Below are 446,584 nucleotides of genomic sequence, written 5' to 3'. Positions count from 1 at the left end.
GTTAGCCTTGCCTAGAATGCCAGACAGTTTAGGGCCAGACCTGGGCTTCACTGGGTTGAGCGCTTCTCCATCTGTGAAAAAATAAAAATAAAAATCTTGCATGTGGAAAACTCAAGTTCAGGGAGGAAGAAATCCAGCCTAGCTTGACATTCTGGTTTTCATTTTAATTATTTGCAGAATATGTGTGTATGCACATGAATGCTGATACGGTATATTCTAGGGCAGGGGTGGCCAATGGTAGCGTCCAGATGCTTTTTGACTACAACTCCCTTCAGCTCCAGCCAGCATGGCCAATGGCTGGGGCTGATGGGAGTTGTAGGCAAAAAAAATCTGGAGAGCTACCGTTGGCCACCCCTGGTCTAGGGAGATGGGACCTGGGAAACATTTAATTAGGATATTAGCTGTAATTCAGAGTGGATCTTTTCTGCAGTGCCATTTTCATTGTACCTCCACTCCAGCTGCTATTTGCCCTTCGAGAGGAAAAATAAATATACTACTATCCAACAATTTTCCCTGAAAGCTGAAGAGCAGTTGGATGGCAGTGAACTTCATGGCAAAAACATCACGGTGGTGGTGCGGGGGGAGGATCTCATTCCTCTAGCACCATTCCCAGCAGGTGGAGAAATAAGCCATTTTGAATGCTTTGCTGCACTATGGCAATCCTCAGTCCTCTGAGTATAGCTAACCACCAGAATCTAAATTGCTGCCTGAAATTATGATAGAAGCACATGCAACTGTTTTAAATTGTTTTTATATTTTATATTTTTATTGTTGTTTATTCTATCGGTCACACTAATGTGGTTGTGTCGACCCTTGGTTTGTGAGCCTGCCTTTGGTGGGGAGGGCAGGATATAAATTAATTAAATTAAATTAAATAAATAAATAAATATAAGGCACTTGTGCCTGAAGAAATGCACCAGGAAATGTATTCCCATAGTGAGTGATCTGTCTGTTTAATACTTGCCGGGGAGGGGGTGGTCTCTGAGCAGTTTACAATCTTCTTCCCTTCCTCTGCCCACTATAGACACCCTGTGAGGCAGGTGAGGCTGAGAGAGCTCTGAGAGAACTGGGACTGACCCAAGGTCACCCAGCAGCTGCATGTTGAGGAGGAGTGGGGAATCCAACCTGGTTTTCCAGGTTAGAGTCTGCTGCTGTTAACCACTACACCAAACTTGCTCTCTGAATAGAGCTGCAAAGCTCCTGCAGAGGGCAGGGGATACCCCGGTTTGGGGGGCCTCAACCCGCTGGCAGGGAAGAGGCCACCGAGAGATCCCCACCCCTGAAGAGCCCTGTCGCTGCACAGTGATGTCACCCAGAAGTGACATCATCACACCAGGCACGTTTTGTGGGGGACGCTCTAGGAATCACAGCGATTTCATCGCAATTCCTCGAGTGTCCCCATGTGACGTGCCCAGCGTGATGATGTCACTTCCAGGTGACGTCATCGTGCCGCACATACATTTCCCACAAACAAGAGAAGTCCCCTGCTGCAGCAGCAGAAGGACTTGGCAACCCTATCTCTGAAAGAGACTCCTGTCTGTCAGAGTATTTTTTATTTAACAGAGAAGCTAAGGAATGTTTTAAAATGGGCTGCTTCTATGTCTTAGTGCCAGAAGCTGGAGAACAAGATTTCAGTTCTCACATAAATACATTTCTCACCAATAGTATAACAAATTTAACAGTTTCTTCCCTGCTGTGACATTGGAGAGCAATCACTGGAGTGTGATCCATAATTCGGGGTTGGTTTTCCCCCCTTTGATGTTGATCTTTCTTGTTTTCTATTTTCAGTGTGTGTTTAAAAAAAATGTAAAGACGCATTCAAACCTGGAACCCACTACCCTTTATTCTGAAGTGCGACAGTCTATTCTGCCATCTCAGGCCTTAGCTGCCTCCTTCTCCTTCATGGACAAACCTTAAAGATTAACAGCAGTAAAGGTTCACTGGGCTGTATCAGATGCTGTCATCTTGCAGGGTTGCCAGAGAATCCAGGTGGGGCCTCCAGATCTCCTAGAATTACAACTGACAGGAATCAGTCCCGATGGAGAAAATAGTTGCTTTAGACGGTGGCTTGTATGGCATTATACCCTGCTAAGGTCCCTCCTGCCCCGTGGCACAGAGTGGTAAAGCTGCAGTACTGCAGTCTGAGCTCTCTGCTCATGACCTGAGTTCGATCCCGGCGGAAGCTGGGTTCAAGTAGCCAGCTCAAGGTTGACTCTGCCTTCCATCCTTCTGAGGTCGGTAAAATGAGTACCCAGCTTGCTGGGGCGAAAGTGTAAATGACTGGGGAAGGCAATAGTAAACCACCCTGTAAAAAGTCTGCTGTGAAAACGTCATGATGCGACGTCACCCCAGAGTCGGAAACAACTGGTGCTTGCACAGGGGACTACCTTTTCCCTTTTTACTTCGGGGCCAGGAAGCAATTTTGCTCCAGGCCAGTTTGGCCAGGAATACTGGAGGGGTTTTTGCCATCTTCTGGGCATGGAGCAGGGGGTCATTGGAGGTGTGTGGTGTGTGTGTGGGGGGTATTTGTGAATTTCCTGCGTTGTGCAGGGAGTTGGACTAGATGACCCTGGAGGTCCCTTCTAACTCTAGGATTCTATGAATTCTGCATCTTGGAGCTAGCAATCCTCATCCGTCACTGTCAGTTACCTTTACCTTTATTAAAAAGATCCCTCCCCTCCCTGAACCCTGCTCTCCCCATGCTCCACCCCCAAAATCAGGTCTTTCCCAAACTAGAGTTAGCATCCCTAACTTTTCTGAACATCTCTCTTTTTTAAAGGAGACATACCAGGAGGCTCAGAGTACCTTCAACACTGTTCTATTTCAGATGGGATAGAGGGCGCTGGTAAGGATGCCAGCCTCCAGGTGAGACCTGGGGATCCCGTGGAATAGTTTATCTACAGACTACAGAAATCAGCCTGGAGATAACAGATACTTTATAGGGTGGACTCTCTGGCATTGTACCCCACTGTGGTCCCTGTCTTCCCCAGGCTCCATCCCCACATCTCCAGGAGTTTCCCAACCTGGATCTGCCAACTCTAGGCTCTGGCCTACATAAATGAATCCATCTTCAAGGTGTCAACAAGTTGTGTTGTTTTTATACGACAATAATGCTTTCAGTCTTTAAGATGCCACAATCTATCTTTTGTAGATAGATCCAGGTGGGCAGCTGTGTATGTCTGAAGCACTAGAACAGATTTCAGAGTCCAGTGGCACCTTTAAGACTGGCAAAAGGTTTATTCAAGGTATGAGCTTTTGCATGCACACAGTTTTCCAGATCTGACCTGAAAAAGTGTGCATGCACATGAAAGCTCATACCTTGAATCAGGCCTCAGATTCAGCAGGAGCTCACAAGAGCACAGCTCTTGAACCTTTCTGAAGGTTCCCCCTCCTCCTCCCTTGTCCATTGAATAGTAGGTGCAGCTGCATAACAATCCCTGGATTAGGAGAACTGGCAGCCAGCCAACCACCAGGGGCTTTGTCTCGCCCCCAGCAGCCCTCATTAACCCCTGGAGAAGCCCACACCACCCTTCTCCACTTCTTATGTGATTTTGGGCAGTGGATGGATTGCTAGCCTTTTGATGGGGGGGCGGTGGCCCAGGAGAGCGAGGCCAGCCCAAGCAGGCCTCGCTCACCCGGGGCTCTCCTTTCTTGCATTGGGTTGCTTTTGGCTGGGGGTGGGGAGGTGGTGGCATAGGCTAATGAGCTCTCCCACCTATTTTTCTACAAAACGACCCCAGCCTTGAATAAACATTTGTTGGTCTTAAAGATGCCTCTAGACTCCAAATGCATTCTACAAATCTCTTTTGTGTTGATGTAGACAGGAACGCTAAAGAAGCAAGCCTTATCTTATTCCATGGGGTTAACGCTCGATAAAGCATTCTTCAGACAGTGGTCTTTAATGTGCCAAAAGCTGTGTGGCTTTTTTTTTAGGGGAAATTCCAGGTGTGTCAGTTTTCAGGATGTCCCAAATCTTTAAAGGGCTACATGCAATATGTTTATGTCCTCACAGCAGGAAAAATCCTATGGCAGTCTGTTTCAGAGGTCTCAGGTCTCTTGGGTCTTTAAAGTGCCACAAGTTCTATGCGTTTTTATATAGTTTTTTAAAAAGGAACCCGTGATTGGTTAGTGCATAATTTTAATTTTATTAACTTTATTAAAGTTGAAAGCAATAAAAAGGGAAAAACAGAAGAAACAAGAATCAACTATGACTACGGCAGATTCATTGCACCACTCCTGAGCAGCACACGGTGGGATTTTATCTGAGGGGAAAAGCCATGACAGTTTTACTGCCATACGCTTCTCTGAGGGGAATTTTTTAAGTTCAACAGCGGCCCGCCATTGGCTGAGGAGGCTCGCGCTTGCGCACTCCACCGCAGCTCCGCGCCCTTCCCACCAACCGCCCTTTAATTCGAATCTGCATCTCGTGGGCAGCCCAATGACGGAGTCGTGCGAGCCGCTCGGGCTATACCCGGCCAACCCCTGCTCTTCGGCTCCGCCCACTAGCCAATCACAGACCTGGCTGGGGTTTGAAAATGCAGGCGCGGAGTTGCTAGGCGGGAGTTTTCGGGGGGGTGGGCGGGGTTCCGTCGGGCAGGGCGGGGCGCTCGAAGGCTGGAGGTCTGTCAATGGAACTTGGCTTGAGACCCGAAGGGGCGGGGTTTAACGCGAGGCTCCTCCCACGGGCCGGAGAGGCGCTTACTACGAAGTGGCTGCTTGGCGCCGGAGCAGTTTTTAGTGCATCTTTGAGAGTGCCGGGGCTTCGGACTCGCTGGCTGACCAGCAGAGATGAAAGCGGGCGGTGAGTGCCCATTCCCGTGGCATGAAGCCTGGGTATCCCCCTTTTTAAAAGGGCCCCAAGAACAGGGATGTGGTTCTTTTAAAGATCCCAATGAATAAGTCTGAAAAACAGCCCTAGAGGAAACTGGTCCCATTTCATTCTAAAATATGGATCTTGCTTTTGGGCGAGCTGAGCTGATTCGGTTCAAAGTTTAGGGAGCTCCAGAAGGTATTGGAGAAAGGTTGGGGGGAGGGGTCGTCTCTAGAGTAGTTCAGTCCTCTGCAGAGTTAACTCCAGTGTAAGGCTGCAGTCCTTGGCCTGGAAGTAAGTACGTATAGGGGGACTTCACTTCTGAGAAGGGAAGCGTCGGATTCGGTTGCAAACCAGTAGGGGTTTCTTCTTAAAACTCCGCATTAGGATTGCCCTTTTTAAGGAACTGCCTGGGCGAAGGAGTAAGAACAAAGTGACGAGTCCGGCGGCACCTTTAAGACCGCCCCCAAGTTTCATTCAAGGTGGGAGCTTTCGTGTGCACGCACACTCACCTTGAGTTAAGCTTGGTTGGTCTTAAAGGGGCCGTTGGACACGAACTTTGTGTTGTTGCTTCAGACCGACATGGCTGCCCACCTGTATCTGAGTTAGAGTAAAGTAGGATTCAGCAGCACCTTTAAGGCCAAAGTTTTATTCAGAATGTAAGCTTTGCATGCATGTATACTTCTTCAGACGAGGAATGGGGTGAGTCAAAACTACGGTACCTATAGCTGGTGGGAGTGGTTAAGAATGCAAAATGATACAGTTTTGCCATTGGATTTTAACTTTGTACCACTTTGCATTCTAACCCACTGCCCACCAGCTATATGTAACTCTGCGCACTGTACCCCATTCCTCGTCTGAAGAAGTATACATGCATACAAAGCCTACATTCTGAATAAAACTTTGCTGGTCTTAAAGATGCTACTGGACTCCTACTTTGTTCTATTGCTTCATACTAACACGGCTGCTTACCTGGATCTATCTGCATGGAATGCACTGGGTTAAAGAATGTGTTTTAGAAAGCGTTGTAGGACTTTAAAGGATGTTAAGAGATCAGTTGTGACCCAAAACTCCTGTGGGTTAGTGGCCTCTTCTCCAGTAGGGGTCCTAGCCAGTGTAAACTTATGCAAACCCCTCAATTGGCTCAAAATGAGTCTTACTCAGCGGTGGCCAAACTGTGGCTCTTTCACACATATTGTCTGGCTCTCGAAGCTGGCTTGGAGAAGGCATTTGACTCTTTAAAGCACTTCTCCAAGCCAGCCGGTGACTTAGAGAATGCGTTTTTAAGTTAAAGTTGCTTGCTTTCCGCCTCTCTCCCTCCTCTCCTGCTATGGTTCTTCCTTGGACTCGGCGGGCCTTTTGCAAGTTACTGTCACTGCTGCTACTTTCATTCCGCCGCTGGGGAGTTGTCGCAAACCCAAGTCACGTGAACTAGGGCAAAACTTTCTGCAAAGAAAGCTGAAAATAACTTGGCGAGTTTTGCCCCCAATTCCGCCCCAGGGGGTGGGTGGCCGCGATCTGGCTTCCCGGTTGCAAATCTTGGCCTCCTTTTGGCTCCAGTCTCTCCCCTAAAGTTGCGTTATCTCCAGCTATCGGTGAACTTCGAACGGCTCGGGCTGTTAGTGGAGGGGAAACCGAATTAACCACGGGCGCTTTAAAACCGGAGCCCGCTTCGCATCAGTTTAGGCTGACGGTGCATCTGGTTGTTGTTTTTTTAAAAAAGTTGTTTGCTTTTAGCCTTTATGTATGTGCTGAGAGTTAATAGGGAAAGAAGCGGGGGATAGAGAGCGAATGGCGAAGTTTGTATTTAAAGCTCAAAGCAAGGGCGCTCTTGGATTTTGGGCGGGTGGATTTAAAAAGTAAGCAGAGCCTATAGTGGGATAGGAGCGGCCTCCAAGAGGGTGGGGATTGGGTTGCGGCTTTTTTGCTGGGGCCATGCCTCAAGGGCTTCTTGATACCAGTCGTGCATCTATATTTTCCTCTTCGAGCCCCTGCGGGCTTTTATTGCAAAGATTCGTAGCCCTGGGAGAAATGGTCTATAGGATCCAAAAAAGTTCTAAAGTAGGTCTATTCAGAATCCTACTGAAGTCCATTCAATGGAGCTGAAGTGTTCTTTCCAATGGGTGAAGCAGTCTCTACTTGGACCGGCAGTTTTAAACAAATTATCATGTCTATCAGGGTTGTCCTAGACAAGAGAATGTCTATCAGGGTTGTCCTGTTTATTTGACACAGCATAGGTGTCTTCCAATTTGTATTAATTCAATTAGTTGCAAGGTTTCTTTAAGACAGACTGATTGAAATTTGAGTGGCTTTATAAAACCACCCACAAATTTGCTTCAGATTATTAGGAATCTAATTTCATACTGATTTCAGTTACATTTGCAGTGTTTCCCATTTCTGCTTCTGTAATTACAAACCAGCCTTTGAATCTTAACAGCCCAGTTATGCAATCTTTGCGTGCATGTGTTTGTCACTGGCTTTAATGTAATCCTATGCAAGATTAGTCCAGTACAAACCCATAGATTTCAATGGTTTTTAGACTGGCATAGAATTGCACTATATTATAAAAGAACAAAGTTAGTCCAGTGGCACCTTTAAAGACCAGTGAAGTTTTATTCAAGATATGAACTTTTGTGTGCATGCACACTCCTTCAGATACATAGATGTATCTCCATTGTGCTTCTATGTATCTGAAGAATTGAGCATACACATGAAGCTCATACCTTGGATAAAGGTTCATTGGTCTTACAGGTGCCATGAGACTCAGTGTTCTGTTGCTATGAACCAACACAGCTGCCCACCTGGATCTATTTTTTAAAGGTTATTTCATATGCTGCAGGGTTAACCTTACCAAAATGAAGTGCTCCGTATATATACACTTAATTTTGATCCTTTTTTAATGCATAATGCTCTCTGATCCTTTTCAGCCCTGAAATTCCTTCTTTGCCAGAGAGAACGAAGGAAACGCGTGTTGTGGCCTGTTGTGTGTGGTGGTTGCACACGCATGTAAGTGCACAGGAAGTCATGACCAATTAATGCTTCCTATCATAAGTGCACATATGTATACAGTGTACCTGTTCGATTTTCAGTCTTTTCTCGGTGGTTCTCATGTATGTGTGGGATAACAAATTATCTTATTGAATACCATATTCATTCGTTGGTGTAAGTAATCTATGAGTTAGCGTTTTGGAGGATGTTAAACAAGTGGCCAAATTGTGTCTTGAGAGCCGTGTGTGGCTCTTTCCCACATATTGTGTGGCTCTCAAAGGCCCCATCTCCTGGCTTGGAGAAGGCATTTGTCTCTTTAAATCACTTCTCTAAGCCAAGCCAGCTGATAGTTTGGAAAATGCATTAAAGTTGCTTTCTTTCCACCTCTCCCCCCTCTGTTTGCCTCCCTCCCAGCTTCCAAACATCTGACATCCATGTCTTGCGACTCTCAGACACCTGACATTTACTCTTTGTGGCTCTTACCTTCAACTAGTCTGGCCACTCCTGATGTTAAACTTGCCTGCATAGCTATGTTTGTTGTGGTCTTGAAAGGGTGGTGAAACCCAGTTGGTAAAACTCCCTTATCGGATCACGTGGACGTGATTTTTTACCCTCACTGGGTGCATGTTGCTGTCCACACACTGCAGTGACCATCCTGTGCACATTTACTTGGGAGTACATTGACTAAGTGGGTCTTAATTCCAAATTAAACATGTCTACGAGCACACTTCTGGTTAACATCCTGACTGATGCATGGACTGTCCGATGCTCATTGTTGCTCTGGAACAAGAGGTGGTGTCCAGCCATTCTCAGAACTCAGTTATTTTGTGGGTTATTTGGCATGACCACCTTACCAGGAAGTGACAAAGTGTGGCACAGGAAAGTCCGCCTTCATACATGTGATTTGCAGCAGATAATACCCTTGCTGGAGTCGTGTGTGAAAGGAGTCTTCTGTGGCAGCAAAGATCCGAATGGATGTAGTGATGCTGGTTGTCCTTGTTGATTTCAGTGTTCTGGCTCTGTGATGAGGGTCGGCGTTCATTCCAACATGCTACATTAAATGTGTTTTGTTGTGGGATAACTGCTTGCATTTTGGAATGGCTGCTTCAGGTTCTTGCTGAAATCTCTGGGCTTCTGTTTTAGTGACCCATTGTAGATGTTCCGGGTGCTTCTCTGTCCCTTCGAAGCGAAGGGTGCGGAAGAGACCGAGAGTTCTGACGCTGCTGAGCCTTCCGGAAGATGTTCTCTTTCATGTCCTTAAGGGGCTACCTGCCGAAGACATCCTTTCCCTGCGCACTGTAAGTCCTTTCTTTGATACTACAACTGCTGCGCTAGGTCAGGTGTGGTGGTTTGAGTACTATAGAGAAAAAGGGAGGCTCCCTTTAAGCAAGACTATAAATGAAACACTAGAGTGCACGCAGGCACTTAGACATGACCTCTATTCTCAAACAGTCTGCACCAAAATGAATTCAAAACTGTTTTGAATTCATTTTGGTGCAGACTGTTTGAGAATAGAGGTCATGTCATATTGCAGTCTGTTTAAGGTCGAAGCTTTGGATTATTAAAATACCTTTTGTGCACATTTATACTGTTTATCTTAGATTATTTAGGAGCAGAGTCTACTCAGTAGAGGCCAAAAGGGTTTTCTCTATTACATATATGTTTTGATAGTCTAGTTTCACCCTGACGTTTTTTCATTTATAGTGGTGGTTTGAGTGTCAGACAAGAACTGGGGGGGATCTGGGTTCAAACACTCAACCAGGAAACTGGAGTGGCCTTGGTTCACTTGCACTTTTAGCTTAAATTTATTTATTTTATGAAATTTATATCCTGCCCTCCCTTAACAGGCTCAAGGCGGCTAACAACAGTTAAAAAACCATATAGAATATTAATAACAATATATAATAAAACATTTTAACCCTAGAATCCAAAATGCATGTCGATGTTTCTGAATATCTATATTTGTCCAGTGGGATTATCAGTGCTGTGGGACATTTGCTACCTCCCCTTAACTGTTGAAGGCAAGCTTAAACAGTTCGGTCTTTCAGGCCTGGCAGAACTGTAGCAGGTCCCTTAGGGCCCTGATGTTTTCGGGGAGGGCATTCCACAGAGTGGGGTCTATTGTCGAAAATGCTCTGGCTCTAGTGGTGGACAATCGAACTTCTTTCAGTCCGGGAATCTGAAGGGGATTTTAGGACCCTGAATGTAGTGCTCTCTGGGGCACATATGGGTTCATGGGGTTGTTGAAAGGATGGGGTGTGTGGGGGGGGCATGATTGCTGCCTTGCTGTCCCCAAAGGAAGAAGAGAATTAAAACAAGATTCACTGAGGATTGTCTTTCCCTGTCACAGATGTAAGCGGGTACCAGTTTGGATTGGAGATTTTCAGCTTCTCTGGGTGCCTCCAAAGCAAAGTAAAAACGAACCTGGAAGCTCCCCTTTCCGCTGTGCTTGAGATGGGTTGTGTGCATTATGGGAGCACCATATGCCCAAATCTTTGTACTCACTGACCTTGAGAAGGCTTCTTACAAGTCTACTGGGGACAGTATTAACAGCCTCTTCTCTCTCTCTCTCTCTCTCTTTCCACCCTTTTAGGTCCACTCTCATCTAAAGTACCTTGTAGATAACCATGCTAGTGTTTGGGCATGTGCAAGTTTTCAAGAAGCGTGGCCTTCCCCGAGCAACTTGAACATGTTTGAAAGGTAAACTTGCCAAGACCCTAGAAATTCCAAAGCTAAGCCTTTTAACAAAGACACCAAGGTTACGTGCCAAGTTACAGTGTAGTGGGTGATGATTCTCCTGTGTGCTGTAGGAGAGGCCTGTCCGGTTCGTTTGCGCTTTAAACAAAGAGTATATGAAAGCTTGCATTCTGAATAAAACTTAGTTGATCTTAAAGGTGCCCTTGTCTACTGCTTTGTTCTAACAAAGAGTTTTGTTCGGCTGGGCAGGAATCGTGATCTGTGATTAAGTCTTTGGGAAATGAAAATGCTGCATTTGTAGCTGTAGCTTCTGCTTCAGGGGAGAGCCAGTTTGGTGTAGTGGTTAAGTGTGTGGATTCTTATCTGGGAGAACTGGGTTTGATTCCCCACGCTTCCTCCACGTGCAGCTGCTGGTGTGATCTTGGGTCAGTCACAAGTTCTCTCAAGGCTGTTATGGTCAAGAACAGTTCCGGGAGAGCTCTCGCAGCCCCACCTACCTCACCAGGGGTCTGTTGTGGGAAGGGGAAGGGAAAGGAGATTTGTAAGCCGTTCTGAGACTCCTTTGGTTAGCGAAGGGTGGGGTATAAATCCAATCTCTTCTCTGCATCTAAAATTCTGCAGAGGTTCAGTGAGACTCACAAAATTCATTTGGGCGTAAGCTGCCATGGGTCAGAGCTTACTTCTTTGGAGGCATCAGACTCTGTTCATTCAGCAGATATGTTTGTGCTGAAAGTGTCATCTGCCAGGGGACATCCATTTTGTCAGCTCTTGACGCACGAAAGCTATTGCTGGGGTATGTTTTGTTAGGTGCCAGGAGCCTGCTGTTTCATGTTAACATGGCCGCCCTTATGAAAGCATGTTAATGGTCCTTTTATGGTTTGTTTCACCCATCAGTTAGCTGGCAGAGCTGCTGTGTTTTCTGGGTCATTTGGTAGACAAGCCACTTCTTCTCTGCTGGTGCTGAGAATGAGCATGTAGACGGTCCTTGTTAATTCTCCTATGACTGAAAAAGGCTATAACCCTACTAAATTTCACTTCTTGCCTCTGCCTCTTCTGGACGACATAGAGACTTGCACCGCTGTTTCCAGTTATCCCCTATTGCATTGGGACGGTGTGGCTTTTTCTAGAATGCATTCTATGTACAGAGTGATGGACTACCATACAAAGGGTTAGATCTGCTTGTGAAAATTGCTGGGATTTGCAAAACTCAAGCCCAGTAGCACCTTAAAGATCAAAAGATACGGAAGGAGAAAGAAGAAGACTGCAGATTTATACCCCACTCTTCTCTCTGAATCAGAGTCTCAGAGCAGCTTACATTCTCCTTTATCTTCTTCCCCCACAACAGACACCCTGTGAGGTGGGTGGGGCTGAGAGACCTCTCCCAGAAGCTGCCCTTTCAAGGACAGCTCTGAGAGAGCTATGGCTGACCCAAGGCTATTCCAGCAGGTGCAAGTGGAGGAGTGGCGAATCAAACCGGGTTCTCCCGGATAAGAGTCCTTGCACTTAACCACTACACCAAACTGACTCACTAGAGAGCTTGGACAGACAAAGGGAAGCTGACTGAGGGAAGCTGTTTTTGGTCTTGAAGATGCTTCTGGGCTTGAATGTTGGTCTTCTAATGCAAACCAGTGTGGCTACCTGCCTGATACTAGGACTGACAGAGTTCCAGCTTTTTAAAAAAATAACAGCAACCTTCTGTATTCTCACACAGGGCTGCAGAGAAGGGTAACTTTGAAGCTGCTGTGAAACTGGGAATAGCTTACCTCTACAATGAAGGCTGTAAGTATGGGGGTAAACTTGGAACTGTTTAGTGGTGGGGGTTTGTAACATTCACAGCCTCGGTTAGGGCCAGCAAGGCAGCTACACATTAGACCAGGGATGTCAAGCATGCGGCTCAGGGGCTGAATCAGGTCCCCAGAGGGCTCCTGGCTGTCATCTGCTTCCTTCTCCCTCTCTCTTGCTTCCTTCTGCATCACAGCTTGCTTTGCCAGGTTTGCTCAATCGCACAGGAGCGACAGAGCAAAGCCTCTATTTTCTCCTTTGGCTGAAGCTCCTCCCTTAGGGAGGGGGAGGGAGAGCTTGCTTTGCCAGGCTCTCTCAATCGCACAGCGGTGTTACTGAGCCAAGCCTCTCTTCCTTCTATTGGCTGAGGCTCCTCTCCCTCCTGGTCCCCTGTGGAAGGAAGGAAAGAGCCAGAGCTTGTTTTGCCCAGTTCCCTGGATTGCACGGGAGAGATACAAAGAAAGCACCATTAAGACCAATGATTGCTTAATGTTTTAAGCATGTTTTATTTTACATTTTTTTAAAAAAAAAAAGTCTTTGTGTTTGTCTGTGCCATTTACATCTCCACTGTCTGGCATGACGTTTGATGACACACATGGCCCAGCTCGACAAGGTTTCATTTATGTCAGATCCGGCCCTCATAACAAATGAGTGACACCCCTGCATTAGATGTTGGAATTGCCTTAATCACGATGTGTGTGAAGCTATCACTGCTCAGAGTGAGCTCTGCAAAGAGTCACTGGGGGTTCTTCCTGTGCAGTGTGTATTGTGTGGCATGCTCACTATGCTGATGCTGAAGTATGCTTGTCAGTGGAGGATCCGCCTTTCTCGTGTTTCTCCTGTCTTACATTTCCCCATTCTGCTTCTGTTCGTGCTCGTACATTGAACCATTGACGTGGTCTGTTTCTTCTTCCTCCCCATGCTCTGTGCGGGACGGGGTTACATATTTTCTGTGCCTTGTATGCGACTGTGTCTAGGGACAAAGAAGCCGGACTACCATTTGGTACAGTCTGTTTGATGTACCGCACTGCAGCGTCGACACGCTTCAAATAGTCCCGATAGCACGTGAACATGGGCTGTGCCTTTGTCTCTTGTCTTGCCGCTTCAGTGTCCATCTCCGACGAGGGCCGGGCCGAAGTGAACGGGCTGAAGGCCTCGCGTTTCTTCAGCCTGACGGAGCGCTTGAACGTCTGCACGGCCCCATTCGTCTGGCTTTTCATTCGCCCTCCCTGGTCTCTCAGCGGGAGCTGCTGTAAAGCCGTGGTCTACGAGAGCCTCAAAGCGGAATGCCAGACGCAGCAAGTAAGCCGGCAGCTCTGGGGCTTTTGGACATAAACTGCGCTCGGTTTTTGACACTGGTGTTTCTGAGCCTTCAGTGCTGAGGGAAAGGAATGAGTCAGGTTCTCTGGCCGAAGTGGAGACTTTCTGTACTTGCTGCGATCTTTAATTCAGTATAAAAGAGCAAGAGTCCAGAAGCACCTTCAAGACTAACATTTGTGGTAGGGTTGGAGCTTTCGTGAGGCACTGCTCTCTTCTTCAGATACTACTTCAGTAGTGACTCATGAAAGCTCCTACCCTACCACAAATTTTGTTAGTCTTTAAGGTGCTATGGGACTCATACTCTTTTCTACTGCTACAGACAGACCAACATGGCCGCCGATCTTCACTGAAGAAGAAGAAGAATTGCAGATTTATACCCCACCCTTCTCTCTGAATCAGGGTCTCAGAGCGGCTTACAATCTCCTATATCTTCTCCCCCCACAACAGACACATTGTGAAGTGGGTGGGGCTGAGAGGGCTCTCACAGCAGCTGACCTTTCAAGGACAACCTCTGCCAGAGCTATGGCTGACTCAAGGCCATTCCATCAGCTGCCAGTGGAGGAGTGGGGAATCAAACCCGGTTCTCTCAGATAAGAGTCCGCCTACTTAACCACTACACCAGACTGAATTCAACATGAGTGCAGAATAGCTGTGAAATGTGCCCTGGGCCAAGCATCTTGAAAATCTCTGCTTGAATCATTTTTGAAAAATAAATAGGCAACTCAAGTTGCTAGCCCTTAAAGCTGCAGCAATGTGTAATGTACATTAAAACTTGCAGAAAGCGCCATATGTCTTCTCTGCAGGCAGAAAGGGGCTTGGTAGGAAATGGATATGCCCCCTACTTAAGAGTCCCGCTCAAGGTGATGTACAATGTAAGAAAAACAAAAGCTGCTGGAATGGCCTTGGGTGAGCCATAGTTCTCTCAAAGTTGTCCTTGAAAGGGCAGTTTCTGTCAGAGCCCAGCAGAATTACAGGGGCTGGTCTTACAATGGCTGGTCTCCTTCGAGGTCGGGGACAGAGGGTGGCGCTTGGAGGTGAACTATCCCAGCGGCACCCATGACAATGTGGTGTGCCGCAGGGAGCAATTATTTCCCCAATGTTATTCAACATCTACATGCGCCCCCTTGCCCAGATTGTCTGGAGGCATGGGCTGGGGTGTAATCAGTATGCAGATGACACCCAGCTCTATCTGCTGATGGATGGCTGCCCAGATTCGGCCCCAGAGGAACTGGGTAGGGCATTGCAAGCCGTGGCTGGTTGGTTGCAACAGAGCCGGCTGAAATTGAATCCATCGAAGACGGAGGTCCTGTGCCTAGGTTACAGGGGGCTGGGATCAGAGATGAGGCTCCCATCCTTTGATGGGGCTCCACCGATGCCCACGTCGAGGGTGAAGAGCTTGGGGATGCCTCTTTGGCTATGGGTGAAGAGCTTGGGGATGCCTCTTTGGCTATGGGTGAAGAGCTTGGGGATGCCTCTTTGGCTCCTGGATGCCTCTTTGGCTATGGAGGCCCAGGTTACCACTACTGCCAGATCAGCCTTTTCCCATCTGAGGCGGGTCAGACAGTTTGTCCCATATCTCGCCCCCCCACGACCTGGCCACAGTGACCCATGCAATGGTCACTTCCAGGCTAACTCTCTATGTGGGGCTGCCCTTGACCTTCCTCCGGAAACTGCAGCTGGTGCAGAATGCTACTGCACGGATGTTGACGTTGTGGCCCGTATGGGCACGGATCCATCCTGTGCTGCGTGGACTGCGCTGGCTACCTATTGAGTGCCGGATCCAGTTCAAGATGCGGTACTCACCTTTAAAGCCCTATACCGCCAGGGGCCAGCATACCTTTGGGACCGTCTCTCCCTGTATGAGCCCCGGAGGTCTTTATAATCAGCAACCCAACAACTTTTGGTAATACCCGGCCCCAGAGACATCCATCGGGCCTCGATGAGGGCTAGGGCCTTTTCAGCCTAATGGAATGAGCTCCCCCTGGAGATCCAGGCCCTGCGGGATCTGCTCCAGTTCAGCAGGGCCTGTAAAACAGAGCTCTTTCATCAGGCTTTCAGCTGAGGCAGCGGATGCCACTTGTTACCGGCCTCCCGCTTCATTCCATCCCAGGAATACAAGATCTGCTGGACCTGGACAATCGGCCATGTCTGTGAGGCAGAACCAGGTTTTATTCCCTACTCCTCTACATTCAGCTGCTGGCGTGACCTTGGATCTGTCACAGTTCTCTCAGAGCTCTCCCAGCCCCACATACCTCACAGCATTTCTGTTGTGGGGAGAGGAAGGGAAAGGAGATTGTGAGCTGCTCTGAGGCTCTTAAGTGAAGGATGGGGTATAAATCCAGTCTCTTATCTTCTTACCTTATCTATAGATCAGCTTTAATCTTGTCTGTTGTTTTTTTTAGAATTGATTTAATCTAAATGTAGAACTAATATAACATCAGCCAATAACAATATGCTGTTCCTTTTGCAGGCTCAGCAAGGATCGATTCTGTATTGCCTGGCGAAGGTCCTACATCTCTTCGAGGTAAGCCTTTTATAACAGCCATGCCGTTCTTGCCATCCCTGTAAGCGGGTCTAAAAGTTCAGTCTTTCAGCATAAAATCTGACATGTCAAATGGGCTTTTAATGCACGGGGAAGCTTATGTGGTTTATTAAGTGCTGAGCTAGTAAAGCCCTTGTTCTTGGGGGGTCTTGAAAGCCGGAGCAGTCCTTTAGACCCATTTCCGATGCTTAGATCAGTGGGGATGTTGTTAAGCGCTTGGGCTAGAACAGGAAGGTCTGAAGGCATTCAGGGGGACGACACAAATCATTGGGAGCTTTCAGAGTCAGAGTGCCCAAGGAGAAATGTCTGTTTTGGCTAAAAGTCCGTGTTTGGAAGGAAGCAGATGTCTGCTTGGTTTGGTGTAGCGGTTAAGCACGTGGATTCTTATCTGGGAGAACTAGGTTTGATTCCCCACTCCTCCACTTGCACCTGCTGGAATGGCCTTGGGTCAGCTGTAGCTTGTCCTTGCAGAGTTGTCCTTGAAAGGGCTCCTGCTGTGAGAGCCCTCTCAGCCCCACCCTCCTCATAGGTTGTCTTTTGTAGGGGAGGAAGGTAAAGAGATTGTGAACTGCTCTGAGATTCGGAATGGAGGGTGGGATATAAATCCAACTTCTTCTTCTCCTCCTCCTCCCCCTCCATGAAGTTTGACACATCCACTGTTGCTCACTGTGGTGTTTTTGATCTGTGACTTCCTTTGTTGTCTTGGCAATTAATGAGCACAAAGTTTGCATCTGTAAAGAGGTGCTGCAGCGGATAGGTGTGATTTACTCAATTCTTTCAGTCCATTAAATACACAGTCTGGAAGTTGTTGATCCGGAGCAAATCTGCATCTGGGGTCAAGGATCAAGTGTGTTCTGCAGCTGCTGGAATGGCCTTGGGTCAGCCATAGCTATAGCAGAACTGTCCTTGAAAGGGCAGCTGGTGTCAGAGCTCTCTCAGCCCAACCCACTGCACACAGGATGTCTGTTGGGGCGGGGGGAGGAAGATAAAAGGAGATTATAAGCTGCAGTGAGACTCTGATTCAGAAAGAAGGGCGGGATATAAATCTCTGGTCGTCTTCTGCTTGCTCAGGTGCCTGCGTTTGGAGGCATGGCACATTGGACTCTGAAAACTTCTGGAACTGGGAATGTTCCCCTCACATTCTGCACATGGACAGTTCTGTCATAGTCAGGCAGGGGCATGAGGATATGGCTATCTGTGGCTTCAGTGACAATACAGCTAGAGATCTTGGGGGGGGGGGGCATGTTTGGCTTCAGGCTGATAGACCTATCAAAATACAGGTAGTTTTTCTTCTCGTTGCCGGCCTCTAAACACAAGCTTATGCAAAGCATCTGCTAAGTCCTACTGCCCTTATAGTGGCTTTTAGCCACATAAGGGCAGTAGGAGCACTGAGTAACTTAATGAGGTTTTAACTTGGTGATCTGTACTGGTAATATTTGTTTTGTATTTGGATACTCATTTTTCAACACAAGTTAAAGTTGCGTTTCACATGGAGAGTTCTTTCTTTTTGTTGTGGCTTAGTCTTTCCTCCATGGTCCAAGTCCAATCGTATGGCTTAAGAACATAAGAGAAGCCATGCTGGATCAGGCCCATCCAGTCCAACACTCTTGTGTCACACAGTGGCCCAAAAACCCAGGTGCCATCAGGAGATCCATCAGTGGGGCCAGGACACTTGAAGCCCTCCCACTGCTGCCCCCCAAGAACCAAGAAGACAGAGTTCCATCAATACCCTGTGGCTAATAGCCACTGATGGACCTCTGCTCCGTATGTTTATCCAATCCCCTCTTGAAGCCGTCTATGCTTGCAGCTGCCACCACCTCCTGTGGCAGTGAATTCCATGTGTTAATCACCCGTTGGGTGAAGAAGTACTTCCTTTTATCCATTCTAACCCAACTGCTCAGCAATTTCATTGAGTGCCCACTTCTTGTATTGTGTGAGAGGGAGAAAAGGACTTCTTTTTCTACCTTCTCTATTCCATGCATAATCTTGTAAACCTCTATCATGTCACCCCTCGGTCAAAGTTTCTCTGGGCTAAACAGCCCCAAGTGTTTTAACCTTTCTTCATAGGGAACATGTTCCAACCCTTTAATCATTCTAGTTGCCCTTTTCTGGACTTTTTCTGATGCTATAGTATCTTTTTAGAGGTGTGGTGACCAGAATTGTACACAGTACTCCAAATGAGGCCGCACCGTCAATTTATACAGGAGAACTATGATACTGGCTGATTTGTTTTCAGTTCCCTTCTGGCCTTTCCTTGTGCAGCCAAGAGAACAATTCACACACGAGAACTGCTGCGTAGACTTCTGTGCTGCAGACATATCAGAAGCAGGGCTGTTCAATGAGCACTTGAGCATGGTGGTTTTCTGTGCTTCAGTCCTTGCGCAGTCGGTGTGACAACCTATGTCTTTTCTTTTCCATGTAGGATGAAGAAAAAAAGAAAGAAGCCATTGAAATGTTTGAGACGTCCTCGAAACAAGGCTGCTTGCACAGTGCTTACCTCCTCTGGGAAAACAACAGAAGAGCTGCTGTGAGTGGCCATGATTCATGGATTCCGTTAGAGCAGGCGTCAGACTCATTTGTTAACGAGGGCCGGATCTGACATAAATGAGACCTTGTTGAGCCGGGCCAGGCCATTTGTGTACTTATTTAAGATTAGGTAGCAGAGATAAATTTTATAAAGGACATAAATAAACACGATTAAATATATATATAAAAAGCTTAAAACATAAGCACTGTTTTCTTTGTATTTCTCTCATGGGATCCAGGGAACTGGGCAAAGACAGCTGTGGCTCTTTCCTTCCTTCCCCAGGGGATGGGCGGGAGAAGCCTCAGCCAATAGAAGGAAGAGAGGCTTGGCTCAGTAGCTCTGCTGTGTGATTGAGAGTGCCTGGCAAAGCAAGCTCTGCCTCCCTCCCTTCCCAAGGAAGGAGTCTCAGCCAATGGAGAAAATAGAGGTTTTGCTCTGTAGCTCCTGTGTGATTGAGCAAGCCTTGCGAAGCAAGCTTTGATGCAGAAGGAAGCAAGAGATGGGGAGAAGGAAGCAGATAACAGCCAGTTGCTTGGGGGCCTCATTCAGCCCCCGGACCACATATCTGATATCCCTGCATTAGAGGGTGGAAGAGCCAAGGAACCCAATGAGGCTTCAAGCCTGATCTCCTCAGATCTCAGAAGCTAAGCAGGGTCGACTCTGGCTAAGTACTTGGATGGGAGACTGTCCTTGGAATACCAACAGTCAGGAGGGCAGCGGCAGGCTTTATTCAGCCACCTCTCTGAATATCCTCCAGGCCCCCAGTAGGAGTCAGTCACCAGAGGTCACCATGACTTCCAGGTGCACACAAGCACACACATAAATAAAAATGCAAAAATACTAGGAGAGAGAGGACAAACAAAGTCCACTGCATTCACTTCAGTCTGCTTCATATAAGCAAGATGTGTTTTGTTCACTTCTAAGTAAATGGAATGCCCAGCAGAGCCAGTTTAGTGTAGTAGTTAAGAGCGATGGACTCTAATATGAAGAACTGGGTTTGATTCCCCATCCCTCCTCCTCCCCTCCCCATGCAGCCAACTAGGGGGACCTTGGGCCAGTCCCAGTTCTCTCAGAGCTCTCTCAGCCCCACTTACCTCACAGGGAGTTCTCTTGGGCCTAAGAAGGGGAGGAAGCCGGAAGTGTCTCCATCCTGTGGGCAGGGGGGAGAGGAATGTCACTTGAGCATCTTCAGAACTCATGCCAAGTCATCACTACTGTGTGGGGCTTTTTTTGTAGCAGGATCTCCTTTGCATATTGGGCCACACCCCTCTTATGTAGCCAATCCTTCAAGAGCTTACGGGGCCTGCTGTAAGCTCTTGGAGGATTGGCTACATTATGGGTGTGTGGCCTAATATGCAAAGGAGTTCCTGCTACAAAAGAAGCTCTGTGAATTGGAGGCATGTCTCTGCCATCCCGCCTCCAGTTCTTGAACCTCCTGGTTTTTGTTCACACTCGCTAGTTTACAAAAGAGAGGAAGGAATGTTTCCTCTTGTTAGTATAAAACGGGGGAGGGGCGGCAAACTTATTTAACAGAAGAGCCACATAGAATAAACACCAGATGTTTGAGAGGTGCAAGTCAGGAAAAAAAGGCAGGCAGACAAAAAGACAAGGGGGGAGATGGAAAGAAAGCAACTTTAAATGCATTCTCCAAGCTGCCGGCTGTGTGGTTTGGAGAAGTGATTTAAAGAGAAATGCCTATTCCAAGGCTGCCAATGGGGCAGTAAGGGCTTTGAGAGCCCCACAATATGTGTGAAAGAGCCACAGTTTGGCCACCCCTGGTATAAAATCATGCACTGTTGCCCCAAGCTAGAAAAAAAAAGAGTCTTATGATTGGATTGTATCCCTTCTTTGTAGATGTCAGACCCTGGCAGATACCTCCAGAGTCTCAGGAAACTCAGGGACTATGCAGCAAAGGGGTCTTGGGAAGCCCAGGTAAGATTGTGAATCCGGGTCCCTACAATCTAACTGGCATTTGTTTTACTCTAATGGGCACCTGGATACAAACAAGGTTCACGCCGTTCGCTTCGATCAGCTCCACATAAGCAAGGTCTGCCCCGTTCACGTCTAAGTGTATGCAATGCCCAGCAGAGCTAGTTTGGCATAGTGGTTAAGAAGGGGCGGCCTCTGATCTGGAGAACCAGGTTCGATTCCCCACTCCTCTGCATGCAGCCTGCTGGGGGACCTAGGGCCAGTCCCAGTTCTCTGAGCTCTCTCTGCCCCACCTACCTCACTGTGTGTCTGCTGTGGGGAGAGGAAGGGAAGGAGATTGTAAGCCGCTCCCAGGCTTGTTTGGGTAGCAAAGGGCAGGGTATAAATCCAATCTCTTCTTCCTCTTCATGCACACTCCCTGAATGTGGAAAGAAAAGCTTTGCTTTCAGTGTTTACTGGCGTCTCCACCTCTTTGTGGACTGATTGGCTTGGGGATTAAGCAGCTGTCATCTTCAAAAATAATAATAATAATAATAATAATAACAACTTGCAAATCTAATTGGAAACCTTCCTCAAAATATTGAGGATTGTGTTAGGAAACAGCCACAGGTTCCTGCTATTATTGTACTTAGAGTGCCCCTGGGGCTGGTTTTGCAGTCTTCCACAGTCTTTTGCTCTGTTGCCCTTGAAAGAACAAAAAAGCGAAAGCTCACGACTGATTACTGCAAATACTCGTAAGAGTCTGATTTCATGTTTTCTTGAATATATAAGTATTTGCAGTAATCAGTCGTGAGCTTTTGCTTTTTCGTTCTGTATTTCTCATGGCTTCCTCTTTTGGCTTTTCTGTTGCCCTTTAAAGCAATAAACAAGGCCGGATTCGATGTGATCTCATCTAATTCGATAAATTGTCTAGCTGGAGCCTCTTAAGGGTTTATGTATTAATATTGCATTGTAACTGTTTTTATGACTTGTGTTCAATGTTCCCTCTAAGCTATGGAGTCCTGTGAGCAAAAATTCTACTTCGTGAGCTACTGGCATTAAAGTGGTGAGCGAGCAATTTTGCTGCTGCATAAATCAGTTTGCTCTGGGGTCATTTTTCCTGAGCTAAGACAAAAATGTGTGAGCCGGCGCCTAAAAAGCTGTGCGCTAGCTCACGCTAACTTTGCTTAGAGGGAACGCCGCTTGGATTGTATTTTTAAACCTTCGTACATTTTGAGAATGTTGTAAACTGCCCCGAACCTGCTGCGTAGGGGAGAGAGGGCTGACAGTCCAAAGATAGAAATGAACGATACTGAATAAAACATCCTTGTCTGCTTCCTTTGCTGTCCAGATAGCGCTAGCCAAAGCATGCAGGAATGGAAAGCAGCTGGGGCTGGAAGCCAAATCCTCCAGTGAGTTTGTGTCTCAGCTCTTCCAGGCCTCTGTGCCTCTCGGCAAGCAGAACATCTTCACTGTGCAGAAGGGAATGAATGAGACCATGAGGTAGGAACCCTGGGACATCCCCCTCCTCTCCTGGTCTGCCATAAGGGAAGGCTGTGGACCATTGCTCCCTCTAAGCTAGGGGTGTCGAACTCATTTGTTATGAGGGCCAGAACAGACGTAAATGAGACCTTGTCGGGCCGGGCCATGGGTGTATCTATTTAAGATTAGGTAGCGGAGGTATAAACTTCGTAAAGGACACAGAGGAACACAGTTAAAGAATTTTAAAAAGAAACAAAACATGCTTAAAATGTTAGCGCTCGTTGGTCTTAAAGGTGCTTTCTTTGTACCTCTCCTCTTGGATCAAAGGAACTGAGCAAAGGAAGCTTTGGCTCTTTCCTTCTTTCCCCAGGGGACCAGGAGAGGGAACAGCCTCAGCCAATAGAAGGAAGAGTGGCTTGGCTCAGTAGCTCTGCTGTGCGATTGAGAGAGCCTGGCAAAGCAAGTTCTTCCTCCCCAAGGGGGGAGCCTCAGCCAATGGAGAAAACAGAGGCTTTGCTCTGTAGCTCCTGTGCGATTGAGCAAGCCTGGCAAGGCAAGCTTTGATGCAGAAGGAAGCAAGAGAGAGGGAGAAAGGAGCAGATGACAGCAGCCTGATTCGGCCCCCAGGCTGCATGCTTGACTCCCCTACTCTAAGCTGTGGAGTCTCGTGAGCAAAAATTCTACTTTGTGAGCTACTGACATTAAAGTGGTGAGCGAGCAGTTTGGCTACGACACAAATGAGTTTGCTCTGGGGCCATCCTTCCTGAGCTAAAACAAAAATGTGTGAACTGGAGCCTATAAAAACTGTGAGCTATCAAAGATTTCAGGTTTTCACGGCTGGTAACATCATTAGGGTTTGTAGAGTCTTTCGGGATCAAGTGCCGTGTTCTACTGGAGAAAGTTTTCCTTCCAGACGTTTCGTTCTCAGCTGTGGAGAACATCCTCAGTGGCGTTGCAGCCGGAGCAGGCGCTCAGACCTTCTTGGCTGCTGTGCATTGAGTGATGCACAGCAGCCAAGAAGGTCTGAGCGCCTGCTCCGGCTGCAAAGCCACTGAGGATGTTCTCCGCAGCTGAGAACAAAACGTCTGGAAGGAAAACTTTCTCCAGTAGAACACGGCACTTGATCCCGAAAGACTCTACAAACCCTAACTGTGAGCTAGCTCACACTAACGCAGCTTAGAGGGAACACTGCAGCTGACTGTGACCTGCGGGTGAGCGTCTCTTGCAGGAAGCTGTACCCATCTGTGTTTTCCTCCTTCCTCTCATTAGGTACATTCTGATTGATTGGCTGGTGGAAGTGGCCACCATGAAGGATTTCTCCAGCCTTTGCCTGCACATGACGGTGGGTTGCGTAGACCGGTACTTGAAAATCAGGCCTGTGCCGCGGGCTCGTCTTCAGCTTTTGGGAATTGCATGCATGGTTATTTGTACACGGTAAGGAGCTGGGCCGTTGACTTGGGGCTGGGTCGTGTCTTTCAATAAAAAGACCTGTCCCTGTGAGACCAAACTCTAGGAAAGCCGTGTTGGTGTATATGTTGGTTACAGCTCCAGTAGTAAACTCATGATGTCACCTAATGCCTTTTTCTGGGGCTTGGTGCATGGAGCCCAGTAACTTTAACAAAAAAGGTTGTGTGTTTTTAAAAGTATTTTTGAATTTGTTTGTGTGGAAGTCATGGCAACCTCTGGTGACTGATCACCTACTGGGGGCCTGGAGGATATGCAGGGAGGTGGCTAAATAAACCTTGTCCACCTGACTGTCGGTATTCCAAGGAGGTCTCCCATCCAAGTACTTGCCAGAGAAGAACCTGAGAGTTGTGGTGACCTTTGGTGACTGACCCCCTATTGGGGGGCTTGGAGGATATTCAGGGAGTTGGCTGAATAGAGCCTGCCCCTGCCCTCCCAACTGCTGGTATTCCAAGGAGGTCTCCCATCCAAGGCCAGAATTGACCCTGATTAGGTTCCGAGATCTGGCGAGATTGGGCTTGCCTGGAGTATCCAGGTCAGGGCACAAAAGGGTGTTTGATAGGTGGAAGGCATAAATGCAGATGCGTAATAAATTGTAGGTTTTCTGTTCCACCAGTCAGATGCCATGAGTTCATGGTTGGTAAACAGTGGAGTGTTGGTTTTTGCTGGCACCAGCAGATGTAACTTCTGCTTTCATCAAAGCAGAGAGTAGCAGATGTTGTTTTCTTACAAGTGCATTTTTGTTGGGGGGGGGGGGCTCAGAGGGGACTCCTTCCTTCATTGTACCACTCTTTTGAGGGAGGCTGCAGTGTCAGATCAGGCTCTGGGAGACGCAGGTTCAAATCCTGACTCTGCCATAGAAGATCCTGCCGTTAAAGAGAGATATGCCTTCTCCAAACAGGCCAACAGGACAGTGGGGGGTTCAAGAGCCACACAATATATGTCAAAGAGCCACATGTGGCTCCTGAGCCACAGTTTGGCCACCCCTGTTCTATATGGCTCTTAAGTTAAGCACATTTGGCCACCCCTGATCTAGATGCTTTGATATGCCTGTATTTTATTTGTATCCCACTTTCTCTGCTCATGGGGATCCAAGGTGGCTTACAGCACTCTTCCCTTCTCCACTTAATCCTCACGACAACCCTGTGAAAAGTAGGACAGGCTGGGCCCTGGAAAAGAAACAACCACTTGCCTTATCTGCACAATTCAGTGAGGGTATTTTATCTTGTGTTTGGGCTTCACCGCTAACCGCTCTTTTTTTGTTACAGCTTTATCAGCAAAGAGATTTTGACAATACGGGAAGCGGTTTGGTTGACGGACAACACATATAAGTACGAAGATCTTGTCCGGATGATGGGAGAGATCATCTCTGCCCTGGAAGGCAAGATACGGGTATGGTTTTTGTAAAATTGCTGAGAGATTGGCTCTAGTCTAGCTGGCTGTTGTCAACAGAGTGCCGGCCCTTGGCCTGGTCCATCAAAGACGGTTGTCGCATTTTCTTGCATCCGCGGCCTTTGAAATGGATCTGCTCTCACGGCTAGGAAAAGTCACATTGAAATAACATATAGGATCTACATTCAGCTGCTGCTTCCTGCAATGCAGGAATGAGTGTGTGGCTCATAGCATCTGCTTCCACTGTACATTTATAGCCGACACGCAGCAAGTCTGTTTCCAGGAAGTGTCCCATCCAAGCACTGACGAGCCCTTGAGAGCCAGTTTGGTGTGGTGGTTAAGAGCAGCAGACTCTAATCTGGGAGAACCGGGTTTGATTCCCCACTCCTTCTCCACATGCAGCTGCTGCTGTGATCTTGAGTCACTCACAAGTTCTCTCAGCTGCTCTCTCAAGAGCAGTTTTCTCAGAGCTCTCTCAGCCCCGCCTACCTCACAGGATGTCTGTTGTAGGGAGAGCAAAGGAAGGAGTTTGTAAGCCACTTGAAGTGAAGGGTGGGGTGTAGTTCTAATCTCCTCTTCCTTCTCTCCCTCTTCCCCATCTCCTCCTCCTCCTGATTTCCCCCATCTGCTAACTTTTTGCTTTTGAGCGCAGTTGAGGGGGAGTCAAAATGACCCCGAGCTATCAGAACACACTCAGTAGTTTACTAAAAACTTTTAAAACCCAAAATATGAAGCATCACATTGTAACTGACATGTTATCAGAGTTGAATATGTGGAGCACAAAGCATAGGAGACCGGCGACGCATTCATAACACCCTTTTGCACTCTCGATTTTAAAGATCCCCACGATTGTGGACTACAAAGAAGTGCTACTGAACGTAATCCCACTGGAGAGAAGAACTGAGCACCTGTACAGCTTCATCTGCGAACTCTCGCTCCTCAACACGGGCCTCTGCCACTACTCGCCTGGCTGCCTGTCTGCCGCAGCACTCTTACTAGCCAAAGTACTGCATGGGCAAGGTGAGCGAGTGATGCCTTTTTTGGCTTTTGAAGCATTCAGCCTCTGAAGCCATCTCCCCCACCCACCCTGGGATGCCAGCCTCCAGGTGGCACCTAGAGAGCTGTCCCTGTCCTCCCCACGCTGCACCCCCCAAATCTCCAGGAGTTTCCCAACCTGGATCTGGCAACTCTACCCCCCACCCCACTTTGGTGCTTCAGCATTGGGCTTAAATGCATGGATTGTTCTCTGACCCAGCAGACTGTTTTGGAGGAACCTCCGTCTGTCTGCCTCTCTCTCTCTCTCTCCCATGTGACAGAGTGTTGGGCTGGATGGGCCATTGACCTGATCCAACACAGCTTCTTATAATCAGGGAAATTACTCAACGTAGTATTGTGAATTTTATTATTCTTTCTGTCCTTTCAGCTCATCCTTGGACAAGCCAGTTATCTGAATGCACGGGGTTTTCCCTTGAAGAGCTGAAACTCTGTATGCTGAATCTGCACAAGAAGTGGTAAAATCCTATGGCCTTGTGGTGGTGATGGGGGAGGGGCTGTTTCCCTGGTGACCTGGAGATCACGCTTTCTGCCTGCTACAGCGCTTTTGAACACAGGTTGGCATGGTAGTGTGTAAGCTGTGAGTTGCATGAAGTTTTATGAAGGGCAGTGGTCTTCAGCTTTCCAGGAGCCAGCTTTTGGTGGGTGTTTCTTGTGTGAGCATGTGCATGTACCTGGAAGTCAAGGTGACTTCTGGTGACTGACCGTTATGGGGGGCCTGGAGAATGTTCAGGGAGGCGGCTGAATAAAGCCTGTCCCTGCCCTCCTGTCTGCTGATATTCCTTGGAGGTCTCCCATCCAAGTTCTTGCCAGAGTCAGCCCTGCTCAGCTTCCAGGATCCGAAGAGATTGGGCTTGCCTGGACTATTCAGGTTAGGGCTAGGAGCCCGCTTTTAACCTCTCTCCAAAACTGCAGCATGGGGATCCACTAAGTCAAAAGCATGCTGCAGAAAGTAGTATGACCTCTGAGCTTCATAACAGAAACTGTGCATGTGTTAAAAAGAGATTGCCACTGAGTGAACATTGTAGGCTGTCTTGCTGTTGTCAGACCCAGAGACAAGGAAAAGACACGTATAGTTCAAGATCTTTATTCCAGCATCATAAGCAGATACAGGCCTTGTCGGAACTGGCTGTCTCACCAGTTCCTTACCCTTATAAACCTTTGCCCTGACCGTTATAATTCAAGCCAAGCGCGCCAAGCTAAAGCAGGGAATTTTGCGCGGGTTTTCAGCTACTCTCTCATCACCCCAGGTGTCCGTTATCAGCCCCCTGGTTACATCTCTCCAGCTCTCCTGACGTTAGTTGCATAGTAACTAGCGAGTTCCCAGACATGCCACCCTCCCTTCAGGTAAGCGGCAAGAAGCTTCAAAGCTAGCATAGCAAAGCACAGCATTAGCATTGTATAGTTGGATACATATGGCAAGAGGAACAGACTGGAATAAAACAAAATGGAGTGACTCTTGACAACTGTTTTCTTGCTGGAACCAAAAGCAGGGGAGTTGGACACCCTTTTGCCCTCTACTGATGCAGCCTAATGCTGGAGCCTTCCAAAAAACCTGTTGTTGCTAAGAAGACTCATGAATTTAAAAAAGCGACATGAGCCAGTGGGTCATCCTAATGGTTCTGATGCCCTCGAAAGCACGGGTCTGTAAAGTTTTGCCCAAGTTCAATCATGAGGCGCCTTAAGTTAGTTCAAAAGAAGCCAGGCACAAAGCAAACATGAATGGCAAGCATTGCAAGTCCAGGTCTTGCCAGACTGAAGTGAACTGGCAGGGTACAACATAACAGCTCTCCTTTTCCCGTGCCTGCCAAAAGCCTTTGAATTAAAATAAAGTTCTTTCCCAGGCCCCAGTGTGACCTCCCGACAAGGAGGTCCATACACCTTCCCCATTACCCTTGGTTCCTATCAGCGTTACCCAGGGATTTATACCCCACCCTATACTCTGAATCTCAGAGTGGTCACAATCGCCTTTACCTTCCTCCCTCACAACAGACATCCGGTGAGGTAGGTGGGGCTGAGAGAACTCTTACAGCAGCTGTCCTTTCTCACAATACAAGAACTCGTGGGCATTCGATGAAATTGCTGAGCAGACAGGTTAAAACGGATAAAAGGAAGTACTTCTTCACCCAAAGGGTGATTAACATGTGGAATTCACTGCCACAGTAGGTGGTGGCGGCTGCAAGCATAGAGAGCTTCAAGAGGGGTTTAGATTAAAATATGGAGCAGAGGTCCATCAGTGGCTATTAGCCACAGTGTGTGTATGTATACAATTTTTTGCCACTGTGTGACACAGAGTGTTGGACTGGATGGGCCATTGGCCTGATCCAACATGGCTTCTCTTATGTTCTTATGTTAACTCCTACGAAAGCTATGGCTGACCCAAGGCCATTCCAGCAGCTGCAAGTGGAGGAGTGGGGAATCAAACCCGGTTCTCCCAGATAAGAATCCGCGCACTTCACCACTACACCAAACTGGCTCTCAGGGAGACCTAGATTAGAGTTGTCTCCCCGTGCTACTCTTCCACCTGTAGGCCTGGAACATCCCAAAGCACCCAAATTATAAATAGCTACCAAATCAATGGGGTTAGTATTCATGGATGCAATCCCAGTTATGGAGTTAGTAAATCATAGAAATGCAATGGCAACAACATGACAATAACGAATAATTAATAAGCAAAGCTAATAATACCAGCAAAACCAACAGCAGTGCTGTCTCCAGCAAGAACTAACAGGGGCTTGTTCCTAACAGGGCCCTTATTCAGATTCTGCTGATACAGTCAAGCTGGTAACAGACTGCACCAGCAACTTCCTGTCTAAAGGAAGTTACATGTGCTACTTCTGCTTATCCTTGGTAGGCTTTCAGTTTGGTGTAGTGGTTAAGTGTGCAGACTCTGATCTGGGAGGACCAGGTTTGATTCCCCATGCTTCCACTTGCACCTGCTGGAATGGCCTTGGGTCAGCCGTAGCTCTCACAAGTGTTGTCCTTGAAAGGGCAGCTGCTGTGAAAGCTCCCTAAGCCCCACCCACCTCACAGGGTGTCTGTTGTGGGAAGGAAGGTAAAGGAGATTGTGACCACTCTGAGATTCACTGTAAGGTAGGATATAAATCTAATATCTTAATCGTCGTTGTCTTCTTGGAATCTCTCCCCCCCGCCCCCATTATGATTACTCTGTTAACGTCTCTAGTAAAACTGAAATTTGAAGCTGGAACTGGAACTGGGAATTTAGGAGGGGTGATGACATACAAAGGACTATAGCTCCTGTATAATTCTTAAGAATGTTTGAAAATTACCCAGCGAATAAAAGCTTTTGTATTTGTCTCCCTCAAAAGCTTCCACGATGACGTTCCAAAGGATTATAGGCAGGTGTCTCTCACCGCTGTGAAGCAACGGTTTGAAGACCGGCGCTATGAAGAGATTGGCAAGGAAGAGGTACGTCGAACACCTTGGCTCATTGTCTGTGTTCTGTACTCCAGGGAATGAGCAACGGGGTGAGGGGGACTTCTGGGGATATCAGTAAGGCAAAATAAGGCAGGATTGTTTGGCGGGATTCCTTATACAGAAGGAGAACGTTGATTTTATACCCCACTACTCAAAGGACTCTTGGGGCAGCTTACAGTCATCTTCCCTTCCTCTCCCCGCAACTGAGAGAGCTCTGAGAGAACTGTGACCGACCCAAGGTTGCCGAGCTGGCTTTGTGAGGAGGAAGAGTGGGGAATCAAACCCGGTTCTCCAGATTAGAGTCAGCCGCTCTTGGCCACTCCACTAAACTGCCTTCCTACAGGCAGGCATTAGCATGTGTTTGGTGAGCAGTGCAATGCTGAAAGGAGTGGAAACGGATCTGGTGTGGGGCTTCTGATAAATGATGGTGTACAGAGGGACTTTAGCCGAATTGCTCTCAAAGCTGATGCTAGCATCTGTTATGAGAAAGCACTATGTTGTTTTTGTTGCTTTTTTTACTCCTGCACAACTTTCACACTCAATTCCTAACATGTCTCAGCATTGCTGGAAGCAATGTGGAGCTAAGGCAGATTTTTTTCACACTTGGTGGTCTTGCCCAGTGATTGCCATTTTTTGGAAACAAGTTGTTGGAGAAATTTTTTAAATCGCAGGGGTTTTGGTCTCATTCTTTCCAACTTTGATCCTTCTCAGTCTTTGGGAATCTTAAGTTTATTCAAAAACCGGATAGAGAGCTAATAATGGTATTAACTGCAGCTAAAGCTGTTATTTCACTCAAATGGAAAGATGAGCATTCTCCCTCTATAAGGTCTGGGATCATTTCATATTAGACAAGATAATGGAGGAGATAAACCATGATTCTAATATGTTATCACTTAGATCTATAATGGATAAATAGCCTCCCTTTTTAAAAACTAGGTTCACTATTTATCTTTATCATAAGTTGTTTGAACTGAACTTTTGCATGTATTATCGTATATGAGTGGATTATATTTCCTACCATACCACTTTAATGTTTCACTGTTTTCTGTAAGCTGTTTACATTGCCAATCATCAATTAAAAAATTATTTTAAAAAAGCCCAAAGGAAAGGAGACTGTAAACAGCTCGGAGTGAAGGTTGGGGTATAAATGCAGTCTCTTCTCCAAATGAAATGGGGGAGGTGTGAACTGCCGTCTGCATGCCAGGCATCCTGGCATATTGGACTAGTCAGGTTGATTTGATTATTTATGGCCAGGCTCTGGCCCTGTGCACCAGTTCTGCTCTGGGACCCCTGTCTGGGTTGGGCGCAGGGCTTTTTTTTTTGTAGCAGGAACTCCTTTGCATATTAGGCCACACACCCCTGATGTAGCCAATTCTCCAAGAGCTTACAGGGCTCTTCATATAGGGCCTACTGTATGCTCCAGGAGGATGGACTACATCAGGGGTGTGTGGCCTAATATGCAAAGGAGTGCCTGCTACAAAAAAAGCCCTGGTTAGGTGGCAGTAGCTGGGGTATTTTCACCGGGTTCCTCTAATTGCAGGTGATGAGTTACAGCCAGCTTTGTGCGCTGCTAGGAGCAAAGCAGGAAGATCCAGAGCCCAATGCTTGGCTTGCGAGCACAGTAGAAACCTTCCTTGCTTCTCCATCCGGAAAACGAACTAAAAGGTAAGCGGATCCCTTCCATTGGGACTGTTGCTTACATGCTCGGCAAGCTTGTCTGCCGCATGCCAGTGGTGCCATGCTTCTCCCTCTGAGGTGGAGGACATCTTCTGGGTCATTCCCATCCTGCTTGTGTGGAGGCAGGAACAAATTTCTTCACTTCCTGTTCCTGGTGGGAGTCACCCTCAGACTTCAATTCTTTTCCTTGCCTCTGTAGGGAGAGCAGCTGGGCTAGGTTTTGTCAATACCTATTTTCTAGCAAACCAAAACAAAATACCGTGAATAATAATGAAAAATCACTCATAAGAATATTACAAAATATATTTTATGTGCTATTTTTTATATATACTGAGTGAATAAATTCAAGAAATAACCATAACCAAGGGCAAGTCAGAATGTAATTCACACAGCCATACCTAACGCATTCATTTATATTCTTGATTCATTTATATTCATTTATATTCTTTTCCAGAGTTACAAAGTTAGTAATAACTCATTGTAACTTTGGAAGAGAATATAAATGAATCACTGTTTAGCATGAGTGGTGTGTGTGTTTGAATGTGTTAGGTATGGTTGTGTGAATTATGTTGTGAAATATCGCCCTTCATGTTTACATATGGTTATTTCTTGAATTATTCACTCAGTATATATAAAAAATAGCACATAAAATATATATTGTAATATTCTTATGAGCGATTTTTCGTTGTTATTCACGGTATTTTGTTTTGGTTTGCAATACCTATTTTGTCTGTCTCCTGAGTGTGAGAGAGTGTTTCTTTTTGTCTTCTGTTACCCCTGTCTGCTCTTTTCATTTTCAGCCGTTTCATTTTCAGTATTCTGTGCTGCATTTCCCCTCCTTATTCGAATCTTTCCTAGGGCCTGCTGGTGAGGGCTGTTCTTTCCTGCCCTGTGGCGGCCATTTTCTTTTTGCCTTAGTGAAAGTAAAAAAGCATAGCGACACAAGGGATCAACAACTCCCCTTCTTTCCCTTTTACTGGGTCGCCCAGACAGCGCAGATGAGAGGAGAAGCACGGGGGGAAAGTTGGCCTCTTCTTAACTTGTGTTAAGGCTCATGCCTAGCTGGGCACAAGCCACCGAAGAAAACAGCTGCTTGCTTGTTTTAATTGGGTGTTGCCGTGCGTGCCATAAAACGTAATGCCAGGTACTAGAGATATAAACGTTATAAAGAACACAGGCAAACCTGATTAACAATATTATTTTTATGCAAAGTGCAAATAAAAGCAATTGATTTCTAGCAATGAAAACAACTGATTTACTGGAGAGCCCACAAAAGCCCCCATAAATGTATCTTAATTGTACACAAGACTTGGTTTTTTTCAAGAGATACCATAAATGGGGGAGTACCTTATATTTCCATATATACCAGTTGTGGGTTTAGATAAGAACCCTGGATGGGCTGGTTCTGGCTCCCGGGCCTTATGTTTGACTCCCCTTCTTAGACCTTCACTTGATTCCTTTTGGGTCTTGTTTTCCTGTTCCTTTTTCAAATTATTGATGTTCTGGGTTGGCCTTTTCCAGTGGTGGTGGTTTAAATTTTTGGGTTTTAATAGTTTTTATGGCTGCAGTGCTATCATTATCAACAGGGTGTGTGTATATATAGCATTATGTATTGTAAAGACGCTTTAAGAAACTTCCTGGGGTAATAGTACACACATTAGCAATAGTTCAGCTTCTGATTTATTTGTAAATTGCTTTTGGAGAGTCTGGTAAAAAAAATTTTTTTTGTATTTTTTGTGTGTGCGCACCTTAAAGTCATGTCAGCCTCTGGTGACTGACCTCCTACTGAGGGCCTGGAGGATACTCAGAGAGGTGGCTAAATAGACCCTGTCCACCTGACTGCTGGTATTCCAAGGAAGTCTCTCATCCAAGTACTTGCCAGAATTAACCCTGATTAGCTTCTGAGATCTGAAGAGATTGGGCTTGCCTGGGTCAGGGCTGGGGAATCTGTACTAACGACTGTCTTCTTGGCCCAGGAGAAGAGAAGACAGTATCCAGGAAGACAGAGGCAGCTTCGTCACAACCCCCACCGCTGAGCTGTCCAACCAAGAGGAGAGCCTTCTAGACAACTTCCTAGACTGGAGCTTGGATTCCTGCTCGGGATACGAAGGAGATCAAGAAAGCGAAGGCGAGAAAGAAGGGGACGGTAAGCTTTTTATTGGCTTCCTTTTTTGTGTGTGTTGGTATTGCCCAGGGATGGCCAAACTGCGGCTCGGGGGCCACATGTGGCTCTTGAAGCCCACACTGGCCTGCTTGGAGAAGGCATTTCTCTCTTTAAATCACTTCTCCAAGCCAAGTCAGCCAGCAGTTGGGGAATGTATTTAAAGTTAAAGTTGCTTTCTTTCCACCTCTCCTTCCCTCCCTCTCTTCCCTTCCCTCAAACACCTGACATTTATTCTATGTGGTTCTTATGTTAAGCAAGTTTGGCCACCCCTGGTATTGCTGTAAAGAATATGGAAAAGGGGGTGAATGTCAAATATATGCCATGCAATCAATTGATAAGCAATAATTCTTTGGACTGCATGTTTGAATGTTCCCCTTTCTTCTCACCCCCATAAGAAAAAAAAGCTCTTTTTGTGTGCTGGCATTGCTGTCAAGGGTATGGAAAAAGGGGTATGTATTAAATTTATGCCATGCACTCAAGTGATAAGTAATAATTCTTTGGGCTGTGTGTGTGTGAATGTTCCCCTTTCTGGCACCCCCTCGCCTAATAAGGAAAAAAACCCCTCCCTGTAGAAAATAAAATAATCCTTTTACCTTTCATGCCAATTAGATATGCAAGCAAGGTTTTTGTTTTGGGAAGGGGAGAGCTTTCACAATGTGTTTTTGAATAGGCAGGGGCTGGGACTGAGAAAGTAGCCAACAGCTAACTCCGAAGAAATCTGTTAGAGATTTTGCACGCAGCAGAAGACACTGAAGGAGAGGGACAGGCAAACACAGGAATTAATAGACAAGAGAGATAACTGTATGCAATGGTAGAATATATTTACCAGGACAGTATCCAATATTCAGAGTCGTTGCCAGGCCAAGGTCATACACAGTAATCAGTACACACTTCAGTAGATAACAGTATACACCAGTAAGTATACACAACACGATCCAAGCACTGTAGCATAGGATCAACACAAGCAGTGTTCGCTGCCACCCGGACAGTGAGTCTCACAGTACCCACAATCCTTACAGGCAGACAGAGCAAGCTCACTGAGCTTCCCTAAATACACATATCAATCATGCAAGCTCACCAGAGGTTGCATCAGCTCTGGGAGTCAGCACAAAGCCTAGTTACAGGTGAGGTCATTCCACCTTACCTCAGTAACAGGTAACAGCTGGGCCATGATGCAGCATGACTCAGCATGACATTGCAGAAACAACATTACTGTTACTAAGATGGAGTCAGTCAGCCATTTTAGGACTGAGTTCCAACATTCTGCTCTTAATAGTTCTGTCTGTTTCTCAATCCGAGCCTTTTACAGTGCTCATTATGCTTTTCCATAGTCTGGGGTTTAGTAAACATATCTGCTGTATTATGGCCAGTATCACAATACCTTATGTGTATCAACCCTTCCATTATACATGATCTGACATTCTGGTACCGTATGTCAGTGTACCTATTCCTTGTCTTTACTCCTTCTGCTTTTGTAATCTCAATCACAGCTTGATTGTCTTGCAGAATTTCAACAGGCTTCTCTGCCTCTATTTGCAGGTCCTTTAGTAGCTGTCTAAACCATTCTACTTCAGTACATGTGGTAGAAAGCACGCAGAACTCTGCTTCAGCGGTGGACAATGCAACCACATGCTGCTTTTGTGTCTTCCAGCATACTAATACCTCTCCCAAATAAATGGAAAGACCTGTTGTTGACTTTCTGGTTTCACAGTCACTTGCAAAACTTGCATCTGTATACACTTTCAGTGCTAGCTCCCCCCTAGGTTCGATATAAAGACACCAGTCAGCAGTGTTCTTTAAATATCTCAACACTCGCTTAGCAGCAATCCAGTGATTCTGCTTAGGGTTCTGGGTAGCTCTAGCCAACAGATTACAGGCTACTGATATGTCTGGCCGTGTCCAATTACTGATATAGCTCAGACTACCAATTAACGACCTGTACATTTCAACATTTCATGGTGGGCTATCAGTAGCATCATTTACAAAGCCAGTCATCATAGGGGTTGAAACAGTTTTGCAATCAGTCATCTTGTACTTGTCCAACAAATCTATGATTTTAGGTTTTTGTGACAGTTTAAAACCTTGTGTAGTTTTTGCAATATCTACACCCACATAGGTCTGTACAGTACCAAGATTTCTCAGTTTAAACTTCTTACTTAAGGCTGAAACAATATCATCTGTTTGTTTCTTTGTCTTGGTTAGAATCCCCAAGTCATCTACAAAAGTAAGAACAATACATCTTGTTTCACCACTTCCCTTGGTGAACACACATGGATCAGCAATGCTCTGGGTAAACCCTAGCTGTTTAAGTGTACCCACTAGGCATTTTGACCATTGATGACCACTTTGCTTTAGACCATACAAGCTCTTATTACGTAACCAGTATTCCTTTCCAGTACCAGGAATACCTTCTGGTCTCTTAAAATAAATTCGGTGCTCCAAATTAGCATTTAGGTATGCCACACAGACATCCAAATGGGTAAAATGGAGTTTTTCTCTAGCTGCCACCGTCAAAGCAGTTAGAAGTGAATGCTCTTTAATGTTGGAGCAAACACTTCATCATAAGTCTCATTAGTCTGTCTGCAGCCTTGTGCTACAAGCCTCGCCTTATACTTTTTCCCCCCAGACTGGTCTGTTTTCACCTTGTATACCCATCTAGTGCCTATGGGTTTTACACCAGCAGGTACAGTCTCAGTCTCAACATAAACATTTAAACGTTTCAGGGAAGAAAGTTCATCATCCATAGCAGCCTTCCAGTTACACTGCTCTTCCTTGGACAAAGAGAAAATGTCAGTATATTTCTCAGGCTCATGTATAGCAGACATTACAGGACTAAATCTATCAGGAGCTCTTCTTTCACGTGTAGATCTTCTCAATGCAGGCTCATCAGTTGGCACATTCCTCCCGGATAATTCCTCACTGGTAGGCTTCATATCCATCTCCTCGTCAGGGGTTAACTCAGCCGCCTCTCCCTCCTCTGGGCTGCTAGGCATCGAGCTGACTTGTAACCGGACTCCTTGGTCACCCTCAGGACAGAAAGCTGGCGATTGTGTGCAGCGATCCCAGCCTTCTGATCGCTCCAGAAACGTGGCTGAAGCACTAGTCACCACCTCACGGCTGTCTAGCGTGCCAAAATGATAACAGTTCCTGTTTCTCTCATACCCGAGAAACCTCATACGTCTAGCCTTCAGTTGGCCTTTACGTCTGAGCTGTTGAGGAATATGAACAAAAGCTGTAACACTAAATACATGCAAATTTGCCAAGTTAGTTACCTTGTCATGCCATAGGCTTGCTGGTATTTTGCCAGTAGATGAACACCAAACTCTGTTCAGGTTGTAGTTGGCACAGCACATAGCCTCTGCCCAAAATCTCCAGGGCATATGTGCATCACGTAACATACACTGGCACATGTCTTGCAATGTACGGCCTCTTTCACAAAAAGCATTATGGGTTGGTCTGTATGGAGCAGTCAATCGGTGCTCAATTCCAAGCTCTGCAAATAAACTTTGAAAATGTTTATTAACAAACTCTGAGGCTCTGTCAGAAAGTATGCATGCAGGCACATTTCCATTTTTTCTCCTGACAAACCTTAGCCAATTCTGCACATTTTGAAAGGTTTCTGTTTTAGCTTTCAACAGGTAAACAAAATCATACCTTGAGTAGTGATCTTCTATGCTTAATACATACTTGGCCCCGCCTACCGACTCCTTAAAGGGCCCTATCAGATCTATGAACACTAGGTCAAGAGGTTTTTTACTAGAAAATTTACTTGAAACACGAACAGGAGCTTTACTAGACTTTACCAATTTGCAGATTTCACAGTCAAGAAATTCCTTGCATGGTTTAAGACTAATGCCTTCTGCCTGTTCCACAGTCGTCTTTAGAGCAGGAAAACCAGCGTGCCCTAATTTCCTGTGTAAAAGATGACAGCAATTATCATGTACTGGTTTATTTACACAGACGTTATTACACGTTTGTACCTTGGTATTCAAGAAGTATAAATCTTCCTTCAGCATGGCTTTTACACACACACCGTCTGTGGTCTTCAGCTCACAGCATGAGGTGTCAAATTGCAGTTTGAAACCTTCCCTACACAGAGCAGACACAGACAGCAGATTCATCTTAAGCAAAGGAACAAAACCCATATGTAGCTCCTTCCTTAGGCTTGGCAGGAACACTTTCCCTCTGCCAAAAACAGTTGCTCTAACGCCATCTGCCAAAATAACAGACTGGTTATCAACAGGTGTGTAAGAAGTAAACAAACCCCTCTCTTACAGAGGTTCTCTGACGCACCGCTGTCAATTAAGAAAGGCTGAGTGTGGTTAGTTGACTCACCAGCAGTAACGAGATGCACATTGCTACTCTTATCAGCAGGTGAACTCTTTTCAGACCGTCTCTCTTTTCCTTTCTGGCCTTGACAGTTCCTAAACAAATGTTTAGTTGACCCATACCGGAAACATTTTTTCCTTACAGCCATTACATTACCGGTTTGACAGTCAGGATCCTCCTTAACAGTAAATCCACTGCCCCTCTCTGGCTTACAGACAGGCTTTTTCTCCATACGTAGAGAGGAATTGGACTCTTTTGCCAAATTCATCAAGAAGCCGTCCAGTCATGACGTTCATGGTCAACCCTGTGTCAGGTAAACCCTCCAGGCTCGTTATCACAGCGTCATATGATGCATCTAGGGAACTTAAAAGTATGCATACCTCCTGTGATTCAGAAAACATTTGGTTATGCTCTCTTAGTTCTAGAAGCATTCTACGCATAGCCTCAATATGAGATAACATATCTGCACCAGCTGCCAACCTGGTATGCAGGAGTTTTCTCACCAGACGTATCTGAGAGCCGACCGTGCCTCGGACGTAAATTTTCTTCAAAGCATTCCAACAGCCATTAGCCGTCTCCAGTCCTGCTATATGCACCAGCTGGGAGTCGTCTAGAGAAAGACCTATTAAAGACAAAGCCTTAACATCCTTTTTACGCAAAAGGTCTATAGCTTTTCTGTCCTCAGCAGCTGCCTCCAGACCACATAAAGGAGCAGCCACCACCTCCCACAGCTCTTGGTGCTTTAATAACAGACTGACCTTCTGGGACTACGTGGCATAGTTAGTCCCGTTCAGCTTAGTAATGCTGAGCCCAGAGAAGGAAACAACATTTACAGCTTCCATCTCTGCTACTTATCACTGGACACCTGGGCAACTTGGCAGTCTGCCTCCGTCTCTTCCAAAAAAACTGTCGCCTCCTCTGTCTTCAGAACAGCACCACCACTGGAAACACTGGGAGCTCTGGCCCCATAACCAATGTTAGAGATTTTGCACGCAGCAGAAGACACTGAAGGAGAGGGACAGGCAAACACAGGAATTAATAGACAAGAGAGATAACTGTATGCAATGGTAGAATATATTTACCAGGACAGTATCCAATATTCAGAGTCGTTGCCAGGCCAAGGTCATACACAGTAATCAGTACACACTTCAGTAGATAACAGTATACACCAGTAAGTATACACAGCACGATCCAAGCACAGTAGCATAGGATCAACACAAGCAGTGTTCGCTGCCACCCAGACAGTAAGTCTCACAGTACCCACAATCCTTACAGGCAGGCAGAGCAAGCTCACTGAGCTTCCCTAAATACACATATCAATCGTGCAAGCTCACCAGAAGTTGCATCAGCTCTGAGTCAGCACAAAGCCTAGTTACAGGTGAGGTCATTCCACTTTACCTCAGTAACAGGTAACAGCTGGGCCATGATGCAGCATGACTCAGCATGACATTGCAGAAACAATATTACTATTACTAAGATGGAGTCAGTCAGCCATTTTAGGACTGAGTTCCAACAAAATCTGCAGTCTGCCAACCACTAGGGAAAACCCCCCACCCTCTTATTACTGCACATTAAATAAATTGCTTCGCTGAAGAATGGAGATTTTTAGCGCAGGACTTGTTTTTTTATCACCTGTGTGCTGTGTGCTAATGCCTGCTGAAAGAAGAGGAAATAAACCAGCTGGAACTGGGAAATAAAATAACCTGGCATTAGGTAATTTGTCTTGTGTAATCCATTTGAATTTGGAAAGCTTCACGCAGGCTTTTGTAATTGTGTATTTCTTTCCCCCTCGCTGTGCAGTTACAGCTCCCAGTGGTGTCCTGGATGTAGCTGTCGTCTACGTGGACCCTAAAGATCACTGCTGTCAGGAATCCAGTGATGAAGAGTGCCTTGCTAAGGATGGGTCTGCACACGACCTGAGGAAAAATGACCCGCCAGGTGGGGTGAAGAGGTGGCTGATGTGTCACACCCTGCGAGATTCCACCCTGGAAGCCAGCTCTGGGTATTCCTCTGTCAACAGCACCAGCCCTCCTTCTGCTACGAATTGCAACTTTGGCGCAGTTCTCAAAACTACCTCAGCGCGGCTTCGGGGCCCCGCAAAGAACCAAGGCCTACCTCTGCCTCAGGAAGCGGAACCGTGTTTACCTTCTGTCTGCCCTAGGCCCGACAAGAAGAGCGACCGGAGGCGGGTGAAGAGGAAAAACGTGGCTGAGTACAGTGAAGCAGAAAGGATGAATTTGGGCTTCATAAGCCTCTGACATGCCATCGTTTTTTCTTGAGTCTGGAAAAACAGGATGTTCTCACTGAGCCTTGATTGGGTGCCATAAAATGGCTGCCGGGCCATGTGGCCCCGCTAGCCACTGATGTTTACTTCAGAACTTCCCTTTAGTTTCTGTCCTCCTTCCCTCCTGTTGCATCTGGTGGTGGTATGTTATCATCCAAATCAAGAGCTAGCGAATCTTACCGTATCAAAGTACCTGGGGGGAGGGGGGGGAGAATCCCGACTTCTGCTGCACCCACTCTATGCAAACAGCAACCTCTTTGCGACTTGTGCCAAATTAGTGTTCTACCCGAATCCCTTTTGCATCTGCCAAGGTGCAGCTCGCCCTCCATTAGGGAGCCCGGACTTTGCAGCTTGTTAACCTTTGTGTGACTGTCTTTATGCCTTGCCTCCCTGCTGACTGTGATCCTTCAAAATAGCATCTTCTAGAGTACTGTGCCAATTAGAATATGCAGGGGTGGAATTCTAGCAGGGGTGTGGCTCCTTTGAATTTGAGGGTTTGTGGCTCCTTTGCATACTAGGCCACACATCCCTGATGTAGTCAATCCTCCCAAGAGCTTACAAGGCCCTTTTTTGTAAGCTCTTGGAGGATTGGCTACATTGGGGGGGGGTGGCCTAATATGCAAAGGAGCTCCTGCTAGAATTCCACCCCTGAGAATACCCGATTTACAGATGAGTGTCTCTTAAAAAACGAGGCCAGGTGATCAACTGCTAGCTTTATTTGGGCTAATACAAATGAGTTCTCGCTAATGGTTTGCTTGAAGCCCTTCTGTGCCTGGCTTTTTCTTCGTTTTCTCTTCTTCGTCCTCTTCAATGTTCCTCTTCTCTCTCGACACTTGTTCTGATTTGGTGTGTTCTTGCATTTTTTAAAAAAAACCCCACAGGTTCTTGGTGCCTGACTTGCTCCAATGTAAGGCTGTGCTTCTGTAATGGGACAACACTGCAGGGGGAAGAGAGAAACCGATGATGTGAACCTTGAGCAGGACGGGAGGGTAGAAGTACAAACCCATTTGGGGCAATTTGTTCCCACCCTTGATGTCCCATTGCTCAGTTCCAAGAATCTATGGAATGAATTGTCCTGTGCAAAAGAGTTGATTTACACTAAGGGGGCAGTTGGAATGCCTTATTTTTACACATCCAAGCTTGGGATTTCGTCCACTGGAGTAACCACTTATTTCCCTTCTGTCTGCACATGATTAAAAAAAACAAACTTTGACTGAATGGCGCTCAATAGCCACCTTTGGCTTTTGTGAAGGTGTAAGGCAACTTCTGGAACAGTAGCTTCTGTTGTGTCTTTAGGGGCGCAGAATAAGGCCCCGGTCCCTTCTATAACTTATGCCTCTTCAGACTGCATGCCAAGGTGAAGAAACCTGGGCGATGTTCATGACTACAAGAATTTGAGAAACACTGGACGGTCTCAGTTCTGAAGGTAATGTCAGTGACAGTTCATGTTGGCTAGTGACCATGTTTTTTTTATTAAAAAAAGAAACCATGTTTTTATAAAAACTTCGGACTCCTGCCTCTTTTTGGATGGTAGAGAAAAGGGTTGCCAAGATGTGCTTGAAGGTGTATGTATATCTTTGTACCTTTAAATGGCATGTGTGTACTTCAGTGGACATGGCTGTTTTGCCAGACTGGGGGGGGGAAAGCCCTCGATTGAACTGATGCTGCTGTCTAGATGTAGTATAGCATGCATTTTTTCCAAACATTCACACCCTTTCAGTTGTGCAGTGTAGGGGTGGCCAAACTTGCTTAATATAAGAGCCACACAGAATCAACATCAGATGGTTTGAGACCCACAAGACATGAACGTCAGATGTTGGAAGGAAGGCAAATAGATGGGGGAGGGAGGAGGGATGGGAGAGATGGAAAGAAAGCAACTTTAAATGCCGAATGGCTTGGCTGGGAGAAGTGATAAAAAGATAACTGCCTTTTCCAAGTCAGCCAATGGGGGCTTTGAGAGCCGCACAATATGTGTGAAAGAGCCACATGTGGCTCTTGAGTCGCAGTTTGGCCACCCCTAGTCTAACAATTTCCTGAAACCTGGGGGAGGGGGGGAGACCTGGTCCCCTTACATAGGCAGAATCTACAGATAGCCAGTGTTCCCTCTCCAAGCTGAGTTAGTGTGAGCTAGCTCGCGCTTTTTTAGCCTCCGTCTCACATATTTCTGTCAGTTCAGGAATGATGGCCCCACAGCAAACTAATTCATACAGCCAAATTGCTCGCTCACCACTTTAATGCCAGTAGCTCACAAAGTAGAATTTTTGCTCACAGGACTCCAGAACTTAGAGGAAATATTGCATATAACGTGTATGAGCAGGCTGTAGTCCATGAATAACATTTTGTTAGTCTTTTAAGCTTTCACCAGGCTCATGTTTGTTAAAAGCATAGTGGGTGAATGACTAGAAGGGATAGCCAAGTTAGAATGAAAGCAGTTGTTTTCTAGTCATCTGGCTGGAAGGATTGCATTGGGAAGTGTGGTCAGGGGTAGAACATTTGCTTGGGCAGGCAGTTAGTCCCTGGTCTGATCTCTGGTATTTCCAATGAACTGGGGAAAGAGGGACCCTGAAATACGACCGCCGCTCTGGACTAAGTACAGAGCAGCTTCATGTGTGTTTGTACAAAGCAATCATGCAGTATGGAAATGTAGATGCAATGGGCGTGGAGAGAGGTACCATTGACTTTATGACTGAATTAATTGCAAAATAAGTGCACCCAGAGCTTTTTTTATAGCAGCAACTCCTTGCACATTAGGCTCCACCCCCACCCAATGTAGCCAGTCCTCTGCTGTAAGCTCAAGGAGGATTGGCTACATCAGGGGTGTGTGGTTTAATATGCCAGTGAGATCCTGCTAAAAAACAAAGCCCTGAGCACACCTCTCTGGAAAAGTTTTTCTACATGGAGAGTTGTAAACTATCACATTGGCTATGAAAATGTTGTGTACCTTTGTCAATAGTCCAGAGAGCATCCTGGGTTCGATTGAGCTATTGTGACCCAGACAAAGCAGTGGCATCCAAAGAACACTTCCCTGGGGAGAAAGCCCCATGAGTAGACCAGGATAGGATTCTGTGTTAGGAAAGGTCCCCTGTGCAAGCACCAGTCGTTTCCAACTCTGGGGTGACGTTGCTTTCACAATGTTTTCACGGCAGACTTTTTACAGGGTGGTTTGCCATTGCCTTCCCCAGTCATCTACACTTTCCCCCCAGCAAGCTAGGGACTCATTTTACCGACCTCGGAAGGAAGGCAGAGTCAGCCTCAAGCCAGCTACCTGAAAACCCAGCTTCCACCAGGGATCAAACTCAGGTCGAGTAGAGCTTAGGACTGCAGTACTGCAGCTTTAACACTGCGCCACAGGGCTCTGCTTTTTATTATCTTTATGGCTCACTTAGTATACAGTAGGTATTGGCCTCATCGTTTTGAAGTTTCTCATCCAGAAAATGCTGTAACAGACATTAGCCCTCCTCTCACAACTGTGCCATCGTTTTGAAGTTTTTCATCCAGAAAATGCCTGTAACAGACATTAGCCCTCCTCTCACAACTGTGCCAATTGGGTTGTAATTCTTTTATGTTTTGAATTAAAGCTGGGAGAACGGCTTCCTTAAAATTGATGCAGTGTGATTCCCCCTGCTAGGGATTGTGCTTTTCATTTTGGAAAACATGTATAGGGGTAATGGTTAAAAACCAGCTGCAGCATAGCATCCAAAAACCTGGAATGATTTGCAACGTACTTTCATCTATCACGGTAAATCTTTATTCTCAAAGCCAAGGTGCAAATGTTAAGCATCTGATGATTCTTGAGCAGAGAAACAGCAGTTCTGCCAGAAACCATAGGCATCTGAATTCTACACCGAAACTCCCTGGCAGGGTGGTTACACTTGGCAAAAATTGCTGGGGCATTGTACAAAGCATTCCATCCATTCTGAATGCACAAGTATTTTTATTTATGAGGGCTGAATCTCACATAAATGAGACTTTGTCGGGCCGTGTGTGTCATAAAATGTAATGCCAGGTAGCAGAGAGATTAACTTTATAAAAAACACAAACACAATTAAAGATGTTTTTAAAACTTAAAACATGATGAAAATTATCAGCACTTGGTCTTAAAGGTGCTTTGTATTGGCCATCCAATCCAGGGAACTAGGCAAAGGAAGCTCTGCCTCTTTCCTTCTCCAGGGGACCAGGAGCGGGGAGGAAGAGAGGCTTGGCTCAGTAGCTCTGCTGCGCAATTGAGAGAGCCTGGCAAAGCAAGCAAGGGAGGAGCTTCAGCCAATGGAGAAAATAGAGGCTTTGCTCTCTAGCTTCTGTATGAGCAAGCCTGGCAAAGCAAGCTGTGATGCAGAAGGAAGCAAATGACAGCCAGTTGCTTGGGGGCCTGATTTGGCCCACTGGCCACATGTTTGACACCCCTTTAGCCTTTCCTACTGGGTATAGAGGATGTTCAGAGAAGTGGCTTGGCAGGTCTATCCAAATACCAGGATGGGCCTTGTTTAGCTTTCAGCACCTGATGAGATCAGGCTTGCCTGGGCTATCTAGGTTAGGGCCAGCACAGAACTATATCAAAGGGTTTCCTAATGGGTCCTCTGTAATACTTCTAGAAACTTGCTAGTATGAATGTCTCTGGTTATGACTACTGTTAGGTACAGCATAGAAGGCAAGGACTTTTGCAGTGTTCAAATTGTGGAGCGGCCTCCTTGTGTGATTATTGCCAAGGAAGGCTTTTGTTCTGCATTAGACGTGCGTAGAATTGCGCTGCAATTTTCTGTTATGTGCCCCCAGCAGTTTTAACCTTGGGGTAACGAGAAGGAATACATGACTACCCTTGAAGGTATTTGGAACAACATTTAGGAATTAAAATACAGCAGAGAAGCTAATGTAATTATGTTTAAATGTACTGCTGTACAATTGCCTTTTTAAAACTGCTCCTTTGGTTATCTCCAGTTGGTCAAGTTTATGAACAAAAGAAACAAATGGTTGTAGGTTTTCTGGGCTGTGTGGCCGTGGTCTTGGCATCGTGGGCAACGTTTTGCCAGTAACTGACTGGCATCCTCAGAGGTGTAACCCAGAAAACTCCAGTTCTTTCCCAACTAGAGTTGCCAAGCCCACATCAAGAAATATCTGGGCACTTTGGGGGTGGAGCAAAATTGTGACAAGCATGATTGAACTCCAAAGGGAGTTCTGGCCATGACATTTAAATGGACTGCAAACCTTTCAAATGCATTCCCACCACTGGAAATAATGGAGGATAGGGGCACTTCTTTGGGGGCTCATAGAATTGGACTCCGTGCTCCAACCTTTTTGAAACTTGGGAGGGTATTTTGGGGAGAGGCACCAGATACTATGCTGAAAATCTGGTACCTCTGTCTCAAAAATACAGCACCTCCAGAGCCCCAGATACCCGTGGATCAATTCTCCATTATACTCTATGGGAACTGGTCTCCATAGGGAATAATGGAGTGCCCAGCATTCATTTCCCTCCCGCTCCTTTTCAGATGGCCCTGAAGCGGGGGGGGGGGCTCCAAACCGAGGATTCCCCTGTCCCCACCTGGGGATTGGCAACCCTAGCCTGAGGAAACAACCGAACATTTTCCTCGAGAAACGCTTCTCCCCCCCCCCCCTCGCGGCCTACAAGCGGCGCCTCAGCCGGCGCTCGAGTGAGCGCTGAGGGGAAAGCGAAACCTCCCGACAAAGCCTTCTTCTCTTCGCCCGCGGGGGCAGACCGGGCGAGGAAGGCCGACGGACGGACGGGCAGCGGCTGCGGAAAGGGATGCGCGGCGGGACGCCCTCCCGGCCCCGGCGGGAACCATGAAGCGAAGCACCCGAGGACGCCGCCGCGCGGCCCCGCTGAGGGTCGAGAAGATGGCGAGTCCCGGCGGCGGGTGGGTACGGCGACCTCGGCTAGGCCACGGCCGGGCCGACTTGGCCGCCGCCTCCCCTGAGGGAAAGAGAGGCTGCGGGGCGGCCCTTCCTGAGCAGAGGGGAGGAAGCCCCATGGGGACGAGGACCCGCTGGGGGTTGCCAACGAGGACGGGGGCGGGGGGTGCGGAGCCGCCTGTTTAGACGGGAAGAAGACTTATTCCGCTCTAGACCGTTGATCCTGGTTCAGCCCTGTCCCCAAATTGATTTTCTACCTCAGATCACAGAATCATAAACTCACAGAGTTGGTTTCTATCCTTCCACGATTCAAATGTAGAATGTCAGTTTGGAGACAGGGCTAAACCAGAATTGAAAGTCTGGTGCAGAATTGGCCTGGGGTTTAGTTTAGACCAGCAGCCCCATGGCGCAGAGTGGTAAAGCTGCAGTGCTGTGGTCTGAACTCTCTGCTCAGGACCTGAGTTCGATTCCGGCGGAAGCTGGGTTCAGGTAGCCGGCCCAAGGTTGACTCAGCCTTCCATCCTTCCGAGGTCGGTAAAATGAGCACCCAGCTTGCTGGGGGGGAAGTGTAGATGACTGGGGAAGGCAATGGCATACCACCCTGTAAAAAAGTCTGCTGTGAAAACGTCGTGATGCGACGTCACCCGAGAGTTGGAAACAACTAGTGCTTGCACAGGGGACCTTTCCTTTTCCTCAGTTTTGACCAGGGGTGGCCAAACTTGCTTAACATAAGAACCACATAGAATAAACATAAGAGCCACAAGACATGAACATCAGATGTTTTGAGAGCAGCAAGACAGGAAGGCAGGCAAATAGATGGTGGAGAGAGAGGTAGAAGAAAGAAAACAACTTTAAATGCATTCTCCAAGCCACTGTCTGACTTGGCTTGGAGAAGTGATTTAAAGAGAGAAATGCCTTCTCCAAGCTGGCCTATGGGGTAGTGGGGGCTTGGAGAGCCACACAATATGTGTGAAAGACCCACATATGGCTCTCGAGTGGCTCCCACAGTTTGGCCACCCCTGGTTTAGACCCATAGGAGTGCCTACGATTGCAGGCTCCCCTTTTTATTTTCCGAAGGGTAGTCTACAGCTCAGCACGTATTGTGTGGCATTTGAAGCTCCTACTGTCCCATTGGCTAGCTTGGAGAAGGCATTTTTCTCTTTAAATCACTTCTCCGTTCCAAGCTAGCTGGCAGCTTGGAGAATGCATTTAAAGAAAGTTGCTTTCTTTCCACCTCCTTTTTATTTGCCTTCCTTCCTGCCTGCCTGACTTCCTTGGAGCTCTCAAACATCTGATGTTCATGTCTTGCGGCTCTCAAACGTCTGATGTTTATTCTATGTGGTTCTTACGTTAAGCAAGTTTGGCCACCCCTGCTTCAGACCAGCATGGCTACCCATCTGAAACTATCTGAGAAAGTATGCATGCACGCAAAAGCTTATACCCAGAATTAAGCTTTGTTGGTCTAAAGGGTGCCACTGAACTCAAACATCATTCTGGTGTTTCAGAACAACACGGTTGTCTTGCTGAAACAAGAATAAAATTTTGAGTCCAGTGACACCATTAAAGTTTGGTTCAAGGTATGACCTTCCATGTGCATGCACACTTCCTCAAATACACTGAAGTGGAAGTACAGTGTATCTGAAGAAGTTTGTATGCACATGAAAGCTTATATCCAGAATTAAACCTGGTTGGTCTTAAAGGTGCCACTGGATCCAACTTTGTTCTGTTACTTCAGACCAACATGGCTACCCACCAGTGTTCCCTCTAAGCTGAATTAGTGTGAGCTTGCTCACAGTCTTTTAGCCTCCAGCTCCAGACATTTTTGTCTTAGCTCAGGAAGGATGGCCCCAGAGCAAGCTGATTTATGCAGCAGCCAAATCGCTCGCTCACAGCTTTAATGCCAGTAGCTCAAAAAGTTGAATTTTTGCTCACAAAATTCCACAGCTTAGAGGAAGCACTGCTACCCACCTAAATTTTTTTGTGTGAAGGCAGAATCTTGCATCTTAAGTCTGCAGCGGTGGTAAACAGGACTTGTAGCACTCTGGTGAAATTTTATTCCAGTTTAAATGGCAAGCATTTGAAGAATCATAGAGTTGGAAGGGACCTCCAAGGTCATCTAGTCTAACCCACTGCACAATGCAGGAAACTCACAAATACCTCCCCCTAAAGGGGCTCCAATTCATGAAAAGTGTATGTTGAGATAAATTTGGGGGAGGGGATTAAATATCTGCCACAAATGACGGACAGAAAATAACAGGACAGTGACAATCCGTTCACTGAAGAAGTGAGCTCCAGTAGTGTATGAAAGAGTAAATGTATGGAGGAATCTCCCTCTCCAAACCTACAACATAAAATGGCTGTATTATGAGGATCCACTCACAGCATTTGGCGAAGTGGGCTCCAGTCTGTGAAACCTCAGAAATGTTGGGAGGTCTCTCTGAGTCAAGGTTGACTCAGCCTTCCATCCTTCTGAAGTCGGTAAAATGAGAACCCAGCTTGCTGGGGGGAAAGTATAGATGACTGGGGAAGGCAATGGCAAACCACCCCATAAAAAGTCTGCCATGAAAACATTATGATGCGACGTCATCCCAGAGTCGGAAATGACTGGTGCTTGCACATGAGACTACGTTTACTTTTTAAAAGTAAAATTAATTAATGATTTAGCGTTATACTTCACTTTGGGAGGGGTTTTTTTAATGCTAGGTGCATACAGCCCCATTATGTTATTCTTTCAAAGATAGAAATGCATTATAAAAGGAAATTTCCCTTCAGCTTTCCATGTTTTTTTCCTTTCTGCTGTTTTCTTCCTTTTCCAGGATTGCCAGTTTTTGCCCCCAGTGTGGAAAGAAAGTAGAAGAAACCTTTGTCTTTTGCCCTTCCTGTGGGAACCGGCTGCCTGTGCAGGACGAAGAGGAGGCCATGCAGATCACTCCGGCTCCTTCAGCGCAAGGTGAGAATATTAAGTCAAAATGGGGATATCTGCAAGCAGGAAAACTTCACCTGCCTTAAAGCCTAGCAGGGTGCTTGCTGGTTAAAAGCTATGGGTGGTAGTAAAAAATGCTCTTAAGGAACAGCCAACTTTCTTTAAGATCTCCTATCTGAGTATTCAGGGGTCATTTTGTAGGAAAATAGGTGGTGGAGCTTATCCAGGGATTGTTATGCAGCTGCACCTACTATTCAATGGACAATGTGGGAAGGAGGAGGTGGAACTCTCAGAAAGGTTCAGGAGCTCCCACTGAATCCGAGGCCTGAGACTAACCCTACTTAGTTTTTGAGATCTTTGAAGACCAGGCTAGTCTGGGCCATCCAGGTTAGGATGCAAACTACAGAAACCTGCTGTGTTTTAATATCAAGTGACTTGGAAGACTTGACGGTACACAGATGTGAAGCCGGCACTAGAGTTGCCGACTCTAGGGAATACCTGGAGATTTGGGAAGCAGAGCCTGGGAATGTTGGGGTTTGAGGAAGCGAAGGGCTTCAGCCTGGTATAATGCCATAGAGTATACCCTCCAAAGCTGTCATATTATCCAAGGGAACTGATTTCTGTAGCCTGGGGATCAGATGGAATTCTGGGAGATCTCCAGCCACCACCTGGAGATTACAAATTCAAAGAGAGAAGTCACTAGGAAAATGTATAAGAAACAACTCGAAGGTTATAGTGACATATTTACTAAACCTTGTGCAAAACAATGAAAAATTTATAATATCATATTACAAAAGCACATAATTCATAAATACATAATCAATAGAGTTCCATTGTATAGGAGGCTGGCACCTTATACACCACCTGGAGGTTAGCAACCCTAATTGAATCAAATCTTAGCCCTCGGGATTAATTTAGGTCAGTGTTTCTAAGACTTTTGTATCTTACATCCCACAAGTCACTCTATCAAAGAACCTGGGTCCCACCAAGATAGAATCAAAAAGCCCTCTGGATGTCCATAAGAACATTTGTATGTTTGCAGACATCCTGTTCTTATAGCTATCATTCATAGGGGACTGAGGACAAGTAATAGCTTAGTAAATATTATGAAACAGCTTGTGGTATGCATGCCATTGATTGGGAACCTCTGATCTAGGCCACCTACCATAGCTCTCCCACCCCCACAACTGGAAATAATTATTCTGTTAAAGTTACAGGGTGGCTATGAGGATGAAACTTTAATAGGAATTCTGTTTTAATTGGCAGCATAAATATTTCCCCAGTGGCAGCTTCTGTAGTTTGTATGTGGAAGGGCTTTCTTTGTGGTTTGGCCATTGCTAACGGGTGACCCATTTCCTACTGCTTCCTCCTAGCTGAAGGAATGTGTACGAGAGAGATTATTCAAAGGGCTGGGAAAAAGGAAAAAAAATAAGGGTTGATTTGTTTGCTTTCTTCCAAGGACTATTTCTTTCATTTTCCCCAGTAAAAACAATTGGAAATATTTGAGAACACTGAAAAAAAATCAAGAAAAAAATTGGATTAAGTGCAGAGCACTTTACATCAAGTTTTTCCTCACTCAAAACGTGCAGTGTGAAATCTACAATATTAGCCAATGATAATTCCTGTATATACTGTAGAGTTTTTCGAGAGCATGTTTAAATGTGGCTAATTTTGTTCCAGTTACTTTGCTATAATATATAATATTAATAATGCACTAATATTAACTAATAAAACCAACATTAATAATTGACTACAGTGTTTTCAGTGTTATAAAAGTGAATTCAATATCCAGATTTGCTGCTAGTCCTACTACAATTGTTTGAGACTGTTCCTTACAAACAGTACTCTTTTTTAATTTAATACAAAAAAAAATGTGTTTTCTGCTTTCAGTATTTATTTTATCCCTGTTGGACAAAGCAATGTCACCCTAAGTAAAGATTCAGCCTTCCAAGCTTACCGAAGTCAGTTGAAGGACATAACTATGGAAGCACAGGGCACAAATATTAAAATTGTATATGTTAACTTAGTTATGATAAATGTTATGTCATTAAAATGGTAACATATGTATGGGTTTGATAAGAAAATAACTTGCATATCTATCATTTTATCCCAAAATGTACCCCCCCCCCCCGGGGGAAAGGAACTATTTTTTCCCCAAAATGTCCAGAAATTTGACATCCTTCCTGCTTTCCCTGGGTAACTATAAATTTTCCTGGGCAATTGCATTATGTATGTTGACCAGGGCTTTTTTTGTAGCAGGAACTCCTTTGCATATTAGACCATATACCCTTGGTGTAGCCAATCCTCCTGGAGCTTACGGTAGGCCCTGTTCTAAGAGCCCTGTAAACTCTTGAAGGATTGGCTACATTAGGGGTGTGTGGCCTAATGTGCAAAAGAGTTCCTGCTACAAAAAAGGCCCTGATGTTGACTAAGATGTTCATGTCTCTCTCCTTCCAAAACAAAGCTTCTAAACAATGTAAAAGAGCATAGTGGGTTCAAAGTCCAGCAGGGGTCGCTGTCTCCTAGAGATGAAGCCCAAGATGGGCAGAGACCATGTTCCTCTATAAACTTCTCAATCGTTATTCTGGAGTGAGGATGGGGATGTGCTAATCAGGACTGGAACAGAATTACTGTACTGCTTGGAGTTCAGAGAGGAGTGGATTGAGGAGAATTAGCAGTGTCTTCTGAAATGAAGTTATCCCCTTCCTAAGTCAACGGAAGTCTTAGAAGAGGCTAAGAAGAGTTTAATTCTGTTTAGAAACAAGAATAGTTTTTTGTATCCCACGTTTCTCTACCCTAAGGAGTCTCAAAGTGGTTTATAATGATACCTTGTGAGGTAGGTGGGGCTGAGAGAGTTCTGAGAGAATTGTGACTGGCCCAGGGTCGCCCAGCAGGCTTCATACAGAGGAGTGAGGACTCAAACCTGGTTCTCCAAATTCGAGTCCAGCACTCTTAACCATTATACCACACTGGCTCCGAGAGGGCTGGAACCATTCAGGGACAGGACAGGAGTTTTGACCCTTTAAGCATTTCTGACCAGGTCTGCTTCCATTTTGCTTAGAACTTAATAAGAAAGTTTTGGAGAAGCTTACTGTAGCAGTGAAGTGTCCTGAAAAGAAAAAAGTGGAAATACATTCACCAGACAAAGGAAAAGCTTCGGCTTCGGTTAAGCAAGGCTCCGGACAAATCTTGCTGACTTCCAGGTCCCCAAAGGAAACAACGAAAGGTGAGAGTTTGTGGGTAATGTGAAGGCCTGATACTGCAGATTATTCTGCATAGCAGCCTTCCTAGCTTGCACTTAACACTTGTCCCTGTTTCGCTTTACCCTTGGTCTTGGGGCAAAGCCTAACACATTTTCCTTCCAGCATAAACTGAATGGCATCAGAGTGTGCGCTCGTCAAGCAGTATACAAGAATAAAGTTGTCCGTCTTGAGCAGGGGTGGCCAAACTTGCTTAACATAAGAGCCACATAGAATGAATGTCAGATGTTTGAGAGCCACAAGGCAGGAAGGAAGATGGGGGAAGGGGGGTGTAAAGGAAGCAACTTCAAATGCATTCTCCAAGCCACACAATATGGCTTGGCGAAGTGATTTAAAGGGGCAAATGCTTTCTCCAAACCAGCTGACAGGGTGGTGTGGGCTTCAAGAGCCACACAATATGAGTGAAAGAGCCATTTGGGGCTCCCAAGCCACAGTTTGGCCACCCCTGGTCTTGAGTGTGTTTCACAGCGACAGGCTGGGACGGTTATCATTTGGAAATATGTTTCCAAAGGATGTGAGGAAAAAACCTTTGTGACAAAACCTACAAGTTGGGTTCTGTTAAGAAATAGTGAGCTGGGTGAGTGGGATTTGACGCTGAGTTTCCCGTATTGAAACCTAGTATTTTGGCCTTGACACCACACTCTGGCACTGCTTAAACAAGAAGGAATGCATGCTGTCAGTTGTCATCAGGACAAATGTTTTACCACTTGGCCTGCCGCAGTTCTTGTTTTGCTTTTATCAGGATTAAAAAATAACACTCCTTGTGTATACAGTGTATTCACCTACTGTTCTTTTTTTCTTGATTGTGCATACTGTTTTTTTTCAGCCTTTTCTTACAATCATGGTCATTAACACACAGACACACACAATTCTCACTCCCCACCTCCATTCCCAGAGTTAGCTTTCACTTGTACATTTAGCAGGATAAAGGTAGAGTCCGGTAGCACCTTTAAGACCAACAAATAACAATGAAATGGGAGCAAAACATTCATAGAGACAGGGTTTAAAAAAAACCCAAATTAGCTTATGATGTGGTATAAACATTTTATTTATTTTTTATTTTTCTTTACTTTAAATTTATATGCCGCCCACTCCATGCGGACTCTTGGGCGGCTCACAGTCACAATGCAACAATAGCAATACCTTATAATTATAAAATCAAAACACATATAATTTATAATTTAAACTTTAAAATGGTGCTATAAAGTTTCCTACATAGGTGGTCCAGCTTCATTTTAGTTCTTAATTCTCTGTAATTGCTCTGTTAGGTGTCTTATATGGATGGTAGTATTCAGTGACCCCTTTTAATTAATTTTGAGACGAAGCAGGGACAACAAGCCAAGCGCACAGGATCACAAAAGCTTATACCTTGAATAAAACTTCATTGGTCTCAAAGGTGCTACTGGACTCTATTCTGTTGTTTCAGAACACAGCTACCCACCTGGATATACCTTTAGCAGGGTAAAGGTGCACAGGATAGAGAAGCACAGAGGAGAGGCCTAGGCTGTTCCATTCAATCTGAAACAAAGTTACTTCCAGACCTCACAGTTTGTTGGCGGTCGGCATTCTGAATCAGAGTTCCTGTCACCTGCCAGACACACATCCAGGCTAGGGTTGCTACCGTTTCACACGGTTTGGCACAGTGCAGGTTGCTGAACTTTAACAGCATAAAACAACAGCAAAACACAGTAGAAGCAAAATGCAGTAAAGAGACTGTGTGGCAAATAACTTCCAAACCTTTTAACAACTTTACACATTCAACTTTATAGCTTTTAGAGCAAAGCATTACAATGCAATCTTAAAGAAAAAGAACATTTTTAAAGGCAAACAACCAAAAGTGTGTGGATAAACAGTCAAAAGCACAGACAGTCCCAAAATAAATTCCTCCACATCTTTCTTGGCTCAATGTCACTTAAAGAGCCTGAGTAAGATAGTCTAATTCACCAGAAATAATTCATAAGGATACAAAATTCCTCTGTCTGTGTAGACTGAAGGGACTGCCTCTGTGAATGACAGATGTCTCTGCCCGTTTCTTCAAATGGGAATAAGACTCCGATTACCCGAAGAAAACCACTCCTCTCTTGTGCTCATTGATGCGTTTGTTGACTAGATTTTAAGCACGTTTCAGGGCTGCATACAGCAACCCAAAATTTTTCAAGAGCATGTAATGGTTTAAGTAAACCAATCTTATACTTCTTGCTCACACACCACAAAATTCAATCCGTTTTAGAATTGGACTTTAGAATTTAACTTTAACAGCAGCAGCAGCAGCTCCTCAGTGTTTCCACAACACGAAGGACCCCTTTTAATTAATTTTTGTTTCTTTGGTGGGGTCTGTCATCCTGTGACCATAACTACCAGGGGGATTCTCCCTGGACAGCGGGTGGGTTTCTTAAGGGGCGCACTGGGGTAGCAGCTGTACAGTGGCAGCGCAGCTTGTGCATGAGTGTCGTGCGGAGCACTCCATGAAACTGTGCTTGACCATCTTCAAGGGAGGCCTCGAGTTCACTTCGGACATGGCAGTTTCTGAGGGACACTATTGGTGTGATTCGTAGTTTGTCCAGGATGGTCTGCTCGGAACCCTTGTGGGCCCAGAGGGCTGCCCATCTAAGAAACGGATATGTGTGCTTGATTTTTTGGTAAAGCAAAACCGAGTTCCCGCTCTCCCAAGAAGACCAAGACTGTGTCCGTGACTCCTCTCCCTGAGGGGGAGATCCTGACAGACCAGAGTGATAAGGAGTGGAAGCTTGTGAAACTTCTGAGCCAGTCTGACTTTGGGCTGATGTATGAAGGTATGGAATACAATCGTATTGCTTTGTATTGAGGAGGGATCTTCTAGGCCTGATTCTCTCATTTGTGCTAAGGTTGAAAATGAGGCTCAGTTGCCATAGCATGCTGGTGAATCATATCATTCCTGCATAGACAAACTTAATAATGCCCTACTTTGTCCCAACACACAGCCTGCGTGGCCAGCAGTTGTTCCAGAACTGCACTGACTGTTTCCCAGAACTCATTGCTGTGGTGACGGTGGTCCTAAAGAGATTTTTGTGAATAAAGAATGCTGAGGGAGGGAGGGAGGGTGCCTTTGAGGCTGCTCCTTGCTCAGAACATAAGAACATAAGAGTAGCCATGTTGGATCAGACCAATGGCCCATCCAGTCCAACACTCTGTGTCACACAGTGGCCAAAAAAAAGGCACCATCAGGAGGCCCATCAGTGGGGCCAGGACACTAGAAGCCTTCCCACTGTGTCCCACCCCCCAAGCACCAAGAAGACACAGCATCACTACCCCAGACAGCTCCAACAATATGCTGTGGCTAATAGCCACTGATGGACCTCTGCTCCATATGTTTATCCTATCCCCTCTTGAAGCTGTCTATGCTTGCAACTGCCACCACCTCCTGGGACAGTGAATTCCATATGTTAATCACCCTTTGGGTGAAGAAGTACTTCCTTTTATCTGTTCTAACCTGACTGCTCAGCAATTTCATTGAATGCCCACGAGTTCTTGTATTGTGAGAAAGATACTTCTTTTTCTACCTTCTCTATCTGATGCATATTCTTGTAAACCTCTATCATGTCACCCCCTCAGTCGACTGTTTCTCCCAGCTAAAGAGCCCCAAGCACTTTAACCTTTCTTCATAGGGAAAGTGTTCCAACCCTTTAACCATTCTAGTTGCCCTTTTCTGTATTTTTCCCAATGTTATAATATCCTTTTTGAGGTGCAGTGACCAGAATTGTACACAGTACTCCAAATGAGGTCGCACCATCCATTTATACAGGGGCATGATTCAGGACAAACTGATAAAAGTTTCCCCCATTTTGACATTTTTGGGACTGTTGTTTGCACAATAGGAAAGGAAAAGGAACTTTCTGCCCATCTTTTCACAGCGGATGTATTAATAATGCCTTGCATGTTGCAGCGCTTGAGGAGAATTCACAGTGCTTCACGGTCTTTTATCGTGCACTTCTAATGTGCTGAGGACTAGGCCTGGCTCCATTGGGTAGACACATACCCTAATTCTGTCGAGAACAGAGCAGATTCCCTGGGTCCATCAGGAAAAGGTTTACCTTCTCACTCAGAGACAGCCTTGTGTGCTGTCAGTATCTGTGTCTTTAGCTTATGGCTGCACATGGCTTTCCTCTGTACATGTTTTGCGGAAACTTTTACGATCACCTCTGCTCTGGCCTCTGATGATGACTCATTGTACCTGGAGCGCATTGTGGCAGCTAGGGTCTGCAAACAGAGTCTTGTTTATGTGGTTAAAAAACACAAACAGAAGCCCGGCCATTCTAAAACAAGCTGTGAGGAGGCTTGACATTGCGGCCTGCCCAGGTAAGGGATGGGGAACTCTAGAAGCCCTGGGCCACAATGTATTCTTGTCTGGCCAAGCCCTCAGGACGGCTTACTCTCTCCTGCATTACTGATTCATAACCTTCGTTCGCTTCATCCTCCCACAGCGGAGTCAGCATCTGGAGCCTGCCGTCAGAAGCAGAGGTTCTCCCTCAAACTTGTGAGTTCAGTTCTGGGAGCTGAGTATCATGTAGAACGTTCCATGTACTGCTTTTTTTTTTGTGCTCAAAAGTTGCCATAAGTGAAAGAAGCCCTCTATACTGCTCATCTGAGCTTCAGCCTCTGACAGCCCCCAAAATCCATATTCAAATTGCGTGAATTTGGAGAATATTCTGAGAATGTAATCAGTTTTCATCAGTCTTTTAGCAAAAATGGAGGGTTGGTTTATGTTGTTTTTCTTTCCTGGGCGTTCCTCAGAAATGCAGGGGCTGACCGGGCTACCTTCAGATAACCAAGCAGGGAGGAAAATCAGTCTTGCATGATGGTTGAACTGCATTTATGCAATCTCATCCACCACCACCATCGTCCTGATGCAAGAGCCTTTAAGCTGGTCTTTTGAAGATGTTCCTCCTGTCGCTTTTCTGTGCTTCTGTCCCCTTGCAGTCTGCTTCACCAGTCACATCCAATGCTCCCTCTAAGCTGTGGAGTCTTGTGAGCAGAAATTCTGCTCCATGAGCTACTGCCATTAAAGTTGTGAGCTACTGCATCGATTAGCTGAGACTGTGTTTCCTGAGCTAAGACAAAAATGCATGAGCCAGCTCACACTGACTCAGCTTAGAGGGAGGAGCTGAAAACAAAACCCCTGTTCTGCAAGAGAGGCAAAGATCCCACCCCTTCACCCATCCTAGATCTGGCAGCCTATGAACCCATCACCTGCTTGGGAGACACTCCACTGGCTTAACGTTAATGTGGAAAGAAGTACGGAATTAAGGTTTTGACACTGCTTCCAAGAACGTGGGCCAGAACAGGACCTAGGGCTTGGCAGAACACAAGACACAAGGACTCAGGATTTCTCTTTCCCCAGAGGGTGGTAGTGAGAATCGTTGTCTTGAGGGAGGACTGTCGTCAGGGTGAGATCACGCAGACTGACAAGCAGGACAGGCTAAGTAAGGCCAAGGGAAGAAGCAGTCCCAGTGCTCTCTGAGACACAGTGTGAATCCTAAACAGACTGTTTCATGCCTGCCAATTTGTTTAATTACCTTGCTGTAAGACACTATAGATTGTCAGGGGTTTTTGGGTGTGGTAAAGGGCAAAGTACAGGGAAAGGTGCGACCAGAGTGGTGACTTAGTGGTGACAGAGGCATGGTGCTAGGAATTAAGTATTTAAGAGTGAACGGGAACTGTATGCGACAGATTGTCTTCCGCTGTGACCAACTGAGGAACCTCCCCACCCAGTCCCTCTTTGGTTCTGGAATACCACATCTGCATGTTTTTGTAATCCAATCACAACTATGTAGACTAGAAGCTCTTTTTTAAATTAAGTACAAAAACAGAGAGGGCCCAACTGCTGTAAGCCGAAATGCCCTCAAAACGAGGTTGGGGAATTAGTTAGGTGGGCACCTGGCTCACTAGGAATCTTTTTACCAATTTATACCAGGCTCAACCATCCAGAGGGTAATTGCTTAATAAAAGGACTCTAATTTAATAAAAACCAATTGTAATTTATTTAGAATAATAGTTCTTCCACACAAGATAAAAATACAAAACAATCACACATTCACACAGGCCTAAGAAACACAGATAGATTGATAGGGGAACATATAAGGGTAAACAGACAGGGTAATATTTACCATCGTAGTCTTCGAGGAAGGTTCCAATGGCGACATCAGAGGACAGGGGAAATGGACCCAAAACTGTGGCCAGAATTGGGGATGGATCTATGCAGCGGAATATGGGTTGCTGATAGAAGCACACATGAGTGGAGTTGGGTCAGAGGTTAAATAGACTCCCTTAGGCCCCTTAGGGGATGGGAGGTGACGGGGAGGAGAGATGGGCGGCTCTGTGATGACCATGAAGGCTGGACATTAGCAGAGCCAATGGTGAGTCCTTTGGTGACATCCAATTGGGTGTCAGCTTTAACCAATTAACTTCACCTTAGTCCTGTGAACCTGGAAATTTCCAGGTTGCGACAAGGCCTGGGGCGGCTCCAAGGGTGTCAGTATGGAAATGGCTAGGTACTTGGGATTAAGTGGGCTTATCTGGGAAGGTGACAATAGGGAATCAAATATTGACCTAGGTATCACCCGGGTAAGACAAAAGACTTGGTTGATGGAGGAGACATTCTTCCTCTTTTCTCATCATCTTCTGGGCAGGAGTTATTGTTTAGGGTATTGCCCGGCAATCAGGAACATTAGTTGAGCTATTAATCCATTCATGGGGCAGATGGGTTGCTTGCGAGCCAAGGGTGACACAGGGTGTGTGCGTGAGCCTTCCACTATGAAGGAATGAAGTCCAGTCTGGCAGGAAGATGGCTACGAGTGGTGTTAGCCCTTGGTTCATGGAAAACAGGCTAGAAACTGCTTGCCTGTACAGTTCATGGTGGTGTGGCTTCTGCCACTGCAGTGGCCAAGACTGGGCACATAAGGAGTAGCTGGCAGCTCATTTGTAGAATGCTGCTGCAAAGCTGTGGCTTATAGTATCCACCTAAGCCTTAGAAACTGTAAGCAAAGTCCACTTCTTAGAGCAGATGTGTGAGAGTTAAAACTCCAGGCACCCTGGCAACCATACTGGTGATCACGATGTCCATATGTATGAGAAGTAGGGGGCTTTTTCCTCACACTGCATGACCCTCATGAAGGCAATTAGGATACTGACCTCACTGTATGTTAGTTATGGCCACTGGGAAGGCATCCATAGTTTCATTGAAAAGGTCTTCTCTGCAGAAGACCAGAGTTCCAGTATTAGTGCACCCAGGGCTTTTTTTTATAGCTGAAACTCCTTTGCATATTAGGCCACACACCGCTGATGTAACCAATCCTCCAAGAGCTTACAGGGCTCTTCTTGCAGGGCCTACTGTAAGCTCTTGGAGGATTGGCTATATCAGGGCTGTGTGGCCTAATATGCAAAAGAGTTCCTGCTACAAAAAAAGACCTGAGTGCACCTATTTCACTTTATCCACTGTGCTGTTTTTGATTTCCCCTGTTTGTTGGGATGCATCAGCAAGTTCCTTTTGAGTTCTAAAGAAGCTATATAAGGAACAGTCACTTTCTTTTTACAATTATTTGTTTGTGAGTGTACACACCTGGAAATCATGGTGACTTTTATTATTTGTGTGTGTGTACCTGGAAGTTGTGCTGACCTCTAATGACTGACCCCTACTGGGGTCCTGGAGGATATTCAGGGAGGTGGCTGAATAAAGTCTGCCCCTGCCTTTCTGCCTCCTGGTATTCCAAGGAAGTCTCCCATCCAAATACTTGCCAGAGTTGCCCCTGCTTAGCTTCTGAAATCTGATGAGATCGGGCTTGCCTTTCTTAATGGTCATCTGGGAGAAATTGGAGGGCATGGGACTGTTGGAAGACATATTAATGCCAGCTTCTACGTCCATCCCCCTCTCTTTCTCAGGATACCAAAGATGGACGGCTCTTCAATGAGCAGAACTTTTTGCAGCGAGCAGCAAAGAAAGCCACGGGTAAGACGTTGAGCAATTTACGGGTGACAGAGCTGTGTCTCTTTGCCTTTGGCCTGGTAGCATTTTTGCCCAGTTTACATATTCCAAGGGTGGAAGGAAGAGAGTTGTAGATGCTCAGCCTTTCCAAGATGTATTCTGTTGTTCCCTGGCAGTGAACTCTAATGGGACTCATTCCTGTGTTGCATTGAGCGCTATCCAGCAATTATAAAAGTTTTCCTACATGTGTGAGTCATTTGCTGCTATCTGTGAGGGAGGTCTGTTCCATAAACACACAGCCCAAAAGACAAGGCAAGGCTACGTGGTGATGGCGTGGGGTCCCAAGCATATTACCATGAATGCCCACTTTGGATGTGATTCTCTATACTTGGTTGGGCGCTAAGCATAAATAGTGCAACATGAGCAGGTCATAGTTAAACTGTAGCGCTACCAGACTGGGTGAGGGACAGTGGAGCTTGTCTTACTGCCTCTTCTTTCTCAACAGCCTTTCCCCCCTTGATTTGGTTTTACCAACAAGCTGGATTCTTAAAGCTCTGTTAATGTTATGTCTGATAGGTAAAAATGGGGGATGGGTCTCTGAGTAATTTACACTTGCCTATGCAGACAAGCTATCATGAATGAGATCTGCTTGGGTAACCCCCATTGGTCGCCTTCTGTCTCCCTGCAGTAGAAAAGTGGAAGAAACAGCATTCCGTTCCATTGCTTGGAATCCCCAATTGCGTTGGCTTTGGCCTCCATGGTAGTAACTACAGGTGAGAGAATCTGGTCTAAGGAGTTTCCATGTATCACCTCTCCCATTATTGCCTGTATCCTGCTCTTTGTTCTAAGGCAGGGGTGGCCAACGGTAGCTCTCCAGATGTTTTTTTGCCTACAACTCCCATCAGCCCCAGCCAGCATGACCAATGGCTGGTGCTGATGGGAGTTGTAGGCAAAAAACATCTGGAGAGCTACCGTTGACCACCCCTGTTCTAAGGCATTCCCTCTCTACCACCAGTCTTAAATTTCCTTCACTTGTCCTTTAGGTTCCTTCTATTCTTTTCTTTTTGCCTTTACTTGCCTTTTGCTCTCCTCACTTGCATTTCTTCAGAAGGGATATAGCAGGGTTGGCCAAACTGCAGCTCTGGAGCCACATGCGGCTTTTTCACACATATTGTGTGATTCTTGAAGCCCCCACCTACCCATTGGCTGGCTTTAAATCACTTCCAGAAGCCAAGCCAGCTCATGACTTGGAGAATGCATTTAAAGTTAAAGTTGCTTTCCTTCGACCTCTCTTCCCTTCCCGATCTATTTCCCTCCCTCCCTTCCTCCCTCCCTCCCTTCCTCCCTTCCTCCCTCCCTCCCTCCCTCCCTCCCTCCCTCCCTCCCTCCCTTCCTCCCTCCCTTCCTCCCTCCCTTCCTTCCTTCCTTCCTTCCTTCCTTCCTTCCTTCCTTCCTTCCTTCCTTCCTTCCTTCCTTCCTTCCTTCCTTCCTTCCTTCCTTCCTTCCTTCCTTCCTTCCTTCCTTCCTTCCTTCCTTCCTTCCTTCCTTCCTTCCTTCCTTCCTTCCTTCCTTCCTTCCTTCCTTCCTTCCTTCCCTGCCTCCCTCCCTGCCTCCCTCAAACATCTGACATTTATTCTTTGTGGCTCTTACGTTAACCAAGTTTGGCCACCCCTGGACTATAGCCTCATTGTTTGGTTTATATTGATCTAACTTTTCTTATTATCTAATTTGCCACCGTTTTCATCTTTCTGTCTTTTTTTTTTTTTGCCAGAAGGCAAAATAACCTTTGTTTTATTGGATCTGAATTGCTCCCACAGCTTTTTGAACCTCTAATTACGCTTTCTCTTGCTAATGGGTGACCTTTTCCCCCACCATCTTTGTTTTCTGGTAATACTGAATTTTGTACATTCAGCTCTTGGAGGGAGGACATAGAACTCTGAAAGGCTGTGGCTGCAGCAGGGTCAACTGAATCTGTTATTCCCATATTTGGTCATTACATGTCTGTTTTCAGCTCTAAGATCCAGGGTGGCGTAGTGGTTGGAGAGGTGCCTCACAAGAATCTGAGAGACACAGATTAGACTCCTCCCTCTGACATGAAGATGGCTGGGTGACTTTGGGCCTGTCGTTCTAACAACATAAGAAAGTAAGAGAAGCCATGTTGGATCAGGCCAATGGCCCATCCAGTCCAACACTCTGTCACACAGTGGCCAGAAAAACCAGGTACAATCAGTAGGCCCCACAGTGGGGCCAGGACACTAGAAGCCCTCCCACTGTTGCCCTCCTCTCAGCCTAAGCCACCTCACAGAGCTGCTGTTGTAGGACAGAATGGAGGAAGGAAAAAAGAAGACTGCAGATTTATACCCTGCCCTTCTCTTTGAATCAGAGTCTCAGAGCGGCTTACAATCTCATTTATCTTCTTCCCCACAACAGACACCCTGTGAGGTAGGTGGGGCTGAGAGAGAAGAAGAATTGCAGATTTATACCCCACCCTTCTCTCTGAATCAGAGACTCAGAGCAGCTTACAATCTCCCATATCTTCTCCCCCCACAACAGACACGCTGTGAGGTGGGTGGGGCTGAGAGGGCTCTCCCAGAAGCTGCCCTTTCAAGGATAGCTCTGTGAGAGCTCTGGCTGACCCAAGGCCATTCCAGCAGGTGTAAGTGGAGGAGTGGGGAATCAAACCCGGTTCTCCCAGCTAAGAGTCCACACATTTAACCACCACACTAAACTGGCTCTCAACAACCCTATATGCTGATTTTTACTCCCCACTGGGGAGAAGCAGGATTCGAGAGAGTAAATATAAGGGGACCTGAAGAAGACTTCACTGATGCGTAGGGCTTGAAATTCTGCTGAGTTGGGTGAGATGGGGGATGCTTTGGAGACTTCTTGGCAAAAGCGTGGCCCATCTGCAACACTCCACTCTGACCTGCAGGTTCCTGGTCTTCTCTGATTTGGGTCGGTCCCTCCAGTCGGTCCTGGATGATGTCCCTGGCCAGATGACGGAGAAAGCCACCTTCCAGATTGCAGTCAGGCTGGTATGGGATGCCAGAAAAAGGAGGGGAGGGCATCTCGAAAAGGCCTGTTGCTGAATTCGGCCCAGCTGTAAAACGGAGATGTCTGCTGTTACAGGCCTGTTTCTGGAGCAGAGAATTGTGGGAAATTGCCCTGCTACTGCAGCCACAGGAGTGAATTAGCGGGTCAGGATTCCGTCACTTAGAGCAAGGCTAGGAAAGGGTAGACGTTGCAGCGTTGCCATTTCCCCCCCCCCCCCCTTTGTCTTTAGCTGGACGTGCTGGAGTTCCTTCATGAGAACGAGTACTCCCACGGGGACATCACCGCGGAGAACATATACGTGAATCCATTGGATCTATCTGAGGTAAGAAGCATTCTGGAAAAGTTTGTTGCTTGGAGAGCTTTCCTTGTAGAGTCAGAGACCCTAAAGCTTCCCTTAGTCAAGGGAAAATAGTACCCCAAAGTCAAGTTAACCCCAAGTTTAGGTGCTAAAGACTTAAGCCTGGCCATTGGTTCAGTACTTGACTCTCCAAATAGTTTCTGAGGTGGGAGGGAGCCAATCTGGTGTAGTGGTTAAGTGGTGAAGTGCGTGGACTCTTACCTGGGAGAACCAGGTTTAATTCCCCACTCCTCCACTTGCAGCTGCTGGAATGGCCTTGGGTCAGCCATAGCTTTCACAGAACTGTCCTTGAAAGGGCAGCTTGTGGGAGAGCTCTCTCAGCCCCACCTACCTCACAGGGTTTCTGTTGTGGGGGAAGAAGATAAAGGAGATTGTAAGACACTCTGAGACTTTTGATTCAGAGAGAAGGGCAGGGTATAAATCTATGGTGGTCTTCTTCCCCCTCCACTAGGGAGTGCTGCCTATTGTTGGGTTTGGGGATGATGCTGGTCACAGCAGAGAACCTGAGTGAGGAAGGGGAAGGAGCTGCAGATTCTCACTGTGTTGTGTGGAAGGGGTCTCCATACTTCCTGGTTGAACCTGTTCTGACCATAGCTCTTTCCAGACTATCACAGAGATAGGGACAGGGACTTCAGGGCACAAGTCCGTTGCTAAAAACTAGGGGACTGGAGCAAAGGCAATTTCACCTGCTAGGCGCCCCTCCCCCCCATAGCTCTCCCTTTTGGTTCCTGTTGAGCCGCTGCAGCAAACCTGTTCCGCGCTTCCCTTTTCTTCCTTCCCCAGCTCACCCTGGCTGGCTATTGCTTTGCTTTCCGATACTGCCCAGGGGGGAAGCATGTACCTCAGCGGGAGGGCAGCAGGACTCCACACGAGGGCGCCCTTGAGTTCATCAGCCTGGATAGCCACAAAGGAGCCGGTGAGATTTCAGCGCTTGGGAACAGACCGGTGTGTGTGCGATGTACATGGGTCATTGGCTCAAACCCCTCCTGGCCTGGGGCTTTTTACCCTGTACTTTTGATGATGTTATCTCTCTGAGGATCAGGTCTTCCTCTAGATCAGAGGTGTCGAACTCATTTGTTATGAGTGCTGAATCTTACATAAATGAGACTTTGTTGGACCGGGCCATGTTGGGTTGGGCCATGCCGGGCTATGTGTGTACCTATTTAAGATTAGGTAGCAGAGATATAAACTTTATAAAGAACATAGACAAACCCAAATATATATTTAAAAAAACTTAAAAGATGCTTAAAATGTTAGCACTCATTGGTTTTAAAGATTCTTTCTTTGTATTTCTCCCATGGAATCTAGGGAACTGGGCAAAGGAAGCTCTGACTCTTTCCTTTCTTCCCCAGGGGACTGGGGGGGGGGGTGTTAGCCAATAGAAGGAAGAGAGGCTTGACTCAGTAGCTCTGCTGTGCGATTGAGAGAGCCTGCTAAAGCAAACTATTCCTCCCTCCCCAAAGGAGGAGCCTGAGCCAATGGAGAAAATAGAGGTTTTGCTTTGTAGCTCCTGTGCAATTGAGCAAGCCTTGCAAAGCAAGTTGTGATGCAGAAGGAAGCAAGAGAGAGGGAGAAGGAAACAGATGACAGCCAATTGCTCGGGGGCCTGATAGGAGCCCTCTGGGGGCCCGATTCGGTCCCCGAACTGCATGTTCGACATCCCTGCTCTAGATAGTTTAGAGGAAGGCCTGATCCCTCTGGATAAAGGGCTCAGGTCACCCACTGATGTGAATCGAAACGAGTCTAGTGGGTCGTCTGGGGCAGTTTCCCCTTCATGGTCCCATCCAAGAGATCATCTTTTCCTCTGTGCTCCTGTCCTCCCTCTGGGTGTCCAGCTGCCCTGTTTATTACAGCCACAAACTTTTATTGATAAGATAACACAGGGCTGTTCTTTGCAGAGTAACCGCATAGGGAGCAATGTTCCCTTTAAAATGAGTTAGCGGGAGCAAACTCAGAGTTTTTTGGCTTCCCGCTCACACATTTTTTGTCTTAGCTCAGGAAAAAATAGCCCCAGAGCAAACCAATTTATCCAGCAGCTCACAACTTGAATGCCAGCAGCTTACAAAGTAGAATTTTGAATAGATGGTATATGACTCCTAAGAAATTGGCAAATATGAATAATAAGATGCCAGACAGATGTTGGAAATGTAAAAAATATGAAGGTTCTTTCTACCATATGTGGTGGACTTGTGAAAGAGCAAAAAAGTATTGGCAGATGATTCAACAAGGATCTTGGGATATGAATTTAAGAAAGTTGCAGAGACTTTTCTGTTGGGATTACGAATGGAAAAATTTCCAAAAGAAGATAGAACTATAATTTGCTTTCAGCTGCTAGGACATTATATGCGCAGTTGTGGAAGCAAGAGAAAAATACCAGAAAAATGGGATTGGATTGTAAAAGTTATGACATGGAGTGAAATGGACAAATGAACAAGAATTTTAAGAGACTATGATTTAGAAGTTTTTAAGATGGAGTGGAAAAAGTTCAGAAGATATGTAGAAAAAGAGTGGAAAATAAAAGGACATTGGACAATTTTTGATAATGATTAAGTCTTAGAAAAAAGAAAAATATTAATTTTTGTTTTTATTAGTTAAAGGTACCTTTAAACATCAGTACTTTAAGTAAATAACACCGGCGGGGGTCAAGTAACGGGGGGAGGGGTGGGTAGAAAGTAATATACGGGATAGATAAAAGAAGTTATTAATGATGCAAGAAATATAATTTGTTACCATATGTTACCAAATAAAATTGTTTTAACTAAAAAAAAGAAGTAGAATTTTGGCTCACAAGACTCCAAAGCTTAGAGGGAGCATTGATAGGGGAAAGGAAAGGAAAGGTCCCCTGTGCAAGCACCAGTCATTTCCGACTCTGGGGTGACGTTGCTTTCACAACGTTTTCACGGCAGACTCTTTACGGGGTGGTTTGCCATTGCCTTCCCCAGTCTTTTACACTTCCCCCCCAGCAAGCTGGGGACTCATTTTACCGACCTCGGAAGGATGGAAGGCTGAGTCAGCCTCGAACCGACTACCTGAAAACCCAGCTTCCACCAGGGAATCAAACTCAGGTCGTGAGCAGAGCTTAGGACTGCAGTACTGCAACTTTAGCACTCTGCACCACGGTGCTATTGATAGGGATAGGGGGCTCTTATTAATAGATGAAAGTTTTTGATTAATCAGTGTGGACCAATTTTAATCAGAAGGGTGATGAGCCCAAGGGCATGTTGGTTTATTCTGTTCTGTCACTAAAATAGAGAACGAGTAACAGAATCATAGAGTTGGAAGGGGCCCATACAGGCCATCTAGTCCAACCCTCTGCTCAGTGCAGGATCAGCCTTGAGCATCCCTGACAGGTGTTTGTCCAGCTGCCGCTTAAAGACTGCCAGGGAAGGGGAGCTCCCCACCTCTCGGTAGCTGATTCCATTCTTGAACAACTCTATGACAAAAGTTTTTCCTAATAACCATCTGGTATCTTCCCACCCCTAATTTAAACCCATTCTTGTGAGTCCTCTCCTTTGCTGCCAACAGGAACAGCTCCCCACCCTCCTCTAAGTGACAGCCCTTCAGATACTTAAAGAGAGAAACCATGTTGTCCCCCACCACCACCCTCAAACACCTCTTCCCAAGTCCCTCAGCCTTTACTTATAGGGCTTGGTCTCCAGGAAGAAAATTTTTTTTTCCCCTTTTGGTGGGGAGAGAGTGAGCTCAGAGCTTGAGAACAACAGCTGTGTTACTCTTTTCAATCCCTCAAAAAGGCACCTATATTCATTTCTTGGTAATATATATAATTAATCTGTTGACTAGCCAGCAGCTCTACTTTAAAAAAAAATGAAATCTATAGAACAAAGAGTACTCACAGAGAGATGTTTTCAGCTGTGTCACAGCAGTCGGTCCAAAACTGTCCAAAATTTGAGGCTATGACCTCCTAGAGTAGATCAGAAATAGGAAGCCTGGGTAAACAAGCCCCTCGACAAGGCTCATGCTCAGCCATTGGCTATGCTGCATGAGGGTTGCTGTGACCCATGGATGGCTGCATGCCTCCTTGCCTCTCCTCCATGGGCAGAGCTCCGGAGCTCTGCTCTCCAAGGTTTCACACGTGGACATGTGTTCTCTCCCTACCTTGTCAGCCCCATCCCGTCGGAGTGATCTTGAGTCCCTGGGTTATTGCCTCGTGGAGTGGCTGTGTGGCTTCCTTCCCTGGTCAGAGGAGCTGACAAATCCCTGCGTGGTCATGGAGAAGAAAGAGAGGTAAAGTGCCTTGCATGGGTGTGGTTATTGGGTTTGTTTCTTTGTTGTCTCAAGCAAGGGCCTCTTCTCATTCTAATGAATTAGAGATGGGAACATTGAGTAGATACGGGAAAGAAAATTGCGAAGGGGTAGTCATGTAAGTCTGTTGCAGTCAGATGAGACAAAAGTCTAGCTGGCACCGTGAGCTTTTGTGAGTCACTTCAGATACGTATGGAAATCAAACTGAGAATCCTTATGGGGACGCTTACAAGGGGCAGTGATGCTCTGTATTCTTGGTGCTTTGTGGGGGGGATGGGAGGGCTTCTAATGTCCTGGCCCCACTGGTGAACCTCCTGATGGCACTTGGGGTTTTTGGCCACTGTGTGACACAGTGTTGGTCTGGATGGGCCATTGGCCTGATCCAACATGGCTTCTCTTATGTTCTTAAGGAATGTAGATTCGCTGTGTGTGTTGCGGGGGGAACAGGTGACCTCTCTATATGTCTGAAACTGAATTAGGAATTACAGGTAATGGGTGAGGAGGAAGTTCATCGGTTTGAACAGATAAGCAAGATTATAAATTTTAATGGAAATGTGATGACATTGATGTAATGTTATAGGTTGATAAAGCATGCTAAGGGCAGCCAATTAGAATCTCTCTAAAACAGGCCCTGCAGAGTAAGACGCAAAATATATCCAGGATATTCAAGCAAGTATCCATATGGGTTTTCCACTGTGAGTTCTAATAGTCATCAGTAGAACAAAGCAGGAGTCAAGTGGCACCTTTAAGACCAACAAAGTTTTATTCAGAGTGTAAGCTTTCATGTGCGTGCAGACTTCTTCAAACGAGGGGGTAGGGTACAGTGAGCTGAAATACATATAGCTGGTGGGTTAAGAGTGTAAACTGATACAAAGTTAACTGATTACACTATTTTGCCATTTGATCCTAACCTTGTGTTTTGGATCCTGTTACTGTTAGGTGGATACCGTTACCGTTAGGTGGATCTGTAACTGGTTGACAGATCGCACCCAAAGAGTGCTTGTGAATGGTTCCTCATCCTCTTGGAGAGGAGTGACAAGTAGAGTGCCTCAAGGATCTGTCCTGGGGCCTGTTTTGTTCAACAGCTTTATAAATGATTTGGATGAAGGAATAGAAGGAATGCTTATTAAATTTGCAGATTATACTAAATTGGGAGGGGTTACAAATATCGTAGAAGACAGAAACAGGATGATCTTGACAGGCTGGAAAACTGGGCTAAAACCAATAAAATGAATTTTAACAGGGATAAATGTAAAGTTATGCATTTAGGTAGGAAAAATCCAATGCATGGTTATAGGATGGGGGAAACTTCTCTTAGCAGTAGTATGTGCAAAAAGGATTTAGGGGTCTTAGTGAACCATATGCTGAACATGAGTCAAGAGTGTGATGTGGTGGCTAAAAAGGCCAATGTAATTTTGGGCTGTATCAACAGAAGTATAGTATCCAGATCACGTGAAGACATGGTATTGCTTTACTCTGCTCTGGTAAGACCTCACCTGGAGTATTGTGTTCAGTTTTGGGCACCACATTTTAAGAAGGATATAGGCAAGCTGGAACAGGTCCAGAGGAGGGTGATGAAGATGGTGAGGGGTCTGGAGACCAAGTCCTATGAAGACAGGTTGAAGGAGCTGGGCATGTTTAGCCTGGAGAAGAGGTGACTGAGAGGTGATATGATCACCATCTTCAAGTACTTGAAGGGCTGTTATATAGAGGATGGTGTGAAATAGTTTTCTGTGGCCCCAGAAGGTAGGACCAGAACCAGTGGGTTAAAATTAAATCAAAAGAGTTTCTGGCTCAACATTAGGAAGATCTTCCTGACAGTTAGAGCAGTTCCTCAGTGGAACAGAGTTCCTCAGGATGTGGTGGGCTCTCCTTCCTTGAAGGTTTTTAAACAGAGGCTAGATGGCCTACTGACAGCAATGAAGATCCTGTGAATTTAGGGAAAGGGATTTGTGAGTTTCCTGCATTGTGCAGGGGGTTGGACTAGATGACCCTGGAGGTCCCTTCCAATGATTCTGCACCCTATCCCCTCATCTGAAGAAGTGTGCATGCATATGAAAGCTTACATCTGAATAAAACTTTGTTCGTCTTAAAGGTGCTACTAGACCAACACAGCTGCCCACCTGGATCTAATAGCCGTCAGCGTTGGCTGTTGTTATGTGGGTACCCTGGGTCGCTGTCCTGGATCTGCCTCTTTCTGGACCTCTCCTTTTGGTTCAGATGTGGTTGGGTGGCCCATCTTGTTCCTTGTCTGTTAAGATCTCTGGGCTAGCAGAAAAACCCAATGCGCTCTCGGCCTTGAGGGAGGGATAGTACCGGAGATGAGTGTCCACCCATTACTCAGCATACATCATCAAGGCAGCCACTGGGGCAAATACCACACTTGTCCAGTGAATGTGGCAGGCCTCAGTGTCCTGTTGAACTGAGCCTCTCTGACCTTTGTCACTTTTTTTGGGGGGGGGGGAGGGAAGAGAGAGTAAGCAGGAAGGGAGAGAATTCTCATCTCAGCCTGCTCCCCCCCCCCCGGCCCCACACACCTAGCTGTTCTTTTTTTTTCCTGGCCTTGTAGGTATAAAGCTGATATTATCAAGAATCCAAAACTGCTCTGTTGCTGGAGAGCAATTCCAGGTACGCGTTGTTTGTTTGCTACCTTTGTGTGTCAGTCTTCACTGATAGTTCTTCTTGCTGGGTATGCTGGAGAGGAGGAAGAAGAAGACCATAGATTTATAACCCACCCGTTTCTCTGAATCAGAGTCTCAGAGCGGCTTACAATCTCCTTTATCTCCTTCCCTCCACAACAGACACCCTGTGAGGTAGATGGGGCTGAGAGAGCTCTCCAGGAAGCTGCCCTTTCAAGGATAACCTCTGGGAGAGCTATGGCTGACCCAAGGCCATTCCACTTAACCACTACACCAAACTGTATCTATTTTTATCCTTACGAGTAGGTTAAGTTGAGAAACAGCAGCTTTTCAAAGCAGCCCAGTGACTTTTGGGTCTGAAGGGGGAATTCAAGCTTCATATTCCTGCATCCAGATTCAACAGTTCCCTCAGTATTCCATACTGACCATCTTGTAGGAGGGATCCAGGTCTGGGGGTAGGCGGGGTGTGTGTGTTACAGATGTCTTCATGCATTTATTTTTAGTTGTGATATTAAAAGTCTACCCCACCTTTCTCCCCAATAAGGACCTAAAGTAGCTTCTTCTTCTCTCCTTCATTTTATCCTCACCACAACCCTGGGAGGTAGGATAGACTGAGAGTGTGTGACTGGCCCAAGGTCATCCAGCAAGCTTCCATGGCAGAACGGGGATTTGTACCTGGATCTCTCAGATCCTAGTCAGTACTCGTAACCACTGCGCCACACTGGCGCTGTTCACCAGAGCCGCATGATCAAATCGGGGAGCGATCCAACGAATTGTTCTCCTTAGCCGTTGCATTGAACGGTTCTTCTTCAGCTACGTGCACGTGAACGATTATGGATTAGTATTCACAGACTGCTCCTTGGTGCCTCCACGCTGGCATATATCGTCTCCAGTTATAGTCTAGTATTGATTGTATCTTCCTGACGCATAGCAGACAAGCAGCCCTTCAGAGTTCTTGCAGGGCCAGAGCATTCAGTGCTTTTTCTCAGGAGATGCTGTGTGCTGGAAGGGAACAGTGAGTCAGTGGATCCCAGGGAACGTCAGTCAGCTCTAGCCTCAGAGGAGGCAGCAGCTTGCTTGGCCCCAACAAGAGTGTGGAGAGATTATATCTCCCGGCGTGCAGAAAACTGGTAATGCAATTCGGCACTAGAACTGAAATTTCTTCTGCCTCTGCTACACATCTCCCTGGACTCATTCCTACATCAGTGACTCAGCCATTCTCATTTCTTTGCTTTTATTGTTTGAGAAAGAAAAACGATATCCTGTCTTCTCACCTTCGGGTGGCTTCCTCACAGTCACTTAAAGCATTCATATAAAATAACCAAAAAACTGTTCCTGGGATAGCTCAGGCAAGCCCAATGTTACCAAATCTCAGAAGCTAAGCAGCGTCGACTCTGGCAAGTACTTGGGAGGGAGACCTCCTTGATATACCACAGCTGGGAGGGCAGGGGCAGGTTCTATTCAGCCACCTCCCTGAATATCCTCCAGGCCCCCAGTAGGGGTCAGTCACCAGAGGTCGCCATGACTTCCAGGTTCTTCCTAGCAAGTACTTGGATGGGAGACCTCCTTGGAATACCAGCAGTCAGGAGGGCAGGGGAAGGCTCTATTCAGCCACCTCTCTGAATATCCTCCAGGCCCCCAGTAGGGGGCAGTTACCAGAGGTTGTCATGACTCCCAGGTGTGCGCACACGCACGCACACATAAAAATACAAAAATGCCCCCCCAAAAAACAAAACAAGACCCCATATCACAAACAGCTGGCATCTAAATCTAAGTAAACTGCATACCAGCCCATTGTAACCAGGATAGGGTAGGGATTCCTCATACAGGGTGCCACAGTGGAGAAGGCCCTGTCCCGAAGCCCGAGCAGGCACCTCAGCAGAAGATCTTAACAACCAAGCAAGTTCCAAGTGGCATAGCAGTTTGTGTGGCATCATGTGGGCACATCGTGTGGGTTGGATGGTGTGGATTCTTTCAGCTTTCCTTTCTTGCTGCCAGAATTTCCAATTGCTGCCTGCCCACCATGAAGCTCACTGACCCTGAAACACACGTAACTTCCATCTGGGTCAGCCGCTTTGCAGAGCTCGGAAAACCTTAGCAAGCGCCTGGAAGAAGCCGGCTAATTCTGACTTACCTCCCCTATGCCCTTTTCCCAGGGGCCGTGCAGAGCTACCTGCTGCGGGTGATGGCCTTGGAGTACGAAGAGAGGCCGAACTACGAAGAGCTCCGGACATTTCTGAGGAAGCCGCTTGAGCTGATGCGAGCCTCTGCCTACGACTCGCTGGACCTCAAAGTGGTACCCTAGGTAACATGCCAAGGACCTTTTGCATCCTCTTCTCCTCTCCCACTCAGCTCTAAAGCGGAGGTGGCAATTTAAAGTAGAGGAGCGGGAGAGGGCTGGCCCTTGTCCCCCTTATGGGGCCGTGACTTAATGGAAGCGTCTCTGCTTTGCATGCAGAAGGCTGCAGGTTCAGCCCCCTCCATCTTCATGTAAAAGGACCAGGCGGTAGGTAACATGAGACACCTTTCCCTGGGACCCTGGAGAGCTGCTGCCAAGTCTGAGTAGAATATACTGAACTTTACGGACTGTCTGATTCAGTATGAGGCAGGTTCATGTGTGCGATCGCTTCTAGCCAACTTCCAGCCATTCTGGTTGATGGGACAATCTCAGTTGTTAGCACATGGCAGTCTGGGCACCTAGGCGTGGTGGGCTGCTCTCTACCCACAACAGCTGTCTTCTGCAGTCATGCTGAGTTGGGAGTTTAATCAGTGATGGGGACCGGAACGAGGTCCCGTCGCCTCAGGCAGCAGACACAGATCTCTGTCATCGCCAGCCTTGTTGCTTTTGAGTTCCCAGCAGCATCAGAGCAAAACAACAGAGAGCAGGGAAAATGGAGAGTAACGAACTAACGAGTCACATTCTGCTTTGCAGCTTTGCAGGTCTGAGGAGCTCGGCGGGAGAAGAGGTGATGTGCAGGATCAAAGTGCACTGGGGAGGTCTTCACACTGGAGCAGCTAAGAATTCCGTTCCCCACTGTGCTTCCTTTCTCGCTTTTAGATTGCAGAGGGAGTTGGAGGGAGCCGTGGAGTTTCCGGGTGTTTATTTCTTAGGTCCTTATCGTGTGTGTGTGTGTGTGTGTTTTTAAATATAATTGCTCTCTCCTCTTCAGCTGCCTACTTTTAATGAGCTCTGGCTAATGTGAAGCCTGAATCCCCCCTTTGGCAGGTGTGCTACCTGCAGTTGCCTAGCAACCCCAAGTGTTGCCATGGGTACAAAGGAGGCGACCCTAATTGGAGGGAGAGCGAAGCTTCCCCTCTCCGAGTTGTTGGTTTGGAATGTTTTAACTCATAAATCTTACTTTTGTAATAAACTCTTTTTTTCTGAGGAACTCTTGGAGTGGCTCATAGCGACAAACATAAGCAGGGTGGGGTATTTCTATAGCAAGACTTCTTCTCTTTTTCCCCCTTCCCACCTGCTTTTCATTGTTGCCCTGCAAGGAGAAGGGTTGTATTTGGTGAAGGAGTTTCCTCCGCCGTCCTCTCCTCTGTCTTCTGGAGCAGAAGTGCTTCACCCCATCACTGTGTGCTGGAGAAAAGGAAAGGGAAACTGTTAGCTAAAGATAAGTCCCAGTAGGGTTTGGGGGGGGGGTGGCCATAGCGGCTGGCTTGCCTCACAGTACACTGCTGGCCTTCCCCTTCCATCTATACTTCAAGGCTTTTCCTTTGTTTAAATCTCCACAGGGGCCTTCCTGAAAATGCTTATCCTTCTCCATACTTAACAAACAAACAAAAGAAGACTTCTGCAAAACAGCTGCATAAGAACATAAGAGAGGCCATGTTGGATCAGGCCAATGGCCCATCCAGTCCAACACTCTGTACACACAGTGGCCAAAAAAACCCAGGTGCCATCAGGAGGTCCACCAGTGGGGCCAGGACACTAGAAGCCCTCCCACTGTTGCCCCCCCCAAGCACCAGGAATACAGAGCATCACTGCCCCAGGCAGAGAGTTCCAACAATACTCTGTGGCTAATAGCCACTGATGGACCTCCGCTCCATATGCTTATCCAAAAGATCATAGGAGATGCAGGTTAACGCACACAAAAGTTTAGATTTTGAATAAAGCTTTGTTGGTCTTAAAGGTGCCCCTGGACTCAAACTTTGACCAATTTCTCACTAGGCTTGTTCCGGTCTTGGAACCCTTCCCCCCCCCCCCCCCAGCGCTTCTGTCCGATTTTGCACAAGCTGCCGCAGGGTTGTGACTTGCCCCACCTCTTTCCCACGGCAAGCAAGATCCTCTGAAAACTGGTTTGTGCTTGCTCTGGGAAAGACGTGAAACCAGAGAGCTCACGGGTATGAGTAAGGTATATAGGAGAACACTCCGTGAGAGCTTTAACAAATATATATTGAAAACAATATTTTAAATCACAATATTTCCACATTAATTTGAAATTATTCCATCTGCATTGGTGAATTGGACTTCAGGAAGTCCTACAAACGAAGAAAAACGTTGCATATTGCAAAATGGACTGTGAACATATATGATTCGTTGGATATCAAGATATTAATGGTAGACAATTAGGAAGCAGTGTGTGAACATATGAAGCTGCCTTATACTGAATCAGACCCTTGGTCCATCGAAGTCAGTATTGTCTTCTCCGACTGGCAGCGGCTCTCCAGGGTCTCAAGCTGAGGTTTTTCACCTCTTTGCCTGGACCCTTTTTTGGAGATGCCAGGGATTGAACCTGGGACCTTCTGCTTCCCAAGCAGATGCTCTACCACTGAGCCACTGTCCCTAATTTCAAATTATTGTGGAAATATTGTGATTTAAAATATTGTTTAAAATGTTGTTTTCAATATATATTAGTTAAAGCTCTCACAGAGTGTTCTGCTATATACCTTGCCGTGGGAAAGAGGCAGGGCAAGTCACAATCCACAAGGCAGCTTTGTGCAAAATCGGACAGAAGTGCCGGGGGGGAAGGGCTGTGAGACCAGTAAGAGATCAGTCTTTGTTTTAGTGAAATTACCATTTATTATTATTTAGTGCATGTATACCCAGCTTCCTAGATACATTTATCTTTCACCATATTTTTTTAAAAAACAAGACAACCTCTACAAAGCAGTTGCTGCAAGGATTGTAGGACAGGCGTGTCGATGAAATCACTGTTCTTATTGTTTTTAGTGCATGCATACCTAACTTTTAAATGAATAACATCCCAAGCAGCTACAAGTAAACAAGCAATAAAAGCTTTAGAAATGAAAATTAAAACTGAGACCAGCGAATCTCAAACCCAGAGTAAGGTCAGAGTAACCAGCATTGTAAAACGATTACAAATCCCCACTGAGTGGCAGTAGAAATCAAACGTGTCATAAAGCAACTTGGAGCAAACAAAAGCAGCTGTACATCTACGACCTTCTGGATTCTTAAAAGAAATTCCTGGAGTAAAAGATTGCACAGACTGGTGGGGTGGGAGCACAGCAGGGAACATGCTGTTCTCTGATCTCAAAGCACAGTCAAGCTGATGGGGCAAAAATGGGCTTTGACTGCCTTGGTCAGCGCCGGCTCCCCCACTAGGCAGACTAGGCAGTTGCCTAGGGCACCAGCAGGGCAGGGGCACTGAATTTGGCCTTCCCCCCCCTCCCCCCAGGCAAATGCCTAGTTTGCCTGCTCCCCAGCCTCCTCCTTCCTCCCTTCCCCACCCCAGGTCTATTTCAGTGCCCTGAACAGCAGTCCAGCGCCATGCTCTTGGGCTATCTAAAGCCTCCCCTCCCTGCTGATCAGTTGATCGGCGGGTAAAACCGGGCTTTGTACCCACCACCCGCCAGTGCCGGGGCAGGCCAGCAGCAGCAGGAGACCAGAGTCCTGAAAGGGCAATCGCCGCTGCTGCCTCCTCCCCACTTCCTTTCCATCCAGGAAGTGGGAAGGAGGCAGGCTCAGAGCTACTCGTGAGTAGGCAGCAGGCCTGGCAACTCAGGGGCGGAGCTGTGCTGCCTGGGGCACCAGAAGGGCTAGGGCCAGGTTATAAGCTAATCCGAGCTTTTGAGGTCACATCAGCAGCGATCTAGGAAACGGGCCCGAGGTTTGTGTGGCACAGTATCCCGTGGCAGGCAACACTCAGCCACATTTCGGAAGCCAGTCCCACACAGAGCACATGGAAAATTCACATTGTCTTGCTCTCCATTTGTTCCCAATCTTCCTCTTGTGCCCAGGGCTTTTTGTGCACCAGGAACTCCTTTGAATATTAGGCCACACCCTCCTGATGTAGCCCCCACCCCCAATAAGTTATTAACATCTCCTTTAACTATGAATGTGCGTATGCTTTGCACATCTTCAGCTCTCCTGCAAGAGATGAGCAAATGTTTCCCAAGTATGTCTCCTTTCTCAGCTTTTTGCCACTAGGTTTTGTATGTTTGTTTATATCATACAAGAGCCCCATGGCGCAGAGTGTTAAAACTGCTCATGACCTGAGTTCGATCCCTGGTGGAAGCTGGGTTTTCAGGTAGCCGGCTTGAGGTTGACTCAGCCTTCCATCCTTCTGAGGTTGGTAAAATGAGCACTCAGCTTGCTGGGGGGAAAGTATAGATGACTGGGGAAGACAATGGCAAACCACCCCTTGGAAAAGTCTGCTGTGAGAACGTTGTGAAAGCAACGTCACCACAGAGTCGGAAATGACTGGTGGTTGCACAAGAGACCTTTCCTTTCCTTATATGAACTAGTCGTCTGGTGGCGCAGCCATTTCTTGTCATGGAAAATGATGCACACAAGAAGTTTTCGTGAACTCTGCTGCTACATATGTAGCTTGTATGCTATGTAGCTTAGATGCTACATAGCCACAGGGGGGAACTAGGGTGACAAGGATGTAGGAAGCTTAGGCCAGAGTTAGGATAGCTCAGGACAGTAACCCCAAGTGCTGGGAAATGGGGATTTTCGTACCAAAGAAAAGGACACGGCTTCATACAGGTTTGTTGTAGAGTAGGGCCTGCGTGTATTTGGCAAAAGAGTTTTGGAGAGGGGGAATGAAAGACAATCTGAATTGTCCATTGCAGCAAAAATACCCCCCACAATAGATTCTTGTAGCACCTGAATAACAGATTTGTTGTGGCTTAATCTTTTTGTGGATCAGCACCACCTTTGTCAAGTGCGTGGAAGTGTTATCCTGAGTTGGCAGATGATGCGTATGACATGTACGGACACATACAGAGAGGGAAAATGGCTGAAAGTTGGGTCTAACAACCAGGAATGCAAGGAGCATGCTTTGTTGACATTTCTATGCCAGTCTAAACAGAGCCGGATTAACAATTAGGCACTGACCTATGGGCCCCCCTCACCTTTAGGGGCCCTGGGATGGCTTATCCTCCCGTTTTTTCCCCCCAGCTTGCAGCCCTCCCAGTTTGCACGAGCAGCCAGCAACTGAGCTGCTCTTTGCCCGACTTGCCTGGTGTGGCTGCTGCTGGCATTGTCGCCAAGTTTGCCTCTCTCTGCCTGTCCCCTGCAGTTTAGTAAAAGGGGCTTTTAAGAAGGTTCCTACAGGCTGCAGCTGGGGTGGTGAGTGGTGGGGCGGCCACTCCGAGATAATTTGCAAGGGGCCCCCCAAGATTTCGACTGCCTGGGGGCCTCCACAGGGTCTCATCCGGCACTAAAGCAATATCATAACTGCAGTAATTGGTGATAATGCACGCTTCCTGGCAGTGCTATGCTGATTTCATGCCTGTGAAGGGAATGGAAGGCTCTGGTGCCAGCCAGGTCCTAAATTAATAGAATCAAACTCACTAATTAATTCCGGTTTAGCAATTTCAAGTTGGCATCAATGACACCCTTCGTTGAAGAATTATGACTGTCGGGTCGGCTGAAGAGTTTTGGAAGTTTCTTAGGGTCGCCAATCCCCAGTTGGGAACCTAGAGAAAGCCGTGTCGAATGGACCACATATGACTGAACACTGGTATGAATATAGAATCCGCTAACAGACAAATTAATTATATGCTAGAGTGCCTGAAGGGTAATTGACAAGACGTTTGCGTGTGTAATACAATACTGAGCACGGGTTCCAGGAGCATTTATTTGCGGATCGCATGCGGCTTTTTGCCGCTTGGGAGTACCAGCTGTGCCCTATGAAATTGACCATTGCGTTTGTATGCACATTGAATGAGCGCTGGTTCTAGAATTATTGAATAATGGTCAGACGAAGGACGCCACCGAAACACGCTCTCTACTGGAAGCATGTCACTTTCATTAAACATTCCTTGGTTTGGAGAAGAATACCAGCATCCTACAAGTACCTAAAAAGGTAAAGGTAGTCCCCTGTGCAAGTACCAGTCGTTTCCGACTCTGGGGTGACGTTGCTTCACAACCTTTCCATGGCAGACTTTTTACAGGGTGGTTTGCCATTGCCTTCCCCAGTCATCTACACTTTCCCCCCAGCAAGCTGGGGACTCATTTTACCGACCTTGGAAGGATGGAAGGCTGAGTCAACCTGGAGCTGCCTGTAGTGTACTGTATATAATTAATTTGTCAGTGGATTCTATATTCATACCAGTGATTGTACCCTACGTATGTATCAAATGTACTATAATCTACAAACTATTCTCTATGAAGATGTACATGTGTGTAATTGATGTACATAATAGTTCTCTATAAAACTTACAATTAAGCAGTTCATTATAGCTGCCATTGTTCAGTCGTTTGTGCGCTGTATATAGTCTAGTCGACCCGGCTTTCTCTAGGTTTTCAACCTCACCATGGTTTTTTTTCCTGATTTGTCAATCCCCAGTTGGGGGCAGGGATCCCCTAGTTTGGAGGCCCTCCCACCGCTTCAGGGTTAGCAGAAAGGGGGGGGTGTGAATGCCCAGTGGGCACTCCCATTATAGCCAGTGGAGACTGGTCCCTATAGGGTATAATGGAGAAGCAATCCATGGGTGTCTTGTGGAGGTCGATGCACCAAATTTTCAGCATAGCATCTGGTGTCTCCTCTTTAAAAAACTAACAACCCTAGGTTTCAAAAAGATTGGACCACGGGAGGCTAATTCTATGAGCCCCAAAAGAAAGTGCCCCCAACTATTATTTCCAGTAAAGGGAAGGCATTTAAAAGGAGCACAGTCCCTTTAAATGTGATGGCCAGAACTCCCTTTGGAGTTCAGTCATGCTTGCCACACCTTGCTGCTGGCTCCGCCCCCAAAGTCCCCAAATATTTCCTGAGTCAGACCTGGCAACCCTACTTCTGGTTTCAAAAAGCTGCCAGACATTTTTTTTTTTAACTATCCTGGGTTTGCCAGGTTTAGATTTTGACCAGTCACCTGTATATTTTGCACAGGAAAAAACAAGAACAACTTCAGGTGTTATCCCATCCATGTAGACCAGACCACCAAAAAGGGGGGGCCTAAAAAAGAATTTCGTGTACATTTGATCTAACCAGCTAAACAGTAAAAACTGTGCTTGGTTCTGAAGAAGGTATAAATTGGCACTGGAATTAATGAGGGCCCCTGAAGAATTGTGAAAGAACTGGTGGGCAGTGGAGGGGGGGCCTGATTTGAGCCGTGGAAGGTGTCATTCCCTGCACCATGAAGATAGTTTCAAAGGGGTTTGTTGGGTTATTTTTGCAGTGCAATGGCCAGCTGCAAGTGTGGGGGCAACTTTGAAACTAACAAGATCATCCGGAGTCCGATTAACGGAGCTTTGACTCTTCTTTTTTAAATTAGAAATTTTATTATTAGAAAAATACAACTAGAAGACATTCAGGAAAAAAAACTTTAAAACCATACACCAACATCAACATAAAGGACGAGAACAAAAAAAGGGGGGGGGGGGGGACATGATTTTCTCAACAACAAATATTCTCTACAAAAAAGTATGTTAACATTTTCCTTGCTTATACGTACAAACAAGAACTCTCTTCTTATATCCCCTTAAACGAGTTTCTTAAAAAAACAACAACCCACAAATAGTCGAATCATCCTTAAATTGTTTGCACAAGAAGTCAGTGAGGGGTTTCTAATCCCAAGGAACCTTTGGCTCTTGAAAGTTCCTACCCTGGAAAACCGGTTGGTCCCTTTAAGGCGCTACTTGGACTCCAATCTAGCTGTTCTCTGCACCGAAATAAAACACAAAGTTGCCAGTTCTAGCCCCTGCCTCAGGACACCTTCTCCATCCCATATAAATCGGAGAAATAAATAAATAAATAAATAACCAGTGTGCCAAACATGTTCATTTTACCAGTCTTCATGTTGCCAATTTAATACGTTAACACCCAAAAGTGCAGGAAATGACTGGATAGGACTGTGCTGTTGTAAAGATCATCTAATCTTTACACACGCACACATTGTCTTGCCTATCCTATTTGCATTTTCCTTTTTATAGAAAGAGAGGCAGACGTGGATGGTGCAGGAGACTTCCAGGAGGACTGAAAAAGTCCAGACAACAAAAAGGACAAACTGAATGCGTTGTTTACAATCATCCTTCCCCCCCCCCCCTGGAAATTCATGCCACGTATAGATGCATGACTTCATACTGCCACCTCCTTCCCATTGCTGGCATTGCCTCTGGTAAACTTCCCTTGGCTGGTTTATATATTTATTAAACATGTTCAAACATGTCATCCAAAGTGGTAATGCACTTCACGGCACAACTCCCCAAAGTTCTGCATAGCAGACACCAGATCACTCAAAGAAGTGAGCCAAGCTGGCTTCTTGAGGCTCAGGAATTAGGACACAAAGCAGAGGACAAAGGGCAGGGGAGGTTGTTTAAGCAGAGGAAGGAAGGAGGCCATGCTGGATCACACTGGGGGTTCACTGAGTCCAGCATCCTGTTTCACGTGATGGCCAACTAGGTAGGGTTACCAACCTCCAGATGGTGGCTGGAGATCTTCTGGGATTACAACAGATTTTCATGCAACAGAGATCAGTTTACCTGGAGAAACGGGCCATTTTAGAAGATGGATTCTATGGAAGAAGGAGAAGGAGGAGACTAGATTTATACCCTGCCCTTCACTTGGCTTCTCAGAGTGGCTTACAATCTCCTTTCCCTTCCTCTCCCCACAACAGACACCATGGGAGGTAAGTGGAGCAAAGAGAAGGAGGAAGAAGAAGAAAAGGAGGAGAGTTGGATTTATATCCTGCCCTTCACTTGGCATCTCAGAGCGATTTACAATCTCCTTTCCCTTCCTCTCCCCACAACAGACACCCTGTGAGGTAGGTGGGACTGAGAGAGTTCTGAGAGAGAACTGCTCTTGAGAGAACAGCTCTGAGAGAACTGAACTGACCCACCCACCACCTGGAGATTGGCAACCCTAAAAGTCCTTCCCTTCCCAAACCCCATCCTCTTAAGGCTCCACCACCACCCCAAATTCTCCAGGGATTCCCCAGCCTGGAGCTGGCAATCCTACTTGGCACAGGGGAATGAGTTTGCGGAACTAACACAACTCCATAGAAGGAGCCAAGACAAACATGGCCAAGGGGTGGATTTCCTTCCTTCATACTCCTAAATCTCAGCTAGTAGAGGATAGAATGCAAAAAGGGAGAATTACACTCCCCCCTCCAACCTGCACATTCCTTGTAGGGTTGCCAGGTCCTATTCAAGAAATATCTGGGGACTTTGGGGGTGGAGACAGGAGACTTTGGGGGTGGAGCCAGGAGCAAGGGTGTGACAAGCATAATTGAACTCCAAAGGGAGTTCTGGCCGTCACATTTAAAGAGACCGCATGCCTTTAAATTCCTTCCCTCCACTGGAAATAATGAAGGATAGGGGCACCTTCTTTGGGGGCTCATAGAATTGGACCCCCTGGTCCAATCCTTTTAAAACTTGGAGGGTGTTTTGAGGAGAGGCATTGAATGCTATGCTGCAAATTTGGTGCCTCTACCTCAAACAATAGTCCCCCTAGAGCCCTAGATACCTGCAGATCAATTCTCTGGGAATTGGTCTCCCTAGGGATTAATGGAGTTCCCAGCAGGCATTTCCCTCCCCCCCATCCCGCACTGCCACTTTCTGATGAACCTAAAGCGGGGGGAGGGCCTCACTGGGGATCCCCTGCCCTCACCCGGGGATTGGCAACCTTAATTCTTTTGAGTGTTTTAAACTGCGCTCCCTGCTTTTACAGATGACCCGCCTTTGAAAGCACGGGCCTGCAGCCATTGCCTTTTGGCAGCCAAAACCCAACTTGTCTTCCCTTAGCAGAGAGAATTCAGCAGGGTGTGTCTGAAGCCAGTTCTTCAAGCTGATCATCGACTCCCCCCTCCCCCCTTGCACAAAACCTTTCCCCTTCTCAAGGAGAGGAAACCTGCCTGGAACAGAGCGACCTGCACCGCCCCATGTGGATGAGAAATGTCTCCAGTGTGATTTGGCATTTCGGTCTTAACAGTGGAACTCATTTACATGCTGCAAGCGCAACGGTCTGTGGCGGACAGCAAGGAAACGGGTCTGAACAGAACTGAACGCTGTCTGGGGTGGGGGAGCAGGAACAAGAAGCAGTAAATCTGGAGGGCTGTTGGCTTGCCAAGGGCATCCCTAGGAAGAGTCCAGAAACACCAAAGGGCGAAGGCCTAGGTTGAGATCCAAAGGAACAGGTGAAGACTCTTTCAATGGACCTGCTGGAGACTTCCCGCTTTTGCAACCAATCAGGGATCAGGTCCCCTGGAGAAAATGGCTCCTTTGAAGGGTGGACTGTAGGACATTGGACCCTGCTGAGGCCCTTCCCCTCCCCAAACCCCGCCCTCTCCTGGATCCACTCCCAAAGTCTCCAGGTGTTTTCCAGCACAGATCTGGCAACACTACCCCGGTCAGCAGGGGTGGAATTCTAGCAGGAGCTCCTTTGCATATTAGGCCACACACCCCTGATGTAGCCAATCCTCCAAGAGCTTACAAAAAAGACCCTTGTAAGCTCTTGGAGAATTGGCTACATTAGGGGGTGTGGCCTAATATGAAAAAGAGCTCCTGCTAGAATTCCACCCCTGCTGGTCAGTATTTGGATGGGAGACCAACAAGGACGTTCAGGGTTGCTACGCAGAGGCAGGCAATGGGAAACCAACCACCTCTGAATGTCTCTTGCTTTGAAAACCCTACAGGGTCACTGTAAATTGACTGCAAACTGGTGCAACAAACAATAATAATAATAATAATAAACTTTTATTTGTACCCCGCCCTCCCCGCCGAAGCAGGCTTAAGGCGGCTAACAAGACATGGTATCCCATGGTTTACATAAAACAATTTTAAAATACAGTTGATACATACATTTAAAAACGGTTACATAAAAGTTAAAACTACAATAAATTAAGGCGCTATGTTCAGTGGATATATTTTGACTGCTAGGTATCGTTTTCAGGGCTCCTTATACGCTTGCATAAAGAGAGTGGTTTTGCAAGCCCTGCAGAACTGACTAAAGTCCCGCAGGGCTCGCACTTCCTCCGGTAATTGATTCCACCAGTGGGGGGCCATTACGGAGAAGGCCTGCTCTCTTGTTACTTTCAGTTTGGCCTCCTTTGGTCCAGGGATCCTTAAAAGGCCTTGGGAGCTAGATCTTAGTGCTCTCTGGGGAACATGTGGGGAGAGGCGGTCCCTAAGGTAGACAGGGCCTCGGCCAAAACAGTGCGATTAAGAGACTATCCGGTTCCAGAAGGCAAGGGAGTTGTCTCTCGTCCAATAATGCATATATTAAAATTTGGTGGAAAGAGAGCACAAAGGGCAAGATTAATTTGCATTAATGGGAAAATTAATCCTTGATGTGAGTTCAGCTTGCACTTTGTCTGACTCTTTGCGACCCCCTGGACAAAGTCACGCCAGGCCCTCCTGCCTTCCACCATCCTCCGAAGTCTGCTCAAATCCGTGTTTGTTCCATCAGTAACGCCGTCCAGCCATCTCCTCTTTTGCCGTCCCCTTCTTCTTTTGCCTTCTGTTGATTTTAGGTGACTAGGATGAAACAGACAGACTTTGTGTATGTCCTTAGACAACCTGGAATATTTTTTTTCTTTTCTGGATTTGGCAATGCTAGATAGCAAAACTGGGATCAACCAGTATGTTTCAGGTTGAGATCAGTGCTATCCTTTCAGATCTTTCTAGCAAATTTCAGCAGCTTGGATTTCAAACTCACTCTGATTCAGGGCTTTTTTTGAGCCGGAACACACAGGAACGCAGCTCTGGCTGGCTTGGTGTCAGGAGGTGTGGCCTAATATGCAAATGATTCCTGCCAGGCTTTTTCTACCAAAAAGCCTTGTGCAAAACAATGGTGATGTTAGGGGTCTGGCCTAATATGCAAAAGAGTTCCTGCTGGGCTTTTTCTTCAACAAAAGCCCTACTCTGATTAAACATCTGACATTAGCAACATGGGGCAGAAAGATCTCAGAGCGATGCTGAAGGAAAAGGTAGCCTGGCTACCATAGCCTGAACTTGGATAGAGCGGTTTTCAGGGTTTACCCAGATAATTTTAGAAGCAGGCCTCGTTTGGGTCAGGAGCTCACAGGAGCAGTGCTTCGAAATCTCTAAATTTCTTTCTTTCTTTCTTTCTTTCTTTCTTTCTTTCTTTCTTTCTTTCTTTCTTTCTTTCTTTCTTTCTTTCTTTCTTTCTTTCTTTCTTTCTTTCTTTCTTTCTTTCTCTCCCCCCCCCCCGAAATTCTTGCTTCCATTGTTCAAATCCCCTGTGAAGATTTGACAAACTTATCTAATATTTTGCTGCACAAAAAAGGGGGGAAATAACCAAAACATATAAAGCAGACAGATAGAAATCTTCATCATTGCCACTGTGGCCACATAGGAGAAAGTTATTTAAAAAGTATGATGGGAGTAAGGTTTGATTATGACAATTATAATCCAAGAAGCATTTTAAGGTAGATGCTGAGCTGATCTAATTTAGTACACCTTCCAGTGATGTCAGGGGTGTGTGGCATATGGAAATGAGTTGTGCTAATGAGCTCTGGCACCTCTTTTTTTACCCCTGTTTAGAAGTCCAAGTGAAATTGCTTTGTTTTTAGCATTCAATCCACCTGATAATTTTGCTGAACACATTCCAGGTTTCCCTGATATTCAAGGGATTTAAAATTTGGTTAACCTAGACATGTAGCTTCTTGAGGCTATTGTGTCAATTTGTACACAGTTTGGCACTGCATTTCTGAAACTTGCACCTGAGTGCTACCCTCTTCCCATGGCCCCTGCACAGACACATGGTTATAGAAAACACTCCAGTAAACCGAATATTGCGTAATGTGTAATGAGGTCCCTCAGTTAGTGACCTCCTGTGGCATTCAGTTCTGTTTCCGTCAGGCTATGCCTCGTGTTTAGGGTTACCAAGTCCGGCTCAAGAAATATCTGGGGACTTTGGGGGTGGAGCCAGGAGACTTTAGGGGTGCAGTCACGTTGTGACTAGCATGACTGAATTCCAAAGAGAGTTCTGGCCATCACATTTAAAGGGACTGTGTGCCTCTTAAACGCCTTCCCTCCATTTGGAAATAAGGAAGAGTAGGGGCACCTTCTTTGGGGGCTCATAGAATTTGACCTGCTGGTCCAATCTTTTTGAAACTTGGAGGATGTTTTGAGGAGAGACACCAGATGCTATGCTGAGAATGTGGGGGCTCTATCACAAAAAACAACCCCCCCAGAGATCCAGGGACTGGTTCTCCATTATACCCTATGGGGAACTAGTTGCCACAGAGAATAATGGAGTGCCCAGCAGACATCCCCTAACCCTGAAGGAAGGGGAGGGCCTCCAAACTGGGAGATCCCCTGCCCCCAAGTGGGGATTGGGAACCCTACAAGTTGTGCTTGTAGGGACTGCTCAAGATAGGAATATTTCTGAAATCAGCTTCTGATTTCAGGGTGTCTGTTCTGGGGGAGGAAGGTGAAGGAGATTGTGAGCCGCTCTGAGACTCTTCGGAGTGGAGGGCGGGATATAAATCCAGTATCTTCTTCTTCTTCTTGCCTCCTCCTCCATTTCCGATGCAGAGAGGTTTGTTATAGGAGACTCTCGCCCTAGTTTCGTTACAGAAAGGGTCCGGTTTCCTATGCGATGAAGCCTTGGGATCCCAGATGATAGGAGTCACTTTTCCTCAAGCCAGAACAAGACCAGCACACACACAAAAACATCGAGGTAACCTCCTTTTAAATCAGATCGGATCATGTTATGTGGTGTAGCTTATGTGAAGAACACATGCTTGTGCCATACGTTGCTATTAGGGCGAGCGGAGATGAATATTGCCGTGTCCTCTGTTTTCCAGTATGTTTTGATAGCAATTCATTTCAAATATTGTAGAAATACATTCCTATGAATGTTTTCAGTTTGGGGTCTCCCCTCTTTCCGCCTGTATCCTACAAGGGCATTTTCCCATGACAAATATTCTGAACTCCAATTTCTTTAGCCCCAACATAGGGCTACGGCTACGATGCTGTGCATTCGACACATCAGTGAGTTTGCTGCTTGGATGTGTTATTTGGTGCCAGGGTACCCAAATTCCTCTGCCATCTTTTCAAAAGATGCTTCTACAAGAGCCAGTTTGGCGTAATGGTTAAGAGTGGCGGACTCTAATCTGAAGAACCGGGTATGGATTCCTCACTCCTCCCCCAGGTGCAGCTGCTGGAGTGACCTTGGGTCAGTCACAAGGTCTCTCAGAGCTGTTCTCTCAAGAGCAATTCTCGAAAGAGCTCTCTCAGCTCCGCCCACCTCACAGGGTGTCTGTTGTGGGGAGAGGAAGGGAAGGAATACCACGACTGGAGGCAGAGGTGGGCTGTACGTATCAGGCCACTTTTCTGAACGTGCTCCATGACCCAGTAGGGGTCTCCAGAAGTTGCCATGACCTTCAGGTATGTGCACACACACAAAACACCCATGCCCACATTGAAGACAAGAACTTGGAAAAGTGGGATGTATAAATCTTCCATTGGTTGGGTATGAGGGGCTTTTGCACTGTTCTTTGATTCTCTCGTCTCTGCCGGAGGCAACTGGAGCAGATTCCCACTGAAGCAAAATAACCCCCCAGGAGGGGAAAATTCTGCAAAAATTCATGGCTGCCAATTAGCAAATGAAACCTAGCTATAGCTCAGGTAGCTGGCCATTTCCCAGCTTCAGTCCCACTGCCAATTTCAATGTTTATTGTACATTTTATCCTGCTCTTTACTGCATCCTCCCACTTCCTCATTCCATTTGCTGCATTGTTTAGGACACATCTGATACTTTTTTCTTTTTGCATTGTTTCTCTAACTTTCGCAGTCCTGGTCCTGTTGCATGATTTGTTGGGTGTCTTTGGCCAGTCTAATTTTTCATATCTTGCAATCTGCCTCAAATCTCTGTGGGGGGAAAAAAGATAAAGGTAGTCCCCTGTGCAAGCACCAGTCGTTTCTGATACTGGGGTGACATCGTATCACGTTTTCACAGCAGACTTTTTACGAGGTGGTTTGCCCTTGCCTTCCCCAGTCATCTACTCTTTACCCCCAGCAAGCTGGGTCCTCATTTTACCCACCTTGGAAGGATGGAAGGCTGAGTCAACCTTGAGCCAGCTACCTGAACTCAGCTTCCATCGGGATCAAACTCATGTCGTGAACAGAGCTTGGACTGCAATATTGCAGCCTTACCACTCTGCACCACGGAGCTCCTCTCAGTGAAAAAGGCAGCCTATAAACCACATTAAATGAACAAATAAACCCCAACCTAGAGGGACCAAGGGTCTCACTCAAAATGAGTCATGTTAACGTTGTGAGTAACCTTCGTGTTCTTTGCAAATGCACACACTGACTCTCCAGAGACCTGCAGTACACATAGCAAAAACAATACAATAAAATCCTTAAACACAGCAAAAGAATTCTCACCATAAAAACAAGCCGGGGTGGGGTCGGAGGGCTAAAAACAGCATTGAGCGACATTCAGCAGTTCAAGGGGAATCCATAACTTCAGGATAGAAGCAGGCCATAAAACCAGTCTCAAAAGATGGAACCCTCAACTGAAAGGGGAGGCAAAAAGAAATGTTTTGGCATGTGGGCCTGTCAGTGTTCGGCAGGCTTCCTTTTGAATTGGAATTGCATTTATTCCGGGATACATTTTTTAAAAATATGGCTTTGCAGGAAGAACGTAATAACTCCCAGGACCTCTTAAGTTAACGGTGGGCACCAAACCAGTTCCCATTCTCTTTGTCTCCCACCAACTGCTTCCCTTCCCTCCCTCCCTTCCTTCCTTCCTTCCTTCCTTCCTTCCTTCCTTCCTTCCTTCCTTCCTTCCTTCCTTTCCTATTCCAAAGAGCTAGAAGGGGCCTGAGAGGCCATCAAGCCCACCCTGCTGCTGACTGCAAGATACTCAAAGGCAGAACATCCACAACAGAGGGCTCTCCAGCCTCTGCTTGAGAAATCTCCACCAAGGAAGAGACTCCCGCCCAGGTGAAGGGTTCCTGTTTCGCTCTCACCATTAGGAAGTTCAGTGGAGTGGTTAAAAGCTGCAGATGCTAAACTGTTTGATTCCCCACTCCTTCCCCATGCAGCCAGCTGGCTGACCTTGGAGCATTCATGGTTCTCTCAGAACTGTTCTCTCAAGGGCAGTTCTCAAAAGAGCTCCTTGAGCCCCACTTACCTCACAGAGTGTCTGTTGTGGGGAGAAGAAGGGAAGGAAATTGTAAGCTGCTCTGAGAAGGGCCATGTGAAGAGTGGGGTATAAATCTAACCTCTTCCTCCTCCTCCTCTCTCTCTCTCTCTTTCTTTCTCTCTCTCTCACTTTCTTTCTCTTTCATTCTTTCTTTCTTTCTTTCTCTTTCTCTCTCTCTCTCTCCTTCCTTCCTTCTTTCAAGTTAAGACTAGCCCTGGCCTTTGGAGCAGAGGAGAACGAGCCTTTGCCCAAGATGGCAATCCTGTCCCCTCCAGACAGTCTTATCTTCTCAGGCCAAACACAGCCGTCACAAGACAGGTTTTCTAGACCTTCGACCATCTCCTCTGAACTTGTTGCCCTTTGACAACATCTGGCATCCCTATCCACTTTCTTCTGAAGAGTGCTATTCTAAAGAGAGTTATTGAGAACCAGTTTGGTGTAGCGGTCAAGTGCACAGACTCTCATCTGGGAGAACTGGGTTTGATTCCCCACTCCTCCGTTTGCAGCTGCTGGAATGGCCTTGGTTCAGCCATAGCTTTTGTAGGAGTTGTCCTTGAAAGGGCAACTTCTGGGAAAGCTCTCTTAGCCCCACTCACCTCACAAGGTGTCTGTTGTGTGGGAGGAAGGTAATGGAGATTGTGAGCTGTTCTAAGACTCTGCGATTCTGAGGGAAAAGTGGGATATAAATCTAATTTCTTATTATTATTCCAGCCTAAAACCAATGGAATGAATGGGCTTAAACTGGAGTAACTCTCTTTTGGATTGCACTGCCAGTCACTCAAGTGCATTTCATTTATTTATTATTTTATGTTCTTTTCCCACCCATTCCCTGCAAGCAGAGCTCAGGGCAGTGTACAACTGCACATTAAAACAACATATTGTAAGAATTTACAATAAAATTCAAATAATTCAATTAAACAGGTGGCAGTCCAAAAATGTCTGTGAATGCTGCTGCCTTGTGGGCGGTGGGTGGGAGTGGGGAGTGAGTTAGAGCAGGGGTCCTCAACCCCCGGTCCATGGGGCAGTACTGGTTTGTGGCCTGTTAGCAACCGGGCCGTGAGTTGTATAATTATTTCATTATATATTACAATGTAGTAGTAGTAATAATAATAAGACATTGGATTTATACCCCGCCCTTCTCTCTGAATCAGAGACTCAGAGCAGCTTACAATCTCCTATATCTTCTCCCCCAACAACAGACACCCTGTGAGGTGGGTGGGGGAGCGGAATCAGAGACTCAGAGCGGCTCACAGTCTTCTATATCTTCTCCCCCCACAACAGACACCCTGCCAGGTGGGTGGGGCTGAGAGGGCTCTCACAGCAGCTGCCCTTTCAAGGACAACTCCTGCAAGAGCTCTGGCTGACCCAAGGCCATTCCAGCAGGTGCAAATGGAGGAGTGGGGAATCAAACCCGGTGCTCCCAGATAAGAGTTAACCACTACACTTAACCACTACACCAAAGAGTACAATAAAATTTAGAGGTTTAAAGCTTTCAAGGACAACTCCTGTGAGAGCTATGGCTGACCCAAGGCCATTCCAGCAGCTGCAAGTGGAAGAGTGGGGAATCAAACCTGGTTCCCCCAGACAAGAGTCCACACATTTAACCACCATACTAAAATAAAGTGCACAATCGTATCATCCCGAAACCATCTCCCCCCCGCCCTCCGGTCCATGGAAGAACTGCCACAAAACTGGTCCCTGGTGCCAGAAAGGTTGGGAACCGCTGAGTTAGAGCATTGCTGCCCTCAGCCTGGTGGAATATCTCAGCCTTACAGGCCCTGCAGAACTGTAGGAAGTCCTGCAGAGTAAGATGTTACTCAGCATAAAGTTCCACCAGGTTGGTCCAGGATGCTAAAGCAGGGATGCTTTGAACTCATTTGTTATAAGGGGCGGATCTGACATAAAAGAGACCTTGTTGGGCCAGGCCGTGTCGGGTGACATGTGTATCTATTTAAGATTAGGTAGCAGAGACATAAACTTTATAAAGGACACAAACACAATAAAAGATTTTTTTAAAAACACCTAAAAATAAAACATGCTTAAAACATTCGCACACGTTGGTCTTAAAGGTGCTTCATTTGTATCTCTCCCATGGAATCCAGAAAATGGGGCAAAGGAAGCTCTAGACTCTAGAGGGTCTAGAGGGCTCTTTCCTTCCTTCAGGAGGAAGAGGAGCCTCAATAGAAGGAAGAGAGGCTTGGCTCAGTAGCTCTGCTGTGTGATTGAGAGAACCTGGCAAAGCAAGCTCTGCCTCTCCCCCTTCCTCCCCAAGGGGGGAGCCTCAGCCAATGAAGAAAACAGAGGCAAGCCTTGCAAAGCAAGCTGTTATGCAGAAGGAAGCAAGAGAGAGAGAGAAGGAAGCAGATGACAGCCAGTTGCTCGGAGGCCTGATAGCCCTTCAAGAGCCTGATTCAGCTCCTGGGCTGGACGTTTGACACCCCTGCACTAAATGCTTCCACCCATTCCTTTCCTTCTGTCTGCCCTCTTGCTTTCATGGCACCGTCGGATCTCTCACACTAAAAGTCCCAATTGAGTAATATTTTTCTTTCCTTCTTGCCATTATAGGCTAAGAGGCATTTGATAGGAGGCAAGCATTGTTTGGGTAAAGCTGCAGTACTGCAGTCAGAGCTCTCTGCTCACGACCTGAGTTCATTCCCGACAGAAACAGGTTCAGGTAGCCGGCTCAAGGTTGACTCAGCCTTCCATCCTTCCGAGGTCTGTCAAATGAGTCCCCAGCTTGCTGGGGGGAAAGTGTAGATGACTGGGGAAGGCAAGGGCAAACCACCCCGTAAAAAAGTCTGCTGTGAAAATGTTGTGAAAGCAACGTCACCCCAGAGTTGGAAATGAGTGGTGCTTGCACAGGGGACTACCTTTTTTTTAATTGTTTGGGTGGAGGTCATCCAAGAGAGAATAGCCGACTTCTTCAAGGATGAAATCTCACCGCATCCAGAGAGGAGACGTTGCTTCTCTCATTTGTTGAAAACAGTGACATTATGAGCTTAGTTTATAGCTGTGTACGGAGCAAATCAAATATAAGCCAAGCAGGATAAAGTCCATCTCAGTCTACTTTGGTAGTGTGGAGTTTGAGTACGGTAGTACCTTGACTGGCAAACAAGATATTTGGGGCATGAAGGTTTTGAGAATCAAACCTCCCTTTCTTCAGATAGCTAACAAAAGGAGCTTCGATCCTTGACCTATTTGAAGAGGAGGACATTGGAGTCATCCCCTGTCCTCCACTCAGTCTCAGAGCAGCTTATAACTCCCTTCCCTTCTTCTCCCTGTGAGGTCGGTGGGGCTGAAAGAGCTCTTTTGAGAACTGCTCTTGAGAGAATAGCTCTGTGACAAATGGGACTGACCCAAGATCAGCTAGCTGCATATGGAGGAGTGGGGAATCAAATCCGGTTCTCCAGATTAGAGTCTGCTGCTCTTAACTGGTGTACCTCAAATGCAGAGGCTGTTCTGTCATGTGGCCAAGTGAGGTGGCCATTTCCAAGGCGACTGGTTTGCATGGGGAGGTCTTTAACGTTGCCATGGCATTTCGAGTCCAAAAAACCAGTACTTCTGCGTACCTGCAGGCTGTGTGGTGCCAATCCTGAACACACATTTGATGGTGAACTCTCATTGAACCGAAGGGCCCTTAACGTTTGAGTAGAATTAGGCAATAAGGCGACGCTTAGTGTTCACAAGCCGTCAGGAAATAAGTGGCTGGCCTACATTCCATGCCCCCTTCTCTAGCAGATGCCAGAAAAGCAAAAAGTAAGAACAGCTCCTTCCTTTTCAGCCATTTTAAAATTTTGCAAAAATGTGTACACGGTGAATAGGTAGCTTTTGCAAGTTCCTCCCAGTGCTCCTCCCTGCCCCCACCCCACCCCCCCCCCCCCCCGATCTCCAATAAACTCTGGAACAGGGGTGGCCAAACTCGCTTAACATAAGAGCCACATAGAATAAACGTCAGATGTTTGAGAGTTAGAAGGAAGGAAGGAATGGAGGGAGGGAGAGGAGGAAAGAAAGCAACTTTAACTTCAAAAGCATTCTCCAAGCGGCTGGCTGGCTGGCTGGCTGGGCGAAGTGATTTAAAGAGACAAATGCCTTCTCCAAGCTAGCTAATGGAGTGGTGGAGGCTTCAAGAGCCACACAATATGTGTGAAAGAGCCACATGTGGCTCCCAAGTCACAGTTTGGCCACCCCTACTCTGGAAGAATAGGATTTTCCCCACTCCAGGCCCTTCTCAGGTATCAGGATTTTTTTTTGGGGGGGAGGGGTTGGCACCAATGCTCCCTCTAAGTTGTGGAGTCTTGTGAGCAAAAATTCTAGTTCATGAGCTACTGGCATTAAAGTTGTGAGCTACTGTATAGATTAGCTTGCTCTGGGGCCATTTTTCCTGAGCTGAGACAAAAATGTGTGAGCTGGAGGCTAAAAAAGTGTGAGTTAGCTCACATTAACTCAGCATAGAGGGAACACTGATTGGCACCCATCCTCTAGCCCCATTTCCACAGCAAGGAAATTCCATTTTACCTGCGTGAGTAGGAGCATTTGCCCTCTGCCCTCATTCATGTGGGTTTATTGTTTAACCAAGAAGATACAACCTCATAAAATATCAAATGGGTAAACAGAAGAGAAGGCTGGGTCCAAACACATATGTTTACAGCATGTACCCAGCAAACCAAGAATGTCTCACCTGAGCAGCCCGTAGTGGACTTTTTGAAACAAAACTTTAAAAACATTTCCTTATTTAAAGATACACAGATAAGGAGTACATATGCAATACATCATAAAATGTGCGGTGTAGTGGTTAGAGGGCTAGACTAGGATTTGGAGACCCAGGTTCAAATCCTTGTGCTGCCACAGAAGCTTGCTGAGTAACCTTAAGCCAATCACACAGCCAAGCCTACCTCACAGGGTTGTTGTGGTGATAACATGGAGAAGCAGGGAATGATGTAAGCTGCTCTGGGCCTTCTTGGGGAGAAAAGTGAGATATAAAATTCTGTATGTCTATTATCTATCTGTCTGTCTGTGTCTGTCTGTTATCTATCTATCTATCTATCTATCTATCATCTATCTATCTATCTATCTATCTATCTATCTATCTATCTATCTATCTATCTATCTATCTATCTATCTGTCTGTCTGTCTGTCATCAGTCTGTCTATCTATCTTCTATCTATCAGTCATCTATTTATCTATCTGTCATCTATCTATCATCTGGCTGTCTGTCTACCTATCATCTGTAAGTCATATGTCTATCATCTATCTGTCTGTCTATTTATCATCTATCCATCAATCATCTATCTATGGAGTAGCCATGTTGGTCCGAAGCAGCAGAACACAGACTGAGTCCAGTGGCACCTTAAAGACCAACAAAGTTTTATTCAAGGAATGAGCTTTCACGTGTATCTGAAGACGTGTGCTTGACACACAAAAGCTTATACCTTGGATACAACTTTGTTGGTCTTCAAGGTGCCACTGGACTCAATCTGTGTTCTGTCTGTCTGTCTATCTCACATTGTTTCCAAGTTAAGTTGAATTTGGTAAAATGTTTTTGGAAGGCTGATATAAGACTGGTCAGGGGGAGACCTTCGGGAGCCCCATTCAGTACTGACTTTAAAAATCCCAAGAACAGAGGATTATAAAACCAAAATGCTTTGCGTATTTTTCAAATGTTAAAGGAGAATGACGTTTCCCAAACAGGCTCTCACCTAAACTTATGAGTTATCTTTCAAAATATATATATTTGTCTTCAAGTTCAATGTAGGTTGAATAATAAAGCTGGTAGTGGTAAACATGGATCCGCCCTTCTACTGGAATTTTCCAGGCACGACTTCCAAAGTAGCATGGATGTATCATTTTCAAACCTGAATGCAAACAAAGTTTCACATAAAGGAAAAGAAGGCAGTTCTCTGAAACAGCTTTTCTCAGGTATGGTTCCCTTTGACAAGACATAAAATAGGTCAAGCAGAATGGCCTGTAAAACTTCACAAGAAAGGGAGTCCAAAAATGGTTTTCAGAAGTACAAAGGATTTGACTTGCTACTTAAAAACCGGGTGCCACTCCTGACAAGGCCCTGCTTAGTCTCTGAAAGTGGAAAGATACAAAGCAAGATCTTTTTTTGGGGGGGGGGGGGGGCGGGGGGTGTTGCATTTTTGTGTGTGTGCCCAGGGCTTTTTTTTTAGCAGGAACACACAGGAACGCTGGCTTGGTGTCAGGAGGTGTGGCCTAATATGCAAATGAATTCTTGCTGAACATTTTCTACAAAAAGCCCTATGTGAAACAATGGCGACATCAGGGTGTGTGGCCTAATATGCAAATGAGTTCCTGCCGAACTCGTTCTACCAAAAAAGCCCTGTATGTGGCCATGCCTGGAAGTCATGGCGACCTCTAGCAACTCCTACTGCGGCACAGAGGACATTCAGAGAAATGGTTTGATAGCCTGCCTCTGCCTCCCGCTCCTGGTATTCCAAGGAGGTCTCCCATCCAAATACTTGCCAGGGTCAGCCCTGCTTAGCTTCCGAGATAGTGCTTGCCTGAGGTATCCAGGTCAGGGCCATACAGCAAGATCTTAATAGGTGGAAAGGTTCATTCCCCCAAACCAGGCCCCCAGAGGAGTGTGGTTCACTTGGATCTCTCCCATCTTTATCTTCACAACAACCCAGCAAGGTAGGCTGCTGTTCCCACCTGCTGGCGCATTCTTGACCAACAGGCCGTTTTCTGGCCTCCCTTCCAACATTCCCAGGGCTCACTAGGGTTGCCAATCCCCAGGTGGGGGCAGGGGACCCCCCGGCTTGTAGGCCTTCCCCCCCATTTCAGGGTCATAAGAAAGCGGCAGGGGGGAATGTCTGCTGGGCACTCCATTATTCCCTATGGAGACCAATCCCCATAGGGTATAATGGTGAATTGATCTGCAGGTATCTGAGGCTCTGTTTTTTGAGGTAAAGGCACCAAATTTGCAGCATAGCATCCGGTGCCTCTCTTCAAAACACTCCCCATGTTTCAAAAGGAGTGGACCAGGGGGTCCAATTCTATGAGCCCCAGAAGAAGGTGCCCCTCTCCATTATTTCCAATGGAGGGAAGGCATTTTAAAGGCGTGCGGTGCCTTCCAATGTGATGGCCGGAACTCCCTTTGGAGTTCAGTTGCGCTTGCTCCTGGCTCCACCCCCAAAGTCTCCTGGCTCCACCCCGCAGTCCCCAGCTATTTCTTGAATCAGGGCTGACTTTGCCGAGCCTGCCGGCAGGACCTAACCCAGGCAGTGGCGAAAGGAAAGGGCTGCAGGCCGGCGGGGCGCGCCTCCTTTGCCGCCGCAGCCCAGCCTAGTTGGGCCTCTCCAAGCCGCCTCGCTCGCCTCTCGCAGGCAAGGCAGCCACCGGGCGCTTGGAGGCCGTCCCCGGCCTTCTTCCTCGCCCAGCCCTTCGGCGCGTCACGGGAGGCGGCGCCCGGGCGCATCAGCTGGCAGCCAGAGGCCGCCTCCCCGGCCGGAGCTGAGCCAGGATGGCAACGGCGCTAGGAGCGGCCGGAGGGGCGACGAGGGCTGCTGCTGGGGGGCTCGGAGAGCGCCGTTGACCCGGTAAGAGTCCTTGCCCGCGCCGGGCTCTCTTCTCTACCGTGCGCCCTTCCCAAGCCTCGCCGTGACGCGCCGGCCTCCTCGGGTCCCTCTTCTGCCCCCTCTTGGCGGAATCCCGGCCCCGATCCCACTCCCGTAAAGCCGCCTTGCCTGCCCCACCCTCGGCTTTCTCCCACGGGGCTTGTGGGCCTGGGGGCGAGGAGAAGAGGGGCTGCCTGCCTTGCTCTCCTTTTGTCTCCGGGCGCAATTCCAAGGCGCCTCCAGGCTGGCGCGGCTCCGAAGGGACACGGCCTCCCCAAACCCGACGGGGGCCTGTTCGTGCACACAAAAGGCCACGCTAACGCTTCCTCCCCCGCGATTTGCAGCCGACCTTTTTATTGCTAGCCTCCCAGAGAGCCGTCCCCAAAGCGCCCCTCCTTTCCCCTCCTCTGCTCCAGCGGCCTCCTTCTCCCCCCCCCTGCTCCATTTCTGCGCGCCCCCCTTCCCCCCGCCATCCCCTCCCTAGCAAGAAAGCGCCCCCCCTCCCACGATACAGTTGCCGAGGGAAAAGTCCGCCCTATGCTTAGAAAAAATTCAACACAATGGCTTTTCTAGGCAAATGCATCAGGCTCCCAGTCCGTCATCGGCATGACATCATTCCCTCCTCTGCTTTGGAGAGCCAGCGATGAGGACACTCGCCTTGGCCTTCTTCCCACCGCGAAGCCTCCCTCCCCCTGGAGAAAATGGGCCGAGTCCCTTTGGGAGCACTTTGGTGCCCTGTTCTGACACAGAAGGCAGAGGCAAGTGGGCGGGGGCCTGGCCGGAGGAACGGTGCTCTTCCGGCAGGTGCATCGGGGCCTATTGGTGGCGGTCAGGTGTGTTGGGCAGCGGCCAGAGGCGATCCTTTGGCTGGTGTTGGGAAAAGAGGCTTTCTGCTGTTGGTGTGTGATGCATGCACCTTGGGCCTGGGCCTTGGACTGACTGGCTAGCCCAGAGGTGGCCACACTTGCTTAACCTAAGAGCTGCATAGAATAAACATCAGATGTTCGAGAGCTGCAAGACATGAATGTTAGATGTCTGAGAGCCACAAGGCAGGAAGGAAGGCAGGTAAATGGGAGGGAGGGAGACATGGAAAGAAAGTAAATTTAAATGCATTCTCCAAGCCGGTGGCTGGCTTGGCTTAGATATATGATTTAAAGAGACTTTAAATGCCTTCCCCAAGCTGGCCAGTGGGGTAGAAGGGGCTTCGAGAGCCACACAATATATGTGAAAGAGCCACACGTGGCTCCTGAGCCACAGTTTGGCCACCCCTGGGCTAGGCCAGGCTAGTTCGATCTCATCAGCCCTCAAAAGCTAAGCAGGGTCGGCCCCTGGTTAGGATCTGGACGAGAGACCACCGAGGAAGTGCAGAGGTAGGCAGCGGCAAACCCCCTCTGAACCTCTCTTGCCTGGAAAACCGCACGAGAAGTCTCCATAAATCAGCTGTGACTTTTGGGGGGCATTTTTGTATTTTTTTTTAAATATGCGTGCGAATGAGTGTGTGTGCGTGTGTGCACCTGGAAGTCATGGTGACCTCTGGTGACTGACCCCAACTGGTGGCCTGGAGGATATTTAGGGAGGTGGCTAAATAAAGCCTGCCCCTGCCTTCTAGCTCTGGTATTCCAAGGAGGTCTCCCATCCAAGGAACTTGACAGAGACAACCCTGCTTAGCTTCTGAGATCGGACTCGCCTGGGCTGTCCAGGGCAAGGCAGGTCAGCTGTGCAGTTTCCACTCCTGTATCAAATCACTGACATTACCGATGGCTTTTGATTTCTGTAAGAGGGGACCTTGTCTGTGTCTTCCCCATGACCCCGGGAAGTAGTTGGCCTGCGGAGTGTGCTGAGGAATCTTTCTTGCAAGGGCTTTGTCAGAGCCACACCTTACAAGGACTTGGCTGATGGGCCCATTTTCAAGGGCCAGATAAAAGACCTTGACGGGAAGGCGAGATGGTCGTTTTAAGTGGCGGATTCTATGGAACATTATTGAGGAGGAGGAATTTGGACTCCTGAGTTGACTCACTGTGCCCTACATTCCACCCCCTCCCAGGATCTCTCCAAATGGAACTACACCACACAGAGGATGTGGTTGGAAGAGCACCTGAACTTATTGAAAGCAGATTTCGGTCAATGCACAAATGGGAGAGTCTTTAAGAAATCCCTCTGTGTGTCACTTGGATTGCAGGGGCAGGAGAGGAAGGTTGTAAGTGTGATTAACAAGATACTGGTGAGGTTTCTGGGCGGCCTGGGCCCTCTCTGACTATCCTATTATTGTGTGCTCCTGTCCCAAGTGAATTGTGTCCCATGTCAATGAGGGAGTTGCAAAAGGTGTGTGATTTTGAGGACTGAAGGGTCTTGGGAGTAGTACATGCTTGGGATGTAAGAAATACTAAAGAGTAACTCTGAGCATGGACAAAGTGATTTTCTGCCCTACTGATAAACCACAGTTTGTTTCTGCATGTCTGAGATTAGGGACAGGGGCAATGCTGTTGTTCCAGATAGCCTGTAGGCCCACCACATCTCTTTTCATAAGAGCCAACCTACGCAGGGATTTGGCGGTACTATCCTCTTAACTGGGAATGACAAGGACTGTGTGAATTTGTCTCCAAATGAAGTTTACTTCCTCAGCAGCTCTGTCTGACGTGAAGCTTGTTTGTGCTTCTCTGTCTTTAGAATCATAGAGGTGGAAGGGACCTCCAGGGTCCTCTAGTCCAGTTTGGTGTAGTGGTTAACTGTGCAGACTCTTATCTGGGAGTACAAGGTTTGATTCCCGTCTCCTCCACTTGCAGTTGCTGGAACGGCCTTGGGTCAGCCATAGCTCCCGCGAAGTTGTCGTTGAAAGGATGATGTAACCCACCCTGAGCCTGTTCTACAGGAAGGGTGGGCTAAAAATGGAATAAAATAAAAATAAAAAAGAGCAGCTGCTGTAAGAGCTCTCTCAGGCCCACCCATCTCACAGGGTGCCTGTTGTGGGGTGGGGAAGGTAAAGGAGATTGTAACCGCACTGAGACTCTGAGATTCAGAGCGAAGGGCAGGATATAAATCCAATATCCTCATCTGCTCCTTCTTCTTTCTTCTTCCTCCTCCTCCTTCTTCCTCCTCCCTCTTCTTCCTCTTTTCTTCTTCTTTCTCCTTCTTTTTCTTTCTTCTAAAATTGTATGCAGTAGAACACAGTGCTTTTTAAAAAAAATGTAATCTGAGGTTATAGAATTTTATTATTAATTTTATTATTAAACCTGAAATAAACACCATGCCATCACTAACATCAATAATCGAGATAGCAATAAAATGAGATTATTTTAGATTGATTTTAGACTTTTATATTATGTAAACTTAATGGTAAATTTTAAATGGTATAGAAATGTATAATTGTTTTATTGTTCAACATGGCTTTTGCCACACCCTGTAAGCCGCCCTGAGCCTGCCCCGGCGGGGAGGGCGGGGTATAAATAAAATTTTATTATTATTATTATTTATTATTATTGTTATAGAATGGAAGCCAAGAGATCCCAAATTTTGCTTTCTTTTAAGGTATGAAAAGGTAAAATTGTATTGTTTGCCTTGTATTTTGTTGACTTGGATGCATTCGATCATTTCCCCCTGTTGTTTAATAGAAGAAAGGCTTGCTGCAAGATCCAATCCAGCAGTTTCCTCTCAGCCGTTCACTTTTATTTCTTTGGTCTCTGTGTCCGACTTCTGAACCTTTCTTCCCTTTGTGTGGGCGTTTCTGAGAGGGTTGAGGAAGTCTGCTGTGTGTTGGGTTGCCAGATCTGGGTTGGATCTTTTGCATATTAGGCCACACACCCCTGATGTAGCTAATCCTCCTGGAGCTAACAGTAGGCCCTGTAAGAAGAGCCCTGTAAGCTCTTGGAGGATTGCCTATATCAGGGGTATGTGGCCCAGGCCTCAGATTCAGCAGGAGCTCACATGAGCACAGCTCCTGAACCTTTCTGAGGGTGCCCCCTCTTCCTCCCCACCTACCTTGTCCATTGAGTAGTAGGTGCTGCATAACAATCCCTGGATTAGGAGAGCGGGCAGCCAGCCAGCCACCAGCAGTCCTCATTTTTCCCTGGAGAAGCCCACACCACCCTTTCTCCAATTCTTATGTGATTTTGGGCGGCTGGTGGCTTGTTGACCTTTTGACTGGGGGGACGGCCCATAAGACCCCCAGGTGAGTGAGGCCTGCTTGGGCTGGCTGAATCTCTAGCCAGCCCAAGCAGGCCTTGCTTGTCTGGGGCTCTCCTTTCTTGCATCGGGTTGCATTGGCTGGGCAGGTGGCATATGCTAATGAGTTATGCTAATGAGCTCCGCCACCTATTTTTCTACAAAATGACCCCTGATGTGGCCTAATATGCAAAGGAGTTCCTGCTACCCCAAAAGCCCTGTTAACAAATAAGATAACAGTGACTCACCTCCATGTTTTCCATGACATGAAGGTTCTTTTTCCCATATGTGGTGGACTTGTGAAAGAGCGAAAAAGTATTGGGAGATGATTCAACAAGAAATTTCAAGGATTTTGGGATATGAATTCAAGAAAGTAGCAGAGACTTTTTATTGGGATTGCAAATGGAAAAATTTCCTAAAGAAGATAGAACTTTGATCTGGTACTTGCTTTCAGCGGCTAGGACATTGTATGCGCAGTTATGGAAGCAAGAAAAAATACCAGAAAAATGGGATTGGATTGTAAAAGTTATAACATGGAGTGAGATGGACAAACTAACAAGAATCTTAAGAGACTATGATTTGGAAGTGTATGAAAAGGAGTGGATAAAGTTTAGATGTTATGTAGAAGAAGAATGGAATATAAAAGGATATTGGACAACTTTTTACTAATGATCAAGTACTAGAAAAAAGTAGAATATGAATATAGGTTCTTATGGTTTAAGGGTACCTTTAAATGTTAGTATTTTAAGTATATAACTTCGGCGGGAATCAAGTAATGGGGGGAGGGGGGATTAGAAAATAGCATATGGGATAGATAAAAAGAAGGTATTAATAGATATGGTTACCATATGTTATCAATAAAATCTTGTTTTCACAAAAAAAAAAAAACAGTGACTCACCTCCATGTTTTCCTGACTGGCTGCTTTAGTTGATGACAGCAAGGCTATTTTTCTGGGAGAATGCAGCGGCACGGAGTTCCGGAACCTCTTTGTGGAAACAAAATTCCCAAAAAACATTTAAAAGTTCATGAAGGGCACCCGTGTGTTTCTCGCCTTCATTTCCCTCTTGAGAGTTCTGGCACCTCATATTCTCTGGGTGACAGTACCAAAAAATCAGGCTGCGATCACACGATCAGGCCTCAGATTCAGCAGGAGCTCACAGGAGCACAGCTCCTGAACCTTTCTGAGGGTTCCCCCTCTTCCTCCCCACCTACCTTGTCCATTGAATAGCAGGTGCAGCTGCATAACAATCCCTGCATTAGGAGAGCGGGCAGCCAGCTTTGCCACACCCTCAGCAGCTCTCATTAATCCCTGGAGAAGCCTGCGCCACCTTTTCTCCACTTCTTATGTGATTTTGGGTGGCCGGTGGCTTGCTGGCCTTTTGACTAGGAGGACCGCCCATGAGACCCCCAGGTGAGCGAGGTCTGCTTGGGCTGGATGGATCTCTAGCCAGCCCAAGCAGGCCTCGCTCGCCCGGGCCTCTCCTTTCTTGCATTGGGTTGCATTGGCTGGGCAGGCGGCATATGCTAATGAGTTATGCTGATGAGCTTCGCCACCTATTTTCCCACAAAACCACCCCCGCACACACTAAATAGTGCCCTTTCAATCCACTTTCAGAGCACTTTCCAACTGGATTTTGACAGTTCACAAAGTAAAATCCAGTTGGAAAGTGCATCGGCAGTGAATTGGAAGGGCATTATTTAATGTGTGATTGCAGCCTAACATGTTGGATAATGCTCTTTAGCCATGGTTTGCAAGTAGATTTTCCTGTTTTGCACAGGGAAATCCTTCTGCAAAAACACACCAATCTGTGTGAAAAGAATCTCGGGCCCACCTCCCTTCTTGAAAGTCCCCTGAAACAATGTACCACGCTTATGTAGAAGATTTTGCGGTTTGCCTTTCTTTGCAAAGGAACTGCCAGGAAATATCGTCTGGAGCCTTGCCTGTGGATCACCATCCTCTGTTTAGCAGGGTGCAAGATCTCCGGCCCAGCCGGGGAGGTTCTTGGTATTTCGACACATCTTTATCAGCCTTCAGAAGGTCAGTTCATTTTCCCCTGCCTGCAGTTCAGTCTCTGAAACAGAGCTCAGTCAGCCCTGCCTGGGTGGCGGTGCTGACCAGGCAGTAAAGTGCAGTGAGCAACTGAAGGGAAGTCCCAAACACTGGAGCCCAGGCTGCTGTGTTTGAGGTTGGCAACAAAGAATCCTGGTGTGAGAATCCAGTTGGGGGCAGGGGATCTCCTGGTTCGGAGGCCCCCTTCCCCCACTTCAGGGTTAGCAGAAAGCAGGGTAGGGGAAGGGAAATATCCGCTGTGCGCTCCATTATACCTTATGGCAGGGGTGGCCAAACTTGCTTCATGTAAGAGCCACACAGAATAAATGTCGGGTGTTTGAGAGCCACAAAACATGAACATCAGATGCTTGGGGGAAGGAAGGAAGGAAGGGAAATAGATGGGGAGGGAGAGGTGGAAAGAAAGCAACTTTAAATGCATTATCCAAGCTTCTAGCAGGCTTGGCTTGGAGAAGTGCTTGAAAGAGAGAAATGCCTTCTCCATAGCAGCCAACAGGGCAGAGGGGGCTTCAAAAGCCACGCAGTATGTGTGAAAGAGCTACATGTGGCTCACAAACCACAGGTTGGCCACCCCTGCCCTATGGAGACCAGTCCCAATGGGGTGTAATGGGGAATTGATCTGTGGGTATCTGGGGCTCTGGAGGGGGCTGTTTTTTGAGGTACGGGCACAAATTTTCAGCATAGTATCTGGTGCCTCTCCCCAAAATACCCCCCAAGTTTCAAAAGGATTCGACCAGGGGGTCCAATTCTATGAGCCCCAATAAAGGCGCCCCTATCCTTCATTATTTCCAATGGAGGGAAGGCATTTAAAAGGTGTGCGGTTCCTTTAAATGTGATGGCCAGAACTCCCTTTGGAGTTCAGTCATGCTTGTCACAGTCTTGGTCCTGGCTCCACCCTCCTGGCTCCACCGCCAAAGTCCCCAGATATTTCCTGAGTCGACCCTGGCAGCCCTAGTAGGAAGGAAGGAAGGAAGTGGGTTGCCTTCATGGCACGCTTGGGGTGCCACTTACATTGAGACTTAGTGCCCTGTGATCTGGTGGCACCATTTCTCAACATGCCTGTTTCTTATTTGCACTTTGTGAGAGCCAGTTTGGTGTAGTGGTTAAGTGAGCGGACTCTTATCTGGGAGAACCGGGTTTGATTCCCCACTCCTCCACTTACAGCTGCTGGAATGGCCTTGGGTCAGCCATAGCTCTGGCAGAGGTTGTTCTTGAAAGGGCAGCTGCTGTGAGAGCCCTCTCCAGCCCCACCCACCTCATAGGGTGTCTGTTGTGGGGGGAGAAGATGTAGGAGATTGTAAGCTGCTCTGAGACTCAGGGCGGGGTATAAATCGGCAGTCTTCTTCTTCTTCTTCTTTGGAGTTGCGTAGGTTGAGTTGAGCGTGCCTTACAGGTGCGGGATTTGGCTGAGATGGGACCCAGCCCCTTCCCCCTGTATGAACAACATCCAGTTCATAAGCACATGGGTCACTGCATGCTTAGAATGGAGGGCCACGGCCAGAGAACTCGCACTCCGCCCCTGGGAGCGAAAGATTCACCGTTTCTTGTGCAACAGAGCAAACACTCAAAGAGGGCGCTGACGAAACAATCAATATTTTAACAGCAAGAGAAGAGGGCTTTTAAGAGTGAGATTATTACCCAGGGAATAAAGAGAGGAGTTTTGTTTAGGGGGAAAAAAGATGGGTCATGGTACTTAACCAACCATTGCTGTGGAGCCAGTCTTGGAACCGGTCCAGCGGCCTGGCGTTCCCCCTGAAATTTTGACCACCCACAGTCTTCTAGGCCTGGATCCTTGGCTCGAAAGCACCTGCTCCTCTCATCTTTCCATGCCTTGCTGTTTTGCTGTGTGTTACTGTGGGGCAAGCGATTGCGACGGCTGCAGTGGTACGACTGTGCTGGGGGGGGATGTCGATTTCTGCAGTTGGGCTTCTCAGCATTGCTGCAAAGGCTGCTCTGAGCACTAGCTGGGGAAAGGCCCAGCTTTTGCACAAGAGGCAGGCAGCGAATGCAGACGCTGAAGACCATCGAGGGCAGAAGAAGAGCAGAAGGTTGCTGGGAAGCTAGGAGGAGGTGGCAGGATATTGCATGTTAGGCCAGAGCATTGCTAATGGGAATAATCAGGAAGGGAATGGAGCCGAGGTCCATCAGTGGCTGTTAGCCACAGTGTATTGTTGGAACTCTCTGTCTGGGGCAGTGATGCTCTGTATTCTTGGTGCCTGGGGGGGGGGCGGGCACAGTGGGAGGGCTGCTAGTGTCCTGGCCCCACTGATGGACCTCCGGATGGCACCGGGGTTTTTTGGCCACTGAGTGTTAGACTAGATGGGTCATTGGCCTGATCCAACATGACTTCTCTTATGTTCTCGTGTACTTAATAGCCATGTTGCTGAACCTTCTTGTCCATGTGAATGTGAAAGATGAAGTGGCTGGAAAGAAACCTGGCTGAATAGCAGGACCAGATCTACGGTTTTTTTATGGGGGGGGCAAAATTAAAAAACGGCTCCCCCTTATAGGCTCATAGAATAGAATGGACTCCATACCCAATTTGGTGCCCCTCCTCCAGTGGCACCCGGGCACCCCCCTCTGCCACCCCCCAGATCTGGTCCTGCTGAATAGACCAATTTTTGGGCGTTTCCCCTTTCCTCCTGTCTCCTCAAAGGCTAAAGATGCACCATTAAGAAAGAACTCATTTGAGCTGTACATGTCGTTTCCGAAATGAGCAAATGAGGATCGGGCGCATGCAAGCAGCACCCACAGTCAGCCTTCCTGCAATTTAATATATTGCTTCTATTCAGGGGTCATTTTGTAGAAAAAGAGGTGCCGGAGCTCATTAGCACAACTCATTTGCATATGCCACACGCCCGTGACATTACTGGGAGGTGTATTCAATTATATCTGCTCAGGATCTACCTTGAAAGGCTTCTTGAATTATAATTGTCATAATAAAACCTTACTCCCATCATACTTCTTAAGATTACTTTCTCCTATGTGGCCACAGTGGCATGATGAAGATTTCCATCTGCATTATACGTTTGGGTTATTTGCTTTATATGTTTGGGTTATCTTCCATTTTTTTGTAGGGGAACATATTAGAAAGTTTGTCAAATCTTAGAATTCAGCAAAATTCTTACAGCGGGTTTGAACAACGGAGCCTAGAAGCAAGTATTGGAGGGGTGGGGGGAAGGTTTGTAAGAAAAAGAAGACTGCAGATTTATACCCCGCCCTTCTGCCTGAATCAGACGCTCAGAGCGGCTTACAATCTCCTATATCTTCTCTTCCACAACAGACACCCTGTGAGGTGGGTGGGGCTGAGAGAGCTCTCCCAGAAGCTTCCCTTTCAAGGACAACCTCTGACAGAGCTATGGCTGACTCAAGGCCATTCCAGCAGGTGCAAGTGGAGGAGCGGGGAATCAAACCCGGTTCTCCCAGATAAGAGTCCGCGCACTTCACCACTACACCAAAGAGTACAATAAAATTTAGAGGTTCTAGAGCTTCTCTCCTGTGAGCTCCAGCCCATAATGAGGCCTGCTTCAATTTAGCCAATATTAAAGCAGCCGCTTTTCTCCCTCAGTCATTCCTTAGCAAGATTCCCCCCCCCCCCCCACAATTGCAGTCATTTGCCAATTGTTAATCCCCCTCCCCCCCAAGATAGTATTAAGTTTTGGTCTGGAGTCTTTGTACGGAACATGATTTCAGTTCTGTTTTGATTAGGACTTTAATTAGGCCTGTTGGCAATGCAGATGGATATAGCGAGTCCTCATGTTCCAGTAATGGCTGATACCTGACCTGACCAGAAAACTTAGCTGTGGAACAAATTATTCACAGGGAACAATTTTGCATGTGGCAGTTGGTGTTCTTTTGCTTTAAACAGGGGAACTGTGGAGAAGGAGTGGATGGGCCCCTGGTGTTTGTGCATTTTGGGAAATGGAAGATTAAAATGGAAGTTTTGGATGCGCGTCTTCCAGTCCTATGGTGCCTCTGCAGCAAAAGGGGCAATGCTTTTAAAATTTAAGGGGAGAGACGGTGACTCAGTGGTAGAGCCTCTGCTTGGTAAGCAGAAGGTCCCAGGTTCAATCCCTGGCATCTCCGACTAAAAAGGGTCCAGGCAAGTAGGCGTGAAAAACTTCAGCTCGAGACCCTGGAGAGCTGCTGCCAGTCTGAATAGACAATACTGATGGACCCAGGGTCTCATTCAGTATAAGGCAGCTTCATATTTTCATATGTTCAGTGCCTCCTACGTGAAAGGAGGGTATGTGAAGAGCTTTTGGCTGCCACCTTCACCAGCCAAAGTGATGGGGCAATTTACTGGCAAGAAACTCCATTCATGCATTGGGGCATGCAGAGGGCTCTGGAACTGAGAGGACAGAATATCAGTGTAGGAAGTAGATTGAAGGGCTTGGGTCCATCAGGGCGTTATGCTTGCTTAGAGGAGAATAATCATAGAATCAATAATAGAATCATAGAGTTGGAAGGGACCTCCAGGGTCATCTAGTCTAATGCCCCCTGCACAATGCAGGAAATTCACTACTACCTCCCCCCGCACATCCCCAGTGACGCTGCACCATGACCAGAAGATGGCAGAAACCTCCCGAATCCCTTGCCAAACTGGTCTGGAAAAAATTGCTTTCAGGCCCCAAAGTGGCGATTAGATTTTCCCTGGGCATGTAAGAAAGTGCCACAAGAACTAACCACTGATGCAACCCTTCCTGCCCTCCTCCTCATGATCTGCCCAAGTTCACAGAATCAGCATTGCTGTCAGATGGCCATCTAGCTGTTTAAAAATCTCCGAAGGAGAGCCCACCACCTCCTGAGGAAGCCTGTTCCACTGAGGAACCACTCTCACGGATCTAGAACCTGCCTCTTGGCTGATACATTTCCAGCATTCCTTTCACAGTGACTAAAAATTTGCTTTTCTAAGAAGGATGGTGAAGCTCTAAGGAGCCCAAAAAATTCTGGGCTAGATGCTTTGATGCTTGGTTTTGTGATGCAAATGTCACCTTTCAAATAACCAGACTTCCGTCGGTGCATGGATGTTTTTGCGTGTCCAGTGGTGGTGTGAGGCAACCACTCCACCAAGCTGGTGGCAGACTCTAATCTGGAGAACTGGGTTTGATTCCCCACTCCTCCATGTGCAGTTGCTGGGTGACTTGGGCCAGTCATGGTTCTTTCAGAGGTGTTCTCTCAAGAACAGTTTCTGTCAGAGCTGTTTCAGCCGCACCTACCTCACAGGATGTCTGTTGTGGGGAGGGGAAGGGGAAGGAGATTGTAAGCAGCTTTGAGAGACTCTGAGTGAAGGGCGAGGTATAAATCCTCCTCTTTGTGGCTGAACGGGGGATTTGAATGTTGGCCTGTTCAGTCCTAGTCTGGTTCTCTAATTGTTTCCTCACGCTGTTTCTAGTGGGAGTTAGGAATCAGTTAGCACTCAGTTCAAGTATAGCCACTGACATCTGTTGTATAGTTGGGTTTCTGAAGTGGGAAAGCCCTTGGAAAGGCACTTGGGGCCAATATTTTAGATCGGCTGGCAAGATAATGTGAGGGTGTGCTGCTTTCCAAACCGGTGCTTATTTTTTACAATGTTAATTTAGAATTGTACTGTTAATGGGAGAAAGCGGTTTAGGCGTGCTTTCAAGCTTGGGTATGGATTTCATCATGGGCTGAGATGGCGTATTTTGTTCGGTTACCGTGTGGGGTTATTTTACAGCGTTCTGCTCATACCAAATTATTTTCATCGGCCTTCCTTGTTTCGAACCCCTCACGGAAGCTACTTTTCTCAAAATTGCTACTTCCAGGTCTAGATTTGCTGGTGGGAGGGGGGGCTCTCCCTCTCTCTCCCCCTTGTTAGCACCTCTTCAAGGTTTCTAGCCTCGTAAATTGTACTCTCCTACCTACACTTGGGTGTGGACTGTAGCTCAGTGGCTGTGCACAGGTTTTGAGGGCCCCACCTTCAAGTCCTTCTTATCTCCCGTCAAAAAGATCTCTGTCAGGAGAGCTGCAAAATGACCTTTGCCTGAGATCGCATGTGACTGTGTCAGTCTGAAGAAAATCTGAAAACAAAGCCAGGTGTGATACCTTTCCTCTCCGTCCAGAGAACCCAAAAGCTTGCATAATGTTTGAGGGTGCTTTGACTGTCCCTAATAAAAGCCCTGTGGTGCAGAGTGGTAAAGCTGCAGTACTGCAGTCCATGTTCTCTGCTCACGACCTGAGTTCGATCCCGTTGGAAGCTGGGTTCAGGTAGCTGGCTTGTGGTTGACTCAGCCTTCCATCCTTCTGAGGTCAGCAAAATAAGTCCCCAACTTGCTGGAGTAAAATGTAGAGGACTGGGGAAGGCAGTGGCAAACCAATCCGTAATAAGTCTGCCGTGAAAACGTCGTGATGAGACGTCACCCCAGAGTCGGAAATGACTGGTGCTTGCACAGGGGACTACCTTTTACTTTTAATAAAAGGTACTTGCTTCATGTTCAGTTAGGATCGCCAAGCCTCCAGGTGGGGCCTGGGGATCTCCCACTTTGACAACTGATCTCCCAACTGGCAGAGATCAGCTCCCCTGGACAAAATGGCAGCTTTGAAGGGTGGACTCTGCGACATTGTACCAGGCTGAGGCCCCTCCCCAAACCCCGCCCTCTCCCAGCTTCACCCCCAAAGTCTCCAGGCGTTTTCCAACACAGACCTGGCCACGCTGTGTTCAGTACTTGAGATTCCAAAGAGCCAGGGTCAGTCAGACACTGCGGAAGACAGATGTCTTTGAGTCGATCTAAGGCAGGTTCATCTGTTCACGTGTCTGCTGCTGTCATTTGTGGCAACCTCATTCGGTCGCCTCTCTGGTTGACCTAGCCTTTCTGTGCCTGGTCGCCTGTAGGCAAGTCTGGCTCACCACAGGTGAACGGCTGTTTGTTTAGAAGCCTGGCTTGTAAGTTTCCAGCATCGCCTTGGAGTTTTGCACTGCTTTGCACATTGTAAGGAAGCGTAGCAGGAAGTAATGTGCTTCACGTCCTGTTTTGAACTTGACTGGGAGACTTCTCAGGGTGAAGGTTTTGACTCTGCAAGATTTGTGCCGGGTTGCTGTGTCTGTCAATCACCTGTTTGTTCCACTCTCCCTCACAGGTGGGTGACATACACCACACCACTATTTTTACCCTCACAATAACCCTGTGGTGTAGGTTAGACTGAGCGAAAGCGATCGTCCCCAGCTTCATGGCAGAGTGGAGATGTGAATACAGGTCGCTCAGATTCTGGTTTGAGGATCTCAAGAGTACTAGGCCTCAGCGTAGTAATAACTACTGTGCCTCAGTGGCTTCTTGCTATTTAGGTGGGCGTCTTGGCCTTGAATTAACTCACCTACTTATTCCTTTGTGACTGACAGTCTAATCCCTCTTCCTTCCTTCCTTGCCCTGAGGAGATTTCTCTGCTGTGCTCCAGATACTTGGACTGACGATGCTTTCTTCTCTATTCTCAGCTTTGTATTTTTTTTAAAAAAAAAAAGACATGAGGAATCAAAAAAAGAGCACATTTCTGAGATCTTTTTCTTTCTTCCTTTCTGGATTTATTCACAGTATTCTTCTGCCACGTGGTGCAAAGGCATGAGTCATATCTGAGCCGGTGAACGAGAGGAGAGCTGCGACATCAGTTATTGATTTCCTTGGTGTTGCGTTCTGTGGCTTTTACCGTACCTGAGCGGCTAGTCTGCTCTTCCCTATTGCGCTTCCACCATGATCATCTCAGGTGGCCTCTTGCAACCCTACCGTGGCCTACATTAAAGGGGTCTCATATGAAGCTGCCTTATACTGAATCAGACCTTTGGTCCATCAAAGTCAGTATTGTCTTCTCAGACTGGCAGCGGCTCTCCAGGGTCTCAAGCTGAGGTTTTTCACACCTATTTGCCTGGACCCTTTTTTGGAGATGCCAGGGATTGAACCTGGGAGTGGGACCTTCTGCTTCCCAAGCAGATGCTCTACCACTGAGCCACCGTCCCTCCCCAAAGGGAGGGTTGTCTCATAAGGACAGCCGAGATAGTTGGGGAAACTGTAGGTACAAACAACATTGCATTAGCGTATCAAAGGACTTTGGCTTGCCTGCTGAACTGAGAGCCAGTTTGGTGCAGTTGTTAGGAATGGAGGACTCTAATCTAGAAAACTGGGTTTGATTCCTCAATTCTCCACATGCAGCTGCTGGGTGACCTTGGGTCAATCCCTGTTCTCTCAGAGCTCTCTCAGCCCCACCGACCTCACAGTTTGTCTGCTGTGGGGAGAGGAGGGGAAGGAGCTTGTAAGATGCTCTGAAACTCTGAGTGAAGGGCGGGTTATAAATAGAATAATAGAATCATAGAGTTGGAAGGGACCTCCAGGGTCATCTAGTTCAACCCCCTGCACAATGCAGGAAACCCACAAATACCTTCCCCTAAATTTACAGGATCTTCATTGCTGTCAGATGGCCATCTAGCCTCTGTTTAAAAAACCTCCAAGAAAGGAGAGCCCACCACCTCCTGAGGAAGCCTGTTCCATTGAGGAACCACTCTGTCAGGAAGCTCTTTTTAACGTTGAGCTGGAAACTCTTTTGATTTGAAATCCAACTCTCAGTTTTCAAAAGTTTTTATTAGTTTCAGAAAAGTTTAGAAAATAGGGAACAGAAAAAGAAAGGGATAAAAGCACAATACATTCTGGTCTTATTATTATAAAATACCTTCCAAAATCAAAAGGATAGTTCTACAATATTTTCTTATCGTATGTTATCTCTTATTATTATTTTATTCTAAACATTTTAAAGTTATATAATCTAAATCTTTGATTATATTCTAGTAGTCCATTTTATTCAAACTAAGTTTGAAAATTCGATTCAAGATAAATATTATAATATAAGCACAGGAAAAAAGGAAAAGAAATCAGATCACACCAGAGAATCTTAAGAGTCCAACCAAATATAGAATATCATCCATTTTTTTTTCTCGCTTCTTCTTTAGATTCCTCAGCCATCAATTGAGATAAAAAGTCAAGCTCTGCAGTCTCCAAAACTTTTCCCATGAAATCCATTTTCGAGGGAATTTCCTGAGATTTCCATCTGTGCCAAAAGGATTCTAGCTGCAGTGTTAAAATGTGCCAACATGTTTCTCATTTCTTTAGAATAGTCCTCTGGAAATACGTTCAATAAAAAAAGTTCAGGTTTAAAATGTATCTGAGTTTTCATAATCTTCTGTAACATTTTGTGTACCATTTTCCAGTAGTCCTTCACCATCTCACATGTCCACCACATATGGTAAAAAGTACCAATTTGTTTGGTGCACTTCCAACATTTATTAGACATGTTAGTGTACTTGCACAGTTTCTGTGGGGTCAAGTACCATCTATAAAACATTTTATAGAGGTTTTCTTTAAAAGTCACTGACCTGGTTAGTTTTATATTGAATTTCTACAATCTTTCCCACTGTTCTAGTGTGATGTTGTAGCTGAAATTTTTAGCCCATTGAACCATGCAGTCCTTTACAACTTCATCTTGTGTCTTCATTTGAAGTAGATATGCATATAGTTTGGAAATTAACTTTTCCTGTGGTCCCAAAAGAATTTTATCAAATAAGTATTGTTCACTAGTGAAGCCTATCGCCTTGTCTTTAGCATATCTGGATTCAACTTGCATTCTCATCCACCAGTTTATTTTAATGTCCATGTTTTCTAGCTCTTCTTCAGTTTTCAGTTGATTATCTTTTCCCAACAAATCATCATACCTGTAATTCTGGTTTGCTTTTAAAAAATTTGGGTGAGTAAATGCTTCTACTGGTGAAACCCATCTTGGAACTTTTGAATAGATTTTAGGCTTTAACCATGACCAAGTATGGTATAAAGATTTCCGAAACCAATGATTCTTAAAATAAGAGTGACCTTCAAGTCTTTGATACCACAAGTACGCATGCCATCCCATAGTCAAATCGTGTCCTTCTAACAACAGTTGTCTCTTATCTTTCAACAACATCCAATCTCTTATCCACAAAAGTACAGATGCTTTATAGTACAATTGCAAGTCTGGCAGCCCCATACCTGCTCTTAATTTGGAGTCCTGCAAAGTCTTTAATTTAATTCTGGATTTTTTGCCTTGCCACACATATTTGGCAACCATCTTAATTAGCTCTTGAAAAAAATCTGCTGTTTAGAAATACTGGAATTGTTTGAAAGAAAAACAGTAGTCTTGGTAAAATGTTCATTTTTATCAGAGCTATTCTTCCCATTAAAGATAAGTTCAAGTCATGCCATTTTTCCAGGTCTTTTTGGATTTCGTTAAGTGATTTATCATAGTTGTCTGCTTTTAAATTGCGGCATCTATTTGAAATCACCACACCTAGATATTTAATTCTTTTTTCATGAAGAAATCCTGATTTTTGCTGAAAGTCCTGAATTTGTTCTGCTGTCATGTTCTTGGTCAAAAATTTTGTTTTATAATAATTAATCTTTAATCCTGCCCAACAACCAAATTGTTTGATCTTGTTTATGAGACAGTCTATAGAGTCCATTGGTTGTTCTAATATAAAAACTAAATCGTCAACAAATGCTTTAAGTTTGTATTGTTCGTTTTTTTATCACAGCACCCTTTATGCTTATATCTTCTTATTTGATTGTTCAATACCTCTAAGGATAGAATGAAGAGCAAAGGTGACAGTGGACAGCCTTGTCTTGTACCTTTTTGTATATTAAATGTTTCTGTTAGTTCACCATTCACTGTCACCCTCGCATTTTGTGAGAAGTATATTGCTTCTGCTGTTCTCAAAAAATTTTCCCCACATTCCATACTTTTCAATTGCTGTAACATAAACTGCCAACGAAGATTGTCAAATGTCTTCTCAGCATCTAGGCGAATTAAAGCCAATTGCTTCTCTGGATGACTTTCATAATGTTCTAAGATATTGCAAACTGTTCTGACATTATCTTTCAGGTATCTTTTAGGCAAAAATCCTGCTTGATCGTGATGTATTGTAGATTGCAAAACTTTCTTCAAATGTTGTGCCAATATTGTAGTAAAAATTTTATAATCCGCATTTAAAAGGGAGATTGGACGGTAATCCAACTCTCCTCCTCCTCCTCTTGATAGAAAATTGAATCCACCTTCTTTCCTCTTTTTCAAATCCCTTCTACAATGATTCTGCAAAGTATTTTCTAATCCATCACATCCATGGGTCGTCTGTGCAATACAACAGAGATTTCATACTCTGTTCTCCCTGGATTTTGTACCATTTTTCTGGCTTTTCTCCTCCCTGCAGTCATTTTCTTGATTGGTTGTGTGGCACCTTTCCTATCCCTATAATTCAGAGATACAGGGTATTTCAGCTGTGCAAAGTGTTTGTTTGTTTTCTCTCTTCTTTACACATCTGACTAATATTAAGTCCCCAACAGTTCAAGGATCAACGACAGTCTGTTGCAAGAATAGCTGTTTATTGATACGTGACAGGTCAGAGCAAGATGGTCCTTGCAAAAACTGGTTCTGGAGAGCAAATGCCCTCTATTTACAGATCAGGGGTGGCCAAACTTGCGTAATGTAAGAGCCACATAGAATAGACATCGGATGTTTGAGAGCCGTAAGACATGAACATGATATGTTTGAGAGCCACAAGATATAAATATCAGATGTTTGAGAGCAGGAAGGAAGGACGGCAAAGGGAGGGAGGAAGAGGTGGAAAGAAAGCAACTTTAAACTTTAAATGCATTCTCCAAGCCACCAACTGGCTTGGCTTGGAGAGGTGATCTAAAGAGAGAAATTCCTTCTTCAAGTTGGCAGATGGGGTGGTGGGGGCTTCAAGAACCACACAATATGTGTGAAAGAGCCAAATAAGAACATAAGAGAAGCCATGTTAGATCAGGCCAATGGCCCATCCAGTCCAACACTCTGTGTCACACAGTGGCAAAATTTATATACACACACACACACACACTGTGGCTAATAGCCACTGATGGACCTCTGCTCCATATTTTTATCTAAACCCCTCTTTAAGGTGGCCATGCTTGTGGCCGCCACCACCTCCTGTGGCAGTGAATTCCACATGTTAATCATCCTTTGGGTGAAGAAGTACTTCCTTTTATCCGTTTTAACCTGTCTGCTCAGCAATTTCATCGAATGCCCATGAGTTCTTGTATTGTGAGAAAGGGAGAAAAGTACTTCTTTCTCTACTTTCTCCATCCCATGCATTATTTTGTAAACCTCTATCATGTCACCCCGCTGTCGACGTTTCTCCAAGCTAAAGAGTCCCAAGCGTTTCAACCTTTCTTCATAGGGAAAGTGTTCCAGCCCTTTAATCATTCTAGTTGCCCTTTTCTGGACTGTCTCCAATGCTATGATATCCTTTTTGAGGTGTGGCGACCAGAACTGCACACAGTACTCCAAATGAGACCGCACCATCGATTTATACAGGGGCATTATGATACTGGCTGATTTGTTTTCAATTCCCTTCCTAATAATTCCCAGCATGGCGTTGGCCTTTTTTATTGCAAACGCACACTGTCTTGACATTTTCAGTGAGTTATCTACCGCAACCCCAAGATCTCTCTCATGGTCAGTCTCTGCCAGTTCACACCCCATCAACTTGTATTTGTAGCTGGGATTCTTGGCCCCAATGTGCATTACTTTGCACTTGGCCACATTGAACCGCATCTGCCACGTTGACGCCCACTCACCCAGCCTCAACAGATCTCTTTGGAGTTCCTCACAATCCTCTCTGGTTCTCACCACCCTGAACAATTTAGTGTTATCCGCAAACTTGGCCACTTCACTGCTCACTCCCAACGCTAAATCATTTATGAACAAGTTAAAGAGCATGGGACCCAGTACTGAGCCCTGCGGCACCCCACTGCTTACCGTCCTCCACTGCAAAGACTGCCCATTTATACTCACTCTCGGCTTCCTATTACTCAGCCAGTTTTTGATCCACAAGAGGATCATGACTCCATGACTCTCAAGCTTTCTAAGGAGCCTTTGATGAGGAACTTTATCAAAAGCTTTCTGGAAGTCAAGGTAAACAACATCTATCGGGTCTCCTTTGTCCACATGTTTGTTCACCCCCTCAAAGAAATGTAACAGGTTAGTGAGGCAAGATCTTCCCTTACAGAACCCATGCTGAGTCTTCCTCAATAACCCTTGTTCATCAATGTGCCTACTCATTCTGTCCTTGATAATGGTTTCTACCAACTTTCCCGGGATTGAAGTCAGACTGACTGGCCTGTAATTTCCTGGATCTCCTCTGGAACCCTTTTTAAAGATGCGGGTTGTAACGTACTGGGACAGGAGACGTTGGTAGGGCAACATGCTTTAATGGAGACACGTTACAAGAGAGGGAACACGCGGGCCGGGTCCTGCTTATGTACAACTCCGGGAACCTCCCTCCAGACAGGCCAGTCCAATCCTGGCCTGTTGAACTTCCCGCCACAGCTGGTGATTGGCTGGGAGTTCGTGCCCTGCGCTGAGCAGCCCGGGGACAGCCCGGTCGCTCCGCGCAGGGTCGCGCTGGCTGGTTTTATGTTATTGCGTTATTGCGTTGTATCGTTATCTCGATACACTACACGGGTGACATTTGCTACCTTCCAGTCCTCAGGAACAGAGGCAGATTTCAATGAAAGATTACAGATTTTTGTTAGAAGATCCACAAGTTCAACTCGGATGTATGCTATCCGGGCCTGGTGACATTAGTTTTTAATTTGTCTATCAGTTATAGGACCTCCTCTTTTGTCACCTCAATCTGACTCTGGTCTTTCAACACCCCTTCCAAAATTAGTGGTTCTGGGGCGGGCAAAAAGTTCTCATCTTCCACAGTGAAGACGGAGGCAAAAAATTCATTCAGCTTCTCAGCCATTTCCCTATCCTCCTTCAGTAATCCTTTTACCCCATGGTCATCCAAGGGCCCCACTGCCTCCCTGGTTGGTTTCCTACTTCTAATATATTTGAAGAAATTTTTATTGTTGGTCTTTATGTTTTGCAATATACTCCTCATAGTCCCTTTTTGCCTGCCTGACCACAGTCTTGCATTTGATTTGCCACAGCCTGTGTTCCCTTTTACTAATCTCACTTGGACTGATTTTCCACATGTGGCTCCTGAGCCACAGTTTGGCCACCCCTGTTATAGGTCACACTTAAACCGTTACACATTCAAATCTAAGGCACAAAGCGAGCAGTCCCTCTCCTAGTAGTTCTTTCCCAGGCCCCTTACAGGTGCAAACATAATCAGACAGAGACGACCTTGGCCATCCCCAAGACTAGGCAGAAAGAATGCTTCAATTGTTACATAGAGATAGTAGCAATGCAAAGCAGCGACAGTGGATAGTGACAGTACTCCCGGACAAATGGCAAGAGTGTCTCTTGACAACTAAGAGTGGCTTTGGGACCAGTGAAGGACTTTGCCATTTGACGTGGGTGACTTCTCTCAGTGGCTGCTGGAGAAGCCGATCTCCTTCCCTTCCTACAACGGTCTATCTGTCCCGTACATTTTTATCCTGCCCTTCCTCTGAGAAGCTGAGAGCAGCGTATGGAAAGAAAGGGAGGTGGAAAGAAAGCAACTTTTAACTCCCTTCTCATTTTTATCTTTGCAACAACCTTGCGAGGTAGGTGTTGCCGAGAAAGTGTAGCTGGACCAAGGTTGCTAGTTAGGCTTTGTGGCAGTACATGAATTTGAACGCAGAGCCTGGTCCAGTATTCTAGCCCCAATACCATACAAGTGTGCGCAGCGAGTTGCAAAAGTGGTAGGAAGCAGATTGCAAAGATACTAACCCTCCGCATCTCCCCGTCACCAGAAGTTTTGTGCGTTGCATTGAGGGAGCCGTTCAAAAGGGTATTTGGGGGCTGCCTAAAGGGCAGACAATGATCATTGATGTTATCAGTTTTTAGATCTGTCTTCATGGAGTATGGCATTTTGGATGTCATGCTACAGTATTTTGCTCCGTCTCTTCTTGGCTAGGTAGGATCTCTGACATTTGGCAGGGAGGGGAAGATTTCATGCCCCCCTCCCCCGATCCTTCCATGCATTGCCCCCAAATGTGCTATGCCAGTGGTCCCAGGGACCAGTTTTGTGGAAGACAATTTTTCCGCAGACCAGCCAGGGAGTGGGGTGGTGGTTTTGGGATGATACAATTGTGCACTTTATTTCTATTAGTTTGGTGTGGTGGTTAAGTGTGTGCAGATTCTTATCTGGGAGAACCGGGTTTGATTCCCTACTCCTCCTCTTGTAGCTGCTGGAATGGCCTTGGGTCAGTCATAGTTGTCCTAGAAAGGGCAGCTTCTGGGGAGAGCTCTCTCAGCCCCACCCACCTCACAGGGTGTCTGTTGTGGGGGAGGATGGTGAAGGAGATTGTGAGCTGCTCTAAGACTCTGAAATTCAAAGTGGAGGACAGGATGTAAATCCCATGTTGTCATCGTCTTCTTATGACTACATTGTAATATATAATGAAATAATTATACAACTCAAGGCCCGGTTGCTAACAGGCCACGGATCGGTACTGGTCCACGTCCCGGAGGTTGGGGACCCCTGTGCTATGCAAACAAGCTGTCTGACAGCAATACAGATTCTGTAGATTTTATTTAATTATTTTCTATTTCTATCCTGTCCCTCCCCACAAGGCGTTTCAGGGCGGGTAATGGCCCTTAATGGCCATTAAAAACAGTTATACAAATAAGGGTCACGTGCACCTTTAAGGCATGCATATGTCTTCAGACGAGGAATGAGGTGTACAGTAAGCAGAGCCACATATAGCTGGCGGGGTTTGGAATGCCAAGTGGTACAAAGTTAAAAACCAAGAGCAGAATAGTAAAATTAACAAATTCAGAAAACCTTTGATCTGGGTTGAATTAGCGTGGGAAACCATAGAACAGCAACATGTCAGAATGTGAGAATGCCTGTTAATTACTCTATTGCTAATAAACCTGGGTCAAAAAGAAGGAATTTCTTTCCCAGTTTTTCCTGTCCAACTAATTTACCTTTTAACATGTAACATAAATATATACATAATTCTAGTTTGCCATTAGGAAAAAATACATTAAAATATAGTAGAAGATGGGTTTACTATATATAATGAGATAAACAGCCAATATGCTTTGTTTGAGTATGTCAGTACAAAAGCATTATTCTGATACACTATCCTAAAAGAGAAATACATTGGAATACTGTGGATATATCGCCATACTTGGTGAAAATGGGTTTAGCATATGTAATGAGATAAAAAAACAAAACAACATCTCTGTTCAGTTCTGGGGAGGTGTTTGTTCCAAGTTTCATAATAGTTTGTAATTTAGCAATTCCCTTCTCCATTCTGTTCTAGAAGTTCTGAGAATGGGTTTAGCATCTGTAATGAGATAAAAAACCAATATCCCTGTTCAGTCCTGGGGAGGTGTTCGTTCCAAGTTTCATAATAATTTGTAATTCAGCAATTTCTCTCTCCATTCTGTTCTTGAAGTTCCTTTGCAGTAAAACAGCTACTTTGAGGTCACCCATTGAAGTGTGCATGCACACGAAAGCTTATGTTCTGAATAAAACTAAGTTAGTCTTAAAGGTGCAATTGACTCCTATTCTGTTCTACTACTTCAGACCAACACGGCTGCCTATTTGGATCTAGTTATACAAATAAATTAGTTAGAACAATTAAAAATGGTAGGCAGTACAGTATTAAAATTCATAACGTTCTAGCAATATTAAACGACTGGCAACAACTAGGCCACAAATCAGGCCTTATTAATGTGGGCCAGATAACAACAACAACAACAACAATTTTTATTTGTATCCCGCCCTCCCCGCCGGGGCAGGCTCAGGGCGGCTAACAGCATAGTTTCATACATTAGTCATACAAATATTAAATAAAACTACATTGACAATTTAATTAAAATTCTGATTAAAATTCTAAAATCAATAACATTGATAAATATACTAGTGCTATGATTACGTTTACGATGGCGAGTTCTTTAGCAGTTTCCCTCTTAATCGGTGAAGACCAATCGGAAGAGGGTAGTCTTGCAAGCCCTGCGGAACTGTTCAAGGTCCCGCAGGGCCCGCGTTTCCTCTGGAAGTTGGTTCCATAGATACAGTTGGGAAGTTTTGGGAACCTGCCACCTCAAGCAAAAGCTGGAAAAGAGCTCCGTTTTATAGGCCCTGAGAAATTGTAATAGGTCCCGCAGGGCCCTGATCTCAGATGGGAGCATGTTCCACCAGGCCGGGGCCACAGCAGAAAAAGCCCTGGGCCTTGTCAAGGCAAAGTGGACGTCCTTTGGGCTGGAGACAACCAGTAAATGTTGGTCTGCCAAGCACAAGGCTCTCTGGGGCACGTAGGGGGAGAGACAGGTCTTCAGATATGTCGGTTCCAGACTGCATAGGGCTTTAAAGGTCAATACCGGGGGTGGCCAAATGTGCTTAACATAAGAGCCACATGGAATAAACATGATATGTTTGAGAGCTGCAAGACATGAATGTCAGATAGAAGGAGGAAGGGAGGAAAATAGATGGGGGAGGGAGAGGTGGAAAGAAAGCAACTTTAACTTTAAATGCATTCTCCGCGCTGGCTTGACTTGGAGAAGTGATTTATAGAAACAAATGCCTTCTCCAGGCCAGCCTATGGACAGTGGGGGCTTTGAGAGACACACAATATGTGTGAAAGGGCCACATGTGGCTCCCGAGCCACCGTTTGGCCGCCCTGGTCAATATCAACACCTCGAAATGGATCCGGTACTCAATTGTTGGCCTTAGGGAGATCATGTTAGGGAGGTCAGGAATGGGTGAGCCCTGTAGCTAGGGTCCACTGGGGGAGGGGGCCCTTTAAATTGTGCAGGAGGCTGGTGACTGCTCCTGCCACCCCTCCTGCATAATTTAGACCCCACTGATCGGCTGTTTTTTGGGCCCTATAAATGGCATGGGAGGGGCAGCTGCTGCTCCTGGATGCCCTTCCCATGTAATTTAAATTGCGCAGGAGGGAGGCAGCAGCCTGAAGGTGAGGGGCCACCCAAAACTGTGAGGGGGCCAGGCCCCGTGGGCCCCTGGTTAGCTACGGGCCTGTGGTGCTTGGCTATTGTGGCCGTTTATTAATGCTGGTTGCCCCTTTGGAATCCAGAAGGAATTTTCCTCCAGGCCAAATTGACCCTGGAATCCTGGAGGGGTTTTTTTTTGCCTTCCTCTGGGCATAGAAGCAGGTGTCATAGGTAGAGGTAGCTATGAATTCCCTGCATTGTACAGGTGGTTGGACTAGATGACCCTTGACCCATTCCAGGTCTATTTTTCTCTGTTTCTCTGTTTTATTAATTTGTATGGGAAGCTGCAGAATCCAGTTCTTGGTGCAGAGTTTTTGTGCATGTGGGTGTCTGAGCTGACACAGCTCTTTGTGTAACATGCTGCTCGCTCTTAATAAAGAAGAAGATGACGACTGCAGATTTATACCCCGCCCTTCTCTCTGGAAGAGACTCAGAGCGGCTTGCAGTCTCCTATATCTTCTCCCCCCACACACACAACAGACGCCCTGTGAGGTGGGTGGGGCTGAGAGGGCTCTCACAGCAGCTGCCCTTTCAAGGACAACTCCTGCCATAGCTATGGCTGACCCAAGGCCATCCCAGCAACTGCAAGTGGAGGAGTGGGAAATCAAACCCGGTTCTCCCGGAGAAGAGTCCGTGTGCTTAACCACTGCACCAAACTGGCTCTTAATGAAATAAGCAATGAAATAATAGTAGAGCTGGAAGCAGGTGGTTTGTGGAATTGGGAGCTTTCTGAGAAAAGGAGGAAAAGAGAGAGTTGAAGGTGGCAAGATGAAGGCATTGGTTTTTGCGAAACCTATTGGGGCAGGAAAAATGATTCTCCGACCTCTTTCTTTTAATAACTAGGATCTGTCTACAGCCTAGTGGCAATTGAGAGAGAGAGTGTGTGTGTGTGTGTGTTAGAGTGAGTGTTGTGCTGGTGCCAGGGAAACGAAGACTACTCTGCCAGGCAAAGTTCAGTAGCAAATGGCTAAACATCCCGTTGTTTTGAACCACCAGCCTAGGTGCCAACCTGTTTCTCCCTTCGCCCATCTGCCTCACTCCAGGGCATACGCTGCAATCGGCTTCCAGATCTTGTCTTTCTTTTGCCTGCTGTCGGGTTTTGCAACTGTTTACGCTATGGATGCCACTCTCGCACAAAGGGCCTCACTGTAAGACAGATGGATCCAGTTTTTAGTGTGTTACTTTGACTTGTCAGCTCGGGTTGGGCAAGAGGACTGTGCTTTCCCTAGCGTCAGCTGCCGAGAGGGGAAGTAAGGGCTTGAATCTCGCCTGCTTTTCGCATGCACTGCACAGCTAAGGGCCTTGCTCAAGCCTGGCCAGGAAGCTTGTGGCAGAATCAGAGAAGCTGACACCGCTGTGGAAGTTTACTGTTGTGACCGTGTGCTGTTTGAAGTAGTTTGGGAAAAAACCTAAACCCGAGAACCTAGTGTTCTTTCCCGTTCAAGTGTTCTTACGTGTAACGTGTACCAACTGACTGAAAATTTCCCAGAGAAAAGTGTGTTTCTTTTCCTCACTGTGGGTGTTTGGAAAGGTCTCATTAAAGGGAGAGCTTTCTGCAAGCTGTTGTTTAAGCTGTTCCAGCCCCTGGATTCACTCTTTTACTTTTTCCTTTTGCTTCACCTCTGTAGTTTCTCCACAGTTCAGTTGAAACTGGCGGCTGGTTATCTTAGTGCATCCTTTCGCTTCAGATCAGCTAGAGCAGGAGTGGCCAAACTTGCACATAGAATAGACGTCAGATGTTTGACAGTTGGAAGGAAGGAAGGAAATTGAAGGAAGGAAGGGGAGAAACGGAAAGAAAGCAACTTTAAATGCATTCTCCAAGCTGCCATAGGGTTGTCAATCCCCAAGTGGTGGCAGGGGAGCCCCCCGATGTAGAGACCCTCGCCCCGCTTCAGGATCATCAGAAATCGGGGTGGGGGAGGGAAACGTCTGCTGGGCACTCCATTATTCCCTATGGAGACTGATTTCCATAAGGTATAACGGAGAATTGAACTGTGGGGCTCTGGGAGGGCTGTTTTTTGAGGCAAAGGCACCAAATTTGCAGCATAGCATCCAGTGCTATCTGGAGTTCAATTATGCTTGTCACAACCTTGCTCCTGGCTCCACCCCAAAGCCTCCTGGCTCCACCCCCAAAGTCCCCAGATATTTCTTGAACTGAACTTGGCAACCATAAGCTTCCATTCGGCTTGGCTTGGAGAAGTGATTTTAAAAAGAAATGATTGCCACAGGAGACAGAGCCAGACACAAAATGGCTGCTGAGGCTTACCTTCAGTCATGCAGTGAAGATGTTCGGCTGTGATGGCCAGTGACACCAAAGCACTGTTTTTAAAAATTTGCACAGATAAACAGATCTTCAGTGGCTAATCAGAAGCCCCACCCTACTTCTAAAAACACACGATAGGCAGCAGGAAAGGTGTTGGTGGGCGCCATCTTGGAGAACCGTGCTCTACGGTTGTACTAGGGCCACCAATCCCCAGGAGGGGGCAGGGGATCCCCCAGTTTGGAGGCCCTCCCTCCACTTCAGGGTCATCAGAAAACGGAAGGGGGGAGGGAAATGTCTACTGGGCACTCCATTATTCCCTATGGAGATCAATTCTCATAGGGTATAATGGAAAATTGATCCATGGGTATCTGGGGCTCTGGGAGGGCTGTTTTTTTGAGGTAGAGGCACCAAATTTGCAGCATAGCATCCAGTGACTCTCCTCAACCACTCCCACCCCTCACAAGTTTCAAAAAGATAGGACCAGGGGGTCCAATTCTATGAGCCCCAAAAGAAGGTGCCACTATCCTTCATTATTCCAAATGGAGGGAAGGCATTTAAAAGGAGCATGGTCCCTTTAAATGTGATGGCCAGAACTCCCTTCAGTTGTGTTTGCCATATCCTTGCTCCTGGCTCCACCCCCAAAGTCTCGCAGCTCCACCCCTAGAGTCCCCAGGTATTTCTTGAGTCGGACTTGGCAACCCTTGGTTGTCCTGGTGCGGCTGTTCTGTCTCCGGGTGTGCGTAGGGTTGCCAGGAGGCTTCCTCCTGCTGGCAGGGGAGATTTGAGGGACATTCTAGAGGTGGGTGGAGAATCCATGGCGTGCTGATGGCACTTCCAGAAGTGACATCATGTTGGCAACATCAGGGGGCACTCTACTTTTTGGGCAAAACTCTGTGGTAAATTACCATGGAATTTTGGGCAAAACTCTATGACAGGGGTGGCCAACAGTAGCTCTCCAGATGTTTTTTGCCTACAACTCCCATCAGCCCCAGCCAGCATGGCCAATGGCTGGGGCTGATGGGAGTTGTAGGCAAAAAAACATCTGGAGAGCTACCGTTGGCCACCCCTGCTCTATGATATTGTATTAATTTTAATGTTGTTCACTGCCCTGAGCCCCACCTTGGTGGGGGAGGGCAGTCGTAAAGGAAGTGTATAAGTAAATAAAAACAGCCATAGAGTTTTGCCCCCAAAGTAGAGTGTTTTTCCCGACGTTGCTGAGGTGATGATGTCACTTCCGGAAGTGATGTCAGCACATTGCCAACCTTGCACAGGAATATCTGTTTGGGGACAGGGTTTCCCCCATTGGCTGGCAAAATCCGTTTGGGGGCATAATAGGTGCTGGAGGGTTCCAGACTACACGGATCTACCCCAGATCTAGTGTGCTGTAAAGACTTTGCTCCAGTGGAATCATTCAGATCCAGTAGCTTCTGAACAACTTCAGTGCATGCCAGGTTGTGTTTTATTCCCTGGCTCCTGTAAAAAGTGCACAACAAACCAAAATCCATGGGATACCTTTTTATTTGGGCCAACCAAAATGGCACCCAAAGTTATGTCTCTTTGGGGGCAGGGTATCCCCCACTGGCCGCAAAATCAGGAGATCCCACTGGGCAAATGGCAACTCCCTAGGCTTGCGCAGCTTCCTAATATATTGTAAAAAATGTTGCACTGTCCTCTAGCAATGTGGTTTTAAACCGTGCCAAGCAGGAATGCATACTGAGGATCTCTTAAGACCAAAGACTGAACGAATTGGCGTTTAAGTGAACTCGAGTGGGCACTCTTGTTTAAGAGCGTTATGAGTGCCTGGCTGACGTCTGACCAAACGCCGACTTTTCCGGCTCTTTTTGCCAGAAATTCTCAGGCGCCAAGAACCACTTGGTGGTCAATGGCCCTCAAACAGATGATTTACCTTGTGCATATTGATCTAGAGCAGGGGTTCCCAACCTTTTGAAGCCTACAGGCACAATTGGAATTCTGATAAAGCACGGTGGGCACGGCAACAAAATGGCCGCTGCAAGCCAGCCACAAAATGATTGCCACAGCTTAACTTCAGTAACAGTGTAGGTCCTGGTGCTTAGCCAATCAGAAGCCTTCCTGGCCAAAAGTTCTCCTTGGCCCCGCCAGCTTCCTAAAAACACTTGGCACGTTCCAGTAAAGGTGTCGACGGGCTCCACATTACACTGGGAACCCCGGATCTAGTTTGCTGTAAGGACTTTGCTCCAGGGGGCGGGGGGTATAATTCAGACCCAGTACCTTCTGAACAACTTCAGTGCTTCCCAGGTTGTGTATTATTCCCTGGCTCCTGTAAAAAAAATGCACAACAAACCAAAATCCATGGGATACCTTTTTATTAGCGGCAACAGAAATGGCACCAAAAATTAAGCAATCTTTCGGGCTCACCAGAACTCTTAAACTGGACCAAATATTACAAAATTTTAAAAATATATTCTTTGAGGAGAGTGGGGAAAAACAGATTTTTCAGGTTACAGACCTTGGGACCTGGTCATGCCAGGATTTGGTAATAGAATAGATCCCGTGCCAGTTTATTGTTTTGAATTGCTCTGTTGGATCGCAGCATTTGCATTCTGGGAAGAAAAAAAGGGAGGAGATTATTTTGAATAGTCTTTCCTAAGAAAGAGCTCTGGCGAGGCTGAAAGCTTGCACAATGTCCTGTATTGCTTTTGGTTGGCCCTTGTAAAAAAGCGATTGTATGGATTTTTATTTTGTTTGTTTGTGGGCCAGTACAGCTGGTCGCTACTTTTTCCAGTTTAGCCATTCCATTTTAGACATTCTGGCCTAAGCTTTTCCCTCACATAAAGAGTAGTCCACTGCTAGGTTTCCTGGGAGCGAGGTCACATCTCAGTTGGAAAATACCTGGAGACTTTGGGGGTGGATCCAGAAGAGGGCGGGGTTTGGGGAGGGGTGGGGCCTAATCATGGTCCAAAGCCCTAGAGCCCACCCTTCCAAGCAGCCATTTTCTCCAGGGGAGCTGATCTCTGCCAGCTGGAGATAGGTTGTAAAAGCAGGAGATCTCTACGCCCCACCTGGAGGCTGGCAACCTCCCTGGGCCTGACCCGGCTTTGTTTTGGCCTTGTTCTAGGGTTGCTAGTCCCCAGGTAGAAGGAGGGGATCCCCTGGTTCAGAGATCCTCCCCCGACTTCAGGGTCATCAGAAAGTGGTGGTGGTGGGGAAATGTCTGCTGGGGATTCCATTATTCCCTATGGAGACCAATTCCCATAGGGTATAATGGAGAATTGATCTGTGGGTATCTGGGGGGCTGTTTTTGTGGTAGGGGCACCAAATTTGTAGCATAGCATCCAGTGCCTCTCTCCAAAATACCCTCCAAGTTTCAAAAGGATTGGACCAGGGGGTCCAGTTCTATGAGCCCTAAAAGGTGCCACTATCCTTCATCATTTCCAATCGAGGGAAGGCATTTAAAAGGTGTGTGGTCCCTTGAAATGTGGTGGCCATAAACCCTTTTGGAGTTCAATTATGCTTGTCATACCCTTGCTCCTGGCTCCACCCCCAAACTCTCCTGGCCCCATCCCCAAAATCCCCAGGTATTTATTGAATTGAACTTGGCAACCCTACCATGCTCTCACTTTTCCCTGCCATGCCTTTGGCAGCAGCTTAGGTCTGACATAAAACAGTGAGGACAGGATCTTATCCGTGGGTGTTTGGAGTGTGTGTGTGTGATTGTGCAGTTTGGAATAAATTCCCGGAGTGACTCAGACTTCTGTCCCCACATCCAAACTTACGTGTCTGTTTGGGAGGTGGGGGGAACGGATGTCTCCCCCCACACACCCTGGTTCCTATGGAAGCAGCGCATCAGAAGAGTAAGGTAAGAAGGAAGGGCTTGAAAGGAATCATCAGCTTCTTTTTAACTCTGTGTGTCTTGTTTTGCAATGAGATAGCAGCTAGCTTTGGAGCTGTTAGCAGTTGTCTTTTCAGGAGCCTACTGTGGCCAGGAACAGATCTTTTGTGAACAATACTAAACGGTGGAGCCTTGCGAGCAAAAATTCTACTTTGTGTGCTACTGGCATTAAAGTTGAATCCAAGAAGGCAGCCGTGTTGGTCTGGAGTAGTAGAACAGCTTAGTTTTATTCAGAACGTAAGCTTTTGTGTGCAGGCACACTTCTTCAGACGAGGAATGAGGTTCAGTAAGCAGAGTCACATATAGCTGGTGGGGTTTGGAATGCCAAGAGGGTACAAAGTTAAAATCCAATCGCAGAATAGTAAAATTAACAAATTCAGAAAAACTTTGATCTGGATTGCATTAGCTTGGGAAACCATAAAACAGTAACATGTCAGAAAAGTTGTGAGCTACTGCATACATTAGTCTGCTCTGGGGCCATTTTTCCTGAGCTAAGACAAAAACATGTGCGCAGGAGGCTAAAAAACTGTGAACTGGCTCACACTAACTCAGCTTAGAGGGAACACTGCTCCCAGAGACAGGGACCAGCAAATAGACACTGTCCCTGATCAATAGGGAAGGTTACAACCAATGTTCCCTCTAAGCTGTGGAGTCTTGTGAACAAAAATTCTACTCTGTGTGCCACTGGCATTCAAGTTGTGAGCTACTGCATACATTAGTCTGCACTGGGGCCATTTTTCCTGAGACAAAAATGTGTGAGCGGGAGGCTAAAACACTGTGAGCCTGCTCACACTAACTCAGCTTAGAGGGAGCATTGTTTGTGAGTTATTTCCAGAACAGAGTAACGCTGAGCTTTCTTGAGAGCAAAGATTTGGATTTCTTACTGTTGCATCAGTACACTGGCTTTGCCAAGAGTGTTGGGGTAGCAGTGCACGCCAAGAACAGAGTTTGTGCTCAGAACAGCAGTTACAAAAAGTTAGAGATGTGTCCTAGCTAACTCTCAATTTGTGGAGTCGGCATTTTTCCTCCTCCAGCCTACACTATGCCCTCCTGCCCGTCTCTGTCTCACTGTAAGGTTGCCAATCCCCAGGTGGGGGCAGGGGAGGCCCCTGTTTGGAGGCCCTCCCCCCCACTTCAGGGTCATCAGAAAGCAGGGGAAGGGGAGGGAAATCTCTGCTGGGAACTCTATTATTCCCTATGGAGACTTATTCCCATAGGAAATAATGAATTGATCCGCGGGTATCTGGGGCTCTGGGGGCCCCCTGTTTTTTGAAGTAGAGGCACCATATTTTCAGTATAGCATCCAGTGCTTCTCCCCAAAATGCTTTCCGATTTTCAAAAAGATTGGACCAGGGGGTCCAAGTCTATGAGCCCCCAAAGAAGGTGCCCCTATCCTCCATTATTTCCAATGGTGGGAAGGCATTTAAAAGGTGTGCAGTCCCTTTCAATGTGATGGCCAGAACTCCCTTTGGAGTTCAGTCATGCTTGTCACACCCTTGCTCCTGGCTCCACCCCCAATTTCTCCTGGCTTCACCCCCAAAGCCCCCAGACAATTGGACTTAACTGACCTAACCCACCTTGCAGCACTGTTGGGAGGGTAAAATGGGGAGAGGAGTGACCATCCTGAGCTCCTTAAGATAAAATGTGGCCGGCTGCAGTCTGCGAAATCTCAGCTTGCGGGGGCGGGGAGGGCTGCCTGATCTCTTTGAACTGTACAGTACCGTGCTAGGCATGTATTGTTGTGGTTTTGGGGAGTGTGATGACCGCTGGAACAGAAGGGCACAGCCTGGGTAGGGTTCCAGAAAGGGCACCAGAGGTTTAAATTTTTGGTTTAAAATTTTTGCAATGGGTTATTGTCGATCAAAACAACAAGGTTCCCAAGCCAAGTCCGTTTCTGTCATCAGATGTTGATACTACATAGAAAAAACAATTGTTGAAGCAGGGCCTGAGTTTTTAGTCATTTATTAATTCCTTTATTGCCTGACTTTCTCAGTGAGAAACAATCACCACCGTACAATTCAATCAAACAGCCTACAGCAGGGGTGGCCAATAGTAGCTCTCCAGATTTTTTTTTGCCTACAACTCCCATCAGCCCCAACCAGCATGGCCAATGGCTGGGGCTGATGGGAGTTGTAGGCAAAAAACATCTGGAGAGCTACTGTTGGCCACCCCTAGCCTACAGGGTCCCTCTGAGCTGTGGAGTCTGGTGAGCAAAAATTCTACTTTGTGAGCTACTGGTATTAAAGCTGTGAGCTACTGGTATTAAAGTTGTGAGCTACTGGTTACATTAGTCTGCTCTGAGGCCATTTTTCCTGAGCTGAGACAGGAAAGCATTATTGGACAGCATCCAATAAACTAGGGGTGTCAAACATGTGGCCCAAGGGCCAAATCAGGCCCCCCTGGAGGGCTCCTATCAGGCCCGTGAGTAACTGGCTATCGTCTGCTTCCTTCTCCCTCTCTCTTACTCCCTTCTACATAACAGCTTGCTCAATCGCACAGGAGCTACACAGCAAAGCCTTTATTTTCTCAGAGGCTCTTCCCTTGAGGAGGAAGGAGGGGAGGGAGAACTTGCTTTGCCAGGCTCTCTCAATCACACAGCAGAGCTACTGAGCCAAGTTCATCTTCCTTCTATTGACTGAGGCTCCCCCCCCCCCCAGTCCCCTGGGGAAGGAGACAGGGAGAAGGAAGCAATTGACAGCCAGTTGCTCAGGGGCTTGATCCGGCCCTCGGGCTGCATGTTTGACACCTTGGTGTACAGCTTTACAGGTGAAATCCAGCCTCTTGGATTGGACCTGATGGCTACTAACTGCTGCTCAGAAAGACATAGGAAGTGTCTCCTTGGGCAGAATACCTTGGCTTCTCATCCACCTAAGAGGTGGACTAGAGGAAAGGGCATCCCAATGGTTTATTACATTTATAAAAAGAAAATTGTAACCTGTCATGAGTCTTAATGAGGAAGGCAGACTATAAATTACGTAAATAGGTAAATATTATCAGCCTTGACCTACATAGGCAGGTTGGATTCCCAGTCCCTCTCCCATTTGGAAATGTAAACGTTATCCCAAGAGTTAGAAAACTTTGTAGGAGTTTGGGAGTAGATTTCAAGCAGTAGAAAATGTTGCCTAACCGTATCTCTAGCAAAGATTTGAATCTGGGTTTTAAAAAAAACCTGTCGCTTAAAAAATTAAAACTATTAAAATATACACGGCGCTGAGTAAGTGCTGTTCAAAATCCAAAGCAAATAAACAGATCATTTGAAGGAGTATGTTGAGTAAACGTGAGGTTTTAAAAAAATTGGTTGAAAAAACAACAACAAAGCGCATCTAATGCAATATTGTTCCCAGTCCACTTGTGTGCTTATACTTTGAAATAAATACAGATTTACAGCAAGGTGATTCATTAATCCTTGAATTGAATGTGGGGGAAGGAGAGAAATCTGGCAAGTGATTAGAACATGGAATGGAGGCAGAGCTTCAAAATGAATGTTAGTTGGGAAACCCGGGCATGCACAGATGGCCAAAAATAGTTCATGAAGTTGGACACAAAGGGTGAGAAAGAAGAAAAAGGAGGCTTGGATTTATACCCCGCCCTTCACTCGGAATTTTAGGGCAGCTTACAATCTCCTTTCCCATCCCCTCCCCACAACAGATACCCTGTGAGGCAGGTGGGGCTGACAGAGCTCTGACCCAAGATCACCCAGCTGGCTTCATGTGGAGGAGAAGTGGAGAATCAAACCCCGTTCTCCAGATTAGAGTCTGCCGCTCTTAACTACTACACCACAGTTGACTCTCAAGGAAAGGCAGTATATTAAGCTGAAATGAATTTAACTGTGATTCCAGTCCTTGAGAATGCTAGGTACTGCAGTCCTGTGAAAGGTGCTAGTAATCTATAGGGTTCCCAGCACCTTTTTTTTTTAAAAAGTTCAAGGTAGTCCCCTGTGCAAGCACCGGTCGTTTTCAACTCTGAGATGATGTTGCTTTCACAATGTTTTCACAGCAGACTTTTTATGGGGTGCTTTGCCATTGCCTTTCCCAAGTCATCTACACTTTCCCCCCAGCAAGCTGGGTAACCAGCTTCCGCTGGGATCGAACTCAAGTCGTGAGCAGAGGGCTCCGACTGCAGTACCGCAGCTTTACCGCTCTGCACCACGGGCTCTTTGGAAAACTACAGTTCCCATGATTCTTTGGGGTTGATGGTAGAACTGGGATAGCAGCCTCACTGTAAGCTTGCAATATAGACCTGGCTGGAGGTGGGTCAGGCTGCCAAACTTCTGCCTTTCTCTTGTGTTCCCAGGGTTCACATGGCCAGGTAATCATTTGTGCTTCTAGCAGCATGTGTGAATGGATGATGCATGCTGGTGTGCAAATTGTCGTGCTGACCAAATCACTTTGAGGGGCAGAGGGCTTCAGGGCTTTGCATTCTGTTGCAGTGAAGATCGGAGGAAGTGCTTCATTAAAATTTACGCTCCCCATTGATCGCCTGGTTTTCCCCTTTGTGCGCACCTCAGGTGCTTTGAGGCTAACGATGGGATTGTGGTGGTTTCATCTGGAGAAAACCGCCTCCTTGATGAAGGCATTTTGTTTTGTGGTGAGCCGACCTGACTTTAATGCGGCTTGTCAGTTTGTGGTATCCATTTGGTACTGTTTCAATCAATAAAAGGAAATAGGGATTGGTGCTGCGTGAGATGGATGGTAGTCTGATCGGCCGCATGCGTCGTTGCTGCAATTTCGGAAAGGTTTGCAGTGGGTGATCCATCTCATTTTGCTGGGAGACGAAAATTTCAGTTCTGCACAGCTAAGGAATGTTACCATAGATAGAGGGAGATTAAGGAATCCTCCCTCCTTCTGTGAGCTTCGAATGAGATTGTTTAAGGCTCAGGGGTGTCAAACTGCCTGCTTCGGAAGGGAGGGCAGGATATAAATCAAATACATGAATAAAAATAGTTATGAGGGCTGAATCTGACATAAATGAGACCTTGTCAGGCCGGGCCATATTGGGCTGGGCCGGGCCGGCCCTGTGTGTACCTGTTTAAGATTAGGTAGCAGAGATACAAACTTTATAAAGGACCCAGACAAACACAATTTGAGGCCTGTTTGCTCCAGATTAAATAATTTAGGTTGCGATCATCGCACACACTAAAAAAATGCACTTTCAATGTACTTTCCAGCTGGATTTTGCCAGTTCACGCAGTAAAATCCAGTCGGGAAATGCATTGAAAGTGGATTGGGAAGTGCATTTTTTAGTGCGTGCGATCGCAGCCTTACTTAACCAGCATTGTATTGGAATGGAACAGTGGCAAGATTGTAGGGAACAGAAAGCAAAGCGGGTTTTCTAGCACCTTAGCAGGTCTTCAGGAGGGTTTGTGGAAATAACCCAGGGAGGACTAAGAAGCAAGTGGGTTTTATATCCCAAAACTGCAATGCTGGATCAGTATAGGAACAATGGTAGAAGATGGAGCAAAAGGATGATAAAGACTATGGAACAATATACCTGCTGTGGAAATAGAACAAAGCAGGAGTCCAGTAGCACCTTTAAGACCAAAAAGTTGTATTCAGAATGTAAGCTTTCGTGTGCATGCACACTTCATCAGATGGTTATATTTAGTACAGTGAGCAGAGCTACATATGGCTGGTGGGCAGTGGTTTAGAATGCAAAGTGGTACAAAGTTAAAATCCAGTGGCAAAATAGTGCAATTAACACAATGAAAGAACATTTGGCCTGGATAGCATTTGTGTGGGAAACCAATAAAAGGTAATAAAAGCTGTCTGTTAATTGCCCTATTGCACTTGGTCTTAAAGGTGCTTTCTTTGTATTTCTCCCATGGGACTCAGGGAACTGGGCAAAGGAAGCACTGGCTCTTTTCTTCCTTCCCCAGGGGACCAGGAAGGGGAGGAGCCTCAGACAATAGAAGGAAGAGAGACTTGGCTCAGTAACTCTGCTGTGCCTGGCAAAACAAGCTCTCCCTCCCTCCCTTCCTCCACAAGGGAGGATCCTCAGCCAATGGAGAAGATAGAAGCTTTGCTTTGTAGCTCCTGTGCGATCGAGCAAGCCTGGCAAAGCAAGCTGTGATGCAGAAGGAAGTGAGGGAGTTAGAGAATTAGAGAGAAGGAAGCAGATGACAGCTAGTTGCTTGGGGACCTGATTCAGCCCCCAGGCCGCATGTTTGACACCCCTGGTTTAAACTGTACAGATGTTATCATTTGATGGCAGCAGTTGGGTTTTTTTATGATTGACAGGTAGGGTTGTCAGTCTGGAGCTGGCAGCTGCTTGGGAGCATTTTGGGAGATGCAGATATCACTTCTAGCAAAAACTTGGGGAGAGACTCTATGGTAAAACCATAGAGGACTTTGTTCCAAATCCGATAGTGGTGTATGATATGCAGAAAAATCACAAATATATCCCCTTGCCCCCCTTCTCATGATCTGCCTAAGTTCACAGAATCTGCATTGCTGTCAGAGGCCATCTAGCCTCTGCTTAAAAACCTCCAGAGAGCCCACCACCTCCCGAGGGAAGCCTGTTCCACTGAGGAATTGCTCTGTCAGGAAGTTCTTCCTAATGTTTAGCTGAAAACTCTTTTGATTTCATTTCAATCCGTTGGTTCTGGTCTGACCTTCTGGAGCAACAGGAAACAACTCCACCCCATCTTCTGTAGGACAGCCCTTCAAGTACTTGAAGATGGTGAACATATCACCTCTCAGCCACCTCCTCTCCAGGCTAAACATGCCTAGCTCCTTCAACCTTTCCTCATAGGACTTGGCCTCCAGACCCCTCACCATCTTCATTGCCCTCTTTATCCCTGACCTGTATAGCCCAGGCTAGCTAGATCTCATCAAATATCGGTAGGTAGCTAAGCAGCATTGGCTCTGGTTGGTTCTTCTGTGAAGACCACCGAGGAATACCAGGGTCACGATGTAGAGGCAGGCAATGGCAGGCCACCTCTGAACATCTCCCGTCTTGAAAACCCTATGGGATTGCTATAAGTCAGCTATGACCAGAGTTCCCTCAAAGCTGAGTTGGTGTGAGCTAGCTCACAATTTTTTAGCCTCCAGCTCACACATTTTTGTCTCAGCTCAGGAAAATGGCCCTAGAGCAAACTAATTTATGCAGTAGCTCACAACTTTAATGGCAGTAGCTCACAAAGTAGAATTTTTGCTCACAAGACTCCACAGCTTAGAGGGAACATTGTTTGTGATTTGATGGGGCTTTTCACCGCATTGTCCTTGAAAAATCTTCCCCAGTGAGGCTCGCCTGGAAACCTACTTACTTTGCTACTAGTCTAAAACACGCTTTCTCCTGGGTTTTTAATTTAGGGGGTTTGATCTTTTAAAAATTTGTAATGGTCTACTTCTGGCCCAAGGATCATTTTTTGCATCTGCAGCATTTTAGACTGCCCGATGGGTGTTATACACCGTGAAGCTCTAGCTGTTTTAATGCCGTTGGCTTGGGGGTTTTTAGTGCCATTTTGTCAAAGGCTCATTTTCTTGGTGGCTCAATTTTCATATCTTTAATTCCTTGCTGCTTCAGGCAGGTCATTGGGAGGATTTGCACATATACATAAATACGTCAGTCAAAATGTAAAACCCAGTGTAGGATGAAACAAGATAAGCGGATCCATCCAGCAGGTAGCTAGCTTGAAGTGATGAATTACAGATGAGGCCATTGTGTTGCTGGTCTTAAGGTCACAGATCTCCTAAAGAAAAATTTTCCAAGGGAGAATGCAAATGGAAATCGCTGAATTAACATATGTTGAAAAATTTAGCACCATCTGTCAGTCAGGTCTTCACAGGGACCTATCATGCCTTACTCATTACAGATGCTAATGTTTTGCTTTTGCTTCAAACACCCTTGGTATAATTGCACTGTATTTCTGCAACTTTGTACTGGAAAGATCTGCTTTATCCGGTTGCACCTTGCTCTAAGTTTTACATTTTTGCCTCTCTAACGACAGCTCCGAGCATCTCATGCCCATGCTGAGTAAACTGATTGCTCCTTGAGTTGGATCACTTGTTTTGAGCCAGCCTCCCTTTGAAAGATGCACACGTCACACCTTTCTTTTGTGTATATAGATCAGCTTGGTGGATGTAGCCTTCATGCATCTGAGGAAGGGAGCTCTGAATCACGAAAGGTTATGTTGCAGTAAACTTTGCTAGCCTTTTAAGATGGCTACCTCTCTAGAACAAGGACCCCCAAAAGGGTGCCCATGGGGCCTGCCAATACCTTTCTTTGTGCCCCCCAAATGTCGTTAGAAAGCAGGAGGGGCTTTTGCCTAGCTGCTGATTGGCTGTTAGAGATTTGATTGGCTGTGAAGATTTTTTAAAAACTTGCCTCGGCAGCAGCTGCCACCACAGCACAAGAATGTTCATGTTTTGACTGAAGGTAAGCTGCGGTGGCCATTTTGTGACTGGCTTTGCCTTCTGTGGTGGTCAGTTTGTGGCAGTCATTTTGAGGCTTTGCCCACCATGCTGTATCCAAGGTTGCCAATCCCCAATTGGGGGCAGGGGATACCCTGGTTTGGAGGCCATCCACTTTAGGGTTATCAGAAAGCCGGGTGGTGGGTGGTGTGTGGAGAAATGTCTGCTGGGCTCTATTATAACTTATGGAGACTGGTCCCCATAGGGTATAATGGAGAATCAATTAATGCGTATCTGGGGCCCTGAGGGGGCTGTTTTTTTAGGTAGAGGCACCAGATTTTCAGCATAGCATCTGGTGCCTCTCCTCAGCCCCCCCCCCCCAAGTTTCAAAAAGATTGCACCAGGGGATCCAATTCTATGAACCTCAAAATAAGGAGCTCCCATCCTCCATTATTTCCAATGGAAGGAGTGTGGTCCCTTTAAATGTGATGGTCAGAATTCCCTTCAGAGTTCAGTCATGCTTGTCACACAACTGTGTTCCTGGCTCCACCCCCAAAGTCTCCTGGCTCCACCCCCAAAGTCCCCAGATATTATTTCCTGAGTCAGACCTGGCAACCCTAGCTGTGTCTGAATTCCAAAGGCGCTCCTATGATCAAAAAGGTCGGGGGGGGGGGCCTGCTTTGGAATTATCCATGAGAGGATCTGTGTTCTTATCCTGTGATTTTTTGGCTTGCATAGGAGCCTTTGGAAAGGAGAGTTAGTCAACAGGAAAGATGACACAGGGCAGCATAGTGTTGGTGAACAGGTTTAAACATAGGCAAGGTTCACACTCTGCCTCTCAAAACAGCCCTGGAGGGAGGCTAGGCTGGGAGGGAGTGACTGGCCCATAGCTGTGAGTTGAAGGCTCAAGGCTGTGTAGGATTTTGAACCTGACAGTTCAGTCTATCTAAGCAAGTTACACCCTCCTGAGCCTATTGCCTTGAATGGACTTTGGAGGGGTGCAGGTTGCGATGGTTCTTTGGTACTGGCACCCTCGGTCCATCAAAGCAAGTTTGGCTACCCCTGGTTTAGACGAAAACCACTCAAGACAATAGGTTTAGGATGAACTGCAGTCCGCCTCCCTGGAGTCCAGAACTCTCTTGTAGACTAATTGAGCCGTAATTGAGTGGATTGCAAATGATCTCTGAACATCAGACATCTTCTACCAGATTTCATTCCAGAACCCACCGGCAAGAAAAAAGCATCAACAATCCTTTAGCTTGGAGAGGAGGCAGCTAAGAGGTGATGATCGCACCTGAGAGGTGATATGATCACCATCTTCAGGTACTTGAAGGGCTGTCATCTAGAGAGGATGGTGTGGAATTGTTTTCTGCGGCCCCAGAAGGTAGGACCAGAAGCAGTGGGTTGAAATTAAATTAACAGTTTCCGGCTCAACATTAGGAAGAACTATCTGACCATTGGAGCGGTTCCTCAGTGGAACAGGCTTCCTCAGGAGATGGTGGGCTCTCCTTCTTCGGAGGTTTTTAAACAGAGACTAGATGGCCATCTGACAGCAATGAGCATCCTGTGAATTTAGGGGGAGGTATTTGTGAGTTTCCTGCATTGTGCAGGGGGGGTTGGACTAGATGTCCCTGAAGGTCTCTTCCAACTCTATGATTCTGTGATCCTCCAACCATACCCCGCTGAGCTGGAATAAGATTACCAGGGATTTCACGGCCTCTGTTTCTTCCTGTTGCTGCTAATTCAGTCCCACCCACTTCCTACAAGGACTACCTTTAATAATATGGGCTTTACTGTAACCCTAACTGGGTGTGGCACACTTTGCAGTTTGAAATAAACAGTCACCATGTGCTATATAATTCAAGCTGCCTGCGATTACAGGCTTCAAGACAGGAGTTCTCGATTATAGGCATGCTGCCCAATTTAGGTAACCTCCATGGCTGAATTTTTGCAAGCAGTCGTGGCTTTGCGTGGCTCATGGGGTGCCCAAGGCTTTGGTTTTGAAAGTGTATTATAGAAGAAGAGGAGTTGGGTTTTTATACCCTGCCTTTCACTACCCGAAGGAATCTCAGAGCGGCTTACAATCTCTTTCCCTTCCTCTCCCCATAACAGACAGCCTGTGAGGTAGGTGGGGCTGAGAGAGCTGCTCTTGAAAGAAAAGCTCTAACAGCACTATGACTGACCCAAGGTCACACCAGCAGCTGCATGTAGAGGAGAAGTGGGGAATCAAACCCACATCTTCTACCTGGTCTCTGTGCTTCACACTGATGGGATATAGTGGGCCTGCTGAATCGGTACTTCAAAGCCTAAGACGAGGATTTTCGCGCCCGTCCCACCGGGCATGTGCAGCTCTCCACTGCGCATGCCCACTAGGACGGGCATGAGAATCCTGCCAGTTCCTTTCTGACCGCTGCATGGACAGGATCTTTCTCCCGTCTCTCATTGGTACTCACCTTCGTTGCCTTTTTCTTCGGATTTCTTCGATTACTTTGTTCTTCTTCGCTTTCGCAAACCTACAAGAAAAACAAGGACACTTCAGTGCGTGAGTTTTTCTAGCTTGTCTCCTCCCTGGATGCGGGGGGGACACCCTTCCCTTTCCTCCCGAGCACATGGAAAAGTTGTGGTGATGCTTCAAATGCAGCAAGAAGTGCGGCAGCAAACTACCTCCCCCTGATGGCCACGATCTTTGCCTCCTTTGCCTTGGTGAGGGACACCGCCCGGAGACCTGCATACATTGCGCTAAGTTCTCTCAATAAACGTGGAAGAATCGCGCCGCGTGACTTCAAACAGCGCTTATGGAAGCAGCACACCCCCAGGATGCAGTCCCAAGTCGACTTGGGACGCGCGTCGACGTTGACCTCGTCCACGCCGACTCCTTTCGGTACGGCTCCTTCTGTTGCCGACAGGTGAGTGTGGAAATGCTTGACCCCGGCACCTACCTTGGAACCCTCCACTCCTGCAAAGAAACACAGGGAGGAAAAGGAGCGTAAGAGGGACAAGGACAAGAAACATAAGACTCCCAAGAGCCTTTGAGAAGGATTGAGCCAATCCACCACCCCGGCCGCAGCAATCCATAGAGGAGTCGCCGGTCTCTCCATCTGAAGACCTTCGGGCCTATGGCGATTTCGTCAAGCGTATGGCCCATTCCTTATCGCTACCGATCTCGCAGCCAAAGCCCCTTGTTACCGCCACGGTCTTCGACATCGTCCAGCGTGATGTGTCCACACCAGTAGCCTTGCCCATGACCTCGGTACTTCTTCAGGCAGCAAGGTCTTGTGGCCGAAACCGGCATCTACCCCGGTCTCCACCAGATGCGCAGATCATATGTACAAGACGCAGGAAGCGGCCTTGTTCCTCTTCAGTCCCCCCAGACCTAACTCAGTTGTGGTATCTTCCTCGTCAAAAAGCGAGCGCACACATTCCACTCCTCCTGATAAGGAGGGGAAGAAACTTGACTCTTTCGGCTGCAAGGTATACTCTGCAGGTGCATTGGGGATCAAGACGGCAAGCTACGAGGCCTGCATGGCCAGGTATCAATATGCCCTCTGGAAAAAGCTAGCAGACATATTACCTTCCCTCCCTGAGGACAAGGCTTTAGAGCTGAGACGACTCCAGAAGGAGGGCATGCTCGTTGCGAAACACCAGATCAACGCAGCCAAACGTTCTGTAGATGTCTTTGCCAAGATGCTGACTACGGCAGTTACCATCCGTTGCCATGCATGGCTCTGCATCACGGCCCTGCCCCAGGACACCAGGGCGTGGATTGAGGACCTTCCCTTTGAGGGAGACGGGCTGTTCAGCTCGACTACTGACATGGTCTTCCAGGATCTAGACGAAAGCATCAAGACTTCCAAAATACCTGGGGGTTTCTACTTCCTCTCGTCCTAAGTCTAAGACTTGGTTGAAATCTTGGCCCAAGAAACCCTTCACTATGTCAACTCCTGAACAGACGTTTACCCAGCACTCTCAGTCAGGGCACTCTAGGCCGTCTTACGGTAACAAACAGAAGTTTTCCTCACAACAACAACAACAACACAGGCCTAAGGGGGGGTAAGACGCCCAAACAGGGCCTTTGACTCTCCCAGCACCACCACCCTCTCTCACCCACCTGTCCCCGTACTTACCCGCATGGAGAAACATCACCACCAACAGCTGGGTTCTGTCCATCATAGAACACGGCTATTGAATCGAATTCATCCAGCGACCCCCTACATCAGATCTGATAATGACACCTCCCTCGGAGGTCCTCCTGCAGGAAGTCACAAACCTCATATAAAAACAGGCTATAGAACTGGTTCCCCCTACCTCCCCTGCGGGGTTCTACTTCCGGTATTTTACTGTCCCCAAGCGGGATGGGGGCCTCCAACCCATCTTGGACCTCCGGGCCCTCATTATCTACAAAAAGTTACGTATGACATCCCTTCAGTACATCCTTCCACTGCTGGACAGAGACGCCTGGATGGCTACTCTGGACTTGAAGGATGCGTATTTCCATATTACAATACACCCCCACTTCCGGCAATACCTGCAGTTTGCTATTGGGAACCAACGCTTCCAATACACCTCACTCCCCTTCAGGATCTTGACTGCCTTCCGGGTCTTTATGAAGACTATGATACCGTAGTCATCACCGCTTATCTCTGCCTTCAGGGGATCATAATATTCCCTTATATAGATGACTGGCTGGTAGTGGTCTTGGCAGCGAACACCCTCCAGTCACACCTCAACACCATTTTACTCCTTCTCAGAGACCTGGGACTCCAGGTCAATCTGCTGAAATCTCACCTTGTCCCATCCATGAGAGTATGGTTCATAGGAGCCATTCTGGACACTCACCTTGGCCGCACCTTTCTCCCTCAGGAACGGGCGGATGTGCTGGTCGCCCTTATCACCGAGATCAGGAGTCAGGACGAAGCTTCAGTGCTCCAGATACAAAGGCTTCTGGGACTGATGGCAGCCACCACAGCTGTGCTTCTCCACGACCGCCTCCGTATGCGACCACTGCAGTTGTGGTTTGTGAGAATGCTCCAGCCGACGCATCATCTGCAGTCTCGTCGTCTTGTATTACCAGCTCATGTCCTGATCTCCCTGACATGGTGGGAACAGAGCCTCAACCTCCTCTGGGGCGTTCCATTTCTACTGCCAGCCCCATCTGCGGTGGTGATGACAGATGCTTCTTTTTGGAGCTGGGGAGCACATCTCAATGGCCTGTATGTCGGTGGGCCTTGGGAGCCCCACCTCCGAAGTCATCATATCAATTATCTGGAGCTCCTGGCGATACGGTACACCCTTCACTCTTTCCACCGTCTCCTCCGCGGCCGTGTGGTGTCTTTTCTGATGGACAACACTACCGCCCTATACTATATGAACAAGCAGGGGGGACGGTCTCCAGGACTCTGCCAATTGGCCAGCGGCATTTGGGAAGACTGCCTCCAATGGGACATCCACCCGGTGATGATTCATCTTCCAGGTGTCCAAAACACCACGGGAGACACCCTGAGCGGGGGGGGGGGGGGGCTCCGCCTTCCACGAGTGGGAGCTCAACTGGAAGTACCTCAGTCCCCTCTTCGATGAATGGGGTCGCCTGGACGTAGACGTCTTTGTGACAAAGGCGCAACACAAAGTGCCCGACCTTCTGCTCCAGGGGGGCCATGATCCCCTATCCCTGGGGGGCGGCCTTCTTTATCCGTGGGGAGAGCAGCATCTCTTCCTCTTTCTCCCTCTGCCTTTGATGACCAGAGTAGTCGCCAAGGTCCAAGCACAGAGACCCACAGGGATCTTAATCGCCCCCCTGGTGGCTGCGGCAACCCTGGTTCCCGGTTCTCCTTCAGTTGTCTGCCCAGACCTTTCGTCAGTTTCCGCCAGAACCGGATCTGTTGGTGGCTCACGGGGGTTGCCTCCTACATCGCAGCATTCCACACCTGAAACTCACGGCATGGCAGCTACCATGATGTCTATACGAGAGCATATCGACCACGTTCTCCTAAATAGCAGGCATCCTACAACTCGATGCTCCTATGAGGGCAAGTGGAAAGCCTTGTTTTTGCTCACCCGTCGGTCAAGAAGTTCCTGAGGGGTCTAGCCCGCCTTGTACCAGTGCATAGATGCCCAGCTATCCCCTGGGACCTCCCGGTGGTGCTTTATCGCCTTACTCTGCCTCCCTTCGAACCTATGGCAAATTCTCCTCACCTCCTGGCCTGGAAGACTGCCTCCCTTGTCGCTATCACTTCTTCCAGAAGGGTGGGGGAGTTTAGAGCTCTTTGCTGTGATCCGCCTCATATCGTGTTTTCAGACAGCGGGGTCTGCCTGACTCCCGACTTGAACCCTTCCTAAGGTGGTGTCAGTCTTCCACCTATCCGCAGATATCAATCTGCCCATTTCCCCCCCTAATCCTATGACGGCTGAGGAGCGTCGCCTGCATACCTTAGATGTCCGGCGGGCACTCTTCTTTTACCTCCATCGTACCAAGGGATCCAGGAGATCCACTTCGCTTTTTGTTTCCTAGGCTTCCGGCTTGCTTGGGCAAGGCATTTCCTCCCAGCGCCTATCGAAGTGGATTGTTGAGGCCATACGGACTTGTTACCTGCTAGCTAAACAGCCTCTACCAGGACCTGTGTGGGCACACTCCACCAGGGTGGTGGCGTCCTCTACAGCGTTTCTCCAGGGAGTGCCCTTACAGGAAGTCTGCCAAGCAGCCACGTGGGCTACGCCTCACACCTATGTGCGACACTACTCTCTGGACGTTAGAAGGCGCCAGCGTGCCGCAGTGGGCGTGGCAGCGCTGCAATCAGCGATTTCCTGAGCACCGTTCCAGCACTCACCTCCAGGTTGGTCTTATGGCTTGCTAGTCTCCCATCAGTGTGAAGCACAGAGACCACGAAGAAGATAAACAGATTGCTTACCTGTAACTGATGATTTTCGAGTGGTCATCTGTGCAGTCACACTACCCTCCCTCCTTCCCCTCTGCTGTCGGTTCTCATGAGCTTACAGCGGTCAGAAGGAACTGGCGGGATCCTCGTGCCCATCCTAGTGGGCATGCGTGGTGGAGAGCCACGCATGCCCGGTGGGACGGGCGTGAAACTCCTCTTTTCTTAGACTTTGAAGTACCGATCGGGATCGGCGCAGGCGCACTATATCCCATCAGTGTGAATGCACAGATGACCACTCGAAGATCATCAGTTACAGGTAAGCAACCTGTTTTTCTCCAGATTAGAGCCTGCCGCTCTTAACCACCATACCAAACTGGCTCCCCGATAGATGCCCATGCAAGGGGTAATCTTTGTGAGTGATGACAGTGTTTTAACAGGATGCAGTCCTGTGGTGAGCTGCATACCCCTATGTTTAGGCCAGGCTGTGATTACGCTGTGTGGTATGAAGCTGAGGATACAGGAAAGCAAACGCAGTGTGATGTGTTATTAAGACAAGCGATGCTAACACTCATGACATTTTGCATGGCCACTCAGTGCAGAGTCAACCTTACTGATTCCACCTGGCCACTACTGAAGACTTCTGAAGATCTACAGGAGGAGCTCTGGTGTCCTGGAGGGGCTGTGGCTTAGTGGTAGAGCATCTGCTTGGCATGCAGAAGATTCTAGATTCAATCCCCAGTATCTCCAGTTAAAAGATCTGGCAATAAAAGACTTCTAAGACAGGGGTGGCCAAACTTGCTTAACATAAGAACATAAGAATATAAGAGAAGCCATGTTGGATCAGGCCAGTGGCCCATCCAGTACAACACTCTGTGTCACACAGTTGGCCATAACAACCAAGTGCCATCAGGAGGTCCACCGGTGGGGCCAGGACACTAGAAATCCTCACACTGTTGCCCCTCCCAGGCACCAAGAATACAGAGCATCACTGCCCCAGACAGAGAGTTCCAACAATATGCTGTGGCTAATAGCCACTGATGGACCTCTGCTCCATATGCTTATCCAATCCCTTCTTGAAACTGGCTTTGCTTGTAAGAGCCATATAGAATAAATGTCAGATGTTTGAGAGACGAAAGATATGAATATCAGATGTTTGGAAGCAAGGAAGGAAGATGGGAGAGGTGGAAAGAAAGCAAATTTAACTTTAAATGCATTCTCCAAGCTACCTGATGGGGCTATGGGGGCTTCAAGAGCCACACAATATGTGTGAAACAGCTACATGTGGCTCCCGAGCTGCAGTCTGGCCACCCGTGGCCTAAGTCCTAGGAGAGCCACTGCCAGTCTGAGTAGACAATACTGACTTTGATGGCCCAAGGGTATGATTCAGTTTCATCTGTTTATGTGCCCACATCTGGCTTGCAAACGTTGAGTGCATTGAATTGAGACGTTTTTGATCTGGAGATGTGCAGGTTGCCCCTTACAAATTACTGCTGGCTTGAGTCCCTGTGAATAAGTTGAAACTGGTCAATTCAGTTCAGTGTTGTCTACTCTGGCTGGTGGTGGCTCTCCAGGGTCCCAGGTAGAGAAAGTTCTCTCCCACCACCTGCTACGGCAGATCCTTTAGCCAGAGAATGTGGAATCTTTTCCAAGCAAAGCGCGTGCTACAGCCTCTCCTTTGATCCGATCCAAACCCCACTTCTCTGGTTTATGCTGGTCTTTAGAAATCCCCTGTGTGTGAGATAGAAATAATGTGTCAGCAGGTTCATTCCCCACCAGGGCAGACCAGAACCGATGAATTGAAATCAAAAGAGTTTTTGTCTAAACCTTACGAAGAACTTCCTGGTAGTTCAAGTGGTTTACTCAGTGGAACAGGCTTCCTTGGGAGTGGGGGGCTCTCCTTCTTTTGGAGGCTTTTAAGCAAAGACTTGAGAGCCATCTGATAGCAATTCTGATCCTATGAGTTTTGGAAGATCATGAGAGGGAGAGCAGTGTTTATTGTACACTTTTATTCTATATTGAGGCTAAAATCAGGCTAGGGTTGCCAGGTTCGACTCAGGAAATATCTGGGGACTTTGGGGGTGGAACCAGGAGACTTTGGCGATGGAGCCAAGAGCAAGGTTGTGACAAGTACAATTGAACTCCAAAGGGAGTTCTGGCCATCACATTTAAAAGAACCACATTCCTTTTAAATGCCTTCCTTCCACTGGAAATGATGGAAGATGGGGGCACCTTCTTTGGAGGCTCATAGAATTGGACCTCCTGATCCCATCTTTTTGAAACTTGGGGGGGGGGAGGGTGAGGAGAGGCACCAGCTGCTATGCTGAAAATTTGGTCAAAGAAAATACGTCAAAGAAACAGTGCCCCCCAAACCCCTAGATACCCACGGATTGATTCTCCATTATACCCTATGTGGACCAGTCTCCATAGGGTATAATTGGGTGCTCAGAGGACATTTCCCTCCCCTCCCTACTTTCTGATACCTTGGGGGCAGAGGGCCTCCAAACTAGGGGATCCCCTGCCCCCCGCTGGAGATTGGCAATCCTAAATTGGCCCCGTAGTTATTTTTAACTAATTGAAAATAAATAAATGTATTTTTTTATAATAATTAAGTTATAATTATAGTTTTTAGTCATCGACCCTCTACTTTGTATGTTACTAATCTTTCAAGTACTTGTTGCCATATAAAATGCCCAGGGGGACAAGGTACAAAACACAAATAGATGCCTGTCTTGCTTGGTGCTTTACATGAGGCACAGTTCACAGTTGCGCATCCTTCATTTCATCAGGGTTTGTGCAAGAAGACGACAACGACTGCAAATTTATACTCCACTCTTCTCTCTGAATAAGAGACTCAGAGCGGTTTACAATCTCCTATATCTTCTCCCCCCACAACAGGCACTCTATGAGGTTGGTGGGGCTGAGAGGGCTCCCACAGCAGCTGCTCTTTCAAGGACAACTCCTGCGAGAGCTATGACTAATCCAAGGCCATTCCAGCAGCTGCAAGTGGAGAAGTGGGGAATCAAACCCGGTTCTCCCAGTTTAGAGTCCACACACTTAACCACTACACCAAAAAACATTTCTGTATTCCACCCAGACCTTCCAGATGCTGTACTGATCAGGATCTGAACTCGTATCATGTGTTCCTTCTGCAAAAGGAGTGTTTTTATTGCAGAGCCACTGTGTTCCTTTGACACCACCATGGCTTTTAACCTCAATCTTAATTGGAAATCTTTGTGTGGGCAAAGCAATTGCATGCGAATAAATGTCGTTTGGCTTTGGAAAAGCTGATGAAACAAAGTTTTATAATCTCTTAACCACCTGGCATCTTGTTGACCAGAAACTTGAGGATGATAATTATCTTTTGTGCAATTAGGTCGCAGGTACTAGGATAAGAAGAAGCAGCCACAGAAGCAAAAGTCAGCTGCTGTTTAAAAAAAGAGAGAGCAGCGATTTAGTTCACCACAACAGGAAATTTAGAATTTTTCACACAGATGGTTTGCCTGCTGACAAAAGTATTCAGAGGGGTGAAACCAAGGCTGGCTGTGAAGAATTCTAAGATGACCTCCACAAACTGGGCGAGTGGGCAGCAGTGTGGCAAATTAAGTTCACTGTTGGTGGCAAGTGTAAGGTGAAACAAATGGGGACAAAAAAACCTTAACCTCAAGTGTCGGCTAATGAGATCTGAACTTGCTGACACTGAGAGGGAAGATTTGTACTTATGTATTTATTTTTATTCATTTAGGAAATTTATATTCCACCCTACCCCACAAGTAGGCTCTGGGCGAATTACTAATAAAAACTAATAACAGCAGTGCTTTAAAAAAACAATTAGCCTCTTCATTATAGAGCAAGAGACAAAGTAATTCACAACATTGCAATTTCTAAAAAGGTAAAGGTAGTCCCCTCGGCAAGGACCAAGTCGTTACCGACCCATGGGGTGATGTCACATCATGACTTTTTCTTGGCAGACTTTTTACAGGGTGGTTTGCTATTGCCTTCCCCAGTCAGCTACACTTTATCCCCAGCAAGCTGGGTACTCATTTTACCGACCTCAGAAGGATGGAAGGCTGAGTCAACCTTGAGATGGCTACCTGAAGTCTCTTTAAATCATTTGGCCAAGCCAAGCCAGCTGGCGGCTTGGAGCATGCATTTAAAGTTAAAGTTGCTTGCTTTCTACCTCTTCCTCCCCCATTTATTTGCTTTCCTCCCTCCTTTTCTTCCTTCCTGTCTTAAAGCTCTCAGACATCTGATGTTGATGTCTTGCGGCTCTCAGACATGTGGCGTTTATTCTGTGTGGCTCTTACGTTAAGCAAGTTTGGTTGCTCGTGGACTACAGCATGCTTCGGCAAGGGAGGCCTGGTTGATGTAATTTGGATGCCTGCCGCCTCAACCAAAGTTCATGGGATCTTTCCCCTGTTTTTAAATGGTCGGTTGTTTTATTCAATTGTTTCTGTCCAGTGTGTCCCTAAACTTCAGCTGTGTTATGTCATGAAAAAAAGTCATTGAGAAATCAAAGTCAAAAGAGAAATACAGTCAAATAAAGTTAAAAAAGAGAGAAGAAAGCACACTTTTAAAACGTCTGAGGATATTCTGCTCTTCACTCTCTCCCCCAAACTGTGTCATGTTCCAGACAGTCTTGTGAGGGTCATAGAGACTTCCTCTTTGCGTTGCTTTCTTCAAGAGGAAGCTGCCCTTTGTCCGCTAGGTGTGGTTTTGGAGAAGTTATCAGAAGATGTTTTGGGCGGCTGAAGCAGAAGACATTGTGGGTGCCCCAGATTCAAGAATGGTGTAGTATATAGTGGAATCACTCAGGTGGTCACTTTTGTAAGGAAATAGGATTGTGGTCTACTGTGATATTTGTTGCGTGTATTGCCTTGCTGGTACTCCGTTATCTGGGTTACCTTGTAACCCAGTTGTTGTCTTATACGGGATGTCATACCTGACACAGGTTTTTATTTGCGGCATTTGCTTTAATTGGAAGGTTAGGGCATGGTTTATTCTGACACTGTGTAATGAGTGCTGTCACAAGATGGCTGCTGCCAAAGGAGGTGGAGTCAGCACAAAATGGCCACCATAGCTTATATTCAGTCACACAGAGCTATGGTGGTACAAATCTACAGAGCCAATAATCTCCAGTTGTCCATCAGAAGCACTGCTGGGCAAAATCCCCACTTGGCCCCTCAGACGTTCTAAAAATACTTGGCAGACCCCAGAAAAGGTGTCAGTGGGTCCCGTGGAGTTAGGATTGTCAGCCCCCAGGTCCCGGCAGGGGTTTCCCTTGCTTTTGGGGGCTTTGGCCTGTCACTCATCAGCTGGCCAGTGGGGGGAAACTGCACCCTTAAACAGTGACATTGTCACACAACATCCCTGACGCAATGACATCACTTCTAGGGGACATAGTGCAGTGACAATCTGAGTTTTGGGCAAACTATGGTTTTGAAGCAAAAAAAAAAAAAATGGGTTTTGCCCAAAATCCAGAGGGTCACCTTTGTCATTGCTGACGCAATGGCGTCACTGATCTATCTTCATGGCTAAAGATTGCATGCACACTTCATCACACTTCATGCACACAAAAGTTTATCCCCAGAATTAAACTTCATTGTGTCAAGAATGCCTCTTGCCATTTAGACAGGATGTTACTTTCACTTTCCGCTTTGCCAGCTACTGTCTCTGTAACAAATAAAGCATATTTCAGCCTGATCGTGGGGGCAGCCAAGGCCATCTCCGCCCAATAAGTGTGCACCTGCCAGGGGTCTGGTGGGAAAGACTAAGGGGGGGAGGGACTGCTGCTTCACACCTTAAGTTCGAATATATTACGGTTTAAGCTAAAGGTATAAGTACAAGGCATTGGCCCGCCAAAAGTCAGTTTTCGCAAGACCTCTCTTGCCCTGAAGACCTGTCAGTATTTCAATAAAAGATATTTCTTTGAATGGCCTGATGTTGATTACAAAACTGTTGAGGATTTGACACATTGGTCTAAAATGTGCCACTAGATTCAAACTTTGTTCTATTGCTTCAGACCAACGTGGCTACCCACCTGAATCTATCTTCATGGTTAAAGATGCTTAGTTATAGTTTAGCACAATGTCTGAAAGGACAAACCATGATTTGCAGTCTGCTGTCAAACCGGAATCAGGACCTTTTGTTTGGAAGTGGCATCTTCATCGCGGAGGGGTAAGTTGGACGGTCTGCCAGACATTCAATAATTATTTTCAACAGGGTATCCAGCACAGTTTTTGACCCTGTGCCGGATACCCTGTTGAAAATAATTATTGACGGTTCAACTTACCCCTCCTCGATGAAGCTGCTGTCTCATTGAAACAGGCAGAATACGCTGGCTATCCACATTGAGGACCTCCTGGACATCTGCTCACTACCAGAGAGCCAGTTTGGTGTAGTGGTTAAGTGCGCAGACTCTTATCTGGGAGAACTGGGTTTGATTCCCCACTCCTCCACTTGCACCTGCTGGAATGGCCTTGGGTCAGCTATAGCTCTGGTAGGAGTTGTCCTTGAAAGGACAGCTGCTGGGAGAACCCTCTCCAGCCCCACCCACCTCACAGGGTGTCTGTTGTGGGGCGGGGAAGGGGTTAGAGGAGATTGTGACTGCTCTTTGACTCTGAAATTCAGAGTATAAGGCAGGATATAAATCCAATATCATCTTCTTTTACTTGGAATGTGTCCAGAGGACTTTTCAAACTTTTGCACTAGCACTTTGTCATTGTAAAACTCTTCTTGAAGCTTGCAGCGATTTGTAAAATAGTTGGGATTTGAATGTGGCGGTACTGCAGCCCGAGCTCTCTGCTCACGACCTGAGTTCGATCCCGGCGGAAGCTGGGTTCAGCTAGCCAGCTCAAGATTGACACAGCCTTCCATCCTTCCGAGGTCGGTCAAATGAGGACCCAACTTGCTGGGGGGAAAGTGTAGATGACTGGGGAAGGCAATGGCAAACCACCTCATAAAAAGTCTGTCGTGTAAACGTCGTGATGCGACGTCACCCCAGAGTCGGAAACGACTGGTGCTTGCACCTTTACCTTTACTTTTTTAATATGACTTACATATACTATTTATTCAATATCATGTGAATTGATTATAAATTGTGTGAATGACTTGAATTGTATTAGTAATTTGCCACGGATTGTTTCTTGTTTCGGATTCTCTGTCCGTGATTCTCTCCACCTCTTTGTTTTTCCATTGAGAGGTATTTCAGGCTAGGCGGCTCCATAGCTTCCTGTCCCCCTCCCCTCTTGCCATCCCACAGAACAGAAATGTCATTTCAAATGTCTGATTGACGGCAGGGTGCCTTCTTCCTGCATTTCGTTGACACCTCCCAATATTCTTCTTCCGCAGAGTCTTGCAAAGCTGTGGCTCTCCCGTCGCAAGGGAAAGATGGTTCTTTTACGGCAGTTCAGGCTTCTTCTCTGGAAGAACTACATTTTACAAGTAAGTTCAGCGGTGGGCCGGGGCAGTACTGTGGACAATAGCAAGGGCAGGCCCGTGGGAGTCAGCGAACTAGGCAGCGGCCTAGGGCACCATCTGGCCTGGGGCGCCACAAGGTGCCCCCTTTCCACACGCCCGCTTGGGTCCTGACTTTGCCCAGGCTCCCTGAAGGTCAGGAAGCCTGGGCGAAGTTGGTGAGGGGGTCTGGCAGCCTTCCGGATTCTAAATTCTTAGAACTCCAGAAGCCTGGGCGAAGTGGGGTGGGGGTGGGGGTGGGGTGTGTCATTGACATCATCAATGACGTCATCGGAGCGTGTGCGCAAAAAGGATACCAGGGGTGGAAGAGGGGCGGCAGAGTGAAGTTTGGCCTTGGGTGCAGGAAAGTCTAGTGCCGTGCCAGACAATAGCAGGGGACATCAGAGTGGCTTTCAAAGGATTTGAGTGCCACCTCCCTGCCAGACCAGCAGGGCTCCAAAGTGGTTCATGATAAGAGAAGATAAAAATGCAGTTAACTGAATAATCTTACAAGAACAGAGGTGGTGGTAGTGAGCCAGAAGTATGCTATCCGGGATGTTTGGTTCAGGAAGGGCGGGATGTTTTTGTAGCTAGGGGGTTTATTTGTCACTTTTGATTTTTATCTCGCCCTTTCCTGCCACAGCAGGACTCAGGGCGGGTTGCAACATGACAAAATAGCTAAAATTATAGCTTTACAATTTTAAAAATTGCACATTTAATGTACAGTGGCGCATGATAAAACCAATGCATTACAACTGGTGGCTGTCAGGAAGAGATAGCTGAGAGGGGACTGAAACAGAAACTGTCTCCGGCCATTTGTCTGGTGGGACATCTCTGCCTTGCAGGCCCTGTGAAACTGAAAATTGTTTCAAGTCCCACAGGGCCCTGGTTTCACTAGACCAGGGGTGTCAAATCAGGCCCCCGGAGGGCCCCTATCAAGCCTCCAAGCAACTGGCTGTCATCTGTTTCCTTCTCCCTCTCTCTTGCTTCCTTCTGTGTAACAGCTTGTATTGCAAGGCTTGCTCAATCGCACAGGGGCTGCAGAGCAAAACCTCTATTTTTTCCATTGGCTGAGGCTCCTCCCTTGGTGACAAAGAGCTTGCTTTGCTAGGCTATCACAATCGCACAACAGAGCTATTGAGCCAAGCCTCTTCCTTCTATTGACTGTGGCTCCTTCCCCTACTGGTCCCTGGGAAAGGCAGGAAAGAGCCAGAGCTTCCTTTGCCCAGTTCCCTGGATCCCATGGCAAAAATACAAAGATAGCACCTTTAAGACCAATCAGTGCTTAATATTTTATGCATGGTTTAAGTTTTTTTAAAAAATCTTTAATTGTGTTTGTGTCCTTTATAAAGTTTATATCTGTGCTATCTAATCTTAAATAGATACACATAAGTCCCAGCCCAACGTGACCTGACCCGACAAGGTCTCATTTATGTCAGATCCGGCCCTCATAAAAATGAGTTCGACACCCCTGCACTAGACAGAGTGTTCCACCAGGTGGGTGCCAGGGCTAAAAAGGCCCTGTCTCTAATCGAGGATAGCCCAATCACTTTCAGGCCGAATATCACCAACCAGTTGTCATTGGCTGAGCATAGAGCTCTTTGGGGTGATGTATTGGGGGAGGCAGCCTCACAGATATTCTGGCCCCAGACTGTTTAGGACTGGGGTGTCAGACATGAGGCCCGGGGGTCAGAATCGGCCTGTCCAGGGCTCTTATTCAGCCCACAAGCAACTGGCAGGTATAGAAATGTAAGATACTCCCCCTTTTATGGTATCCCTTGGGGAAAAACCCTTAGTTTTGCATATGATTAAATATATTTATTGGGGATTCTGTGGGCTCTCTAATAAATCAGTTGCTTTCACTGCTAGTAATCAATTGCTTTTGTTTGCGTTTTGAGTAAAAATTAATATTGTTAATTGGGTTTGCCTGTGCCCTTTATAAAGCTTATATCTCCAGTACCTGGCGTTAACATTTTATGGCACGCATGGCCCACCCCGACTAAGTGACACTGATGCCAGATCTGGCCCTCGTAACAATTGGGTTTGATACCTCTGGTTTAGGATGCATTTCTCCTTGCAATTCAGCCTGCAAGTCATAAGAGCATAAGAGAACCCATGCTGGATCAGGCCTATGGCCCATCCAGTCTCACACTCTGTGTCACACAGTGGCCAAAAAAGCCAGGTGCCATCAGGAGGTCCATCAGTGGGGCCAGGACACTAGAAGCCCTTCCACTGTGGCCCCCCCCTCAAGCACTAAGAATACAGAGCATCACTGCCCCAGACAGAGAGTTCCGACAATACGCTGTGGCTAATAGCCACTGATGGATTTCTGCTCCATATATTTATCCGATCCCCTCTTGAAGCTGCCTATGCTTGTCTGGCAGTGATGACTTTGCAGAGCTAGCTGTATTCACCTTGGCACCCCAAGGGTCGGGAGTGCCACACAGGAGGGGGTACACTCCTCCTTTTGCTGTCCGGATCTACACGGGCAGTGGCACTAGTTGAAGGGGTGGAATGTGCCACCCACTGTGCACTTCCTCAGGCTCCCAAGTGGGTCACGGAGGGAGCTGGGCAGCCGTGGAACCGATGGGGAAGGAGAACGCTGCTCCTCCCAGTCTGTAGCCAGATTCCGAAGCCTAGCTCAGAGCTGGTCGAGAGGCCATGACATTACAGCCCCGTGGTATCTCTCCTGCTGCTTGGGTTCTTGAGCAGCGAAGTGTCTAGGACGGGTTGGCCCAACTTGCTTAATGTGACAGCCGCATAGACTAAACATCAGACGTTTGAGGACAGCAGGACATAAATGTAAGATGCTTGAGAGCCAGGAAAGAAGGAAGGAAAAAATGAAGAAGAAGAATTGTAGATTTATACCCCACTCTTCTCTCTGAATCAGTCTCAGAGTGGCTTACAATCTCCTTTATCTTCTTCCCTCACAACAGACACCCTGTGAGGTGGGTGGGGCTGAGAGAGCTCTCCCCAGAAGCTGCCCTTTCAAGGACAACCTCTGCCAGAGCTATGACTGACCCAAGGCCATTCCAGCAGTTGCAAGTGGAGGAGTGGGGAATCAAACCCGATTCTCCCAGATAAGAGTCCGCACACTTAACCACTACACCAAACTGGCTCTCTGGCAGGAAGGAAGGAAAATAGATGGGGAAGGTAGAGGTGGAAAGAAAGCAGCTTCAAATACATTTTTCAAGCTGCTGGCTGGCTTGGCATGATAACTGATTTAAAGAGGCAAATGCCTTCTCAAATACTCAAATAGCAAGTCTTTGTTGGCATAAAACAGATTTAGCAGTAAAATAGCAATATAAATAATATAAAATCCTAGATTATAGAGTACATAGGGAGCTAAAATACATAAAATAAGTAAAATATATATGAGTTGAGTTTAGCCAAATTAAATAATTAAAACAAATAAAATGTGGTCATTCCAGAACCATTCTCTGTCGTATTTCCATGGCCTGTTGGAGAAATCTAGCCACCATTAAAGTTACCTCAGCGCAAGTGTCATTTAAAAGTTTGTGGACTTTGCCTGAATCAGCATAGCCCAACATATCTGCTAAGATATCTTTCAAGTATATACAACGAATATCATCATAAAGAGGACAGTTCAGTAATATATGGGAAATAGTTTCAATACACTTGGAATTACAAAGACAGTGTCTATTAGAGTACTCAATCCTGTTAAATCTACCAAATAGGATAGCAGATGGTAATGCATTACGTCTCGTTAACGAGAACGCACGCCGTTACTGTGGAGCTTGCAGAGAGGAGAAATACGACGCTAATTTCCCTACTGAGAGAGGAAGTTCGAAATTCAGCAGGGAGCAGGACTTGTTGGCCAGGCTATATAACGTTTGCATTTCAATATCTAGAATTCTGAGCTTAAGTTTCAAAAAAAGCTGCTTTTAAGGATAGCATAAGAAGTGAATCTAAATCAATGCCGATCTAATTTTGCAATTGAAATCAGGTAAAGCAGCAGGACCAGATGTTATTCCCTCTGAAATCCTAAAGTTAGATCCAGATTGGTGGGCTACTCCGCTCGCATCTCTTTTTACTAGTATTGACAGAACTGGCATAATTCCAAATGCCTTCTCCAAGCCAGCCGATGGGACAATGGGGGCTTCAAGAGCCACAAAGTATGTGTGAAAGAGCCTCATGTGGCTCCTGAGCTGCCGTTTGGCCACCCCTGGTCTAGGAATAGATAGCATTTGGTCGATGACATGAAACAGCTCAAAGATGGCTGCTTGAGGTTGCACCCGTGTTACAGTTGTACATGTGTTCGCCGCCGGGGTTGTCTGTAATCTGCCTTCTGCAACTGAGCTGCTTCCCGGGCAAGATTTAGCAAACACCGTGGAACATGTGCTGTTTCTTGGCTCTTGATTTAACTTGCCAGGCAGACAGCAGCAGGAAAGGAATTTAATTAGTTTGCCCGGCTTGCGGACGGTGTTGTCGCAGTGTGCATTTCCCCGCCTACAGCAGCAGAGGATGTGGAAGCAAGGGAAAAAAACAGAGTGCTGGGAGAACTCAATACAGGGGTGCCATTTTCAGCTGCATCTTCGCAGTGCCTGTTTCCATCCCAGGCAAAGAGGATAGTTAAGAGGTGAATTAAGCCAAGCCTCTGATAGCCCCATACATAGGGTTGCCAGCCTCCAGGTAGGACCTGGAGATCTCCTGCTTTTACAACTGATCTCGGGCTGGCAGAGATCAGATCCCCTGGAGAAATTGGCTGCTTTGAAGGGTGGACTCTAGGGCATTGGACCCTGCTGAGGCCCCTCCCCAAACCCCACCTTCTCTCGGCTTCACCCCTGAAGTCTCCAGGTGTTTTCCAGCACAGACCTGGCAGCCCTAGGGTGGAGCCTGGCGAGAGCAGGGCTTGGGGAGTGACCTCATCAATGTATGATGTCATCAACTTCTCCCTCCACAGCAGCCATTTTCTTCAGGTATGGTTGCCAGCCTCCAGGTGGGGCCTGGAGATCTCCTGCTTTTACAGCTGGCAGAGATCAGCTCCCCTGGAGAAAATGGCGGCTTTGAAGGGAGGACTCTGTGGCCTTGGACCATGCTGAGACCCCTTCCCTCCCCAAACCCCACCCTCTCCTAGCACCACCCCCAAAGTCTCCAGGTATTTTTCAGCACAGATCTGGCAATGCTACCCATACATGGCTTGGACTGTGTTAAGTTTGATGGGTGGTAAGTCCTAGATACAGACAAGCGTAGTTGTTATTATTATTATTATTATTAAATGTTATTTGTATCCCGCCCTCCCCGCCTAGGCAGGCTCAGGGCGGCTAACAACATTCAGATAAAACATTATACAATATATACAATAATTTAAAACGGCATTAAAAGTTATACAGTAGTTAAATCCATGTCTTAAAAAACCATTCCAGTTTATATAATTTATAATTTAACAGCAACAGGGATGTTCCTGGCGCTATTCTATCCATTTACATAATGGCAGGGATCACTGTATAGAGTCACTTTGATGGATCATCAGTTCGGCCATCCTTTGTCAGCAGTCCGCGAAGGCCTGCCTAAAAAGGATGGTCTTGCAGGCCCTGTGGAATAGTTAGATATTAACCCCTTTGTTTTCAGCAAGAGAAGACATAAACAGATCAGAAAACAGACAGTGGGAACTCCCACGTGAGTCCAGTTCCTCAAGTCGTTCCTGGTGATATAATTTCGGTGTAACAACAAGGGTGTGATAGGTGTGGGAAGAATAGTCCCGAATTCTTCCTTTCATGATCCAACCTGCTTTCCAGTCTTAATGGTTGTCTTTCCAGCCTCTGAAAAAATGGGGAGCGCATAATAGCTCATGAAACACTTTTCCTGTCAGCAGAAGATGGTGTCAGTGGTGCAGCATAATAACTAGCTGAATGAACACAACCTTAGTTTCTTGTCAAAATCCCATTTCGAGCTATCTAGGCCAAGAATAGTTATGTATGTCTGTGAGAGTTGGACCATAAGGAAGGCCGAGCACAGAAGAATCGATGCTTTCGAGCTGTGGTGCTGGATAAGACTCTTGAGAGTCCCTTGGACTGCAAGAAGATCCAATCAGTCAGTCCTAAGGGAAATCAACCCAGACTGTTCCCTGGAAGGTCAGATGCTGAAGCTGAAGCTCAAATGCTTTGGCCACCAAATGAGAAGGGAGCACTCACTGGAGAAGATCTTGATGCTGGGAAAGACAGAAGGCAAAAGAAAAAAGGGGCGGCAAAAGAGGAGATGGCTAGTAACTGATGTAACTAATATGAATTTGAGTGGTCTTCGGAGGATGGTGGAAGACAGGAGGGCCTGGCGTGACTTTGTCCATGGGGTCGCAAAGAGTTGGACTCGACTGTGTGACTGAACAGCAAAGGCCAAGAATACAGACAATGTTACTAAAAAGGAGAAGGAGGATGAATGTGAACGGAGAAGGTTACCAGGGTCTGGCGGCCAAAATGTTTAGCAGGATCATAAGAGCGTTTGCATTGGCACTTGACTGTGCATTTTGCAATGCATTGTGTGCACTGTACAGCACAGTAGCTGCAGTGATGCAGTGGTGGCCATTTTTTGGTGGAAAAGCCCCTTTGGGAAGGGGCAGTTAGGAGCATGATAGTAGCCAGAAAGCGGAAAGGGGTTATGCCATTTTCCAACTCCAGATTACCTTCCCTCTTCCACAGGGGTCATTTTGCAGAAAAATAGGCGGTGGAGTTCATTACATAACTCATTACATAACTCACTAGCATAACTCGCCCCCACCAGCCAAAAGCAACCTAAAGCAAGACAGGAGAGCCCTGGACGAGTGAGGCCTGCTTGCGCTGGCTAGAGATCCAGCCAGCCCAAGCAGACATCACTCACCTGGGGCTCTCTTTGGCCGCCCCCCTCCCAGTCAAAATGCCAGTAAGCCACCTGCCACCCAAAATCACATAAGAATTGGAGGAAGGGTTGCGTGGGTTTCTCCAGGGGCTAATGAGGGCTGCTGGGGGTGTGGCAAAGCCCCTGGTGGCTGGCTGCCCGCCCGCTCTCCTAATCCAGGGATTGTTATGCAGCTGCACCTACTATTCAATGGACAAAGTAGGTGGGAAGGAAGAGGGGGAACCCTCAGAAAGGTTCAGGAGTTGTGCTCCTGTGAGCTCCTGCTGAATTCAAGGCCTTCTCTTCCATGAGATTTCAGGCTTCTGTGCTGTTATAAAAAAAAGTGCTTTTGAAACACGGGGGTGGGGTGGATTTGAAGGATGTGTGATTTGGAGAGGGGCAATGGCTGGCAGGGAGAGGTTCAATGCCACCCCTTCTTTGCTCCAGCTAAACCTCTCGAATTGGCTGCTTTCAGGAAAAGGACCTTCTTTGCCGAGTTTGCCTAAATTTGCATACAAGATGTACATTGGCAAATTCCTCAGGGCATTTTCAATCTGACCCTGTGCGTGTTTTTCCCTGGGAGGATGCCTCACTGTTAGCTTTCGCAGGCTGGTAGCTTTTATTTGTTGTGATTTTGTACCATTGGCAGCAGGGTGGTCCATTTCCCCCTGGACTTGGATGACTTCAAACTGCAAGGAGGGTTGAGGTGTGGGGAGGGGCCATTGCAAGTCGCTTAGTACTTCATAGCACTTCCAGCGTGAAAGTTCTGCTGCATGATATTGTCTGCACCCCTTCTAATCAACCTGCAGCAAAACGACGAACACAGTGGGTCCGTGGAGGGAGAAGGAGAGCTCTCTTTTCAGTAATGAATTCTGACCTGTTAACAGAATGATGTTTGAGTCCAGTGGCACCTTTAAGACCAGCAAAGGTTAATTAATCTTATGAGACACTTATGAGAGCCAGTTTGGTAAAGTGGTTAAGTGTGGGGATTCTTATCTGAAGAAGAAGAATAAGATATTGGATTTATATCCCGCCCTCCACTCCGAAGAGTCTCAGAGCGGCTCACAATCTCCTTTACCTTCCTCCCCCACAACAGACGCCCTGTGAGGCGGGTGGGGCTGGAGAGGGCTCTCACAGCAGCTGCCCTTTCAAGGACAACCTCTGCCAGGGCTATGGCTGACCCAAGGCCATTCCAGCAAGTGCAAGTGGAGGAGTGGGGAATCAAACCCGGTTCTCCCAGATAAGAGTCCGCATACTTAACCACTACACCAAACTGGCTCTCTGGGAGATCCGGGTTTGATTCCCCACTCCTCCACTTGCACCTGCTGAAATGGCCTTGGGTCAGCCATAGCTCTTGCAAAGCTGTCCTCGAAAGGGCAGCTTCTGTCAGAACTCTCTCAATCCCACCTGCCTCACAGAGTGTCTGTGGTAAAGGGGGAAGGTAAAAGGAGATTGCAGACTGTTCTGAGACTCTGATTCAGAGTATAGGACAGGATATAAATCCAATATCATCTTATAATTCCTAGGGTAAGCTTTCCTGTTATTGCGTACTTCTTCAGACAGATTCAGCTGGGCAGCCGCATTGGTCCGAAGCAACAGAACAAAGTCGGACTCTGGCGGCACCTTTAAAATCAACAGTTTAATTCTTAAACCCAGGATTATACTTTGTTGGTCTTAAAGGTGTCACTGGACTCCGACTTTGTTCTGTTGCTTTGGATAAAAGATAAAAGGAGGTACTTCTTCACCCAAAGGGTGATTAATACATGGAATTCACTGCCACAGGAGATGGTGGCGGCTTCAAGCATAGACAGCTTCAAGAGGGGATTGGTTAAACATATGGAGCAGAGGTCTATCAATGGCTATTAGCCCCATGGCAAAGAGTGGTAAAGCTACAGTACTGCAGTCAGAGCCCTCTGCTCATGATCTGAGTTCGATCCCAGCGGATCCCAGCGGAAGCTGGTTTAGGTAGCCAGCTCAAGGTTGACTCAGCCTTCCATCCTTCCGAGGTCGGTAAAATGAGTCCCCAGCTTGCTGGGGGGGAAGTGTAGATGACTGGGGAAGGCAATGGCAAACCACCCCGTAAAAAGTCTGCCGTGAAAACATCGTGATGCGACATCACCCCAGAGTTGAAAATGACTGGTGCTTGCTCCTTTACCTTTTTATTGTTGGAACTCTCTGTTTGGGGCAAGTGATGCTCTATATTCTTGGTGCTTGGGGGAGGGGGCAACAGGGTGAGGGCTTCTGGTGTCCTGGCCCCACTGCTGGACCTCCTGATGCCACCTGGTTTCTTGGCCACTGTGTGACACAGAGTGTTGGTCTGGATGGGTCATTGGCCTGATCCAACATGGCTTCTCTTACGTTCTTATGACCAACCCAGCTGCTCCCATGCAACTCTTTTTACTAACAGTCTTTTGGGGGGGAGGCTATAGTTTTCTTTTCCCTTTTTGCAGAAGTAAATGCATGAACCCTTCTGTCATTGCGAGGGGCAGGGCGGAGAGTGCATTTTGGTTTGAGGGATCTCGCCAATTTTGCTAGCAGCCGCAGCAGAAAATGCAGGGAAAGGGGTTCACAGTCATTTCTCTAGGAACAGGAAATTGTTGTTTCAAATGCGGAGAAAAATGCAGCAAACAGAAGTGTCCCTTTAATGAAATATTGTCTCGATCTCCTTCTCACTTATTGCTCTGTATACCAGAAAGGCTTGGAAAGGCCCTCCAAGGGGCAGCAGTGTTCTTGATCCAGAGATATAGAAGACATAAAGAAAAATGGGTGCGCTACCCATGGATTTGGCAAGAGTTATTACCTTTGACGGGAGATACACTGAGGGAGAAATCCATCACAGATGTATAAGGCTGAACTAGGGAGAATTTGGTGTGATCCAAGAAGACATTCCTTACCTTATAGAGCAGGGCTGTGAAACTCATTTGTTATGAGGGCCGGATCTGACAGAAAAAGAAGAAGAATTGCAAATTTATACCCCGCCCTTCTCTCTGAATCAGAGCCTCAGAGCGGCTCACAATCTCCTTTATCTCCTTCCCCCACAATAGACACCCTGTGAGCTGGGTGGGGCTGAGAGGGCTCTCACAGCAGCTGCCCTTTCAAGGACAACCTCTGCCAGAGCGATGGCTGACCCAAGGCCATTCCAGCAGCTGCAAGTGGAAGAGTGGGGAATCAAACCCGGTGCTCCCAGATAAGAGTCCGCACACGTAACCACTACACCAAACTGGCTCCGAGACCTAAATGAGACCTTGTTGGGCTGGGCCATGTTGGGCCAAGCCTTTTGTGTACCTATTTAAGATTAGGTAGCAGAGATATAAACTTTATAAAGGACACAGGCAAACACAAGTAAAGTTTTTTTTTTTAAACTTAAAACTTCTTTAAAACTTTAGTATTCATTGGTATTAAAGGTGCTCTCTTTATATCCAGGGAACTGGACTAAAGAAGCTCTGGCTCTTTCCTTCCTTCCTCAGGGGACAAGAGGGAGAGGAGCCTCAGTCAATAGAAGGAAGAGAGGCTTGACTCAGTACCTCTGCGATTGAGAGAGCCTAGCAAAGCAACCTCTTCCTCCTCCCCCTTTGTCTCCAAGAGAGCCAGTGGAGAAAATAGAGGGTTTGCTCTGTAGCTCCTGTGAGATTGAGCAAGCCTTGCAAAGCAAGCTGTGATGCAGAAGGAAGCGAGAGAGAGAGAGAAGGAAGCAGATGACAGTGACTGATAGGAGCCCTCTTGGCGGCTTGATTCAGCCCCCAGGACGCATGTTTGACACCCCTATTATAGAGTAAGGGTGGCCAAACTTGCTTAATGTAAGAGCCACACAGAATAAACATCATATGTTTGAGAGCCATAAGACATGAGTGTCAGATGTTTGAGAAGCCACAAGACACAAGTGTCTGATGTTTGAGAGAAGGAAGGAAGGAAGGAAGGAAGGAAGGAAGGAAGGAAGGAAGGAAGGAAGGAAGGAAGGAAGGAAGGAAGGAAGGAAGGAAGGAAGGAAGGAAGGAAGGAAGAATAGATGGGGAGGGAGAGGTGGAAGGAAAGCAATTTTAACTTTGAATGCATTCTCCAAGCTGTGAGGTGGCTTGGTTTGGAGAAGTGATTTAAAGAGAGAAATGCCTTCTCCAAGTGGGCTGATGGGGTAGTGGGAGCCTCGAGAGCCATGCAATCTGTGTGAAAGAGCCACGTGTGGCTCTCGAGCCACAGTTTGGCCACTCCTGCTCCGTGCCATGTTGTTGACCTTCCAAAGTAACTGGTTAACCACTGTGTGAACCAGGATGCTGGACCAGATAGTCTGATCCAGCCGGGCTCTTCCTATGTTCTTAACTTTCTTCCATCCTGTGCATTATAGTTCATTTAATTGCTTCATGTTTTCCTTCTGCAGAAGCGGCAGATTTTGGTCACGATCATAGAGATCTGCCTGCCACTGTTGTTTGCCGCGATCCTAATTGCCCTTCGCCACCGGGTGCACTCCGTCAGCCATCCCAACGCCTCCATCTACAGCAACCAGTCGGTGGATGAGCTGCTGCCTTTCTTCCACTATCGGCATTGGCACAAGCCCTGGGAGCTGGTGTACGTCCCCTCGAACAATACAGCTGTGAAGAGCATTGCTGAAACGGTGGAGGAGACGTTGCAGGGCCAGCATATCAGTATCAAAGGTCAGCTCTGGGCTGGGCTTTTTTTGTGTGCAGAAGTTGGCTGTGGATGTGGATGTGTTACGGTACATGGTCTCAAGCAGGGTGTGCAGAAAACCATGGTATTTTTCATGGTCAGGTATACTGAACCCGAAAATATTGATATTTCCCCATATTCCCGAATCCCAATCTTGGTATGGTATTCGGACTTGGGAAAGAAAGACAATTTTTTATCAGCTCCATTAGCTGAAGAGACTGTCTCTTTAAATGCTTTCTGGGTTCGCTTGCTGAGTTTTGCTGGCATTGTTGCAGCGTGGTTTGAAGAAGGTGTTTAAAGGGACCAAATTTCCCTTTAAACTTCTCCAAGTTGCACCATTGTGGTGAAACTCGGCAAGTGAAAAGCATTTAAAGAGACCGTGGTCTCTGAGCCTGAATAAAAGCTGAATAATATTGACTTTTATTTGGACTCAATTATATCAGAGCCAAAAAGAAACTCATAGCAAAATACAACAACAACAGTAAGGTATTTTTTTCAGAGGTTTTTTTTGAGTAAACTGAAAACACACACCTAGTCTATAGTCTCCTGTTGCTAAAAGTCTTGGTTTAGCAAAACAGCTTTTCAGCTGATCTAGAATAGCCACACAAAAGACACAATGTGTTTTACCTGCAGAATTGCCAGCAAGATCGCTGTCTTGCATCACTGGGGCCCCTGATCATCCTCGTTGCTCTCCTCTGCATCTGCTCCATTCTGTCCACATCTTTCATGAAGGGAGGGCTCCAGAACTGCACACGGTGCTCCAGGTGCGGCCTGATCAATGCGACTAGGACATCTTGTGATTTAGATAGGATGTTTCTGTTGATGCACTGCAAGATCACATTAGCCTTTTTTGTCGCTGCATCACACTGGCTGCTCATATTTAATTTATGGCCCACCCATGCCCCACGATTTTGTTCATATGCCCTCCAACATTTAATAACATGAACACGGAAACAGCAGCTATAAAAATAGTGCCAGTGGATCTAAATCACCAGCAGCAGGGTAGTGATCCTTTGCCCAGGCTCTGGCAGCCCCCACAGCTCTCTGGGTTAACCCTGTTTTGCCAACTTGCTGGAAAACCAGGCGGCTGCTCTTTGTTCTGCATGCCAGTTCATGCCCACTTGAATTTGAAGTTGATATTTAAATGAATTTGGAAAGGTTGGAACATAACGGTGTCTTAAAATGAATGTCTGCATCTATGAATTGGTAGCTATAGAGCGTATGGGAAGTGTTCTGGAATGCTTAAAAGCCCTGAATGCCAAAATCCAAAGCATGTGTTTTTTAAAAAAAGTTATGTAACTTTTGAAAATATGTGCTGAATTCTCCCTGTTGTGGAAGCTTGCTGAGTGACCTTGGGCCACTCACAGGCTCTTAGCATAACCTGCCCCCCTAGGGGGCTGTTGGGAAGATAAAATGGAGAAGTGGAGAATGTTGTGGGCCACTCTGGGTCCCCACTGAGGGAGAAAAAGTGGGAAATAAACAAAGTAAATAAATAAAGACACTTTGACTCTGAAAGATTTTCTTCCCAGCATCTCTGCTGCAGGGAAGGATAGAACAATTTGTGTTTCCAAGGAAAGAGAAAGAAAAGTTTCATAATGGAACTGGCATTTCAGGTCTGGGTGTTCCTGGGACACACTGCTGGGAAGTAACAAACATCCCTATGAAAACATCCTAGAGCTGGAAAAAAAATGTAGTGATTTAAGGGATTGGAGGGAGCACTTTCCCTTTGAGCAGAGGCGAAAGGATTTCTTCTTGTTGTTTTTATTTGTTCATTCTGAAATATAAGGTGGCAGGGGGAGGCATAAAATCAGTTTGTAGCAGTCAGTGTGGTGAGCAGGAAGTGAGCAGAGAAAAATCCCTCTCCTCCTCCTTGGTTTATAAGACTAGAACTTGTGCAGGGAAAGGGGCTGGCCGATTCAGAACAGAGGAAATACTTTGGGACCCAGTGCGTTGCTGTCTTCAGGAATTTGCCACCCCAGCTACCCATGGTGGCACCCACCAGCTTTCAAAGGGAATTAGACAAACTCACAGAGATGAGGTCTACCATTGGCTGATACAGCTTGGAGAAGGACCCCAGTGTAAACACGTTCTCAAAAACCTGAATGTGTAATAATATATAGGGGGAGGCTATCTGTCTCTGGTGCAATCAGGTGACAAAAACTCCGCTGGAGACAGATTTATTGGTGAGAGATATCACCTTTTTTGTGGGCTGGCTGACAACTATATACAGGCCTGTGTTTTTATTTGGAGCCTCCCCGTGTAAGTGAATCATTTCACTCCTGCCTGGCCCTTAAGTGATATTTCATGTTTTATGTGGGGCACTTTCTTTTGGGGGAGCCTCCACATGCAGCCGCTTCAGGGACGGTCAGCCACAGTTCTCTCAGAGCTGTTCTCTCAAGAGCAGTTCTCTCAGCCCCACCTACCTCACAGGGTGTCTGAGGTGGGGAGAGGAAGGGAAGACTATTGTAAGCCGCTCTGAAACACCTCTGTCTGGAGGGCAGGGTATAAATCCAACTCCTCCTCCTCAGTTTTAGGCCACAGAAGAAGGCTCTTGGGGCCGAAACTCATCTGGCCTAGTGTTTTATTTAATGAAACATTCACTTGTGTGACTTTATGATTCTTGGGTGTGCAACTCCGGTAGGCTGCTGTACTTTTATTTCATATGTATGTATAATGTTTGTAATTGTTGATTGATACACTGTGTAATAAATGTTCTGTTATAATTTTTAAGGTTTGTTTCGCTTAACCTTTTGAGTACCCAACATCTTCTCTAGATTGGATTTGGTTCTCTTAGCGTTTCTTTCCACCATCTTAGATAGGCCTCTGGGCTGAATACGGCAGGGCTCTTCTTCTGTTTTTGTTAGGGTTACCAGCTCTGGGTCGGGATTTGGGGAGATTTGGGAGGTGGAGTCAGAGAAAGGCAGGGGTTTGGAAGGGGAGGGACCCCAGCAGGGGGTAATGCTCTAGAGTAGTGGTCCCCAACCAGGAACCGGTTTTGTGGAAGACAATTTTTCCAGGGACCAGGGGTGGGGGTGAGGAATGGTTTTAGGATGATACAATTGTGCACTTTATTTCTGTTAGTTTGGCATGGTGGTTAAGTGTGCAGACTCTTATCTGGGAGAACTGGGTTTGATTTCTTACTCCTCCACTTGCAGCTGCTGGGTCAGTTATAGCTCTCGCAGAGTTGTCCTTGAAAGGGCAGCTTCTCTGAGAGCTCTCTCAGCCCCACCCACCCCACAGGGTGTCTGTTGTGGGAGAGAAAGGTAAAGGAGATTGTGAGCCACTTTAAGACTCTGAAATCTGGAGTGGAGGGCAGGATATAAATCCAATGTCTTACTATTATTACTGCATTGTAATATATAATAAAATAATTATACAGCTCATGGACCAGTTGCTCACAGGCCACGAACCGGTACTGGTCCACGGCCCGGGGGTCAGGGACCCCTACTCTAGAGTCCACCCTTCTGAGAAGCCATTTTCTCCAGGGGACCTGATGTTCGTTGTCTGGGGAGATCTCCAGGTGCCCCCTGAAGATTGGCAACCACTAGGGTTGCCAATCCCCAGGTGGGACAAAGAAGGGAAAAAAACACAAGAGAGACTGGAGACCTGAAGATAACCGTGTTACCAGTATGAGTTAACAACACTCAATACTGATAACTGAAATTTTTTTTATAAACAATTATTAATAATAATAATTATGCATATCACACAAAGTTACCCAATTGCTTGTAATATTAGTAGTCATATAACATAATTAGAAAGAACAAGATTACATTAATAAGGAAAAGTCCACCAACGCCGATGAAATAAATTCACTCCAGCGACACTGAATGTAGAAGAGGTGCTGGCATTCTTTTCAGAATGAAGAATATTTAGAAGTGACACGCTTCCAGTAAACAAATAGGCGTGTTTTGGCTCGTCCTTCGTCCGACAAATTAATCACTTATTCTAGAACTAAACATGAACAGATTCACAATACTCTCATGAACGCACATGTGGGCTCAAAAATTATAATTGCATTTGCTAATTCACCCGCAGCTCAATTCAGATTGAACGTAAAACACAGTAGTCAATTTCACTAAGTGCAGATAGTTATCTTTAGCGGCCCAAGCCGCATTCAGTCAATGATTACTATCTGGAACTGAATATACACAACTTATACTATGATGATCCTACATCCTGTATCCAAATAAGAATTAATGAACACAGACTCATGAAAAGACGCTCACCCAGTGCTCAGCTCTGTTCCATTACTCAAAAGACATAAGCGGTTCTCAAAGGAGGCTAAAGCCACGTTTCGTTATTAAGCAGCTCCTGGGTGTGTCCCTCATTCTTAAAGGTAAATTACAAAAATCACAGAAATAAAAATTAAACAGGATACATAAATTCATTCCTTGAAGAACTGCTTGTGCCTTTTGAATAAAGGCTCTGAACAAATATCCTTCCCATCTCCCCAAGTTCCTTCCACCCCTTCATTGCTTATGTTATGTTTTTAAAATTTGTGCTATCACTTTGCTAGATGTATTGTGCAAAGCGGTTTTATTTTAAATTTGTTTAGGTTTTTTGCCATTTAAAAGATGGACTTTTATTCCTTGCTTGGGTGCATAAGCTCTCTGTCCTGAAACACTTGCTTTCCTCCCATGTGGATTTCATTCATCTTTTTCTCCCTTCCTGTAGCTCGAGGTTTCCCATATGAGAAGGACTTTGAAGATTACATCCGGCTTGATAACCGCTCAGGCAGTGTGTTGGCCGGACTGGTTTTTGAGGACTGTGTCGCACACAGCCAGGAACCCTTGCCACTCCAGGTGAGTAGGTCTGCTCCTCCGTCAGCTTCCCAGGGGGACAAACACAGTGTTGGGGCCAAATGGGGAGCTTGGGTGGCGGGTGTACCGCGGAGAGTCACGTTGTCACATTTAACTCAGCTGAGAGGCTCATGTTGAAAATTCTTTTCATTGAAAGTATTTTTAAAATATTTGGATGAAATTGCATGTTCCTCACCACATCTTTTGCGCAGTCACCTGTCCCAAGCAGGGGACCAAGGAGGGCCTCCTACTGGCTGCCACCACTCTGGTAAGGGTCTGTCTGGGAGGGCCCAGAACACTCACTCGACCCCTGTCTTCCTTCTCAGCAATCACCTTTTATCGGTGACCAAAGAGGCGTGTAACAATAATAAGTTTATTGTAAGTGCTCAAGAACAAGTGGTTTTTAATTATTAATGCAATAGTGAAAAAGAAACAGTAAAGTTGGTGGTACAAAGCAGAATAAAAAGCCATGACGTGACTAGCCACGCGTTCCCGTCCTCTAATTCCAACTGACTCACCACTCTGGATGAGGGAGCTCTGACTGCAGCCTTCCTCCAGTCCAGCCTTTCCAGGGAGAACTCTGACTGCAGCCTCTCCAGAGAGCATACTTCCCCCCTCCCTAGCGGGCCCTTTTATTTTCCTTCCTTCCAGGTCCGACCACTCTGGTCTCCATTGAGCAGATTTCCCCCCAAAAAACTGCTGCTCACCCAATCAGAGGGACAGAAGAGATCCTGGGAAATGTAGTTCCTGTAGCTACTCTGATACAGGCTTCCCTGGAGCCTGTAGACCTCACTAGACCTGGGATCATGACACCACCTGTGGACATTCTTCAGTGCAGGCTCATATCCTTCGCTCCATTCCCGCTGTGAGATCCAGGGATTCTTGTTTGAGGTTCTATTTTATTCTATTCATTTATTTAAATTTATATCCCGCGCTCCCCGCAAGCAGGCTCGGGGACAGCATCGGGGATGGAATCATAAAAGTGTAACAGTCTAAGACGGGGATGGCCAAACTGCAGCTCGGGAGCCACATGTGGTTCTTTCGCACATATTGTGTGGCTTTCAAAGCCCCCACCACCTCAGTGGCTGACTTTGGGAAGTCATTTCTCTCTTTAAATCACTTCTCCAAGCCAAGTCTGCCAGCAGCTTGGAGAATGCATTTAAAGTTAAAGTTGCTTTTTTCCTTCTCTCCTTCCCCATCTATTTTCCTTCCTTCCTTCTTCCCTTCCTTCCCTCCCTCCCTCCCTCCCAACGACGTCCAGGGTCAGGAGTTTGGGGAGGCTGCTGGAGCATTCATTGACAATGGAGGCTCAGATAGCAGCCACTGCCAAACCTGCCTTTTTCCATCTTAGGCAGGTGAGGCAGTTGGTTCCCTTCCTTGAGTGCGGCGACTAGGCAACGGTGATCCATGCAATTGTCACCTTGAGATTGGACTACTGTAATGCCCTCTACATGGGGCTGCCCCGTCTCGAACCCGGAAACTGCAGCTAGTGCAGAATGCGGCAGTCAGGATGTTATTGGAGATCCTCAAATGGGAGCACGCACAGCCGGGGCTGCGGGAACTGCACTGGCTGCCAATAGTATTCCGGATTCGCTACAAGGTGCTGGTTATTACCTTTACATAAGAACATAAGAGAAGCCATGTTGGATCAGGCCAACGGCCCATCCAGTCCAACACTCTGTGTCACACAGTGGCAAAAACATTTATATATACACACACACTGTGGCTAATAGCCACTGATGGACCTGTGCTCCATATTTTTATCTAAACCCCTCTTGAAGGTGGCTATACTTGTGGCCGCCACCACTTCCTGTGGCAGTGAATTCCACATGTTAATCACCCTTTGGGTGAAGAAGTACTTCCTTTTATCCGTTTTAACCTGTCTGCTCAGCAATTTCATTGAATGCCCACGAGTTCTTGTATTGTGAGAAAGGGAGAAAAGTACTTCTTTCTCTACTTTCTCCATCCCATGCATTATCTTGTAAACCTCTATCATGTCACCCCGCTGTCGACGTTTCTCCAAGCTAAAGAGTCCCAAGCGTTTCAACCTTTCTTCATAGGGAAAGTGCTCCAACCCTTTAATCATTCTAGTTGCCCTTCTCTGGACTTTCTCCAATGCTATAATATCCTTTTTGAGGTGTGGCGACCAGAACTGCACACAGTACTCCAAATGAGACTGCACCATCGATTTATACAGGGGGCATTATGATACTGGCTGATTTGTTTTCAATTCCCTTCCTAATAATTCCCAGCATGGCGTTGACCTTTTTTTATTGCAAACGCACACTGTCTTGACATTTTCAGTGAGTTATCTACCACGACCCCAAGATCTCTCTCTTGGTCAGTCTCTGCCAGTTCACACCCCATCAACTTGTATTTGTAGCTGGGATTCTTGGCCCCAATGTGCATTACTTTAAAATCCTATATGGCTGAGGACCTGCTTACCTTAGGGACTGTCTCTCCCCACATATTCCCCAGAGGGTACTTAGATCTGGGATGGAAAATCTATTAGCGATCCCCGAGGGAGGCTAGATTAAAGTCCACCAGAGAGAAGGCCTTCATAATCGCTGCCCCCTATTGGTGGAATCAACTACCAGAAGAAGTTAGGGCCTTGCGGGACCTTGCTCAGTTCCGCAAGGCCTGTAAGACAACTGGCTGGCCTTTAATTGACACGGAAGGACTGATATGGTGTGACTGATATACATCTTATATATACTGAACGCCATCTGAAGCGAGAAAACATGAAATAGGATTAGCACCAAACTGTTTTAATTGCTCTTAACTGTTTAATTTGCTTTAATTGTTTAACTGTTTAATTGTTCAGTTGTTCTGATTTTACCTGTTGTGAGCCACCCTGAGTCTGCTTCGGCGGGGAGGGCGGGATATAAATCCAATAAACCTTAAACCATCCTTCCTTCCTTCCCTCCCCTGTTTTGCACCTCTCAAACATCTGATGTTCATGTCTTGCGGCTCTCGGACATCTGACATTTATTCCACATGGCTCTTGCATTAAGCAAGTTTGGCCACCCCTGGTCTAACATAAAACAATATCAATATAAGACCTGTTGCACAATATTGAAACCATATTACATAAAATATTAACCAGGGACAGCCTGAGAAAACTGAGGGAGGCACTCCCACACACACACCCGGCACTGTTAGTACGGAAAGTACCTCGCACTTTCAGGAGTTTCTGGAACACGGGGAGCAGGCCTTGAATACTTGCAGGCCCAGTGTGTGCCTGTGCAGAAGAATACTTGAGGAATAAGCAGTTAAAAGATTCAGGTTGGTACCTGTGTTGGTCTGAAGCAGCAGAACCAAGTTTGAGTCCAGTGGCACCTTTAAGACCAACCAAGTTTAATTCAAAAGATAAGCTTTGTGGCACTCAGAAGTTTTTACCTTGAATAGAACTTGGTTGGTTTTAAAGGTGCCGCTGGATTCACACTTTAATTAGTTACAGATTAGTGTTACCATGTTTTCTCTTGTCTGATGAAATTTGTTGAGAACGGAGAATCGTCTCTTAAATAACTCTGTGCCACTGTGGGTTTGTGTTTGTGTGGTTTTTTTCCTGGGTTTTGGTGTGCCCTCCTGCAACTGCTGTTGCTAGTATTCTGCTGTTGAATGGTGAAAATGCCTGTGGGAATACCCTAAACCAAGGGTGTCAAACACGAGACCCAGGGACCAAATCAGGCCCTTGGAGGGCTCATATCAGGCCCCCAAGCAACTGGCTGTCATCTGCTTCCTTCTCCTTCGCTCTTGCTTCCTTCTGCATAACAACTTGTTTTGCAAGGCTTGTTCAATCGCACAGGAGCTACAGAGCAAACCCTCTATTTTCTCCATTGGCTGATGCTCCTCCCTTGGGGAGGAAGGAGGGAGAGGGAGGGCTTGCTTTGCCAGGCTCTCTTAATTGCACAGCAGAGCTACTGAGCCAGACCTCTCTTCCTTCTATTGGCTGAGGCTCCTCCCCCTCCTGGCCCCCTAGGGAAGGAAGGAAAGAGCCAGAGCTCCCTTTGTTCAGTTTCCTGGATCCCATGGGAGAGATACCACTGGTTTTTTTTGGCCACTGTGTGACACAGAGTGTTGGACTGGATGGGCCATTGGCCTGATCCAACATGGCTTCTCTTATGTTCTTATACAAAGAAAGCACTTTTAAGACCAATAATTGCTAATGTTTTAAGCATGTTTTAATTTAAAAAAAAATTAATGGTGTCTGTGTCCTTTATAAAGTTTATATCTCTGCTACCTAATCTTAAATAGGTACACACATGATCTGGCCCGACATGGCTCGGCCCAATAAGGTCTCATTTATTTCAGATCCGGCCCTCATCACAAATGAGTTTGACACCCCTGGCCTAAACCAAGATTCTCTAAAGCAGGAGTCCTCAATCCCTGGGCCATGAACTTGTACCAGGCCGCGGCCTGTCCTTAACCAGAGCCAGTTTGGTGTAGTGGTTAAGTGTGCGGACTCTTATCTGGGAGAACCGGGTTTGATTCCCCACTCCTGCACTTGCACCTGCTGGAATGGCCTTGGGTCAGCCATAGCTCTGGCAGAGGTTGTCCTTGAGAGGGCAGCTGCTGTGAGAGCCCTCTCCAGCCCCACCCACCTCACAGGGTGTCTGTTGTGAGGGGAGAAGACATAGGAGATTGTAAGCCGCTCTGAGTCTCTGATTCAGGGAGAAGGGCGGGATATAAATCTGCAATTCTTCTTCTTCTTCTTAACCAGGCTGCCCACGCAGCCTCGCTACCCCCCCGCCCACGGCACCTCTTCCCCCCCGCCCGCGGCATCTCCTCCCCCCTCTGTTTTTACAATGTTAAGGCTAAGGAAGGGGCCGTGAAGCACCTTCCAGGCTCTGTAAAGGCTGACACCCCCCGGTGGGGAAATTGCGCAAAACCACGGCGGCAGCAGCCACTGAAAAAGCCGTGCTGCCTTGCCTCCTTCCCAAGTGGCTGCTGGCCACTGCTGCCACAGTTTCATGCGGTTTCCCCACCTATCAGGTTATCAGCAGGGGGGGTGGTGCGGGTCGGCCTTTACAGGGCCCAAAAGGCATTTCACGGCCCCTTCCCCAGCCTTAATATTGTAAAAACAGAGAGAGGAGGAGGTGGGGGGGCTTTGCGGCGTCGCAGGGGGGGGCGAGGCCAAATTCGGTGCCCCCACCCTGCTGGCTCTGGGGCTGCAGTGCACCGGCCGGCCCTGGGGCCCAAAAGGTTGGGGAACCACTGCTCTAAAGGAACATCTGTGCAGCAACTGTGTTACTGAGATAGTATGCGTGATCTCACTAAATTACTATTCCAATGTAGTACCAGAAGCAGCCACCTGTTGGTTTTAGATGACTGGTGGGTGGTGGCATTTTCTGTTATTCGGAGCAATAGAAATGCCTACCTGTGAAAAACTTGCCTGGTTTTGATTCTGTAAAAACTGAACAATGATAGGTAAAAACGTGCCATGCTTTGGTCCCTACCCAGATGGATCTCGAATGCAAGCACTCATTTGGTAGCCTGGGATTTCACCACGGGGGGGAAACTCCCACAATAAAGTTAATGACCTGTGCAATGGATGCTCATGAGTACCCATTGTAGATGCCTGCAGTTGGCAAGTATCCGTGTTGCTTGGCAAGTATCCATGCAAAAACAAGATCTATGCCGTGTCTTTTTCCCAGACCAAATGTATTGACACAAAACATTGCGCAAGCCCACCAGAAGTTTTCCTCAGACTGGATGTTACAAGATTTTTAAAAGACAGAAAGTTGGAATGCAGATTTTTCAGGCCACGCATCCACGTGGACCTTCCAGTTTCTTCCCAAGATAGGGTCTTCTCTCAATCTGTTTCTCCTGGTTCAGCTCCTGCCTTTTGCCTTTATAGGTTAGTTACCGGCTGAGGTTCAAGTACAGCCCCCGGAACGCCCCTCGGAGTGAGCAGACGGGCCTGAACCCAAACATCGATCGCGACTGGCACACCAGCTACCTCTTCCCACTGTTCCAGTTGCCGGGGCCCAGGGAACCCAAGTATGATGACGGAGGGACACCAGGTAGGTAGAGTCTTGGGGTCACTAGATGCAGGGCCTGCACCGTAGGAGGTGGTGGCAGCTACAAGCATAGAATCATAGAGTTGGAAGGGACCTCCAAGGTCATCTAGTCCAACCCCCTGCACAATGCAGGAAACTCACAAACACCTCCCCCTAAGTTCACAGGATCTTCAGTGATGTCAGATGGCCATCTAGCCTTTGTTTAAAAACCTCCAAGGAAGGAGAGCCCACCACCTCCCGAGGAAGCCTGTTCCACTGAGGAATCGCTCTGTCAGGAAGTTCTTCCTAATGTTGAGCTGGAAACTGTTCTGATTTAATTTCAACCATTGGTACTGGTCCTACCTTCCGGGGCCACAGAAAACTATTCCACCCTATCCTCTATGTGACAGCCCTTCAAGTACTTGAAGATGGTGATCATATCACCTCTCAGAGGCCTCCTCTCCAGGGCTAAACATGCCCAGCTCCTTCAATCTTTCCTCATAGTACTTGGTCTCCAGACCAAGCTAGACGGCTTCAAGAGTGGATTGGATAAACATATGAGCAGCAGGTCCATCAGTAGCTATTAGCCACAGGATATAGATGGAACTCTTTGTCTGGGGCAGTGATGCTCTGTATTCTTGATGCTTGGTGGTGGTGGGGGGGGGGGGTAAACAGTGGGAGGACTTCTAGTGTCCGACCCCACTAGTGGACCTTCTGATGGCACCTGGTGTTTTTTGTCACTATGTGACAGAGTGTTTAACTGGTTGGGCCCTTGGCCTGATCCATCATGGCTTCTCTTATGTTCTTATATGGGGCAGAGGTCCATCAGTAGCTATTGGCCACAGGGTATAGATGGAACTCTTTGTCTGGGGCAAGTGATGCTCTGTATTCTTGGTGCTTGGGGGAGGGGCAGCAGTGAGAGGGCTTCTAGTGTCCTGGCCCCCACTGGTGGATCTCCTGATGGCACCTGGTGGTTTTGGACCACTGTGTTCACACAGAGTGTTGGACTGGATGGGCCACTGGCCTGATCCAGCATGGTTTCTCTTATGTTCTTAAGATGCATGTATACATGAAGCTGCCATATGCTTAATCAGGCCATTGGTCCATCAGGATCAGTATTGTCTGCTCTGACTGGCAGAGACTCTCCAGAGTCTTAGGCAGAGGACTGTCATATCACTTAATACCTGATCTTTAAAAAAAGCCCCAAACCTTTATTTAAAAAAAATCGAATACAACCAAATAAACAAGTAACACGAATGTTTAGAACAATAAAAGCAGAGTCTGCATTGCAGCGTTACAGGATTAGAAATATGAAAAAAAACTATATCACAGCTATTCAGATTGTTGCTACAACTTTTGCCCTAGATGTCCTATGTCATAATTACAAGCCAGTAAACTTTGTGTATAGTCATTCAATTAACCTCATTCAACAGGTTAGCCATTCAATTAACCTTCAACAAGGTAGTTAAACCAATGCTATATTAGAACCTACGTATAGCAATATCATAGGGCTAAAAATACATTAAAATATCATAGTATCAGTTCACTGGTTTAGGGCTCGGTCTCTGATGGTGCGTATTTTAGTAGAAATTAATTTAGAAAAATCATTTACCTTGTTTGTCTCTGCTCTTGAGGTAAGATCATCTAAACATAGCCGCTTTGCTGTTTTGACTCGAGAGCAGAGCTCAGAAGGGATCCTTATCTGTTTTCTTCCTCCCTGTGTCATTTATGACAAGCAAATAACATCCAGGATTTTTGCAGGATTTGCACGTTAGCTCAAGGTCTGTGCAAGCAGCTCCTGTTTGTCTAGTTGATAAAAGAATGTTAATCAGTCTTGGAGCCAATTAGTGGTCAAATGCACAAGTGAGCCAAAGAAAGCAGATAACAGAGATTCACAGCTGCTCTGCTGCCATCTTCCCTGTCTCTCCTGTACTGATCATGAGGGACCCACTGGTTTAAAAAGGTAAAGGTAGTCCCCTGTGCAAGCACCAGTCGTTTCCGACTCTGGGGTGACGTTGCTTTCACAACATTTTCATGGCAGACTTTTTGCGGGGTGGTTTGCCATTGCCTTCCTCAGTCATCTACACTTTCCCCCCAGCAAGCTGGGTGCTCATTTTACCAATCTCGGAAGGATGGAAGGCTGAGTCAATCTTGAGCTGGCTACCTGAGCCCAGCTTCCGCCGGGATTGAACTCAGGTTGTGAGCAGTGCTTAGGACTGCAGTACTGCATCTTACCACTAGGGACACTCTTTATATAATCCATATTTCCATATGGTTACCTGATCTTTGAAACTGGAAACTCCAGGGATTGATCCTGAGACCTCATGCACTCACAGCAGATGCTCTACCACTGAACTACAGCCCCTTCCCATCAGTCCAGCAATGTCTCCAGTGGCAACCAATCAAATGCCAGACAGGAATGAAGGGAGATAGCCATGGAGAGCGCACACAGCCATTGCGGCTAATTGCTGCCGAAGAGCACCAAACATACGCAAACAGGAATAATTGCAGGGGTGGCCAACAGTAGTTCTCCAGATGTTTTTTTTGCCTACAACTCACATCAGCCCCTGCCATTGGCCATGCTGGCTGGGGCTGATGGGAGCTGTAGGCAAAAAACATCTGGAGAGGTACCGTTGGTCACCCCTGATTGATTAGGAGAAATCATGTTACTGTCCCACTGCTGATCAAACAACACATGATTTTGAGAAATCTATTAACACATCTCATATAGGACTTCATAATGGTAAATAGCAGGGGTGGCCAAAATGTGGCTCTTTCACACATAGAAGAAGAAGAAGAATTGCAGATTTATACCCCACCCTTCTCTCTGAATCGGAGACTCAGAGTGGCTTACAATCTCCTATATCTTCTCCCCTCACAACAGACACCCTGTGAGGTGGGTGGGGCTGAGAGGGCTCTCACAGCAGCTGCCCTTTCAAGGACAACTCCTGCGCTAGCTATGGCTGACCTAAGGCCATTCCAGCAGCTGTAAGTGGAGGAGTGGGGAATCAAGCCTGGTTCTTCAGATAAGAGTCCGCACACTTAACCACTACACCAAACTGGCTCTCACATATCATGTGGCTCTCAAAACCCCCACTGCTCTGTTGGCTGGCTTGGAGATGGCTTTTCTCTCTTTAAATCACTTCTCCAAGCCAAGCCTGGAGAATGCATTTAAAGTTAAAGCTGCTTTCTTTCCACCTCTCCTCTCCCTCCTCCTCCCCCATCTATTTTCCTTCCTTCCTTCCCTCCCTTCCTTCTCTCAAACATCTGACGTTTATTCTGTACATTAAGCAAGTTTGGCCAGCCCTGGTAAATAGCATCTGGTGGGATAATGGGTGTGGTGAGTAGGGAAGGGGGTTAACCCTTTCTTTCCATGCCTATGCCTTTTTCCCGATCTCAGCTTCCTTCTCTGAGCTGTATGGAGAATGGTTCCTTTATGTTAACCCCAAGGAGCAAATAGCACGTCTGGAGGGGCCAGTTGCACTAAGATGGCCAAAATGGTATGGGGCTCTGCACCTGGGGCCCACCCTGAATTCTTCCTAATCCCATCCCTGCTAGCAGAAGCCCCTTTTCACCCTGTTCACCCATGGGAGGATCTGTTCCTGGAACTCCCATCTTGTTTGACCCTAAATGGCATCCGTAGTGGGTGCCGTGAGTAGCGATCCAGGGGGCAAACGGGTCTAGCCTTAATAGGGGGTCCAACAGATGAATCAGTCTCCATCGGCATCTTTTCTCATGGGCAGCTGCTTCTCTTCTAGGACTGGTGAAGCTCTTTGAAGAAAGGGTGCCCCCTTTCTACTGTACCCATGGATGCATGTGCCGATCTCTCTTGTTGGAGGCACTGGTGCTGTCACGTTCTCAGGGTGCAGGCAGGCAGGAGTCCAGTGCCAGTCCAAGGTCAGAGTCCAGGAAGTCAAGCAGGAGCCAAGTCACCAATGCAGAATCACAAACTGGAATCAGAAGTCAATGTCCAAAAGCCAAAAGGTCAGGGCGCCAAAGAAATCAAGCACCCTGGCAAGCAGGTCAGGATCAGGAATCAGGAAGGAGCATGGATGCAAGCCAGAGAATAGACTTGTTGTTTCCACAAGGTTACCAGGTCCTGGGTGGGAGCTGTATGGGGGCCTCAATCAGCCTTTTGCCTGGGTGGCAGTGACTCTGCTAGAACTCAGGGCTGAGAGATCTGAAGCATCGGCTTGCCTCATATCTTCGCTCTGAAAGTTCTTTCTGGAGCCTGCTTCGAACTCTTGAGATGAGATGCCGGGAGCTTTGAAGAGATTGATGTCAACAGCTGACACTGGTGCCTGGAGAGTGATTGATGAACCAGCTGCTGTTTGTTCAGCTGAGGAACTGGCTGGCAACTCTTCCAGGTCTGTTAACCCTTCCAGCTCCTCCTCGTCAGGGATCATGACAGGTGCAAATTGAGCGTTCATTGGCCTGGATCAGAAAATCTCCTTTCTGTCCGCCTGCTGATTTTTTATTGTTATTATTTTTTAATTGGGGAGTTTGTATGTGTAAGTGTATATGTGCACCTAGAAGTCATGTCAGCCTCTGGTTATTGACCCATACTGGGGGCCTGGAGGATATTCAGAGAGATGGCTGAATTTTAATTTAATTTTTTTATTTATACCCCACCCTATCCCACAAGCAGGCTCAGAATACAGCCTGCCCCTGCCTCCCGGCTCTGGTATTCCAAGGGGGTCTCCGGTCCAAGTACTTGCCAGAGTCAGCCCTGCTTAGGTCCCAAGATCTGATGAGATCGGGCTTGCCTGGGCTATTCAGGCCAGGGCTTTCTGCCTGCTGATTTTTGTGTATTCGGGCGACATGCCATAGTTGTAGGGCCTGCCTTTCTGAAACCGTTTGTATTGTCTCAGCCCTTACACTAGAGACACTGGCAGCAGAATGCATTTAATTAGCAGTCGAACCAGTAGCTGGAGTTGCAGAACTGAAGCTCCTGCCAGAGTCCAGATTCAGGATGTTTTTTTCCCCCGATCGTCCTCTCTTAATTGAAGCATGCAGGGAGGGAGGGCAGAATTCTTCTGCCTGGTAAGTGCATGTGTCCAGTGATGACATGTTCTGTTTCTCTCTGCGGGTTGCCTAGAGCTGGCTGCAAAGTGTTAAATGGAAAGCTATCGGGTGTCAAAAAGAAAAGAACTGAAAATATGGCCTTGCATGTTGTTAGAATTGGGTTAGCTTCTCCCAAGGTTTGGCTGTCGCAAGGAACGCTGCTGGGCTTCTAGATTTCAGGCTCACCGCCGGCTGCAACATTAAATGTGCCACGAAAGACTGACCTTAATTTTCAGGTTGGCAGGAGGAGCGGAGGCTTGTAATTCTGAAGCGACAAAATCCTTCAGTGCCGTAGCCGGAAAACACCATGATCGGGACGCGTTAAGCAGACTTTGACCCTGTGGATGCATTTGCTTCATTTGCACGCCTTGGTTGGTCGGTAGATGTTTTGGTTGTTTGATTTGGTTACGGTTTATTTGTCCGCATCTGGATAACAAGGTGCGATAATTTTGTAGGGAAGCGTGAAGCAGGGATTGGGAGGAACTGAGGTGCAGCGGGACTTGCAGAAACCCTGCCAGACAACTCCTGACACACACAGACACACACCACATTGCTTCTCTCCGCATCTTCTTTAGCAGAAACTAGCAGGATGTTTTTCTGACTTGTCTCTGTCTGTAACTATGATGCCTTCAGCAGATCTCTAGAGAAGGAGAGGTATACAGTTCCCCGAGTGAATAAATAATTTCTTGTCCTGGAGGGAAGGTGGATATTCTCAAGATGTAGCAGGAACGGAAATCGTCTACAGAAGATGAAGTAGTGAAATCTCAAATGATTAAGTGGGCAATTAATGTAAATAAAGAAATACAGATGGAAACTTGGGAATATCTTTGGAAGAATTCTATAAAGCTTTCAACATGTAATAGTATTAAAGAGAATTGTTTTAAAATGATGTATAGATGGTATATAACTCCTAAAAAGTCGGCAAAGATGAACAATAAGATGCCAGATAGATGTTGGAAATGTAAAAAACATGAAGGTTCTTTTTACCATATGTGGTGGACTGGTGAAAGAGCAAAAAAGTACTGGCAGATGATTCTACAAGAAATATCTAGGATCTTGGGATATGAAATCAAGAAAGTTGCAGAGACTTCTCTGTTGGGATTATATATGGAAAAATTTCCAAAAGAAGATAGAACTATAATTTGGTACTTGCTCTCAGCTGCTAGGACATTGTATGCGCAGTTGTGGAAGCAAGAAAGAATACCAGAGAAATGGGATTGGATTATAAAAGTTATAGAATGGAGTGAAATGGACAAATTGACAAGAATTTTAAGAGACTATGATCTAGAAACTTTTAAGTTGGAGTTTAGAAGTTATATAGAAAAAAGTTATATAGTTTAGAAGTTATATAGAAAAAGAGTGTAAAATAAAAGGACATTGGACAATTTTTGATAATGATTAAGTCTTAAAAGAAAGAAAAATATAAATTTTTGTTTTATTAGTTAAGGGTACCTTTAAATATTAGTATCTTAAGTATATAACACCAGCGGGGGTCAAGTAATGGGGGGAGGAGGAGTTAGAAAAGTAATATATGGGATAGATAAAAAGAAGTAATTAATAATGCAAGAATTGATTGTTACCATAAGTTACTGGAATAAAATTGTTTTAAATACGAAGATGTAGCAGGAGCGGAGAGATTCTGAGGGGGAAATCTCAAAATAACAGGCTCAATGAACAAAGGGAGCTCTGGCTCTCCAATGCTTTATACCAGGCGTTTGAGAGCCGCAAGATGTGAACATCAGATGTTTGAGAGCCACAAAACAGGAAGGAAGGAAGGAAGGAAGGAAGGAAGGAAGGAAGGAAGGAAGGAAGGAAGGAAGGAAGGAAGGAAGGAAGGAAGGAAGGAAGGAAGGAAGGAAGACAGGCAAATTGATGGGAAGGGAAAGCTGGAAGGAAAGCCACTTTAACTTTAAATGCATTCTCCAAGCTGGCAAGTAGGCATGGAAAACCTCAGCTTGAGACCCTGGAGAGCCACTGCCAGTCTGAGTAGACAATACTGACTTTGATGGACCAAGGGTCTGATTCAGTATAAGGCAGCTTCATATGTTCATATGGCAGCTGACTCAGAGAAGTGATTTAAAGAGACAAATGCCTTCGCCAAGCCAGCCAACAGGATGGTGGGGGCTTCAAGAGCCACACGATGTGTGAAAGAGCCACATGGGGTTCCCAAGCCACAATTTGGCCACTCCTGGCTTAGTCCCTGAAGATCGTTCTGGTCTCTGAAGTGCTAGCGAACTCAAATCTAGTTCTTCTGCAGACCAACATGGCTACCTTCAACCCAAAAAACTCAAAAGGTTTTCGTGAAAACACCTCAATAGGAAGGGGTGTTAAGCACCCTTCTCCCAAAATGGGGGAGAAACTTTTGAATCAGATGACAAAACCCCAGAGGGCATTGTAGTTTCTTCAAGATTAGTGAGAGGAGGTATTATACTGACTTACAGTACAATCCTAGGCAGTAGAACAAAGCAGTATCAATTATCAGCATTTTGAACTGTAGGCAGACCAATGTGATTGAATGTGCACCAAACAGCTATTAAAGCACATTAAGTAATCTTTAGCCCACTTTTTACTTTGGGGAGGGACGGTGGCTCAGTGGTAGAGCATCTTCTTGGGAAGCAGAAAGTCCCAGGTTCAATCCCTGGCATCTCCAAAAAAGGGTCCAGGCAAATAGGTGTGAAAAACCTCAGCTTGAGACCCTGGAGAGCCGCTGCCGGTCTGAGAAGACAATACTGACTTTGATGGACCAAAGGTCTGATTTAGTATAAGGCAGCTTCATATGTTCATATGTTCAGTAGACAAGGGTACCTTTAAGACCAACTAAGTTTTATTCAGAATCATGGTCTTAAAGGTCTTAGTTGGTCTTAAAGGTGCACTTGTCTACTGCTTTGTTCTTCTGCTTCAAACCAACACGGCTGCCTACTGGGATCAATCCTAGGCAGTGTTACTCCTAAGACCATAGATTTTAGTGGAGTTAGAAGGGTATAACTCTGTTTAGGATTGCATTGTTAATTAGGCAATTTGTAAAGTGCTAAATTGGGATGAATGAAATGTTTTCTACAATGGGAAGACTCGCTGCCTTGGCAAATTCTGGGAGATTTTGAAGGTGGTGCCCAGGGTGAGTGGGGAGGATGTGATCGTAGAGTCATAGAATCCCAGAGTTGGAAAGGGCCATACAGGCCAACTGTCTGCTCAGTGCAGGATCAGCTAGAGCATCCCTGACAAGTGTTTGTCCAGCCGCTGCTTAATGTGATGCCACATCTAGGTTGATGCTTTAGGAATTTTCTCTAATCTCTGTAGAAAAGACCATAGAGACATGGGGAAAGCCCTAGAGCGTCACTATGGAGGCCATTTTCTGTGAACAAATTTTATTATTTTCCTCTGTTTCTCAAGGTTTACCCACCATGGGCAAGCAAATGACAAGCTTAAAAAATAAAATGGGGAAAGGTTATGAAAAGTTTCTCATTTTATGAGGAGATATAACTTGGATCCTCTTTTGCAAGATTCCGTTCGACCTTTGAGGCGCTTACTGAGAATCTTAAAGCATTACGAAGTCAGCTGGTACCTTGTTAATTACAAATTGGTTTAAGGAAATCATTTTGTGTAGCAGAGATGGATCACTCCTTTTGGGGGATGGAATTGGCTTGTCACGTTGCAGAAAAAGGTTTTGTTCCTCATAGATTGGAGCAGACATTGTCCTTAATCAGAAGTAGTTGAGTTTTTAAATTTTTTATTTTATATGGTAAGAAGCTTTTATTTAAGAAGTCTAAAATTTTAAATGCAGGAAATAATGCAGGAAGGCAAAACCTTAAAATAAGCAGGATCACACATGTGATAAATTGTTGGAATGTTTATTTTAATACCTACTGGAATGGTTTATAGATTAATTGCTCTGATTAACGGCTGCAGACCCAACATGACTGTGTTCTCTTTGCGAGTCCATGAAAGATGTTCTACTCACTGGGATGGACTTCTTCATCAAAAAAGAAAGTACTTCTTCAACCAAAGGGTGATGAACACATGGAATTCACTGCCACAGGAGGTGGTGGCAGCTAAAAGCATAGACGGCTTCAAGAGGGGATTGGATAAACATATGGTGCAGAGGTCCATCAGTGGCTATTAGCCACAGTGTATTGATGGAACTCTCTGTCTGGGGCAGTGATGCTCTGTATTCTTGATGCTTGGGAGGAGGGGACAGTGGGAGAACCTCTAGTGTCTTGGCCCCACTGATGGACCTCTTGATGGCACCTCGGTTTTTTTGTTTGTTCTTTAAGAACATAAGAACAAAAGGGAAACCATGTTGGATTAGGCCAATGGCCCATCCAGTCCAACACTGTGTCACACAGTGGCCCAAAACCCCCCAAGTGCCATCAGGAGGTCCACCAGTGGGACCAGGACACTAGAAGCCCTCCCACTGTTGCCCCTCTCAAGCACCAAGAATACAGAGCATCACTGCCCCAGACAGAGAGTTCCAACGATAAGCTGTGGCTAATAGCCACTGTTGGACCTCTGCTCCATATGCTTATCCAATCCCCTCTTGAAGCTGGCTATGCCACTGTGTGACACAGAGTATTTGACAGAATGGGCCATTGGCCTGATCCAACATGGCTTCTCTTAAGTTCTTATGGACAGACTCTCCCCTCTTTTATGAAAGATTTTCTTTTCCCCCCTCTTCATAGTACTTGAACGTAGGAGTGCCCAGTGAAGTTGTCGTGGAATTAGGTATAGGACAGACAAAAGGAAATATTTCTTTATTGAACAGGTAATTACGTTGTGGAGTCTGTCACCTGTGGAAGCAGCAATAACCTTGGGCATAGATGACTTTAAAAGGATGCTAAATGGATTGATGAAGGAGAGGTTCATCAATGGCTACTAACCATGGGAACTAAAGAGGCAGTCGGCCTCTGAAATACAATGCTAGGAAGCAACGTCAGAGCAGGGCCTTGACCTCTTGGCGTCTTTTGGGAGAGCCAGTGTGGTGTAGCAGTTAAGAGCAGCGGATTCTCATCTGGAGAGCTGGGTTTGATTCTACACGCAGCCAACTGGGTGACCTTGAGTCAGTCTCAGTTCTATCAGCGCTGTCTCAGCCCCACCAATCTCACAGGGTGTCTGTTGTGGGGAGAGGAAAGGAAGGAGATTGTAAGGTGCTCTGAGACCCCCTTGGGTAATGAAGGGCAGAAGAAGAAGTCTGCCCTCGTGGAGCTGGAACCATTGAAACTGTTGAACATGTTCTCCTCTCGTGCCAGTTTTACCAGGAGATACAGGCAGGGTTAATTAGTCCCTTAATAAGTAGATTGCTGGGCCATTCCAGTCTTTCTGATTCTGAGGTCTCTAGAAAGTTTCTTTGGGGTGTGAACCCACAGATTACGGGTCCATGCGCAAAGTTTTCTTCAATTGCACGTAAAGTTCACAAAGATATATTATGTTCTGAAGCTAAATTTTAATTGTTATTTAATTGTTGTTTTTATTCCTCTATTTTTAAAGTGATATTCGAGTTATTTTGTAAGTATTTTAGCTTTTAGCTTTTTGTTAACTTGTTCTGATTTGTACTGGTCACTGACTGTATTAAAATCGATGGACGAACGAATGGGCAGGATATAATTATTCTCATCTTCTCCTTCTCCCCCCTTTCTTCCTTCTCCTCCACCACATTGGCAAGTGTGTAAACAGGATGCTGGACTAGATGGACCACTGATCTAATTCATCAGGGTGCTTCTGATGTTCGTTCTTATGACCCCTCTCTAAGCATTATTCCTTCTGTCTTCCCCTTCTTCCTTTTCTCAGGCTACTACCGGGAAGGCTTCCTCGCTGTGCAGCATGCTGTGGACAAGGCCATCATCCGTTACCACGCCAACAATTCCGTGGCTGACCTTCTCGAGAGGATCACCGTGGTTGTCCGGCGCTTCCCGTACCCGCCCTACGTCAACGACCTCTTCCTCTTGGCCATCCAGAACCAGCTGCCCTTGCTGCTCATGCTGAGCTTCACCTATACCTCGCTCAACATTGTGCGTGCCGTGGTGCATGAGAAGGAGAAGAAGCTGAAGGTAACGGGAGATGCGCTCCAGGCGGGCTTGCCCTAGAAACAAGGGCTGTTGTGCATATTCCATACAGCAGGCATTGTACCAAACAAGCAATGAATTTTAGAATTTACTATCTAGGGCAGGGGCATCGAACGCATTTGCTATGAGGGCTGGATCTTATATAAATGAGACCTTGTTGGGCCGGGCCATTTCAGTCTGGGCTGGGCCATGTCAGGCCAGGCCATCTGTATACCTATTTAAGATTAGATAGCAGAGATATAAACTTTATAAAGGACACAAACACAATTAATTTTTTTTTTTAAACAACAACCTTAAAACGTTAGCACTCATTGGTCTTAAAGGTGCTTTCTTTGTATCTCTCCCATGGGATCCAGAGAACTGGGCAAAGGAAGCTCTGACTCTTTCCTTCCTTCCAGGAGTGGGGGAACCTTTGCCAATAGAAGGAAGAGAGGCTTGGCTCAGTAGCTCTGCTGTGCGATTGAGAGAGACTAGAAAAACAAGCTCTGCCTTCCTCCCCAAGGCTCAGCCAATGGAGAAAACAGAGTTTTTGCTCTGTAGCTCCTGTGTGATTGAGCAAGCCTTCTGTTATACAGAAGGAAGCAAAAGATAAGGAGAAGGAAGGAGGACAGTCAGTTTCTCAGGGGCCTGATAGGAGCCCTCCAGGGGCCTGATTTGGCCCCCGGGCTGCATGTTAGACACCCCTGATCTAGGGCTTCCATTCCAAGAACAAACAGAATGCTGCAATGTTATGGACAATCAGTAAAAGGTGTACAGTGTTCTAGGGGGAGGGAACGTGGCAGGGTATAACCTGTTTTCATCAGATCTCAAAAGCCAAGCAGAGTTGATTTTGGGGTGGGAGACCACCAAGGAAGACTGTGCAGAGGAAGGCAATGGTAAACTGCCTCTGCTTTTCACTTGCCTTGAAAGCCCCTTGCTGGGGGTCACCATAAGGCTTGGATGAGAGCACACCAAGGAAGGCTCTGCAAAGGAAGGCAGTGACAAATTACTTCTGGTTCGCCCTTGCCTTGAAAGCCATCTGCTGGAGTCACCATAAGGCTTGGATGAGAGACCACCAAGGAAGGCTCTGCAGAGGAAGGCAATGGTAAACTACCTCTGCTTCTCATTTGCCTTGAAAGCCCCTTGCTGGAGTAACCATAAGGCTTGGATGAGAGACCACCCAAGAAGGCTCTGCAGAGGAAGGCAGTGACAAACGACCTCTGCTTCTCCCTTGCCTTGGAAGCCCCTTGCTGGTCACCATAAGTCATTTGTAATGTGTTGGCACTTACATATGTATAGAATTCTCTATTGAGCAAGCATTCCTCCTCTTGGCAAATCCAGATTTTATTTTTTTAAAAAAGCAAAACAAAGCACCAAGTTTCTAGCCCTGTGAGTTGTGAAGATACTGTTTGAAGTTCCTGGTGTGATTTCACAAGCCATAGGGGGTTGCTGAATTTTAATTTCTGGCGACCAAGGGTAGAGATTCATAGCGGTGTATCTTTCTTTGCCTGTGACCAATGTTCCCTCTAAGCTGCAAAGTCTTGTGAGCAAAAATTCTGCTTTGTGAGTCACTGGCATTAAAGTTGTGAGCTGCTGCATAAATTATTGTGCTCTGAGGTCATCCTTCCTGAGCTAAGACAAAAATGTGTGAGCCGGAGGCTCAAAAACTGTGAGCCAGTTCACGCTAACTCAGCTTAGAAGGAGCACTGCCTGCGTCATACAAAACCAGAATAAATTATGCAAAGTAGGAGAACTCTGGCCTCTGTGCTTAATTTATGCAGGCCACAGATGCATTTGAATGAATGAATATTTATTTACAGTCAAGGACCATTATTTACACACCACAGGCCATTAACCATAATTCATCCTTATTAAAACCACCGAAAATATTCCAAGTCTATTTGATCGTAAAAACCTTCAAAATTATAAGAATCCAGAAAGTCTGAAATAAGTCTAAAATGTCAAATATCAAATGTCTGTAAAATCATATTAATCATACAATTCAGACAGGTCATACAAATCATACTGAATCATGTTTCTTATAGTCTAAAATAAGTCTGAAATATCAAATGTCTATAAAATTACCAAAAATATTCCAAGAAGTCTATTTGATCATAAAAACGTCAAACCTTATAAGAATCCAGAAAGTCTGAAATAAGCCCAAAATGTCATATTTCAAATGTCTGTAAAATCATATTAATCATACAATTCAGAAAGATCATACAGAATCATGTTTCTTATTGTGGAATTTAACCAAATGGTAACAAAATGTAGCTATTTGTCTGGAGATAAGCGGATTTTCGTCAATTAAAAGTTTCTCCAAACAGGCCTTGTCTGCATCCGCTAAGTTCAGATGCATTCATTTTTTGCTGCCTCAGTGAAGAGTTTTGACATGCCTTTTAGTGGGTTAATAGCTTGGAGAGCAAGTTTATGATTTTAGAGTTCAGTTTGAAAAGTCACGTGGTGCCTGATGATGAAATCTGGGAAACCAAAGGCAGGTTCAGTGGGATCCCCAATGGTCAGGGTGTGGGCCCTCAAAGTTCTGCTCAGGTCCTGATCTCTCCCTTTGGAGATTGGAACCTGGTTCTTCCAGATTCTAGCCCAACACTCTTAACCACAACACCACACTAGCATTCTATCCAGAACAAAAGCCAGAAAGAGTGTGGTAAAGACTTTATACAGCGGGATTGCTGGCAATTGACCAAAGAGCTATCTGATTATCCCGTAGTTAATGAAAAAATATCCACACTCCCAAAACACATGCCAAGTTTTTAGCACTTACAGACAGCCATCACTCATCAGTAGACAGCTAACTAGGATCACATTACTTTTGTACGTGTGGGGAAACGGAAATGATTGTAGAGATGAAGACAAAATTGAATGTTTTCCCTCTGTTTGCCATTCCCTTGGTCGAGAAATGAAATGCTAATGCTTGGGGTTAGAAGGACATGTCCATACATAATTTTCCTGTGTTCCTTTCTTTGCTTGAAATGACAGATAAATCCTGTAAGAACATAAGAGAAACTCTTTTGAATCAGGCCAATGGCCCATCCAGTCCAGCACTCTGTCACACAGTGGCCAAAAAACCCAGGTGCCATCAGGAGGTCCATCAGTAGGGCCAGGACACTAGACGCCCTCCCACTGTTGCCCCGCCCAAGCACTAAGAATACAGAATTTGCCCCAGAGTTCCAACAATACATTGTGGCTAATAGCCACTGATGGACCTCTGCTCCATATGTTTGTCCAATCCCCTCTTGAAGCTGGCTATGCTTGCAGTCGTCACCACCTTCTGTGGCAGTGAATTCCATGTGTTAATCACCGTTTGGGTGAAGAAGGACTTCCTTCTAACCCGACTGCTCAGCAATTTCATTGAATGTCCATGAGTTCTCGTATTGTGAGAAAGGGAGAAAAGTACTTCTTTCTCTACCTTCTCTATCATGTCACCCCTCAGTTGACATTTCTCCAAGCTAAAGAGCCTCAAGCGTTTTAACCTTTCTTCATAGGGAAAGTGTTCCAACCCTTTAATCATTCTAGTTGCCCTTTTCTGCACTTTTTCCAATGCTAAAATATCTTTTTTGAGGTGCAGTGACCAGAATTGTACACAGTACTCTAAATGAGGCCGCACCATCGATATATACAGGGGCATTATGATACTGACTATAACTGCTGGGAAGGGGAGGGAATGTGATTAGGGGATTCCAGGGCTAAGTAATGGTGGAAAGAACAGTCCTAGGAAAGGAACCATGAAGTCTGCCTGCCATCGCGTACCACCATGTTGTATTTTCTCTGTCCCCAGGAGTACATGCGCATGATGGGTCTCAGTAACTGGCTTCACTGGAGCGCCTGGTTCCTCATGTTCTTCCTCTTCCTCTTGGTGTCTGTCTTCTTTGTTACCATGCTCTTCTGCATCCAGGTGAGTCTTTTCCAGCGGACGTTGGCCCATTGGAACACCAAGGTTTGCCAATTGGAGTACAGGACTCAGGCTGTATGGTGAGGCTTCGGGGTGGGAAACAGGGTTACCGCCCTTCGGGCAGAATGACCGTGCCCCCTGAATTCCATTGACCTTGATGAGACCTAAATCCACAAAACAATTTCTGAGTTGCGTTTCTTGAGAGCAAAAGGCCCCTTTCTGCTAGGGCCATCAGCTGGTGAAAGGAATTTTAGTTATTGGGATTTAATAAACCATCTGTTGTCAGAAGAAAGGCTGTTTTTTGTGTTTCTTCTTTCACACCCTGTTTCAATAATAAATCAGAACTAAAACAGCCTCTTTAAAAGAAAGTGTCCCTTAATCTGCAACTCCATGAATAAAATTGTCTTTGCTCTTCCCTGGTTAATCAACTTTAAACTTTAGTTGATTAATCTACCCATTATTCTGCTTTCTATAGATTACTAATCTTAGCCATATGCTGGTATTTGTCTCCACGGCTGATGCCATGGGAGAGAGGGCTGTGTCCTTCATCTCTGTTTTCTGATTGTCTTTATGATTTCTGAGTTATGCATGCATATGATGACCCCAGAGACAAAAGCCGGGCTTAATGCATGGTTTTGGTTTTATAGGTGAGCGAACAAGGGGCGGTGCTCACAAACAGTGATCCGACCCTGGTGTTCGTCTTCCTGACTGTCTTCTCCATCTCCACCATCTCCTTCAGCTTCATGGTCAGCACCTTCTTCTCCAAAGGTAAGATATGTCTCCTCCCTGATTCCCACCAAGACAAACTCTCTGATAACCTGCTTTGGAAGAAATCACTTGTACACAGGGGTGGAATTCTAGCAGGAGCTCCTTTACATATTAAGCCACACACCCCTGATGTACAAGGCTCTTTTTTGTAAGCTCTTGGAGGATTGGCTGCACCAGGGATGTGTTGCCTAATAGGCAAAGGAGCTCCTGCTAGAATCCCACCTCTGCTTGTACAAATGCACACAAAACTGCCTTATAGCAAATGGGACCCTCGGTCCATCACGGTCAGTAATGTCTACTCAGACTGGCTGTAGCTTTCCAGGGTCTCAGGCTGAGGTTGTTCCCATCACCTACGATCTGATCTTTGAATTGGAGATGCTGGGGATTGAACCTGGGACCTTTTGCATGCCAAGACGATGCTTTGCCACTGAGCCCCAGCTATGAGGATTTCCTCTCCCTTCTTGTGGCAAACGGGCCACGAGAGTAATTTTCCGGAGTCATAAGCCACTGAATTTGATAACTCCCTTCTACTTGGCATCTCAAAGTTTATCATATAATTCAGGGCTTTTTTTTCTAGCAGGAGCTCTTACGCATATTAGGCCGCACGCCCCTGATGTAGCCAATCCTCCTGGAGCTTACAGTAGGCCCTATAAGAAGAGCCCTGTACGCTCTTGGAGGACTGGCTACATCAGGGGTGTGTGGCCTCATATGCAAAGGAGTTCCTGCTACAAAAAAACCCTATAATTCCATACTGCGCCTGGGCAGCTCAGACTTCAGGAGGACGTCACTCTGTATGGATTTCTTTGTGGCTCTCCTTATAGTCAGGTGCTTTCCTCTATGGCTACTGAGAGCCAGTTTAGTGTAGCGGTTAAGTGTGTGGACTCTTATCTGGGAGAACCAGGTTTGAGGGAATGTTGTAGCCGAAAAGGCTGGCCCCCAGCGCAGAGGTGCTCTTAGGCTCGACATGGGATGCCTGCCCACAAGCCACAGGGTGACAGGAACGCCTCCTGTTGCCTCAGTATTGCTAGCAGAGCCTTTTTTGTAGTAGGAACTCCTTTGCATATTAGGCCACACCCCCTGATGTAGCCAATCCTTTAAGAGCTTACAGGGCTCTTAGTACAGAGTCTATTGTAAGCTCTTGGAGGATTGGTTACATCAAGGATGTGTGGCCTAATATGCAAAGGAGTTCCTGCTACAAAAAAAGTCCTGGTCACTAGTAACATATATATCTCCCAAGTGTTTACCTGGCCCAACCGCATTCCACAATTTCGTTGCTTCCAGTTCAAAATACAGAGAAGCCTGGAGGCTTTTTATTGTTATTTTTTGGCTGTTAAGTTAGCCCTCTGGCTTTGCGGGGTGAAAGAAGAGTCAGGAAACTGGTATAGCTGAATTGATTTGGGTTTTGGCGTGTGGCATTCCAAATTCGACGAGCCAATTACGGTGTTGCGCATGAGTGGCTGATGAGGACGGATCAGAGAAGCGGGAAATCCCCACCTCGGGATGTTCCCACTCTTCTGAGCCCTGAGTGCCAAACCCCAGGAGCATATCGACGCTGCTGGTTAAAGAAGCATGCTGAAGGGATTGTGCACATGGTTTCTCTTTCTGGGCCTGCCCAGACACTCCTCTCTGCCACCCCTCCCCACACTATATCTTCCTGGATGGGAGGATTGCTCAGTTAATTACATTTTAAAGTTAATTACACTTTCCCTATGAAAAAAGGTTAAAGCGCTTGGGGCTCTTTAGTTTAGAGAAATGTCGACTGAGGGGTGACACGATAGAGGTTTACAAGATCATGCATGGGATGGAGAACGTAGAGAAAGAAGTACTTTTCTCCCTTTCTCACAATTCAAGAACTCCTGGGCACTCAATGAAATTGCTGAGCAGTCGGGTTAGAACGCATAAAAGGAGGTCCTTCTTCACCCAAAGGGTGATTAACACATGGAATTCACTGCCGCAGGAGGCAGTGGCAGCTACATGCATAGGCAGCTTCAAGAGGGGACTGGATCAACATGTGGAGCAGAGGTCCAGCAGTGGCTATTAGCCGCAAGGTATAGATGGAACTCTCTGCCTGGGGCAGTGATGCTCTATATTCTTGATGCTTGGGAGGGGGGGCAACAATGGGAGGGCTTCTAGTGTCCTGACTCCTGGCCCTACTGATCGACCTCCTGATGGCACCTGGGTTTTTTTTTTTACCACTGTGTGACAGAGTGTTGGACTGGATGGGCCACTGGCTGGATCCAACATGGCTTCCCTTATATTCTTATGTCCCTCTCCCTTAACTGCAGTATAATCTTCAGAGACGTAAAACAGCAAGTTTTCTTGTCGACCTGCTGTGAAGACATTTGCCTGCCGATTGCTGCTGATCAAGAGAGTCAGCGTGGCGTAGTGGTTAGAGCTCTGGACTAGGAACCCCCACTCTGTCATGGAAGCTTGCTGGGTGACCTTGGGCCAGTCACGCACACTCTCGGCCTAACCTACCTTGCAGGACTGTTGTGAGGATAAAATGGAGATGGGGAGAGTACAGTAAAGCTCTTCGGGATCCCACTGGGGGAGAAGAACAGGCTATAGATGAAGTAAAGAAATACAATAAGATGATACAGGCTGCAATTGCGCTCCCCACAGCCCCCGGTCAGTTGGGAAGGCAGCTGGTTGGCAGATTGGGAGGCCCAAATATTCCCATCCCCTCTGCTCCCCCTCTCCTTAGGGAAAAGGAAGTGGTTCCTTTGCACAATATTTCCATAAATATATGCTTCTTTCTGCCTACATTGTGGGCTCACATTTCCTTTTCTTCATATAATGTTGACCAGGACTTTTTTGGTAGCAGGAACTTCTTTGCATATTAGGCCACACACCCCTGATGTAGGCAATCCTCCGAGAGCTCACAGGGCTCTTCTAACAGGGCCTATTGTAAGCTCTTGGGGATTGGCTACATCAGGGGTGTGTGGCCTAATATGCAAAGGAGTTCCTGCTACAAAAAAAAAGCCCTGATGTTGACGTTTGTACAGTCCCTTCCAGGGGTGGAATTCTAACAGGAGCTTCTTTGCATTTTAGGCCACACACCCCTGATGTAGCCAATCCTCCAAGAGCTTTCAAGGCTCTTTTTTGTAAGCTCTTGAAGGATTGGCTACATCAGGGTGTGTGGCCTAATATGCAAAGGAGCTCCTTCTAGAATCCACCTCGGATTGTATTATATTGGAAGGTGTGTGCGTGTGCCTTTAATGCTGGGGGGAAAAACCCTTTGAGTCCCCCTCCCACAAAAAAAAGTTGGTTATAACTAAAAAATACAATGCAGTCGGGGGTGGGATTCTAGCAGGAGCTCCTTTGCATATTAAGCCACACCCCCTGATGTAGCCAGTCCTCCAAGAGCTTACCAAAAAGAGCCTTGTAAGCTCTTGTAGGATTGGCTTCATCAGGGGTGTGTGGCCTAATATGCAAAGGAGCTCCTGCTAGAATTCCACCCCTGGTCCCTTCCATCCGCTCAATTCATTCATGGGTGTGGTGCCTGAGAAGACAGACTGATGGGGTTGTGAACTTGGAGAGCAGGCAACGATTGCTGGCTCCCAGGGCTGCCAAAAAGCATGCTTAGCTTCTGCTTAAACAGAAATCAAAGGAAGAGGATGCCGGTACACAGGAGGGGCGGGGCACTGTCAAGGAACTGAGGCTGTTGAAAGACTTTGTTCTTGACTTGGCTCCCGGTGCAGCGGCAGAGCATTTGCTTGGCACCCAGAAGGTAGGCGGTGACATGAAAGACCTCTTGCCTGGCACCCAAGAGAGCTGCTGCCAGTCTGAGTAGACAAGACCCAGCTCGATACGGCCTTGGGCGACTTCCACGTTCTCGTATGATCCAACAATCCGTTCTACATGAACGCAGCATGGCCCAAGCAGGAAGAAGCAGTGGCCCGCCCCAACCAGATTGGTTGTGCGAACTTGCTCTCGGTGCATCAAAAACGCCATCCCGACAGCACCCACTCTGAATGTCGTTTCTTGTCTTTGTCCTCACAGCAAATGGGGCCGCCGCTGCCGGGGGCTTCCTCTATTTCTTCTCCTACATTCCATACTTCTTCATTTCCCCCCGCTACGACCGCATGACCCACAGCCAGAAGCTTTCGTCCTGCCTCGTCTCCAATGTCGGCATGGCCATGGGAGCCCAGCTGATCGGCATGTTTGAAGGGAAAGGTGAGTGGGGTCGCTTCCTGCCGTTTGCAAAGAGCCAGTTTGGTGTAGTGGTTAAGTGTGTGGACTCTCATCTTGGGAGAAACAATCAGGGGTGGAATTCTATCAGGAGCTCCTTTGCATATTAGGCCACACACACCCTGATGTAGCCAATCCTCCAAGAGCTTAAAGTAGGCCCTGTACTAACAGCCCTGTAAGCTCTTGGAGGATTGGCTACATCAGGGGTGTGTGGCTTAATATGCAAAGGAGCTCCTGATAGAATTCCACCCCTGCAATCACTCATTGGGGTAAAGCTGTCTTTCTCCCGGTGTTCCAGGCACGGGTGTTCAGTGGAGGGATCTGATGAAGCCAGTCAGCGTGGACGATAATTTTACCTTGGCTCATGTACTGGGGATGCTGCTGCTGGACTCGGTGCTGTATGGCCTGGTGGCCTGGTACGTGGAGGCCGTCTTCCCCGGAGAGTACGGCATCCCCCAGCCCTGGTACTTCTTCATCATGGTGAGTCAGGCTCCCTCTACCGGACCAGCACGCTGCTCGGCATGTATCCAGAAAGAATGATTGTGGACATGAAATAATCCTGTGATTGGAGGGCTGCATACCACAATTGATCAAGAGTCTGGCAGAAGCTCAGATGCCAGCATTAGGAATGGAAATCATTAGATTCTCTGGTTTCAACATGGTTTTAAAAATACTTAAGACGTTTACATTCCAGCAAGTGTTCCCTCTAAGTTGCAGAGTCTTGTGAGCAAAAATTCTACTTTGTGAGCTACTGGCATTAAAGTTGAGAGCTACTGGAATTAAAGTTGTGAGCTGCTGCATAAATTAGTTTGTTCTGGGGCTATTTTTCCTGAGCTAAGACAAAAATGTTTGAGCTGGAGGCCAAAAATGTGTGAGCTAGCTCACACTGTCTCAGCTTAGAGGGAACACTGATTCCAGCATGCATTTTTATACATGGGTGACCGCTTCTTGAGATGTAAAGGGTAGACCTTTTCTGTGCAATTGTATAAGAGGGGGTACAAACTGCTCTCGACATTGTTTGCTTCCTTCTGGAGCATACTCGAGTCTTTGGGAGAGCGTGCTTTTTTGGGGTCAATATCCCTAGTAATATTTTTCTCTCTGCATGTAAATGTTGGGGGGCAGTTTCCCCAGAGTATGTAGAAGCCCTTACTGTCTCTATGGGTTGCCAGGTTTTCCTGGTTTGGAATTATGACGGCCCCATCAGCTTGATTGATTAGGAGGAGTGATTCTCTCCGCTGTATCCTTCCATCAGAATTTATTTGTGGCCTTCCCTACAGAACTGTTGGGAGCATGAATGAAATCTTTTGCAAATGAAAAAACACCGTAGAAATAATACCACTTTTGGGTTGGTATCTGCAGCCTTCCTATTGGTGCGGCAGCCCCCAGATGGTCTTGGGGAAGGAGAAGGAAGAAGAGGAGGACCCAGAAAAGGCCCTGAAAAGCCAGTACATCGAAGAGGAGCCGTCAGACTTGGTGTCAGGGATCAAAATTAAACACCTCTCCAAGGTGGGTTCATAGAATCATAGAGCTGGGAGGGTCCACAGAGACCGTCTAATCCAACCCCCTGCTCAATGCAGGACCAGCCTACAGCATCCCTCATAAGTGTTCATCCAGCTGCTGCTTAAAGACTGCCAGTGAGGGGGAACTCACATAGAATCATAGAATTCTCTAGGCTGTTGTCCTCCATGTCAGTACTGTGGCCAGAGCTGCTCTTCTTGGAGCGAGCATCTGAATCTCAGCTTTGAGAATCTCGTGTGTGTGTGTGTGTGTTGAGTATTTGCATGTGTGTGCATGCATGCCTGGAAGCCATGGTTGACTTCTGATGACCCCTAGTGGGCCTTGGACATTTCAGAGAGGTGGCTTGCTATTGCATGCCTCTGAGTTCCAGCTCTGGTAAGAGAACCAGTTTGGTGTAGCGGACTCTTATTTGGGAGAACAGGGTTTGATTCCCCACTCCTCCACTTGCAGCTGCTGGAATGGCCTTGGGTCAGCCACAGCCCTCACAGGAGTTGTCCTTGAAAGGGCAGCTTCTGGGAGAGCTCTCTCAGCTCCACCCACCTCGCAGGGTGTCTGTTGTGGGGGAAGAAGATAAAGGAGATTGTAAGCTGCTCGGAGACTTTAAGATTCAGAGAGAAGGGCGGGGTATAAATCTGCAGTCGTCTTCTTCTGAGTTCAGGTTTGCTGGGGCTATCCAGGTCAGGGAAGCCTTGAGAATTTCTGAGAATAGATTATCAGAAGGGGCCAAATTTGCTTAAAGAGCCACACAGAATAAATGTCAAATGTTTGAGAGCCACAAGACATGAACATCAGGTGTTTGAGAGCCGGAAGGGAGGAAGGAAGAAAGGAAGAAAGGAAAATAGCTTGGGGAGGGAGCGGTGGAAAGAAAGCAACTTTAACTTTGAAGGCATTCTCTGACTTAAAAGGAGAGAAGTGCCTTCTCCAGGCCAGTGGATGGGGCAGTGGGGGCTTCAAGAGCCACACCATGTGTGTGAAAGAGCCACATGTGGCTCCCAAGCCACAGTTTGGCCACCCCTGGATTAGATCCTCAGTTTTCAAACTGTTCTTGGGATAGGAGAGCTTCCTTAGAAGCTTATCGTCCAGTGTTTCTCAGTGAGAAGATACATCTTGGCAGGTGGACTGTCTTCACACAGGTTGACTACCTTCCTCCACAATGCTGAGGGCAGGGCTCACTTTCTAGCAGGAGCTCCTCTGCATATTAGGCCACACCCCCTTGATGTAGCCAGTCCTCCAAGAGCTTACAGTAGGCCCTGTAAGAACAGCCCTGTAAGCTCTTGGAGGATTGGCTACATCAGGGGTGCGTGGCCTAATATGCAAAGGAGCTCCTGCTAGGAAGTGAGCCCTTGCTGAGAGACATCGTGAGGCCTTGACACGGAGGCAGGTGATGGTAGACCACCTCTGAACACCTCTGGCCTTGAAAACCTCAAGAATTAGCTGTTGCTATAGATTAGTGGCTTGGCAGCACTTTCTATCGCCACTAGATGGACCACTGGTCCGAGCCGGCAGAGAGTAATGGGTTATGTTTGGCGTGGACTCTGTTTCTGTATAAAACCTGTGAATCCCTAAGCAGCTGTGAAGAAAGAGGAGATGAACACGGTTGTCCCTCTCTCTCGGTTGTCCGCAGGTGTTCAGGGTGGGGAACAAGAGCAAAGAGGCGGTCCGGGACCTGACCCTAAACATGTACGAAGGGCAGATCACGGTTCTTCTGGGGCACAACGGTGCTGGGAAAACGACGACTTTGTCCATGCTGACAGGTGAGGTTTGGCAACCGGTGGACGCCCTTGTGTGAATCGGCCCTCCCTATGAGTAGGAACTGTAGTTTGGTGCGAAAAGCACAAGAGAATTTTGTATTCTGTAGCAGGGTCATGTAAAAAAGGATAAAAGGAAATAAAGCAGCCAATGCACATGTATCAGCTTAAAAGGTAATTACTTTATCTAGGGAGGGAAAGGGTAACTGGGAAATAAAGGATTAATATCCTGTTTGACTTCAGTAACCTACACGTTGGCCAATCTAAAGTCTAAAACTCATGTAGGGAGAGACTAGAAACTCTAGGAACAAAGGGCTATAAAACTGAAACTCAATCCTTGATCTCCAGTCCATCCCCAGTGTATTAATTACCCAATTGAAGCATCCCAATACTGGCTGATTGTGCATATTCTCACCTAGCTCTGGTGGCAAATACCTGCAAGCTGTCCTGTTGGTCTGTAATCTTAAGCTAGCCAAGACATCGGCATGCATAAATGAACAGTTAATTGTCTCATGACCTCACGGAGGGAACTTGCCAAACCCAACCATTTCAGGGTCGCGTGACATGATCATTGCAGTGCAGTTCCAGCTGCTGATAAGCTTATAGCGCAGTTGGGATAGATTCAGGGAGGTGGTCATGTTGGTCTGACAGAGTTTGAGTCCAGGAGCACCTTGAAGACCAGCAGAGTTTAATTCTGGAGATAAGGGTGCACATGGAAGCTTACCCCCAGAATTAAACTTTGTTGATCTTAAAGGTGCCACCGGACTCAAACGTTCTCGCACTTGGGGTAGCATGTGAAACCATCAAGGCTTTAAGTCTGTCTGTGCTTTTCCCCGCTTCTAAAGCAGTGTTCCCTCTAAGCTGAGTTGGTGTGAGCTAACTCAGTTTTTTTTTTGCTTCCCAAAAGTCCAGTGGCTGCTAAGTATCCACTCAAGGAGCCGTAGCCATTCCTGGCTCTCTTATGCCTCTTAACCTTCTGTGGGGGGGGGTTGTTTGATCAGCTGGAAGTTATTTAGCCAGCTTGGCATGGTTAAGAGTGTCAGCCTAGGATTGGGGAGACCCAGGTTCGAATCCCCGCTCGTGCCTTGGAAGCTCTCTGGGTGACCTTGGGCCAGCTGTGTTCTCTCAGGCTAAGCTACCTCACAGGGTTGTTGTGAGAATAAAACGGAGGAAAGAACAATGTCAGCCATTTGGGGTCTTCATTAAATAAGTTGATCACTCACTTGAAGCCTGTTTCTTTTCTTTTTCCCCCACCTGTTGCCCCCCCCCTTCCCCAGGACTGTATCCCCCGACCAGCGGCCAGGCCTACATCAACGGCTATCAGATCTCACAGGACATGGTTCTGATACGGAAGAGCCTCGGCCTTTGCCCCCAGCACGATGTCCTCTTTGATCACATGACTGTGGAAGAGCACCTTTTCTTCTACGCTGGGGTAATCTTGGATCGAGGCCTACAGCATCACTTTGCTTCAGTCTGCTTGTGCCCCTCCTTGCTCTGGTTGCATAATACGATCGATGGTAACAGCTAGGGATGGGTACGAACCAGTTCACAAGCCGTTTCATTGGTTGGCTTCACTTCTGCCCATCAGCTGTGAGGTTTAAATGGCTGCAAGCCATTAAAACCTAGTCTGAAGTGTAGGGGAGCGAAACGGATGGGTTAAATGGCTGCCAGCCATCTAACCCTTCCCAGGCAATCCTCCTGTTTCTCCTGGCTGCAGAGAAAGGGGGATTTGAATTGGCAGGTTTGGTTTGGGGCATTTTTGGCTCAGTTTGGGAGCTACCCTGAACCTTGAACTGGAACTTTGAGGTTTGTGCCCATCTCTAAAAACAGTAGCAGAACTTTGTTTCCCCTTATCCTGTTGTGAAACCTCATTTTGGTGGTTAGAGGACTGGATGAGTCTTGCAGGTTCGAGTCTCCACTTCGCCACTGGATGGACTGGTCACTCATACTCTGCCTGTACTACCTCGCAGGGTCATTGTGAGAGATAAAATGGAGGCACAAACGGAAGCATTCACGCTACTCGGAGGAAGGCTGGAATAAAACTGGGATAGATTTAAATAAAAAACATCAACTTATTTTGCTTTTGAGCAGTTAATTTTTATAGTTTTTCCTGTGATATTTTTGAAAGCTGCATTTTGCCCTGGGCCCTATGTGGAAAGGAAGGGTTCCCAAATGAATGAATGAATGCCTCTTTGGGTTGCATCTCTCCATTGTAGTAGGCTATGAATAAGCTCATGTAGCTTTCAGTTCTAGGCCTCAAGTTGATGCCCACCGTGTATGTGATTTCTGACACTTTTTTCCTTCTGCAACCCTGGGGACTAGAAACTTGCTGTGTATTTTTATTTACATGAAAGCACCCCCTCCCTCCAACACCAAACCTTTCGTTTTAAAAATCAGAAGCTCTCTAGACCTTACCTTTGTGGTGTTATAAGAGGAAATATGCAACCAGCACTTGCAGTGTTCACCTGCAGAGGGTGCTCTTGGTTCACTCAGAGCCTACTTTGGGCCTTTATGAGCTGAGCATGTGCAGTCTGGAATCCTCAAGTGCCCTGTAACAACTGTGCAGAGGTCCCAGTAAAAAAAGTCAACGGGCTCATTCTGTCCTTGTTGATCTGTTTCAGCTGAAAGGTTTCCCTGTGGAGAAGTGCCCGGAGGAGATCAACCGGATCCTGCACATCCTCGCCCTGGAAGAGAAACGCAGCTCTCTGTCGAAGGCGCTTTCTGGGGGGATGAAGCGTAAGCTGTCCATCGGCATTGCACTCATTGGAGATTCAAAGGCAAGTCCTCCCAGGGGGTTTCTTTTTATTTGGTTGTGGGTGGTGGTCATAGCCTGCGCTTCCTTGCAAACTGGGAATTTTCAAATCCTGCGGTTTCTTGGAAAGTTAGCAAGGATTTTTCAATGAGAAGATCACTAACAGCCAGCAAGTTTTATTTGAAGGGCAACTTTTAAAAAAAAAATTTAAAAAAAATTTATTGTAAAAATGTACTTCACACATACATTAAACATTGTAAACATAAACACAAATTTAAACTAGTCTGCTAAATATACACATCTATGTTGTTAATAATAAACAAAGTTTATATATTTCTCTGGAAGCTTACACAAAGTGTTTTGTTGGTTCTGTACAAAACCAAAGGAAGGAAACCATTGTTCCACAAAATCGTTAGCTTCAGAATTAACATTTGACTGTTGTGAGTTGTATGCAATTTTATCCGTTGTAATTATGTCCCAAATCTTTAGGAACCATTGCCGTTTGGATGGCAAAGACGTAGATTTCCAATACTGAGCAATTAACATTTTTGCTGCTAGTAAAAGCATCCTTGTTAATTCAGATTTATGTTTTGGAACTTCCATCAGGCAACCATAGATTTAATAAAATAGATTCAGGAGTAAGAGGAATCTTATAGTTAATAATTTGCTCAATTGTTGGTATAATTAGTTTCCAAAATTTCAAAATCAAAGGGCATTCCCACTGAAGGGCAACTTAACTGCTTTTCCCACTATGTGCTGCTTCCACACTGAGACGATTCTCTGTGTAGCTCTCATTGCATTTGCAGTAGCAACAGAACATCCGCACAGTGATTTTTCCCTATGCTTTCTTGCCTCAGCTCCACAATTTCCTGCTTTTATTTTAAAAATTAGAAGCTCTCTAGGCCTTTCCATTGTGGTGTTATAAGAGGAAATATGCAGCCTGCACTGGCAGTGTTTACCTGCAGGGGGTGCTCTTGGTTGTACTCTAAGTTCACTCAGAGCCTCCATTGGGTCTTTGTGCTGCATGTGTGCTCTAGATTGGAGTGGCCAAACTTGCTTAATGTAAGAGCCACATAGAATAAACATCAGATGTTTGAGAGCCATGAGACATGAATGTTAGATGTTTGAGACCCAAAAGACAGGCAGACAAGTACGAATGAAGGCAAATAAATGGGGGGAAGGAGGAGGGAATGAGAGATTGAAAGAAAGCAACTTTATCTTTAAATGCATTCTCCAAGCTTCTGGCGGGCTTGGCTTAGATATGTGATTTAAAGAGACTTTAAATGCCTTCCCCAAGCTGGCCAGTGGGGTAGAAGGGGCTTTGAGAGCCACACAATATATGTGAAAGAGCCACATGTGGTTCCTGAGCCACAGTTTGGCCACCCCTGGACTAGGTTATGTCCCAGAATCCTCAAGTGCTTTGTAACTGTGCAGAAGTTCCAGTAGAAAAGTCAATGAGGAAAGCAGAAAATAAGAAAAAAACCTACTGATTCTCAGAGGTCCGAGAGTCTGACATGAAACACCCAACACTGATCAGGTGCGCATCAGATTACCTTTGACAATGCTGCCTTTCTGTGTCCCCCAGCCATTTTGTCTGAGACTGCGTAAGTTGTCTGATAGATCCCAGTGAGTGGACTGCTAGACACAATCCCAGAAGAGTCCTCATTGTGTTGCTTGGGACTCAGTTCTTCATCTGAGTAATGAATAATTACGACTGCCTTCCAGGGTGCTAAATGAAGGAAGCGGTTCTCTTGGTGGTATCTTATGCTCATGCAAAGCAGTCAGCCATCTAGCCTGGTTCTTGACTGGTATCAGGCATCCAGGCTCTCTAGTGTGGCCCTGCTATCTCAGAAAAAGGCATGAGAAAAACACAAGGTCCCCAGCCTTTTTGAGCACATGGGCACGTTGTGAATTCTGACACAGGGTGCTGGGCACAAGCACAAAATGGCTGCTGCAGGGAGGTGAAGCCAATCACAGAATCTCAGGAAGGGAGAACTGTCACAGGAACTCTTCCACATTTAAGGCGGAAACTCTTTTTAGCAGGATGCCTTTCAGTCTTCACAGCCACTCAGTAGCACTGCTGGGCATCAGCCCCACCCAGCTGTGCCCACTTTCTATAAAGACACTTGGCAAGTGCCAGGAAAGATGCTGGTGAGTGCTGTGGTGCCCGTGGATGCCACTTTAGGGAACTCTGGACAAAACCATGGGTGTCAAAGGGCAGGCAGAGCCATGCATGATCTTGTGGGTATCAAGAGTCCAAGTTTAAGAATCCAAGTTGAGATTCCAGTTTCAAAGCCAAGAGCTGAAAAAGACATTACTGAGGGTTTGTCCAAAAGGTAGTCCGAGTGTTCCTCATGAGCCAAGAGACAAGGTCAGGACCTAGTTCTAAGTCACAGAAGCAAGGCAGTGGTCACAGAGTCAGCAGCAGAATAATTTGTTGCTTTTATGCCTAACAGCCTCCCTCGGCTGGTTTTTGTAGACATGTGCCTAAGGGTCAGACTTGCAGCCAACTTGCTCAGGAGTAATTCTGCAGCAACTCCAGCAGTTGCCATCGGGCCAGGAGGCGAGCAGTCTGTCATCTCTCCTGTAGTTCTGCTCGCAGCCTCTGTCTACGATGTTCAAAGAGTTTGGGTGATACAGGAGGGCTCGGAATGATCGACTCAGTTTCACCTGTTGACACAAGGCCGGAGACTGTCAGTGGCTCTGCACCAGCTGTTGACTGTGAATCTTGACCAGCCTGCAGTTCATCTTTCCGCTTGCTGGCTTCTGTTGACTCAGAACTGGCGACATGTGGCTCCTTTTCTCCCAAGTCCTCGCTGAGGCCTGACTGACCCATGACACTAGGAAACCTTTCTCCCTAAAAAGTGCTGAGCTGAGAAACCTTTCTCTCTCCTCTGGTGTGGAGCTGTGGTCACTCTCCAAATACAAATACCTGTGCAAAATACACATTCCTCCTATCAGTTGCAAACAGTGCATTTAAATTACCCTTTCCTGAAAGCCAGGAGAGAATCCAGCCAACCCACAACCCACCCCGCTTTTGTGTATTGTGCCACTCACTGCTGAAATCTGACCCGTCCTGCCTGTCATGCAGGTGGTGATGCTGGATGAGCCAACCTCGGGCATGGACCCCGTCTCTCGCCGGGCCACTTGGGACCTCCTGCAGCATCAGCGGAGCGGCCGCACCATTTTGCTTACCACGCACTTCATGGACGAGGCAGATCTGCTGGGGGATCGTATTGCCATCATGGCGAAAGGCGAGCTCCAGTGCTGTGGGTCCTCACTCTTCCTCAAGCATAAATATGGTAAGGGGAGCCCTTGGCCCCAGTTCCAGCTTTGAGCAGGATTTCTTATAAGCAGGGGTGGAATACTAGCAGGAGCTGTTTTGCATATTAGGCCACACCCTGCTGATGTAGCCAATCTTCCAAGAGCTTACAAGGCTCTTTCTTGTAAGCTCTTGGAGGATTGGCTACATCAGCAGGGTGTGGCCTAATATGCAGAAGAGCTCCTGCTAGTATTCCACCCCTGGGTGGGAGCACTACCGCTTTCAACAGGTGCCCTGCTAGAATTCCACCCCTGCTTATAAGCGTAGCCAGCTTCAAGAGGGGATTTGATAAGCATATGGAGCAGAGGTCCATCAGTGGCTATTAGCCACAGTGTATTGTTGGAACTCTCTGTGTAGGGCAGTGATGCTCTGTATTCTTGGTGCCTGGGGGGGCAACATTGGGAGGCCTTCTAGTGTCCTGGCCACATTGATGGATCTTTGAATGGCAACTGTTGGGTTTTTTTGCTACTATGCTACACAGAGTGTTGGACTGACTGGGCCGTTGGTCTGATCCAACATGCCTTCTCTTATGTTCTTATGTCTGGGGCAGTGATGCTCTGTATTCTTGGTGCTTGGGGGGGCACAGTGGGAGGGCTTCTAGTGTTCTGGCTCCACTGGTGGACCTCCTGATGGCACCTGGTTTTTTGGCCACTGTGTGAAACAGTGTTGGACTGGATGGGCCATTGGTCTGATCCAACATGCCTTCTCTTATGTTCTTATGTCTGGGGTAGTGATGCTCTGTATTCTTGGTGCTTGGGGTAGGGGGCAACAGTGGGAGGGCTCCTGAGCCCATCAGGGAAGGGCGGGATATAAATCTGGTAAATAAAATAAATAAAAATTAAAATAAATAAATAGTGTCCTGGCCCCACTGATGGACCTCCTGATGGCACCAGGGTTTTTTGGCCCCTGTGTGACACAGAGTGTTGGACTGGATGGGCCATTGGCCTGATCCAGCATGGCTTCTCTTATGTTCTTAACCAGAGCACAAGGAGGTCACTCACCTCAAGGGGTCTGTCTAGGGTTGCCATTCCACAGGTTCAGGTGGGTTTCCCCCCCGGTTTTCAGGGCTTCTGCCTGCCACTGGCTAGCTGACTGGCAGGGGAAACCCTGCCCCCAAACTACGGCATCACTGCATGATGTCCCCGACACAATGATGTCACCTGGAAGGGGTGTCATCACGTTGGGGACCATGGCAACACTTTAGTTTGAGGGCAAACCCAGATCCTTCTGGATTACTCCTATCGACCTCCTGTGGAATCTTGGTTAACAACAACCCTAGTGTTGGCAGATGTGGACCCTGGAATAACTTGTTCGGTGGCAAAATATCTGTCAATAGTGTTCTCGCAGAGCCAGTTTGGTGTAGTGGTTAAGTGCGCAGACTCTTATCTGGGAGAACCAGGTTTGATTCCTCCACTTGCAGCTGCTGGAAGGGCCTTGGGTGTCTCAGCTCCACCCACCTCACAGGGTGTCTGTTTGGGGGCGGTGGGGAAGGTAGAGGAGATTGTGAGCTGCTCGGAGACTCTGAGATTCATAGCGGAAGACGGGATATAAATCCAATATCATCATCTTTTCTAAAACACCTTTGAAATCTGTAGTTCTGTTATCATATACCAAGATTTTAAAATATATTTTTATAATGTTAAGGGGTTTTATGGTTAAGAATTATTTTATATTAACATTAGAGGGTTTTTTTTACGTTATTTAATTATGTCTTGAGATTATGATTACTGACATTTCTTCCTATTTAGCTACTTTGGTTTCAAATTATTTTTTTGTATTCTGCTTTGTAATTTTGTTTTGTTGTTCTGTTATTCAATGTCTTGTTTTATGTTGAGCTTAAGACCATTGGTCAAGGAAGCTAACAAATAAAAAGAAAGGTTTGAGGGCAAAACTCTGGTTCGAAGCCGGTTTTACCATAGAGTTTTGCCCTCAAACTGGAGCATTGCTGGGTGATGTCCCTGACAGGATGACATCACTTCCAAGGAAGGAGAATAGATAGGGGAAGGCAGAAAGAAAGCAAGTTTAAATTTAAATGCATTCTCCATGCCATCAGCAGACTTGCCTCGGAGAAGTGATTTAAAGAGACAAATGCCTTCTCCAAGCCGGCCATCAGGGCAGCGGGGGCTTCGAGAGCCACACAATATGTGTGAAAAAACCTCAGTTTGGCCACCCCTGCCCTAGAGGCAGCTGGTTGGCCACTGTGAACAGAATGCTGGATGAGATGGGCTTTGGGTCTGCTCCAGCAGGGCTCATGTTCTTATGTTCTTTAGAAGTGTCAATCCAGCGATTGCTGTCAGCCGGCCTGTAATCTTGTTACCTGCCAGCAGCCAGTCTGTTTTCTGAGTCAGCCTGGTGTTATCCACCACCTCAACAGGCAGGGATCCTCTGAAGTGTTCATGGGAAAGGCCTGTAGCGTCTGTTACCCGAGATCCATTTAAGAGAAGATGCTGGGAATTGAACCTGGGACCTTCTGCCCACGAAGCAGATGCTCTACCAGCGAGCCACAGCTTCTGCTTTGTTTATTTACGAAGCTGTCTTATACTGAGTTGTTCCATGCTGTGTAACCCAGTATCATTTACTGTGATATCCCGCAGGGCATTTCTTTTTTTTTTTTTGTAGCAGGAACTCCTTTGCATATTAGGCCATACACCCCTGATGCAGCCAGTCCTCATGGAGCTTACAGTAGGCCCTGTAAGAAGAGCCCTGTAAGCTCTTGGAGGATTGGCTACATCAGGGGTGTGTGGTCTAATACGCAAAGGAGCTCCTGCTACAAAAAGAGCCCTATGTCAGGAGGAGTTCCCCAGGATAACATCTCCAGGACTTCAGGTAGAAGAAGTTCTTTCCTAATTCTTATTACCTTCTAGTTGTTGATGATGATATTGGATTTATATCCTGCCCTCCACTCCAAAGAGTCTCAGAACGGCTCACAATCTCCTTTACCTTCCTCCCCCACAACAGACACCCTGTGAAGTGGGTGGGACTGGAGAGGGCTCTCACAGCAGCTGCCCTTTCAAGAACAGAGTCTCAGAGCGGCCTACAATCTCCTTTACCTTCCTCCCCCACAACAGACACCCTGTGAGGTGGGTGGAGCTGGAGAGGGCTCTCACAGCAGCTGCCCTTTCAAGGACAACCTCTGCCAGAGCTATGGCTGACCCAAAGCCATTCCAGCAGGTGCAAGTGGAGGAGTGGGGAATCAAACCCAGTTCTCCCAGATAAGAGTCTGCACACTTAACCACTACACCAAACTGGCTCTCTAGTTTGGGGATGAACTTGGAGCTGCCTGCCCACAAATAGTATTCACTCTGACAGCACAGTCCCCTGTGACAATGCTGATCATCACATTTGAGTCCGGAAGCAATTTTTCTCCAGTTTGGTCAGGGATCTTAATGGGTTGGGGTTTTTTTTTTTTTGCAATCTTCTGGGGATAGAACAGGGGTCACCGGCAGTGTTCCTTCTATGCTGAATTAGTGTGAGCTAGCTCACAGCTTTTTAGCCTCCAGCTCACACATTTTTGTCTTAGCTCAGGAAAAATGGCCCCAGAGCAAACCAATCTATGCCATAGCTCACAGCTTTAATGCCAGTAGCTCACAAAGTGGAATTTTTGCTTACAAGACTCCACAGCTTAGAGGGAGTATTGGTCACCACTGGCGGTTTCCTCTAAGCTGAGTTAGTGTGAGCTAGCTCACAGTTTTTTAGCTTCTGGCTCACACATTTTTGTCTTGGCTCAGGAAAAATGGCCCCAGAGCAAACTGATTGATGCAGGAGCTCACAAAGTTGCTTACAAAGTAGAATTTTTCCTCACAAGACTCCACAGCTTAGAGGGACTATTGGTCACTGGGGGTTGTGGGGGGGAGGTAGTTGTGAATTTTCTGCATCATACAGGGGGTTGGACTAGATGACCCTGGAGGTTCCTTCCAACTCTGCGATTCTGTTGTTCTAATGTAAGAACATGAACCATATTGTCTCAAGTTCATTGTTCATCTTCCACGGTTATATATACCATCAAATGACAGCAAGGGTCCTTTCATTCTCTACGTCAGACAGTAGAAAAGGGTAAGAGTACAGGTATCTCGAAGAAGTAAGCAGTGGCTCACAAACTCATGCCCTACCACAAATTTGTGTTAGTCTTGAAGGTGCTACTGGTCCCTTGCACTTTTCTACTGCTACAGACAGACTAACATGGCTACCATCTTGATCTACATTGGAGAAACAGGTCGGTCCCTATGCAAAAGAATAAATGGACATAAATCTGACATTAAAAACCACAACACTCAAAATTAATGTAGAAACATTGTGATTTTCCAGGTCATTCCATTGCTAGCCTAAGGGTGGCAGTCCTCAAACAAAAACAAAAAAACCTTCAAGGGTAGATTTCAACAGGAGATTGCTGAATTTGAGTTCATTCACAAGTTCAAAACAATGGACCCACTCCCCCACCCTACTCCACCCCAGGCTGAATATGGATTTAGGACTCTTATCTCTCTACAGATGCTAATTCTCTGCCTCTGGGCATTTCTGCATTTGGTCTAATCAATCTGATTGCAATGCACATTGGACCTTTGCATCCTTTACAAGCATTCTGTGCAGCACCCCCCACCCCCGCCCGCCTTCTGACTAAGATATCAAGACTCAGAGATCTCTATTCTTACTAGTATCTGAAGGAGCTTCAACTCTTGAAAGCTTATACCCTGAACATTAGTCTATGGTAGGTGCTACTGGACTCAGAATGGAATGTTCTAGCACAAACCAACACAGCTACTCTCTGAAACCTTCTGAAATTTAAGAATAGGTGTTCCTAAGGTGTGTTTTTTTAAACAAAAGAATAACTAAGAACATAAGAGAAGAGGCCAGCAGCCCATCCAGTCCAACACTGCGTCACATAGTGGCCAAGAAACCAGGTGCCATCAGGAGGTCCACCAGTGCGGACAGGACACTAGAAGCCCTCCCACTGTTGCCTCCCCCCACAAGCACCAAGAATACAGAGCATCACTTGCCCTAGACAGAGAGTTCCATCTATACCTTGTAGCTAATAGCCACTGATGGACCTCTGCTCCAGATGTTTCTCCAGTCCCCTCTTGAAGCTGTCTATGCTTGTAGCTGCCACCACCTCCTGTGGCAGTGAATTCTACGTGTTAATCACTCTTTGGGTGAAGAAGTACTTCATAGTATCATAGAGTTGGAAGGGACCTCCAGGGTCATCTAGTCCAACCCCCTGCACAATGCAGGAAACCCACAAATACCTACCCCAAATTCACAGGATCTTCATCGCTGTCAGATGGCCATCTAGCCTCTGTTTAAAAATCTCCAAGGAAGGAGAGCCCACCACCTCCTGAGGAAGCCTGTACTTCCTTTTATCCTTTCTAACCTGACTGCTCAGCAACTAAGTGGGGAGGGGGGGGGACATGATAGATCAGCGGTGGCCAAACTGTGGCTCTTTCAGACATATTGTGTGGCTCTTGAAACCCTCACTGCCTCATTGGCCAGCTTGGAGAAGGCATTTCTCTCTTTAAATCACTTCTCCAAGCCAGCCAGCAGCTTGGAGAATGCCTGTAAAGCTAAAGTTGCTTTATTTCCACCTCTCCCTCCTCCATATATTTTCCTCCCTCCCTCCCTGTGGCTCTCAAACCTCTGATGTTCATGTCTTGCGGCTCTCAAACACCTGACATTTATTCTATGTGGCGCTTACGTTAAGCAACCTGTGATAGAGATTTATGAAATTATGCATGGAGTGGAGAGAGCTGACAGAGAAATTTATTTATTTGATTTATATCCCGCCAGTTTCTCTTTCTCTCTCCCAAAAGACTAGAACTCGAGGGCATCCAGTGAAGCTGATGGGGGTCAGTGCAGGATGGAGACTGAATTACACAGAGGCTGATTAAAGTGTGGAATTCGCTGCCAAAGGGTGTAGCGATGATCACAGGAATTAAAAGCTTTTTAAAGGGGGATTAGATAGATTCATGGAGAAGAAGTCTGTCAATGGCTGCTAGCCATGGGGACAGAGCGGAACCTCCACATTCGGAGCCACTAGACCTCTGAATCCCAGAGCCAGAAGGCCCTCTGAACAAACGGGTTGGCCATTGTGTAAGACAGGATGCTGGACTAGATTGACCACTTGTCTGCTCCAGCAGGGCTCTTCTGATGTTCTAATGCAGTATATTTGCTTTAATTTTCGCCTAATGGATTCTACTTCAGCTAATCACGGGAGAGAGCAATGTAGAGTGTTGAATTCCCCAGTTTCATCATACGAACCTAAGAGAAGCCATGTTGGATCAGGCCAATGGCCCATCCAGTCCAAAATTCTGCGTCACGTAAGAACATAAGAGAAGCCATGCTGGATCAGGCCAATGGCCCATCCAGTCCAAAACTCTGTGACAAACAGGGGCCAAAAAACCCAGGCACCATCAGGAGGTCCATCAGTGGGGGCCAGGAAACTAGAAGCCCTCCCACTGTTGCCCCCCCCCCAAGCACCAAGAATACAGAGCATCACTGCCCCAGACAGAGTTCCAACAGTACGCTGTGACTAATAGCCACTGATGGACCTCTGCTCCAGATATTTCTCCAATCCCCTCTTGAAGCTGGCTATGCTTGCAGCAGCCACCACCCTTTGGGTGAAGAAGGGCTTCCTTTTCTCTGTTCTAACCCAACTGCTCAGCATGCATTTTTAACTTAGATTCAGGGGGTAGCTGAAGAAGCAGAACAAAGTCTGAATCCAGTGGAACCAATGACCAATGAAGTTTTATTCAAGGTATGAGCTTTCGTGTGCACGCACACTCAGTGCTGGTCTTAAGGACAAATGTTAGAATGTTGGTCTGAAAGGCACCACTGGACTCATACTTTGTTGTATTTTTAACTTGATTTTTCAGGCATCGGACCTTGCTTTTTAAAAACGAACAAAAGCTGAAACTCTTGGGATTTTAAATGCCGTGCCCAATACCAGATTTAGCATGCGTGGAAAACACAGAACCTTGTGTTCTGATAGCAGCTTCCATATTTTCTATTTGGTATTTCACCGCACTAAACACACTCTTTCTTTTGAACCATCCCAGCCCACATCTTCTAATATACCTAATACGTCTCCTTTCCTCTTCCTTGTGCTACCCAAAACATAATACAGACAAGTCAGGCCCGGTCCATTAGAAAATCTGCTCTTCTTTCGATCCCTTCCAGGTGCCGGATACCACATGGTGATGGTCAAAGAGCCCTGCTGTAACCTGGGGGAAATCTCCTGCCTCATCTACCACTACGTGCCCAAAGCCACCCTGGAAAGCAACGCCGGAGCAGAGCTTTCCTTCATCCTTCCCAAAGAGAGCACGCACAGGTAAATGCTGCCCTCGGCATCCCCTCGAACCTGATCCACACTTGCCACAGTGTCATGGGGATAGGGTTGCCAGTCCCAGTGAGAGTTCCCCCAATTTTTGGGGCTTCTCCCTGCCACCAGGCAGGGGAAACCCCATCCCAAACAGCTGTGTCGCTGCATAACGTCCCCGACATACAAGTGATGCCATCGCATCAGGGACGTGTGCTGGCATTCTGGTTTGAGGGCAAAATTCCATGGTTCGAAGCCAGCTTTACCATAGAGGTTTGCCCCAAAACCAGACCGTCACCATGCAGTGTCGCTGACATGATGACATCACATCCTGGTGACGTCAGTGTATTGGAGTCATCCCAGAACGCACACACCCAAATTCCCCAAATATTTGCCCTGTGTTGTCTTCTCTGAGTACAACCTTTTTCTCTCCCTCTTAAAAGAAAAATACAAATACATTCATCCCTGACCTTACACTTTCCATCCCCACTGTCAAAAAAAGGAAACACAGAACCTTTTTCAGGGGACTGCCAGATGAGATTTGTGGTGGTACAGGTGCTGGCCAATCAGTGCTTGCTACTGTCAGCTTTTTCCTGATTTGCTGAGCTTAACCTAGTGAAAATCTGCAGGGTCAGTTGGATCTTTTTGGAAAAAAAAAGCTCACCAAGAGCTTTGTGAGCAGGAAAGGCTTCCTTGAAACCCACCAGACTGTTAAAATTAGCTTTCTTTACCATAAGTGCAGAGTCGCTGTCTAGAGCAGGCAACATGGCACCCATGAGCATCATGGCACATCATGGTATATCCTAATGCTTCCCTTGGTGCCCACCAATCTTTTCAGAAAGTGGACAAGGCCATTGTAAGGCAGAGCTCGTTACCGGCTGTTTTTGCTCAAAATATAGTATTTCCCAGGACTGCGATAGCAGCTGCAGGCACTGGAGAGAGCCAGCTGTGGTGTAGTGCTTAAGAGCGGCAGACTCTAATCTGGAGAACCGAGTTTGATTCCCCGCTCCTTCTCCATATGCAGCCGGCTGGGTGACCTTGGGCCAGTCACAATTTCTCTCAGAGATCTTTCAGCCCCACCGACCTCACAGGGTGTCTGTTGTGGGGGAGAGGAAGGGAAGGAGATTGTGAGGTGCTCTGAGACTTCTTTGGATAGTGAAAAGCAGGGTATGAAAACCGACTCTTTCTCTGGAGGAACAGGAGGACTGGTAACCACCTGGGCTTATGGTTCCATTCCCCCATCAGTCTTTCCTTCTTATTATTACTCCTTTGCTTACTCCCCCCTGCCTCTGGGATTCCTTCATTTCTTTTTAATTCCTGCTTCTGTAACTCTTTTGTCAAAGTAAAGAAGGTGGTATTGAGTTTGGCTCTCCCTAATGAGGTAGCCATTTGGCTTTGACTCCACCTCCTGCAGAAGCCATTTTGGCTGTGGAAGCCATTTTGGAGTGATTCTTTGCATCCCCTCTCAAAATTCCAGGGGAGGTTGGAAACCGCTGCTCTAAAGGGTAAACAGCATGTCCACTGTGGGCTGCAGAGGAGACTTAAAAACCTGCTTCACATGTGCTTTCCCCCCTTACGCTTCCAATCTGTTCAACTCCTTGTTTTTCTAGGTTTGAAGCTCTGTTCACAGAGTTGGAGTTACGGCGAGACGAGTTAGGCATTGCCAGTTACGGTGCCTCAGTCACCACCATGGAAGAAGTCTTCCTCAGGTATGCCCCGCAGGGGATTTAGTCTTTGGGTGGAGAACCTGGCATTGCTGTTCGCCATTCCTAAGTTTGTCAACTTTTTCTACCAGCTTCTCTCCTGTACCTTTAACTGCACTGGCTGAGGGGATTACTGTGAGGATAAAGCAGGAAGAGAAGGGGGGGGGGAACTGTGTGCTCCTTTGGAAGGAGGGAGGGATAACAATCTAGAGAATAACTCAAGAACGATAGCACTCAAGGAGTATTAGTGAGTCCAAATGTGCTGCAGAGACTCAAGGCTGGGATGGAGGAATCAGAAATAATTCTGCTTGGCAAGTTGTGCCTCCTTATTTTCTGAGTCTTTAGCCCATAAGGCAGGGGTGGGGAACCTCCATCCCGAGGGCCACATAAGGCCCTCGAGGTCACTTGGTGCGGCCCTCGGGGATTGCTGGGCTGAACTGAGCCATGTGGCAGCCTCCCTGGGGCCTGGCTGGCCAGCAAGGATCATGAATCCAGATGCACTGTGCAGCAGCCTCCCCAGGGCCAGGCAGGGATCACAGGGCCCAGACGTACTGTGCAGCAGCCTCCCTGAGGCCTGGCTGGCTGGCCAGAATTGCTGCAGGGCCTGGAAAAGTTACTGTCCCAGTTTAGTTTGCACTTGATTATCCCGGATGGTGTGGCCTAGTATGCTAATGAGTGTGTGACCTAATATGCTAATATGAGTGTGTGACCTAATATGCTAGGGGATGTGGTCTAATATGCTACTGAGTTCCTGCTGGGCTTTTTCTACAAAAAAGCCCTGGACTTATGCATTTGCTTAGGGCGACGGGCCAGGTGTGTGTGTGTGTGCCAGATTAGGCTCTCCCCACATGACTTCAAATAGAAAAACAATTATTTGCATTAATTTTGCTGGCCTGAATCATTCTCCGTTGGCGGAGCATTTTTTTTTTAAGTTGATAATTTTTTATGGCTCGTGAATGATGTTATAAATATCCATATGGCCCTTGGCAGAAAAAAGGTTCCCCACCCCTGCAATAAGGTTTTGATATTTATATTCAAAGCCCTAAATCAGGGGTGTCGAAAGTGTGGCCCATGGACTGGATCAGGCCCCCAGAGGGCTCCTATCAGGCCCACAAGCAAGTCTTCTTTCTTCTCCCTCTCTCTTGCTTCCTTCTGCATCACAGCTTGCTTTGCCAGGCTTGCTCAATCACACAGGAGCTACAGAGCAAAGCCTCTATTTTCTCCGTTGGCTGAGGCTCCTCTCTTGGGGAGGAAGTGGGGGGGAGGGAGACTTTGCTTTGATACCGACCACAAGATTGCAAGATTGCTAATACTTAAACCATGCTTTAATTTAGTTTGTTTTTTTAATCTTCATTTGTTTATATTTTTGCTACCTGACATTGCATTTTATGACGCACATAGCCTGGCCGGACAAGATCTCATTTATGTCAGATCCGTCCCTCATAACAAATGAGTTTGACACCCCTGCCCTAAATAGTCTGGGACCATCGTATCTGTGGGACCACCTCTTCCTATATGTCCTTCAGAGAGTATTACGCTCAATTGGTACCAAGTTATTGGTAGCTCCTGACCCCAGCCTGGTGGATCTGGGTCTTGTGAGACTTAACTCAGTTCTGCAGAGTCTTAACTCTGCAGTGGTATACCGGATTCGCTACAAGGTGCTGGTAATTAGCTTTAAAGCCCTATATGGCCGAGGACCTGCTTACCTTAGGGACAGTCTCTCTCCACATGTTCCCCAGAAGGTACTTAGATCAGGAACACAAAACTTGTAATCGATCCCTGGGCTGAGGGAGGCAAGACTGAAACAACGCGAGAAAGAGCCTTCTCAGTTACCGCCCCTCATTGATGGAACCCACTACCTGAGGAGGTCAGAGCCTTGCGGGACCCTTCCCATTTCCGCAAGGCTTGTAAGATGACACCGTTTCAGTTAGCATTTAAATGAAATGCTGCCCATCACCAAAACGCTAGATCCCATGGATGCTAAGATCATTGAACGCCATCTTAAATTGGTGTCGAAATTAGCACCAAGTTATTTTAAACTGTTTAATGCTTTTAATGTAAATGTGGCGCAGAGTGTTAAAGCTACAGTATTGCAGTCCTAAGCTCTGCTCACAAGTTTGATCCCCGGCGGTAGCTGGGTTTTCAGGTAGCCGGCTCCAGGTTGACTCAGCCTTCCATCCTTCCGAGGTCGGTAAAACGAGTCCCTAGCTTGCTGGGGGGAAAATGTAGATGACTGGGGAAGGCAATGGCAAACTACCCCGTAAAAAGTCTGCCGTGAAAACGTTGTGAAAGCAATGTCACCCCAGAGTCGGAAACGACTGGTGCTTGCACAGGGGACCTTTCCTTTCCGTATATTGTAAGAACATAAGAGAAGCCATGTTGGATCAGGCCAACGGCCCATCAAGTCCAACACTCTGTGTCACACAGTGGCAAAAAATTTTATATACACACATACACTGTGGCTAATAGCCACTGATGGACCTGTGCTCCATATAGTTATCTAAACCCTTCTTGAAGGTGGCTATACTTGTGGCCGCCACCACCTCCTGTGGCAGTGAATTCCACATGTTAATCACCCTTTGGGTGAAGAAGTACTTCCTTTTATCCGTTTTAACCTTTCTGCTCAGCAATTTCATCGAATGCCCACGAGTTCTTGTATTGTGAGAAAGGGAGAAAAGTACTTCTTTCTCTACTTTCTCCATCCCATGCATTATCTTGTAAACCTCTATCATGTCACCCCACAGTCGACGTTTCTCCAAGCTAAAGAGTCCCAAGCATTTCAACCTTTCTTCATAGGGAAAGTGCTCCAGCCCTTTAATCATTCTAGTTGCCCTTCTCTGGACTTTCTCCAATGCTATAATATCCTTTTTGAGGTGCGGCGACCAGAACTGCACACAGTACTCCAAATGAGACCGCACCATCGATTTATACAGGGGCATTATGATACTGGCTGATTTGTTTTCAATTCCCTTCCTAATAATTCCCAGCATGGCGTTGGCCCGCCCTGAGCCTGCTTCGGCGGGGAGGGCAGGATAACAATCCAATAAAATAAATAAATAAATAAACTCTCAGTTTTGCGCACAAGACTCCACAGCTGAGAGGGAACATTTAATTGTACTGTATATTATTATGTATTGTTGCATATGCATTTTATTTCTATTCTGATGCATGTACATGTTGTACACCACCCTTGAGAGCTGCTTGTGGGAAATGAAGTGGAATAGAAATTAAATATCCTCCTCCTCATTATACATTGGTATGCATCATCATTAGGCATCGGTAATGCCCTGAGGGCTAGAGGCAGTATTTTGAAAAGAAGGATTTGATTCTGAAGCTTCTAAGACTATTTAAAAGACAAATGTGTAGCAGTTGTGGAAGCAAGAAAAAATACCAGAGAAATGGGATTGGATTATAAAAGTTATGACGTGGAGTGAAATGGACAAATTAACAAGAATATTAAGAGACTATGATTTAGAAGTTTTTAAGACGGAGTGGAAAATGTTTAGAAGATATGTAGAAAAAGAGTGGAAAATAAAAGGACATTGGACGATTTTTGATAATGATTAAGTCTGAAAAAAAAAAGAATATAAATTTTTGTTTTAATAGTTAAGGGGACCTTTAAATATTTGCATTTTAAGTAAATAACACCAGCGGGGGTCAAGTAACGGGAGGAGGGGTGGGTAGAAAGTAATATATGGGGTAGATAAAAGAAGTTTTTAAAGATGTAAGAAATAGATGTATTACCATATGTTACCAATAAAATTGTTTTAAGCACAAAAGACAAATGTGTGGATGTCCTTCTCTGAGCTGGTTCCTGGTCCCTCTCTTTCTTGCAGGGTGGGCAAGCTGGTGGACTCCTCCATGGACATCCAAGCCATCCAGCTGCCGGCTTTGCAGTACCAGCACGAGCGGCGGTCCAGTGACTGGGCCATGGATGACTCCAGCAGCCTGAGTGGAATGACGGATGTGACGGACGACAGCGGGGCCCTCATCACGGAAGACTGCTCCAATGTGAAGCTGAACACCGGGGTATGTGCTGACGGGTGCGAAGGGGCCAGCGCGGGCAGGAACAGAAAGGCAGAAAAGGCAATTTTCCTTGGGGGCAGCTTTTGCAGGGCTGTATACCAGGGGTGGCCAACGGTAGCTCTCCCGATGTTTTTTTTGCCTACAACTCCCATCAGCCCCAACCAGCATGGCCAATGGCTGGGACTGATGGGAGTTGTAGGCAAAAAAACATCTGGAGAGCTACTGTCGGCCACCCCTGCTGTATACCACTAGCCGCTGGGGGGAACGCTGTGCCTCCCCATGTATTCTGAATGGGCAGATCAGGAGAAAGTTTCACCTTTGTTTGTTCTGAATTACAAAATCCTGCCCTCTTGTACATTCTGCGTCACTCTAACCTACAGGTAATGTTTTCTATACCTTTTCCATGCACCTTATCCTTTTCCAGTTAGGATGGTCAAAACTACACAGGAAGGACTTGTGCCTTATGTAGTTTTGAACATACCCAGCAGCCTTATACTGAATCAGACTGTCAATCCATCAAAGTCAGTATTGTCTAGTCTGATTGGCAGTGGCTCTTCAGGGTCTCAGTTGGAAGTCTTTAATGTCACCTGCTGCCAGATCCTTTAACTGGAGACATGGGGATGGATGGGTGGGTGGGTGGATGGATGGATGGATTGGTGGATGGATAGAAGATTGATGAATAGATAGATGATGGATGGATACAGAGTTTTATTTGAGCAGGAATGCACAGGAACTCAGTTCCAGCTGGCTTGGCATCAGGAGGTGTGGCCTAATATGCAAATATGTTCCTGCTGGGCTTTTTCTACAAAACAGCCCTGTGTGAAACAATGGTGATGTCAGGGAGTGTGGCCTAATATGCAAATGAGTTCCTGCTGGGCTTTTTCTACAAAAAAAAGCCCTTCATCCATCCATCACCTATCCACCCATCCATCCATCAATCTTTTATCCATCCATGGCTTTTTTTGTAGAAAAGGCCCAGCAGGGACTAATTTGCATATTAGGCAACACCCCATGACATCACCATTGTTTTGCATGGGTTTTTTTGTAGATAAAGCTCAGCAGGGTCTCATTTGCATATTAGGCCACACCCCTTATACCAAGCCAGTTGGAACTGCATTCCTGTGTGTTCCTGCTCAAAAAAAGTCCTGGCTAGATAGATGATGGATGCGTGGGTGGATAGACGGATTGGTGGATGGATAGATGATGGATGGATAGAAGACTGATGAATAGATAGATGATGGATGGATAGAAGATTGATAGATGGATATATAGATGATGGGTGGGTGGGTGGATAGATGATGGATGGATGGGTGGATGGATGGAGAGAAGATTGATAGATAGATGGATGGGTGGATGGATAGACGGACGGATGGATGGATAGAGGATTGATAGATGATAGATGGAGAGAGGATGGATGGATGGATGGATAGGTAGGTAGGTAGGTAGGGAACTACAGACGCCTGGGACCTTCTGCCCACCAAACAGATACCCTTCCACTGAGCCACAACTTTTATATGTCGTTTGGCTCTCTGGGACATAGTTATGCCACAGACTTATTTTGTTTGTCTGCTTCCTGGTTTTTCCTAATGTTGAGTTTGCCCTTTTTGCTGCCACAGTGCGTTGAGCTGGTATTTACAGTGACCCTTCTGTCACGACTTGGAACTCTTTCTCCTGAAGGGCTACAGCCTTTTAGCCAAAAAACCCCAAAGACCTTGTGATGATAATAGAAAACTCACTGATGGGTCTAAGAGGCTTCATCAATGGGTGCCATCGTACACATTCTGTACTTTTTCTGCCTGCTCTCTTTGTGTTCCCAGTTCTACCTCTGCTGCCAGCAATTCTATGCCATGTTCATGAAGAGGGCCGTGTACACCTGGCGTAACTGGAAGATGGTGGCCGCCCAATTCCTGGTGCCTCTGATTTTCACCGCCTTTGCCCTGATTGTAGCCAAGACCTTCCCGGGGCCTAGGGACTCCCCCCTGCTCCAGATGACCTTAAACCCCTACGGCCGGACTACAGTGCCTTTTTCAGTCTCGCAAGACTCCGCCTTGGCCCAGCAGTTAGCAGCGCAGTACTCGGATCTGGTTCGTACTCAGCACCAGTGGCCGCAGAAGGTGGAAGGTGAGTGGCAGGACTGGGGCGGAGGTGTTGGGCAAAGGAGAGCTGAGATGTTGTGTTTGAACATCTCTTGAAGAAGAAGAATTGCAGATTTATACCCCGCCCTCCTCTCCGAATCAGAGACTCAGAGCTTACAGTCTCCTATATCTTCTCCCCCCACAACAGACACCCTTTTTGGGCTGAGAGAGCTCTTCTAGCAGCTGCCTTTTCAAGGACAACTCCTGCAATAGCCATAGCTAACCCAAGGCCATTCCAGCAGCTGTAAGTGGAGGAGTGGGAAATCAAACCCGGTTCTCTCAGAGAAGGGTCCACAAACTTAACCACTACATCAAACTGGCTCTTGGAGCAAGATGCATGTTCCAGATGTTTCCAGTAAACAATGTGCTAGAACGTGGATTGTATACAAACCCCACAAGTCAGACATGGGCTTACCTACTGTGATGTCACCGAGTGTTGAAGAAGGGGAAGGCTCAGTCATGGAATTTTCATAATCACAGCAGCTTCTCAGTGCAAAACGGGTTTGCCTGCTGCATGTTGTGTTAGGGTTGCCAGGTCTGACTCAGGAAATATCTGGGGACTTTGGGGGTGGAGCCAGGAAACTTGGGGGTGGAGCTAGGAGCAAGGTTCTGAAAAGCATGATTGAATTTTGAAGGGAGTTCTGGCCATCATATTTAATGGGACTGCGCTCCTTTTAAATGCCTTTCTTCCATTGAAAATATTGGAGGACGGGTGCACCTTCTTTTGGGGGTCATAGAATTTACACCCCCCTGGGCCAATCTTTTTGGAACTTGGGGGGGGAGGGGGGTTGAGGAGAGGCACTAGATGCTATGCCAGGGGTGGCCAAACTGTAAGAGCCACATAGAATAAATGTTGGATGTCTGAAAGCCACGTCAGAGGTTCGAAGGAAGGCAGGAAGGAAGGAAATAGATGGGGGAGATAGAGGTGGAAAGAAAGCAACTTTATATGCATTCTCCAAGCTGACAGCTGGCTTGGAAAAGTGATTTAAAGAGACAAATGCCTTCTCCAAGGCAGCCGATGTGGGGGGGAGGTGGTGGCTTCAAGAGCCACACAATATGCGTGAAAGAACCACATGTGGCTCCTGAGCTACAGTTTGGCCAGCCCTGTGATGTGCTATGCTGAAAGTTTGGAACTTCTACCTCAAAAAAAGAGCTCCTCTGAACCCCAGATACCCCAGGATCGATTCTTCATTATACCCTATGGGGACCAGTATAATGGAGTCCCCAGTGACATTCAACCTCCTCCTCCGCTTTCTGATAGCCCTGAAGTGGGGGGAGGGACTCCAGACCTAGCGATCCCCTATTCCAATTGGGGATCGGCAACCTTGCATTGTGTGTGGCAGGGAACCAACCTGGAGAACTGGGGAGACAGTGAATTGAGGACCCACGGAAGAGGGGTGGCAGAGGTGATGAGGTAGGAGATGAATCAGGGAGAACCTCGCATCCCACCTAAGAAACCCCCACTTTTCTCCGGACGAGAACACTTCTCGTCTTCATGGTTGTAGAGAAAGCCGTTCTCTGCAAAGCAACACGAGTCGTCTTTCGAGACCAGCAGTAGCCTTAAGCCAGTCTTTGCCCGCTCAGCGGAAGACCTTGATCGCTTGCTGTCCTTGCAGGTGATCTGCAGGAGTTCCTGATTTCTCAAGCAGCCAAAGAGGGGGGAGCTTTCAACGAGCACTGCGTCGCCGCGGCTTCCTTCGAAGGGGACGAGAATCAGACGTGGGTCACGGCGTTCTTCAACAACCAGGCCTATCACGCTTCCGCCGCCGCGCTGCTGCTGGCCGACAATGCCTTGCTGAAGCTGCTGGTCGGCCCCAATGCCTCCATCACCGTGGCCAACTTCCCGCAGCCCCGCAATGTGACTGAGACTGCTAAGGACCAGCTCATGGAGTGAGTCCCCATTTCCTTCCTTCCCTTCCCCTCTTTCCCCCCCCCCCCCCGTCTTTTTCTGTTTCTTTTGAGTATTTTGTATGTGTGCGTGTTCATGTGTGCATGCCCGGAAATCATAGTTGACTTCTGGCAACCCTTAGTGGGGGTTGGACATTCAGGGAGGTGGCTAAATAAAGCCTGCCCCTGCCCTCCTGACTGCTGGTATTCCAAAGAGGTCTCCCATCCAAGGTCTTCCCAGGGTCGGCCCTGCTGAGCTTCCGAGATCTGACGAGATTGGGCTTGCCTGGGCTGTCCAGGTCAGGGATAAGTCCCCGTTTCTTTGGACACCCTTTTGCAAAGAAGTCTGACTCAAGTTGCTAGTCCTCAAGGATTTTTGAATTTTCAACAAGCCTGCTTTGCCCTAAGAGCAAACTGGAATTACTTATCTTGCAGCGCTTGGATGACCTAAAACCAAAGAACCAGCCGTCACCTTTATTATGCAAGAAGCTTGGTAGTCTGATCCTCTGCGTGCAATTCTGATGCAACCGGTTCAGGAGCTTTTTTGACTTGAATGAGGGTTGGGATTAGTCCAGAGAGGGATGGTGAAAGAGGAGCTGGGCCACACCTGCACAGCTGATTGTTTGCAGGATTAGTGACGCTGCTGTAGGACACCTAAACCCTCCACAGTCCATGCTCCCAAGGCATTCCTTTTGCTTCTCCCTTGGGGACTGATCTTACAAATGCCACAGAACGAGGCATTAAAAGCAGACTGTACTATTCCAGACCGAAAATGGCGGGGGCAGGGGTGGAATTTTAGCAGGAACTCCTATGCATATTAGGCCACACACCCCTGATGTAGCCAGTCCTCCAAGAGCTTACAAGAATCTTTTTTGTAAGCTCTTGGAGGATTGGCTACATCAGCAGGGGGGGGCCTAATATGCAAAGGAGCTCCTGCTAGAATTACACCCCTGGGCAAGAGTGCTACAGTTTTCAATGGGTGCCCTATGCTAAAGCTTCCCTGTGAGTTTCTTTTAAAAGAAAAATTAGCACTCAAGGGAGAAAACTTTCGGACTCATCCTGCTCCTTGCTTGCTAGCTTTCTGCATGCAGGGAGTGTTTTTTTCTAAAAGAAACGTGTAAAAAAATTTTTTAAAAAATTACCCTGCACCAGTCATCTCAGGGGTTGCAGTCGCTGCTGTCACCTTGGAATTGTAACACCCAGGGGTCATTTTGTAGAAAAATAGGTGGTGGAGCTCATCCAGGGATTGTTATGCAGCTGCACCTTCTATTCAAGCTGCGCTCCTGTGAGCTTCCACTGAATCCGAGGCCTGCTAACACCTCATTCCTGTGTCATGTGAACCTGGACAGATTGTGAGATGGAGGGCAAGGGAAGGGTTGCATCAGTGCTGCGTTCTTGTGGCCCCTTCTTACATGCCAAGAGAAATGCCGATCACCACTTTGGGGGTCAGGAAGCTATTTTCTCCAGGCCAGTTTGGCCAGGGATCGTGGAGGGGGGGGGGGGGTTGCCATCTTCCAGGCATGCAGCCTGGGCCCTTGACTCTGCCTTAAAATATGTAGTTCAGATTTTTGCAAGAGCTAATTTTGGAAGGACGCTGGTTTGCATGTCAAGGACCCAACAAAAAGAGAAGAAGGCCATAGATTTATACGCTGCCCTTCTCTCTGAATCAGAGTCTCAGAGCGGCTTACAATTTCTATTCTTCCCCCACAACAGACACCCTGTGAGGTGGCTGGGGCTGAGAGGGCTCTCACAGCAGCTGCCCTTTCAAGGACAACTCCTGAAAGAGCTGTGACTGACCCAAGGCTGTTCCAGCAGGTGCAAGTGGAGGAGTGGGGAATCAAACCCGGTCCTCGCAGATAAGAGTCCGTGCACTTAACCACACCAAACTAGCAGTCATTTCCTAACCTCTCTCTCTCAGAATGCCCTCGTCCATTATAATTCCTACTCTTTTGCCTCCAATCTGGCAAATTGGTTTGGGTTTTTTTGTCTGCATGTAACACTTCAGTAGGCAGGATATTTGATCCTGAGAGCACCCTAGTTGCTTGCTCCAGATGTGACAGCTCCACGGATGTTCTCCTCTTAATCCTCCATTAGATTTTATGGTCGTCACCCACCTTGTGACTCCCTCTGGCCTATTAAAAAGTAGTTGAAAGGACCGTGACCTGGATAGGCCAGGCAAGTCTGATTTCTTCAAATCACAGAAGCTAAGCCGTGCCGACTCTGGCAAGTCCTTGGATGGGAGACCTCCTTGGGAGGGCAGGGGCAGGCTTTATTCAGCCACCTCCCAGTAGGGGTCATTCACCAGAGGTTGCCATGACTCCCAGGTTCTTCTCTGGCAAGTCCTTGGATGGGAGACCTCCTTGGAATACCAGCAGCCGGGAGGGCAGGGGCAGGCTCTATTCAGCCAGGTCCCCAAGCAGGGGTCAGTCACCAGCAGTAGCCATGACTTCCAGGCGCAGACGCACACACGTGCACTCGTATGCACCTGCACAAATAATTTTAAAAAATGGTCCAAAGGAATGGCATCTGTTTTGCATAACCCGCTTGCCTTTTTCCTTCCCGCTAGAGGCCAGACGGGCTTCGCCATCGCCATCAACTTGCTCTACGGAATGGCTTCTTTGTCCAGCACTTTTGCTCTCCTGCTGGTCAGTGAGAGAGCCATCAAGGCCAAGCACGTGCAGTTTGTCAGCGGGGTCTACGTCATCAACTTCTGGCTGTCGGCCCTCTTGTGGGACCTCATCAACTTCCTCACTCCCTGCGTGCTCATGCTGGTGAGTGCCGCGCGGGGGGCCTGACAATGCCCTTTGCAAGTGGGGGCCTCGATTCCCATCCTAAAATGTTTTACATGGGCAGGAGGGGGCTTGTTTGCCAGCTCCCTGCCTGACAAACCCAGCATCATAACAAAGCTTGAGCCCGGTGGCACCTTTAAGACTAACAAAGTTTTATTTATGGTATAAGCCAGGGTGGCCAAACCTGCTTACCGTAAGAGCCACATAGAATAAACATCAGATGTTTGAGAGCTGAAAGGCATGAATGTTAGATGTTTGAGAGCTTCAAGACAAGAAGAAAGGCAGAAAGGAAGGCAAATAGATGGGGGGGAGGTGGAAAGAAAGTAACTTTAACTTTAAATGGATTTTCCAAGCTGCTGGCTGGCTTGGCTTGGAGAAGTGATTTAAGGAGAGTTTAAATGCCTTCTCCAATCTGGCCAATGGAGCGGTGGGGGCTTTGAGAGCCGCACAATATGTGTGAAAAAGCCACATGCAGCTCCCAAGTCACTGTTTGGCCACCCCTGATATAAGCTTTCATGCGCACACACACTTCATCAGTTACAGTGGAACAGAACATCCTCAGCTGTTGCTTATGGGGGGCGGGGGTGTTAGGAATTAAGATTTAGAGTCAAGATGCATAAGTACTGGACAATTTTGCTGGGACTGGATGTAAGAAAGATCTGTGAATGGCAGCTATAAGAAGAAGGGTTGGTTTTTATACCATGCCCTTCACTATCCAAAGGAGTCTCATAGTGGCTTACCTTCCCTTCCCCTCCCCTCCCCACAACAGATACCCTGTGAGGTAGGTAGGTGGGGCTGAAAGAGCTCTGAGAGAGCTGTGACTGGCCCAAGGTCACCCAGCTGGCTACATGTAGAGTAGTGGGGAATCTAACCCAGTTTTCCAGATTAGAGTCTGCCGCTCTTAACCACGGCACCAAACTTGCTGTCTTAAAGGAGAGTGGTGTGAGCCAAATGACAGACATAACAGTTTTGAGAAAGGACTTGGAAGGAGAGAACCAGCTCTATTCAGATAGGGAGTTCCAGTGAGGTGCGATAGCAACCAGGAGAATCTTCAGACATCAGAAGAAAAGAAGTCACACACAGAGGATGTGGTCAAACTTGCTTAATGTAGGAACCACTTAGAATAAACACCAGATGTTTGAGGGAAGGGAGGAAGGAAGGAAGGAAGGAAGGAAGGAAGGAAGGAAGGAAGGAAGGAAGGAAGGAAGGAAGGAAGGAAGGAAGGAAGGAAGGAAGGAAGGAAGGAAGGAAGGAAAATAGAAGGTGTCAAGCATGGTAGAATTCCACTGGTAATTAATTGTTTTAGGGTACTCCATAAAGCTGGCCTGTGAAATATCATGGAGGACTAAGGTCTATTAACTCTGTTATTCTTTCCCCCCTCTCCCTCTTGCTTTATTGCTTGCGAAGTAGAGTAGAGAGAAACGAAACTAACTTGAGAAAGAGTAATCAGCACCTTCCCATACATTCCTGTTAGGGAGTGTGGAACATCTGGGGAAAGCAAGGACGGAGTCCTGATAAAGCTATGAGAATGTAGACATTTATGATAGTTTATGTGTGAGAGTGCATCCCTCGCCCCCACCTTTTGGAATCCTTTTGATGTATGCCTTAAAAGTATTGTATCAATGTATCTTTAGCATCACTCTCAAGAATCTGTTTCAACAGAAAGTATCGGGCTATCAATAAACGTAGTTTTGTATCATCATTGAAACTGCATGCTTGACAGAAGGAAGGAAAGAAGATAGATGGGGGAAGGAAGGAGAATAGATGGAGAAGGAAGGAAGACAAATAGATGAGGAGGAAGGAGGGAGAGAGGGAAAGAAAGCAACTTTAACTTTAAATGCATTCTCCAAGCTGCTGGCTGGGTGGCTGGGCTTGGAGAAACAATTTAAAGAGAAATGCCTTCTCCAAGCCAGCCGACAGGGCAGTGGTAGCTTCGAGAGCCCCACAATGTGTGTGAAAGAGCCACATGTGGCTCCCGAGCCACAGTTTGGCCACCCCCGATGTAGAATGTCCCAAAGATAGGGTGGAGGAAAGCCAAGGGAGACCTTCAAAAGGAAACACCAACTTGCAGGATGCTCAAGGCGATAGGAATGTCTCACCGCTTTCCCCGGTTGGTCTTCCAGGTGATATTCCAAGCGTTTGACGTGAAGGCGTTCACCCAGGACAGCCATCTGGTTGACGTGATGCAGATCTTCCTCCTCTATGGCTGGGCCATCATCCCCCTCATGTACCTGCTCAGCTTCTGCTTTTCTGTGGCTGCTACGGCCTACACCCGCCTCACCATCTTCAACATCTTCTCGGGGACGGCCGCCTTCCTGGCGGTCACCATCATGAGCATTCCGGGTGAGGGACCAGAGCTCCTAGCCCTGTTTTGGTGGAGTGACTGTTTTCAGGCCCGCCGTAGGTCCTGTCACTGACTTTTCCTGCATTTGTCTTCCAGCGCTCGGGATGGTCGATCTCTCGAAGTTGCTGGATAAAATCTTCCTGGTCCTGCCCAACTACTGCTTGGGGCAAAGCATCAGCGACTTCTACCAGAACTACGAGTTCATACAGTTCTGCACCTCTTCGTTTGAGGCTGTCGTGGTCTGCAAGATGTTCAGTGAGTGTCCAACGCTAACTGCACCTTGGGTTCAGTTTTGGCCATTGCAATTTACCAGGGATGGAATTCTAGCAGGAGCTCCTTTGCATATTAGGCCACACCCCCTGATGTAGCCGATCCTCTGCGCGTTTCCAGGGTTCTAAGTACAGGGCCTACTGCAAGCCCCAGGAGGACTGGCTACATCAGGGGTGTGTGACCTACTATGCAAAGGAGTTCCTGCTAGAATTCCATCCCTGAGAAGGACAAGCTGAAATGTGTCCAGAGGAGGGCAACGAAGATGGTGAGGGGACTGGAGACCAAGCCCTGTGAGCAAAGGTTGAAGGAGCTCAGTGTGTTTAGCCTGGAGAGGAGACAACTGAGAGGTGATACGATCACCATCTTCAAGTACTTTGAAGGGCTGTCCTACAGAGGATGGTACAGGCTTGTTCTCTGTTGCCTCAGAAGGTCAGACCAGACCCAACATGTTGAAATTAAATCAAAAGAATTTTTAACTAAACAATTAGGAAGAACTTCCTGACAGAGTAGTTCCTCAGTGGAAAGGGCTTCCCCAGGAGTTGGGGCTCTCCTGCTTTGGAGGTTTTCAAGCAGAGGTGGCCATCTGACAGCAATGCTGATTCTGTGACAGATCGTGGGAAGGCGGGCAGGAAGGGTTGCATCAGTGCTTTGCTCCCTTTCTTACATGACCAGGGAAACACTGATTGCCACTTTAGGGGTCAGGAAGCAGGGTTTTTTTCCAGGCCAGTTTGACCAGGGATCCTGGAGGTTTTTAACCATCTTCTGGACATTGGGGGTGTGGAGGGGGAGGTAGTTGTGAATTTCCAGCTTATGCAGAGGGTTGGACTAGATGACCCTGGAGGTACTTTACAACTCTGATTCTGAGGTGGGTTAGATGGGCATGGGGCTACCACTGAAAATGACACCCCTGGGTTGAACAAAGCAAGAGTCAAGTTGCACCTTTAGGACCAACAAAAGTTTTATTCAGAATGTAAGCTTTCGTGTGCTAGAAGCACACTTCATCAGACAAAAGTATGGAATGGCAAGCAGTCCTAAATATAAAGAAAGTGGGCAGTGAGTTAGTTCGCAGAATCATGGAAATGTTTTTTAGCAGATTAAAGGAGTCACAAGTTGGTGTCTGGTGTTTGTTAGTTTATGTTAACTGGACTGAAATAACAACAATTGTTGGAATAGCAGATTGATGTCCATGTACTAAACCCATTAATTATCCTGGGTGTGAATTACAATAAATGAGAGTCTGTTGTAATGTTAGCTGTGGGTTAAAATGAGGGCATGGGTTTCTCAGAGGTTTGGTTTAAACATGTAACACACATGTAAACATAATTCTAGTTTGCCATTAGAAAAAAGAATACATTAAAATATAGTGGAAGATGGGTTAGTATATTTAATGAGATAAACAGCCAGTATCCCTATTTGAGTATGTCAATATAAAAAATATTATTCTGATAACGCTATTCTAAAAGAGAAATACATTGGAATACTGTGAATATATAGCTATACTTGATGAAAATGGGTTTAGTATATGTAATGAAATAAAAAACCAATATCCCTGTTCAGTCCTGGGGAGGTGTTTGTTCCAAGTTTCATAATAATTTGTAATTCAGCAATTTCAACTCAACCCCCGGGTTGAGTTCAGCCTTTCCTCCTCAAAACGTGGCTGTGCTCTGACACCAGCAGGGGGGCATAGGTGTGGTGAAAACGCTTAACTCTCTCCTGCAAAAACCTGGCTTAAAAATGTGCTTAGTTTGGGGTGGATTCTGCCTTAATCTTTGCCGTGGGACTCAGCTTCTTGTGAACTGATCTCTCTCTTTCCCCTCCCCTCCCAGATATTACTTACCAAACCAATTACTTTGCATGGGAGAGCCCTGGAATTGGCAAGTACTTGGCCTCCATGGCTGTTCAAGGGCTCTGCTTTCTCCTCCTCCTCTTCCTCATCGAAACCAACCTCCTTTGGAGAGTCAGGACCATCATCTGTGGCATGTGCCGGCGGCGGAAATGGGTATGCTGCTCCCTGTGCATCTGGACTGATTCTGCTACATCCCAGAATGTATCAGTGGTGGAAACTTGTCATGAAGTTGCAGCCAGTGGCCCTGACCTGGGTAGCCCAGGCTAGCCCAATCTCGTCAGATTTCAGAAGCTAAGCAGGGCTGACTCTGGCAAGTAATTGGATGGGAGACCTCCTTGGAATACCAGCAGTTGGGACGGCAGGGGCAGGCTCTATCCTGGGGAGGGATGGTGGCTCAGTGGTAGAGCATCTGCTTGGTAAGCAGAAGGTCCCAGGTTCAATCCCCGGCATCTCCAACTAAAAAGGGTCCAGGCAAGTAGGCGTGAAAAGCCTCAGCTTGAGACCCTGGAGAGCCACTGCCAGTCTGAGTAGACAATACTGACTTTGATGGACCCAGGAGGGTCTGATTCAGTAGAAGGCAGCTGGTGGCCTTCTGGTGGAACCAGCTGCCGGAAGAGGTAGGGGCCCTGCGGGACCTAGGGCAGTTCCGCAGGGCCTGCAAAACAGTCCTCTTCCGGCTGGCCTACAACAACTAACTGACACTGAGAATCTTTGGATGGAGCTAGAATGCATTTGATAGACCGCTGCTTTTTATGTTTTACGTTTTACTAAATTATTGTTTTAATTGTTGTTGTTTAACTGTTTTTAAGCTAAACCTATGTAAGTTTTATATGTTGTAAGCCGCCCTGAGCCACTTCGGTGGGAAGGGCGGGATATAAATCGAAATATATATATATAAATAATCTAAATAAATAAATAAATAAAAATATGTTCATATTCAGCTACCTCTCGGAGTATCCTCCAGCCCCCAGTAGGGGTCAGTCACCAGAAGCTGCCATGACTTTCAGGTGCAAGCACACACACACAAGAACATAAGAACCTAAGAGAAGCTATGTTGGATCAGGCTAGTGGCCCATCAAGTCCGACACTCTGTGTCATATATTGGCCAAAAAACCAGGTGCCATCAGGAGGTCCATCAGTGGGGCTAGAAGCTCTCCCACTGTGCCCCCCACCAAGCACCAAGAATACTCTATGCCCCAGGCAGAGAGTTCCAGCAATGCATTGTGGCTAATAGCCCCTGATGGACCTCTGCTCCAGATGTTTATCCAATCCCCTCTTGAGCTTTGGGCCAGCATGTCTGGTCCTGTGCAGACTGACATGTACCTTATCCCATTACAATCAAGAGCTTAAGGACAGATTGAGTCAAACGTTTGTAGTTTTTCCATTAGCATAAAAAAAAAAAATCCAAACCAATTCAGGACTCTGGATGAATTTTGCCAAATTGGTACACTTTGTTATGCCTCTCATCCAACGAACGTATAGTTCACTATGTGTTTAGCTGCTTGTATGAGCTTTTAATTACTCAACTGATTCATTGATCCATTAGATCTTCCTAAATGAAGTTATTGATTTGTTTTTGTATGATGCAAATATGCCTGGCCAGAGGCCACAGCCTGAGAAGAGGCAATCTCTTCTAGATGAGAACGACCTAGTATTTGGTGGTGCATGTGATAACAGCTGCAAGAATCCTTTATGCGAAAAGCTGGAAACTAAAAAGGGTACCAAATATGGAAGAGCTATTAGAGAAAATCCTAAATATAGCTGAATTTGATATTTTAACAATCCTTTTGAATGCTAAATTGAGAAGGACAGCAGTAGATAGATGGGACAAACTGTATTTGTTGTTGTCCAACTCTGCGACCCCATGGACAAAGTCCAACTCTTTGCAACCCCACGGACAAGGTCACGCCAGGCCCTCCTGTCTTCCACCATCCTTCAAAGTCTGCTCAAATTCGTGTTTGCTACATCAGTAATGCTGTCCAGCCATCTCCTCTTTTGCCGTCCCCTTCTTCTGCCTTCTGTCTTTCCCAGTATCGGGGACTTCTCCAGTGAGTTCTCCTTTCTCCTTGGGTGGCCAAAGTATTTGAGCTTCAGCTTCAGCATCTGACCTTCCAGGGAACAGTCAGGGTTGATTTCCCTTAGGACTGACTGATTGGATCTTCTTGCAGTCCAAGGGACTTTCAAGATTACTGTACAAGATCAACTGTACAAACTGTATAGTTGGCTACAAGAAACGGGTAGTAGAAAACATCTGTGCAAATGAGGAAAATGGGTATATATTTAAAGTAAAACTGATTTGTGTTTATTTTTAAAGTCCATAAAAACTATCCTCAATCTCTCCATTATGTATATATATGTTGAATGTGCAGGGATTCCCCCCCCTTTTCTGCATATATATTAAATTTATAAACTAGAAATATGATTTTTAAAAAACCCGACCTTTATATTTAAAAAAATTAAAATAATTATTAATGTTAAAAAAAATTAGTCAGCCTAATTAAATGTGAGATTCTTGCGCGTCACGGACATTGCCGCTATTTCGAGTAAGTTGCAGGGCTGGGGCAGGAGTCGCACTTCAGCTGCTCAAGGCTCACTTGTGGCCTTTTCCTCGCAATAGGTGCTCCTGCTGAACAAAGTCCCCGTGTTGCCGGAAGACCGGGATGTCGCTGATGAGAGGAAGAAGGTCTTGGAGTCTCCACCAGAAGCTCTTTCATCCCTGAACAGCCCTCTGGTCATCAAGGAGCTGACCAAGGTGAGTCGAAGCCTCTGGGCTTCTTGCGCGGTGTCTAAAGCTGGGTTTGTTTACCAGTTTGGTGTGGTGGTTAAGAGTAGCGGACTCTAATCTAGAGAACTGGGTTTGATTCCTCACTCTTCCACATGCAGCTGGGGCCAGTCACAAGTTCTTCTCAGAGCTGTTCTCTCAAGAGCAGTGCTCTCAAGAGCTCTCTCAGCCTCACCTTCCTCTCACAGGGTGTCTGTTGTGGGGAGGGGAAGGGGAAAGATTGTAAGCCACTTTTGAGACTCAAAGTGAGTATGAATCCAATATGTTGTTTGTCGTCATCTTTCTTTCTTTCTTTCTTTCTTTCTTTCTTTCTTTCTTTCTTTCTTTCTTTCTTTCTTTCTTTCTTTCTTTCTCTTTCTTTTTCTCTTTCTCTCTTTCTTTCTCTCTTTCTTTCTCTCTTTCTCTCTTTCTTTCTCTCTCTCTCTCTTTCTCTCTCTCTCTTTCTCTCTCTCTCTCTTTCTCTCTCTCTTTCTCTCTCTTTCTCTCTCTCTCTCTCTTTAATTCAAAAGGTGAGCTTTCGTGTGCTAGAAGCACACTTTTTCAGACAATAGTATGGAATGGAATTAGCAGTCCTATGTATAGGGAGTGGGCAGTGAATTAGTATGCAAAATAGTGGGAAATGTTTTTAGATTAAAAGAATAACTGGATGGTTGAAGAGTCTGGCCTCTTTCTCCAGTGTAGAGGATGGAAGGGTATTACTGACGCCTGATGGCGTAAATCACATTAGAGGATGAGCAGGTATAGGAACCTGAGATGGTATGGCCGTTGTTGCTGGGTCCACTGACGGTGCTGCTAGGATCTATAGCAGGGGTGGCCAAACTGCTGCTTGGGAGCCACATGTGGCTCATTCACAGACATTGTGTGGCTCTCAAAGCCCCCACTGCCCAGTTGGCTGGCTTGGAGAAGGCATCTGTCTCTTTAAATGCATTCTCCAAGCCAAGCCAGCTGGTGGCTTGGAGAATGCATTTAAAGTCAATTTCTTTCCATCTCTCCCTCCCTGCCCCTCCCGCCATCTCCCTTCCTTCCTTCCTTCCTCCCTCCCTTCCCCCTCCCTCCCTCCTTCTGTCCACCTGCTTGTCCTCCCTCCTTCTTCCCTCCCCCCTCCTTCCTTCTTCCCTCCCCCCTCCCTCCCTCCTTCCTCCCCCCTCCCCTCCCTCTGTCCGTCTGTCCATCCTCCCTCCTTCTTCCCTCCCTCCTTCCTTCCTCCCTCCCCCCTCCCCTCCTTCTGTCCGCCCTCCCTCCCCCTCCCTCCCTTCTTCCTCCCTCCCCTCCTTCCATCCATCTGTCCTTCCTCCCTTTCTTCCCCCTCCCTCCCACCTTCTGTCCATTCGCCTGTCCTCCTTCCTTTTTCCCTCCCCCCTCCCCTCCCTCTGTCCGTCTGTCCATCCTCCCTCCTTCTTCCCTCCCTCCCTCCTTCCTTCCTCCCTCCCCCCCTCCCCTCCTTCCATCCGTCTGTCCATCGTCCCTCTTTCTTCCCCCCGTCATCTGACATTCATGTCCTGAGGCTCTCAAACATCTGATGTTTGTTCTATGTGGCTCATATTCCCCACTCCTTCACTTGCAGCTGCTGGAATGGCCTTGGGTCAGCCATAGCTCTGGCAGAGGTTGTCCTTGAAAGGGCAGCTGCTGTGAGAGCCCTCTCAGCCCCACCCACCTCAAAGGGTGACTGTTGTGGGGGGAGAAGATATAGGAGATTGTGAGCTGCTCTGAGCCTCTGATTCAGAGAGAAGGGCAGGGTATAAATCTGCAGTCATCTTCTTCTTCTTCTTCTTTTAAGCCCTGATTTACAGGAGAGGTTTTCAAGAGGCATTCAGGGGTGGTTTGCCTCCGCCGAGGGACTCTGGACTTCACTGCTAGTGTCACATCCCAATGCCAAGCAGACCAACCCTGCTTAGCTTCTAGGATCTGGCCAGATCAAGCTAGCCTGGCCATGTAGCTCAGGGCAGACGGGCATTGCGGTGCATGCAGGCTGGCTGGTAAAGTCTATCTGGAGGGTGAGGCAGTTGGGCTGCTACTCGTTTTGGGACTTACCGACATGGCCAAGTTTAACATGAGGCCAGCATTGGTGCTGCCGAGCATCCATCAAGGTCTTAAAGCTGTTGCCTCGTACAACCTCCGTAATCCTTAACGTTCGCCAGATAAGTAGGTCAACGTTATTAATATCCCCATACAGCAGACAGGAAGCTGAAAGGTGTGAAAAGCATAGCAGCTTGCCAAAGGCTACAGGGGGAGTTCATGGAAAGGGCAAGAACTGAACGGGAGTGTCCTGGTTTAGTCTCAGCGCCGCTCAGCCTCACCCCTTTGCTGCAGCACCATCCTGGAAATTGTTGGGAAGCATCAATGGGTCCTGCTCTGTTTGGCGTGTGACCGGTGAAAGCAAGAAAAGGAGACAGCTTTGATTTGTTTGTTTAGTTCCTTGGTAGTCCCTCTTTCTCGTTGAGGCTCAAGGTGGATTACAAGATCAGGAGACGATGCGATAAAGCAGCATAAGACATGGAAGGAGGGACGATGTCAGGAACTGAGGGGGACTAAGAATCATAGAATCACAGAGTTGGAAGGGGCCATACAGGCCATCTAGTCCAACCGCCTGCTCAAGGCAGGATCAGCCTAGATTATCCCTGACCGTTATTTGCCTAGCCCAGGGGTGGCAAAACTTGCTTAATGTAAGAGCCACATAGAATAAACATCAGATCTGGGAGGGAGGGAAGGAAGGGAGGGAGGGAAGGAAGGAAGGAAGGAAATAGATGGGGAGAGGAGTGAGGTGGTGGAGGTGGAAAGAAAGCAACTTCAGATGCATTCTCCAAGCTGCCAGCTGGCTTGGCTTGGGTTAGTGGTTTAAAGAGAGAAATGCCTTTTGCAAGCCAGTTGATGGGGTGGTGGGGGCTTCAAGAGCCACAGAATATGTGTGAAAGAGCCACATGTGGCTCCTGAGCCACAGTTTGGCCACCCCTGGTCTAGCTGCTGCTTGAAGACCGCCAGTGAGGTTGGAGCTCATCACCTCCCTTGGTAGCTGATTCCACTGCTGAAAAACTCCTACGGTAAAAGAGTTCTTCCTAAGATCCAGCTGGTACCTTCCTGCCCTTCATTTCAGCCCATTCTTGTGAGTCCTCTCCTCTGCTGCCAACAAGAACAGCTCCCTGCCCTCCTCCTTTAAATGACAGCCCTTCAAGAGACCGACCATGCCCCCTCCTCAGTCCTCTTCGCCAGACTGAACATTCCCAAATCCTTCAGCTTTTCCTCATTGGACTTGGTCTCCCCTCCAGGCCCCCTGACCATCCTCTGTGCTCTCCTTTGCACCTGCTCCCTTCTGTCCTCATCCTTTCTGAAGCGAGGCCTTCAGAACTGCCCACTATACTTGACTCAAGCACTGCTAGAAGAAGAAGAAGAAGAAAACCGTAGATTTACACCCAGCCCTTCTCTCTGAATCAGAGTCTCAGAGCGGCTTACAATCTCCTTTACCTTCCTCCGCCACAACGGACACCCTGTGAGGCTGAGAGAGCTCTCCCAGAAGCTGCCCTTTCAAGGATAGCTATGGCTGACTCAAGCCCATTCCAGCAGCTGCAACTGGAGGAGTGGGGAATCAATCCCAGTTCTCCCAGATAAGAGTCCACGCACTTAACCACTACACCAAACCGGAGGGGGGCTGGGGCCTGACCTGGCTCCCTGATCTACCAAACAGTGGTCATGTTCTGGCCTAGTCTAAAGCGCCTTCCTACCCTTTGCTTCTGCTCCTTCAGGTGTATAGCAGCAGGGACTCGCGGCTCGCCGTGGACCGGATCTCCCTGGCGGTCAACAAGGGCGAGTGCTTCGGCCTCCTGGGCTTCAACGGGGCAGGAAAAACCACGACCTTTAAGATGCTGACGGGGGACGAGAGCATCACTTCGGGAGACGCTTATGTAGACGGCCACAGCATTTTGGCCAATATCAAAAAGGTAACCAATGGGGGAGGGGGGTACGTAGGTGAATATTCTGCCTGCTCATCAGAATCCTGCCATGGCTCTGCATGGTCCTTTTGGTGCTCTAGGACAGGGGTGTCAAACTCATTCATTTTGAGGGCCAGATCTGACATAAACGAGACCTGGCTGGGCCGGGCTGTGTTGGGCCAGGCCATGTGTGTACCTATTTAAGATTAGGTAGCAGAGATATAAACTTTATAAAGGACACAGACAAACTCGACTAAAGATTTAAAAAAAAAAAACTTTAAAAACATGTGTAAAACATTTGCGCTCATTGGTCTTAAAGGTGCTTTCTTTGTATTTCTCCCACAGTATCCAGGGAACTGGGCAAAGGAAGCTCAGGCTCTTTCCTTCCCCAGGGGGACCAGAGGGGGGAGGAGCTTCAACTAATGGCAAAAATCAAGGTTTTGCTTTGTCACTCCAGTGTGATTGAGGGAGCCTGGCAAAGCAAGCTGTTATGCAGAAGGAAGCAAGAGAGAGGGAGAAGGAAGCAAATGACAGCCAGTTGCTCGGGAGCCTTAGGAGCTCTCTGGGGGCCGGATCCAGCCCCTAGGCCACAAGTTTGACACCCCTGCTCTAACGTTGGGTAGCCGTGTTTGTCTGTCTGTAGCAGTAGAAAAGAGCAAGAGTCCGGCAACATCTTCAAGACTAACAACAGCAGAAGAAGTGAGCAGTGACTCATGAAAGCTCTTCCCCTGCCCCAAGGTGCTCCTGGACTCTAGCTCTTTTCTAGCGCTTCCCAAGCCCTGCCCTTTGTGCCCATACCTCCAGAGGGCAGACAGTTGGCAACTGCTGTTTTCTCCTTTGTGGAAAGTGACATGTCACCGTATCAGGGCTTTTTTTTTAAGCCGGAATGCACAGGAATGCAGTTCCAGATGGCTTGGCAAAAGGGTGTGGCCTAATTTGCAAATGAGTTCCTGCTGGGCGGTTTCTACAGAAAAGCCCTGTGTGGAACAATTGTGAGCTCAGGGGTGTGGCCTAATATGCAAATGAGTTCCTGCAGGGGTTTCCCTACAAAAATAGCCCTGCACATAGCCCCCAGTGAGGCATGTAATAGTTCACCAGGGATATTTAATTTTGGAAAACAGCCCCTTCTCGCTAAGTGCCTGTGAAGTTTGGAACTCCTGGAAGACATCTGTCCCAATCCAGGGACACCAGCCAGGAAAAATACGTGTGCTTAGTCTCCATTGGAACAAGATATAGGCTGTGGCTTAGCTTTAGTCCTCTTCCAACCCCTGACATCTTAAGTTAAAGGACCTGGCTTGGGAAAGACCTTGCTCGGCTTGAGTTCCCAGAGAGCCAATCAGAAGAGACAATACTGAGCTGGATGGACCAATGGGCTGACTTGGTATAAATCAGCTGCACCTGTCCAAAAGTGCCTGACATAGCTGAGCGTGGGGAAGTAAAGCTAGGCATGAGAGGAGTTCAGTTCCTTTACTACCATGGATTGCATTTTTGGGTGAAAATTAAAAATGGCTGCCACCTTACCCAACTAGAAGAGGTTTCAGTCAGCAGGGCAATGGCTGACATTGTTTCCCTGCTTTTTCTTTGGGGTCAGGTCCAGCAGCGGATTGGCTACTGCCCTCAGTTCGATGCTCTTTTGGATCACATGACCGGGAGGGAGACCCTGAGCATGTATGCCCGGCTGCGGGGCAATTCCCGAGCGCTACATCGGCAGCTGCGTGGAGAACATGCTCCGAGGCCTGCTGTTGGAACCGCACGCGGACAAGCTCGTCCGGACATACAGGTGAGGTGGGAATGGCGCCACCCCTTTCCAACTGCGATGTCAGAAGTACCAGAACTATAAGCCCAGACCGGATCAGCAGCTGCTACGTGATTGTAAGCAAGCCTCAGATTCAGTGGGAGCTCACAGGAGCGCAGCGCCTGAACCTTTCTGAGAGTTCCTCCTCCTCCTTCTGAGAGTTCCACCTCCTTGTCCATTGAATAGTAGGTGCAGCTGCATAACAATCGCTGGATGAGCTCCACCTATTTTTCTACAAACTGACCCCTGATTGTAAGACCTTGGATGTGGGCAGCCTGGCTTTCCCCCCTAGACTTCCTCAAATTGCCACACATCCAAATTGCCACACATCCTGCATCATAGGTAGCTGAAGTGCGTCGACGAAGGCTGAAACAAAAACAATAGAGTGAAGCTGAACACGCAGCGCTATTATAAAAATATACAGTGTATTTTAATTATGCATAAGGATGGTTAAAATCAAACAAAAACCCACTTATCTCTAGTTCTGTATATAAGTACCTTAATCAGTGTCGGGACGAATGGCAAAATATATGCATACGGGTTAAAAAGGTACACAATATCAACCTAGCACATTTTGGCTACGAAGTCTTCTTCAGTGGTTAAATACAGGCTGAGCATGCCATAAGATAAATTCCAGTGTTTTCAAAACTAATCATACACAGAATGGATCTAAAAAACAATTATCAAATGTATTATTGTCCTCACACAGAGATGTTCTCCCACAGAGTAACTGGAAATAAACAAGCCTTTTTTTTCTTTAAGCTGGAACGCCCAGGAATGCTGTTCTGGCTGGCTTGGCATTTGGGGTGTGTGGCCTAATATGCAAATGAGTTCCTGCTGGAAGAATAAATATTCTTAAGATACAACATGGACCTCTCATCCAAATATGTTGCATTTCTTGTGCCGGTGGATCTTTATAGGGCCCAGTCTGCAATAGTTAGAATCCAAACAGAGTGCTCAGCATAAGAGAAACCAGCACTTGTGGTCATTTCAATTGGCCTTGGGCATGAGAGCATCCCAGCTGCTTGTGCTTTTGTGTCTGCCACTGTGCTGTCCTTCACAGTATGCAAAATCCATCACCTGCAGCTGTGGCTCAGCGGAAGAGTCTTTGCTTTGCATGCAGAAGGTCCCCAGTTCAATCCCCGGCCTCTCCTGTTAAACAGACCGGGCAGTAGGTGATGGGAAAGACCTGTGCCTGAGAAGGGACCGCCAACCCCAGAAGCTTGCTGCCAGTGTGAGTAGACAATACTGGCCTTGATGGGACAGTGGTCTGATTCAGGATGAGGCAGCTTCATGGGTGTATTCATGTCACCTGCATAGCGAGGCCCACATTTGGTCTCGCCGTTCCCCTGGATCAGAGCCAGGAAACTGGACCACGCTGGTTTTCACGCAGTTCTCTGTCTTGCCAGAATTCAGATACCTACCCCCCCACCCCCCCGGTACTTTTGTGACATCCAACAAATTCTGTTCCTTTGCTGCTGAAAGCCCTTTGGAACACATAATGTTTTGTTGTTTTGAAGAAAACCCAAACAAACAATATCCATGTTTACTAATGGGAAATAGTGCTGCTACTTATATGACAGTTAACATTTGTAAAGCGCTTTGGACACACAAAGTGCTTAATGTATATTATCTGTTCCTTCGCTGCTGAAAGTCCTTTGGAAAAAACTCTTAGTGTTTTGTCCTATCAAAGAAAACTCAACCAAACAATGAACAGAGAATAAACAGAATCAGCAAGCTGGCGTTTCAGAACCCATTATCGCTAGGGAGGTTGTGGGTCATGACTGTTTGCCCCCATACCAGAAGGGCTTATGGTGCTTGCTGAAACGATGGTCGTTGATTTCATAACAAGACGATTGAAATCCACCAGCTTCTTCCCCTTCTCGTCGCATGGTAAGGTTTTCACGGCTGCCTTTCTCCCTCCTTAGTGGTGGCAATAAGCGGAAACTGAGTGCCGGGATCGCCCTGATCGGCGGCCCCCCCTGTCATCTTCCTGGACGAGCCCTCGACGGGCATGGACCCCGTGGCCAGGCGCCTGCTTTGGGATGCGGTCACCAGGACGCGGGAGTGCGGGAAATCCATCATCATCACTTCCCACAGGTGGGCACCTCTTTCCCGTCCATGGGCTAGCGAGGGCAATAGAAAGGGGGGGGGACGATGAGGCCACTGAGCCTCTCGGAAGTTGCCTGCAATTCAGAGCAGGTGGCCGGTAGAAGGAGCCGCAATAATGCTGCTAGGTTAGCCCAACACTTCCTGGGATCGCCAATGCCCTGGCTAACAAATGACACCATGCCACCTACACAATAGCTAGATTCAAGTTCAGTAACATGATATAGACCAGGGGTGGCCAACAGTAGCTCTCCAGATGTTTTTTGCCTACAACTCCCATCAGCCCCAGCCAGCATGGCCAATGGCTGGGGCTGATGGGAGCTGTAGGCAAAAAACATCTGGAGAGCTACCATTGGCTACCCCTGATATAGATCAAGAAGATTTTTTTTTGGGGGGGGGGGGGGAGTAAGCTTTTGAGAATAAAAGCTTCGTTTGTCAGATATGTTGGAACAGAGATTTCTGAGTCCTTGTAAGAACATAAGAGAAGCCATGCTGGATCAAGCCAATGGCCCATCCAGTCCAACACTCTGTGTCACACAGGGGCCAAAAAACCCAAGTGCCATCAGGAGGTCCACCAGTGGGGCCAGGATACTAGAAGCCCTCCTACTGTATATTATCTGTTCCTTGGCTGCTGAAAGTCTTTTGGAGAAAACAGTGTTTTGTCCTATCAAAAAAAAAAATCAAAGAAAACCCAACCAAACAATATTAATATTTACAACTGGAAAATAGTGCTGCTACTTATATGACAGTTAGCATTTGTAAAGCACAGGGGTGGCCAAACTTGCTTAACGTAAGAGCCACATAGAATAAACTTTAGAGGGAGGGAAAGAAGGAAGGAAATAGATTGAGGGGAAGAGAAAGGTGGAAAGAAAGAAATTTTAACTTTAAAATACATTTTCCAAGCAGCCAGCTAGCTTGGCTTGGAGAAGTGATTTAAAGAGACAACTGCCTTCTCCAAGCCGGCCAATGGGGTGGTGGGGGCTTCAAGAGCCACACAAGATGTGTGAAAGAGCCACATGTGGATCCCAAGCCACAGTTTGGCCACCCTGGTGTAGTGCTTTGGACACATGAAGGGCCAGCCCTAGACTATCTGCCACCCTAGGCAAGGCTAACTTCTGGCACGCACACACCCCCCCCCCGCACTGATAACGTCACCGAGTCACATGGGGGGGTGCCCAATTCAGGGCCCCCAGATGGTGGGCGCCCTAGGCAGTCTCCTAGTTTGCCTAGTGGCAGGTCTGGCCCTGCTTCCTCGTTAATCGTTACAACAGCCCAGTAAGGCTGCGGTCTGCCTCTGTTCCTGTTCTGTGACCTTCCTCTTGGGTCTCCCCTGCAGCATGGAGGAGTGTGAGGCCTTGTGCACCCGACTGGCCATCATGGTGAACGGGCAGTTCAAATGCCTGGGCAGCCCCCAGCACCTGAAGAGCAAGTTCGGGAGCGGCTACACCCTGCTGGCCAAAACCCAAAGCGACGAGGAGGAGAACCTGCAGGCCTTCAAGACGTTTGTGGAGAAAACTTTCCCAGGTAGGTTGGCACCTGTGACACCAAAAAGCCCAAGTTGGGCGCCTTTCCCCGCCCCCCTTCACTGAGAGGGGGAATCTTTCGATAAACGGCCTTTCTTCGTTCATGTCCACTTTTAGTACCTCAGGTGTGCAGACAGCTGGGAACCATTCAAAGAGCCAGTGTGGTGTAGTGATTAAGAGTGACAGACTCTTACCTGGAGAACCGGGTTTGATTCCCCACTCCTCCTCCACACGAAGCCAGCTGGGTGACCTTGGGCCAGTCCCAGTTCTCTCGGAACTCTCTCATCCCCACGTACCTCACAAGATGACCAATGCGGGGAGAGGAAGGGAAAGGCTGTTGCAAGGCTCTTTGAGACTCCATTGAGGGTAGAGAAAAGCAGAATATAAAAACCTTTTTTGGTGTAGTGTAGAGAGCCAGTTTGGTGTAGTGGTCTCTGATTCAGAGAGAAGGGTGGGGTATAAATCTGCAATCGTCGTCTCCTCCTCAAAAAGCTCATCTGAGAAGATTCCATTCTGGTCAGTCATTCCAGTCAGGAACAGTGACTGTGTTTGTTTTGTAAACATTTGAGTTTAGCAAAGAAATCTCACGGGGAGGAGCTTTTCCTCATGGCCTGGCTGACACTTGGTTTCCCTCTGCTTTTCTATATTTGTATTTGGCCACTTCATTCATCAGACGGTTGGTGTGCGCCACACGAACAACGCCATCTTGAGCGGAGCTGACGCCCTTTAAATCCACTGAAATCAATGGGCTTAGAAAAGTGTGACTGCTTAGAACGGCAGTGTTAATCTGTTAATCTCTGAGTGGCCGCAGTAGCCAAAATTCAGAGCAAAGAGATCAACAGAGAGCCAATATAAGAAAGCCCATCGGCAACTTAACATTACTTATCATTGACTTCCTAATTAACAATCTGGACAGTTTCCACCACCCAAACACCATTGGTTGCTAGTCTGTGATTGGGAAATGGCATAGATGAGGTCTTGCAATAAGCAATAAATATACAAAGACTTCAAGCACCCCCTCCCTATTTTTTAAAAGGTTTTATTTTTTTTAAAAAAGGAATAAGGGTACAGGAAAAAAAGAAGGAAAAGGGTATAAAGATTTAGAAACAAAAGATTTTAAATACACATTACAAGGACAATCAAAAATATTAATAAAACATATGATATTTAAAATACGTATTTCAAGGATAAAACGTGTTCATGATATTAAAGATATTTTCTCTCTCCCAATCTTAGTAAGACTTTAATTATTGCAGCTACATCAATAAATATTTAATGGATTGTATCAGCAAGTTAACTTGGAATCGAAAATTATTTTCAGACGTTAAATATTAGATGTTTAGTCTTACCACAACTATGTCTTATTTCTTAAATGATTTCAAAATATTAACATATCCTGTACACTATGATTGCTGTAATTAAACTATAATCAGGGAAAACAAGCAATATATTTAAAAGGTATTTCAAAGAAGTAGAATAAACTAAATGTGTATTAAAAACTGATTACATATAAGGTGCTATATCGTGAGATATAATTATTAGGTGCTGCCTAATATGCAAAGGAGTTCCTGCTACAAAAAAAGCACTGATAATTATACTAATTATATTAGCCAATTAGCCAGTATAAATAGCTCTAAACCCCCCTTCCCTCTCTGTGCATAGTTGGCACATGGATTTCTAGCAACATCATCACCTTTAAAAAAGAACAAAGGTTACAGGGGAAAAAATTTCCTTTCTGTAAAGCATCTTTGAGCTGCCCTTTAGTCCCATCAGAATTTTTGTCTGCCGTTCACTTTCTCACACTGGTTATTCTTGCATGCCACCCATCCCTCCAGCAGACTTAAATATTTTATTTCCTATTTTAAACAGCTATTTGGTTCTGCGCTGAGCCATCTTTGGTGATGGGGCTGAAGATCACATGCCCCCATCTCTGCCAGTGCATCAATTAAAAAAAAATATATTAAAACCTTGTGCTTCTTTACTTTGGTGAAGTGTAGTGGTTTAGTCAGTTTGGTGTTGTGGTTAAGTGTGCGGACTCTTATCTGGGAGAACTGGGTTTGATTCCCCACTCTTCCACTTGCACCTCCTGGAATGGCCTTGGGTAAGCTACAGCTCTTGCAGGAGTTGTCCTTGAAAGGGCAGCTGCTGTGAGAGCCCTCTCAGCCCCACCCACCTCACAGGGTGTTTGTTGAGGGGGGAGAAGATATAGGAGATTGTAAGCCGCTCTGAGTCTCTGATTCAGGGAGAAGGGCAGGGTATAAATCTGCAGTCTTCTTCTTCTTCTCCTTGCTGCCAGCCAGCTTTGCAAATGATTTTTTTAAATTGTCTTCTAGGGAGCATCCTGAAGCATGAACATCAGAGCATGGTCCATTATCACCTGACGAATAAGAACCTCACTTGGGCACAGGTAAGGGGCTCGGCAGCTGGAAGGTGGACTGGAACAGTGGGGGTCATTTCACAGAAAAAGAGGTGCTGGAGCTCATTAGCACAATTCATTTGCATCACTCACTTGCATTTGCCACACACCCCTGACATCACCAGAAGGCTGTACTCAACTTAGCATCTACGTTAAAATGCTTTTGGAGTTAGAATTGCCATCATAAAACCTTTCACATCCTTATTTCTATCTGTTTGTTCATATTTGTATAAGATGAAAAAACAAAAATCTTCACAGTCATGATTCTTTTGCATAAAATGGCTGACCATAGGAGCTCCTGTGTTCCAGAATACGTACTCTAAGGGCTCGAGAAGTGCTGCCAACATGCCGTAGGCCTGGGAAGATTTTTGTTTTTTCACCTTATACAAATATGAACAAACAGATAGAAATGAAGACGTGCACAAGATTCTGCTGCAAAAAGAGGCATACTGGATACACCAGTTGAATTGCATTTCTCCATATGGACTGAATATGACCAATGATTTGACACGTTTTTTATGAATGGTCTTCTTTATAACATTATGAGTGCTGTGCATAATTTGCCTATGTGATAACATAATTTTGTATAAATTATGGGATTTGACATTCTTTGTACGGAATATTTTGTATGTTGTATCTGCTGTGATATAGTTTGTGGTGTTTGTGTCTTTTAGCATGTTGCATTAGAAATATGTTACTTTACCTTTAAGAGGTTTGTGTAATGGTAGCTGTAAATGAGATGTTTGCCTTTTTAAACACGTTAGTTGCACCATTAGGGTGCACAAGAAGCCACATACTGAGCTGTAGCCGAGGTGAAATTGATGCTGGATACGCTCTGCGTCCCTCTTTTTTGAAAATTGTGTAAAAAATCCATATAATTGAATTAATATGTAAGTATGATATACGTTTTCACTGGAAGAGGGTTGATGGTGTCTGAATGTCCTTCTAATATTGTTGTATAATATTTTCTTTTGTTAGCGGTCCCAAGTCTGATGAAGACTGGAAAGAAACAAGTACTTAATCGATTGGCTTGTCACCACACTACATGTTTTGGACATTTGGACTGATTTCTATATACTTCTTAGTAAATTGGTCACTAGCTTGCATTTTTTGTTGTGTTATCCATGATAGTGACCTTCCTCAGATTGTACTCTAAATCTTAGAGTTCAGCAGAATTCTCACAGGGGCTTTGAACAAGGGAGAAGTATTTGGAGGCGGGGGGTGGAGAGAGAAGGAAGGAAGAAAGGAAGGAAGGAAGGAAGGAAGGAAGGAAGGAAGGAAGGAAGGAAGGAAGGAAGGAAGGAAGGAAGGAAGGAAGGAAGGAAGGAAGGAAGGAAGGAAGGAAGGAAGGACACAATTAAATTTAGAGGTTCTGGAGCTCCACTTCTGTGAGCTCCTGCCCAAAATGAGGCCTGGTGGTGAGCGAGCTAGACCTGTGACTGCACAGTTCTCACTGGTGCATTCTTTGTATTTCCCTCATGGTCCCACCCAGACCTGGGCAGAACATGATAGGGGAGTGGATTGTTCCACCCCAGCCAGGGAGGGAATGCCTCTTGAACACATGAATGCTTATTAAATTGGAATTGTAAACTTAGACCTGCAGCAGCGTTTTAGGCTGGTTTCCAAATCCTTTAACAGGAGACGGCGGGGATCAGGCCTTCGCAGTGTTCCCTCTAAGCTGAGTTAGTGTGAGCTAGCTCACAGCTTTTTAGCCTTCGGCTCACACAGTTTTGTCTTAGCTCAGGAAGGGTGGCTCCCGAGCACACTCGTTGAGGCAGTAGCCAAATTGCACACTTCAACGCTAGTAACCTATGAAGTAGAATTTTTGCTCCCGTGACTCCACAGCTTACAGCGAACATTGGACCCTGGGATCTTCTGCATGCCAAGCAGATGTTCTGCCACTGAGCCATGCCCCCCTCCCCACATGGGGAATACCTATTTTTAGGAGGGAGGGAATACTAAAGGTGTTCCCTGCCACCTCGTTTTATGATAACATGTATGAAAAACCAGCACATTTTAGCCTCTTTACTCTAGTTCAAGGGTGGCCAAACTTGCTTAACATAGAATAAACTTCAGGTGTCCGAGAGCCGCAAGACATGAACATCAGATGTTTGAAAGCAGGAAGGAAGGAAGGAAGAAGGGAAGGAAGGAGGGAAGGAAGAAAGGGAGGGAGAGAGGAAGGGAGAGAGGAAGGAAGGAAAGAAGGGAGGAAGGAAGGAAGGAAAGAAGGAGGGAAGGAAGAAAGGGAGGGAGAGAGGAAGGAAGGAAGGAAGGAAGGAAGGAAGGAAGGAAGGAAGGAAGGAAGGAAGGAAGGAAGGAAGGAAGGAAGGAAGGAAGGAAGGAAGGAAGGAAGGAAGGAAGATGGGAAGGAGGGGAGAGGTGGGAAGGAGAGGAAACAACTTCAAAAACATTCTCCAGTTTGGTGTGTGAAGTGCGCAGATTCTTATCTGGGAGACCCGGGTTTGATTCCCCACTCCTCCACATGCAGCCAGCTGGGTGACCTTGGGCCAGTCCCAGTTCTCCCAGGGAAGGGAAAGGAGATTGTGAGCTGCTTCGAGACTCTGAGTGAAGGGGGGAGGTATAAATCCAATTTCTTCTTCACACATAGTGCCAGAATCCCAAAAGTGCTTTAAAAAGTTGGAGACCTCTGGTCCAGTTGATTAACTGATTTTTGATTGAGTCGCAGCTGGTAACTGTGGCTTACGATGTTCTCAACCTGCTCTGTGTATGCTGATTGCTTCAAGGAAGGAATGATGATGATTATGATGATATTGGATTTATATCCCACCCTCCACTTCGAATCTCAGAGTCTTAGAGCGGCTCACAATCGCCTATATCTTCTCCCCCCACAACAGACACCCTGTGAGGTGGATGGAGCTGAGAGGACTCTCACAGCAGCTGTCCTTTCAAGGACAACCTCTGCCAGAGCTATGGAATTAATGGAAGCAGAGAAGAGGGGAAAGGCCTGGAATATTTAGTTAGTGGTTTCTTAATCTGGGGGGGAACAAAAATTCCTCACAGGGGAAAAAAACATCTTTCCAGTTTGCTGTAGTGGTTACGTGTGCAGACTCTTATCTAGGAGAACGGGGTTTGATTCCCCACTTCTTCACTTGCAGCTGCTGGAATGGCCTTGGGTCAGCCATAGCTGTGGCAGAGCTGTCCTTGAAAGGGCAGCTTCTGGGAGAGCTCTCTCAACTCCACCTACCTCACAGGGTGTCTGTTGTGGGGGAGGAAGGTAAAGGAGATTGTGAGCTACTCTGTGGCATGGCGCAGACTGGTAAAGCTGCAGTACTGCGGTCCTAAGCTCTGCTCACGACCTGAGTTTGATCCCGGTGAAAGCTGGATTTTCAGGTAGCCAGCTCGAGGTTGACTCAGTCTTCCATCCTTCCGAGGTTGGTAAAATGAGGACCCAGCTTGCTGGGGGGAAAGCGTAGATGACTGGGGAAGGCAATGGCAAACCACCCTGTTAAAAGTTTGCGGTGAAAACATTGTGATGTGACATCACCCCAGAGTCGGAAACGACTGGTGCTTACACTGGGGACTACCTTTACCTTTTAAGCTGCTCTGAGATTCAGAATGAAGAGCAGGGTAAAAATCCAATTTCTTGTTCTTCTTGTCCTCCTCCTCCACCAACACCACCACCACTGGCAGCTTCTAACCCGGGTTTCTCTTTTGTGCTTGTGGCATCCCTCCCAGGTGTTCGGGGCACTGGAGAAAGCCAAAGAGAAGTACCACGTGGAAGACTATTCTGTCAGCCAAATCTCCTTGGAGCAGGTCTTCATGAGCTTCACCCGTTTCCAACACTACACAGAAGACCGAGGGAAATGAGGCCGGGCTGGGGAGGGGGCGTGAGACCTCCACCTGCTCCGTGGGACTCGACCTGCTGCCTATATATATAGTATACATAGAGACAGTAATTTATATTATCCACCATGTCTTCAACAATGCCGAAAAAGGACGGCTGGCAGGGGCTGGGCGGGTGGGGGCCCCCCTGCTGGCCACGGTTCCAGGATCAAGAAGGAAGAGCATGCGTGGGGGGCGAATGTGTTTTGCGTGCTAGGGTGTGTGCCCGCATGTGAGAAGCGCGGGAGGCGACAGTGAAGCGACCGCCTTCCGAGGCAACCTGTGAATCCCACTCGCTGTCACATCACTTCGAAGCCAACAGAGACAACGGGATTCCTCCACCGTACAAAAAAAATGAACTCTCGATTCTCTGGTGTCTCGGTACTCAGCATGTTGCCCGCTAGGGTACCGGTTTATCCGTCCCTCCAGAATTCCTACTGGATCAGTGCCGATATCATTGACTTCTGCATGCCTCTCTTTGGGGGTACTGGCAACGCACACACTCCGGCTGTGTCTGTAACTGGAAGAAAACGTCCGTGTCCAAGTATCCGCCCGTCCGAGCCTCATCTTTCCACCCGTCACCTCGTCCCAGGCTGTGAAAGCCAACTGGGTTTCCCGCTCCGAATCTGGATCAGATCTAAGGCATTTGTTTTTAAGAGATTTGGGTGGGTGGGGTGTGTGATGCATTATTACTTTTCAGAAAACAATGAGGCTCAGCTCCGCACTGATGCTATCCTCATAGGAATTCCAGCAGGCGCCTCTCCCGGGGAGGGTCACCTGTATCCGGTCCTGCCCCATTTGCCGTCCCCGTTCTCTGGTCTGCTCACATGCGCACAAGCTCAACAGCCATTCCAAAGGTGGGTTTTTGCCGCGGTTTAAAGAGGCGTCGTTTGGGAGCTAACCGAAAGCGTTCGCTGGGAATTCTGCACAGGCTATTCCTAGCTGGTGAAGATGCCGCTCGGGCAGGCTTTGCTCATTCCGTCCGCCGCTTCTGCTCGGCTTATGTCGTGAGTGGCTAAGCGAGATGAGATTTCTGAATCCTATTAACCAATCACAGCTTAAATGTCGGAAAGCCTTCTGGCGTTAGGTGGACCCTTTGTGCAACAGGCAGTCGCTGTTTCAAAAGGGAACAATTAGTGCTCCTTCCCTTCTTTCCCCCCCATCATGTCAGGAAGAAAGTTGCAGATTGCACCAAGTTCATGCAAACCCCAGGCTTGAACCTTGCAGATGATGCCCTGTCAAAGTGCCGTCGCCTTAGCAACAGAGCAGGAAACGGCCCCTGTGCCTCGGAGTGACTCTCTCTCTTTAACAGGGAAATCTTACCACGAGGTGAGCAATCCAGGTTGTTCATCCAGGTGCGTGCATCCTTTCCCCTCTCAGCGCAGCTGTAGGGTGGTGTGGAGGTACAACCTGTTGGGGAGGGGGAGATCTTGGGTTCCCCTCCCCCCATGGTGGTTCTGTTTTGCCACACCGGGGTGCATTTTAAAAGCATAAGCAATCATGTTGCGTTTTCCTGGCTAAGGTGGCATCTTCTCTGCCAAATCATTGCACACGTGCTCAGAGACGGTGTTTCCTTTACAGAAAAAAAAAGAAGAAGCGTGGGAAGGGAAGGGGTCTAAGCCAGTTTTTGTCCTGTATCCAAAAAGGGAAATAATCTTCTGTAGGGGCAAATGGCTCTAGGCTTAGGTCAACACGGTTTCTCCTCCAGCAGGAAATCCACATGGCATTTGTCAAACTTGAACGGGACTTGTTTATTAGGCTCTGCACTGAGCCCTGTGAATGCTGCTAGCTAGATCACCAAAATGACAACGACAAAAACGAAAGACAAAAAACAAACCCCAAATAAATGAGTTGGGGAATACAGCAGCAAAAAAAGGGGGAGAGAAGTAAACCCTCCCGCTCTATCTCCCATTTACAGGCAGCTGTGAGTTCTCATGGCTCCTTGTTAGGATTTGGGCAGGAAATAGGAAGTGCATACTCCCCCCCCCCACTCCAATTTGGTGTTATCAGTGGCACCCTCTTCTCACACGCCTGTGGAAAACCAAGAACTGGCCAGTCCAACGATTCTGATGAATGTTTTCAAGAGTCTGTCATCTCTTTCTCTTCAGAGGGGATCAGCCCCGCTAATGTGGAATTTTATTTCCCGGCCTCAAGGAGCCCCAATTCCTGGAAACCCACCCATTCGCCTGAGAGATGACCCAATAAAGTGAATAAATCGCGTGTTGGGTGGCGTGATACCCCCATGTCTATAGTTACGCTGCCTATGAGTGGAATCTGGCGTCTAAGAAGTCTTGACTTTCATATTTTGTTTCTTGATATATTTTGTAATAAAACAAGTTTAGAGCCCCAAAGGCTGTGCATGAAAGCTTGTGAAGGTTGGGGTGGAATCTTCTGGAATCTCAGAAGACACCTGACTGGCTAAGCGGGCCTTCCAGCACTCAAGGGACAGATTTTTCACTGCTCTGCGTAAAACAGCTGTCCACTTGGCCAGCCGAAGTAGAATGTATTTATTTTATTCAATTTATATCCCGCTGGCATCTCACAAACAGGGTTCTGGGCGGCTTCCAACAGTTCCTACCAGCCCTTGTTTATGCACATTGGCTGCGTGTACTTAAGATGTTAATTTGGGCTTCTCCCAAAACAGTTTGATGCTTTTAGCCCAAGATATTCATGACCTTGCCTTCAGTGTCAGTCTGCCCACCCCAGTTCTTAGTTAAGCAAGTACAGGAGCACATGCGAATTCTGCGGGAAGAATTGTCATTATCCAATCCCTTTGAGTATCAAAAAGGCCTCTTTCAACTCCCTGTTCCTCTCAGACAGCTTTGGGCCTGTCTCTGGTGGATTTAAACCATCCCGCCCGACGGCTGCCTGAGTGGATTACAGAAACGGAGGGAAATACAGTCTCTGATGTTATGGTCACCCGATTAGCTCTCTTTAAACGATTTGCCATCTGAGTTCCGGAAGGAGGAAAAGCGAGAGGAAGGAATCCAGCCATTACCTTCCGCTTCTCATTCCATTTTAGTTTTTGAGTCCCAAAGGCATTGAACAGGGCCGGGCCGTTTCCATGACACACAACAGATGATCCAACGGCTTTGATAACTTCCCAGTGGATACTCTTTTTTTGATTCTCTCTGAGGTAAAAGAGTGTGCCGCTCAAAAAAAGCAGGGTCGTTCATGAAAACCTGAACTTTGCATCATTGCCCTGCAAATAACTATGCATGTTCCAAGAAATGCCCCCCCCACTTGCCCCTTGGTATACCTCAAACCGGCCAAGGCGCATGTGTGTGTGTTGTGCATAGTGTGTCAGCTCTGATCTTCGAGGGAGGGCCCTCCTGAAGCTGTAGTCCATGCCAATGGAGCTAGCTGGCAGAGCTGGTGTCCCCTCCCCATCTCTGGCTTCTATTTACAATACCAGGCCGCCAAAGAGGGAATTCAAACAAGGGCATATCAGGTGTGTGTTTCTTGTCTTTTTAAAATATAAGTGTGTGTGAGCCTTTATTGTTCTTTGTCTGCTGGGCTCTTATTTTCCTTGCTGGCGATCACATTCCATCCAGTTTGGCTGATGAGGAAAACCTAGAACGCTTTGATACCTTGATGCAGACGGTCTGAATGGTTCCCCTGTACTGATTAAATAGGGGTGGAATTCTAGCAGGAGCTCATTTGCATATTAGGCCACACACCCCTGATGTAGACAATCCTCCAAGAGCTTGCAAGGCTTTTTTATGTAAGCTCTCAGAGGATTGGCTGCATCAGGGGTGTGTGGCCTAATATGCAAAGGAGCTCCTGCTAGAATTCTACCTCTGCTAATGGGGCATAGTTGACCCCTGTGTTTTCTTGCGTGAGCCTTGTTGAACTGACAAAATCTGCTGCTACTGAAATCTATGTCCGCCCCAGCTTGCTTCATGGTAGTTTCACCTCTAGGTTTGCAAACCCAAGAAGAGTTCCACAGAGAGCCAGCTTGGTGCAGTGGTTAAGTGCGTGGACTCTTATCTGGGAAAACCGAGTTTGATTCCCCAGTCCTCCACTTGCAGCTGCTGGAATGGCCTTGGGTCAGCCATATAGCTCTAGCAGAGGTTGTCCTTGAAAGGGCAGCTGCTGGGAGAGCCCTCTCAGCCCTACGCACCTCACAGAGAGTCTGTTGTGGGGGGAGAAGATATAGGAGATTGTAAGCTGCTCTGAGTCTCTGATTCAGGGAGAAGGGCGGGGTATAAATCTGCAATTCTTCTTCTTCAGAACTTGTGGTTGCTATTTTTCACCTCTGGCTTTGGCAGCTCAGTAACTGGGAGGGCTGAGTGGAATGTTTGAAGGGGAGCATTTGCTGGTGTGAGAAGGGAAGCTCTGAAAGACCCTGCTCCCTTCCTCCCCCCCCCCCCCAAAAAAAAAAGAAACCCTTGCCTTTTTCACACTGCTTAGCTCCTGGTTTCTGCCCCTGGTTGCTCCTGGTACAGAAAAAAGGGGTTCTTGTTACCAGTGTGATCCAACCTATGAGGGATCATATAACCGATGTGTCTCAGTGCTGTGTCGCTGCTAAGCTTTGGCTGCCATATCAGAATGCGGGCTGTGCTTCCTGCCCTCAGAATATGAGAGCATTTTCATACCCATTTAACAGCCACCTCCCGTTATAACCAAAAAGAGGGAGTGAATTTTGCAAGAAACGATTTTGTGCGGGGGTGGCCTTTGTCAGCGGGCGACAGGGGCAGCTGCTCCGGGCCCTGCACTTGGGAGGGTAAAGGGAGCAGAAGAACAGCAGGATCCGGCCATCGCTGGCACCTGCCCCACAGTCTCCCATCCACCTCACACAAGGTGAGGGTCGGGGCTTTTTTTGTAGCAGGAGCTCCTTTGCATATTAGGCCACACACCCCTGATGTAACCAGTCTTCCAAGAGCTTACAAGGCTCTTTTTACAGGGCCTACTGTAAGCTCCAAGAGGATTGGCTACATCAGGGGTGTGTGGCCTAATATGCAAAGGAGCTCCTGCTACAGAAAAAGCCCTGGTGAGGGTTACCCCTTGCTTTGCCCTATTGGGGGTGGGGGTTGGCAGCAGCAGTGATTCTGGGTCCCTATGCAGGACCTTTGCCTCCCAAGATAGTTCCTGGTTTCAAGGAACATGTCATATTCCACCCCCGGTTTGATTGACAGAGGCCTGAGCTTTACTGTGCAAAAATGTTGTGCAATGAATTTGGAAGGTAGTCCTTCCATGCAGAGGAAAGGGCAATGCAAGTGTTGCTGAGTCACTGGCAAGCCCTTTTGTTTCCTTCCCTCATCGTGTTGCAGAAAAGCCCTGAACCAGGTTCAATGTTGTGCTGTCTTGATTTCACAATTAATGTGTTTTCCCCGCTGTAATTGCCTGTAAGCAAGACAGAGAGCGATCCAGGTGTTGGTCTGAAGCAGTAGAACAAACATTTGAGTCCAGTGGCACCTTTAAGGCCAACAAAAGTTTGTTCAAGATGTGAGCTTTCATGTGCATGCACACTTCCTCAGATAACAGAGACATTGATTTATACAGTTTTGTATATATAGGTAGATGCCTCTACATAGGTATACAGTAGGCAGGGCTTTTTTTGTAGCAATAACTCCTTTGCATATTAAGCCACACCCCTCTTATGTAGCCAATCCTCCAAGAACTTATATAGCTCTTCTTACAGGGCCAACTGTAAGCCCTTGGAGGATTGGCTACATCAGGGTTGTGTGGCCGAAGATGCAAAGGAGTTCCTGCTACAAAAAAAAGCCCTATTTAAATCCAAATGTAATTAAATCCAAACATGTTGTGACCTATACACTTAGCTTGTTTTTGCTATTTAGTCTTTGCATACGTCAAACACCTTCATGAAGCCAGATGCTAATTTGCACCTATGCACACCTATGTAGAGGCCTCTGTCTATATATATGGTTAGCTTCCATTCCACTGTATCTGAGGAAGTGTGCCTACACACACAAGTGCATACCTTGAATAAGCTCTGATTGGTCTTAAAGGTGCCACTGGAAGCAAACTTTGTTCTAAGGCAGAGAGTGGACAACTTCGACTGTTTCTAGCATTCTCTAGGACGCCTCGTCTGGTCTCGAACCCACTTCCAGTTTTAGATCCCAGTGGTGTTCCCTTAGACTTGTCAAACATGGCAGGCAGACGCGTCTTCTATTCCCCAAACACTCAAAACGGATACATTCTCTTGAGCTGTTGGAAGTCAGATTTCCCTGAAGGGTAACTTTGCTATGTTAGGATGTGGGGGGCAATTTTGCTTGTGCAGCCTCTTCTGGATGAGGCTAAAATCTGCCATGGAGATGAAGCAAACAATTCGCCCCTCTCAGAGGCAAAGCATCGGGGTGAGCTGCTCGCCCTGCTTAATTTTTGTTGGGCTGCAGGATCAGAATGCAAGGAGGCCAGCCGTGTTCAGCTGCATTCCTGAGGGCTTGGTCTCTTCCTCTTGGAAACGGTGTCAGGCATGCCTTAAGACCAGGGGTCCACAGCATGACCCTTTCCCAAGTGCTTTTCAGAAGTGGGCAGAGACAGGTTGGGCGTTTGCCTAGGACAGCTTTTGATTGGCTATTGGGAGATTTGATTGGCCATGCATATATATACATTCCGGGCTTTATTTGTAGCAGGAGCTCCTTTGCATATTAGGCCACACACCCCTGTTGTAGCCAATCCTCCAAGAGCTTACAGTAGGCCCTGTAAGAAGAGCCCTAAAAGCTCTTGGAGGATCGGCTACATCAGGGGTGTGTGATCTAAAATGCAAAGGAGTTCCTGCTATAAAAAAAAGCCCTGTATACTTTTGTTTTTAAAAATGTTGGTTTGGCAGCAGCTGCTACCACAGCACAAGGATTTTCACGGTGTGACTTTAGGTAAGCCGCGGCAGCTGTTTTGCGGCTGCATCCATCACATCATGTCCGAATTCCCAAGGCACCCACAGGCTCCAAAGGGTTAGGGACCCCCGCTTTAGACTGTGCCTCAAAATCCGTTGCAACATTCAGGGCTTCTCCAGTACGGAAGGGCTCCCGGCAGGTTGGTCTGTATGTCCCGAGAAGTGTAAGGTGGTGTCCTTTTTATTTATTTTTGCTGCATTGGCTTACACTGCAGACGTCTCCCCCCTCGCACAAGTCATTGCAGTTTTGCACAGCGTGTGTATGTGTGCGTGTATGAATCTGGGTTGCGCTTTTGAGATTTCTCAGGTCTGTCGTTGCCCCAGCCACCAAAAAACACTGATTTACTACAAGGGTGGCTGAAAAAGCACTGAGAACCTGAGGAACTCAATTTGTCATTTCTGTCCATATGGCATTCAGTGGACAACTGACTACTAATGAATCAAGCCACAAAACTCTGCTAGTGTCCCCCAAGAGATCTTCTCTTCCGGACCTTTTTTTCAGTAGCAGGAACTCCTTTGCATTATAGGCCACACACCCTTGATGCGGTCAATCCTGGAGCTTACAACAGGTCCTGTACCAAGAGCTCTTGGAGGATTGGCTACATCAGGGGTGTGGCTTACTATGCAAAGGAGTCCCTGCTACAAAAATAAAAAGCCCTGGATATTTCACCTCTTCTTATTTGTGCGTCAGCATCTCTGCATATGAAAATTATATTTTTAAAAGACTGGGAAGAATACAAGTCATGTTCAAAAGGAGGGGTGTGGGGCTGGTTTGTGTATCTGAAAAGTGTGCGTGTGCGCGCGTATCTGCTCTTTGATGGTTCTTATGTCAGCTGTAGTGGTGACATTTCTCCACCCCCCCCCCATCTCCAAAATAAAAACAGATTTTCAGAAGAGTGACTTGTATGCCTTTTTCTGGTCTGCAACTTCCAAATAACCAAGGCATGGCAAAGATGCGAAGGCTGTGCGCGTTTGTGGCCCATGCAATTACTTCTTGGACCGTTCCGGGGATAGGAGAAGAGCATCCATGCCTTTGAAGAACCTGCTACAGCCCCAAGTAGAAAAGTCCAAACACATAAAAAAATTCTAGCTGTCTGAGGACATTAGCGGGTCATGGAGAAGGGGGCAGATAGGGAGTTGGGATGACACAGCCGTCACGATCCAAATCCGCTCCCTCCTCGTTTCATTCCTCTGTTGCTTCTCACGGAGGAAAGGGTGTGGGTTCCAATCAGGTCAAGCCATCTACGCATTCTCCCCTGGTCTCCCCCTATTATACTGGATAAAGCCAGTGGACGCATGGGAGTACTTTTCCTGGAATGTATTTTTTTAAAAGAACACTTTTTGCACACAGGAATCTAGCAAGCAAGGATGTCAAAGCCTAGGACGGAGGTGGCCAAACTTGCTTAACGTAAGAGCCACACAGGATAAATGTCAGATGTATGAGAGACAAAGGATGTGAACAGATATTGGAGGGAAGGAAGGAAGATGGAGGAGGTAAAGAGAGATGGAAATAAAGCAACTTTAAATGTATTATCCAAGCCGCCAGCTAGCTTGGCGACGTGATTTAAAAAGAGAAATGCCTTCTCCAAGCTAGGCAATGGGGCAGTGGGGCTTTAAAAGCCACACAATCTGTGTGAAAGAGCCACATGTGGCTCCCAAACCACAGTTTGGCCACCCCTGGTCTAGGATATACGGTACCTTTCTCCTGTGTTTGACAAAGGGAGTTTGGATCCTTGAAAGCTTTCATCCTGAAACTTGTTGGTCTTTAAGGTGCGACTAGGCTCCAAGTCTAACTGTAGGAAACACCCTGACACATCTTTTTTTAAAAAAATGTGTAAGAAGTGTTCCCTTCCCACCATGGGAGAGAGCAGAAATGTGATTCTCCTTCCTGCAGTCTGAAATGGTACAGTGGAGAAAAAGCCACACCATGCGATTGGGCTGGACATGCAGCTTGGCCGGCTTTGTGTCGTGATACTGTAAGATTGAACTCCATGGAGGTACTTCAAGCACCCTACCCAAGTCTTGACTCATTCCTGAAGAAAAGAATGTTTCCAACCAAATGCAGAATCAGACTTCACGTCTGGGTTAAACTATGAACCCAAAAGAGGGGAAAACTGTTTGTGGATTTGCACACACTTGGTAAGAGCCTCGTGGCGCAGAGTGATAAGCTGCAGTACTGCAGTCCATACTCTGCTCACGACCCGAGTTTGATCCTGGCAGAAACTGGGTTCAGGTAGGCAGCTCAAGGATGACTCAGCCGTCCTTCCTTTCGAGGTCGGTCAAACGAGTCCCCAGCTTGCTGGGGGGAAATGTAGATGACTGGGGAAGGCAATGGCAAACCACCCTGTAAAAAGTCTGCCGTGAAAACGTGAAAGCACCGTCACCCCAGAGTTGGAAACGACCGGTGCTTCCACAGGAGGACTACCTTTACCTTTTTTTTTTTACACACTTGGTAACATGATGGCTACTCCTCCCCAACATCATGCAGCACAAAAGACACTCCCTGGACCCAGTTCCTCCGTTGGTTTGCCCTTGATTTGCCAGTCAAACAAGCTGTTTTCCCGGGAATAACCGTCCTTGGCCTATTCCCAGTAATAACTCCTCACAGACCTTGTCACTCGTTCCACTGGCGTCATCAGCGCTTTTATTCTGAACACAGTCCTGGCTAAAGGTCGCACCGCAGGCTTGCCGTAGGGTGCCAGCCCAAAGCAGGAGAACAACGGGGGGTCGCCAGCCCCTCCCTGGGACCCCTCCCACACCTCCACGGCACTTCCAGAACTTGCATCTCGTCTCCAGGAATCTTCCTCGTGCCAAGTGGGCGTGGCTGGGCAGAGTCTGGTTTCCTTTCTGCCCTTTGCCACGGGTATGGGCGTAAGAGCTGGACTGGCCCCGTTGCTTCTCCGTCTCTCTCTCCACTCGGGCAGGGGCAGGCCTCAGGGCACGTTAAAAAGGTTAGCGTTTTTTAATTTTAAAATCGTTCTACCGCACACCCCTGTGTTAAGAGCCGTTCTCAATTTTGGCTAAGAACTGTTGTGCCCACCAGTCTTCAAGATCTATTGGCACAAAATCTGAAAGAGAGAAAGAAAGGAGGGTATCATGAGAGGGTACGGAAATAAGGATCCCTGCTGCATAATCGATGCAGGCTAAAAGGACACAGGATCAGGGCTTTTCTCAGAATGGAGACCCGGAAGCACTTTGTGGAAACAAAATTCTCAAAAAATGTTTAAAAGTTCATGGGGGCACCTGTGTGTTTCTCCTTGAGAGTTCAAGCCACCTCTCTTTCCGGAAGAAAAGCCCCACACAGGTAGTTTGGCTGCAAAGCTCTATATAGGACTGGTCTCTTTTTTATTCTGGAAAGGAAGATAACTCAACTGACCATTTGAATAGAGTATTTATATTGAAGAGCCCCATGGTGCAGAATGGTAAGCTGCAGTACTGCAGTCCAAGCTCTGCTCACAACCTGAGTTTAATCCCAGCGGAAGCTGGGTTCAGGTAGCCGGCTCAAGGTTGACTCAGCCTTCCATCCTTCCAAGGCCAGTAAAATGAGTACCCAGCTTGCTTGGGGGTAAAGTGTAGATGACTGGGGAAGGCAGTGGCAAACCACCCCATAAAGAAGTCTGCCTCGAAAATGTGAATTGTAGAATCAGAGTTCGAGGGGTCCTCCAGGGTCATCTAGTCCAATCCCCTGCACAATGCAGGAAACTCACAAATACCTCCCCTAAATTTCACAGGATCCTCATTGCTGTCAGATGGCCATCTAGCCTCTGTTTAAAAACCTCCAAGGAAGGAGAGCCCACCGCCTCCCGAAGAAGCCTGTTCATTCCACTGAGCAACATCACCCCAGAGTCCGAAACGACAGGTGCTTGCACAGAGGATTACCTTTACCTTTTACTTTATTTATACATTAAATCAACCATATATATATTCAGAACAAAAATACAAGCGCCTTTTAATGTCACAAAATTGGGGGAAGGGGGGGAGAGATGCAAAACTTTTGATTGCAGCTTTGTTCCAGATACCTGGCCTGTCTTACTATTTAAAAAATGTATCTAATATTTCTGTTCAACACGCATTTCCATTTTTGTAGAAGCCGTGTTGTTATTTTGGCACTGTAACTTGAGGCCAACAGCTGTTTTCTGCTGGCAGGGGAAGGGGTCACTTCTACTCGTTCTCCTCCCCACCCCCATTTCAGCAGTGTTGTTTCCAACTGTGAGAGATTGTTCCGGGGAATGTAGAAGGCCCCAGACTTGAGGGGCAGACAGCAAACCCCCTTTCAGCGAGTTCTGCTCACAATTAATGCTCCCTCTTAGCTGTGGAGTCCTGTGAGCAAAAATTCTACTTCCTGAGCTACCAGCATTAAAGTTGTGAGCGACTGCATCAATTCGTTTGCTCTGGGGCCATTTTTCCTGAGCTCAAACAAAAATGTGTGAGTCGGAGGCTAAGAAACTGTGAGTTAGCTCACGCTAACTCAGCTTAGAGGGAACACTGCTCACAGTCCTCATTGGATCTGAGACACGCATGGTCATTTGCGTTTCTGTGGTGATGCCACAAGGTACAAGTTAAGTTGCAAACAAAAACGTGTGATTGTTGTGAGGAGTCGAACCATACTGAAAAACTGGTTGAGAGAGGTGTTCCAGTGAACCAGAGCTAAACCTGACTGAAAATCTTTCAGTTGCTGGGAGCCAAACCCTTAAAATAGGGGTTCAGTAGCCAGGCATGAAGGAGATTCTTGTGTGGGCTCCTTGCTACAGCTATATTGGAAGCAAAGTACAGTTCCCAATGAGAAGAAGTTGTTGATATTGGATTTATATCCCACCCTCCACTCTGAATCTCAGAGTCTCAGAGCAGCTCACAATCTCCTTTATCATCTTCCCCCACAACGGACACCCTGTGAGGTAGGTGGGACTGAGAGGGCTCCCACACCAGCTGCCCTTTCAAGGACAACCTCTGTCAGAGCTATGGCTAACCCAAGGGATTCCAGCAGCTGCAAGCAGAGGGGTGGAGAATCAAACCCGGTTCTGCCAGATAAGAGTCTGTGCACTTAACCACTACACCAAACTGGCCCTCTGAAAGGAAGAGAGCTTGGGAGGCAGGGCCTAGGCCTGCCCATCCTCCAGGGGCTCAATTAGAGGCTCCCACCACTCCCAAAATAGCAAGGCCTTCACATGGAGGATTCTGGAAGGCAGGCTGGATGCTTGTTGTTTTCCTTGGCTGCCATTCTACTAGAGTTGCAAGTCCCTAGGCCCAAACGGGGGGTCTCTCGGTTTTGAGGGCTTCTCCCCACTGTGAGCCAGGTGGCCAGCACGGGAAACCCTGCCCTTAAAGAGGAATGTTGCCTTAAGTGACATCATCACATTGGGGACTCTTTTTTGGGGCAAAACTCTGTGGTTTGGGATTGAATTTACCACACAGTTTTGCCCAAAAACCAGAGTGCCGCCAATGTGATGATGTCACTAATGGGTGACGTCAGCAAGTTGCAAAATGTTGTGTAACGTCCCTACCCACCCCTGGAACGCCCCCCAAATTCCCTCACCAGAGTGACGAGGGAACCTGACAACCCTACATTCTACCAAAGGCAAATTGTTTTCCTTTCCCCCCCCCCCCTTCCAACTTAGGTTTTTTGAAAGAGAAGAGAATTTGTGGGCAGGGAAGGTGATGTTTTTAAAAGGGAAGGCGGGCCATGTAAACAGGAGGAAAGGAAGCTGAGTTTAAACGGTGTGATAAGATGTTCCTTAGCTGTTTTAAGGTGCTTAATAAAATAACACAGCCACCTAGTTTTCATTTCTTGACCACTATCTAAGACAGAGGTAGTCAAACTCGCTTAACATAAGAGCCACATAGAATAAATGTCAGATGTTTGAGAGCCACAAGACATGAACGTCAGATGCTTGAGAGCTGCAAGGAAGGGAGGGAGGCAAATAGATGGGGGAAGGATGAGAGAGGTGAGAAGAAAGCAACTTTAAATTCATTCTCCAAGCTGCCAGGTAGCTTGACTTCCAGAAGTGATTTACAGAGAGAAATGCCTTTCCCTAGCTGGCCAACGGGGTGGTGGGGGCTTCAAGAGCCACACGATATGTGTGAAAGAGCCACATGTGGCTCCTGAGCCATAGTTTGGCCACTCCTGATCTAAGAGAAGGACTTTCTTCCTGAAATAGCAGGGTTGGATCTTGTTTTTGTGGTTGTTTAGCTATATGCAAAATAATGTTTGTAAAAACTAAGGCCTGGGGAAGAAAAGCTGTGCCATTTTAACACCGATGCTTCATGTAGTTTTGTCAGTGAATCACGCCCCACAAAATTACAGCCAGTGTTTATGAAAAAATATCAAGTGAGTAGGCTTGCCAGTCCCCAGTTGGGGACAGGGGATCCTTTGGTTTGGAGGCCCTCCTCCTACTTCAGGGTTATCAGGAAGCAGTGAGGGAAATGTCTGCTGGGCACTCCGTTATACCATATCCGAGATTGGTCCCCATAAGGTATAATGGATAATTAATCCGTGGGTATCTGGGGCTCTAAGGGGGCTGTTGTTTTAGCTAGAGGCACCAAATTTTCAGTATAGCATCTACAACCTCTCCTATAAACATCCCCCAAGTTTCAACAAGATTGGACCGAGGGGTCCAATCCTATGAGCCTCAAAAAAATTTCAGGAGACTGGCAACTTTGTCTAGGCACAAAGTCTCTTAGAACATACTGGCCTCAATAGGGTTACCAACACTAGGCTGGGAAATACCTGGAGATAATGGGGGTGGAGCCTGAGGAGGGTGCGGTTTAGGGAGGGGCCTCAGCAGGGTACAATGTCCTGGAGCCCGCCCTCCAAAGCAGCCATTTTCTCCACAGGAACTGGTCTTGACGGGCTGGAGATCAATTTCAATAGCAGGAGATCTCCAGGCACCACCTGGAGGTTGGCAGCTCTAGCCTCCTGAGAAACCTCCGGCCTACCTACCCTAGGGTTGCCAGTCCCCAGGTAGGGGCAGGGGATCCCCCGGTTTGGAGACCCTCCCCCCGCTTCAGGGTCATCAGAAAGCGGGGGGAGGGGAGGGAAATGTCGGCTGGCCACTCTATTATTCCCTATGGAGATTTATTCCCATAGAACATCATGGAGAATTGATCTGCGGGTATCTGGGGCTCTGGGGGGGGGGCTGTTATTTGGGGTACAGGCACCAAATTTTCAGTATAGCATCTAGTGCCTCTCCCCAAAATACCCCCCAAGGTTCAAAAAGATTGGACCGGGGGGTCCAATTCTATGAGCCCCAAAAGAAGGTGCCCCTATCCTTCATTATTTCCTATGGAAGGAAGGAATTGAAAAGGTGTGCCGTCCCTTTAAATGTGATGGCCAGAACTCCCTTTGGAGTTCAATGATGCTTATCACAGCCTTGATCTTGGCTCCACCCCTAATGTCTCCTGGCTCCACCACCAAAGTCCCCAGATATTTCTTGAATTGGACTTGGCAACCCTAACCTACTCAGAGAAGCCCCAGGCAAAGTTACTAAGTGACCCATAAAACCAGCCATTGAACACTGCTCAACACCTCCTGTACAACGCCCCTTGCGTCAAACTTCACTCCCTTTCCTTCCCACTTGAGAGTTACACATTGAAAGGAAACTGGGTGATATTATTTGCAGACTGGTTCAAAGTGGCTAGTTTTTATACTAGCTGTTTTGGGCCCCATTTGTGGGAGAAAAGTGTGCTAAAACTTATTTTAAATAAGTAAAGAAATTGGTTACTGATCCACTTTTCCAAGTTAGGAAGTTAAGAAACGCTCCTGAACGGTGAACACACACAAATGTTTAATGGTTCTAGCAACCTGGTTAGGAGCTTTGAATGTTTTATTTTTTAACTTTGTGTGGATATTTACAGACCCGTGCTGCACCCTGCCTTTAGGAAGGCAATAAGGTTTAAGAAGAGTCTGTAGGTTTGTTCTGGCTGTACTACAGTTCTAGCATATCGACTAATTCCAATACAGAAATATAATTCCAAGTGTTTAGCCATTCTGGTTTTATTCACACAACCTCATAGGGTTGCCGGGTCCAATTCAAGATATATCTGGGGGCTTTGGGGGTGGAGCCAGGAGACTTTGGGGTGGAGCCAGGAGCAAGGCTGTGACAAGCACAACTGAATTCCAAAGGGAGTTCTGGCCATCATGTAAAGGGACTGCACACCTGTTAAATGCCTTCCCACCATTAGAAATAATGAAGGATAGGGGCACTTTCTTTTGGGGCTCATAGAATTGGACCCCCAATCCAATTCTTTTGAAACGCAAAGCGTGTTTTGAAAAGAGGCATCAGATGCTATGCGGAAAATTTGGTGTCTCTACCTCAAAAAACAATCTCTCCCAGAGCCCCAGATACCCACAGATCAATTCTCCATTATTTCCTATGGGAATTAGTCTCCATAGGAAATAAAGGAGTAACCAGCAGATATTTCTCTCCTCCCCCCACCCCGCTTTCTGATGACCCTGAAGTGGGGGGAGGGCCTCCAAACCGTGGGATCCCCTGCCCTCATCTGGGGATTGGCAACCCTACAACCTCAGGAGGAGTCCCATTAGGTGAAAGAACTCCACCGACTTCCCTTAAATTTGACCCTGACATTTCTACATCCCCAGAAAATAGTCCTAGGGGGGATTTCTCAAGGCCTGACTGCTTCCATGAAACCATAAGTATCCAGTTGTGGAGGCCTTTTTGGTCACCAACTCTATATCTGTGGCATCTGCCTCCCAATTATATCCTGCCCCACCCTAGCAATCTAATTACTTAGAAACAGAATAAGGCTTCCTTTTTCCCAACTAGCTGAGGGGAGACTTTATCTATGATAATGATTTAATTGCCATGTATTAACCACTGCAAGACGAGGGCCCTAATTCCTGCTGTGGCCTTCCAGCTAGGGGGAAGTCTCTGAAGGGGGGGAGAAAAAAGTTTTGTTAGCTCCAGTAGTTCGTCCACTATCAGCTCTTCCAAGGCACCGTTCTTGACCACAAATGCTGCGGCCGCTCCCATTTCGTTTCCCGTCCCCTCAGCCAGATAATAAGGCCCCGTTTCTCTTCTCCACCCTTTCTTGGATAGGTGTTCTCTGCCAGTTGTCATTCCAGACTGCTGTACAGTGAGAGCCAGTTTGGTGTGGTGATTAAATGTGCAGACTCTCATCTGAGAGAACTGGGTTTGATTCCCCCACTCCTTCACTTGCACCTGCTGGAATGACCTTGGGTCAGCCATAGCTCTGGTAGAGGTTGTCCTTGAAAGGGCAGCTTCTGGGAGAGCTCTCTCAGCCCCACCTACCTCACAGGGTGTCTGTTGTGGGGAAGGAAGGTAAAGGAGATTGTAAGCCACTCTGAGACTCAGATTCAGAGTATAGGGCGGGGTATAAATCCAATATCTTTTTCTGCAGTGTCCATGGAATAGAATATCTATCTTTGTTGGAGAGCCAGTCAGAGTAGAGGATACCAAGAAGGATGAACCAGTGGCCTAACTCGATATACGGCATTTCTCGATATACTTCATACATTTCTACTGACCTTTCAGCTCAGGGCTGGGCGTTTTCTCTGCATACTGTACGGGGCCGGATCCATTTTCTCCTGGGCGGCCGTTGTACAACTGTTGCTCTACCTGTTGCCATGCTGAAGGGGGGAAAGAGAGGGATGCATGAGGTGGGAAAGACTCCAGAGGAAACAAGGACTCATGGACGTCCCATTTCCTTTGACCTCCAGTTCCATTTAGGAAAAGACTTCTGTGTCTTAAGGTATGTGTGACAGCAGCAAGGAATTCTAGAATAGGGAGCCAGCTTGGTGTAGTGGTGAAGTGCTTGGACTCTTAGCTGGGAGAACCAGGTTTGATTCCCCACTCCTCCACTTGCAGCTGCTAGAATGGCCTTGGGTCAGCCATAGCTCTGGCAGAGGTTGTCCTTGAAAGGGCAGCTGCTGTGAGAGCCCTCTCAGCCCCATCCACCTCACAGGGTGTCTGTTGTTGGGGAGGAAGGTAAAGGAGATTGTGAGCCGCTCTGAGATTCAGAGTATAGGGCGAGATATAAAATCCAATCCAATATCAATATCACCCCAGATCGACAAGTGTGCACGTTTGCTGTCCCTTAGTTGTCAATGGTTGCTAGAAGTCACGTTACTTTGAAAGCGTAGGAGGCTTTCCCTAGAAAGAGCTGCCAACAGATTTGCCCAGAAAGGATCCTGCGTTTCTATTAAAACAGGCACTGCCCCTGTTTGCCCTTGCAGTTCCTCTGCAGGACTTTTGTTGACTTTCTCTTTATTGAGGTCAAGTTGGCACCCAATGGTGAAAGGGGTGGGGGGAAATGGAGGGGTAGAACTTTCCGCCTGCCCGCCAGCTGCTAAAAGTGACACGCTGCAAGAAAAAAAAAAGACGAAGGTTCTCAGGGCCTTTTTGGTAGAAAAAGTCCTACAAGAACTCATCTGCATATCAGGCCATACCCTCTGACATCACCATTGTTTTCCAAAGGGCTTTTTTTGTAGAAAAAGCCCAGCAGGACCTCATTTGCATATTAGGCCACACCCCCTGACACCGAGCCAGTTGGAACTGTGTTCCTGAGCGTTCCTGCTCAAAAAAGCCCTGAAGGCTCTTAAGAAGAGAAGATTTTGGCTCTTGAGATCTCTCTCAACTTTGCTTCGGCGCTTCATTTACACGAGAGCTGTTTTTTGGCAACCGCTCCCTTTGTTGTTGTTCACTACAGAATGAGGAGATTTGATTGACACCCTGCCCTCTGCTTGGAGTCTCAGAGGGGCTTCCAATCTCCTTCCCTTCCTCCCCCTACAACAGACGCCCTGTGAGGTAGGTGGGGCTGAGAGAGCTCTGAGAGAACTGTGACTGACCCTAGGTCGCCCAGCTGGCTGCATGCGGAGGAGTGGGGAATCAAACCCAATTATCCCAGATTAGAGCCCATGCATTTAACCACTATACTAGCTGTGACCAAACTGTGGATCTTGCGCACACATTGTGTGGCTCTTGAACCCTTCAACACCCTGTTGGCTGGCTTGCGAAAAGCATTTCTCTCTTTAAATCACTTGTCCAAGCCTAACCAGCCAGCGGCTTGGAGAATGCATTTAAAATTAAAGTTGCTTTCTTTCCACATCTCCTTCCCCCGTCTATTTTCCTTCCTTCCTTCCTTAAACATCTGATGTTTATTCCACGTGGCTCTTATGGCCACCCCGGCACTACATCAAACTGGCAATCCCTTCAAAATCCATGTTAATCCACAAGATTACCTTCTGTCAAAGTTACTCACTGAGGGAACAACGATGTGCCCATGATCAAGATTTTCTACTCTGCCCCCCCCCAATAATCTACGTCATTTTTATCCCCACCTTCTGTCAAGCAGTTCAAGAGACCAGACATGGTTCTCCGCGCACATCATCTTGTCTACAATAACCCTTAGACGGAAGCTAGGTTGAAAGTATGTGACTGGTCAGAGGTCACACAGCAAGATTATGTGACTAACCACTACACCACCCCGGCTGCACCATAATTAGCAGTGAATTAAATGAGCCGCTTGGACCAAAACCACCTCTTCTGTGAAACTAAGATGCTATCACCCTAGTCTCTTTTTCCGGTTTTGAGAGAAGAATAAGATATTGGATTTATCAGAGTCTCAGAGCGGGTCACAATCTCCTTTACCTCCCCCCACCCAACAGAAACCCTGTGAGGTAGGTGGAGCTGAAAGAGCTCTTACAGCATCTGCCCTTTCAAGGACAACTCTGCGAGAGCTATGGCTGACCCAAGGTGTGGGGAATCAACCCCAGTTCTCCCAGATAAGAGTCTGCACACTACCACTACACCAAACTGTCTCTCACTAAGAGAGCAAGAGAGACCAGGGGAGAAAAGACGGTGCCCTACACAGGTATCAGCAGGTAGCTTTTCTTACTTTCATACACAAACCGGACATTTTCTTCGTGAGCCAATGTGTAGCTTTCTTCTGTGGCTGCCGTCTGCTGCGGCATCAGCGGAGGTCTCTTGCCGTTCACCCTGTTGAACACCAGCTTGGGAGCCGGGCTGCCAAGAAAGCCAGGTTAAAAGAAGTTAATAATAAATTCCCCCAGCCCGTCAGACAGCCCTTGCCATGGCCAAGAGAGCCAAAAGCCACTCAGGCCAACCCAGTTGAGTTTCCCACCGCTCTGTAGCTAATCCTTCACCAGAGACTGTAGCTGCCTGAAAAGCTCCTACAGCTTCCTTTGAAACAGGAGTAAGAACATAAGAGAAGCCATGTTGGATCAGGCCAATGGCCCATCCAGTCCAACACTCTGTGGCACACAGTGGCCAAAAATACCCAAGTGCCATCAGGAGGCCATTTGTGGGGCCAGGACACTAGAAGCCCTCCCACTGTGGCCCCCCCCCCCCCAGGCACCAAGAAGACAGAACATCACTGCCCCAGACAGAGAGTTCCAACAATACGATGTGGCTAACAGCCACTGATGGACCTCTGCTCCATATGCTTATCCAATCCCCTCTTGAAGCTGTCTATGCTTGTAGCTGCCACCACCTCCTGTGGCAGTGAATTCCAAGTGTTAATCACCCTTTGGATGAAGAAGTACCGTACTTCCTTTTATCTGTTCTAACCTGCCTGCTCAGCAATTTCATTGAATGTCCACGAGTTCTTGTATTATGAGAAAGGGAGAAGAGTACTTCTTTCTGTATCCCACGCATATTCTTGTAAACCTCTATCATGTCACCCCACAGTTGACGTTTCTCCAAGCTAAAGAGCTCCATGAGTCTAAAGAGTCCAGTGGTACCTTCACGACTAATGGAAATGTTCATTCTATGTGGCTCTTATATTAAGCAAGTCTGCCCCCCCCAGCCCAGATCACCCTCAAAGAGAATAAGGGTAACCACCTCAGTTTTCTCTGCTTTGTCTCTTTTTCTGTTATCAAGTTGCAGCTAACTTATAGCAGCCTGGAAGGATTTTCAAGGTAAGAGACATCCAAAGGTGGTTTGCCCTTGCCTGCCCCTGTGTAGCAACCCTGGCCTTCCTTGGGGGTCTCCCATCCCAATGCAAACCATGGCTGGCCCTTCTCTCTGTCTGGGACAGTGATGCTCTGGATTCTTGGTGCTTGGGGGGGAGCACAGTGGGAGGGCTTCTAGCCCCACTGATGGACCTCCTGATGGCACTTGGGGGTTTTGGCCACTGTGCGACACAGAGTGTTGGACTGGATGGGCCATTGGCCTGATCCAGGGCTTCTTTTTTTGTAGAAAAGTTCCAACAGGAACTCATTTGTATATTAGGCCATACCCCCTGACATCACCATTGTTTCACACCGGGCTTTTTTTTAAAGAAAAGGCCCAGCAGGAATTCATTTGCATATCAGACCACACCCCCTGATGGCAAGCCAGCCGGAACTGCATTCCTGCTAAAAAAGAAAAACCTTTGCCTGACCCAACATGGCTTCTCTTATGTTCTTAAAACTGAAAGGCAAAGTTTCAGGAGAGGAAGCCTAAAATAAATGCTGCCATTGTGCTGAAGCATCATCTGTGCCCAGGATGCAGGGCTGGGCTGGCTCCCAGTTCAATAATCCACTGGATCAGGAATCTGTTGGCACAAGATCTGTCGCCTCCCCTTCACCCCCGCTTCTCAATCCGGTATGGGTTGTTTCCAAAACACAGAGTTGTTCACATGCTTCTTGTCCTTTAGTGGCTCAATACCAAATATTAGTCACATGGGGAAGCCCTGGGTGGGCAAGCCCTCTCTCCTCTCTGAGGTCAGTGGAGCAAGTTCCGAGCAGTGTCGGTGAACGAGCCCACGGTGAGAACACGACCGGAGAGAGTGCAAGGCCAAATCCAGAATAACAACTTTATTTTCTATGTTTCTTTCTTTCTTACTCTACTCTTCCAACCTATAGGTCTTCAGCAGTATTTGTCAAACATGTCTGGGAGTATGAAGAAGGAGAATTCAGAACAGAGAGGGTTAGTAAGCTGCAAAACAGCTATTTTCTTGTACGTGGCCCAAATTCTCATGGCGGGAACTAAAAGTTTTGCTAAAACAAGTAGATTTTTCTACTCTCAAACCTGCTAATAACTTAGGAGCTAAAATATCAACTGAAGACTCTAGCCACTAAGTTGAATTTGTTTTTGTCTCTTGCTGTTGTATCCAGGGCACTGAAATAAAACATGGGTCACAGATTCGAAAACACCAAAGCCACAGTATATATTTGAGAAAGGTATGTCCAATGTGCAGCCTTCGGAAACTGCAAAAGGTAGTTCCTTTAGTCTCGCAAGCATAATTGCTGGTCTATACTTCTGCATTACTAAACTGAACAAATACATAGGAATTGTAAAGCTTGGAGGAACCCTTCTATCTTTCCATATAACGCTGTTTACATCTATCTCCATAATGAAATTCTTGATTATTTTATGAGCTAAAAGCCATTTTAGAGCAGCAATTACATTTTCTGGGCAAATCCAGAGTTACAGCTTTATTTCCTACGTTTATTTATTCTGCCTTGCCTCCATCGTTCTCAGAACAGCACGTTTTGGTCTCCCTGTTTCTGCTTTACTATTACAGCAATCCGGGGAGATAAGGTAGGCTGAGAGAGCATGGATGGATGGCCAAGGTCACTCAAGTGAGCTTCGTGGTAGAGTGGGAATTGAAGCCGGGGATCTGTGGTCCTTTTGTACCAATGGAAAAGTCAGAACAAACCCGAGTTCAAGCAGGAAGACAAGCAACTGCTAGAGTTGCTAGGTGTAACTCAAGAAATATCCGGGAACTTTGGGGGTGGAGCCAGGAGACTTGGGCGATGAAGCCAGGAGCAAGGTTGCACCAAGCACAATTGCACTCCAAAGAGTATTCCGGCCATCACATTTAAAGGGACTGCACTCTTTTTAAATGCCTTCATTGGAAATAATGGAGGAAGGGGGCACTTTCTTTTGGGGCACACAGAATTGGACCCCCTGGTCCAATCTTTTTGAAACTTGGGGAGTCTTTTTGAGGAGAGGCACCAGATGTATGCTGAAATTGTGATGTGTCTACCTCAAAAAACAGGGCCCCGCCCTGAGCCCCAGATTGATTCTCCATTACACCCTATCAGGACCAGTCTCCATAGGGTATAATGGAGTGCCCAGCAGACATTCAACCCCTTGCCCTGCTTTCCAATAGTCTTGAAGCAAGGAGAGGGCCTCCAAACCATGGGAACTCCTGCCCCCAACTGGGGATTAGCAACTTTATTCCCTGCTCTTAATTTTTTTTGCTACATGGAACCATTCTGCCTCAAAACAACAATCCTTTGGAATCTCACATTTGAAGACTACTGTAATCCCATTGGCTTCTGCACTAGATACGTAGGGCCAAAGACAAAGTCCTTTGTTTCAAAATAGAAAGCAGGTTTGTTCAACAGCAAATAGTTCTTGCAGCTCCCTTCTGCTTAGGGCTCAGTCGGTCAATGTCAACAATTTCGGACGGTTCCCAGAAACAAGGGGAGTGCGTCCCTAAAGGCAAACCACCTCCCGCAGTCTGACAGCCCCATTCTGGAAGAGCAGACGTCAGCTAGTCTTCAAGGATAGTTCGATGTGTGGCAGTCTAGCCTAGTTATGATCAGAGCATTGGAAGCTCTTTCCAAGACCATCTCTTTGAGGAAATGATTGCAGTCGGCTCACCAGCTACACAGGTGAAAGGTAGTTCTTGCTACTGACTTACACCCCCGATTCCACACCACAGGAGGTGGTGGCAGCTGCAAGCACAGACAGCTTCAAGAAGGGATTGGATAATCGAATGGAGCAGAGGTCAATCAGTGGCTATTAGTCACAGCTTTTCATTGGAACTCTCTGTCTGGGGCAGTGATGCTCTGTGTTCTTGGTACTTGGGGGGGCACAGTGGGAGGGCTTCTAGTGTCCTGGCCCCACTGATGGACCTCCTGAGGGCACCTGGTTTTTGGCCATTGTGTGACACAGAGTGTTAGACTGGATGAGCCATTGGCCTGATCCAACATGGCTTCACTTATGTTCTCCTTAAGGGGGGAGTGTAGTGCTGCTAAGGACGGGGTAAACGCCACTGTTCCAAAATAATAACGGATCAAAGTTTTGCTTATTTATATTGTGCCATCAAGGTATCCATTGCAAAGTAACGCAAAGAATGGAAATGATTTTTGAAGGTAGGGCTGAAAACTGGCTGTATAAATATTTTACATGTTGAGTTCAGTGGCATCTTCAAGACCAACCAGGCATTTTTTGTAGCAGGAACTCCTTTGCATATTAGGCCACACCCCATGATGTAGCCAATCCTCCTGGAGCTTACAGTAGGCCCTGTAAGAAAAGCCCTGTAAGCTCTTGGAGGATTGGCTACATTGGGTGGGGTGTGGTCTAATATACAATGAGGTGTCTGCTACAAAAAAAGCCCTGAGAACAACAAAAGTGTATTCAAGGTATGAGTTTTCCTGTGCAGGCCCCCTTCCCCAGCCACGTGCACACGAAAGCTCATACCTTGAAAAAGGTGCCACTAGACCCAAAATCTGTTGTACTGCTTCAGGACAACAAGGCTGCCACCTAGATCTATAAATAGGCCATAAAATAACTATGTTGTTCTTCTCCCGACCCTTCCCCTCTTAGTTGCTCTCCAAGGGCAAAGAGAACTAGGCAAGAAGCGACCGCGTTTAGACTCCTCGGAGCCCCGCCCCTTGGCTCCGCCCCCTTGCCAGGGGGTGTGTCCTTGGGGGTCTCCAGGGCAAAGGTGATGCGACCAGCAGCCGGCGGAGGGGGGACACGATGCAACATCCAAAATCCCGTTTTGAGCCCCCCCCCCCCCCGCTCCCTGCCAGTCACGTTACTTCGCCCCTCCCTCCAGCCACGCGCAAGGAAATCCCCCCTCCCCGTCTCCAGACGCACGTGCCGCCTGTCTGCCATCTGCTCCGGGGTGTCTTTCCCGCTGCCCTCCCCCCCCCCCCCCGGGCAAGCGGCAGATCCTGCCTCCACCCTTGCCCTGCCTGCCCGCCCCACCTTCCTTCCTGCCCGCCCCTCTTCTCCTTTCCGGAGCCATGTGGCAAGGACGCCCCCGGTCACCTTTGCACAAGGTCATCCGCCGCTTCCCTGCACCCCCCTGCGGTCCGGGCCGCCGCCAGCGACCCACCGGGGCAGCCCCTTCCCAGTCCCGGATCGGGGCCTTTCGCCTCCCTGCCGCCGGTGGGGAGTCTCGGCCCGGGGCCCGCCGCCTCCCTCCAGCTCGCACGCGGCGCGCAAGGTCACCCGGGCGCGCACGCCGCCGGCCGGGGCTGGTGCGCCCCCAGCCGGGAGTCCCGGGGATCCGGTGCTCCCCCTCTGCCCCAGCTGGGGAAGGCCCCCCGCCCCTCCCCTGCCACTCACCTGGACGGAGGCCAGGCGCTGAGCTGCTGCTGCTGCCGCCGCTTGCATTTCAGCTCGCCCAACTTGCTCTCCACCTGCTGCGTGGTGGGACCTGCGGGGAGAGAGGCGCGCCCGCTCAGCCACGGAGAGCCCCTCGTCGCGCACCGCGCCCTCCCTCGCCCGGCCATCGGGACCGGGAAAGGCGGCGCTCGGGGCAGGGAGGGGGGCGCTCGGAAACCAAGCTTGACAAGGCGGGGGGGAGTCCAGAGGCAGCCCTGGAAGTGGGGCGACCGAGGGCAGAGAGGGGGCTCCGGGATCCGCCCCCACCCCGTGCGCAAAGCTCCCGAGGGAGGCCGGCTGCGCCCCTGCCGCGCTCCCTCCTCCCCGCTGCCCGCCTTACCCGTCCTCCTTTGGGTGGCGATTTTGCTGGGGCCCCGCGTGATGGTGTACATCCCGAATCGGGACTCAAGGCAGGAGGCGACGCGACAGGCACACTCGCTCCCGAAGTGCCCAACTTTGCATGCCCGGCCGCGAGCGAGCGAGCCCGGAGAAGTGGCTTTTGCTCCCCTCCTCGCCTCCTCTCGCTTGGCTCACGGAGTGCCCTGCTGGTTGGCGAGCGCCACGCGGGGCTGTCCGGCTGTGCCTGCAGCGGCCGCCCGAGACTTTCCCCCGCTCGGCTGCTTGTGCCTTGAACTTCCCCGGCGCGAGTCTCCTTTAACGGCGCCCGCCAGCCGGCCAGGCCTCCTCCACGCCCCTCTGCCGCTCTTAAAGGCGCAATCCCAGCCCGGGCGCGCGTCTTACGCAACCCCGGGGAGGACTCCCCGGAGTCAAATCGCGGGTCTTTCCCTGCTAGACGGCCCAGGCGGGATTGCTGATCCGGAAGAGTGCGCCCTGGCTGAGCGGGGAGAACACTCAGAGGTCCATTCACACGTGAGCGATTTGCCTGCTGGGCCAGAGGAATGAATGGGTTCCCTCCCTGGATTGCCACTAGGTGAAAAAGCGCCTCCTTCACTTTGAAGTGGGAAATCGTCTCCAAACCAGGGGATTTCCTAAGGAAAGATTTGAGTGACTCAGTGCTGCGGCTCAGTGGTAGAGCATCTGCTGCTAGGTTCAATTCCCAGGGTTTTTTTGTTCAGTTGCACAGTCGAGTCCAACTCTTTGCGGCCAAGTCACGCCAGGCCCTCCTGTCTTCCACCATCCTCCGAAGTCTGCTCAAATTCGTGTTAGTAACATCAGTAACGCTGTCCAGCCATTTCCTCTTTTGCAGTTCCCTCCTTCTTTTGCTTTCTGTCTTTTCCAGCATCAGGGTCTTCTCCAGGGAGTGCTCCCTTCTCATTTGGTGGCCAAAGTATTTGAGCTTCAGTTTCAGCATCTGATCTTCCAGGGAACAGTCTGGGTCAATTCCCAGTACCTCCAGTTAAACATTGCCCCGTGGTGCAGAGTGTTAAAGCTGCAATACTGCACTCCTAAGATCTGCTCATGACCTGAGTTCAATCCCCGGCGGAAGCTGGGTTTTCAAGTAGCCGGCTCCAGGTTGACTCAGCCTTCCATCCTTCTGAGGTCGGTAAAATGAGTACCCAGCTTGCTGGGGGGAAAGTGTAGATGACTGGGGAAAGCAATGGCAAACCACCCCGTACAAAAGTCTGCTGTGAAAACTTTGTGAAAACGTCACACCAGAGTCAGAAACGACTGGTGCTTGCACAGAGGACCTTTCCTTTCCCAGTTAAACAGACCAGGCAGGAGGTGATGGGAAAAACCTGTCTGAAACTCTAGAGAGCTGCTGCCAGTTTTAGACAGTCCTGACTTAGATCATGGACCAAAGTTCTGATTCTGTCTAAACCCACACCTCAGGTGATTGTCTTATGTGGCCAAGCAAGATCTTGGAACAATTTATTTCTCCGTGGTTTTTAAGGCCATCCGCTAAGAAGTTTTGGTTCTGTGCTACTTGGTCAATTTAAAAAAATGTTTGTACCACCTAGAGTTCCTAATTCAGCAGGGGCTCAATATGAGTTGCACAGTATTCTTCTGTGTTGACTAAGAGTTCCTTGCAACTGAAAGCTTGCATGCTGCATTGGGAGCATTGATGATTCTAATAAAAATTACAAGAGGAGACCCATGTGATTTTTAGTCACAATCTGTATGTTTCTGAGATACTTAGATTTACACAGCCTACAAGCTTGTTGGATATATCCAGTGGAATCAGGTTAGCTGGAAGAGATATTTACAGAATGTTTTCAAGGCTTTTTTTTAATTTCAAATAATTTTATTAGTAACATATGGTAGTATATTCAATTTCTTACATCATTAATAACTTTTTCCCTCTATCCCATATATTACTTTCTACCTACTCCTCCTCCGTTACTAGACCCCCGCTGGTGTACTATACTTAAGATATTAGTATTAAAGGTATCCTTAATTGATAAGAACCAAAATCTTTTCAAGATGGCCCTCAACTAGCGAAAAACTGTGACAAATCTAGATATGCTGCTAGAAATGCTTTTATTCCTGAAATGTTTTTACTTCTGAAATTTATTGAAACCTGTTTTAACGCCATACTGTTATGTTAATTTTAATATTCTGTAATTGTTTTAACTATTTTATAAGTATAAGTGATGTAATGTGTGTTTTATGTTGTGAGCCGCCCTGAGCCTGCCCCGGCGGGGAGGGCGGGATAGAAATAAAAAATTATTATTATTATTATTATTATAAAATTCATATCCTCCTCCCTCTTATACTTAGTCGTTATCAAAAATTGTCCAGTGTCCTTTTATTTTCCAGTCTTTTTCTACATATCTTCTAAGCTTTTTCCACTCCATCTTAAATACTTCTAAATCATAGTCTCTTAAAGTTCTTGTTAACTTGGCCATTTCACTCCATGTCATAACTTTTACAATCCAATCCCATTTCTCTGGTATTTTTTCTTGCTTCCACAACTGCGCATATAGTGCCCTAGCAGCCGAGAGCAAGTACCAGATTAAAGTCCTATCGTCTTTTGGAATTTTTTCCATTTGTAATCCCAACAGAAAAGTCTCTGCGACTTTGATAAAATCGTACCCCAAGATCTTAGAAATCTCTTGTTGAATCATCTGCCAATTCATTTTCGCCCTTTCACAAGTCCACCACATATGGTAGAAAGAAACTTCATGTTTTTTACATTTCCAACATCTATCTGGCATCTTATTGTTCATCTTTGCCAACTTTTTAGGAGTCATATACCATCTGTACATCATCTTAAAACATTTTCTTTGATACTCTGACATGTTGAGAGTTTCATAGAATTCTTCTACAAATATTCCCATGTGTCCATCTGTATTTCTTTATTTACATTAACTGCCCACTTAATCATTAGAGATTTCACTACTTCATCTTCCGTAGACCATTTTAAAAGTAACTTATAGATTTTCAAAATTAATTTTTCATTTCTCCAAGCAGAACTTTTTCCATTTCCATTTGTTCTCGTCTTATTCCTTCAGTTTTAAGATCACTTTTCACCAAACTCTTTATTTGTTGCGTTTGAAACCAGTCATATTTATAATTCAGCTCCTCAGCAGTTTTCAACTCTATTTTACCGCTTTGTATTTTTAATAATTGATTGTATGACATCCATTTTCCTTCTCCTATCTCAGCTGTTATTTTTATTACTTCTGCAGGCACTATCCATAGTGATTTTCTCTCATCGCCATATTTCTTATACTTCATCCAGATATTTAACAAATCACTTCTTATGTAATGGTGAGAGAAAAAAACATTAATCTTTTTCTTCCCATAGTATATATAAGCGTGCCAGCTGAATTTATTTCCATGACCTTACAGCATTAAAAGTTTTTTATTCAATAACATCACCCAATCTTTTATCCACACCAAACAAACTGCTTCATGATATAGTCTTAAATCTGGTAGTTGAAATCCTCCTCTTTCTTTAGTGTCTGTTAAAACCTTCATTTTAATCCTTGGTTTCTTTCCAGCCCATATAAATTCTGAAATCTTTCTTTGCCATTTATTAAATTGTTTGCAGTCTTTCACAATCGGGATAGTTTGGAATAAATACAGTATTCTCGGCAAAATATCCATCTTAATTGCAGCAATTCTCCCAAGCAATGACAAATTAAGCTTATTCCATTTTATCATATCTTCATCCATTTTACGCCATAACTTTTCATAATTATTTTTAAACAAATCAATGTTCTTCATTGTTATTTCCACACCCAAATATTTCACTTTAGAAGTAACTTCACATCCCGTTAGCCTCTGCAGTTCCTTTTGTTTATTTACTTGCATATTTTTACATAAAAGTTTTGATTTTTCCTTATTAACATAAAGTCCCGCCAATTCTCCAAAATTTTGTATTTTAGCTAACAACAAAGGTATTACTTGTATAGGATTTTCATTTATAAACATTATATCATCTGCAAATGCCCTATATTTATAGGTAAAACCTTTTATTCTTATTCCTTCTATTTCTTCATCATCTTGTATTTGCATCAATAAGGTTTCAAGAGTCATTATAAACAACAATGGCAAAAGCAGACAACCTTGTCTTGTACCTTTGCTAATTTTCATTTCATCTGTGAGATCTGCATTTATACATAACCTTGCATGTTGTTCAGTATATATTGCCTTTATCATTCTTATGAAATTTTCCCCCAACTTTATTTTTTCCATTACTGCAAACATAAAGTCCCAGTTCGGATTATCAAAAGCTTTCTCTGCATCCACAAAAAATAGTGCAACTTCCTTCTCTGGATGTCTTTCATAATATTCTACAATATTTACAACAGTTCTAATATTGTCTCTTATTTGCCTTTTGGGAAGAAAACCCACCTGATCTTCCTTTATAAAATTTATTAAATATTGTTTAAGTCATCAAAGATTTCAGGTTTTCACGGCTGTTAACATCATTAGGGTTTGTAGAATCTTTCGGGATCAAGTGCCGTGTTCTACTGGAGAAAGTTTTCCTTCCAGACGTTTCGTTCTCAGCTACGGAGAACATCCTCAGTGGCATTGCAACCGGAGCAGGCGCTCAGACCTTCTTGGCTGCTGTGCATTGAGTGGGGCCAGGGCTGCTGGAGAGCTACTATTTGTAGGCTGGAGGGGGTGTGATGAAAGGGCAATTGGTTTGTGGATGTGCCCATTGTTTGGTGGGGCTTCCTGGAAGGGTAGTGATAAGGAAACTGGTTGTTGAATGTGACCATTGTTCTGTGTTAATTGCTGGGAAGGTTGGAAGGGGTTTGAAGATAAGGAAGATGGTTGTTGACTGTGCTGATTGTTCTGTGGAATTTGCTGATTGTTCTGAGACTTCCTGCAATTTTTAGTCTGTAGGGTGTTTTGCAGAGCTGGGTACCAAGATTGGTGGATGAAAATGCCTTCTTTCTTTCTGTTAAAATTGTGCTGGTGTTTGTAAATCTCAATAGCTTCTCTGTTCAGGCAGGTATGATAATGTGAGACCGTAGAAAGGACTTCAGTTCTTTCAAAGTGGATGATGTGGTCTCTTTCTTGAAGTGCATGTTCAGCTACAGCTGATTTTTCTGGTTGAAACAAGCGACAGTGTCTCTTGTGTTCGGTGAGATGGGTGTTGATACTGCGTTGGGTAGTGCCAATGTAGACTGCACCACAGGAGCAGGGTATTTTGTAGACTCCAGGGGTTGAAAGTGGATCTCTCATATCTTTGGCTGAGCGCAGCATGTGGCGGATGCTGTCACGTCTGGAAGGAAAACTTTCTCCAGTAGAACACGGCACTTGATCCCGAAAGATTCTACAAACCCTAATGATTTTTTAAGTTGTTCTGCCAGGATTCTTGTGTATATCTTATAATCATTATTTAATAATGAAATTGGTCTATAATTCTTTACATTCATGACACCTCTATCTTCCTTTGGAATCAACAAAATTACAGCTTCTTTCCATGTATTAGGTATTTTCCCATTTGATCTTATCTTATTCATCAACTTTTGAAGTTTTGGTACTAATTCTTCTTTAAGCATTTTAAAACATTTTGCCGTATAACCATCTGGTCCAGGTGCCTTTCCAGATTTCATTACATTAATCACTGCTTCAATTTCTATTTTTTCAATTGGATCATTCAAAATTTTTCAATATATTCAGTTAAGGGTGCTATTTTGATCTTTTGTAAATACATTTCAATCCTTTCTTTCTTTACTTTAACACCCTTAAATAAATTAGCATAATACTTTAAAAATTCTCTCTTTATACCTTGTTGGTCCACCATCTCTTTTCCATCAACCACATTTTGTTAATAATTTTACTTTCTCTCTTTTTCTTCAGTTGCTAAGCCAAGTACTTTCCGGGTTTGTTTGCTCCCTTTTTCAAATTCCATTCCATTTCCTTATTTAACAAATGTCTCATTTGTGTTTGCAATATTGTAATCTCCCTTATAATTTTCTTTTTCCCTGGCCTTTTTCTTAATTCACCTTTTTAAAAATTTCATTTTGAATGTCCAAAATCTGTTTATCTTTTGCTCTCTTATCTTTATTATTCAGTGTTATTAATATTCCTCTCATTACTGCTTTATAGGCATCCCATACCGCCTGAAATTCTATATCTTCTCTATCATTAACTTGAAAATAAGCTTTAGTTTCATCTTCTAAAGATGTCACTATTTCTTTATTTTGTAGTAAATCTTCATTTATTCTCCATCTTCTCGACTTCTTAGATAATTTTGTAATCCACATTATTGGGTTATGGTCAGCTCCTATTTTGGGTAAAATCTCTATCTTCTTTGTTATAAGTCCCAAATCTTTGGTACCCCACAACATGTCAATTCTGGAAAAAGAATTATGTCTGGCTGAAAAAAAGGTATAGTCTCGTACTTCAGGACTGAACTTCCTTCCTATATCCTCCAAACTCTCTTGTTTAAACAGCTCAAAAAAAGATTTTGGCAATTTCCCTTCTTTGTCAAATTTTTTCTCCCCAGATCTATCTATTGTGTTCTGAATTGTTCCATTAAAGTCCCCCATCAACAAAATCTGCTCATAAGTCACTTCATCAAGATGTTGCGTAATATTTTTAAAGAAAATGTCCTTTGCACCATTTGGAGCATAAAGTTTCAACAACAAAGCTTTTTTAGCATTCAATAAAATTTCCAGTGCTATGTACCTTCCATCTTTATCTTTAAAAACCAATTTCGGGTCTAATTCTTTTTTGATATAAAAAATTACTCCTCTCTCCTTCTGTTCAGCCAATGTATAAAATTCTTGTCCCAATTGCTTATTCCATACAAATTTATAATCCTTTTGTCTAATATGCACTTCTTGTAAACAAACTATATTACAATTTTGGTTTTTAATCCAATGAAATGTTGCTCTTCTTTTTTGTTGTGAGTTTAGTCCATTTACATTCCAAGATATTAATTTGTAATCCATCATGGTGCAAATTCTTTATTTTCTCCATAAAATCTACGCAGTTCCTGTGTGTTTGTAATTGTAATCCTTTTCCCTTGAAGTTCAAAGCTCAGACCTTCAGGTATTATCCATCTGTATCTCATTCCGTTGTCACGTAATTTTTCTGTCAGTTTTTTATATGCATTTCTGTCAGTTAGCACTTGTCTTGGCAGCTCTTTCATAATTCTTATCCTACTACCTCCCACTATCAGTGTCTTTTCAAAATTTTTGCTCATGATTTTTCCCACCATTTCTTTTGTCATAAATCTTATGACCACATCTCTTGGCAGATTGTTCTTTTTTGCATAGAGTAAATTCACTCTGTACATATAGTCATACATATTTCTATTCCCTTCAGGATCTTCCTCCAAAAATTCTGCAATTATTTTTATTATGTATTCTTTCAAATCGGATTCTTCATCTTCTGGTACACCTCTCAGACGAATCTGTGTCTCCATCAACTTGCAGTCATCTATTATCACCTTTTCTTGTAATTTTAATAAGGTGGAATGATGTGTTTTCACTCTCTCTTCTACCTCCTGTACAGTCTCATTTCTGAGATTCTCTATCTCTTTTTTTAATTCTTTTTTGAGTCCTCAATATCTTTTCTTATTTCTTTTTTAGAGGAAGTTATCATTTCTTTCACCCCCTTCATTATCCTGGCTTCCATTGCATCTAATTGGGTTTGCATTTTCTCCATCAAAGCAGACCTAGTACGAATTTGCTTCAGGTCTGACATGTAAAAAAGATCGAAAATTTTGATCTCACCAAATTAAATTTGGCCCATCAGATTTAATAGAGTGAAGCTTGTCCTTTCCAATGAACACAATTTCACCATCCTCTGAGCCTCCCAGGCTCAGATATTAATACGTAAAGTTTTTATTTTCCCCAAAATGGCAGACGCAACTTTTGCTTCACTTTAAAAAAATTTCTTCTTTTCCCTTTATCCAATTCAGATCTTCTTCACCACTGTCCAATAGTCCTTATTTTAAAATTACCAACTCAATTAACTCCACCAATTTTTAATGTCCCAGTCACTTCAAAAACGTTGTTAAAACTTTGCCCTCCCAACAATGGCCGCCGATGTTTCTCTCTGATATTATAATCCTAGAGTAGGCTGTTTACTTCTCTTGCTTCCTTCTTCTTCCTCTGGTACTTCCTGCTTTTTCCGCCACCAAGTCTCGTTTCACTGGTAGAGAAATCTCGCGATGTCTGACATACTTCCTGTGTTGACTGTGAGTGCTGCATATCTAAGACAATGGGGCTATTTCCTCAACCACAGATAGACAAAACAATACATTCCTTTCTCCTTTTAGCACTGTCTTTTAAATTTACAAAGTTCAAATTTAGCCCCTTTTCTTCTCCTCCTTTCAACCTTCCATTATATCCAACTCCCACCTTTTAATTTTGTTTTGATTAGCTTTAATTAGTTCCTGAGTGAAAAAATAGCGATCAATACTTTTTTTTTTTTGTAGTTTATCCAAATCGACACCCAGTCTTTTGTAGATTAGATGTTTGAAGTTGTAAAAGAAGACTCAGATCCTGTCGAGCTTAAGTCAAATAAATGACTCTGGAAACTTCTGTAGATGATGAATATGCAACTTCTCTCCGGAGATCCTTCAAAGCCTCAAAGGAGCCCCCTCCGGTCTACCTTTCAGCCAAGGTAAGTCTCCTCAAAGTATCTGTACATATCTTGGACAATTCTCTAGCTGAGAAAAGTAGGCAGAAGGCATTAATTTGATTTTACCACCCCGAACAGAAGTGCCAGCCTGCCCTCGTTAATGAAGGCAGCTCAGCTCGCCATTTTCCGATCCCGGAAGTCAAGGCTTTTTAAAAATTATTGTAAGCAGGAACGCACAGGAACACAGTTCCAGCTGGCTTGGTGTCAGGGATGTGTGGCCTAAGATGTAAATGAGTTCCTGTTGGACTTTTTCTACAAAAAAGCCCTATGTGAAACAATGGTGCAATCAGGATGTGGCCTCATATGCAAATGAGTTCCTGCTGGGCTTTTTCTATCAAAAAAGCCTTGTTGTGTGTGTGTTTCTGTCTGTCTGTCTATCTATCTATATCCTTGGTGGCAGGAACTCATTTGCATATGAGGCCACACCCTCTGATTGCACCATTGTTTCACATAGGGCTTTTTTTGTAGAAAAAGTGGCAAATTATATATATATATATATATATATATATATATATATATATATATATATATATATATATATATATATATATATATATATGAAGAAGATATTGGATTTATATCCCGCCCTCCACTCTGAAGAGTCTCAGAGCAGCTCACAATCTCCTTTACCTTCCTCCCCCACAACAGACACCCTGTGAGGTGGGTGGGGCTGGAGAGGGCTCTCATAGCAGCTGCCCTTCAATGACAACTTCTGTCAGAGCTATGGCTGACCCAAGGCCATGCTAGCCGGTGCAAGTAGAGGAGTGAGGAATCAAACTCGGTTCTCCCAGATAAGAGTCCACACACTTAACCACTACACCAAACTGGCTAGAAACGAGAGAGAGAGAAAGTGGCGTGTATATATATATACCAAAATTCTGTCTCCCCCGCAAACCTACTGCTGTCTTCTTAAAGGCCCTGCAGAGCAGGCCTTGCATTCAGCAGGAGCTCACAGGAGCACAGCTCCTCGACCTTTCTGAGGGTTCCCCCTCTTCCTCCCCACCTACCTTGTCCACTGAGTAGTAGGTGCAGCTGCATAACAATCCTTGGATTAGGGGAGCGGGCAGCCAGCCGCCAGGGGCTTTGCCATGCCCCCAGCAGCCCTCATTAAGCCCTGGAAAACCCGCACCACCCTTCCTCCACTCCTTATGTGATTTTGGGCAGCGGGTAGCTTGCTGGCCTTTTGACTGTGAGGGAGGGGCAACCAAGGAGAGCCCCAGGTGAGCCAAGATGGCCTCACTCGCCCGGGAATCTCCTTTCTTGCATTGCTTTTGGCTGGGGGGGGGGGGGCAGCATATGTTAATGAGTTATGCTAATGAGTTCCACCACCTATTTTTTTACAAAACGACCCCTGCTGCAGAGTTTATCTCCAGGCATAGAAAGGCTGGATTCTTGTGTAACTTTAGGATAAAGCATCTGCTTTTAGGCAGGTTGTGGTTAAAGCAGATTTCCAACTGGAGTAATTTTGTTTTAAATAAATGCATTTAGTCATGAGAAAGATTTGATTGGAAATACCATATTTACTCAAAAGAAAGGTGACCCTGAATGTAAGACCAGCCCCCTAAATATGTTACCTAGTAAATAATTTGTGGTGGGTATTACTGTAACTTGGATGCAAACGTAAGGCACCTCTTTTGTGGCTTACCTGAAAAAAACCTAGCCTTGCACAAGAGTGAATATTGTACTTTGGCCTTCTTGCAAGAAGAAACTATTCCGTTCAGAAGCGGCTGGAGCGTGGCTTTCTTCTCTGTGTCTTCACAAAACCCAAAAGGAGATTCTTCTCTCAAAATGTTTGTGTGCCTTATCATAAGATGCCCCTGCTTGCCCATTGCATCCACGGCACAGGCTATGTGGTGTTATATTGTCTGATGTCTTAGGTGTGCAGAAATAGACACAACACCAAAAGAGTAGAGATAAAGAAACGAGGCAGAAAAGGGGAGGGGGGGAAACTAACTTCCTGGCTGATCTATAAGTGATTTCTCTCTTCCTGCTTAATATGACCAGTGCTGGGGCATGCACTCTGAGAGTGCTCACTCCCTCTAAGCTGTGGAGTCTTGTGAGCAAAATTTCTCCTTTGTGACCTACTAGCATCAAAGTTGTGAGCTACTGCATAAATCAGTTTGTTCTGGGGTCATTTTAAGGAAGCACTCACTGTAGAAGATCCTGATGCTAGGAAAGACAGAAGGCAAAAGAAGAAGGGAACAGCAAAAGATGAGATGGCTGGACAGCTTTACTGATGTAACTAACACAAATTTGAGCAGACTTCGGAGGATGGTGGAAGACAGGAGGGCCTGGCGTGACTTGGTCCACGGGGTCGCAAAGACTCGACTATGCGACTGAACAACAAAAAGATGAAAATGTGTGAGCTGAAGGCTAAAAAACGGAGTCAGCTCACACTAACTCGGCGAAGAGGAAACAGTGCTTCCAAATATGTCTGTAATAAGAGATGCATTCAGTTTAGAGTCCCTTTTGTTAGTACACAAGAATATTTACAGTCACTTTTGTTCTCACACGCTGGGGAGCAAGTTAGGTAGAGAACCGAGAGGAGAGAATAACTTGTCCCATTCCAGGAAGCAGGTGAAAGAACACAGAGGTCTAGATCTTGGTCATTTTGGAAAATCATGTTGTTTGCTTACAAATATACACATTGGGTAAGCACGACAGGTACAGGAAGAAACACACAGACTGGCAACGCATGCCATCCTGTCCAGAAAAAAATCCGTCCAGTTTTTGCTTTTGCTGTGCTCCGCTGCAAACACAATGTGGTGAGTGGGGGGAGTGGAGAAGCTCCCCCCCATCTGTGAATTTCCTATTTGTATTTGTTATTAATATGAAGAAACAGGGTTTTTTTGGCAGCAGGGGCTCCTTTGCATGTTAGGCCACACACCCCGATGTAGCCAATCCTCCAAGAGCTTTACAGTAGGCCCTGTACGAAGAGCCCTGTCAGCTCTTGGAGGATTGGCTACATCAGGGGTGTGCGGCCTAATATGCAAAGAAGTTCCTCCTACCAAAAAAAATCCTGTGAAGAAACATCACAAGCCAGAATCCAGCAGCTCTCTCTCTGGCTTTGGTCTGACGCTTTTAATGTCTGTCTTGCGGTACTCTGTGGGACAGAGCGGTTCAGAGGTGACCTTGTGGATCCCAGCTGTGACCAGGGAAGGCTTGGGGGGGGGGGGTGGAATTGGCAAGCATGACAATGTCTTTTGCAGAGGAAAGGTGCCTTCCCTTCTCCAGCTTCACCTTTGATGTCACTAGCTCAATCCACAGGAAAACCCAGTAGCATGGCCACTGTTAAACCTAGCTGTTTGCTTGGGTGTCAAACTTTGAAGAATAGCAGTGCTGGCTACCGATAGCTAGAAACATACATACAGGAAGGCCTCAGATTCAGTGGGAGCTCACAGGAGCACAGCTCCTGAACCTTTCTGAGAGTTCCACCTCCTCCTCCTGACAGTTTCACCTCCTTGTCCATTGAATAGTATGTGCAGCTGCATAATGATCCCTGGATGAGCTCCACCACCTATTTCTCTACAAAACGATCCACGCATACAGGCAGGGCTTGTTTTGAGCAGGAACACACAGGAACGCAGTTCCAGCTGGCTTGGTTTAAGGGGTGTGGCCCAGGGGTGGAATTCTAGCAGAATGTCAGAACTTGAAGAACTTCAAATGAGACCCATTACTTTGTTGCAAAAGTCTAAGACGTTTATTAAGAACGGTGTTCAGAGAAGGCACAAGTTGAGACTGATAACAGACCCAGCGATTGATACATTCTTTATGCAGTTGTTACAGAAACAATAAAACCATTTCTCACACTCTGGGAGACAGTTGTCCGTTCTCAGGGTTTCTTATCAGTCAAAGGGAGGAAGGAGTCCTGCTGTGAGATTCTAGCAGGCCAGCTTCAAAGGACACCTGCAGATGTTTTCCAGAGACTATCTGTCACCCTTCAGTGGTTACAGTTTGTTTGAAATGTAAAGCATTGAGTTAGTGGCTCTAGTTACAAGGACACAGGGTTAGTATACAATTACAATATGGAGTCGGTTAGGCTAACATTACCCAGCTTGGCAAGCAAAATAGTTACAAGTTCTGACACAGGAGCTCCTTTGAATATTAGGCCACACCCCCTGATGTAGCCAGTCCTCCAAGAGCTTACAAAAAAGAGCCTTGTAAGCTCTTGGAGGAATGGCTACATCAGGGGTGTATGGCCTAATATGCAAAGGAGCTCCTGCTAGAATTCCACCCCTGGTGTGGCCTAATATGCAAATATGTTCCTGCTGGGTTTTTTCTGCAAAAAAAAAAAAGCCCTGCATACAGTGCTTTTTTTCTGCCGGAGCCCACAGGAGTGGAGCTTCACGTGGGCTGGCCAGGGCTCAGGCTGGCCTGACCTGCTCTGTGGCAGCCACATGCTCCCAAGTCAGGGGATGTGGCCTAACAGGCAAATGAGCTCCTGCTGGGCTTTTTCTACAAAAAAAGCACTGCATACATATATTTAGAGCAGGGGTGGCCAAACTGTGGCTCTGGAGCCACATGCGGCTCTTTCACACATATTGTGTGGCTCTTGAGGTCCCCGCCACCCCATTGGAGAAGGCATTTGTCTCTTTAAATCACTTCCCCAAGCCAAGCCAGCTGGCAGCTTGGCGAATGCATTTAAAGTCAAAGTTAAGAACATAAGAAAAGCCATGTTGGATCAGGCCAATGGCCCATCCAGTCCAACACTCTGTGTCACACAGTTGCCAAAAAAACCAAGTGCTAAAGAAAGCTGCTTTCTTTCCACATCTCTCTCCCTCTCCTCTCCTCTTCCTTCCTTCCTTGCAGCTCTCAAACATCTGACACTCATGTCCTGTGGCTCCCAAACCTCTGACATTTACTCTATGTGGCTCTTACATTAAGCAAGTTTGGCCACCTTTAGATGTTTAATCCAGTAACATGGAGAATTCAAAATTATTTCACTAGCCAATGTCTTTATTATTCAGTTGTGACATTTGACTTTCACTCTTTGCCCAAGAAACTCAGAGGGGCTTATGTGGTTTGTTACCCTTGGAAGGGACTGTGAAGATGAGTGACGATTCAACGGTGGAATCTCTTGCCCAGAAGAAATGTTGACAGTGCAATTTTGTGCCCGTTGATCACCCAGGGCTTAAACTGCAGTAACTTGGTGGAAGACTGAACCATGAGTGGCCCCTCTGATGCTCAGGATAAGGAAAATGTGGGGCCGTGCAGAAGTGTGCAATCACCGTGCATGGACATAGCATTCCTTGCTGCAGACACAAGTGTGGTTTGCTTGTGCGTATGTGCAGAATTGGATGGCTTAGAATCACATTCCATGACACGTCAGTCCTTGCATGGTGTAAGAGAAATTGCTCAGGACTGGGTTTTCATTTATACTTTTTCACATTTTTTGTGTGCGCGCATGCATGGAAGTCATGGCAACTTCAGGCAACCCCTACTGGGGGCCTGGAGGATATTCAGAGAGATGGCTGAATAAAGCCTGCTCCTGCCTCCCGGTTCTGGTATTCCAAGGAAGTCTCCAATCCAAATACTTGCCAGAGTCAGTCCTGCTTATCTAATGAGATCAGGCTTGCCTGGGCTATCCAGGTCAGGGCAAGAACTGGGTATTTGAGGGCAGAGATGAAGTCTGCTGCGTGGCACTGATTATTTTATGGGTTATTACACCGGTTTCCCCTCTTCCACTTTATCCTCGGAACAACCAATGTTTCCTCTAAGCTGCAGAGTCTTGGGAGCAAAAATTCTACTTTGTGAGCTACTGGCATTAAAGTAGTGAGCTACTACATAAATTGTTGTGAGAGCCAGTTTGGTGTAGTGGTTAAGTGTGCGGTCTCTTATCTGGGAGAACCGGGTTTGATTCCCCACTCCTCCACTTGCACCTGCTAGCATGGCCTTGGGTCAGCCATAGCTCTGGCAGAGGTTGTCCTTGAAAGGGCAGCTGCTGTGAGAGCCCTCTCCAGCCCCACCCACCTCACAGGGTGTCTGCTGTGGGGGAGGAAGGTAAAGGAGATTGTGAGCCGCTCTGAGACTCTTTGGAGTGGAGGGCGGGATATAAATCCAATATCTTCTTCTTCTTCTCTGGGGTCATCTTTCCCGAGCTACAACAAAACTATGTGAGCTGGAGGCTACAAATCTGTGAGCCAGCTCATGCTAACTCAGTTTAGAGGGAACACTGCTTGTAAGGTAGGTTAGGCTGAGAGACAGTGATAGGAGCACCGTTATCTATGGCAGTGTTCTGATTCTAATGTCCTAGGTCCAGGGCTGGCCCTAGGGTGCGCGATGCCCCAGGCAGACTTGCCAGCCACCACCCCCTCCATGGCACCGCCCCCTGGGCTGCTCCTCCCCTTTTACATTCCCGCCCCCCTGCAACTTATACAGAAACTTACCTCCTGGGTATAGGGCTGAATATTTCCCCTGCCTAACGGCCCCTTGGCAACACAGAGCCTATTCGCAAGCTACGTTCAATGCGCTACCATCTGCGATACTTCTTGGAAGATTCCATAAAACTCTCTATGCTAACAGACTGTGCACTTGTGCATGTCCAGAGATAGAAACTTTAGAACGTGTGTTCTTAAACTGCACTTTTCACTCTGACCTGTGCTCCATACTCATTGACCCATGTTTGAGTGAGCAAACAGCGAAGCTCGACAAATATAAAATTGTGTTCTTCTTGTCAACTCAGAACCCATTGGTAATTGAAACTGTTGCAGATTTTTTCTATCTAGCATCTAAGAGGTGCTTAATGTATTTGCAAATTGCCATCTGATGGATGCATGAGTTCCCTGTTATGTTCGATATCATGCCAATAAAGGTTATTGGATTGGATTGTAAACTGCATTCAGATCGCTCCCTGAGCTTCCAATAGACTGTGCTCCGGCCGGGTGGCAAAATTTGGACATTTGCCTATGGCTCCGGGCCAGGAGAGCCCAATTTGGTGCCATCCCCAGCCTAGCGCCCTAGGCAAATGCGTTTGCCTAATGGGAGGACCAGCCCTGCCTAGGTGCTAGACTGAGATTCTAACCACTATGCCACACCAGTGGACTTGGTGCAGAACGTCTTTAGTAGGAAAGAGAAATTGTTGTGCTGAGGCTCTAGAAAATCATGTGCTGCACTCATCACATTATCACTCACTTTTTTACATCCAGACTGCTACTTCTGGATAACTGGGCATTTTGGAACGTCAAAACTGTTATTTCGGAGCCATTTTCTCTTCCACCCCAGCCCTGGGAAGCGACACATTTCATGTGTCCAGGCCTCGGATTCAGCAGGAGCTCACAGGAGCACAGCTCCTGAACCTTTCTGAGAGTTCCACCTACTTCTTCCCGCCTTGTCCATTGAATAGTAGGTGCAGCTGCATAACAATCTGTGGATGAACTCCACCACCTATTTTTCTAGAAAACGACCCCTGCATGTGTCCAATTATGCATGCACAGAGGCCCCGCCGATGCTTAAATGCAGAACGTGCGCAAGGGTTATTCTATGCCACTTAAATCGATTTCAAACCTAGGGAAGGAACCCTTCGGAGTCATGGCTCTGTGCAAAAGCTAGAGATGGCAACCCAAGAATCATTTACACTTTCCAAAAAAAGATACAAAAAACGGGTATTGCCCTAACTGGCATTTCTGTCTAAAAGACTGTGTTAATAGAAAATCTCATTTCTGGATGATGACATATTTTTTAGAAGATTTGGTTCTACTTCCCACCCGTTGAGGAAGAATGTTTTGTGGGGCAGAGCTGTAACGTAGAATCTGGTCAGCTGTAAATCTTATTTGTACTGGAATTCAGGAAAGTTCCAAGGTCAATCTCTTCCTGCAGCGTGCGCTTGTTGACATGGATAAATTGGGGCCAGAGGTGTTCTCAAGAGATTTTCTTAAGCAATGCGGGACACATTTGTACAATCTTGGACAGAAAGAAGAGGGCAGACTGCTTTCCCCAAATAATGAGGGACTATTGATAATGCTGCACCATTATATTTATTGATGATACAAACATAACCATTTTTCAGTACAAGTCTTACAAGACCCAGGTTCGAATCCCCACTCTGCCTTGGCAGCTTGCCAGATGACCTTTGGCCTGTCACACACACACTCAGCCTAACTTGCTCCACCGTTGAGGCCTATCCTGACCTATAAACTTAGCTAACGTACTGTGACCTATAAACTTAGCTTGTCATTGCTGTTTAGTCTTTGCATATGTCAAATAACATATTGTGGCCAGTGTTCCCTCTAAGCTGAGTTAGTGTGAGCTAGTTCACAGATTTTTAGTCTCTGGCTCACACATTTACAGTATGTCACAGAAGTGAGTACAACCCCTCACATTTTGTAAATATTTAAGTATATCTTTTCATGTGACAACACTGAAGAAATGACACTTGGCTACCATGTAAAGTAGGGAGTCTACAGCTTGTATAACAGTGTAAATGTGCTGTCCCCTCAAAATTATGCAACACACAGCCATTAATGTCTAAACTGCTGGCAACAAAAGTGAGTACACCCTTAAGTGATAATGTCCAAATGGAGCCCAAGTAGCCATTTTCCCTCCCTGGTATCATGTGACTCGTTAGTGGTGCAAGGTATTGGGTGTAGGGTGGCCAGACCGTCCCGGTCTCCCGGGACTTTCCCGGTTCTGGCCCCCAATTCCCGGCTCCCGGGCTGGGTATACCGGGACCATTAAGAGGTCCCGGTTTAGCCAGCCAGAGAGCCGGGGGCCGCGCGCCCGGGCGGGGAAGGCGGCGAGTGAGGGAGGGAGCGACCCTGCGCGTGCGCAGATCGCCCTGCGCACGCGCAGGGACGCTCCCTCCCTCACTCGCCGCCTTCCCCGCCCGCGCACGGGGCCCGGCGGTGGCAGCGGAGGCCCGGGAGGGCGTCGGAAAAGCCCGCGCTGGTCGCTGGAGGCCCTCCAGCGACCACCGCGGGCCTTTCCGACGCTTCCCCGGGCTCTAAACCCCCACCCCCGGTCCTCCTCCGCCCGGGAGGGCGTCGGAAAGGCCCGCGGTGGTCGCTGGAGGCCCTCCAGCGACCACCGCGGGCTTTTCCGACGCTTCCCCGGCCTCTAAACCCCCACCCCCGGTCCTCCTCCGCCCAGGAGGGCGTCGGAAAGGCCTCTCCGCCGCCGCCGCCGGACTTGCCGCCGCCGTAGGTAAGGGGGCCGAAAGCGGGGGGGGCTGGCGGGAGGGGGTGGCCTTCCTTTCTTCCCTCCTTCCTTCCTTCCTTCCCTCCTTCCTTCCCTTCCTTCCCTCCCTCCTTCCTTTCTTTCTTCCCTTCTTCCCTCCCTTCTTCCCTCCCTTCCTTCCTTCCTTCCTTCCTTCCTTCCTTCCTTCCTTCCTTCCTTCCTTCCTTCCTTCCTTCCTTCCTTCCTTCCTTCCTTCCTTCCTTCCTTCCTTCCTTCCTTCCTTCCCTCCCTCCCTCCCTCCCTCCCTCCCTCCCTCCTTATGTTCTTATGTGACACAGAGTGTTGGACTGGATGGGCCACTGGCCTGATCCAACTGGGCTTCTCTTATGTTCTTATGTGACACAGAGTGTTGGACTGGATGGGCCACTGGCCTGATCCAACTGGGCTTCTCTTATGTTCTTATGTGACGCAGAGTGTTGGACTGGATGGGCCACTGGCCTCATCCAACAGGGCTTCTCTTATGTTCTTATGTGACGCAGAGTGTTGGACTGGATGGGCCACTGGCCTGATCCAACAGGGCTTCTCTTATGTTGTTATGTGACGCAGAGTGTTGGACTGGATGGGCCACTGGCCTGATCCAACAGGGCTTCTCTTATGTTCTTATGTGACGCAGAGTGTTGGACTGGATGGGCCACTGGCCTGATCCAACAGGGCTTCTCTTATGTTCTTAAGTGTGACACAGAGTGTTGGACTGGATGGGCCACTGGCCTGATCCAACAGGGCTTCTCTTATGTTCTTATGTGACGCAGAGTGTTGGACTGGATGGGCCACTGGCCTGATCCAACAGGGCTTCTCTTATGTGACAATACTGACTTTGGTGGACCCAAGCACTGATTCAGTGTAAGGGAGCTTTGTGTTTGTGACTGGAGTAGACAATACTGACTTTGGTGGACCCAAGCACTGATTCAGTGTAAGGGAGCTTTGTGTTTGTGTCTTCTAGTGCAATTTTGTTCTCAGAACCTGTATTTACTTCATCAGTATATGGGATAAGGCACTTTCTCAACTGTGCTGCATAAATCAGCCTATTTATTTTGTCCTGTTGGCTCTGTTGGCTCTATCTGCGCCACCTTCATCACTTTCGGGGTGTGGATCCCCCAGTGGAGTGGTCTCCCGACTCCCTCCGCCGGCTGTTTCTGATAGCCCTGCGCCCCCTCTTTCATTTGATATGTGTCCCGTGCGGGTGCCACCCTCCCGCCGGGAGATGCCGCAAAATGAGCCCCCTTGAGGCTTATGGCGGCAGGGCTCGGGGGAAGCGAGCTAGACTGCTGTTCTTTTGAGGGGTTATAGAGTGTTTCGAGCCCGTCCCTGTGGCATCGGTCCCATCATTGTGGGGCCCAGGGAGCCGGCGCAGCGGCACGCTGAAGCAGCCTGTCGGTCACTTCCAGGTTCCTGTCCTGCATCTCGACCTGTCTTATTAGTGACAGGCTGCTTCGGCGTGCCGCTGCGCCGGCCCCCTGGGCCCCACAACGATGGGACCGATGCCACAGGGACGGGCTCGAAACACTCTATAACCCCTCAAAAGAACAGCAGTCTAGCTCGCTTCCCCCGAGCCCTGCCGCCATAAGCCTCAAGGGGGCTCATTTTGCGGCATCTCCCGGCGGGAGGGTGGCACCCGCACGGGACACATATCAAATGAAAGAGGGGGCGCAGGGCTATCAGAAACAGCCGGCGGAGGGAGTCGGGAGACCACCCCACTGGGGGATCCACACCCCGAAAGTGATGAAGGTGGCGCAGATAGAGCCAACAGAGCAAACAGGACAAAATAAATAGGCTGCATTATGCAGCACAGTTGAGAAAGTGCCTTATCCCATATACTGATGAAATATATACAGGATTTCAGAACAAAATTGTTTCCGGCAGTGATATTTGGGGGATTTTGGGGGATGTCACAGGAAGTGCTGTGAAGTCACTTCCTGTTTCCGGCAGTGGCATTTGGGGGAAATGATGTCATTTGGGGGAAATGATGTCACAGGAAGTGATGTCACTTCCCATTTCCGGCAGGTGACGCGGGGGAAATGATGTCACAGGAAGTGATGTCACTTTCCTGTTTCCTGTGGTGGCATGCCGTCACCGGAAGTGACGTCACCGGAAGTGACGTCACTTCCTGTTTCCGGCAGCGCACGCGCTTCGCGCGCGCACATCCCTACCTTCCCCCCCCCCCAACGTGTCCCTGGCTGGCCTTCAGACATTATGGTCACCCTAATTGGGTGTGAAGGGGGAGTAGGTTATCGCTCTCACTCCCTCATACTGGTCAAGTTCCACATGGCACCTCATGGCAATGAAGAAGAAGAAGATGATATTGGATTTATATCCCGCCCTCCACTCCAAAGAGTCTCAGAGCGGCTCAAAATCTCCTTTACCTTCCTCCCCTACAACAAACACCCTGTGAGGTGGGTGGGGCTGGAGAGGGCTCTCCCAGCAGTGTCCTTTCAAGGACAACTCCTGAGATAGCTCTGGCTGACCCAAGGCCATTCCAGCAGGTGCAAGTGGAGGAGTGGGGAATCAAACCCGGTTCTCCCAGATAAGAGTCCGCACACTTAACCACTACACCAAACTGGCTCTCTGAGGATCTGAAAAAACAAATTGTTGCTCTACATAGGAAGGATGGCTCCAGAGCAAGCTAATATATGCAGTAGCCAAATCGCTTGCTCACAACTTTAATGCTGGTAGTTCACCAATTAGAATTTTTGCTCACAAGACTCCACAGCTTAGAGGGAGTATTGATTGTTGTGACCTAGAAGCTTAGCTGATTGCTGTTTAGTCTTTGCATATGTCAAAACATCTTCATTAAGGTGTATGCTAATTTGCTGTTCACCCATATATAAAACTGTTAGCTTCCATTTCTATAAATCTGAGGAAGTGTGCATTCCCACTAAAGCTCTTACCTTGAATAAACTTTTGCTGGTCTTCAAGGTGCCCCTGGACTCCAACTTTGTTCTGCTGCTTCAGGCCAACCTGGCTGCCTGCCCACCTGCATCTCTCTTCACAAAGGATAAGGTGGAGGAGAGAAGAACAAGGAAGCCGCTTTGAATCCCCCCTGGGGACAAATGGAAGATACAAGTGAAGGAAACAAATAAGACTCTAGGATCCTTTGGATGTGCACTAGGAAGCAAGTCCTATGAAATTCTGGGAGATGTTTTTCTGGGAAAACTGACACAGGCTGGGGTTGGGAGGACGCTGCACATACTTTCTTGGGTGTAAGTCCCACTTCACTCAGTGAGACTGGCGTGCTTAAGCTCGGTTTAAGCTTTACTTGGGATCATTTTGTAAAAAGAGGTGCCGGAGCACATTAACACAACTCATTTGCACATGCCACACACCTCTGACATCACCGGAAGGTGTACTAAATGATATTGGCTCAGCAGCTACCTTAAAATGTTTCTTGAATTATGACTCCCCCATCATATTTTTTAAATTACTTTTTCCAATGGGGCCACAGTGGCATGATGAAGATTTCTATCTGTCTGCTTGATATGTTTTCGTGATTTCCCCATTTTTTTGTGGGGAAAATTATTAGAAAGCTTGTCAAATCTTAGAGTTCAGCGAAATTCTCCCAGGGGGTTGGAACAATGGAGTCCAGAAGCAAATATTTTTGGGTGGGGGGGGGAGAAAGAAAGAGCACAGTAAAATTTAGAGATTCCAGAGCTCCGCTCCTGTGAGCTCCTGCCCCAAATGCGGCCTGTCTGTAAGGGAAAGCAATGAGCCCCGGGTCTTTGCACCCACACGGTCTCTTGCTTAATCTCGGTCATCACTACCTGCACAAGATAGTCATTTGCACAGGTAGCCCCTCCCCCAGTTTAAATGAGACAGTGTGTGAGCACAAAATCTCACAGTTGCATGCTTGTGTTTGGGTTGACATTGCATGTAAAACCAGGAAGGGATTCACAAGTTGCATAGATGTACGGGGTTACTGAAATGCCGGGAGATCTCCAGGCCCCACCTGGAGGTTGGTAACCCTATGTGACAGGCCCTGAAAGCAAAATGTTGAGGAGCCCAATGGTGGGAGATGTGACTTTTCATTTCCTCCAGAAACCTTTTGGGGAACTTGAGTCGCAAACCATCCCTTCGGCTTCTCTTGTTGGGAAAACACTCCTGAATTCCAGCACGCCATGCTTCTGTATCTGCGGCCAGCAGAAAACCATCTCTCCCATGGCATTCGGAGCCTGTTTTAAAGATCTCCTCAGAAGCTGCTCAGAATTGCATGGTGTGACCATAGGGTTGCCAAGTCCAATTCAAAAAATAACTGGGGACTTTGGGGGTGGAGCCAGGAGACATTAGGGGTGGAGCCAAGATCAAGGCTGTGACAAGGATAATTGAACTCCAAAGGGAGTTCTGGCCATCACATTTAAAGGGACGGCACACCTTTTCAATGCCTTCCTTAGGAAATAATGAAGAATAGGGGCACCTTCTTTTGGGGCTCATAGAATTGGACCCCCTGGTCCAATCTTTTTGAAACTTGGGGGGTATTTTGGGGAGAGGCATTAGATGCTATACGGAAAATTTGGTGCCTCTACCCAAAAAAACAGCCCCCCCAGAGCCCCGGATACCCGCAGATCAATTCTCCATGATTTTCTATGGGAATAAATCTCCATAGGGAATACAAGAGTTCCCAGCAGACATCCCCCCCCCCCCGCCCTGCTTTCTGACAACCCTGAAGCGGGGAGAGGGTTTCCAAAGCGGGGATCCCCTGCCCCCACCTGGGGATTGGCAACCCTATGTGACCAGGATTTGTTATTAGCTCTGCAATTTGAATAAACATACATGCGCCTTGTTGGGTCCTTTTGACAGTACAAGCCTGGTCAAATTGGTTGCTGTGCTGCTGAGCCCTGCAGATACGGTTGCCAGGTCTGTGTTGGAAAATACCTGGGGATTTCAGGGGTGGATCCGGGAGAGGGTGGGGTTTGGGGAGGGGAGAGGCCTCAGCAGGGTACAAGGTAGGGTTGCCAAGTCCAATTTAAGAAATATCTGGGGACTTTGGGGGTGGAGCCAGGAGACTTTGGGGGTGGAGCCAGGAGACATTAGGGGTGGACGCAAGATCAAGGCTGTGACAAGCATAATTGAACTCCAAAGGGAGTTCTGGCCATCACATTTAAAGGGATGGCACACCTTTTTAATGGCTTCCTTCCATAGGAAATAATGGATAGGGGCACCTTATTTTGGGGCTCATAGAATTGGACCCCTGGTCCAATCGTTTTGAAACTTGGGGGATATTTTGGGGAGAGGCACTAGATGCTGTACTGAAAATTTGGTGCCTCTACCTCAAAAAACAGACCCCCCCCCAGAGCCCCAGATACCCGTGGATCAATTCTCCATTATTTTCTATGGGAACAAATCTCCATAGGGAATAACAGAGTTCCCACCAGACATTTCCCTCCCCTCCCCCCGCTTTCTGATGACCCTGAAGCTGGGGGAGGGCCTCCAAACCGGGGGATCTCCCCTGCCCCCACCTGGGGATTGGCAACCCTACAAATAATCATGCGAAAAACAGGAAACTTGGCCCAAGGTCACACAGCAATCACATACACTCAGCTTACCTACCTCACAAGTTGTTGTCAGGATAAAGTGGTGGAGAGGAGAGCAACAAAAGCTGCTTTGGGCTCTCCATTGGGGAGAAAGACGGGGTATAAATGCAGTAAATAAACAAATGAGAAAGAGGCACATATCCTACCACTGTGCTCCACAAAATCTGAAGCCTTTTTCTGGCCTGAAATGCCTTCTGTCAACTTAAATTTCTCCTCTGCTGTAGAATACTTCAGGCCTTGCTAGGTGGAGTAGTAGGGTACAGACTGTCACTATTATGTGTAAAAGAGACAGCTTATAGCATGTGCTGCAGAACTGAAAGTAGATCTGAAGGCTTAGATGATCTACCTGACAGCAGGTGGCTGGCTGCCAGAAGTCTTACATCAGCCAGCAGAGTCAGCATGACACAGCAAGTTGCTGATTGGCTGCCCCATGTATAAATGTACAGAGCAACTGTGGTGATTGTGGGTTTATGGAGTTGGAGTTGCAGCGGAGCATATTGTCAGTCAGGAGAGTGAGTTGGTGTAAATAAATGTATATAGTGGTTTTACAGCTACTGTGTACAGCCTTCATTCTTGCGTCGCTAAGCATCACCCTCTTGGTCTCTCTACGCGCATCGACAGGGTTATGGGCCCAGCACGCTTCCGCTGCGCCTAGAAGCGGAAGACCTGAGAGAGGTCGTAAAGAAAGGACGCTGACTTGCTCCAGAGGCTGCCTAGGAGGTGAGACCAGCAGTGGCTGAAAGGAGTCTGAGCAGGATGGCTACAGCAGCAGTTACTGTGCTGGTGGAGAAGCTTACCACTACCAACTACAACACCTGGTCGCTGAGGTTAGAGCATTTCCTGAAGAGAGAGGGGCTTTGGGACTGTGTGTCAGCTCCTCCAGCTAATCCCACGGCGGCAGAGGCCGTTCAGGATCAAAAAGCTCTAGCCACCATCATTCTAAGTGTTGCAGACGACCAGCTGGTGCATGTTCGTGGGCACCAGACAGCAAAGAAGGCTTGGGAAGCTCTCAAGGCTGTGTATGTGCAGAAATCAGCAGGCATGCTGATATCCCTATGGAGGAGGCTCTACAGGAAACGTATGCTGGCCGGGGAGTCGATGAGGGACCACCTGGACGGTATGTCTAATTGTTTCCAAGACCTTGAAGCAAGAGGGAAGGCCGTGGCTGAGGAAGATAAGGTGTACATCTTATTGAGCTCTCTGGATGAGAGATATGACATGCTGGTGTTAGCATTTGAAGGGCAGGATGCTGACAAGCTAACTTTGCCTTATGTGACCGGCAAACTCCTGGCTGAAGAGCAGAGGCAGCTGGAAAGCAAGAGAGAGCAGACTCGAGCCAAGGAAGAAGAGAAGCCGAGGTCTGTTGGGGCTGGTTCCAGCTGGCAAGCTAAAGAGGAGGAAAAAGCCTTACAGGTGCGGAGGAGGCGTTGTTATCTGTGTAATCAGCTCGGACATTTGAAAAGATTTTGTCCTCAACAGCAGCAGAGAAAGAGCCGGCAGCAGTCTTCAAGGACACCCCAGGTGACTCTGGTAAGAACTGGTCCGGGACTGCAGAGTCTGCCTTGGGTTGTGGATTCTGGGGCTACTCAGATATTTTGCTGCTGTGAAGAAGAGCTGCAAGACTGCAGGCCAGCTGAGCAGAAGACTGTCAGCTTAGCTGATGGGAGACAAGCTAGTGTTCTTTGCCAAGGCACGGTCTATTTTCCTGGATTTAAACACAGGTTTGAAAATGTATTATGTGTGCCAGAGCTGGAAACTAACTTGTTAAGTGTCTCTGTTCTGGCAAAAGCTGGGTTTACCGTAGTATTTGATAAGCAGGGCTGTGCAATTTTGAAACAGGGTAAACAGCTGGCTAAAGGCACTCTAAAAGCCAATGTGGATGAGCTCATGCAAAATGTGGGGAAGGCACATACTGTGTGGAATAGACAACCCCACAACAAGTGCATTCACAGGCTGCATAGAAGGCTGGGCCACGCCAGCTACAGTACAATAAACAAAACTCTAGAAATATTAGAGGGAGTGAAGGTTGACAAATGCAATGCTTTTCTAGATTGCAATGTTTGTAAAGAAGCCAAATCAAGGGCAGTTCCATCGACCAGAAGGAGTGTACATGTGTCGGAGAGACCACTCCAATTAATACATGCCGACCTGGTGGGGCCGTATGCACCCAGTGTTTCTAAAAACAGGTTTGGGTTAATTTTGGTTGATGACCACAGCAGGTTTGCGTGGGTATATGCCATTAAGCACAAAAGTGATGTCTGTGCCACCTTCAAGTACTGGGCAAGAAGAGTGCAAAAACAGCTAAATGCTAAGATTGCCTCAATTCAGACTGACCAGGGGGGTGAGTTCCTAAATAAAGAGTTTGCCAATTATTTGAGGCAAGAAGGCATAGAGCACAGGGTTGCCAATGTTTCCTCTCCGTGGGAAAACGGGATTGTGGAACGGAGAGCTGGAGTACTCCAAGGTATTTGCCATGCTTTGTTGCAAGATAGTGGACTAAAGCAGGCATATTGGGGTGAAGCCTTAAAGGCATCCTGCTATATTTCTAACCGTTTATGGACAGAGGCTATAGACAATATACCCTACAGGGTTTTGTATGGGAGAAAGCCATCCCTGGATCACCTAAGGATATTTGGTTCAAAGGCTTGGGTGAACATCCCTCTGGATAAAAGGAGAAAGGGAGGTCCCAAAGCCAGAAAACTTGTGTTTATAGGGTACCAAAATGGCATGAAGTCCTGGAGGTTTGTGGACAATAATGATTTGATAAGGCTGAGTAGGTCTGCCTCGTTTTGCGAGGATGAAAATTGGTCAAAGATTCATGCCAATGAAATGCCTGGGGAAAATAAACTGCAACTGTCTTTAAGAAGCGAGGAGGGGCAAAAGCCAGAAAGCTCACTGAAGCAGGAAGATGACAGTATGAGCAGTTTGGCAGGCACCAGTAAACAGCAGGAGACATCTGAGGCTGTAAAAAGGGAGCCAGTCAGAGTCTCTGCAAGAGAAAATAAGGGTGTGCCGCCAAAAAGATATGGTTTGGATACGGATGTGAACTATCTGGGCAAGGGAAATAGTTTGCCAGATGGAAAGCCAAGGGGCTGTGTAAGTGCACCAGAGGTACACATGGATACTTCTTTTACAAGAGAAGAAGGGGGATATACCTATGTATATGATGACCATCCTAAAGCATATCCCAGTGTGTTGGAGCTGTTAAATGAAATGTCTCTTGGAGAGGAAGGAGACACCTGAGCAAAGCCTGGAAGAGAGGCTGTAAGCAATAACTGAATTAAAAAGGTTGCAATGTACAATGAATAAAGTGCTGCAATGAAAAGGAATGCTGTAAAATAAAACAAACTTACTGTTTGAAAATGTATGATAAGCTGTACTTAAACTATTGTAAAACTGAGCTGAAGTGTGAACAATTCTAAAAAAAAAACCCTGCAAGTGTTATGTTATGTGTAAGAAAAACCTAAAATCTGTAACAAGTCTGTAAGCAAATGTGAATTGAAAAATATGTGCACCTTTACACCACAAGATATGGTACGGTAAAGTTATTATCAAGTCTGGGAAACAAGCCAGCAAAAGATAAGGCAGGTGCTCAGTCTGGGCAGAGAGCCAACTGAGGAGATATGGTCAGTCTGGGCAGAGTGGCAACTGATAAGGATGTGCTTGCAGGTTAATTGGCAAGCAGAGCAAAATGTGTGTGTGTTCAGGAGGAATGGAGGTAACTGAACTGTAACAGTAACTGAACAGTAATTAATGGGAATGTATGTAATCAATGTATTGATGGTAAAATGATCAATATGTATAAGCAATGTTGTAATGGATGGATGGCAGCACCGCTATAACCTGAGGAGGGGTGTCACTATTATGTGTAAAAGAGACAGCTTATAGCATGTGCTGCAGAACTGAAAGTAGATCTGAAGGCTTAGATGATCTACCTGACAGCAGGTGGCTGGCTGCCAGAAGTCTTACATCAGCCAGCAGAGTCAGCATGACACAGCAAGTTGCTGATTGGCTGTCCCATGTATAAATGTACAGAGCAACTGTGGTGATTGTGGGTTTATGGAGTTGGAGTTGCAGCGGAGCATATTGTCAGTCAGGAGAGTGAGTTGGTGTAAATAAATGTATATAGTGGTTTTACAGCTGTGTACAGCCTTCATTCGTGCGTCGCTAAGCATCACCCTCTTGGTCTCTCTACGCGCATCAACACAGACTAGTGCTTACAAAATACTAAAGTGAAGTCAGTTATTCAAGGATGATCATAATTTAAACTGTTTTGTTTTCAGGTCTTTGCTCTTCAGTGAACACAGCTCTTCAGTGAAAAAATAAACAGCATGATTTCATTTAAAAAGAGGTTCTTTTTTATTCAGTCATTTTTGTTTAGCTCGTCAAATCTATACATCTTTGTTAGGTTACATTGTCAACTGTTAGAATACAGTATACAATAGCAATTAAGATCCAAATCAAATTTAATTGGAAGAAAGTCAAGACTGTGCTTTTACCTTCTTTACAATGTTACTGTTGAGGTAAAGACCTCCTGTAGAGAAAGTTCCTTGCTATCATACTGTCATTTATGCCCACCTTCAATGTTTGTCATACATTAACACAAAGCCAGTTCACTATAAGGACAGAGCTGTGAACCTGTGATACTGTCAGAGTATAAAGAGGTCAATAGTGACAGGTCATCCTCCTCCTTGAAAACAGGAATCTAAGAAAAATATTTGTTAAAAAAAATCAAAATTTCTTGAGGCAAAGATTATGCAAACACTCTAGCTTTTCCAAGCTATACAATTATTGCTCCAACACTTACTCTTATGCTATATAGTACTGGACTATATTCAGTGTAACCTCTATGAAACCCAGTCAACATTGTTCACTATAATTTGAAATGTGGGCCACAGTACTGTGTGGAGAACAGTATAATCCTATGTACAGTTACATCTGTAAATCCAATGAAATCAACCAGTTTAGATTGGAGAACTCCACACAGGATTGCATTGCAATAGACTTTTGTGTAGAGAATACTGTTTTCTTTAGCAAGTAATCTAGGATTTAAATACAACCTTATTGTACAGAAGAGAGTGGGTCAAATTTGGTACCTTTGTGCTGGTTCTCTGTGGTCCTTTCCCTATTGATATACTGCAATTCAGCCTGTGTGATTCTTTAGTACAAGGTGAAGTTGTCTTAAATGTTCCATGCAGGTGGCTGCAAAACATCTCAAGTCAAACTGGCACAGTGATACTGCAGGATCATGTCACCATAGGGGAATTTGCGAACTGGATACAAGGAATCTGTAAATCTGATTGTCTGATATTTACCGGATGTTTGTAATGCCACCATGTAAGGAGCAGCACTAAACCAGGAAGCAAATTGTGTGAAGGGGTTATTGCTATCAGACCTTTAGTTCTGGGAGTATAAATAAAATAGGACAAAACCAATCACCATTTCTTTACAAAAACTGCTCATTTTTACAAACAGTGCTAAAATATTTTATGTTAAACTATAAAAGGCAAAATTAAGAGGCAATGCTTTATTTAAATATCACTATTCAGTAGATTTCACAAAGTGTAGATTTCACAAAGTGTAGTTATGAATTTGGGGGGGGGTCTTCAAAAAGGCTACTAAGTGTACACCTCTTTCATTTCTATCTTGTATTTTAATGGCTGCAGGTCATGCACTTCCATGCCACATTTAGGACAGGTAAAATACATATCAAATAAGTAGTTACTTTTAAGGCAGTAGTAACAAAAAACGTGAACAGCCAATGGTATGAGGCATAGTTGGCCATTCTCCACAGAGACAGCATTCCTTACTACCTGCTGCCAAAGAATTTTCCTTATTTGAACATCCTGCAACAGCTAGAGACCAAGAAGAAAGACTGAGTTTGAGTTTTTGCATGTTAATAAGGGGCAAAAGAAAAATAAGAAATTCTGCAAACCCATGCCACAGGAGTTCCCTGTTCATGTATTCAAATCCAATTTGACGAATACTCTGAGGCTGACAGAACACAGACCTGATTCCTAAAATACGCTCAGTGAGGGTAGCAAACTTTCCTTTCTGAAGAAAAATGAGGAAGTTCAGTAATTCACAAAGTTTGAGGAATCCAACTGCTAAATTAATGAAATACTTGGTCTTCTGGAAAGACTCCAATGGGCGATTGCTAAACAAATCATAGCACCTTTCTTCCAGCCACCTACCACCAACAATGCAAATAAGATACCATAGTTTCTGGTGCTTGCTTAGCGTCTGGTAGTTTTGCTTCTGGGATAAGTCATTCTTGTACTGAATGTTCAGAATAGCCTGTCCCACTGTCGCGTTCTTAGAATAGATGGTGAATCTCCACAAAAAAAGCCAAAGAAATCCCTTAACCTCTGGTTCAAAGCGAGCCAACAGGCCAGGCTTAAATCCATGAAAACATCGAGTAAACTGGGACCAAACTAGCTGCTCCAAGGCTCTGTTTAGTTCAAGGGCATCAAGCTGACTTATTCGGAGTGCAGGGGTCACTTTTTTGCCATTATTGTCGCTGGCTGCCATTGTCAACACACTGCTTTCTGCAACGAAGAAACATTATTATTAGCATTCTCCACTGCACTTTTTATGCCTTAGAATAATTAGTATTAGTTTGAGCAACAAAATTGTGCAATAGATGACTTAAGGAGAACTGGGACTAAAAGGGACAGAGACTGCCCCAAATTTCTGAGCAGAGATCTGAACTTTGGTCTTTCCCCCTTCTCTCCCAGCTTTGGCAACTGCCTCCCTCTCTGTCAGTTAATCTTTCTGAGTGAGGAAAAGCACCCCTGGCCTCCTCTCAAGGGTTTGTGTAGCTATTAACAGGCCTTGTTCAACCTGCAGGTGTCACTAATTAAGTTTTTTAGCCTGTGAAGTTTTTATCATTTTCAAGACCAGACATGAGGATGGCGTGATTAGCTTCTCATAAGAACCTGCCGCCTGTAGGATGGGGAAAGGATAGCTGGGGTGATGAGGTAATCTTTGAGAGGCTTCTAAAGAGAGCGTGTTCTGATCGGATGTGATTGTCACTTGATGTTGCTGGGTCAAAACCTATAAAACAGCCAAGGCCCAGAGAAGGGGAGACTAGCTGAGATTCTAATGGACTGAAGGCCTAAAATATGACCTGCTTGAATTGCTAGCAATGTAGAGAATTCCTGAGTTTTGACTTGCAATTTTGGAACTTAAGGTTTGTTCCGTCTAATGCAAACTCTAAAAAGCACTAGATAGTTGAGCTAGTCTTTCTTGTTTTCTTCCTGCATTATTTAAGTTTAATGTATTGGCCATCTAATACATTTTCTTAATTGCTTGAATCTTATAACTTTTATAAATTATTTTATAATAAAAAAAACAGTCTTGTTACTTGTGTACTACTGCTCTGAGGACCCATGGGGTTCAGGCCTTGAACACCCTGACACTCTGTCTCCATATATGGCACACACATAAAGAACAAAACTGACTCTTAATTTGCTTCCTCTATTGTTGATATTAGTTTTTTTAATTGAAATTCATAACGGGTAATGATACCAATTAAGCCTGACAATTACAGTGTTCAGCAAGTCCTTCATATTGTTAACATGTTGTTTAGTCAAAGAAGATCCTCTGATTTTACAAAAAGATCTGTTCTACTCTTTTGATCAGTTTAAGTAGGGCTTTTTTTTTTCTGGAGAAAGAGGTGCCAGAACTCTCAAGAGAGAATTGAAGGAGAAACACATGGGTGCCCCCCTCATGAACTTTTAAACAATTTTTGAGAATTTTGTTCCAGGACTCCATTCCTGGTTCCAGGACTCCATTCCACCGCGTACCCCCAGAAAAAAAGCCTTGTTTCTGCCTCAGAAGAATGTTTCAGCCACTAAAGAAATCTTATTGTGAGTTTTGGAGTTGTTGCCTAGACAAAATGATTGTGAGATACAAATGCTAAAATAAGGCTGATTCTGCACTTACCTTTCTCCGGGGCAGGCTTCCATTTCTGGGTGGAGCAAACTGGCGATTTTGCACCAGTTGGTCTGCGCCGGCATCTTGCGCAGGGCAAACCCCACGATTTGCCCCGCCGCAATGTAAACCTGAAAAAACAGCCCCTCCCCTCCCCAAACCCCGCCCTCTCCCGGCTCCACCCCCAAAGTCTCCCGGTATTCCCCAACCCAGATCTGGCAACTCAAGGAAGAGATGATATTGCTGTCATACAGTCCTGTTCTATAGTCTGCTTCTATCCTTATAGAAATGGAACCGAAATCATTTCTTGTCCTCCCCGATTTACAGAGATGCCAGCCCGGGGGGAGGGGCGCTACTCTGTGTCAGATCCGTAGTCAGGCCCCGCCCCCCAACTTTGAATGCTGCCCCCTGCCCAGTCCACGTGCTGGTGGTTCTTAAGCTCTGCCCCTTAAAGTGCATATGAGAAATAATGAACCGTTGGCACTCTGAGCATTAGCAGCTCGCCGGGGCTGGACAGGAAATGGCATCTAAATGATGCGTCTGTAATCGAAGATTAAAGTAGCGAATAGCCGGAATGTTCCCACCACGTGCTCAGCAAAAAAGGCTCTGTATTATAGTCAGGAACCACTAGGGGGCTCTCTGTTGCTTTATGAGAACTCTCAGAGCCTCAATTTCCTAACCGCGCCGCTGGTGTAGTGGTATCATGCAAGATTCCCATTCTTGCGACCCGGGTTCGATTCCCGGGCGGCGCAAGAATTTTTTTTTTTTTTTTAGAAATTCTCTCCTCCAACTTGCTTGTCAAAATTCATATTTGCCCAGAATTTCGCCAGTCCCAAAGCAGACTCCGTTTTGCAAGGGAACGGAACGGATTGCTCTCATTTCTGCCGCTCTCTCTTGAATAAAAAAGGACGGTTCCTTCTTCATGATTTGCAAATGCCAGTTCTGTTTAGGCACACCGGTGGGACTTGCGCTTGGGGGCCCACGTGCCAGGGGCTACGAAGAAGAAAGCAGACGAGCCCCGTGGAGTCGACTGTATTTTTGAAGGGAAAAAGTATTATTAATTTCTTTACTGCAACACGATTACTAATGTTAAAGTTTAATTATGTTAAAGCAGGGCTGTCAAACATGTGGTCCGTCCAGGGGCCAAATCAGGCCCCCAGAAGGCTCCTATCAGGCCCCGGAGCAACTGACTGTCATCTGCTTCCTTCTCCCTCTCTCTTGCTTCCTTCTGCATCACAGCTTGCTTTGCCAGGCTTCCTCAATAGCACAGAGCTAAACCTCTATTTTCTCCATTGGCTGAGGCTCCTCCCTTGGGGAGGGAGGGGAGAGGCAGAGCTTGTTTTTCCTGCCTCTCTAATTCGCACAGCAGAGGTACTGAGCCAAGCCTCGCCTTCTATTGGCTGAGGCTCCCCCTCAGTCCCCTGGGGAAGGAAGGATAGAGCCACAGCTTCCTTTGCCCAGTTCCCTGGGAGAAATACAAAGAAAGCACCTTTAAGACTAATGAGTGCTAACGTTTTAAGCAACGTTTTAACGTTTTAGGTTTTTAAAAAATATATTTCATTGTGTTTGTCTGTGTCCTTTATAAAATTTATATCTCTGCTACCTAATCTTAACCACGTACACACATGGCCTGGCCCAACATGACTCGGCCCAACCCGACATGGCTCGGCCCAACAAGGTCTCATTTATTTCAGATCTGGCCCTCATAACAAATAAGTTCGACACCCTTGCGTTAAAGTTTATATTTGCAATGTTAGTGTATTGCATTGCAATTAACCCGGCTGTGGGTTTTTAGGTTAAGGGTGTTTATTAAGGCACCCCTCAGGTTTATTCAGCAGAGACAAGCTGGCTTGAAACATGAGCTGTTGATTTGCCAAGAGACAATTTTTAATAACTAACACCTTTAGCTAACATATAATTAAATTTAATTAATTTCAATTTATTAAATTAAACTAACAACTTTATCTAACGTGGGAAACTGGAAACAGCTCCACCCAATAGCACTAAATATCACGTAGATATTAGGGGAGGAGTAGACTGTTGTATTACATATAATACATACATAGTAGGAGTCCAGTATCACCTTTCAGGCCAACAAAATTTTATTCAGAATGTAAGCTTTCATGTGCATGCGGACTTCATCAGACAGTGGAATGAGGAGAGCTACATATAGCTGGTGGGTCTAGAATGCAAAGTGATATAAAGTTAGAATCCAGTGGCAAACTAGTAAAATTAACAAATTAAAAGAACATTTGGTCTGGATAGCATGTGCGTGGGAAACCAACACAACAGTAACATGTCAGAATTTTGCCACTGGATTCTAACTTTGTACCACTCTGCGCTCTTCTTTTCCCAAACAAAATACAAAGTTTATTGCAGTTTTAAAGATCAATTACAAATCATAGATAATAAGCAGTATCTTATTGTACTTATTTTACATTACTTCATTACCATTATACTTCGAATGTAGGTGGTGAGATTATAACAACAATTTAATAATTTTTCACTTGTAAAACACAGAAGTTGCAAACATTTTACAAATAAATCATAGTCCTATAGCACTTTGCGTTTCTAACCACTGCCCACCAGCTATATGTAGCTCTGCTCACTGTACCCCATTCCTGTGTCTGATGAAGTCTGCATGCACATGAAAGCTTACAGTCTGAATAAAACTTTGTTGGTCTTAAAGGTGCTGCTGGACTCCTACTTCGTTCTGTTGCTTCAGATCAACATGGCTGCCCACCTGGATCTAAATACATACATAAACACATGCAATGAATATACTATAGTTATATTGTAATATGTTTTGTAAACGTTTACTGCAACATGAGCTTCTGGAAAGAGGAACCAGTCAGACACCACAACTCAGCTGCAATCCTACTTTTAAGCCCAGGAGATCTCCTGGAAGTTGGCAAGGAGTAGAGAGGAGGGAGCAGTGCATTTCTGGCATTGTACAGGGGGTTAGATTAGATGACCCTGGACGTCCCAACTCTGCTATTCTATGATTCTGCTTTTAATGGGAGTTCCTTTGAAGCAAGCACTCTCTCAGTGGTGCTACACTAATCCTAATCCAGGGATATCAAACAGCTGCCCCAGGGGACAAATCAGGCCCCTGGAGGGCTCCTATCAGCCCCCCCCCCCGAACAACTGGCTGTCATCTGCTTCCTTCTCCCTCTCTCTTGCTTCCTTTTATGTAACAATTTGCTTTGCCAGGCTTGCTCAATTGCACAGGAGCTACAGAGCAAAACCTGTTTTCTCCATTGGCTGAGGCTCCTCCCTTGGGGAGCAAGGGGGGGGGGAGGAAGAGCTTGCTTTGCCAGGCTCTCTCATTCACACATCACAGCTACTGAGCCAAGCCTCTCTTCCTTTTATTGGCTGAGGCTTCTCTCCTGCCCCGCCCCCCGGTCCCCTGGGGAAAGAAGGAAAGAGTCAGAGCTTCCTTTGCCCAGTGCCCTGGATCCCATGGGAGAAATACAAAGAAAGCGCCTTTAAGACCAATGAGTACTAACGTTTTTAAGCACGTTTTAAGTTTTTTAAAATATATATAATTGTGCTTGTCTGTGTCCTTTATAAAGTTTATATCTCTGCTACCTAATCTTAAATAGGTACACACAGTAACCGGCCTCACATGGCCCGACCCAACAAGGTTCCGGCTCTCATAACAAAAAAGTTTGACACCCTTAATTGCTTTGGCACCTCCCCTTCTGCGCAATGCATTCTGGAAGGTGTAGTCTTTTCTTGGCTTCCTTCCTACGGGGGATCCTGCGGCCCCTCCCCGAGCCATCTGTGGGTTTCCTCCGGTTTGCAGCTGCGCCGGGAAGCGCGTGGGAAGGCAAGCTGCGAGCCTTTGCAAATTGCAATGCCCAGAAGGCGACATTTGCAAAGGGGGCTTGGCTTTTCCGCCTGATTTGCAACCCCCGTTGTTGCGTTGAGACCTATTGCAATTGCAAGGTGGAGACCTGTTTGCAATTGCCAAAGGCCGAAGCAAGCGCAGCAGCAGCAGCAGCAGCAGCATGATCGTGGCGGCGGCGGCGGACCGGAACAAGGAGCCCATCCTGCGGGTGCTGCGGCAGTACGTGAGCCCCAGCCGGCCGCAGGTGGAGGCGCTGGAGGTGGCCTCGGGGACCGGGCAGCACGCCGTCCACTTCGCCCAAGGCCTGCCCAACGTGCTCTGGCAGCCCTCCGAGGTGGACGCGAAATGTATGCAAAGGTAGTAGCCAAGCCGGGCTGGGAAGGCGCGGGAGAGGGGAGGGGAGGGGAGGAGGAGGCCCGGGCTCCATCCTCAGGAAGCGGCCGAGGCTCCGCTGGAGGCCAGGTCGACCCGCGGAAGTCACCAAGGGGCTGGATCGTCGGCCAGGGTGTCGAACTCATTCGTTATGAGGACCGGATCTGTTATAAATGAGATCTTGTTGGGCCGGGCCATGTGTGTACCTATTTAAGATTAGGTAGCAGAGAGATAAATTTGATAAAGAACACAAACACAAATGTCGTTTTTAAAAAACTTAAAACATGCTTAAAACGTTAGCACCCATTGGTCTCAAAGATGCTTTCTTTGCATTTCTCCCATGGAATCCAGGGAACTGGGCAAGCTTTCCTTCCTTCCTTCCCCAGGGGACCAGGAGGGGGAGGAGGCTCAGCCAACAGAAGGAAGAGAGGCTTGGCTCAGTAGCTCTGCGGTGCGATTGAGAGAGCCTGGCAAAGCAAACTATTCTCCTCCCCCCATCCTCCCCATGGAAGGAGCCTCAGCCCATGGAGAAAATAGAGGCTTTGATCTGTAACTCCTGTGCGATTGAGCAAGCCTGGCAAAGCAAGCTGTGATGCAGAAGGAAGCAAGAGGGAGAAGAAAGCCACTTGCTCAGGGGTCTGATAGGAGCCCTCCGGGGACCTGATTTGGCCCCCAAACTGCATGTTTGACACCCCTGGGTAGACCTGGCCTCTCTTTGAACATGAACATATGAAGCTGCCTTATACTGAATCAGACCTTTGGTCCATCAAAGTCAGTATTGTCTTCTCAGACTGGCAGCGGCTCTCCAGGGTCTCAAGCTGAGGTTTTTCACACCTATTTGCCTGGACCCTTTTTTTGGAGATGCCATGGATTGAACCAGGGACCTTCTGCTTACCAAGCAGATGCTCTACCACTGAGCCACCGTCCCTCTTTCCCCATTCCCATTCAAATTAATGGGTAGACCTGGTCTCTGCTTTCCTGTGAAAGTGAATGGATTCTCCCTACCCATCTCTATTTAAGTCATTGGGGAAGCCTGGCCTTTACAGTTTTGTTCAAGTCAAGCAATAGACCTGGTTTCCACTTCTCCATCCAACTCAATGGGTAGGCCTGGCCTCTGCTCCTCCATTCAAGCAAATTGGTAAGCCTCCTCTCCTCTTCCCCATTCAAGTCAATGGGTTGACCTGGGCCCCATATTAATATTCTAATCAACAGACCTCCCATTCTCCATTTAAGTCATTTAGTAGGCCAGGTCTCTGCTCCCCCCATTTTTGGGGTAGACTGACCTCCCATTCACTATTAAAGACAATGGGTAGACCTGACCTCCAGTGAACAGGTCTATTCACCCCTTTTCGCTATATTGAGAGACCTGGCCTCCAGAGAATAGATCTACCTTCCCCTTGCTACTATATTGGTAGACCTGGTCTCCTACTGTCACCCTGTACTGAGCCTTAGAAAACAGACCAGCACGTGGGGTGGGGTGGGGGGTGGAACTCTTGTAGCCTATTCCTTTTTTTAAAAAGTGAAATATGACAACCAGCATTACAGGTTAAGTATAACAGAGGAGAAACAATAATTCTCAGAACCCTGCCTAACCTAACGAACAGGAAGTCACTTAAATGTTATCAACTATTTATTTATTCGATTATTTATATCCCACTTTTCCCTGTGACTCAAGGCAGTTTACAAACCATACTGAAAAGCATAATAGGAGTGTGCAAAAAAATTGATTTTTTTCTGGCTCCATTATAGCCTAGCGGGACTATTATAGTCAATGGGCCCCATAGGCTATAAAGGAGAATCTATCTGGGGCTGGGAGGGGGCTGTTTTTTGAGGTAGAGGCACCAAATTTGCTGCATAGCTGCTGGTGCTTCTCCTCAAAAAACCTCCAAAGTTTCAAAAAGATTGGACTGGGGTTAAATTCTATGGGCCCCAGAAGGAAGTGCCCCCCTTCTTCCATTGTTTCCAATGGAGGGGGCAGGAAATGTCTTCTCTGTTGTAGACTGAGACCATTCTCTCTGCAGTGGCAGCTAAAATGTTGTGTGCCAGCGCCCCCTAGTGCAGCATAGAGGGAACTTTGTTCTCATGTAAACCACAAAGCTGCTGGGGTTGGAGTGTTGGGTTAGGACCAGTGAGATCCCAGTTCAGATACCCGCTCGTTGTTAGACTTCCTGGGTGATGCTGAGCACTGATCTTTCTTTCTGTACCCTAACTCACGGGTGACCGAACTGTGGCTTGGGAGCCACATGTGACTCTTTCACACATACTGTGTGGCTCTTAAAGCTCCCCACTGCCCCATTAGCCAGCTTGGAGAAGACATTTCTCTCTTTAAATCACTTCTCCAAGCCAACTGGTGGCTTGGAAAATGCATTTAAAGTTAAAGTTGCTTTCTTTCCATGTCTCTCCCCTTCCTCTCCCATCTATTTTCCTTCCAACATCTGATGTTCATGTCTTGCAGCACTCAAACATCTTATCTTCCTGTCTTGCAGCTCTCGAGTATTTGATGTTTATCCTATGTGGCTCTTTTGTTAAGCACCCCTGGCCTAACCTATCTCTCATGGTTGGTTAGGAGAAAAAGTGTGTGTGGGGGAGAACTATGGGTGCCGTCCTGAGCTTCTCTGTAGAAGATGGGATGCAAGCAGTGCTCTCCATTTATGTGCCTTGGCTGCAGTAAACAGTGGCGTTCCCAGGAAGGGGATGGGGTCTCTAAAGCATCAGTGACCAAACTGAAGCTACGTAAGAGCCCCATAGAATAAACATCAGACGTCTGAGAGCCTCAAGACATGAACATCAGATCTTTGAGAGCCGGAAGGAAGGAAGGAAAATAGATGGAGGGGAGGGAGGTGAGAGGTGGAGAGAAAGCAACTTTAATTTTAAATGCATCCTCCAAGCTACCAGCTGGGTTGGCTTGGAGAAGTGATTTAAAGATAGAAACACTGATGGGGCAGTGGGGGCTTTGAAAGCCACACAAAATGTGTGAAAGAGCCACATGTGGCTCCTGAGCCACAATTTGGCCACCCCTGCTTTAAAGCAATGCCTCTTCCAATATAGAGGAAGTGTTTTCTTTCTCTTGTACAGCTTTTTTGGTTCTTGTAGTCAGAAACGGGCCACTATGAATTAATAGTGTGCTATCAAGTTGCAGCTGACTCATGGCGACCCCAGGGCCACGGAGATTTTGAGGCAAGAGATGTTCCAAGGTGGTTGGCCGTTGCCTGCCTCTGCGTAGCAACCCTGGAGTTCCTTGGTGGTCTCCTGTCCAAGCCCTGATTTTGGCCAGCCCTGCTTAGCGTCTGAACTCTGACAAGATCAGGCTAGGCTATTAACGGACTAATTATTTGATTAAAAACTTGCATGGGTAATTGACCAGCTATTTCTGTAGCTGGGTGGTGAATCTGGTTGTGATGTGCCCCTGTTTGTGCTCAGTTTACCAGACACCATTTTATTCTGGTTAGGCGTGACCAGGGTTTTTTTTTTTCCCTGGAACAAGAGGTGCCGGAACTCTCAAGAGGGAAACGAAGGAGAAACACACGGGTGCCCCTCATGAACTTTAAAACTTTTTGGGAGAATTTCCCCCCCAAAAGAGGATCCAGAACCCTGTTCCACTGCGTTCCCCCAGACAAAAAGCCCCGGCACCTCCTTTTCCAGAAAAAAAGAAACTTCCCATGCAAGTTTCAAATGAAATAATTAGTCAGTTAATAGCCTAGCCTGATCTTGTCTCCCAGCATGCTTGTCTCCCAAAGCGGTGGCTTTCCTAGAAAGTAATGTGTTTGCATTTCTGCCTTCTCTAAGATGGTCTAACCCAGGGGTGGCCAAACTGCAGCTTGGTAACCACATGTGGCTCCTTCACACATATTGTGCGGCTCTCGAAGCCCCACTGCCCCATCAGCTAGCTCGGAGAAGACATTTCTCTCTTTAAATCACTTCTCCAAGACTGGGGAAGGCAATGGCAAACCACCCCGTAAAAAGTCTGCCGTGAAAACATTGTGAAAGCAACGTCACCCCAGAGTCGGAAACGACTGGTGCTTGTGCAGGGACCTTTCCTTTCCTTCCAAGACAAGCCAGCTGACAACTTGGAGAATATATTTAAAGTTAAAATTGCTTCCTTTCCACCTCCCTCCCCCATCTTCCTTCCTCCCTCCCTCCTTCCCTCCCTCCTTCTGACGTTCATGTCTTGCAGCTCTCAAACATCTGACGTTTATTCTATGTGGCTCTTACCTTAAGCAAGTTTGGCCACCCCTGGTCTAGCCGCTCACGGGTTCTCCTTTTCTCTCTTTTGTCTTGTAGCATCTCTGCCTTCACCAAGGCCCTGGGCCTCCCGAATGTCAAGCCGCCCATCTTCCTTGACGCATCCCAGAGCTGGGAGACGTGGGGGCTGAGGCCCAGCTCTCTGGACCTCATTGTCAACATCAACATGATGCATATTTCGGACATCCGCTGTACTGAGGTGAGCAGCCCCTTCTCGATTTGGAGCCCTGGCACTGTGGGCCCAGCTGGATGTTCCAGGCCAGGGGTGGCCAAACTGCACCTCGGGAGCCACATGTGGCTCTTTCACACACATTGTGTAAAAGTTTCCAGCACCCCACTGGCTGATTCGGAGAAGGCTTCTGTCTCTTTAATATGTGTGGTTAAAATAGTCAGAGTGCCACCTAGTGGTGAATTTGCAGATATGCTTTTCATCTGCAGATTTTTGAGGGCAGCTTCACCTACAGGTCCAAAACAAAGCGAAGAGTCCAGCGGCGCCTTTAAATTTCATTCTGGGGATTAGCTTTTGTATGCATGCACAGAAAAGTTTATACCCAGGTTTAAAGCTTGTTGGTCTTAAAGTTGCCACTGGACTCAAAACTTTGTTTTGTTGCTTCAAAGCAACACAGATCTTCCCGGGGTGGAATTCCAGCAGGAGCTCCTTTGCATATTAGGCCATGCCCCCCCTCCCGATTAAGCCAATCCTTCAAGAGCTTACAAAAAAGAGCTTTGTAAGCTCTTGGAGGATTGGCTACATCAGGAGGGTGTGGCCTAATATGCAAAGGAGCTCCTGCGGGAATTCCACTCTTGAGTCTTCTCTTTTCTAAGCTGACCTTTGCTTGCTCAGTTTCTGTGAAACAAGAGTTCTGGTTGTACGTTCGTTCAGTTTTAATACTGTCAACGACCAGCACAAATCAGAATTTTTTTTTTTTACAAAAGTAAAAAAACAAAGCTAAAATACTTACAAAACCGTCAAATATCGCATAAGAACAGTAGGAAACAGTGTATATTAAATAGCAATTAAAATTTGACTTCGGAACGTAATATATCTTTGCGAACTTTAGATGTGATTGAAAAGAACCTTGCACAAGGAGCTGTAATCTGTGGGTTCGCTCCCATTAGAAACTTCCTAGTGACAAAATTAGAAAGACTGGAATGGCCCTGAAGTCTACTTATGAGGGGACCTTGCCCGTCTCTCCTGGTAAAATTGGCATGAGAGGAGAACAGGTTCGACAGTTTCGATGACCCCTACTCCACAAGGGCAGAATCTCTCATTCTTAGGGATGTTTCTATATCTCCCCTCTAAAACTGCAGAGGGGAGTGCATGCCATCTAGCTAGGGGAAAAGGCTCTACGATGAACAGGGGATTCCAGGGATGAGAGAGATGCTGCTGGTGCTACAATGTACTTCTGGCTATTTAACGGGAATTTGTGCATTGCCCTTTTCCCCAAATATCCTAAGAACATGAGAGAAGCCATGTTGGGCAGTGGCCCATCCAATCCAACATTCTGTGTCGCACAGTGGCCAAAAAAATCCGAGGTGCCATCAGGAGGTCCACCAGTGAGGCCAGGACACAAGAAGCCCTCTCACTGTGCCCCCTTAAGCACCAAGAATACAGAGCATCACTTGCCCCAGACATAAGAACATAAAGAGAAGCCATGTTGGATCAGGCCAGTGGCCCATCCAGTCCAATACTCTGTGTCACACAGCAGCCAAAAAACCCAAGTGCCATCAGGAGGTCCACCAGTGAGGCCAGGACACTAGAAACCCTACCACTGTGCCCCCCCCAAGCACCAGGAATACAGAGCATCACTTGCCCCAGACATAAGAATATAAGAGAAGCCATGTTGGATCAGGCCAATAGCCCATCCAGTCCAACATTCTGTGTCACACAGTGGCCAAAAAACCCCCAGGTGCCATCAGGAGGTCCACCAGTGGGGCCAGGAAACTCTTTCTGGATTTCCAAGTTTTTTTCATTCCCTCCCCTTCGTCTTGTCCCCCCCCCCCTTTCCCTCTTTGCAGGTCTTGTTCCAAGGAGCCGGGAAGCTGCTGAAACCCTGCACTGTGATGATCACATATGGGGTAGGTCATCAGCGGGGGAACATGTGCAGTTGTGAGAATCTGAGCTTATACCCTGCTTTGTTTGTTGTGCTAAACTGCCAAGATGACTGTGTGACCATAATGAATAGTGTATATAATGAATAGTGACATAAAAGAAGATTGTACAGCGCCCTGACCTGGATAGCCTAGGGAAGCCCAATCTCATCAGATCTCAGAAAAGATGGGCTGACCCTGGTAAATACGTGGATTGGAGACCTCCAAGGAGGAATACCAGGGCCGGGATGCAGAGGTAGGCAGTACAAGCTACCTCTCTGAATGTCCTTACCTCCATGCCCCACTAGGGGTTGCCAGAGGTCACTAGAGCTCTAGCTCCCAGACATGCATGCACACACACAAATAACTTTAAAAAAAAACAATAGATTGCACAGTTACATGGATAGCCATGTGACGAAGCTCCCTTGTAGTTCTCAGGTTGGAAAATCCAGCTCTATTCTCTTAATCAAAATGCCTGCTGACTTCGGCGTGGCTCTCTGTTGGCTGTGCTTGTGTGTGTCATGAGAACGTTTCCTCCTTGTGTTTGGGGTGTGCCCTGGTCTAATATTTGTTTCTCCCCTGTGGTCCGAAGCCTTATGCTGTCAACGGGTGCATCACCCCCCAGAGCAACGTGGACTTCGATTACAGCTTGCGGCAGAGGTAAGAGCAGACTAGGGCTGGGGTCTCAGTGGGGGCTGCTCCAAACCTTAGCAGGAGCATAGACTCCCTCCGTTCCTTCAGATGAGAGCCAGTTTGGTGTAGCAGTGAAGTGCGTGGACTCTTATCTGGGAGAACCGGGTTTGATTCCCCCCTCCTCCACTTGCTGAGTAATGGCCTTGGGTAAGCCATAACTCTTGCAGAGTTTGTCCTTGAAAGGGCAGCTGCTGTCAGAGCTCTCTCAGCCCCACCCACCTCACAGGGTGTCTGTTGTGGGGGAGGAAGATATAGGAGATTGTGAGCCGCTCAGAGTCTGATCCAGAGAGAAGGGCGGGGTATAAATCTGTAGTCTTCTTATTTGGATATGTGCTCAGACAGCTATACTTGAATAGCTATGAAATTATGTATTTGTCTGTATGAAATAATCTTACACAGGGCCTTGGGACAAGAAGAGAGTGGGGGGAAAAACAAAGTGATCTCAGTGGGGAGGGAAGAAGGCAAATTCACAGCAACATTTTCTGGGCTAGTTTGGTGTAATGGTTAAGTGTGCACACTCTTACCTGGGAGAACTGGGTTTGATTCCCCACTCCTCCACTTGCAGCTGCTGGAATGGTCTTGGGTCAGCTGTAGCTCTCACAGGAGTTGTCCTTGAAAGGGCAGCTGCTGTGAGAGCCCTCTCAGCCCCACTTACCTCACAGGGTGTCTGTTGTGGGGGAGGAAGATAAAAGGGGATTGTGAGTCGCTCTGGGACTCTTGAGATTCAAAGTGGAGGGCGGGATATAAATCCAATATCATCATCACCATGGTAGATTTGGACTTGGAAGTTTCATTTGCACAAGCAACTTCCTGGTAGGAGAAAAGCAACGCAGGTGGGGAACAGATTCTTTCCTTCTCCCCCTTCCATTGTTTTTTTGCAGGGGGGAGCTAAACCCAGTCTCTAGGAGGGAGAAGCTCAATGCTCCCTCTAAACTGAGCAAAAATTGTACTTTGCAAGCTCCTGGCATTAAAGTTGTGAGGTACCACATCGATTAGTTTGCTCTGGGGCCATCCTTCCTGAGCTAAGACAAAAATGTGTGAGCCGGAGGTGAAAAAACTGTGAGCCAGCTCACACCAACTCACCTTAGAGGGGACACTGGAGGGGCCATGTGCTCAGTTATCTTGGTGGCTGCTCTTCTTTGACCAAAAGCTAGTTCCTAGAGGTGAACTTGGCCCTTGGCACTGGGTGTCTCTTTTCCTGGTCACCAGATCATGTGTGGGAACCAAAGCGGGTATCAGCTGTTACATTTCTGACTTGAATACTTGTCTGGTGTTTCTGAAGGTGCTAGTCTTTTTGGGGGGAGCAGCTATCAATAGCTGGGGAGGTGGGGGGGAAATGCATCTTAGAGGCACAAGGTTGGTGCCCCAGCATGTGAGATGTTCTTTTTGCCTTTCAGAAATCCAGCTTGGGGGTTGCGGGACACAGCTTTCCTGCAGCAGCTTGCTGAGCTCAACGGTATGCTCCTGGAGAGGATGGTAGGTTGAGCAGAGATTGCGACGGGACAGGAAATAGCATCACGGGGAAGTAACTGTGTCCTTTTGCCTAGCCTCATGCTCTGTACTGGCGTTCCCTGCTGTCAATCATGCAGTGGTTTCCTACCTCCTCCTCAAGGAACTGAATCCTTAGCTGGGAATAGTTAGAACCGGAGGTGGAATTCTGGCAGGAGCTCCTTTGCATATTAGGCCACACACCCCAGATGTAGCCAATCCTCCGAGAGCTTTCAAGGCTGTTTTTTGCAAGCTCTTGGAGGATTGGCTACATCAGGGGTATGTGGCCTAATATGCAAAGGAGCTCCTGCTAGAATTCCACCCTTGGTTAGAACCTTCTCTCCCTTCCAAAACGCTGCAGTACAGTGGTTTCTGTGGGGAAATGAACCTTATCTGTTTTGATTTTCTTTTCTTTTTTTTTAAATCAGTTTATTGTATTTTCACAACATAAACATAATAAAATGATATAGTGCAGCATATCATTAGTTATAAATTAATTGTCAGTTATAAATATATAGCATTTTTAACTAACGTCTATTTTGAACATATGCTGGAAACTTTCAGGATTTAGTTGTTTCAAACACTTTCTCTCAATAAAGAGTCTATAGTCTAAGGAATTTAAAATCCGGTAAGTTTACCATAAGCAGAATGTGTCAATCAAATCGGGAATATAATCATATTTTGATAATTATTCTGCTATGGAGAACCAAGTTGCCTCAAAACTGGATGAAAACTTTTGAGAAATAAAAAATGATAAAATTGTCATAGAGTTTGGCCATAATGTATGTGTCCGATAACTTTTTTGCACAATAGTAATAAATCTGGAGGAGCTTTGACTTTCCAGCGTGAAGCTATTGTGGATTTTGCTGTGAATTTAAAAAAAAATTAAGTGTTACTGGAAAACTCTTTTGTAACTGAGAATCGGGTAAAGGTGACAGAAGTGTGTAGATTGTGAATTGAATTGGAATCTAACCCTTAACCAGGGCCAGTGTAGTGGTTAAGAACGGTAAGGTTAAGGACTGTAATTTGGAGACCCGGGTTTGATTTCCCCACTCCTCCACATGCAGCCAGCTGGGTGACCTTGGGCCAGTCACAGTTCTCTTAGAACTCTCTACACCTACCTTACAAGGGTGTGGGGAGAGGAAGGGAAGGAGATTGTAAATGGCTGAGTGTAGGATGGGGTATAAACCCAAATTACGGGGATGAGAACATCACTAGGAAATGCATGTCCTTTTATTTTACCTAGACTTGTAGCAAAAGCAATTCACGGGCAACTTTTATTACCTTTTATTGCTATCCAGACCAAATGGTCTTCCAGTTTATTATACTATTTTGCCATTTGATCCTAACTTTGTATCCGTTTACTCTCTTAACCAACCACTACATGTATTTCAGCCCCTCATCTGAAGAAGTCTGCATGCACAACAAAGCTTACTTTCTGAACGAAACTTGGTTGGTCTTAGAGGTGCAACTTGACTCCTACTTTGTTCTACTGCTTCAAACCAATACAGCCGCCCACTTGGATCCTTCTTCTTTTGTATACTTTCCATCCAGTTGCTGAAGCCTGTACCAACATGCAGGGGGGTTTTTTTGTAGCAGGAACTCCTCTGCATATTAGGCCACACACGCCTGATGTAGCCAATCCTCTTGGAGCTTACAGTAGGCCTTGTAAGAAGAGCCCTGTATGCTCTTGGAGGATTGGCTACATCAGAGGTGTGCGGCCTAATATGCAAAGGAGTCCCTGCTGCAAAAAAAAGCCCTGCCTACATAATACATTTGGAGTTGTTGGGTGTTGTTTGGTTTCTTGGAAATAGAAAGGGGCGGGAGGTGGCTGAACTGGACATTGTTTTGAAGCGTGAACTTCTGCCCAGATGCTGGCCTGTGAACTGACCAAATGAATGCTTTCTGGTCTCATGTCCCTGTGACGTGATCTGCAAACTGACACTGGGCTTTCTCTTTCTAGGTTGACATGCCAGCCAATAACAAGTGCCTCGTCTTCCGTAAACAGTGAGCCGGCCTGCGGACAGCGTCTGGTGGCCGGTTTCCATCGTGGTTGATGTTATTCCCCAGGTGCATCTGTGTGTGCAGAAGACTCACAGGTGTCCAGCTTGGAACAATGGTATTCGGCAGTGTCCCGTGTACCTGGCGTGTGTGACCCAGCTTGCTCATCTCGCAGGGCTCTTTTTCTCGCAGGAGCTCCTCTGCATATTAGGCCACGCCCCCCTGATGTAGCCAATCCTCCGCTCTTTGTAAAGGGCCTACTGTAACTCCCAGGAGGATTGGCTACATCAGGAGGCGTGGCCTAATATGCAAAGGAGCTCCTGCTAGAAAAAGAGCCCTGTGGAGTCATCGGAATCTCGTTGCAGGAACAGGAACTTTTCCTATGAACAGGGATTTGGTTCTGAATTTGGGTGAGAAAGTGGACCGTTTGAAAGCGAGCTGTTGGTACGATATTCTTAGGCAAAAATCCCCGTGTTGTCTTGCTTGCTGCAGTTGGATTAAAGACCTCCCCCCAATGGCATCCTCTCATTTTCCAGACCCTGCTCTTTGTTCCAAACCGGGAAGGTGTACAAAAACATGAGGCAGTCCCCTGCTAGATATGAGAGGTAAACTATTCTCTGGCTATGAGTAATCACTTGGGTTGAACTCTCCATCCCTGTGCCTATAGAACATATCCCCCCCCCCCCCTTGAAAGACCCTGAATCTTCAGCCTTTCCTCATAGGGACTGCCTTAATCATCTCTTGGATCAGGAGTGCATATAGGATAAGAACATTAGAGAAGCCATGTTGGATCAGGCCAGTGGCCCATCCAATCCAACATTCTGTGTCACACAGTGGCCAAAACCCAGGTGCCATCAGGAGGTCCACAAGCAGGGCCAGAACTCCAAAAGCCCTTCCACTGTTGCCCCCCAAGCGCCAAGAATACAGATCATCACTGCCCCAGACATAAGAACATAAGAGAAGCCATGTTGGATCAGGTCAGTGGCCCATCCCATCCAACACTTTGTGTCATGCAGTGGCCAAAACCCAAGTGCCATCAGGAGGTCCACCAGTTGGGCCAAAATTCTAGAAGCCCTCCCACTGTTGCCCCCCCCCCCAGCACCAAGAATACAGAGCATCACTTACCCCAGACATGGTGTTCCATCTATACCTTGTGGTAATAGCCACTGATGGGACCTCTGCTCCATGTTTATCCAGTCCCTTCTTGAAGCTGTCTATGTTTGCAGCTGCCGCCACTCCCTGCAACAGTGAATTCCACATGTTAATGACTCTTTGGGCGAAGAAGGACTTCCTTTTATGTGTTCTAACCCAACTGCTCATCAGTTTCATTGAGTGCCCACAAATTCTTGTATTGCGAGAAGGGGGAAAAGTACTTCTTTCTCTACCTCCTCTATCCCATGCATAATTTGGTAAACTTCTATCATGTCTTCCCCCTTCCAAGCTAAAGAGTCCTCACCTGTTCAAACTTTCTTCATAGGGTTTCCGAATGAGGATTCCAAATGAGGTTCCGCCGTAGCACAGCGGCAAGTTTCCACTGACCCCCCATGTACTTGTGGTGTTATCTAAACTGCACCCCTTTGGGCTAAGCTCAACAGAAGCCGAGATGTATGGGAGTGGCTGTTGGGGAGCCATATGACAAGTATGGGATTAATATTGGGAGTACGCATCGTAAGGGAGGGAGGGTGGCTCACTGATAAGAGCCTCTGCTTGGTAAGCAGAAGGTCCCAGGTTCAATCCCCGGCATCTCCAACTAAAAAGGGTCCAGGCAAATAGGCATGAAAAACCTCAGCTGGGGACCCTGGAGAGCTGCTGCCAGTCTGAGTAGACAATACTGATTTTGAGGGACCCAGGGTCTGATGCAGTATAAGGCAGCTTCATATGTTCATATATGTACTGCTGCTTGGTGAAACCAAAAGGGCGTTGAGGTCTTTCCCAGTCGGTGCTGGAGAAGTGAGCAGCGCAGCAAGCTGGGGAAATGGACTTGCGTGTCCAAGGCACGGAGGAGGCATTGTGGAATGAAGACTGATTGGACAGGAGAAGTCCACATGACCCACAGAAAGCATCCCAGTCTGGAAGGGGGCAGCTGCACTACACTACTGCAAAGGGAAGGGAAGAGAGAACACCAGGGCCTGTAGAAAGACGTCTTTCCGCCAAGCCTCCATACAATCCATGTTCAAATGATTGGAAAACGGATCACGCCCTACAGAAGCATGCTTGTAATGTTTCCTGCTAAGAGAGACAGTTTGGCATCATGGTTAAGAGCAGCCGATTCTAATCTGGAGACCCAGTTTGATTTCCCCGCTCCTCCAGAGTAACTGGGCGACTCAGTCCCCGTTCTCTCAGAGCTCTCTCAGCCCCACCAACCTCACAGGGAAGAGGAAGGGAAGGAGATTGTAAGCCGTTCTGAGACGCCTTCGCTGATTCCCCTTTTCCCTCGTTCATACTGCTTTCTCTTCCCCAACTCCCTTTACCTGCCCAAGTCTTTCTTCTTATCTACGCTGACTCTCTCCCCCAACGAGGGCCACCGAACAGGCCAACCCTCTAAAACGGGTGGCCAATGGTAGCTCTCCAATTTTTTTTTTGCCTACAACTCCCATCAGCCCCAGTCAATGGCCATGCTGGCTGGGGCTGATGGGAGTTGTAGGCAAAAAAAAAATATCTGGATAGCTACCGTTGGCCACCCCTGCTCTAAAGCATACCTCCGGTGAATGCTTTGAATGCATCTGTGCTTTCCTTTTCTTGTATGATTCCCCATCTTTGACTCCACCCCTCCCATCTTCTGCAACGTGAATCCATCTCTTTCCCCCAGGAGGACTGAGGAGGTTCTGGCTCAGATCCTTGCCCCTCTCCCCCCCACACACCACGAAGGCTGCTGGAGTTAGCCAGTCTTTCGTAGCCCAGTCTCCCTCACAAGGTCGTGAGAATCAAGGGAGAAAGGGAGGACCATAAGCAGTGTTCCCCCTAAGCTGAGTTAGTGTGAGCTAACACAGTTTTTTAGCCTCTGGCTCATCCATTTTTATCTTAAAGGTCAAGGTAGTCCCTTGTGCAAGCACCAGTCATTTCTGACTCTGGGGTGACATCGCGTCACGTTTTCATGGCAGACTTCTTGAATGGGGTGGTTTGCCATTGCCTTCCCCGGTCATCTACACTTTCCCCCCAGGCAAGCTGGGTATTTTACCGACCTTGGAAGGATGGAAGCTGGCTACCACCGGGATCGAACTCAGGCCATGAGCAGAGAGCTCGGACTGCAGTACTGTAGCTTTACCATTCTGCACCAGGGGGCTTCTATTTTTGTCTTCACTCAGGAAGGAGAGCCCCAGAGCAAGTGAATTCATGCAGTCGCTCACAGTTTTAATGCCAGTAGCTCACAAAGTAGAATTTCTGCTAGCAAGACTCCATGGTTTAGAGGGAGTATTGACTATAAATGCTACCCTGAGCCCCGAGGTGCTGTTTGTCCCAGTGGGGCTGGTACCACACAACTCCCCGCTATGTGGCACTCTTCACTTCCACAGGACTGGCTGCTACTTTTTGGGGAGAAACAAGCAGCTACTTTCTCTGTTTAAAGCAGGGGTGGCCAAACTGCGGCTCCCCCACTGAAGCCCCCACTGCCACATCATTGGCCAGCTTGGAGAAAGCATTTGTCTTGTTAAATCAACTCACCAAGCCAGCCAGCAGCTTGGAGAATGCATTTTGCTTTCTTTTGACCTCTCCCTCCCTATTTTCCTCCCTCCCTCCCAGCTCTCCAACATCAGATGTTCATGTCTGATGTTTATTCTATGTGGCTCTTATATTAAACAAGTCTGGCCCTGGTCTAAAATATCCTTTTTTTCCTGTAAGACTGCTTCATAGCATACTACCATTTGTATAAATCTCCATTCTTTTCCCACTGTTGTTGCCAGGAAACATAACACACCCCACTTCCCCCCCTTACTCCCCCCACAAAACAATGAGGATTTGATTTGTCATATAAAAAGGTAAAGGCAGTTCCCTGTGCAAGCACCAGTCGTTTCCGACTCTGGGGTGAAGTCGCATCATGATGTTTTCACGGCAGACTTTTTACAGGGTGGTTTGGCATTGCCTTCCCCAGTCATCTACATTTGGGGAGTCTTTACCAACCTCGGAAGGATGGAAGACTGAGTCAACCTCAAGCCGGCTACCTGAACCTGGTTCCGCTGGGAGCAAACTCAGGTCATGACGTGAGCAGAAAGTTCAGACTGCAGTACTGCAGCTTTACCACTCTGCATATATGCTGATCTAATTTATATAAAGTGACCGTCCACCAATATTCTTGCACCCTGTCATTCGCTACATGCATTCACCTGTCTCCTAGAGTTGCAATGAGCAGCAAAAATGGATTCCACCAGGGGTGGGATTCTAGCAGGAGCTCCTTTGCATATTAGACCACGCACCCCTGATGTAGCCAATCCTCCAAGAGCTTACAAAAAAGAGCTTTGTAAGTTCCAGAAGGATTGGCTACATTGGGGGTGTGTGGCCTAATATGCAAAGGAGCTCCTGCTAGAATCCCCCCCCCCCCCATTTATAGATGTGATACTGGAGAGGTTCTGTTGTCATATTACAGATCCATCTGTGTTTTCCTCCCGTCTGCAAGATGAAATTGTGTTTCTCATAACTGCCCAGAAGAAGAAACGGGGATGCAGACCCCTCTTCTAGAGAGGCAGGGGACATTCTGAATTGTAGCAGGAAAACTCGCCATGAGGGCTGGATCCAGGGATCTGCTCTTATCACAAACTTTCAATGCTTTCTCTTTTCCAAAGCAGCCCTTTCAAACCTGGAGGAAGTTTGTTACTGGTGTTGCAGTGCCTGCGTTGAGTAACAGCAGCATAGTGAAGGGGGAATACTGTGAAGGGGCTCCCTCTTCTGGCTTTGGATGGAAAGGCAATTCTCCGGATCCAAAACCTGGCTTGTGGGTTCTTCTAGCTCTGGGGTGGCCAAACTGTGGCTTGGGAGCCACATGTGGCTCTATCACACATATTGTGAGGCTCTCAAAGCCCCTATTCTCCTGTTGGCCAACTGGGAGAAAGCATTTCTCTCTTTCAATCACTTCTCTGAGCCAAGGTAGCCTGCAGCTTGGAGAATGCATTTAAAGTTGCTTTCTTTCCACCTCTCAATCCATCTCCCCTCTATTTTCCAACCTACCTTTCTTCTCTCAAACATCTGATGTTCGTGTCTTGCAACTCTCAACTATCTAACATTTATTCTATGTGGCTCTTACATTAAGCAAGTTTGGCCACCCCTGTTCTAGCTTTACTCTGACAGTGCTGTTTGTGGACTTTTAGCTGCGAGTAGATTCACATTGTCAGAAGACAGTCTATTTTCCAATGAAAATGTGGGGCATTCCTGTTCTACCTTGTTAGACATGCACACATGCAGCTTCCACGGTGAAGCAAGCGAACACCACGCACAATGCAGGGCTGCCACCAGAAATTGCATCCCCACGTAGATGCCTCCTCCCTGTTTCTCAGTCCTTCCCTTCCACATTGTGATATCAGTTTGCCAGTTGCCCAGCTGATGGCAGTCCGTGATACAGGCAAGGGCAAATGGCACAATGAAATGACATCGCAATGCAGAAGAAAGTAGCGGCGGCAGAAGGAAGAGAAGGGATGCGCGTCTGTGCAAACCACGAGGCACCCACCTGAGTGGAGCTGAATTAAAGCCAGGTTTCCAGGGCCCTTTTTGAGCAAATCATGTTCCCATTTTGGGAAACCCATCTGCTTTGAGATGCACTGCAAAATGGCTGTGGGCCTTCCAGTCTGAAACGAGCCCCTTGCTTAAGTTTAAGGGCAGGCTGACGCAAATCTGCCTCATCTGCCGGGACGCTGTGGTCAAAAGTTCTGGCACTTGGGTATATTTCATGCTCATTCTCCCCAAATCCTAAAGGAGACAGACAATGGCGGGGGGTATTTTTGTATTTTACATGTGTGCCCTGGGGACCTCTGGGGACTGACCCCTACTGGGGGCCTGGAGGATATTCAGGGAGGTGGCTGATTAAAGCCTGCCCCTGCCCTCCCGACTGCTGGTATTCCAAAGAGGTCTCCCATCCAAGCACTTGCCAGAGTCAGCCCTGCTTAGCTTCCAAGATCTGATGAAGAATAAGAAGAATTGCAGATTTATACCCTGCCCTTCTCTCTGAATCAGGGATTCAAAGCGGCTTACAATCTCCTTAATCTCCCCCCACAACAGAAACCCTGTGAGGTTGGTGGGGCTGAGAGGGCTCTCCCAGCAGCTGCCCTTTCAAGGACAACCTCTGCCAGAGCTATGGCTGACCCAAGGCCATCTCAGCAGGTGCAAGTGGAGGAGTGGGGAATCAAACCCAGTTCTCCTAGATAAGAGTCCGCACACTTAACCACTACACCAAACTGGCTCTCAAGTGAGATCAGATTTCTGGGCTATCCAGGTCAGGGCAAGAGAGACAACTTTTGAATGAATCCAAAACACATAAGCACAAAGAGAAAGAACAGACAAAATTACATTTCCTTCTGTCCCTTGTACTGCTAAAGAGAAAGCTTTGGTGAAATGCAGAAAGCCTTCTAGACCGGGGTTGGGGGGACAAACTTGCTTAATGTAAGAGCCACACAGAATAAATGTCATGTCTGAGAGCTGCAAGACATGAACATCAGATGTTTGAGAGCTGCAAGACGAGGGAGGAAAGAAAGCAAATAGATGGGGGGAGGTAGAAAGTAAACAACTTTAAATGCATTCTCCAAGTGATCTACCTTCTCCAAGTCTGCCAATGGGGTGGTGGGGGGCTTTGAGAGCCACACGAGTGATAGAGCCACATGTGGTTCCTGAGCCACAGTTTGGCCACCCCACTCTAAATAAAAACAACCTCTCAATAACGGTGAAAGATACAAATCCAGGAACCAAACCCTCCAACAAAGCTAGATGCTGAGTTTATCCCCACGCACGCTCCAAAATTTAAGGCCCTCCATCTTCAAAGGAAAAATCCAGCACCTAGAGTTCGGAATTAAAATTCATTGCTAGGTTCAATAGTATTAGCCCCTGAATCCTTAATCTAGAGTCACTCATTCATCATGTCTTGCATAACCTACCCTTCCAGGTGTGATTCAGCCGTCTCTGAGGCTTATTGTCTTCCATTCTGCTCTACTTGAAAGCTGGCACAGTTTGCTTTATTGATGGCTGGCTATTTGATATCTCTGTTCTAAGAGGATGTCTTCTATTAGTTAGCCACTTCGGGTGTTTTTGGAGCGGAAAAGTGTGAGATAAATAACAACAAAAGCAGCATTGTTCTTACTTTGCCTGACTGCCAACTGGGAGGGGGGAGGTGAAAAGTAAGCAACTTTAAATGCATTCTCCAAGTGATCTACCTTCTCCAAGTCTGCCAATCTCCCCCCTCGACTTACTGACGTCACGATAAACACATTAACAGTGGTATGCTCCAAGGGATTGGATAAGCATATGGAGCAGAGGTCCATCAGTGGCTATTAGCCACAGCTTATCATTGGGACTCTGTCTGGGGCAGTGATACTCTATATTCTTGGTGTCTGGGGTCACAGTGGGAGGGCTTCTAGTGTCCTAGCCACACTGGTGGACCTCCTGATAGCACTTGGGGGTTTTTTGGCCACTGTGTGACATAGATTGTTGGACTGGATGGGCCATTGGCCTGATCCAACATGGCTTCTCTTATGTTCTTATCTGATGAAGCAAAGTGTGATTCAGGAAAGCTCAGGGTGGAATTATTTATTACTACTTTACAGGGCTTTTTTGGTAGCAGGAGCTCCTTTGCATATTAGGCTACACCCCCCTGATGTAGACAATGCTGCAAGAGCTTACAGTAGGCCCTGCATGAAGAGCCCTGTAAGCTCTTGGAGGATTGGCTACATCAGGGGGTGTGGCCTAATATGCAAAGGAGTTCCTGCTACAAAAAAAAGCCCTGCAACTTTATTTTTATTAAATTTGGTTTTTTGACTGCCCTTCCCTGTGAGACAGGGCTCAGGGTGGCTTACAACAGAAGAAACTTTGTTCATGTTCAAGGTTTTACCTTCCTGACAGAGTAAGGGGAATTTTGGAGGAAAGGCAAATACCCATTCTTAACACCAATCAAAGGACACAAACAGATTGCAAAAAGGTTTTGGGAAAAAGGAACACCGAGGTGTGAAATCAAGTACAGGAGAAATAGGTCAATACACAGATCTACAGAATTGGGGCCCCCAAATTAACTCTGCCCTGGTGAGATGCCACACATTTGCCTGGGGCTGACTGGTACTTTGGCTGTGCGCAGGGCTTTTTTTGAGCAGGAAAGCAGTTCCGGCTGGCTTGGTGTCAGAGGGTCTGGCCTAATATGCAAATGAGTTCCTGCTGGGCCTTTTCTTTAAAAAGCCCTCTGCAAAACGATGGTGATGCCCAGGGGGTGTGGCCTAATATGCAAATTTATTTATTACTTTAAATTTCTATCCCGCCCTCTCCGCAAGTGGACTCAGGGCAGCTAACAATCAGTTCTATAAAGCAGTTTAAAACCAATAAAATACACTTTAAGACATTATATGGTGCTATGCAACTTCAATATGGCGGGATCTTCGTTTTCTGTTCCCAGTCCTATAGTGTTCATGAGTTCCTGTTGGGCTTTTTTGACAAAACCCTGTGCAGAAGAAGAAGACTGTAGATTTATACCCCGCCCTTCTCTCTGAATCAGAGTCTCAGAGCGGCCTAGAATCCCTTTTGCCTTCTTCCCGCACAACAGACACCCTGTGAAGTGGGTGGGGCTGAGAGAACTCTGACAGCAGCTGTCCTTTCAAGGACAGCTCTGTGAGAGCTATGGCTGACCCAAGGCCATTCCAAAAGCTGCAAGTGGAGGAGTGGGAAATCAAACCTGGTTCTCCCAGAAAAGTGCCTGCACACTTAACCACTGCACCAAACTGATAATGGTGATGTTGGGGGTGTGGACTAATATGCAAATGAGTTCCTGCCAGGCTTTTTCTACAAAAAAAGAGCCCTGGCCATGACTCTGATGGGTTCCAGCTAAGTTGCACCCTCACTGGACAAATCTTGCCCTTCTTCTGCTTAGCAAAGTTGGAAACAGGCAGATCTTCCTCCAACAGAAGAGATTCTTCCGGCTGAACGAAGGCTTCTTAGCTGCAGGAATGCTTCCAACTTTGCTGAATGAACTAATAAGATAAAAGCTACAGGTTTTGCTTCAAGCATCTCTGAAACCTGACCTGGGATTATTGCCCGCCCCCCCCCCATCCCATCCTATAACTTTCCAAGTCCAGAGCCACCTAAGTCTGCTCTTTGGGGGCTTCACACCACATCTTCCCTTTAGGGAGATCCAGTTTGGGGCAGTGGTTAAATGCACAGACTTTTATCTGGGAGAACCAGGTTTGATTCCTCCTCCACATGCACCTGTTGGAGTGACCTTGATTCCTTCTCCACACGCACCTGCTGGAGTGACCTTGGGTCAGTCACAAGTTCTCGCAGCCCTGTTCCTCTCAAGAACAGTTTCTGTCAGAGCTCTCTCAGCTCCATTTATCTCGCAGGGTGTCTGTGAGATTGTAAGCCGCTCCGAGACGCCTTCGGATAGTGAATGGTAGGGTATAAACCCAATCTCTTCTTCATGGTAACAGAAAGAACTAGGGTCTCCAATTGTTTTAAACAGTCCTGCTTCAGAATTTAGAACAGCACTCGGTGTTCTTTTATTCTAGAGGGAGGTTAGGCTGAAAGCATGACTGGTCCGAAATCACCCAATGAGCTTCCATAGCAAGATGAGAAATAAAAGCTGGGCTTTCCAGCGCCTACTCTGCAGCTCTAACCACTACATAACACTGCCTTTCATGGGGTGGCTGTTGTTGAAGAACAGCAAGCAGCCAACCTGCTTGAATTATGCAAGTCAGGTGGTATCAAGTCAGCCAGAGGCTACTGCCAGGCCTAGGGTATCAAGTCAGCCTCCAGGTAGGGCCTAGAATTCCCCCAGAATTACAACTGAGGTCTGTCCTCTTGGAGAAAATGGCTGCTTTGGAGGGTGGATTCTATGGCATTATATCCGGGTGAGGCCCTTCCCCTACCCAAACTCCCCCCTCCATCCTTCCGAGGTCAGTAAAATGAGTCCCCAGCTTGCTGGGGGTGGGAAGTGTAGATGACTGGGGAAGGCAATGGCAAACCACCCCATCAAAATTCTGCTGTGAAACATTGTGATGTGATGTCACCCCATGGGTCGGTAAGGACTCGGTGCTTGCACCTTTCCCTTTTTATGACACCAGGGGTCATCAGCCTTTTTGAACTTCTGGGCACCCTTTGGAATTCTGATAACACAGTGCTAAGTGCAGCCATAAAATGGCTGCCGCAGGAAGCAGAGGAAGTACCTAGAAGAAGGATAATTTAAAAAAATCTCCAGCAATTTCCCGATCTGGAAGTGGCAACCCTAGATCGGCCCTGATGTGTCCTCCCTCAGAGGCCAAAACAGCCCTGGAAAGGGCCATGCCCTCGACCTACCTTTTTACTCAGAAAAACCAAGTCTGGTAAGCTGTGGTTGCCTAGCAACAGCCATTGAGGGCTTCTGCCTCTTAAAGCTACATGTGCTCCTTTCATCATGTGTGTGTGTGTGTGTGTGTGTGTGTTTTGGGAGGGCTTTTTAGATTTCAGGTTTTTCTGCAAACCTGGGACCCTTTTTAGGTGTCTGCAAAATTCTCTCTTGCTTGCTCATAGCTCCGATAACCAGATTTAAGTATCCTCAGATTTGGCCAATCGCTATTAGAATATAGCTATTTCTATATACTATATAGAAACCCAGATACTATATAGATATTTGTATATAGATATTTACAGAGCCCCGTGGTGCAGAGTCGTAAAGCTGCAGTACTGCAGTTGGAGCCCTCTGCTCACGACCTGAGTTCAATCCCAGGAGAAGCTGGTTCAGGTAGCCGGCTCCAGGTTGACTCAGCCTTCCATCCTTCTGAGGTCGGTAAAATGAGTACCCAGTAGATGATTGGGGAAGGCAATGGCAAACCACCCCGTAAAAAGTCTGCCGTTAAAACATCGTGAAAGCAACGTCACCCCAGAGTCGAAAACGACTGGTGCTTGCACAGGGGACTACCTTTTAAAAACATATATATAGATATTTCACTTTTCTCACTAAATCAGACATTTGTGCATCGTTATGCACAGTGTGCTTATCTCACTGACTTCTGTGTTGGAGAAATATTGCATGTATGACAGCCTTCCATCCTTCTGAGGTCAGTAAAATGAGTACCCAGCTTGCTGGGGGTAAAGTGTAGATGGCAAACCACCCCATAAAAAGCCTGCCATGAAAGCATTGTGATGTGACGTCACCCCATGGGTCAGTAATGACTCGATGTTTGCACAAGAGACCACCTTTACCTTTTTATGATATCAGGGGTCACCAATCTTCTTGAGCCTGAGGGCACCCTTTGGAATTCTGATACACAGTGATAAGTACAGCCATAAAATGGCTGCCGTGGGAGACAGAACACAGTACACAGAGGAAGTACCTAGGAGAAGAGGGATAACTAAAAAAAAAATACACTGGGAAAGGAGAATACAAGAGAATAAAACTGGGATAGCATCTGCCGCTGAAATACTTCATCTGCACAGCCAACCGGCTTTCCAATGGCCAATCAAAAGCTCTGCTGGACAAAAGCCCCACCTACTTTCTAAAAACACTTGGGGACTGCCAGGAAAGTCATGGCCTGGCGTTGGTGGGCACCAGATTAGCCACAGGCGCCATGTTGGGGACCCCTGTGTTATACAAAAAAGCTCGATACTGAGTTTTCCATAAGGCAAAATAGTAATACAATCTTTATTTAAAAAAAAAAAACCCATGCAAAACCCAAATGTGGACTCTCCCTGTTCCAATCAAAAGTCAAAGATACAGATGGAAGACGACAGCCATGCCTGGAGGGAAAAACACAAAAGTTCCTTTAATTTTACACAAGCCAGGTCAGGGTGCTATAGGCACAAAGAGATAAATTACAGCTCACACAAAAACAGACGAATAGGTAGTTACAGGCCTAGCGGAGCTCGTTATATCAGAAGATCGATAATAAATGCAAAATGTTCAAAAACGAGAGGTTGGACCACAGAACTGGCCCGCGGGGAGGGCATCGGCATTTTTGTCCATCCCTTCAGAGATACGGGAGGTTTGTAAGAGGGGCAACCCAACCCAGTTTGGCATAAATGCAAGGGACAGATCAGAGATTTGAGGGGCGTCCTCCCTTGTGCAGAGCGGAAAGCCACGGACACTAGTCCCGGAACCGGTCGAGAAGCTCGCAGGTCTTTTTCTCCAGAAGTTCTTGGATCTTCTTGACACGCTTGTCGTTGGCAGCTCGGACATAGCTGTCCGAATCAAGAACCGCCATGCCATCGTGCACCTCCCCCATGATGATGAGAGACCCATCCTCAGCAGTCATATTGGGACAGGGGCAGTTCCAGTCCATCTCGGACAAGGTCACCTCCAAGTACTTGATGTCAAAGAACTTGAGACCCATCTTCTCGTCCTTCAAGATGTCATCCAGAGCAAAGCGGGCGATGCCAGAGTCCTGGTCTTCCACGACCTCCATCAGCCGCCCCACAATGGCAAAGTCGCTGCGACACAGGCTCGACACCATCTTGCTCTTCAAGCGGCACGCTTTGCACCGGGAGGTCTTGAGGAAGGGGCAGACATCCTCGCAGCTCTCTTTGCTGTCGAAGTTGTTCTCATTACCTTCACAGCCTCCGTAGATGAAAGAATGACACCGTTTCATCAGGTGGTTGTAGGCCCAGCGGGGCTCCCAGTCCTTGCAGGGGCCCTGCACCACAGGAAGGGAGCACGGGTCTATGACATTATCGGGGCAGGCCAGGCGACACTCCTCATAGGTGTCGAAGTGGTTCCGGTTACCACCGCACCCTCCATAGCGGAATGTAACACAGGACCCCTTCTTTGAGTCATAATGCCAGCGGACTCGGTAGGCCTCGCAGTCCCGTTTATCTGGTTCCTTCAGGCACTCTCCGGGAGGGAGCCGCGAGACGCCAGGCACCCTCGACTCCCATCCAGAGCGCTCCCTCTCAACAATCGAAAGGGGGAAGTCTGCTCGGAGGAGACCAGCGGCGTTCCTGGCTGTGCAGGTATAGACTCCGGCATCCTCCGGTTGTGCATTGTAGACAACCAGCTGCCCGATGTTGGTCACCACCACATTGCCGTACATCCGGTCAGGGCGCATGATGAAGTTTTCCTGACGGTCGCTCTGCTTTTCCCACGTGATCTCAGGGCGTGGTCGCCCACTCACATCGCAGTGGAAGCTGACGGTTCCACCTATGTATATTGACCGGTGAAATGGGTTATTGTAGAGCGCTGGAGGGACGGGTGCCTCTGCGGCCGCTCCAGGAGTTGGGCGAGCTGTCGTCTCTGTTGGCGCCGGGCTGGCATCAGGCCAGGCAAAAATGTACTTGCAAGGGACCACGGCCAGGCCGACGCCTCGGATACAAGCCTCGGCGTCCATGTAGCACTTGTTGTAGTAGGTGAGTCCATCAGAGGCGCAGGTGAAGTTGGGCTCCTTCTCACACCTGTCTTTGCACTTGCAGACGGGCTGCCCATCCCAGACGTCGCAGTCCGAGCCCTGCTGCGTGCACACGAAGCTCTCACATGTGGCCTCCCGGGCCAGCTCCGGCAACGACAGGCTTCCGTCGGCATACCGGGCGGCGACGCAACTCTTCAGGCCGCAGACGTTGGTGCAGCATTTCTCAAAGCCTTCACAGTCCTGTAGGGGAAGTGAGAACACACACTCAAACTCTAGCTCAGCAATCTTACGGCCTCCCCTTCAGACTAGGCATCTCACAAGCTGTAGCTTCGTTGGGATACACCGTAAACTGGATCTTCAGGGAAAACACATCTCTCTAGAACAGGAACGCCAGCCTACTGATCCTAAAATTGCCCTCTCACTCAGGTTTAACCATCACTTTCACACAGTCGTTTCACTACACAAAGACTTTGGCTGTGACCGAACACACTAAATAATGAACTTTCAATCCAATTTCAGTGCACTTTCCAACAGGATTTTACTGTGTGAATTGGCAAAATCCAGTTGGAAAGTGCACTGAAAGTGGATTGAAAGTGTATTATTTAGTGTGCGTGATCGCAGCCTTTGAGTCCTCCTTAATTCTAATCTCGCAGCACAAAGGGCTGTTTTCATGTAGTAAAAGTGTGTATTCCTTCCTCTTCTCCCCCCCCCCACCCCATTTCCCTCACCCGCCAAGTTGCAGCTCACTGAAGGTGACCCCTCATGAGGTCTTTACAGCAAGAGATGTTCAGAGGTGGTTTGACGTTGCCTGCCTCTGCGTTCCATCTCTAGACTTCTTGGTGGCCTCTCATCCACGACTCATTTTGTAGCAGGAGCTCCTTTGCATATTAGGCCACACCCCCCTGATGTCACCAATCCTCCTGGTGCTTACAGTGCTCCTGTACTAAGAGTCCTGTAAGCTCTTGGAGGATTGGCTCCATCAGGAGGGTGTGGCCTAATATGCAAAGGAGCTCCTGCTACGAAATGAGCCGTGCAAGTCTTGTCCAAGTACTAACCGTGGCTGACTGAGTTTAGCTTCTAAGATCAGACCAGATGGGGCTATCCTGGGTTATCTAAGCCAGGGCCAATGTTCCCTCTAAGCTGCAGTCTTGTGAGCAAAAATTCTACTTTGTGAGCTACTGGCATTAAAGTTGCGAGCTGCTGCATAAATTATTGCGCTCTGGGGCCATTTTTCCTGAGCTAAGACAAAAATGTGTGAACTGGAGGCTAAAAATCTGTGCGCTAGCTCACGCTACTTCAGCTTACGGGGAACGCTGGTCAGGGCATAGCTTCTTCTACAGCTGAATAAATCCAGACAGGTGGCCGTGTTGGTTTGTAGCAGTGGAATATCACATGTGTCCACAAGTAATGCTCCTAGGTTGCGGGGTCTGGTAAGCCAAAAAATACTATTTTGTAAGCTTCTGGCAATAGAGCTGTGAGCAAGTGAATTGGCTGCTGCACAAATTAGTTTGCTCTGGGGTCATCCTTCCTGAGCTAAAACAACAACGTGAGTTGGAGTCTAAAAAAAACTGTGAGATAGCTCACACTAACTCAGCATAGAGGGAAGCAGGAGTCAAGGCACACCTTTAAGACCGGCCAAGTTTTATTCAGAATGTAAGCTTTCGTGTGCTAGAAGCACACTTCATCAGAATGTAAGCTTTTTAGCACACGAAAGCTTACATTCTGAATAAAACTTGGCCGGTCTTAAAGGTGCGCCTTGACTCCTGCTTTGTTCTACCACTTCAGAGTACCACGGCTGCCCACCTGGATCTATCAGCTTAGAGGGAACACTGGTCCCAAGGCACTTTAAAGATTAACACTGTGTTTCCCACCATCACCCTTTCCAGGGTCAGAAGTCATTCTGCCAGATACACAGCAACCCCTCGCAGAAAGATGCACGAGTGCAAGGAGGGGGTTAAAAAAGAGGCGGGTTCAAAGTGTGATCCAATCCCGACAGTCATCACTCACAGCACTGTTCCATCTGACCCAGGGAAACTCCACTGCCTGGAACATGGGATTCGCATGGATTGGAGGACCTCTAGGAGTAATTCCCTTCCGCGCACAACCACATGGATCCTGAGACACAGGCTATCCACTTGGCTGGGGTCAGGAGGGGACACTGGGGATGGTCCACCATCCTCTAGTGAGCACATGGAAGGGCCTTGTGTTGTAGCCAATCCTCCAAGAGTTTACAAGGCTCTTTTTTGTAAGCTCTTGGAGGATTGGCTACATCAGGGATGTGTGGCCTAAAGCAGCTCCTGCTAGAATTCCACCCCAGTGTGAAGAAAGTCCCACTTCGCCTTCTGAATGTCAGGATTGTATTTCGGACACTTAAGTTACACTGTTCTTATGCTACACCCATCATTGGGTCTCAGTCATGTATGCACAGAGGTGGCCAAACTTGCTTAACATAAGAGCCACGTAGAATAAACATCAGATGTTTGAGAGCCTCAAGACATGAATGTCAGATGTTTAAGAGCTGCAAGAGAAGGAAGGGAGGAAGGAAGGAAGGGAAAGGAGGGAGGGAGGAAGGGAAGGGAAGAAGGAAGGTAGAAGGGAAGGAGGAAGGAAGGAAAGGAAGGAAAATTGATGGGGAGGGAGAGATAGAAAGAAATTAACTTTTAACTTTAAATGCATTCTTGGAGAAGTGATTTAAAGAGAGAAAAGCCTTCTCCAAGCTGGCTGATGGAGTGGTGGGGTCTTCGAGAGCCACACAATATGCGTGAAAGAGCCACTCGTGGCTTCCGAACTGCAATTTGACCACCCCTGTGTATGCACAATCGTGTGCAAACCTCTTTCTAGAAATTTGCAGCAATTCTAACTAGGAACGCTGTCACAGAGCAGCAAGTACAGAATGTGCAACAACTGGCCTGGAGAAAAATTGCTGTCTAACCCCAACGTGGCAATCAGCATTTCCCTGGACATGTAAGAAAGGACCACAAGAACTAAGCACAGATAGAGCCTTTCCTGCCTTCCCTCTCATGGTCTTTCTAAGTTCACAGAATTAGCATTGCTGTCAGATGGCAGTCCAGCTTCTGTTTGAAAATCTCCAAAGAAGGAGAGCCCACCACCTCCCGAGGAAGCCTGTTCCACTGAGGAAAAGTTCTAACAGTCAGGACGTTCTTCCTAAAGTTTAGCTAAAAACTCTTTTGAATTAATTTCAACCCATTGGTTCTGGTCTGACCTTCTGGGGCAACAGAAAACAACTCTCCTTGGAAATGCGGTAACACCTCAGGGATCACCATGCCTTTTATAGCCCAAGGTGAACGATACAAACTCTCATTAATTTCGCCTTCCTCTGGAAAATCCGTCCTCTGCAGATGGGGCAGTGGGGGCTTCAAGAGCCACACAATATGTGTGAAAGAACCACATGTGTCTCCCAAGCCAGTTTGGCCACCCTTGATGTAAAGTGGAGTGGCCAAATAGTGGCTTGAGAGCCACATGTGGCTCTTTCACATGTATTATGTGGCTCTTGAAGCCCCCACCCCCTGTTGGCCAGCTTGGAGAAGGCCTTGTCTCTTTAAATCACTTATCTGCGTCAAGCCAGCCAGCAGCTTGGAGAATGTATGTAGAGTTAAAGTTGCTTTCTTTCCACCTCTCTCACCCTCTCCATCTTCCTTCCTTCCTGCTCTCAGACATCTGACGTTCAGGTCTTGTGGCTCTCAAACATCTGACATTTGTTCTCTGTGGCTCTTAAGCAAGTTTGGCCACCCCTGATGTAAGCTATTACCTCCCCCCCCCCCACCACCTTAAAATGAGACCCCTTCTCTTTGGTGGCAGCATTCTGGGATATCAGGCAGAGGGGAAATCTGCAACTCTGCTATACCAGGAATTCGAACCCGGTCCCCTTCCACACACAAAGCCCGTGCTCTACCTCTGGGCCACGGACCCTCCCCGAAACTGCCTTCTTCGCCCTCCTTTCCCATAAAAAGGCATCTTCTTCGCCTCCGAGGGTCCCAGCAGCGCCCCCTGCTGGCCAGGCGAAACGAGGCTCCACTCACCCGGTCCGTCTGGCACTCCCTTTCGCAGGTGCTCTGGGCGTCGACCCAAAGGTTGGGGTTGAGCTGGTTGGGGCACACCCCCAGGTGGTTGGTGTGGATTGGCCGCAGGCTGGCCCCTTCTGCCAGGACGGAGAGCAGAGAGAGGATCAACGCGGGAAGCATGGGGTCCGGATGATGCTCCCGGCCTGGCCCTCTGAGCCGGCTCCGGCGGACGTCTCTCCTCCTCGAGTCCTGGCCCGGCCAAGTCCAGAAAGGCATCCGGCTGCTGCTGTGGCAGCCGCCTCCTTCTCTTTCTCCCTATGTTTCTTCTCCCCCACCCCAGCCAGGAGGGGGGGAAACAACGAGTCTTCCACTTTGCCTTGTGCGATAGACAAAACAATCACATTCGCAAAGCAGAGCAGAGCGGGCTTGCGGGGTGGGGAGGTGAGGAGAGGAGAGGAAGGAGGCAAACTCTTGTTTGAAACACAGCAAATGCTGCTCTTTCTTTTCTTTCCCCCAGGCTCAGTTTCCCCTAGCGTAAGCTCCTCTCGTGGCCACAGGCTGTCCTAGATGCATGGCGTCCGTCCCATATACAGCTTGGCACCGCCAAAACCCTACCAGGCCCTCCAGAAGCCAGCATCTCGCTAGACGGGTCCCATGTTTGAACACTCCTTGGGAGATGGGGCTCTTGGTCCAATCTGCTTCTTCCTCCTTCAATTCAACAGTTTCTCTCTCTGCCAAAAAGTTCTTAAATTCCCCCCAATATGGGCGGTGGGCAGGTTGGTCCAGGTCACAAGCTACCATGCAAAAAAAAAAATTTAAACCTGAATTAAAGAAAACAACAACTGGTGCACACAAATATAAATAGATCTATCAAATCTCTCTTTTGTCCTCACCGTCGGGACTACCCAGAGGCATTGTCTAATCCCTGGTCGGTGCAAAGCGTTATAAAGCAAGCACAGGGGTGTGCGTTGGTGGGAGATGGGGGGAGAAGAGGAAGGGGGGGGGGCTGTAACCTGAATCTCTTCGCCTCTCACCGATGCCGTCTGGGAAGTTTGGAATGGAAGCGGCTACTGACCTCAGACTCTAACCCTGTCTGGGTTGATCGACTGGACAAACACGAAGAGGAGATCAAAGGGGGGGGGGAGGGAGGGAAGGAGCCAAGAGCCTTCCAAAAGAGAGAGAGAGACAGACACCGACCCACAGAGCTGGGGGGAGGGAATTCTTTCAGGGTGAGAGAACACCCAAAGGCTTCTTGGCCACCTGAAGAGAGCCTGACTGTACCTTGCAGGACTCAGGTAAACCCCGGCCTCTTGAAAGGTCTGCAGACACGTTGCTGGGATGGGATTTCTTCGTCAGCTCTCTTTACACCTCTATCCACGATGACTGTAATCTACAGCCAAAACAGAAGGCGCTCAACTGGCTAATGGGGAATCAGCGCTGTAGGCGGCCTTGGGTGGGCAGAAACCCAAGAGGCTGAGCCCCCACAAACCAAGGCAGTGCACTCCTGAGCTCAGTGCTGGCTTTGGCTCAGTTTTAAAACAGCAAAGCTTCATGCCCTAGTGGGGTGGGTGGGTGGGGGAGAACCTGAAATAGCGCGAGTTATACTAAAGTTGAAGAAAGGTGACAACACAGCTCTCTCTCTCTTGCTGCTGGGAGAAACAGAAGCAATCTTCCTGGAACAGAGCTGCTGGACACATACGGGTGAACTGGACGGGACGCTGGGAAATGCCTGAAATCCATTTGCTGTTGTTCAATGGCATGTGTCATATCGCAATCCTGGCGAGGAGAGAGAGGAAATCTAGCCCTTTGTGCACACAAGGGGGGGGGGGCGAAGAGCATGCAGAAGAACATATATATGAACATATGAAGCTGCTTTCTACTGAATCAGACCCTCGGTCCATCAAAGACAATATTGTCTACTCAGACTGGCAGCGGCTCTCCAGGGTCTCAAGCTGAGGTTTTTCATGCATATTTGCCTGGACCCTTTTTAGTTGGAGATGCCGGGGATTGAACCAGGGACCTTCTGCTTACCAAGCAGATGCTCTACCACTGAGCCACTGTCCATCCCCTAAGAGAATGCAGATGGGTAAAAATGCTGGTAAAACCTCAAAAATCTCCTACCGTCATACTGTCAGTATACCATTGTCAATATACCTGTGAGTTTATACAGGGCTCAGATATAAGTCTCCCCCTTTGCACATGTTATATTGGACCAGGGGTGGCCAAACTGTAGCTCGGGAGCCACATGGAGCTCTTTCACACACATTATGTGGCTCTCGAAGTCACCACCACCCTGTCAGCCATCCTGGAGAAGGTAGTTCTCTCTTTAAATCACTTCACATAGAAGAAATGTCAGACATTTGAGAGCTGCAAGACAGGAAGAAGGAAGGAAGGAACTTTAAAGTTGCTTTCTTTCCACCTCTCCCCCGTCTTCCTTCCTTCCTCCCTCCCTCCCAAACATCTGGTGTTCATGTCTTGTGGCTCCCAAACATCTGACATTTATTCTATGTGGCTCTTTCTTTACGCAAATTTGGCCACCCCTGTATTGAACCCATTGTTGCTCCACAGCTGGCAGAAACCAACTAGGCTTTTGGACAAGGTTTTCTCAGTACTCGCTTCTGGTTGTTGGGCGTCACTGAGGTTTTGATCTGCAAACACTGTAATTTCACTGCCAGAACGGGACCACCAGACAGAGAGGGAATCTGGATCAACAGCACCAGTACAAGGAAGACAGACTCTCCCAGGCTTCTTTAAACCAAACCTTGTTTTGTGCCCAACTGCCTTTGCGTCCTCCTGGGAAATACAGCTCTCGCAGTGCCATGGCCCCAACCTATATAGAAAGCTCCCCAGAACTACTTTTCACTGAGTGACACTGAGGACCTCTCTTAAAAACATGGTGCATCTGCTACCAAATCAAGATTCCTCTTTGCTAAAACACACGCGCAGAATTAAGGGCTTTAGCTGAACATCCGGCAAGGGAGCCAGCCCCCCAAGGGCCAGGGAGGACTGTGTATATCAGGGGTGGCCAAACTTGCTTAATATAAGAGCTGAACAGAATAAATGTCAGACGTTTGAGAGCTGCAAGACAGGAGGAAGGAAGGAAATAGGTAGGGAAGGAGAGGTGGAAAGAAAGCAACTTTTAACTTCAAATGCATTCTCCAAGCCACCAGCTGGCTTGGAGAAATGATTTAAAGAGAGACTTTGAGCCACCCAATATGTGTGAAAGAGCCACATGTGGCTCCCATTTGGCCACCCCTGCTATGGGTCATTTGCTGACTCTCAGTTCTGTTGGGGAATTAATTATTGTATGGGGGAGGGGGAGGGAGATGGAAAGAAAGCAACTTTAAATGCATTCTTGGCAAAGCGATTTAAAGAAAGAAACAACTTCTCTGAGCCAGCCAACGGGGCGACGAGGGCTTCGAGAGCCACACAATATGTTCAAAAGAGCCATATCTGGCTCCCAAACTGCAGTTTGTCCACCCTTGGTGTACATTCTTACACCGACAAAGAGAAAGAGGGCAAAATCCTTGCTGCGTTGTCTTCATCTTCCCCACTATCCAATCGGCGGGGCAAAAGTGCGCCCCCCCTTCTAAGCCCCTCCCCCAATTCTAAGCAGGCATAATCCCCTGCACCTCTCATTTGGAAAAGGAAGCAAGAGGGCAGGAAGAGAAGAGTTCGACGGAAGACAATCCTTGGGCCAGCCGTCTAGACTAGGGGTGGCCAAACTTGGTTAACATAAGAGCCACATGGAATAAATATCAGGTGTTTGAGAGCCACAAGATATGAACATCAGATGTTTGAGAGCTGCAAGAAGGAAGGGAGGAAGGGAGGAAGGAAGGAAGGAAGGAAGGAAGGAAGGAAGGAAGGAAGGAAGGAAGGAAGGAAGGAAGGAAGGAAGGAAGGAAGGAAGGAAAATAGATGGGGAGAGAGAGGCAGAAAGAAAGCAACTTTAAATGCACTCTTTAAGCCACTGGCTGGTTTGACTTGAATAAGTGATTTAAAGAGATAAATGCCTTCTCCAAAATGGCTGAGAGGGCAGTGGGAGCTTCAAGAGCCACACAGTATGTGTGAAAGAGCCACATGGGGCTCCCGAGCCACAGTTTGGCCACCCCTGCTCTAGACCCCAGCTGAGACAGAAGGCGGCAATCTCACGCAGAATCGCAGGAGGAGGGAGTTCTTTGAGGATGCCTGTTGTTAAGCCTCACAAGTCTGGCACTAGGCAGTACAGGGAACAGTTGGCAGAGTGAAAATAACTCCCCAAGGAGAATTGTGCAGAGTCTGCTGCTAGGAAGAACTACCTGCCAGCACAACAGTTCAGTGTACCTGGGTAACGCTCAAGGCAGCAGCAGCAGCAGGGAAGTTTGCACTTGGGGGAGGATGGGGGGGTGGGGGGCTTCACAGTGACTCGAGTCCCTTGATCGATTCCATCTGCTGCAGGAAGCTTGGCCCTCGGGAAACCCTCTTTTCGAAAGGCCTATGAGAAAAGCAGCAAACCGACATCCAACAGGCTTTTAAATTCTGATTGTTTTAAATGTACTTATATAAAAAGGTCAAGGTAGGCCCCTGTGCAAGCACCAGTCGTTTCCAACTCTGGGGTGACGTCGCATCACAATGTTTTTCACAGCAGACTTTTTACGGGGTGGTTTGCCATTGCCTTCCCCAGTCATCTACACTTTCTCCCCAGCAAGCTGGGGACTCATTTTACCAACCGCGGAAGGGTGGAAGGCTGAGTCAACCTTGAGCCGGCTACTTGAACCAGCTTCCGCTGAGAACAAACTCAGGTAGTGAGCAGAGAGCTTGGAATGCAGTACTGCAGCTTTACCACTCTGCGCCACAGGGCTCCTAAATTTATTTGTATGCAGGCCTCATTTTGGGCAGGAGCTCACAAGAGCGGAGCTCCAGAGCCTCTAAATTTTATTGTGCTCTTTCTTTCTTAACCCTCCCCCCAAAATACTCGCTTCTGGGCTCCATTGTTCACATATACTGTGCGGCTCTCAAAACCTCCGCTGCCCTGCCAGTTGGTTGTTGGGCGTCACTAAATGCATTAAAGAATGCATTTAAAGTTGCTTTCTTTCCATCTCTCTCCCCCTCCTCCATTTGTCTTCCTTCCTTTGTATGTGCATGCCTGGAAATCATGGTGACTTCTGGCAAAAAAAAAGAAAAGGCAGCTTCTACTGACCCCTATTGGGGCATGGAGGATGTTCAAAGAAGTGGCTTGATACAGCCTGCCCCTGCCTCCCGCTACTGGTATTCCAAGGAGGTCTCCCATCCAGGGGTGGAATTCTAGCAGGAGCTCCTTTGCATATTAGGCCACACCCCTGATGTAGCCAATCCTCCAAGATCTTACAAGGCTTTTTTTTGTAAGCTCTTGGAGGATTGGCTATATCAGGGGTGTGTGGCCTGATATGCAAAGGAGCTCCTGCTGGAATTCCACCCCTGGTCCCATCCAAGTACTTTACAGGGTCGGCCCTGCTTAGCTTCTGAGATCTGATGTGACTGGCCTTGCCTGGACTATCCAGGTCAGAGCTTAAGCCCAGAGACACTTTCAAGCATCTGCTCACAATGTTCAGGACTAGAAACTCAAGTTTCTTACAATCTAGGAGTCCTGCATTTGGAACTCAGCATGCCTAGCCCTACTGTCGAGGCAGAGACAGAAGGGTCTGGAGGGGAAAGGCTCGTGTTCCTTGGCCCTTGTAACAGCCCACCCGTGCTCCTCACTGGAGGCTGAAAGGCATCAAGCAGGACATGAGAAATCTCTAGGAAGAGAAACCTCCAGTGCCCCCTTGTCCACACCAATTCCTTTCTCCTACAGATGCCACACAGACTATTGTGTGTCCGCTGCAGGACTGAGGGGTGTTCCAACAGTGTTCCTGTTTCCCAAAGCTGAAACCATCAGCAGAGGTAGGTCAGGAGCTGCCTTGGGGGGTAGATCTTCTGTGCCATTCAAGAAGGGTTGCAGCCCTGCCCTGGATAGCCCAGGCAAGCCCAGTCTCGTCAGATCCCAGAAGTTAAGCAAGGTTGACTCTGGCGAGTACTTGGATGGGAGACCTTGGAATACCAGCAGTTGGGAGGGCAGAGCAGGCTCCATTCAGCCACCTCCCTGAATATCCTCTAAGCCTGCAGCAGGGGTCATTCACTAGAGGTCACCATGACTTCCAGCTGCGCACACATACATGCATGCTCGCACATAGAATACAAAAATACCAACAATAAAATAAAATAAATAAGCCCTTACCTGGATGGCCCAGGCAAGCCCTATCTCGGAAGCAAAGCAGGGTTGACTCTGGCAAGTGTTTGGATGGGAGACCAACCTTGGAATAGTAGCAGTTGGGAGGGCAGGGGCAGGCTCTATTTAGCCACCTCTGAATATCCTCCAGGCCCCAGTAGGGGTCAGTCACCAGGACTCCCAGGTTCTTCTCTGGCAAGTGCTTGGATGGGAGACCTCTGAGGAATACCAGCAGTCGGGAGGGCAGGGGCAGGCTCTGTTCAGCCACCTCTCTGAATATCCTCCAGGCCCCCAGTAGGGGTCAGTCACCAGGACTTCCAGGTGCAGACACACATTCACATGGGCACGCCTGTGAGCACGCACACACAAATGGTTGCCAACATTTCAGTCAGCCACTGTTGCTGTTCCTTTTGCAACAATTGGGAGGCCAAGACAGCTGTGGGCAGGGCTTTCGTTTCACACAGGGCTTTTCTGTAGAAAAGCTGAGCAGAAACCCATTTACATATTAGGCCACAGCCCTGACGTCACCATTGTTTCACACAGGGTTTTTTTTTTTTTTTTTGGTAGGAAAAGCCCAGCAGGAATTCATCTGCAGATTAGGCCACACCCCCTGATGGCAAGCCAGCCGGAACTATGTTCCTGCTCAACGAAAGCCCTGGCTGTGGGGAAGAGGAGCAGGCACTGTGACTTGCGTAGGTGATGCTAGCTGCCCCAGACAGCACAAGGTACAGCAGCAAATCCCACTTTGCCCAGTCGTTCCCTTCAACAGGGCTGCTCCAAAAGAACTTCCCTGCTCCTTTCGATGAATTCAGGGGAGTAAGTTGCCAAGTCCAATTCGAGAAATATCTGGGAACTTCAGGAGTGAAGCCAGGAGCAAGGCTATGACAAGCATGAGTGAACTTCTGGCCCTCACAAAAAGGGTCTTTTAAATGCCTTCCCTCCACTGGAAATAATGAAGGATAGGGGCACCTTTTGGGGGCTCATAAAATTGGACCCCCTGGTCCAATCCTTTTGAAACTTGGAGGGTGTTTTGAGGAGAGGCATTGGATGCTATGCTGAAAATCTGGTGCCTCTGTCTCAAAACACAGCCCCCCATGAGCCCTAAATACCCGCAGATCAATTCTCCATTATTCCCTATGGGAATCAGTCTCCATAGGGAATAATGAGTGCCCAGCAGACATTTCCCTCCCTCTCCCCACTTTCTGATGACCCTGAAGCAGGGGGAGGGCCTCCAAACCAGGGGATCCCCTGCCCCCACCTGGGGACTGGCAACCCTACACAGAAGGGGGGGGGGCGTTCTTTGCTGGAGCTTTCTGCCCCTGGCATCAGAACCTCTCAGAGCTACTTTGGGCGAGGCAGACGCTGCTCCTTCCCCAAGTCTCGTGGACGCGCTCCAGTCCCTTCGTCTCTCTCATTCTCGTAATGTTTCAAGGCTCTGTGAAGTGGCTCCCAGTAGGGATTTGGCATGCGTGTGTTTGGGTTTCAGCGCTAAGATTAGAAAGCCCCGTCCGGGATCGAAAGATTGCATGGTGCCACTGCCAGCAAATGTTATCATTCAGACTACGCGGCTGATCGAGCGCTTACCCGCAGACGGAAGAGGGCCCACTGGAATGGCGCTTGCAGATTTTCTTCTGCCGGTTACTGTCCGTGCTTGTGGGGAAAGTTCCTTTCTGAAATAAAAAAACTTCTCTTCGAATGCTTCCTTCGAGAACAGTCCCAATAGTCCCTCTAAGCTGTAGAGTCTTGTGAGCAAAAATTCTACTTTGCGAGAGCTACGGACATGAAAATGGTGAAAATGGAAATTGGTTTTTGTTTTTTTGTATTGACATACTCCAATTGGGGATATTGGCTGTTTGTCTTATTGCATATACCAACCCATCCTCCACTGTGTTTTAATGTCTTCCTTTTTTTCTAATGGCAAACTATAATGGATGTTATAATCTCTTGAGAAACCAAGCCCTCTATTTAAACTAACAAAGCCAGAATGTTACCTAGATTTATGGCACTTCGCACCTACAACAGCCGTCTGCTTTTTATCACCCTCCGGTGTTGTTTCAGTCCTGCTTTGTTCTAACACTAACAAACACAGATCCCTATTTGTGATTCTTTTAATTTGCTAAAAACATTCCCATGATTCTACACTGCCCACTTAGATTAAGATTTGCTGCTCGCCATTCCCATTTTGTCTGATGAAGTCTGCTTAAGAGAATACGAAAGCTTACATTCTGAATAAAACTTAGTTGGTCTTAAAGGTGTACTTGTCTACTGCTTTGTTCTATGAAAATGGTGAGTTACTGCCTCAATTAGTTTGCTCTGGGGCCATTTTTCCTGAGCGAAGACAAAAATGTGTGAGTCGGAGGCTAAAAAACTGTGAGCTAGCTCACGCCATCTCAGCTTAGAAGGCCTGATGTGCTGAAAACACGTGTGCTAAGCACCCTCCCCAGAGACAGACACATCTTAGGAGGAAGAGATCCCTTTAAGGCAAGCAACAAGCCCCCCTGCAACAACGCAGTTCAACAGAAGTAAATCAGTAAACGAATCCTCAAAGAGATATCTAGACATGCAACAGAATGAAGAGGGTAGCCCACTGTTGAATACTGTGCTACAAAACACATACACGTCCTGCTTGCAAGCAGAAACTACCGCAAAAGGGGAATTATTTTTCCCTGAGATGCTTGCTTTCTGCTTGCAAGGAACTTTGGACACTGTGGGGGAGACCCCCTCAGTGCTCTACCACTTCATTATGCCACTTTTGTACATCTAGCTTTATATTTCATAAAAAAAGAAGAAGGCAATGCTTTCCACTGCTCCCCCCCCCCCTTCCTTCCATCCTGATGTTTATTCTATGTGGCTCTTACGTTGAGCAAGTTTGGCAACCCCTGGGTTATGTCTTTTCCCCAATCCATCAAAAACATGCTTTTGATTGACTACAGAGGATGGCAGAGTTTAAAAAAATCCCTCGCACCCAGAAGAAGGATCTCAAAGAAACGAACCAACAATTTCTGTCCCCCTGGCTGGGCCAATGCATTTCACACACCACACTTACATGTCTCACACCCCTGCCACAGAGATCAAAAGCGAGAATGCGGGATCAAGGGGGTGTGGGGAGGGGTGGGGGTGGCGACCTTTGTGTCTAACACAGACCGGACTGGAAAAGAAGAGGCCCAAACGGCAGGAAGTTATCCCCTTCGGTGTTTGATCTGAGGGCTCTCCGAAGACCTCAGCCGTGACCCTTTGACCTGGGATGCCTGCTCTCCTGGAAGGAACTCACAAACAACAGGCCAGCTTTGTGCACACGCACCCACCCGTCCCTCCATCGATCTTACCCAAACGCCCCTGCTCAATACACACTGCTATGTCTGCAGGTAAATGATATGGCAGAAGCAAGGCCGCTTTAAGACGAAAGGTGACGGTAAGTCTCTGTGCAAGCACCGAGTCGTTACCAGCCCATGGGGTGACGTCATATCATGACCTTTTCTTGGCAGACTTACGGGGTGGTTTGCCATTGCCTTCCCCAGTCATCTACACTTCCCCCCCCCAGCAAGCTGGGGACTCCTTTTACCGACCTTGGAAGGATGGAAGGCTGAGTCAACCTGGAGCCGGCTACCTGAACCCATCTCCCGCTGGGATCGAACTCAGGTCGTGAGCAGAGCTTGGACTGCAGCTTACCCCTCAGCACCACCCTGAAACCGAACCCCACAATGTACCTAGATGCCAACGATCCTTTATACATATGGGCAATACTGTTAACACAGCCTGACACCATCCTGGGCACACCCACTTGCACACCATCCAATTTTATATAATGCCGTCATCAGCTAACAATGCCCCTTCAATCATAGAATCATAAGAGTTGGAAGGGACCTCAAAAGTCGTCTAGTCCAATTCCCCGTGCAATGCAGGAAACTCACAAATACCTCCCCCTAAATTCACAGGATCTTCATTGCTGTTAGATGGCCATCTAGCCTCTGTTCAAAAACTCCAAGAAAGGAGAGCCCACCACCTCCTGAGGAAGCCTGTTCCACTGAGGAATCACTCTAACGGTCAGGAAGTTCTTCCTAATGTTGAGCTGGAAACTCTTTTGATTTAATTTCAACCCACTGGTTCTAGTCCTGCCTTCTGGGGCCACAGAAAACAATTCCACACCATCCTTTATAAGTTAAAAAAAATCCTGCATGGAAACAGAACATCAGTCCCTATGTGAAGGAGTGAACAAAAATCTGATGTCAAGAATGACAAAGGGGGTGGGGGGATGTTTTAATCTTCCCGAATCTATCGTTGCACATTTTAAAGTCATTGATCTGCAAGGAAGAAAAAGAAAACCCAAACTTCAAAGGGAATATACAACGTGAAGATAGTTTCACAGGATAGCCTTGTCAGTCTTTGGTAGAGCATCTAGACCAGGGGTGGCCAAACTTGTTTAATGTAAGAGCCACACAGAATAAATGCCAGATGTTTTTGAGAGCTGCAAGACATGAACATCAGATGTTTGAGAGCCACAAGACAGGGAGGGAGGGGTGGCAAGAAAGCAACTAACTTTAAATGCATTCTCCTAAGCTGCCGGGTGGCTTGGAGAAGTGATTTAAAGAGAGAAATGCCTTCTCCAAGCCGGCCAACAGGGCATGGGGGTTTTGAGAGCCACACGATATGTGTGCAAGAGGCACAGGTTGGCTGCCTTGATCCACAGCCAGTTTGGCCGCCTCGATTCAGTAGCAGAAACCAAGATTTCCGTGGAATGAGCTTTCGAGATTCTCAGCATCTCTTATGAAAGTCCTTTTACCCAGAGATTCATGCCTGAGAGATTTTTAACTGGATTCACACCAAACCTCCCTCTGTCCCACAAACTCCTCTCTCTCTCTCTCTCTCTCTCTCTCCCCTTCTCCTTTTTCTTATTCGAATCCGACAAATCATTTCCTCTTCATAGCAACTGAAGAAGGGAGCTGACTCTTGGAAGTTCATGCTGAAATAAACCGTCGCTGGCCTTTGAGGTCCACCAGACTTCAGTTTATTTGGAAGAATAAACTGCGTCTCTTCCTTCTCCGGTCCTTGTAGTACTCAGTGCAATACAATGCGTCCAAGCAGCTGTCGCAGGAACAAGGAAAGTCAGAGTGTATCAACTTCCTGCCAATGTCTTCTTCAGTTGGTCCATTTGCAGTTGGAGGGAAGTGGGATTGGAGGTCAAAACACTATCTATGTCATTGGCAATGTTCCCTCTAAGCTGCCAAGTCTTGTGAGCAAAAAATCTACTTTGCGAGCTACTGGCATTAAAGTTGTGAGCTACAGCATCAATTAATGTGCTCTGGGGTCATCCTTCCAGAGCGAAGACAAAAATGTGTGCGCTGGAGGCTAAAAATCTGTGAGCTAGCTCACGCTAACTCAGCTTAGAGGGAACACTGGTCGTAGGCTCATTCAACTCAAGACAACAAAAGGAAAGTTTCATATTAACTTTCGGATCCATATCCCGTCCTATCCCGCAAGTGGGCTCAGGGCGGCTTACAACAGTAAAACAACAGAGTTAAAATTACCACATGGAAACCAGGGCTTTTTGGGTAGGAAAAAGTTCAACAGGAACTCATTTGCATATTAGGCCACACCCCCTGACATCACAATTGTTACACATGGGGCTTTTTGTAGAAAAGCTCAGCAGGAACTCATTTGCATGATATGCCACACCCCGACACCACCATTGATACACATAGGGCTTTTTGTAGAAAAAGCTCAGCAGGAACTCATTTGCATATTAGGCCACACCCCCTGACACCAAGCCAGCCAGAACTGCATTCCTGCTAAAAAAAAAAAGCCCTGGTGGAAACGATAGCAGAGCACACAGGGAGCTGTTCCACCACGTCTTTGGATGAGGCAGTGGGGATCTATCTATCTATTAGATCGGTTGGCCTCCCCCTACGCCCTTACGGCCCGCTGCATCACTGTATTGTGGAGCTATATTATATTGCTTTATATCACCTTGCTGAACTAACTCACTGCACTTACTGAATGCTGAATTTGTTTTTATTATGATTTTATTGTGATTTTAATTTAAATTGTTGCACTCCGCTCTGAGCCCCCCAAAAGGGGGAAGGGGCAGAATAGAAATAAACTAATAATAATCAATCATCATCATCTCAATCCATGCCGACCACAGTAGGTGAATCAGGACCTCTTTCTCCACCCGTGGTTCCCTAACATTTTGGTATCAGTCCCGTGGGGGTGGTGCAAAGCGCCATCCAGTCACAGCCAATGTTCCTTTTAAGTTGCGGAGTCCTGTGAGCAAAAATTCTGCTCCGTGAGCTACTGGCATTAAAGTTGTGAGCTACTGCATACATTAGTGTGCTGTGGGGGTCATCCTTCCAGAGCTAAGACAAAATGTGTGAGCCGGAAGCTAAAAAACTGTAAGCTAGCTCACACTAATTCAGCTTAGAGGGAACACTGGACAGCCCTGAGTGGCTAAGCCACAGGGTTTTTTTGTGGCAAGGGATGTTAAGAAATGGCTTTCCAGCCCTAACCTGGATAGCCCAGGCAAGACCGATCTCATCAGATCTCGGAAGCTAAGTAGGGTCAACTCTGGCAAGTACTTGGATGGGAGATCTCCTGGGAATACCAGCAGATAGGAGGGCAGGGGCAGGCTCTATTCAGCCACCTCCCTGAATATCCTCCAGGCCCCCAGTAGGAGTCAATCACTAGAGGTCACCATGACTTCCAGGCAGTGTTCTCTCTAAGCTGAGTTAGCGTGAGCTAGCTCACATATTTTTAGCTTCTGGCTCACACATTTTTGTCTTAGCTCAGGAAAAATGGCCTCAGAGCACAATAATTTATGCAGTAGCTCACAACTCTAATGCCAGTAGCTCACAAAGTACAATTTTTGCTCACAATGCTCTGCAGCTTAGAGGGAACATTGCTTCCAGGTTCTTCTCTGGCAAGTGCTTGGATGGGAGACCTCCTTGGAATACCAGCAGTCGGGAGGGCAGGGGCAGGTTCAATTCAGCCACCTCTCTGAATATCCTCCAGGCCCCCAGTAGGGGTCAGTCACCAGAGGTCGCACCCTGACTTCCAGGTTCTTCTCTGGCAAGTGCTTGGATGGGAGACCTCCTTGGAATACCAGCAATCGGGAGGGCAGGGGCAGGTTCTATTCAGCCATCTCTCTGAATATCCTCCAGGCTCCCAGTAGAGTCAGACACTGGAGATAGCCATGACTTCCAGGTGTACACACACACACACACACACATAAAATAAAAAAAATACCAAAAGAAAAATGGGTTGCTATTGTCTGCCTCTGTGCAGTAACTGTGGACCTCCTTGGCGGCCTCCCATCTCTGCACCAGCCAGGGCCAACAACCTGCTTAGCTTCTGACCTCTGTCAAGATCAGGTTAGCTTGGGCCATCCAGGTCAGGACATCAATATCCTGGCACAAAATGTTTTGCCCTTCTTCGCATGTACCGGCACAGGGCATCTTGACCCAGCCAACTGTCAGATGTTTGCACAGAACAGATACCAGCACAGAGCTAGGGAAGCCCGTCTTGCTCTGTCTCGTATCCAGTGGATACTCAAGATCAGGGATGGCCAAACCTGCTCAACATAAGAGCCACACAGAATAAACGTCAGAGCCACAAGACCTGAACGCCAGATGTCTGAGAGCCACAAGGCAGGAAGGAAGGAAGGAGATGGGGCAGAGGAAAGGAGAGGTGGAAAGAAAGCAACTTTAACTTTAAATGCATTCTCCAAGCCATCATCTGGCTCAGCTTCAAGAAGTGATTTAAAGAGACAAATGCCTTCTCCAAGCTGGCCAACGGGGAAGTGGGGGCTTGGAGAGCCACACAATATGTGTGAAAGAGCTACATGTGGCTCCCGAGCCACAGTTTGGCCACCCCTGCTCAAGATGGTCCGCGCAACTGTCCATTTTGGAGCCCACTGATCGAACAGAGGTGTTAAGAGGATACACGAACATGGGAAATCTGTAGTGGCGCTGAGGGGGTGGGGCGCGAAGGAGTTCAAGAACAGGTCACACAGATCTGATGACTCTGTTCCCCCCCCCCACTTCCCTGCGGCCCCGTCACTCCTCTTTCCATATCGGGACATCTGCATGGAAACGGAACACGCCACCCCGAGGGCACATCACTGCTTCCTGCTGTTTGTTTCCCAATCCCACCTGAAATCACAGAACTCCCTGGACTAGGGTCCTCAGCGTGAGACGGCAGAGCATCACAGGAGCGTTAATGCACGTTTTGCTTATTTTGCATTGTTTAAAAATCACATACGAGACGGGCGTGGGTTTCTCCCACTGCCTATGCCTTTTACCGTTCCTATTGCAAAAAAGGGCATTTGCAAAGGAGATGGCAGGATAACAGACCAGTAAGCCAAGTTACAGGAGCCCCGTGGTGCAGTGTTAAAGCTGCAGTACTGCAGTCCAAACTCTCTGCTCATGACCCGAGTTTAATCCCGCGGAAGCTGGGTTCAGGTAGCCAGCTCAAGGTTGACTCAGCTTTCCATCCTTCTGAGGTCAGTATAATGAGTACCCAGCTTGCTGGGGGTAAAGTGTAGATGACTGGGGAAGGCAATGGCAAACCACCCCATCAAAAGTCTGCCGTGAAAACGTTGTGATGCGACATCACTCCAGAGTCGGAAACGACTGAAGCTTGCACAGGGGACTAAAAAAGGTAAAGGTAGTCCCCTGTGTAAGCACCAGTCGTTTCCGACTCTGGTGTGATGTTTTCACAATGTTTTCACGGAAGACTTTTCACGGGGTGGTTTGCCATTGCCTTTCCCAGTCATTTACACTCTCCCCCCCAGCAAGCTGGGGACTCATTTAAAGGGGACTACCTTGACCTTTTTAAGCCAAGTTAGCCAATCCCTACACTGGGATTGAGGAGGGGGTGGGGGAAGTGAAATGCCAAAGATGAGTGATCAGCTTGCTCTAAAGTGCCTCATCAAAGCCCAACTCGTATGTGATGCTGACAGGTAAAAATTGTAGCCATGTTCTCTTCCCAGAGCTCCTTCTGGCACGGGTTCAGCATACCAAAGAGGGCACTGTTTCAGCATGCTAGCCGGTCCACACTTCTTTCCAATCAGTGTCACATTGAATGACAGGAGGTTACATTCATCCTGGGGAGTTCCAACTCCTGCCTCAAGACACTGTAGCAATTATAGATCCAGGGGAGTTTAGCCATGTGAGTCTGTGGCTGCAAAATAGTAAAGTGTCCAAGTAGCACCTTTAAAACTAACAAATTTTATTGTAGCATAAGCTTTTGAGAGCCCCGTGGTGCAGAGTGGTAAGCTACAGTACTGCAGTCTAAGCTCTGCTCATGACCTGAGTTCGATCCCGGCGGAAGATGGGTTCAGATAGCCGGCTTAAGGTTGCCTCAGCCTTCCATTCTTCCGAAGTCAGTAAAATTAGTACCCAGCTTGCTGAGGGTAAAGGGTAAATGACTGGGGAAGGCAATGGCAAACCACCCCGTAAAAAGTCTGCCATGAAAACGTCATGATGCGACATCACCACAGAGTCGGAAACGACTGGTGCCTGTACAGGGGACTCCCTTTAGCTTTTACCTTAAGCTTTTGAGAAACACAGCGCTCTTTGTCAGCTGCATCTGACAAAGAGAACTGTGTTTCTCAAAGCTTACGCTACAATAAAATTTGTTAGTCTTAAAGGTGCAATTGGACTCTTTACTATTTTGTAGCAATTATACACACTTGGGTACAGTTCCTCTGTACAATGGTGGCACATTTTGCAAACCCCAGAAACAGGTCGTGGCCAGAACAAACTGGACATGCAGAAACATTTAGGAGGGCTTTCAAAGTTGTCTCCAATGGTGTCTGAAGTGGTGCTCAAATGCCTCGGTCTGCTCTTTCCCACTTCCCTGACAATCCTCTCTCACCAATATAAAAGTACAACCTTCATTTAAAACACACACACACAACTACAAAGAGGCATGGGATTGCCTGTCCAGAAAGGCTTTTTGGGTCTTGTCGTGCTTTAATATCTTTTGCATCTTTTGCACACAGATGCCTTATGTGAACAAACCCATTACTACTGCTGGATATCCATTACATAAAGCAGGGGTGGCCAAACTGTGGCTCTATCACACATATTGTGTGGCTCTTGAAGCCCCCACCGCTTCATCGGCCAGCTTGGAGAAGGCATTTCTCTTTTCAAATCACTTCGCCAAGCCAGCCGACTGCTTGGAGAACGCACTAAAAAGTTAAAGTTGCTTTCTTTCCACTGCTCTCCCCCTCCTTCTCCCCAACTATTTTCCTTCCCTCCTTCTCTCAAACATCTGATGTTCATGTCTTGTGGCTCTCAAACATCTGACATTTATTCTATGTGGCTCTTACATTAAGCAAGTTAGGCCACCCCTGACATAAAGGATCAGGCCAAGAGTTTGGTCCGCCTTTACAGCGGTCCTCGTGTTCACATTTTAGTAAGTGGTTTAAAAAAAAATACTAAAAAGAGGCATTACAAGGGAGCTGGTTTTTGAGTGCCTGGCATATTTCGGGGGCAGAATTCAAGTCATCCCAGGCTCAGAGCTTTGCCTTTCAGGGCACGGCCTATAACTAGCCATCCCTAGAGTGTGAAGAAAGCATTCCTCGTCGACCCGCCCCTGCCTCCGATCAGGGGCCAAACTCCTGTTCCTTTCAAAGGAGGCAGTTAGCGAAGTCCTTTCCACAGCCCCTCCTGGGAATATCCCATCGCCACAAGCCCCTTTAATCCCTTTAATCCCAGCCTGCCAAACTTCTCCTCATGCCCCCCCTCTCCTCTACCCTCCCGTTGCCCTTCAGTGATGGCTCTCCCAAAGAGCTCTACCACTTCTCGCCCCTTCTCGTCTGACAAAACTGCCACAGTCCGTCAAAGTGGTTTTTGAAACAAGATGTCGCTTTTAATTTATATAAAAACCATCCCGGTCGAACGACGACATTTACTGTACAAAGGAATTAAAAACGGAGGAATGGTACGAATGTTTGGGAGAGCAGCTAAGATTCTAGTGTTCCGTCATCAGGTCACATTCTTGGAGTTGGACATTAAAACAAAATAATGTAAAAGGGGTAAGGGCGGGGTTCGGCTTTGATCGGCGGACATTCCAGAGAATCTCATTCCAAGAGGACGCGTTTGCCGTGATTAGAAAATAAAGAAAAGGGAAGGAAATGTTCAGAGGCGTTTTTACAGGTGAGTGAGGCTGATAAGCAGACGTGTACAATTCAGGAGGAGGTCGCTGGGAGAGAAGAAACAGGTAAGTCAAACATGGTTTTGCAATGCACAGCATCTTCAAACCTGCCCTAAGATAAACGGCCCACAGCCCCCTCCCTTCCACCCAACTATGCACAAAAGCTATATTGAAACGGTGCAAGAACAATACGGGAGGATTTACAGCCTGCCAAATGGGACAGGGGGCTCCCTGCAATTCCTCAGAGCAAACAATGCACATGCTAGGGCTGTTTTTGGGACGTGGCTATTTTAAAACCCGGGGTGGAAAAGATGGGCCGCTCGGTGGTCACCTGTTCGGCGCGCATCCCCAGAATGCCAGGCCCATTGAGTCAGCGATCGCCTCCTGCTCCATTTTGAGCTAACGGCGACAGGTGCCCCGTGCGGACATGCCCCGTAAATCTCTCGGCTTCCACGCCACTCGCCCTGGATTTGGCTCTGGCTTTGTTTGCGGCTGGGCGGAGATGCCGCCAAAGGCTTTCCCCTGCCCTTGACCTATCTCCCTGCTGAACTGTTTGAGCTCGTGCCAGCGCTGAGGGCTCAGCGGCTCGCCTTTCATGCCAAGTGATCCCGGAGTGGTCCACGCGCTGCGAGCTGTGCCAACCAGGCTCCCGTCAAAGTGCTCAAACAGGACAGGCAGTCAGCTGCCCGGCGAGCATCCGGCAGCGTCATGCCGCCCGTTCTGATCCGTGACATGGCGGGGCGGCCGATTCTGGCCCAGGAGAGAGAAAGCACCCGGGAAGAGACATCTGCCCGGTTCAAGAGGAGGAAAGGAGGCAACGGAGCTGGCAAGCGGAGGAACTCGACAACTGTGCCTTTTATGGGCTACAGTTGAGTGTTTAAAGCCCCCTACCCCGCTGAGCTAGCTTCCTTCACTACCTTTACAGATGCTGGAGGGTATTTTCCACCAAGCTTTGCAGAAGGAACCGCCAGGGTGCTGCTCACAACTTCGGGCAGAGGTCCTGTTCCTCTCTGAAGCGCTGGCAGCTCCAAGAGCCTCCATGATCCAGGGAGACAGGAGGACGTGGCAGCTACCACCTGGCCCCATGAATATCCAACTGAATCAAAAGGGTCCCCAAGAGTGGAGATTCTCCACTTGACATCTGGCAAAAGCTTCTGGTCTGCAAAACTAAAGAGGCCACCTGGGTTCTGGGTTGGACATCTCGAACTGTTCCGTTGCCTACCACCTCCTCCCCCCAGGCCAAGAACCCTGCTCATTCTTTCTCTCATAAGCAGGGCTTTTTATTTCTTTGTAGCAGGAATGCCTCTGCATATTAGGCTACAGCCCCCTGATGTAAGCCAATCCTCCAAGAGCTTACAAGGTCTACATTGGCTACATTGGGGGGGGGGGTGTAGCCTAATATGCAAAGGAGTTCCTTTGCAAAAAAAAAAAAGTCCTGCTCACACACAAACTACGGAGTCTCACAGCATTCGGGAACAGCTTCCTGCAGCAGCTCTGGGTAATCCCGTGAGGCTCCTGGAGAGAGTGAAAAAGGGTATTCCGAAACCAGAAAATCCTGGATCTCTCTCGGGGGTTCTTTTAAGCTTCTCTCTCCTCTGCGGCCTGGGGAAGCCATCGAAACAGGACAGCTGAGCCATAAGGTAAATCTAGAGAGCTGCACAGCATGCAGCTGGGCTTCCCAGCAACAGCGAAGAAGCGCGTGGGATTAACCCCATTCGGCCAGGGAACATGCGGCACATTCGGTGGCACGAGCATTATCTCCCTGCCCCCAATGCCTCAAGCCATGACTCTTGCTTTGAGATACCTGGGCCAGCCAAACGTTTCCTCTAGATGCCCCAGGAGGCAAGGTCGCCTCCAGAGCAACCCCTTTCTCAGCCATTAACAAGCCCCAGATGTGTCCAGGGCACTCTCCCCTCCCACCCCGGCTGGATGACATCATTCAAACCCTCATTCTCCATTTGTGCCTCGTGCCCGTTGCCACGAACGTCTCCGAAATCTGGGTTGGAGAGCGACAGAAGCAAATCTTTCCTTTCCCCCCCACATATAGAATAATGATTTCAAAAACAATGATCTCAAGGCCAGCCCTGTGCCTCTTATACAATTCTTAGAACATCTGATCCTTCTGCCCCGACCTTGCCGGCTTTCCCCACTTCCTTCAGTGAGCCCCAGGATTCCAAGTCCAGCACTTCTATATACAAGGCTACATAAAACATTTCTTTCCCCTGATGGCCTCCTCTTAAAACAAGAAAAGGAAAGGAAAAAAAGAAAACCCCCTTTAGAAACAGTAGTGAGATATACGATTTTTTTTTTTCTATAAATAGGTGAAAATGTCAAGTGGCCTGCGTCCTGCGGAATCCCGGCCGGCCCACGGTCCGTTGAATAAAGACAGGACTCTGTCGGGTTGGATTTCCAGGTCGCGGCGGCTTGGTTCACTTCACGGTTGGCTGCGGCGGCAGCGATCCTGCTTGGGAGCCCGAGGGTTAAAGTTGCAGCACAAGGTCTCACCATACCCCAAGTATGAGGCAGAATCCCCCCCCCCTCATGTACTCCAGCAACGTCATTCCCCCAAGCAAGTGGAGGGTGAGACCCACTGCATTCTTGGCAAAGGTGGCTTGGCACAGCCTCCCCTTTGCCACAACGTGGGACCCCCTCCAGCTGAAGGCCAGGGCACGAGCTCTTCGCCAGTCCCGTGGGTGCCCACTGCCAGAGCCACATCGGGAAAAAAGACCCCTGCCAGAATGAGGACCTGGGCGTAAACATCCACACGTTTGGCAAGCAGGTCTCGATGCGTGTTCGGAGGGAGACGAGCCTCCGAGGCTCGCTAGGAGATCTTGCAGTTGTTCCGCGAGCAGTTCTGGGGCGGGCTCTGGGGCGGGCGGATTGACTTGGAGCGCTTGAGGCTGTTGCCTTTGCTGCCGCTCCCACCTCCGCTGCTGGCCAAGGAGTACGAGCGGCCGTGCATCATGACGGCGTTCATGCCGTTGGCCATGGAGAAGGACTTCAGGTGGCTCTTGATGGTGACGGGGAGGGGCAGCTTGTCGATCAGGTGGACGGGCGTGCAGGAGACGATGGCGCGGCAGCAGAGGTCTTGCAAGCTGAACACTGGGGGGGGGGGGGGCAAAGGGACAGAAAAGTACACCGTTAGAGGCAGGTGGGACTGAAAGCCTGGAGGTTTTTGCTTGGCTGAGGATGGATTCTACAATACAGCAAGACTGGAATCCAAAATCTTCAAGTTGCAACGTCTAATTTTTAAGGGCCTGTGATATCCTCAGCCTCTGTAATCACACCATGGAAGTGTCAATGTTAAAAACCCAAACAAAAAGCATGGCTTTGTAAGAATGCCTGTGCCAACGCAGTGGCATGCAATTTTTTACCCACAGAAGAGAGAATGAGAGATTGGTGAGGAGGAGGAAAAGACTGCAGATTTATACCCCACCCTTCTCTCTGAATCAGAGACTCAGAGCAGATCACAATCACCTATATCTTCTCCCCCCACAACAAACACCCTGTGAAGTGGGTGGTGCTGAGAGGGCTCTAGCAGCTGCCCCTTCAAGGAGAACTCCTGCAAGAGCTATGGCTGACCCAAGGCCATTCCAGCAGCCGCAAGTGGAGGAGTGGGGAATCAAACCCAGTTCTCCCAGATAAGAATCCGTGTACATAACCACTACACCAAACTCCCATCCCTCTTTGCTGGTCACTGATTTTCCTAATCACCCCAGAATTGGTGTGGGTGTGTATTTCAAGAGATTCACTAGTGCAGCGATAGCATTGTCTCTCCTCCAGTATTAGACCCTCACATTTCACACATGCTAATCTGTTTACCACAGACCCCTTCCTACAGAACCTGTAACTCCTCCACAGACCTTGCCCACATTGATACAGCAAATTTTGAAGGCACGCTGCGATTTTTACACTTGGTGTCAAACACGTAAGAAACCCTGGGCTTGTGCGCCAATCCCACTTTCATGGAGACCTCTGGAAATGTGCCATCCTAAACAGCTGCTTGGTTGGCCCATAATCAAGCTGGCTCCAGCTGTTTTCCCCCTCCCCAAAATGTGAGTCTAACAATTGGGCGGGGGGAGCGCTAAAAACTTGCCATCGGATACATTTAAAAGGGACAGCCAGCTAGCATGTAGATCTCTGGAAACATTGCAATAACACACCATGCAAGGCCAAGTTATGTGAAAGGCAGAACCAAGAAGCAGCAGGCCAACTCCAGCCTAAGTCTCTGCACATCTTCCAGCTTTCAATGCACATCCCAGAGTCCCGTTTCCTACTATCTCCCCATTTTAGAAGAGAGGAGAAGAGAAGAGATTGGATTTATGCCCCGCCCTTTGCTACCCAAAGGAGTCTCAGAGCGGCTTACAATCTCCTTTCCCTTCTGCTCCCCACAACAGACAACACCCTGTGAGCAGCGTTCCCTCTAAGCTGCAGAGTCTTGTGAGCAAAAATTCTACTTTGTGAGCTACTGGCATTAAAGTTGTGAGCCGCTGCATAGATTGGTGTGCTCTGGAGTCATCCTTCCTGAGCAAAGACAAAAATGTGTGAGCTGGAGGCTAAAAATCTGAGCTGGCTCACACTGACTCAGCTTAGAGGGAACCCTGCCTGGGAGGTAGGTGGGGCTGAGAGTGCTCTTCCAGAACTGCTCTTGAGCAGAACGGCCTTGAAAGAACTTATGGCTGACTCAATGTCACATCAGCAGGTATATGTAGAGGAGTGGGGAATCAAACCCGGTTCTCCCAGATAAGAGTATGTACACTTAACCACTACACCAAACTGGCTCTCTATAGATAGGGAACTGAGGAAGAGAAAAAGTGACCAGCTCGATGGAGTTTCAAAGTTGGTAACAAAACCCAAAACCTTTGCTTGATTCATACTTATCCTGCATCAAACAGGTTTCTGGGGCCCTTGTCACCATAATTTATGCCCCCCCCCCAACCGCTGGCGGGAAGGAAGGCCGACTGGCTGGCTGAGCCTTGTCTGCAGAAGACACACCGCATATCAATTCCCTTCCAGACAAAGCCCTCGAGACTTGCAATTAAATCGCTGAGAGGGCTTTCCCTGCCTGAACATTCAATGAGAGGGGACGGGCCCCGGTCTGGAGGTGAGCAGACACCGCATGCCTCGGACCAGACCGCATTCCAGCTTGTCGAGAGCGTGAGCCCCAGCAACCTGAGGCAAACAGCCCTGAACCCTGACCCCTTCCCACAGCTGGACTGAGGCTTCATGAGCAAAACTGGCTCACACCCCTGAGAGCCCAAGGTCCGCTGCTCCTTTTTATGCACCAGCAAAGAACATCTGCTTTGTAAAGTACAAGTAGGTGAAGGGGGGGGGGGGTTAGGCTTGCTTTGATGAGGCCACATGCAGAGGAGGAAGAGGAGGAATGCAGGCTCAGGGCTGTTACTTCAAGGATCGGCACCATTTAGGCCGGCTTCCTTCAGGGAAAACACAGCACCTGACGGCAGGAGAGGCAGAACTCTCCGCTTGCTGGGAGCTCCCGCAGGCTGACACCTAATCGCCTCAGTAGTCACAGAGCCAGTCTGATGTATTGGTTAAAGTGCGCAAACTCTTATCTGGGAGAACCGGGTTTGATTCCCCACTCCTCCACCTGCATCTGCTGGAATGGACTTGGGTCAGCCATAGCTCTCGTAGGAGTTGTCCTTGAAAGGGCAGCTGCTGTAAGAGCTCTCTTACCCCACCTACCTCACAGGGTGTCTGTTGTGAAGGAGGAAGGTAAAGGAGATTGTGACCGCTCTGAGATTCAGAGTATAGGGTGGGATATAAATCCAATATCATCACCATCATCATCATCTCTGGAGGCTCCTGAAACAGGTCCCCAATCTTCATGCGGAGACTGGAACCGACTATCCCTCATCATTTAACCCCTAGTATAATACAATGCCCTAAACAAGCGGCGTGGCCAAAAAAAGGGCTGGCTTTCTCCCACTGGAGATTAGGAAACTTTCCAGGAAGCAACTATATATATGACATTAGGATCAAAGTAAGATATAGCCGTTTTGACTTGCTAACCCCTGGGCGGAAGGCAAGAGGGAAACCTTGCAAGTAACAGCTTCACACACAGGAGGGATCTTCAAGGGGTGGATTCTCTTTCTTGCTTATAATTGAGGAGGTGACTCCTCCCGTAGTGAGCCTATGGTGCCCTCTTCTGGCTGCAACGGACAGTTGTGTCTCAAGGTAAGAGTCAGAAACTTGCTCTGCAAAGGCCTCTATTGCCTCTGATGCAGGGTTGCCAGCCTCCAGGGGGCCTCTGGAGATCCACTTTGACAACTGATCTCCAGCTGGCAGAGATCAGCTCCCCTGGAGAAAATGGCTGCTTTGAAGGGTGGACTCTATGGCATTGGATCATGCTGAGGCCCCTCCCCAAACCCTGCTTCTCCCAGATCCACCCCGCCCCCCAAGTCTCTATGTATTTTCCAACACAGACCTGGCAACCCTACCTCCGAGCTGGCTCTCTCACCTGTTCTGCAGGTCTCCTAGGCTACTAGGCAGTCTAACTGGCGTCTGAATGATTTCATATGCGCTAACTGCAGGTTTCAACAATGAACCACAGTTAAAACAAGCCATGGTTTTGCTTAACATCTGAGATATCTGAAAAAGCGGAGGGGAAGCCAAAAGGATAAAACATTTTAGTAGCTTTAAAATACCTCCAAAATGAACTGGGTAAGTGTGTTATCTAGTTGCTGCAAGGATAAAATTTCCAGATGTGAACGACTGAGCCTCACTTCTGAACCTTACTCGTTGAAGGGGAAATAATCCTCTATTTAACTCTGATTAGCTGAACCGTTTTAAGAGTGACCACAACGGTATTCATATGTGGCACACAGAAGTCAAAAATGGCCATTTCAAGAGGAAACCTCTCAAGGGCTCCAGTGTGTCTTGAAATGGGAACGGTCCAAACTTCCTGAAGAGTTATGAAGTCTGCAACCAAACAAACAGAAGCTCAAAGGAAAATGCGAAGAAATCCTGGCAGAACTGTAAACAGATCCTGGAAGCGTTTTCCAAGAGGAAAAGAGCCACACAGAGCCCCAAACCAGAGAGTAGCCACAGTGGGCCTCATGTCATTTTGCAGATCAGACTGAACACCAGCAGGCCCTGATTGGAAAAGAGACAGGCTCAGAAAGAGTGCCGCTAACTTCTAAAAACCGCCCTTGGAGGCATCATGAAGCCCTACTCCCGCTGCTCTTGTCTCAGACAGTTGCTGCTCACAGATCTCCCTGAATCACATCCAGCTTGAAAATTATCTGCCTTATCCTGCGCTAAGAATATCTACAAAACTCCCAGTAACAAGCAGAATCGAGGAGCCTATTAGAAAGCAAGGCAGCTTCGTTTAAAAAGTATGTGTCTTATCCAAATATGTTGAAAATCAAGATGAGCACAAACTCTGACACAGTAAACGGTAAGTGAAACGATAAGGGAAGGAGTGACCATGGTGAAATACATTGGAAACCATAAGCAATAGGTGAAATACATCAGAAACAATAAGCAGCCAGGAAAGCAACCAGAATAATGATGAAGGTGCAAAACAAACATCAGAGGATGGTAAGGGAGACATTCGGCGTTGGACAGATACCCAAACTCAAACTGGTTTCTATAGGGAAGAAGAGTTGGTTTTATATGCTGCCCTTCACTATTCGAAGGAGTCTCGGATTAGCTTACAATTATCTTCCCTTCCTCTCCCCACAACACACATTCTGTGAGGTAGGTGAGGTTCAAAGAGCTCTGAGAGAACTGCTCTTGAAAGAACAGCTCTGAGAACTGAGAGTGACCCAAGGTCACCCAGCTGGCTGCATGGGGGGGGGGAGGAGTGGAGAATCAAACCCGGTTCTCCAGATTAGTCTGCTGCTCTTAACTGCTGCACCAACCTGGAAGGCATCTGAACAGCCAAATCAAATAGAGGAGACAACAGGTGAAGTTCTAAGGCTAGGGGATAAAGCATCATGGTCCAGAGACCAGCTTACACCCAAGAGCTCTTTAATACAGAGAAAACTTCACAGTCTCCATCCCAGCAGTCATGCTACTACGCAGTGCTTGAATTGACCTCTTCTCAGCCATTTCCAGCACAATCTGATCAAGACAGCAGATGCCCGAACACTAAATTTGAGGAGCGTGCTCGCATACCTCTGTTGGGCCGCCAGATTTTCTCCATCCCATGCCTCATCAGCACAATGCGAGACAGCTCTGTAAAGGACTCGATCACGTTGAAATTGCACAATGGGCTGACTTCAAAGAACGTCATGCAGTTTTTCTCAGCGTAGGATCGGGCCTGCTCGGTTGGGACCTGCCGTTTGAAGGCTAGGTGAAGTCTGTTGCCGACCAAGATGCGGGGCACGCCCGGGGCATGCTGGATGAAGAGAAAAGAAAGGCACATCATGGAAGAACATCTGCAATTCCGCAGAAACTCAAGGACACCTTCCGAGACCTCTTCCTTTGGAAATAGGGTCTGCTCATTCAGTGCCTCTTATCCACACAGTCCCAGTGCTTAACTCAAAGTTCCTCGCTGTTTCATATAACTAAGAGAAACTGGTGAAGGCTAATGGGACAGTGCAGTCTGCAAGTCTTGGCTTCCTCAGGAAAAGAGGCACCTTTCCTCTGATCATGTCCCAGATGCTGCTGGATGTAGAAAGCTGGTGTCTGAAGCAGTGTTCCCTCTAAGCTGAGTCAGCGTGAGCTAGCTCACAGCTTCCAACTCACATATTTTTGTCTTGGCTCAGGAAGGATGACCCCAGAGCACAATAATTTATGCAGCAGCTCACAACTTTGATGCCAGTAGCTCACAAAGTAGAATTTTTGCTGACAAGACTCTGCAGTTAGAGGGAACTTTGGTCTGGACATGGGCTGGCCTTGACATATTGCTGATGGAATGAGGAGAAAATGGCAATTCAGATCTACCTAAAACAGCCAATGAGCACAAATTCATGTTTCTCTGGCTATGCCTTCCGTCTCTTAAGAACATAAGAGAAGCCGTGTTGGATCAGGCCAATGGCCCCTCCAGTCCAACACTCTATGTCACATAAGAACATAAGAGAAGCCCTGTTGGATCAGGCCAATGGCCCATCCAGTCCAACACTCTGTGTCACACAGTGGCCAAAAAAGCCAGGAGTCATCAGGAGGTCAATTGTGGTAGGGTATGAGCTTTCGCAAGACACTGCTCATTTATCTGAAGAAGTGAGCAGTGACTCAGAAAAACGCATACCCTGCCACAAATTTTTGTTAGTCTTTAAGGTGCTACTGGACTCTTACTCTTTTCTACTGCTGTAGACTAACACGGCTACCCGTCTTCATCTGTCACTGAGAAGTTGGTTTTAAAGAGGAGGGGACTTCTGTTCCCTCAAACAGGAACTGTAGATGCTTCTTCACCTGCAAGGGGTGATCTTGCCTGCCCCCTGCATATAAACACATTCCTTTTGATCTGTAAGTCCCCACCAATGTGAAGTCATCTCCTGCTCAATGCTGGACCACTGGAAAGGAGCAGGCAGGAACGGTGGGACGATGGCTCAGTGGTAGAGCATCTGCTCGGTAAGCAGAAGGTCCCAGGTTCAATCTCTGGCATCTCCAACTAAAAAGGGCAAATAGGCATGAAAAACCTCAGCTTGAGACCCTGGAGAGCCGCTGCCAGTCTGAGTTGACAATACTGCCTTTGATGGACCGAGGGTCAGTAGAAGGCAGCTTCATATGTATAATATCACATGTATATGATGCCTGGCTTCACTGATACAATCTTATCCGACCAAAATGTTCTGCTGTATGCCAAACTAGACCTATAAGTACACAGAGAATCCCATGACTGGGGTTCCCACCAAGCCAGATATGCAACACCCAGACGGCTCAAGACAATCTAGTGAAGATTTTGAAATTCTTACCTCGTCTATCTCCTTGATCCATCGGTCTATGCCATCGAAGGACCAGCGGTTGGTGATGTCATATACCAAGAGGATTCCCTGCATGGAACAGAACGATATAAATTACTTTCAGGTTTCAAGATACACCTGGGGAAATGTCTTGCCTGCAAAGCGACTTTCCCAGAATGCCCCCGTCTAATCAATGGGGTGACTGCCGCTGTTGAACTTCACGGAAGAGAAGGCCCCTTTGGGTGTGGAGGAGGGGTCTGCTGGGGAAAGGCAGACTCTGCCCCCACACCAACAGAGATGTTTGCAATTGATCAGTACTGAAGAGAGAGGAAACACCCAAGTTCACTGGTTTGGGAAGGTGAGTGGCATCAAGCAGGCTCACCCAGAATTGTTCAAGTCAGACGCAGCAGTGGGATCGCTACCCAATCAGCAATGTGCTTGTACAGAAAGCGGTCTTCTGCAAATCTGCAACATGGGGGAGGGGGCAGCATGTGGCACATCAGCCCAAGCAGCAGAGCACCTGTGCTAAGCCTAGGTGGGAGCATCCTGGGATTCGGCTCTGGCATGGAACCGAGACTCCCGATGCCTGCCAGTTCCTCAGCTCAGCCTGTGAAAGGCCAAAACTTTTCAAGCAGATGTGGTTCAGCACCTGCTTGGCAAGCAGAAGGCTGCAGGTTCAGTCCCTGGCATCTCCAATGAAAGGAGCTCATGCGGTAGGTGTCAGGAGATACTTTCTTTTGTCCAGGGACCAGATGGCCAGTGGCAAGCAGAGTGTACAACAACGACCCAGAGGGAACAACCATTTCGACTCCATGTACAGCAGCCTCCACTATTCAAATGCATACTGCTAAGACACAAATGGACTGTAATGCACACTGAAAACAGATTCAGGTGGGTACCCGTGTTGGTCTCAAGCAGGGGTAGAATTCTAGCAGGAGCTCCTTTGCATATTAGGCCACAAATCCCAGATGTAGGCAGTCCTCAAGAGCTTACAAAAAAAGAGCCTTGTAAGCTCTTGGAGGATTGGCTTCATCAGGGGTTTGTGGCCTAATATGCAAAGGAGCTCCTGCTAGAATTCCACCCCTGGTCTCAAGTAGCAGAACACAGTTTTGAGTCCAGTGGTATCTTTAAGACCAACAAAGTTTTATTCCAGGTATAAGCTTTCATGTGCAAGGTATCTGAAGAAGTGTGCTTGAACATGAAAGCTTAATACTTTGAATTAAACTCTGTTGAGCTTAAAGGTGCCACTGGACACACACACTGAAAATGTCAACTCAGTGTGCAGTGCAACTTCAACAAAAAAGGCAAATGCTATGCTGTGGATAATTAGTAAGGGGATTGAAATCCAGTGTCATAATGCCCCTGTATAAATCTATGATGCGGCCTCATTTGTAAACTGTACAATTCTGGTTTCTGCGCCTCAAAAAAAAAGTGCACCTTTGGAAAAAGTTCAGCAAAGCGCAACTAAAATGATTAAGGGGATGAAACACGTCCCCTCTGAAGAAAGGTTAGGGCTCCTTAGCTTGCAGAAACAATAGCCGATGGGGGACATGATAGAGGTTTACAAAATTACGCACGGCATAGAGAAGGCAGAGAAAGAAGTATTTTTCTCCCTTTCTCACAATACAAGAATTTGTGGGCACTCAATGAAATTAATAAGCAGTAAGCTTAGAACAGATAAAAGGAAGTAACTTCTTCACCCAGAGAGTACAGGTGTTCAATTCACTGCTGCAAGATGTGGTGGTGGCTACAGACATACACAGCTTCAAGAGGGGATTACATAAAAATATGGAGCAAATGCCAATCACTGGCTATTAGTCACAAGTTATAGATGGAACACTATTCTTGGTGCTTGGGGGGGAGGGGACAACAGTGGGAGGGCTTCTGGAGTTCTGGCCCTCCTGGTGGATCTCCTGATGCTTTTGGTCACTGTGATGGCTTCTCTTATATTCTTATGTTCTCTTATGTCTGGCATTCCAAGTGCTCCCCACTGTTGCCATCTGTGAATCTACCACTGCCTCTAAATGTGACTTGACAGAGCCCTGACTTGGAATAGCCCGGGCAAGCCCGATCTTGTCAGATCTCAGAAGCTAAGCAGGGTCGACTCTGGTTAGTACTTGGATGGGAGACTTCCTTGAAATAAATAAGTTGGGAAGACAGGGGCAGGCTTGATTCAGCCACCTCTCTGAATATCCCCCAGGAGGGGTGAGTCACTAGAGGCTGACATGACTTCCAGGTGCAGACCCCCTCCCCTCTAAAATATACAATAAATAAAAGTGACTTGACAGGGCTGCTACTGGAAATGGCCAGAACAGTAGGAGGAAGCTTTGGAATTCTGGATGTCAGACCTCAGAGTAAAGAATCAAACTCCACTATCGCTTCCCAGTCCCTTTTGCCCACAAGAACCATCTGACTATGCTGCTCTGTTCTCCACTTCTTCCTCTTATTCTGGACAGCTTTGACTCAGTTCCAGCCATGAACTTTTAACTTGAAGGGGGGGGTCCTTAAGAGCAGAGTAGTGAGCCCCCCCAAAAGGTGCTCTCAGCTCATGGAAGAAGAGCTGCCTGGTTATCACTTGGAAATCTGAAAAACTTCTTCCATCTTGTCCAAACACTTTTAGATATTAACAAACCAACAAGCTCTTGTAGACAAGCAGGGGTGGAATTCTAGTAGGAGCTCCTCTGCAAATTAGGCCACACCCCTGATGTAGCCAATCTTCCAAGAGCTTACAAGGCTCTTTTTTGTAAGCTCTGGGAGGGGTGTCTACATCAGATCAGTGTGGGCTAATATGCAAAGGAGCTCCTGCTAGAATTCCACTACTGTAGGCGAGCAATGATGGGGAAGAAAGGGACAGAAATTAACATTTACTTATAAATAGTTTACAGTATTTACCTGAGCTCCTCTGGAGTAAGATCGAAAAATGGTGCAGAACCTCCCTTGGCCAGATGTGTCCCTGGAACAGCAAAACACAGTAAACGTAAGATCTCCTTATTCTGTTTGGAATGTGTGAAAGGCTCTCAAATACAAGGTTTCACTCAGTCGCATTTGAAAGATTTTTATTGAGGGACAGCTACAGCATTAGAGAATGAGGATTCCTACATTCAATGCAGACATATACAATATTTTCAAAGATACATTCCTTGTTTCAGTGTAGCTAATTCTGTCCACAATCAACATGCTTGTGTCCTAAAGTATAATCAGAAATATACCTGGATACACAGTTAAACTCTTCTAGAGTGCTTTTTATGGGCAGACAGAAATTTTAGCAGATGTCTCAGGGCCCTCTTGAAACTCAACTTCTCTCTTTTAGCCAGGGCTTTTTTTGCAGCAGAAACTCCTTTGCATATTAGGCCACACACCCCTGATGTAGCCAATCCTCCAAGAGCTCACAGGGCTCTTCTAACAGGGCCTACTGTAAGCTCTTGGAGGATTGGCTACATCAGGGTGTGTGGCTTAATATGCAAAGGAGTTCCTGCTACAAAAAAAGTCCTGCAAAAAAAGTCTCAGAGCACAGAACCATTTTAATCTAAATCCTGTCTGGAAACTGTTCTTTAGGCCTTTGTGTGTAAATTCTCTGTTCCCTCCCATCATGTCCCTCCAAGAGGATATATTACAGCGAACTAAAGGCGTTTTCGCACAGAGCTTACCCCAGAGCGATGTCCCTCTTCACTGCGCAGCGTCTGCGTGGATTTCGCACCAACTGCTCCGCAGAACCAGGAAGAGCCGCGAAGAGCCGCGGCTTTTGCGTCGCTAACGTAAACTGGTTTTTAGCGGTTTACATTTGCGATGCAAAAGGCTCGGCACTTCACGGCTCTTCCTGGTTCTGCGGAGCAGTTGGTGCGAAATCTGTGCAGACGCTGTGCAGTGAAGAGGGACGTCGCTCTGGGGTAAGCTCTGTGCGAAAACGCCCTAAGTGTTCACCAGTGTATCACCTGTGTTCCTGCTACAGAAGACAGGATCTACAGTGCAATCCTAAAAACACTTTCTTGGGAGTAAGCCCCACTGAATAGACCTGAGAAGACCCGCTTAGGACTGCTCTCTTAGCTTGGCTTCACCTCTGGACGATCAATATGGCCTAGTAAACACAGAATCAGATATGGACACTGCCATTCAAATCCTTTTTACACTTTTATTTGGCGGACTGCTGTCTAGTTTTTATTTTGCTAGATTCTCTGGATAAGTCTGGCCATACTGGTTTCAATACCTTGGTTTATTTCTAGCAGCTTTTGTAATACTTCTCATAGCTGTTGGGCTATGCTGTTTTACTGTTGTTGTGGTTTTGGTTTTAATGTGGCATTTTATATTTTTAACTTCGCTTTAAGGCCGTGCAAGTACTACTTTTGGCAAAAGGGCAGGGCCAGCAACCCCTGAAATACATCAGTGAAGTCCAACCTTTGCTAATGACTTACTGTGTAGGCTCACTACTGCTCAGCCTCATTTCCTCATTGAATAACAACTGTGCCCTGCATCATCAACTATCAGCAGACACTGTATACCACCTTTTTCAAATATAGCACTTTCACTGCACAAACAGTAACTTGAGAGCCAGTTTGGTGTAGTGGTTAAGTGCACGGACTCTTATCTGCGAGAACCAGCTTTGATTCCCCACTCATTCATTGGCAGCTGCTGGAATGGCCTTGGATCAGCCATGGCTCTTGCAGAGCTGTCCTTGAAAGGGCAGCTTCTGGGAGAGCTCTCTCAGCCCAACCTACCTCACAGGGTATCTGTTGTGGGGGAGGAGGATAAAGGAGATTGTGAGCTGCTCTGAGATTCAGAGTGAAGGGCAGAGTATAAATCCAATATCATCATTGTAATTACTGTACATTGTAATTGCATTTATACAATGGTATGTCTACAATTTTGCCAAAGGCATACTGTGGCCATTTGCTTATGCAACTTCTAAAAAGAACCTTTCTCCTATGTGAGAATTACCTGCACATTTTATGTAAAATAAATGAGAACCAGTTTTGACATCTCTCCCCACCAAACTGTGACACCAACTACTTGTATCAATGTTCATGGGCAGGTGGGCTTATCTATTTTTTAGGGTTACTGATCCTTGATGCTCATGAGAGAGTGAATTCAGCTCTTTATTTCTTAATTACAGCACAGCACGCTAACTAGCTCGCAGGGCCAAGGGCCTTGCTTAAAAGGTAAAAGGGAGTCCCCTGTGCGAGCACCAGTCGTTTTCGACTCTGGGGTGATGTTGCTTTCACAGCAGATTTTTTACAGGGTGGTTTGCCATTGCCTTCCCCAGTCATCTATGCTTTCCCCCCAGCAAGCTGGGTACTCATTTTACCAACCTTGGAAGGATGGAAGGCTGAGTCAACCTTGAGCCGGCTACCTGAACCCAGCTTCCACTGGGATCAACTACCCTTTCCCCCCAGCAAGCTGGGTACTCATTTTACTGACCTCAGAAGGATGGAAGGCTGAGTCGACCTCGAGCCAGCGACCTGAACCCAGCCTCTGCGGGGATCGAACTCCGGTCATGAGCAGAGTTTAGGACTGCAGTGCTGCAGCTTTACCACTCTGCGCCACGGGGGTCTTTTTGGCTCGCCGGGCCAAGGGCCCTGCTTATATACATGCAAATAACCCCACCCCCAAATCCAACACATATAACTGTAGGTACACGGGCTGGCCCAATGACTTCTGATCGGCCTCCTCCCAGAATCCAGGTGGCTATTATTATGGAGCCTCAAACTCAGCAAAGTCTCTGATAGACCCTTAAGGCATGTTCCAGTTCTAATACATAACAGGATTATTTGCAAGGCTGACTTAGAACTCAAGCCTTCAGCTGAGGGCAGTTTTCTCTCTTAGTGAAAACAAAGCTGGAAACTGTACAGAGAGTTCTCGGCTCATGACTTGGAGGGTGTTTTGTAGTTTTTCAAGACGAGGTCATCTGCCTCCGGCCAGGGAGAAGGCACTATTTGGGTCCAGCGTGGAGCGGCTGTCCTGGAGCCCCCGACACCCCATGCAATGTTTAGGATTCATTGAGGAGTACAACATGTTCTGTAGTAAACAAACACATGCTTGTCCTGGGGACAACAGCTGCCCCGCAGCCTTAGCGTGGGCATGCCTTCGGATTTCTTTAAATGTTGCAGCTCACCAAGGGGCATCCGCAGACATCTGTGATGCAGAGCAGAGCCCCACGCTGACCTAAGCAAGTGCCTACTGAAGCGCAAGCTGTGGTCAAGTTAGCAACAGAGCACGTTGCCAGCGCCTCTGGCCCCGCTACGCTTTCTGACCTGGGAGGGGTGCGTAACAAGCAGCTGGAAGCCTCATCGCCCAGTGTTAAATTTCCCATGCTTTCTGTGGGAGGGAGCCAGAGGAACTATGAGTGCCTAAACGTTACGCAGGCACACACACTCAAAACACAGCCCTCATTGCTGTACATCTACGGGGTTCTGATTCTAAGAACTGCTGTCCTGAAGGCCTCCGTGTGCAGTTTATGGAATGCTCTTCTCACGTGCACAAATGGAAAGCACCAGCCAGGAAGTTATATAACTTCAGCCACAGCAGCTTTTCTGCATGCTACGAGCAGACTGCATCAGAGATGGCAGATGGAGTTATGTCTGACAGCACGTGGCTTCCTAAGTTTCCTTGAGCAAAAGCCACATCTGTGAAGCCCCCAACCACTGCACCACCACCGTGCTCAATTGCACAGGAGCTACAGAGCAAAACCTCTATTTTCTCCACTGACTGAGGCTCCTCCCTTGGGGAGGAAGAGGAGGAATAGCTTGCTTTGCCAGTCTCAATCACACAGCAGAGCTACAGCGCCAAGCCTCTCTTCCTTCTATGGGCTGAGGCTCCTCCACTTCCTGGTCCCCTGGGGAAGGAAGGAAAGAGCCAGAGCTTCCTTTGCCCAGGTCCCTAGATCCCATGGGAGAGATACAAAGAAAGCACCTTTAAGACCAACGAGTGCTAATGTTTTAAGCGTGTTTTATTTAAAAAAAATTGTGTGTTTGTCTGTGTCCTTTATAAAGTTTATATCTCTGCTATCTGGCGTTATATTTTATGACACACATGGCCCAGCCTGACAAGGTCTCATTCAGATTCGGCCCTCATAAAAAATGAGTTCGACACCCCTGCTCTAGATGACCCTTGGAGTCCCTTTCAGCTCTGTGTTTCTATGAATGCTAAGTGGGAACCTTGTTTAAAACACACATTTATCTACACAAACACAACCTTCAAACCACAGAATAAGATACAGGCGTAAATGAAAACTGGCCCAGCGAAGGAGAGAAATTGTGAAACCGAGCCTAGAAAGAACATGGGAAGAAAATCTAATTATAGTATGTGGATTGTGCTGTTTCTGGGCAAAACTTGACAAAAGAAAACAGGACAGACTTATGAACACCTCTCGGTCACCTGAAAAGCATCAGTGCTGATCAATGGGCACTTTCCCTGCATGACACTAAGCTCTCTCAGATTAGAGGGAAACTCAGCCATGCTGGGAAATTGCAGCCAGACACACTCACCAGAGCTCCAGCTTGACCCTCCTGCCATCCAAGAGGATTGTCGTGGTCTTGTAGTCAATCCCTGCAACAAAAACAAGAGAGCTGTCATCAAAAACCTGGGCACGCTGGCAGTCTTCAACACAAACTTTGCCAGGAGACCCAGAAACAGAAGAGCGCTGCTTCAATATTTATAATTTACTTAACCTTCAATATTTGTAATTTACCACTTGGTCTTGGACTGAATTTTTTTTTACTAGGTTTCATACACAGTAATGCAACGTTGAATAGGTTCGCTTTGTAACGTTTAGTTCCCTAGCTTTTTTTATCTGTACATTTTCTTCTCCGGAATAATAATAATAAAAAAAGAAGCTGGATAAAACTCCTAAGGCGGCACAGGGAGATTTGATCACCACTCTGTTCAGATCACAATCTGCAGTTGTGGGAAGGACTCTAGAATTTTATGGGGGGAGGAGAGATCAATTTTTGGATTGAAACTGTTCTGTGAACAATTTCCAACCATCTTCTTTTTTAAAAAAAAGACATTCAGTCCTGTTAGGGTGCTGGTGGTATGGTTTGGCTCTCTAGTCTAGGCTTGTCTGTTGGGCCAAGCTGATTTAAGGTGTATTTGGTCAGGATTGCAAATACTTTGCCACAGCCCTCTTTCCCCTTTGATCAACTGATTGTTATCCTCCTCTTCCTTTATGGAGTTCAGGGCTCTCCCTTCTCTATTTGTGGTTCTCCCTCCTACTTCTGGTTGTCACCACAGAGACTCTGTTAGGCTTAGAGAGTATGACCCTAGGCGGCTCAGGTCTTAGTCCAGCATTCTTAACTCCTACATTGCCCTGTCTCTGTGTACTGCACCCCATAGGAAAAAAACCCCTCTGATTATTTATTATTTTGGGTTTCTTTCCCACGCTCCCCGCAAGCAGGCTCAGGGTGGTTACAACAAAGTTGTTCACAAAAACCTGCACACTGGAATATTTTGAATATTGTAGTCCTTGGTTATGTAGGCAAAATCATTTTTGCCTACATAAATCATTTTCGCCACCACAAAAAGCATTCATCCACCTCTATGACAAAAGTAACTCACTGCCAAAAATACACAGCTATGCCCAGAGGTATATTAACACTGGAGCAGTCTTAATGGTAAGAGACAGTCAAACTGGCAGATGAAACCACTTCATGGAAAAGAGTTGTCCATATTGCACTAAGTTGCCGAATTATTGGCCAGTATACCGAAACACTTCATACATAATCTGCGGAGATCAAACAACTTTTCCATCTTTGTCACACATTCCTTAGCAGACTGGAGCACTGTGCTAATAAGAGCTCAGCTGGTTACTCCCTTTCTTGCCTCACCCAATGTTTAATCTGTACTTTAATTAGTACGTTATTCACTTCAACAGGAATAGGACTTCTTCCTTAAATAACCTTGCAGGATTTTCAAAGTCACCATTTGCCCTGACACACACCACCCACAACCGAGTCTTGCCAATGCATATGCGATAAGCGATCCAATTTCGTTCTTTTAATTACAGCCAGCTTCTTTTTCATAAAAAGGTGGTTCACAATGAAACCTAAATTGGATATTGGATTTATATCCCGGCCTATACTCTGAATCTCAGAGCAGTCACTATCTCCTCTACCTTCCCCCCCTCCACAACAGACACCCCCCTGTGAGGCAGGTGGCACTGAGAGAGCTTTTACAGCAGCTGCCCTTTCAAGGACAACTTCGGCGAAAGCTATGGCTGAACCAAGGCCATTCCAGCAGGTGCAAGTAGAGGAGTGGGGAATCAAACCCGGTTCTCCCAGATAAGAGTCTGCACACTTAACCACTACACCAAACTGGCTTTGTGGAATCTTTGAAAACCCTTGTAACAAAACTGAAAATTATTTCCCCCCTCTTTTTGGTTGCAGCGCTTGAATTTAGCTATTACACTTTGCTATACAGTATGCAGTGCTGTGGTCTTGATTTATAATCCCTTATTATGTGTGTGTTGTGTGAATGAGTGAGTGAGCAGAAGTCACGGCACGACCTCTGGTGACTGACCCCCTATTGGGGGGCTTGGAGGATATTCAGGGAGGTGGCTGAATAGAGCCTGCCCCTGCCCTCCCGACTGCTGGTATTCCAAGGAGGTCTCCCATCCAAGTACTAGCCAGAGTCAACCCTGCTAGCTTCCAAGATCTGATGAGATTGGGCTTGCCTGTTAATCCCTTAAATTTAACCTGCACCCTCTATCATAACACCGTACATGGTTAGCGGTTGCTTATAAAGAATGGGCCATGGTGGGGAAAATCTTCTTGAGAAGAAACAACAGTGAGGTGGCAGACTTGAGAGGTGTGAGGTTGATAACAACTCTGCAGAGACACAATGCAGCTGGCACTGCAGTGAGCTGTAGCAGGGGTGCACAAATCAGGCCTTAATATGCAAGACCACAGTACTGCGTACTGTATAGCAAAGTGCAGTAGCTCAATTCAAGCACTGCTACCAAAGAAGGAAATCATTTTCAGTTTTGTTACAAGAGTTTTCAAAGATTCCACAAAACCTTTATGATCTACCCCACATGGAAAGATGTACTTTGGAACCAGCCCAATATCCATGCAACAACTGTATACACTAGCAAAGAGAGAAACCTTTTCATTTTCTACAGAGCCACTTAGTTGGATCTGAAGAAATATTTCAGATTTACAGGGACTGGCAGCAGAGCTTAGGTGCCCCGGTCGTCAACTTCTTCAGAATTTTAGTGTTTCAGCTGCTGCTTGACCAAGTCAAAATTTACAGTGTACAAGAGTTTAGTATGTTATGAAGTCTTGCAGCTTCAAGAAAGGTAACACAGCAGGTGCAGAAGTCTCCCCTGCCCCTAGCCATTCTGCGGAAATCCTGGCAGAACCTTTAGCAAAGCCCCCACACCCAATTCTAACTGATCTGTCCCAGAATTCAGTCTCTGCGCAGACTCCTCACCAAGAGAACTTTCAGGATAGCAAAGACGCTCACTTTCTCAGTAAGCTCTTAAAGACCTGCATCCGGCAGCCTTCCTTCCAGGCTGCTTATTCAGCAAGCCTCTCTGTCGACATTCACCACCGCTCTGCATTCCAAAGCCTTCACACACCTTGCTTGCTTCTACAAACAGTTGCAGTTTTAATTTTAAAACTGCATATTACACATTTTAATCCTGTTGTGAAGGAGGAGTTCCCTTCAACGGCGAGTCTTTCATAAGAACATAAGAGAAGCCATATTAGATCAGGCCAATGGCCCATCCAGTCCAACACTCTGTGTCACACAGTGGCCAAAAAAAGGAGGCTCACAAGTGGGGCTAGAAGCCCTTCCACTTTGCCCCCCCCAAAAAACACCAAGAATACAGAGCATCACTGCCCCAGACAGTTCCAATAATATGCTGTGGCTAATAGCCTCTGATGGACCTCTGCTCCATATTTTTATCCAAACCCCTCTTGAAGTTGGGTGTGCTTGTAGCCGCCACCATGTCCTGTGGCAGTGAATTCCACATGTTAATCACCCTTTGGGTGAAGAAGTACTTCCTTTTATCCATTCTAACCCTACTGCTCAGCAATTTCATCGAATGCCCACGAGTTCTTGTATTGTGAGAAAGGGAGAAAAGTACTTATTTCTCTACGTTCTCCATCCCATGCATAATCTTATAAACCTCTATCACGTCACCCCACAGTCAACGTTTCTACAAGCTAAAGAGCCCCAAGCATTTTAACCTTTCTTCATAGGGAAAGTGTTCCAAACTAATCATTCTAGTTGCCCTTCTCTGGACTTTTTCCAATGCTTAATATCCTTTTTGAGGTGCAGTGACCAGAATTGTACACAGTATTCCAAATGAGACCGCACCATCGATTTATACAGGGGCATTATGATACTGGCCGATTTGTTCATTACGTAGTTATCGGGTTGTGTTTGGAAGCCATCAAGCCAGTTCAATCAAGCTGGTTAGGTGTTAGATGCCCAAATGCACTTAACATAGGAGTCCTATGAGCAGTGTTCCCTCTAAGCTGAATTAGCATGAGCTAGCTCACAGATTTTTAGCCTCCAGCTCACACAAGAACATAAGAGAAGCCATGTTGGATCAGGCCAATGGCCCATCCAGTCCAACACTCTGTATCACACAATGGCCAAAAATGGATATATATACACACTGTGGCTAATAGCCACTGATGGACCTCTGCTCCATATTTTTATCTAACCCCCTCTTGAAGCTGGCTATGCTTGTAGCCGCCACCACCTCCTGTGGCAGTGAATTCCACATGTTAATCACCCTTTGGGTGAAGAAGTATCTGTTCTAACCCGACTGCTTTGTCTTAGCTCAGGAAAAATAGCCCCAGAGCACAATAATTTATGCAGTAGCTCAAAACTTCAATGCCAGTAGCTCAGAAAGTAGAATTTTTGCTCACAAGACTCTGCAGCTTAGAGGGAACATTGCCTATGAGGCCTTTTTATACAAGCGAACCACAAAGTAGAGCTATTGAGATTCTTTGCCACTAGATGGTGCTGTCTCCCAGAGGCTTTGTAGACAATTATTGCTGTCCAGTTCTCAAGTTCTTGAAAGCATTATTCCTTCCCACCTTCCTTTTTCCAGGGCACCTTCCCATATTATAACTGCAGTGCTGTTGATGTTTTCTGTGAGAACTACACGATGTGTGTATCATATAAATATTCATGTGCATGAATCTTTAACACACCCCTATTACGCACACTTGGGAATCTGAAGGGACCAGTGTTCCCAGACACACATGTAGCAGGATATTTGGAGAATGTTTTAAGAGGCCTGTGCGATATCTGTGCATTATCAGTTTAAACATGGTTGGAATTGAACTAAGTTAAACCCAACAGTTAATACAGAACCCAAGAATGCAATCAAACTGGATTCTTCCTCTCTGCAGGTATGGAGCTTAAAAAACATTTACAGCCTGAAATGACGGTTTGCAAAAGACTTATTCAAACAAACATGACATTCCATGGAAACCATGAATCGCCAGCTTGCACACCTGCCTCATTTTGCACTTCCAGACACATGCAGCAGAACTCAAGAGGTTACTGAATCTCCGCCCCACTGGATGGCTGTGCAAGGGCTGATATCCTGGATTCAGCTCTGTGGGTCACGATATTGTGTAAGCCTGGCTTAGAGTGCTGGTCCTGAGGAAACCAACCACAGATATAACTAGGATGCATCCCAACTTAAAGTGATCCACAGAAACCTCACAATCTTCTTCAATATAATAGCAAACATTTGTGCTCTGTGCTTTTTGCAGAAGTCACTGTAGCACAGTAAAGCCTGACCCAACATTGCTTCCAGCTTTTAAAAGGCAAGTTTGCAGAAGTGGTCAGACATGAACCTTTCCAACACCAGAATGCCTCCAAAGACACGAAGAAATTCCAACACAGGTCCAGAGACCAAAAAGAGATGGATTCAACAAATACAGGCCCAGCTTCTCTGGGATCCTAGTTCCCAAACACACAAGCAGGGCATGAATGAAACGGCCCTTCCTACACTGTTTGACTCCCAAGTATCTCGCATTCAGCGGTGCATTGCTTTTTAACATGGAGGTTCTATGAAACTATCCTAGGCAATAACCACAAGCCCAACCTGTCTACATTTGCTTAACCTTTAAAACACGCACACCAACCTTCAAAATGCACCGCTGTAATTAACATGCTCAGAGATACATACATACATATATACATATATATATACACACACACACACATCTTTCAAAATACCATTTCAAAAGAAAGGCCTATACCACTTATTGTAGGATCAAAACCTCACGTATTTTCCCATAACGGTAACTCACATCACTTTACGTAGACATACATTCGTGTATACTTGCCAGGGATGCTTTAAGCCAGGGGTGTCAAACATGCGGGGGCTGAATCAGGCCCCTGGAGGGCTCCCATCAGGCCTCCAACTTACTGGCTGCCATCTGCCTTCTTTTCCCTCTCTCTTGCTTCCTTCTGCATTACAGCTTGCTTTGCAAGGCTTGTTTAATTGCACAGGAGCTAACTTCTATTTTCTCCATTGGCTGAGGCTCCTCCCTTGGGGAGGAAGTGAGGAGGGAGGGAGAGCTTCCTTTGTCGGGCTCTCTCAATTGCACAGCAGAGCTACCGTGCCAAGCCTCTCTTCTTTCTATTGGCTGAGGCTCCTCCCCCTCCTGGTCCCCTGGGGAAGGAAGGAAAGAGCCAGCGCTTCCTTTGCCCAGTTTCCTGGATCCCATGGGAGAAATACAAAAAAAGCACCAGCATATTTTAAGGTTTTTTTTTTTAAATCTTTAACTGTTTTTGTCTGTGTCCTTTATAAAGCTTATATCTCTGCTACCTAATCTTAAATAGGTACACACAAGGCCTGACATGGCCTGGCAGAACCTGGCCTAGTCCGACAAGGTCTCATTTATGTCAGATTCAGCCCTCATAACAAAATGAGTTCGACAGCCCTGCTTTAGGCTGATCCCTGTACTGAGCAGGGGGTTGCACTGGCTTCTTCCAGGAGTAACTATTTCAAGAAGGCTCAATAATCTATGATTTCTAAGTTACATATAAAATTTGCTAACATGTATTAACCAGTTAGCTAGAGAAACTGTTAGTTGCAAATATGTCCTATACAGTCATCTGTTGTAGAAGAGAGATCTGAAGAAAAGTCTTCCTGTTGAAACAGGAAGCTTATCACCCAACATGTTTCCCATTTCAACAGACTTTCCTCCAGATCTCTCATCTAATCAGTGAGTTTCTTTGATGACTCTGGAGTTTTCCTAAGACTTTCGGCTCTGGATTGTCCACAATCAGCTTGTCTCTTCTTTGCTCAAGCATCAGTGTCCACAAAAATCACCCATTTGATAGCTTTTGCGACACCAGGTTCTTGCTTTCCTTCCAAGAAACTGTTCCTTAATGTTTTCTACAGCAACTGAACACTTGAAGACTTAAAGAGATGCAGGCCTGATCCACACTAACTAAAAGGAAATCACCACCACCACCACCGAACCGCTTATAGCAGGGGTGTCAAACATGCAGCCCAGGGGCCAAATCAGGTCCTCGGAGGGCTCCTATCAGGCCCCCAAGCAACTGGTTGTCATCTGCTTCTTTCTCCCTCTCCCTTGCTTCCTTCTGCATAGTAGCTTGCTTTGCCAGGCTTGCTCAATCACACAGCAGAGCAAAACCTCTATTTTCTCCATTGGCTGAGGCTTCTCCCTTGGGGAGGAAGGGTGAGGGGAGGCAGAGCTTGCTTTGCCAGGCTCTCTCAATTGCACAGCAGAGCTACTTTGCCAAGCCTCTCTTCCTTCTATTGGCTAAGGCTGCTTCCCCTCCTGATCCCCAGGGAAGGAAAGAGCCAGAGCTTCCTTTGTCCAGTTCCCTGGATCCCATGGGAGAGATACAAAGAAAGCACCTTTAAGATCGAGTGCTAGTGTTTTAAGCATGTTTTATTTTGTTTTTTGTTTTTAAAAAAAATCTGTGTGTTTGTCTGTGTCCTTTATAAAGTTTATATCTCTGCTACCTGATCTTAAATAGGTACACACATGGCCCGGCCCGACATGGCTCGGCCCAACAAGGTTTCATTTATGTCAGATCCGGCCCTCCTAACAAATAAGTTTGACACCCCTGACTTATAGACCAACCTAAGACAAGACAGCTTCCTATCAAAATAGGAACATTTATCAGATACCCCCACCAAAATTTGCATATGGCGTCTCAAATTTGTAACTGTTATCTTCTTCTAGTAATCACTAATATCTACTGGAAGATTTAATATGCAGCCTGTGCCAATGTAAATTGATGTGAGTCAGTATAATTGGAAACGCATGAGACTTGGCCCTGTATTAAGTGGTGCAAGATTTCATTTGGAAAAAATGTTTTTTTAGAAAGATGCTTATAGGTCCAATTGCATTATCTGCAGTGGAACAGTCTAAGCATTAATGGTCTGGGGATTTAACACAGCTGTTCCTTGCATTTTGTGATAATCCTTTTAAAATCCATCTAAGCCACTAGCCATCACAGGACTGTGAGGCAAGAAATTATATAAATTATGCCTTTGCAAGCCAGCCCTTCCTTTTGTCCATTCTGAATCTTATGGGCCAGAATTACTGTGCCTGACTCCCCATTCAGGCATTAGGAAGATAGACCCCAGTGGTCAGTTTTCTCTATTCCCCTTTATATGGCTTTAAAGATGTTTTGTTTTTTAAAGTCAAAATTAGCCCCTAATAATTTGCCAGCACTTCCTTTCCAGTAAACCCCATTTTGGTAGCTACATATCTGGAAGGCAAGGCAGGAATGCTGGCATGACATTCAGCATCTAGGACTTCCTCCTGCTTCGTTGGCGAAACTTGGAAAACAGGTCAGGAAGGTTTCTGGCTTTGGTCACATTCCAATCCGGCTCCTCCAGTCAAGCTTAAAATTAAAAGAGGAACTAATATCACTAAGCCAATATTGACTCCTCTGAGAAACCATCTCACTCGCTCACTCCCCCTCTGGCAAGCCCAGGAATTGCTATTTCCAGCAAGTCCAGTATTCTTGTGGCATTGCCTCACCCAAGCAATCGTCTCAATTCCTGGCAAGCCTTTCGGACTGATCTAGATGATGGCCACTGAATCAAAGTCCAATGAAAGGCTGTTTTGCTAGGTACTTTGACCCAGTCTGCCCACCATTAGCAGTGCAGCATTTCACACATTGCAGTACGGATGAGATAATACCAAGATACACTTCACATAGGGAAGCTCACCAATATTTCGTTCTTTGGAAAAATTCATGCATGCATTCTCAAACCCACACAGAGCAAGGAATTTATTCTTTGGCAAACTGCACCAGCTAACACACACACACACAGACAGAGGGAGAAAACAGAAGCAGGGGCATAGGAAAAGAGGGTGGGGTCCAAAAGAACAAGGGAAAGAGAAGACCAACGTGACAGAGAGAGCAGGCAGAGGAGAGGTATATAGCCAAGAACCAGAAAAACAAGAAAGGGTCAAGCGCCCACCCTGACTTCAAGTTAACTGCCTTGTTTATGGGCTTCTAGTACACTATATTCCGTATCAGAGACCAGAAATGCTCAACCTGCCGTGACTACCCACCTCAAATCAGAAAACAATGCATTTCAACATAAGTAAGAAGCAATCAACACTGCTCATTTGCACTCTTAGCAATACCAACTTCACAGTTGTTTTTAAAACAGATTTACAGAAGTTGGTGACCTTCCGAGCAGCCCTGCTCCTACTTGTAGGGGTGTAACAAGTGAAATGGGGGTGTCTACTGGGACACTGTACTCCTCCACTCTGACACCTACAAAAACGCTTTCTGGGCAAGACCATCAGAAGCTGGTATGCTGATGACTCCCAGTTCTGTATTTTGTTCACTACGCAAACAGAAGTGGCTGCTTCAGTGTTAAACTAGACTTAAAAGCAATCACCAGATGCTGTCATGATGTGGAAGGCTATGTGAAAGGGTGATTTTACTTGTCATCCATGGACAAGCTCATAGAACAGGTTCCTAGCCAAGACAGAGCATGGACCTGTGTGCCCCGACAGCCAGCAGATTTGATTATTAGTGACACATACTATGTAGGCTGCTCCCCTTCTTGACGAAACTTCTCCCTACTCCCCCACTCTTGGGCTGACTGCTGCGGAGCACTCTTTGTGGACTATCCTTGAAGACATGGTGGATGTGCCAACTAGTGCAAAATGCAGCTTCTTGCTTCTTGGATGATGCACAGAGGTGAGAGCTTGCACAACTGATTCAGCAACGGCAGGCCAACCAGCTGTCAAGTCCTGCAGGGTCCCCAGCTATCAACGCACTCCTTCTTGGTTGAAAAGAGCTTTATTGAAATACTGAGACACTTCAGGCAAGAGGCTCCTTGTGAAAACTGGTATTGGCGGGCAAAGCCCCTCTACATATACCTTATGATAACTGTTACATGTTTCAAAGCTAAAGGTGCCAAAGCTAGTGGTCCCTTCCCCCAAAGTTCATACGCAACAATCCCTGTAGCCAGGTGCATGCATATCACTGAGAACCAGACTATGGTCTGTCTGCTGCGTGGGCAGGAGATACTTATGCATGTTACACAGAAAGATGGTAAGTGAAAGCAAGGCGATGGTTACTACTCTCCTTCCTTGGAGGTTTTTAAACAGAGGCTAGATGGTCATCTGACAGCAATGAAGATCCTGTGAATTTAGGGGGAGAGTTTCCTGCATTGTGCAGGGGGTTGGACTAGATGACCCTGGAGGTCCCTTCCAACTTTATGATTCTATGATTCTACTGGTCAAGCAGGCAAAACAATGCATACTGTCAAGAGCCACTCTTGACATCAGCAAGCCCCAAGCTTTTCCTTTTTATCTCAAAAACCCTTCATAGTCAAGTTTCTCTCCATACATTCTCCCCCCCCCCCCATATGGATTTGCTATTTCCGTCCATGTTCCACCCTTGAGATAGGCCATTTCACAAGCAGAGTTGCCCTACATAGAGGAAGTCCACTGGAGGAGGAGGACGATGACTGCAGATTTATACCCTGCCCTTCTCTCTGAATCAGACTCAGGCTTACAATCTCCTATATCTTCTCCCCCCACAACAGACACCCTGTGAGGTGGGTGGGGCTGAGAGGGCTCTCACAGCAGCTGCCCTTTCAAAGACAACTCCTGAGATAGCTATAGCAGACCCAAGGCCATTCCAGCAGCTGCAAGTGGAGGAGTGGGGAGCTGCAACGCTTTTTTCTATTTAGAAAGGCAATGTGAGCAGAGATCAGTCAGGCTACAGACGTAATCTGTAGCTTGGAAGTTTTTGGAAGTTCTGGATGTCCCTTTTGCTTTTAATGTCAATAAAGGGTTGTGGAGATTTGAAGCTTTGTTTCAAGCACCTCAAGCACAGAATGAGCACATGAATCACCCAAGTCAGCAATCCTGGCCTCTAATTAAGAAGCTGTCTCTTGTTCATGTAAAATGCTAGAGTGGCTGGTTTTTTTCTTCCTCTTTCAAATTTCAATTGCATCAAGACGCTGCATTAAGATTCACTGCTGTGACTCCAGGAAATATTGACTACCAGAATGAAGCTCCTTCTGAATGAACCATTTAGGCCGACAGAAATAAAGTACATTAACTAGATTTCTATAAAAGCCGGCCTAGCTGGCTCCTTAAAAATGGCCAGATTGCTGTTCAAATACCAGATGTAATTAGTCCAGAAGGTGTGCCATCCCAGGGCCCTGGAGGCAGATACGGGATTGGATTGGGGACCTGCAGATGGCAGAGGATAATAAACCAACTGAGGCTCATCCACAGGGGCCTCAAGAGACCAGCGCTATTGCACAAGGACTCTTCCCTTCCAATGCATCTTAGCTGTCACAAAGCTACCAATGGCAGTTTTGCCCTCAGTTGTGGGCAATATAGTATGGGGGGGGGGCTGATTGCAAGGGTGAAGACAAGGCAAGAAAAAAGCAGTAGCAGCTGATGATGAGCCACTCACTGTACTACTACCATGAAGGAGGAATAATAATAATAATAAGACTGCAGATTTATACCCCGCCCTTCTCTCTGAATCAAAGACTCAGAGCGGCTTGCAATCTCCTATATCTTCTTCCCCCACAACAGACACCCTGTGAGGTGGGTGGGGCTGAGAGGGCTCTCACAGCAGCTGTCCTTTCAAGGATAACTCCTGCGATAACTATGGCTGACCCAAGGCCATTCCAGCAGGTGCAAGTGGAGGAGTGGGGAATCAAACCCTATTCTCCCAGATAGGAGTCTGCACACTTCACCACTACACCAAACACACCAGGGTCCTAAACCCAGGTCAGTAGAGTATCCAAAGCAGAATACAAATTAAGTCTCAACTCTCAAAGGGTAAGCAGGCTCCAGGTTTATAATTCAGGAAGAGATATAACATGGATAACTGGCAGGGGTCATTCCATAAGACAAATTAATGTTTCCAGGATAGACCTGCTCCCCCCCACCGGTAGGGTTTATCATTTTGTTCATAAGAAATGTACTCAAACACTCCCCCACACAAATAAATATGAGAGAGAGAAAATGGCACTACATTATATTCTTGGGCGGGGATCCTAACTGAATTTAAAATATGTTTGGGAAGGAATGTATGCAATTGGACATATAAACAGAAATGAGAAGCTGGCACCCTATTACATTTTTGGTGAGCCTTGCGGCTGAATATCTTATTTAAAACATTTCTGTGCATCTTTCAACCCCAAATAGGGTCCAAGACAGTGAACACCAAACATACACACCCACAACACATACAATAATTCAATAAAAATCAGGGCTTTTTTGTAGCAGGAACTCCTTTGCATCACACATTTCTGATGTAGCCAATCCTCCTGGAGCTTACAGGGCCTACTGTAAGCTCCAGGAGGACTGGCTACATCAGGGATGTTTGGCCTAAAATGCAAAGGAGTTCCTGCTACAAAAAAAAAGCCCTGGTAAAAATATAACACCAAAACCCAGGAAGGAGACCAACAGCACTTAGAGTATGCCAAATATGCCAAAGAAGTCCCAAATAGCATCCTATAACACACACCCCAAGCAGGTATAAAGAAATCTTTTCCCTTCAGAATATTATTTCACAAAGGTCAGTTTCGCACATTACACAGCAGCAAATCCTTGCCCTCCACCGAGCCGCAATCAGCCTGAAAAGCTTTCGCTTTTAGCACATTCACACTGAACAATTTTTCGTGTGTGCCCCCACCCTGCTGTGAAGCAAATTTCAGGCAACCAGATTTCAGCAACAATCTTTTGAAGTCTTATTATGATGCAAGAAAAATAAACCAGTGTGACAACCCCCCCCCCAGAGATTACAAAACAGGAGTTTGCAATTAAGTGGCTTGCTACATGAAATATGAGAGATTAATTTAAGCGATTAAGGAGGCAGGCAGCCCTTTGTTATGTATCTCATGAACACTCAAGATACACATGATTTATACAAATCACCAGGCGAATGACACAGTCGATCGCTAGGCGTGGCTGTCAGCATTTCCTTATCGCTTGACACATAACCGACACCCTACATGACTTGGTAAACCAGGTTCATCTATCGAGGCCTTCTTGGGTGTTATGCAAGCCTGCCTTTCAAGCAGCAAAGGAGGGTTCATGAGCTCTTAGCCTGCTCTACAAATGCCAACTCCACTCCATTCTAGACAATCCCTCCAAAACAACAGCCTTCCCAACTGGCGCGACCTCTATCTCACTTCCTTGGTTTGGTGTAGTGGTCAAGCGTGTGGACTCTTATCTGGGAGAGCTGGGTTTTGATTCCCCACTCCTTCACATACACCTGCTGATGTGACCTTGAGTCAGTCACAAGTTATCTCAAAGCTGTTCTGCTCAACAGAACAGAGCAGTTCTGGGAGAGCTCTCTCAGCCCCACCTACCCCAGAGGGTGTCTGTTATGGGGCGGAGAAGGGAAGGGAAAGGGGATTGTAAGCCACTCTGAGACTCCTTTGGGTAGTGAAGTAAAGAAGGTAAAGGCAGTTCCCTGTGCAAGCACCAGTCGTTTCCGACGCTGGGGTGACATTGCTTTCACAATGTTTTCATGGCAGACTTTTTACAGGGTGGTTTGCCATTGCCTTCCCCAGCCATCTAAACTTTCCCCCCAGCAAGCTGGAGACTCATTTTACCGACCTTGGAAGGATGGAAGGCTGAGTCAACCTCGAGCCGGCGACCTGAAACCAGCTTCTATCGGGACTGAACTTAGGTCGTGAGCAAAGCTTAGGACTGCAGTTTTACCACTCTGCGCCATGGGGCTCTACTAAACTGGGTAGTGAAGGGGGAATATAAATCTCCTCCCCCCCATAAGGCAGAACAACAACAGCCACAGTCAGTGCTGATTCAGAAGAATGGGCGAGAGCTGTGTCCTCTGTCTTCCCAAAGCATTCTCTTCCCACGGGCTCCTGGGGTTTGGGTGAGGGGGCCTTGGATCCAGGCAGTGACAGCAAGGATGGGAGAATGCTAGCATTCATGTCCCCCACAACTGTGCCACCATTTGCATCCTGTGCAGGGCAGAGATGAACCTTTGCATTCTGAAGAGCCACCAACGCTAGCCTGCCTTTAGCCCTTCTCATTCGCCTCTTCCCAGTCATAATCAGAAGGGGACTCAGCGATCTTACTCCTATCAGCATGGAGGTGGAGCCGAGAACCAGTGGGAGGCGAGCAGAAGCACCAGCCCATCGTTGTGGCCTTGCCTGCAAACACCCAACTTGGCCACAAGTTAGTCCTACAAGCAACTTAAAAGATTGCAAAAGTGCACTACCATATTCCAAGCTGCTGAGCCCAAACACAACTGGGTCAAGCCCCTGCCCCTATTTATAATAGAGCAAGATGTCTTGTCTCTTTGCAGACATTTTGCAGCGTCTCCAAAAGCACATTATGACAGCATGACAAAAAGCCTGACCTCGGACCAACAGAGTCACTGGAAGATATTGCAGAGCTGGAAGAAGCGCAGAGAACGGCAACCGAATAGCCACACACACAAAAAAGAATACTCCCAAATTAACAGGGAATATGAGAAACGTTTGTCTCCCTCTCCTGTAATACAAGAACTCAGAAGTATTCAGTGAAGTCGATGGGCAATGAGTTCAGGACTCAAAAGGAAATACCTTTTTACTTAATGAGTAACTAAGCGATGAAATTCACTGCCAGCAGATTTAGCAATGGTCACAAGCACATATGGCTTTAAAAGCGAATTTGATTCAATGGGTGCTAGCCACAGTGACTGAAGAAAACTTCTATAAACAGAGGCAGCAAACAGCTGGACCCCAAGGCCAGGATGCAGCATGAAAGGTAGGCCTTGGACTCTATACCCCAATTGGTGGCCCCCCCAGGGCTACTGGTTGGCCACTATGTGAAACAGGATGCTGGAGTAGACGGACTGCTGGTCTGATCCAACAGGGCCATTCATCTGGGAGCATACATCTTGGCTGCCTTCCAAAGATAGCAGATCAGACAGCTCCTATCGCTGCCCTGACTGATGCATTAGCACGAGGTCATGAGCAGGTGGATTATGTGTACGCACAAAAGGAAGTGTATATGCGTAGGCCCTAATCCTGCAACCAGAAGCTTCCCCCCCCCCCCAAAAAAAAACCTCCTGTTCCTGATTGCAGGAAAAGAACATAACTCCCACTCAGCAAATTTGCCCAGCAAGACCTGTTAATTTTGCAAGCTAAAAGGGAAAATTACAGTTAATTCTCCAGTTGCCTGACTTTGGTCATGCAGGAATGGGCTTCTCCCCCTCCCCACAAGGAGGAGACCAGGGGGCAAAAGCAGCTCCCCATTATTGTGGCCTCACCCTCAAACACCCAACTTGGCCACAAGTCAGTCCTGCAAGCAACTTAAAAGACGATGTGGGGCTGTTGCACTTTACCCTACAGCCTTATACATACACTGTGCCCGACACTGAAGAGTCCAAAGACATTTGCCTCAACTTTCAAAGCAGAGCAGGAAAGAAAAAGATATTGGATTTATACCCCGCCCTCCACTCCGAATCTCAGAGTGGCTCACAAATATTCTTTATCTTCCTCACCCACAACAGACACCCTGTGAGGTGGGTGAGGCAGAGAGGACTCTCACAGAAGCTGCCCTTTCAAGGACAACTCCTGCAAGAGCTATGGCTGATCCAAGGCCATTCCAGCAGGTGCAAGTGGAGAAGTGGGGAATCAAACCCAGTTCTCCCAGATAAGAGTCGGCACACTTAACCACTACACCAAACTGGCTCTCCAGAGGAACCTGGAGCATTTGGGCAAAACAACAGAAGTCCAATGGCACATCACACAGACAAAATGTATTTTGGCATAACCTCTCACAAACCACAGGTCGCTTCAGGCAAATGAAGTGATCATCTATTAGGTAAATAACATTTTATTTTATTTATTTCTTCAATTTATATCCTATAAATTCCCCCACTAATGTGGGGCTAGGAGCAGGTCGCAACATATAACGAACAAACAAATTATAATTAATTTAAAACACAACTTCCAGATATTTACAATTTATCTGACAGCACCTAGTAAAACTACAACACCCTGGGGAATAGAAGGGAAAGGAAGAGGTGGGAAGCTCTGCATGGTGGAAATTCACCCAACCGTACCCATATGTTTGGCAGTGCATTTCCATTTTACAGGCCCTGTGGAAGCGTACCAAGCCCTACTAATAAAAGGGCACTGTGCATATGTGGGAGGAGGGTTAGCACAAAATCTAATCAAAAAGTGAATTGATCCACTGAATGGCAGAGGACTGCTCCGCCACCGCTGTCTCTTAGGAAGATTTCAGCAGATCTCACCTAGAACAGCACAGCCTAACCTTAGGCAAACCCTATCACAATACTATAGACAGATACAGCTCAGCAAATTATCATCTTTAACAATGGGATATGCTATCAGCACTTGCAATGAACAAGAAGCCCCCCTTGTTTGGGGGGTGGTATGGAAATAGTATCAAACTTCTAGATGAAAGCTAATGCAGTAATTTCCTATTGGGTTCTCGCTTTGAAACACTTATGAAAGAAAATACTGAATTTCAAACGGGCAAAAGAATGCCCTTGATGATCAAAAGGGGTCACACATCCATTTCCAAAAATTCTGATTTCTCATGTCAGAGTTTTGTCCACCTGTTCTTTCACAGGGGAACTGACTCACTCATCCAACTTAGAGAGCAGGAGGGCATCTTTGACTAATAACTACATATAACGCATTGGATAAATTGTAAATTGGAGGATGAGCATGTGGACAAACCAGAGACGGGACATGGATGGTGCACTCAACAGAGTGACCAAAGGTGTTTGTGGACACCACCACATTGGGGAGCGAGATCTTGCATGTTTCTCCTCCTCAGCCCTCCCCAGCTTCCTTCATGTAGAACACTTGCATACCCAAGAGAAGGCTAGAGCAGACCCCCCCTCCAAGTTGGTAGTTGTGTGGGTGCATGGAACTCTTAGATGGGAAGGAGGCATAAAGTTCTGCGAAACAGTGAAGTAGCCCTTACCCATGGTCTGCAACCCATGGTCTGCAGCTGTCTATACAAAGCTTCACTGTTTAATTAGCCTGAAAGTCTAAACGGGGTCTTTGACTGGCATGCAAGATGCTGAAAATGTCACACATGTGGCATTTTCAGTGTAATCTGTGCCATTCCAATGCCCCGTTTAAGACACAGAGGAATCTAGTGGTGAAGCTTTCTGTGGACAGTTACAGGCTGCAGGGAAGAGGATCATCGGTAAGGGCATACAGATCCTGATGATGTGGCCAGATTTCCCAGCACACTTCTGCTGTGATCAAAATGGCAGCGGGGCATCTGCAGAAGAGAGCTTCCTTCACTGCAGTGCCTCTGAGTTGCCCAATGACCTTGCCTGAGGCTCCAGCTGTGAGTCTCTGCAAGCTTTATGTGTTTTAATTACTGTACTTTCAAAGCAAAAGAAAATTTTGAATGAAAAGAAAGAAAACCCAAAAGATATCCAACGATGGCTTCCAGAGCAAAGGAAGCCTTAAGTTATACACATTATTGCTTTAGTATGCATTTACACTGATGAGGCTTTGCCCCTGTGCAGAATAACAATCTGAAAACTCTAGAGGAAGCTGTTGCATATTTTATTTTCTTCCACTCCCCTCATTTATAGGTTATTTTTTTTACAGCCGAGAGTAAAAGTGCATTATACAGTTGCAATGAAGACAATATAAATCGCATACCATATCCAAGGCTAAAAAAAAGTATTGCTAAAATGGGGAACAATGCAATAAAAGCAGTGCAATAAAAGCTTCCTAATATTTTCATGGACATTAAATATGCCTGTAGGCGTATCCTTATAAGGAGCAAAAAAACTCCCTTCAGAGATGCAGCCCAGTACTGAGTACACATAAAGGGTGTGCCTTCCCACTCGGTTGTCTTTTGTCCTGCTTGGTAGCATCCATCCAAAATTTTGCCTTTTCTTTCAGAGTCAGCTCCTTCTCTCTTGTTGTCCTAAATGTGTGGTTGACAAATCTAGCAACCCCAGACTGAGGAAAAGCACATGTAGAATATTAATGCATCCATGCTGTGACCAGAAACCACCTTCATGAATATGAATTCATATATGTCTACCATCAGGCCTCACTGATTATTAATAAGCTGGCTGCTCAGAAGAACCTCCAAAGCACCTTAAAAAGGTAGTCCCCTGTGCAAGCACCAGTCATTTCTGACTCTGGGGTGACATTGCTTTCACAACCTTTTCACGGCAGACTTTTTACGGGGTGGTTTGCCATTGCCTTTCCCAGTCATCTACACTTTCCCCCCCAGCAAGCTGGGGACTCATTTTACCGACCTCGGAAGGATGGAAGGCTGAGTCAATCTCAAACCAGCTGTCAAGCATGGTAGAATTCCATTGGTAATTGATTGTTTTAGGGTCCTCCATAAAGCTGGCCTGTGAAATATCATGGAGGACCAAGGTCTATTAACTCTATTATTCTTTCGCCCTCCCCCTTCTTACTTTATTGCTTGCAAAGTAGAAGTAGAGAGAAACGAAACTAACTTGAGAAAGAATAATCAGCACCTTCCCATACATTCCTGTTAGGGAGTGTGGCACATCTGGAGAAAGCAAGGACGGAGTCCTGATAACGCTATGAGAATGTAGACATTTATTAGCATTGTTAAGCTTAATTATTCCTCTGCTATAAAAAAATAGAATATATAAATAGACACACACACACACACATATATATAAAGTGGTGTGGAATGGTAACACATGAAATATCTTTAAGTTGTGTTGTTTTTGATTTGTTATTATGGTACACCTACCTGTTGGAACAGGTAGTAATTGTAACGAGTCTATAATAAAATTTGAGTTGTGAGAATGTAGACATTTATGATAGTTTATGTGTGAGAGCGCATCCCTCGCCCCCACCTTTTGGAATCCTTTTGAAGTATGCCTTAAAAGTATTGTATCAATGTATCTTTAGCATCACTCTCAAGAATCTGTTACACTGAAAGTATCGGTCTATGAATAAAGGTAGTTTTGTATCAAACCAGACTCGTCATTGAAACTGCATGCTTGACACCAGCTACCTGAACCTAGCTTCTGCTGGGATCAAACTCAGATCATGAGCAGAGAGTTCGGACTGCAGTACTGCAGCTTTACAACTCTGCACCACAGGGCTCCCTTAGTACTATTAGTACTAGTACTTACCTTAGTACTATTCAAAATAAGCAACATACCCACCTAAACCAGTTCCAAAAAAGGTCAAGGTAAATTGCCCACAGAAATCACGATCAAACAACACCGGGATTCAGGCTACATTATAAAAGCCATAATTTTCCACAAATTCTCATTTAAAAAAAAATGTTCACTTCATATAAAGAGTCTTCTGACATGCTAAATGTCTCTCCTGAGTCACACTTCACTAAAAGTAGCACATAAGGGCTTAGAGACAAGAAGGATACCAGCTGAAATATTAGATAAATGTTTCTTCACAAATCGTCTACTCTGGAGCAGCATGGGAAACAACATCCCGCTGGGACACATTCTCCCACATCATCACTGTATTCTGCAAGGAAATAGATGGTTGCAACAGACAGGCTGTAAAAGGATGTTTGCTCCCTACGGAACTTGAAACAGGACTGAGCGAAAACAACAGGAAGCAACATCCTCTGCTACAGGGACCCCCGGCCTTGCGAGAGCACAGATTTGCCACTTTAATAGAAAGAAGGCATATGGATGCTTCCAGGCTTCCAATTACAGCACTTCCCAAATAAGGTTTGGTTAGGCTTTGTGTGGTTCTATGCAACGGACCTTTCCTCCCAACCATTTCCTCACACGAGGCTTTATTAGTTAAATACTGAGCAGCATGGGGTCCAGCTAGAACTGAACCAGTTCCTGTGTATCTCATTGTGTATGACTAGGATGGAAGACCTTGGCACTGCCCCCACCCCCCAATCCCTCTGCTCCAGCATTATCACGGAGAGCCCAGCTGCTATATTGCAACTATAGTTGATCCTGCATGTTGTTGCTGTAATAGTTTATGTGGCGACTCTTTTTTTTTTTACTCTGTATTTATTCTTTTGAAATTTCTTAATAAAAGTATTTTTGAACTAAAAAAAAAAAGAATTTCCCCTTATTATTTTTTTTTGGGGGGGGGCAGCCTGTAGACACAGAGGGCAGAATTATAGACGGATGAAGCAGCCTGCCGTAGATAAAGAGAGGTCTGAGATGGAAGCCCTACGAAAGCATGATGTTGGCAAGTTTGATGCTCATTAATTAAACCTATCACATTACTACAATGCAAAGAAACGTAGGATCAGTCTCTCCTTTTATTGGTTGCCTTCTCCAAGAATCTAAGGTTCAATCTTGACACAGACCAATTTTATATCTATCATGATAATAAAGTCAAAGGATACACACTCTGGAAGCCCCTCATTTTAAATGCTGCAAACAGACTAAAGACATGAATCTATATAGCCAATATTGTAATGCTGAGATAAAAGCATACACAAGTTCAAGCAGTATGTTGTGGATAGACCAAAAGTGCTCTAGTTTCCAAGTCTATGAAAGAAGATGATGATATTGGATTTATATCCCGCCCTCCACTCCGAAGAGTCTCAGAGCGGCTCACAATCTCCTTTACCTTCCTCCCCCACAACAGACATCCTGTGAGGTGGGTGGGGCTGAGAGAGCTCTGACAGAAGCTGCCCTTTCAAGGACAACCTCTGCCAGAGCTATGGCTGACCCAAGGCCATGCTAGCAGGTGCAAGTGGAGGAGTGGGGAATCAAACCCGGTTCTCCCAGATAAGAGTCTGCACACTTAACCATTACACCAAACTGGCTCTCAAAGCAAAGTTTGGTGTAGTGGTTAAGTGTGCAGACTCTTATCTGGGAGAACCGGGTTTGATTCCCCACTCCTCCACTTGCACCTGCTGGAATGGTCTTGGGTCAGTCACAGCGCTGGCAGAGGTTGTCCTTGAAAGGGCAGCTTCTGTGAGAGTCCTCTCAGCCCCACCCAGCTCACAGGTTGTCTGTTGTAGGGGGGGGGAAGGTAAAGCAGATTGTGAGCTGCTCTGAGACCCAGAGTGGAAGGCGGGATATAAATCCAATATCATCATCATCATCATCATCATCATCATCATCATCATAGAGAAGGGCAGGGTATAAAACTGCAGTCTTCTTCAAATCAGTGTTATCTGATTAATGCAGTAATGAACTGTGATTTCAAATTTTGGTTCTATGCATTTCATGCACTCTGTTTTAATGCATTTTAGTTATACTGGAGGCCACCTTGAAGAAAGGCAGTTAATGAATGCTTTAATAAATTAACATAAATAAATATAGGGATCTGCAGGCTGTGAATTGACCTTGCAAACTGGCTGGCTTTATGCACTGTACTTAGTCCCTGGCTGGAGATGAGCTGCTACATTTTCCATCAGCTTCAGTGTCAGAACTGTCTTTATGGATGATCTCACACTGCAGTATTTTAGTTAGCCTTTAATTTGCTTAATTCCGGGCACTCTGAAATACAAGGACATTACCCTTGATCGTAAACCAAATTCCAGCATCCTTGTGTTATTTTTCTTTCCTCCAGAGCAGCTTAGGATTTCCTACAAGGGAAACACTGCTCTGATTTCTGAATTGCCACCAGAAAGTGTGTGTATATTTTAGGACATCTTTTCATAGCTTTAAGACAGGGGTGGCCAAACTTGCTTAACAAGAGCCACATAGAATAAATATCAGATGTTTGAGAGCTGTAAGACATGAGTGTCAGATGCTTGAGAGCCACAAGAAAGAAAGAAAGAAAGAAAGAAAGAAAGAAAGAAAGAAAGAAAGAAAGAAAGAAAGAAAGAAAGAAAGAAAGAAAGAAAGAAAGAAAGAAAGAAAGAAAGAAAGAAAGAAAGAAAGAAAGAAAGAAAGAAAGAAAGATGGAGAGAGAGGTGGAGAGAGAGGTGGAAAGAAAGAAAATTTAACTTTGAATGCATTTTCCAAGCCACCAACAAATGCCTTCCCCAAGCCAGCCAATGAGAGCCACAAATATGTATGAAAGAGCCACGTGTGGCTCCTGAGCCAGTTTGGCCACCCCTGCTTTAAGAGCTAAAAATCAGCCTTATCAAACAAACATAACAGCTCAGTTTTCAGAAAAAAGACAAATTCTGCACTGTGCAAGTTGGTACAGAACAGGCGTGGCCAGACTTGCTTAATGTAAGAGCCACATAGAATAAACATCAGTTGTTTGAGAGCCACAAGTCATGTATACCAGATGTTTGAGAGCCATAAGGCAGGAAGCAAATAGATGGGGGATGGAGGGATGGAAAGAAAGCAATTTTAACTTTAAATGCACTCTCCTAGCCACTGGCTGGCTTGGCTTGTAGAAGTGATTTAAAGAGACAAATGCCTTCTCCAAACTAGCAGATGGGGCAGTGGGGGCTTTGAGAGCCACACAACACGCGTGAAACAGCCACAGTTTAGCCACCCCGGTACAGAATAATGGATTCAAGCTTTCCTTGTGGTCCCTAAAAGTCTGTGATGCTGTTTGCTTGCTTCAATAAGACAGTGGCCGGCTGGAGCAAAAAGTCCAGACTTCAGTACAGTTCCAAGGCCAACTTGCTAATGGAGTCCCAAAATAGAATTTTTAGAGGAAGTATTTAGGAGAACTCAAAGATGTGACAAGTCAGGAAAGAACCACCGACTATCACATCACACCTCAGGAACAAGCACTGCCAGAGAGCCAACTTTCCACAGTTATCATCAACGCCACTACAGAAGGAAAGAGAACAATCATTCCACATGACAAGAATCTAGCTCTGTATACGCACATACGCTGTTGCTAATGGCAGCCAGTGGTGGGAGACAGATTCCTTTCCATCCATGTGACTTTTTTGTTATTAGGATGGTGAATACAAAAAAAAGATACAAACTGTGGCACCGTTCCCTTGCTTGTCTATGGACATCTCTTTACCCAAGCAATATATATGTCTGAAATGATCCTTCCAAACATTTGGCAAGAAACTCTTATTTCCATCTCTACATTTCAAAAGTCTCTTAGCAAGACTGCATTTTGATCTCTTAGCTGCAAAGAACAAAACAGAAGAACGAATCTTCCACTGAACTTTTAAATCTACATGTTAGGCATCTTACAAGCAATGCTCTCTCTAAGCTGTGGAGTCTTGTGAGCAACAATTCTACTTCGTGAGCTACTGGCATTAAAGTGTGAGTGAGCGACTTGACTACTGCATAAATTAGTTTGCTCTGGGGCCATCCTTCCTGAGCTAAGGCAAAATGCGTGAGCCAGAGGCAACCAAGCAACACTGATTTTACCAGATAGCCCAAGAGATTGCCTAAGAAGGACCCAATCTGTCACCAATGTCAACTGTCGTAGTTTATGTTCCCTTCAGAGTTGCCAGAAATTGAGACCAAGACCAGAGCCTCACTTTTCCTTTTGACTTAAGATACGAAGAAAAGTGGCCCAGTGCAAAATTCACTGACCAGCGGCTTTGACCAAAAAGCCCCCAAAACGGGCTCTCTTTTCACAAACTATCCCAGAAATACAAATGCAACACAGGACAAGACAAAATCTCACTCAAGGAAGCAACCAACCTGCTTCGATAATCAGAGGTGCACTGCCACCATCACACACCAAAACGATGCAGGCATCACAACCAGATTTGGTTTGTACCACTCTGTTAATGTGCTAAGCTTGTGATTCAACTATAGTGCTGTATATGCACCAAACCTGACAGGACCAAAACCAACACAAGAAAAGCCATGTTGGATCGGGCCAATGGCCCATCCAGTCCAACACTCTGTGTCATACAGTGGCCAAAAAAACCCAGGTGGCACCATGAGGTCCACCAGTGGGGCCAGGACACTAGAAGCCCTCCCACTGTGCCCCCCCAAGCACCAAGAATACAGAGCATCACTGCCCCAGACAGAGAGTTCCAACGATAATCTCTGGCAAATAGCCACTGATGGACCTCAACAGTTCATTGTACATTCCATTATTGCTTCACAACACTAAGCCATTACATAAAAACAACAGCAAACCATTCTGACCTCTGCAATCCAGGAACTGGAGAGATCAATAAAATGCAGAAGGATGTAAAAATAAACAAGGAACAGGAAGGTGGTATAAAAAGCCAGGCGAGAAAACCAGAGCACGGGAGCCAAGCGCTTCCTCCCAGATTCTTTGAGTATTATGTCAACGACATTCGAGCTGGGCTTAAGCTAGGTTTTTCCCTTGAAGGGGCTGTGAGGAGAATGGATGAAACAACTGCCTTCGTGGTTGCTTTTTTGCTGTGTGTGCAATTCCACTGGAGCCCTGCGTGTTGATTCATTCCCCAGCACTTGGTGAATCATAACAGCAGGACACTATTTACAAACATTTAGCCCCACTTCACCACACTCCACAGCGCTCAGGACGTTCGTCGCCATTCATTTCACAGAGAGACTTTGCCGGGATGGACTTACGAGGAGCCAGGCCATATGGAGCCTCCACAAGTTTGTTTTTGCATCCAGCAAAGTAACCTTAAATTACAGCTTTCACCTCCAACTATTAGCCCTGATGGCTAGAAACGTACTGGGGGTCATGGGGGGGAGGGCTCTAGAAAATGAAAAATAACCAGACAGGAGGAAAAACAAAACAAACTATCAACATTCATAACTGCAACCTGCTATAGTAAATGCCCCATGGTACAGAGTGGTAAAGTTACAGTACTGCAATCTGAGCTCCCTGCTCATGACCTGAGTTCGATCCCGGCGGAAGCTGAGTTCAGGTAGTCAGCTTGAGGTTGACTCAGCCTTCCATCCTCCCGAGGTCAGTAAAATGAGTACCCAGCTTGCTTTGGGGGGAAAGTGTAGATGACTGGGGAAGTCAATGGTAAACCACCCCATAAAAGGTCTGCTGTGAAAACGTTATGATGCAATGTCACCCCAGAGTCAGAAATGACTGGTGCTTGCACAGGGGACTACCTTTACCTTTTCATAGTAAATGCATCAACACACATGTAACTGCCTCACCATATCAGACCATAGGTCTTAACATGCAGATTCTTGGTGGGACTTTTATAAGGTACTTTTAAGGTTGTTTTAAACGACTGAAGTGTTCTGGTCAGTGACTGTAATAGTAATAAACTGAACTGGTTAACTGAACTGACCATAGGTCTGTCTTCCTTCTTTCATCCCCTATTCTTAGATTAAGCTCCAGAACAATAAAACCAAAAAAACTTAAATAAAACCCATGTCTAAAAACACCTCCCTTTGACAGTTTTCTGCAGCCTCTAGAAATTGAGTAACAAATTAAGTAGGTTGGGAATCAGAATCCTCTGGAATGGAACCTTTTGGTCTAATGTCACTAGAGGAACCACAGTTCAGAATCCATTTTAGCCTAAACTGGAGCACATAAGGACATTGCAGAAGAATATGTACAAGAGAGTTCACTGACTGGAGGGGGGAGGGAAATGGCCCATCCAAAAAAGGGACGCTTAGTGAAATACCACTGAAATGTGAAAGTGTAAAGGTCCTATATAACTTTGGGTTAACCAAGGAATCTAAATACGAAGGGAGGTTACCCTTAGACGGAAATCCCAAGGGAAATGAAGAACATGTCCTTCAAGCAACAAAATGAATATAACTCTTACCTCTGGTATAAATCAGTTTGGCCACATGTGTTTTTTTTTTTGCATTGATTTACAGAGAAAGAAAAAAAAGATACTCCCCCTTAAGATTTTACACGAGAGAACTTCTGTTCAAAAAGATGAAGCTGGGGAGCCTTAATAAGAGTTCCTGAGGGTTAGGCTTCCCCTCAAGGCTTCAAAAAATAGATGAAACCAAAAATTAAAGGCACATACCCAGGCACAGGCTTCTATAGAGCTAAGAACAAATTCATAACAAAGCGCCGATGATGAAATGCACCTGGGGAGCCCTTCGGTTGCTTGAAGGAACAAGGACTGTACTCTGCTCCTTATAGCATCATCTACAGCAGACCACAGATCTGTCCACTCTGGCAAGAAGCAGATCTCAGGTAGAGGCCTTTCACATTACCTATCATCTGAGCTTTTCTGATGGAGATGGCAGGGACTGAACCTTTGGCATGCAAAGCGGACACACTACCGTGGTACCACGGCCCTTCCCTCCTTTTAAGATGTTCGCACTTTTCAAACTCAGGTTAACAAAGCGCAACATGGTGGCTCAGTATAAAAACTAGTTGTACTGCTACAGTTCATGAGACTGCATTTAATACAGAATCAAACTGTCTTCTCTTCTTCTACAGGGTCCTCAACCATAAAGGTCCTATTTACACGGCACTCCCATCTAAAGGGATCTCTAATCATCTATATGAACATATGAAGCTGCCTTATACTGAATTAGACCCTTGGTCCATCAAAGTCAGTAGTGTCTACTCAGACTGGCAGTGGTTCTCCAAGGTTTTTCACACCTACTTCCTCTGCAACCTTTTTAGTTGGAGATGCTGGGGATTGAACTGGGACCTTCTGCTTACCAAGCAGATGCTCTGCCATTGAGCCACTGTCCTTCTCCAAATCTGCAGCAGATTCTAACATAGATCATGAGCAAGCACGATGACAAACATTCTAAAACTGGCATATCGGAGAAAAGACACCTTATGAACCCTGCTCTGTGTTAATTCCTTGCAGAAGCGAAACCCCTTGTTGCACAGCTGTACTATTGGTTAAACAATGTCAAATGGTCCAGGGAAGAGAAGGAAGACTTACAATGACTCAGTCTTTCTCTTATATACAAAGAACAGGGCGATAATCCAAAAAGAACAATTTGGACAGGATTATTTTGCTTCAGTTGCCAGAGAAGGACAAACAGCTACAGTTCAAGCTAAAAGACCGGGGTTGCAACATCATTGACTTGAGACGCTGCTTGTTCCATGGTGGGGTGGGGGGTGCACTCAACATGTCTCCAGGATGGTCAAGTGGAGAGGTTGTTTTGTAGGAAAATAGGTGGTGGAGCTCATTAGCATATGCTACCACCACCCCCAGCCAAAAGCAACCCGATGCAAGAAAGGAGAGTCCCAGGCGAGTGAGGGCTGCTTGGGCTGGCTAGAGATCAAGTCAGCCCAAGCAGGCCTCGCTTACCTGGGGCTCCCCTGGGCTGCCCCCACCCCCAGTCAAAAGGCCAGCAAGCCACCCACCGCCCAAAATCACATAAGAAGTGAAGAAAGGGTGGCATGGGCTTCTCCAGGGGTTAATGAGGGCTGCTGGGGGTGTGGCAAAGTCCCTGGTGGCTGGCTGGCTTCTGCTCTCCTAATCCAGGGATTGTTATGCAGCTGCACCTACTATTCAATGGACAAGGTAGATGTGGAGGAAGAGGGGGAACCCTCAGAAAGGTTCAGGAGCTGCACTCCTGTGAGCTCCTGCTAAATCTGAGGCCTGGTCATGTGCATTCCTGAACCCAGAGTTCTCCCACAGGAAGATGGGCTTCCAGAGACGCACTGATCACTGCATAAGGTTCAGCCTGCATCTTGTGGACATTTGATGTCCTTTAGTGACAGGGCACTAAGGGAAGGAGGATAAAAGCTTCAGAACTCTCTCCTGGTACTTTACAGGCCTTCGTGAATCACAGATAACCCCCCCCCCCCCCATATGCTTTACGGGCCTGTGATGCAAGCCAAGTATTGCATTTTCCCCCTTCCTGAAGTCTCAACTGTATTTGTGACAGAGCAGTGGCTCAATGCCAAGGAGGAAGAAAAACCCCACCGCAATGCAAGTAATGAAAAAAGGCAGCGATGAGTGTAAACCAATTTCCAGAAATTAAGGACTAATTTTGCTTTGTTAGCATTGTGTGAGCATCTGCGCTTGTACTGTTACAAGGGGAATCAGAAGCTAACCTAGGACAACCATACCAATATCAGCTGTGTGTGGAAAGAGACTAAAAGCTGCATTCCGGGAAAGTCACCTAGCTCGCCTCAGTAGAATATCAAAGTGCTTGAAGCAATGACCATTTTGTGTTCCTAAAGCCACAAATGAAAAGCCAGAAAGATACTCAGGATTCATCCTCATTTGGAATACTGTGTACAGTTCTTGTCATCTTGTCAACACACCTCAAAAAATATAGCATTGGAAAAAGTGCAGAAAAGGGCAAATGGCTAAGGGGCTGGAACACTTTCCCTATGAAGAAAGGTTAAAGAGATTAGGGCTCTTTAGCTTGGAGAAATGACAACTGAGGGGTAACATGACAGAAGTTTACAAAATTATACATGGGACAGAGAAAGAAGTACTTTTTCTCTCTTTCTCACAATAAAAGAACTCATAGGCACGCAATGAAATTAATGAACAGTAGGTTTAGAAGAGACAAAAGGAAGTACTTCTTCACCCAAAGGGTAATGAACACACAGAATTCACTGCCACAGGAAGTGGTAGCAGCTACAAGCATAGACAGGTTCCAGAGGAGATTAGATAAACATATGGTGCAGAGGTCCATCAGTGGCTATTAGCCACAAGGTACAGATAGCTCTGTATTCTTGCGTGCTTGAGGGGGGCAATAGTGGGAGGGCTTCTGGAGTTCTGGCCCCACTGGTGAGCCTCCTGGTGGCACCTGGGTTTTGGACATTGTGTAACACAGAGTGTTGGACTGGATGGACCACCGGCCTGATCCAATATGGCTTCTCTTATGTTCTTAAGTATGCCACTACGAGTATTTCAGAATTTTTTAGCTGTTTTAATATCCCACCTTACAAGACAAGCTGTTTTTATATTTGGAATTCCAAGACCCACTGTCCAGAAGAACATTGATGGTTTTCTACAACACTTGCAAAGGCTTACCCTTTTGTTCCGCATAGGTTCAGCAAGAGGTAGAGACCAAAACTGGGTGGCATCTAAGTCATCATGAATAAGTTACACAACAGATTTTCTAGTTTACTCTGGAAATATCCTGGGACAGGAGTAATTTGATGTTGGGAAGCCAACTTTACTAAATGTAGGGAAAGGACCACGGTATTAGTGGAAATGAACAAACAGGATGTCTTAGCATGGGGGTCTCCAACCCCAGGTCCATGAACCAGTACTGGTTTGTGGCCTGGCCACGAGTTGTATAATTATTTCGTTATATATTACATTGTAGTAATAATAATAATACTACGGTGACATTGGATTTATATCCTACCCTCCACTCCAAATCTCAGAGCGGCTTACAATCTCCTTTATCTTCCTCCCTTACAGCAGACACCCTATGAGGTGGGTGGGGCTGAAAGAGCTCTCCCAGAAGCTGCTCTTTCAAGGACAACTCTGCAAGATCTATGGCTGACCCAAGGCCATTACAGCAGCTGCAAGTGGAGGAGTGGGGAATCAAACCTGGTCCTTTCAGATAAGAATCCACATACTTAACTGCCACACCAAATTAATAGGAATACATTGTATCATCCCAAAACCATCCCCACTCCCCTGGTCTGTAGAAAAATTGTCTTCCACAAAACCGATCCCTGGTGCCAAAAAGGTTGGGGACCGCTGTCTTAGCAGGCCACAGGTTTTGCACAAGAGGTCCAGCATCAGGTTTCAATGTAGTGGTTTGAGGGCAGCATTACAAGGTCTTTTGAGTTTCAGACAAAAAGGGAATGGGAGCAATTTCACAGCCAGGCAGATAGTTCAAAGCTGCCAGTGTTGACCACAGATGACAGTTAACGCTGAACAAATGAACAGCAAGCTAGCAAGCTATCACACTCAAAAGTTCACCTCTGTTTTGGCAGAGGACAAGAACAGACAAGTAAGAGAGCTTGCGGTGTCACTGGCTTCTCCCTAGTCTGTTTTAGGAAACACATCGCTCCAGAAAAAGTGAAATTTGTGTAAAAGCCCCAGCGTGGCAACGAACCCCAAAGCACCCAATCCGGTTTTTGAATTCTTGGGCTGCTTTCAATAACAACAAAACCAGTGTTTACATAAATGCCTATCCCAAAGGACTGCATACAAAAATAAAGACCGGCAGTCACAGGCTTGCTATCTAAGGTAGCAGCAACACAGATGACAGAAAGAGATGAGACGGTTTTAGCTAGATACCTGTTTGGGTTCGAGGTGGAGGATTTTATTTACACAAAAAGCTGGAGAGTCACTGACAGATGACGCATCACCGCTCCTGACACGCTGCTAAGCCAATGCCAGTCTGAGTAAAGAACTGAGCAAGGAGCCAACAGCCCTTTTCCCACGGGATATGCAGGTGCCGAGCCCTTCTCAGCAGCAGCAAGGTCAACAACTATATTCTCTCCCTTCCCCTACTCTTTTTAGGAGACATAAAACATTTTCATCTTAGGGTGCTTCTGCCCTCCCAGAAAATCAGATAGCCACTGTCCCTTTACATATTTTAGAGTTGACCCTGCCTTATGAGACTGTCACTGGGTTTGGGGGGGGGGGGGTTTGTATGCACTTGCAGCTTTGGATGTTTTGACTTTAACCTTACCGTACTCAAGCTGAATTTATGGCTAATCGCTTCAGAAAGTAGCTGCTGAGAAACTCTTTTCAAATGTAAGACATTTAGAGACATCTGAAGTGGCCTAAACCCCACTGGATGTCTTCAGCAGCATTGTTTTTTTGTCTATTTTAACCAATTCACTGATGAATACTGCTCTACGTAAGCCCCACCTTATTCTCTCATGCTATTCTCTCCACCCTTGCCAACCTGATTGCATGCCATGCTGGCAGCTTGGCACGATCAGTGATGAGCGAGGGCTCTGTGAAGGTGGAAGTCGAGTCACCGCCAAGTTCTCAGGCTCGGCAACATGTAAAGACAGCAGATTGTTCTCCTTAAACCTCAAATTGCATCCAAAGCAGAGGACTGGGGGGTAGGGGGGGTGGGATTCAGAACAAAAGGGGGTATGCAGTGGGGGTGAACCCACTACCGTTCCTGCTTACTAAAACTCTCTCACCACCCCTGTCCGTTCTCCCAGGTGCTTTTCTCCTCAATTTCCCGTCCACAAACTACAGAGCAAAAGAGCACAAGGGAAGAGGATAAAAAAACAGTTGGCACGTATTGGGGCCAAATGTAGGTACCTTTCCCCAGCATGCCTGTTTTCCTCTGAAAAACTGCACACCTTACCACTGATCTGCAACCAGAGCAGATCTGGGTTTAAACCAGCGTTGCCGTCATGCCTCGTTTGAACCTCGAGAGCTCTTGCTTCCAGAGTATGCATCAGGCGGTGAGTGTAAAAGCTCCAGGAACAGAGCAGGCACAGGAGCTTGCTTTCCGTTGCCGAGCCCCTCGGGGGCCATCATTCTGAATTTAAGTTGGCTAGAGAGAGCCGTGACAGATTGCACAGTGCCACAGGACACAGACCCTGCCAGGCAGCGTGACAGTCTTAACTACTACAGAAAGATGGAGTGGGGAGAAGCGCAGAGCTACACTCGGCTCTTAATTATAGGCTTGCGACAAAATTCACGAAAGCTCGTGCTGAAATAAATGCCGGTAATCTTTAAGGTGCTGCTGGACTTTTGTTTCATTTTGAAATAACAGGCTAACAGGGGCACCCTTCTGTGACTGCTAATGGCCTGTTGGGCTCGTCTTTCACAAAAAAAGGCCTTCAGTTTTACAGAGGGGGAGTGGGATTCACGCTCCCCATATGCCCGAGTTAAGAAACCAGTGCAACTCTAGCTGCTCTTTGGGCACGCACCCTGGAACTCCACCTTTTAAGCAATCAGGTTTAAACATAATCATGCCCATCAACAACCTACAAAATTAGGTCCAATGGACTATAAAGCCACATCCTATAAATGAAAGGTTCCCACCCCTGATTAGCACAGAATATCAGCTGCAATGCTTTTTATCCTCTATTTTGAAATGCTCACCGTTGCTGTAGGCGTAGGGTGATTCCGACGCTCCATCTTGAAGGCTCTCCAGGATTTCTCCCTTGCCCACGTCGCTGTCTCCCACCAACAAGAACTTGAGCAGATAATCATAGCTCTTCACTGGGCTGCCCTGGGTCCCCATTCTCCCTCTCATTAGTGAAGAGGTGCAATCCGCATACTAAGCATACAGTCAGGCTGAGAGGATATGAAACTTTCCGGGGCGATCTTGGGGGAGAATTAGGATAGCGTAAATCTTTCCAAAGGTGGGCAGGAAGCAGAGAGCGATGATCTTTATCACAGCAGGCCTGCCATCCTTTGAAAGTAATCTTCCGTCAAAATGTGCGAGAGTCCTGAAGGGGAGAGGAGAGAAAAATATATTCTTTGTTTCTTCTAGCGCCCTCGAAATAACCAGGAAGAAAATCCACAGCTTAAAATTCTCTCAGCAGCCGGACACCCAGAGCTAGCACAACGGCTGTACCTTTATTCATGTGCTCGCACAGAGAGTGACCAACGCTCAGAGCGGGGGAGGCATAAGGCCGGTGACTGCGGAAGCTTTTCACAGAAGCCTACCTATCACCTAGCCTGAAAGGACTGGCCTCTCCAATATAAACACGTACAATGAGTCTGGCTGAGTGTAAGCATAGCCACTCCCTGATTGAGGCAAAGATCATTCCCAGATCAAAGAACTGGACTCCACCTGCAATGCAACGCTGCAATTTTTATACACAGAAATTGCTACCTTCTTACACACTCTTGCCCAAAAAAGAAAAACACCTTTCCTCAGTCCACAGCCTCACATTGCTTGAGAGCCATGACTGGAGCACATATGTTAAGGAAAAGGGATTGTATCTACCAGATTTAACTTCCTAGATCAATAAAGTGGCTAATCAGAATTCCGAAGACATCAACACAATATTAATTTCCTCACTCCGCCCAACCTTTATTCTCTTCCTTCACTGAATGTAGAGCAAGCATACTTCTGGAAAGAGTGGTTAATCAGAAGACAGCAAATTTTCATTAATCAAATCTGAACAGACTTCCCTCAGCCTTTTAGTATTTGCAAACAGGGCAGTTAACAAGATGAATCGCTCCTAAGTCTTTCAGGGCAGGTTCATGAGAGCTGCAATAGCTGACGTGGATTATAATTTTGCTAATACAAAACAAAAGGTGGTTCAGGATTAACACAGAAGAAAAGAGTATGATCCTCATCCAAAGGAGAGGATCCAGAAACAGGGAGAAGCAATCAGTCACATAAGGAAAGAAGTCAGCAATAGTACAAAGCCAGAACAAACTGAGGTTGTATCGGTATGGACCTAGATTGCTGCTTGATTATCAGAGGACATATTTCAGAGCCAAGCATCAGGAAGAGAAAAGCGCAGGGAAACAGAACACTTAGGGGAGTTAATGGAAGATGCTGTCAATACGCCTTTATAGCCACCTCCTTCTAATCAAACCTTAATTCTCCACACACAATTATAAGCTAAATGGGAATTCTGATCAATGCTGCTATTTGTCAGGATGAATCTATGAATGCGGTCTAGTATTCAGAGAATCAGGGAACAAACACATCTAAGATAAAGGTCTAAAAGAAGCAGTTGGGAGATCCTTTACATAAATGAGGTTAAACAAAGCCTGACCCTAAGCATTGGGGCAATAAGGAAGCTAAGACAAACAAATGGAAAGGGGGCATATAAGAAAAGCAAATGAAATAAGATGGGGGGGGGGGGTCAGAAAGAAGGGATGGTGGCTGATATTATGGTCCCCCTTCCTCAGGGCAGTTTCACTCCCCCCCAATAATCACTTAACAGTAGCAACGTGAGGCTAGGACTTGCATGTCTAAAAAAGCCCCAGAGGATCACAACAACCCTCTAACAGAAGGCTGGGGGCAGGGGAGGGGGGAGAGTTCTCACAGCTTCTGAAGCCGATTGCTCAGGGAAGAGACTCCCCACATTCAAGGACTGACACAGTCTAGGTGGGGGACTCATTATGACAACCCCCCAACTGTTATTTTTAATCAAGTATAATATACATAAGAAAAATTCAGTTAGCCAGGCAAAAAACTGTGTGCAAATATACATATGTAAATACAGAAACACATGTCTAATTTCACAACATTCCCTCTAACACAGTATTTCTGGAAGAAAACAAATCGGGGAGAAGAAGATTTTTTGCATTATCTTACCAACATATCATTTAAACTCATGCTCATAGCCTGCCACAGTTTTGGTGGGGGAATCATTTTGACACCCACCACATTTTCCTTCAAGCATGTGTGCGTGTGGGGGGTGTTGAGTCATGTTGAGCTCACCCAGCAAAAGTACAAACAAGGCTTGTAGGCTTGCATATTTAACACACACACTTCATTTTGCATAAACAAAAACAGATATAACACTTTCATACATTACAACATGACATTCTGCATACATGAATCATTCATATAAGTGCATAATTCATGTATGCAGAGTGTGATGCTTTACTGTACGAATGTATGAATGCACATGTATATATTTTTACACATGTGCATATATGCATTTATATAAATATTAGGGGTTTTGATGTTGCCCCGATTTCTGTGGAAAAACAGGACATATGGAACTATACAGTGATACTTAAAATGCCAGATGCATTGCATATCAAACATATTTAGATGAATATATATTTTATATCATGTTATTTATCGCCAAAGACCACTGAAAGACACATTTTAAGCACCCATCAAATATTTTGTGTATGAATGTGCATGCATATTTAATATACAAGATATATCAGGGATGGCCAAAACTGCAGCTCAGGAGCCACATGTGGCTCTTTCACGCATATGGTGTGGTTCTCGAAGCCCCCACCATCCCATCAGCCAGCCTGGAGAAGGTATTTGTCTCTTTAAATCACTTCATTAAGCCAAGCCAGCCGGTGGCTTGGAGAATGCATTTAAAGTTGCTTTCTTTCCACCTCCACCTCCCTCCCTCCTGTAGCTCTCAAACATCTGACATTCATGTCTCAAACATATGACATTTCTGTGGCTCTTAAGTTAAGACAGTTTGGCCACCCCTGAAATATACAGAGAACTATGGATATTTGTTTTCCTACATTTTAAAATCACACACACACACGTTTTTGCATACACACTCATCTGAAGGCGACACGGCCAAATTGCACATTCTTCTCCCTGACACGCGTGATGCACGTGCGAATCTCCCCGTTCCCACACACATATAGGATCAGATGGTAGGATGAAAGCGAAAACAGGGCGAGGGAAGAGAGGGAAACAGCTTGGGAGAAAAGATCTCAGGGAACAAATCCTGTATGTATATATATATATATATATATATATATTCAGTTCAAGAAATATCTGGAGACTTTGGGGGTGGAGCCAGGAGACACTGGGGGTGGAGCAAGGATGTGACAAGCATCATTGAACTCCAAAGGGATTTCTGGCCATCACATTTCAAAGGACTGCACACCTTTTAAATGCCTGCCTTCCATTGGAAATTATGATAGGAGCACCTTCTTTGGGGGTGTCATAGAATTGGGCCCCCTAGTCCAATCCTTTTGAAACTTGGGGGATATTTTGGGGAGAGGCACGGGATGCTATACTGCAAATTTGGTGCCTCTAACTAAAAAATAACCAGCCTCCCCAGATACCCGCGGATCAATTCTCCATTATTTCCTATGGGAATCGGTCTCCATAGGGAATGATGGAGTGCCCAGCAGACATTTCCCTCCCCTCCCCGTTTTCTGATGACCCTGACACGGAGAGGGGGAGGGCCTCCAAACCCGGGGATCCCCCGCCCCCACCTGGGGATTGGCAACACTACGCGGGGAAGAGGGAAAGCTTACGACGTCTCGCAGACTCACCGTGCTGGGCTGGCGGCACCGCTGTGGGGACCGGCCTCAGGAGCGCTGCGTCGCCGTCCGGGACTAGGGACTACAACCCGAGCCCCACAGGCCTCCTCCTCCTCCCCTTCCTCAGTCCCCCGCCCCCGCCCACTCGTGACGCTACGCCGCCCCATAGGTCACAGCTCACGCCGCTCGGCCACAAAGCCCGCCTCCCCCGCCTAGAGTGCTTTTCTGTTGGCTGTTTCTTCCCGCCCCTTCGTCCAATCAGGAGCTCAAGGAAAGGGGGCGTCAAGCGAAAGTCTTCCTCCGTGAGGGGACTGCTCTTCCCAACATGCATCGCGTCGCTGCTCTAGGCGCCGGCCCGCTTAGACGGCGCAGAGCAGTCTGGGGGTTGTAGTGTGGGCGTTCTGAGGGGAGCTGGAGATGCGAAAGAGGATTGTGGGGTTTGGGGAGGTCCTTGAGTGTTTGAGGGATTTTCTCTCCCGTGTACACGTGAGCAATTTTTAAAAAAATCCCTTTTGGCTCCCTAAAAATGGGAGAGTTGTGGAATGACACTGGAGCATTTGATCATGAAACTGGCTACTGTTTCACACCGTAATAAAGCCGTCAGTCTATAAACTGCCGCCCTAAACATGTTTACTGAGAAAAAAAATTCCCGAGTCCTCTGCAACCGGGCATAAGGTTGCATGCTTGCAGAGCAAGCTTTGCCTGTTTATTCAGAAGCCCTTCTCCCTGAATTCAGTGGACTTGATCCCAAGCAAATGCGTCAAGGGTTGCTTTCTCACAGGGCAGCCCTATGCATGCCTACTCAGAAGAAATTCAGATTTACTCCCATGCAAGGGGGCACAATTATTTTATTCTTACAGTGCCATCCTGTATCTGTTAACAAAGAAGAAATCCCCACTCAGTTCAATGCACTCTCCAGCACATGTACATAGTTGCATTCTCCGGGTGCAATCGCAGGTACTCAGAAGTAAGCCACCCCCACCAAAAACATTTGGAACAGGATTTAGAGAGCAATCCTGAACAGATCTACTCTGACTTCTACTAAGGCAGAAGTGGCCAAACTTTACACATTTTGTGTGGCTCTTGAAGCCCTCACCGCCCCATTGGCTGGCTTGGAGAAGGCATTTCTCTCTTTAAATCACTTCTCCAAGCAGCTTGGAGAATGGATTTTAAAGTTACATTTTCCTTCCTTCCATCCATCCTGTCTTATGGCTCTCAAACATCTGATGTTTATGTCTTGCAGTTCTCAAATGTCTGGCGTTTATTCTATGTGGCTCCCACGTTAAGCAAATTTGGTCACCCCTGTAATAAGGTCTATTCAATGGGGCTTACTCCCAGAAAAAGGGCTCTTAGGATTGCACTGCCACTCTAGCTAAGCGTGTGGAGAATTACAGCCTTATTTATTCATTTGTACCCCACTTTTCTCCTCAGCAGGTATCCAAATCTCCACTTTCTTCTCCTCCGTTTTATCCTCAGAATAACAAGAATGGGGGATTTCCAAAGATCATCAAGCAAGATTCGATGGCAGAGGATGGATTCGAACCTGGGTCCCCAGATCCCAGCATGACGCTGTGACCGCTTCACCACACTAGGGTAGCTTGTGGACAATGAGTTCAAAACCATGCTATAATAGTGAATTGTGTTCTGCAGCTTGGCAAGAGCAAAGATAAGAAGTCCTCGTTCTTGTAGATTTTGTGTTGTTTGAGAGAATACACTGAAAGATTGCCATAAGAGGGGAAGAATTATACCTGCAACACGTTCTTTGAATATTGCCCTTATTGCTCAGAATAAGGGCAATATTCAAAGAACGTGTTGCAGGTATAATTCTTCCCTCTTATGGCAATCTTTCTGTGTATTCTCTCAAAAACAACAAAATCTACAAGAACGGGACTCTTATTTTGCTTGCCAGCTGCAGAACCAATTCTCTCTTATATGGTTTTGAATCTATCTGTGTATGTGGTTAGCCAGAGAAGGCCCTGGACAACAGAATGATTTATTGAGCAAAGATATGCCCTAGTTAACAATTTTAAAATAACCCCATTATATACCTATATCTAATAGTTAATTGGACCATCAGTCCATCCACGCAGGCTTTTACCTGCTGGGGGGGGGGCACCCCAGATGTGCAGGAAAACGTTTCTATAAATAAACTACGGCAAAAAAAAAAATAGGAACCATTTTTGTAAAGGGTCTGAGGAGGTTTGAACATGCTGCACATTAGAGGAAACGTTGAGAGAGGCTGAACCAGCAAACAGAAAAGAAAGAGAAGAAATCAATCCGGTAAATGCTTTGGGAAGAGAATTTGGGGGAGGCAGTGATGTCATTGCACAATTTCTGAACTGTTCTCCCCCACCCCAACCCTCACAGGTTTCTACCTTAATAGCTGACAGAGGAGGAAAAAAAAACAGACACCTCTCCCCATTACGTCTAGATCAAGGTCTTACTGAGAAACCCCTCCTTGGGATTTTGATGTTACTGTTTTTAAAAGCAGAAAGGAAGGGTCTCGAAAATAAAGGTACCATACTCCCAAGAAGAAGAAGATGATATTGGATTTATATCCCGCCCTCCATTCCGAAGAGTCTCAGAGCGGCTCACAATCTCCTTTACCTTCCTCCCCCACAACAAACACCCTGTGAGGTGGGTGGGGCTGGAGAGGGCTCTCCCAGCAGCTGCCCTTTTAAGGACAACTTCTGCCAGACCCAAGGCCATTCCAGCAGGTGCAAGTGGAGGAGTGGGGAATCAAACCCAGTTCTCCCAGATAAGAGTCCACACACTTAACCACTACACCAAACTGGCTCTCTACACCAAACTGGCTAAACATATGTAGGGCTAAACATAAGTAGGGGTGGCTAAACATACTTAATGTAAGAGCCACATAGAATAAATGTCAGATGTTTGAGAGCCAGAAAACATGAACGTCAGATGCCTGAGAGTCGCAAAACAGAGAGGGAGGGAGGGAGGGAGGGAGGGAGGGAGGAAAATAGATTGAGGGAGAGAGAAGTGGGAAGAAAGCAACTTTAAATGTGTGATTGGGGGCTTTGAGGGCCACACAATATGTGTGAAAGAGCAACATATGGCTCCTGGGCCACAGTTTGGCCACCCCTGCTCCAAAGCATGGGGACGCACTCATGATCCCTTATATAGTTGGGAGCGGGGGCAGAAATGAAGAGGTGCTGTCTTTCTGGTCGGATGCAAGTTTCTCATGCACTGTTATGCCATTATTTCCAATGGTTGCCCACCTCCAGGTGGTGTCAAGAGGGTCTCTTGCCATGATAATATTTCTTACTGCTGTAACCTGTAGTAACCTTGAGGCCCTGTTTCTATGCTGTCTGCCTATTGCTGTCTGTGTAACATTCATGAAGTATCGTTCCGCCCTGTACTAGACAAGCCAAGGTCGACTTATCCGGTCAGCGTCTGCACCTGCTTGCTTTGGGAAAAGTTAGACTGGACTGTAGGGGGGAGGGCCTGCTTTAGGGAAGTTTTGGCACGTAACCTTTTAACTGGGTAACAGTTGGGCCTTGGGTAAATGTAGGGGTGCATTGCCTGCCAAAAGCAGTTTTAGCAAGAGTCCTCTTGCCTGTCGTGCTCTTCATTCAATCAATCTTTTCTTTGCTGAAATGGTGTGTTGGATGTAAGGGACTTGCGGTACTTGACAGGTGGGGTCTGAAGATCTCCTGGGTTTACAACTGACTTCCATATGACAGAGATCAATTCCCATGAAGAAAATGGCAGCTCTGGGGGTAGACTATGACATTATAACCACCAGGACTTTTTTAGGTACAGAAAGCCCAGCAGGAAATAATGTGCATATTAGGGCACACCCCTGGACATCACCATTATTTCCCACACTTTTTCTACAAAAAACCCCCAGCAAGAACTCATTTGCATGTTAGGCCACACACCCTGACACCAAGCCAGCCAGAATGGCATTTCTGTGCATTCCACCTCAAAAAAAGCCTTGATAACCTTCCCCTCCCCAAACCCCACCTTCTTCAGGCTTCATCCCCCCAAAATCTATTCTTGGATCTATGGCTGATCCAAGGCCATTCCAGCAGGTGCAAGTGGAGAAGTGGGGAATCAAGCAGGTGCAGACGCTGACCGGATAAGTCGACCTTGGCTTGTCTAGTACAGGGTGGAACGATACTTCATGAATGTAGGGGAATGAAGGTTTCATGAATACTCCAGGAATTTCTCAGCCCGCTCTTGGTAAGCTCTAACTGGTACCCCTCCTGCTGAAACCAGCAAAACAGTTCAGAAGAGGAAGACAGATCGGTAGGCAATTAGCACTGGGAAATTCAGTTGTGTGTACAAAATCTAATGTCAAGTACTACAATTGGACAAGATCAAGATGGGTAGCTGTGTCAGTCTGTCTCATAAGTCAACTCACAAAAGGCCCTACCCTGCCACAAATTTTGTTAAGTCTTTCACAGGGGTGGCCAAACTGCAGCTCGGGAGCCACATGTGGCTCTTTTGCACATATTGTGTGGCTCTCAAAGCCTCCACCACCCCATCTGCTCGCTTGGAGAAGATGTCTCTTTAAATCTCTTCTCCGAGCCAAGCCAGCCAGCAGCTTAGAGAATGCATTAAAGTTAAAGTTACTTGAGAGTCAGTTTGGTGTAGTGATTAAATGTGTGGACTCTTATCTGGGAGAACCGGGTTTGATTCCCCACTTCTCCACTTGCACCTGCTGGAATGGCCTTGGGTCAGCCATAGATCTTCCAGACATTGTTCTTGAAAGGACAGCTTCTGGGAGAGCCCTCTCAGCCCCACCCACCTCATAGAGTGTCTGTTGTGGGGGAAGAAGATAAAGGAGATTGTAAGCTGCTCTGAGACTCTGATTCAGAGAGAAGGGAGGGGTATAAATCGGCAGTCTTCTTCCTCCCTTCTTTCTTGCGGCTCTCAAACATCTGACATTCATGTTTTCTGGCTCTCAAACCTCTGACATTTATTCTTTGTAGCGCTTACATTAAGCAACTCTAGCCACCCCTGGTCGTTAAGGTGCTATTGGTCTCTTGCTCTTTTCTACTGCTCCAACTGGACAAGGCAGAGAAAAGGTACTGAGCAGTAAACAGAAAATATTGCGTGAACTTGAAAAAAGAAGTCACCTTTATCCTTGCGTCTTCTTGCCATCCTACGGTGTCAGGGTATTATTAGCAATCATCCCAGTACAGGCACGACACCCTTTGGAAGGGAACGCTGCCAGTTCCCCCGAACGAAAAGGTTACATCAAGTTCATTGATGACTTCTGAACGGGGCTGCCAAGTTCAACCTTTTTACAGCAGTTCGACAACCGAATGTATAAGCAGTAAATACATTTGAATGTCAAAACATGTTTTGATGTATTACGGCATACTGAGGGCGGCAGTGCCTTCTGATAGACGGTTTTGTATTGGCAGGGCGGGTTCAGATTGTCGAGTTCTACAATACAGGGGCACAAGCTGGGACTTGCAGGGCGGAACGCATTCAAAATGTTTCCCAGCCAACTCAAGATTCAGGGGTTCAACCGGTCCAATTTCCCTCTGCTGCCCCACCTGTTATTTCCCTTTCAATTAATTCACCCTCGACTGCTTTCAAAAGTCTGGCCCTCATGGAGCATGCTCAGTCCTTGGCAGGCGAGGGGTTCCTTTTTGTCAACATAGTGATGCATTTTTGCCTGGCTGTATTGCCCTGAGTAACACCATCTTTGCTAGTTGCCCTGAGTCTCCCTTCTCACTCTTATTTGAAGGAAGGAAAGAAGATGAGGGAGAGGTGGAAAGAAAGCAAGTTTAACTGGCTTGGCTTGGAGAAGTGATTTAAAGAAAGAAATGCCTTCTCCATGCTGGCTGACGGGATGCTGGGGGCTTCAAGAGCCACACAAGATGCGTGGAAGAGCCACAGTTTGGCCACCCCTGGGCTAGGTTTTTTCTTTCCCCCACATGAAGCCGGGTGCAGGATAGGGTTGCGAGTTCCCAGGTCCTGGAAAGGATTCCCCCGGTTTTCGGGGCTTCTCCCCGCCCCCAAACAGTGATGTCACTGTGCGATGTCCCCAGCACAATGATGTCACCAGGAAGTGACATCATGTTGGGGACATCACATGATAACACTCTGGTTTGAGGGCCAAAACTCTGGTTTAAAGCCAGTTTTACCATAGAGTTTTGCCCAAAAACCAGAGCGCCACCACACAACGTCCCTGACGTGGTGACATCACTTCTGGATCCAAGAACGCCCCTGAAATCCCTCCACCAGAGTGGTGATGAGAGCTGTGTTTGGGATAGCCTGATTAATCATTTAGCTTGCTTAACCAGCCAGCATTTTGTTGTATAAGTCAGCCTAGTTCTTGTTATGGTTTTTGTCTCGAGGTTTGGCTAAGCTTTGTTGCGGTTGTGTGCATTATCTCAAGACCCAGCTGACTGAAGTTTCACCCTCAGCCTGCTTTGAAAACCGTGATGGCCATTAAAGCCCTTCTTGGAAGTGAACCCAGATTTCTTGTGTCAGTACTCTGGGAACTTCTGCAAACCTACGGAACCTCTGGCCAGGATCCGTAACACCTGCATAGCACACCCTACCCCCAAGTATGTAGAAAACTCCACACTTGGAGAGGGGCCTAGTATTTCCACTGCCATGACTGGCCCAAACCACTACCTTGAAATATAAACATAACAATAACCAGGGTTGCCAGCTCTGTGTTGGAAAATACCCGGAGGCTTTGGAGGTGGATCCAGTAGAGCAGGGGTCCTCAAACTACGGCCCGCGGGCCAGATGCGGCCCGCTGAGGACGTTTATGCGGCCCGCCGGTTATGGCAAAATCAGACCGGAAGTGACGTTCGACCTAAACTCGCGTTAGCAACACACACTTCCGGCACTGGGCTGAGGCGGCGGAGACAGAGTGTGAGGTGATACCGAGGTGAGGTGAGTTCCCAGGCCGGGGTGTGTGGTGTGGGGAAGGGAGAGAGATGCAGAAGACGGAGAACTGACGGCCCGGGGCCTTGTACAGTAATGGCAGTCCGGCCCTCCAACAGTCTGAGGGACAGTGAACTGGCCCCCTATTTAAAAAGTTTGAGGACCCCTACAGTAGAGAGTGGCCTCAGTGAGGTACAATGCCATACACTCGGGGGTGTCAAACTCATTTGTTACGGGGGCCGGATCTGACATAAAGGAGACCTTGTTGGGCCGAGCTATTTGCATCATAAAATGTAATGCCAGGTAGGGGAGATATAAACATTATAACGAACACAGACAAACACAATTGAAGTTTAAAAAAACAACAACAAACATGCTTAAAAGATTAGCACTCCTGCAGTATTTTGTTTAACAGTTTCTGATAACTGACACCTCTTGCTCTGAATTATTGCATCAAAATCTGGAGACAGTGTCTGTGTTGTAGCAGTCTTGAGTATGCTGTTCAGGTGTTGCTCAGATTAATATCTGTTGAGTTGCAAACCTACTTTTGATTTATTGACATTCATTACAGAAAACTCATGGTCAATGCTTTGAACCTAAGGCCCAGGGGAAAACACGAAATGGCTGCGTATTGTGAGCTTTTGTACATTGTTTCATGAGCAGGCCAGCCAATGGAGAAAAAAGAGGCTTTGCTCTGTAGCTCCTGTGCGATTGAGCAAGACTGGCAAAGCAAGCTGTGATGCAGAAGGAAGCAAGAGAGAACGGAGGAAGCAGATGACAGTGAGTTTGCTCGCAGGCCTGATAGGAGCCCTCCGGGGGCCTGATCCGGTCCTCGGGCCATATGTGTAACACCGCTGCCATAAAGTCCACCCTTCAAAGCAGCCATTTTCTCCAGGCGAGATGATCCCTGCCAGCTGGAGATCAGTTGTAAAAGCAGCACTTGGAGGCTGGCAGCCCTAAATTTAATTCCAGGGACTACAGCAATATTGCCACAACTCTTCACAGGCTCCATTGTAAATTGTTTCTGTTGGTGGAGGGGGAGGAATCCCCCTTTTGCAGCTGGCACCTTTAGTAGCCACACAACATGCAGAAATTCAGCAGAGAGTTGCTCTCCATTTCAGAAGGAAAGGTCTTTTGTAGCAGCTTTGTGAGCTGCTGAACTATAAAGCGGGGGAAGAAAAGTACAAATGTCTCCCAACCTAGGGAAAATATTTTTCCATACCAGGGGATAGTGAATACCATCTGGGACTTTTTATTGATGGCTTTTCAGCTGAATTAATTACTTTGTGCTGCCTCTCTGGCTGATTATCTCTCAGGAATTAGTGGTTAATTATCAGGCCTTCTTCCTTTGGGGTAGCTTTTGGCTTTGTGGCCAGGCAAAGTCACTGCTCACAGCTCATACTTGTTCAGGTAATCAACAAAATAAACACAAATTCATTTGTAAGGTTAAAAAGTGCAAAACAGCACTCAGTCCTCCTACACACACACACACACACACACACACACACACTCAAGGGTGATGAGAGCATTTAGTTTGCAACTGGTGGATGAATGCTTCAAGGGACTGGGGGGAGCGGGGGCACAAGAGAGAACAGGACGTAATAGAAGAATCTGGAAAGAGAAGAAAGAGACGAACATTTGGATCGCTGCCCTAAGAGACCTCAGTCGATTTGTTGCATTGCAGAAGTTTCTGTCTTGCTTTTCGTTTTTGCTCAGCCTTTATTTGCACCAGTGAAGTGTCACACAGAGACAGAATCCAGACAACATCATTGTAAGTCCCGGATGCCAGAATGTTCTGTATTGTTTTCCCACCTTTTTTCTCCAGCTCGAGTTTGCATTGCTGGGTTGTCACGGGTCACAACTGGGGGGAGGGAATGGTGGGACACACATAGAGAGGAATTCAACACTGACTGTAATGTCATCTGGACCGTCCATAAAAACTAGGTAGGGCTGTCAAATCTAACTCAGAAAATATCTGGGGACTTTGAGAGTGGAGCCAGGAGTCTTTCACATTCTCTAAAATAAATAAATAAAAATACAGCAGTGCAGTTCCCCGGAATACAGTCTTCATTTCCTCAGTCCCAAGCAGCTGCATGTTGGGTTTACACACACACACACTCTCTCTCTCTCTCTCAAACACACATACACAGCGGCTAAAATAAACTGTTTGCAGTCCCACACTTGTGTGGTCTCACTGGGGCAATTTACTCAGGAGTTGCTGAAGTTCCAAGTTTTTCAGACTAACACAGGAAAATCAAAGTTTCTAGTTCACCCTTTACTATGCAAACAGCTTCTGAAAGGATTGTAAAACAAACACAGGATCTGGGCTGGTTTCCTTCCTTCATACAGCTTCACAGCTCACTGGGAGCAACCATGTTGTTCTGCAGGCTCACCCCGCCCCCCTACAGATTTAAAGGCACACACCCCATCTAAAAAAACCCTTTCCAAGCTTCTTTAGCCTTCCGAAGTGGAAAGGCTTCTGGGGTGGCTGCTGTGGTGGGATTTACTCACTGGTCAGCTGACTGGGGGCAAGAAGGAGCCTGCAAAACTGCTGGGACCAGGGGATTGGCAAGACTAAAACTAGGGCTGCCTGCTTCAGGTTGGAAAATTCCTGGAGATTTGGCGGGGGGGGGGGGAGCAGAGCCAGGGGAGGGAAGGGATGTCTGTGGGATATAACGCTATACAGCCCACCCTGCAGAGCAGCCTTTTTCCCCAGGGGAAGTGATCTCTGCCATCAAGAGATCAGATGTAATTCCTGGAGATCGCCAGCCCCTGAAGACCAGCAACCCTAGTAAAAACGGAGTGAATGAAATGTAGGGCTGCCAAGTTCCCCACCCGGGAGGTTCCCAACCTGCCAGCCCACATTGGGCTAGTGGGGGAGATTCTCCCCCGACGTTTCCGGTGAAATAATGTCACAGGTCGGCTGCTCTCTCTATGGTTTTCCCAGACACTCCAGGATTTGGGAGGGGAAACTCTATGGTAGCTGTGGGACTTGGCGACCCTAATGAAATGTCAGTTTCAGGGTCAACTGCTAGTGTGGGAGAAGAAAAGAACAAGAGCCCCCTGCTGGTCAGGAGGTCATGCCACACAAACAACTGCAATCTGACTGTTCACTATATTCAGTGAACGCAGTGGGTTAGATCCACCTGCTTCCCTACAGGTGAAAAAGAACATAAGAGAAGCCATGTTGAATCAGGTCAATGGCCCATCCAGTCCAACACTCTGTGTCACACAGTGGCCAAAAAAATTATATATATATATATATATATATACACACACACACACATATACACACTGTGGCTAATAGCCACTGATCCTATGCTCCATATTTTTATCTAACCCCCTCTTGAAGCTGTCTATGCTTGTAGCTGCCACCACCTCCTGTGGCAGTGAATTCCACATCTTAATCACCCTTTGGGTGAAGAAGGACTTCCTTTTATCAGTTCTAACCCGACTGCTCAGCAATTTCATTGAATGCCCATGAGTTCTTGTATTGTGAGAAAGGGAGAAAAGTACTTCTTTCTCTACTTTCTCCCTCCCATGCATAATCTTGTAAACCTCTATTATGTCACCCCGCAGTTGGAAGAAGGGAGTCCCCTTTGACCTCCCTCATCTATACTGGGGACCATGAGACCTACATTGATAAAAGCCATATGGCCACCCAGGATATGTAATGAGGAGAAACAGACAAGATTAGTGGGAAATGTGGCTTTGGATTGCCAATCCCCAGGTGGGGGCAGGGGATTCCCTGGTTTGGAGCCCTCCCCCCGCTTGAGAGTCATCAGAAAACAGGGGGGGAATGTCTGCTGGGCACTCCATTATTCTCTATGGAGACCAATTCCCATAGGGTATAATAGAGAATTGATCCAAGGGTATCTGGGGCTCCGGGGGGCTTTTTTGAGGTGGGGGCACCAAATTTTCAGCATAGCATCCAGTGCCTCTCCTCAAAATACACTCCAAGTTTCAAAAGGATTGGGCTGGGGGGGGAGTCTAATTCTATGATCCCCCAAAGAAGGTGCCCCTATTTGAAATGGAGGGAAGACATTTTAAAAGTGTGCTGTCCCTTTAAATGTGATGGCCGCAACTCCCTTTGGAGTTCAATTATGCTTGTCACAACCTTGCTCCTGGCTCCACCCCCAAAGTCTCCTGGCTCCATCCTGCAAAGTCCCCAGATATTTCTTGAATTGGACTTGACGACCGTAATGCAGCTGGATCCAACCCACCAACTATTCCAACCGGTCTCTTTTCTTTCTGAAAACCACTTCGCCTTCACACTGCAAAGTGCCTTCGGACAATAAACCTTTTCAAGAAGCCGGACAAAAACTCAAGGACTTTCCCAGTCTCAAAGAACTGGCAAGGGTAGGTAGTGCCGTGAGAGACTGGCAGGGTGGCATGTCGGACCGGCCACAAATCCAGCCCCGGAAAGCAGACGTCCCATCTGTCCTCCCCCTGCTGATCCACTTCCTAGCAGAGTGGAGTCATTCTTTCCTCTCCTTGTGCTCAGCCATGCTCATTTACATCTCAATATCCAGAAGGCTCGGCTTGGCCCATTCAGTGATTTCACAGCAAGGGCTGTGTTGTTTTAGCAGTGGGAACGTTCTCTCCACCCGGCAACTGCCAGGCACGGTGATGTTGCGAATGCTGGACGGGGTGGTGAGGGGGTGGTTATCTCTTGTTCTGGTTCGAAGCTGCAAAGGCAAAGCAAGACATTTCTGGGGGAGGGCTACAATCCAACATAGAATCATAGAGTTGGAAGGGACCTCTGGGGTCATCTAGTCCAACCCCCTGCACAATGCAGGAAACTCACAAATACCTCCCCCTAAATTCACAGGATCCTTATTGGCCATCTAGCCTCTAAATACCCCCAAGGAAGGAGAGCCCACCACCTCCCGAGGAAGCCTGTTCCACTGAGGAATCACTCTAACGGTCAGGAAGTTCTTCCTAATGTTGAGCCGAAAACTCTTTTAATTTAATTTCAACCCATTGGTTCTGGTCCTGCCTTCTGGGGCCACAGAAAACAATTCCACACCATCCTCTATGTGACAGCCCTTCAAGTACTTGAAGATGGCGATCATATCACCTTTCAGCCGCCTCCTCTCCACGCTAAACATGCCCAGCTCCTTCAACCTTTCTTCGTAGGACATCTTAACATCTTCATCAAAAGGCTGTGTTTAAAGGGTTCCTTTTCAAAGTAGGTATTTATTTGGGATGGGAAAGTCTCCTGGCTCCACCCCCAAAGTCCCCAGATATGTCCTGAGTTGGACTTGGCAACCCTAATGCCACAGAGGAGGGCACCTGCTGCATCTCTGTATGCTTCCCTGCAGTGGCCTTGTGCCCTTCCAATCAGCCTCCACTGAGGCACAGCCTCTGCATCTGGTGCACTTAGACCATTCTATCATCCCTGATGCAGATAAATTAGCAAAATGATTTGCCCTTAAAAGAGGGCTCCTGTTGGATCTCTGCATGAGATCACTGCTCCAGGCTCCCTTTTTTCTAATCTGGAAACAGGAATATGGAAGGCTTCATACTGAAGCATATTTCCCATTTTAATCCAGAAAAAAAAATATTTTGGAAACAATGGACATGGAGAAAGAGCCGTAATTTGGAAAATGTGACACTCCCTCCCCTTCCTTTCCTCTTGTGAAGTTTGCAGGCTTTATCAAGCTTCCATGGCTGGATCGGGCCTCGTGCCAAGGTAGCGGCGAGGGGGGAAAAGTCGCTCCCATCGATATAGAAACCATAGCCCGTAAACAGACTTTCCAGCCAGAATGTCACCGCGACACTCCAGAGAATCTGCAGTCTGTAGGTATGAGCCAAAGAGAATGACGGGTTGAAAAGCAACACATCAGTACGGCCATCAGCTCCTGCCTCCCCAACACCACCACCACACACCCCTAGGGACTCTTGAGGAGCCTGATCCCAAACACTTAATGCTGATTAACGTAACGGTGACCGCAGCGTCCCCCCTTCTTCTTTGCAGGAACGTTTTCAGTCACCGCTAAACAGCCACCTCGATCAAATGCCCATAACCAAGAGTCCAAATGACAAGCAATCGGGACTTGAATTCAGCAGGAGCTCACTGGGTCTGCGTGCAGCGGGGAGTTCTCTCCCCGCTGCACACAGATCCCGGGGCACAGGCAAATGAGAGATGCTACTGAGCTCCTGCACCTTTCCCCCCTGCAAGCAATGATATCCTGTAGCCAGGGGTGGAATTCTAGCAGGAGCTCCTTTGCATATTAGGCCACACACACCGATGTAGCCAGTCCTCCAAGAGCTTACAAAAAAAGGGCCTTGTAAGCTCATGGAGGATTGGCTACATCAGGGGTGTGTGGCCTAATATGCAAAGGAGCTCCTGCTAGAATTCCAGCCCTGCCTGCGGCGCATACAAATGAGCGAGAGAGGCAGTGGAGATCCCCCCCACCCGGCCGCCCAGTTCTTCAGACCACTCATCTTCCTGACAGGGGAAGGTTTTTAGAACAGAGTACTTGTTAAACCATGGCAAGGCAGTCTAATTAGAGGTTTGCGCAGCGAGAAAAGGATGAAGCCAAAATGCATTGTCTACGAGGGGCGGGTTTGTTTTTTTGTCACCGATAGGAGCGGAGTTCAGACTGGGCTCAGACACTCGCTTTGTTCTTTTTCGGTTATGGCATGTCTGGGAAATAACCCGCTTGACAGTCTTGCCGATCGGACTTAACAGATTCAAACGGTCTAATTGACGGGCTTGCCGATCCTACTTAACCAGTTCATACACTCTAATAGACTTTATTTATCATGGCTAATCCAAGCCTCCAAACTTTCACAGATGGACGTGGGGAGATGCCCGTAAAACCCCTGTTATCATTCAATGAAATTGCTGAGCAGTCGAGTTAGAATGGATAAAAGGAAGTCCTTCTTCACCCAAAGGGTGATAAACATGTGGAATTCACTGACACAGGAGGTGGTGGCGGCTACAAGCATAGACAGCTTCAAGAGGGGATTGGATAAACATATGGAACAGAGCGTATTGTTGGAACTCTCTATCTGGGGCAAGTGATGCTCCATATTCTGGGTGCTTGGGGGGGCAACAGTGGGAGAGTTTCTAGTGTCCTGGCCCCACTGATAGACCTCCTGATGGCACCTGTTTTTTGGGGGGAGGGTTTTTTTACCACTGTGTGACGCAGAATGTTGGACTGGATGGGCCATTGGCCTGATCCAACATGGCTTCTCTTATGTTCTTATGTGACGCAGAGTGTTGGACTGGATGGGCTATTGGCCTGATCCAACATGGCTTCTCTTATGTTCTTATGTGACAGAGTGTTGGACTGGATGGGCCATTGGCCTGATCCAACAGGGCTTCTCTTATGTTCTTATGTGACACAGAGTGTTGGACTGGATGGGCCACTGGCCTGATCCAACATGGCTTCTCTTATCTTCTTATCATTCCAACGATCACGACCCAAGATGATTCCCTCTGCATCGCATGCCATTGAAGTCTTTACGTTCTAATCTGTAATAGTCTGTCCTCCACCAGTTTAAGCACCATGAGAGAACTTGTTCTTTTGGCTGAAGATACACTGGTGGTGGGAAGAGCCACCAAGTCACACCCCATTTATGGAGACCCCCGTAGGGTTTTCAAGGCAAGAAATGTTCAGAGGTGGTTTGCCATCCCTTTCCTCTGCATAGCCACCCTGGGTTTCCTTGGTAGTCTCCCATCTGAATGCTTGTTAGGTCTGACCCTTCTTAGCTTCTGATATCTAATGGGGCAGGGCTAGCCTGGACTATCCAGGTCAGGGGCAGAGTTATATCAGGAACTGGTAAATGTCCTACAACAGGGGTGGCCAAACGTGCTTAATTTAAGAGCCACACAGAAGAAACCTCATATGTTTGAGAACCACAAGGAAGGAAGGAAGGAGGGAAGGAAAATAGATGGAGGAGGGGAGGTGGAAAGAAAGCAATTTTAACTTTAAATGCATCCTCCAAGCTGCCAGCTGGCTTGGAGAAGTGATTTAAAGAGAGAAATGCCTTCTTCAAGCCAGCTGACAGGTCGGTGGGGGCTTTGAGAGCCACGCAATATGTGTGAAAGAGCCGCATGTGGCTCCCAAGCCGCAGTTTGGCCACTCCTGTCCTACAACATGTTACCACCCCAGTTCAAAAATCAACCTCTTTATCAAAAGCATGTGACACAGCAGGCCACCAAATGACACTTTAGCACTCATGCCTATGCATTTATATGCATGTGATCTGGAAACAACACTGTATTCCCTACCACCACTAAAAATATAACTTTTACAGAGACTCTGGGGGTAGAACCAACCCTTGGGGAATGATGGCTCATGCAACAGATGCTTGCAAACCTAAGAGGGCATCAGAAAAAGACAAAATGAGATATTTATCTATCAGGTACAAGTATCAAGAACATGGCGAACTGTCCCTCTGTATCCTGCCTGCATAACTAGGAAACTACAGTCACAAAGAGGAAAAAAAATAATGAACAGTTGCTTTGGCTACACGGAGAAAAGCACTGATTAACACAAAGACATCACTTTCTCAGTAGAACTCAATTCAGTGGCACTTCTAAGACCAACAAAGTTTTATTCAAGGTATGAACCAGGGGTGGCCAAACTGTGGCTCGGGAGCCACATGCAGCTCTTTCACATATATTGCGTGGCTCTTGAAGCTCCCACTGCCCCATCAGCCAGCTTGGAGAAGGCTTTTCTCTCTTTAAATCACTTCCCAAGAATGCATTTAAAGTTAAAGTTGCTTTCTTTCCACCTCTCCCTCTCTCCTCTATCCATCCATCCATCCTTCCTCCCTCAAACATCTGACATCCATGTTTTGGAGACCCAGTTTGGTGCAGTGGTTAAGTGCGGGACTCTTATCTGGGAAAACCGAGTTTGATTCCCCACTCCTCCACTCGCACCTGCTGGAATGGCCTTGGGTCAGCCATAGCTTTCATAGGAGTTGCCCTTGAAAGGGCAGCTGCTGTAAGAGCTCTCTCAGCCCCACCTACCTCACAGGTTATCTGTTGTGGGGGGGGGTAAAGGAGATTGTAAGCCGCTTTGAGACTGAGATTCAGAGTATAGGGTGGGATATAAATCCAGTATCATCATCTTCTTCTTGTGACTGTCAAACATCTGTTTATTCTACATGGCTCTTATGTTAAGCAAGTTTGGCCACCCCGGTATAAACTTTTGTGTGCCAGCACACTTCTCACCTTGAATAGAACATGTTGGTCTTAAAGGTGCCACCGAATTCAGACTTTGTTCTTACTGCTTCATGGCTGTCTACTTGGATCCCTTTCTCAGGTACAAGCACTGAGCAAGGATTGATTCAGGAATGCTGTAGCCTTCTCACTTGAATATAAATTAAACCGCGACCCCTAAATGGCTGCACAATAATGAAGGAGTACACTGGGGGAGGGGGGGGAGGGAACTGCAGGGACATGAGCCAGACTTTTACGGAACAGGACGTATTTCCAGGCAAACGTATAATTGTTCCCATGGGGAAGGGGGCTACTCAATTTTTATGTGGAACAAAGCACTTGATTAAATACCACATGGGACCACTGTTTTAATTCTGCTTACAACCGATTAGGGGAAAGGAATGATTAAAGTAACCCCCAGAAATTGGTTGTCTGAAGTCTTAGGCACAATTTATTATATTGTGATTTAATATGTTCCATCTTGCCCAAGAAGAAAAAGATAATGGATTTATATTCCACCCTGCACTCCGAATCTCAGAGTGGCTCACAATCTCCTTTATCTTCCTCCCCCACAACAGACACCCTGTGAGGCAGGTGGGGCTGAGAGAGCTCTTGCAGGAGCTGCCCTATCACGGACAACCTCTGCCAGAGCTATGGCTGACCCAAGGCCGTTCCAGCAGCTGCAAGTGGAGGAGTGGGGAATCAAACCCGGTTCTCCCAGATAAGAGTCTGCACACTTAACCACTACACCAAACCAGTTTCAGGAAGATCTTAAATGTCTTTGAGGACATTTTTTAAAATGACACTCAATTATTCTCAGGGCTTTTTTTGTAGCTGGAACTCCTTTGCATATTAGGCCACATACTCCTGATGTAGCCAATCCTCTTGGAGCTTACAGTAGGCCCTGTACTAAGAGCCTTGTAAGCTCTTGGAGGATTGGCTACATCAGGGGTGTATGGCCTAATATGCAAAGGAGTTCCTGCTACAAAAAAAAGCCCTGATTTTTATAATTTTTTAAACCCTACCAAGCCTTTGGCAAGCCACTGTCTCCCAGCATCACACGCTACTGGCAACTTGGGGAATGCTAACCCTGGCCTACCCTATAAGGGTGTTGTAAGAACTACAGACAAAAAAAGTGTGCTAAATTTAACTATGATGGAGAGGAAGCGGCCGAGAGGTGATATAATCACCGTCTTCAAGTACTTGAAGGGCTGTCATTATAGAGGATGGTGTAGAACTGTTTTCTGTGGCCCCAGAAGGTAGGACCAGAATCAATGGGTTGAAATTAAATCAAGTGTTTCCAGCTCAACATTAGGAAGAACTTCCTGATCATTAGAGCAGTTCCTCAGTGGAACAGGCTTCCTCAGGAGGTGGTGGGCTCTCCTTCCTTGGAGGTTTTTAAACAGAGGCTAGATGGCCATCTGACAGCAATGAGGACCCTGTGAAATTAGGGGGAGGTGTTTGTGAGTTTCCTGCATTGTGCAGGGGGTTGGACTAGATGACCCTGGAGGCCCCTTCCAACTCTTATGATTCTATGAATACATCCAGACTGATCCCGGAAGTGCCATCCTCTGGCTTTGTCCGCCAATCTTGAGAGCAGGGGTGGCCAAACTGTGGCTCGGGAGCCACATGTGGCTCTTTCACACATGTTGTGTGGCTCTCAAAGCCCCCGCCACCTTGTTGGCTTGTGAATTTAAATCACTTCTCCAAGCCAAGCCAGCCAGTGACTTGGAGAATGCATTTAAAAGTTAGAGTTGCTTTCTTTCCACCTCTCCCTTCTTTCTCCCTCTCCCCATCTATTTGCCTTCCTTCTTTCTTGCGGCTCTCAAATATCTGATGTTCGTGTCTTGTGGGTCTCAAACACCTGAGGTTTATTCTATGTGGCTCTTATATTAAGCAAGTTTGGCCACCCCTGCTCAAGAGTCAACCATTTGGCTGTGGCGAGTGGGTATTCTGTACGAGATGGTTGAGGAAGCACATGGAGAATTTGGTCTCAACGGAGGGTAGATTTGCCCAACTCTCAGGTTTGATAGCCTGTCCAGGAAACCTCCTGGCGAACAGACAAAAAAAAAAAGAACCACAGGAACAGATGACACAAGAGCTCCGATATGCATCTGGCCCTTTCAAACCTACCATCAAGTCCCTACCCTGGGCTAATTACCCTTAATTGGACTAATTATCCGTCATTACCAATGCAGGAACGCCCTCAGCGTAGACAGCCACAGTGGAGTCCTGAGTTCACACCACATTCTTTTCATGCCCACTCACTACAGGAGAACGATGCATCTGATTAAATGCAGAATTAGAAACCGACAGAAGCCCGGGCAGCTTTCTGCCGTCTGCCCTGGCCAACATTTTCTCTTCCGCCCAGCTATTAAAATGGCACGGGAGGCTCCACTCAGCAAACACGTCCACCACGCCTGTTCGGATGACCAGCCTCAAAGTCGGGCACAGAGTTCTCCTAGAATTGCTGCTGATCTCCAGATTACAGAGAGGTCAGTTCTCTTGGACGTAATGGCAACCTCGGAGGACAGGCTCTATGGCCGGGGTGGCCAAACTTGCTTAATGGAAGAGCTACATAGAATAAATGTCAGATGTTTGAGAGCCGCAAGACATGAATGTCAGATGTTTGAGAGCCACAAGGAAGGAAGGAAGGAAAGGTGGAAAGAAAGCAAACAGATGGGGGAGGGAGGAAGAAGTTGAAAGAAAGCAACTTTAACTATAAACCTATCAGCTGGCTTGGAGAGTGATTTAAAGAGACAAATGCCTTCTCCAAGCTGGCCAATGGGGCAGAGTTGGGGTTTCAAGAGCCACACAATATGTATACAAGAGCCACATGTGGCTCCCGAGCCATAGTTTGGCCACCCCTGCTCTATGGTATGCCAGAGTCCAGGAGAACCAGAAGTCCTAGAGTGACATCACATCCCTGTTATTCTCCCTCCCTTGGAGCCAATCCCAAACCTCCAGGGATTTCCCCGAGCTAAAGTTGGCAACATTTGTTAATGGTTTTTCTCTTGATATTTATATATTTAAAAAACTCCCTTGCCCCCTATAAGAAGAAACCGAGATCTTTTCAGGAATAGAACTCAGGATCCTTTGCCCCTTGGGATAAAGGAGCATTTAATCAGGTAAATGTTTGCCATTGTAGCACCATGATGCGAGAAGCTGGGCTGGCTAGAATCCTCCCTTTTAGAGCCAGATTGGTGCAGTGGTTAAGTGCACAGACTCTTATCTGGGAGAACCAAGTTTGATTCCCCACCTGCTGAAATGGCCTTGGGTCAGCCATAGCTCTCACAGAGTTGTCCTTGAAAGAGCGCTTCTGGGAGAGCACTTTCAGCCCCACTCAGCTCACAGGGTGTCTGTTGTGGGGGAAGGAGATAAAGGAGATTGTAAGCCCCTCTGAGACTCTGATTCAGAGAGAAGGGCGGGGTATAAAACTGCAGTCTTCTGCAGTCTTCTTACCCAGCGATTCAAGGCAACAGATCCCATGCTGTAGAACAGGCATGTGCTTCCATTTCCTGGGTGCTACAGGAATAACTGGCTCTCAAATGAATTATTTGGATCCTGGGACAATTTTTGATAGCACTGATAGAAGAAGAAGAAAAAGAAGAAGGAGAAGAAGAAGATGATGATATTGGATTTTTATCCCGCCCTATACTCTGAATCTCAGAGCGGTCACAATTGCCTTTATCTCCCCCCCCCCCACTCCAACAACAACTCTGTGAGGTAGGTGGGCTGAGAGAGCTCTTACAGCAGTTGTAGGCCATTCCAGCAGCTGCAAGGGGAGGAGTGGGGAATCAAACCTGGTTCTCCCAGATAAGAGTCTGTGCACTTAACCACTACACTACACCACTAAACCAAATTGGCTGTTTGCCCAGGCAAAGTTCCAGAGCACTGTCAAAACTGCAAGAATCATTTTGGTCAGCAAGAAAGGAAGCAAGAGTACATCCGCGCGGAGGGAACTGTGGCCAGAGGAAGAGGTCGGGAAAGGAGGCGGCCCTCATGCTGGTCGGAGCTTTCCCTTGCTTGGGGTAACCGTAAAAAGGAGATGATTGAATTTATAAACCACCCCTCACTCAGAGCAGCTTACAATCTCTTTTCCCTTCCTCTCGCCACAACAGACACCCTGCGAGGGAGGTGGGGCTGAGAGAGCTCTTTGAGAACTGCTCTTGAGAGAACAGCTGAGAGAACTGGAACTGACCCAAGGTCACCCAGCAGCTGCATGTGGCGAGGTAGTGGGAAACCAAACTTGGCTCTTAACCACTACACCACACTGGCTCTGTTCATTAAGGAGGAGGAGGAGGAGATGATGATGATGATGAAGAAGAGATGGGTTTTATACCCCACTCTTCACTACCTGACGGAGACTCAGAGCAGCTTCCAATCTCCTTCCCTTCCCCTCCCCACAACAGACACTCTGTGAGATTGGTGGGACCGAGAGAGCTCTGAGAACTGCGACTGGCCCAAGATCAACCAGCTGGCTGCATGCGGAGGAGTGGGGACTCAAACCAGGTCCTCCATATTAGAGTCCACTGCTTTTAATCACTAAACCAAACTGGCTCTCCTGAGCTGAGTTAGGCAGGAGAGCAGCTACGCCTCTTGCTCCTTCTTGATAAACGGAAGGGCTGCCAATTTTTTACATTGCCACTGCTCCTGTGTCTTTCAACTCCAGCTCCAGGAATCTTAGAAGGGAAGAAGCAGCAGCACTCGCTTCATTTGTACATAGCAGGCTGATGTTAATAGCACAGGAGGCAGGCCAGAAAGAGAGTTTGCAACTTTGGGTAATGGGCCCACTGAGAGTCCAGTTTATGACCAGTCCTCCGTTTCAGTTTGGGCCGGGAGGCTAACAGGCGCTAAAGCTGAATTGAGCGGCTGGTTGCTTCGTAGGGTTGCCAAGTCCAACTCAAGAAATATCTGGGGACTTTGGGGGTGGAGCTAGGAGCAAGGGTGTGACAAGCATGATTGAACTCCAAAAGGAGTTCTGGCCATCACATTTAAAGGGACCAGTTTGGTATAGTCAGTGGTTAAGTGCATGGACTCTTATCTGGGAGAACCGGATTTGATTCCCCACTCCTCCACTTGCACCTGCTGGAATGGCCTTGAGTCAGCCATAGCTCTCGCAGGAATTGTCCTTGAAAGGGCAGCTGCTGTGAGAGCTCTCTCAGCCCCACCCACCTCACAGGGTGTCTGTTGTGGGGGAAGGAGATTGTAAGCCACTCTGAGACTCTGATTCAGAGAGAAGGGCGGGGTATAAATCTGCAGTGGTCGTCGTCGTCTTCTTTTAAATGCCCGCCTTCCATAGGAAATAATGAAGGATCGGGGCACCTTCTTTGGGTGCTCATAGAATTGGGCTCCCTAGTCCAATCCTTTTGAAACTTGGGGGTGTTTTGAGGAGAAGCACTGAATACTATGCTGAAATTTTGGTTCCTCTACCTCAAAAAGCAGCCCCTCTGGAGCCCCAGATACCCACAGGTCAATTCTGCATTATACCTTATGGGAATCGGTCTCCTTAGGGAATAATGGAGTGCCCAGCAGCAATTTCCCTCCCTCCTCCCGCTTTCTGATGACCCTGAATCGGGGAGGGCCTCCAAACCGAGGGATCCCATGCCCTAGAGTTGCCAAGTCCAATTCAAGAAATATATGGGGACCTTGGGGATGGAGCCAGGAGACACTGGGGGTGGAGTCAGGAGCAAGGGTGTGACAAGCATCATTGAACTCCAAAGGGAGTTCTGGCCGTCACATTGAAAGGGACTGCGCACCTTTTAAATGCCTTCCCTCCACTGGAAATAATGCAGGATAGGGACACCTTCTTTGGGGGCTCATAGAATTCGACCCCCTCGTCCAATCTTTTGGAAACTTGGCAGGTATTTTGGGGGGAGGCACTGGATGCTATGCTGAAAATCTGGTGCCTCTTCCTCAAAAAACAGCCTCCCCAGAGCCCCAGATACCCATGGATCAATTCTCCATTATACCCTATGGGAATCGATCTTTATAGGGAATGAGTGCCCAGCAGGCATTTCCCTCCCCCCCCCCCCTTTCTGATGACCCTGAAGCGGGGGGAGGGCCTCCAAACCAGGGGATCCCCTGCCCCCACCTGGGGATTGGCAACCCTATTCCTTCGACCCACAAGGTTCTTTGCAGTTAGCCTTGAATGCCCTCCCTTCCTGCACGTCTGCGCACGTAGCAGGTTGCTTATTTTTAATGTGATTCTCCCCCCCCCCCCGCACCAACTTTCTCCTTTTGGTTCTGTCTCCTTGAATAATTCAATCCCACTGGGGACAGAGGCTCCTGAGAAGGGCTGCTGGCTTCTTCTGACAGGCCATTTCTGCAAGCTCAGGCGTGTCTGTCTGCATTAGGAACGATCAGGTAAACACCCCCAAAGAGGCTGCCCGGGCAAAGTTCCAGTGCGTTGGCAAAGCTGCAAGAATCATTTCAGTCGGCAAGAAAGGAAGCAAGAGTACATCTGCCTGGAGGGAACTGTGGCCGGAGGAAGAGGTCAGGAAAGGAGGCGGCCCTCATGCTGGCCAGAGCCTTCCGTTGTTCAGGGGAGACTTAAGAAGAACAGAATATAAGAGAAGCCATGCTCACTCAGGCCAATGGCCCATCCAGTCCAACACTCAGTGTCATACAGTGGCCAAAACCTGGGGGCCATCAGGAGGTCCACCAGCAGGGCCAGAATTCCAGAAGTCCTCCCACTGTGCCCCCCCAAGCACCAAGAAGACAGAGCATCACTGCCCCAGACATAAGAACATAAGAGAAGTCATGTTGGATCAGGCTAGTGGCCCATCCAGTCCAAAACCCAAGTGCCATCAGGAGGTCCACCAGTAGGGCCAGAACTCCAGAAACCCTTCTACAGAGCATCACTGCCTCAGACAGAGTGTTCCGACTATACCTTGTGGCTCATAGCCACTGATGGACCTCTGCTCCATATGCTTAACTGATTCCCTCTTGAAGCTGTCTATGGTAGCTTCCACCACGTCCTGTGGCAGTGTTAATGACTCTCTGGGTGAAGAAGGACTTCCTTGCTGATCGGGAAAGAAACAGGCTTGGAATCCACTGAGCTGTCCTGCCCTACTTAGCCCCCAGCTTGCTAGAAACCACTTCAAAGGCAAAGGCAAACAGAGGTGGGGTGACAGTTTTTTGCTTAGAGAAGCTGGACCATACAAGCGAGCGACTTTCCTGACTATGGAACAAAGTAGGAGTCCAGTAGAACCTTTAAGCCCAATGAAGTTTTATTCAGAATGCTATATAAGAACATAAGAGAAGCCATGTTGGCTCAGGCCAATGACCCATCCAGTCCAACACTCTGTGTCACATAAGAGAAGCCATGTTGGCTCAGGCCAATGACCCATCCAGTCCAACACTCTGTGTCACATAAGAACATAAGAGAAGCCATGTTGGCTCAGGTCAATGACCCATCCAGTCCAACACTCTGTGTCACATAAGAACATAAGAGAAGCCATGTTGGCTCAGGCCAATGACCCATCCAGTCCAACACTCTGAGTCACATAAGAACATAAGAGAAGCCATGTTGGATCAGGCCAGTGGCCCATCCAGTCCAACACTCTGTGTCACATAAGAACATAAGAGAAGCCATGTTGGATCAGGCCAATGGCCCATCCAGTCCAACACTCTGTGTCACATAAGAACATAAGAGAAGCCATGTTGGATCAGGCCAATGGCCCATCCAGTCCAACACTCTGTGTCACATAAGAACATAAGAGAAGCCATGTTGGATCAGGCCAATGGCCCATCCAGTCCAACACTCTGAGTCACATAAGAACATAAGAGAAGGCATGTTGGCTCAGGCCAATGGCCCATCCAGTCCAACACTCTGTGTCACACAGTGGCAAAAAAAAAGGAGGTTCACAAGTGGGGCTAGAAGCCCTTCCACTTTCCCCCTGCCCAAGCACCAAGAATACAAAGCATCACTGCCCCAGACAGTTCCAATAATATGCTGTGGCTAGTTGACGTTTCTCCAAGCTAAAGAGCCCCAAGTTTTCTTCATAGGGAAAGCGTTTCAAACCTTTAATCATTCTAGTTGCCCTTTTCTGGACTTTTTCCAATGCTATAATATCCTTTTTGAGATGCGGTGACCAGAATTGTACACAGTATTCCAAATGAGACCGCACCATCGATTTTAGCTTTTGTACGCATGCCCACTTCATCAGACAATCGAATGGGGTACAGCAAGCAGAGCTCATACAAGCTGGTGGGCAGTGGTTAAGAATGCAAAGTGGTACAGAATTAGAATCCAATGGCAAAGTTTGTAACACCTTGTATTCTTCGTACAAAACTTTGCACCACTTTGCATTCTCAACCACTGTCCGCCAGCTATATGTAGCTCTGCTCACTGAACCCCATTCGATTGTCTGATGAAGCGGGCATGCACATGAAAGCTTACAGTCTGAATAAAACTTTGTTGGTCTTAAAGGCGCTACTGGACACCTACTTTGTTCTATTGCTTCAGATCAACACAGCTGCTCACCTGGATCTTTCCTGAGTGTGGGAATTGGGGGTCATGCGATTCTGCTTGTTCCTTGCGCCCTCTCTGATTTTATCCCTGGAGTCTGCATAAGGATGTGAGAATGGTATAGTGCAGAGGTGGCTAAACTGTGGCTTGGGAGCCACATGTGGCTCTTTCATACATATTGTGCGGCTCTCAAAGCCCCCACCATCCCATCAGCCAGTGTGGAGAAGATATTTCTCTCTTTAAATCACTTCTCCAAGCCAGCTGGCGGCTTGGAGAATACATTTAAAGTTAAAGTTGCTTTCTTTCCACCTCTCAATTTCCCCCATCTACCTACCTTCCTTCCTTCCTTCCTTCCTTCCTTCCTTCCTTCCTTCCTTCCTTCCTTCCTTCCTCGTTAATGTCTTGGGGCTCTCAAACATCTGACATTTATTCTATGTGGCTCCTACATTAAGCAAGTTTGGCTACCTCTGGTATAGTGGTTAGAATATTGGACTAGGATCAGGGAGACCCAAGTTCGAATCTGCACGGTCATGGAAGCTTGCTGGGCGACCGTGAGCTAGTCACTCTCTCTTGGTTCAGCCTGCCTCACAGGTTGGTTGTGAGAATGAAATTGAGGAGGGGAGAATGATGTTGTGATCCGTTCTGGATCTCTACAGGGAGAAGGGAAAGCAGGGTATATAAGTATCTAAATAAATACAACAAATCATTTAGTGGCCCTGGCATGGGTCAGCCAGGGTTCAGTGAGGTCTCCTCAGAGGTGGAAGGGCCCCGTGTAGCCAACCCAGAGTGGACAGAAGTCAACCAGCAGGAACATGAGCTGCAGGCATGACAGCACTTACAGCCAATTCCTCCCCCTCCAGCCCCGATTCAGCAGGTGAAAGTTAGTTGACTGTTCCCAGCCCTCAGGGATAGGGATAGCCAAACATGCTTAACATAAGGGCCACGCAGAATAAGCATCAGGTGTTTGAGAGCCAGAAGGAAGGGACGGAGGGAAATAGGTGGGAGAGGGAGTAGGGAGTGGGAATCAAAGCAACTTTAAATGCATTCTCCAAGCCACAGGTTGGCTAGGCTTGGAGAAGAGATTTAAAGAGACTTAAAGAGACAAATGCCTTCTCCAAGCCGGCTAATGGGCTGATAGGGGTTTTGAGAGCCCACACAATATGTGTGAAAGAGCCACATGTGGCTCCTGAGCGGCAGTTTGGCCACCCCTGCTCTGGCATCACCTGCACCTTTGGAACACCGTGGACAAAAGCTTAGAGCTGAGATACAGGTCAGACGACAAAGTGCACGCCTCTTGGCTCAATGCCAGCTGCCTGCTGATAACGAAGATGGGTCTTCGTAGGACTGTTCCTGAACAGCTGGCTGGAAGCAGTACAGCTGTAAAGCCTCCTGAAAGAGACTGTTTGGGCATGAATGCAACACGTCCATTAGAGGCTGAACTGCCTACGCTGCCTGATTGACTTCTGGAAACCTGATCTTGGACCAAACAACACTGCTTTAATTCAATCCTGAAACCCTAATCTTGGACTGTGCTATGTTGGACTTCGTAGACTTCCTCTGGCTTTGCTATCTTGTGAAGCAGAACAAGATGCTGTAGGCTGATACCCAGAGCCTGCAAATCGATACAGGCCAAGCTCTTGTACCTTAGTTGTGGAGCAGGGTTGAAAACTCCAGGCTGAGAAATACCTGGAGATTTTGGGGGTGGAGTCTGGGGAGAGGACGGCCCTCATTAGGATATAGGGGTGTAGAGTCCACCCTTCAAAGCAGCCATTTTCTCCAGGGGAACTGATCTCTGTCATCTGGAGATGAATTGTAATTCTGGGAGATTTCCAGGTCCCATCTGGAGGCTGGTAGCTCTATACAGGGGTGTCGAACATGCAGTTTGGGGGGCAAATTAGGCTCCCGGTGGGCTCCTATCAGGCCCCCGAGCAACCGGCTGTCATCTGCTTCCTTCTCCATATATCTTGCTTCCTTCTGCACCACAGCTTGCTTTGCCAGGCTTGCTCAACTGCACAGGAGCTACAAAGGAAAACCTCTATTTTCTCCATTGGCTGAGGCTCCTCTCCCCCCCAGTCCCCTGGGGAACGAAGGAAAGAGCCAGAGCTTCCTTTGCCCAGTTCCCTGGATCCCATGGAAGAAATACAAAGAAAGCATCTTTAAGACCAATGAGTGCTAACGTTTTAAGCATGTTTTAAGTTTTTAAAAATATATATATTTGGGTTTGTCTGTGTTCTTTATAAAACATATATCTCTGCTACCTGATCTGAAATAGGCCCAGCCCAGCATGGCCTGGCCCAACAAAGTCTCATTTATGCCCGATCCGGCCCTCATAACAAATGAGTTCGACACCCCTGCTCTATGAGGTAGGCACCCCTTAATCAACTTGGCTCAGCTAAGCCCCCTCGTTGTCAGAGGGGCGGGAGGCAAAGGCAGAAAACCTGCCTGCCTTATCCTGCGGGGCATGGGCACCTGAATGCACCCCTGCCTATATACGCAAAAGTAAACAACGGTGATGGAGGCTGCGTTTCCGAAAGCCGGCAGCGAATTGTTCAGCGGGACTGCGCTTATAAGTATTTCATGAGCTGGCAGGTCACTCCTCTGCCGGGTTATTAATAATTCACTTCCGCACCGCTCTATTTAGCATCTCCAACGATCCCCCTGCCTCCGGATTCCGGTTTAGCGCAGGAACCGACAAAAGCCCTGGGCTTCCTCTCCTGGCGATTCTCTGTTCCAAGCAGTCTCTTCCCTTTCGTTTGTTTCCATGCAGCGAGCAACGGGTTTGGGCTCAGTCGAAAGGGAAGAGAAGAACAGCTGCTGGGGGGATTTGTGCTCCGGGATGGAGGAAAGGCTTTGAGAATCTCCAGAGCAGGGGTGGCCAAACTGTGGCTCAGGAGCCACATGTGGCTCTTTCATACATTATTGTGTGGCTCTCCAAGCCCCCACCACCCCATCAGCCATCTTGGAGAAGGCACTTCTCTCTTTAAATAGCTTCTCCAAGCCAGCTGGCAGTTTGGAAAATGCAATTAAAGTTGCTTTCTTTCTACGTCTCCTTCCCCATCTGTTCCCTTCCTTCCTTCCTTCCTTCCTTCCTTCCTTCCTTCCTTCCTTCCTTCCTTCCTGCTCTCAAACATCTGATATTCATGTCTTGCAGCTCTCAAACATCTGGCGTTTATTCTACGCGGCTCTTACATTGAGCAAGTTTGGCCACCCCTGCTCTAGAGCCTGGACAACCAAGGAGAGCCGTTGCTCCTTTACTTTAGAGGCTGTTTAAATGACTATTTAAATTTGCAGCCCCCCCCCCCCCGCCCCTGAACACTAGCCTACTTCCTGGATAGGCGGTCTTTAAAAATGCAAAGTGGTAATGTTGCTCAGAGACCACTAAATATATTGGTAATTATCACTCCCAGTGCTCGATATAGGAGAAGGTTTGAGAGCCAGTTTGGTGTAACGATTAGGGACGCGGACTCTAATCTGGGAGAACCGGGTTTGATTCCCTACTCCTCCACATAGAGCTGCTGGTGTGATCTTGGGTCAGTCACAATTTTTTTTCAGAGCTGTTCTCTCAAGGGCAGTTCTCTCAAGAGCTGTCTCAGCTCCACCTCCCTCACAGGGTGTCTGTTGTGGGGAGAGGAAGGGAAGGAGATTGGAGGCCCTTCTGAGACCCTGAGTGAAGTGCGGGGCATAAATCTAATCTCCTTCTCCTCCTCCTTTTCCTCCTCCTTCCAAGTTCTAGCATTAAGGGACAAGGAGAAAGGTCTATCCACTTTCTCCACCCCATGCATAATGTTACAATGTTGTCTAAGGGTGTGTGTGTGTGTGACAGAAGGCTTCCTGTACCCAAGAATGAACATATGAAGCTGCCTTATACTGAATCAGGCCCTCAGTCCATCAGATTGGCAGCGGCTCTCCAGGGTCTGCAGCGGAGGTTTTTTCACGCCTACTCGCCTGGGCCCTTTTTAGTTGGAGATGCCAGGGATTGAACCTGGGACCTTCTGCTTACCAAGCAGATGCTCTACCCACTGAGCTGCTGTCCTTCCCCTATCCGTCCCAGTATACCTGCTCAGCCCCCATCCATTTATAAACATCCATCATTTCAAATGCATCCCGAATCTCCCCGCTTTCTCCAGATTGCCTAGGCAGGGAGAAGACAGCGTGCTCGCTGCAAAGACGGGCTATGTACTTGAAGAGTACTGTTAACGAGAGCAGAGAGAGTTACGCAGTGAATCTTTCCCACCTTCGGCAATAAAAAAAAGGGCCAACGTGGGAGCACGCAATTCAGCTCTTGAATAGCGAGAGAGAAATAATCTCAGCCTGCAGAGAACGGCCTCTGGAGTGAGTCGCTTCAACAAGTGCCCCATGCTGGCATCTAGAGCAAGCGTTGATCTGTATCCCTCCCGGGCTACGCTTCTGTTTCCTGCCTGCATTTCCACCCAGCCTTCCCGGCTTCCTTCTCCTCCATCTCCCTTGAGTTTAACCAGCAGCAACAGCAAGACAAGAAAGACCTTTTTTTTTAAAAAAAAACTGGTATGAAATATTAATAGTCGCTGCTCGGAGAGGTCTTTGCAGCGTGTGATGTTTCACCTTTCTCCTCTTGGGGACTCTCGCAAGGAAACGTCAAAGATGATGAGAAAGGAGGGTTGGGATAGGAGAAGTTCTGAGTGCAGCTGGTCCCTGGAAGCGGCTCAGACCCACCGTGGGGGATGAAGATACAGCAGGGGATTCTAACTTAAGAAAACAAGTGAACATAAGAGAAGCCGTGTTGGATCAGGCCAGTGGCCCATCCAGTCCAACACTCTGTGTCACATAAGAACATAAGAGAAGCCATGCTGGATCAGGCCAATGGCCCATCCAGTCCAACACTCTGCGTCACATAAGAACATAAGAGAAGCCATGTTGGATCAGGCCAGTGGCCCATCCAGTCCAACACTCTGTGTCACATAAGAACATAAGAGAAGCCATGTTGGATCAGGCCAGTGGCCCATCCAGTCCAACACTCTGTGTCACATAAGAACATAAGAGAAGCCATGTTGGATCAGGCCAGTGGCCCATCCAGTCCAACACTCTGTGTCACATAAGAACATAAGAGAAGCCATGTTGGATCAGGCCAATGGCCCATCCAGTCCAACACTCTTTGTCACATAAGAACATAAAAGAAGCCATGTTGGATCAGGCCAGTGGCCCATCCAGTCCAACACTCTGTGTCACATAAGAGAAGCCATGTTGGATCAGGCCAGTGGCTCATCCAGTCCAACACTCTGTGTCACGCAGTGGCCAAAGAAACCAACTGTCATCAGGAGGTCCATCAGTGGGGCCAGGACACTAGAAGCCCTCCCACTGTTGCCCCTCCAAGCACCAAGAATACAGAGCATCACTGCCCCAGATAGAGAGTTCTAATGATACGCCGTGTCTAATAGCCACTGATGGACCTCAGTTCCATATGCTTATCCAATCCCCTCTTGAAGCTGTCTCTGCTTGCAGCCACCACCACCTCCTGTGGCAGTGAATTCCATGTGTTAATTACCCATTGGGTGAAGAAGGACTTCCTTTTATCAGTTCTAACCCGACTGCTCAGCAATTTCATTGAATGTCCACGAGTTCTTGTATTGTGAGAAAGGGAGAAAGGGACTTCTTTCTCTACCTTCTCTATCCCACGCATAATCTTGTAAACTTCTATCATGTCATCCCACAGTCGACATTTCTCCAAGGTAAAAAGCCCCAAGCGTTCTAACCTTTCTTCACAGGGAAAGCGTTCCAACCCTTGAATCATTCCAGTTGCCCTTTTCTGCACTTTTCCCAATGCTATAATATCTTTTTTGAGGTGCGGTGACCAGAATTGTGCACAGTATTCCAAATGAGGCTGCACCTTTGATTTATACAAAGCTTTGCTTTGACAAAGGTAGCAATCCTTTCTCAGCCACAGAATCCTTTTGTTGTCGTTGCAGTGGGCCGCAGATTCAATTTCCCGTCTCCTGCTTCCCTCTTGCCTTGTCACTGTTACGCCATTTGGGATTTTAGCTGCCAAATGTAAAATGTGTAACATTAACATGGTGTCACCAGGTGGGATTTTAAAGAAACACCAGGGCACCACGACTGCATGCAGACATTACAACAAAGTTTTTCACCACCCCAAAGGCACAAAGGTGGCTCGTTGGCCAGCTTGTGCTCTCTCTCTCTCTCTCTCTTGGGTAGCAATCAAAAGGCTCGCTGATTTTAGAAACCTTCAGCCAAACTTCAGTTTGTCATGATGTCCAAATATGGACACCTGAACAAATTGGGAATTTACTTCTTCTTCACAGGAAGAAGAAGAAGAGGAGGAGGAAGAGGAGGAGTTGGATTTATACCGCACCCTTCACTACCGGAAGGAATCTCAGAGCGGCTTACAATCTCCTTCCCCTCCTCTCCCCACAACAGACACCCTGATGAGGTAGGTGGGGCTGAGAGAACTCTTCAAGAACTACTCTTGAGAAAACAGCTCTGCGAGAACTGTAACTGGCCCAAAGTCACCCAGATGGCTTCACGCAGAGGAGTGGGGAATCAAGCCCGGTTCTCCAGATGAGAGTCCACCATTCTTAACCACTAGAAGCTGGCTCTGGCAATACAACTGAGTGCATAGTTATCACACCAAGCCAAAGATCATTCAGCTCTGAGTTGCATAGAAAACGATCTCCGCTGTGTCACTCTGTGGCTGTTCTAGCACACCACCTGGCCCCATGAATGAGGCCAGACCGATGTGGGGCAGGGAGCTTGGTATATAGGACGGTCGGCACCAGTCTGGCACTTGCTGGCCTCTTGAGCGAAGGAAACAGTTCCCATACAACACATGCTTCCTTCCTCCTCCTCCTTCAAAAGCAAGGCCAAGTGATAGATGATGCAAGAACAATGCCGCTCTCAGCAAAATGCAAAGCGTTCAGGTTAGTCGGCTGATTGCATTTCTATCAAAAGGCGTCCTATTAAAGTCCCGGACGGGGAGCCTGGGAACGCCAGGAATCAATGCACTGATGGATGTGGGATCAGTCGAGCCCCGGATGATGCTCCGTGCCTGGTTTGTGACCCTCAGGCTGCAGTCTGAGCAGACTGTGAGGTCTTAGGAGAGAAAGGAGATTGGCAGAGGGCTGGCTGTTCATGAATCGGGCAGCTGCTTTGTGGAGGGGCCCCGCCGAGTTAGGGTTGCCAGCCTCTGGGCGGAATCTGGAGATCTCCCGCTTTTACAATTGATCTCCAGCTGGCAGAGATCAGCTCCCCTGGAGAAAATTTAGGTAAGATTTACCCTGACCTGGATAGCCCAGGCAAGCCCAATCCCGTCAGATCTCAGAAGCTAAAGCAGGATCGACTGCGGTTAATATTTAGAAGGGAGCCCTCCTTGGAATACCAGCAGTCGGGAGGGCAGGGGCAGGCTCTATTCAGCCACCTCTCTGAATATCCTCCAGGCCCCCAGTAGGGGTCAGTCACCAGAGGTCACCAGGACTTCCAGGTTCTTCTCTGGCAAGTCCTTGGATGGGAGACCTCCTTGGAATACCAGCAGTCGGGAGGGCAGGGGCAGGCTCTATTCAGCCACCTCTCTGAATATCCTCCAGGCCCCCAGTAGGGGTCAGTCACCAGAGGTCACCAGGACTTCCAGGTTCTTCTCTGGCAAGTCCTTGGATGGGAGACCTCCTGGGAATACCAGCAGTCAGGAGGGCAGGGGCAGGCTCTATTCAGCCACCTCTCTGAATATCCTCCAGGCCCCCAGTAGGGGTCAGTCACCAGAAGTCACCAGGACTTCCAGGTGCACACCCTCTCACACACATGCATACAGAAAATGCAAAATGATTTCTGTAAGACTCAAGGGAGCCGCTTGCCCCAACAACTGCAGATCACTCTGTATCAAAGGCAAAGGAAGAAAGGAAGCTTTGTTTTCAGCGAAGGAATCAGGGCAGTGCGTATCAACAAGATGTTCAGGAGCCCACATGCTACTTGCGACAATTCAGCATTCACACAGAGCGTCATGTAAGCCTGCTGTGGATTTCTCTGCCTCCTCTCCACACAGCACCGGCTAGGCAGGCAAACTCACCGTATGATGATATCACATTCCTTAAGCATTAAGGGAATCAGGGCAGGACTATAAACAGGGATTACATTTCCCGTGTACAGTCAGGGGTGGAATTCTAGCAGGAGCTCCTTCGCATATTAGGCCACACACCCCTGATGCAGCCAATCCTCCAAGAGCTTACAAAAAAGACCCTTGAAAACTCTTGGAGGATTGGCTACATCAGGGGTTTGTGGCCTAATATGCAAAGGAGCTCCTGCTAGAATTCCACCCTTGTGCACAGTCCTGCCCTGAATCCCATAATTCCCTAGGCAGTATGGGAATCAGGGCTGGACTATACACAGGGATGACATTTCCTGCAGCAGCCCTGTGTTAAACGTAACTAGTTCGGCCTTCAGAGAGGTCTCAGCTGAATGGGATCGGAGAACTGTTTACTGATACATGCCGTTGGTTTTAATTTAGTTTCTGCAGCTCAAGTTCCTCATTGGAACTGGTTTCCAGGAATGTGGCTGATTTGTACTCGGAACGGTATATATGTACTTTTATCTCCTGTTGAGAATATTATTTGCCTACTTCTGAGAACACTGTCTGATTGGCATTCATGGGTTTTGATGTGGTTTTGTATGGCGAGTTGTGGATATTCCATAGTTTCTGTAAGGTATTTATATAAAGCTTCTTTATTATGAATATTAGTGTATTTCCTACTGATCTTGCTCTTACTTTGGTGTACACCAATTTGGTGTAGTGGTTAAGTGCGCAGACTCTTATCTGGGAGAACCAAGTTTGGTTCCCCACTCCTCCACTTGCAGCTGCTGGAATGGCCTTGGGTCAGCCGTAGCTCTCGCAGGAGCTGTCTTTGAAAGAGCAGCTGCTGTAAGAGCTCTCTCAGCCCCACCCACCTCACAGGGTGTTTGTTGTGGGGGAAGAAGATAAAGGAGATTGTGAGCCGCTCTGAGACTATGAGATTCGGAGTGGAGGGCAGGATATAAATCTGATATCTTATTATTATTATTATTTACCTACTTCTGAGAACAGTGTCTGGTTGACATTCATGTATTTTGATGTGGCTTTGTATGGCGATATGTGGATATGACATTGTTTCTGTTAGGTATTTATAACAGTTTAAAGATTCTTTATTGGGAATATTAGTGACTTTGCTACAGATCTTGCTCTTATTGAATATTGATTCCTTCCCCCCCCCCCCCTGTGGTTCCTCTTTTGGGTTTACTAATTGACCAGGATCAGAGGCAGGCAGGCAGGGAAGTTGTGGTCTCCCACTCCGTGGAAAACTGTACGTTCTCCTCATTCCCAATGCGAAAGCCTAGAGGGAGAAGGGTGACGGGAAAGGCCAGCAGAGATCTCCCCTCCGATGACCAGAAGCCACACATTTCCCCCCAGCCCCCACCCGGTCGCTTGGCACACGCTCTCTCCCATGGTCCGTTCGACTTTGATGCTGATGAGAAGACATCAAAACAATCCCCCAAAGAGGCGGCTCTGGAAGCTGCCGGACATGGTTCCGCGGCTGAAAGAAGCCGTGGGAACTGGAAGAGGCCTTGATGAGCTGACAACGACATAAGCCACACACCAAAAAGGCAAGTGCGCGGGCGGAAATGTGAGCGTGAAGGCAGATGTGCCTAATTTTAGCCGTTAGTCTGCTGGGATGGGTTTGGGGAACGGGCTGCTGGTATGCAATTAGGGAGGGGCCAGTGCTCATTTGGATGGCGAATGGCAGAAAGAATAGGTGCACGCATTTAGTAGGGCAAATGCTAGTTATGCCGGCATCTGGTTCCTGGGGTAAGGGCAAATCTGTAGCTATAAGAGGGCTCTCACCAGGCACTCCCTCCCCAATTTGTCCAAGTAGGAACTGTCCTATGGGCCCCCACACCTTTAGGAGCCCCAGGCCGCCTCCCCCCCCCCCGCCTTCCCCTTCCTGCTTGCAGCCTTCCCTGCTTGCACAGGCAGCCAACAACTGAGTCACTCTTTGCCCAACTCGCCAGGTGCAGCTGCTGCTGGTGTCGTCACCAAGTTTGCCAACATCAAAAAAACTAAGATCATGGCATCCAGCCCCATCACACCTTGGCAAACAGAAGGGGAAGATATGGAAGTAGCGACAGACTTCACATTTCTGGGATCCAAGATCACTGCAGATGGTGACTTAGCCATGAAATTAAAAGACGTTTGCTCCTTGGGAGGACAGCTATGGCACTATAATAAAAAGTAGAGACGTCACCCTGCCAACAAAAGTCCATATAGTCAAAGCGATGGTATTCCCAGTAGTAATTGGACCATAAGGGAGGCCGAGCGCAGAAGAATAGATGCTTTCAAGCTGTGGTGCTGCAGAAGACTCTTGAGAGTCCCTTGGACTGCAAGAAGATCCAATCAGTCAGCCCTAAGGGAAATCAACCCAGACTGTTCCTTGGAAGGTTAGATGCTGAAGCTCCAATACTTTGGCCACCAAATGAGAAGGGAGCACTCCCTGGAGAAGACCCCGATGCTGGGAAAGACAGAAGTCAAAAGAAGAAGGGGACGGCAAAAGATGAGATGGCTGGAGAGCATTACTGATGTAACTAACATGAATTTGAGTGACTTTGAAGGATGGTGGAAGACAGGAGAGTCTGGTATGACTTTGTCCATGGAGTCACAAAGAGTCAGATTTGACTGTGTGACTGAACAACAACAACAACAACCAAAAATGAGCTTTCGTGAGTCACTGCTCACTTCTTCAGAAACCTTCAGGTGCAGTTCTGAGACTCTAAATGAAGGGCGGGTATAAATCCAACTCTCCTTCTCCTCCTCTTTGGAATACCAGGATCATGATGTAGAGGCTGGTAATGACAAACCACCTCTGAATGTCTCTTGCCTTGGAAATCCTATGGGGCCACCATAAGTCAGCTGTGACTTGATGTCATTTTCCACCACCGGCGAAGACGAGCAGTCGAAAATGTCCACCTTAAAACCCCCCATCGGCTGATTGCAGCATGGAAAACAGAGAAGAATTAGACGGCAGCTGTTCTGCTGGGATCAGCTGACTCCGCTTCCCTCTCTTGCCGACTGCCTTCTCTCTCGGGAACTGCGGGGCTGCAGATTAAAGACCACAACAGATAATACTCTCGGCGAAATGTATAAGAAGAAGGGCGGGGAAAGTAAGACTCGGAAAGGAAACTGCAGAAGGAGTAGGGTGGGCCTGGGAAAGCAGAGCAGAAAGGGAATAATATGGTATTCCTCTCACTCAAAGCAGCCCCATCGCAAAAAAGGGGGAGGGGAAAGTATTACTGATAGGCAGGCAGGGAAAATTTTTTGTTCAGGGCTGAGAGATATCCAAGGGTTTCTTCTCATGCCCTGGCGCATGGAAATCTGCTCGAGGGAGAGCGACACGTTCCAAGTGGAAAGCGCAACTCGTCAAAGATCCGCCAGGATTCAAAGCAGGGTCTTTTATAAAAGTATAAGCCCCAGTTACTTGCAGTTGGAGATATGAACCTCCCCAGGCCAGACTATTGGTCCATCTGGCTGAGTACTCTAAGTAGCATTCAGGACTCCAAATTCGCAGGCAGAGAAAGGCCTCTCACGGCACTTGATACATGAGATCCTTCACTCTCCGGGGACTGAATGTGGAACTTGATACATGCAAAATTTCGTTATATCCTTTCCCATCATGTAATAGAAGGGAAAAGCTGGCGACTGCTACCTGTTTTCCAGGGAAAAAACTATCTACACACCAAACCTATACCATCCTGAGAGCCAGTTTGGTGTAGTGGTTAAGTGCATGGACTCTTATATGGGAGAACTGGGTTTGATTCCCCGCTCCTCCACTTGCAGCTGCTGGAATGGCCTTGGGTCAGCCACAGCTTTCGCAGAGATGTCCTTGAAAGGGCAGCTTGTGCGAGAGCTCTCTCAACCCCACCCACCTCACAGGGTATCTGTTGTGGGGGAAGATGATAAAGATTCTGAGATTCAGAATATAGGGCGGAGTATAAGTCCCATATCATCTTCTTCTGTACTGTCATGGATCTCCTAAAGAATACTGAGGACTGCAGTTTGAGGCAGAAAACTGGAATGTGGTTGCACATTCCAATCTCAGAACAATGATTATGTTAATACTAAGAAAAAGCTGATGGCAAACTTTACTCTTATGTGAACTAAAATAAAAGCAAGGGGATGCTGATCCCATATCAATTTAGGTTCAATACCCCCTCCCCCCCCCCACAACACAGAGCCTTACAAGTCCGGGAAATACCAGTCATGAAAAGTACAGATTCTTCTTCCCTCTCTAATATTCCACAAAGAAAAATGAGAGGGAGAAAAGAGAAAGGAGATGAGGAGAAGACAAAGAAGGGGGGAATGGGAGAAGGATAACATATGGAGTTAACCCCCTCGCGGGTTAATTCCATATATTATCCTTCTCACATTCCCCCCTCTAGTTCCAGGGGTCATAACAGCTGGCCTCAAGAGCAGTTCTAGCAGAAGCCTTCTTTAGCCCTGTCTACGCATGACAGTCCGGAGCGTCCTATCCAGCAAGGAAGGGATGGGCATTGTTGCTATTATGATAAAAGATTAGGACAACGAAGCCCGGATCTTTCTGCCTGCCAGGCTGGACTTGCTCAACGAACCGGCAAACGCATTTTGAAACAAGGCTGAGATGAAAAGGAAGTCCTGGCTTCGAACGGGAACGAGAGCCCCATTTCAAAACAAACCCCTGTCTCGTTCACATGTGAATCTTTTAGCCGACACTCAACAGCCAACGAGATGATCAAAAAGCTTTCAATCTTGTTCTCCTAGCCCCATTCTGGTCTCACAACCACCTTAGAATAGATCCAAGTAGCCAGTCGTGTTGGTCTGAAGTAGTAGAACAAAATAGGAGTCAAGTTGCACCTTTAAGACCAACTTGGTTTTATTCAGAATGTAAGTTTTCGTGTACTCTCTAAGCACACTTCATCAGACAAGGAATCCGGTACATGGGAGAGGGAGGGAGGGAGGGAGAGAGAGAGAGAGAGAGAGAGAGAGAGTGAGAGTGTGATGGGTCTGTTATCAACCAGAGTGCTTCAGGGCAGAATGGGAACCAGAACGCAGGTCTCCATGATTCTAGTCTGATACTAAACCACGCTGGATTCATGTTCGGATACCCCAGACGTATACCTGAGGTGCAAAAGCAACCACAGTGAAGGGAGGATGGATTGGGTCCCAGTGGTTGGGAAGAGGGAGAAATAGGTCTTCCCCCTTGTCCCCCCTCCTCGGACTTCTTTTAGTCACAAGAGAGAAAAAAGGGGCAGGTGCCAAGAGTGTGACGAGCCCTGTGGCGCAGAGTGGTAAGCTGCAGTCCTGCAGTCCAAGCTCTGCTCACAACCTCAGTTTGATCCTGGTGGGAGCTGGGTTCAGGTAACCGGCTCGAGGTTGACTCAGCCTTCCATCCTTCTGAGGTCAGTAAAATGAGTACCCAGCTTGCTGGGGGGGGGGGGAAGTGTAGATGACTGGGGAAGACAACGGCAAACCACCCTGTAAAAAGTCTGCCAAGAAAACGTTGTGAAGTGACATCGCCCCATGGGTCGGTAGTGACTCGGTGCTTGCACAGGGGACTACCCTTACCTTTTTACCAAGAGTGTACTCAAATCAGACTGAAGGAGAGGCTGTTTCTGACTATGCAAATGGCATCGGGGGCGTGTGTCAAGTTAAGGCCAATTTTCATTGGTGCTGTGGCTCCGATCCGTAGTGCAACCCTAGGTTGTTTTTGCGCCTTGATCCCTGTGCTGCAGAGTGTTAAAGCTGCAGTACTGCAGTCCTAAGTTCGATCCCTGGCAGAAGCTGAGTTTTCAGGTTGCCTGTTTGAAGCTGACTCAGCCTTCCATCCTTCCAAGGTCAGTAAAACGATTCCCCAGCTTGCTGGGGGGAAAGTGCAGATGACTGGGGCAGGCAATGGCAAACCACCCTGTAAAAAGTCTGCCGTGAAAACGTTGTGAAAGCAACATCACCCCAGAGTCGGAAACGATTGGTGCTTGCACAGGGGACCTTTCCTTTCCTTTCCCACATCTCAGGATCCAAATGCAAAACCGACGCCCATCTAGTTCACGTGAACCTTTTTGCCAGGGCTCGGCAGTGTTTGTTGGATGTCAAGTATACTGACGCTGTTTTTAAAAACAGCTCTATAAGGGGAGATGGCTGTTAAGACATTCTGGGAACCATTTTGGGACATTTCGCAATGCTGAGCTTTCTCCCAGTCTGTAACTCCTCTCAGGGCTGATCCAGCTGGGCAGCTGTGTTGGTCTGAAGCAGTAGAACAAAGTTTGAGTTCAGTGCCACTTTTAAGACCGACAAAGTTTAATTCTGGGTATACGCAGAATTATACCCAGATGCTTTCGAGCTGTGGTGCTGGAGAAGACTCTTGAGAGTTCCTTGGACTGCAAGAAGTTCAAAGCAGTCAGTCCTAAGGGAAACCAATGCTGACTGTTTCCTGGAAGGTCAGATGCTGAAGCTGAAGCTCCAATACTTTGGCCACCAAATGAGAAGGGAGCACTCACTGGAGAAGACCCTGATGCTGGGAAGGACAGAAGGCAAAAGAAGGGGATGGCGAAAGAGGAGATGGCTGGACGGCGTTACTGATGTAACTAACACAAATTTGAGCAGACTTTGGAGGATGGTGGAAGACAGGAGGGCCTGGCGTGACTTTGTCCATGGGGTCGCAAAGAGTCGGACTCGACTGTGTGACTGAACAACAAATACCCATTCACGGGTCCTTTTTTGAGCAGGAATGCAGTTCCAGCTGGCTTGGTGTCAGGGGTGTGGCCTAATTTGCAAGTAAGTTCTTGTTGGGCTGCAGTAAAGAGCCCCCTGGCACAGAGAGGTAAAGCTGCAGTACTGCAGTCCAAACTCTCTGCTCATGACCTGAGTTTGATCCTGGCGGAAGATGGGTTTAGGTAGTCAGCTCAAGGTTGACTCAGCCTTCCATCCTTCCGAGGTCGGTAAAATGAGTACCCAGCTCACTGGGGGGAAAGTGTAAATGACTGGGGAAAGCAAGGGCAAACTACCCTGCAAAACGTCTGCCATGAAAAGGTCATGATGCGAAGTCACCCCAGAGTCGGAAACGACTGGTGCTTGCACAGGGGACTGCCTTTACCTTTTTAAAGGGCTTCTGCTCTATGCTCCCTCTAAGCTGTGGAGCCTTGTGAGCAAAAAATCTACTTTGTGAGCTACTGGCATGAAAGTTGTGAGCTGCTACATAAATGAGTTTGCTCTGGGGCCATCCTTTCTGAGCTAAGACAAAAATGTGTGAGCCGGAGGCTAAATAACTCTGAGCTAGCTCACATTAACTCAACTTAGAGGGAACACTGCCAAGGACTAGTCTAAATTATCTGCACCACACCTCACACGAATCCCCAGGGACTGGCTACGTGAGAAGGGACATTCGTGCATGCAGTAACCCCACCGAATCATGACCGTATCAGGACTGCTGCAAGCAGCTGTGATTGCATCCAAGGGTGGCCAACGATCACTTGTTGCATTCCCCACACAAACCTGGAGAGCCAGTTTGGTGTAGTGGTTAAGTGCGTGGACTCTTATCTGGAAGAACCGGGTTTGATTCCCCACTCCTCCACTTGCACCTGCTGGAATGGGTCAGCTGTAGCTCTCGCAGGAGTTGTTCTTGAAAGCGCAGCTTCTGGAAGAGCTCTCTCAGCCCCACCAACCTCACTGGGTGTCTGTTGGGTGGCAGGAAGGTCAAGGAGATTGTAAGCAGCTCTGAGTCTCTGATTCAGAGAGAAGGCCGGGATATAAATCTGCAGTCTTCTTCTTCTTCTTCTTCTTCAGACAGTCAGGGTAGCTTTGCATCGGGATGACGGCAACAGTTGGGTGCCGGATGCCAGGCGGGCTGAGAGAGAGGCGACACAGCAAAGTGCTGGCCAAGAACAAACATTCTGCCCCATAATAAGAAGCACATGGAGCCCCTGGATACCTCCTCCAAACAAACAGAAAAGTTCATGAGATCAGCTGGTTTTTGCAGTTCTGAATCACCGAATGGTTTCAAAGTGGTTTGAACCTGATCCAGACCTAAAAGCAACAGAATTGGGTTTGGGGGAAGGGGGGGGGGAAACGAGAGGCCAAAACGGATTCCGATGCCTTCTTCATTCAGCGGACTGTACAGCACAATCTAATCCTTTCGCTTCCAACCACGTGGAAGAGACGATAGTTTTTGACGCGGTGATGAACTCCGTCTATTGGCAAGACAATTAAGCACAAAAGTGGCACGGGACCAATGGGAAACAGTTTGCTACCCACCTCCCCCGCCCCGCCCCAAGAATGAGTGCAGGCAAGAGAGGTTTCAGGCTGCTAGAAAGCCCCTCTATCTCCCCCCCTTTTATTTTTATTGGGGGGGGGGGTCTTTTTGTATTTCTTTGTGTGTGCATACATGCCAGGAAGTCATGGTGACGTCTAAGGACCCCTACTGGGGCATGGAGGACATTCAGAGAAGAAGAAGAATTGCAGATTTATATCCCGCCCTTCTCTCTGAATCAGAGCAGCTTACAATATCCTATATCTTCTCCCCCGACAACAGACACCCTGTGAGGTGGGTGGGGCTGAGAGGGCTCTCACAGCAGCTGCCCTTTCAAGGACAACATCTGCCAGAGCTATGGCTGACCCAAGGCCATTCCAGCAGCTGCGAGTGGAGGAGTGGGGAATCAAACGCGGTTCTCCCAGATAAGAGTCCACGCACTTCACCACTACACCAAACTGGCTTGATACAGCCTGCCTCTGCCTCCTGACTGCTGATATTCCAAGCAGGTCTCCCATCCAAGTACTTGCCAGAGAAGAACCTGAGAGTCATGGCGACCTCTGGTGACTGACCCCTATTGGGGCCTGGAGGATATTCAGAGGTGGCTGAATAAAGCCTGCCCCTGCCCTCCCAACTGCTGGTATTCCAAGGACAGTCTCCCATCCAAGTACTTGCCCAAGTTGGTCCTGTTTAGCTTCTGAGATGTGACATAGTTGGGCTTGCTTGGGTTATCCAGGACACAGCAAAAGCCCCCCTGTCCTGAAACGCTAAGGGCAGCGTCAAATGCTCACATAAGCACTCCTATTTGCATGATCACCAATAGACTGCAGGAACTAGATGGAGGGAGGGGGGGCACCAATATGTAGCTTCTTGTGCATCCACAAGAAGACCAGGGGTGTGGGCGAACTGCAAAAATATCTGCTCTGAACTTTAAAGAAAACCAAGCTTTTATATCATAGGGTTTTTCTCTGAACTGCTGAGCCGATGAAATTCGGTTTTGGTGTTCTTTCCAGTTTGTGGGACTAGAAAGGGACAGGAGAAAATTGCTGGGGTGGGAATGGGGAGGGTAGTGCAGGATTTCTTTTTTTAATTACTCAGAAGTTGCACTCATTTTAAAAAAAAAAAATAGCCCAGGTGGGCAGCCGTGTTAGTCTGAAGCAGCAGAACAAAGTTTGAGTCCGGTGCGCCTTTAAGAGCCACCGAGTTTCATTCAAGGTGTGAGCCCAGGGGCAGCTAAACTGTGGCTCAGATTGTGTTTTATTCCGTTCGAGAGACAGAAGTGAACGCTCAAAGTACAACAGCGAGACAACTTCTCTGGAGCGGTGCCTTCGTGTTGAGGCTGGAGTCAAACGGCTGGATTGCATTAGAAGGAAAACCCCAGAAACCGCAAGCGGGGTCCTTTTTTTTTGTAATCGGAGAGAGCTATTTCCTTTTGGTGATATCACATGGCGGCAGGGGGAACGTCTCTAAGCCCTAAAACGAGGCTTTTTAATGTACTGTCAGCATCGTGTCTAGAGAAAAGTCCCCACAGAACGGTCTTTTTGCAGACAAACAGGTATTACCAACAGGGGCAAAAAAGAAAGAAAGAAAAGAAAATCCGGCTTTGTGTGTGACCCCCCAATAGGGCAGAGTCCTAAAGATGCAGGTACTGAAATACGCCAGCAGAGAGGACCAAACTGTTATACTTCTCCTGTGAGTTCTGGCATTGGGAAAATCAAAAGCAGCAAACGCAAGAAAGAAAATGGGCGCTTTGAGACTGCAAACTGGGAGCCGGCAGAGAACAGCATTATCGCTCCTTTGGCTGTGCACTTTGCAAAAAGACAATGCCTCCGAAACAGGGTGGAGAATTCTTGCAGCGGCTGCTCAGGTGCAGTTCTGCCCGTGATCAGAGAAGGGCTGAATAGTTGCCCCTTCTGAGAGTAACACAGGAGAGAGATTCGGGAGAGGGTAACACAGGAGAGAGAGTCTCCCGTCCAAGTGCTTGCCAGAGTCGGCCCCGCTTAGCTTCGGACATCTGACGAGATTGAACTTGCCGGGGTTCTCTAGGGCAGGGCTAGACAACACCGACCTCGCGGGCCCCAAGGGTCTGATTCGGTATAAGTCAGCTTCATGTGATCGTCGTAACCCGATGGTTACAATTCCCCCTTTCTGGTTTCGCTCTCGTCCTGCGAGACGAGCAGACCTTCCAAGTATCTGAAATCTGATTTGCCTGCTCCCCCTTTAGCCTTCTTTGATTCCAGAAGGCACTGCTTTCAACAATGTCTCTGAAATGCTAAGGACTAGAAACTCGGTAGGGGGTGGAAATCAAACTCCTGATGGTGTGTGTGGGGGGGGTGTGTGTGTGTGAATCTAACCAGTTTTTCCACTTCGTACAAAGTAGGAGTCGAGTGCACCTTTAAGACCAACAAAGTTTTATTCAGAACGTAAGCTTTCGTGCGCTCCAAGCACACTTCATCAGACAGTTAAGGGAAGAAAGGCCCCCCCCCACTGGTCGCCCCCCAAAAGGCTATGCTGTGGATCATGGGACCTGCATGGACTAAAGCAGTCTGGGACAAAGTCTGGAGTAAGGAGGGGGATTGGGCGAGACTGAGTTGGAAAAGTTGGCTGGATTCACCCCACGCCCAAGAATCTGAACCCAGCGCTGCTCTTCTGTGTCCCGTTGAACTGCAGCATGCACAGATGTCACACACACACACGCACACGCACACACGCGTCTGTTTTTTAAACGAGGTAATGCAGATTAGATACGGCCCCTGAAAACTTCCAGGCTCTTGGAATTCTCACTTGTATGCAGGGGTCATTTTGTAGAAAGAGAGGTGCCGGAGCTCATTAGTGCAAGTAATTTGCATAATTTATTTGCATATGCCACACATCCTGACATCACCAGAAGGTGTTCTAAATCACGTCGGCTCAACATCTACCTTAAAATGCTTCTTGAAGTAGAACTGTTATAGTAAAACCTGACTCCCAAGATGCGAGGCCCGGCATACTTTCTAAAACAACTTTCTCCTGTGCAGCAGAGTGGCGTTATGATGGAAGGGTCCTCAAGGTCATCTAGTTCAACCCCCTGCGCAATGCAGGAAACTCACAAATACCTCGCCCTAAAATCACAGGATCTTCCATCTGTCTTGCTTTATGTGTTTTGGTTATCTTCCCTTTTGTGTGTGTGTGTGTGGGGAAAAATATTAGAAAGTTTGTCAAATCTTAAAGAGTTCAGCAAAATTCTCACAGGGTGTTTGAACAATAGAGCCCAGAAGCAAGTATTGGGGCAGGGAGGTAAGAAAGAAAGAGCACAATAAAATTTAGAGGTTTTGGAACTCCGGTCCTGTGAGCTCCTACCCAAATGAGGCCTGCTTGTGTGTGTATTGAAGTTGGATGCATTCTTGCCATGCCCTGATGTGAATTATTGGAAGCTGATAAAGTGACAGTGAAACGAGGGATGAAAAGTACTGCCTCGTTGCTGCTGCTGAGCTATCGAGTGATGCTGCCGAGCTGTGCTCTTGGGAATGTCACAATTGGGAGTCTTTTGGAACGGAAAAGATTTTATGGAAGTGAATGGACTGCATGGACCTTTGTGTAATGAAGGGGTGTCAAACGTACGTCCCGGGGGCTGAATCAGAGAGCCAGTTTGGTGTAGTGGTTAAGTGCATGGACTCTTATCTGGGAGAACTGGTTTGCCTCCCCACTCCTCCACTGGCACCTGCTGGAATGGCCCTGGGTCAGCCATAGCTCTCGCAGGAGTTGTCCTTGAAAGGGCAGCTGCTGTGAGAGCCCTCTCAGCCCCACCCACCTCACAGGGTGTCTGTTGTGAGGGAAGGAGATAAAGGAGATTGT

The 446,584-nt window shown here is 47.1% G+C and overlaps 8 protein-coding genes and 1 non-coding gene across 9 annotated transcripts; 5 read left to right on the top strand and 4 right to left on the bottom strand.

Moving 5' to 3' along the window:
- The first annotated feature begins 4,437 nt into the window (after window positions 1-4,437).
- CCNF (cyclin F) lies at window positions 4,438-41,360 on the top strand. The gene is made up of 17 exons (XM_060260563.1): window positions 4,438-4,801; window positions 8,942-9,096; window positions 10,392-10,498; window positions 12,207-12,274; window positions 13,386-13,579; window positions 16,068-16,121; window positions 18,562-18,666; window positions 20,521-20,598; window positions 21,926-22,077; window positions 23,326-23,490; window positions 24,789-24,912; window positions 25,752-25,932; window positions 26,336-26,423; window positions 29,295-29,394; window positions 30,944-31,068; window positions 33,057-33,226; window positions 39,374-41,360. The coding sequence occupies exons 1-17, from the start codon at window positions 4,789-4,791 to the stop codon at window positions 39,829-39,831; spliced, it is 2,337 nt and encodes a 778-aa protein (XP_060116546.1). The 5' UTR covers window positions 4,438-4,788; the 3' UTR covers window positions 39,832-41,360.
- Window positions 41,361-45,513: 4,153 nt separating this feature from the next.
- VRK3 (VRK serine/threonine kinase 3) lies at window positions 45,514-73,141 on the top strand. The gene is made up of 14 exons (XM_060260573.1): window positions 45,514-45,730; window positions 48,542-48,675; window positions 51,710-51,874; window positions 54,554-54,700; window positions 56,369-56,421; window positions 59,823-59,889; window positions 60,554-60,638; window positions 62,798-62,900; window positions 63,149-63,241; window positions 64,061-64,193; window positions 67,402-67,522; window positions 70,110-70,168; window positions 72,336-72,484; window positions 73,120-73,141. The coding sequence occupies exons 1-13, from the start codon at window positions 45,657-45,659 to the stop codon at window positions 72,482-72,484; spliced, it is 1,383 nt and encodes a 460-aa protein (XP_060116556.1). The 5' UTR covers window positions 45,514-45,656; the 3' UTR covers window positions 73,120-73,141.
- Window positions 73,142-84,480: 11,339 nt separating this feature from the next.
- On the top strand, window positions 84,481-245,933 carry ABCA3 (ATP binding cassette subfamily A member 3). Its single transcript, XM_060261029.1, is given in 34 exon segments — window positions 84,481-84,519; window positions 96,212-96,271; window positions 149,179-149,271; window positions 160,487-160,760; window positions 165,451-165,578; window positions 171,436-171,601; window positions 182,423-182,682; window positions 186,473-186,589; window positions 187,234-187,354; window positions 191,357-191,530; window positions 191,844-192,025; window positions 192,905-193,051; window positions 194,688-194,817; window positions 196,089-196,243; window positions 197,433-197,588; window positions 200,655-200,865; window positions 208,053-208,203; window positions 209,802-209,900; window positions 213,731-213,923; window positions 215,738-216,041; window positions 217,672-217,945; window positions 220,509-220,713; window positions 222,855-223,074; window positions 223,172-223,330; window positions 225,172-225,344; window positions 227,809-227,943; window positions 231,711-231,905; window positions 233,488-233,583; window positions 233,585-233,676; window positions 235,620-235,668; window positions 235,670-235,791; window positions 237,137-237,324; window positions 239,657-239,730; window positions 243,436-245,933. Coding segments are annotated over 34 exon segments (5,274 nt in total). The 3' UTR covers window positions 243,568-245,933.
- A 7,125-nt stretch (window positions 245,934-253,058) lies between these two features.
- MCRIP2 (MAPK regulated corepressor interacting protein 2) lies at window positions 253,059-268,399 on the bottom strand. The gene is made up of 5 exons (XM_060260568.1): window positions 268,109-268,399; window positions 267,730-267,820; window positions 262,313-262,440; window positions 259,944-260,045; window positions 253,059-253,509 (listed from the first exon to the last, which is right to left on the bottom strand). Exons 1-5 carry the CDS (start codon window positions 268,158-268,160, stop codon window positions 253,439-253,441), a joined length of 444 nt encoding a protein of 147 aa, XP_060116551.1. The 5' UTR covers window positions 268,161-268,399; the 3' UTR covers window positions 253,059-253,438.
- Window positions 268,400-295,814: 27,415 nt separating this feature from the next.
- On the bottom strand, window positions 295,815-298,062 carry LOC132588495 (peroxisome biogenesis factor 2-like). The gene is given in 2 exon segments (XM_060260895.1): window positions 295,815-297,233; window positions 297,235-298,062. Coding segments are annotated over 2 exon segments (912 nt in total). The 5' UTR covers window positions 298,011-298,062; the 3' UTR covers window positions 295,815-297,097.
- Window positions 298,063-300,095: 2,033 nt separating this feature from the next.
- On the top strand, window positions 300,096-300,166 carry TRNAG-CCC (transfer RNA glycine (anticodon CCC)). The gene has a single exon. It is a non-coding gene; the product is annotated as a tRNA-Gly (tRNA).
- Window positions 300,167-303,144: 2,978 nt separating this feature from the next.
- On the top strand, window positions 303,145-314,674 carry METTL26 (methyltransferase like 26). Its single transcript, XM_060260517.1, has 6 exons — window positions 303,145-303,624; window positions 307,921-308,080; window positions 309,901-309,960; window positions 310,565-310,632; window positions 312,063-312,141; window positions 314,117-314,674. The coding sequence occupies exons 1-6, from the start codon at window positions 303,428-303,430 to the stop codon at window positions 314,162-314,164; spliced, it is 612 nt and encodes a 203-aa protein (XP_060116500.1). The 5' UTR covers window positions 303,145-303,427; the 3' UTR covers window positions 314,165-314,674.
- An 11,672-nt stretch (window positions 314,675-326,346) lies between these two features.
- WFIKKN1 (WAP, follistatin/kazal, immunoglobulin, kunitz and netrin domain containing 1) lies at window positions 326,347-331,936 on the bottom strand. The gene is made up of 2 exons (XM_060260704.1): window positions 331,679-331,936; window positions 326,347-327,878 (listed from the first exon to the last, which is right to left on the bottom strand). Exons 1-2 carry the CDS (start codon window positions 331,934-331,936, stop codon window positions 326,385-326,387), a joined length of 1,752 nt encoding a protein of 583 aa, XP_060116687.1. The 3' UTR covers window positions 326,347-326,384.
- Window positions 331,937-348,730: 16,794 nt separating this feature from the next.
- RAB40C (RAB40C, member RAS oncogene family) lies at window positions 348,731-402,066 on the bottom strand. The gene is made up of 7 exons (XM_060260833.1): window positions 401,947-402,066; window positions 398,092-398,441; window positions 366,388-366,448; window positions 361,802-361,862; window positions 358,922-358,999; window positions 357,180-357,402; window positions 348,731-352,142 (listed from the first exon to the last, which is right to left on the bottom strand). Exons 2-7 carry the CDS (start codon window positions 398,243-398,245, stop codon window positions 351,862-351,864), a joined length of 858 nt encoding a protein of 285 aa, XP_060116816.1. The 5' UTR covers window positions 398,246-398,441; window positions 401,947-402,066; the 3' UTR covers window positions 348,731-351,861.
- Between the last annotated feature and the right edge of the window lie 44,518 nt (window positions 402,067-446,584).

Source organism: Heteronotia binoei, chromosome 20 (genome assembly GCF_032191835.1).
Source record: "Heteronotia binoei isolate CCM8104 ecotype False Entrance Well chromosome 20, APGP_CSIRO_Hbin_v1, whole genome shotgun sequence".
Classification (NCBI taxonomy): Eukaryota; Metazoa; Chordata; class Lepidosauria; order Squamata; family Gekkonidae; genus Heteronotia; species Heteronotia binoei.
Note: the sequence above shows the minus strand (reverse complement) of the source record. Positions and strands in the feature narration are given on the sequence as shown.

Excerpts from the sequence above, each read along its gene's own strand:
- CCNF (XM_060260563.1), top strand. Across the intron at positions 16,122-18,561 it reads AGGTCCTACATCTCTTCGAG|GATGAAGAAAAAAAGAAAGA; the intron begins GTAAGCCTTTTA and ends TTTTCCATGTAG. Across the intron at positions 25,933-26,335 it reads CAAAGTACTGCATGGGCAAG|CTCATCCTTGGACAAGCCAG; the intron begins GTGAGCGAGTGA and ends CTGTCCTTTCAG.
- VRK3 (XM_060260573.1), top strand. The coding sequence starts at position 45,657 with ATGAAGCGAAGCACCCGAGGACGCCGCCGCGCGGCCCCGCTGAGGGTC. Across the intron at positions 63,242-64,060 it reads ATCCATTGGATCTATCTGAG|CTCACCCTGGCTGGCTATTG; the intron begins GTAAGAAGCATT and ends TTCCTTCCCCAG. Across the intron at positions 67,523-70,109 it reads GTCATGGAGAAGAAAGAGAG|GTATAAAGCTGATATTATCA; the intron begins GTAAAGTGCCTT and ends CTGGCCTTGTAG.
- MCRIP2 (XM_060260568.1), bottom strand. The coding sequence starts at position 268,160 with ATGTACACCATCACGCGGGGCCCCAGCAAAATCGCCACCCAAAGGAGG. Across the intron at positions 267,821-268,108 it reads CGCCACCCAAAGGAGGACGG|GTCCCACCACGCAGCAGGTG; the intron begins GTAAGGCGGGCA and ends CTCTCCCCGCAG. Across the intron at positions 253,510-259,943 it reads GCCCAGCCCTGAGCTGAAAG|ATTTTGTGCCAATAGATCTT; the intron begins GTCAGTAGAAAT and ends TCTCTCTTTCAG.
- METTL26 (XM_060260517.1), top strand. The coding sequence starts at position 303,428 with ATGATCGTGGCGGCGGCGGCGGACCGGAACAAGGAGCCCATCCTGCGG. Across the intron at positions 308,081-309,900 it reads CGGACATCCGCTGTACTGAG|GTCTTGTTCCAAGGAGCCGG; the intron begins GTGAGCAGCCCC and ends CCCTCTTTGCAG. Across the intron at positions 310,633-312,062 it reads GATTACAGCTTGCGGCAGAG|AAATCCAGCTTGGGGGTTGC; the intron begins GTAAGAGCAGAC and ends TTTGCCTTTCAG.
- WFIKKN1 (XM_060260704.1), bottom strand. The coding sequence starts at position 331,936 with ATGCCTTTCTGGACTTGGCCGGGCCAGGACTCGAGGAGGAGAGACGTC. Across the intron at positions 327,879-331,678 it reads GGGAGTGCCAGACGGACCGG|GACTGTGAAGGCTTTGAGAA; the intron begins GTGAGTGGAGCC and ends CTTCCCCTACAG.
- RAB40C (XM_060260833.1), bottom strand. The coding sequence starts at position 398,245 with ATGAGAGGGAGAATGGGGACCCAGGGCAGCCCAGTGAAGAGCTATGAT. Across the intron at positions 366,449-398,091 it reads ACCCTACGCCTACAGCAACG|GGATTGACTACAAGACCACG; the intron begins GTGAGCATTTCA and ends TTTTTGTTGCAG. Across the intron at positions 359,000-361,801 it reads CTTACTCCAGAGGAGCTCAG|GGAATCCTCTTGGTATATGA; the intron begins GTAAATACTGTA and ends TGTTCCATGCAG.